Genomic DNA, 488255 nt, shown 5'->3' on the forward strand with positions numbered 1-488255 from the left:
TATTGGCACTGTAAATAAATTACACCTTGCACGAGAGTGCTCTGGGCGTAAGCCATCATTTTTTTACATCCTCACGGACCCCAGTTACCGTTTTCCCCCCCCGAAGCGAGCAGTGGCACTCTCTTCATCACAATCTGTGTCTGATGAGATAGACTATATGTCAGTGTCATTATTCTAACATTATTTTATAAACTTCCTGTCCTGTTAGCCGTTACTGTGCTCGTAGCGAGTACTCTACAATTGCACGCACAATTATAAAATTCATGTTATATATTTTTAAATTACTGTGGTGGCTCATAACAACCTAATACATTTATTGTATCAACAAAAAGGAGTTTATTGAGACAAAAGTCAATAATGTTATTAATGAGAATTGGACTCTATTAAGAGTGACATTTTATATATATATATATATATGAAGAGTTCAGATGCAAAAGCCTCTAAGTGCCATTTGAAATTTTCTTCTAAAATGATCATTTTTATCAAGCTTGTATATTTAAGTTCAGTAATTTCACTTAAATGGCATTGAAGATTACCTATTAATTGTCATTTAAGTGAAATTACTGAACTTAAATATACAAGCTTGATAAAAATGGTCATTCTAGAAGAAAATTTCAAATGGCACTTAGAGGCTTTTGCATCTGAACTCTTCATATATATATATATATATATATATATACACACACACACATTTTTATAATTGTTTAGTCAAATTCCCAAAAATAAATAAGGAATTGGGTCACATTTTCCAGCTTAATGACCATTGGAAATGTGGGTCCCAGGGCCAAACCAGTTGAGAACCATTGTTTTGACACAAATGCCATACCATCAAGACTTTTAGGTTTACCTTTGCAAAGGTGTTTAGAATCAAATATTTCCTCCAATAACTCATTTGTGTATGAGGGTAAAAATTAATGGGATTTCAGGGTGAACGACGCATCAGTTCTCCTCTCTGAGGCTCTGACCTTGCTTTATCTTTATGAGGGAATATTTAAAATAAGTCTCTATCAGAGAGTACTTTTGTCACGTGGGAGACTGTAAAACATGCTCATTCACCTATTTGACCTTGGACAAATGAGAGAGTAGAAAATGGGCCAAAAAAAATCACTCGTATCAAACCTATTTTTTAGATCTAGACCGAAGCATATATCGGAAAGGGTGCAGGGTGGTCTACGCAATGATTAATGAGAGGTGGTGAAGTACTGCTAATTAAGTTACGCATGCTTTAATTAGGAAATTGTCACAGTTTGGTCAGGCGAGCAACCGAGTTACTAGCAGAGACTGCTACTTTGCGATTAAGATATAATCTGATTCAAATTACTGAAACTAAAAGCAAGCAACCACTTAGAGAAAGAAGCTACTAAAAACTGCCACCAAAAATAAATGAAGCTAAGGCGGCAATATTTTTACACAAAGAACAAACATAAAATATATTTTATATTTTGCGATTAAAGCAGTATTAAAATACTACAAAACAATAAGGATGACAGCATTCAAATTAAACAGATAAACAGAAAAAGTTACCAAAAGAAGACTGTGCAAGGACTGAATGAACTGTTTATCACATACACTTGAAGCATTTTGTAATGTTGCATCGCTGACATTCCATAACCAAATGAGACCATCCAATTCTCTGGATGACTTGCTTAATATGAATATTACAAGGATATTGGCTGTTTATTAGTACTTGTGAAGCACATATTAATGCCCTATACATCCCTTAATCCTACCCAAACTTAACAACTACCTGACTAACTATTAATAAGCAGTAATTAGGAGTTTATTGAGTCAAAAGTTGTCGTTAAATAGTTAAAGCTGCAGTCCTTAACTTTTTTGGGTTAAAAATGATCCAAATCTGCTTGCCTTAGCTCGATTCAAAACGGTAATAATGCTTTTAATTCCAGAGGATATTCGCAGGAAATTCCAGCATGTCTTTGCGTCATTACGTCACATCTATACACATAAAGAAGTCTCAGCTAATAGGCTATGTTGCTTGTAAGGATATTGGAGGTGGAGATTATTCTTTTCTCACAGCACTTGATATAATTAAACTTATCAATTTGATGGCGGATCCAGAACGATCAAACGACAATTCTGACAGCCACACATTCTCCTCAAAACATTGGATTCATCCGTGCTGTGCCATGCCGAAGCACAACCCACATAAAGTTGATAATTCCACGAATGACTGCAATTGCAGATTTCGACCAGAGATGGCGACAAAGAGGAAAAACTACGGACTGCAGCTTTAATCGTGTGAATTGGACCTTAATCTAAAGTGTGACTGACCACACATTTATTGCCTGTCGCTATCGGATCGGTCCATGAGATCACTGATCTCTTAACTTAATACATGAGAACTCTTCTTGACAGGTGACTGCATAGTCTGAGGGTTTGTGCTTAACTGGTTTGGGAACAAAAGTACAGTATCATGTTATTGGAAAGTCTATACTACAGTATTTTAAAACCCCTTTGCTACTGTTATGATACATTAACATAGAAGTTAGTTTCTCCCTGATACTGCTTAATGATAACCACAGATCTATATAGATTCTAGCTAACATGTAGTTATCAACACACACAGATTTGCATTTAGATGACAGGGGAAAAGCTTAACCAACTAAGCTTGACATCCTACAATAATGTTAATTGTGCAAATGTTTTTTTTTTTTTTTCCAAAGAATTAAAAGAGGGTCGCATGTACTTCTGCTGACCTTGGTTTCCTCAACAGCCACTGGAGGGAGATGTGACAACCTGTCATGACATCATCCCTATGAGTCTAAAATCAGAGCTGTGTCCAAGCCCTCAGCGTTTGTGTTGGTGGAGCTGGCAGTGGGCCACCGCTCCTGTGGGAGTAGGCAGTTTTGTTGTGTCCGAACAGGACATGTCGAGACGTTCGCCTTACAGCAAAGGTGTTAGCGCCCCAGGATGAGTTCATCACCACAGCTGTTCTGCTAGCACATCGTGCCAAGGTGTGAGGGGGGACAACTGTGCGTATGCCATTCAGTGTGAAACAGACGGGATATATATCTTGAAAAACAATAAACAATTGCTAAAACTTGGCTCTGGACTTTTGCATTTTGTAGCTACAAACATTCTGCTGTGTTGTTAAAGTCTACCTGTAGTCAAAAATCGTTAATAATATCCCTTAAAACTCACCAAAATAACTTTTATCAACACATTCTCATCCCAAGACGTCATCTAACTGACGCTTTTGACCATACGTCAACATCCGACGTTTTAACATCAGTTAGATGACGCGGGTAGGTTTAGGTCTGGAGTAGGGTTAGGATTAGATAGCGTCATCTAACTGACGTTAAAGGATACCCTAAAACTTCGGGTGTTGACGTATTGTCAAAAGCAGGGTTTCTCAAACTCGGTCCTGGAGGGCCGATGTCCTGCAGAGTTTAGCTCCAACCCTGATCAAACTGTTATTAGAGCACTGTAATTTTTACTATAATCTTCCATGTCAACAAAAAAAAAAGTACATGAACAAGAGCATGCTGGGTTTTTTTTTTAATGTAAAACCCAAATAGAGGCAACAAGATATTAGACCAGGCAGATAGAGGGCTAAAAAAACAAAACAAAAAAACAAAAAAAAAACATTAATAAATAATTTATAAAAAAAATAATATTAATATTAAAGGGTTAGTTCACCCAAAAATGAAAATTAAGTCATTAATTACTCACCCCCATGCTGTACCAACCCCGTAAGACCTTCGTTCATCTTCGGAACACAAATAAAGATATTTTTGATTGAATCTGAGAGCTAGATCAGTCCTACATAGAATGCCTAAGGGACTGGCTCTTGACGGCCCATAAAGTCATTAAAGAAAAGGTTTCAATATTCCATGTGCCTACAGCGGTTTATCAAGCGACGAGACTACTTTTTGTGTGAAAAAAAACATAAATAACGACTTTATTGCACTATTCCATTACTTACTTATGGGCGCATGCGCGAGAACTGAGACGAGGACGTTCTCATTCGTCTACTTCTTGTTACCGGCTGCTCACCGCTTAGGAGTTTTACCGCCCCCTACCGTATAAGATGATGTGCTGATATAGCTGGAAGCGCAAAACAAGCAGAGGAAGATGCGCGCTGTACATACGCTTTTCAATTTGCGTATTTTCCGCACTATAAGGTGCACTTAAAAGCCTTTAATCTTCTCAAAAAACGACAGTGTTCCTTATAATCCGGAGCGCCTTATATATGGATCATCATTTTATACGGTAGGTGGCAGTAAAACTCCTGAGCGGTGAGCAGCCGGTAACAAGAAGTAGTCGAAGGAGAACGTCCTCGTCTCAGTTCTCGCGCATGCGCCCATAAGGAAGTAATGGAATAGTGGAATAAAGTCGTTATTTATGTTTTTTTCGCACAAAAAGTAGTCTCGTCGCTTGATAAACTTATAATTGAGCCGCTGTATGCACATGGAATATTTAAACCTTTTCTTTAATGACTTTATGGGCCGTCAAGAGCCAGTCCCTTAGGCAGTCTATGTAGGACTGATCCAGCTCTCAGATTCAATAAAAAATATCTTTATTTGTGTTCCGAAGATGAACGAAGGTCTTACGGGGTTGGTACAGCATGGGGGTGAGTAATTAATGACTTAATTTTCATTTTTGGGTGAACTAACCCTTTAATAATATGAAGATAATATAGTAATTGTAATGAAAATAAATATTTTTGAGAAGGTTATTAAGGTTCTATATAGCACTTTCAAAGCACGGTTATGTATGGAAGCTTATAATAAGGGTTCTATTTATCACCAAAAGGGTTCCGCTATTGTTACAAGCCGAAGAACCCTAATTTGGTTCTGTTTAGAACCTTAAGAGACAACAAGACACACACACTCCATGGAAGTGCAATGCATACTCATAAATACATACAGTACAAGGACTTTGATTGTTAAGCACCTTAAAACCCGTTTCTACCAGCTAGGGGAAGGGAGAGGTTTTAAAATGTATGCAATACACATAAATAGAAAATAAATAGACTATTATTCATTAAAACTATCATCACATTATAGTGTCTAAAAAAATCAAATAAAAATGTATTTCCCAGGTGAAAAAGACGTTGTATTAAATGTATTAAAAATATATTTGAAATACAAATAGTGTGTTTATAATACATTTGTATTTACAACATGCTTATTTAAAGTGTACTAAAAATGTATTTTATTGCATTTTAGTATATTTCTAAAAAGTATACTAGAAGTACATTGGTAATAAATATATATTTAATTACACTTTTAAGAAATATACTATAGAAAAGCATACTTTTAATGTATTTATAAAAAGTATATTAGTAATATATTGGTAATAAATGTATGCTTTATTATATTTTTAATAAATATGCTAATGATAATTATACTTTAAATGTATTTCTAAAAAGTATATTAGAAGTACATTGGTAATAAATATATGTTTAAATACACTTTTAAGAAATACACTATAGAAAAGCATACTTTTAATGTATTTCTAAAAAAGTATATTATTAGTACATTGGTAATAAATGTGTGCTTAATTATATTTTTAATAAATATGCTAATGACAATCATGCTTTAAATATGTTTCTAAAAAGTGTACTAGAAGTACATTGGTATTTAATTACATTTTTAAGAAATATGCTAAATACAAACATATTTTAATTATATTTAAAAATGTTTTACTAGAAACGCAATGATAATAAATATACACTTAATTACACTTTTAGAAATATGCTAAAAACAAACATAGTTTTAGTGAAGTTTTAGTGTATTTACAGAAAGCATACTTGTTGCTAAATTAAAGTATTTTTGTGTTCACTTCAAGTTTAAAAATTCAAGTCCCTTTAATTCCCTTCCTAACATGAAGGCAATTAAACATGTATCGAAATTAATTGTATATTTCTACAAAGACTAGAAGTAGCACTTTAATTATAAATATGTGCTCAGTTAAGCTTTTAAGAAATATACCAAAAACTACCACACTTTTTGTAATACTACCAACACTTAACTCAATGCATATGTATTTCACACTTTATATTATGTGTTTTAGGTTTAACTTTTTTAAATTAATTTGTTATAATTATGAAAAGGACTAAAATTTGACTAACAAGTAATGCACTTCTATACTTCTGCATTAATTAATCAAATAGTCTTTTCCACAAAACAAGTGAATACCAGTACTTGCACACATCAACATAAAAGATCAGGTGTACATACTAGAAAAACAAAATAAATTTCTTAAAGCTTGACTCTTACATTTGTTTAGTCAAAATGAATAAAAAAACTTGTTATAAAGCATGTTAGGTTTATATTAACAGAGTTGTTTCTTTTTTGTGGATGTTAGTTAATATTTCCAGTTGCATTCATTTGGACCAATCAGAGCCAATCTTTTCAAAACAAGCTTGCCGGCAATCGTCCAATCACACACTGCCATTTGAACTTACATGTTGGGCGGGGCGCGGACAACGGATACTGACTGTCTGTGGTATTCCATTATAGCTTCGGATATCTCAACAGAAATCATGTATTTTCCAAATTTTGCTTTGTTATTTCACTGACTCGGACCTAGTGAATGTGGATAGCACCGATCTAATATTAAGAGAACACACGAGCAGATTACCAGGTCGTCAGCTCCCGCGAACAATTTAGCAGTGAAGAGGACAACGCAGAGCTGCGCCGCCACGACATGGACAGAGCAAGATACTGCCAGAAAAGATCTTACTTCTTGGTGGTAAGTTTATTAGTTTAAGTGATTAGTGTAATTGGTTTTATTCTCACTTTGGGTTTAGAAAATATTTTCAGAAGTTGATGACGATGTTCTGTGGATTACTGGCGTTTCTGTTGATTTGACACTAAAGCGAGTTAACGTCTATCCATTGACGTCTATCAACTTAATTGTTATAGATCAATTATATACAGACAGTGACATAATATAAAAACATTGCACACTGTGTTTTCAGAAAAAAGGTTATTAATGGTGATTACACGACAGGCTTGATTGTCCCTAAGTAACTTCTTGTGTTTTAAATATTATAATATATTTTAAGCTCTAATAAAACTTTCACATTTGTGATATTTAATTCATAGTAAAATCTAATTAATTATTAGTAGGCTGTCAGTTTTCATGTCAATTCGATAAATAAATTAAGTTGTAATCACCAACTATAAGCTTTCATAAAACCAATTATTAAATATATTGCACTGAGAAATTAAAACGATGTTAAATAATGAAATGAGAGTTTTTATATTTAATATTTAGCCTAACCAAGGAATTTGCACATTGCAAAGACATTTTTTTATATTAAACCTAACCGTGAGTAGATGAGGTCAAGTCGAGTAAGTAGTAGTTGATCCTCTTGATTTGTATAACAACAAATCAATGAATAACAACAAAAACAGTCAATAGTGTGTCATGTAGCAGCTAAGTAGCTAAGTGACCTATTATTATATATTAACACGTATTTGAAAAATTGCGTCCCCCGGCCCCCGCATGAATATGTATTTTGCCTGATTATGCATTGAATTATGCAATCGCATAATCGTATTTTTCTCTAGGGACTGATTTATATGATTTTATGTGTGGTATTCAGCTTTTTTACATTTAATCAAGTCGTTATCAGCTGTCACCAACTTGTAACTTTCAATAGAATGTTCTGTCTTTATTAATAATGAATAATTACTTCAATAATAGCGTGGAAGTTACAGTAATGGTTCATTAAATATGTTTTACCATTTAAACAAAATACAAATTATATATGAAGAACACAAACTAGTGTTTGTTCTGCCCTAACTTTCTATAACATGCAACTTTATTTTTTTTTGTAGAGCTTCCAGGGATACTATCATCTCTCAAAGAGGCCCTGGAGTCCATGAAACGAGGTTCATTCAGCTCAAGCCCAAGATCATCTGAGCTGTGTCTTCCTGAAACCTCAGACATGGTAAGAAAATTCTTTATGATAAAGAAAAATCCTATTTGTTATAATAATTATATCTGACTTTTGTGCATTAATACTTCAGTAAGTGTTCTGAATTAAGTAACAAAGTGACAGCTTTTTATTAGAATTATAAATGAACAAGTTTATACTAATGCTTGTTTTTTTTATTCTTTCCAGATTTCCCTCGGTGGTTCTGATGTCCCCAAAAGAGTCTATGGCAGACTGAACAAGTCACGAACTTCTCTTTTTACTCACGACTTGGCCACTTTACTTTTTGCTATTGTATTTCACTTTGTTTGACTTAAAGGATTAGTTCACTTAAAAAAAAAAAAAAACTTTTGCTGATAACTTACCCACCCCCATGCCAAGATATCCATGTCATTCTTTCTTCAGTTGAAAAGAAATTAAGGTTTTTGATGAAAACATTTCAGGATTTTCTCCATATGGACTTCATTGGGAACCAAACGGTTCAAGGTCCAAAAGGCAGTTTCTGTGCAAACTGTTCAAAGGGCTTTAAACGATTCCAGACGATGAATAACAGTCTTATCAAGCGAAACGATCGGTCATTTAAAAAAAAAAAAAATCAACGTTTAAGTTTTATAAGCTCAAATGGTCGCCATGCTCTGTTCTGTTATGCATGTTCATAACTCTCCTATTCAAACTCGTTCATCAAAATTAACAAATCTTTTTCTGAGTCATTAGGTTCATTCAACGAACGAAATGAATGAATTGACTTGAAAAAAGATTTGTCAGGGCTGCCAACTCTCAAGCATTCAGCACGAGACTCTCGCGATTGAGCAATTCTCATGCTTTCACGACAAATTGACTGTTAGCCATTGGACCTTGAACCGTTTTGTTCCCAGTGAAGTCCATTATATGGAGAAAAATCCTGGAATGTTTTCATCAAACCTTAATTCCTTTTCGACTGAAAAAAAGAAAGACATGGACATCTTGGAAGACATAGGGGTGAGTAAATTATCAGCAAAAGTTTTTTTTTAAAAGTGAACTACTCCTTTCAGTTAGTTTATTTATTTATTTATTTATTTTTTGTTCTGTTTAATACCTCTGCAAATCAATGCATTTTATGTTAATGTATTTTGTTTAGTTTTCATAATGCTTTACTGATGTAGTGCATTAAAGTTTATCTTTCAAAGAGTGTTTGTGTGTTTTGTAGAAATATTTTTTTACTGGGTTTTGTTGAATTAAAATGTTTAACTGTATTTTTAATACATTAAAATATATTATTTTTATATTAAATGGTTTTTGGAAAAAATATATTTTTAATATGTTAATAGTGGGTCCTATAGTGTTCTACAAATACATTATTAATAAGCTGAAATTATATTTAAAATATACTTAGAACGCATTAATGTGAAGCTAAAATATACTAATGCTGTATTTCTAAAATCGATTTAAAGTGTATTAAAATACACTTTAAATAAGTGCTATTATATTACATTAAATGTACTTAAAATGGTTCCATTTTAGCACAATTTAATATAATAAAATATATTACTATTACCTTAAAATTGAACTTAAATACATATTAAAGTACACTTAATATACTTGAAGTTGTTTCAATTTAGCACATTTAATACATATTTAATACGGTGCACTTAAAATACATTAAGTATATCAAAATAAGTACAATTTAAATACATTTCCTTTTCACCTGGGTTACCTGTCATGAACAACCCAACCCTAAATATTAATACGAGTCAAAGTAATGTTTGCATTAGCGATCAGCACTTATAATTAAAATGCTGACTGAATGAGCACCGTTCGACTGGCTGCGGTTCAGCTCAGCCTTCATCTTGCCTCTTTTGTGAACTCAAACGAAGCTTTTAAGATGAGAAACCTGGAACAAACAACGCTTGACTTTGAGAATAACAGCCAGTGCTGAGAGCTGATTCAGCTGTTTGCGTAGATCAACCCCAAGGTGATTTTGAAAAAGTAGCTTCAAAAGAAGACTTGCAGTAGGCACGGAGATGCATGCACACATACTAATATGTGTAAGTAAACCAGCTCGACAGAGACAGCACTTTCGGAGAGATATGGTGAAATAATCATGCAGACCTACAAAATCCTTTAGTCTATACAACTTCTGATGCACTTTGCGCCATTTAAAGTTTAATATTCTGTAAAATTACCCCTCCGCCTTTGGAGCATCATTAGGCTGAATGGATGTTTTTGTGTCATCATTATTTATTCAAATGATTTTATTTCACTTTGATGAGAGCAAAACTCATAACTGCATGTACCTAACAGCACGTTTCCCTGATAAAATTTTTACATATCCATAAATAATGCATTTAATCCTGAATAATGCAAGGCTCAAAAAGAGTATGTCTACTTCCAAAAAAGCAGAAATTTTATAAAGTACATTTGTTCCACTCCATTAAAATCAGATTTGTGCTTGATGTTTCAAAGACGAGCTAAACCCTGATGGTTTCTAATAAATGGTATGTATTTTCAAGGGATTTTCACCTAAACATGAAAATTATGTCATAATAAATTGTGTTCTTCCAATGGCTTTCTTCCTTCTTTAGAACACAAACAAGACGTTAAGGCTCCTCTTTTCCATACAATGAAAGTGAATGGTGACAAGGGACTGTCAAGCTCTAACAATAATAAAAAAGCACCATAATAGAACTCCAGATGACTTCTGTTCTAAATTTAGTTAATTTTCTGATGCCATATAATAGTTGTTTTTTTCTTAAAAATGGTGACATTTAAGTCATTGTTCACGTTTGATCTTCTCCTCAGTTCTCAAAATCAAAAGCAACCCAACAAATCTCGATGCTCTAGATATGTAAATATGAAAATTAACCATGTTTTTTTTTTTGTAGTAACCATGGTTTAACTATGGGTTTTGTAGTAAAACCATAGTAACTACAAATGAAGCATATTACTGTAGAAGAACAACCCAGAAGAACCATGGTATCAAAACCATGTTTTTTTTTTAAATTACCAGTTACTACAGTCATGGTTACTATGGTTTTAGTGTAGTATTACTACAATATTACTGTAGTAGAACCATGGTATCAAAACCATGTTTTTTTTTAAATTACCAGTTACTACAGTTATGGTTATTATGGTTTTACTGTAGTATTAATACAATATTACTGTAATAGAGCCATGGTATCAAAACCATGGTTTTTAAAATTACCAGTTACTACAGTCATGGTTACTATGGTTTTACTGTAGTATTACTACAATATTACTGTAGTAGAACCATGGTATCAAAACCATGTTTTTTTTTAAAATTACCAGTTACTACAGTTATGGTTATTATGGTTTTACTGTAGTATTAATACAATATTACTGTAATAGAGCCATGGTATCAAAACCATGGTTTTTAAAATTACCAGTCACTACAGTCATGGTTACTATGGTTTTAGTGTAGTATTACTACAATATTACTGTAGTAGAACCATGGTATCAAAACCATGTTTTTTTTTTTAAATTACCAGTTACTACAGTTATGGTTATTATGGTTTTACTGTAGTATTAATACAATATTACTGTAATAGAGCCATGGTATCAAAACCATGGTTTTTAAAATTACCAGTTACTACAGTCATGGTTACTATGGTTTTACTGTAGTATTAATACAATATTACTGTAGTAGAGCCATGGTATCAAAATCATGGTTTTTAAAATGACCAGTTGCAGTCACGGTTACTATGGTTTTACTGTAGTATTACTACAATATGACTCTAGTAGAACCATGGTATCAAAACCATTGTTTTTATAATTACTGGTTACTACAGTAATGGTTACAATGGTTTTACTGTAGTATTACAATATTACTGTATTAGAACTGGTATCAAAACCATGGTTTTTAAAATTACCAGTTACTACAGTCATAGTTACTATGTTTTTTTTTACTGTAGTATTACTACAATATTACTGTAGTAGAACCGGTATCAAAACCATGGTTTTTAAATTACCAGTTACTACAGTTTGGTCACTTAACTGACGCCTTGGGAAGCATTTGGACATGCTTCATCTGACGCTTTAGGCGCCCTTTAGCGTCAGTTATATGACGCCCTAGGATCGCGTGTACCCTACCCCCACCCCACACCTAAACCTAACCGCGTCCTCTAACTGACGCTTTCCTTTAGCGTCAGTTAGATGACGCCGTAGGTTCGCGTCATGTAAGTGACGCTAAAGGGCGCCTAAAACGTCAAATATTGAAGCATGGTCAAAGGTGACGCCTTGGGGTGAGAATGCGTTGGGCTACTAGGGTTTTACTGTAGTATCACTACTGTAGTAGAACCACGGTATCAAAACAATTGTTTTTAAAATGACCAGTTACAACAGTCATGGTACTTTTGATACCGCACCAAAATACCACGGTTACTAACTACAGTCATTGTTAACTACAGTTTTATTGTTGTAAAACCATGGTTAATTTTTGTAAGGAACAAGCTGGTCGGTCCTCGTAGCGCACAGCTGATTGGTTCCTGCTATATCAGTAGCAAATGAGCTCGCTGCTCAGCCTTTAAATACTTGGTTAGCATTTTCTGTAGTAGTGCAGCGCGCTTTCAGAAACCCTCCAGCATCCCCAGCTCCACCTGTATAGATCTGTTACAGGTAATAGCATTGGAGTAGAGCGGCAAGTACGTTGACAGACGAGACATTTCCCAAAAAGTATGTCTTTGGCTGTGAAAGCCATTCTGGAAACTTTAAGAGTGTATTGTCTTTGAGTATGGGCTGAAGGTGGATTGCTCCATTGCTGATTATACTGTACAGCAGTGGTCTCATCAGCAGCCTGGTCGCTTATCTGTTCAGGGTTGCACTCCTTCCTTGCATGTCCACATCGTTCCTCTCCTCCAGACCATCTGTTCCATGCTGCCAATCTTTGGTGGTTGCCAGATCCCGCTTCCTTGATCCTCCGTTCTCTCACAGACTGCAGCTGAGAGGATACAACCCGTTGTAACTTCAGAGGTAATCTCTTTTTTTGGCTTTGACTTGAGAGAGGCATGATTAGAGGACGTCCTGCTGAGTGTCTCAAAAACACTAGTATTGTGTTCACCTGATTCTCACACAGGTCAGTCCCTGACATACAGTAGCTTTAAGGAGTTATTTAATGGGGCAATCGGTGTTATTGTAGTATTATTGATACTTTTATAGTGATACTTAATATTTATTGACGTTATTGGCCCGACATGATTCACGGTCTATATTTGAAGACACATAAAGCCGATTGAGAGCTTTGAGGAACAGAACAAAAGTTATCTATTCCCTCGTAATATTCATGTGATCTTTATGTGGTGGTGGATCACCTCCAGGTGTTCCTTTGTTAGTATATGACAGTCACATCCCGAACTAACTGAGGCGGCTCCAGATTCAGAACAAAGCTGAAGAGAGCTGAGGCGTTGCATTATTCTGTGTATTGAAAATGTTCTGTCGTAAAATGGCATGCTCTTGTGATTATGCCAATAACTCAAACAACATCACAATATGTGGTTTATACCAAAAAAAGATGCTATTCAAGGTCCAGGCTTTGAAAGCGTGTTATTGTTGATTTATTTTCCATTTGAATTTTTAATATAATAGACTGCTCGTTGCATCCATTTCTGTCAAATATGCATTTAAAGGGATAGTTGAGCCAAAATTTTTAATTCTGTCATTATTTATTCACCCTCATGTCCTTCCAAACCAAGATGGCTTCTTCTGTACAACACAAAAGAAGACATTTGGCAGAATTTCCTGCTCTTTTACATGCAATGAAAGTGAATTGTGACCAGGACACAAGCTTCAAAATGACAGTGGTGCTATAATAAGGCAAAGATTTTCTCAAAAAATTACTTTTTCGAACTCTTTCTAGGCCGTCGGTTCAATCTTCACCAAAATAGGCACACGTCGGTAAGGCAAAAAGTTTAAATTAAAGGGATAGTTCACTTTGAAATTAATTTTTCAAATGTTTTAGCTTACCTCAAGAGCATCCAAGATGTAGGTGTCTTTGTTTCCACAGTATTTTCAATTTTGATATTTTTAGGTCAAACCGTTCTTGTCTTGTCTGGGGTCCACCTCAAAGAGCATGCACAGAGAAGTCCAAATTAAACTTGATTTAATGACTCGTAAATGTAAGTACACATTGATGGCCTAAGACACAAAACGAGCGGTTTGTGTGAGAAAACGAACAGTATTTATATCGTTTTTACCTCTTGTAACCACAGCCACATCCAAGTGATCTGAGGGTCTCTTGAAGGGTCTAAGTCAGTGTTTCCCAACCCTGTTCCTCGCGGCACACCAACACTGCGTGTTTTATTTGTCTCCCTAATCAAACACACCCGATTCAACCCATTAGCTCATTAACCCACCTGATTATGAGCTGATGGGTTGAGTCAGGTGTGTTTGATAAGGGAGACAAAGAAAACACGCAGTGTTGGTGTGCCGCGAGGAACAGGGTTGGGAAACACTGGTCTAAGTGATCTGAGGGTCTCTCGCCTCTTGAAGCCAGTGGAGATAGGTTTACCTGCACTAACCAGCTGACCCCTGTTACATCTGCAGGAAAACAAAATGCACTTTAGGTTAGGTTGTAACATATGGAATGCAATAAGCTCTGCATTGAGACAAACAGTACCAGAAAGTTTTCCAGCTTGTCAGGGTTTTTGCAGCATAATCAGCAATGTCAAGGTCAGAATGCTCTACATTTATGACATATTGTTCAGACTTCATAAGTGGCCTGGAATTCTTGTCTATGTGATTTCTTGCAGGTTTCTGCTAGACAGAGAGAGGCTTTTCATGCATTGAGACTGAAGTTTTTGTTTTTGTTTACTTATTTATGATGGGGAAAATGCACAAACAAAGGCATACTCATTCATGAAAAATGTTCAGAATTAGCTGATTATTTTATTCTTAAAGTTTATTTTTGTCCCACTCAATCCTTCACACTTCCTCTACATGATTATGATTTGATTAATGATTGTTTTGGTAATTGTATACTTGAGGGGAAAAAATGCAGTTTCTTAATGAACAAGGAAAAGTGTAGTTCATAGAAATGTCAGAATAGTGGTGACTTCAGGTAGCCTGGTTCAACCAGACTCTAGTTCATTTCATTTCCACATAGAGTCTGGAACCGCTCCATTGAGAAACGTTTCCTTCCTTGTAGGCGGGTTCACTATTAAAGTTCAAATCTATTGGATCTGCCCAAAGTCACTCACGATCTGCCATAGCCAATCGCTAACGGGGTGTCGTGAGTGACGTATGTCACGCGCCGAAATGGCTGGAAACAACAAGTCCGAATGAGGATTTACAATAGGATTTCAGTCAACGAGAGCTGCAGGTTTTGTTAATCTAGGAACAATTATTAATTCGAAATGTATATTTGACACAAAGGACAGTGATATATTCATTCAATAGTGGAAGCTGTGTCTAATCATTACAAATATTTATATATACGCCGCTGTGGTCGTTTTCTGATCTGCCGCTGTAGCAGCTACAGTGAATGATCAGTCTGTCTCTATCTGCAGATGTGTAATAAACAACAATTTTTCATATTACGTCTTATTGTTTCTTAATTACCTTAATTATGGTCTTCAAAGTATGTGTTTGTACATTTTTATGTGGCATTTATTTTTTTTAGTAAAACAAATCAACCATTGCCATCTAAAACTGAAAATCAAATATCTTCAAAGTATGGTTTTTCACATTTTTATTTATCACAACCAATTTGTATGATTTACAACATGTAAAACTGACACACCAACCTCCTGCACGAGTGCACAAAGGGGCTCAAAATGTTCTATTCATCAGAAGAATCAGTAAATTTACAGTTGGGAATATGAGCGACTGACATGACTCCTGAGCGGATCTTCAACAATAGTTTAGCAGCCAGGACTCGGGGCTTCCGAACACCGCGAACACCAGGCTAAACCGTCTGTCCAAAATGTCACGGTCATCGTGCACGAGCTGCCCAGCACAAACTTCCAAACTTTCTGCCTCCTTCACTTGGTCCTCAGTTGTGCAACAAGAGGTGAGACGATAACAATCCGGCTTTAAATTCTGTATATTCGGCAGTTTCTTTTCCAACAACGGACCGAATAGCTTTTCTCACGTCTTTCTCCGCTGCCATTACTGAATTGAAACTGACGCGCTTGCATCAACGTCATCTTTCTCAGCCACTCCCTCTATTCGCTGATTGGTCCTATAAAAAAATGGTTTCTGGAACCTATAAGGATATGGAGCGATCCCAGACATAGTACAGAAGTAAAATGAAATTGAGCGGAAGTGCGTAAGAGGGCGCAGCCAGGCTAGACTTCAGGTTGATTGGGACACTATTTTTAGATGACTGGGAAAAAGTGTCCCAATCTAACCTGAATTCACCCCTATGTTTTGGAGCTACTGTAGAACTATTCGTGCAATTCAGTTTGTAAAGCTGTTATATGACAAACCAATGCATCACAAGGTATCATCTGAGATATTCTTCCAAACAGTCTGGTGTTTTGTTATTTCCGTTATGTTTTTCATGGGTGCCGTTGAAGGTGATAGTTCGCGTGTGGCCTGTGTGACGTATAATGTGGGTAGCTTCTTTTTTTTTTGGTGACACATTTCGCTCAATCATGTGTGAGGGTTCCTCTGCAGAAAACAGTCCAGATGGCAAAACGACTAATCACAAACAAAACAGGTTTCATCGTTTCCCAATTAATGCTGTCAGTTTAGCAACAGCAGTGTGTGGACTGAATAACACCCCAGTAAGCGTCCACAGGGCTACCGGAGTGTGATTTGAAATGAAAAGACAGTGAAACTAAATATTATATAAATAAATGACTGAATACAGGACAAAGAAAATTTAGCTAGCGCTGCACACCTAATAAATATCTATAATGAAGAGTGGGATAAGCTGTGCCAGTTTTTGCTTCGGCTGCCCTTGAAGGAAAGAGAAATGAAATATTAGCTGAGGTAAAACTAATATGTCTAATTATATTTCGGGGAAACATGCCATCAACTGAAATTGTGTGCTACCAAATGTCAATTTCACATTAGGAGTAAGCTGTCATGTCAAGAGGCGGCTTTTGAATTATTAATACGAATAAATGAATGATTGGTAAATAAGATACAATGATTTGCATTTCAAATTACAGTATATTTTATACAAATATATAAATTATATAAATGACATTATATAAATGTATATAAATTACAGTGGCCTATATTATATGTGTATAATATGTATATAAATTACAGTATATTATATACAGTATTGACCAAAGTTGATGTTACAAGTGGAAAACAGAATAAAACTCGAGCGTTTGAGCAACCAAACTCACATCTCCAAACCGTATTGCTCCTGACATGTCAACAGTCGCAGGTGTTATTCATAGGGGGCGGGGCGCTTTGAGAGCATTTGATTGGACAGAAGATGGGATGAGAAGCTTAAATCGGCGGTGATGTCATAAAAATCAGTGATCCATTTTAGCTGATGTGAGAGACTGTAAGTTTTGAATGCTGAATCTCCTAAGTGTGAATTTTGTCATTGTTTTGTAATACATCAGCTAAAGGCTAACATACATACTAAGAGCTACAAAACATATTAAAACTGCAATTTTGATTTCAGGGGGCATTTTAATGTGGATTATTTTTGGGAGGAATATATTCACTGCCTTAAGTAAAAAAAATAAATTTTAAATATCACCCAATGAGGGCAATTAAGGCTAGAAAATAAAAAAAGGCAATGGAAATAACACATTATATCTTGGAAGAATCTGTTGGAAGACAAAAATGTATTTTAGGAAACAAAGCAACTGTCTAAAGCAAACACTGTTCATATATTCACACAGCAATTAATTTGATGAAAGGTCTTGACCCCAAGCATAACGTGTAACTTACTGTATAATAGCATGACAACACAACATTGACAAAGAGAAATTACGAGCTTCGGGAATATTGCGGAGGATGGCGCATGCATTTTCATTTAAATGAAGTGCAAAGAGATCACTGGAAGTTTTTGAAATGCAAAAGGGAATGATATCAAGCAACAACAACAGCTGCAGCGGAGATCGGTGCTGTCATTGGTCCAAATGCACATATTCAGCTATGCTAATGAATCATCCATTGTCACTGGATTAAAAAGAACATGAATGCACAGACTGAGCCAAGGAATGGGGTGGAAGGGCACGGTCTTGTCATTTGTCTTGTCCTGTTTTTCGAAATAAATGTTTTCTGGCTGCTTAGAGGATAGGAACAGAGAGAAAAGGGGTAAAATCCATCGTGGGTAATTAAATCCGAAAATCGGCCCATTTTCCATGCAGTGGTCTGTGAGAATGCCAGCTGCCATGGGCCATCGTTAACATACGCCGGCGAACGCAAAGCAATCAGCGCGACGTATCTGTGGTGGCAGTAGCTCTCTCCACTTCCCAGGCTCAGTGGGGACGACAGCCTGACTGTCGGGCATTCTGGAAGATTCTGTCTCGGATAATGCAGGTGTGGAGATCAGATCGCAGACAGACAGGCAATTAGTGGAGGTTCTGTTTTGAATTCTGTGGAAGTCTACTGGGTTCAGGACGGGTCCCCGGTTCTTTCATGCATTTTGTCCGCGTGTCAGTGTTGGAGAAGCTACAGTACTTCCAAACAGGCCATGAGCTACTCATCATTTAAGTTACAGTCCAAAAGTTTGAAAAAAAAAGTAGTTAGCTGCACTTTAATCTCCTTCTAACAAAAAGTAGTTGACGAGGGAAAACACTACATTTGAACAGATATATTTAAACTACCGTTCAAACGTTTAATAATTAATTCAATGCACATCCAATGCACGAAGTTCTCCTTCCACCACATCCCAAAGATGCTCTATTGGGTTGAGATCTGGTGATTGTGGGGACCATTTCAACTCATTGTCATGTTCAAGAAACCAATTTGAAATGATTTGAGCTTTATGTGACATGGTGCATTATCCTGCTGGAAGTAGCCATCAGAGGATGGGGACATGGTGGCCATAAAGGGATGGACATGTTCAGAAACAATGCTCAGGTAGGCCATGGCATTTAAATGATGCCCAATTGGCACTAAGGGACCTAAAGTGTGCCCCCCCTACACCATTACACACCATTAGCCTGCACAGTGGTAACAAGGCATGATGGATCCATGTTCTCATTCTGTTTACGCCAAATTCTGACTCTACCATCTGAATGTCTCAACAGAAATCGAGACTCATCAGACCAGGCAACATTTTTCCAGTCTTCAACTGTCCAATTTTGGTGAGCTCTTGCAAATTGTAGCCTCTTTTTGCTATTTGTAGTGGAGATGAGTGGTACCCGGTGGGGTCTTCTGCTGTTGTAGCCCATCCGCCTCAAGGTTGTGCGTGTTGTGGCTTCACAAATGCTTTGCTGCATACCTCGGTTGTAACGAGTGGTTATTTCAGTCAAAGTTGCTCTTCTATCAGCTTGAATCAGTCGGCCCATTCTCCTCTGACCTCTAGCATCAACAAGGCATTTTCGCCCACAGGACTGCTGCATACTGGATGTTTTTCCCTTTTCACACCATTCTTTGTAAACCCTAGAAATAGTTGTGGGTGAAAATCCCAGTAACTGAGCAGATTGTGAAATACTCAGACCGGCCCGTCTGGCACCAACAACCATGCCACGCTCAAAATTGCTTAAATCACCTTTCTTTCCCATTCTGACATTCAGTTTGGATTTCAGGAGATTGTCTTGACCAGGACCACACCACTAAATGCATTGAAGCAACTGCCATATGATTGGTTGATTAGATAATTGCATTAATGAGAAATTGAACAGGTGTTCCTAATAATCCTTTAGGTGAGTGTAGACGACTCAACTGTTTCTCAACAGTTTTTCTGTATCCCTCCTCTTCCTATCCCAGCCAGATAGGCCTACACGGGGAGTATTCAGGGTCCGGGCTCAGAGCCCTCTCCCTCAGACAGCACTCTTAACTCGATCTGATTATGTGTAAGTGTGAACTTGTGAAATTAGGTGTAAATGCAGCAAAAAAAGCCATATTTTCTCTGCTCTTAGTATAACAGTATGCAGTTAAAATGTCTGTGTAAATGCATTTATGCCACCTCTGAGCAGCATTAAGCAGTCTGTGTACTTGCCACTTTAGAAACTACTTTGCCACCTTTGCAGTGTGCATTCATTTCAGCGAAAAATCTGCTGTTGTGTCAGTTGTCGGGACCCGTGGGTTCGTCTGAGCAGTGTCCGGCCCCGTCTGACAAACACTCATGAAGCACCCCCTTCAGCTCGCCTGGTTACGTTTGTCAGGATGGTACGGCTTTTCACCACTGAGATTACTTACACACTTGTAAGCATGTCTTTCTCACCCTGACTGAAGAGCAGTGATTGTCTGATTTGATTCACGAAGCCTGATTCTCAAGAAGATACTTTGTAGCATGGATTCCTTTGCAAAATGTAGCCGTGTAGACTGCAGTTCCAGTTCAAAACATAATTACAGATATTGGTAATAGTTGTACTTTCTTTCATTTTGTTTTGCTTTTGAACATTAAAACACAGTCATGACTTGGATTTTTTTGTATTTTATATACATGTTCCTTGAGGTTCAAGTTTTTGCAAAAAAACAAATTTATATGCAGAGAAACAATTATTTTCAACCTTTATTTTGACCCTTTTGTCTGAAATGTTTTTTTTTTTTTTTAAAGAGGCAGTTTCTTTAAAGGATAATTCCGGTATTTAACACCTTGAGTCTATTTTGTTGTTTGTTTTGAATGAAATAGAGTGGTGGACTTAGACATTTTGACAATGGGTCCTGTCTCGACTTTTTGACTATTTTAGAATCGCCTGTGACAGCTTTAGACTGGGTGTCTATTTATGGGCATGCACAAACATGTCCTTAAAACAACCCTTAACGTTCATTTTCAAAACTGTGCAACTCACCGAGTGGTTGGTGGTGTTCGTTGATGTTCCGAAACAAGTAGCGTAGCTAAATACCGTTTCTGTCGTGTTTTATTTGTCATTTTTTTTAATCGCATTGATGTCTGCTGGAGGACTCAGTGCTCGTTGATATTACTGCGCTAGCTACCGGGAACGAAAAGGGGTCTGTTTACATTTGGTTGTAGCCTTTCGCTCGGTTCTCCGTCTTGCCATATTCGACTGTGTCTGTGACTTTTTTTACGGTGCACTAGACACTGTGTTCCGTACAGTGTCCTGGTTGTCGCCATCAAGTGGTCAGGAGTGTGCTAACGCTTCAGACTCAAATATCGAGCGGAAGTTTATACGCGGTTGTGAGGTATCTGAAAAAATAGTTCCACTCCCTGCTGAAAAATCCAGCTAAAACCAGCCTAGGCTGGTTGGCTGGTCTTAGCTGGTTTAAGCTGGAAGTAGCTGGTTTTAGTTGGTCACCCAGCCTGGCTTAGCTGGTCAAGCTGGTCTCCCAGCCTGACTTAGCTGGTTAAGCTGGTATCCCAGCCTGGCTACCAACTTGACCAGCTAAGACCAGCCTGACCAGCTGAAAAAGTGTTCAAAACCCCTCTAAAACCAGCCTGATAAACCAACTAACCAGGCTGGGAGACCAGCCAAAACCAGCCAACCAGCCTTGGCTGGTTTTAGCTGGATTTTTCAGCAGGGCTATAGCAAACAAAACGGATTGCATTGCGTCAATATATTTTTTTTAATCATCAACGAACACCACCAACCACTCGGTGAGTTGCACAGTTTTGAAAATGAAGGGTTGTTTTAAGGACATGTTTGTGCATGCCCATAGACACCCAGTCTAAAGCTGTCACAGGTAACACAGTCTCATCCCAAATCGTCATATAACTGACGTTTTGGGACGTATTTTGACCATACGTCAATATCCGCCTTTTTAGGGCCCCCTTAAACGTCGGTAGATGGCGATCCCGGGCCGTCATACAACTGACGCTTTACCTTTAACGTCAGTTAGGTGACGGGTTAGGTTTAGGGTTAAGTTTAGGTATGGGGTAGAGTTAGGATCCCATAACCTCATCTACCGACGTTTAAGGGGGCCCTAAAAAGGCGAATATTGACGTATGGTCAAAAGACGTCCCAAAACGTCAGTTATATGACGATTTGGGATGAGACCGGGTTGTCACAGGCGACTCTAAAATAGTCAAAAAGTCGAGAAAGGACCCATTGTCAAAATTTCTAAGTCCACCACTCTATTTCATTTAAAACAAACTACAAAATAGACTCAAGGTGTTAAATACCGGAATTATCCTTTAAGGCAAGTCAGTGCCACTGTTATGATTGTATAACGTCATTGCATAGGAAAAAGTTTTGCGAACATTACTATTCATATAACACCATATTTTACAGCCACTAGATATTGGGCACTTCCAATATCTGGCATACTTTAATTTTACTGGTTCATCAGCTGAAAAAAAAGTGATTCTGACGATATTGTTCCTCCGTGTTGTTACCAGCTGGCATTTTAACGTCGAGTCAGTGTTGAATCAATGCAGGTTGAGGTTGTAGCCTGTTGATTTGACGTACAACTCAAACATTGTTATTTCGATGTCGAATCCATAGTGAGTTAACAACACCACTTCAACTATTTGGTGTTCAACATGGTTTTGACATTGAATTTGTGTTTTTTCATAAACTGACATTATTTCAACAACATTTAAACGTTTAATGTCAGTCGAATGCCAAGTGGTGCGAACTTCCCTATTCTCATTGATTTATAGCCTAACGATTATTCAACTTTATACTAGTTTTCGTTATTGTTAAAAATGTACAATTACTTCATTTACAAGTATGTATACAGTTCAGTACTATTTCAATGGATTTAGCACCTGTGTTTAGTGAATAAGATGCAGGTTTTGCGCAGAAGTACTCAGTGAATTCACCCATGAGAACCCCTCAGGCAAGTGTTACAATGTCACAACAGCGAGTCTCATCAACTCCTACGGAAGTTGATTAATCTCAAAGGTATAAAATGAATGAAAGCCTCATTTAAAAGCATCCTCTGTGTACCTCTTTTCAGCAGTGAGATCCCTGTCAAAACATCCCATGTTATATATCTGTCTCTAATCATCATTACTATCACATCTATCTCTGGAGAGAGAGGGGAAGAATACATTGTATTCTTCACGTGGTGTTTTAATTATTTATTTCATGTTTATCTCTTACTGTACTTCCGCTGTTTCTTTGAAAGATGAGACATGCAAGTGTCAGGAAGATGCACTTTGATCGTGGTATTATCACCATCACCATTTGCAACAGCATAAAAACATCTCTAGATGGAAAAAAGGGCTTTTTGGGCTGCTCAATATGACCTCAGGAAGTTTCCTTAGATTGGTTCACTGTTTGCTTCTCTCTTTCAGCAACGAGTGCAAAAACAATAACCAAATGGGTAGAAGCTGTTAGTTCTGAGAGCTGTGTTAACCGCACCACAAAGGGTTAAATTAATTTCACCATAAGATTGCGATCAAGCAAACATGCGTTGTGGTGACAGAAGTTCCAATGCAACAGTCAAAGCTCTTCATACACACTCTCCAAGCTCTCCAGCAGAATACATACACTCCATATAAGAAAAAATATGTTTTTTCAAAAAACCAATTTGCAGTCGCTTGACTCTCGAGGTTACAATGACATGTGCACTGCGGGCATATTTGCTAGAGCGTTTCATAGATTCAATTAGTTCATCGGTGAGGCACAAGAACCGCTTCTCTCTAGGCAACCATTTTGATTGAATATTTATAGATTTGCAATGTAATGAGATCTGTAAAATGCTGACGTACATTTCCTCTGAACGCAACATGAAACTTAGTATGAGATACAGCCATGGTGGCGACTGTTCAATTAAGTAAATCTAAAGCCATTTCTATCCCTGAGTATAGAGATGTTTTAGTGTTTTAACACTTCAGTGGTGTACCTTTGCTGATTTTCAACCCGCTTTGTATTGATACTATGTAAATGCACAATGTTTACTCCCTTTCTGTGTTACCTTGACTGAGAAATTTATTTGTCAGAAAAGCTCTTTTGACAGCTCCAGGGCTCTTGCACCTGGGAACAATACAAGTCGACATCATTATAACTTAAACTTTAAGAAGTATTTCCTTCGAAAGCAAGGTTGTATTCTACTCTGGTCAAGTTTATCTATTGCAGACTGGTGGGAGTGGCCTTGAATAGCAACATGCACAGTGCATCATGGGTGTTGAAGTTTTTCTAACCATTTGGCAAAAGGGAAGACACCTTTCTACTGTATAGACAGCCAAGATTTTTGACAGCCATTTTGTCAGTTGTGAAATACCCCTTTAAAGCTTGTTTTTAGTATATCATTGTCGTGTAAAAGTACCCTGAGTACATCTGACCATGTCTTTCGTTAAGTTGAAAGTGCAGTAATGAGATTCGATTTGGGAACAACTTGGATTCGATGGCTTTCTCTTAGGTATCCACTATCACAAAGATGTAACCTGCAAAAAATATGATGAATATATCAGTGATGTGATGTGAACTGATCTATTTGCTGAGCCAGTTCAGTAGAATTCAAGTGAAACTGTATTTTCAACAAGAAACAAAGACCGGAGTCAGGACAAATGAGAGTTTGCCAAAATAATGGCTAAAAGAGGTTCTTAGTATTACCTAATAATAAACCAAATGTGAAATCTTTTGAAAAATTCATTTTAGAGCATGATCAACTTACATTACATTTTTATTAAAGATTACACGGTCAAAATAAATTGAACAGTTTTTTATCTCTATGAATTCATAATGTTAACATTAATGTCAAAGCATTGAAAGTAAAGAGCAAAATGAGAGTTTCAGATCTGTTTTTCACATACTGATGAATTTGCACCACATTTTTTTTCACAAATGCAAAAAACCTTGCTGGCCTGAGCATATTTTAAAAAGAAAATCAGTGTTGAATAGACTGAAATGGTGGTTCAATAACAGTGACTCTACTACTTCTTTCTATCTCACGTGTAGAGCTTCTACCTGCTTCTGTCTTAAAATGCCCCTCTGCTGCAGAGGTCATGCTCTATTAACTGTAATACTTTGCAAAGCCCTTGAGTGAAATTCCTATGAAATGATGAAGGATATAACCATTTGCCATCCTCCTAAAATCTTTCTTGTGCTATATATCCTGTGTCCAAATTCTTTTATCACTTGATTTATAAGTTGCTCAGAACTTTAACCAATTGGCCCCTGCTGCTGCTGCTCTTTGTAAAACTGGTTTCACTGAGCCACATATGAGTGATTCAGAAGAGCCAAAATTTTTCCAGACTCAGGTCAGGCAAGTCAGGTTTCTGTGTTAAATTGGAAGAAATTTGGTGAGCGACATATGAAATCAAGTGTAAAATCTTGTCAGTGTTATTGGAGAGAGAACCTGGAAGCACAGTTTTAGCCCTGTGTTTTCAGTCATGGATGGACACCAGCTCAATTCCCCCCTTTGACTTTTTATTCTCACTTTCCTTCTATAATTGTGCCAGCAGAACACAATCTTACTAAATTGCAAAGGGGTCTATGTGTCAATTTCTCATTAATGCAATTATCTAATCAACCAATAATATGGCAGTTGCTTCAATGCATTTAGGGGTGTGGTCCTGGTCAAGACAATCTCCTGAAATCCAAACTGAATGTCAGAATGGGAAAGAAAGGTGATTTAAGCAATTTTGAGCGTGGCATGGTTGTTGGTGCCAGCCGCGCCGGTCTGAGTATTTCCCAATCTGCTCAGTTACTGGGATTTTTATGCACAACCATTTCTAGGGTTTACAAAGAATGGTGTGAAAAGGGAAAAACATCCAGTATGCAGCAGTCCTGTGGACGAAAATGCCTTGTTGATGCTAGAGGTCAGAGGAGAATGGGCCGACTGATTCAAGCTGATCGAAGAGCAACTTTGACTGAAATAACCACTCGTTACAACCGAGGTAGGCCCCTTAGTGCCAATTGGGCATCGTTTAAATGTCACGGCCCACCTGAGCATTGTTTCTGACCATGTCCATCCCTTTATGGCCACCATGTACCCATCCTCTGATGGCAACAGGATAATGCACCATGTCACAAAGCTCAAAATCATTTCAAATTGGTTTCTTGAACATGACAATAAGTTCACTGTACTAAAATGGCCCCCACAGTCACCAGATCTCAACCCAATAGAGCATCTTTGGGATGTTGTGGAACGGGAGCTTCGTGCCTTGGATGTGCATCCCACAAATCTCCATCAACTGCAAGATGCTATCCTATCAATATGGGCCAACATTTCTAAAGAATGCTTTCAGCACCTTGTTGAATCAATGCCACGTACAATTAAGGCAGTTCTGAAGGTGAAAGGAGGTCAAACACAGTATTAGTATGGTGTTCCTAATAATCCTTTAGGTGAGTATATATATAATTCTTTTTTCAGTGGTTTATGCTCGACATTTAATGCGACCTCATAAAAGCATGCATGTCTCTCTACAGAAAGTGACATTTGCAATACGAGGAATAAGGTGAGAAGGTGTGAATGACATGGCCTCGTTGCTGATAGATTGCCTGGAGACCCAATTAAAGATGCTAACAACTAGGATAAACAATATTTCTTTTTCCACTTGAGATCTCAAATCCATTCCAATACAACAACAACAGCAACAGAAACCCCTTCAGTCCACACAGAGATGCAAAAACTGCTTCCTCGATTGGATGTTTGTGTCACTCCATTATTTAATCTCATTTAATCTGTCAGTATTTTATATGCACAAAGAAGTCCATCTCACATCTTTTGTCAAGTCAAAAAGACCTACCAGATAACACTATATTACAGATCAAAAATAGCGATGAGGCAATATAAAGCTGTAGATGTGCAAACACTGTTGTGTGGTAGAAGAACAGTGTTGATTGGAATAGAGTTGGTTCTGCGTTTTGCATGGAGCAAACTAGAGATAAGATAAGAACTAGACAAACAATCAATTTCAAAATATATTAACTCAGTATTGTACATAAATGACTAAAGGTGTTGTAAAAGGCTATTAAATTAGAAAGAAACAAACAGAAAAAATTAAAATATGTATTAAGACAAATTAACATCATGCTTTTGTTTGCTTTGATTAATTCATGATTTGTTTTTGTTTTTAAAAAATAAGATTACATCTTATGCTGCTATTCGTTTGAATAATTTAACTAAATTTATTTCATTTAAATGTATAATCTTTAATAAAGGTTTTAGCATTTTCCCCAATTTTACTTATTTTTCTCCTCCAGTTGTCTCGGGATTAATTGTTTTAATATTTATAGGTATTGATTAATATAATATAATATAATATAATATAATATAATATAATATAATATAATATAATATAATATAATATAATATAATATAATATAATATGCAAAATCCTTGTCGAGACATTTGTGGGCCCCATGTGGACAACAGCTCATAAATCATACCACATTTTATTTTATTTTTTTTTTTTTTCGGTGAAAATGTAAAAATCAGAAAGTTGTCTGTCATGGGTAGGTTTAGGGTTAAAATATACAGTTTGTACCCTATAAACAGCACTATGTCAGTGGTACCCATAAAGATACCACTATGTCAATGGTACCCAAAGTACCCATAAAACGTGCGCGCGCGCGCGTGTGTGTTGGGAGACAGTCTGTACATGTCCTAATTTGTGCAGTCTTTGTGGATCCAGCAGAAGTACACTAGTTATAAGTGTTACACACATCCTCGTCAATATAGTTTTTTTTAACACGTAGATGATTGTGTGGAAGTTGGCAATCCCATTAAACAAGAGATATGATTTTGATCATTCCAGTTCTGTCCTCTGAAATTGGGATTAGAAACCATATACATGTGCATGTCCTTGCAAATTGGTAAGGTGTTACAACTCACCTTGTGTTACAACACTCCCTGCTGTCACCTAATAAACAACATGTCCCGTAATGTATCAGGGGGACTGCTTGTAATTAGTACAGGAGCCTAATTATTACCGGACAGTAACATGAACGCGGGTGTCTAAAGTGTAACCAAAACTCGGACAGCAGCGCACCAGAAAGTTATCAGTGTGATCAATCAGCGCGATCAATTGCGCATTCACGCTGGTCTGTGTATATCGTTAAGGCGTCTCCATGTGTCAATCTAGAGTGGGCGGGACCCGCGTCTGCTGCGGCGCTCTGGAGAGGCAGAGACTCAGGCAGGGGCTGAAGTGCCACTTTCTCAGCATTTTCAGTGCGGGCAGCATCTTCTCCCAGCCCCGGGTACAGTAACTGCTGCACGCAACCTATCCTCCGGATCGGGACAGGAGATTCGGGTTTGCGCCATCCATGCGACTGAGAGCGCACCATCCACCTGGATAAGCAGCATCAGCATCAGCATCAGTGCAGGGAGAACACGGACGCAAGCATCGCCACAAGAATATGATGCTCCAAAAGCACTTGCTTTTCGTGCTCTACAGCTTCTGTGGGATTGTCATTAAAGGTAAGAAGCCTCAAACCTGGGATGTGTGTGTGGCCACAGCCTTCAGGGTGTGGTGGGAGTTGGCTGGGAGAACAGAAATGCCAGTGTGATTTAAGCACACATTATCTCAAGACCTCAATTGCACCAGGGTTTATGTTTCAGAAGTAGCCCGTGCGTTTTGGCAAGTCAGATACACTACGTGTGTTTGGTGGCATGATGATGACAGTGCAGATTTGAGTTCAGTGCACATTCTTTTACACGCGGGATCAGGTGCGTGGGAAGTTGTTTGTAGTTAATGAAATGATTTTTAGTGTTACATCATCTGTGAGCAACTTTAGACACGGAATGATTCCCCGCGCTCCAAATTGATTATGGTTCGCATACGCAACAATTTATTGCTCACTGATCAGTGTGTGAGTTGATGCGTCTTGTTGTTTGTGTTTATCCATTTTTGAACTTTGCCAACACTGGTTCAATAACCACCTTCCTGTATATCGATTTATATGCCTCATTTTGATATCTGCAATGAAATCGCAGTTACGCGTATAGGCTTGCTCAGGGTGTCATTTGATGAGAACTTAATGTATGCCTAATGCAAGCCCTACGGTGTTTTTTTTAGCTATTAGTTGGCCAGCACTGGTTTAAGTTGGACATACGCGCGTTTAATACGCGCATCTCACTCGGGTATTTGCAAGATTCTACATCTTGGGGTCGTCGTAGCATAAGATTTTCTTTCCGAGTCGCCAAGTACAGACTGAGGATATGGCTTGTGCACTTATTTACAGTAGCGATAGCTGTTGTTATATAGCAACAATACATAGAGTGTGTGTATATATATTTATATATATAGCTACCAGGAACATTTCAGAACGGACAGATGTTCATGGATCTCTAGCGAGCAGGCGCGCACTGCTGTCCCACTTTGACTCTCTGAATCCCGCTGGCGGATCGCGCACAGCCGCGCCCCACGGGTCACACAATCTCACAGTACTGTCAACACATACACAGTACAGACACTCGAGTTTTCTTTTCCTATAAGTTCCGCAAAAAGGATACATGAATAAATAATGGAAATAACCATTGACTAGGTTACATCTGCCACTGCAAGAACATGACTCACAGCTGCTGGACGTTTATCGACTCAGAGAGAGTCCATAATATATGTCTGCCTAGAGAGTCAATATTAGGCTAGGTTACACTATTAATATCGATTATTGATACAGTAGATATGTCTCAGTATTGTACACCATGCACTGGCGGAGTGTTGTAACAGATTTTGTTTTACAAATGTGTGTGTGTGTGTTGCACAAAACATTTGTTACACTATTTTCATATTTGTCTGCTAGAAATTAGCCATTTGTAATGTACTGCTTATTCCTAAACTGTGTAAAGTAGTGTCAAGTATGTAAAGTGCTGATGTTACGAACTCTACCAGAGCGATTGAAAATTGTAACAGTAGGTGGGGTGAGCTGTAACGGCGATTGAAAACATACATACCCTTTTTTAAAAATTAATTTATTGAGGTAATCAGATTCATTTTCAAAAATAATTATCATGGCCCCCCCAATACACACACATACTCAGTCATTTATGGCTTATGCTTAGATTTTGAAGGATATGATGACATCTGTATTTTTACACATGAGCAAGAAAATCAAGTCGAGATGAAAAACATCTACTTAAAGTAACGTCACATCCTAAAGAGACAGTTAAACAAAAATCTGTCCTTCATCTTCACTTTAATCATAAAAGTTCTGGAAAATGGAGTTTTTGTTGCTGTAAAAGCTGCTGTCACATTCAGACAGGATCATCACAGATCCTTTGTGACCAAATCAGAATGAAACAATGCAACAAGAATTCACTTTTGAAAGAGAGATTTGCCAGTGTGCGTCTGTACTCTTAAAAGCCCCCACACTCTCTGTTTCGGAGATGGATTTGAGATATGTAAATGTTGGCAATGTCTGTGCTGATTTCAGATCGATATAATCATTCCTGGAACTTGGCATTTTTTTGATATTGGTGTTCAGGTGTTTTTGAATACTCTGCCCCTTTGTGTTGGGAACGTGATTTCACATGTTCCTGGATCAACACCTTCCAATCAAGTTTACAGTTTATGTCAATTTTAGGCTTACAACCAGGGTTAGGCACTTATATCAGTGTGAAGACATGACCAGAGCAAAGGCAGGAAACACTGCTTGCAGTCAGTGAAATCCAAATAAAGAATACCAAATAAAAAAATAAAATAACATAAGCAAAGCCCACTCAAGGTGACCCTCCTCACGACACGGAGGTCCTTCACCAGAACTTTCACGCAAACATACATTCCTGGAAGGGTATACTGAAAGGGTCAACCATTTTAAAGTAGTAGGGAATTTAAATAATGTTCACATACATAATACATAACTATACTGAAAATGAAAATAATATTCAAAATACATCTACCTTAAATTATACAAGGAAAATAATACAAATAATAAACAGATACATTTCTACATACAATGAACATAAACACAATAAAACATGAAACAATAACCCCCTGCTCCCATTGAGAAATGGACTATGCCTACACTACCCAGAATTCTTTGGGATGGCATAAAAGGAGGAACAGGAAGGCGCACGCCCTCTTAGACACCCACCCCCGGACCGGACACCATGATGCAGACATGAACCCAGAAGGTTAGTTTTGCAAATGAGGATAAAACTAATGATTTATGTAAATACCAAAATAAAGAGATAAATCTCTTGGTGTTTTTTTAACAGTCTAATGTGCATCTCAGACTAGAAAAAAGTTACCAAATAATGAGAAACAAACACTTATAAAAAGAATATGAACCAAACAGACACAGGGCCTACACTGCCACCAGGGGTAAACTAGGACTTTTTTTGTCACAATCAGTCTTATTTGCCTCTCATTTCCCTCTGATTTTAGGGTAAGGACTATTTTCAGATAGGACTGTTGTTCCATGACTTGGCAAAATCACGGTGACCACCATGGCTTTCCCTTGCTAATGGTCATAAATATGTCGGCTATGAGGAAAATGTTATATATATATATATATATATATATATATATATATACAGTTTAAACATGTGGAAATCCAACGGGATGATTCCAGGTCTGTAGTTTAACACCCAATAACATGATCACAAATCAAAAACCTGATGTGAAATGTTCACTTTCTTGTTTGGTCCTATAAACCCTTAAAGGGATACTCCACTTTTTTTTGGAAAAAGGGCTCATTTTACCACTCCCCCAGAGTTAAACAGTTGGGTTTTACCGTTTTTAAATGTATTCAACCGATTTTCTGATATTTAGAAGAATATCAGTAAACAGACAGTTTCTGGTCTCATTGACTTCCATAGTTTTTTTCCTACTATGGAAGTCAATGAGACCAGAAACTGTCTGGTTACTGATATTCTTCTAAATATCTGAAAATTGGCTGAATGGATTCGAAAACGGTAAAACTCAACTGTTTAACTCTGGGGGAGTGGTAAAATGAGCCTATTTCCAAAAAAAAGTGGAGTATCCCTTTAATATTGTTTCAAATTTGTAAAATAGTGATTTCATCCTTGAGGCTTGTTTATAATTGGCTGAAATTGGGTCTCCTTATATTAATATAGAAAATATGTTTCAATATTGTGTTAATATACACATCATAGTGCGTGAAAACAAAAACACCAATTTGACTTAAGGTGCAAACTCATGCTGCAAATGACATAGCAGGCCACATGTGAAAATTACATTTTATGAGCACTGTATTATAACATACTGTATGGTTTAGTGATGATAATAATAATACATTTCAAGCAATCAAACTTTATTTTTTTATTTCGAGAACAGAGTTGGTTTTATTTCTTAGTCTCTTGGGGTTTGCGTACGACAGTTAAGTAGCTCTTAAATGCTCATGTTGTTGGTTATAGAAAGTCGATTTGCTGCTTGCTTGACTTGTGAAGTTAAAGACTACCAGAGCCTAATGTGTGAAACATCCAAAATGGTAACTCTGAAAAGCATTTTAATAAATTATATCCCAAGAATTCCTGCCATAAGCTGTCAGTTTTTTTTTTCACCAGCTTGATTCTTATCCCTTCTTAAAATGTGAACCAATGTGCTGTAGCTCATCTCTGAGTCTGAGTGCTTTCAGTGAAGAACAGACAGTGCTTAGATGAATATTTTTGCATGGAGTTACTCACTCAGCTGATTTATCAGTTTGATGGAATGATTTCCTTATAAGACTTGATAAGAAGTGATAGATAAACTGTGGCTGAAGGGTCATATTCATGCATGGATGTTCAAGACTGAGTCAGTGCTCTCTGATGAGCTTTTTGTCTGCCGTCTTGCTATAGAGAACAATGAGAAAAGGCCATCAGGGGTTAGTAAGAGAAATCATATGAGATCACCAAGGAATATGTAGATATGTAAAGTCTTGATCTCCAAAGGGAATTGCATAGAAGACTGACTTAAGATGCCAGTTTTTTAATGACCGAACCACAATACGTGTCTACTAGGTCAGTGATTCACTATATATATATATATATATATATATATATATATATATATATATATATATATATATTGTGAATCACTGAGTTATAGCAAAATAAGACACATAATTGCACTGACTATATATATATATATATATATATATACATACTATATATATACACATATATATATATATATATATATATATATATATATATATATATCAGTGCAATATGTGTCTTATATATATGAAGAGTTCAGATGCAAAAGCCTCTAAATGCCATTTGAATTTTTCTTCTTTAATGATGATTTTTTATCAAACTTGTATATTTAAGTTCAGTAATTTTATTTAAGTAAAATTACTGAACTTAAATATACAAGTTTGATAAAAATCATCATTAAAGAAGAAAATTTCAAATGGCATTTAGAGGCTTTTGCATCTGAACTCTTCATATTTATATATCCAAGTCTGGTACTTCATCAATAATAATGACAAAGCTGCTTGTTTTCAAACTTTTTTTATGATAACCTGTGTCAGCAGAAATTATTAATTAATTATTCATTTAGTCATTCCTGGAGGCTTATTTCCACCCCCCAAAAAAAAAAAAAAAACCCTTTGCCATACTGTATCATAATTATGACAAAAATAAATAAAAAGAGATAAAAGCTCATAATTTTGACATTCTAATTCTAAATGATATAAGAGATGAAATTATCACAAATCGAAACACAATTTATTTGACAGTTTTAAAGTAATTTTTTAAAACTTTTTATCTCATAATTTGACTAACATTACGTGTATGTCATAATTTTGACTTTTTATGTGAATTTTGTCTCATAATTCTAAATTTACCAATGCATATTTAATGATTAATTAATTTTATGACTGATTGGTTGGTTGGTTTATTGATTGATTGATCTATCAGAAATGGGTTTCTAAGTATTCCAGAAGTTTCTATGTGTTCAAGGATTACTGAATATTTTTAAATATTACTCTCAAAAAAAACAATGGAAATTGGATTAAGTAGAGAAATGTTTATTCATTATTCATTCATTATAACTTTTTAATTAATATTTTGTGTATTTTATCCACTTATATTTTGGTTATATTTGGTATATTGGTTCTCCAAAAGCCATGTGAACCCTGGTTCTTAAAAAAATTATTTGTTTAGTTGAAAAAAAAAAAAAGAGTTTCCGAGCGGTTATCTAAAATAAGAATAATGCTAGTTTACAACTTTTTAAAAGCTTTCCCCCACCTTATCATTTAAAGCCATGTTGTGGCTCCCTTTGTTGAGCACCACTCGAATTTAGCAGCATTATGGGAATTATTAATCTTTTTTATTGCTAGATGAGAAGAGAGGGGTCAACAAGTCATGAGAGTTAGTTGTCAGAATCTCCCACGAGAGCCCCATGACTTAATGGACATAATGTGTCACTTACCGCTACACCACAGGTCCGTAAAGCTCACCACGTTGTCATTGCTCTTATATTTCATCCGTAGCGTTAAAGCGCACTTGATATTTGCAGTCCCTTTCACGTCTCCACGAATTTCGCACATCGCAGATCAAAACACTCTTGCATGGTGTCTTAATAGCTATATAAAACTTGAGGTCTCCAATTACATCTGTGACCAGACATTTAGGTCAAGGCTTCACAGCACCTCGTTGTTCCTCTACCGTCGTATTCCCATTAGAGCAGGTTCTTTCCCACCAGTTAACAATTCACAAAAAAAGACATTTGTAGCTGGCTTTCTGTGAATGTGCCATACAAATTGGGCCTAAGGGACTAAAAAAGCCCCCGAAACATCTTGTGGCTCAGTTGCCCCAGGGCCCAGCTAAACGTGCGGATAGATCCTGTGTCAGCGGAGCGTTTAAGGTAGTGTGTGTCGGCAGCTGAAGTGCAGCGTTAGCGCATCACAGCGTTTTGACGTGAGGTGTGACGGGGAGAATGCTTTATGCTCTCTCCTCGCCATGGAGGGTTAGCTTATCCTAGCAGAATGGGCTCTAAGCCGCTGAGTGCCGGCCATGGAGCTACGCTGTGTACCGCCGCGTATCAGTAATCCAGTAAAGGAAAGCAGGCTGTGTGCAGAGAGAAGCCAAGCCTCTGTGTTTTGTGCTGGCTGACAGATCTACATCTGTACAGATGAGTCACAGAAGCGCTATGAAGGGGGAGTATGGTATTAGAGAGACATCGAAAAACAGCAGAGAAGGGGCCTGGATGACAGCCTGTGTTTTATTGTCTTAAACAGCGAAGAGTCTTTTGTATTTATTACCGTATTTTTAGAAGCATCATCACCATCTCCGGTTGAAGCCTGTTAAAAGAAAATGCTTTGCGCATTAAAAACTTTCACATGTGGATGAAAAGAATCAGTGGGGGATAAGACTGGGGTAAGATGTGCCACTCACTGGCTTTTATGCCCGAGTATAAAGTCATTAAGGTCTAAAAATAGAAAGCGTGTGTCGGTGCATTGCCAATTTATGAAACCATGTAAATAATTTTTGGCTAAAAATCAGCCATGAATGATTAAATGAAGCATTTTCCAGACAGTGTGACAGATGCAGTGTTATTTCATCATTTATAGTATTTATTCATATTTTGAATGAGCTTTTCAGGTTTGGTTTGAGTAATTTTGTAATGTTTTGCCAATTTTTTAAAAATATTTCTAGCTTTAATTTATTTATAATTGTAGTACTTCAACTTAAATGATTTCAAAAAAATAGTTCAAAATAGTTTTAGTTCTAATTAACACTCAATTAGCACTAGCCAGATGCTTTGGGGGTAAGTTGTGTCAGTTTGTCAAATACCAATATTGAATGGTTTTAGAAGGTTTTTATAATAAATCTCTTTATACTAGCAAAATCTTTGCTTTTAGCCTCATGCCAGAATGTTAGGTCGCTTTCATTAACTGTGGATTAAACCTGTAACTCCCTGCAAGAAATGATGTTTTTAGTCAAATGATTAGACTGAGATTGGCCGTTGCCCCGAGGACCGTCATGTAGGCTGTTGTAAAGCCTTCCGGGCAGGTGAATTACTTCATTACGTTTGTGTAATTGCACATGTCCGGGGTACAAATGCGTTGGCTGCAGATTCCGTGCGAGTTCATGCTTATTGGCTCAATATTACTGATTAATCTAGATAGTAGAGTCATTCGGTTTAGTCCTAACCATTGCAGCGCGACATGACATGTCGTAATGGCATGTTTGTTTCTGTAGGCTGTAATGAGGTTGCTCTGAGCAGATTCAGATGTAAGTGCAATTAAAGTACTGCGCCTATGAAAGACTTCAGTAATGAAAGGACAGATATTCTTCGCTTGAGAAGACCATAATAACTCTACTGATAAATGGTGTGGTGACAAGCACAATTAATAAGATCACCTACCTTTGGGCTAACGGACATGATAATTAGCTTCTGCTGGCGATCCATTGGCCACAGAACGGCAGAGATAAAGATTATATTTGAAACTTGAGCATTTCATTTGACGTCTGCTCTCTATTCTTTATCTCTATGTGGAGATAAAGGGAAAGATTCTGAAAGTGGTTCGGTATCGATCACTAGAAATGCATCTAAACCATTCCGGCTCTTTTATTTACTCTACAATTTGATTTATTAAGTATCACCTCAAAACTGGTTAACTGATAGGAGAGGGTTCTTGAGAGGAAAGTAACAGAAAATCAGCTGTCGCTAAAAGAGTCACAGCTTGATAAAAGGATGTGCAGAAAATGCAGATGACTTAATTAGTTGTTTACCGAAAGCTTCACACACTAAAATTACCTGATTGTCACCCCTGCATTTCTGTTAATACTACAACAAAATGATCAGCAAACTCTGTTGTCTTCTTCTCCCTGACACTGCCATTTCCCATATCCAAATGACTCTTTTCTGCAAAGCCTTATTGCTAATTAATTCACAGATGTTTTTTGTGAAGATGTCTCAGTCGGGAGTGCCTTAAAGAGGGGAAGAGTAGCCTACAATTCTACGGGTCCTGGTCAGACAGGGGGCGCTTTCGGCGCTATCGGGGGGGACATGCTCCCTCATCCTCCCCACAAATACAGCATGTTATGCAGTTACAGCATGAAATAATATTTAAACCTATATTTTACTTTTACCTAACTTTTAAAACATAGCCTATAACATTTATATAAGTTCTTGACTCTTTTTTTTTTTTTTGCATTTTTGTGTATATCTCCCAGTTTGGACTTTATAGCTTGCAATTGTGAGTTTGTATCACAATTGTAAGGGAAAAAGTCAGAATTGCGGGATATAAACTCGCCATTCTGAGTAAAAAAGACAGAATAACGAGTAGAAATCTCACAATTCTGTTTATCCTTCTAAGAATAGTGAGATATAAACTCGGATTTGCGAGAAAAAAAGTTAGAATTGTGAGATATAAAGTCGAAATTAACTTTTTTAAATTATTATTTTTTTCATGGCTTCCATAGATTGCTACCGCAGAACTGTCATTTTCTTCCGCCCACAAAAAAAGGTCTATAGATTGTCAAGTTAATGGCTTTTCTCTCTTTAGCACTCAGAAATAGTGCTAATGAGAAACTCTAAACTCTTTCAGTTGAAAGTTAACAGACTCTTGAATCTCAAAGGTCAGTTAATTCATGTTGCATGTTGAAAGTCACGTTGAAATTGTATGGTAGAAATACTGTTGAGGTTCGTTTCCATTTTAGAGTAAAAAAAGAAAAGGTTTAAAGTAAGAAATAAAGCCACACTGCACGATTAAAATGAAACCTTTGAGTTGAAACCAATGCGGAACTACGTTGCGTCTGCGAGACACTTTGGAGTTGTTTAAAGTCTTTTGAATCTTGGCTGAGAATGAAGCAGAGTCTTCATCTCATTTGTTGTCTGACCTTTAAACAGAGTCCCTCACCATCTCTACTCTTAGAAGAATGTCCTCACACTGCGTGCGGATGAGAACCACACAATGAATCTCATTTACTCTGCAACACCGAGCTGCTCTGCTTTTTCTTTCTGTGGCCTCGCCATGAATTGAAGGAATAGCTATCCGTGCTGTTTTTACCAGCTATATATCAGTTGTTATGGTTAATTTATGTTATCAGTTGTCAGATTCACTTGTTATTGTGCTGCATAGCGAGACTAATAATATGAAACAAGCCTGCAACAAACTATTTTAATTGCTTTTTCCTCTAAAGAAGTAATGCAAGGCACCATGTCTTGATTTTTCATTAATTTTGTTGCAACAAAGAACTCCATCGTCCAAAGAACATAGATGTGATCAAAAAGATTGCCCTTCCTTTTCCTGCTATTCTACATTTGATTGACAGGCATTTGCAAACAATCTATTTCAAGTTTTACTGCAAAAAAAAAAAAATATATATATATATATATATATATATGAAAACCAGACTAAGAAATGAAATATGTTGTTGACTATTATCATAGGTTTTATACACTCAACTGAATTTGGGTTGGCTAGGTAAATATAGGACAGAACCACTGATCTAATGACATTCATAATCATATCATTCTATATATATATATACATCAGTGGACAGAAGACATGTTGGGTTAATTTTACCTAGTGAATTGGGTTATTTAATCCAGCGGTTAGTATCTCGTGCCAACATGTCATCATGTTCGGCAGGGGAACTTCTAACTTCAGACCGCCGCCCTGCGTTTTACTCATAGCCAAAATATGCTGTGACTGACTCGATCACCTGTCCATAAACAATAAGTGTACAGTTATGAGAACATTTTTGAACTTTCTAAGTATTTATATTCTGTATCTTTTTTCTTTTTTTTTATAAAATCATGAAATTTTATGCAAGGCAACAGGTGTTTCCATCACTCAAAGACTGACACAACACTTGTGACTCACATTACGCCCCTGTATGTTGCTTTTCATAAAATTAAATGATATACACAACAATGACGTATTTATAGATCAATGCACCAATTAGACGAAGCTGCACTGGTCTCTCCTGAAGAGGTTGCAAAAAGCCTGTGATAAATAACTCAACCCCTGGGTTTGTTACATCTGACCCAGGAGCAGGGTAACACAAAACTAGCCAAAGACTGAAAAAATAACCCTAAAAAATTTACCCAAAAGACTCAACTCAGGATTTGGGTAAAAAAAACTAAAACAAAGTGTGTGCATGTGTGAAATTCCTCAAAATGAGAGCAAACACATTGTGTCTGTCAGTCACTTTGAGAGCCGATTCAAATACTTGCAGTGAGAGACTATAAAGAGATTGTATCTATTTTGTCAAAACAGCAATCAAAGCAAAGATACACGATGAGAGTAATCAAAAGCGTGTGGCACTACATCTCAATGATGTCGGTGAGGCAACATAATGGTGGCAGATGGAGATAACAGCAACTCAAATTGAAAGCGTAATCAAAGATTAAACAGGCAAAGGCGAGGGCTATTTAATAAGTGGGTATTGCTGTGATACAGGCATGGAGACGCGCAATAATTGATTTCTGTCCTTAATTCATTTGAGGAGACAATTTAATCTAATCAGAGAAGGAGGGGGCCTATGGCAGTACATCTGCTTGGTGGATGTAAATGACTTCATAACAGAGAAACAATGCAGGAGCTATCAGTGACGAAAAGATAGTGTTTAAAGTTGATTTTATGTTCAAATTTCTCCAATAAAAACGTATTAGTGTCAACTTCATGTAAGCCACTTCTTGGTGTTTTAAAAAATGTTGAACGTTGTTGTAGAATCTGCCAAGTCCAGCACGGCAACAGTCGGTGACTGGCTTAACCAATGGTGTGAGTTTGGGGCGTGGCTATGTATTTATTACACCAATAGCAAGAAGGAAACCTGTTTGAGAAAAACCGTTGCAGTTTGGCAGAAATTAATTTAGTTTATTCAGGATTATTAAAGAGAGAAACGTCAATATCAGCATCAAAATGTCATTTGACCGCCCCACCATACATCATTCATATCAGAGGCCCATCGTCCTCTGCTTCACTTGTAAGTGACTCGCTACACTCGCGTGTCTCGAACTTTCTACGAAGTGAGAGAGGGACACGCGCAAACCTGAATTGATGCATGTGTCCTGATATTGATTTGATCTTTAAAAAGGTTCCCACGGGTAAGCAAGGCGGGGGAAGCGAGGCTGAATACGTACAAATTCGCAACTGAAGATGGTGGACTGAAGGTTTGGCGAGGGAAGTGAGGAGAGATGCTGAGGTTGTGTGTGTGTGCGGGACTGGATAAAAGCGCATCAACTCATGACCTCGTAAAGGAGGATCAACGCTTGGAACGAGAACTGCATACTGATAGTAAGGTGGGTGAAGTCCTGAGTGAGTGAGACTGAAGGTTTGTTGATGAAATGACCATAAAATCATTATAATTTACCGCGAGAGCTGGCAATAGATTGTGGGAGCGATGGGGCAAAAACTGAAGGGAAAAATCCAGTGATGAAAGAAAATTATGTTTATTTTTAGAAATACAATGTTGCACACTTATTTGCCACAGTTAATTTATTTTCAGTCAATAAAAGATATTTATATATAATGATTGCTATAAATTTTATTCAAACCAGGCTCACTGGAAAAACGTGCCTCGACATTTTTGCAAACAAAACGTACATGCAATTTAATGCAGTTTCCTGCTGAAATTTATACTAGGTAGGCCTACTAAAAGACCAACAACATTTTTTTCCCCTTTTTTTACACAAAGGATCATTACCTGGCATATTTTCGTTTAATAAGACTTGTTTTTAAGAGATTTCTTGCACAGTAGGCTAGGCTACTATAATAATTACCTCAAAAAATTTTTTCCACAGTGCATGATTTGCAAACTAATACATTTCGACGTTTTACAACACATAATCAGCTCTATAGGTTTTCCTTTTCAGATGTAGCCTATTAAACTTGGTATTGCACTTGCGATGTGAATCATTCGGTTACAAGTTCTGTGAAACATGATTGGAATAAAAGAGCTTAGACTTGCAGAAGCAAGCTGAAATGGCATGGTTGCTTCATCAAATGTGTTTTTAATCAAATGTTTGCTATTTCACACACTATTGGTTGGGTAGTGGTACTTTATTTTCAAACGCAATACACCCTTTCATCGCCTTTCACCGGACATTTCATTTCTGAACTACTGTGCTACTGTATAGCTACAACAACCAATGTAATAAAACATCACCAGATTCACGTTCATATGATCAAATTGAACACGCTTTTAGTGCCACTCACTGGACATTTCACATCAGAAAGAAACATGAAACAATGAAACTGACCATAGTTAAGTGTTTAAGTTGAGGGGATTTGAAAATCAAGGAAAGAGGTGTGAACGGGAAACAAGTTTGGAGGTTGACAACCAAATGAAAAGTACTTGGTAAGAAGACGCCTGCAGCACTTTCAGTGACAGATGGGCAGATAGTCCTAAAAATAGCAGTTTATTTAAAGATGGGCAGATATTAGCCTCCAGTTAAAATCACGAACAGCAAAAGCTTTGAGACTGATATATAAGCAGTTGGTTCTAATGAAGTTTCTATTTGGTGTTGCTTCAAACTTTCATTTCTCCCACTCATCGCCTTTATATCACACATTTGTTTAACGTGGTCTTGACACTTTAGTCATAATCTTTAAGGAATGTTTATACAAAACTCTGACATATTCTCTGTAATATCACTGCATTAACAGTATGTGTTTAATTAGTATTTTCTAACTTATTATCTGTGGCCTTGATGTAAAGCTTTAGACTGCCTTAGTATAATTAATCAGACAGAATGGGGGTAGGACACGTATAAATATATGTTCTGAAGATACTGCAAGGGGCCGTTCACATAACGTGTCTTTTGCGTGCTCACGGTGCGGATCCACTTGTCTGTGCGGCACTACTGTCACGCCACGCTCCGCTTTATTCCTGTGGGTGACGTCACGCGACTTTAACGCGCCCGCAAAGAATCCCGGGAAGGCGGGAAATGCTGCACGCCAAAAAGCTGGCCGATGCCCATCTTTATACAAATGAATCAGCTGAACTCGATCCGACTATCCAATAGAAGTAGAGCACATGAAGACGTGGGGAAGTCTCTCGAGGGTGCTTTGTTATAGACTGGCCGCTGGCTCAAAACCACGCTCATAGCGGTAAACTTGACGGCCATCAACGTACAAATGTGGGGAGGCGTCGGGACACCACAACAGTTTTTTTTAACTTTTTTTTTTATTACTTGAAACTCAATTTTACAGACAAAATAGGAATTGAACAAGTTTTACAATTCTCAGAGGGAATTATTGCAAGATACATTAAGTAACAGCAATGAGATCTCAAATCAAATATTCAATCAAGACGACAATGACAAGTGAATGAAGTATTTAGCAAGTTCAAACAAATTATCAATTAGTTTTGTGATCAGTCTTTCTTAAGTACACCAAACTTGATTTGTTTACATTCAAGGGGGTTTACACATGTAATAATACATGACAGTTTACTGTACAGTTGAGACCAAAATAACTGAGTGATCACAACAATAAAAAAATATGTTCTGTAGTTTCAATATCAGTTTCACAAAAATTTTCTCCGATATCAAATTTAGATTTCAGGAATTATTTAGATGGGTATATGTCATTTATAATTTTAAAATGAATTTCTTTCACTTTAGGGAGACTTGGAAATGACAGACGGGACGGGAGCGCAAGCACGTGAAGCACAGCCACGCCTTCACGCGTTTTTTGACGCAATAAACAGCTCCTAACGCAAACTGAATTAATTTATAAGGATTAGCCTTCTAAGCTAATTCTGTCATGCATCCCCTACAGTTACCGTGATAATCAGTTAACCCAAGCTGACATATCTAGTCAAGTTTGGTGAATTTAAACACCCATAATGTCACAGTCCCCTTTCTTTGTTTTCTCTAGTCATGTATTTATGATTTCAAATGTATATTTCATAGAAGTTACTCTTGCCAGCACATTTTCCCCTTACCTTAAAGGGTTAGTTCACCCAAAATTGAAAATTAAGTCATTATTTACTCACCCCCATGCTGTTCCAACCCCATAAGACCTTCGTTTATCTTCGGAACACAAATAAAGATATTTTTGATTGAATCTGAGAGCTGGATCACTCTTCCATAGACTGCCTAAGGGACTGGCTCTTGACGGCCCATAAAGTCATTAAAGAAAAGGTTTAAATATTCCATGTGCCTACAGCGGCTCAACTATAAGTTTATCAAGCGACGAGACTACTTTTTGTGTGAAAAAAAAAACATAAATAACGACTTTATTCGAGTATTCCATTACTTCCTTATGGGCGCATGCGCGAGAACTGAGACGAGGACGTTCTCCTCGGTTCTCCTTTGACTACTTCTTTTTACCGGCTGCTCACCGCTTAGGAGTATTACTGCCACCTACCGTATAAGATGATGACAAGGCACACTGTCGTTTTTTGAGAAGATTAAAGGCTTTTAAGTGCACCCTGTAGTGCGGAAAATACGCTAATTGAAAAGCGTATGTACAGCGCGCATCTTCCTCTGCTTGTAAACAGAAAGTTTTGTGCTTCCAGCTATATCAGCACATCATCCTATACGGTAGGGGGCGGTAATACTCCTAAGTGGTGAGCAGCCGGTAACAAGAAGTAGACGAATGAGAACGTCCTCGTCTCAGTTCTCGCGCATGCGCCCATAAGGAAGTAATGGAATAGTGGAATAAAGTCGTTATTTATGTTTTTTTCGCACAAAAAGTAGTCTCGTCGCTTGATAAACTTATAATTGAGCCGCTGTAGGCACATGGAATATTTAAACCTTTTCTTTAATGACTTTATGGGCCGTCAAGAGCCAGTCCCTTAGGCTGTCTATGTAGGACTGATACAGCTCTCAGTTTCAATCAAAAATATCTTTATTTGTGTTCCGAAGATGAACGAAGGTCTTACGGGGTTGGTACAGCATGGGGGTGAGTAATTAATGACTTAATTTTCATTTTTGGGTGAACTAACCCTTTAATGTAATTTCAAGATTACTTTGAAACAATTTTTGTCATGAATGCCATGAATTATACAGTTTTTGTAAATACAATTGTAGCGATGAAGTTGTAATTTAATACAGTACCTTTAAATGTAATATTGAATAACACCCTACAGTTAACATTATAATCAAATATTTTAAATGTTCTTTAGTAAGAAATTAAAGTAAGAAATTAAAATGGGCTAAGTGTACTTCTTGCGACAGAGCTTGTAATAAAACGAATCAACATTATTTTATTTAACAGATTAATTTGTCATATGTAGCTCTCTAACAAAGTTTGATTGTAAATAATGATCTATTGTGTAGGGTCATCTCATTATGGTTGTTGTAGAGTTGTGCTGGAATTAGTTTTTTGGAAGTAGCCTACTGTACCGTGAGAAAGCATTACATTTAAAACCAATCAGCCCAAAATTGAAACTAATATGCCATCTTGACCCATTGAGTCTCTGTGTTAGAAATCTGCAAATTTCCACTTTGCTTTACCACAAGCTGTGAGTTTTGTCAGACGAAATATATGTTTTGACTCATTTCTATGTATCAGTAAACATTACGTTTAAGGAAACAAGCACACAAGACGCATTTCAGCAGAGTAAGTGGAAACTCTGCCAAGCCCGAGATAAACTGAAATGAAATATGGTCATGACAGAACAGCCACTCATAGAGAGCAGCAGCTCAGCTGTCGCGCATAATTATTGTGACTTCGCATTAAATGCATGTCTGTGCATGTGTGAGTGTCAGAGAGAGTGAGCGAGTGTAGGAACCGACGGTTTAGCCCCTTTCGGCTGTCAGGTCTCTGGTCCTCTTGCTTGAACCTTTCCTGTGCTTGTTGAATGTTATATTCAGGGCTGAGATGCGGCACAGTAATGTCAGATAATGGTACAAACACTCTGTGCACCTGCTGGCTAATGACTCTCCATCTATGCGCTGGCCAACACGGAAATGATTACAGATTTAATCTCATGCAGCCTCTGTGTAAGTATTAGGCCATCGAGTTTTTCTGCTAAATTACCTGAACTATCTCAACCGCTGGTTCTCCTAGATAATGATGTGGTGTTTTTTTTTTACTGTTCATCTCTCCGTTCCTAATTTATAGCAGCCCGTTTCCACCTCAGACTAAATAGGTGGACATGTCATTTAAGCCACGAAATAAACATTGGAAAATAAGTATAATGGACTACATTAAAACATTTAGAACAGCTCATTTTATAATAACCCAAAAATCTAAGTTTCCGTCAAAAACTTGACATGACCCCAAACTGTTGAACAGTAGTGTATATTTTCTCGCAGTATTGGCCATGTCTTTATTACTTACCGTGTATGTTCATTGTTATCACTTCCCAGTATGTTTATTTAAAGGGTTAGTTCATCCAAAAATGAACCGTCTGTTATCATTTGCTCACCCTCATGTCATTCCAAACCTGAATGACTATGGTTAGTCGAAACACAAATTAAGATATTTTGTAATCACAAGTGAAACAATGATGAAACAATATTTAAAACATCCAATATGTTTATAAAGGCATCGTATCCACATTATTCGAGTGGTTATCAAAGAGATAATACCTTTCATGAACAGATTTAGTTTAGGCTTTTAAATTTGGTTTGGAATGATATGATGTTTAGTAAATTATTAAAAAATTGTCATTTTGGGGGGGAATTATCCCTTTAAAGGAAGCTACAGCGAACAAGGGTGATATTAACATTATCCAAATATACCAAAATTATTCAACATTATAACATATTGAATTGTGACAAATGCTTTGTGATGTGTTTTGCATTAAGGGGTAGTTTGAGATACCCAACCTTATTCTTTTAAGTGTGATTTATAAAAAAAAAAAAAAAAAAAAACTTATCGCATGCGCAAGCTTCCGTGTCCACACACCACAAGTCCCTTACGGAGCGGCACCCGTTTATCAGTGAATGGAGAAAGACATTGCTTTCATTTACATAAACATTAATTTATTTATAAATCTAACTCAGACGGGACATTTACTAAAATTAATTAGCATTCTTTGTATGGTGAAATTGAATTACCATTTAAGCAACAATTGAAATATCACCCATGAGTGAATTCATAGAAATGTTAATGCATATATTTGCACATGTAAGATTAAATCCATAAAGTGTGGGGGATTTTTTTATTTTATTTTTTTTTTACTTTTGAACTACTGCAAATATATTCAGAAAATATTGTAAAAGGCATGGAAATGTATTAAGAAAATGTTTTTAAATATTCAAACTAATGGCAATTATTATTATTATTTTTTTTTACAAAATATAATACTTCATGGGGTAAGATAAACATCTTGGATATATGTTCAATTTATTTTGTAAAATGTATATTTTTTGTTATATATATATATATATATATATATATATAAAGTATACAAGTAACTAAGTCTAACTTTTAGTTAATTTATTTCAATATACGTATATTTTAGTTATATTTTTGGCTATTTTCTTATAATGTCTGATTTTTATTAGTAATATTATTATTTGCTCTATGGTTGTAGCAAGTGAGACCAGTAAAGGGCTAATCTTCTGTTGTCTACAAATTCCAGCCACAAATGTTGAATCTAACAATTAACAATATTATTCATTTTCTTAAAAATGAAGTGAATGCCTCAAAAAAAAAAAAAAACCCAAACAATTATGTTTAGTCAGTTAAATCTTCGAATCAACTGACAGCCCCAGTTTGTTTTTGTTTTTTTACTAAATATGGCTTTCACACACATGCACACAGTACAGAGACAGATGTTGTGCTCCAGTTGTGTCAGTGTGCTTTTTTTTTGTAATGATGGCTGGTTTTAGCCCTGAAAACAGCAAGCAATGAAAACATATTCTTGACCTTAATTAAGAATATGTGGAGTGACTTATCTATAGTGAGAATGAGCTGAAACCATGGAAACGGAAGAGGAGCAGGGCTCAGAGGATAGAAAAGTCTAGAACATTATAGTCACTCAGTATCTCCTATGATGCCTCTGTTAGCTGTGTGGTCAAAGTTCACCGCTGGAATGAAGACTAGCAGAACCAAATACAATGCCGTCTCTGTCTGGCTGTCTTGATGGGATGGACAGTGTTTGGTAATTAGTATCTATCTCAGGAGAAAGGCTTGTGTCTCCGCCTGTGAGAAAGTTGGGTTGAGCACGGGAAGACAGGAGGAGACGGAGGGGAAATTAGAATCTCAGGGCTGGATTGCCACAGACTTTTCTGTGCCGCTTCTGCCGAATTTCTGTGAAGGCATTGGTTTAAAGGCTTAGGAGGATTCCACCTTTCACTGGAACAGTTCAGGGAAGTGTCAACAAAGAGACACACAACACTCACACTGGCTGTAAGAAAAGGATTGAAGATATCGTTGAGACAAAAAACATCAATGGACATGAAGCAGAACTGTATATTTTCCATCAGAATTTGCATTTCCTTGTCCTCTCTAAACCTTGACGTTCACCTGGAAATGAAAATCGTATGGCTTTCTTTTTTGACTGTATGTTCAACAGAAAAGAAGAGATTTTGGAGAACTGTTTTATCCATGTTTTGAAAGTCAACTGGATAAATATTTGCTGATGGTTTATGTCCCAAATTTTTCTCAATGAGCTCGTAATACATTACAGAAGTAAAATTTCAATTATATATGAGAATTTTGACTAAATAAATGAAACATTTAAAGCTAATATCAAACTCGGGTTCATTGGAAAAAGCTTTCTGTGACTTTCAAAGTGACATGTCCAGTGAGTTGTGCTAAAAACACATTCAGTTTTCCGAAACAGATGAACGTGAATCTGGCACCGTATTATCATTGTTGTTGTGCATATTGTGTATTGTGACATATTGTGAACCAATGTGTGATGCCCTGAACCGATCCGATTATATATGTCTGGTGTAAAAATGTAAATTAATGTCTAAATTAAGAATAACAAAGGATTTTGACAAATACTTTTTTTTAATTGATTTTAAACATATCTGAGAACTGTTATTAATAATAATAATTATAATAACTTAAAAAAGTGCAGGGAGCACCCAGCAGCATTCTGTAAACATTTTTGTAAAACTTTAAGACTCTATTTTAATGTTTAAATCAAATTTTAGTAATCAAAAAGCATTTATACCTTTAAAGCAAAATATACCTTTTTTTGTTGTTATTAAAAACCAAACAAGCAAGCTCAGCCCAACCCAGGTGATAGTTTTAAAAGTAACTTTTCCCAACACTGCTATGAGTATCGTTATGGTTTATTGTGCTTGAAAATAATGTACCAACACTAAAACCACTATAATGATAGTGTTAAAGGGCCATTCAGTAACTCTAGCCACGTATTCACTGATTTTCACTTTTTTTGTCACATGTTTTCTCAATGAGCTCCCCTACAGCTGTGGTGCGAATATTTCACAACACTGATGTAAGTTCACGGCGCCCACCTCCCCTTTCTACCGTAGACACGCTCATGTGCTTTGTTATTGTCGGATCCGGTGTGTTGAACAAATGAGTCCCAGACACTCCAACTTCATCGTGTGGAGTTATGTCTACCGAGGTGGGTAATACATCAAACACAGCATCATTTAACATTGACTTGTACATTTTGTATTTTGTTATCAACCATAATCCATAATGGGGGGTGGGTGGATGAATCTAGCAAACATTACTGCTTATTCTTATCTTAGTTATAGATTAATCTACCCCCAAAAGGAACTGTAATAAAGTTTATCTCATAATTGTACAGACAAAGCTCACATTGCAGTCTTTTCTAATGTAGACAGGATACGTTATTGGTTACAATCAATGTTTTACATGTTATTAAAGACCAATTATAGATCATAACGGAGTCAACCAAAGTATAAACAATTTTATTGGCACGGAAACGCAAGATCAGCATCTGTTTTGCAAGAGTCGATGTCCTTTAGCTCTCGCCATTCAGTAAGCGCACGACCAATATTTATTCTTGTGCTGTCCCTCGCTTGGTCAACAGCTTTCTTTCCTCCCTCACCTCCTCTGCCGAGTACCGTCTCCTTTTTCTTTTCACTGGAACTTGTGAAGGATTACCCATCATCGCGTGTTCTTTTAGCTAGTATTTAGCTTGAGGGAGGCGTGTGTGTTTCGAATTGCCGTAAAGCAGTTCGTCTTTCTCGCTCGTTCTCGCTTCTAGCGAGACTTCCTATTTCCAATTTACCGGGACGGTAGTCTTCATGTTGCAAGGCTGGTTTTCCGCCTTGGAACGCTGGGGGGAGCGGGAAAAGTCACCATTCTCACTAGAACCTGTTATTTAAACATCTAAATGATTTCTAATTTGATTTATTAAGTTGACAAAGTTGCCAACTGCTGCTTTAACAAAGGCAAACATAAGATAAAACTGCATTTGCCGAAGCAGCCATGCCATTTTTGTTTTCTTCTGCAAGTCTTTAGGCTCTTTTATCACGATTCATATTTCACAGGACTCAAGTGCTTCAAGTGTGCAATGTTGTGAATTACTGAGCGAATTACTAAGCAAGATCAGAAAAGCCACACATATGTAGCTGGTTATGTGTTGCAAATGTCAAAATGTATTAGTTTACAAATCATGCACTTTGCTAAAAATGGTTTGAGGTAATAATTGTAAAAGGAACTATGCGAAAATAAGTATTTTTTTATCTATAATCTGCTTCTGCAATCACAATTTGTGTGAAAAGAAAAACAAGTTTTTACTGCCACTAGTGTTCATTTCAACTGGAAACTGCAGTGAAATACTCATTTTCTTGACTGGGGTAATTGTTCAAAAGAAGCCATCTATAGACATTAGGTTGAAAATAAGTTCCACTTGCAAGCAATATATCATTACCCAGCATGCCATTTACAACTCCTGTCAAAGCCTGCTCTAATAATTACACCCAGTTTACCATTGCCATATTTCCGCTCGTCAATGTCAAACTACTCAAACAATCCTTCAAGTTCAATTAAATCTTACAAATTAAAAATTATATACATGTTCGTGGAACTCTGCTGCTAAATTTATAGAGTATAATGACATGTCTTTAAATAACTATCAAAGTTCATTAGTTGAGTGTAATAGAAGGTTTAGGAGAATCTGTAATCATTACGATTGGTTTTGCATGTCAGGTACTACTATGTACCAATTAGGTGGTAATATGTGCACTTTAGGTCCTATATATATCCTCTATATATCATTCATGGAACTAATATGCACCTTGCCATCATAGCATAGCGTTAACCGATTAATGTAAGATATTTTAATTAACTATAATAAGATATCGCTATAATGTGCTACCTTTGTGACCAGGCATTGATGAAGGGGAGATGGGATCCTCTAGGAGAAAAGGATTTTGTACAACAAAAACATGAAGAAAATGAGCCCCAAAATGAGCAAAAAATGCGTGCAAACATTTCTGCTGACAGAAAACAAGTCAGTTTCTAGTTTACTTGCTAAGTGCCTCAAACTGAATATGCAAATGTTTTTGAAGCCACAGACATAGCAAACTTTACCGAATCCAGTGATTATTTCATCCCCACAAGCGTTCGTAATATCAACCTGATACCTTATGAACACAATTTTGTTTCCTGGCGGACTGATAAAACCCTGACTCCTGGAAAGCTTCGGTGTGATTTCATCATGCTTTAAAGGGTTTCCATCATATTGAGCTCTCCTTGTTTTAGCCCACAGGTATTTGAACGATCGTTTCTAACCGCGTTGATGGGCATAGTTGTGGTGAACACACCAGTGAGTGTCTTCTTTTCTCTTACCTTTTAGCCTTGAAGCAACAGTCTCTCGTTTGGAATGTACACATCTGAGCAATTCTCAAGATGGTCTCTTGTGATATTTTGATGTAATTTTTATCTGCTCAGAGCAGATGTGCGCAAACAAAACTCAGTTGTATAAGACAGGCCTCAAGGAGCAGGGAATGAGAGGGCTTGGAGAATTTGCCGCAGAGAAAAGCCTCTTCTGCTACCTCCCCTCCTCTCTCTCCCTTCAAGACAGGATGGTAGCAACAAAAAGATGTGCCAGGCTGCAGAGCTCCCATAATCTGCATGGATGGCTTTGCTGCATTTCCGCAGAGTCTAAGCAAACTCTTGGCCAAGCCTCACGTTGACGCTCAGGTCTGAATGCCTCAGGTTCCCTCTGTAGAGCCCCAATCTTCTGTGTACTCACTTTCTTCTTTGTTGCTTTGGTTATTCCTTCTCAAGAAAACAAAACAAAAACCTTTCAGGGAGTTATTTACTCACTCGCGTGTTGTTCCAAACCTTCCAAAGTCTTACTTTCTTCCTTTCTTTCTTCCACAAATACGGCGACGATGATCCCTCATGCCGCTTTTCTGCTCTCCAGAGAAAATACAGAGCGGTGACTCTCTCGATGAATGCTCGATCAACATAAAAAAAGATGGCCGCCAACGGGTTTCGATTCTGACGCGTGTAAATTTCTCGTCAAACTTTTCTTTTTACGCGTGTCAGTTTCACTCTTGACGGGCAAATTAACACAAAGTGGTGAAACGCGCTATTCGCGTCCGGTATGAACGCACAGTAAGAAGGAATGATCCATGTGGTATTACCATCAAGTGAGAAGCAATAAGATTGTTTTCTTGAATACATACTGTACTACTTTTGTGACGTAACTTCTCAGAGATTTGGTTTGGAGATCCAAACGCAGCTTTATTGTGGGTAATTCATAATCGTAATCCATACAATGGGCACAGGGTCAAAACCACTGGTCAATCTAGACCTGAACTACCATTTCCTTGTTCTGAATATGTCGAATTATATGATAATTTAAGATAATTATTGACCTTGACAAATAATGAATATTATTAATTTTCAGAGTTGCATAAATTAAAAAGATGTCAAGTAAATCTTGGCTGCTCTTTTTAATATAATGAAAGGAAATGTGGACTGGGACTTTCAAGCCCCAAAATACAATGTAGACACTATATACCAAGTCTTCTGATCACTTTGAGAGTCATACTGAACATTTTTGCTGTAAACTGAATCATTGAGTCAGTGAACTCAAGAACTGTATCTGATCTGTAAACAAATTCAGATCTCAGTCAGAACTGGATCAATGGAAATGATTCGACACAAAGCCTCTAACGAGACGTCAAGATTTTGTGAATGATGACTTGCATTTCAGCCCATTTCTCACACAAAGCTATCGTTTGCACTTCAAATACAATGCATGAATCATATGGACAAATTTTATGATGCTTTTATTGTGCTTATTTTTCATTTTGGATCTTGACAGCTCCTATTCACTTTCATTACTTTTGTGATCCACAGATGAAAGAAATGGGTTTGGAAAGCCACAAGGGTGAATGAATATTTTTGGGGTGAACTGTCCCTGTTATAAACAAAGGTCGGTTTATTTCACAAATAAGATATCTGCGCTCGATTCAGATGATTTCTGCAGCGCATTGTCCTGTAGTCTCACTCTAAAGAGACATAAAAGCACTTCCATATAGCTCATGGTTATAAACTTGCATAATAAATAATAATCTCTGCAGGCAAAGATGATTAAAAAAGATTTTTGAGTGTCTGGTAGGGTGTTATCCGCATCCCTCTGGGAATCATTATGCACCATATCTTTTTTATAACCTCTTCTTCTTAGGTTGTGGGAAATGAATTAGAAAATGTATTGGTATCGACACTGATTAGTGAGATGCACTAATTCTCCATGCAGAATAAAGTCATCAAGCCATTAATGAAGGGAAAATTAAAAGCCTTTCTTGGCCACTTGTTTTCCATTCCCCATTGCTCTGGGCAAAATGGTTCCTATGGAGTGGTTTAGTGAGGAGCCTGTAAGCAGGATCATGATGGCAATGCCAGCGGAGAACAGATGGAAGAAGACTCCTAAAGAGAAATCCCCCTAAAGCATCTGTTAGCTGCCTTTGATCACTCATACATTTTTTAATGGCTAAGGGGAAAGATCTCCTTTTGATGGATCGATTGGTCAATTGTTTCTAATCAATGGTCAGTGGGTGGTTTTTGCGAGACTTGTATAACCTTGGTATTGTTAGCTATTATGTAAAAGGCTCAATGACTTCTGAGTATAATTTAGTAACTTGTTATATTTAATCAGAATCATTATTTTGATGAATATTTTTAGGGGGAGTTGTACAGAAATTAGTCTCTGGTTTGATTTAGATTTTTTTTAAACTTGAATACCATTTCAGCAATTGTTTTAAATGAACGATTCATGTTGTGTAACAATCAAGTGAAAAGCAGTAACATAATTTTCTTACATCTAGAATACAACATAATTTTCAAAACTGTTTTAAAAATATATTTTTTAAGGTTAAAATTGTTTTTAAAGATATCAAAAATCACCCATCCATGCACCCACCCATCCATCCATCCAATGTCTGCTAATAATTCAGAAATTAAATCCATCCATCCATCCATCCATCCATCCATCCATCCAATGTCTGCTAATAATTCAGAAATTAAATCCATCCATCCATCCATCCATCCATCCATCCATCCAATGTCTGCTAATAATTCAGAAATTAAATACATCCATCCATCCATCCATCCATCCATCCATCCATCCATCCAATGTCTGCTAATAATTCAGAATTTAAATCCATCCATCCATCCAATGTCTGCCAATAATTTAGAAATTAAATCCATCCATCCATCCAATGTCTGCCAATAATTCAGAATTTAAATCCATCCATCCATCCATCCATCAAATGTCTGCCAATAATTCAGAATTTAAATCCATCCATCCATCCATCAAATGTCTGCCAATAATTCAGAATTTAAATCCATCCATCCATCCAACCAATGTCTGCCAATAATTCAGAATTTAAATCCATCCATCCATCCATCCATCCATCAAATGTCTAACTCAGAATTTAAATCCATCCATCCACCCATCCATCCATCCATCCATCAAATGTCTGCCAATAATTCTGAATTTAAATCCATCCATCCATCCAACCAATGTCTGCCAATAATTCAGAAATTAAATCCATCCATCCATCCATCCATCCAATGTCTGCCAATAATTTTGAAATTATATCCATCCATCCATCCATCCATCCAATGTCTGCCAATAATTCAGAAATTAAATTCATCTATCCATCCATCCAATGTCTGCCAATTATTCAGAAATTAAATTCATCCATCCATCCATCCATCCATCCATCCATTTCAATGTCTGCCAATAATTCAGAAATTAAATACATGTCTAACACAGAGGTATATTCAAATTACTGCTTGCATGAATTGCATTTTTAATGTATTCTTCATAAATGATTAGCTTTGAGAAGAAAAATTGTCACAGCATTGATCGAAAACCTTCTGGAGGTTTAGCTACAGAATAACCGGTTTAGGCATTTCCGTAACATCCCAATAGCTGTGAAATCGTCTTTGGAATGTATGCGTTCCTGTGTTCAGGAGATACGCATCATCAGATTTGCATGCTAACTGCTACAGGACTGTTTTGTTACTCCAGATCTGCCGCAAGTTCTCTTTTTTTTAATGCAGAACATCATGCTCAATATTTTTCTTATGATAGGTGGAGACCTCAATGCTCGTTTACACTTAAGAAGCTGAGCGCACTGTCAAACAGATTTATTTGAAATATATAGGCCAGAATGTCCAACACAGCCAGTGTATTAGCTACATTGCATCACCTTCATGCTGAATATAAGCTCAATAGACAGCAGGCACACTGTATCTGCATCACCAGGAAGAATGAAATGTCAACCTCAAAATATATCAATCTAAAGCCAAGACCTCAGTGGTAAATGAGAAGCAGTGCCTCAAACATTCATATAAGTACAAACAGTGTCGGAGTCTTTGAAGAAACTTATTTTTAATCTGTTCCCAATGGAGTTGGATAGGCAGATATCTGTTTCTCACTGGAAAACAACTTACAACTCCTGCATTTATTCATAAATCTCAGGTTGGTCAGAGCTTATAATACCTGCGGGAATAAGGGAAGGAATATTTTATTTTAATTATTATTATTTACCGTGTGCCAAATAAGCACATTTTATGAAGCATGTTCCATTATGCAAACTATGTAAGACTTTCCCTGGAAATAACTTGTCAGACCTCAAAGTTAATTTCAGAGAGACTGTACAGTACTGTTTAAAATTATGAGGGCAGTAAAAAAAAGAAAAAAAGAAAAAAAAAGAAAATACTTTTATTCAGCCAGGATCCAATAAACTGATCAAAAGTGACAGTAAATGCATTTATAACGTTTCACACAAAAAAGACTGAAATAAATGCTGTTGTTTTGGATTTTCCATTTCTCAAATAATCCTGAAAAAAATGGAATACGGCTTCCACAAAAATTGCAGCATGCACAATTGTTTTCTACATAATAATAAATAAATAATAATAATAAATGTTTCTTGAGCAGCAAATTCACATATTAGAATTTCTGAAAGATCATGCGACACTGAAGACTGGAGTAATAATGCTGAAGATTCAATTTTGCCATCATAAGAATAAATGACATTTTTGAATATATTCAATAGAAAACCATTATTTTAACAATACAGTTCTTACAGTAAGAGTAAAAAAATAGAGCATATCTGTTAAAGCAGCACTATGCAGTTATTTTTTTACCTTAACTGAATAGCTTCAGAGTTAATGCAATGGTTATATGACTATTTTCGGGTCTTCTCGCCCCCCCTGTTGCCTGTGAGCGGAAAAAACACTCTTGCAACTTTGAGCCGGCGGGCCGCCGGATGCAACATCAGGAAGTGTTGCGTGATATCAGGTCTCGCGATGTAACGAATTGCTTTACGGCAAGATAGATCTGCTAAAATAAACATCAAACAGAAATAACCCAGTGTCGAATACATGTGGTGTTCGAGGCACAAACAATACAGACTGCTGACAGTTCAACAGGACGCAGCTCTTAAAGGGGCGACACCTTATTTCCACTCGTTACAGCTTCCATCCTATTGAACAGGTGGCTGTATACAGGGGGAGGGGATCAGGCCTTGAGTGCAGAGACATCTCTGCGTAAATGCTATTTACGACAGTACAAGTACGCCACAGTGACTCTAGGGGTCACAGTTTGACAAAAACGGAAATCCTGCATAGTGTGGCTTTAAAGTGTGAGGCTAAAACACTAAAGATGCCCTATAGGCATCAACCTGATATTAAAACTTTTGTTTTCAACTGGTGGGTCACAACCCAAAAAATAAAGTCCCATAAAAAGCTATCCACATCTTTTGTTGTTGATATCAAATAATTGCCATTGTTGCCGTCTGATAAACTCTAATATGACTGTTTTCTGTCACTGTTTATGTCCTAACAAGTCTGCGGCTTGGTTTCTATTTCAGCAGCTTTACGGGCTGAACACTGAAATATAACGGGACTGAAAGTACCTCATGTATATTAAACTCACCATGAAATTAAAATTGGCAATTCTTAATTTTTATGGAATATAGCAGTATTTATCATAAATGATTTATCCGTGCACATTTTCTTTTTTTATTCACGTGCCTCATAACCTTTAATCAAAATCCCCTCCCTTTTGCAGCGTCTTCTCTTCTCTGTTGATGTGTTTTTGCCTTGAGGGCGGGGCAACCTGTCACTCACACGAGATCGACCAATAGCAAACAATCAATTCTCCAAGAACGAAGTAATTGTTTTGTTGTTTGAGAAATAGGGAAGAAAAGACTATTGCAATTTCTGTTTCATGCCAACTTTAAATATCAAACATGGGCGAGGAGACACTGGTTAAAGACAACAGACTAAACACAGACATCAGATAACTAAGAATAAACAAACTTCACATCAAAAGACTAAATACAGACAAAGTTAACATACAATGATATCCTAGATGCACAGCGACCACAGTCCCCACCTTTATTTGCCCCAGCACCTGATGGCCACTTCCCAGTTCGGTGGCTGTAATTCCGTCTGTTAATTCTCTCATGAAGGTCTTCAGATTCACAGCATGTTACGGGCTCCAACTTTCCCTGCCAACTCTGCCTTAATCTCCAGTCTGGCCATGGCTCTTGGGGTTTGTCTTTCATGACTTGAATTTATTTTTTTCCCATAAATAATTCAGTGTTTTGCATCGACTAAGTGCCATATGCTTAATACGCAGGACCTAAGACAACGGTGTTTCCTGCATGTTAATACTGGATCGACTTTCTCTTGTTAGGGGTCCTCTTAAACGGACAGCCCTGGAAATTCATTTTTAGCAATGCATCTACAGTCTTCTCTGTGTTCAGCTCACTGAATAAATGGCCAGAAGTCTGATATCAAATTGTAAAAATGGAATATCTATAATACTGTGACTTGCACATACTCAATATTCTGATCTTTTTCCTGCCAGTGGTCATTTATTGACCAGGCAATAAAGCAAGGCAGTATTACCAGCACATGCCTGAGGCCCCAGACTTACACCCAGTGTTAACCTCATCATCAAAATTACTGACGAAATAGGTCATTAGCAAAGGGTTCTTTTTGTCTCAGTAACAAAGAATTAAAAAAATAATGTAATGGTAATAATTACATAGTTTTAATTAAAACTATTGTACCGTTAACAAAAATATAACAAGAAAAAAACAATGCATTGGCAATGATGGTTGAAGCTGAACAGTGAATGATTACTGGTAAACTGAAGTGCTTTGCTAGTGAGTTAATATTTTTCATATTACATGAATGCATGATGTGTGATAAGATTTATTTACAGATTTATATACAACAAAAGTTTTATCTTACTACTTACATCTGCACAAAAAAACATGAATAAAGTTAGATGCTAGTGAGTTAATATTTTTTATATTACATGAATGCATGATGTGTAATAATATTTATTTACAGATTTATATACAACAAAAGTTTTATCTTACTACTTACATCTGCACAAAAAAACATGAATAAAGTTAGATGCTAGGCAGAAGTAACACACTGTGAATACGCCTTTTTCAGTGACAAACCGAAACCAGACAGCAACATACCTGACCACATGTGGATTCAACGCATACCACTGGTTGTTTTTGGTGAATTTTCATTTAAATGAACATGTTTGAATATTTGTTTTATTATTTTTATTATTATTATTATTACAAGGACAGTGAATATTAACATGACAAGTCAAAATATGCCACAGTTATCCAAAAGCGTAGTCCTAGGCCAGATGTACAATAGGCAATCTTAATATACAATGTTAATACAACAATTTAATCAAAACATGACAAAATACAACAAACCCTATAATTTCAATAATTTTTGAGTAAGTTCACAAGAGCAAATTTGTTCTTGACATGCAAAATGTAATCACTAAAATCAAATGCAATTAAATGACTAAAATAGATAAATATAGCAAAACAAAATACTGAATACATAACCAGTTATTGATTTTAAAGTTTAAGCTAGTGTTAAAGGCGAAGTAACAGTTTGTGACCGTTTGAATCTCTGCCCTGAAAACACAAGCTTTCTGTGTTCACACCTGTTTCCTGCTCTTCATCCCTTTTAACATACAACTCTGTCCCTCCGGTCCCCGCGGTCTTGGCCGTATGAACACGTTAGCGATGGCAGCTTGTTGGACAGTGCTGGAAAGAGCTTCCAGGCTCCCGGCAGGAGGCTCCTTCACTGTCAGCTTTCTGTGGTGAGCAGCGTTGTGGCTTGTCACGTCTCCTGCGTAGGGCTGATCCTCCAGCCATCTGTCCTCAGTCGTCTCATGCAAGGCTCCGTCCCCTTCCCTCTGTGACACACGCAGTAATTACAAACACCAGGCCGACAGAGGCCAGCGTGGGCCGCGGCATGGAGGCCATCTCGGTTACAGTGTCATTCAGGTTACCCACCAAGATTTAGTTGCATGCATGGAGGCAATTTTGTGATGAATACGACCCCCAAAGCTCGAGAAACCGAGGATGATGGCCTTATGTTGGAAGTTATGTCCTAATAAACAGAGCGTTTGGCCTTGTTCACACCGCACACAAATCTGATTTGTTTGTCAAATCCCATCTGTAGAAGTGTCAGATAGTTTTTACTGTAAATGTCCTAATCTATTTGTTTAATGAGTGTTTATATGAAGAGCTCTTTTCCAAAACGCTATAAATCCATTTCAATAGTTTTCAGGAAAACTACATTTTTTACCTAGACCCACACATTTTGTGAATATTCAAATTATCCTGTTTAAATGTTTTATTGGTTCAGTCTGAACATTTTGAACAATAATTATTAAATCAAACAACAATATTGTTAATGATAATTTAAAAGTTAATTTTATTTTTTTCCAAAACGCTATAAATCGAAATAAACCTCAAACAAATAGTACCAATTTCAACATATGCATGAAAAAAACAAATTATTAATACCAATTTCAACATATGCATGAAAAAAACGAATTATTAAAAATGATCAATATATGATAACGATATTCAAAAAAGGGATGGGCACCCCTCCAGCACATGCACACACACACACAGGCTACATAACATGTGAGCAAAGCGGAGCAGCATGACGCTTAAATATAAGTTAACAAAAAAACAAAATAAACATTTCACATTTGTTTTTAATAATATTACATTACTTATTTTTATTATTTCATCTATGTTGAGTAGGCTATGAAAAGGGAACCGCATGAGATGAGTAAGATAGGATCAAAATTCAAAAGCTGCCCAATATCGGAAAATATTTGGAGTGCGTCAGACATGATTTTGACCACTTATTAAGTTTTGTTTTGTAGAAAGCTTGTAAATTTCGTTTCATATAAATTGTATCTTCATTTTAATAAATGTTTCATCGACAAATTGACTGGATTAATACATTAGAAGTAAATATCAGACAATATAATCAGGACACAGAGGCGCGCAGGTGAACCGGAGCGCGTCTCATAATATGAACCGAAACACCGCGATGCTTGCCTCACACAGGCCTGAGAACTAAGCTACAGAAAGCTTTAAATATCTACTTTTAAACAAAACAATTAAAAACTAAAATAAATTGGCAACTCTCTGCGTATGTAGGCTAATTCGAAGTATGCGTTTCTCTATGCGCGTTCACTGCGAAGATGGCGAGTAAGCATCATCAACTTTATCTTTGTTGCTGACACTGACAGAAAACACTAGTTTATTAATAAACAATTCAAATGTTTCATGCATAATCATTACTTTTGCCGGTTCTTTGTGGCAAGCTTTATGCATACGTTGAGATGCGGAATATGCAATTAAAAACGCTCATATGGTTTCTCTCCCATTTAATTAAATCAATATATGTGATTACTGATAATACAAATGGCTTAAATGATCTACTACTAGTCGACTAGAAAACTAGGACTCATTTTGAGGAATGAATGAACATAATAAACCTCTGTTCAGAGTGCCGCCGTGCTGGATTGTGTAGAGCGCTCATTGAATTTGAGGATTTATCGTGTTTAGGCTAAAAACAGGGCTGGCGCTTATCGTGGTTTGGAAAGAAACTGTATCTTGCAGTACATTTTAAACAAGGAAATATAGCGATTCGGCATGAAACGTTGATAGAGCAGTGAAAGGGTTCTGTCCGCAGCAGAATGACACGACAAACTCATTTTTTTTAAAAATGTCGTTTAACGCGTTTTGGAAAAGAGCTCTTCATATATATATATAGTATATATATATATATATATATATATATATATATAATTTTTCTTTGATTTTTTTTTCTTTTTAAAATAATAAAAAAAATAAGATAAAAATTAGCAAAAAATAAATAAAATAATAATATAACAGACATAACATTTATGTGTTTTGGATTTTTTGGAAAGGATTTTCTCTTTTCTTCAAATGTTATATATGTTTACTAAAAATATTTTTTAAAATCATTTTTTTTCTGTTCAAACTACAAACAATTAAACAGAGAAAAAAAGACAAATAAATAAATAAATAAAAAAAAAAACACCTGAAATCTGAACAAAGCCTTTAATCAGTGGACCTAGGATATATTACATGTATTATTTATTATTATTGATTTATTATTTAAACCATGCCAATTTATCATTATCAAACATTTACTTACCATGAAACATTAATATAATAATCCGAAAATTATATTTTTGGTTTCTAAATGTCTTAAATTTCAAAGATTTCATTCAACAATCAATAATTCACAGAACAAAACTAAATATTTATATTGCTTCAAATTTACCCATATTAAATGTAGTTGTATTTTCTCTAATTTGGGTAATTTTGCTCATGGTGTTTAAAGGGACTAGGGCATGTCACACAACCTGTCCATGTTGGCATTTGTCTACTTTGGCAAGCTTTTAGCAGGTGATACATGAATTTGTGCCAAACTACCACAGAGTTTGATTGGACTGGCAAAGACTTTGCACCAACAACAGAAGATTTAGGATTTATTTTTTTTATATTTATTTTTTCAAAGTTGGTATTTATTATGCTATCCAAGACTATCCATGATTAAGTGATTTATTATCTTTATTAAACATTGAGGTTGCATTTTATTCTTTTATTTGTAATAAGCATTGTTTTTCTTTTTGTTGTGGCCTCCAGAACAGTTCTGTGACTCAGTTGAGAATATAGAGAATGTCTTTGGTGCATGTAAAGTCTGCACACTAGTGTGGGGGCTGGTTACGTGTTTTTCATCTCCTGGAAAGCTCAGACACTTGGTTGCTGTCCAGTATTCTTTCTCATGGTCCAGGTGATGTATTCTATGTGAAAGAGAAGTGAGAAATAAACTGAACTTTCATGGTGTTACAGCATGTTAACTGGTGTAGCAGGATGTCTCAAGAGTTTCACCCACCACTGTGTAGTTTGAATCTAAAGTCTTGCTCTAACCTGGCGTTTTGGCTTAACTCAGATACATCAAAGATGAACACTTGGCTAGTTCTGTCACTTAGCCTTAGGCGAATTACTGCAGAAAGTTACACAAACTCACTCACTTTCTGATAAAATCAGCAGTCAGAGAAGTTGAGGAATAATCACCCACATAAGTTCTATACTTCTATCTGTATACACAATATGCCTATAGGTGGCTTGCAGCTATACTGAAATATATATTAGGTTTACTTGTTCAGTGCACAAATTGGCTATGTAAATGACTATGAAGAAGATTTAGTTTCTTACAAGTTATCTGAGTAACAAGGATGTGGCATGATTGTGAGATATTACTTTTAGACAGCAGTTTAATAAACACAATGTTATTGAGTAGCTTACGTTTTAGATGCAATACTTTTGGGTTGTTTTTGGTCTGTTTTTTTCTCCACCAGCGATAATAATTTTTAATGAAGAACTGCAGAATTGCAGCACAGAAAAACACAGTAGTTTTGTTACTGAATGAATCTCTATTTTCAGTAATTAGTTAATTTCTGACTGAATTTCAGTTCAATTCGGTTCAGTGACTAATTCAATGCCTCACTCATGAAGTAGATAGATGTTTTGTTCTTGAATGAATTCGTGTTTTTAACAAATCGGTTAAATTAATGATTCAATAACTCACTCATTAACTCTTTCCCCGCCAAACACGGAATTTTCCGTGTTTAATGAAAAAACGCATCTGCGCCAAACACGGAATTTTCCGGGTATCCGTGTTTTAGGTGGTATACGGTAAGGAAGACCCGCGCGCATGTCCTGAATGATTGCGCAACTCTTTGATCAGAGAAACAGATTGCAATCGTCTCAAACAGTGGAGTAGTGAGAATGTATTAGACAGACAATGCAGAGGTATATGGCTGAAGTACTGGAGGTTAATGGACTCGGAGTCCGATCACTCTTTATTTGATCATTCTGAATCTGATCGGGACGAAGTAGTCAGTGAGAGAGATGCACATGTTGTCACAGAAAGTTCTAGCCATGGACGTGCCGCAGATAGATCGTATAATATTATGACACTATAGTATGTATGTGTGTGTGCAGGCATTTATGTGTGGCTGTCTAAATATGAAGGTGTAATTGTCAAATTATTTCTCTCTTTGTGCACATTTACCACATTGTAATATGTGTGTGTGTGTGTGTGTGTGTGTGTGTGTGTCTAGGCCTGTTTATTGTAATTCCAATTATTCATTATTCACAGGTAGAACACAGAGAGGCAGAGGCAGAAGTTTTATTGCAAAAGTTACATTTCCCTTACATCCTGGGAAATTTGATATATTTTACATTTATTTTATGTTTTTAATTTATTTTGGAAAGTTTTATATATGAAGGAAACAACATCTGAATGTATTCTGCTTTTAAATGCACTTGTTTGATAAAAATACCTTTTTCTCAGTTTTTTGTCCAAAATGTTGTGTTTTTGACAAAACCTACCTCTGTTCAAGAGGCAATAAAAAAAGAACAGATGAAGATAAAATAAAAACGTTTTTTTTGCCTAAAAGCAGAGGCTCAGATCTTTATTTTTATATATATCATCTTCATATATTCATGGAAGAAAATATTCAGCGGGGCATTCAAATTTAGCGAAAATCGTCAAAAACCCTGGCGGTGGCTGGCAACTTTTTTTAAAAACGCTGGCGGGGAAAGAGTTAACATTATTTCTGCATTCAATTTCAAAAATTATGCACTTACTAAATATGTACTTTTTTGAATAAGCACATTCAGTATATTATGAATGTGTGTGTGTGTGTGAATGTAATCCAGAAGTTCTACAATCCTCATATTTTCATTGTCATGTGACTTAAAGCATCAGTTGTGTTGTTCCACTGTTATTCGCAACTCCTCTTCCATGGCCTCATGGGATATTGAAGTATCCATATAGGACGCACTTCAGAATCTAACCCAGAATTTCTCATTTGGATAGTTTTTAACTACTATTTTACGAATAGCCAACCCAATCTCACGGCAATTCGTACAAATTTTACGAGGTGGCTAATTTGTACGAATTAATACAACTTTTTTGCTAAATCGTACGAGTTGCCCTATTTGAGTGAATTCGTATGAATGACCTACACCTGACCCCTTCCCTACCCATCACATGCGAATTCATACGAATTTGCAACCTTTTACTCACTTGTACGAATTCGCACTTTAGCTCTATCACAGTATTTATTTGAGTATTTATATCAAAAACGATATAAATACTGTTCGTTTTCTCACAAAAAACGCTCGTTTCATGTCTTAGGCCATCAATGTGTACTTACATTTACGAGTCATTAAATCATGTTTAATTTTGACTTCTCTGTGCATGCTTTTTGGTGGACCCCCTTAGCCTCCAGTGTATGACTGATAGACTAAAACAGTTTGACTAAGAAATGACACCTACATCTTGGATGCCCTTGAGGTAAGCTAAAACATGTCAAAAATTAATTTCAAAGTGAACTATCCCTTTAAGAGAATAAAGTGAGCCATGCGCTTTATACCATTAGCTCAGATCATTAAAATAGGGCCCAAAGTGTCTCTTTCTCATTCAGATCACCTCACTCTCAGCTTAACACTAGAACTAACACTTCCACATCCCACTAAGCTAATTCATCCCACCTGCAGTTCTCTAACAAAACTCAGGGATTCTTTTAAGCCACATTAATCAGATCTGTGCAGTTTAAGGGGGAAGTTGACGAAGTGTTTTTCCTCTTTATCCCATCTTTGTATTCATAGCCCACAGATGACATGGACACGTGTGAGCGGACACAGCAAAAGTTCACCCACACAAAACCTTTCAAATGAGCACTTGCGAAAGCCTGTTAGCCATCACATCGAGGAGCTAAAACTCTCATTAACATATTAAATGAAGTGTGACATATTTGGTAGGGGATGACTTCCCATCGGTAATTAGGCCCCTGAGTCAGACACAGAGCAGCAGAGGTGAGCCGCCCTTCAGCACTGACAAAACAGGAGGCCAGTCGACTAATGAGAGAGAGCTTGTCTATGACTAAAACAGATGGACCTGTTATGTGCGAACACTAATAGTTACAGATAATTGCAGTCAAAGAAATAGGCTGAAAAGTAAAGGGCACAAAGCGGTTAAAAAGAAATCGGATGTCGACATGACATTGCCGTAAATTTAAGGTAGGTTGGTTTAAATGCTCATTAAAAATACTGTAATACAATTTTGTGGTGCGATGATACAATAAGCCAATTTGTGCGAATACGTTTTGAATGACGACTTTGAAAACCTTTTCTAGGTGAATCCACTTAAGGGAAAGTAAAGGGAAATAGCGGTTGAGAGCTCAGATAAATGAAAACTGCAATGCACAGGCTACTTACCTTGTGAAAAGACACTTTCGTTTTTTCTTTGCTATTCAGGTTTCATTAAATGAGCCCACAAATTGTATATCCTTGAAATAAGCTTTGTGCGTTTAAATCCAATTAAAATAATTGTAAAGTATTAGGACCTTTTAGAAACTCTGAATTCACAATTACATTTCAATGCAGTCATTGATCCATAGTCTCCAATAATTGTATTATAGATAATGTAGAATGAGGATTCTGCACTAGTCTAATATAATATGACTCATTTTGTAAAATGAGTTCAGAATGACTTTTTCCCAAAGGCAGTTTGCAGATGGGACCAATGTTCAGCTGGTTATGGTCAATGCCACAACTACACCATCTGACAGCAAAAAGTATTTTCTTTCATCATTCCATCACCATCTTAGTTGTGAAAAGGGTTGGAAGGGCTCTTTAAATGTTCTGCAAAAATGTTCATTTTAAGCAAATGTTATAATTTATGGTATTTATGTAAAAAAAAACAAAAAAAAAAAACACTGTGTATGTAAAAAGTGCTCTAAATGTGCTCTATGTAAAAAAAAAGAAGCTTTTTTTGCTTGCATATACATATTTTTGCATCAGAAGGTGTGCAGGGCGTGTGTGACATGTTTACATTGCATTGCATAAAATGAAAAAAAATCAAATAAAATAATTAATAAAATAATTAATAGAATAAAATAAAAACCTTTAAAATGAACACTTAAACAATTATAGAATTTGTATTCACAGAATGCTGTCTATTAGGAAATTGTACTGTATATTCAGTTGACTTACAAATATTGATTATTCAATCTGATAGTAGCCGTGTAGTTCACAAACATGCTGTCGTTCTTGGGTTCAAATGCTAATTGGGTTACATAGCAGGTTAATTGATTTATCATACAGGGTCATTTCACTGAGAAAACAATAGGGGAGGATGGGGTGAGCTGTGCCTTTTACTTAACGTCCTCTTGGCAAGAAGAAATAAGATAAAAGTAAATCTGTTATGCCTCACCATGTCACATTGCTTTTAAAATGCCTCCTTTTTTATATTGTCAATAATATATTTTTAGTCCTGACTAAATTTGCTTTGTCAAATCTAATTTTACCTGCGTAGAAAATGTACTTTGACACAAATCACATATCTCATGTGCATCTCAAATCAAATACGACAGACTATTTTTAAATATATTCAAAGAGTCTTTTTTTTTTTTTTCAATGATGCAGATTTATGGAGTGACACATCTGGCACATCTTACCCCACTCTCCCAATTTTTTCATGAGATGGTTTATATATGTACAGACAGGCTCTTTTGGGATGTTTGCACATCATCAGCACTCTTTTGCACACAGTACAGCATTGCATTGATGAAAATGGAGGGTTTGTGCGTTTTGATTAAACCTTCCCTATTTACCCCACTTTCAATTAGGAAGGCAGTCTGTGTTAGACGCTGTGCTTTGAAAGTCAAGAAAAACTAGATTATAATATCTCTCTGCAATCATATTGTCTATTCAACAGCAAGCAGAACAATACCACATGCGTGTTTGCATTAATGAAGCACATTTGCTTTCCAGAGGCTCCCCACCAAACATATTTCACACTTTTTGTGGTTCTAATAAGCACTAGGGATGTAATTCAGCTCTTAGGTGTTTTACTTTTTTTCTCTTAGTAGATTTACTTTGGAAAAAAAAAATCAATTTGGTCTTTACAGTAGTTGTGCACATTGGGAATTTTATTCTGTGACCTTGCTGCAGGAGAGCTGATTTACTTGGCATCGATCTGCTCTTTTTGAATGCTTTGTTGAACTCATCTCATACAGGTAATAGGCTATTCTTAACAATATAATATTCAGCACATGTATAGGTATTACACAGAGTGACTTTACAATACGGACATGTGCTTTCATAATTAATGCATTATACACTCCTGCACATAATGGACTCTTAATAGTGGCACTTCATTGAAGCATTTCCTACATGACGTCCCTGTGCTCTGCTGGAAATGAGTTTGCACAGATGTCTGTTTTTATGCCCTGTTTGACCTCAGCGGTCCCATCGGGGTTCGTCATAACCTTGTCAGTTCGACTGCCGAGAGACAAGCGTTCGTAAAATAAAAAAAGCATATAAAACTACAGGAAGGTCAAAAATGCAGTCAAAAGCAGCACAGTCCATCTAAGAAAAGTACTAGGGCTTTATATGTTTAATCTAAATGTAAAAAGTGGGTGTTATAATGGAGCCACATGGTTAGATGAGTTCAAATGTGAGAACTTGGTGACACCATCTGGAATGGAAAGGTGTTTTGCAATACATTTTTTTTTTTTTTTTTTATGTACACTGATTTCAATGTATTCACAGACGTAGTAGGGTATTGTTTTATTTTAGATTTTATTTTATTGAAGGGTGAGTGATTTATTTGAGTTTGAAAACTAGAAATATTTCTGTTTAAAGCTGCAGTCTGTAACTATTTTGGTTATACTATCAAAATAATTTTTTGAGCAACATAACCAGCCAGTGTTCAAACATATCTGCTTGCCTTAGGCAAGGCAAGTTTATTTATATAGCACATTTTATAAACAATAGTAATTCAAAGTGATTTATTTTACACTGAAGAAATTAAAATAATCAAAAGATAGTTACAACAATAGCTAAAAGCGGACTCGCCATGTTTAGAGTGAACCCTTGGTATTTCTAGCTGATGTGATCCTAATGATCTGATCTTTATATTCAGTAAGCATATGTGCAATATATGGAGGTCCTAGCCCATTGAATGATTTATATACCAGGAATAATACTTTAATATCAAACCTAAATGTAACTGGGAGCCAGTGTAAAGACCTGAGAACTGGTGTGACATGTTCATATTTTCTGGTCCTGCTCAGTGTTCTGGATGAGTTGCAACTGTCTTATGGTCTTTTTGGGAAGGCCAGTGAGGAGTCCATTACAATAATCCACCCTGTTGGTGATGAAAGAATGCACAAGTTTCTCTAAAGGCGGGCGTACACGGTACGAATTCTGACGGTCGGAAGATCGTATGCCCAGGCACACTTTACGAGTGCGTTTATACAAAAATCGTATGGAGGCAGTGATATACGACACGATTTTACGACCTGCTGAATTCCGAAGAAATCGCACAAAGTTCCGCACTAAAAACTCTCATAACTGCATATAAAACATTGATACAAGCCGTGGTTATTTTGCTATAGGCTCGTTTTCAGCACCGCGAAACGGACGTCCGGACGGACATAGTTACGGTAGGCTACACATTCAAAAATAAATTTCAAGCTCTCTGAATGATTAATTAGCCGTTTAAACCACCTCATGTGAGCGTTTGCAATTCATTTTGCTCCGAGAAGCTATCGCCGTGAACGGGGCTTGAGTGAGCTTGAGCGCGTTGTGAGAGTGAGGGCGCGGGTGCCAGATCCCGTGTTGCAAGATCCACATAATGGAAAGGTGCCAGTATCTGGACTTGTTTTTTGGATTAATGTCACGCTTTAGGAAGTTATTAAAGTGGTTCGTAATATATTTATCTTATTTTCAAAACACAAGCTTTGAACTTATTTTGGATTTTTATATAATTTCTTTGTTTTTGTTAGTTTTTGCTTGTTTTTCGTAGAAATATCTGGCAACATTGTTCTGTCGGCATTAATAAAAAAAAGCTTAGGCTGTAGACAAACTGTTATTGCTTTTAGGAGGATACAAACATAGCCTATAATGATCATCGTGATGTGTAAGAATCTGTAAGAAATGTATAACACTATCAAAAACAATAGCATAGCCTACAGTTGTTTCAGAATGAAATATGCCAAATACTGGCCAGTAGGAACACGGCAGATGCTGTTTAGTTAACCTTTCACAAAGTCATCATAAAAACATTAATTGAAGCAGTGTTTCTAGTAGTCCACACCATTTTCGTATTTCATCTGTGGATTTCCTCAGCTCCCGATTGGTCAAATTCAGATAGATCGACAAATCGGCTCATTCAACCGCATACACCTCGCGAATGCAAGCCGACAGCTCCCGAACTTTTTCGACATGCTTAAAAATTATCGGGAGGTCGAGAGGTGCTCGGCTCGGCTCGTATCTTCCTCGCACACGATACGAGCCGCGACATGCGAGCATAACCGATTTACACGCAATTTCCCCCGAGTGAAAAAAAATCATCTGCGAGCTCGTAAAACAGCAAAAAATCGCACCGTGTACGCCCGCCTTAAGTCTTGATTGGAAACAAAGCATCTAACTATTGCAATATTTTTCAGATGATAATATGCTGATTTAGTTATTGCATTGACATGACTACTGAAACTAAGGTCTGACTCTACACTCTAAAAAATGCTGGGTTGTTTTAACCCAACTTTGGGTCAAATATGGACTAACCCAGCCATTGGGTTAAATTTTTACATTACATTTTTAACCCAACATTTCGGGTTTGTCCATATTTGACCCAAAATTGGGTTAAAACAACCCAGCATTTTTTAGAGTGTAGAGATACACCTAGATTCCTGACTTGATTTTTAGTTGTTCGACCCCTAGCGGTTTGGCTCATTGGGAGCATATACAGGTTGAACAGGAGTGCCGCAAGAATTGAGCCTTGAGGGACACCGCATGTCATGGATGTCCATTCAGACGTATTTTCTACAGTTTCCAATCCAAAAAGAATAATATGTGATTCTGAATGCCAGTAGCCACACCGGCGCGTTGACTGACCGCCTCACAGTCTCCTCAAACAATGTGTTCATCCGCGCTGTGCCGTGCCGAAGCACAACCCACGTAAAGTTGATAATTCCGCGAATAACTGCAATTGCAGATTTCGAACAGAGGAAAAACTACGGACTGCAGCTTTAAATTTGAGTTACTGCAAATGTGTAGTCAAATGAAGCTCAAACAAAAACATGTTTTCAATCATTCTGACTTATTTTAAAAAGGCAATTTACAGGCATTTGAGATATTTAACATTCATTTGAACCCCTTTGTCTTTGGTTTCAGACCAGTGCATGCGATATGTTTTTGTGGAACGAAATCGCCTTATTCTCCCTCATTTGCAAAAAAATTAGTCTTATTGTCTCCTGAGAATTTTGTGTCAGTCTGGTTTTCAGGTGATCTCTCTCAGCGTAATTACATGAAAAATGCTTACACCTCAGCCTCGAGATGCAATTAGTTCCCATTTGCATTTTGATTTAATGCATCTAAATGGGGTTATTTACAGGAGTTTTCATGCTATACTGTTTTTAATATATCATGCAAATGAGCAACTCGAAAAGAAAAAGGCAAATTTCGAATTCTACATGCCCATCTCAGAGATGAATTCATTAGAGAAAAATATGGCTGCCTGTTCACATTTTTTATTTGTGCCTATCCTGAGGCAACTAACTTAAATAAGCATCTCATTAAAAGTGCCCTCAAATGCTGTATCGTTGGTGGCAGAATTCCTAGACAATTATTGTGTCTGTCGGAAAAAGTTTTTATTTAAGAGGTATAATTACCATTCAGTTCAGACAATCACGAGTTTCACTGGAAAAATCAAGTGCTTTACAAAGTGATATAGTCAATCCATGTGCAAGAGAGGTGGAAATCTTTCAGTGAGAGTCATGTGACATGTTTAAATTGTTTAACATGCCAAAAAAGAAAGAAAAATTATAGTGAATGAAAATAAATAAATAAATAAATAAGTGTCCACAATAAAGGAAAAATGTAGTGCACGAATATGTTCTTAAAAATATATTATTTATATTTATGTTATCTATATTTTATATAATTTTATTTCCACGAAAACGTTTAGTTCAATGACTCAAATTGCCCGTTTGATGCACTTAACAGAGCCTGCGGTGAATTCCCGAAGGACTTGCCGAGATGAAGCTGTTCTCTGAAAACGTCTAAACAAATTTTAAAATATAGGCATGATGTTTATATATAAATCGCACATTTGAGGTCTAAATATATATTCTCGCCTAAAAAAATACATTCTGTGACACAATAACAGTAGTATTTGCTATAATGGTTTTGCTTCTCCGCCATTGACGCTTGCATAGATCTGGCAGAAACTAGCGGAATGATACAAACTGTAAAACATTTTTCGCGTGAATTTAGAAGAATATCGCATTTCAAGGCTCTCAGCCAATCAGATCTGAGAACTAGAACTAACTGTTGTATGACATAAATTATTAATTAATAATAATATATATATATATATATATATATATTTATTTATTTTTTCAAATTGTGGAGTATAAAACATTATAAAAGCCAAACTACATTATAAGGTTCTCTTTTCAAAAATTGTATTTTGTTTTTCACCACAAAAATATCAAAATTCATTTTAATAAAAAAAAAATACATTAAAATAAAATAATCACAGAATGTATTCAAGTCATTGCATTTACATTTACATTTATTCATTTAGCTGACACTTTTATCCAAAGCAACTTACAATTGCTATATATGTCAGAGGTCGCACGATTCTGGAGCAACTAGGTCTCTCACACCCAAGGCATGTGTCTTATCCACTGTGCCATCACCACCCCGAGAGATGATTAAGAGGAGTTAAGGTTATAAAGTACATTAACATTATACTTTATAACTTTATAGTTTTAAACAAATTCATAGATGACCCAAATACTGGTGATCGGCATTTAATGAATTGAAATCGGCTTACAACCAGAAAACTATTCCATCATCATCTCCAGAAACACATCTTCTCTCCTCTTAACCATCTCTATATCCACAAGGAGAGTCCATCCACACGGACACTAAAGCTGACACACATTTCCATATTGTTTGTATTAGCAGGATGATGCAAAATTAAATACCCGGAATCAGCACTTGACTGCAACCAGTGCGTGGCTATTATGGTCCTCTCATGCAAAGCATAATCTTTGAAATTGATTTAATAGTTGTTTAGTGAGACGCCTACAAATAATGAATGATCCGTCCAGACCGAGAGAGCTTCTCTGAAATTAATTTACTTTGTGCAGAACATGAAGTCCCTGTGCAAATAACACCTTTTTTTAAACACTTTCCTGATATTCTCAAAAATCATTAAATGAAAACTTTTTTAAAAGTGCTACAAGGACAAATGCGGTGTTCAGCCAAACGGTTCATATGGAGTGGGAATTTCATCTACGCCCAACATTTTTTATTCATTGGTAATTGAAATTAATCGTATCATTTACATACAGAATCATGTTATTAATTGCTTGTTTATTAGCACTCTTGCTACTCTATTTTCTGTTCTTACGCAATGAATGATAAATTGGGCTTATTTTTGCTCCAAATTACTGTCCAAAACAATTAGATATGAAGTATGGGTTTTTGATTGTGTATTTCTCCATGAATGTTTATACCTTTATACCTCATCTGTAACTTTTCCAGTCTGCACAAAAGAAAAAAATATATATTTATAAAAAATGTTGCAGCAGATGGTTTCATTTGCATGTGTGTGTGTAATCACAGAGCAATTGCGTATTTATAATAGTATTCAAATGCATCTGACCTTGAGTGTCTGCTCAAACGAACTCCTCTATGTGGCTTCACACCTTTAATTAGCGAATTATTTCAGACGTACTTCTCTGCCTGCACTAGACTTCTGTCTGCGTCAGTGTCCTGTTCTCCTACCTGTTTGGCCAAAGGTCATTATGCTCTATATTTGTAAAAGTCTCACTTTCTCCATTATTGTTCCCTGAGTTGCAACAAAGGCTATGATCACAATAGCATGCTAGCATACCACACTTAGTAGAAACACTGCGCAATTACTATGCAAATTTTTGGAATGTAATACCTGGATGTTTTAACTGCATTTGCCAAAATGAGTGCAGGGAATATTGTATCCCACAATGCTGTGTTCAACTTATTGTTACTGCAGGTTTGACATAAATTAAGTTCAGCGTTTGTGGCATAACAGTAACTGTCACAAGAAATATGTCAGCCAAATGGAAGTAAGTGACCAGTTTTTAGAGGATTTAAAAGCATAAATGTGAAACTTTTCTGTTAAAACTTTTTTATTATTTGAGCTGTAAAGTTGTTATCATAATTTTTACAGTAATTTTATGGATTGTGGCATTATGCTCCCTTTGAAAAAAAGAAGTATATTTTAAGTTTAAATTGATCACTTTAAAGGCACACTATGCACTCTCTGTTTTTTTTGTAAAACAGTGACCTCTAGAGCCGCTGTGGTGTACTTGCACTGTTGTAAATAACCGTTATTCCCCTGTTACTGCATATCTACTGAACTACTGTCAAGTGCTAGACTGCTTTTTAATAATAAAGTTGCCTATCACGTTTGCTGGCTTATAGCGTTTTTACATGATTTCTGCAAAATCAGAAGTAAATAGCCTATAGTGTATAGGCTACTGTATAATTTCATTCATGTTTTTTGATTGTAATGTCATCTGACATTTTGTAATGTTTACATCAATCAAGTTAAATGTACGTCGCATTATTTCATAACATTGGACGTTATGATTTAGACATGATTACAATTTATCATAATAGCAAATTGTGTTCAATTATTTACAACCTCTAGGCTTATATATGTCCTAATAATTATGTGAGATATTGACTATGTCCTCATGGTAATCGCAAGAATCAACATCAACAGCGTCAAGATTTGATTGATTCATAATCAACACAATTTGAAGTTACAGTCGGGAAGTGTACTGTTAGTCAGATAAACTTGATATAACAGTAACTTACACACGTCATAAGAAATCCGAACCAGACACAGGACTAAAGATACGTGATAAATACACATCACAACACCTGAGTTCAGCTGGCAAACTAGCTCTTGTGGCAAGCTCGGCAATAAAACATAACGAAAAAAACAACAAGACTAAGAGAAACGACTGTTTTTAGGAAGTCTGCTTAAAGCTCTGGTAATCGAAAGCTATAGACATGTGAGAATTATTGAACTGGTCTTATTATCAACAACGGATGAATGAACAGCACCGTAAAAAATTACATACCACAAGCCAGTGCAGCAACATACAATATAGAAACAAGTATACAAATACAAACAAGTTTATAAATAAGAGATTTACTTACAAGTCCATCAACAAGATCGCCAGGTCAGCATCGCAGTTACAATCCAGTGCAGCTTTTAAGCTCGCGCCAACGAGTGAAAGCCCGACCGAGTGGACTCTTGTCCGGTTTCTAGCACGGTCCGATTCTCTTTCCCTTTTTCGAAAGTAGCTTCATACAGTATGATGTTGTTGATGCGTGTGACGTCGTTGCCGTAAACCATTTCGTGATTATCACGCGGTGTGTCAGGGGCGCCACTCTCAAACTTGCATGGCTGGTTTTTCCGGCGGCGTCCCCCCCAAGCTTTCCTACCAGGATGATTCGCCCTACTATGACTTTGTTAACCACCAAAACGACTTTGAAGCTGTTATATTAAGGTACAGATCTTGCATAGAGTGCCTTTAAGTAAGCTCAAGTAAACTTCAGATACATTTTCAAGTATGCTCTATGTAGTAAATATACTAAATGTGTATTTAAATTGGTCTCATCATTTATACTGTCATTTTAGGGATAATGGGAAAAATTATACTTTCATTTTATGACTTTAAGTTAAAAAAAAAGTCAAATCAAAGTATATTTTCCAAGTATACTTTATCTTCCTTCCACAAAGGATTACAATCTCAAGTTTAACAGATGAGCCCAAGCCTCAGTTAAAAATCCCAAAATCTCAATAGATTAATGAGACCAAAGATTGCCCGTTTGATATACCTAAAATGAATTATATCTCATGCCTAACCACTATCTACAGAGCCAGTTGCAAATTCCCAAAGGACTGGCAGAGATAAAGCTGTTCTCCTCTGAAAACACACCTTAGAAAATATCTAAACATATTTTCAATATAGGCATAATGATCGCATATTTGAGGTCTAAACATCACAAACTAATCTATAACTAAAACTATATCATTAGGGGTGTAACGGTACACAAAAATCACGGTTCGGTACGTACCTCGGTTTTAAAGTCACGGTTCGGTACGTTTTCGATACAGCAAAAAGAAAGAAATGCCAGAGAAATTTCCTATTTGTTTAAAGAAAAAAATATTTTTAAATAAGTGCGAGTTTTCCTAGATCTTGAAACTTTCAGGTTTATCATCTTTGAAGGATGAACAAATAATGTTTTGGTCATCACATTAAAAATAACTTTTAAATATATATTTATTTATATAATATTTGAATTTTGAAGTGCTGGAAAAAGATGTGTGAAGTACTTGAAAGCATTTCACCATTCCAGCCAAACTGGTTTCAGTTAGTGTTTCTATATTAAATCCATGGTGAATGTTGCTGGTCTGTGGACGTAAAGTATTACACTAGTTCATTCACGGCACAATGTTTTTCCTGGTTTCCATGACAGCGCTGTTTGATCTAATAGAGATCTAAGGTTTATAAAGGAGAAATGTGAATGCATCTCACTAGATCTCGCAGCGATGTTATTACCTCAGTGGCGAATTCAAATGTTTTCTTTACCGGATCTCTTAGCGCTGTGTAACAGTGTTGCTTGATCGAGATCAGCTCGCGCTGCACAGATGTTGCTGGTCCGAACTGATAAAAGATCCGTGAAGCACATAACGAGGAGCGCAGTTTCGTTCTGCTTTCATTACGCTTGCCATTTGATGTTGCGCAATGTTGTGTTGGCCGCGTCAGCACGAATTTTGCCGGCAGGAAAAATGGTCCAAGCAATCGTTCGGTTTGTATGCGTACCGAACCGGAAGCCTCGAACCGAAACGGTTCAATACGAATACATGTACCGTTACACCCCTATATATCATAAATAATAAATTAAAACATTTCTCCATATTTCTGGGAGGGTTGGACCACACCCAATTTTACAACCTTAACTAACTTGCCATGTCATAAAAGAGAACCCAGGCTCAGTCCCAGCGAGCGAACAGTGTATGATTATGATTCAGGCAGAATTACAGGTCAGAAGTCAGATTGGACTGGAACACTCAGAATATTATCCAGTTCCATCTGGTTGAAGATCAGTATCACTAAAGTATACTTGGAAAATATAAAAATTATTTGATTTTTTATGACATGGCAGGTTGTAAAATTGGATGTTGTCCAACCCTCCAAAAATATGGAGAAATGTATTAATTTATAATTTATGATATAGTTTAAGTTATAGATTAGTTTCTGATGTTTAGACCTCAAATCTTGTCTATGTCTTGTCCCAGCACTTTTGAAAATGCCCTTCCGAATGCGACAATGTCCCCAGCACATTTCAAACCAAACTGACGCCCATGTATTTAAGTATACTTCTTTATACTTCAAATGCTTTTGAATTGTAAAATTGGATATAACTTTACACAGAAAATATTAATAGAGATTCCCTCCCCCCACTAAAATCCTGTTAAGACTCGTATACACTTGGATTGACATTAAGCTCAACATGTAGGGAGCCCTAAATATTCATTTAACCTTTCATTTTAAATCTATAGTGATGTCAAGACTGTAACCTTTTAATTCTGTTTTGTTCTCTCTGTCTCTTTCATCTGCTTTCTCATCGAATAAACTGCACGCCCATCATGTTGTTCTGTGATAATGAGCTCAACTGTTAAAATGTGCTAATTTAGAAAAATATACACAAGTAAATGCTCTTCAAACTATTTTCACACATATTTGCCATGTTCTTCTAGCAGTCTGTAGTGTCAGAAACTCTTGCTTGAACACATTAGTTCACGTCTGAAACTGTGCCTGTGAGGAAGACTAAGGCAGTTTGCTTCCTTGTCTACATTCTGAGATAGGATGCATCCTCAAATCACAAACCCACATTATATTTAAGGGTGTAATATGATAGAACTTCATAAATGGAGCCTCTAAGGGGCCGAAAGTGAAATATGCATAAGAAGGGTTGGTTTTAAGTCAGAAGAAGAACGCAATGATGAAAGAGGATGAAACTGAGAACTAACTCGGCGTGTGGTTGCACTAGTGTTTGTGAAGTATAGACTCCACCTGGGAAATGCACTGCAAAACCATTTTTAATCACTATTTCTGTCCTGTTTTTTTTTTCCCCCTGTAAAAGTATCAAAGCATTCTTGAAACAAGATATATTTACTTTGGAGGCTGCAAAATATATTAAGACTTGTCTTAAGCATGAACCTCCCTACATTTTTGTAAGATTTGTTTTTAAAACAATAAAATAAAAAACATGGGACTGAACAAAAACATGGGCCAATGGGACTTAATTCAGGTAATATTCTCTCTATATATCTTGCAGTAGCTTCTCGAGAAAATCTCAATGTGCACTTCATATCCGCCCAATTGCATACACTAAAAAAAACTGTTTTGTTTTTTCAACTTTAAAAATGTGATGTTTCATTCAATGTGTTACTTGCTGCTTCTTTATAATCGTTTATGAAAATTTCTGAGTCAAAATTGTTTCTTCAATATTTTTTTTTCAGTGTTGGTCATTGAAAGCTTTCAAATGTCCTTGCATTGCAACTAGGTTTCTGAAGAAGTCTAGGTTGAAAATAGTAAATTCCAACTGGTCACGACTTTAACCAAGCCTGGCATATGAAATCATTATTTTGTTTCCTAAAACGAAGCAGTTTCTTATGGAATCTTGTTTCCGCCACAGAATAAAAAACGTAAAAAGATAATTCTGAATTTTTTTCTCAGAACTGTAAGATATAAACTCGCAATTGCGAGATATGAATCCAGAATTGCAGGATATAAACTTGCTATGCGAAAAATAATAATAATAATGTGATAATGTGTAATCCCACAATTTTTACTTTTCTCCTTGCAATTGCGAGTTATAAAGTCCAATTCTGAGGAAAAAAAACTGACTTCATTTCTGAGAATTGAAAATCTGTCTTTATAACTTCCAATTGCGAGTTTATATAACGCAAGTCTGAAAAAAAAAGTCAGAATTAAAAATCGGAGAAAAAAAATCTGAATTGTGAGACAAAAGGTCGCAATTACCCGTTTTCTTTTTTATTAAGTGGTGGAAACAAGCTTTCATAGTTTCTGAAATGTTTAGACAAAAAAAGTGTGCATGTGTGTGTGTTTTTTTTGAGTATCATATTTGATAAATAAGGCTGTTATGGCTCTTATAGAATGATTTAGTGAGAAAATGGAGCTCATACTCAAGGTTAAGGAGGAAAAAGCCTCAGATTTATTCAGAGACCCAAACTGAGCAATTTGCAGTTGCTGATATTGATATGGCCAGTAAACCATGATGAAATTCTAAAAGCATGTAATGTAAACCAATGAGATCTTTATAAAATGCGTTATATTTCAGCAATGCATTTTATTATCTTTCCACCTTATTTTTAATGTATGACCAGGGGCGGCCATTTTAAATGATATAACCATTCCTCAAAAGCCTGAGTAAGTATGTAAGTTATTCTTAAGTTTACTTTATAAAAATCAGTAAAGATTTCGCAGCACAAAGACATGTAAACCAAGACCTGAAAGGGGACGTTTTTACAATTATACTGAAAGGCCTTTTACTTGCTAAAAAATTATAAATAATCAATCAGACAGAAGGCATAGTAGATTACCATGTTGATAATTTAGAAGACTTAGAAATGTGCTTATCAAATATGATACAGTATAGGCCTTATTGTAAGATGCAGTTTAGAGCCACAATAATTATAAAGATATTAAATGAGATTTTAAATCTTTAGTTTTGCATACTTGACTTTGTCTCTTGGACCGAAAGTGTTTTAGAGGCTGTAAATGCCTGTACTGTTGTTTCAAAAGCAGACCAGTGGCAAGTCTGACAAGTGCCATCCATCACTGCAGTGATTTACTGTGTGTTCGTATACAGCGGTGGGATCATAATTTCACTCGATGGGAAGTGAAATGACGTTTGAAGTTAGTCACAGCTGAACGCCTCTCTTTGGCCTTGTGCTAATATTAATAATTACTTCCACACTTCTATGTCCTAAGGATATCGCATTTCATTACATCACTGATAGCATGCTGCCAAAAATGTGCTTAACCGCCAGTTCCAAACAGAAGCCGTCTACCGACAGAGATAATGGAGACATTTTCTCAATAGACTGAGCAAGAAAGCTATGTATGATCCGAAAGTCCATCTCCCTCACGTTATCAGTTGCATGCGTAGGCTGCCTACTATCCTATTACTTTTAAGGTGCAGTCGCATTGAAAAAGCTTTTAGAACCACGAATGGCTTTTTGGTGTCTGACTAGGTAAGAGGTTTATACAGAATGACAAGGATATTATAGCTAATGCTTGTAAGCCAAGCGAGAAATTACCCCACACTGAAGGTAATGTAACATACAGGAAGCATAGCTGAACCGTGACTATTAGCAAGTCCGTTGCTATTTATGTAGGTTTGTCGTTGCCCTGCGAGATTCACCCCTGTTAAAATGCACCGTTTGTGCTTTTGAAGGGTTTCGCTCCCTTCTGGTCAATTGCGGGCACAGTGAATAGCGCTAATGGAGCGGTAATTCACCTGCTGGAAAAGTATAGAGGTAAAGAAAAGCTCAACGTAGAAATGTTGTTGCTAACAAACTGAAAAAAAAAAATACTTTATAGAGGCTATGTATAGAATTCAGAAACACTTTATTAGTGACACCGGTGGCCGTTAAGTGAACTGCAGCCAGCAACTTATTACTCATGCACATGAGACTGAACGTGATTCAAGGCCACAATATACTCACGGCGAAGTTCTTTTTCATTATTCGCTTAGGCCGTGTGTCCACCAAAGCATTTTTCCACTCACCTGGGGCCTCATGCATAAAACTTTGCGTAGATTTCATCCTTAAAGTGTGCGTACGCACATAAGGCAGAATTTGCGTACGCACAAAAGTTTTCAGATTTATAAAACCGTTCGTACGCCAGAACCTGCGCAGAATTCACTTTATAAATCCCAGTCAGCGGGAGATTATGCGCATGTGCGTCTCCTCCCCGAAATAACCATATATGGAGATTACAACGCCTAGTTTAAATATGCATATCCTCATCTGCATATCATTTGCATATGATTATTCATCCACGTGATACCAAGTTTAACGGTACAAGACGTTAGGAAAATATGAAATGCGGATGTGCCGTCACATTATTACAAACATTTTTTTTAGTAGCCTATATCCTTGCCTTGTTTTTGAATGAATAAATCAAATAGTGTTAAATACATTTCAGAGAAAGTTTTTCTCAATCTTTTCCACTGGCCAAATAGTATTTTTAATTGATTTATATTTTAATGGATAATGGAAGAGATTTTAAGGGAAGAGATAGACATGGTTGTGCATTATTTGCACGAAACAGTTTTCTCAGACAATCTCTAGTTAAAACATTAAAACACAGCATGCCAGAAGAAAAGTGTTCAAAAGCAATGCATCCACAACAAATAGGTCTATTTCTATTTATTGAATATATATATATATATATATATATATATATATATAGTAACTTCTCAGTAATGATTTCATGTAGTTTAAGAGTTTAACTCCATTAATGAGAATGGCATATTTAATCTAAATGTTTATATCAAAAGTAAAACATAGTTTAAACCATTTTCTTATTTATTTAAACTGTTATTGTGAATATGGACTGTATTTATGATTTGGACTCATAATGAAGATTTACGGTTTTACTCCATCTGCCATTAGATTATAGGCTATATGCGTCAGTTTCACCAAACGCCCCAACGCGCGTGCAGGCGCGGTCATTTAAGAAGGGATGGATGTTTGCTTCAAGTGATGATAGGTTTGTGAAATTATATTTGTATTATCTTTCTGTAGATGTATAATTTTCTTTAGACTCTCTGTCTAATAGTAAGCAAAAAGACATTTGACTCCAGCTCACCATCGGTGTCGCCAAAACCCATACTCTTCTAAAAGAGTGCGTACGCACGGTCAAGAGCATCCTTACGGTGCGCACTTATTTACGCCAAGTTTATTTTTTATAAATCCCGATGTGCGCGTGGAAAAATGCGTACGCATATTTCTATGCCCATTTTGTGCGTACGCAACGTTTATACATGAGGCCCCTGGCGTATGTTTTCAATGGGAGCGCCGCGTTTTTTAAACGCCATGAGCGTAACGAGGTGCTGAGCGGTTTTTTTTTCACGCTGAAGCGCCGAGCGCCCAGCATTTTTTACTGGTCGCCGAGAGTTGAAAAATGTTCAACTTTGGATAAAACTCAGCATTCATCACGGTCACTTTTTACCCACCCGTCCAATCACAGTGAAGGAGGGGCGGGACTAAACAACACTGACCAACTGTCACAACATTCTTTCTGTACAACGACATCAACCAACAGCGCTAACCCAACAAAATGGATGAAAAATACATTTTTAGTATGAAACGAATTATCTGCAAAATCAATTACTAGTAAACTGTGCTGCGGATATTCTGTATCATAGTAACAAAACGTCTCAACGGAAAAAATGCTCTCAAGCACCCAAAGCACAGCGTCTTAAGCAGAGTATCTAGCGTTTTCAACTGGCTAAAACCGCTTTGATGGACACACAGCCTTAGGGTTAAAAAGAATCTGGAAATACCTTTACAGTAATATACTGTTAATGAAGATCCAGACTGCATCCACGCTGCTGCGAGCGACTTTTAGATTTATGTTTAAATATGTGCTGCGCACTTTTCTCTCAGTGACGAGATAAACACACAACACAAATGACAGCGGTGAGGAAGCAAGCAGCAGCAAAGAAAACATCTGATCATAGCGATATGGATATTTTTGAAGCTCTGCAATTCACCGGCATCATGTCGACTCTGTTATGATAGTTTGATTATAAGATCTGGCTATGTGTGAGTATATTTTGAATCAATCCCCTTTCTTTACGTGACACATTGACATTACAGTACAGAAGAGCTCTTTCGGCATTAACCTGAACATTGTATTAGCATTCATGAGTCTCTTGGGAGAGGCTTTTGGTAGTGTGCGTTAACGTCAGATCCTTTTGAATATTCCCTGAAAAAGCGTACGAAGTCCTTGACATAAAAATTAGTCTAGGCATTAATAGACAACCTTGTAAAGGCAACATAAAATTAAATTTCACTAGTTTCTAAAGTGCATTTTATTGATCTTATTGTAAATGATTCATCCATGCATATGTGTAATTTTTAAAAATCACATAATTTTTAAGCAAAATATAATCTTATGACAGATTTCTCTCTGGAGTTCTCAAATAATTTAGCGTTTATATGAGTGTGGAACAGAAAATAATGAAAAACCAGAGGTGGAGATGGAGCAGAGCAATTATATAACATTTTAAATAACGAGGGGAAATTGCAGAATATATATATATATATATATATATATATATATATAGATATATATACCCATGTTTTTCTAGCTAACTAAAACATGAAGAAGAAGAAGGGCTGTGTCCGATATGGCCCCCCTTTAAATAGGGCACAATTTGAGGGGACATCCATTTGTAGTGGTGTCCGAAACCATAGTGGATGTTATTGAGCGCACTCATTTAATCCCACAATGCACCGCAATAACGAGTGTACAACCGATGCACACTCAACGGCTAGAAAATATCTCGTCAGAAATATGTCTCGCCAGAAGATGGCGCCGCAGCTGAATCACCCATCCATCCGTTTTCCAAACCGCTGGTCCAATGTGGCTACAGTGTAAAATCATACAGGTATAAATTCCCTTTCAATTGATTATTAAATTGTTTAATAAGGGTTCATACATACTAGTTTTTCCATGACAGAGTTCAAGATAAATCTTTTCATTACTACTGGAGCTGCCAGTTTCAGTTTGTTGAATTCTCATTTCCATTCACTCCTTCAAGTGGACTTTATTAGTGGAGTAATGTAGAATGAATTAGAGTATAGGGGGTGATTTTGAACAACATTTTCGGCACCTACTGCTTTTACCATTTTTTTACTTAATTTGACTGTATTTTATTGTTAGAAAATCCTTGCAATATGCAGAGGAAAAAGTGGCAGCACTGTTTTTTCATTGTTATTTTGGCACGTCAACAAAACAAAAGACTCATATCATGGTAAGCTCATGCTTACTCCCTTAGGGGAATTCAGTCTGGAGGCCAGAATCTTCTGCCAGAGGGCCAACACTTCACATTCATGGGCGGCTGTCTCACCACAGGGCAAAAACCTTCTTCTTCAATTTTATTTTGCCAGCTCAAGGCCTAACACAGATTCAAAACAACAGTGCTCGGCTTGACCTGTCACAGCAGGTAGTACTTTATTTCTAAATTGAGGAGGTAGTCGGGCTACACTACTAGTAATTACAAAGATCCAATATCCACTGTGTTGGGAAATGAACAGTTTGGCTTTTAAATGGACCTGTTAAGTCAAATTAAACTTCTCCATTCAGCAGCATCAGCTTGGGATGGTGCACTCCGCATGGCTCAAATACGTGCCGACACATTAGAAGTTCCCCTTTGTCCACCTCGCCTTGTTCTGGAGCCTGCCGATGTGGAAAGGCAGGGTACGGGGGGGAGGACAGTGGAGTGTGGCTGCCCTGAACCCTGTCACTTTGATAGAGTGAATACATTGTGAGAGATAATGGAAACTTTCTATTCAGTGAGGAGCAGAATAAAGAAAGCCTTCCCTCTCATTCATCACCATTGATTACCGTAGGCACCATGTCCCGCAATTGGAGAGGGAGAGATGGGCGGCACAACGCACATCATCCTGAGACCAATGCTGTCCCATCACAACCCACACAGCAGATCCCTGACTTACATGCATTACATATGCATATGTAGCCAGAGAGATAGATGCATTAACTGCATATTTTATCATTAGTACTGGCATTGAGGATGAGGGGAAAGGAGGTTTGGCTGCACAAACTAGCGGAGTAATATTTTCTAATTTTTGATTTTGACAGCCGGTTCACAATTCTGAGTTATCCACTGGAAAAGTGCTCCCTATGGTCAGTCTAGATTGAATTAGGGAGACACAGGTGCAAAAGACTCGAGCATAACACACCAACCCATGAGGGGCCACTTCAGACCTTGCTCTTCATGGGCCTTTGTCAGCGGGGGAACTGGTGTCTTTATGGGTTGTTTTTATGGAGGATGTGAATATGATGTGAAGGTCACAGGGTTTTAATAAAGCACTCGGGGCTCTGTAACACGTCCTGTCTCTTAGAGGGGACGTAATGAAATCCAGCGTGTGGCTGTGGTCTCTGGACTATTAATGATGTCACTCAGGGACACGCAGACGGTTATGAACCTTGTGAAGGTGGTGCTGGTTTCAATGCTCTATCTACCCATCCATCCATCTGTCTGTCTGTCTATTCAGTATTCGCACACAACATGAAGTGTTTTGTATATATATTGATAGAATTAGTATATATAAGTATTAAAGTATATATTTTTAGAATTATGAATATCATTTTGTCAGCATGCAGTTAGTTTTTGTCCCCACAATGTTGGGGCTAATTTGTGAAGCTAACCAGCAAACCTCGACCCCCTGGTCTCCACAGACCCACCATGAGATGATGAGAGGCCATTCCCTGCTCCTTAATAATGCAGAAGAAATAGGTTTAATTATTACATTGTGTGTATAATTGAGCCCTTTTTGAGTCTTTTTCCTGAAGCCAGCAGGGAATATAATGAGTTATTGCCCCTTATTCCATTTATTGCAACAAATTATTTAATATTCATAGAACTGCATTATATTCTAAAGGCCAAGAAGACCATGAAAAGTGTCTAATATGGCCTGACCAGTTAGTGAAGTTTCCCTTCGTTTCTTCATCTCTTCTTCATACTTTGAAACACTCGGCCAAATTATTGAATAGTTTCTGGGGTGAAGCCACAGTTCACAGTATATTTCAATGAAGGTCGCTGCTGAGAAAAGGAACAAATTGATCTCCATGGAAACCTGTGGTCCAATTAGATCCGTTCTGTGCTAGTGCAGCTTAGCAACTCTAGATAATGTGTAGTCTATATCCTTTCAGCTCCCCACATTAGCTCCAGCAGTCATATTGGGGTTAGAAGACACAAGCACTGGCCTAATGTCAGCAGACTGTTAGCTCACTATTACAGAATACGTGTGTGTGTGTGTGTGTGTGTGTGTGTGTGTGTGTGTACCTCGTATTCATTAGTACAGGATAGTTTAATGATAATTCTAAAATATAGACTTTTTGTTTTGGTCCCCATGAGGAAAACATGAGGAAAACCCATGAGAAAAAAAGTCCTACAAAATGAATTATTTTTAAAATGTTAAAATGCTGAACGTTTCTGTGAGGTTAGTAGGTTTAGGGGTAGGGTTAGTGTAAAGGGGACATGAAAACCCAGCATGTGTGTGTTAAATGTTTAGTCTGAAAGCGCGAAATTCACTGTTAATGTTTAATTTTTTTTTTTTGGCCTGATAATAAAAAATAAATAAATAAAGATCTTCCAGTGAAAATGAGAGACTTCTCTCTTGCTGATGTATGCAGGAGTTCTCCAATCATTTAGTCCACTTAAATCCCACCAATGAGAGTTGTGGAGAATCATGCTGATTTTCAAGATTTTGCATCAGCATTGCATAAGTACCATTCATACCATTCAATGCATTGTGACACACTTGTCGTTGGAGTCGAGGGAAATGTTCATTATAAGATTGTTAAAATAGTTAAATCTTATTAAATGTTGGCAATATTATGGTATAGATAATTTTTGTACTTAAAGAAATAGTTCACCCAAAAATGAAAATTCTGTCATTAATTACTCACCCTCCTGTTGGACCAAACCCGTAAGACTTTCATTTTCATCTGTTTGATGAAATCTGAAAGCTTTCTACCCCTCCACTGTCATTGATTGACCCGATATTATAAAAAAAGAAAAAGTATAATCGACAAACATTGTGTTTTATAGACATACTAATTGGTTTAACCAAAACTTTTTCACATCTACAATGTAGTTTTGTGGTTGAAAGTGGACAAAAGAGACAGATTAAAACAGGGAATATCTACTTGTGATCCAATCGACCAAAATGCATCTTAAAACCAGGTGTAAAGAGGGCATTTAGAGCCTTGCATTATTAGCTTAGCAACAAGTGCTAACGGCAAACTAAAATCAAATTGTGAAGAGTCTCTTGCGGCTGCCTTAAAAGGTAGCTGCCTATTGAAGAACTGCACCTCAAGACAGCTCATTTGGATTGAGAAGAGAGCTAATGACACAGTTAGACTGTGTCTTTCATGTTTGTATCGCCAGCCTTTGGTTGCACAAGTAAACAGGTGTCAGACACAAACTGCTGCACCATCACCACAAGCAGCGCTGCGTATTTGTTTACTGCTGACTTTCAGTTTTCTCTCTTTTGTATTTTCGCCTAGCAAATTATAGCAAATTGCACGCTCAATTTAGGTAGGACTTGTCTAGCCTGCAGTTTCTAACAAGTTCTGCGTTGAGAAATAGTCTCGCTAACGTGCCATGAGAGTCGTTGGCAGACTCGTGCTTTCCACTAGGGGACTTCACCAGCTAAAATCACTACTGAAACATTATAGATTTCTGCCAGATGTTGTCATGACATGAATTGACTGCTGTCAACCTGACATTATGAATATCTTTCAAAGGGATTTTCAATACTGGTCCAGCAAATACAACCTGTCGTTAGTTAGGGGTTGTTAGCCTTCAAAGCATCGTCTCATGCTGTCATCATGTGTTAGTAAGAATCAATATGGGTTAAATAAAGAGGTGATGCTTGATCTTAATCAATAAATTAATAAAAAAAAAGTGAAGAAGAAGGAAAAGAAGAAATTATTTCACAAGTGCTGGAATATATATATATATATATATATATATATATATATATATATACTAGGGCTGTGCAAAAGTTAATTGCGATTAATCGCATCCAAAATAAAAGTCTGTGTTTACATAATATATTTGTGTGTGCTGTATATAATTATTTTGTATATATTTAAGAAAATGTGTTATTCATATATAAAATATTTATATTTATATAATATAGATTATGTATTTATAAATATATACAGAATTTAAGCACAAATAATTCTTAAATATATACATGCATGCATAGGTATTTATATATACAAAATAATTATATACAGCACACACAAATATATTATGTAAACACAGACTTTTATTTTGGATGCGATTAATCACAATTAACTTTTGCACAGCCCTAATATATACTGTAATACTAACATACTAACACAGTACTGTAATAATAACATGGAGTGTATGAATAATAATATTAAGAAGAAAAATAAATTATTTCTAGAGTGCTGAAATTTCATTCATTCATTCATTCATAAAAAAATAAAAAAACATATCCAGCCAGCCAGGAGTACTGGAATAATAACAAGCTTATATAAGTATAAGAAGAAGCAGCAGAAGAAGAAATACTCCTTTTAGGAGTGCTGGAAAAACAATATGTGAATGAATGAATGAGAAAATGGCAAACAAACACAAACATTTAATAATATAATACAATACAATATACACTGTGATTCTGAGCTGTCATCACATGTTAATATGCATCAGTATGTTCATGAATAAAGAGGCGATGCTTGATTTAGATCAATAAAAGCTGCGTTTTGTGAAAAATCATTTCAGGAGTGCTGGAATAATCGTTTTCCATGCTTATCGGCGTCTCCTCTCCACGCCTTCTCTGTAATCTGTTAACAGGTGCCAAAACAAGATACAGTGTATGTAGGTTAAGTCACAGCAAGATACTCAAGATATTCAATAGGAAAAATTGTGAAATATTTTATGCAACAGGAATAGTTGGTGTTTTACCAGAAGGCCATGTGATTGGAGAGGAGGGGTTTATAATGTAATTCATGATGTCAGTATTATGAAAGATTATTCTGCTCAAATTTAAGTAGGGGCACGAAATAATGAAACGTCCCTTGACATGCACTGACGAATTGTGCACAACACCAGGAGCATGTATTAAAATAGTAAATAGAATCAAGTGTCAAATACGTTTTTATTTATTTTGCTGACGCTTTTATCCAAAGCGACTTGCAATTGCTATATATGTCAGAGGTCGCACGACTCTGGAGCAACTAGGGGTTAAGTGTCTTGCTCAGGGACACATTGGTGTCTCTCAGTGGATTCGAACCCAGGTCTCTCACACTAAAGGCATGTGTCTTATCCACTGCACCATCACCACCCCCATCACCATATTAGAGATGGAATTCTGATCTGGAGACATGCCCATGATTTTACAGCAACTGTTTATCCACTTTGACTTGCCAATGGATGTGCTAAAAGTCTCTGTCTGTGATGTTTTCAGATCGAAGCTCTATTAGCAATGCGTTTGATTGGACTGCTTTTTTTTTGTGGTGGTGTTTGACATGGTTGAGTACAACTTGTCTGCACTTCCATCTGTTGTTTTATCACACTGGATTGCTAAACTGCATACTGTATTTCAAGGTGACAAGAGTTTATTTAAAACTGCTGACGGTAGTTGTAAGAAATCTGTAGTAGCCATTGTGATATTAAAAAGAGAGGTTGAGGAGAATGTAAATTGTTCAGCTTATGAGTACATTAGCTGCTCATATCAACAATGCTACTCATTAAATGCAGCTAATTAGGTTTTATGTTCTTAATGTTAGACTCTTTAGTCTGTGATGGAAAAAACAGGCCTCCTTAAATGACAATGTTATAAAGAAGGAAGGCAAACAAATGTATCTAAAGTATAATATTAGAAACACAAATTTGAATGATCAACATCATCAAAACTTTGCTAAAAAACCTGTTGTACACAATCTTTTTTTTAATTTATTAAACAGTCAAACATACAAACCAACATAGTGCAGTAGTGAGCAATCTTGTAATTCCAGAAGTGACATAGAGTGATTTAAGTGTTTGATCTAAGTGTGTATGTGAGTGGGTGTGAGTGTCGGTATGTGTGTGTATGCGTAAACAAAGTAACCATTTATTATTTATTGCCATTGTCATTACCATCACCACCCCCACTCCCCACTACCACCATATTGCCAATATTGTATTTGTTGATTTTTATCCTTTCTCCTATGTACCAATTGCCATTGTAAACCCTGTATAAAATAAAAGATGATATAATAAGATAATATATGATAACATATGATAACCTTCCCCCACATCTCTTCAGTCCCTATCTCCTATTTTTTTTTTTTGTGTGTGTGTGTGTGCAATGTCTAAAGTGCATTAAAAGAGGGAGTACAGTGCGAGAGTGTCTCAACTTGGGACAACTGTTGTCCCAACTCTCAACTGTTGTACACAATGTATACATTGTCTTCTGAGTGATAGTTTATACTTTTTAGCAAGTAACTGCACCAAATAGCTAGCCTGACGTCGTCATACTCAGACTCTAGTCAGAATGTGAGTCTGATACTGCTCCATTAGGATGTGATTATGGGACATTTCAACTGAACAAGGCAAGAAAATGGATAGACCTACTAATCAGGGGCTGTATATATTCACAAAGAATTTTATCTTACCGCTAGGAGTACTCCTAAATCACACTAAAATATTTTAGATAGGACTTTTCTCTTAAAAGTTATTCAGAACGCCTTTCAGACGTAGTAAGGAAAATGACAACTCCTAAACTAAGAGTGAGTCTTCGTTGCTATGGATGACGTCAATTCTCATGCACGAGCTTCCTCGCAATGATCACGGTGATTGATTGTTACATGACAGGGCCATCATGCGGAACATAACACAGCAACAAATCATGGAATTACGACATCTAATATGTCTGTGTCCTACACAAAATAATAATAGTAATGTCATCGAAATGCATATGTAATGACATGTTTGTGCAACCCGGTCTCATCCCAAGACATCATATAACTGACGTTTTGGGACGTCTTTTGACCATACGTCAATATTCGCCTTTTTAGGGCCCCCTTAAACGTCGGTAGATGAGGTTATGGGATCCTAACTCTACCCCAGACCTAAACCTAACCCTAAACCTAACCTGTCACCTAACTGACGTTAAAGGTAAAGCGTCAGTTGTATGACGGCCCGGGATCGCCATCTACCGACGTTTAAGGTGGCCCTAAAAAGGCAGATATTGACGTACGGTCGAAAAACGTCCCAAGACGTCAGTTATATGACTTTTTGGGATGAGACTGTGTTAGTTTGTGCAGGCCCCAGTGAAGTGTCATTCTAAAAAGGCAGAGAGAGAGAAAAGTCGTGAATTAAATTAAATTAAATCAAGGTAGCCTAATAGCCCAATGAAAACCGTCACTTGCCTAATAATGAAAAACACTTGCTTGGTTAATAGACATCGTATTAGCCTAAATAGACTACTTAAAGCAAGGAAATGTTGCTTTTATTGAAGTAATGTAATAGTTGAATGACGGCGGATTATGAACTCGCCAAAACGGATAAGAAAGCCCAACTGGACGCAGGATCGGCTACTGCTGCTGGCCCAGTTGGTGGTAGAAAAAAAAAACACAATAAAAGGGAAATTCGGAACTGGGATAGGATTTGTTTGCAGATCAATGCAGCATTCCCGCTTGTTTCGCGGACCCCGAACAACTGCGAGAGGCGGTCGTATGCGCTACAATCCTTTGTGAATAGGTCTTAGTGAGTTAGGAGTCCTCTTGACTTCTTTTAAGCTGTCCCAGACTTAGGTGCTACTTTTAGTGCTAAAATGCTTTGTGAATTTAGCCTGGGCTTCCCCATTCTTCCTTGCCGCAGCGCGTTTTTATTCGCGCTGCTAGGCAGTCTGAATACTGTGAACCAAATTTTCCCCTGAAATAGGGAACCAATCACAGAACGGGAAGGGAGCACAGGCGCATTTGATAGATGTACAGGCACATTTGATAGACATTCGTAGCACCCAATAATACGGCTCTGTGCATTCGTAAACCACGCCTCAAATACGAGAAATTTAACATGCGGTTTCTAGACCACGTTTCATTCTCAATGATACGTGGTCTGGCGTTAGCCAGGCTATCGTGAATTACTCTTAGTGAAAAAAATTAGGAGTCCTAAAGTTAGGAATGACACGCCCATTATTTTTATGAGTTGCTCCTAAATTCGCCAGTTAGGAGCTACTTTTAGCCTCAAAATTCTTTGTGAATACGGCCCTAGAGTAATGGAGTAAGTGAATTGAAGTGAAGTAATATTAAAAATATCTATATGGCAATTTTTCCCCATGGTAGCAATGTCAAAATTGTAGCCAGTGAAAATGCCGAGCTAGTAAATTTGGAAAACCAATGTCAAGCCCTGTATCGTTGAATGAGTTAAATAAATCAATTGTCACAGAGACAAAGTTTCATGAAAAAAAAAAAAAAAAAAAAAAAAAACCCCACTGCTTTATAGCTGTGAAATTGTTCATATTTTTTTTTTTTCAATTCACCCACATTGGTAGGTGAGGCAAATGGTTCATTTTGGACCCGGCAGATCCGATGCTTCAAATAAAATGCAGTGCCTTTCTGCTTGTTTATTCTTGGTTCCCAACATCTGCATGAAATACTCTGACATTTTCAGTTAATAGCATTTCTAATGTTTTCAGTCTTGAAATTTAGCTTTGACTAGACTTTCTGACAGCGCATGCATGAGCCGTTTCCCGATATACAACCTTTACGAGGAAAGCCAGTCCCCTTCACCTCAAAAAGCCCATTACTCGCCGTTTTTATAAACCCCAGGACGTGTAGCGGCCGTACACTCAAGGCTCCTTTAATAGATGGATTTAGCCTTACATATTTCCCATGCACAATGCATCTCCTCACTCATACTTTCATTGATTGGCATGCTCTAAATGCCAGCGATGTTTCAGTGGGCGAACATGAGCTCGTGATGGAGGCAAGACAAATGTCTCCTTCACAGAAGACTAGATTCTGATTATCTGGCTCCCCACAAAGCGGGCCAGTGGAGCTACGGGAACCGGCGGGAGACTCGGAGGGAAGCAGGCAAACAATGAGGCAGGGAACGGGGCAGGGAAGCGACTTGGCAAGCGATGGATAGGCAGGGAAGGCAGGCAGACAGACAGATAAGGAGAGACAGAGTGAGATGGCAGTCTCTTAGCTCCGCTCACGCTGCTTGGCTTGATTAATCCCTCCCCGACTACAACCACACACACTCCTGATCTGTAGGGTGCAGGTGTGTGTGGAACGAGAGGGAGTGCGGAGACAGTTATTGCGTGGCTTTGTATGTGTGTGTGTGTGTGTGACTGTGTCAGCAAAAGGGATAAAATGTGTGTCTTATGTGCTTGCATACAAATGATGGTTGTGGTTATCTGCCGTGTGTGGGTGAGAAGACGACGGCCTAAAAAAATGAGTGAGAAGGAGGGAGATGGTGAGTGAACGAGCCGAGAAATAAGAGTGTTAGTACTCAAATGTGGGTATTTATATATAGGTGCGGGGTCAGGACTGAAAATTTCCAAAAAGACCTGAGAAGCTCGCATTGTGGTGGCCAACAGTTCCCATGAGGAAACCCGCTTTTATGCATTTAGAAAGAGTTTCCAAAGTATCCAAAATATCATTAGCTCAGTGTAAAAATAACAGAAGTCAATGGAACATTGACAAGATTTGGGACAAAGTTATCTCCAAAAGTGAGACAAATCTGCCAAAACCTCCATTTTAGGGATCGTCTATAAAAAAAAAAAAAAAAAAAAAACATGCCTGGCATGTAACTAATTCCTAGCCACATATTCCTTATAGCGTGAGGGGAAAATGTCGTTTTATGTATTATTTAAAGGATTAGTTCACTTTTGAAAAAACTTTTGCTGATAATTTACTCACCCCCATGTCATCCAAGATGTCCATGTCTTTCTTTCCTCAGTCGAAAAGAAATTTAGGTTTTTGATGAAAACATTCCAGGATTTTTCTCCATATAATGGACTTCAATGGGAACCGGATGGTTCAAGTATCAAAAGACGGTTAATAACTGTTTCAGATGCAGCTTCAAATGTCTTTAAACGATATCAGACGATGAATAAGGGTCTTATCATGCGAAACGATCGGTTATTTCAAAACTTATTCCAAAAATGTAACTTTTATAAGGACAAATGCTAGCCTTGCTCTATTCTGTGAGGCACGTTTTCCTTTTAATTCCTTTTTTTTGTAAACGGTGTTTGAGTTAGTTTGCACGTTCAACCTATGCGTTCAACTTGCAACGTCACGTATTACGTAATTACGTTCAAAAGGTCACGGGCGACAGTACAGAGTCAGTGTTTACAAGTTGAACGCATAGGTTGAACGTGCAAACTAACTCAAACACCGTTTACAAAAAAAAGGAATTAAAAGGAAAACCAACGATGTCGGACGATTTTGATTCTGTACTTCCGGCTACGTCGCCCGTGACCTTTTGAACGTAATTACGTATTACGTGACGTTGCAAACGCGCCTCACAGAATAGAGCAAGGCTAGCATTTGTCCTTAGAAAAGTTAAATTTTTGGAATAAGTTTTGAAATAACCGATCGTTTCGCATGATGAGATCCTTATTCATCGTCTGATATCATTTAAAGACATTTGAAGCTGCATCTGAAACTGTTATTAACACTATCTTTTGGACCTTGAACCATCTGGTTCCCATTGAAGTCCATTATATGGAGAAAAATCCTGGAATGTTTTCATCAAAAACCTAAATTTCTTTTCGACTGAGGAAAGAAAGACATGGACATCTTGGATGACATGGGGGTGAGTAAATTATCAGCAAAAGTTTTTTCAAAAGTGAACTAATCCTTTAAGCAGTGATTCTTCTTTTTCTGATTTCTCTACTTCGTAATAAAATAAAATAAAATTCTTTCTGCTCTTCTCCAGCACAACTTCTTTATATATTGACTGGTTTTTGGGTTAAAATATGACTGGGACAACCCAATACAAAACAGACCATAAGTTCTTCCAGTTGTTGCTGAATTTTCTCCCTTGTTAAGCGGCAAATCTATTAAGCACTCTTCTCGGAGATTGGCTTTCGCTTCAGCCATCATGATTTCAGCGCTCATGTCTGGACACGCTCCACTGGCTTTGTAGCTTTGAGTGGTGTTGAATCTGATTGGTTGTGATTGCTCTGATGGATGGTAAAACATACGAGTGCCCATACTGAATCTGGTTTCGTGTTTAGCATTACCAATGGCTGTTCCTCACTCAACACTCTTTTGTGCCATGGCTCTTTTAGTGAAAACAAGTTTTTAAACAAAATTGGGTGATGGTCCTCTTAATTAAAGTTAATAAAATGCTGAAAGATCTGCAATGTCCTATGCTGTGGCGCATCAAATTAAAGGTCACAAATAGAGGCAAGACAGAACAGTATGTATTTGGTTTGGAATTTCAAAAGCGTAATGGGCTGTCTTCTTTTGCCGTCATTTAAAATTGTTTCATTACGTCTTGCCCATTAAAATGATGAGAAACTGATCAGCAAGAGGAAATACATTCATACTTGAGTAGTTTATGCTGGACTACTTCATTTGATAAGAATTCGTGCTTTTCAAGGTACATTTCAGAAACTTAAATTACATTTCAGTGTCTTCAGGTCCTGTGTTTGTACTTGAAAGGAGAAAATATGTGGCTACTGTTCTTTTCAAAAAGATGTATTATATTTCCATCTTCTCTCCCTGTCTTGTCTCTCCACATAAGCATTGCTAGCCCCCTACAGTATCTTTCAATCTATCATCTAAGCCTCCCTAAAAATCTGTGATGAGCTGTCATGCAATATCTCTGCACTAAGCTATCTGAAGTTATTTAATTCTGAATCCCTCTGTAGCGGACGTTAAAAATAAAAAATTAAACCGAATTACATCGAGTTTTATACTTCCAGCTAGTCTGTGGTTGACCTGTTCATGAAGAATTGCGTCCATTCTTTGATTCAGTTTGCTAATATGTACATTTCAAGTGCTAATATGTACATTTCAGGAGCTAATATGTACATTTCAGGAGCTAATATGTCCATTTTAGGTCCTAATATGTACATTTTAGGTGCTAATATGTCCATTTCATGAGCTAATATGTACATTTTAGGTGGTAATATGTTCATTTTAGGTACTAATATGCACATTTTAGGTGTTAATATGCACATTCTAGGTGCTAATATGTACATTTCAGGTGCTAATCTGTATATTTTAGGTGCTAATATGTACCAGTAAGGTACCAATATGCAGCCTTTGGGTACAAAAGTGTACCTTTTGAAAAGGTACAGCCCCAGTGACAGCTTTTGTACCTTTTTTTCTGAGAGTTGCATTTTATATGTATTTTTGATTCATTTAATATATGAAGAGTTCAGATGCAAAAGCCTCTAAATGCCATTTGAAATTTTCTTCTTTAATGATGATTTTTATCAAACTTGTATATTTAAGTTCAGTAATTTCACTTAAATAACAATTAATAGGTAATTATCATTGCCATTTAAGTGAAATCACTGAACTTAAATATACAAGCTTGATAAAAATGATCATTGTAGATGAAAATTTCAAATGGCACTTAGAGGCTTTTGCATCTGAACTCTTCATATTCACACACACAAACAAATGGCACACACCATAAACACATGTGGGTTTAATATAGTTTCCCAGCCAACTGTTGTTTACCTGGTTTAGCTGTTTGGCAAGTTGGTCTCCCATCAGCTGCAAAGTGCCCAAAACTAGGCTGGTCTAATGTGTTTTGGTTCAGCTGGGCAGGTACGACTAAAATCCTAGAATAGGCCCTGCCATGGTCACAGGGTCCCACCTGGCTGCCCCGGAGACAGCCCACCTCCCTCCTTCACCTCCATTTGTGCCGTGCCGCTGAGGAGGAACAAACCCAGTGATTAGAGAGGCGGGCTGCTTTATCCTGGTGGCAGCCTGCGCTCCCCAGATAGGCGCATTAGTGTTGCGCACAATGCCTAATGGTGTTTATCATTAGAGACAGAGCCGGGAAGGGCTGTAGCCGAGCTCGGAGGACGCTTCCGTGCCAGGCTGCGTGGCTGATGAGCCTTTCTCATTTACAGTCTCAGGTAATGACAAAGCCCGATTCCTGCTCCCCTCCTCATTTGTGGATCACTCTGCAGGTATACTGTGAAATCTCCTCGCCGAGCTACTTTAGCACGGATTTAGCTGGAGGACGCATTACTTAATGGTGACACTCCTGACAGGGAATGAGACCTGTTTTCGATGCTCGTAATTGGAGGTTGTTTGCTGGTGGCAGCCGATGAGTTTGTTTCCTTTCCACTCTGTGTGAGGTGTGCTTACACTCGAGGAGGAAGCACACTCGGGTTGTCAGGTTTGATTAGGTTAAATGTGTTATTTAAGAGAAAGTGAAAGGCTTTTTGCAGTGACGCTAGCTATGTAACACCATCGTATTATGTAAACAATATTATATTCGTATTTTTTTTTTTAATTAAAGAATGTTTCCACTTTAAATATTATGTGCAGTACCTTTGGCTGTATTTGCACCACAGAAAATAAATTCCACTCTTCCTTTACCTTTACCTTTACTACATGTTTATGGAAATAAACTGTATTTTGGAATGGAAACAGATGGAAATGTGAAAGCTCACATTTTTGCGAATTATTCAGTAAAGAAAATGTAAACAGCGCTTTACCTGGCTGGTAATTATGTCACTTCCCCTTCATATTCTTTCAGGTGATTGACAATAGATTAGGTAGGTGATTTGTAAAACCCTTCATAAAAAATAAAGGCAAGAAGGAGCCTTTAATTTTGAAGAAATTGATACTTTTATTCAGTGAGGAGACTTTTAATTGTTCAAAAGACAGTAAAAACATTTATAATGTTACAAAATATTTCTATTTCAAAGAAAGGCTTTCTATTAATCAAAAGCATTCTGGAAATAATTTTTTTTTTAATCATGGTTTCCACAAAAATATAAAGTAGCACTACTGCTTTCAACATTGATAATAATAAAGAATGATTATTGTCCAATCAGCATCTTAGAATTTCTGGAGGGTCATGTGACACTAAAGACTAGAATAATGATGCTGAAAATTCACTTCAAATTTACATTTTAAAATCTACTTAAATGACATTTCATTTAGATCTTTCAAAATCTTTAAACAATCTAATCTTGAACGTTAGTGTATAAACGTGTATTCAAATTTATATATGATACAGTATACTTCAGAAAAAAGGAAGAACATAGTTCTCTTTGTAGATATGTAATCTACTTGCGACTAAATGTCTAAAGCTAATCTTTGAATTTTTTTCTAAGTTTTAATGACACTAACCTTGCAAACTCTCGTAAATTCAGTAATTCCTTTGAAATGGTGTAAGTAATTATATATTTAAATGTTTATTTGTAGTGCAACATATTTGTCCTCTAGGCTTCCGTTGTAAATGCACTACTGTAAAAGCTGTGGGATGAATTTAGGAAGAGAAAGTATTTTTTTAAACATACTAGATGCAGTGTATATACATTAACATGACAAAATTGCCCAATATGTACTGTGTTGCCATATCTTCATAAATGCCCCACCAATTCCTGGTCAACTGGCATTAATCTAAAACATTCCGGAAATAGCTGCTGTTTAAATTTTGGATGGGGAACACTGTAGCTCCGTGCAAACTGTGATTTTTATCTAGAGTGGGGCTTTAGTTCTGATTAACCCTGGAGTCATGAGTAATATTTAATCTGAGGGACTGAGAGTTAGGTCCCACTGGGCACTTAATGAGGAGTTCACACAGATCCATCTCAATAAATCCAACCACTTCACACCATATTTAATCTCCTCTAGTGAGCTGCTTTTATAATGTTTCTCTCACGCACATATGGACCAAAGGAACAGCTGACCTCAGCAGCTAACAGCGGGGATCTCGTTCACTGGAGAACCTCGTTTTCTTGATCTTGTTCATTTTTTGCACAATAAAGTCTTTTTACATAGTGTCCAATGACATTTTCAAGGTCAAGTAGAGTTTGTTAATGCAAAAATGAATGAATGCAAACATTTAAATGTAATAAATATTATTCATCATTTAAGTATAATACATATACATATCAATAAAAAATATTAATCATTTAAAAAAACAAAACCGGCAATCTTTATCAAATCCACTTATTAGTTCTTCCTCAAAAGCAAACAATTCAGTGACGACTGGTAAACCACTGTGCAAAAGACTAATGGGTGTTGCATAAATCAGACCAATCTGATTGTATTGTACCATTTTAAGAAAGTGCTTTGCAGTTTGCGTGCATTATGCATCAGACAGTGAGTGGACGGATGTGGGCGATGTGCGTATGCTCCTTGAAGCTGAGACTAAAATCTTCCCAGTGAAAGAACTTAACAGTGATAAACTCTAATATGATGTCTTTGTTGTTTCATTTGCCTCCTGTCAGGTGATTCAGCCATCCATCATTTTGTTTGCTTGGGTTTTTCTTAGAACAATTTGCAATGAAAGTGCCAATTAGCCCGTGATTCAGCAAAGATTGACTGCCGGAGGTCAATCCACCTCTGTCGGCTCTGATGGCTTAATTTAATCAGCCATGAGGATTTGTGTGCATTGTTGTAATGCTTCTGTTCCCAAGGACTCTTATGATGAAATGTACCTTGTTCGGTTGTTCCTGGTTTCTTTTTCCCTACGTTTCATTTTCTTGGTTTCTATAGATGTCATTCCTTTGAGGACCACATCAGTGTGTTCATCAGTTAAGGTACATTTTCCAGATGATTCCCTTTTGATGGACCACTAAACCATTAAAGTTTCTCCTGTTGGAGTTTCCTCAAAATACACTGGCACACTTTTTAGATGTGGCTCTCCAGGTGGTAGGATCTCCACTAACCGTGAGTGAGGAGGATAAAAATTCAGATCATGAGGTAGCACTACTGCCTGCCACGGACCGCTTGCCAGTGTACCAAACCGCCACGGATGCAGAGCCGGCACCTGCTGTATTGTCCATCCCGAAACTTGCACAAATTGACCTTGATGAATTCTCTGCATGGGTTCCTACCAAGGTTATTATAGTTTTGCATTTTTCATTAGTTTTTATTTTTATTTCGTTTTGAATTTTTGTTTTCAAATTCAGTTTAGTTTTAATTAGTTTTAAAAGTGGGTTTGCTAGTTTAGTTTAGTTTCTATTTTTTGAAAATGCTTAGTTTTAGTTTAGTTTTTATTAGTTTTAGTGTTAGTTTTAGTCTTTTTTTTTGTAGTTTGGGTTATTTGTCAGGGGCAAGGTTGAAAAAGGTCAGAAAAAGAATTGTGTAACAATAACTCAACAAAAACATCATACAATTTTAGAAATATCTATTCAACATTAAAACCAGTACATAAAATGAAGCCTACAATGTGAAAATCCTTTACCGTAACAATCTAGATATCTTCTATAAAAAAATCCCACAGCTTTACAATTTCCACACCTTATACTAAATTTACCCTATACAACACTAATCTGGACTGAAGCAGCAAACAGTCAGTGTAAGAGTAAAATAATGACATAACATTATTTAATATTTGAATCACAGCTTATAGAGTTTTGACACCGACAACCAAGCAGCAAGGCTGCAACCAGGGTCTGAAAACTAGTGAGGTAATAATGGTTAATAATTACCTCACAATAATTAGTAATATAATAATAGTTAGGCTATTGGACCCACATTTCCCCATGGACATGAAGGGATTTTTTAAAGGAATTTACCATATATATATACAGTATATATATATATTATATATTAACTATTAAATGGCACTTTCTGGAGAGTTTTGTGCAAAGAAACAGAATAAAAGTAGGTCTAAATAAATTGCTAGTTGAATAGATTGCTAGTTGAGAAACACTACTTTAATTATTGCATTTATGATGACTATGTGAAACGTTAACAAAGCATGAGCTGTCTTCCAGCTGGCCAGTAAGGTTATTTTGAACATACAGATCTGTATTATGCTATTGTTTTTACAGATAATCACAATGATCATTGCGTTTGGTGTGGTTGCCTTATGCAATTGCAGTTTGTCTATAAGCTTTTTTTATTAACGCAGACAGTAAAATGTTGCCAGATATTGCTACGAAAAACAAGCAAATAATATAATAACAATTCGAAATTACTTCAAAGCTTGTGTTTTGGAAATAAGATTAATATATCACTAACACTAACATGCAACTTTCCACTATAATAACTTCCTAAAGTGTCACAAAAAATCCGAAAAACAGGTCCAGAAGATTACCGCACCATTCGATTAGGTGGATCTGGCAACACAGAGGCTACACTAGCGCCCTCATTCACAATGCGTTCTCAAGCCCCCTTCACTGCGCTAGCTTCTCGCTGCAACATGAATTGCAAACACACAGGTGGTCTAAACATGGCTAATTAATCATTCACATAATCATTCAATCATGCCATTCCATTTTTGAATGTAAAAAAAAAAAATGGCCGAGGTCCGGACTGGTTAGCCACGGCCATGCCCACTGCCCAGCAGCATTTTACCTCAAAATTGCAACTAAGTCAGTAACTTTCTAACGAAGGCTCAATCGCTTCTCGGGTTGACATTAACATATTTTCACACCACCTTTTAATGTGTGATTGTGTAAAATGTTCATCATGAGATACCAACCTTTCGCGAACTTGCTTTTAACATTGATCGAACCCTCGTTTTCATAGAGACGCGGTGTGCATTGCACGGAGGGGAGGGGCTGTGTGTGTGCGTGCATTTGAGAGAGAGACGGAGGGAGAGAGCGTTACAGGGGAAATGAAATGCAACGAATACACTGCGTGTTTTAAATAGTGTTAAAGACGAAAACTAAGGACATTTGCTCTATAATTTTATTTTATTTTAGTTAGTTTTGCAAACACACATTACAGTTTTAGTTAGTTATAGTTTTTTTGTAATGGCTCGTTTTTATTTTTATTTCAGTTAACGACAATGTTTTTTCCCATCTAGTTTTCGTTTTTTCGTTAGTTTTCGTTAACGATTATAACCTTGGTTCCTACACATGCCCCTTTCCCCTGAGGTCTCTCCTTCTCTTTCGGTCCCACCTAGTTTGTGGTCACTCTGGTTTCAACCAGTTCTCTGACCCATCCTCCTCTGCTGGTTGCATCCAGTCTTCTAGCTCCACCTCATCAGTTACTCCCATCCAGTTTCCAGGCTTCGCCTCCTTGCTGGTTCTGCCCAGTTCCTTGGCTCTGTCTCCTTTGCTGGTTTTGGCCTGTTCCCTGGCTCTGACTCATTTGCTGATTCTGCCCTGTACACTGGCTCTGTCTCCTTTCCTGGTTCTGCTCAGTTCCCTGGCTCTGTCTCCTTTCCTGGTTCTGCTCAGTTCCCTGGCTCTGTCTCCTTTCCTGGTTCTGCCCAGTTCCCTGGCTCTGTCTCCTTTGCTGGTTCTGCTCATTTCCCTGGCTCTATCTCCTTTGGTGGTTCTGCTCAGTTCCCTGGCTCTATCTCCTTTGCTGGTTCTGCTCATTTCCCTGGCTCTATCTCCTTTGGTGGTTCTGCTCAGTTCCCTGGCTCTGTCTCCTTTGCTGGTTCTGCTCAGTTCCCTTGCTCTGTCTCCTTTGGTGGTTCTGCCCAGTTCCCTGGCTCTGTCTCCTTTGGTGGTTCTGCCCAGTTCTCTGGCTCTGTCTCCTTTGGTGGTTCTGCTCAGTTCCCTGGCTCTGTCTCCTTTGGTGGTTCTGCCCAGTTCTCTGGCTCTGTCTCCTTTGGTGGTTCTGCTCAGTTCCCTGGCTCTGTCTCCTTTGGTGGTTCTGCTCAGTTCCCTGGCTCTATCTCCTTTGGTGGTTCTGCTCAGTTCCCTGGCTCTGTCTCCTTTGCTGGTTCTGCTCAGTTCCCTTGCTCTGTCTCCTTTGGTGGTTCTGCCCAGTTCCCTGGCTCTGTCTCCTTTGGTGGTTCTGCCCAGTTCTCTGGCTCTGTCTCCTTTGGTGGTTCTGCTCAGTTCCCTGGCTCTGTCTCCTTTGGTGGTTCTGCTCAGTTCCCTGGCTCTGTCTCCTTTGCTGGTTCTGCTCAGTTCCCTTGCTCTGTCTCCTTTGGTGGTTCTGCCCAGTTCCCTGGCTCTGTCTCCTTTTGTGGTTCTGCCCAGTTCTCTGGCTCTGTCTCCTTTGGTGGTTCTGCTCAGTTCCCTGGCTCTGTCTCCTTTGGTGGTTCTGCCCAGTTCCCTGGCTCTGTCTCCTTTGGTGGTTCTGCTCAGTTCCCTGGCTCTGTCTCCTTTGCTGGTTCTGCTCACTTCCCTGGCTTTGTCATCTTTGGTGGTTCTGCTCACGTCCCTTGCTTACCCTCTGGCTCCAATGGCTCTACCAGCGTCACATTCTTCTGGCCAGTCCCTTCAACTATGGTCTTTGGAATGGAAATCCCCCTTGGACTCTTTTCTCCTTGGCTCCAACTTAGACTTCCGGCCCTATGGCTGTGCCTGGACCCTCTACTCCTTTGGCTCCACCAGGATCCTCTATCCATCCAGCTTCGCCATTGTCTTCACTCCCTCCGGCTCAGCCTCAGCTCCACCCCGTGGTCCAGCAGCATCACCTTGGTTCTTCAGTCCTCCCTGACTTCGCCCTGGTCTTCCATTTCCTTGGCTCCTCCCTAGATTGCACCCCTTAAGGCTGTACCATGGGTCTCCGATTATGTCAGGGCTTCCCACCTCGCCAGACCCACAGTGGCCTCCTTCACTGCTGGCTGAGTGTTGGTCTTTGCCTTCGCTGGCCTCTCCATGGTCACTTAGTCCCCCAGCATCCCATGAACTGGGGGTTTCTCCTTTTTGGGGCTCTAGCCCTCTTTCCCACCCCTCAACATCCATCACCACCTCCTCCCGCCACCAAGCAAGGACACAACAATGGCACAGTACAGATATGGTTTTATAACCCAGCTTTTCAGAATGTAACACAGAAGTGTCAATCGTTGCCTTGCTAACACAAGAGTTGACGATATGAGATGTAAATAGCGGCCAATAATTTCATTGTTATTTGTGTTTATGTCGCTCAAATAGTGCGCTTAGCGTGTTACAGAAAAACTGTTAACAAGGCAACAGACAAATGACCAATCCTGTGATTGGCGACATTGTCATCATGCCGTGCCATACCAGGCTGAAGTGGAAATAAAACTGAAACTATTCCTTACCGTTCTTAGAAATGTTCGGCTCAACGGTGGAAAAGTGTTATCGATAAAAATAAATTCTAGACCAGACAGCAGCAGAAGATTAAAGAAGTGGTAATTTTCCTCTTCATTTAAAGGAGGTGGGTGTGCTCTACCCTTTTGAACCTTGGATACCCTGTAGATTTTCCTAATAAGCAAAGTTGACCTGGAAAAACACCCACATTGAAGAGAGAGACTGGGGCCTGTAGCTGTGTCTTTGTAAGGCTTTCACCCTAGAATTTTCTCAATCCTTGCATGCAGACAGCTGGACCACTAGAGAGACTGAGCTTTAGATTGCTGTCAGGAAAAATAAATGTGAACAAAGCCAGAAGGACAAGTTGTTATAGACACAGTCTGCCGTCTGTCAGGACTCAAATGTGACATTATCTATAAACCATACAATGCACTCTAGAGGTAGGCCTACCTGGCTACATGTATGAGATTACACAGGAGATGCATCTTTTATTCGGCTGTTTGCATTGTTCAAACTAATTTTCTGTAAAAGAGGGTTGAGATGATGATAGTTAATTATTCAGACTGATTTGTTTGCTAATGTACCAATGTACAAAATTATTACAGTGGCATATGGAGACACAGTCACACATCATTTTTTTAAATTAATATAATAATAATAATTACGTATTTTCTAGCTGCCATTTTTTTTTGTATTATTTTGTCTAATCTTATATAAGAAATGATTAGAACATTTGAAGTAATTAGATGAAGTATGACAATAATAGAATTTGATATAGGCTATTCTGCTCTCCTCAGGTAGATATTTTAATAGGAGTTGAGACCTTATCAACTCATTAGCCAGATGGGCTGAGCAGCTCAATCTCCAAACAAGAATCCTAATGGAGCCCATGGCCTAATTACAGTACATCCATTTAGGACAGTATCAGAAATTAAGAATTTTCCATTCTGACACTCTGAATAGACATTACTGTAGAATAAATGGTCATCAAAATTGTTGAATAGGTCTCATTCGAAAGTTAAGTACGAAAGTCAAAAGGTGGACCACATGGGATTACGGGCTATTTTATGTAGAACTCATTTCACATTAAGCTATAATGCCGAATAATAGTCCTAATATATACTTGATTTTCTTTATTAAATACAGTGCATTAGGGTTGCCGCGGTGAGGAAAATTTCCCACCGGTTAATCGACGTGTGACAACACCGGTAATCCCGGTGTCACCGTGGAGGGCAGGGCGGGGGGGTTAAATAGCTTTTAAATGCGTGCGCGTTATACTTTCACTTTCGAAATAAGCGTCAATTGCTTGAATGGACAAAAAAAACAACTCGCTGATAATAAAACTTTTATTTATAGACTTTTATTAGCATAACGAACGAATAAAAATAACCCCATGCATAGGCTGAAAAAAGTGAAAATCGGCAAAATGTGGGCCCAAACAAATAAGAACCATAAAACGTTTATTAACGAATAAGAAAATAAAATAGGCCTAAATAAATTACACAAAGTTTAAATGAGATAAAACCAATTAAAAAGAGACGAATATAAAATAAAAACTTCAAAACGGACCTTAGCCTACATAAATGACATACTTTCACTTTCGAAATAAGCGTCAATTGCAATTCAGCGTCAATTGCTGGAATGGAAAAAAAAAAAAAGAAAAAAAAAAAACTCGCTGACAATAAACTTTTATTTAGACAGCACTTTTATTAGAATAATAAACGAATAAAATATAGACAGAACTTTTATTAGCATAACGAACGAATAAAAATAACCCCATGCATAGGCTGAAAAAAGTGAAAATCGGCAAACTGTGGGCCCAAAAAAAAATAAATAAAACGTTTATTAACGAATAAGAAAACAAAATAGGCCTAAATAAATTAAACAAAGTTTAAATAAGATAAAACCAAATAAAAAGAGACGAATATAAAATAAAAACTTTAAAAAGGACCTTAGCCTACATAAATGACAGCACTCTAAAAAAAAGTAAAACACTATAAATTGGCATTTATTAACATTAATATATATTGGCCAAAATATTGCCAAACAGGCGCTTTTGCATTGCGTTTTGACACCAAATCTTCCGCCATTATCTTGCTTTTCTGTAATTTGACTCGTTCTCGTCTCCACACGTGCTAAATGGAATCCTGATGCTTGCTGATCTGTGACGTGTCGGCACGCGTTGCGCAGTTCATTTTTAATTATAATGCTCTCTTCAGAACTAAATAATTGAAAATTATTATTTTTAATTAATTCAAATAAATATTTTAGCAAAAACTAATACTTTAAAAAAAAAAAGTCAAGACATCGCGGTGTCACGGTGGGAAAGTGATGTCACCGGTGATGGGGCTTAAAACCGGTAACACCGTCAACACCGTCTATCGCGGCAAGCCTACAGTGCATGCAATTGCAAAATAATCAGCATTTCCTGTTAGATGGGGTGTAAATAGGGTTGCCAACCGTTCCGTATAATACGCAATCGTTCCGTATTTGACGCATAAAAGTCTTGTTCCGTATTGAACTGATATGGAACGCACTTTTTTCCGTATTTTTGAGAATCAGTTCAGTGCAAATCCATGACAGACACATCTTCTAATATATCTCAGACAGACTATGAATGAAGACCTCACCAGTTGAGTCACTCGATTCGACTAGTTTTACCGCAAATTAGTTAAAATATCCTCTAATCTAGAGCGATCATGCACGCTAGACAGTCTGATGTTGAGCTCCTAACGGCGCGGACGCAAAACCAGGACTGGAGCCAAAGCACATTCCTCTCTGCACTCTAAGCGTTCTGTTATCATTCCAATTTCCTCCACTACGGGTTTTCCAGTCTCACTCACAGGAAAAAGTGCTCCGTGTTCAATCGATTTTAAAACATAATCTTATGTTTTACTGACTGCTCCCCCGCAAGATTTTTTTTTTTACATTTTAAGGTTAAATGCATCAGTCTCGTTGCTCTTTGATAGATCAAAATTAAGAGCTTCAACCCATGAACTGCTCGTTAAACAAAGATAAAGCATTGATTTGCACTAGGACAACAAAGAGGGCCCAAACATCTTTTTAGTTATGAGAGTCTCTGTCTACATTACATTATCAATGGTGTTTTATGATGCCAAACAATTATTATAATAATGTAATAATGATTTATATAATTATTCCTATGATGTAAAATCCATATAGCCTATAAATGTAGGCTACTATATAAATGAAAATGAATATTTCAAAAGTATATTTTAATCAACATTACACTGTAATATAGGAAAATTAAAATATTTCTACACTTGCAAGAAATAAACCCTTGAGCTTTTATTTAGGAGAAAACAGATATCCATGCTGTCTCACACAGCATAAACAGAATGCCTTTTCTTAAAGTCTTGTGCTGTTTTATAAAGGCAAAAAGCCATATCATGGTGTCGATTTTAGTTAATTGGCAAAATATAACGCTACAGATCTTCATGTTAGTTTATACATTTTACATCTCATATGTTCGGCAAAAGGCGGATTCTATTGAATAAGTACGCACAAGGCTACAGAAAACGGTTGTTTATTTTTCTTCAAATGCAGTATAAGCCGATGAGTTTTGAATGTTATACGTTTTATTTGTTGAAATTAAAAATAAAATTAATTCAACTAAAAAATATATTATAAACTAAACAAATCCATGGTTCATTGTTGGCAAAATGATCATGATAGCCTTCATATATCTAGAATATGTGGTACAGTCATTGATTAGGCTATAAATTAATATAGGCCTAATAAGTTGCATTATAATATGCTATAATGTATGAATTTCAGGGGTCACCCCCCCCCCCCCTCCTTATTTCCAGATCAGACCCTAGGTGTCAACCCTAGGTGTAAAATGTTCTTGTTTTTACTTAATTTTTTTGTAAGTGTGATAGCTCTCCTGTCCCCATGTTAAGAGAAATTGGGAGTAAGTGCAGAAGAAATTGGGAGTAAGTGCAGAAGCGTTGTGCGTACAGTGTGTTCCTCAAAATGAAAACGGTGAAATGCAAACTCAGAATATTACACAAACCTCCAATATTATGTTAAATAACACAAATATACTTTATGCATTTAATCTCACTTTATTAACCACTGTCTTTGCTGCTGACGTTCGATGATCCAATTCAACCATACTAATAAGAAAAAAAGACTTTAGATAAACATTGGATTTGCGTTTCATTTTTTTTTGTTTTTTATTGCTGAAGTAAGAGTGTTGAACTTTCTTCTCGTCCTATTCTTCTGCAATTCTGAAACAAACAGCTGAAAGGTTTATTTGAGCCGCGCTTTGTATTTCAGATTGAAGCTTATCTATTTCACTTTTAATATAAGAGAAGGGCCTTTACATTTGCCAAAAAATAAACAAGCATGCCCAGCCCAGGTGAGAAAAAGTAACCCAAAAGTAACGTAACAATACTCGCCATAAAAAAGTAGCACTATTTGTTACTTTTTTGGGGGGTAACGCGTAAAGCATTACTTTTCAAAAGTAACTTTCCTATTATTCTAAGATAATGTTCCAAAAATAATAGAAGCTTGTTTCCACAGAATGAAAAATAAAAAAAAGAAATTGCAACTTTTTTTCTCACAATTGCTTGATATAAACAATTGCGAATTATAAAGTCAGATTTGCATTATATAAAGTCGCAATTGCGTGTTATAAAGTCCGAATTGTAAGATATAAATTCGCAATTATAAGAAAAAGACTCGAAATTATGACTTTTTATCTCAGAGTTTGCATCTTATAATTCTGATTTAATAACAGGCAATTGCGATTATATAATAAAATTCTGACTTGATATCTCCCAATTGCGTGTTAAAAAGTCAGAACTGTGCAAGTCTGACTTTATAACACGCAATTGAGAGTTTATATCTCGCAATTCTGACTTTATAACACGCAATTGCAAGTTTATATCTCGCATTTCTGAGAAATGAAGTTGCGATTATCTTTTAAAATGTTTTATTCTGTGTGTATAAAGAAAAGAGCCCAGACAACAGCAGAAACAGTTGCAATTTAAGAGGAAGCTGCTCATTGAAGTGCTCTGCCGTTTGACAGGACCGCACTGTTATCTGTGCTCCTTAATTCCAGTTTTCGACTGTAAACTAAATGACGCAGGCAGCAGGCATTAGTTGAGAGATTAATTTGGAAATGAACTCAGTCCTGGCATCACGGGCTGTCTCTTTCTGCTGAAATATCTACACTCTTTGTTATGGATTTGATTTACCATGCATTGCAAAGTTTGTTGATTTATTTATTTCCCAATGAGAGCCATTTGTTTTGACAGATGCTTGTTCTGGGGCCGCTTCCAAGGCTTGTCTGATTTTCTGGATATTCACACACTAGACCACGGGTTTATACTTTTTTTGTTGTTGTTAAGACGCACAATACTGTACAGTTGCCAGTTTCTGGATAATTATGTCGGCATAGACATATTCAGGCTGCATGGGCTGAATTCAAAGTTTGGAGGGTGGATGAAGAGGATTATGGTATGGGGCAGCTTAATCCATTCTTATTACTCTCTCACCAAGTTTATTGCAAGGAATTTGCTTTTCAGCATCAAATATACAGGCCTCTGTAGCTAGACTCACTTAAAGTCAAATTACATTGAACTCTCTGTGGGTGGAACGAACAGTGCAGCACTAATTCTGTAAACAACAACAAAGCCTCCAAACATAAAGATGTCTAGTTTGTGAGAGTAATGCCTAGCAGAATACTAGGCGTATACATTTATAGAGTTTCTTGTTCCTTCTGTGCACTTAACTGCAATGTAAATTACAAGATTCATTATCCTCCCCATATCTGCGGTTCTGAAACTCTCTTCTTACACAAACACTATTGATTCACTCTTATAACCATGCAAGAGTCGATTTTTGAAATGTCAACACACAACATGCAATGTTATAAAATACTGTAAGAACTGTGAAGTATATGCGCATTAAAGAGGTACAGTACTTGTAGGGGTCAGTGTTGACGTATTAAGACGTATTTCTATTGGTCCGTTCTCTTTTCAGAATGGCACCTTGTTCTTTAAACCTGTTTGGGAGTTAAGGGGGCAAACTTTTATTTATTTTTTGGATGCACAGAGACAAATTGCTGCTCTCTTTCTTGACATCACTTAATACTTACAGTATTTCAGTATTTAGTACTAAATTAACATTTAATACAATCTTACTTTAATTCAGTTGTGGACACTGGTTCCACACATTAGAAATGGGGTGCTGTTTGCATAAAAATATCATTATATGCAGATATTCAGGACACAAATACTTCAAATACTTGTTTCTCTGAAAAACAATGCTATACAGCCAGTTATTCTATATATCAGTCCCTCCAGGATTTCACGATTTTTTTGTGTGTGATTTTTGCGATCAAAATGACTGATTTTGTGGTGGTAATTTCCAAAAATTTGTAAAAAAATTTGCTATTTATATATAACATTTACCATTATAGTATTCAGTCCTTCCAGAAAAACGCGGAGTTTTTTTGTGATTGTTGCGGGCAAAAATTGATTGATTATGCGGTCCGTTTTCTTTAAAAATGCGATGGAATATGCGGGATATTTATGCAATGAAATTGCAGGAGTTTGCAAAAATTTAGGGAACTTGCAAAAATTGCAGTTTGATGAAAAAGAGAAAAAAAGTGATTCCCACTAGGCTAATGTAAGAGTCATTTCTTATTACTTCCTTTGATAAGCAAGCATACTACATCATAGAAAGTGCTGGGAATATTTAATTTCTCATCTTGTTTTATTTCAGACTGTAACGAGTGTAAATAAGGTGTGGCCCCTTTAAGAGCTGCGCGCTCCCTGTTGAACTCTATAACACTGCAATATGTGCGCCTCGAACACCCCATGTGTGCGGGTAATTTCTGTTTGATGCTACTTCTTTTATCTTATGTTGTTTATTAAGTAACGATGTAACGGTAGAACGTGTGACAGACAGTTATACGAGTTCGATTTGTGAGATGTCAATCGCCTCCGTGAGTCTGTCTGGCGTCGCGTAATTGCGTCACTTCATAACGTTCCCATGGAAACAGGGAGAAATGGCTGCTCTTGTGTGAAGCAAACGCAACATTTTTCAACTTTTTGCTAAGATACATGACTTTTTTTTGCAACAAAAATGCGAGGATTATGAAATTATGCAAACCCCGCATATTTTGCACGGAAATCGGCAATTTATGCGGCGAAAGTGCGGCGTATTTGAAAAAATGCGCCCCCGCATAAATATGCGGACTTTGGCTGATTTTGCATGGAATTCAGCGATCGCATAATCGCGTTTTTCTGGAGGGACTGATATATATATATGTTTTCTGTGCCGGAATGTCTGTTTTTGTTTTGGTCTGTGTGATTTCACCCAATATTATTTCGACACACCAGGTTGCCAGTTGGTGGGAAACACAGCTTATTATAGCCATGGAAGCCAGCAACAAAACCTAAAAAGCCTCAGTATCCATCTAAAAACCTCTGTGGCCAGAAGTATATTAGGATGCAGATACAACTTACAGTGCTTGTTGTTTTCCATTGGCAGTTGTACTCGTTCCTGTTGCATAATCTGGCAACCCAACGTCGAGTCAGAGGAGGAGGGGGTGGGGGTGGGCGGGAATTCACCTCTCTCCAATATTTTGAATTTGGACTTCAACACACACTATGGGCCCCATTTTAACAATCTGAAACGCAAGTATCAAGTGCAAAGCGCAAGTAACTTTGTGGGTGGGTCTTGGGCGCTGTTGCTATTTTACTGGCGGGATAAATGACTCTTGCGCCAGACGCAAGTTTAAAAGGGGTTGGTCTGAAATAGAAACATTTGTGCCGGGTGCAAGGTAGGGCACTATAGGTCAATATTACATACTCCACCTTCAACATTAAATTAAATTTGCAATAAAATCCCAGTTGTTAATGCACTACCTAACATTAACATTACATTTGTTACAGTATTAGTATTATAACAGTATAACTCAGGTCCATTAAATAATATTAACAGCTACAACTTTTGATTTTAATCATGTATTAGTAACTTTTAATTAAATAAGGTTAATAAATGCTTTAGAAGTAATTTTATTTTTAGGTTATGTTAGTTAATGTAATATTAACAAATGGAAGATTACAGACAAAGATTACAAACAAAGAGTGTCTATTAACCCTGCACATAAAAAGAGCATCTGCGACTGGCACATTTTGCAATTTGGCTTGCAGAAGGAGAACATGGAAAGACGACAAGGCTTTATAAGTGTGGACTTCTTTGTGTTTCAAGTGTGTATTAGTCCAACCTCTCCTAGTTAATCCTGCCATGATTAATGAACTACATGTCAGCTTATCAAAGTTATTTGTTTTTTATATCAATGGGTTTAATGCTCCTTTCTCCCTCAAACAGTAAGCCATTAAAATATGCCACAAGTTCAACAGCAAAATATCTTTGAAATGAAATACACAATTGGTTGACACCAACATTGTGTCAGATTTCTTTAATGGAAAAAGAGTTTCTGAGAATTTAAGATAAGTGTGATTAAAAGGATGTTTGGTATTGCAGCTCTTTTTGTTGCCAAGTCGGACTAAATCATAAACAACCTCCATTTGACTAGTGATCCTTATTTGACACATTGAGCATCACTTACAGCCTTGTTTCTTCATGATACCAGACAAAAGTGGTTGTCATGTTGCTCTCTGCCATATTACAGTTCAAGCAAGTTCATGGACAAAGTTCAGTTGCCAAATGTGCTGAATTTGTTTTCAGGCAGGAACATTTCACAACATGATGATAACCACAACATATCAAAGCAAAGCAAAATTTTAATCTGTCTCTCACTGAATAGAAAACAACATTGACTCCAAATTTCTCCAAGTTGTGATTGTAATTACCCCATGGAGAGAGTGACAAAAGTCATTACTACACTGAAAATGGATCAGAAACAAACAGTGCAAACTAATTCTATTAAAGCCAGGAACTGTTAATTAAATCCAAACATTCTTTGAGATTCAATCTTTGCTGCATCAAATTAATTTCTCATTCTGATATCAAAACACTACAGAGAAGAAGATCTGTGTAAAATAACATTGGTTATTCTTTGGGGAATGCTCCGGGTTCAATACTGAAACAACAACACAGTTGATGAATTTATTTATATATTGAAAATATATATTTATATGATGAATTACAAATAACATGAGTTATTTATTTAACAAAATAATAATCTTGTCCGTCAGTTTGAAAGAAAAACTTATAATAATAAGTTATTATTATACAATGTGATTTCCTGGATTTTTTTTTCTCATTTTGTCTCTCATAGTTAAACCTAGTGTGTACCATCATAGTGTACCTATGATGAAAATGTCAGACCTCTCTTAAAAAAAAGAAATTGATAAGAATTAAGTAATGTTCCATTGATCAAATTGTCACAATATTCAAGAATTATTAATTTGATGAAATATAGGCCTACTACATAATGCTTAATATCTAACCACTGTATGCTATAGCCTAGCTAATTCTCACAATTTCACAAATACTAGATAAAAGAGCTGACAAAGCATGTGAAAAAAATTACCTCTCATTATTATCAGTTGTGAATATTTGATCGCCGTCTCCTTTCCCCTTACAGATAGTGGATTACGTGGATGCGGGTATGGCGAGAGACAAGTAGGCAATTAGCGGCTGAAAATGTCGTGCCTCCAGTGAAAATTTGCATATATTGATAACAGCCCTTCAAAATTTGAGCTGCGCAGGGATTATCGTGCCGAGATGTTTTGAGAGGTGTTTGAAAAGGCCCTGCCCAACTCTGACCTTGAAGTGCACTTGGGTAGGTAGATTACCCTGTAACAAAGACACTTCTGTGCGCTTGGTGTGTGTGATTGTGGGTGATCCGCAGAAGAAAGAAAACGAACGAGAAGAGCGCTGTGCTTTATTTGGCAGATCTGTGGCGTGGGTGTTAATTAATAATGTTCCCTCTGAGGTTCTCTGCGTAGCTCTGAAAAACTAATGTTTCGGCATCGCTCCTACACACCAGTGTTGGGGAAGCTGCTTTGAAAGTGTATCTTGCCAAGATACAGTCAGTCAAGCTACTCTTTTGAAAACGTAGTGAGCGGCACTACCTTATTTATGGCAATATCTTATAAAAGATGAAATCCCATGATTTAGTTGGATGGACTTTTATTGGAATGACCGAAATCTCTCAGGTTTCATTATTTGTTTTGAAGATGATGAGAGGTCTAATAGCAATATCCAGCAGCCATATCACCCTTTCGCACGAGACTGGTAGCCCACTCAAGCTAAACCTGGTTCACACTACATGATTTTAAGCCTGATTTGCAAATCGTTGAGCTCACCGACAGGTCAGGTTGTTATCGCGTGCAAATCGCGGGGATTATCGGGAGATGAACGTTCGCCAATCTGTTAAAATGAAAGAGCCAACAACGCATCAAAGATGCTCGCAGACGCATTGCAGAGCCAAGAAAAATATCTAGCATGCTAGATATCCAGAGCTGTCGCACGACTCAATCTCAGTGATGTCATGAGCTACAGCCAATCAGAGCAATGGATGGGTTGAAGTCCCCGGGTAAATCTTAATTTTTCTTTTTTTGCATTTTTTTTTTCTCAGAGCAAATTATTGCGCTCTGATGTCCATATTCGCGAGTTGTGTTCTTCGTCTTCTTTACTGGGTATTGGTGCGCGTGTTTCGCGTCATTTTCGGTTTGCGTGATTTTTCGTGACAACCTGATTTGTAGACAAGATAGAATCGTTGGGTGACAGAGTTGTTGTCAACTTGTGTAGTGCGTTACCTCCTGTTGCGGATCAGTCACATTGTTTCGTGTGGTGTGAACAGCTCAACTTTACCACTCCTGATTTCACAGAGAGTAAGTCATGTTGTGTAAACCGCACAGTTTAGCCCGACGTTTTAAAATCATGTAGTGTGAACTTGGCTTAAGCATGGCTGAGCCTGGTTAGTACCTGGATGGGAGACGACCTAAGAAAACCAGGTTGCTGCTGGAAGAGGTGTTAGTAAGGCGCTCACCCTGTGGTCTGTGTGGGTCCCAAACGCCGCAGTATAGTGATGGGAACACTATACTGTCGGAGAGAGCCGTGCTTCAGATGAGGCGTTAAACCAAGGTCCTGACTCTCTGTGGTCATTACAAATCCCAGAATGTCCTTCGAAATAAAGTAGGGGTGTAACCCCGGCATCCTAGCCAAATTTTCCCCTTGCCTCTGTCCATCATGGCCTCCTGATCATCTCCATATACTGATTGGCTTCAGCACTGTCTCCTCTTCACCAGTAAGCTGGTGTGTGGTGGGCGTTCTGCTGCAATATGGCTGCCGTTGCATCATCCAGGTGGTGCTTCTCATTGGTGGTGGTTGAGGAGATTCCCCCTTCTATGTTAAGTGCTTTGAGTAGCCTGCCCAGAAAAGCGCTATATAAATGTAACAAATTGGGTCATGATAGAATTTTAATTTTGGGTGAACTACTGTAAATACTTGTCTCTTTTAACTGAGCTGAAATAAATATACCGTACTTTTTTTTTTTTCAACTTTCTAGATTTTTGTCATTTAGAAAGTGTAAACTTGAAGGCTGCAGTATAGGTTAGTACTGGAGATTTTTGAATTTTAAACCAGTCAAGAAATATTTGACAGCGACACAATTGACAGGGAAGCGATTCCGAGAACGGAGCTCTGATCTGAAAACTTCCTCCGCATCACAGGGACGCAGACGGACTGTCAAAGTCTTCTGAAGCTACACTGCTGCTCTGTCATGTCAGTATTGTGGGAAACAATGTAACGTAGTTACATGACGATTTATTTGTGTAAACAGCAAAACAAAGACCAGCACTGACTGTTTTCTGCGTTAAGACCACCCCTGTTCAGCATTTAAAAGCCTGTGTAAACACTGTCTATATTTTTTTGATGCAACTTCATTGTAAAGTAAAATCTCTATAGCAAAATTAACCGTAATGTATTTGTCTCACCATGAGTGGCCCTCGCAGTACCTCGCGGTGTGACAAGTCCACTGAAGGAGCTTTCTGAAAACAAGCATTCATGAACGAGAACGAGAAAAAATGGAAACATGAGAGCTATACAGTATACACACAAGAACTAATGACTAACAAGAAACACCTGGACACAATGAACCAAAGACACAGTAAACAAGGAACCGATCAGCGGTGGTGATGGCGCAATGGATAAGACACATGCCTTTGGTGTGAGAGACCAATGTGTCCCTGAGCAAGATACTTAACCCCTAGTTGCTCCAGAGGCCTGCAACCTCTGACATATATAGCAATTGTACGTCGCTTTGGATAAAAGCGTCTGCTAAATTAATAAATGTAAACATGAAACATTAGACAAGGGAACCAATCATAAAATAACACATGACTCAAGGGAAACAATTGACCAGATCACATGAGAGGCAAGGGCCAAACATGACAAACCAGGAATTAAGACTGAAAAACCCTGAACCAAATCTCAAAACCAAATGTGACAGCCAGGGCTATGAGAGACTATTAACTACTATTATTCCTTTTTATTATACTAATGTCTATTTAAAACATGTGCAAATGTATAAAACTGATCAGAGAATTTTTAAATGGTTCACCACGGGGGGCCGATCTCAGTAAATTCGATTGATCCGATGATTCATGGGTTTGCACTAGGGCTGTCGCAGTAACCGCAATATTGTAGTACCGCGCTTCTGACGAGTCAACCGCAGAGGATAGCACGTAACCGCAGCAACCGCGATATTCACGTTTTTTTTATAAGGCTATACCCTTCTTGTTTTGAACTTAATGCATGTGTATTGAATGTTAAACAAGTTCATAACGATAACAAGACTGTTTATCATGGTGATGTGTAGCCTACAGGCTTCACACAGACAGTGAATGAGAGAGATCGGCAGAGCGCGTGTGTCACATCGGGTCAGGAACGAGACAGAAAGCAAATCCAATCGCAAGCATTTATTAATCCCACTAACAGATAATCCAGGGACCTCAGAACAGGGCAGAGAAACCGGCAGGAACCGAGTGACATTTAGACAACAACCGACAACCAACAACTGAAACACAGGGGTATAAATACACAGACAAACAAGCTAATCAAGCTAACAAGGGGGTGTGGTAAATAAGAAACACCTGTGGACACTGAGCAACATCATAACAAAAGACAAGACACATGGTAGGATCACATGACAAACAAGGAAACACGTGATACACAAAGCAAAACAAAACCCACAACGTGACATAGCCTCCCCCCTATGGGCGGCTCCCGACGCCCCTAGTGTAACACCCAAAACAAAACCCAAAACACAAGTTCAGGAGGGTGGTGATGAGGAGGTGGTCCTGGGGGAGGGAAGGAGGGCCAAGTCTGTGCAGGGGAACAGGACCAGACTTGGAGCAGACGACCAGGCGAAGGCCAGGGCGGAGCAGGACCAGGCGAAGGCCAGGGCGGAGCAGGACCAGGCGAAGGCCAGGGCAGAGCAGGACCAGGCGAAGGCCAGGGCGGAGCAGGACCAGGCGAAGGCCACGGCGGTGAAGACCCCTCGGGCGGCCACGGCGGTGAAGACCCCTCGGGCGGCCACGGCGGTGAAGACCCCTCGGGCGGCCACGGCGGTGAAGACCCCTCGGGCGGCCACGGCGGTGAAGACCCCTCGGGCGGCCACGGCGGTGAGAGCCCTTCGGGCGGCCACGGCGGTGAGAGCCCTTCGGGCGGCCACGGCGGTGAGAGCCCTTCGGGCGGCCGTGGCTGGGACACTGGGCCCCCCCCCAAAAAATATTTGGGTTGAGTCCCCGGGTGAAGGGCAGATGGGGAGTGGATGGTCTCGGGCTGGACGGTCTGGACGGTCTCGGGCTGGAGGGTCTGGACGGTCTCTGGCTGGACGGGCTGGACGGTCTCTGGCTGGACGGGCTGGACGGTCTCTGGCTGGACGGGCTGGACGGTCTCTGGAGGGCTGGACGGAACCAGCAGTAAAGAGCATCCAGTCTCTGGAGAGCTGGACGGAGCCAGCAGTGAAGAGCCTACCGTCTCTGGAGGGCTGGACGGAACCAGCAGTGAAGAGCATACAGTCTCTGGAGAGCTGGACGGAACCAGCAGTGAAGAGCATACAGTCTCTGGAGGGCTGGACGGAACCAGCAGTGAAGAGCATACAGTCTCTGGAGAGCTGGACGGAACCAGCGGTGAAGTGCATTCAGACTCTGGCGAGCTGGACTGAACCAGCGGTGAAGAGCATTCAATCTCTGGAGAGCTGGACGGAACCAGCAGCGAAGAGCATTCAATCTCTAGAGAGCTGGACGGAACCAGCGGCGAAGAGCATTCAATCTCTGGAGAGCTGGACGGAACCAGCGGTGAAGAGCATTCAATCTCTGGAGAGCTGGACGGAACCAGCGGCGAAGAGCATTCAATCTCTGGAGAGCTGGACGGAACCAGCGGCGAAGAGCATTCAATCTCTGGAGAGCTGGACGGAACCAGCGGTGAAGAGCATTCAATCTCTGGAGAGCTGGACGGAACCAGCGGTGAAGAGCATTCAATCTCTGGAGAGCTGGACGGAACCAGCGGTGAAGAGCATTCAATCTCTGGAGAGCTGGACGGAACCAGCGGTGAAGAGCATTCAATCTCTGGAGAGCTGGACGGAACCAGCGGTGAAGAGCATTCAATCTCTGGAGAGCTGGACGGAACCAGCGTTGAAAGCTCGGGCTCGGCAGGGCTGACGGTGAGCGCAGGCTCGGCAGGGCTGACGGTGAGCGCAGGCTCGGCAGGGCTGACGGTGAGCGCAGGCTCGGCAGGGCTGACGGTGAGCGCAGGCTCGGCAGGGCTGACGGTGAGCGCAGGCTCGGCAGGGCTGACGGTGAGCTTTGGAATGAAACTCTCTTCACAAACGAAGATCGCCTCTCTCCAGTTCAGACCCGAGAGATTGGGGAGCTCCCTCGGGTTGACCTCCTTAGCCCCTAGCTGGTAACACAGCTTAATAGCCTCATCACCGAGAGAGCAGGAGGCAGCGAGAGGAACAAACCCCCAGGTATACTGGAACAAATCACAACTATTCAGGGCCAAGGCCGCGATCTGACCAGCAAACTCCCGGATTTGTGCTGCTGGATTCATTTGCGGTCGGTTGTTCTGTCACATCGGGTCAGGAACGAGACAGAAAGCAAATCCAATCGCAAGCATTTATTAATCCCACTAACAGATAATCCAGGGACCTCAGAACAGGGCAGAGAAACCGGCAGGAACCGAGTGACATTTAGACAACAACCGACAACCAACAACTGAAACACAGGGGTATAAATACACAGACAAACAAGCTAATCAAGCTAACAAGGGGGTGTGGTAAATAAGAAACACCTGTGGACACTGAGCAACATCATAACAAAAGACAAGACACATGGTAGGATCACATGACAAACAAGGAAACACGTGATACACAAAGCAAAACAAAACCCACAACGTGACAGCGTGCAATTACCTGTGTCTGTCTTTGAAGTCGTGAAAAGCTTGTCGTGTCAAAGGGAAGCGAAAAATTTGTCGCATCATCATTTTAACGTGTCAGCAGCAGCGCTGGTCAGCATCCCACAACACAAGGAAGCCGAAATAAAATCAGTGAGTCACGCATTGAATCAATGGGTCTCTAATAAGTGAAGCATCAGCTTCAGCGTTGCGACGCATTGCTGCTCAGCTGAGCCTTGAAAAGTTGAATCTCAAAGTTAAAAATAATTAACATCTTGTTGAATCAGCTTTTTTAAACGTGTTCGTTAAATGAACGGTTCAATGACTCGCTCAAAGTCCGTTGTCATAACAATATGCGCGCTGAGTGAAAGTCTTTCAATGCGCATATACTGTAGACGCTGTTTAGTTTCGGTTACATTGGTTACTGAAAATGTCCTCGTTTTTGTCCACATCGTAAACATTATTTATATAGCAACAAAAACATATAATTTAATTAAATAAATAAATAAATGGCGGTAATACCGCATATCGCGCTATTGAGCCACTCAACATTACCGCAAGGGAAATTCCATAACCGCGACAGCCCTAGTTTACACTGAACACCCCCATTGGTGAACCATTGAAATTTCTAAATGTTTTAGAAATTTCTGAATTCACGTGACTTTGGCAGTTTGATGCACACTCTGAACCACTGATTCGAATCAAAAGATTCGTTAAGGTTTCTACTATGTTTATTTAGTTACTATGCAACACTACTCGCCACATTCAAATACTGAATTGCTCCATCACATAGAAACACCTTATCCTGTCAATCAAAGCACTGGGGTGACACTGCTGGAATCGAATGCATTATTTTCACCTAAACTTAGAGTGCTCATTATAGTTGTCTCATCCTAAACAGCCTATCTTTGGGGCAAAAAGTTTCCAAACATTCAGGAGATGGTTGGAAACACTAAAACTCCACCGCTCGACTTCAGAACCAGCATTTCCTTTTTTGCAGGGGAAAGAAATCTACCGTCAGATTTGTATCTGCATGCGGTACATTAAATAGGATGCTTTAAGCTCAGGAATAAATGGCAGGCTGATAGTTCTGCTCTGCATTCATCGTGTGTTTCATCCAAACACCTCATTCCCTCCAGATCTCCTTGAACAGTAGTCACCCGAACTCGAGCATCAATACGTGATGCACAGGTTTCCAGAAACTTCCTCTCTGAGCTCGCAGCTCAAACCCCACCAGAGTGCTAAAAGGTCTCGGTTTCACAGGGGTTGGTTGCACTTTTGGTGTTCTTATGCTAATATCCTATTTGTCATTTAGTCTTTGGGGAAGGAATAAATTAAGATGTTCAGATCGAGCAATCTGGCAGGATTAGAGCTAATCCGCTCTCTCTTCTCCTGACTGAGCAAAGCGCCAGGCCGATAGGGACCACAGATCTCATTAGGACTCTGTGATAATTGTTCATGATAATTCATTTGAGCTCCGATCCCTTCTTCATAAGGTGGTGCTAATTCAGGTGACAAATTCTTGTGTCTCCACAGAATTTTCAGTGTGTGAGACTCTTTAGATTATGAGATATTCAACAAAAATAAAGATCCTACCTTAGGGGAAAGTGTGTATTTATTTGGCTCTTGACATTAAACAGAATAGCAGAAATGATTGTTTTCAAACTTGTTTGGAAAACACTCCTCCCCCGTCTGCTATTGGTAGAAGAAACAGTAAGCCACGCCTTAAAATTAACAGCATTGGTTGAGTCTGTTGCTTGGTTGGTTGGGATGCCCAGAATAAAAATGAATTAAAACCGAACAGAGCCAGTTTGCGAGAATCAGCCGCCATATTAAACTGGGATAGAATCATCCAAGGATTTTGACATTAAATGTCAAGTGAAATATGAATCATGAGGTTCACACTTAATGTCATTTTGGAAATTGTAGCTCACGTTAAGTAGTATTTAACACAGTTCTATATTGAAGATTCTAGCATCTATGCAGATGCACATACAATCTATATATGAAGAGTTTGGTTCCAAAACGCGATAAACGCCATTTTTAAAAAAAAATTAGTTACTGCAAAAATCTGACTTTTCAATACCGACCAGATACAAAACAATGTTTCATTTTACGTAAAATGGTATATCCGCCGTGTTATTATGTAATGTTTTCTCCCTTTCTTTCCAAACCGCGACAAACGCCAGTCTCCCTTTTCTGCAAAATGCCACATATCCGCTAAACCAATCACAACGCACCATTCCACGCAATGTAAACAGTAACGGCAGCGCTTTAACTAACCCGGCTTCCTAGGTTTTCTCTATTTTGTCCTTTCGATCAACAAACAAACAAAAAAATGAATAATTTTGACAGCATTGGTGAACCTGCGGAGGGTAAGGCATCCTGCATGGGTAAACGTGACATCGAAATCGAATCATTCACGTGAGGAAGAAGATGGACTCGGGAGGAGGAAATGCCGGCTGTTGCTTGTTCTCACACGACAGCATCAAACTTCTGTCACGCTGACACACTGACCCCCAGAGGATCTTTTGGAAAACTTTCAGTTGTTTTATTCAAAGTCAACGAAAACCGAGCAGGACCAAGCCAGTTTACAGCTGATCGCCGTCAAAAAAGTTCAGCGGCGACGTCCCAAGGTTGACAACAGCGATATGCATAACGTTAGATCATGCTTAATAAATCATAATTCATGATGATGTGCTCGTCTTAGTTAATGTTTTAATTAAGATTTTGTTCATCCATGAATTCATGAATAAAAAACGTTGTTAGTTCCTGATGATATTAATATGAATTAATGCATAATTCATTGATCCATGAATTCATGATAATTCATGACATGAACCCTTAAAATGTTACCGAATATTGTTATATTAAAGCAATGGATTTATAGTATGCACAAGAAATTCAATGTGTATAAAATTTTATTTTGATTAATTGCAATTTGGAAAAAAATAAATTATTGGATTTATTGCATTTTGGGGGAAAAACAATCTGTTTTTATAATAAATCTTTGGAAATCAAAACCTGGATTTCATTTTTTATTGTTATTATAACCTACAAATGCTATGTGAAAATTTGAAACCGAAAATAGTGGTTTTCATCTTCCCATTTTCTTGCTAAAGAAAACACAGTTTTACTCAAATTCATCAAAATGGATTTATAGCATTTTGGAACCAAACTCTTCATATATTCAACCTGTATTCATACTGCATATTACATTCTTGGTAGTATGCCTGTCTGAGCGTACCATTAAACTCAAAAACCTCTATATTAATGCTCTTAAATGAGCATTAACAAAATACAGTTGAGTTGAAATACATAATTTACTCACCGTTCTGAATCCGTATGACTGACTCACTTCTGTGGAACACAGAAGTATTATAAAAGATGTCTGTTTTTGTTCCCCCACACAATAAAGTCAATAGGCAATGTTGTTTGCACCTCATTGTTCTTCACAATATCTTCTTCAGTACTGTGCAGAAGAAATAAATGCATGCAGGTTTGAAATTATATGAGGGTGAGCAAACGATGACAGAACTTTCATTTTCGAGTGAAATATCCCTTTAATATGCACGTGCAGGTTTTGCAGTTTCACGAGTGATTAAAGGGAATTGCAGGATTGATTTTTGCCGCCTCTGATGGGATTTCATTTCAGATGCCTATATTGGGTTTAGAGATAAGAAAACGGCATGTATCCTTGCTGGCAATCAAACTCACCCTTTCTACTTGTTTTTACCAAACATATTGTCTTTGCAAAAATATTTCACAGATTCAACTTTCATTCTTACTTTACAGTCAAATTAAGTGAAGTCTTTGCTGACATGCAGTCACATTATAGGTTGCCAACATGCGCTATACACTGGGATGGTATTGGAGCAATCTAGGAGCAAAAGAGATAACTTGAAGCTTAATGAAAATTCTCCTCACCCCAAGCAAAATCATGAACTGGTATTCTGAGTCCCACTTATATAGCTCCGTTTTTAAATTACTTTTAGAAATTGTTGTAGGTCTACCACTAGCATTGGCCCTATACACTGTCCTTGAAAGATTCCCTGGTTCATATAACGATATTCATTCAGTGGACTGTAACCTTTGTGGGGGAGATGCTTATTCCTCTGTGTTCTGGTTCTGACATTTTGTTATTGTTTATGCATTCTAATTAAGCCGGCAGACATTGTCTCTCTTGCCAAAGACATTGTGAGAGAAATGCAGTGCAGGTCATGGAGGCAGAGATCTCCTTCGTCTAAAGATAGAGTCTGACAAGGAAAAGGATTGACGCAATTTTGCTTTTTCAGCATAAATTCGCCAGCAATTCCTGAATACACTTTGTGATCTACAGCCCTAAAGGGAGCCATAATAGGACGTCCTTTTGAGAATTGCACAGCAGCCGCAGTTCATTTCGTGCAGCCGATGTGATGAGAAAAATATCTATATGGTATTCCTGGAAACTTTTTTTCCTGTGCTGCTCAGCGAGATCTTATCAGTTGTCATCACATTACTCAGTTTGGAACATCGGATTGGTGATTTTCTGTTTAGCATGACCAGCAAAGGATGTACTGGGCGTTTGTTTGGATTAGCTGCGCTTGGGTGCCATATGGCTCAGATTTGCATCGGCCAATATTTGCAAATGCACACTGCAATGCTAAGAGATTGAGGCAAACCCATTGGGTAGAACAATCATAAATGAAATCTTTTTAATATATCAGTTATTTCTCCTAGAAAGCACTGAGGTTGAAATTGAGAGCAAATGGAGAGGTTTGGAGACAAACAGAGATTTGCAGAGACTCCGTTTATGTAATCCTGGAGAAAATAAACGTACATGTGTTTTCTGAGATCTCTTTAATATCTTAATTGCTTTAAGATGACAAATGAGATTTAATGGAGAGCAAATTTTATATGCTTTTGAGATTGCCCCCCCTGGGAAAAATACTATGTATTCTCTAGAGATTCAGAAGGAATCTCTCAGCATTCAATTTCTGAATTTGTGCCCAGGTTTGCCAAGGTACCGTAGTCTGCAATCAAATTATCTGAACAAATCATTTTCTCTATGCTCTTACTGTATGTATAATATTTGTCTAATTTTTTTTTCCGCAGTTTGACGTAAGAAACATTCGATCTACTCTTTATGGTTTACGCAGATAATCTTCTTTGCTTGTTTTTTGGATCCGGATATGCTGTACTCTTTCATGAAATGCGTAACATCGCCCCTACTGTATAACAGTAAAACTATGTAAAACCCGGAAAACTTGTCAATGGTGGGGAGAGAGTACCACATAAATTACACACACTCAAACCCCAAACATTCTTAGTTACTTATTAGAAACATACTTTTTAAATAAACATAGCAGCTTCAAAATCCATGTTCTCGATAAGGATGTGTGTGTAATAATTTATGTTGTTAAGTAGCTTATCATCCAGTTATGTTCACCACAGACCTATTTTACTCATAAATGTAAAAACCCATAGAGAAATCATTGGCAAAATAGTGTTCCAAGTTCTGATATAACATGTGTTTGGATATAACATTCACTGGTAAATCAGGTACATTAATGCTAAGATGGGAAAGGGTCAGTTTTGTTGTCATGTTGAAACAAAATGGCATTTACTGCATCAGGTATACGATATTTTTACAAGCGGCAACTACAGAAGCTGATTTCTGCTCTATTGAGTGTGTCTATTTTACATGGGGAGTGTAATTAACTCTTCTATATTCACAACCGTCAAATCAGACCCACAGTCTCTGCTGGGGAAAAATGGTTGGGATGCAGTTTGTGCCAACAATCGTTCTTTATAATTATTGCTGTCTGGAAACTCAGAGACGGTTTTCTTCTTTCTTAACTTCTCTCACATCAGAAAGATAAGTACAAAGTGTCACTTTAATCGTTCCTTTGACTGCATACCCTATACAAGTATTGATGCAGGTCTCTGTATTTGAACAGTACGATTGTTTAACTGTACGGTACCCTACACCATGCAGTCATCTTCTTGTACAATTTGAGTTCAGAAAGCTTGTCAGAGTGTTAGCTGTGGTGTGTGTGTGTGCGGTCGGCTGGGCGGGGGTGTTCACTGTGAAATGACAACTCAATTTTCCACGAACAATTAGCTCAGCGAACACATTCTTCTACCTGTACTGAGTAAGGGCTCGCGAGGGTCATCGCTCTATTCTCCACTACCAGGCTGTTTGTCCATCCATTCACCTTAGAATAACACATGCCTGAACTCTTTCATAGCTCAAAGGACAGCAGTGAGCAAACTTGCACTGCAGAAGTGAAAATTTTATATTACAGGCCACATTGTAAAGTTTCAGGAGTGACAATAGCCTTTAAATGCAGAAGTGAATCGCCTAAATTATCGTTCCGCGTGTGTTGCAGCCCATTCTCACCCCCAAGGCATCACCTAACTAACGCCTTGGGAAGCATTTTGACCATGCTTCAATATCTGATGCTTTAGGCGCCCTTTAGATGACGCCCTAGGATCACGTGTAACCCTACCCCCACCCCAGACCTAAACCTACCCGCGTCATCTAACTGACGCTTTTCTTTTAGTGTCAGTTAGATGACGCCGTAAGATCGCGTCATGTAACTGGCGCTAAAGGGCGCCTAAAGCGTCAAATATTGAAACATGGGGTCCACAACCCACTCCTGGAATTGTTATGAATGACACAGTGGTAACCATAGCTAGGGCTGGGCGATATGGCCAAAAAAAATTATCACGATATTTTTTTTTATATCAGTCGATATCGATAATTATCACGATATATGTCAAATTTTTTTTTTTTTTAAAGTTTAAAGGCAGATTTTTGCGACTAAGTGAAAGTTGTATAAACCAGAGTGTTAATTGTGTTTTTAAACTACTCTTTAAATTTATGTTCATTAACAAAAACAGTAACATCTGTTTGTTTTTTTTCCTTTTTTTTTTTCTTATGTAACGACCACATTTTTATTTGGTAAAAAGTAATATTCTGACTGTTTGAGTTGTATTCAAATTAACCATTGGTCATTCAGTCTCATGCATTTAGATCATGATAACCACAGATAAAACCAGGTATAGCCTATAACTTACTGTAGCTCCTCACTATCATGGCATAACTTTATGGTTTCTGTATTTTTTGAATGAAAAACAATAGCCTAACAGCTAAATAAATACATTATTAAATACTGTACTTATATTCCATTAGTCATAATACATTGTCAACATTAATAATATTATACAATTCAATATGTATCCCACATTTCATGGTGCAGTTAATATTACCAGGCTAACCTTACAGTAAATCCATGGTAGGCTAAATGGATTCAGTATCAATTCAGATTCTGACTGTATCGTTGCACGCAGTGTTTCTCCTTTTTGTCAGCGGTGTTTCATCTGCCTTTAAACTGGTTTAAACTTGACATTTGTGTTCTTCGCTGAACTCAAGTGCTTCTCACTGGATCTCGTGAGCAAAACGATCAGAGGCGCGTCTGCGTGAGCTCGCGCTCCGCTCAATGCACTGCCGTTTGGACTTTGAGCCGAGCGGATAAATGCTCCGTGTGGCGCGCGCGGTTTAAATGAGTTTCGTTCCGCTTTTTTGACGCATAAACATTATCGAACATTTATCGACCTCTTGATATCGTTTTTTCGAGGAAAATTATATCGCGATAATTATCGTTATCGTTTTATCGCCCAGCCCTAACCATAGCAGTGTTTTCCGTTGACATGAATTCCTAGAGTCTATTAACTAATCCATTGTGTTGCCATGTCCACTTATTAGAAGTGTCTTTGGTCTTGGCTCATAAGGCGAGTCACTTTATGGACAAAATAAAATGTGAAGTTGCAGGTCACAATATTTTTGTCTTATATCCCAAATACAGCATTAGGTTTGTTTTGGGCTTGTTTTTGTTTGTTGTTGGTTTTCTAGCAGCACCCTGGCAACCACCAAGAAAACCTGAATAACAGCACACTTTATCACTAAGAATTTGTTCAGCAACTCATAAACTTCCACTCAGAAAACACTAAGAACTGCATAGCAATGCACTGACAGCTTTTCAGAACACCTTAACAACCACATAAGCAAGACCATGGCAACATCCCAGAAAACCCTAACAGCAGAATAGCAATCTAACAACCACAGAGCAATGTCCTCCCAAGCACTCAGCATAACTTAATCGCATAGCAATACCCTGGCAACCACCCAGGACACCCCCAAAAAAATGCATACCCTAGCAGTGAACTAAGAACTTACTTAACTACTCAAAATGCTATAGCAACCACACCAACAACTGCATAGCTATACAGTAACAGCTGCTCAGAACACCTTATCAACCACATAGCAACACTGTGGCAACCTTCCAGATTACCATAACAACAGAATACCAATCTAACAACCACATGTACTCAGAACAACTCATCAATCGCATAGCAACACCCTGGCAACCACCCAACACTGTTACAAGCACATAGCGATGTGCTTACAAGCACTCAGAACACCTTAGCAACCACATCGCGACACCCTGGCAACCACCCAGATAAAACGAACAACCACATGTTTTAAAAAGTACTTGTAACATCCTGGCAACCACCTTAGCATTGTGGCGGCAATTTAACAAGCACTACTCCTTTTTTTTTTCCAGAACTGGTTGAAAATAAAATTAGAACCCCCTTCGAGAGATAGGCAGAGATAGAGAGAAGGGCAAGAGGGAAAGGCAGAGAGAGAGAGAGTCACCCTGCCTGAGGACAACGGCAGGTTAACAGCAAGGCTGGCGACACATTTGACTCAGACTGGGCAGAGAATCTATCAGCGCCATGCAACTCCAAATAGACCTAGTCTATCCCATTCACAGCAGCCATCTCCCAGGCTCTCGCATACACTTAACCCCTGTCAGCTCTGGCAGCGACACATACACATCCTGTGACACTGGCACAGCGGCCTTCTGGAACTGATCTGAGTTCAGCTCAGTCTCGATGCCTGCTGTGTTTAACCCATCTAGCACCCATATGTCCTGCACACAGATATAAGCATCTCAGTTGCAGGAGTCATTTTAAATTTATCATGCACAATGGCATTTCAGGACAATGAAAATGTGCAAACACTCAACCCTCAATTCAATTGTGATTTCACACCATTGCATTCAATTTGTTTTATGTCATATATTACTTTATTATTTTATGTAAAGTCTAATATAAAAGTGATTGAGGTTATGTCCTTTTCTATAATGTTCTTTTGAAAGGAGTTCTCAAATGTTCAATCAAGTCTGCTTGGACCCCACTTGGGGTAGCCGTTTGTAATGCCTGATCAAAAGCCATAAGGATTGCTGTGATTAGGGCTGCGTTAAGTCCAATTTTTTATGCCCTTCCCCTAGTTAACTTCCCTCAGTCTCGTTCACTCAGATGTACGTCATTGCTTACGTTACATGAGCGCCCAGCTCAGGCAGAACGCTTGCGCTTGTGATGTGTTTAAATTAAAGGCCCTTCATCATTTGGAATCCTCTATGGGGCTGATTTATTACTTAGTTTTTTTTTCCTTATGAATTTGTTTTATGCGCCATTCTATAGGCCTGTATGATTGGGCCGTTGGAGAAAACATCAAAAAATACACAAACGAAAATAACAACAATACAATAAATTGCAACAGTCAGCTTAAGGTAGCTACAAGTATTATGCAGTTAAAGGATTAGTTCACTTTTGCTGATAATTCACTCACCCCCATGTCATCCAAGATGTCCATGTCTTTCTTTCCTCAGTCGAAAAGAAATTTAGGTTTTTGATGAAAACATTCCAGGATTTTTCTCCATATAATGGACTTCAATGGGAACCGGATGGTTCAAGGTCCAAAAGACAGTTAATAACTGTTTCAGATGCAGCTTCAAATGTCTTTAAACGATATCAGACGATGAATAAGGGTCTTATCATGCGAAACGATCGGTTATTTCAAAACTTATTTAAAAAATGTAACTTTTCTAAGGACAAATGCTAGCCTTGCTCTATTCTGTGAGGCGCGTTTGCAACGTCACGTATTACGTAATTACGTTCAAAAGGTCACGGGCGACGTAGCCGAAAGTACAGAGTCAGTGTTTACAAGTTGAACGCATAGGTTGAACGTGCAAACTAGCTCAAACACCGTTTACAAAAAAAGGAATTAAAAGGAAAAACAACGATGTCGGACGATTTTGATTCTGTACTTCCGGCTACGTCGCCCGTAACCTTTTGAACGTAATTGCGTATTACGTGACGTTACAAACGCGCCTCAGAGAATATAGCAAGGCTAGCATTTGTCCTTAGAAAAGTTAAATTTTTGGAATAAGTTTTGAAATAACCGATCGTTTCGCATGATAAGACCCTTATTTATCATCTGGTGTCGTTTAAAGACATTTGAAGCTGCATCTGAAACTGTTATTAACACTATCTTTTGGACCTTGAACCATCCGGTTCCCATTGAAGTCCATTATATGGAGAAAAATCCTGGAATGTTTTCATCAAAAACCTAAATTTCTTTTCGACTGAGGAAAGAAAGACATGGACATCTTGGATGACATGGGGGTGAGTAAATTATCAGCAAAAGTTTTTTCAAAAGTGAACTAATCCTTTAAATGCCAATATCATACACTGGAGTTGTGTGGGGTGGGGGTAAATTAAGCGTGATTTGCGTGTTGCATTGTGGTCTGTGGATCTGCCTGAAGTCTACATATCGAGCAGACTCGCTCCCTCAGTCAAAATCGAGACAGATCTGTCCAAATACACTTCCCTCGCCCACTTGACGAAGTTGAACGCACTCCAAAAGGGCGGCAAAGAGTCCCTTGCAGGGAAGTGCTTAGGGAAGTTCATGAGTGCATGTCTAAAAGTGGATTTAAACACTGTCTATTTGAAGGGGTAGTCACTTGCATAGGGTATAGCCTAAGCTAGCATGTGAAAAAGAAGTGCATGTAATTGTATTGAACGTGCACTAGTAGGTTAAATCTTAAAAGTACTGTATATATTTTGCTGATAATATAATATTAATGAAACAGAATTCCACTTTCACTCAGAATAGTCCTTTCAAGATGAATTCGAAATAGCCTTTGTCAGTGGAATACGTTTAGGGAATTGTTAATGACTATGACTCCCTTGTGCAAATAAATAAAGCATCGTGCTAATACTCAGTTTGATGTGCTCAGCCATTTATTCTAAGATTCAAATGACATAGAAAGTGATTCAGACAGCAGCAGTCAAATCCACCACACATAGGCCTACACTCACTCCACGTTCCCTCCTCTGCCTCTCTATTTATATGCTAGTCATGCAGTGAGAGAAAAAAGTGGAAAGTTTAGAAGACAGGTCTGCACTCTTATAGCGATATTAAATGCATTTGATTCTGTCCTACCCTCTTTGAACTCAACGCTCTTTCAATTCACCCTTCTGAGTAGAAGTTTAAATGTGCCTACCAGGCAGCTGGATATATGCAAACCTGCAGAGAGACTGAGAGGGGGAGGTGGGCTGCGCTCGGCAAGCGGAGAAATTAAGAGGCAAAGGGCAGTGGGAAATATTGAGCACCTCATTCTCCTTGTAATTGTGCCATGTCACAAGACTGTGTAAGATAATGGTGACCGATATGAAGGAAGATATTATGAGGTGTCTCAGGCTGGAGAGAGAGATGCAGGGAGTGCTGCCCCGCAGGTCTGATTTCTTATGCCAGTTTTCCCCACTATCAGAGGCAGAAAAACAGTCTCAAAACAGCCCACAGGTTGTCTGCACAGGGACGTATCCATACCGGTTATTATTATTGTTAGGCAAAAATAAAATGACAACTAACAAAATTAAATGCGTAAAGTAATAATGACTTAAACGTTTTTAGCTTCATTTGTTTCACATTTTCAACCTGCCTTCATTAAACATGAATATGACTTTAGATATTACTAGAGAAATTTAATGGTGTTTAAAATATAAATTACAAATTTAAGTCGATTTATATTAAGTACACCGATTTAACATTTTGGGGAGCCCTAAAATACTATGAAAAAAAAGAAACTTGCACTTTACAATAAGGTCCCATTAGGTGACATTAGTTAATGCATGAACGAACATTAACTAAAAATAAGTAATGCATTTGCTGCTATTTGTCAATGTTAAGCAATAAATATAACTATTCAGTGTTAGTTCATGTCAGCAATTAAATAGTATTAAATTTTGAAATGAACTAAGATTAATAAATGCTTCAGATGTATCTTTCATTGTTAGTTCATAATGCAGTAACTGATGCAGTTTACTAATGATTTCAAAAGGAACCTTATTGTAAAGTGTTATTGAAAACTAGAAAACAAGAAAAAAAAACTAAATATCTAACTAACTAAATAAATAAATTAAAATAGTCCATAGTTTAGATCCATACTAACCAGCATTACATCTATAAATCGATCCACCTGCACCATAGGGACAAGAAATTGCATTAACTAGACATGGATGACGGCATGTTTAGCAAGTAGAGTATAAACTCAGTTGGTTTTGTTGCAATCACATGTATTTAAACTTAAGGAGACGTGCATATAGACATTGTTAAGATCATACGCTGGTGGCTTTTCCAGCCACATCCATTTGGAGAATGCTGCCAGTGGTATTTAGATGGTCCGTTATGGTTGAGATGAAAAGGTAGCCATTAAGCTTTAATGGAGAATGGCGTTTGATTTCTTTTTTGCTTCACAAAATGTAATGGTCCATTTATAATAACAGATCACAGTCTTCACAAGTAATGATTGGGGCCATCTGTGAATCTTATAGTCGGATAGTATTAGCAGACGGGAGAGGAAAAGCAACACTGATTCCAATTCAGTGGCCTGTGTTATAGTGTGTTTTATGGGAAGGCTATAGTGTATTTAACTGTAAATTAGATCTATATATATTTTATGTACACACTATAGGATTGGGCAGTGTTACAGTATAAACTTTGCAACAGTTGAAATGTATCAGTCTAGAGATTTTGTAGTTTATAATGTTTATACCGTGGTTTACGCAGCTGTAAATATGAGGAAGGGCTCACTAATATTGTTAGGCACAACACAAAGCGCAGTTTAGACGCATGTAAAAAAAAAATGGTTTTGTTGCATTGTTCTTTTTACCCCAATATTTTTTGTTCAAGTAACACAGATATATTCCTTTTACCACCAAAACGCTATTGTATTGCGTTTAATTAACTGAACCTGTATAATTTTCCTCTATACTTAATTATCAATCGTTAAACTAATGTAAATTGTTTAATTTCGCGATTAAAAAAAAATCCGGATCTGATGATTTCCAATGTATTGGTTGAAGATTGTGAAGAAGGTGCATGGCCTTGGAGAAAATATAAAGTTAATCTAAAGGCAAAGTTTTTCATTTCTGTTAGTATTTCGGAAAGTCTTTTCTGGAATGCCTTCAATATATTGCAATGAAAAAAAATATTGTTCAAATTGCTTAAAAAAAAAGCTTAAGCAACACAATTGCTATACATTTTGTCCAAACTTAATTTGATTGTGTTCAATCTACTTAAGTATGTAAAATTAAAGTTTACTTAATCCGTTTGTGTTGGATTACATGAATGATTTGTATTGCATTAACTGAAACTGGGCGGTGCTTGTTAGTTCCCAGCATGCTTTTCATGTAGCTGAATTAAGAGAAAATAAATGTTGAAATTAAGTTATATTTTATGTGTTTTTGAGAAAATTAGGAAAGGGGAAGACATTATAGTGTGTAATTGCAATTATTAGAACTACTGTATTTAAATTAGTGGGTTAACATTGTGGAGAAGAGTGGAGTATTTGGTTAGGTTGTGGACTGATCATCTTGCTGAAAATGCATATACATTTTAGCATTTGGATTGGATTGATTTTTATTTAAAAGGGACCATGTGCAATTAATAACATAAATGTAAACATTTGATGCATTACACCAGATTACACATTTAAATGTTAATAAGTGCTATTATTAGCTAATAGGTAGCTATAGTCTAGAAATCCTACTTTTCTTTATCAGTGCAGTAAAAGGAAGCAATTCCATTAATTTGTTTGGACATTACTATTTCACACAAATTCTCTCTCATTCAGTTGTGCTTACATAGATTCAAAGTAATTGATTGTGTGGAACCACTGTCCATAATTATATTAAGTTAGTTTAAAGTGTAATTTTAATTTTTTTAAAGTGTAAGAGTGATAATTTTCCATATTGATATTAAATTACGCTGATGTTCAGCATGTGTATTGGCTATTTGCTGATATTTGCTCATTAAAATTAATGTTACCTTTCACTTGTAAAATATTTATCCACTGGATTATACTGAAATAGACATTACCACATAGTTATTTATCCCTAGAATACATGTCCCCAAAACACATGAATGCATAAAAGTGGTTAAAATGCTCCGTTATAGGATTCACCTGTTTTATTTTTTATTTTCAGTTACAAAGATTTTCCTGTGATAAAAATCAAGTTTTTAAAGGGCAAGTTCTGTCATTAAATACTCACCCTCATGTCATTCCAAACCTGTAAGATATCCGTAAGAACACAAATGAAGATATTTTAAATGGAATCTGAGAGCTTTCTGTCCCTCCATTGACAGCTACGCAACTACCACTTTAAAGCCCCAGAAAGTTAGTAAAGACATTGTTAAACTAATCCATGTGTCTCCCGTGGTTTAACCTCAGTTTTATTAAGTGGCATGAGTGCTTTGTTTGCAACACAAATCATAGTTTACCACTTTATTTACGAAATGTGAATCTTCGACATCAATGTCAGCTCTAACGTTAACACAACAAACATTCACTGTGCTGCTCTCGTGAACTCTCGTTGGAGGCTAATATTTTGTAAATACATGTACATGACATACAGAGAATACACACCTGTGCATGTAAAGGCTATATGCATGCACAACTAGTCTCTCTAGTAATAATAAAAGTTATTGAGGAAAGACACCACCAGGCAGTGACCTCACCGTGCTGCATTTCAATTAAAAGCCAAATCACTCTGAAAAGGCCGTTCCATTAACCCAATAATAGAAACCGCTGACCTTTTATTTACGAGATGAATAATAGAAGGCGAATCCATCTTGTTCCACTCATCTACGCTTCCTCCTATTCATCCATACACTCAAGGTAAGCACGATGCCATTAGTGAACGAACCGCATCCCTATTCTCGCATTTCGGTATATAGAGCGCTCCATAAAAAGGATTTAATTCCAGACATGGCTGGCAAAAGAGCCATTCCCACGCACCGGTGCTTCTCCGTCAGGCCCGATCCCAACACGATAAAGATGGATGAGAGGCACCGTCAGCCGGGGCACCGCCTTCTTCTTAATATTCGTGCCCAGGGCTGGTGGAGTCCTCTTTTACTAACTCTCAGAGCATGGGAGTCAATGGACAGTATCAGGCAGGGCTGATGAGTGTTTCTAGGGTGTAATGGCCGCTCTCTCCTTCACCGGGGCTCAGGAGGAGGGCCGCAGGCCATCAGCGAGGGATGAACAGACTGGCACTTGTCACAGTCCCTGATTAAAAATCACTCTGGGAGCCACAAGACAGGGTCCCCGCAGACTTAGGGAGATGCAAAGTCATCTATTTCAAACCTCTCTCGCCCGCGCTAAAGCCTACCAGCACTTCTGCTCTTAAGCTGCCGACTGTATCTTTCCACAGCAGGTGGCTTCAGAGGTCAAATGAAGGAGGTCATGTGATCGCTTTCATCCCTTGGCAAGTTTAGTCGGGTTATGTTAGTACTTGGACTCTGAAGTTGTTAAAGTGCTTTCCTAGATTGGACATTTTTATGGAATAAAAAGCACATTCCACTGTAAGAAAAAAGAAAAAGTTATTGTGCAATTTGACTTATGCTTTCAAAAATTACTTAATATATGCTGTTTTTTTTCTAAAGGTTTTTCAAAATATGTAACAACTTTGCATTCATTCATTTAGCAGATGCTTTTATTCAAAGTGAATTACAAAAGAAAAGCAAAATATACAATGCCAGGTTTATTAGACAACTAGACAACTAAAGTTAACATGATAATACAAGACATTTTTATTAATGTTAATGTTTTATTCTTTGTGAAGACTAGTCAGAAATCTGGACATTACTCGAAAAAATAATTTCAGGACCACTTAAACGTCAGCCAACATGGTCTGATGGTGCTTTAAAAGAGTCACTTTCCATGATAATAATTTCCTGACGTAGTATAAGAAATAGATGCGTCTCAATCTGCTCCCTAGTTTAGTAGTCAGTGCACTGATCAGGTAGTCTCAATTGCAAAATCCTTCCAGTGCATTACAACGTTCCCTTCCTAAAAAGTCCCACAATGCACTGTGAAAAACCAGGAAGCATCAATGCTCACTATAATCAGTCCCTCCAGAAAAACGCGATTATGCGATCGCTGAATTCAATGCAAAATCAGCCAAAGTCGGCATATTTATGCGGGGGCCGCGTTTTTCCGAATAAGCCGCACTTTCGCCGCATAAAATGCCGATTTCCATGCAAAATATGCGGGGCTTGCATGATTTCATAATCCTCGCATTTTCGTTGCAAAAAAAAGTCACATATATCTTCGCAGAAAGTTGAAAAATGTTGCGTTTGCTTCATACAAGAGCAGCCATTTCCTCCTGTTTCCATGGGAACGTTATGAAGTGACGCAATTACGCGACGGGATAGCTCACAGCTGAAGTTATTGCAGAGGCCAGAAAGACTCACGGAGGCGATTGACATCTCACAAATCGAACTCGTATAACTGTCTGTCACACGTTCTACCTCTCATCGTTACTTTATAAACAAAATAAGATAAAAGAATTAGCATCAAACAGAAATTACCCGCACACATGGGGTGTTTGAGGCGCACACACTGCAGACAGTTCAACGCGCAGCTCTTAAAGGGGCCACACCTTATTTACACTCGTTACAGTCTGAAATATAAAACATTGCTGATTTTGTAATTGTGAAAGAGAGTCTATTGTGCACTTATTGTTTGAATGTCCTTATTTTTCAATCTTTTGGAATGAGATGTCTCAATTTCTGAGTTTTAAAATGAATTGCAACCTTGTCTTAAATTTGTCATCTTCATACAAATGATTTTGACTTCCCTATAAGAAAAATGTATGTTATCGATTTTTTCTATTATTAGGAAAATTTCATATTCATCAAACTAAGTGGAGTAACTCAAACCCCAACTTTGCTCATTTCAAAACAGCCTTTAAAATTTTGAGTCTTTAAAATTAAAAAAAAAAAAATCGAAAAGCCCAAAAGATCTGTATCTCTGCTAAAGGAATTGAATATGTCTGTGATCCCCTCTATCTTTTTTTTTTCTTGTTTTTTTTTTCTTGTTTTTTTTTTATTATTATTTTTTTTTTTATATTATTATTGTTTCATGTTTTAGGCTACTTGTCAGATGTTATACTTATCAGAAAATGTGTAAAAGAAATGTCAAGAACTTGATATCAAACTGATTTTGAAAGTGTAATAAAAATAAAACAAGATGAGAAATTAAATATTCCCAGCACTTTCTATGATGTAGTATGCTTCATAGAAAGTAATAAGAAATGACTCTTTACATTAAGGTAGTAGCCTAGTGAGAACAGGGTGTTGAGGGAATCACTTTTTTTCTCTTTTTCATCAAACCGCAGTTTTTGCAAGTTCCCGCAATTTTTGCAAGTTCCCGCAATTTTTGCAAGTTCCCGCAATTTTTGCAAGTTCCCGCAATTTTTGCAAGTTCCCGCAATTTCATCGCATAAAATTGCATAAATATCCCGCATATTCCATCGCATTTTTAAAGAAAACGGGCCGCGTAATCAAGGATTTTTGCCCGCAACAATCACAAAAAAACTCCGTGTTTTTCTGGAAGGACTGTATAATGCTCATCCAAGTACAGCTCTTTGAATGGCTGTTCTTCTGAAATCACCAATGTAATCTGACAACAACATTCTCATAAATTGTTTTTCTAAACACTCAAATAATTTTTCAGCTGCAGTTAACAAATTCTTCTCTTCGGTTCATGACGAAAGTTTACTTCAGTTGTTGTTCCTACTGTGGAACATATTGATTTTGTTTCTTTTTGAGGTAAAAAGTTACCAATTGTAACTAATACCCTTTGGAAGTTACTCAAATTACCATGAGCATTTTTGTTTGTTTATATCATGTACAAAAACTGTAAGACCCTTGGCACTTACCTTCTTTGATTATCATCCATCAGACACTCTCCATTCTGCATGTCAGTGAAGTGGGCATCGATAAATGCACGCGGTAGCCAAGGCCAGACAGAGGTGAACATTAAAAAGAGAAACAGGGCAGAGGAACAAGGTCAGTGAGGCTGCAGGACATCATGCCTCTGTAATGAGAAGGAAAGGCCAGGGATAGCGGCCAGAGTTTGAGAACATCCACATAAGTTCCAGGAGGTGTTTTTATGCACATTCTAACTAACATAATGAATATTTAATTCACCTCACAAAGAAAACCTATGCGTCTACATTTAGTTTAGGTACAAACAAGAATTTGCGGACGTATCTTTTAAAATTTCCACACTGCAAGGTTTTTTTCCCCCCTTGTGGGTGTCTATTCCAACAACTTGACTTTCAACTTGGCTAAAGTTCTCCAAGAAGGAAATAATGCTTGAAGGATGTCCTAAGCGTCATAATTAAGAGCCATGTCTTCCCCAAGGCCAAATATTTATATGAGGAAAATGAGTTTGGATGGAGTGATGCCGAACCACATGAAATAACACCTCCGGCTCTTGGCTGGAACTCTAGCTGTTCATCACACAGAGAAACCCCATGGTGCTGTGGAACAGCTCTGGGTAAGAATCATTACACCAGCAGGGGCTGGAGCTCCGGTGTGTGATTTTGAGAGATGCCCTCTTCGTATGCCAAGCTATCCCACTATATGAGCACTCTTTTTGGAGTTCAAAGAGTTTCGCTGTGACCCGTCAAAAACTTCTGGCAAACGTCGGCACAAATAAACTGTTTTTGGGTCATTCTCAAATTATGAACTGAAAAGGACTTTTCACTGATGAAAAAGAATGACATCTTTAAGAAGTGGTCAAACCATAATATAAATGAAGTGGTTTGATTATATTGTGTTGCAGATTTTTTTTAATCATTTGAAATTGCCATGTGCAAAATTGCTTGTAACTTGACTGCGACCTCTGACATCTACAGTTATGAATTAATAATTAATGTTCCCCCATACACATCAAAACAAAATGATTGATTAAAATTAAAGAAGAAAAAAAACATTTATTTAATGTCATTAATGTTATCAATGCTTATAGTGTTATCAATGCTTAAAACTTTTTGTTTGAAAAAAAATACAAAAGGTTGTGTAAAAGTCATTCCAAGGTTAAAGTTCAGAGGAAAAAAGTACTTTATCAAAACAAGCACATGGTGAGTTGCCGTTCACATTGAAACAGTTATTAATCTCAAAATTGAATCATGTCACTTTGATCATTTATAGGTAGCCTATCAGATGTAAATGTGTTGTGCGCTTTCCTCTCAAAAACAAAATAAACACAACAAAAATGACAGCAATTCATTTTTTTTTTTGTCGGATCATAGCAATGTGGATATTTTTGACTAGCTCTGTAATTCGTCGGCATCATGTCGACTCTGTTCTAAATGACTCTTTTAAGATAGTTTGATTATAAAGTATGCTTATAAATCTGGCTATAGTTTGAATTAATCCCTTTTCTTTACATGACAAATTGACATTACAGTACAGAATAGCTCTTTCGGCATTAACCTGAACATTGTATATAAGCATTCATTTCATGAGTCATTGAACAGAAGTGAGGCTTTTGGGAGTGTGCGTAAGAATCTGATCCATTTGATTTTCCCAGAAAAAGCGTCCAAAGTCCTTGACATAAAAATCAGTCTAGGCATTAATAGACAACCTTTTAAAGCAACATACAAAGTGTAAGGACTTCACTTTTGAGCTTGTTTCAAGCTTGTAACGAAAATAACAAAATGTGTGACCTTTCCCGACTTTATGGGTTGGCTTTGCAAACATTTAGACACATTTTTAAAGTGAAGGACTCGGGACGTTTTTGGCAGAAAATCTAACTAATACGTTTATGCACGCTCTCTTATGTTCATGAAACGAATGAAAATTTTAAGTCCTTTATGGTGAATAACAAACTCTTTTAAGTCAGAAAGTCACCATATTTTGAGTGACCCTTTGGGTTACGCTTTTCCATCGTGATCTGTAATGGTTTCATCATTCAACCACTGTTTTCCTATCTAGAGATTGATATGGTGTGTCCTGTGCATTTCCACTGAGGATATAATATTAAAGAAGAGTTGGCATTATATGAAAAGGTGTGGAAAGGTACAAAATTGTTATTGGGAGATTATGTTTGACTGTACCATTTGCCTAGCATCATGTGAGTCTTTAGGGTTTTGGAAGACCAGTGTTTTGCTTTTGTCGGGGAAAGAGGGAAAGTGAAGACAAAGAGTTGCAATTGTGAGGATGAGGGATCACGGAGGGCTCTAGAGATTTGACCCGTGGCTTCATAAAGGCACAGGATATGAGAAATGTTGGAAGGGAGAGAGTTGAGTGTGTAAACGACTGCAGAACCTCTCTATTTTATTTCACTGAGAGTTGAACATTTCCTTACAAAATTGATGTGGCATTATGTGAACGTTCCTTGCAGTCCTATCAGACAAATGACAAATGGAAAAGTAGGGAGTTAATGATTAAACTCACTTTTGTATCTTGTATCAAGTATTAAAAGTTGTATGTACATTTATTCCATAGAATAATGTGACATAATTATTTCCTTTTAAAAAGTAAATCCCTTGCATAATTAATGTATACATACCTCACAATGTATTGGCGAAATGTCCAATGTCAATGTCCAATACAATGAATGTACACTTAATGTATATTTTATGTTATGGCATATGAATACACTTATACCCAACAGACTGGAGAACATGAATACCATGAAGCGAGGGGAAAAGGGGGAACGTTTTCTTCCTTGTAGTCCTCCCTTCTTCCCTTAGCCCAGAACGGTGACAAGCTGTGATGAATTACCTCATTATTCTAGCTCACTTGTTCATTTCTCCGCTTTTGTAATTTCCCGGATTGATCCCCAACACGGCTGTGCCTACAGTACTTCTGTTCTATTCATACCAAAGCCCCTCTCCCGCGTACACAATACCTCTGTCTACTGGCTTTACGCGTGGCGGTGGCGCGCGCGGACCGCATCGCTTTCTCCAAAACCAACACGGTAAAAGTTGCAGAGGCCAAATTGACTTCTACATGCTCTCATCACTGATATCAAAGCCAATAGAATTCCTACCCTTGACACGTTGGCACACTATAATGGGTTTAAGGTTTCAGCAGGGCTAGTCCGTTCACGGGTCTGGTTTGTTTCTGTATTGTGATGGGCCATGAGGCGTCTGATCTTTTCTTTCTGTTTTCAGAAGAAGGGTTAGAGCATTAGAAGCAGATGTAATATGTTACGTCCAACACGGATTTGCCAATGTGCATTGATCTCCATGCACAGGGTTCATTGACTCTTGTGTGAGTTGTTTTTACCTTGTCTTGCTTCGTCGTATTGATTAAAGTGGTTTGTTAGGCCATGGGTCGTGCATTAACCAAATGTATGGTAACAGCCCACATATAATGCAGTATAATACTGATAATGGTAGGCTATTTCTCTGTTTTACTGATGTTTTCTTATTTTACTCTATAGCCTGCTTCCGTATTCTTCATTATAGCCTATACACTGTACACTTGTTTATATATAGTGAATGTAATTGTCTCATAATATTACATTTTTGTGTAAATGCTTACTTGAGTGTTTATGAAATAGAACTATATTAACATTTAAAAATATGTGTTTTTCTATTTTACATATGTGTTAATATTTTTGAAGGGAGTCACTTATGCTCACCAAGGCTGAAAAATATGTAAAAAAAAAAAAAAAAAAAACGGTAATATTGTGAATATATTATTACCATTTAAAATGACTCATTTCTATTTTAATATACTCTATTTTAAAATGTAATTCATTCCTGTGATGGCAAAGCTGAATTTTCAGCAGGAAATGCATCATGTGTGGCATATTCCTAATAATTATTTAAGAAATGAATACCTTTCTTTTTCAGCAAGGACACATTAAATCAAAAGTCAATTAAAGTTTAACTTTATATTCAAAGAATACCACAAGAAAATGTATCACGGTTTCCACAATACATGTATAAATTAAATGAATTATATTCAGATTGCAATAGATTAGCATATTGTTAGCATGTATTCATTCATGCATTATGTATAGGTTTCATATAATAGGCTGGAATTCCCTTTAGCATCTCCACGTTGTCTCATTGCTGCCGACATGTTGCTTGTCTTGAAACAAGCACGGCAGCTTGTGTCGTATTTAAACCGAGACGCAGATTTGATATAATTTTACAGTGTGTCATGGTAATTATACTCAGTAATCTAGTGTTCTCATTCTCCCCTCTGGTTTTCTCCCTCTGTGTTGATGAGTGTGATGAGTGTGCACACTGCTTATTTATGTACTGCTTTCAGACAGCATGTTTGTAATTGATCATATTCAGAGATGCCATATGGCGAGTGTGTGTCCAAATGCGATGTGTGAAGTAACACTGGCACCTAAATGTAGCATCACATTCCACCACAGAAAAAAGGCCCCTTTGTAAATATCCACTAATTGCTTATTCACTATAGTCTCTCTGCCATTATCCATATCTGCCAGACATTGTACAATTCAATTTTGAAGCTTTGTGGTTATCAAAATATGTACACTTTACGCACTCTAAATGGATATGCTGCTTTTTATCGACCAAAAAAATGTGAAACCAGTCACAAAAGTACTCATTTTAATCAGGTCTTTTAATAGATTCATAAATGCAAATGAGTTACTTAGATGATTAATTGATTAATTCATCAAATGATTCACATATAACAACATTAGCTGACAGAAGCCTGAAATAAACGATTATTAAAAGACATATTATTGGGAGACTCAACATAAATAAAGAAATAATGTAATAGAAATCTACGTATGTCTAATGTTAAAATAAAAAATATATAATGTATATAATGTTAATAAAATATAGGGCTGGGTAATAAATATCGATTTCTCGATAATAATCGATTCTCATTTTTACGAACCGATATCGATTCTTAAGTCTCAAGAATCGATTAGTCATCCTGTTTCATTTGAATGAATGGGACATTCTATCGCGGCTGCGCGCATTCAAAAAATCGCAATAATCTTTGTCCTTTGTTACTATTGATATGAAACAAAGTCTCAATTTCCAAATTACGTCCATTTCCTTTAGAAATTCAAAAACATAAATAGAGTTTTGGCGCTGTGGCGTGAGATCGCTCTGGCGCAGCTCTAGAGAAGCAGCCGCGCTGATCTCTCTTCCGGGTTAATAATACCAATCACAGCGCAAAATAAACATGAAGGAGCATCTGAAAGTGTGTTAAAAGATAGAGTACAACTTATCGAAATCCGTATCATGTCGTCAGTTAAACAGCTTGTAATCAATGTCTTGTCATGTATCGTCATATTTACCTCAGAAGACCCACATCAACTCGTTAGTCTTATAGAAAAAAACAACTCCAGAGAGGAGCATTTTGCTAAATATATACACTATATTACATATGCATTATAATCTTAAAGTTCTTCAATATTTAATAAATCTGGCAAGTTTTTATGACATTTAAATGTTTATATTTCATATAATCTTCTTATTATAAAAATAAATAAAAGTGTAATTTAAGTGATTCATTCATTATTTCCTTCATATTTGAATAAATCTAGCAAATTTTTATGACAGCCACCATTTAAATGTTTATATTTCATATAATCTTCTTATTATAAAAATAAATAAAAGTGTAATTTAAACGACGAGAAAAATTGGCATTTATTGTAACTGATATCCAAAATAATCGATATTGAATCGAATTGTTATCGAAATTGAAATCGAATCGAATTGAAAGCTTGTGAATCGAAATCGAATCGAATTGTGAAATTTGTCTCAATACCCAGCCCTAATAAAATAATATATTTAAAGGAACACTCCTTCCATTTGCATTAAGATTTCCAGATTTAGAAATTTTTAAGATTTAGAAATCCAGTCATACTATTGAATAGTCGTGCAACACTCTTGCTCTTGCTCACTCGCTCTAGAGTCCGGGAGATTTGAACTAATTTGCGGGCATCAGGGAGCCATAGCGAGGGTATTAATGAAGCGAGGGTATTAATGAAGATGCCGAAGACAAAACCCTTCAAGGTTTGGCTGAATTTCGTGTGTAAAAGTACGCGTCAGAGTAAGTGTGGCGATTGTCTGAAGCCCATATAGAATCACGCCAATCCATTGACTGATGGCGCGGGCCGCCTTGACGCTCTTACGTCGTCATTTTATATTAGCGCGCATTATCTGATTTCATTGTGCGAAACGATTTCCAGGCGGTAGCGTAGAGAGGAGCTCAACTCTAGTCTACATTGATAGGCGGAGTAGTGGGAGTGGCCTGCGGAGCTGAGCATTGCAATGCACTATGGGGATTGTTGTCTACAATCCACAAGCACTAAAAAGTCATTTTCTGCCTTTTATCAGCCAAGAAGGACCCAAATTAGAAATGTATGATACTATTCTACTACATATATGACCCACTTTCAATGTCTCCACTGGTGGAATTACCCTTTAAAACATATACACAAATATAAAATCTTAACAAATAAAATAAAACCGTAATATTGACAAATATTTTAATATCTATTTTTATTGTAACATACTTTACAATGTAATTTATTCCTGTGATGTCAAAGCTGTATTTTCAGCATCATTACTTTCAGAAATCATTCTAATATGATGATTTGCTGCTCAAGAAACATTTCTTATTATCACCAGTGTTGACAATAGGGGTGGTTAATCTGTCTGATTTCCCGATTCGATTACGATTATTGAAGTCCCGATTCGATTACAGTCGATTTTCGATTATTAACGATTCTCGATTCACAACAGTAAACGAAAATACACTAGATCAACATATGATTATATTAGCAGCAGCAACATTTTGGTATTAATTGCACTTTTTATTTGTTTGATATTCATTGAAAATATAATGATGGTTAGTGAGGACATGCAAACATGCTTGTTGTAAATTTTTTTTTCAAAAGCAATTTTGTTGCATTATAATGCAAATGCACCTGGTTCTATTAATTGACAGCATTAAAATGTATTTTGTGATTTCCTTCAATTGAAAATATTTGAAGCAAGTTTGGGGGACTTGAAGGGCACCCGATTCAGAGAATCACCCAGAAATTCAAAAGAACAGCATTTATCTGAAATAGAAAGCTTTTGTAACATTAAACAATACCGTTCAAATGTTTGGAGTCGGTAAGAATTTTTATTAAATTTTTTGGGCAAAAGAAAAAAGAAATCTATACTTTTATTCATCAAGGATAATTTAAGTTGATCAAAAGTTAAAGTACAAGACATTTATAATGTTACAAATCGATTATCTGAATCTTTTGTGTGTGACTATAAATAATTTGCTTTAAAAGTACAAATTAATGACCCATAAAGAATTAATGCACAATATATTTTATTAACATTACAAAGAACGACCAGGAAAATAAATGTGTGCTTGAACTAGGAGCATACTTGTAGTAAATAAATAATATAACGACTGGTGCAGCCGAGTGTTTTTCCTCCTCTGGCTGGAAAGGTGTCATATGGCTTATCATATTTGTCGGGTTTCCGTCGTTGGTTTTATTCCACAAAGCGTACAACTAGTGCGGCTCTTGTCCAGCTCCTTTCCCCCTTAAACTTCAGAAGCCAAAATATTTCCACACGTCAGCTTTTAACCTAACAAGGAAAGTGTTTGGATCTCGCGTGCCATCTCATCTCTGTTATGTGCACGCCACAGACGGTCCCGCCACTGCACTTCCGCGCTTCAGAGTTCCGTCTTTCGCGTTCCGTCAATATTACGTTATTATAAATACATATAAAAAAAAAAAAATTTGAAATCGATTTTTTGACATTTGTGAATCGATTCAGGATCGTCCACGTCCGCATCGCGATGCATCGAGAATCGATTTTTTTCCCCACCCCTAGTTGACAACAGTGTAAGAGGGGGGATTTCTGTAAAGACTACAGTAAAGACTTCCGTTAAGACTATTTCTGTAAAGACTGTCAAGATGTGGTTTTTTGTATATACAGTATATTGTTAAAAGACAGTCAACTATCTTGGCCAATCCCCAATTTGGCATCATTTTCTTTTTCCAACAGGATTTGTAAGTTCATCTTCTAGTGTGTGTGTGTGTGTGTGTGTGTGTGTGTGTGTGTGTGTGTGTGACCTTAACTTTGTAAAAGCCTGAGATTAAATGTGTGCTCAGATCCACGACAACATGTTCCCTGACTAGTAGGCATATCACAAGCCAAGAATGATTTCCAGTAAAACTGAACAGAGTGTTCTTCTTCTGTCAGAAACGGCTTGTTCTGGCATTTAGATTTTTGACCTATCAAAAAAGTTCCCAAGCGATGTTTAAAACTCTAAGGGGTCTTTCAATTACTAGTGTGTCTGTTTCACACAGCTAGTGTTTGGGATGCACATCTGTAGATTGGAACAGAAGACAAAGCAAGCAAACATGCTTTAAATCTGGATGTTTAGATGCTTACATACTAAAAATACTACAATAATAAATAATAATCCTAAAACAACATTTCATTGCAACAGTCTAGTTTAAAAATCCAGCTTCTTCAAGTGTTTTTTTTCTCCAACAGTGCAAAACATTGTGTACATGATGTTAAATATTCAAGTATGTTAAAATGTAATTTGAGACACTGAAATTGGATTTAGTAGGTGTTCAGCTGGAGGCTGTCATAAACTGAATATATGGTTCAGGAAACCTGTCAACGCGCAAGTTATCTTTAATGTAATATCTCAATTCAAGCAGAAGAAACAAACCTATAAGGCGTTTACACTGGTTTAACAGAATTTTCTGCTTATCCATTGTGTGTATTAATTATTCAAACTGTTCTGTATGCTCACCAAAATATGCATCATGACCTGAATTGTGTCTCATATCCACTTCTTTTGTCTCCACAGGTAAGCTTGTTTCCTGTTTATAGAGGACTTCATGTTGAGATTGAGGTCTGTGTCGCTGTTGGGGAGGATTCATCCTTGTTATGTTGTCTGAGTAATGGAGGCAGAAGGTAAAGTCATTTTAGTGACTAATGCAAAGCAGCGCTCCTGCAAGTTTTCCTGGTTGGGATGTACATATACTTTATATTTAATGCCAGGGATGTAGATATACATATTTCATGGATACTGTATTAACATTTTCGTTTTGGCATTTGTGTCAAGATGCGGTTGCTTTCACATTTTCTTCATGGATAAATGGACAGGGAAAATGTCATCTTGTCCCTTAAAACAGGTTGTACTCATCCCAGAAGAGTTTCTCATTGCCTGTGTGGAAGTAAAAAGTGTACTTGCAGATAATACATGAATTGAATATAGGGCCACGTAAGTGGGCTTTCATTGCTAAGTTTCCAGTAGGCCTAATTTGCACAATAATGGCAAATTAAAAGTTTAACTGTAAAGTACTTTCTAAAAATGATGGAGGCCTGTTTCTGCCACTGAATTTAAAAAAAAATGGTAATTGTGACTTTTTATCTCACTTTACGTATAACTCAAGTGTACTTAAGTGGGTCAAAAAAGCATTTACAAAAAGCATAATACATTTTATTTTTATTCTAAATAACAAGCAATTTAGTGCCTGAAAATATTACATTTATTTTGCAAGTATATTAAGTTATTTTCGTAATAAGTACTCAGTGTTTTTTTTTTTTGTGTGTGTGTGTGTGCTCCTGTACACTTTAGAGGTGTGTAAACCAGCTTCCAGTGGTGTAGTGAGTGTGTGTGTGAAGAAGAAAAAGTATGACGGCAGATCTTTTCTCTGGTTGAAAGCAGAATAATGAAGTAGGTCGTGTATCCCGGAGGACTCATAATTTTGGCGTGTCCACTGGTCAGAATGCGCTATCCTTCACAAAGCGGAACATGAGTTACTTTGCCCCGTTCTCATTGGCAGGATTAATCGGACATCATGCAAGCTGTTAGAGCATTTTATTATTTATTTCCCAGAGTATTCTTTCATGTATTTATTTTGGGGCGAACAAACACTCAAAGCACAGAAGAATCCAATGAGAGGGTTTTACCTTTTTTCCTTTTTTCTTTTTTTGTGTGTGATAATGGCTGAGATGACAAACTTGTATGACCCCGTTGACCCTTTTGGGGTTTATTTAATATTGCGATAATGACCAACTCTGCAACAAACTTAAAGCTTTCCTGTACATTACACTGAAAAATAATTAGAGAAACAAAATTTGTGGTCAGAATTTCCCTTGAAAAAGATGTTACATTAATATTTCAGATACGTAGCTACTTATACTTACGCTTGAGAAGTTTGCAAACTTTAAGACATGAGTCTGGCAATTTGTAGTTCTTGCAGAAGGCATTATTAAGGCATAAATATCACAAACAAACCCAGCAATTATTTTTTTAGTCGCCTGCTAACTTCTAAATAAAACTTTAAAAACCCTGCAAGCCAATAACATCAATAGCCATTGTGCGTTGTTCCAGGGAAAGCCAAAGGGGTCTTAAAACGGGTCAAAGACAAGAGTTATTTATGATAAGAAAACGACAAATCTTTTGAAAACGTGGTTTAAAACATTTGTGCCGACAACTTTCAAGAAAAGTTAAGTGTTCTAGCCAAACAGCGAGTAATAATGTATTCGTATTTTTCTAACACCTTCAATACATTTGAATACACACTTATTTATTTAATAACAAATTCATTTATTACAGAATTATTAATTTAATTATTTGGAGATTGGCACCACATAACATTTTACAATCTGATCTAACCTTGTCATGTCAAATTATCTGATTATTTTAAGAAATTAAAAGTAATTTGTATGTTTAAATTAATATATCTGGACATCTCGTGCCATTGACCCAGCAAAATTGTGTTTCATAATTCTTGAAATTTGACTTGAAGACTTTTACACTTCAACCTGATTGAGTCATATTTCGTTTTCTTTACCCGTCTCACATTTTGACAAAACAACTTGATTGTTTATAGCGCTAGTGTGACAGGATGCGTTAGACCGAAAGGACCCAGAGGAAACCTTACATGTGGCTCATTGTAAATTGATACAGAAAGAAGGAGAAAAATGTAATGAATTTACCAGGTCTGCTGGCACGGTTCCCCTGCACAGGAAATGTTGTTAGGCATGTCAACAAATCAGCTCTTGTAGACGGCACAGCTCATCATTAGAATAATTCATTGTAATTAGTCAGTCTTTTTAATCACCTCAATAGACGCAGCGTCCCAATACTTCCTCTGAAAGATAAATGGCTGTTTACCCAGGCGAAAAGAATCGGTGTGTATTCGCTGCTGCAGCTGCACTGCAAACTTTAAATGGCATGCTTGATTGTGTTTCTGAAAGATTTTCGACAAGAGCACAGGACAGTTTGCAGACCGTGCAAGTGCCATGTTTGCTTTTATAGGGGGACATACTGGGTAAATAGTCTGTCTTTCAGCCTTCACTACGACTGAATGATACTGTAAATCTGCACTAGATGAGTAAGTAATTAGTGTTGAGGGGGTCGTTTTTAAGTGTCTTAAGCTTCGTGAACTTTGTTGCCAAGAAAATATTCACTAGGACAAGTGGTGTCCTGACTGTACATTTCATGTTTATTTATTCTGAATTCGAAAACCAGCCGTTGTTAATCTCTATGGCTGGGTACATCTTATACAAACATTTGAATGGCACGCGATGAATTATGAATGTCTTCCTCATGTATGATTTATGGTGGAGTTCCCACTGATTCTTCTTGATGTGCTTCACGCCTCTGTTTTTTTTTTCCATTTTAGCTTTAAGGGTACAGACAGCAACTTATTGGGTGCATTCATCTCATCTTATGTGGTAATGAAATCTCAAATATGATGTTTTCGAATGGGAATAAAGTGCTCTCTCAGGGCTTTCTGATCAGGAGTCATGTTTATATGGAAGCTAGTTGCTCTGTTCCAAAACCAAGTAAGCTGCCTACAGAGGCAAAATTTTAAGGCGTCAAATTACACCTCGTAAGATCCCATGTTTTAAGGCAGAATATGGCCGTCACAAAAAATTGCGATCCCAGACTGCATTACAACAATCTCAGTGGAAATTCAATCCAATATGGCGAACAATGTGAAAAGTAGTGTAGCGTAAGAGAGTGCAACAGTGGCAGACACTTTTTCACCCTTGGTTTTCCCATTCATTTTTTCCATATAGGGATTTTAAAAGAAAGTCTTGGACTACATTTATATAGCGTTTTCACAGACCCAATGGCCACCAAAGTGTTTTAAATTTCACCTCACATTCACCCATTCATACACTGTCGGCGGTGTCAGCCATACTAGGCGCCATCCAGCTCGTTCATTCTTGCTCATGGACTCCTCGGCGCTTGGTCAGGTGGAACCAGGGCATCCTCCCCTTTTTCTCCTTCTGGAGCTCCTCCATGGGACTCAAGACCGGTGTGCCACACAGGCGACGCTCATTAACACCTCGCTCCGTTCCCACGGCTATCAGCCCCGTCCTGCTACCCCCTAGTTATACGGTGTAATGGCTTCAACAAAAGCATATTGATTAGCAACCTCGTAGCTTAAAGTAAATCTGTCTTGAATGGTTGTAAAGTCATCGTTCAAAATCAATTCCCCTAGAAATGGATTTTCTCCCCTTAAGCTGAAATTATGTTGTGTATTGGCTTAGCAACATGCTACGGTCAGACTCTTAAAAATTAAGAGTCTAGTTGTCAAGTTAAGTCTAGGGCTGTCGCGGTAACCGCAATATTGTAGTACCGCGCTTCTGACAAGTCAACCGCAGAGGATAGCACGTAACCGCAGCAACCGCGATATTCACGTTTTTTTTTTTATAAGGCTATACCCTTCTTGTTTTGAACTTAATGCATGTGTATTGAATGTTAAACAAGTTCATAACGATAACAAGACTGTTTATCATGGTGATGTGTAGCCTACAGGCTTCACACAGACAGTGAATGAGAGAGATCGGCAGAGCGCGTCACGTGCTGCGCGTGCAATTACCTGCGTCTGTCTTTGAAGTCGTGAAAAGCTTGTCGTGTCGTGGAAGCGAAAAATTTGTCGCATCATCATTTTAATGTTGTTCTCTTATTCTGTTGTTCTCAATGTTCTCTTCACGGGTATTTTCCCATAAATGCGCGTCAGCAGCAGCGCTGGTCAGCATCCCACAACACAAGGAAGCCGAAATAAAATCAGTGAGTCACGCATTGAATCAATGGGTCTCTAATAAGTGAAGCATCAACTTCAGCATTGCCTATGCGACGCATTGCTGCTCAGCTGAGCCTTGAAAAGTTGAATCTCAAAGTTAAAAATAAATAACATCTTGTTGAATCAGCTTTTTTAAACGTGTTCGTTGAATGAACGGTTCAATGACTCGCTCAAAGTCCGTTGTCATAACAATATGCGCGCTGAGTGAAAGTCTTTCAATGCGCATATACTGTAGACGCTGTTTAGTTTCGGTTACATTGGTTACTGAAAATGTCCTCGTTTTTGTCCACATCGTAAACATTATTTATATAGCAACAAAAACATATAATTTAATTAAATAAATAAATAAATGGCGGTAATACCGCATATCGCGCTATTGAGCCACTCAACATTACCGCAAGGGAAATTCCATAACCGCGACAGCCCTAGTTAAGTCTCTCATGTGAAATTGCTGTCTGTAGAGCGTTCCAAATGATTCACTTGTGATGGTTAGTATGCTGTCTGCTGTAAGTTTTCCAACGTATCTCATCTCTCAAGATGCTTCCACAAGGTTGAGCTGGCAATGTATGAAAACGGCAGGTTGTTATGTGATAGAGCACTGGTGTGCAACAGTGCTGAGTGAGGTGGGTAGTCGTTGGGAAATGTCCTTTAATTCTGAGACTAACCGTCCAGTAAGGGAAGCTGGAGATCATGCCTGGAGGAATTTCAGCCTTTAAGTAGCCTGACCTGAAGAGTCAGATAAACACAGACCCCCATCCTTCTCTCGTTCTATCATAACTGAAGTTACAGCCTTGCAAAATGTCAGAGTTAAGTGCTTTTGTCTCGCTGTGCCCTGTCACTTCTGCTCTACGTGGCTAGACAGATGCTAACATTTCTTTATAGCACAGGCCTTTACTGAGGACCATTACACTTGAACTATAGATCTATACCTGAAAGTTTGGGGTTGAAAATACAAACTTGGGAGTAAACTAAATTTAAGATGTAAAATGAATTAGAAAGATTAAAGATTTACCACTATTTCTTGGTGATTAATCAAACTTTAAATCGTTAACCTTGGGTCATTCTAAACGAATGCGACACGTTTTGTCACATTTTCTGTTGACATTTGACATTTTCCCCCTCAAACGCTAAGACTACTGTTTACACAAGACGCTGTGTTTCCTTGACTACACAAAGCACAGGAATATGAGGCGTGCGATTGACCGTTACATTTTACAACTCTAACATTTTAACATTGCATTAGCTTAGTCCCAATTCAGAGGCTGCATCGTTCAAAGGATACAGACTTTAAAGGCCATGCCTTCAAATTACACAAATGTCAAACCAAACGTTGTTAAAGGCCATTGACTTTTTTTGGGAAGTTAAATGAACCTTGGGATGGGCTAGGCTATGAGGGATCCAGTCGCGTTGCGGTGACCCATCCGGCCTTCAAATGCAGCCTTCGAAGGATACAGTATCACACTGTACAAGTTTGGCATAACAATGCGGGGTTAACTTCACAAAAGCAGTGCTAACATTCATAACCCCCAGGTAAAAAGTGGTGTACAAACCTGCTTCTTAATTGCATTTAAAACAGTAAAACACGGGGTTAAATGCGGGGTTTAGAACGATTGCAACTCAGGGTTTAGCACAGTGTGAAAAGACTTTACACTACATCTAGCAGACACTTTTATCCAAAGCAACTTACAATAGAGGAACAAAAGCAAATTGTCACAGAGCCAACGATATTCGTAGTATACATTACCCAGTTTATTAGAAAGCTAGAGTAGAGGAAGAATAAAAGTTGCCAACTCATTCCACCACAGGGCAGCAGAGAGAGTGAGCAGGGGAACGTGACATTGACCATGTGAACTCTTACAGACTGTCAGATGTTCTTCCAAAGAAGCTCAAGATGCTATTTGGATCATTTTCAGGTTGGAGTTCATGCAGCTTGAGCCCTGCTGTCATTGGAGCAAAAAAAAAAAAAAAAAAAAAAAGTCAAACCAAATACAAAGACATGCTGAAATTCATGTTAAGTATGCAATTTAAATTTTATAAAAAAAAAAAAAAAAAAATATCATTTAGAAAATGCAAAATAGAAGCACTTTCAGTAGTGGTGTCGGATGTTTGGACCTCACTGTATTTATGTTATCAACCTTAATGTTATTCTTCAAGATTTCACTGTTCACTTGGCATTACTGCAGGCCTTTCTGCAGCAGTAAGAGTTTGTTTTGGGTTGGATGGAAAGGCTTTCAGCTGGCTGATGCTTTACAAAGATCATTTCAGACGTGTTTTGGGGAAGCCACAAAGCTTAATATCCCCCGACAGCAAACTCCAGGCAATCAATCTCCTAGGCGAGAGAGTCGACACACTGTCCATCTCCTCTGCAGTCTGATGGAGGGCTGAAGATGAGACACTTTTGGACTTCTCCGCGTCTCTCTCTCTCTCTCTCTCTCTCTCTCTCTCTCTCTCTCTGCGCCGTTCTCTACAGCACTGTGGGTTTATAACTTATCTTTCTTGTAATATAAGTAATAACTGTACATATTAGTAGTGTTATTGAGAAAATCTGAAAATGTTCATGTTACTTTTTTTGCATTGAGGCATTTTTTTAATGAAAGGGAGTATTAGAATTTCCGTTATTCTCATTGGATTCTCATTTTATACATTTGTTAGATTTTTTGGGGGATATTAGGCTAGATTGATTTTACTTTACACCAGAATGTGCTTAATTATTAGCCTGGCTAATGTCAGACCACATCTCATTGACGTTGATTGGTTAATTGATTGATTAAACATTGGTTTACGAATGCCCAGAGCTGTTTATTGGGTGGTACGAATGTCTATCAAACGCTCCTGCACGTAGCTAATCGTTTAAATTATACCAGATGACGTATGTAGAGCGAAAGAAATTAGACGAGGAAGAAGACGATGGGTCAGAGATTTATTTGCTTATCTCTATATCTCTGACCCATTGTCTTCTTCCTCTATTCTATATTTCATGACAACTCTCGGAGTGATTGTTACAAGATTGATACAATGTTGTATGGTCTTGGCAGAATAGGTCTGCTACAATGCTACAAGTATTTGAAGTTCATTGAAATGGAAAAATTAAGTTAATACAATGAAGGAGATTCATTTAATCATCAGAAACTCAAAATATTATGTTATCTGAACTATATAAATTATTTAAGTTGATTTGACAAAAGAAAATGTTGTGATTACAAATCATGAAAATATTTTTTTACAGTGTGTGTGTATATATGAAGAGTTCAGATGCAAAAGCCTCTAAGTGCCATTTGAAATTTTCTTCTAGTATGATCATTTTTATCAAGCTTGTATATTTAAGTTCAGTGATTTCACTTAAATGGCAATGATAATTACCTATTAATTGTTATTTAAGTGAAATTACTGAACTTAAATATACAAGTTTGACAAAAATCATCATTAAAGAAGAAAATTTCAAATGGCATTTAGAGGATTTTGCATCTGAACTCTTCATATATATATATATATAGTATGTCTGTGTTTTGTATCTGTCAGGGATTATGAATTGCATTGAATTATTAATAATTTGTTTAAACATTTTGATTGACATATTTTTATAAATCACATTTGTATGCCAAATTTACCAACAGTATCAAAATATATTATTTAAACCATTATTTGGTATATTTAGTTATATTATTAACAGGAGTTTGAGCTTGGAGGGCCATATCGAGAGGACAGAGGATCTGACAGGGCCGATCAAACGCAGGCAGCTGTTTTTCCTTCTGCATGGATCATGAGCAAATCTGATGATTGTTAGTCTTGAGGGGTGGGCAGGCTGCCACGGCCATCAGTTCAGACAGCTAGAAATTACATGTTTTGGAGCGTGCTCCGAGACGAGTGAAAAAGACACTGGTCTAGAGAGGAAAAAACGCCGGGGTTGAGATGCCAGGAACAAGCCAAAGTTGCTGATGTGAGTTCACTGGTGGAATCAAGTGCAATAAGAGTCATATTTCCTCTTGACAGGGGAGAGAAAAGCAGTGAATACATGATCGAACTGAGGGAAATAAGTCCATTGTAAACAACATGCCCAAGGAGACCTATTAGTTTGATTGATCATAAACAAATGCTGACAAGTCCCTTGCTCCCTCTCTTTCTCTCTCTCTCTCTTTCTCTCTCCCCCTCTCTCGCACACAGTCTCTCAGTGGAAGTCTCAACCTGCTAATACTGATAGATGTAGGTGGTAAATACACAAATACAGGAGGAAAGGAATAAAATAGCTGCGCTAACTCTCAAGCTGCATGACAGATTACAGCCAGTGAATGTGTTCAGTGGTCAAATGCAGTAGATCAGTATTCAGTTAGAGTTTACTGGGTTATTCACTGCATTTAGTGCATTGCCTACAATCTTTCACTGACCAATAAGGCTTGTAAATTATGAAATTAATTAAATGATTTACAGGGATACTCGTTTCACACATATAATTGTCTAATTTTATTTCTATTTAAGAATGATGCTTACAAAACACATTTTATTGAAATTATTATTCATGTTTCTTGTTTTCATGTATGTATATATATATATATATATTCTAATGCAGTAAAAATAAAAAGTAATGATATTCTTTTTTCATAGACATCTAGCACAGATCACATTTTACTATAATCATGTTAACAGCAAAAAAACAACAACACTTTTTTGGATAAAAAAACAAATGTATGTGTAGCACCAACTGAGAGGCCATGATTTTTTTATTTTTCAGATTTTTTTTCCTTACGTTTTTCACATACAGAAGACAACATTGTCAAAACGATCCCTGTTTACACAGATCTGTGTAAACGATTAGAAAACGATTAGAAACGCTGTATTTTGCTGCCTGACCAGTAGTTGGCGATGTCACTTTTTTTTTTAAAGAAACACTCACACGTAACGCACATGCGCATGACGTCACGGTCTTCACAAATCCGCTTTTATGTAGTTTACATGGAGACAAGAACAGTATCGTTTTCAAAAACGTGCACTTTGAAACCTGTTTTCGAAAGTTTGCGTTTTCAGGCATTGTTGTGTAAATGAACATCAAAACGTATAAAGTTTTCCGTTTCATTTGAAAACGGTGTCGTGTAAACAACCTTTAAGTCGCTTGGCCCATTGGTAGGTTCAGTTTCCTAAAACGTTTTAATGCTGCGGCTCAATCAATTGTGTGCATTTAAGGCGGGGTTATCTGTCTGTCCAACCAATGACAGGCAAGGGGAGTTTTACGGGAACTGTTACTGTTTTTGGAACTCTGTTTGTTGTCAATAGAGGCACAGAAATGGTTACACACTTAGTATTTATTATAACATGTGATTTTTTTTTTTTTATTGTTACCTAACAAGCTAGGAAATTATGGAAGGAGTACACATTAGCATGGTAATAACAAACACAGTCACATACAGTATGTCAAAAGACGGCATCAAACTGTTTTAAAGTATCAGATTTGTGCGTTAGGTCTTTGTTGGTTGGTCTTGGTTTCCATTTTGTCTCTGTCAGTCTAAACCCTCATTCTTGGAAATCCTTCAAAATGAATTAAAAAATGTTGTAAAGGTAGTAAAGATGCATTTTGCTTGTAGTGGCAGTGCATTAGTCTTGTTCTTTATTTGGCTGTTTTGGTTGTGAATGAGTTTACTTTAATACAGGATCATTTGGTTTGAGGTCGGCCTAATGTCAAGGAGGAAATAAATTAAAAGAATTAAAAAAGGAAGAAATAATAATAATAGTTGAAACTTGATGAACACAAGCCAAAATATGAGATTAATTCAATTTAATTTTATTATCATTGCAAGGAAATAGATTTACTTTATAGATACAGAAACCCAGAAACTCAGTCATTAATCCTTGAGGGTACAGCATATGATATTAAAAACCCCCCTTTTTTTCGTTCTTTTTTATTATTTAAATTTTTTTCATTCAAACGGAATGATTTTGGTAAATTAAGTTATTATTTTGTCTTGTGGAATATATGAAATATGTTATGCGGCTTCTTCAGGGCAGTACAAAATTAAAAAATTATAATCTCATTTTTAATATTGTATCACTTTTTTTCTAACAGATTCTGCAAGGAGTAGTGAACTTACAGCATTATGTGCTGTATCTACATAAACTACACATTTCTCCTTCATCTGAGAAATAGGCCAATAACAAATACGGATGTCTGAGATTCTATATATATATATATATATATATATATATATATACGTATATATTAGTCAACTTTAAAAAAAAACTTGTCTAGCACCTGAAATACATGTGAGTTTACAACATGTTATTTTCAAAACATTTTTCATGGTAAAAACAACAACATTTACATTTTTAAAAAATTAAAGTGTCCCTTTCTCATAAAAAAGCCAAAAGATATAATCTTATTATGGTTTTCTTGTCACATGACAACAATATCTTCCTAAATGTTGTTCACAACGCATTGACATTAATTTGGCCAATTTATTATATATATATTTCATATTTTAAATTGAAATAATCAAATGAATGCAGCCATGCTGAGCATAAGACACTTTCAAAAAACAATAAAAACAATAATAACTTTTTAACAGTTACTTTTTTTATTTTGTTTGACAAATATCATTAATATTATTTTTAATCCTGAATTGCATGAATCAATATTTCTAAATATTATAAAAATACTTATTATTATACTATTAACATTCATGGTTAAAAATTGCATGATATTTGTAGAATAAATCAAATAAAAAGTTGTTTTTTTCTTCACATGAATCTGTTATGATTATTATTCATTAGCTATATCACAGTTATATAATTTCACAAACTAATTCAGGATTTAAACTTTTTTTTTTTTTTGTGAGTTAACAGTTTTGAAATATGAGCGAGTACATCACAGCTATAATTTACTGTCCACGAATTGCAATTTTGAATGTGTTTTTGAATAACTTTATAGATCCAAGAAAAAAAGAGTGCATTCCTTCCTAAAAAAGAGTGTTTTTTATTTTAGTGTCTGATGCAGTTCAGGTCATCATGGGCGTTGGCAGATCCTAATATACGTGTCCCCATCTGACAGCACTCGCTTCCTTCATTTCCTGCACTATATCACTGGCGACTGATGTTGATATTGCACTGATATTTTGGAAGTCTTGTGGCCACTCTCCGAGGTCGAGAGAGGTGGTTTGCTGAGGCAGAGTCTTTGTGACAGATGGGCTGTTTGTTCTCGGCGGCGGATATCACCCAAAATCTGGGCAAAAATCGGGAGATTACTTATGATGGATGAAGATGGTTTGCACCACTGTCGCAGTCGTTGCATCACACGGCTCTTCTGTAATAACCTGAATGTTAAGGTTTGCACTTTTAAGATATATATATATATATTCTGCTCAAATATGCTTCTGGCTGTACTTATTTTCTCAAATCTGAATTCAAAGCGTAGTATACATTGTGTAAATACATTGTGCGTCTTCAGTATATTCGCAAGTGGCGTATGTTAAGCATCTAATTAAGTAAAGGAACTTCCATGCCTAAAGGGGCTGAGAAAGAAATTGCATCATTCATCTCAATTTGTTTTGTGTTGTTCTTGTTTATTGGATAAGTGCCCAATGTATTGTTTTCATTGTGTCTCCAACTATAAGAAATGCATCTGTTATATAGTGGCTAATCTATGGAGACACAAAGGGGGAAAAAAACAGTATTCGCCTCAGATCTCCTTTAACTCACAAACACAATCCTGGTTATGATGACATCAGCAACAATGAGCTTAAAGGGACAGACCTTCATTTCTGCTGATGGAGCTCTTGATGGAAATCTGAATGCTGTTCTTATTAAATTCAGCTACATAGATGTCTCAAATAATGAAAAGGAAAAACTTTTGGGGTGAAGTTAAAAAAGAAGTAATGCTTTTCAACAAGAACAGCTGTTTTCAACATTGATAATAATAATTAACGTTTCTTTAGCAGCAAATTGTCATATTAGAATGATTTCTGAAGGATCATGTGACTGAAGACTGGAGTAATGTGCAGCTTTGGCATCACAGGAATAAATCACATTTTAAAATATATTCAAACAGAATAGTTATTTTAAATTGTAATACTATTATTGCACACTATTTTTGATCAAATAAATGAGCATACAAAACTTTTCTCTAAAATATATAAAAAAATCTTACTGAGCCCAAACTTTTGGATGATATTACTTTATTTTATTTATATATATATATATATATATATATATGCTTTTCATGCCTTTTTTTCAAGGATATCCCATGCTGGTTATATAAAAATGTGTTTCTTTATGCCCCATATAAGTAGTTTGTAATGCAAAAACATCAAATATGCAAACATTGCAATCATTGGCTAAATTTGTTTAATTATTTTTTCATTAATTAACAGAAAGGCCTGCTTATTGACCATTTGGCTAACAAAGAAACCCCCAAAGAAATGGATTTCGTGGCATTTTCTTTATTTAAAGGATTCGATGTGAGCCAAAAGCTCTTAAATGTCATTCAGCTCCGAAAACTTTAAAGTAGACAAGAAGTGGAAAGTATATTTAAGTGACAGAGAGCAAGTCTGGCTTTTTTCCAGGACTGTTTCGTGATCTAAATTAGGAGGTAATTACGCTGGATGCTGGATGGGCATTGTCAGCTTTTTAAAAAGTGCCTCATTTCAGAGTCTGGGGAGTTTTTCGAAGAAACCGCTGGAATCAGCTGTTACTAAACCCAGTGAGCTCTGACGAATGATCAAACTCAACCGTCTGATGATATGATGTCCAGTCACAGGGCATAAAATCACTGTTAGACGTGATTCATGTGTTCGGTCTGATGTTTAGAGAAATATCGCAGTTGGAGCTGTCCGGTTTTATCCCCGTCTGTGCGTTAGACACAGTCTTTGAGGATTCGTGCTTGATATCATAAGCAGAAATAGACGGAACATGATGCAAGAAAGAAAAACTTTGGCGAAGGAGTCTTACTGCTAAAAAACATCACTCTTCAGTAAGGTGACTGCATATGCCGCCATTAGTGCTTTCCTCTCTCCAGTGATCAGACAAATGAAGCAAGAAGTAGTGATGCCGCCCATCTTGATCCCTGATCATAACATGTAATGGTTTGGCCAGGTGCTGGGGTGGCATTAGACCTGCCGGACAGGTGGCGGTGGGACGGAGGATGGCTTCAAGCTCCAATAATGAGAGCCGTGCCAACTGGACTCCCATCTGCTGCCATGCTAAGCGCTCCGAGCCATTAAAAACAGCCTCTTCTCATTCCGAGAGGATTGTGTGAACGGATTTCTCCCTCAGGGCACTCGCTCAGTCAAGGAGGGATGCTGAAAGACTCGCCCGGTGACAAGTGCGCTGGGGTCCTGGTTAAGGGATGATGGGAAGGTGAAGGTACACCAGTAGCTCTTTTGAAACGCAGCGCAGATGCACACACTCAAATTTTCAAGATGCACTTGACTGCAAACGCACACTGCTCACTTTTTTATGTTTTCAACGGTTGTTAAAGATGGAAGTGATATTTATTGTCTGTAATGTCAGTACACATACGGGTACACACAATCATTAAAATAATGAATAAAGTTGAAATGCTTGAGCAGGAGCTGCATAACAGGCTAATACAATTTTCGAGATTAAATGGAGTCTTTTTAAGGCGAGACACGGCAGGCAAAAACACTGGTCAATTCTGAGATTTTGGGCTGTTTGTATTCAATAACATGTCGTCTTTCAGACTTTTGCTGAAAAAAGTCCAAAATACACATTTAGGTCTTTATTTTACTACACTTTGTCTGTTTGCGTGTGTAGATTTCGCCTAAATTCCTCATAAGTTGTCATTCTAAATCACCCCGCTGCTCCGTGATCGCGTTCCGCACTGTCATCGCACACACCGTTAGAAAGCCCTCTCTCCTCTTCAATGCTGTCGGATCCAAATATGGTCATTTCCTGTTTATCAGCAACCAATCATGAAAGTAAAATGGGCCATTTAACTCGAAATGCGCAATCCCATAAAAATCTTTAACGGCCGTTTTCTCAAAATGAGTTTTTTTCTCACACTTCTAGCGACGATCTTCCACTTCTGGAGCACTTACACCAAACTTTACAGCCGTATTCCTAACCATATTGGCCCTCATTTATCAAAAGTGCGTACACCACATTTCCAGCGTACACCTTGCGTACACTCAAAACCACGGTGAGTTTGAGATTTATCAATATGGACGTTGGCGTACGGCACGCTCGAATCCTACACCAGCTCAGGAGGTGGTGTACGCACGTTTTGAGTTAGTGAGGAAATGCGCAGAAAAATTCCCAACACCACAAAACGCACTGACAAACTAAAAGATATGATACATTATGACCCACTGTAAAACAAACAAACAAACAAAAAAACAACATAGAAATTATAAACTTCAGTATTTATTTTTGTGTAAAGTGGACTTTAATGTTTAATTTGTGTGACTTTACCAAAGCATTTGATTTGTAAGCATATATTCCTTCAGTTGCGAGCCCACTTTACCCTGACGTTTCAGGATTATCCCCGGCAGGTGCGCACGGACTGGGTTCGGTAGCCTAATGAAAGGCTTTCAATGACCAAAAAATAATTCAGACTGACAAAATAATAAAAAATACATTCTTCTTCTTTTAAATGATGATAATAATAGAAATAATAATGACGACATCCTTCTTCTAAATAACAATAAGCATCATTAATGCAAATCATAATAATAAGAAGAATACTATTACAAATTGTCATGCAATTATTAATGTGAATGAATGATACTTCACATCACATCATCACTATTATACATGTGACGTGATTCGAAATTGAATGCTAATTTCAAAAGACGTGCTGTAAAATAATGCATTGTGATAGGTCATTTCGTCTCCACGTCGGAGAAGTTTCTCTTCTTTGCCGTCTTCCGTGTGTCCATGGCGTAAAATAAGGGCGTGGGGGGAGCGGAGACTTGAATATTTAGGGGCGTGTTATTCTAATGACGATCGTTTTCGGCCGCGGGATTTATCAAGGGCAGGCATTGCGTACACCTAGATTTCAAAGGTACGCACATCTTCATAAATCAGGCGGTGAGAGGAGTGTAAGTACAATCTTACACCAAAATATACACCCGTTTCTACGCAAGATTGATAAATGAGGGCCAATGTGAGGTTTGTTCTCAAGGAATTGTTGATATATCATTCTTGGCCTGATTTATATGACATTTTATGCCTAAAAAATGGGCGGAAATCAATTTTTTTAAGGCTATTGGCAGTATTTTCTGATTTACAGGGTAACAAAAGGAGATAATTATAATCCCCTCTGAAAATGTCTTTTCATTGAACATATCAACAGAACGCAAACATAATTTTGAACCTTGTTTTTTTCAATGGTCAGATTCGTCAGTTTAAAATATATGCAAATTAGGGCATATTTAATTAGATATAGTCTGATTAGCATATTTAAACAGAGAATTGCAGAAAACTTGCAATACATTTTTAACTCCTATTTATGCGAGTAATCAACTTGTAACGTTTCATGGTGACATCTGTAAGTTAAAATTGTTATCCTATTCAACTGCAGTGTCTCGCCTTAAAAGAACACTCAGTTTTGTATTATTATTATAGGAGATCAAGAAGTATGTGAGACCAAATGAAGAGTTCAGATGCAAAAGCCTCTAAGTGCCATTTGAAATTTTCTTCTTTAATGATGATTTTTATCAAACTTGTATATTTAAGTTCAGTAATTTCACTTAAATGGCAATGATAATTACCTATTCATTGTTATTTAAGTGAAATTACTGAACTTAAATATACAAGTTTGATAAAAATCATCATTAAAGAAGAAAATTTCAAATGGCATTTAGAGGCTTTTGCATCTGAACTCTTCAAATCAGACACACATCTTTTTTCGGAGCGACATTTCTCAGTGTGACGGAGCATGTGTGCGAAGCGCCGAGCCACAATTTTGACACCATTTTAAAAAGATAAATTGATAATAGACAGATTACCTAACTGATGCGAATAGTAGTTCATCCATTTGGGAACAGACAATAATGTGACAGCCCACTTCTAAACTTGCCTTTATTTTATTTGTAGCATACGAAAAAAATGTGAAGGCTACCATCCGTCACAAACTGACTGACACGGCTTGACACTTCACTGTATTGGTTGTAATTGTTAGCTGTCGACATGTATCTTACGCGAGCTGCTCGGATTGCAGCAGTCCTGGGGGTTTTTATTGACCTTGAGTCTCTGGCCTCGTTCCTATATCTCGAATTGCGGCGTAAGTGCAGCCTTGCCGTCTCTCAGTAATTTATCTCCAGATTGTAATTGATGACCGCAACTGGTAGGATCTGAGACAAGCGCTCGTGTGGAGGAAAATCCGTTAGAACCCATAAGAATGTGTGAAACCTTAAAAAGACGAATGCTTTTGTTTGGAGGGGACGTGGGCACCGAACGCTTGAATTTAGCTCTCGCTCTGGACCACAAGCCAGTGAGCTACACAAGCACTTGAGATCTCCGCTTTTGCACACTCATAAGAACCCATGGTAATTCAGCGTGACCGCAGGACATTCATAAATATTCACGACAGCAAATAAAGAGGCCTATGTAAACAAAAAGTTGTCAGTCCTTGTTTGGGCGATATATCGGCTGTTTTGAGCGGAGGAGGCACTAGGGACCGGGAGTAAATTACTGGGCCGGAAATTGAGTTATTGGGAATCGCCCTGTCAACAGGGGTGTTAGCGAGGCGTGCAGTTGCCTTGGATTCCCAGGACCCAGTTAAGTGGTTGCTATGCGTCTGAGCCCATGGGCCGCCGATGTCAGCAGGACCGAGTCTCCTCGCACAGGGCCAAATAATAACGGTTGTTTTCAGATGCTGTGTGTGTTGGCTCACTTGCAGACACATCTTGCACTCAGTGGGGTTTGATCATTAAACAGGCGACCTTGAGACTCACCTGAAGCCGCCCGCTAGCCAAATGAGAATAGAGGCTGGTGTCATTTTTAGGGGGGGAGTGAAGCTTGACCTTGTTTGAGTTAAACTCGATGAGTTTCCTGCACTCTTGCTCTTTCAATTTCAGTGTCGTCTTGATGAGTTTTCCTTTTTTGTCTTTGTCTGTGTTTAATGTTTGCGCTTCCAGAGCTAAGACTCACCGTGGAAAGCGTTGAATTTTTAAGAACGACTTTAGTAAGGCCGAGCTCACCTTTTCACCTCGCTGTCATCTTGGCATGCTAATTGGAGGAGTGGAGGTAGTCATTGCTGACCCCTAGACAAACTAAAAATAATTGAATAAATAACCTGGCGCAACATCATAAAGTGTCAAGTGATAAACCACATTTATTCCATGTTTAATGGCTAGGTTGCATAAATATTACAATTTTGTCATTGGTTTGATGTCACTGGTGTCAATGGTTCACTAACGTTTCAAGTCTGAATTAGTAAAAGTGCATTAGGGAAGAGTTTTAGTTAGTAATGGCTTAAATTTTAGTCTTTTATTTATACAAACAATATTGTTGAGTACTGAAGTCTTATTTCACGATATGAGTCATTTTAAATATCAGTGAAGTTTCACAATTAACAATACTTCGGCAAAAACTAATTCTAGGTTAACTAATGTAAGAAAAAGGTCCTCAAAATAAAGTAAACAGTCAGCAAACCAATATGACCAAAGAAACTGATTACAAACAAGATGGACAAATAAATACAACAGAATGAAATAAACAGTGTTTAAGATACAAGATACTTTCAGGAAAGTAATAGCCTACAAAAAAAAAATAATAATGTAAAATAGCATCACATAATATTACTGTACACATTAAATACAGATTAATCCTTATTAAAGCTATTATCCGGTCCAAATGAGAGAGTGATTTTTGTCTTTTATCATTAATGACAGACTGCATCAGGTTTATTAAGCTGCTGTCACTTTAAGAGCTAATGCACAATACACTGTTACACACGCATTCTCTTTCTCAACTGTGTACGTTTACTTAAGACACAACCCACTGTGTTTACGTGAATACTTTTCAAAGAGGGATTTTGACATTTTTGTGTGTACGCATTTAGGCGCATATCTGAAGCCCATTCGCGTTTGGCTCCGACTCGGAGGGCACACACAGAAAGATGCCTGGGGAACGGGACACTTTCATTTGGGCAACAAATTCGCAGTTAACTAGAATGCATTATTAACAGCGTTAACGCAATCCCATTTTAATGGCGTTTTTTTTTTTCACGATTAACGGCCTTTTAAGCCTAGCAAACTTTGTAGTTTTTTTCTTCCCACATGCTTTTGCAACAGGACGTGGTATGCGCGGTGCTGCGCTCTGAAACCCATTCATTTCAATAGCTTTTGTCACGCGCGGGCGTTTTGTTGATTTGCCGACCAAAGCGCAAGCGGATCTAGCTAGACCGGAAACAAAACAGGCACGCCAATGCACACTTGTTTAGGCTTGCGAGCCAGTCAAATAGTAGGTCATCGTTACGTTTTGAGTGGATGATGAGTGCGAGACGCCGAAATGGATGCCAATAAGATTCTGGATGGAAAGTGTACTTTTAAAAAGTTGCCAAATATTTCCATTGACAAGACCAAAGTGATCGGTGTGTTTTGTTGTTGTGAACTGAGCTATCTATCATCATCACAGCACGTCCAGTCTGAAACGCCACTTGATGATGGCCAAGCACACACAAACACAGCTGATGCGAATTCTCCGCCTCTCATCAATATCAGGACAACGTCAGTATTTATTTCACCCTTTTATTGATAGACAGTGTTACATGAGAGATTATTTGCTCCATGTGAGAATGTTAGTGTGAATTATGAACACTGTATATGCTAATATTGTTTTCAATAAATAACAATTGCACTAAGAAAGCCGATCCACTTTTCCATGTTGATAAGAGCAATAAAATGAGAAAAAAATAATGGGACAAAAAGAAATCGAGACATTTAGAATAGATAAAAATGTGCCATTATTTGCGATTAATCGCGAGTTAACTATGAAATTAATGCAGTTTATCGCAATTAAACATTTTAATCTTTTGACAGCACTAATATGTATATATATATATATATATATATATATATTATTTATTAGTATTTTACTTTGGCGCAATTTTCACAAGCAATTGATACATTTTCAAAACTCTTCACAGATCATCAAAAATTCACTTTTTTCAAATATTTCAGGATATTTTCAATTGTGTTAGCACAATACATAAACAAACCAAGTAAACCAAACTCAAGCGTGAACACACCCTTAAATTTCACTTGACAGCCCCCATAAAATGACTTTACTTCTAAGGGCCTGTGTACATGAGAACGCTCGCGGGTGAAAACGTAAAAATATTTTATCGGATGTGCCTTTCGTTTACACGGCGACAGCGTTTTTGGGGCTTAAAAACGCAAAAAAGTGAAACCACCCTCCAGAGTGGAAATCTTAAAAACACTCCACCGCCGCGTTCCCGTGTGAACGGTAAAAACGCAAAAGTCTGCTTGATAGTGAAGGTTGTACACAGGCGCGCAGACTTGGTGTTGTTGTAGTATGCACTCCTAGCCGCCTGGAGTGCACACTACATTGAATTTCACACACTTTTGTGTCATCATATGCACGCAGATTTCCCACCCAAAACGCTCGTCTAAACGCAGAATAAAAAGTGATAACGCAACGCCACTTTTGCCTTTTCTCTTCAGAATCGTTTCCGTGTAAACATAGCCTTAAATAACACGGATCAGCTTTCAATCCACATCAGCACAAGAATCTGCAGTTTAGTGTAGGACTTTTATCCCTACAGGGCATTTATGTAAGAGCAAGCTTCAAACTGTTCCTATACATAGCCTCTGTTCTTTTTGCACTCAAAATAAATCACCTCCGCAAAAGAAAAAAAAAATCAGAAAACTACCTGCAAAAAAGTGCTTACACTTGAATTTGCCCAGCACCCCCACCCCCCCAATACCTCTGTCCCAGTGGAATCAACACTGGTTGCCTTTCAATGTGTTTGCAGCCAGCAGTGTATGCCAAGAGTACATATTAGATGTGTGTTCACGGAAGCATGACATAAGAAATTGTTTGTCTAGAAACCTCACCGGGAAAGAGCCGGTCTGCTCTACACGTCCACATCAGTGCATGAACTTCTGAGGGCCGGTTTCCCAGACACAGATTAATCTTAGTCCTGGATTAAATTGCACTGTCAATAGTGTTTCTACAATGAATTTGCTGTTTGCTCTAGTATTCGGTTTAATCTGTTTCATGAAAACTGACCTACGGATGTGTGTTTTGACCATTTTTCTGATTTTGTCTCTCTGAGGAAAATTAAATGAGAGATTTATGGCTGACGCTGTATCAAAGCATAGTGCACATCCAAACATGAGCGATGGAGCGCTGCGATCACGTTTGGAATCTGATATGCTGTCGGCAGTGGAAGTCATGTTTACACGGCTTCGGCTTGAAACTACATCTCTGTCGGTCAAAATAGAAAAACAAAGAGCAGGAAACCTAATATCACGATGAACAAAAGAGATTGTCATTTTAATATTGATCTTGGTGTATAATATATAACTCATTTTTGGTTGATGGATCTATTCATTTATTCAGAAATGTAGGTCACACTAAAATTAATTGCATAAAGTACACGTCAAGGTGGTGCAACTGTCCTGGGATTGTAAAAAAATTTTAATTCTTGTGGATTAAAAAAAAAGTACTTTAAAAAGTAGTTGATTTGGAAGAAAAAAAGCTTACAAAATCAAAGTCAGTTTGTGGTCATCCCAGCAAACAAATAGGTTCTGGGAACGTTAGTTTTTGGTTCCCAGAACTTTCTCTCAAGATTAGGGAAACGATCCCAGAACATTCTCCTTACTTTATAAAAATGGAACCTAAAAATAACCTACATGGAACGTTCCTATAACATTCTTATTCGGTTCCCAAAAAAATAACCACATGGGACCATTTGGGAACGTTAGGGGAAAGTTCTGTGTTTGCTGGAATGTGACAAGAAATCCATACACATGAGATTATATCACAGAGAGAACCCATATAGACCCTCATGATTGTGTGTTGGAGTTTATAAAAATAACATAATTTGACATTTTATGTCATAGCAGGGTTAGTTCAGGTTGTTAAATGTCATACCTCAAAGAAAAAATGATATTCATGATTCAGGAATATCTGCAAACTCACATGTATTAAATGTGTAAATAAAGTACAATGTGTTGTTATTGTTTAGTAGGTACATTGATTTTTAGACTGATTATTTTGTTCAAATTGGTTTGTTGAAATATAAGAGCAAACTGAATACACCAATTACATTTCTAAGAATTTTGCTTTGTAAACTACAGTTTCAAATTATGTTTCATTCTTGGACATCATTATTTATCATTGACCCTTTTCACAATAATACGCGAGTAATTACATACATACCCTGTTTTGAGGATAGAGCTCCAAAAAAAATGCTATTATAATATTTTTTTATATATAATTCTAGTAAACAACAAAAAAAATCTAGACACAGGCAGCAAACAGGTTTACCTCTGAGACAGTGCAAATATGTTGAGAACACAATAGTACTCAAGATAAAATTGTTTCATTCTCTACAATGTGGCATCTTTTATTTTATTATATACCATGCAGAGATGTGTCAGCCATTGCCAGTAATCCAAACTATTATGCTATAATTGTTCTCTATGCTTTGCTAATTGCAGTATTTCTGGACTTGTGTACAAACACATCCACTTCCGTCCTCAATAACAACACTGGCATACTGATTGGTTTCCTGCTGTGCTGTGTTAATCAAATCAATCTGTTCATTTGCTTCAAATATTTGTGTGTGTGTGTGTGTGTGCGTGTGTGTGTGTGTGTGTGTGTGTGTGTTATGCTATAGCAGAATATTTTCAGTTCTCAAACTACTGTCTTTCCCTGTTCAAATGATCTATCTATCTATCTATCTATCTATCTATCTATCTATCTATCTATCTATCTATCTATCTATCTATCTATCTATCTATCTATCTGTCTGTCTGTCTGTCTGTCTGTCTGTCTGTCTGTCTGTCTATCTATCTATCTATCTATCTATCTATCTATCTATCTATCTATCTATCATCTATCTATCTATCTATCTATCTATCTATCTATCTATCTATCTATCTATCTATCTATCTATCTATCTATCTATCTATCTATCTATCGTTCTATCTATCGTTCTATCTATCTATCTATCTATCTATCTATCTATCTATCTATCTATCTATCTATCTATCTATCTATCTATCTATCTGTCTGTCTGTCTGTCTGTCTGTCTGTCTGTCTGTCTGTATGTCTGTCTGTCTGTCTGTCTGTCTGTCTATCTATCTATCTATCTATCATCTATCTATCTATCTATCTCTCTATCTATCTATCTATCTATCTATCTATCTTTCTATCGTTCTATCGATCTATCTATCTCTCATTTGATCACCTGTCTGTTTGTCTATCTATCATTCATTTGTGTATCTATTGTTCATTCGATCATCTATCTGTCTATCTATCGTTCACTCATTTGATCATCTGTCTATTGTTTGTTCGATCATCTATCTATCAATTGTTCATTCATTCTATCTGTCTGTCTGCTTCTTTCTTATAGTATCTATCTATTGTTCATTTGTTCGATCATCTATCTGTCTGTTTTTCAGTCTCCCTGTCTGTCTGTCTGTCTATCCATCTTTTAAAATTTGATCGTCTGTCTGTCTATCTATCTATCTATCTATCTATCTATCTATCTATCTATCTATCTATCTATCTATCTATCTATCTATCTATCGTTCAATCGTTCATCTACCTATTGTTCATTTGTTCTTTCAATTATCTGATTGTCTATATATCTGTCTATCTTTTGATCGTTCGTTCGTTCATTCGATTGTTCTGTCTCTTTCTTAAAGTATCTATTGTTCGCCCTTTCGATCATCTGTCTGTCTTTCTGTCATCTATCTATCTATCTATCTATCTATCTATCTATCTATCTATCATTCATTCAATCATCTAATTGTCGATTTATCGTTCTATCTATCTATCTGTCTGTCTGTCTGTCTATCGTTCGTTCGTTCGTTCATTTGTTCGTTCGTTCATTCAATCATCTGATTGTCTGTCTATCTATCAATCTATCCATCTATCCATCATTCATCTATCTATCGTTCGTTCGTTCAATCATCTGATTGTCTATCTATCGTTCAATCTATCATTCAATCATCTGATTGTTTGTCCATCCGTCCGTCTGTATGTCCATCCTGTCTGTCCACTACAACTGATTTTTTTTTTTCATTTTCTACCATCCCCTAAACAAAAAGAGCAAAACTAATAGCTTCTAAAATGTGAGCTGCAGACAGGGTGATATCACACAGCTGTATGTGCCATCATATCATATCACGAGGTGTCATAACATCCCTCTTGTTTATTGAAGTTGAATTTCAGAAGGTTGAATACACAAATGCCATGCCAGTCCACGGAGGATGGAGGATGTGAATGAGATTGGTTGATCTCTGAAGCATTAGCTCTCTGTCAGACTGTGCTCTTGGAGCAGGTGGTGGAGCTGTGTGGTGCTGCAGGTAAGGCTAAAAGCCTCCAAGCTGGAAAGGTCACAGCTTACACGGATGAAAACCGATTTAGGGCACTGACTTTGAGAAGGTCACAATGACATGAGACGGCTCGAAACATGAAAAGAGATGGATTGAACTCGCCATTCTTCGGGCCAAAAGACCCCATGTACCTGCTGCATGTGGGTCAATCAACGCTCTGCTGGATTTTGCTGTGCAATAAAAAACAAATTAATGAAGAACTAGGCATTTCAAGAAGAGGACGAGGTTTTTTATGACTGGGTTATAGGGTAAAGAAATAGTTCACCAAATCACATCATTGTTCACACAAGTCATTCCAACCATGAATGCTCTAATTTGACCTGTGTAAAAGAAAAGCAGATTTATTTGGGATGATAATTTTCAGGCAAAAATGTTATAAGTGAAAATAAATAATAAATCTTTCAAATATATATGTTTTTCCACAACAAACTCACATTTTAGTCTATAGGTAACTATCTCCCTGTTCACCAGCCACTCACTTTCATGTCTTTTAGGAGAAATGGATGGATTTATGTTTTGTAAATTACAAGAACGTAGCCCCAAAATGTGTCATGTGACACTTGATACATCGCCATGTGAATAGGAATGTTCTACAATTATGGTCGCATTAACAAAATATTTTAACCAGGGACTCAATATTTTGAACTTAATGTGTAGCAAATCATGATTGATTTTTCCAATGAACAGATCTTTATTTTTTAAATGAAAAATGTCTACTCTCTCATTTGTAAAATGTGGTATAGTAGCAGTTATTTCTTATGCTTGTGTTTCTCACAGATGTTTTTTTTTTTTTTTTTTTTTTTCGGTTTAATTTAGGTTACAAATAATGGCTTAGAATACACTCATAGACACATTCTCTCTCACACACAAACCAAATGTGTAGCAGTTATTTCTATTAAATGATTTTGCGTTTGTTACTGGGTTACCAATGAAATATATATGTATATATATATATATATATATATATATATATATATATATATATATATGAAGAGTTCAGATGCAAAAGCCTCTAAGTGACATTTGAAATTTTCTTCTAGAATGATCATTTTTAACCAACTCGTGTATTTAAGTTCAGTAATTTCACTTAAATGGCATTGAAGATTACCTATGAATTGTCATTTAAGTGAAATTACTGAACTTAAATATACAAGCTTGATAAAAATTATCATTCTAGAAGAAAATTTCAAATGGCACTTAGAGGCTTTTGCATCTGAACTCTTCATATATATATATATATATATATTTATTTATTTTTTTTATTTTTTTACTGCCTTTTCCTGATTTTGTCACACGTACTGTATGAACAATCACTAAATTAAACTTAGATAGATGGGTGCCCTTAGTGAAAATTGTATCGCAATAAATATGAAATTGAACAAGTCATGAACATATCTTAAAAGCCTTGCTGATATAAATTAAATACATTTCATTTACTATAGTAATTAATTTGTAAAAAAAGCATCTTGACTCGGGACTTGACTTGAGACTTGCCTGTCATAACTCGGGACTTGACTTGAGACTTGAATGCAAAGACTCGAGACTTACTTGTGACTTGCAAAACAATGACTTGGTCCCACTTCTGAGAGATTCAATTATTGAATTATTGACCAAAACACATCTTAAAACAATGTGTGTGACCAAGGCCTTACCCCGTCCTTCCCTGCTGTTCAAAACTGACATAACTTGTCAGATGTTATTGGAACATGTTCATAGTTACTGTAATGTGAGGAACTGCAGCTGTGGTTACTCACCTGTGTGAACATTAGGAGACCTGACTTCATACATCCATCCTGCAAAAATAGCTCAGAAAACTGTTTAGCATCGTGTGCTTATGGATACTAGTCGTGTTTGAAGACATTTTGACATTTTTGGGGCCTCAGTAATTCGTTATCTCAGCAGTTTTAAATGCGTGGTTCATCACAACAATATTAAAATGTCTTCCCAACAGCATGTTCTTGACTCACATGTACATGCAACAACTCAAAGGAAGCTGCACAGCTTTTTCACATCGGCCGATCAGCACTTCTAAACATGGTTTATTTGTGTACGGACACACAGCCGCCAATGTCATCCGCGTTGTAGACATAAGTCAGGGGTGAGCGTGAGGTGCAGTGTTGACGGGTCGTCTTTCCTCAGGGGAGGTGTCAGATAAGGACTGCAGAAGGTTGAATACTCCGTTAACTGCAGTTTGGAGGCCGTTTCCTTCTTATCTGCATGCGGTTTTCCACTGGGAAGCATGCAACGGGAGCTTAATTTCAAAGCATTTTCTAAACCTCCAGCCATGTGCCAAATAAAAGCTGGTTATATTCGAGGACAGACCCGAAAGACCCGTGTTTACCCGCTGTATTACAGTCCTGTGTCTAATATGGCAGTCCTGAATAAATAAACATTGAAATTAATTAACATAGTTCTTTTCTGCTTCAGTGACTTTCTATGTGACACTGATGCTGTGTTTGAGGTTGTGGTGATGTGTTTACATTCGTGGTGAGACACCATGGTGTGTCTGTCATAGAGTGTCAGTACAAGGAACGGCTTTAAATGCAATTTTAAGCTGTTGATACAAGAACAAATAAATCAAAATGACACTGAAGAATATGCGTTCATAATATTTAGGACTCGTAAACAAGATTTAGACACATTTTAATGTCATCTGAGATGCAATTTAACCATAAAAATCATTATTAGTGACAGAGCGGTCCAAAACAGATTTGTTGTACACATTTGTTGACGCTGTACTCCGTAAGATAAGAAAAGTTGCTTATTGAAAGAGCCTCATGTCATCTTGATGACTATAGCTAGTCTGAACGGACAGTTTGATGCATATTGCGCTCAAAATTGAAACGCATTTGCTAAAGATTCAATCAGCAGCTATTTAATAAATTCTGGGAAGCCGGAGTTAGCAATTTTGTATCCTGCCTAAGTCAATAGGTTTTTGTAAGTTTTTAAGTTAAAAACAAAAGCTAACATGGAGAGCTTGTCATGGACATTATTTGTTCGGCATGTGACGTTTAAAGAAAGACATTCTAACTAGTCTGCTTTTTGCATCTTCATTTATACTCTCGCTCATGCAAACTATTTTAAAGGGACACTCCACCCATTTGCATTAAGATTTCCATTGTTAGAAATCCAGTCATACTATTGAATGGTTCGTGCAACACTCTCTCATTTTCTCCTGAGACGAGAGAAATCCGCTATTTACCTTTTTTACTTACTCCTACAATGATGCAAAAAACATTGTCATTGTAGGAGGAAGTGTAAGGATCTGTAATTTGTGGAAGTGTAATTTCTGTAAAGACTACAAACACTAGTCCCCACCCTTTCAAACCCGCCCATAGGGGGTTGGGCCTAATGCGCTAACAGACCGATCACAGATCAGTGCCAGTGTGTTTGATTTCACCGGCAGTAACTTTTTGAAAAAATGGATGAAGGTACTGAATACACAGACGGATGCATTATGAACAGGGTTGGGTACCGAAACGCTGGCCCCGACGCTCTTCGTCGTCATTTTATATTAGCGCGCGTTATCTTATTTCATTGTGTGAAATGATTTCGCACGCAACAGGCAGTAGCGAATGATTTCGCTACGCTACAGGCAGTAGCGTAGAGAGGAGCTCAACTCTAGTCTACATTGATGTGCGGAGTAGTGGGAGTGGCCTGCGGATCTGCTGAGCACTGCAATGCACTATGGGGGTTGTTGTCTACCACCCACAAGCACTAAAAAGTCATTTTCTGTCTTTTATCAGCCAAGAAGGACCCAAATTAGAAATTTATGATACTATTCTACTACATATGAAGAGTTCAGATGCAAAAGCCTCTAAGTGCCATTTGAAATTTTCTTCTAGAATGATCATTTTTATCAAGCTTGTATATTTAAGTTCAGTGATTTCACTTAAATTGCAATGATAATTACCTATTAATTGTTATTTAAGTGAAATTACTGAACTTAAATATACAAGTTTGATAAAAATCATCATTAAAGAAGAAAATTTCAAATGGCATTTAGAGGGTTTTGCATCTGAACTCTTCATATATGACCCACTTTTAATGTCTCCACTGGTGGAATTACCCTTTAACTGAAAGAGATAGTAATTAATTGCTCCCTCTCATGTCGTTCCAAACCCACAAGACTTTTGATCATCTTCGGAACACAAAGAAAGATTTTCTTTGATAAAATCCCTCAATTGACAGCCATGCAACTACTTGCTTCACAAGTCAGTCAGAAAGTTTCTTCCTGTCTTGGTCGGTTCATGGCCAGATTAAGCTGTAAAGTGGGCCAAAACTTTATAACAATAGTCAAAAATCTGGCTACTTGAGATTATGTATTACAATCTCCTGCTAGAAAATACCAGAGCTATAGAACATACCATTTTGAGGTAAATGGGCCTTTATATCACAGGTTTATGGGAAAATGCCATTTTTAATGCTACACAAAAAGCCACAAAAGTTATTTGGTTTGACATTTACCAATAATTCCTTGTAGTTCATCAGCTGTGCTTGTATTTTCTGTGGTATTTTCTCAGAAAAAAAGTAAGTATGGAATTCTTATTTGTAACTCAATTTTCATTGCTATTCTTCCTTCCCCCCTTTGTGTCAGCATAATAATCTTTCCCTTCTTTCATAGAGCGAACAACAAGATGTTTGCGAGGTTTTATTCCAGTGTGTGATTGTCTTTTAAATGCGCCTCAGACGTTTTGCCCAGCTAACGTAATTTAGTTTTAACCTTTTACCAATTCATTCTTTCCTGTCTGCCCTTTAAGTCTAACTCTAGCTATGATAATGTGGGGAATGAAACGGTAAACGTACACACCATTAAATGTTCCCGAGGGAAACGGCGAGTTGTTTATATGGGTTTTTCCTGGTTTCTGGAATTGTGTTCAGCATTGTCACTGTAAATGGCCCCAGGCATCGGCCATTACTTACAGCTCATTCTTCATTAATAATACAGAGATGTTGAATTATTCACATGCTGTTGGCCACAGGTGAGGAGGACAGCATGGGGTGACATTGAGCAGACTGTCACTTCATGCAGAGGAGGATGTTGTGAGCAGAAAACTGCTGCTCTGCTTCAGGTGTTGCGAGCATGCCTGGATTGTCTGGTGTTTTTCCCTCGGGAACCAATAAAGACAGGAATATCATGTTGGTATTATTAGCGCCACTTGCTAAGGCAAGAGCTACTACTACTCTTGCTCATATTCAAGCTGAGGGGTATGTTCAGTTCACTAACACCACTGTACTTAAGAAATGTTAGGAATACAAGGTAATTAGTCCACAATTAGAATCAACTGTTTGTATTCATACAAAGAAAGTCAGTGGGGTGTAAAACAACAAAACGGATGGATGGATGGATGGATGGGTAGATGGATGGATGGATGGATGGGTAGATGGATGGATGGGTGGGTGGATTGGTACATGTGTGGGTGGGTGGATGGGTGGGCGGATGGGTGGATGGGTCTGCAGATGGATGGATGGGTGGGTGGATGGATGGATGGATGGATGTCTTAGAAAGCAATCACTTTGTTTTCCAAATTAAAAAAATATATATTTTATTGATAATTATTCTTGCTGCCATTTGCTAAGTTTTTGAAAAGTGATATAAAATCTTTCAAATTCACCATTCTTGTTGAATACACATGGTTTTGCATGGAATATCTGCAGTCACGTCATTTCTTTTCATTTTATTATTGTTGTTGCTGTCCCTTTCTATTTAAAAATGTCTGATGTGATTAAAACATTTAAATCCATGTTTCTTGTTTAATTAAGCAAATCACTTGTTTTAGAAAAGTTATTCACTATTATATATTATTGCTGCTTTCTGCAACCTGTTTAAACTTGTCTGACACAAAAATGAAATCTTTTTAACTATAAATAATATTTATGATTCTAGTTGAATCAACATGGTTTTGCTACTGCAAAATGTACTGATTCAAACTGTACACATGGGAGCTTCAAGATCTCATTCAAGTCTTTGTAATGTCCTAATGGAACATATGGAGTGTTTTCTATCTTCCTTTCCTCAGACTCTCGCTCTTATCAGGGCAATGGAAGTCTCCTTAAGTGGGCACTCGCCAACTGCTGATCTCAGTTGCTTTAGCAGGTCGTTTCTCCGGGGAAAGCTTCAAAATCTTGCAACATTGCAGAAAGTTTTGAGGCATTGAAAACATTCCGGTCTGCTCTGGCTATGCTTAGTTTTACACATGTCGTCACTAGCTAGCTGTATTTTAAAAATGGTGATATACAAATATTTACGAATACAGCTATACGTTCACGATAGCAGAAATCAAAACACTCGCGTCAAGCTTTATTGCGCTTGTCTGATGGATTCTTCTTTTTTTATTCCTCTGGCCTGAGAAGGATAGGTTACTCTTTGACGTGGGGTCATTCGCAGCCGTAGTGCCTGAGGGACTCTCTCTGTTTGGCAATGGGAGGTATGATTCCTCTGGATGCCTGGCGAGCGCACTGGAGGTCCTCGTTCTCTCTGCTTTGGAGGACAAACCCTTTCTCATGGTTGGTTAGACTAATCACCGTGGGGACCGACTCCCCCTTCTCTTCACATCGCCCGCAGGCAGGTATCAGAAATAGGCCCTGCCAGAAAAGGCATTGGAGAGAGAAATGAATGTGTGAGAAGGGATTGCGGTCTCTTAGAACACAGGAGGAGAGAGGCCGAAGGAGATTCAGTGGTTACTAAGGCAAAGCCCAGAGGCAGGAACCTCCACGAACAGAATTGAGCTAATTGCCCAGATTCATTTTTGTAGACAGGTAAATGTCATGAAAACTTGTCCATGTCACATTTCACCCCTGGATCCAAAGGTAAAATTTAGCATACAAAGCTTAAGCCTATTTTTAGGACCATTAAGCCTTTTTTTTTTTTCCAAAGATTTTTTTTTTTTTCCGAGATTTCCAAATTGACTAGTCGTGTGGGATTGCCTGTGGACTGTTTAATTAGGCTGATTTTAAAAGTTAGACAGTATTTGTAACTTGACATACCATTTTTCAAAAATACTCATGCAATCATAAAAATCAAAATTCTTTATTGGGATCTAACCGGTCATTGTGTCGTTGATTATCCAAGCAAGGATAATTAACGACGCACACCTGAACTAAATGGGTCTAACTAATCTGAAACCATGACAACAATGAACATACTCAACTGTAACCAGTCATTTGTGTGTGTGTGTGTGTGTGTGTGTGAGAGAGAGAGAGAGAGAGAGAGAGAGAGAGAGAGAGAGAGAGAGAGAGAGAGATGTTGATTCCAAGTTCAAGTGTAAAAAAGTCCTTGGACCACTCCGATTAAACACTCAATTTAAAAAAAAAAATGAAAAGAAAATTATTTGGATTGTGGACAAAAAATAAATTGACAAAATTATGAATTTAAAGTCAGTTTTCTAAAATGGTTTTCATATTATTGTTTTAAGGTGCGGCGGTCACATCTGCCAAAATTTCACAGACAAAATAGATCGATTTTCCACTAGCATAGCGATGTTTAAAACTTAAATGTGCATTGTGTAATATTTAGGAGGATCTGTTGACAGAAATGCAATATCATATACATAACTATGTTTTCGGTGACGTATAAAGACCTTGTATAATGAACTGTTGATTTTATAACCTTAAAATAAGCCATTTCTATCTACATACACCGCAGGTCCCCTTACATTGAAATAGCCATGTTTCTACAGTAGCCCTTACCGGACAAACGTGCTTCGTCATTATGTTTATTCAAAGTCAGTGAATAAAACACTGACACAATGATGAACAAGTAACAATAATATTCATAATAACATATCGTTTTACTGAAAATTAAGTAAACATGATTTATTAATTTATCTTTGTAAAGAAACCTAATTGCTTAACTGGCTCAGAGGACGACATCTTTTCCTGTCGGCCACCGTAACTTCTGTTGGTTGCAATTCGCAACCTCACCACTAGATACCACTAAAAATTACACACTGCACCTTTAAGTATGTTAAAACTAACTGCTAAGGCAGAGTATGCTGTCAGATATCTAATTAAACAACAGCATTTAAAGTATAATAAGATTTGTTCGGGTTCATTGTCATGACCCCAGTGATGGTGGTAACCAGACCAGACATTCATTCTCTGAAAAGTATTAACAGCATGAAAAGATGGTCCAGCTCAAAAAAGAAACAAGACTTGTTTGCGCTATAACAAAAATACACGCTTTCCATTTCTGCTTTTAAAGCCTCTGAAATGGTTTACTCTTATAAGTGCATTCCTGTAAATGGCTTTTTTTTTCCTTTTAACATATAAAAAGCTCAGGGACAAGTCAAATTTTTTTTAGAGTGACATTATGCCACAAATGCAAGCTAGAATGGTTAAAGTAGTATAAAGTTTAATAATTTAATGGCAAGTAAGAATAGGCTTTATTTTAAGCAAAATAAACTGTAATATGCTATTTGTTTGATAAGTTGTATGTTTTCAGTGTCTGGAAGACATTCCCTGCGGTGTTGAAAAGAATAAATAGGAATCGCCAGTTCACACACACACACACACACACACACGCACACACACACACACACACACACACACACACACACACACACACACAAAAAAAAATCCAATAAACTGTAATTTGCTAATTCTTGTTTCTTTGATTGAGGTGAGGTGTCAAACAAGATTATTAATAATTCATGTTCGCTCTCATAGCCTCTGAATCTGTCTTTGTGAGATCTAGCCATTTTTGGAGTGCTTTTTTATTATACTCATTTATTATACTATAATTTTTATACTAATTCCCATAAACAACCCCATATATATATATATATATATATATATATATATATATATATATATATATATATATATATATATAAAATGAGTGAAAGCCGAGCAAATAGAGTTCGATTAAGAGCATTTGCTCTCTAGTGGATCCTTGTATCCATTGGTATTCCTCTCAGGATCTGGCAAATATGTTCTGCTTACAGCAAGGAGAATCTTATCATGGAGTCTGACTTTGTCAACACTATTAGATTCTGACACTGTGGAGAGAGTCAGAGATTAATAACTTCCATGTAGGCAGGGGGGTCGGGGGTGGTTGCCTACAGTATAAGGCGGAAGAATGAGAGAGATTAACGAGTGTGAAAAACAATGACTCCTTCGTTAAACTCTAGATCGACGTGCCAATTCACAGCGGTTTGATTAATGTGGGGTTTAATATGGGCCTGAGAACTGTTATTTGTGAGGGTCAAGGAGATTTAACTGCCAGTAACTGGTAGCCATTAGGTTTTTGATCCCAAACTTGCATGACAGTATTATTCGAATTGGTCATTTACAACAATCGACCCCCAACACATGATGCTTACCAGGTAATAATTCAGAGACAGTAGTGTTGACTGTAGTTGATGTTCACAGCCAGTGTTTAAAATCTGCTCCAACAGTCGTTGGAAACAGTAATGCCTGGTTCAGATTACACGATTTTAGCCCGATTTTGGCACGATCCGTTTGACGTAGGGTGTCGTGGAGATTCGTAAACGACAACGGGCGTCGGGACGCAAAATTCGATCGTATCATCTCGTATAGTGCGTCATAGTGGGCAACAACCTATGCTTCACGACATCACGACAAAAAGACTAGCATGTTTAATTTTTTAACGGTCATCCACGATGGTTCCGTCACATGTATGAGGTTGACCAATAGGAGCACAGAAGCTTTTCCGTACACAAATTTCAAAAATGGTGAAACGAAAGAGAGACGACTAAAAGAAAAAATATATAAGAAAACAATATTTTACCTCAAGTTCTCTTTGGAGGATTGACAGCCCATACTGTCCTCTTCGAGCAATCCAGGGACACGTTGTCGGGTTTTCTTTCTTTTTTTACTTTTTTCTGAACACAGGACAGCCAATACAACACTCACCGCTTCATCCATTGTTTGTTTACGTTCGTTTCCGGAAGTCACTAGTTTCGCCTTCTCGATGACGGCACGCGATTACTGCTCAGGAAGCAACGTGTAGTCAGACATGTGTCTTGTCCACGACACGACAAGATTTTAGGAGTCAAAATCGCGTAATCTGACACAGTGACTATCGTAACAGACAAACAAAATCAGTCATTAGTGTGTTCAGTTCAGTCTTAGAATGTTTCAGCTAGTCGGTAAGTGTGTCCCCGGCATTGTAATGTATGTCATTGACTGAGGATCCATGTGTCCTAAAATGGCTTTTCATACAAAATAAATGGCAGTATTCAATGTCATAGTCAAGTACACGCCCACTAATATCACATAACAGCTTTTAATAAATGGGAACGATTGCAGTGGCACAAAAGAGGCTTCAAGGTTATTCCAAAAAATAGTGTAGTATTTGCCCTCAAGTTAAATTGCTGTTACTAAGATCATTGTGTGGGGTGGGGGGTGGTAGGGGGAATCACAAATGCAGTCTTTATATCAATTGTTTCTGCTAAACATGAGATTTAATGGAGAGTAATTGGACACTTTTGCTCATTTATCTTAGATATTAATCTCATGTTTCTTGACAGCAAATTCTCAAACTGTGCTTAGATTTGCTCAATAACAAATTGTCTGAACTCTATTATTCCTAATCTGTACACTTTTTTTGTATGACAACATTGTCTCCAGGAGAAACTTACAGTATAAGCAATACAAATGTTCCTAAAAATGTGCATTTTTTTGTCACTAAATGTACACTTAAATAGTCTTCCTATTGTTATATTCACTAAACAACTCTTAAGCTGGTGGTGCAGAATCTATATACAGAGCATTTTTGTGATATCTTCTGCCTCCGACTTGTCTTGTCGCATCCAAATATGATGAACTTTTCACCTTATGGACTGTCAAAGTCAGAAAAGTTGTCAGAAAAAGTGTTCCACGTGAATTATTCATCGCCATGAATGGATCTCATTCGAAGTTGAGGAGCGCAAATGCATTTATGGGGATTTTACTGTCATTTTCCTTCATGCAACAAAAATGGTGGCAGTGTTCTTAGTCTCACTTCATCTTTGATGTTCCATATGCATATTGACAATGAAGGGTTGTATATGATTATTATTCAGCTGGGTCTGTAAAGAAGTCTATACAGATGGCGCATGCTATAAAATATGTCCGTTACGCTCCTCATCAAGGCGATGTTTATGGCAGGCGGCTTGCAAAGCAGAAGGTCAGGCATAATGAAAGTATTAAGCTTATGCATTCAAACATGAGCAAACTTTCAACTCTGAACAAAGAGAAGTAGTATTTCATCTGTAAACTCGCTAGGCATTAAAGGGATACTTCCTTATGTTGTTTGAAGGATTCTCTTTCCTCTGTGGAACACAAAAGGAGACTGAACAATGTTCTAGTGGCTCTTTTCCCTGAAGTTATATTCTTCCCCTCCAGTGATCTGATAACAGCTGCAACCTGATCCTTTGGGTCTCAGTGGAGGCTGAATTAGTTGAATTCAACATTCAGATCACACTGTTTCATGAACAAAACATTCAGACTTGTTTTGTGAAGAAAATAATATGTAGAACCCTACTTCTATCATGAATTCTTCTGAACAAGACTGCACCAAGGAGAATTAGGCTGCTTTCCAAGGCTTTTTGTTCAAAAATGTTCTTTTTTCCATGAAACTTAATAATTAAGGGGTCATGAACTGACTTTTGAAATTTTATTATATTGTTGTCTGAGGTCAACTTATGACGTTCGCTTGGTTTTTGCATTCAAAAACATCAAAATGAATAAGTAATAGGCTATTGTACCTAGTGTTGTCACGGTACCAAAATTTCATTATTCGGTACCAATACCAGTAAAAATTCACGGTTCTCGGTACCAATTTCGGTACCAAAGCTTAGTTTAAATTTACATATATTTAAGTGTTTATCACGGTTACAAGTATGGAAACTGTACATTTGTATTATAAACACTTTAGAAAAAAATTAGATAAAATGACCTAAAATAAACAATAGTATACACTAACACATTTTTAAAGTTGTTTGTAAAGTTCTAATCCGTTAACATTTATTTAATGCACAATGAATGAAGTGAACAAACATGAACAATCAAGTGTTTCTATTAAATAACATTTACAAACATTAATTAATGTTGTAAAAATATATTGTTCACTCAATGTGTTGATGTGAAGTAATGTTGATAAATGGTATCTTATTGTAGCATTACCAAACTTTAGGCTACAGGAGAAAAAAACATGTTTTATTTGATTTGACTGTACTTTTATTTAATCTAAAACTGCATTCATATTTAATTTTGAAAAGGCTTTTTAAAACTGCTGAGTTATAAAGGCAAGAATACGCCTAGAACTGGCACTGACATTAAATGACATAAGGGATGCATCGATACTAATACCAGTACTCTGGTGTCGGTTGGATACTACTGTGCTCATGTACTCGTAAAACTACCCCGAAAGCACTTTAGAGGCCGTTCACATATCGCGCGTGTTTTTTTTTTATTATATTTTTGCGCGTGCTTATTCTTTCCAAAGCGCTTGCTCTCACGCGGCGTCTGTCGTTGCTATGCAACGAGTTTTTATTATGAGCGCGCTTGCCTCGCGCCTATATTTGAAATTGCGAATTTGCATGTAATCGGCCTCTTATGGCAACGTGACATTAGCCTAATCCAAAATATTTCCATATGTGGCTCTTTCCTCCTTTCGTGTCAACAAGTGGATTCAGAGAGAGAGCATCAGCGTTATGAAGAGGACGCAACTGTGCACCTTTCAGACAGCGTGTCTAGAACTGGATTAACCTGGTATTCGGTACCTAGAAAAGCTGGTACTGTAACATTTTTTTTTTTTTTAGTACCGACTTGGTACCGAAGTCCTGAGTTTTTTGACAACACTAATTGTACCCTAGTTTTGAGCCTAGCTGAAAAACACTTGGTTTTTATGGGCGTCTCACACTGAAGCCTTGGAAGTAAACACCCTCTGCTGTGAGTGGATAAAAGTTTTGCATATTATAATGAGTTTCAACTCACCCGTCGATGCACTTGGGGGAAATTGTTTTGAAAACGTCCAATGTTGTAAAATGCACCGTTCTTTACTCTTAATTGGTCTGCAAATCCAGTCTTGTTTACAAAACAATCCTCAGTGAAATGAAGCGAACAGACAGACAATGTTTTACCTCATCAGCTGGAACGTTTAACCATGCAGTCCTATTGGAATCCAGAGGAAGCTTATGCAGTGACTGTCTTCTTTCACAACCAGCCACTGCACAATATTCTGTATTGCTCGGTAGCTCGATCCGGTTTGTCATCACGAGGTAGGCCTATGTTATTTAGCTATGCGTGTAATGTGCGAATCGGTGGGCGGGGCTAAACCGGCCGTGTTGAAGTAGGCGTTGATCTTCTTCTGCGGGGGTTGTGTTTTATCCTCTTTGACGTCATAGTTCCCCACTTTGAAAAACGAGTCGTTTGCTGAGCCTGGTGTCAATAAAAGCTTTTATTGGACTAAGAAGGACGTTTTCAGTTCTGAAACTTTCAGGATATTCTTATAATATGATGACCTCTTAGATGTCAAAAGCTCAAGGAAAATTTGATTTTTTCAGTTCATCACCCCTTTAATACTAAAAGCAAACTGTTACCCAATTTAAATGGAGACTTAAGGAGTATATGCTGCGGATTTTATAATCACTCTCCTCCTTTCTCTCTTTCTCTCTTTCCCCTTCATCCCTGTTCCTCCATCTCTCTTCTGCATTTCATGCTCTCAGAGGCGGCAACGAAAACCAAAGTGAAAGGTGAGTTATCTTCTCTGTCTTTGTGGCTGGATGATTTATGTTGAACACAACTCCCAATAAACAATGTGCCGTTCGGCCCCCTCTTATCTCCCAAAGGAGCCTGGGATGCATTTACATAGTCTCTGCCTGTGAGAAAGCAAACCTGGAACATTTGATGAATTGGCCCTAGGAATATCCATTATGAATCCGTTTTACATGCTTCCTGGGTTTACAACAAACTTGTGCTACACGTTTAAGAGGAAGATGCCAGATTTTGTACAGGTCACCATTGCTGATACATAGAACCGCTACTCTAACAAAAAGTGGAAACACTTTGTCTTGGATATGTGGTACAGTGATGAATTCTCTAAACAGACAGCCACTTTTGAATGTGGTATTTTAGCTCAAAAAACTGATTCTTATTCACAAACCCACAATCCAGTTTAACCAGTTGCTAAATTAAGTTATTGTAATTTTCTTCCGTGCAAACACACCGCCTTTCATAAAATCCCTGTGAATTATGCTTATTATAGAAGACACCTTATTCACAAATCTATTTGCTATTTGCCTGATGCAATTAACGTTGCATTATAACCACCACCCACTGGAAGTAGGTGGCAAATGGAATTTAATATAAAAGATAGTTTGTGTATATTTTCTATTGATCATGACAGCAGTTATTCATCCATTGATGGAGAAGAACATGTATCTAAATGTATGATGTAGTTTAATGTGCTTTTTGAAAAGGTCTGATTCAGGTGTCTAGATCGCAGTGTTGCTATAATCGTAATAAAGTTAGTCAGATTGTTGTGATTTACCATATCGTCTACAACTGCATTTACATCCATGCAAATGGAGTTTAGCTAAAACAAGACGATTAAGTCTTTGTAGTGTTAAAGGATGAAGGCATAGTGCCTAACAGCAAGAAGGTCCCCGGTTCGAGTCCCAGCTGAACCAGTAGTTCTGGGTTTCACTTGTGGGTGCTCTGGTTTTCCCTGCGGGTTCTCCGGTTTCCCCCACAATCCAAAAAAAAAACAAAAAAACAAGCAGTATCAGTGAATTGGAGATGCTAAATTGTCAGTAGGTGTGAATGCGTGTGTGTGAGTCCCAAGCCATTTAATAGGGAGGGTTGGGAAAAAGACCTGGCAGCACATACCGGAAAAATCATTGCCAATAAAATTCATGGATAGTCTCTCGCGTATGGAAAAAGACAGTCATAGAATCGCCAAGAGTCGGATACGACTGAAATGGTAATAGATGGATAGAGATAGCCTTAAAAGAGCTTTGTAGCATTATAGTCTGTTTGGCTTTAACAAATCTAAATCATTAACATGAGTTAATGTCAAGACTAGACCAATACCAGACAATGGCAAGGTCAAGTTATATTTGAGGCAAACCAAAGAGATGTGGTGTGCTTGGAGATGTGAGATATCTATCCCTTGTGTGGGGTCTTAAAACAATGCTAGATCCAGACCAAGGCCATGTTTATGTGGTATCGAGAGTTCTCCGGTGGACCTAGACCACAAAACCAACACTCCATGTTTTCAAGAAAATGCATTTCTTTCTAAAAAAAATGTTCTAACAATTATCAAGACTGGTAGCTGAGACAGCTTATATTTAATGACAACAAACAGCAGCTTCAAATAGTTGGTAGTAATGTAGAAGCAGAATGCTACTATATAGTACAGATTAAATATGATTATATACCTGTAGTACAGTCTCTAAATATGACTCTGAAACTCACAGGCAATTACAACGTGGACATCATTTGGTTTAGCTTTTAGGGTAAATCAAGGTTACCTAAATTACCTGTAGAGAAAGTTGTAATATGTACAATTTGCTACTAAGCCAAGCTTAAGTTCTGATAATATAGCAGTTGAAATGACTGGTCTAAATGAGGAGCTGAATATAGAGGCATTCAAGGATTTTTTTTCTTGAAATGGAATGGCATAAAGCCCAGGCAGTTGTCATAGTCTACAAAGGACAGCTGGTGATCTAAGATGACAGCAAACAGCGGCTTGACCTTCAGGTGAGATTTGAGACTGTGAGAGGTTGGGTGAGGAAACTCATCAGGGAAGTCTTAGTTTGGAGGTATGAGCTCAGAGTTGTGGGTGGACATCTAGTTTGATATGTCAGAGTGGCATACAGAGATCCTTGCCATTTTGAGATTGTTGTCAGGATAGCAGTGGTAAAAGAAGCACCTGGATGACGGTTCTGGTGTAAAGGGAGATTCACACTGACAATGATTTGCAGTGACAAGGCAGCCAGAAGTCATTCATTTTCAATAAGATTTGACAATTTGAGGCGGCATGGGAAAATGAGACCAGTGGTAATGCGAATTCAACTATCTGCAATTACAGTCATACGATGACTATCAATGAATGTGTTGACCAAGGAATGTCTACTAGCAATGGTTCCTCTACAAATGTATTGTGATTTGTTAATATTAAATTACTGCTTTTGCAAGGTTTTTGAAAAACTGTTATACACCAACAAAGAAGGAGAATGTCTGAACATTTTAATAATTTATTAATCAACTAGTGATTTCTGAGTCTGTGTCAGCTGTAGTTGACTCGCCATCTTAATTTCATGGATATGGATGAGTCAAATTTTCAAATATGAAGAGTTCAGATGCAAAAGCCTCTAAATGCCATTTGAAATTTTCTTCTTTAGTGATGATTTTTATCAAGCTTGTATATTTAAGTTCAGTAATTTCACTTAAATAACAATTAATAGACTTATCATTGCCATTTAAGAGAAATTACTGAACTTAGAGGCTTTTGCATCTGAACTCTTCATATGTTGACCTAGGCAATTTGATTTTTTGTTTTATGTGGAAATATTATTCAATGCTCTGCCATCTATATTTGTTCTGTAGCTTTTAGTTAGTATAATGATATAAAATATATACTAGCGACAGGTTTGTTATGGTCTGACAACTACACAATATTAAAGCAATATTGTTAAAGCAATATAGTGGCAAACTTTACTAACATTTCAAATTACAAGCCATAGTTAGGTTAACAATTACCCGTCTGACAATTACCACATGGACCAGCCGTGTTTCGATCGGTCCGTCACGGACTGTGCCACTTCCGATGGATTTTTTTTTTTTTCTGCGACTAACCGACTGATTCAAATTTGGTTGACTAAGCCTTTTCCCGTCGACTAATAGGGGGCAGCCCTAATAATTATACAGGTGGGTTATTGAAAGATTACAAAGATTTTTTTTTCTGTCAAACAACATGCATTGATGAATCATGCACAATAAGACCACGAATGTGTTTTATAAAGGTATAAGATCGAGCTGTAATTTTTCATGCCAGAAATGTGGTTTTCTTGCATATTTCAAAAGATCGAGCTGTTTAACCCCAATAGTGCCTGCCTGTCTCTGTAATATCAAACCTGCTGTGAGATGTTTTAAGCTTCGCCATTACCATTCAGAGCTATTCTCTGGTCTACAGTAGATGTATTTTTAGTGTGTCACTCTGTCTCTTTAAGGGAAGAGAAAAGCACTTGAAGGCTTTTAAACCTAGAGAGGGGAAATCCATTCTTTTTTCTGCTCCCTGTTCCCTCGCCCCCCCATGGCGATGATTTAGTGGGAAGGGTGGCACATGGCCCTGCCATTATAAGGGGCCTATATACCTACCTATATATATGTCTATATATATATATATATATATATAGTGTGTGTGTGTGTTCAGATGGGCTAAGTCACACTTCTTTTGTTGCTTAGCAGTAATTGCAGCAGGTTATATCCACCCAGCCAGTTTCAGGCTATTAGTGCATGAGCAAACTGAATTCTGAGCAGTTCCTGGATATTCCTTAGATGCTAGCTCCTGATACAGTCAACACTAACCTTCTCTCTGTCATGCTTAGCTGTAAATAGAAATAGTAAGCACTTAAAATGTTGAATTTAGTAAACATTTATCTGTTACTTTTCAAGGCACAATTTAGAAGCTTCTACATACAATATATGTTAATGAATGGCAACTGCTAATGTGTTAGCATTTAAAAACGTACTCACTTCAGTTTTAAAGGAACAGTTCAACTAAAATTTTAAATCCTGCCCTCATGTCCAATAATTTGTGAATTGTATATCCATACAATGACTAGACATTGTGATGTGAATGTTTACACTCAATGTGAACATGGACAATGCAACTAAAAGAGTTTCATTTGAGTGAAATTGAGTGATTTACATGCGAAGCTGTTGAATTTTAAAGCAGTTGTTTATGAGACCTCCATTTTACACAGCAATAATCACATAGCGTTTGTGGCTTGCTTTAGGAACTGCCGTTTTTCATTAACAAGGAAAATTGCAAATACATTTCTGAACAGTCCTATTTTCCTAAATAACGACTACACAGTAACACAACTTGTATGTTGGAGCACAGAAAACTTGATTGGGCAATTCCATGGAAATGTCAACCTTGCCATGAAAAAATAAAATTATTGTCAAAATATCAAAACCCTTTCAAAGTTGGCCTTTTAGGTCTGTAATATTCTGTATTAATGTGCTGTATCAGAAACTTTAAGAAAATAGCCTTGTTATTCCACCACATATGAGGTGAGCAACAATGCTAAAATTAAACCAACCATATTTCATGCTTTCAAAAGAGGGCATAAAACAGAAAGCTCATGATTGCGAGCAACAGCAAGAATACTTTTTGAAAAAAAAAAAACAGTTTTTATTTACTTTATGGGCTGGCAAGTTTCAATATAGAAATCTATGAAGGAGTAGTCCAGCTCTCAGATTTAATCAAAAATATCTTAATTTGTGTTCTGAATATGAACGAAAGTCTTACAAGGTTGGAACAACATGAGTGTGAGTAAATACTGACATAATTTTCATTTTTGGCTGAACTAACCCGATATATAAACAGACATTCAATATAATGGTATTAAATGCCTTTTCTGAGAATTTATATTTCAAGTTTTGAGTGCAAATGTCACCTCTATTACGCTGGAATTGCCCGATTGCTTTACAATTTTGAACATGTGGATCCTGTTTTTAAACAAAAAAATCAGGCCTATTTTTGAGAAAATCATTAACTGGGATTGATTCACTCTACAGTAATCATAGGCAACAGTAATCCAGTCTCCGCTCTTAAGATTACCTATGGATTTTCTAATATCTGCTCGAAATGAATTTCAAAAGGCTGTCATAAAGAGGAAGGCTGTCATAACAGCACTTTGAAGTATCTTAATGCAAGATCATACCAAGAATTCATCGTACAGTATGTATGTAGTGCACACATGAATGTCCCATGGCAGATTATGTACTGAGATGTAAATAGACTTGATTTTGTAGTATGTTACAGTGGTCCTAAACTGAAGAATATGGAGTGGTGCCATCATATTTATTACAATTTAATTCAATTTAAATATTCAATGTTTAGGGATATTTTTTCGGGACATTTTGGTAATCAATAAATATGATACTATATATAGCTGGCACCGAAGAGGGAGCATCTGAAGTAACGAAACGAGGCAATAACCTGACGCTAAGTATCCCCAGCTAAAAAACATTTGCGTAGTTGTCAGACCGTAACAAACCTGTCGCTAGTATATATTTTATATCATTATAAAACTAAAAGCTACTGAACAAATATAGATGGCAGAGCATTGAATAATATTTCCACATAAAACAAAAAGTCAAATTGCCTAGGTCAACATATTTGAAAATTTGACTCATCCATATCCATGAAATTAACATGTTTTAAACCACCAGATGTAATTACTTCTTATACACAATTTAAGCAGTTTTATCATGAATACAGACAAGTTACCATGAATGACACCAAAATTACATGGTGTGTTCTTTACTGTAAAACGCACTCATTGCGACACATTTAACAGATATGTAAATGTATGGTAATTTAGAAATGCAATTGGTGAAATAATCAATTTACTACAACAAATGACCTAGCTCTCTAAAAAATCCCCATGCCTTTAGCCTACTCAGTAGAGCTGCATTTTTTGTGGTATATGAAGTCTGTAGGTGCCAATATATATATATATATATATATATATATATAGTGTCATTATTTTGCATATGTTCAGTCAATCAGTGTATACTTACTGATGGTTACTATTGTACTGGGTTCCTTCTCTGCTAATTTAGTCCTAGACCTAAAATGTTTCCCAGTTCCTGCGGTGTGAACACTCCAATGGGTACTTCTGCCTATAGTCTTAGGTGCGAAAGCCCCTATAGATGCTTTTAAACTCCATTGAACTCAGAATAAGTGTCATTCTAAATTGTTCAGACCTCTTCCCGATAATGAACGTGAGGCTGCTTTGTAGGAAGCAAAAGACACCGTGAGGTTTTAATGAGCCCCTAATGCATCTGTCTTCCTCTGGAAAAGCTGGAGACTCAAAACCGGAGCATCCCTAGAGAAATCGTCAGCTCAGCGTTCTCTCTACATGTGCTTTCCAATTTAACTAAGAATTCGCTGTTGAACGTGAAAGGGTGGCCTGAAAAATTACACCAGCTCTTCCTCTTCGGGGATATGACTAGACCCTTCGATCCTATTGTAGACCGCCACAACAAAAGGGCCTCCAGTCCTAATTAAATATATTCATCTTCATCCCACATTATAAGACTTACTCCCCAAACATCTTAGCAAATAGGCCATGGTTACTTTCATGGTCAGCCAATTAATTAAAGTATGTGATGTTGCTGTATGTTCAGTGATTAAAAATTAGGTTGTCAACTTGGTCGTATATGTCCCTGTAGTTTCGATGTTCTCTTTCTGTTCCTCAGCGGACATTTGGACTCAGGGTGTCCATGTATAAGTGTTTCAGTATAAAATAGATTATAAAAAAATATGTTATGATACCCTGGGGTGCAAAAAGAGAGTATTCAACCTGGGTAGAAACAAAAACAACATTTTTAAAAATAATATTTATTATTTTTAGATATAAATATGTTGCATTTTTCCATATCTCATATTTATGTCCTATACAATTAAAAATCGATTTTTTTTTGTTCATTTTCGTTATTTCATTATGTTTCATGCCAACATTGTTCATAGTGTTAATTTCATAGTGACTTTTTTTAGTCATTACCTTTTTTCCTTGACTAAGACAAGGCGATGACAACGTCATTAAACGACTACTGTGACTAAATTAACCTTGATGAAAAAAGATGACATTAAAATGTAGATAAAAAATTCAAAATTATATAAAATATTACAGACTGTTTTTTTACGAGCTTTCATTCTTGCGTTTGCCAGATATCAAGAGTTTAAATCCCCAAATTATGCTTTGCTGTTAAAAGGATATATTAACTATGTTTCCATTCACATATTTTTATGCTCATTTTGGAATTTAAATGACATTTTTCTTAGTGATATTTGGCACCAGTTTATTAGTAAGTAATGTTTTTTTTTTTCGCTGGATGGAAACGGTGCTGTATTCGTAAATGTTTTATGTGATACTCCAATTTTGTGCAAATTTTCAACATTTTTATATGGAAACATAGCTATTTTCTGCCCAGTGTTTTACTTGATCTTTGCAATCTGGCAACCATGTGCATGCACTCTCTCTACTCTGAGGAAGAATCTGAAAACTGTATATTCGGAGTTATTCTACTCAAATGAAACTGTAACAGATCCGGTATGTGTTCTGTCACGAGCCGCTTGTGCTGTTTGCCGCGATCTGTGACTAAATCAAACCTTCTCATTGATAAACTGTAATAAATCTAAACATGAATCTCGAATATATTGTTTGCGATTGAGGTTGCTGAATAAATGCACTTACAAAATCTCTGTGTGACAATACAGTCTTTTTGCTGTTGTTTATTTGAAATTATTGGAATTACTATTGGCATTAATTTTTTGAGAGAAGTTTATTTTTGTAGCCTTTCAGTTTTCATGTAGACAGTCTATAATCATCAGGAATCTGAAAAGTACATTTTACACAGAATGAAGAGTAAATTAATAATAATAAATATATAATAAATAATAAATTAAGATATTTCTCTTATTATATTAATTAATATTAAATGCTTATTACATCTGGATGGAGGAAGCTGACTAAAATCTACAAAATCTAATTTCTTTTTCGATAGCCGGAAAAAAAAATGACCTTAAATAATAGCTAGCGTAAGACGTTATGTAGCCCCGCCCCTTTTCAGCACTGTGCTCATTGTGTTCTTTTGATTTCCACAACATGAAGGTAGATCTTATGGATAAACATGAATTTTGCATTTTAAAACCTTCTCAGTCTACTGGCATTTGTTATGACATCCGCTTCAAACATGCTCATTTACATGCGATTAGTATTTTCTTGTCCAAATTGGTGTTGAAAATCTTAATAAAAATCATGAACATCCCTAATCTGAACTTGAAACGAAGCCCTACTTGGTTCACATATTCTAAAAAACCCATTTCTGATTCAGCTGGCAAATTGTGACCAGGTATTAAAGCGAAAAAGTTTCTGTTGAAAATGTGTGCATGTTTCAGTATTCCAATGTTTATGATGTAGAAAGAGTAGTAATTGCAAGACAAGCTTTTATGTAATTTCATCACGTTGCAAGTTCTCAACCAATAATTTGGGATGTTTTTGGTGCATTTAGAACATTTGATCATGTTGTGCATGTGCAAGTGTGTGGTTGTGTCTGTGTGTGTACAGACGCTCGTGTATTAATACCAAAATGAAGCCTTGCATGAAAGCTAATTCATCCTCACTCTCATTACCTCAGCATGGGGGCTCTTTCACAAGTAATGAATTTTAATTTTCCCGTGCCCAGCAAAGGTTGACAGACATACCAATCACATAGCATTCAAAATGATATTACCTCTCGCATTAGTTCTCATTTAATCTTCTGCCAGCTTAAAGCCACAGACTCACTGTGAAAAGAGAATTGATCAGATAAGCATGCCTTTCATTCCAAAGGCACTAATCATAAGTGCACACAGGGGGAAAAAAATGAAAAATAAAAATAACAGCTGGTTGGCCGACTTGTTTTTCTTGTTTTTCTTTTGATCTGGGAGAAATATGTGCTGGAAATATGATGGATATGTCTTAGACCCCTGCTGTGACCCCACATACTGTACAGTTAAATTAAAGGCCTTACCAGTCTGGAGACAATGCCACTGCTTTCTGTTTCCACAAATATTCGAAGTCAGTTCTTATCATTTCTCAATAGGAGGAAAAATCACAAATTAGATCTTTTTAATTGCTCAATTGTTCATGTTCGACATTGATAGGCCTAATTTTTCTCTAATTTTACAATTTTCCCAACACACATTCAGATTCCAGGGAGAGCAAATGGAGACTTGCTCCTGATTTTCAGGTTGTTCTCCCGGGAAACACACTCTAGAGATCTCACATGAGTCTTTATGAATTTAAAGATTGCTAATCTATTTCCTCCGAAACCAAATGAGATAAAAAATCTACATCCACATGAATGTTATACCTTATCATTTTTTATACCGAATAAAATCCTAAGAGAACGTTGAGACAGAGTTGAAAGTTTTGCGAAAGTTTTTCAAGACATACTTTGAAAGTTGGTTTGGCAAAGCCTAGCATGAAAGTTTTACAAAGCCTTGAAGTTTGAAGGTTATGAAGCATTAAGCATTAATACAGCATCTTTAAAATTCAAGAGTTGTCGTCTGTATTTGTGGTCCATTTTTGGTGCAGAGAAAGACTGTAAATAATAAAGTATATGTCTGCTAATTATATGTATTCAGTTAATTTGGTCAGCATAAGTTATTAATGACTTTGTCTGGTTTAAAAAGATGTATATAATACGTCAGAACAGGCTGGAGGACTTTGCTGAGTTTGGTGGACATGAGGTAGAACGCTCAAGTGGTTTTTCAAGACTGGTTGCCCACTGAAGCTAAGCAGGCCTGAGCCTGGTTAGTACCTGGATGGGAGACATTCTGAGAAAATCAGGCTGCTGTTGGAAGAGGTGTTAGTAAGGCCAGTAGGGGGCGCTCACCCTGTGGTCTGTGTGGGTCCTCCAAACGCTCCAGTATAGCACCATCCTTCGGATGAGACTTTAAACTGAGGCCCTGACTCTCTGTGGTCATTACAAATCCCAGGATGCCTTTCGAAATAGTAAGGGGTGTTACCCTAGCCTGGCTACGCGCTCTTACGCACTTCCACTCAATTTCATTTTCCTTCAGTACTACGTCTGGGACTGCAGTATATTCTTAGGTTTCCAGAAATCAATTTTTTGTAGGACCAATCAGCGAATAGAGGGAGTGGCTGAGAACGATGACGTTGATGTAGCGCGTCAGTTTTAGTTCAGTAATGGCAGCGGAGAAAGACGTGAGAAAAGCTGTTCGGTCCGTTGTTGGAAAACTGCCAACAAGCAAGAACAATGTTTGCTAAGTTTTGTTGGTGGCCATGATGTTGTGGCCCCCTTCCTCCGCCCCACGGGGTTCGGGAAATGTTCGATTTTCCAGCTCACTCCGCTAGTGAATGAGTTAGCTAAGGCGAAAGATAGGGATGCAAAGCCGATAGTTATATTCGTCTCCCCTCTTGTTGCACTAATGGAGGACCAAGTGAAAGAGGCAGAAAGTTTGGAGTTCGTGCTGTGCTCAGAAACGATTTTAAAACAGGGCTTTATTTGTAAAATACCGAACTTGTCCTTTTAACTAAAAATGAGTTGAATCGTATAACTTATAAAAAAGTTGAAAAATTGCTTACCTTCGTTGATGAGTTAAAGCAGGGGTAGGCAAGTTCGGTCCTAGAGAGCCGCTGTCCTGCAGAATTTAGTTCCAACCCCAATCAAACACACCTGAACAAGCTAGTCAATGTCTTCAGGATTACTAAGGCTATACGGAGAGGTTTTTTTCCCATTGTGTTGGAGCCAAACTCTGCAGGATCGAACTTGCCTACCCCTGAGTTAAAGCAATATAAAAACCTATGTTGTCATAACTTATTGATCATATTTTATTTACAGTGAAGAGAGGTGCTGCACCTTTGTCAAAAATGTGAAATGTAATACATTTTTTGAACATTCAAGCAAGAAAACCTATTCTAGTTGACCCCAAAACCAAATCTAGACTAATATGGCCCCTTTATAGGAATAAATGTTGCTTTTGGGTTGAAGATTTGGAAACCTTAACCCAAGTTTTGTGGTTTACTTTGTCAATCTGACATAATAAAACAAAACTGAGAAGTCTCATGAGTTTTGAAAGCGCAACCTCTGAGCGATACGTTTTTTACTCTGGGTTACAGAGAATCACAAAGCAGCTGAAACAGAGAGATTCGCCCTGAGCTGTCGTTGAATCCCGTTGTGCAACATTTCTACAAATGCTTCTGCTGGCTGTAATGCCAAAGACTAAGGCAGACGCATTAGTCCAGATACGGGGGGTGTTATCGCTGTGTAATGAATTGAGATGGTTGTTCCTCTGGCTGCTGCATGGTTATTTGTTAGCTTTTTTTTTTTTTTTGCTGGTGCCCAAAGCATACAATGTACAGTGGCTTGCTTGGCTGCTTTTTGGTCATTCATCAATGAGTGATTTCCATTATGTGGTGCAGTCAGCTGAAAAAGAAAAAAGCTTTTCTGGATGTGCGGTTCGTTCATTCATTCATTCATTCATTCTTTGCTGTTTCCTGCTCAACCCAAGCACAAGCGTTTATGAGATATGTCAGCACTTTAATTCCCTATTGAGAAATGTACGTCTTTAAGTTGATTCAATAAGAACAATGTTGGGGAAGCTACATTTGAACTGTGGCTATTAGCAGTCAAGCTATTCTGTTAAAAACAATCTCGAAAAAATTAAAGCAGAATTTATTTGGCACAAAAATAATGAGGATGTCAGCTATATTGACAGGACTAAACTGAAACAGATAATCTGACAGTAAATACAACCGCTTTGTGAAAAGGTACACTTTAGAATTCTTTTAAAAAGAGTACTTATTACAGAAATTATGTATTTTAGAAGAATATTAAGTTCATATTTTCTGATTCTTAATTTCATGTTATATGCAATGTTGTATTATAGTTTAAATTTATTTTAAATGCAATTAGAGCTGAACTTTAAAAGGCCATTTTGACCCATTTGATTAGGTCTTAAGTACATCTTTATGTGTAATTTCATAATTACTTATGTTGTCTGTGAAATATGGTTGTGTACAGCTACTGAAAATAATGCATGCAAACTAAAATATACTTTAAACAGCTTATACTTTATAGTCTTTTTTTTTTTTTCTCATTTGATTTCAGGCCAGTCTCCATTTACAGGGCACAACACAAAAGGCCCTTTAGGCAGTATTTAACTGATGTTGAAGCTTTGCCCTGTTGTAATAAAAGGCCAAATGGAGAGAATAGCTGATCTGGGATCTGCTTTAAGTGGTTTGGACTAAAAAGTGAAACGTAAGCTGCTGACCCATCATCCACCTGTACTAGCACAGCAGCGTCTGTTCTCACAAGGACGAGCATTTAGCCCATACACAAACGTCTTTTTTTATTTTCTTGGCAATAGAAATAGTTCAAGGTATCTGAGATTGGGTTAATAGTAAGATGTAGATCGCAATGTCACATAACATCATTTATATGCCTCACAGTCAAGTCTTTGGCACAAACATGTATCCAAAGTGACATGTAATTAAGATACACTTTTTTTTTTATCAGTTAACATTCTCTGGGATTGAAACCCATGACCTTGCTTGCCATACTATTAGAGCTACATGAGTGTTTCCAATTTTGATGTTCTAATCATTTTTTATTTTTTTTTTCCGTTGAACTGTGTTGAATGGGACTGGCACGCTTCTAGTTATGACAATATCTTTGCATTTACAAAGCTTTCCCAACTATATACAGTTAGAGAGAACTTTGTTTCTGTGTGAAATGTAAGCTAGTTCCGCGAAAACAAAAACTGCATTTTCTGCTGTTCAACATGGTAAACCTACATGATCAACTTGAACCCGTCACGAAATCTTGCAAAAATATCTGTACACATAAAGGAGTCTCAGCTAGTCGGTTATATTGAGTCATTACGTCACATCTGTACACATAAAGGAGTCTCGGCTAGTGAGGATTTTGGAAGTGAGCCTTTTCTCACTGCACTTGATATAATTCAACTTATCAATTTGATGGCGGATCCAGAAAGGTTCAAACGACAATCACCAGTGACGACATATTCACCCGCTGTAAAATGCAAAAGACTTCGTTCGGAGTGAAAAAAAGAGACTGCATCCGGACCCATGCGAAAACAAAAACGCTGTGTTCATCCGTACAACTCGTGTGAAGTTGATAATTCCACAAATAACTGCAATTGCTGATTTCGAACAGAGATGGCGACAAAGAGGGAAAACTGCGGACTGCAGCTTTAAATATATCATGTGCACAAAATAATAATTAGTTCTCTCGATTTACTAAATCATGGCCATGTTGTGATAATTTGGTCTCTGATTTTAGGTAAAGGGATAGTTCACACAAAAAACGAAAATTCTGTCATTTACTCATGTCGATCCAAACCCATAAGAATTTCGTTCATTTTTGAAACACAAATGAAGATATTTTTTTTAATGAAATCTGAGAACTACTCCTTTTCTAGTAATGAAAGTAAATCTCTATAATGCCAGTCTCTTTTTTGACCTTCCTCTTAATTGGTTCCCACTTTCTCTTAGTCTAATCACTTGATTTTTTTGTTGGTCAGCCAGCATCACTATTTAACATTCACACTCCACGTCAATTTCAAGAACACCTCACACCTCGTGTGCTCATGTTGTTCTGGAATAATGGAGGAGGCAGTGGAAACCGCGGTCGGTACAACACGTCCGTAGCATGTGGGCCTTGAATGAGACAGATCCCAATGTCACCTTCAGGAGAACGCAGCAGTGCCTGGCGCCTTTGGGGAGCCCACACGGTGATCCCCTACTGCCACGAGACGAGTATTAACTCGTGAATAATTTCATGCATGCTAACACACTGATTTACGAGCCACTTCACAGTTCCTGGGATTTAGCTGTAAATAAAACTGGATATTCTATCTAAAAATATTTGTTAAATATGTATTATTTTATTTTTTTATCATGTCGTGTTTATATTATTTTTAAATATATCAAATATTTTTCGACAGAATATTCAGTTTTGGATCATGAATATATTAAACTTACCAATTCTTAAGAAAAGAAATGCATGTACAGTCCAACCATTCATAAGTTTGGGATCGGTAAGACCTATTTTTTGCTTATTTTTCTGAAAGAAATTTTTTTAATTTTTATAAATTTACATTAAAAGCATTTATAATGCTATAAAAAAATCTATTTTAAACTCTTTAATAACCCTGAACCTCCAAACGTATTGCTGTTTCCACAAAGATATGGAGCACAACTGTTTCAACATTGATAATAATAATAATAAATGTTTCTTGAGTAGCAAATCATCATATTAGAATGATTTCTGAAGGATCATGTGACACTGAAGACTGACATTTTAAATTATATTTAAATACAAAACAGTTATTTTATATTGTAATAATATTTCACAACACTACTGTTTTCACTGTATTTTTATTTTAAAAAGTTACACACTTTACCTTCGAGAGCACCTGCCCCATTGGTGAATTTTTCCCTATGCTAAATTGGCTAAAAAACAAAGGAATACTCATTTGAGATGCAACCGGAATGCAATTAGGCGACTTTTCGGCAAGACAAGGAAAACAAATGTGGAATAAGTCCGAGCAGAATCCACTGAAGCTGCGTGATTAAGCCTGGCTTGGATGTCCCCAATGCCCCTTACACACACACACACACTAACACTATAAATTCCATACCCCTTTCCCAGATGAGACAGGATCGAAGGCCCACCATAGTTTGGATTATGTGTCAATTTACCACCCAGCTGCAGTGGCAGTGTCTCCCTTGCCGAACATGACTAGCTCTAATTAGGCCATGCTACCAATTACTGCTGATCCCAAGTCAGAATGAACAGAAAGAGAGCGAGAGGGAAAGAATTACACCATTGTTTCGCTTTCTATACCCAAACGCTGTGCTAAATGTGTGCAATAATCCATCATTTTGAGCGTAATGGGTTTAACATGCTCTTAATATATGTAGTATTCAATAGAACGTACAAGTCAATAGTTGGACCAATTTAGTTGTTCCTGAAAGGTTGTATAGCTATGGAAGAAGAGCATTGCTAGACCACTGTAGACATTAAATGCATTAGCGTAATCATTCATTAATAAGTACTTACTAAGAAAAATGTGAATATGCTGCAAATAATGAAAAATCTGCCATTATTTCCTTGCCTTTATGTCGTTTAAAACTCGTATGTTGTTATTTCTATCGAACACTGAATAAGGACTTTTGACGAAAGCTTGTATGTCATTTAGCATAGTTTAGCATCTTAACTGTATTTTTTATTAGCATTGAGAGTAGCTGTTTGAAGTAGCTTTATCATAAACTAGTGATTAGTGGTGCAGCACGACAAATTGTTTTTAATGAATTGGTGGAATTTTCTGTCAATAATGAAACAACGCTTTCCCGCCATTGATGGAATTTTCCGACATTCCGGGCTTTCACTATTATGTGGTAGGGGGCGCTATACCGCTATTACATAGAATCTCCGGCATATCAAAACACAGGCAAAGAAGCAGAAGCAATAGATAAAAGCATTGCTTGTGCACGTTGTAGTCTTTGAATTTCACAGCTTTTTTTTTTTCAAAATGTTGCTTTTTTTATTAAACTTATCCATTTGAAGTGGTAATAAAAAATGTATTAAGCTAGAATAAAACTGTTTTTTTATTATTATTATTATTGTAATAAGCAAAGGTTATAACTAACTAATGCTTGGTTATCTATTTTTTTTTTTGTTTGATGCTTGTAGTAGTGTAGCTAGTAGTGCAGCTTGAATTGAATAGATGCAAGTGCCACTACTTTAAACTCCGATTAGCATTTAGCTAAACAAGCTAAAGTAACTATCAACACCCAGGACTGCAAATATCCATTTTATGATAGTGTTAATTAAACTACCCTCATGATGGCCATTATTGAGACCAGTTGTCCCAGTAGTCCCCTGAGAGCTTTCTCTCCTTTTTCGTCCTCTCTCCTGTGTAGCAGTTGTTTGTTTATATACCCATCTCTTTTTTCTCTTCTTGTCTATCTCTCTGCAGGTAGCCAGACTCAGTTCCCCATCACCCAGAATGTGACGGTGGTCGAGGGCAGCACGGCTAACATGACCTGTCGAGTGGATTATAATGATAACACCTCCCTCCAGTGGTCAAATCCAGCACAACAGACCCTCTTCTTCGGGGACAAGAAAGGTGAGTGTGGGCCGGATGAGCCGTAAATCAGTCTGGTGTGTCAAGCTGGCAGCAGTACCAGAGTGGGTTACTGGGTCGGGTCGAGAGGAAATGTGCTGTGTAAGGATGAGTTTGGGCTCAAAACTAATGAGACTAAACATTCATGTGTGTCTCTCTCTTGCTCTCTCTCAGACGGGCCAGCCACACAAACAAACCAATCAATTCTACGATTCATAGGATCCATATAAGCACTGCAATAACAAAGGCCATTTAACATCATTAAAGGTTCCCTAGTGGGGAAGGATGGAAGTGTTCGACGTCATTCGGGACTCGTACACAACACGCTAAAGTTTGTTTACAGCTGTTTCTGTTTATGGCTTCCTTACCGCAAACTATTTATTTATTCTTATTTCGTTATTTTTTGATGACACTTTAGAATAATGGTTCATCATTAATAGCAAATGAGTAGTACTACATTAACACTTCAGCTACTACTATTAAAGTGCGATTTTCAGAGAGGCTAGCAATAGCGAGCTAGCTTTGAAAGCATAAGATCCCACCCTCCCTTCAAAGCCAGGCCTCTTTCAAAACACAAACACACACAGCAGGGATCAAACAAAAGCGTCACGAGAGACTACCTCATATCTCAAAGCACATAACATTACAATAATAATAAACATAAACGACTTAAAGAGCACTGACCTGTATCACCTGACTGCTGCTGATTCTTTTCGGTGTTGATAGTGTTGCCATTGAAACGCATACATTTCAGTCACGAACCACTCCGAGTATAACGTCACAGGTTTCCGTCTCTTCCAAATTGCATAGTTATGGCGTGAACGCCGCATAAGCTCATTGTTTTTGGTTGAGGAGGAACTGTAGAAGTTTCGTTGCATGGAGATATGGAAATACATACGTTGACAAGCAGGTAGGACATCTATCTATCTATCTATCTATCTATCTATCTATCTATCTATCTATCTATCTATCTATCTATCTATCTATCTATCTATCTATCTATCTATCTATCTATCTATCTATCTATCTATCTGTCTGTCTGTCTGTCTGTCTGTCTGTCTGTCAGTCTATTTAACGGGCCTGTCTGTCTATTTATTTTATTTGGCTGTCCCTTTTTTATAATATCGATCAATCAATCAATCAATCAATCAATCGATTGGTCGTGTTTTCTATGTGACTGTAATATTGTGAAATAACATTACAATTTAAAATAACTGTTTTCTGTTGTAATGCATTTTAAAATGAACAAAAGCAAAATTGACATTGCCTAGGTCACACTTTAAAGTATTGTTGTCACTGGCTAATTTCTCTTTCTTCCATCTTCACAATAAATAAATCAAGGGTGTTGTTATGATCAACTATTAATCGGAAATGGATTGAATGGTGAAAAGTCTACGTGGCAGGTGTCTTGAGGGGGGGGGTTGAGAAATATTGGGTCTTGCTGATTGAACAGACAAACAAATCATTTCAGAGATGGAGCAAGTTATGTTTTGAATAACAAATACAGACATTTTCTAGCAAATGTGTAAAGATGAATCTTTCCCAATAAGACCTCTAACATGTATTTAGGAAGTAAATGGGCTCATTTTTGATTTTATGTTGACTTGAAATCTGTCCAGAACATAGCCAGGAGATGAAAGTATATTTCATTTGTTATCCGATGTTAGTAACGGCAGGGCTTTTGTTTGTCTGATGAAAATAAGTCGCTTCATTAGTCTGCAGTGGAGAGCAGTACCATCACTGACATTTACGACTGCGTGTGTGTTCATGTGTGGGAGAGTGCAGGCTTGAAATTATGTATTTTCTCTCTATAGGTGAAGGTATTTGCTCTATTTGTCTTGCGAAAACAACTGCTGTTGCATTTTTTTAGATACTGCAGTGCTTTGAAATGTTATTCTTTCTTCATTTGGATATGAGATTATATGTCAATTCACATTTTACTGTAATTGTTGTTCTTGAGATTGGATTTTTGATAAGCTCCAAGCTATCCTTTTTAACTTTAAATAGAATAGTTCACCCACAAATGAAAGTTCTGTCAATATTCATTGTATGGAAAAGACCAGCTTTAACATTTGGCTAAACATCTCCTTCTGTGGGAGTCAAATGAGTTTTGGCAGCATTTATACTCCAGATTTACATTAATGGCCCACCAAAATGCGCCAGTCTGTCAGTCAGCACTATCTAGTGTTGTCAGAACTTTGTTGTAGTTGCCATCACAAGTGTTTAACATTAACACAACTAAACATGACATTATTTCACAACTCCTTTTCTTAGAATTGTTTTAAGGAATGTATATAAAACACCAAAAGAACTCATTTTTCCAAAGAGAAGACGTCTCTCTCTGTGTGTTTCACACATAGGAATTGTAATGAATTCATTAACCTTAACTGAGCTCCAATTGATGAAATTATTTATTAATGCATTATGCAGACTAAAATAACTTATACATTTATTAGTTCATGCATTCCATGGGGATCAAACCCATGACCTTGAGTTGTGCTCTTATATATGAATGCTTCAGACCAAATTTAAATGCTACACAATGGCCAAATGAAATATTGGTTTAATTCAGGCGTACATGTTTAAACCAGAAACTGATTCAGAAGAAGAGGAGGCAGAGTGAATTATACACTCTCGTCTACAAGTCGATGTATCAGAATGGTGATGATAAATAACGGTGATGATCTATTTATGAATGGTGATGATCTATTTATGACAATAAATTGACTAGGGATGAGTCGCGATCTTCGAATAGTCGAACTGCGTTGGAAATTCGATCATAAAATTGCTGTTTCGAACATTGTTATATTTTCGCGCAATTCCAATGTGACGTAAATGACGGCGCCCCTATTGTCACAGATCGCGCGCAGTGTATTTTCCTGTTGGGGACACAGGAGTGTCTCTTACATGAATGAACCCCCCTACTGCGCTATCTAGGACAAACAACACAAGAAGAGCATTGTCGTGACCGTTAACAGAGGTCATATAGGCCACATTTACTTTGTTACGTAGGGCGACGTTCCTCTCGTTACTTTATTTTAATGCAATACATGTTGTTAAATCCGTAGTTTATTCAAAGCGCGCTGTATTTTTTATTGTCATGAGCGATGCACAATTTACAAATGAATCACTCTTTTGAGTTGCTTCTGTTCAAAGACTTTATCAAACAAGTTGGCAGATCTGTCTAAATTGGTTCGCGAATCAGTTTGAATGATCTCTTCAGTTTCCTTTGTTTTAAAAGTAGGCTATTGCAGTAACAACGCAGGTTCACATAAAATCATTATGACATATGACATTATTTTTTTATCTGACGAGCATCTGGTTTGGTGATGCTAAAACGGACTGTCGTGCTTATTGTTTTTTTTCTTCTGTTAACTACCGGAAAGAAAGAAAAACAACGAAAACATGTTACTTGTTCAATTAATAAACAGTTTGTTTGACAAATCACTAAAGATGAAATTGACCTTTTGCCTCCCTTTCTGTCATTGTGTGCATTGAATGATGAAAAAGATCAGAACTCTCAACAGACGGATGACAGAATCAATCAGCGAAATGAGGTTAGTGTTGTAACAAAACAGTCAGTCAGAGACTTTCAGCTGTTTGTATTTTGATTTACCCTCATTTCTTTTCTTTGTGATTTATTTTAAAACTGGATGTCACCTAATAATTTACAGGAAGTGGGTTGAATGAAGAAAGGGATGAAAAAGAACTCTCAACAAACAGATGAAAAAACCCATAAGCTAATTGATCCGAGTATCGTCCTGGTCCACATCCAGGTGGTTTCCAAGGATTTGCGTGCACAAAATGCTCCAGAACTATCCATATTTGTATTTTGTCATGTTTTCTTTTCACATCTCCCAAGTGACTCCCTACATTGGGCTGGTTTTTGGCAAGCTCTCGCAACCGCACGGAATATGGGTAGAACGATTTCTTTTGTTCCGTGTTTGCAAACACCACGGTACAGAGTCTGGTGCTGCTACTGCATTAGCCATGAGAGACATACAAACCAGTCAAGGGGGTTTGATGTAACATTGACACAGATTGGAGGAAGTGAGCAAGCTGGCAAAATCAGCCAGCATTCTGCCAGCGTTCAGCCAACATAATGCCCTCCTGGCAACGGTCCTTCAACCAACCTCCCTTGGAGTGGACAGATGTGCTGTTGTTGAGAGCGAAGTAACAGTGCTAATTCTGTAGAGGGAAGTGTTCGCTTCAGATTGTACATTAACTACGCCAGATGTTAATTAAGATAATTGTTTGGAGCATGATGATAATAGAATGAGCAGTATGTGAATTTAGTGGTTGTAGGAAATCACAATTGCTGGAAGAGGAATGGTGTTTGTTGTGTTGGCTCTTGTTGTGTTGAATTGAAGGCACAGACACACGTAATACGCTGATCCCATGGGTGTTCAGGAGCTCAAGCACCCACAGGAAAGGCAGCGTTATGTAAAAGGGAATTAATATCAGAACTATTCATCAATTTGTGTGCTTTCAACACCAGCCAATATAAATAGGGGATAATAAAGACAGTTGTTGTTACCTCTTTTGTCTTAAGCGTATGCTGCAACCACACAAAAAGTGACAGAAGAAACGACCTCCAAAGAAATGGATTTACCAGCTGCGCGTCTCCTCTTGCTTACTAAGGAGGAGCGATCCCTCAAGGACCACACCACCGATTTTTTTAGATCTTGCTTTCCATACTCATTACCCAGACAGTGCTCTCATCTCATATTATTGGACAGGACTCAATAAGGAGGTAAAGGCTAAAACCCCATTTCCCAGTGATGGTCCTCGAGGGAAATTTATATATTTTGTTGAACCGGTCCTCTTTTCATGTGGTTGCCTATTCACTGTAGTGGAGGCCGATGAAGAGGATGCCACCAATCCCCTACACCCGCAATGAACCCAGAGCCCAGCCAGCCATCAAAAAGTGATCTCGTGTCTCATCCCACCACAGACACAGAGCCTGAGTCTGCTGCAATGCCTACTTAAGAGCCTATACTTGTGCATATAATCGCCTGGGAGTCAGTCTAACCGGGTGCGAGAGCCAACAGCTTGTGGAGTGCAGTTCGAGGGCATGGACTGTGAGCTGCATCTGGCCTCTGGGGGTTATTTTGAGGAATTGTCTCCCCTCTCCATTGGTCTCGCCCAGCTCCAAGGATCCTTCATCTCTGATGGTCCCACCCAGCCTCCTCTACCAAAGCCTGCCAGTCTTCCGGCCCCACTTCCACTGGTTTCTTTCAGTTCCTCTGCACAACCTCTGTTAACTCTGCTGTACAGATCCTCCTCCGGGCCTTCCAGCTCCGCCTAGGCACATGGATCCCCTTGTCGACCACATCGTCGACCAGTCGTCTCCACCTTGGTCCCTCACTCCATGGGCTCCACCTAGGGCCGCCGTCCCTCCGGCTCCGCCTTGGTCAGTCATCACTTCTAGTCCATCGTTTGAACCTCGTTGCTTCACCCCTTTGACTCCGTCGGGCTCCTCCTTTCCATCCTTCCTCATTGGGCCTCAGTTGCTCAGTCTTTCTGTACCCTGGCTTTACCTTGGCCGCTTGTTGCAGCAGCTCCTCCCACCATCGGTCCTGCCATGGGTTTTCGTCCTGGCTGGGTTTCCACCTGGCTCCTCCTGCTCTTGTCTCCACCCTGCCTCCTCCCTCTGCCATCTCCGCCATGGTGTTTCCTTCTGCCAGTCCCGCCTTGGTCACATCCCTCCAGCTGCACATCCTCAATGGTCAATGATGATCATTTAGAGCATATTTAAATAGAAAAACATATAAAAATCTTGCATCATCTCCATAAGAGCCCTTTGTTTCTATTACTCCTTGTCGGTTGTACTTAATGCATGGTGCCATTTTTGTTCTTGAGATTCTTTGAGTTTTTGTTCTAGTGTTGGTAAAGTTGAATAAAAAGTGGTATTGTTATCTTCTCCGTCTTCATTGTGTGCTGCTATAAAACATGATCATTTTGATATAGCAGTATATTTTTTACGACAAGCAAAAGGCTAATTGTTGTTCAGTGCTATATATTTATTTATGACTACTATTTAGTTTGGCTTTGGGGTGATATTACGCCTTTGCTGTGTATTAAATGAATTTAATATGAGAAAAACAAAATGCCTTACCATGTTTGTTTTGCTGATGTAATTTATGCTATTTGTTGTAATAACACCACAGCTCAACATAATGCAGTACACGTTATTTGCTTTAAATATCTTTTATTAACATAACATAGTATTTACATATCTCGTATTGTCCTTCATCATAAAGGTTGTGTGTTATTTCGGGAAAATCATTATGCCGGGGGAAACGTGTAAGGTGAACAATTTAAAGTGCATCGTTTAAACGCATTGCTCCCGGTGGGACTAAAACAGTCATTGTCAGCAGTGTGGCGGCAGTATGAGGGGGCACGTTTGGCATCAGGAGATTCGGAGGAGTACTGTGCAGTGCACTATTGAACGAGGAAGGAGGGCAAAGACAGAGAGTGAGTCGAGAGAAAATTGGCTGTGGACGTAATTAGGTCTGTAAACTGAGTCTGAAGGATTGTCAATCTCTAGTGGCCTTGGGAAATGAATGGTCTGGTCTTGAGTGATTGAAGACTTTTCTGCAATCAGTATTAAAGGATTTAGACGTAGGTGTCGCATTCAGTGTGGTGTAAGAGTAGGTGAGTTGATATTTCTTTTGGTCAGATCGTTCCTATTTGATCTAATCCTGCCATTCCATTGCAGCTTTGTTTCATCGTGCAAACCTGCCCATTATCCAAATATTGAAAGGCTTCTTGAATGAAAAACAACTTGGCTGCTCTGTCTTTATGGTGATTTGTGGGCAGGATACAGTAATGAATATCACTGAACCATCATTTGAAAAATGGCTTCAAACCTCAATCATGCACAATGACAGCAAGATGTGGCTTTAGACCAATCGGGGTGTGTGAGATATATATTTTTACTGATATGCTTAGGTACAGTCTATTATATTTGGATTCTGGACCGTTGGAATGAAGGAAATGGAAAAGAAGATTGCTTATGGGTGCCTGCGCTGCATTTCAAAGAGATTCAAAAGAATAATAATGTTACACTGCCCAACTTGAAGCACATCCTCTTTGAAAAAGATGGTCAGTTGTGAAAGTGGGGATATGTAGAGTCTGTGTTTGTGCAAAAATTCCACATTTGAAAATGATAAGCCAACCATTACTATGGCTCATACTTACTGTTAGGGATTGGAACTCTATTGGAAGGAACTCATCGTGCACAGTTTGTGCTTCAATGATACATGAAATAATATGGATTTCGAGAAAAGGTGTGCTATTTCTTTTCAAAGAATTCATCCTTTTGGTTCTCGGCTGTTGAATGCTAAAATGTGCAAACTTGCATTGACTTACAATGAGCTGTCACTCTGGACCAGAATATCATTGGGTTTATTAACATGCAATGCCTGAGAAAAGTAATGCCACAACTTACATTTGGCAATGTGATCTATTCTCCTGGCACAATCAAATTAATGGCAAAAATTTCCAGCCCCAGAATGTAAGCTTATCTGTCAAGTAAGCTTTCTGCAATTTTGAGGTCACATGCATGCACGAGTCTTGAAGATTTGATTGGATTGTTGGATTTCAAATCAGAAGCACAAACATAACGTTGTAACAAGCTATTTAACTGTAATTTTATTACTAGAAACTTATTAGTGATTCGTTTCACTACCCGTTACTGCGGACAGTAATATAATTACTGTAACGCATTTCTGTCCTACACAGCTCATACTTGAACGGCACTGTAAATTATTTACAGACTTTTCGCTTTGTGCCGGTTATTATGCTTGCAACAACAGTAATTTTATTGTTGTTTTCTCACAAACTATCAGCCTTTTCACCAAGAGAGGATGGCAGGGTCGATCAAGTTAGTGGGCGGCCTAAAAGCTCAAAGATTAGTTTGATATTATGGTTCTCAGATCACTAACCAACCTGCAATTTTTACCTACACCACGGTAAGGGAAAGAGCGGACTAGATTGCCGCTTGACCTTATCGCCAAATCTTTTTGTGAGCTAACTCCTACATGAGGGCTATATCTGAGAACAGCCTGTGAAACAGAGCATCAGGGAGGTGTGTACGTGTGTGATTCACATGCAGAACACACTGAGTGTCTGTGGGGGTGTGTGATTCTGGGCTAAATCCTAAATCCACCCCGCCTAGATTACCAGATACCTCTCTTTTGCATGTATCCGAGTGAAGACACAGGAAGTCTGCATTATACAGGCACCAACCACTCCTCTGAATTATATATCAGTGGCTTATCCATAATAATGCCCACCGCGCCCTGTGTGATAGAGTGGCTGAACCTGATGGATTGCTATTATTTTGCTGGGAGTATAACATAATTTATATATCAATTTGTGTTAAATTGTGTTTTTACTTTTTTTCAGAGGATTTCTTGTCATTTGTCTCTCGTGGTGGTACTACTGGGTTTGGGAAAAGGATGCAAGGCATTTTGAGCAACATTTTTATTGTTATTAATTCTGCACAATTTAATAGACATGTATATGATTTTAATGTACTTTTTTATTAGGCAATTAAGTTTCCTGTAGGTTATGAAAATATGACTAATAGCAAAGAGTGTTCCTTTTGTTTGGCTAATTTTTCTAAGAATGGTCATTTAAAATTATTTAAATGTGATTCATGTGCATCATTACTGAATAATGTTTAAGCAATTATATTTTATGTATTGTATTACTGTGTTTTGTTATGTTAGTGGACATACATGAAAATACAAGATATGGGAATACATGCCTTATATATATATATATATATATATATATATATATATACACATAACATATATTATTTATTTTCCAAATTATATTATTTAGAATTTTAGATGATTCATCAAAAGGCTGAAAAATATTTAGAATTTTTTTAGTTATATCACCCTGCACCAGTGTTGTTATAATTAACTAAATCTATTAAAATAGTTTTCGGTAATTGAAATAAAGCTAATATAAAATAAAATAAGGATAAGATGAACTTGACATGAAATGTCTTTTTTTTTTAATGATAAATATTTGTCTAAATATAAATATATTTTTTTAAACTACCAAAAATGAAAAAGCACAAAACAAAATTACAACTTAAACTAAAATTAATATGAAAACTAAAAATATAAAATAACCCATAAACCCATAACCGGTAAGCCACCACCCTTGTGCCTGTGCTTGTGTGTGGTGCTTAACCTTCCCTCCAGGAGAATTGTTGCTGTAATAAGTGGACTGGTTGGGATAAAAGCATCTGTGCTGCTGGTGTGGTTGACCAAGAGTTTGGGGATCCATTTTAGCCCAAGCCCATTAGGGTAGAAGCACAGCTATGATGAGTCGCAACCACTGAAAAATCGACAAGCACCATATGTCTCCCTTAAGCCTAGTTCACACTACGTGATTTTAAGCCCGATTTAAGCCCGATTTGCAAATCGTTGAGTCGCCGACAAGTCAGGGTGTTATCGCGTGCAAATCGCGGGCGATTAGCGGACGATTAACGCTCGCCAATCAGTTAGTGTGAAAGAGCCAACAACGCATCAAAGACAGCTCGCAGACAGCTCGCAGACAGGTCACCGAGCTCAGAAAAATATCTAGCATGCTAGATATCTCGCGCAGTCGCGCGACTCAATCTCAGTGATGTCATGAGTACAGCCAATCATCGCAACGCATGGGTTGAGGACACCAGGTAAATCTTACTTTTTCTTTTTTGCATTTTTTTTTCTCAGAGCAGATCGTCGAGCAAACAGTGTGCAGCACTAGTTTCTGTCTGACGTCCATATTCGCGTGTTGTGTTCTTCTCTGCAGTTTCGCGTCATTTCTGGTTCGTTTTATTGCGTGGTTTTTCGTGACAAAACATGGTTTCTAGACCAGATAGAATCGTGTTGTTGTCAACTCGTTATTTGGTTGATTATTTTCAGGATTTAGACCGTATTATAGTACTGAAACAGCTCTCATTGAGTCACAAATGATATGCTCTTATCATCCGATCGTGGTTGTATCTCTATGCAGTGCGTTGTTAACTCGTGTAGTGAGTTACCTCCTGTTGTGGATCAATCACGTTGTGTTGTGTGGTGTGAACAGCTAAACAACTTGAACACTCATGATTTCACTGAGAGCAAGTCATGTAATGTGAACTGCACAGTTCAGCCCAACATTTTAAAATCATGTAGTGTGAACTAGGCTTTATCGTCCACTATTAATGTGATCACAGCGTATGATTCATCATGTTAGAGCCGGATTAAATTAGAATGTATATGCCTATTGCTCCACTGTAACGTGATGTAAATACCCTGCGTATGGGAAAACCTTCACTTCCAGAAGGTATTCATTTTGCGCTTCATAATGAGAGATCAAACTACCATTTTATTTTGAAATGTAACCTCACAGGTCCTGAATAATTTATAGCTCTATTGTGTGGTGCGGCATATGTGTTTTTACCAAATGTGTTTGGGAATGTTGATGAATTGGAGCTGAAAGCCGACTCTATGTATCTGAGACTGTCTATAATGAGCGGAATTTTTAGTATACATATTGATGGCGAATTTCTTTCTGAGCTGTGGCAGTATTAACTGCTCTTTCAGTGCGTATCTCAAATGCTTCTGGCGCATGATTCCTGACATTCATTAGAGATGTTCAGCTCAAATTGCAAAAGGTCAAATTGCAGAGTGGGCTCTTAATTGGCCTGCGGCAATCAAAATGTTGTTATGTTCTAAATTACTGCATTAATGGACTCGTTAAATCGCTCATTAGATAAGAAGATTCAAAAGCGAGCAAAATGCAGAGGAACAACATGAGGCGCTGTGACATTGCACCGTCGTCTGGTTCTGTTTAAGTCAAAGGTCTGCAAGGTTATCAGTAAAATGTCTTTTCCTTACACTTAATGCTGCTCTCTGATAGGTATTTTCAGGTTTTACTTGTATCTTCACATTCTGCATTGTCAATTCCAGCTGGTCCCTTGTGTACTATTGAGGCCATCATGATTTATATTAGCATTCACCTCTGTGGGGCAATAAATGTGAGAGGATTCAGACTGTGATAATTTACTGTATCTGTGTGGGGCAAAATCCTATTCAGGAACAGATGAAACACGCATTCAACTCGCAGAATAGTCAAGGACAACAAGGACAAGGATCTTAAATACAAGTGCAAAAAGTGAGAGATAATCTCTTGAGTGACTCAATATTCAGTTATGTTTCAGGCATATTTAAGGCACAGATTATATGATTATTTAGAGCAACGCCAATGTCATGGTTCCATTCACTGGGAATACATGAACCAATTAGATGTATACCTTGAATACCATGTAAGATAAATGTCTGAAAATGCTTAGATGTACATGTAAAATGAAATGACTTATCTGAAACTTTTTCCTAGTGGTCAGCACAGACACCACAAATGAGTTATGGTGCTTGTGTGGGAAATGAGGGTTTAAATTCACTTCTCTTTCTAGACGCTTTCAACAGGATCAACGGGACTGAAACGGCGCTGCTCCATTCACAAGGAAATCAATCTTAAAATGTTTCTTAAGTGCTGTATTCTTCTCTACACTTATAGTAATACTGCAAATATTTTGGCATTTTAAAAAGTTATTCTGTTTTTCACTTGTCTAAACCACACTTTCGACTCCAAAACTTCCGGAGATAAGACAAGTGAAACAAGTCATCCCCATCTAACATTTCCACACTTAGTTAAATGTCATTTTTTAAGCTCATCACCTCACATAGAACCAAATGGGCCTCTAATGGGCTCCTATCATTATAGCATTACCAGTCGATAAATGAAATGTTAAGTGCTGTGTGACATTTCAGTAAGTCTCTATTTGTAGCTTAGCATTAAGGGTGTTGTAAGGCAGAGATAAGGGGTGGTTTCTACTATGACTGTATTAAGTTCATTTGGGTCTTACATCTCGGTTGTTGATGAATGTGAAGGTGGACAAAGGTTGATTGAGTTTAACAGTATGCTTGGTTATTAACTAATGACCATTTAGGTTGATGTTCACCGAGTGAAAGATCAGTGGTAAAACACCTTATGTAATGACCTTCAAACATCATAATCATCAGGTTTAATTCAACTTCAATGACCTACAATGTTTGCGGGAATGCTTTAAACAGAGTTCCTCCTTAGGAGGGTAAACAGCAGTTAATCCTATCTGATGAAACAAACTGCATGTTTGCATTTTCTGTTTGCCGTCGCATTTCTGGATAAGCTGTGGATATTGTACGCTCCGAGTCTCAATTTTACAAGCTCTCCGTGTAATACAGCTCACATGAAAGCATTGTGTTCTTCGACTGACCCAAAAATGTCTTGCCTTGTGTTTTGATATAGCAAAAAGCTTGATGAACAAAGGCTAACTTTGTGTGATGCAGCAAAAGAAACTAAACCTTAGAGATTTGTCAGAGAGAATTAGGTTCTGGTTTCGCTATTTTATGCGCAGTATCTATTCCCCAGTGTTAGTTGAGGAAGTCTAATGTCAAATTTGACCTGATACGACTTGGTTTAAAAACAAAAAGTGTCTGATAATCCCACAAGTGTTCAAACATCATCATGGCCGTTGTTGCCTAGTTTATCCCTTGCACCTGGTTCATAAGATCTGTTTTAACCTCCGATCATTGGCCACCTGGAGTAGAGCACTTTCTTGGCCCCGAGAGCCGCTGGGAAGCAGCTTCCTGTCTACGGTGGAAGTACAGACTCACGTCCTTACGATAATCACAGCCTGTCCAGATAGTGACCAATCACAGCTGGCCATTGGAGCAGTCTAATTGCAGAGAGTGGGACTTCTGGCTTCTCCAAATGTGTCAATGCCAAGATCGGTGCTGCCAGCTGCGGGACAGTCACAGCCTCAGGGCCTGTCGCTCATGTCACCCGTTTTCCGTCTCCTCGTCAGATGGAGTGGTCTGATTATGTCAGAGTAGAAGCTCGGCTCCAAAGTTGGATGTTAAATGTGGTTTCAGAGCCTGTGCGGAAAAGTACTTGGAGTCTCTCAAAGTGCACTGCCAAATGATTGTTCACAAGAAAGGTGCGAAGACATTTTGTTGGCAGTTCTTTTCCTTCCAAGACCAACAACACCATATACATCTAAACACACTATATTATCCAACCGCACCCACATTCGCACGCACTCACGACCTTGAAAATAAACATTCACAATCTGCTCCATTATCCACTGTTGTCTTTTCAATTCGACTGTGATTGTTTTCGCCAAGTTTTTATTTGTACACCAAACTGAGTTTTAGATAAAAGCACAACTCGAAGATGCTAAATAGGGGGTTCGCACCATCAGGCAGTTGTCAGATTGCTCCATCCCAAGGGAATGCTGGGATGTCTGTCAGGTCATCTACAAGTCAGCCTTCCCTTCTTCCCCCGAAAAGGATAAAGGAGGACACAAGGTCAATTCGAAGGATTTATACTTCTCTCTAAGTGGAATAAACTGTTGAATAAGTCAGAAACCCACCATTTCATCATGTCGACTTATTTAAGCTCTGGGAAAAAGAGCTTTGTCAGACGTTGGCATTTCACGGAGGTTGTGACAGATTGGAGCTAACTCTGGGCATCTGGCAGGCTTTCGATTCTTTTTTTGGAAGTGTGGATGCGGAGTTTTGCCAGTCCCTGTTGGCCTGAGTTGAATTGATAACAGTTGTCTGTAGGGTTATTCAAACCTTTGTATACTTGTTTCTGTCAATGGATTCAGGATAATGTTTTAAGCTTGACACCATTGTGTCAGAATAAAATGTAGCAGTGTAAGTGAAATGAACCAGCGCATTACGAGATTGTAGCATCGAGCTCTCTTTGAGAGTAGGATTCACATCTTCATTTGACCCTGGTGCAGAGACAGATTTGACCACTGAAGGAAGTCAATTTCAGACTCTGTGTGGGCGGATCTTTTTTCTTCCTCTCAATATCTTTGTTCTCTTCTCTGTCGTTCCTTTCAACGCCCACATCCCTATATGTTATCATTGTACGACTTGAATTGAAACCGGCAAGCATTTTAGAGTCTAGGCACTGTACCATCAACCCTGGGCTGTGGTAGAAACAGCGACTGTTCCTCGCCTTGGCAGCTTATCATCACCTTTGTGATGTTCGGCGTATGAGTGTGTGTGTGTTTGTCTTTTCTGTAAACAACAAGAGAGAGCACTCTTTTCTTCCATTCCTCCCTCTGTGTCTAAGGAAGATAGAGGGATATGGGCTGGTATAAGCTTTGGTGGTCCTTGTCTCGCCGGGTTTCGTCGGACTATCAGCAGGCCCATGTGTAGCGTGAGCCCATACCTGATCACCTTTCCTCCCTTTATCCAATTCCGCTGTGTCTCTGTGCCAAACCATCCCCCCCCCCCCCCCCCAGGCATTTGCCATCTCCACAAATCCTTTATTCATAACTCAGCACACATTCAGAAGGAATATTTAAACAGTCTTGACGCATCCTCTGAAAAGGTGCTGTCTTGCAGTGTCAGATTATATTGCTTGGAGACACGTTGCTTTTTTAACATTAATGCACATTTAAAATGCTTCGAAAGACGACACAATTGTCTTTGCTGATATGCAAGTAAATCGATTTTTTGGATTTGACATGTCGGTGTATGCATGTAACAATGTTCCCAATAGGACGTCGAACACGTCTCTGTGGAATTCACCAAAGCGCAAAAGTCAGCACGCTTTTGTTGAAACAAAACCATGTCTAGACGCCCTAAACAACTCATAGCATATGTCTGTTGTTAAAGTGCCCATGAAACTGAAGGTGCAACCCACTTCAGTATTGTGACATGTTTCCAAGTGAAGCGGCTTGTTGAAGAGAGAAAAGCAAAAGGTGGGACTTGATTTCATGCATCCGTTGATTGGATTGAATGCTGTATATCGGAATTGATCTGAATGCAGTTGGCTTAACTGTTAAAATCTCTTTAAATGAGATTGAAAATTACAAGGTCAGTATAAATTTATTTTAAAAAAATGTACTGTATGTACATGGAATTGTTCACAATAAGACCAGTAAGTGCATTTACAAACTGAAGAGAGTCAATTTTGCTTTCATGCAGACTTTAAAGCCAAAAGTTCGATTTAGATGAAGGAAAAAGTGTACAAGATGCTAAATGAAAAGTCTCAGTCTCTCTTGCTTTTTTTCAAAAAACAAAATACAAGTGGATTGTGCATTTCAGACAGTGTGAGGTGATGAATAAGGTGACCTTTCTGTCCACCAGTCTCTCAGCTGCCGAAAGCTCTTCTTGGAAATTGCAAATGTAATGAATGAATGGTTGTTTGTGGCAGAGAGGTAGAAAGTGTTGAAACTCTTGTTAGAGATGACAAACGGCTTCAGTGTGAAGGTGACAGTCAATCGCAATGGATATTCAGAACATTGGGACTTTGAAACACATTTGGGTCACGATTATGTGTACAAACTAATCTCGTGAATAATTCATACTGTCATGAATAAGTGAACACAAGTCTTAAGCTTTACCTCCAAGATATTTCAACTTGAAAATGTTTACAAAAAGACAATGTGGTTCACTAATAAAAAGTACCATGGTACTACCATATTTTGGACATGTTCCATGCACTAATATTTTGATATATTTCACTAATTATCACTTATATTTTGATATATTTTACAGGATTAAGATGTTCATTTTAAATGGTAGTGCCCTTTGAGTATCAGGACATAGATATTACTTCTAATCCAAGACACATGCCTTTGGTGTGAGAGACCTGGGTTCGAATCCACTGCGAGACACCAATGTGTCCCTGAGCAAGATACTTAACCCCTAGTTGCTCCAGAGGCGTGCGACCTCTGACATATATAGCAATTGTAAGTCGCTTCGGATAAAAGCGTCAGCTAAATGAATAAATGTAATGTAAATTTGGATTTGTAATGCATGCTGACAGTGTTGATTAAGAACCATGAACTTTAATATAAGCAGAAAAGTGCACACTTTTCATTATAAACTTTGTACTATTATTTCTTGTTTATTTATTTTTTATTTTATATCTGTGAAATATTCATTGGAGTTAATGTCATGAGCAAGAGGATGTCTAGCCATTTTTCCCCATGACATTAAATGTGTATTTTATCTAGAGGAATTCAGCATACAGTGGCCATTTGTAGTTTCTAATTGCCTCAAGATTGTTATTTCTATCATTATTTTTTTCATTTGAGATATTATATTTGAGATATTAATTCCTTTCTTTTTGTCTCCTGAATTCTTTTCGACCAATTCCATTACACGTGCCACCAATCGAAATGGTTGATACCAACACTTTACCACTAACATACTTTTTTTTCAGGCAATGTGACTTTGACTGTTTCTCCAACGTCATTTTTATCTTATTGATTAGCTATTGTTTTTATATCTTAGCATTAAGGGACAACCGGATTGAACTGGTTCGAGCCTCGTGGAAGGAGCTGACCATCAGCATCAGTGACGTTGCTCTGTCAGATGAAGGACAGTATACATGCTCGCTCTTCACCATGCCTGTCAAGACTTCCAAGGCCTTCCTGACTGTGTTAGGTAAGACTTCACATAGATCAGTCTCCCTCTCATCCTCATCAATCTGTGCTTTTAAGGTCAACACACTCATCACTGATCTTGGATCGGGGTGTTCTCTTCCTTCACGTGGTCTTGTTTTGTTTTAGCCCTTTGGTGACACAGAGAGTGATGTAAATGAGAGAATTTCACACTGGCCGATGGAGTCATTAGGTGTCCCTGCTTTGGTTTATAATCAGCTTGTGTGCTTCTTACTCTGTACACCGTCAAATACCACTTTTTAACTATATATATTTATTACGTCCACTAGGGGTAAGACGCAATAAATGAAAGAAAAAGGTATGAAAGGCTTCCAGCAGGCCGTATGATCAAAAGAACCGAATATACATTTATTGTGAGTCACAGAAGTACAGTAAATAACAATAAACAGTTAGGATTTGTTAGAAGGAACCACTGCCCACCCGAAAATGGTTTAACAATAAAGTAGAATTCATTAACAAAAATGAAGAGTGGTATTCTCGTCAGAGAGACCCAAGGCCCAAAATAACAAACGAAACCAATCTAATGAAATTAAACAGCAATGAAAATAACCTAACACAAAGAAAAGAAAATGAACTACAATAAAGCTTACATAACTATGCTCACCAAAAACAGAGAATAAATAAGTTCCACATAAAAGAGCAAGGCCCGGTTGCCCAAAACGTTCTTCGTTAAGTAGTTCTTAACCTATTCCTTAACATCTCTCTTAACCTTATGGCACGATTCCCGACACATTCGTACGCTAAGTATATCTTCTGTAAGTCACACGTTCATAAGGTTGGTCTGGATCATTCGTAAGCTCTCTCTTAGCATTGTTTGAGCTCAAGACGCTAGTCGCCGCCACTGTGCAGCAGTCTTTAGAAATCAGCGCTATGGCATGTTGACAATGTTGTGGCTCAACAATGATTTTATGTTATGGACATTTTAAGACTAATAATAAAAAAAATGTTCTTAATGGATACAGGCCTATTTATGAAGTTGACTTTATTTTGTATCAGAACTAATATGGCGGTAATTATCCTTGGCTATTTCATAATGTCACTAAAGCGTTTAAATTGGCCGTCACGTATGATAATTAAAATCTTGCAAACAATTTTGCTCTAAATGGCTAAGATCTGTAAATGGGTAAGCATGGTGGTGTCCAGTAAGTGACTAACTATGGCAGCGATCCAACGTTTTGTTATTTACATGGTTTTTGAATATGTAACATTACAAAGACAAGGCTAATTAACAATTCTGACACACTAGTCCCATGTTAACATATACAGTGCTTAAGTCATTTGGCTAATTGTTAGTTTTAACATTTGTTATTGTGCAATACTGAAATAAAAATTTTTAAAAATCCTTTTTTTTCTCTTTCTTTTATTTAGGGTCTAAATCTTTTCCATCATAGTCAGAAGCAGTGAACCCAGAAATCCATTTAATCCCCCCAGATATGATTTCGTCATTGAACAGCTGTTATAAGGTTCGGTTTAATGTACATTAAAGAGACCTTCTAATCTTTATCTCTCATCCAAATGTTCTCTGTTCTAATACAATGACAAAATACTATAAAGCAGAAAATAGAATTGATCTACTGACAAACCTATATATAAACAAAAAAAAAATGTATTATCAAAAACAAAGTCAAGCCACGCCCACATTTGAACTTCAAGCAAGAAATATTCCTCTTAATCAGTTCATCTTCAGGTGTGGGTCTGAAATCATAGAATCAACCATGTTTCCTTCAGTGCTGCCTATAATCCTCCTCTTCTGTTTGTTTATCAGGTGTTCCAGCAAAACCAGAAATCACAGGCCTCTCGAGACCTGCCCAGGAGGGGGAGGACGTCACACTGACATGCACCACATCTGGCAGCAAACCGGCTGCTGACATCCGATGGTTTAGAAATGACAAGGAGGTGCAAGGTAAACAAATCCCCCCGGATAGCCTAGAGCTAACTGTGTGCAGTGAACAGTTGCACATGTTGTCAGAGTGCAAGTGGTACATCGTGTGTAATGTGCATCTTTACACTAGCATATTTATGAATTGTGCAGCTCTTTACAAAGGATCTCACAACGTATGGGTTAGTATTGTATAATCCTGGGCCTTGAAGATGAAGTGTGTGATTTTTCAGTGTTGAAATACTTTCTGCATTCCTAGTTTAATGTGCATAGACTGGACTCGTTTTTCAAATTCATTTAAATTACAATTTTTTACCAATGATATTATTTCAGGTAGTTTCTACAGAGCCCCTAAATGGGCATGGTAGTGGAAAACAATCATAGGAGATGGGAGGAAAATGTTTGAGCGTTCTCAACAGTTGTGCGTTCTCCGGAGAAATTATGCCTTTGCCAGCAAACGCAAAGTTTCTCGGCAGAATGCAAATGTTTTTGGGAAGGAACAAACGGTCATTTCTTGTGAGAACGTAAAAACATTTGCGAGAGAACACAAAAGCATTGACAAATAATTTTCCCTCCTATTTTTTTCCTAGTGTCCCTTTAGGGGCTCCGTAGGTTTCACATGCTTTTGAAAAACTATTATTTTATAAGGTTTAAATTTCCCAAAAATCTGTAAAAAAAAAAAAAAAATATATATATATATATATATATATATATATAATTAATATATATATACATATATATATATAATTAATATATATATATATATATATATATATATTAAAAGTATATGTTTTTTATAAATATAATTGAATTTTTGGGGAGTTGCACAACATGAGATGTTAAGAAGCAATAAATTAAAAAAAATGTTTTTGTTGTAAATACAGAAAAAAACTGTGATATTGTTAAATATTATAACAATTCAAAAGAACGATTTTCTATTTTCATACATTTTCAAAATTAATTTATTCCTGTGATCAAAACTGAATTTTCAGCATCATTACTCCAGTCTTCAGTTAATTGAATCCTTGCTGAATAAAATTTAATCTTAAAATATATTATTCAAACAAATTTTATGCATATATTAGTGTAAACATTGGCTCAACCAGTTAGTTGAAACAAGACTACGTATTTGTCTGAACAATCTAGCATTTCCGACAAAAAAGTAGAAATGATTCTTTGAGTCAATCAGATGTACAGTAGTGCAGCATATAGCACAAAACTTCAGTTCAGCTTTAACCAATATGTTACCCCAGACATCCCTCTGAGGGCTGAGGCTCACACATCTCAGGCAGAAGCCCCAGTCGGCTGATCTGGTTGTGGTGACTGATGGCCTGAGACTCCGTTAGACAGGACCGGCTCAGAGATGGCATTCACGCAAGCCATAGTTAAAGGCCAGTGGCACACGGGAACATAACATCACAGCCAGACTGCCTGTCACTCACTCCGATTCAAAGGAATCTCGCTCTGTGATCTGATCTTGTGAGACGGATTGGATGTGCTTCTAGAGACCAGCACGCAGGCCCAAACAGAATATCTAACACGGGTGTGATACCACTCACTTTAGGATGGTCAGGGAGATACGAAGCCTTGTGTATCGGGTCCCTGGCTGCCGTCGACACAACTTTCAGTGTGGCCTGTGCGACTCTTGAGACTTCAGCACAAATCCAGGATCTCCTGAGAGCTTATTTACTACAGAGTTTTGACAGTGTCTTGACAATTTTTTTACATGCAATTTACTTTATCTGGAACTGTGCTAAATATGTTATACTATTTCCCTTGTTTTGTGTGCTTTTCGTGCTGTTTTAACACATCTGGATAGGTTTGCACATTATCCACTTTAAACTTGGACATGGAGGTTGAAGTAGGGGGTTAGTAACTATAACAGATTTGTTCTTAATTTGGTTGCACAATTTGTTACATTGTGCCCATTTACACAACTATGTTATATAGTTCACCCTGCCATCAATTACTCACCCTCATGTCGTTCCAAACCAAAGACTTTCGTTCATTTTCGAAACGCATCAAACAGTTCAGTTCATAAAGAGATCGTAAAACTGATCCATATGAATTGAGAGACTCGATCTTTTTATATGATGAACAGATTGAATTTAGGCTTTCATGTTATCTGAAGAATAATTACTTCTACTTATGGGGTTTAAACAAACATCAACCCTAAGGATTAAACATAATCGTCCTGCACTAGTTTTGTTACCGACACCTTAAATCATGCAGATTGAATAGTGATGCGCTGTTACTTTTCTAAGTTTACGGAGCCATGCACATGATGATATGCGGAAAAATGTATATATATCTGTAACAAATGAACAATTTGATCCCACGAATTAAGAATTCGTTCTCTCCACAATTTACTAAAACATAGTGATCAGACCTAATAAGGGATCAGACTTCCAATTAGAAAAATTAAAGGGGAAATGAAACAGTGAATCAAGTTTACATGATTTACAAGATGGATTTCCAATATAATCAACAATTATATAAGAAACATGACAAATGTAAACAATTAGAAGAAAAAAATAAAAAAATTCATCTTTCGCCGCCAGGGCGCCGCCATTGTGCAGGTGACGTAACGGGGTTGGTTGGCTGAAGTTAAACAGGCTCTGGGCACTGAAAATCGCGACATCAAACTGTGTTTACACCAGTGTTTTGACCGCGAACGACTAATGTTAGGTACAGTTATTAGACAAAAAGACGACGTCTCGTGTTATATGTTGACAAACTGCACATAGAAACATTGTTCGCGATGTCTGCCGTCATATTCCCGTCTCATCAACACCATGTAAGTTATGTTGCTAGTATGTAGAACAGCCGGTGGTGGTTTCCCCTCACTGCTTCATTTCCCCTTTAAATCCCTTTTATTTACATTGCAACTTTAAGGATGGGTGTTTTTGCCAGTAAGCAATCCAGAATACCCTAGCAACCACTTACCATGCCACTCAGAACACCCTAGCAACAGTTTCGGAATGCTCAAAAAAATACTCAAAACATCTTAGTAACCAAATATCAGCTCCTTGGCAATAATCCAACATCAAAGAGTAAAAGTGAAAAAGTCTACCTCTCCTCTGAGAAATGCAATTGATTTTCGCTGGTTGATTTTTACCTACACACCAGAAGCGTTACAGAGGTCTGTTCTGGAGGAGGGTGAGAAATAGCAGGTTGGACTTATCTGCAGCTTCTCAGTTAATGAGACAAACAACATGTCCTCATTAGTGTGAGGAAACTAAATAAAAGTCACTCACATGAGTGTATTATTGGTATTAAATGGTATTAAAGGGGTAATTCACACTAGTCATTTATTAAAAAAAATATCTTCCTTTGTGCTTCACAAGTTTGGAATGACATGAGAGTAAGTACATGATGATAGAACACTGTAGAAGTGTCGACTTAGTTGACTTAACTTAAAAAAAGTCATTACGTCAGTGCATAATTGAAAAAATTAAGTTACTGTATGTGAACACATAAATTAACTAGGCAAAGGGTTTCCTCGCTTAAGTTAAGTCAACTGATCACTTTTTACAGTGAACAGATTTTCATTCAGTTCACATTTGGGGGAACTATCCCTCTTTTTAAATTGCCATTTTGCAATTTTACTTTGCAGCTCATATTTAAAGATGAACTGAACTGAAAAAAATCGACGATGAAAACGTGTTGTTTATGACAATTAAAAGTAAATTACACTAAACATTTTAATAAAAAATATGAACATAGCTTTTTATAAGCAACGCAAAATTGCGCTTGTTAGCGCTGGCAATTTCGATGACGTCACTGGCATGGTAGGACCTGCGGAGCACCATAAACAACAGCTATCCTATATACACAGACGAAAATGAGCACTTTTAACGGCATGGATTACGCATTTGAGCCCGCGAGGGACAGGCCGGTAGTGTCTGACTACCACCACATGGAGGACGATCAGTTTTAGGCTTCACTTACAGTACAGGATCGTTTGGGGAGAAGTGATTGTGGGCGCGAGCGCTGTGGAGTATGCATACTGCACAGGAGTCGATCTTTTGCAGAGAGGTCAACCTGGAACATTTATTGATCGGCAAAAAATGCATCACCATGCACCGTTCATTTCGGATGCTGTTCGGTGAGAGAAACGTGTTGGGGGAGGCTATGCTGTCTCTAATGGATGTCCGAGCTGAGACGCGAGCGCCCCATCAGTAGCAGGGTATTTTACGAATAGGCTAACTGGGATAACTTGTTATACTTTTCTCAGACTGTTTAGATTAACAGCGTACTGGCAGTTCACTCTATGTGCGAGGGTGCATTTAGAAAGGAGAATCCTATCCTTTACCGTGAACTATACATCAGGAATCTTTTCCCCTCAGCCGAATATCAAGGATTCGTGTAACGTTAACGTGATGTGTTGAACTTGTAACTTGTGTAAATAAAACATTTAATGCAGACATTGTCAGACGTTTCATGTACTCATTGAGGAAAGTACATATCTCTAGATAGTGTGTCGCTAAAAATTCTGTTTCTTCAGCCATGTCAGCGCGCCTCAGACTGTTTACAAGCTACGGCTGTTCTGCTGGTGCGGGTAGGCAGCGGAGTGGCTTACCATGCCAGTGACGTAGTCGAATGTTGAAATCCAACATGGCGGCGCCCGTGTAACAAAAACAACACTTTCAATGTACCATTTTATCCCTTTTAACAAATTATGCCATTTTAAAAATTGTACCAATGATAATTAATAAAATACATCTGTTATGTCACCTTTTTTCAAATTTCAGTTCAGTTCATCTTTAAAAGAAAAGGCAATCAGTCTTCCAGAAACGTCAGATGATGGCATGCATCTAGAGGAGTATGGCATCGCTGCAGGCATTGCAATGGGAGCATCTGACTGACGCTGGTGAAGAGAGAGAGAGAGAGAGAGAGAGAGAGAGAGAGAGAGAGAGAGAGAGAGAGAGAGAGAGTGAGAGAGAGAGATGTGCTTCAGCTCTTGGTATATCAGCACAGTAGAAGCTCAGTATCTAGCTTTCACACCACTCCCCAGATATCACACTGCACCATTTTCCACAGCGATTAGCATCAACACATGTCGCTGTATATGAAATTACATACCAGGCATTCCTCATACTGAGCATCAGCAGGGGCCCATATTCATACAAAAACTCTAATTCTTGCATATTTTATATTATAATAATAGAATGTTATTAATTTCCTACATGGTACTGCCATGGGTGTTTTGGAAATAGTGCCATACAGAACCCTGTACTCTACCATTCATAAATTCGTGGTAAGCGAAGATAATTCTTGGAGCTTTCTATTCATCAAATATATATGTCAAATTAAAATAGATAAAAAGTGTTTTTAGAATGATTAATCGTGTCCATTCAATGCTTTCATCTGCCACAGTAATGCTTTTGAATTATTCTGCTTTTTTGCTTTCAGCCAATATTCTGCTAATAATAAGCTTAACATGGAATTAATTTGTAAAAAAAAAAAAAATGTTCAACAAATGACAGCCGTAGTTTGAGTCGTATATTGTGAATGAGTGCAAGAGCAAATTGTTTCAAAGACAAAAAAAAAAAATATTTTGTATTAAAAGGTAATAATTTGCTCAACCTCTAAAATGACTTTCCTTTTCAGCTCACATCATCCTGATTCCCTTGGAAATACAAAACATTACATTATAATCGATTTTTTGCTACATATCGATACTGACGAAACGCTTCCTATGCTAATTTTTTAGCAGAATAAATATATGATACCAGCTGCGCTTTTTCTTTCTCTTATGATCTCTCTGACAGCAAGAAGACACACAAACCCGACTCCCTTCACTCACTCGTTTAATTTGCTCCGGATGAATTTTGTTTCTGTTACAGGGATTGAATTTCGACGTGGGACGTTATTGCTAATAATTTTACTCATTCCTGCAAAGTTTTGGCTCACACCCAAAATATTGGCAAGTATTCAAGTAAACACACTCAGTTATGTTTTAAGCAGTGGTGGAATGTAATGAAGTACAAATACTTAGTTACTTTACTTAAGTACATTTCCTGTACTTTACTTAGATAGAATAAATAGTGCATACTTCGTTACATTTTGCAGCAATTATTATACTTTCTTCTCCACTACATTTGTACAATTTTACATTTTCTGATCAGTTTTTCCCTTGCCAAAACGCCATCCTGACCGTCAGTTCGTCGCACGTTTGTTTTCGGTCGTGATAGATACTGTATATCAACCCGGTCACACTAAATGCGTCTCTGTAGCACGCAGTGTGTTTATCGGTTTGTCATGCAATTTATACGCGAAAATGAGTTTTTATGTGCATATACACTCAGAAAAAAAGGTTCAAAAGCTGTCACGGGGGCTGTACCTTTTCAAAAGGTACACTTTTGTACCCAAAGGATGCATATTGGTACCTTAGTGGTACATTTTAGCACCTAAAATGTACATATTAGCTCCTGAAATGTACATATTAACACTTAAAATGTACACATATTAGGACCTAAACTGGACATATTAGCACCTAAAATGTACATATTAGGAAATAGACATATTAGCACTTAAAATGTAATATTAGGACCTAAAATGGACATATTAGCTCCTGAAATGTACATATTAGCTCCTGAAATGTACATATTAACACCTAAAATGTACTTATTAGCACCTAAAATGTACATATTAACACCTAAAATGTACTTATTAGCACCTAAAATTGACATATTAACACCTAAAATGTACTTATTAGCACCTAAAATGGACAATTAACACCTAAAATGTACTTATTAGCACCTAAAATGTACATATTAACACCTAAAGTGTACATATTAGCACCTAAAATTTACATATTAACACCTAAAATTGTACATATTAGCACCTAAAATTGTACATATTAGCACCTAAAATAGACAAAAGTTTACCTTTTGAAAAGGTACAGCCCCAGTGACAGCTTTTGTACCTTTTTTCTGAGTGTGTAGGATACACATGGGTACGTTTGGTTAGGATTAGTGTGGCAAGCCAAGAGGTTCACAATTATGGCATAAATGAATTGTGTTTATATTAGGAGTATTAGGTTGAATGAGTTAGAATGACATTTTTTATTAATCATTAGAAAATAGACATTAAGAGAATGAATTGTCATTCAAGTACTTTTAATACTTAAAGTACATTTACAATCAGGTACTTTTTGCTTTTTAAAGTAGGGTTGTCATTGTAGAAGTACCAACTTTTACTAAAGTTAATATGTCTGTGGTTATTTGTACTTTTACTTAAGTACTGAGATTCAGTACTTCCTCCACCTCTAGTTGTAAGTGAACATAAAGAGTCGAGAAAGAAAACGCATCCATGCATTCGGTGTTTAAGTGACAGCAGCCTAATATACCTGCTGTCAAATTGTGGGATAATATTAAAAAATATCTATATGGCCGATTTTCCCCATTGTATAAATGTCAAAATTCAGTGGCTAGCAACTTTGGAAAACCACTAGTCACAGTGGCTGGTGAGAAAAAAAGTTAATGTCAAGCCCCGATTACATTTGACATGGTGCTAAATACGAAGTGACTTGCAGCACATTCAGTGGATACAGTTTATCAATACTAGTGTTTCCTTAGAATTGAGCTTACAACCTTTGTGTTGCTAGAGCAATTCTCTACCAGAACATGGAAGTAAAATAGGTTTGGCATTTCATTTAATTTCTTTAGTGTTCCGTCAGTGTTTTGTATAGACAACATGGATGGGATTTGGATGCAGGGAAAAAGCCAAGGACACCATGTTATGAATGTTTTACTGAGCATGTGTATCAAGGGAAAGAGAGATACTCGTCCGTTTTATCTGGGCCGGGTCATGCATGTATATGTTTAGTAAGATGTTTGCTGGAGGCAATCCTCCAGAGTGATGTTTTACTGAGCCATTCATGATGCTGTTGATCCAGGGGGTTCTCAGAACGCAGACATGGCTTTAAGTGTTATTATATCTGGTTGCTGATTCTCTATCACTCTCTGTGCTGTTCCTCACGCAGACGTTATTAGGGCTCTTTACAAGCTCTAAATGATGTTTTCTTCTTCACATTTCCACAGGCTTTCAAATAAATTTCAGGCTAAAATGCGCAATGTTTTGAGCTGTATATTATTCGGGTACTTTCTATTGGTGGATTGCCTTTTTTCTGTGTGATTGCAAACGAACACTTTGCTGCAAACAGAAGAATGTCATATTGCTGTTGATGTATAGACACAAAGTTTAAAGATTAAAGGCACAGTATGTAAGTTTCGCCGCTAGTTGGCTTATTCAAAACAATAACAAAGGTAGCTACACTGATGACGCCGTGAATGAGCGTGGAATCAATGCGAGGTGTCATCTTCACTTCCACAGCCGATGAAAAGCAATCCGACGGGACTCGGGCAGAAATCATGTTCATGGATGAGCTAATGTAGCCTATTCAAGTTTTCTTAAAGGAGTAGTTCACTTTAAAAAAAAAAAAAAAAAAAAATTCTGATAATTTACTCACCCCCATGTCATCCAAGATGTCCATGTCTTTCTGTCTTCAGTCAAAAAGAAATTAAGGTTTTTGATGAAAACATTCCAGGATTTTCTCCATATAATGGACTTCAATGGGAACCAAGCGGTTCAAGGTCCAAATGACCATTTTAGTGCGGCTTTAAACGACCCCAGATGATGAATAAGGGAATAAGATATAATTTCAAAAATAAATAAAAAAGTTTACGTTTTATAAGCACAAATGCTCGTCTTGCTCTGTTCTGTGATGCGCGTTCGTGACTCTCCTGTTCAAACTCGTTCATCAAAATGAACAAATCTTTTTTCGAGTCATGTTGTTCATTTCGTTCGTTGAATGAACGAAATGACTCGAGAAAAGATTCGTTCATATTGGTTATATATATATATATATATATATATATATATATATAAAGCCTCTGACTCTATGTCTATATACAATCTTGATAAACACTTAATAATCATAAAGCATGATATACTAAATGATGTACCTATAGAGTACTGTATATGTAACATTAGCTTGATAGGTCTTCTTGTGACTGTTTTGGCAGGTCAGAAGGAGGTAAACGCCACTGGGAGGTCATTCACGGTCAGGAGTAGCGTACACCTCAAGGTGGACAAGAAGGACGACGGAGCCGCCTACACCTGCGTGGTGGAGCACATATCTCTGGGCTCTATGCCGCACCAGGTCACAGAAGTGCTGGAGGTCCACTGTGAGTCATATTTTTGGATCAGTTTCCCTCCCGACTTTAGTTTAACCGAAACTGCTATTAGATCATCTGAAAACGGGACGCCTGCCAGCACCAGTTTAAAGAGTGGCAGAGCCTGTGTTATTTGTAAAGTAACTGCAAATTAGCAATGTTTTGGAGTAGTGTAACAGTAGATAAGTAACATGTTTTCAAAATAGGCTAACTTTTCCATTAACAAGCTATTTTAAAAAAATAAATAAATGGTGTGTTGTGACAAAGCGCTACTATTTTACAATGTCTGATTGTATAATGTATATACATAATATTTACAATAAAGTTTTTATTTTTATTTTGTGGTTTTGTTTTGATCATGTTTTTTTATTGTGCTTTTGTTGTCTTTTTTGTTTTTCATTTTGTGTTTGTTGTGTCTTGTGTTTTTGTTTTGTCTTTTTGTTTTGTTTTGTTTTGTGTCTTGTTTTGTTTTTGCCTTGGTTTGTTTCGTGTTTTTTGTTTTTGTATTGTTTTGTTTCATTTGTTGTTGTTTTTTGTTTGTTTTTTGTTGTGCCTTGTATTTTGTTTTGTGTTTTTGTTGTGCCTTGTGTTTTTTTGTTTTGCTTTGTTTTGTCAATCCAGATCCTCCTCAGGTTCAGATTGTGCACTCAGTAATAGTACCTCAGGAAGGACAGTACTTCAAACTGGAGTGTGTATCCAAAGGCAACCCACTGTAAGTACAGCTTTCTTTTAATCACCTATGTAAACTTTGTTTGAATATGATTTGTCTTATGAAGTTAAAGGATTAGTTCACTTTTGAAAAAACTTTTGCTGATAATTTACTCACCCCTGTGTCATCCAAGATGTCCATGTCTTTCTTTCCTCAGTCGAAAAGAAATTTAGGTTTTTGATGAAAACATTCCAGGATTTTTCTCCATATAATGGACTTCAATGGGAACCGGATGGTTCAAGGTCCAAAAGATAGTGTTAATAACAGTTTCAGATGCAGCTTCAAATGTCTTTAAATGATATCAGACGATGAATAAGGGTCTTATCATGCGAAACGATCGGTTATTTCAAAACTTATTCCAAAAATGTAACTTTTCTAAGGACAAATGCTAGCCTTGCTATATTCTCTGAGGCGCGTTTGTAACGTCACGTAATACGTAATTACATTCAAAAGGTCACGGGCGACGTAGCCGGAAGTACAGAATCAAAATCGTCCGACATCGTTGTTTTTCCTTTTAATTCCTTTTTTTGTAAACGGTGTTTGAGCTAGTTTGCACGTTCAACCTATGCGTTCAACTTGTAAACACTGACTCTGTACTTTCGGCTATGTCGCCCGTGACCTTTTGAACGTAATTACGTACGTGACGTTGCAAACGCGCCTCAGAGAATATAGCAAGGCTAGCATTTGTCCTTAGAAAAGTTACATTTTTGGAATAAGTTTTGAAATAACCGATCGTTTCGCATGATAAGACCCTTATTCATCGTCTGATGTCGTTTAAAGACATTTGAAGCTGCATCTGAAACTGTTATTAACACTATCTTTTGGACCTTGAACCATCCGGTTCCCATTGAAGTCCATTATATGGAGAAAAATCCTGGAATGTTTTCATCAAAAACCTAAATTTCTTTTCGTCTGAGGAAAGAAAGACATGGACATCTTGGATGACATGGAGGTGAGTAAATTATCAGCAAAAGTGTTTTCAAAAGTGAACTAATCCTTTAAACTAGCAGAATCATCATGTCTCAAGGCGACCCTTATTTGCATGCCAAGAACCAAAAGCAATAATATTAAATCAAGTTGTGATATTTGGGAGAGATTTAGTGAGTCGTATAATCGTCTACAGACACTTGTAACTCTTTTAGTGTGACCTTTTTGAGGTAGAGGACAAAAACGTAAAACGTTCCTTGAGCGGAAATGATAACAAAATGAGAAAAAAATCTTTTCGGTCACTAGCCTACTAAACCCATGGCCTAAAAAGATTACAGAATGTTTCATGTTATATATTTACAATGGAAGTACAACAGGGGGGCATTTATATTTACAAAATAGCTTGACTGAGTGCAACGAAAGGAACTTGAAAGCAGATTTTTTTTATGTACTCAACAATAATTATTTTTTTGAGAAAAAAAATTACATAAACTAGCATAGCACATTTTCTCTCCTGATTTCGAATTAAAACCATATGGAAAGCATGGAGTTACTTGGTGTAAATGCAACAAGATGCTCAACCGACACCAACTTGGGATGCAGTGCCATTTTCAAGATGGACAAGTGACCAGTTACTGTCACAGTTCTCAATCTTTACATTTCTAAAGCCTCAGACTAAATCACTCTGTTGTTTTTAGGCCTGAGCCAGTTTTCTGGACGAAAGATGGAGGTGAGCTTCCTGATGTTGAACGAATGATCGTGGAGGGTAGAGATCTAATCATTACCACACTGAACAAAACAGACAACGGCACATACCGCTGTGAGGCCAGCAACATCCTCGGCACCAACAGGGATGAATTTACACTGTATGTGTATGGTAAGTACTTCTGAGCCAACATAACATCTGGAGGGCAATAAATCCATAAGTTTGTTTTATATTCTCATGTTATGTTCCCATTATTTATTTTATTTGTAAAAGTTTATGTTAATATCCATCGTGATCTGCATCAAAACACACATACGCACCCAGTGAACTCCTCCTGGCCTAGTTTACCAGTGTTTTTGTGTGTTGGGGTATACAGCAGAAACTGCTGGTGGCTGCAGTATTTGCCACCAAAGTGAGATGGAGCCAGAAATGATAAGTTGGTTTTCCAAAATAGGAAGTAAAGCAAGAGGGGAACACACACAATTAAGGGTCCACTGCTAATGCGGATAACATTTGTCAAGCTAAAATTGGAAGGAAGATACAGAGCGCTTGGGACAGAGATGGATTTGTAGCATTGCTTTTTAATAGGCCCAACAGCAATCTTTGAGAGAAATCATTTGAAAGGTACACATTTTTTTTTTTGGTGTTGTTCTAAAAGCAAAGACGTGGGATTTGTCACAACAGGAGGGTCCTTTATGGACGGACGCCTTTTGAATGTTGAGCCCACAACTCTCCATGCCTTTCCGTTGCCCTAGATTTATTTGGCCACATTAACAAGACACACAAATTAAATATCTTCACAAGTGTACAAACCAAGATCGATAATACCTGGAGAAAGTTATCTGCTTGCATAATGATGTATAACCGACATGAAATATATATATATATATTAAACTTATTTGCACAGCTACTGTACTTTTGAATGGTTGTCAATGGAAAATAACACTTTTAGTTACATCATTTACTAGCAAAGACTAACCGAACTATAACCAGAAATAAGAGGAAGCAAGAAACAGACAGGTGTAGAAAGAGAAAGAGGGAGAATCTCATTCACAACTCATTACCTCTGCTTCTAATTCATCTAGATGTCTGTCTTCACCCGAGTGATATTTATTAAGCCCTTCGTCTCAGGATGAGTTGTCCGACTCGGCTCCTGAATGAACCTAATTTGCTAATGGTACGACTGCCAAGTAGCAATAAATGTCACTTGAAATCACACAGTCACTATTCATCTCCGGTTACCGTTTTAATTTACATTTATTTATGTGTCTGCTGGCAGGTACACTTTATTTTCCCAAGGACAGATAGAAATGTGAATGTCTGGTGTTTAGGAAAGGAAATTAATGAAAAACTGGATGGTACATTTTGTTATTTTAGTATTCTGTTAAGTAGGATGGCAAATTAGGCCGTGATATTTAACATTACTTAGGTTTGTTTACTATAGAAATAAAAATGGAAATTAGTATCATATGGACTTTAATGATTCCGATTTGCCTCAACTAGACTAGAAAAAGTTGCTGCCTTTAAATTTAAGTGCAATCAACTTGGATGTTTAAGTCATTTCAACTTAAATTACTTTAAACTGACTTCAAAAAGTTTAATCTTGAATAACTTGTAAAAAAAGTTATATAATAATCTCTTTTAACTTATTTTTAACTTTTTTTACAGTGTATTATTGACTAACCCTTGTGAAAAAAAATCTTTAGTGTATTTTTAAAAATAAACTGTACTTGCAGATATTTTAATATTAATGAAATAAAAGTCTACTTACTGTAGGTGTACTTAAAGTCCATATAGGGTCCGTTTCCGGCTAGATATCCACACATATATACATTTGAGTCCAGATAGGCCCTTCTATGTATAACACTGAGAGTGAAAGACCCTTTATCCCTTCGAATTATGAATAACATATGGTGCCAGACATTATTTCAGGACAAAGGAATCCTATATACATGCATGCAATTTCTTGGACTATGCTGAGATTTAAGATGGTTGAACTAGAACTTCTAACACTTACTTTTTGTGTTAAATGCACCATGTGGTAGTCAAATGAAAAGTTTTAAAGTAAATTTCAAATAATTTTGTTTTAATAATCTTTTGTTGCACTTTAAGTACACTTATTTCGATGTGTTGACTAACAGTATTTGTAAGTACTTAGCATTTTTAACATTGCTATATTGCAACTTCATCATTACAAGTTTGTAATTATAAATACATTGAAATACATGACACAAATTTTCGATAGAAATGACATTAAGGAATATTTTAGTTCAGTACATTCGGCAAAACACTTTAAACATATTTCAAAGATAGAAATATTTTTGAAATTACATATAAAGATGTATTCAAGTTCTACAAGTTCTAGCGAAAACATCATTATAAATTTCACTATTTGCATTTAATATAAATTTAAATATAATGCATATAATGCATAACATTACATTCAGTTTGCACTTAGATATATATTTATTTTTTAAGTATATTGTTTCTATAATAATACTCTTTCTAAAAGTATGCTAGGCCAACTTCGTTTTCTCAATAAGCGAATAATTGATTGAAATTTGAAACTATAATACATTTTATAATAAACCAAAACAATAGTATTATTTTTTTTAATATACAGTAAGTACCATTTAGTAACTCAGTTTTGAATGTCTAGATTTAAAACTGTAAAGTGTATAATTTTTGTACCACCAGAATCATCAATCAGGAGAAATCAGCCATTGGTCGGAGAAACTGTTAGCCCCGCCCCCAAACTCACACCATTGGTGTGAGCCATTGCCACAATGTTGGGCTGCATATTTAAATATACGCATCCGCAACAGATTTTTACAGATTTGTTGTAATAAATTCTATTAAATAAATAAAATAAATTGACAAAGTAGTATTATATTACAGTAGTTTTGCAAGTTATGCCCAATTTAGGGGCAGATGGGGAGAAGGATATGATAAGATGGTTAGATAAGATTAACAAATACATCCGTACACTGATTAAAATCTCATGACAGTTTCATCTCAGAAAGAGAAATTTAGTATTTTCTTGTAAAACTTACTTTTTTATCTGCTTTGAAAAATCGTTTTCACAGTGTAGCTCTATATATACTGTAGTCATCAGAGCTGTGGCATATATACAGTACGCTACCCTCAAAACACTCTCTTGACCATCCTGTTGTATAAACGAATGTCAAAAAGCCCAAAACACAAAACTGAAACCAGCATATATTCATGTCCAGTCAGCAGCAGTAGACATTTTCTAGAAAGACTAGAAAACAGCAGAGTCCACAGACAATCCAATTGCTCCTCTAGATGTGAAAATCCATGTATCGGTCCGCACGCTCCTATATGCGAGTGTTATCGAGCCATTGAGAGACCTGTGACATCTCTCCTGCAGGTGTAATGTACCCAGCAGACGAGACTCCCTCTGGCTATCTGAGCCCTGAGTTCTGCTCTGACTTTTAAATGAGCATCAGGATTTATGTCCCATGGGTTTAATCCAGCGCTTGCTTGGAACTGTAAAATATTTATTGCTTGCTTTCTATAATCAGCATGTGTTCGCTACCAACCCCCTCTCAATTAAAACCATGAGAACACATGAAAAAGAGTTTTGTTTACTTGCTCTGAAAAGCGTGCAAACATCCATAAAATTGACGTCTTTTCAAAAGTGCGTCCTGCAAGAGATGAAATGCTTCCAGAGGCAATTTGACCCTAAATGAAATACTTGCCGAATAGCTTGAAACTGCTGAGTTGTGTTTATACTTCTTTTAACTTTTTCCTCCTCTTCAGTCTTAGGTCTTATTTAAAGAGCTAATTATTTATCTGTAATTTGTTCGGGAGACATGTTAAAGGAAGGGCGTGGGTGGTCAGAGACTGATCAAAGCAGCCCGCGTTTACAGTTCAGGCTGAGGAAACTAGTGGTCACGTTTCTGATGCATTGAACATTAGGGAACCAGAGGAGCCTTGACCAACAAGAAAAGTAGAAAATAAACATGTAAATAGAGCTGGTTTTACATGGTGATCTGTAGAACAAGGCAATTTGGGCAAATCCAGGTCATATTTCACCCAGAAATCAAAAAATGTAAATAAGTTAGTCAGAAACTTGTGAGATAAACCTCCACAGACTGTCCCAAAAAGAGACTACCTCTAGAAACGTACATTTTAAATGTGTCAAATGCTGGAAATGTACGCATATAGGCTTTCAGAGAAGTACAAGCTAAGATAGTAGAAGTAAATAAAGAGGACAAGATGGCAGGCTATGTGCTTCACAACAATACAGGATCTGCATAAATGAATATAAATATAAGATTCTCCTTTTTTTATATATATATATGCCTGAGGTGCACCAAAAAGTAAACATGAACATTTACACTAGCGTTAAAAAAATTTGGGGTCAATTTGAAAAAATAATAATTTTTTTCTGCAAGGATGCATTAATTTGACCTAAAGTGGCAGTCAAGACATTTATAATTTGACAAAAGATTTTTGTTTCAAATACGTTTTTTTTTAACTTTCTATTCGTCAAATAATCCTGAGAGAGAAAAAAAATGAATCACGATTTCCACAACAACAGTAAGCAGCAAACCTTTTTTTAACGTTGATAGTAATAAGAAATGTTTCTTCGTATTACAGCATTTAGCCATGTGTTAATTACAATAGTCTTGAAATGACAACATGTGACGTTATATTTTGAGCTGTTCGCGTCCTCGGACTGGGAATTATGCGTTTCTATGGCAACTTTATCAGTGCCTAAATGAATCTGCAGCAGGCAGCTGGTACAAATAAGAGCTGTAATTACGAGCTCTTCGAGGATGTGAACGCTTTTTACAAGTTAAAATCAAGTAATTGCGGTAAGTCATGATGCTGAAAATTCACCTTTTTTCTTCACATGAATAAATTACATTTTAAAATATATTAAAATAGTAAATGAATATTTTAAATTGTAATATATATGTAATATTTCACAATATTACTGTTTTTACTGAGCATAAGAGACTACTTTTCGAAGAAAATTACTGATCCCAAACTTGTGTATATTTTGGAACTTGTGCTACCCTCAATGGCCACCAGGGGCACGTTTCGGAAATCTCCATCAACAACGCTAAAAATAGGCTTAAAGGACTAGTTGACTTTAAAAAAAAAAAAACGTTTGCTGATAATTTACTCACCCCCATGTCATCCAAGTTGTCCATGTCTTTTTTTTCTTCAGTCGAAAAGAAATTAAGGTTTCTGATGAAAACATTCCAGGATCTACATATTTCTACATATAATGGACTTCAATGGGAACCAAACGGTCTAAGGTCCAAATGACAGTTTCAGTGCAGCTTCAAAGGGCTTTGAACGATTTCAGACGATGAAAAAGGGTCTTATCTAGGGAAACGATGAAGTCATTTAAAAAATAAATAAAAAAGTTTAAGTTTTATAAGATAAAAGATTCGTTCATTTTGATAAACGAGTTCAAATAGGAGAGTCACGAACGTGCATCACAGAACAGAGCAAGGCGAGCGTTTGAAGCTTATTAAACGTTTTTATTTATTTTTTTAAAGTACCGATCGTTTCGCTATAAGACCCTTATACATCATCTGGCATCGTTTAAAGCCCTTTGAAGCTGCAATGAAACTGTCATTTGGACCTTAGACCATTTGGTTCCCATTGAAGTCCATTATATGTAGAAAATCTTGGAATGGTTTCATCAAAAACCTTAATTTCTTTTCGACTGAAGAAAGAAAGACGTGGACATCTTGGATGACATCGGGGTGAGTAAATTATCAGCAAAAGTTTTTTTTTAAAGTGAACTACTCCTTTAATGTTCTTTAAACAAAATATAATTTCGTACTTCTTTTGAGGTGAAATAAGCCCCAGACACGTTCTTGTCACCCACATCAGAAACCCTGGGGGAAACGCACTCAGCCCGCAGCAGAAATGAGCCGTGAACAGTCACACAGTGTTTGAACTATAGCGGGAATGTTGATATTTTCCTCTCCTCCATCTCTCTCGCTGCCACTTCACGTCACCTCCACCTTTTTACATCAGACATTCTTTTTTTTCCTGATTGTACAAATTGGACTAAAAGGTTTTTGGCTCCAGTGTTGAGGGGAAAAAAGCCAGCCGCAGATGAAATTCTGGTTGTCAGACTGTCAAAGAGGTGAGAGATAAAAGGTCTTTCTAATCACACATAAGCTCTGTTTCACTAAATCGAAGGGCAGATTCTCCAGTGTGAACGAACAAGTACATGGGGACAAGCAATGTTGGGTCTCATTCACTAGTTAATGCGTGGATTATTGGTTTTTGTATGCACAGGACAAAAAAAAATCGACCTAATTCACATTATGCATATGCATATGCACATGAATTTGTTCTTAACCTTGGTCTGATACAAATGAATTCGGAGTATTGAGCGACCGTGTGCAAGAGGTTAGTCATTTGCATAAAACACACCCAAATTCCATATAAGGGCTTTCCATATATTTTTTTTTTGCATATGTTCATCGAATACAGCAAACATATGACAATCTCTAAAGATGCACATAAGCATATATCTGCTTTGTTATACAGATTAACCTCACAGCTCAAGCTATAGCGCAACTTCTCTTAAGTGTAACTTCAACCCGCTTTGTATTGTTGTAATGTTGGTAGTATAGGTAAATAAACAATGATTACTAGTTCTCAGTGTTACCTGGACTGAGGAATTCACGTATATTTGTCAGTAAAAGTCCACCGGATGACACGAAACACACCATCCAGTAAATTTTGACAGCTTTTGTGAAAACTACGTATTGTACTTGCGTATTTTGTATCGCCAGTTGGATTGAAAGAAGATTGTTAACAGTTATTATAAGAGTATTTATCACTGAAAATGGAATTGTATTTTGTCTACTCTTCACCAACACTATCTCACGACCAATTCGTACGAATTCGACGCATGATTAAAAAGTGTCTAATTCGTACTAATTCGTACGACCTCACTCGTACTAATTCGTACGATTTGTCTAAACCCACGTGATGGTTAAGTTTAGGGGCGGGGTAAGGGGTAGGTCATTCGTATGAATTCATACGAATTGACCAATTCGTAAAATATGTACGATTTAGCAAAATCGTATTAATTCGTACGAGTGAGGTCGTATGGATTGTTACGAATTAGCCACTTTTTAATCATTCGTCGAATTCGTACGACTTGGTCGTGAGATCGGGTTGTCTTTACGGTAAAAATGGAACTCAATGGCAACTTTCTTACCTGTAGGTGACTGCGTTTTACTTCGGGCGTAAATGACAAAACGGCAGTTTATTTCAGTTTTTCACCTCCATTTCTGTGTTCGTGGTCTTCCAGTTTGAAATGTTCACAACAAACCTGCAGGTTTTTCAGATTTTCCGTCAGTGTTTTCTCCGTTTTTAGGATTCTTTGCAGCCTTTAGCCTCCTGTAAAACCGAAAGTAACGCACTACCGCTAAACGTTTACTCTTTGAGTTCTTGCACCCTGGAACAATACAAGTTGACACCATTATGACTAAAAGCAGTGTTGGGAAAGTTCACTTTCTACATGAACTAGTTCAAAGTTCAGTTCACACATTTTAAAAGTTCATACTTCAAAATATGAACTAGTTCATGGTTCTTTTTTTCCATATGTTGCGAGCTTCTAAATTATTATTATTATTATTATTGCCACAGCCCATATACAACCACAGACAATTATTTTATCGACGGGCCAAGTTTTCACAGAAATGTAAGATTTTTACCATTCTCACCTAACCCCTTTCAATTATCATATGACGCCTCCTCGCTCGCTGCTTTGTCGACGGCGGCCACGGTGCAACGCTGGGTCCTGCTGTTGCCAGATTGGGTGTTTTTTTTTTTCGCTACATATTAAGGCCTGTTTACAGTGAGTTTTTCCTGGGATCTGGCACCCTATTGTACAAAGTTAAACTGACAGAGCGTACGTTCACAGACACCAGAATGAACGAGTTCACAGTAACGTTCATCAGGCAGTTCAGTTCACGTTCGCCCAAAATATGAACGAGTTCATGAACTAGGCCTATCATTCATTGAACGCGTTCAGGCACAACACTGACTGAAAGTTTGCAAAGAATTATTTCCTACTAAAACAAGGCGGTATTTTACTCTGGTCAAGCTTATCCATAGCAGACTGGTGGGAGTGGCCTTGGACGACAACATGCCCAGTGCATCATGGGTGTTGAAGTTTTCCTAGCAATTTGGCAAAAGGGAAGAAAATCTAAATTTAAAACATTCAAAGATTTCAAAAATAAATTTCACCTTTCTACTGTGTAGGCTGCCAAGTTTTATCGAAAGCCCATTTTGCCAATGGTAAAGTACTCCTTTAAGGTGCATGTGGTCATTTTAGAAACATGTTTGTGAAATTTCAATTGAAAAAGGTCCATTGTCAATAGCATGTATGAAGTATCTGTTGGTCAACAGATGACCAACTTAAACATAGTGTCAAACTAAGCATCACACTTTTTTTTGAATAGGCCTATGTGTGGTTTCAGTTGTTTCTATGTGTTTTTTCCCCATAAGATTACAATAAATTTAAGGGGCCGTTTACATGGCAATGTTTTCAACAGAAAATATCTTATACGTTTTGCCCATTCATTTACACAAACACCATCATTTTTGGGGCCTAAAAACACAAACTTTTGAAAACAGGTTTTAAAGTGCAAGTTTTTGAAACCAATACCGTTTTCGTCTCTGTGTAATCTACAAAAACGTAAATTTGTGAAAACGGTGACGTCATGCGCATTAATATTACATGTTCAGTCTATAGGCGCGTAGTGTTTCCTTACAAAGTGACATCGCCACCTACTGGCCTGGCAACAGAATGCAGTGTTTTTTACTCGTTTTCGCAGATCTGTTGCGAGACAACGTTGTCGTCTTTACGCGAAAAACACAAAGGAAATTGGTTTCTGTTTAAAGTACATTGTTGTCGTGTAAACAAACATAAGTGATCGATGAATCATATTTCACACACAAACTCTCTGCAGTTAGTGAATGAGACCAATTGTCCCAATTTGTCATGCCCGTTCTTTTTATCTGTGTAAGATAAAGAGGCTAGTAACTGTAAATGACTTAACTGGTATTAATGCAGTAGAAAATATCTTCAGCTTCAGAGGCTTGAAATATAGAGCGATTTACATGATAAGTAACATCATTACAGAGCAGTGCAGCGGGACGAAGCAGACACCAGAGATTAGCAAGAATGTATAGTTATGAATATGCCAAATGGATGTGTTTTGCAGGATGTGTTAGTTTGTACAAAACTGCATTTGAAACCATTATGTCGTCCCAGTCGTCCATGTTCCATCATTCTGACTGCAGGTTAATGCTGTCGGTTAGTGTCTTCATTAATGGTTTTGAGTTTTGTGGCCAGTTTTTTTTTTTTTAATTCTCTCCCCTTGTGATGTCCTCACCCTTGTCTTCCCTTACTGCCCCTTTCTGTCTGCGTCCATGGCAACAGCTAAAGATTTCCCAGGTACAACTACAGGTAAATATTTTTTGCTGGAGTGCTGACATCATCATTGCGAGACAGGGCGCTGTAATGTGGCTTGTGGAGTGGTGGGTCGGGTTACGCCAATTAACCTCCTCCATAGCATGAGCTGGGAGCCATTGCCTTGCATGGGAGCACTGCTGATCTTTGTGAAATGTCATGGTGCTCCATGGTGCTGTCATTCACACAAGACCCACTTACTGGCATCAGTGAAAGGAAATGAAGGAAAAACGGAAAGGAAACGCTTTTCAGTTAAGAAGCATCTGGAAAAGTTAGAAATATAGAAGGGTCAATGGCACAAGGATAGGCATACAGTTTATAGGATGACGAAAAGGAAATATCTTTTTTCAAATGTAGTTTAAAATGCATGTTCCTAGAAATGTAAACAGTCCTTTTTGCATTTGTGTCAGTTTCAGGTATTTTTTTAATCAAATGTAATGTAAGGAAATCTTAATATAGGCATTTTTTCGACAAATTTGTGTCAGTTTCATACATTTCTGAAGGCCATTTTTAACATCAAATGTCAAGTGGTGTAACCAAGTAAATCGTTATGTATTTTTTACATCTACATATTAGCTTTATTAGAGACCCTTAAAATAGTTTAGCCTTAGTGAAAAAAAAATATTTTAAAGTTTTATTTTTTAGTAAACGATTAATCGCATCCAAAATAAAGGTTTGTGTTTACATAATGTATGTGAGTGCACTGTGTATAATTATTTTATATATATAAATACACACATATGCTTGTCTATATTTAATAAATATTTTCATGTATATACTGTATAAAGATTTATATAATTTATATTATATATAAACATAAATATTTGATATTTAAATTTTAATTATACACAGTGCACCCACATATATTATGTAAACACAAGCTATTATTTTGGATGTGATTAATCGCGATTAATCGTTTGACAGCCCTAATATATATATATATATATATATATATATATATATATATATATATACACACACACAGTGAGGAGAACAGGTATTTGATGCTGATTTTGCAGGTTTTCTCACTTACAAAACATGCAGAAATCTGTAATTGGTATCTTAGGTACTCTTCAACTGTGAGTGATGGAATCTAAAACAAAAATCCAGAAAATCTCATTGTATGATTTTTAAGTAATTCATTTGCACTTTATTGCATAAGTATTTCACTGTATATACTGTAAATAAGACTATTTTTCAAGCATGCTTTAGTTCTTTTTAGTTCTTTTTATAGTTATTATCTCTCCAATAAGCTGACGGACTGAATCTTCAGAAACCAGCACTCAATTCTTGAAGATAGCTCAGTGTCCTTGTAGTAGATCATTTGAAAGGCGTAAACACAAAGCTATGAGTACAAGGGAAAAAAAACTTCTAGTTTTTAACTCGCTAAAACTGAGTTGCAGCAGTGACTGTTAAATCGCTCCCATAAAAACATGTTATTATATGTCATCAGTGTGTGCATGGTATGGCCTTTTGAGAAACATGTTTTATTTTGCTTTGTGCAGTTTGTGTCCTGTTTTTTTTTTTTTTGGTGAACCATTGATTTTTCAGCTTGGTCGTCTGTTTCACTGTGCTGAATGTTTCACCTCGATGTGTTCTAACTATTTGTCAGGTCAGATTTCCTTAGCCTGCTCTCCCATAAGGGAACTGATTTTAATTATTAGCAACTGTAATTTGTTTTTTAAATCTAATCATATTTTATGCCACCCACACCATATCCCGCTGGGAGTAGAGTGAACATGAGTTGCAAAATGAGATGACAGCGCTCGTATGCGGATAGTATTTCCGGTGCCGTCTGTATTTAGAACACAGTTCATACTTTTAAGGAACGTCACAGTTCAAAACAAATGCAGAATTTTTTAATTATTGCTAAAATAAAAACAGCAGAATACCATGCAGAATGCCTTGCATTATTATAAACACAATTTATGCTTCTTTATGCTGACTGATGGATGAACTGTAACTGTATTGTGTGTTAATCACAACGCAGTCTCATGAAGATGTGTATCTATACCACGAATGTCATTTCTCGTGGCATTTATACGCTAAAAATGTTTTTTTTGCGTGCTTATGCTACGCACTAAAAAACCCTGCCAAAAACACCAAAAAGTGCGTATTATATGCACACAAAAAACGCGTACCATATACACGCAAAAACTGTTTTTGGCGAATAACAGCCCATTCTCACCCCCAAGGCGTCACTTAACTGACGCCTTGGGAAGCATTTGGACATGCTTCAATATCTGACGCTTTAGGCGCCCTTTAGCGTCAGTTAGATGACGCCCTAGGATCGCGTGTACCCTACCCCCACCCCACACCTAAACCTAACCGCGTCCTCTAACTGACGCTTTTCTTTAGCCTAAAGGGCGCCTAAAACGTCAAATATTGAAGCATGGTCAAAGGTGACGCCTTGGGGTGAGAATGCGTTGCGTATAAATGCCACGAGAAATGACATTCGTGCTATAGATACGAACTTTCATGAGATTGGGCTCGTTAATCAACTGCAGGCCTCGGAAGCTTTTTTCCGCAGGGAATAAAAATCAGTAATTGCAACTTTTTATCTTACAATTCTCGCGAGTTTATATCGCAATTTGGATTCGAGTTCATATCTAAATAAAGTTTAGATATGATAAAGTTAGAATTGCAAAATATAAACTCACAATTCTGATTTGTTTTTTTGTTTTTTTTTTCAAATTGCAAGTTTCTATATTGCAGTTTTTTTTCTGGATTTTTTTATCGCTCAATTTGGATGTTATAACGCACATTGCTGGTTTATATCTAACATTTCTGAGAAATAAAGACTCAATTGTGAGTTTATTTTCCGCGATTCAGATTTATTTTAAAAAAAATTCAGAATTGAAAAATTTTGAAAAAATTCAGAATGTTTTTATATTGAGATATAAATAATTGCTCACAATTGCTAACAATTCTGACTTTTTTTCTCACATTTGCGAGTTTATATCTTGTATTTTATCGTAATTGAGTTATAAAGTCTGAATTGCGGGTAGTGTAAAATATTAAATAATAGCAAATAATTTAAATAATAGTAATTAATCTCCAAAAGTATAATAGATTACTGTACTAATTACTCCCAAAAAATGTATTGCGTTACTTATTTCTAATTACATTCTAAATTCCATATCAACAACCAAACAAAACAATCATAAACATGCTGCTCTTTGAAGTTTATCAAAAAAATAACATTTTTATAAATTATTCATGAATGACTAAAGGGACAATGTTACACTGAGAACATACATTTTGAACATTATCATTGAACATTTGATGTTTAATCCACTATTGTTTTATACAGAATTGTTCTATAGACTATACCGTAGGCTATATATTGCAATAACGTCAGAAGTGACTGTAATTAAATTACAGTAAAAAGTAATCCCTTGCTTTACTTTTTCCAAGGGGAAAGTAATTAGTAATTAATTATTTAGTAATGCATTACACCAAACACTGATTGCGACATATAAACAAGAAAAAAGTATATATATTTACTTGTTTCGTTTTTTTTTATTCCATAGTAGAAACAAGCTTTCATAGCTCATAAATGCTGACAATAGAGCTTAAATTGTTTTGAAACTGGAACTTTCCAATAATAATGCAAATTAAAAGTGTTCCCTATAGACCTCAGTTCTTATCTCCACAGACTTTATGTACAATTTCACAGGGTCTTTGCAACAAATTGTAAATCAAGAAATCAACATTAATTAATTCCACATTGATTTATTTTGATGCAAATGTTCATTTAAAGCTACGTATGAAGACTCTGATTGTGTGTGTGTTTGCCATAAAACACATTCTGTGCCTCTGGCCTTTCACATGCGAGATCTTAATGGAATTCATTAACGCTCAAGCAAAATGACTTGCGTCTCTGGCCACATGTCACCATTCGTGAATGAGACTAATGATCTCTTTACTTTCACAAACTAGCTCCATTTCCAAAGGAGTTCAGTATATCTTTGCTCCATCAACAGAAAGATACGCATCAAAGTCCCTTTCAAGAAAAGTCTGTTCACTCGGCGGCCATATTTGCTAGTACTGAAAACAAAACAAAAAAAGCTCTCTGAATTCACAATTAAATAACATATTTCAAATCAGCAACAAAATCTGACATGACCTGTCCCATAAATGTTGTTTCTTGTGCTCAATCAGCATTAAAAATAAAAATAAAAATTGGCTAGACCAGCCAATGGTATATGCAGTCATAAGCTTGTGTCTCAGAATAGCTATTAATCTCTGACTATATACATTTGGAGATATCATAAGTGTTTTCTATTCAGTCATGCCTGTTCAAAGGACTCAACCCTTTACTGATGCTACCTTACAGATTGATTTTCAGTAATTAGATATTTCTGTGTTGATGTGAAGCATTACAAGTAACTTGAGTTATGTAATCAGATTACTTTTTTAAAGTAACGATTTAAGTAATGCATTGCTTCGTTTTCCCATTTATTGACCTCTATTGTACAGAATTCATATTTCCTTTAGCCTCACGATTATTCATTTCACTTTTGGTGTGAAAAAACCTTTACATTTGCCAAAAAATATTTTTGTTTTTAAAAACTTTTTTTGTTATAAAAAAACAAACAAGCAAGGCCAGCCCAGGTGAGAAACAAATAACGCAAAAGTATAGCGTAACGCATTAATTTCAGTAAAAGTTGCAATTAGTTGTTTGTTTTTTTACGGAGAATTACTTTTAAAAGTAACTTTTCCTCAACATTTTAAAGGCATTTTTTTTTCTCAAAAAGGTCTTTAAAATAAGTCTGGCATATATTAATGTTACTATGAACCACAAAACCCTTACATACTGTATGTAGCACTGAACAAAATATTTTTTGTTTTGTTTTGAGCAAAATGCAGCAAAGTTTGAAACCTTTGATATCAGCAACAACAATAAATGGAAAACGTTGATCCTCCGCAAGCGGAAAAGCACAATGCTATTCAAAATTTGAAGTAAGATGTTATTAATTTCTTTAGTGAAAGAAATTAGGTTTCCAGATAACTCTTATTCAGCAATGATGCATTAAATTGATAAAAAGTGACAGTTTCAAAAAGATTTCTATTGCAAATAAATGCTGTTCTTTTTACCTTTATATTCGTCAATGCATCCTAAAAAGACATGTTTCTTGAGCACCAAATCAACAAATTAAAATGATTTTTGAAGGACACTTACAACTGGAGTAATGCAAAAAAATGATCACAGGAATAAATTACATTTTTAAATATATTCAAATATAATAAAAGAGTTGTTTTAAATTGTAAAAAATATTTCACAATATTACTGTATATTTATTCAAAACAATGGTTAGCATCAGAGTCTTTAAAAACATAAAAAAGCTTTTGAATGGTATTTGGACTATGCACAGTTGCACTGTATATTGCATTTTATTATTTTGACTTATTTATTTTAGAATAAAATTAAAAAATATTGCAGTATATATATATATCTCTATACCTTCTGTCACTTTCATAAGTGCCACATAAACATTTTCCATAATTTGGAAAACTTTCATAGATCCATTTTAAAATGTATGCTATTATTATAAATAATATGGTGGATAGCAACAGCAGCTATAAGGCAGGATTGGTCAAAACATGTATTTAAGGCGGGGCTTAGCAAAGCATCGGCTTTCTTTCCCAGTCATGAAAAGAGAAAAGCTGCGTGTTAAATATTAAAAGAAATGCAGTATTTTGTTTTTTTGTAGCTTGACACAACCAAGGTCAAATACACCAAGTACTCCCACATGTAAAATCATGAGAATTGAGAATCGATATTAAAGGACCTTGAATAAAAGAATCAAAGTGATCAGTGTGTGTGCATGTAAATAAAAAAATAAACATTAATGTCCCGCACAAGCTCTAGAATGTGAATCCTGCCTTTAATTATGTACTGTTATGTACTTTAAAACTGTCTATTCACGACATGCCATAATAAACAGCCATTCTCCTTATGATCAAGGCATATGCAATACATTTCTAAGCAACAGCCATCTATAAAAAACCACGACAGCAAAGAGAAATTATTGCAATAGAATAAATCAACTTTTTGAATTGTAAATGTATATAATTCCTGTGGCTCATTTAAAATGAGATTAGAAGAGCTGATTGAAATCATGTTACTGCTACACAGCTCATTCAGTTAGGGTCGGGGGCAATAAAACTATTATCAAACAGCATATTCATAAGAAAATAAAAGACATCTGGAGCAATAATGGCTTTGTTGTGTAGACCTGCTATCATTATGCATCATGTTTTCTAACATTTATTATAAGCATTTTGCAGACATTTACAAAAGTGCTTTAAATTTATATAAGCTTTATATTTCTAATGGTCTTTTAAATGCTGCATAGCAAGTTAAATCTGATCTGATATCTGATTTTGTGTTAAAGTGATTAAGCGGCAAATACAAAATTGGGGTGAAGCAAATCTCATGAATCAAGATTGGTGTACTTGATTCTGAACTGCCTCACATAAAGCGTAGCATTCTTTGAACTTAATTGCCACGTGGCTTTTTTTTGCCTCAAAACAAAGCACAATGTTAATTGAACAAAATGGGTTCACGTATGTGTTAGAAATGGGTCTGCAGAAGAGCTGTTCTACACATCTACCAGGGTCACTTTGCCAACACAGCAGAAGACAGAGCCATTCATCACTATGAGCTAATGAGAGCAAGTTCGAGGTGCAATAAAGACACATAGTTAAAGTTTACACCCTTGCAGAAGCACTGAAATTGTGCTCAACGCTGAGCCAAAAGGTGCTGTGTCAGGACACAATCACTCCAGGTCAAAGAAAAACCATTTTGTCCCCTTCAAGCGAGGTTAAAGGGATATTTCACGCAAAAGTCCTGTCACCCTCATGCTATCCCGAAACCTGTACGACTTTCTTCTGTATTAGAATACAAAAGGTGATTTTTTTTTTTTTTTTAGAAATCCTGGCCTGAATGAGGCTTTGAAGGTGCAGTAAACAATCTCTGAGAAACACTGTTAAAGTCCCCGTGAACCGGAAGTTGCAAACGATTTTTCTCCAGTGCTGTGACGTATTTCCAAGTGAAACGGAATATTGAACAGAGGGCAGGGTTTTACTCTAGCGCTCCTCCTCTCCATCTCTCGCTCATAGCAAACTAACGGTTTGAGGGGAGTGGTTAAGCGTTTCCCCACCCAAACTGTGAAACCTACGTCATCAGAGAAAGAAACCGTTCCAGACCGGAAGTAACTTTTCAGATTTTGATTAAAGATTACTAAGGTAAAACATTTTTTTAATATATATTCACTTGCACGGATTAATTGTTCACCACAAGACTAGTAATATGCGCTAACAAAGTAAATAGGTTCAATTTTGATTTCACGGGGACTTTAATATTTGAAATCAACCCCAAAATGCACGAACACGCAATGCAAGAGTGGATGTCTATTCTGAAGTGAAGCAAAATAAAACGAAGATGACAAATGAAGAACAATACAGCACAAGAGTATATACAAGCAAGACTTGGTTGTTAGTCGCCAGCAACTCCAGACAAATTGTCCCGATTCGCGAAACGTTTCTGAATGATTTGTTCGCTAATTTTACTGATCTGGTTCAACTCAACGAATCAATGATTTGGTCGCAATGATTATCAGCACAAATACCCCTTTTCCACCGAAAAAAGAACTGGTTCGTAACTGGTGCTGGTTCAAAGTTGGTTCGGAGTTGGTTCAACTTGCGAACCCGTTCAGAACCTGTTTGTTTTTCCACTGACTAGAGCGCCCAGGAAATGACGTCGTTACATCACTGTGCAGGTCGCTAGAAACGCTTGCAAGTACATTGCTTTGGGATTATCTCTAACTCGTGTACCAAGAAAACTTTTGAAAGTCTTTTAATCTTTTCGTTTGATATGGAATCTTTTCGGATAAGTTATGTACCCCTGTCTTGTGTCTTTTTCTTTCCATTTTATTTGTTCTATATCGTGACTGTTTTCTTCTTTGCTTATGTTTCAAATAAAAAATAAATAAATAATAAAAACACTTGCGTGTTTCTGCAGTTTCTCCTGGCTTTGCGATGGTCAGAAAATATGTTTAGAACGCATCTAAACCCGCCCCAGCCCCCGACGTAAACATGACGTGCTAAAAGAACGGTTCTAGTCCAGCAAAGAGTTGGTGCCGCTATGGAACCAGTTTTCCCGGCCGCGAACCGGTTCTTTGGCTGTCGAAACACAAAGAACTGGTTCGCGCGCAGGCACCGGCTCCGAACCGGCTCTCAAAATGCTTTGGTGGAAAAGGGGCTAAGTTTCCAGTGAATAGCAGTGTATTCGCAGTCCTCATAAACTTTCATTATGGAAAAGAGTGACCAAGCTATTCATCAAAATTTCACCTTTTGTGTTCCACAGAAGAAAGAATGAGAATTTTTCGGTGAACTAATCCTTCGACACATTCAAGGCACCTGCAGCACTAGTTGTCTAGCGTACTAAGCTATCCGCAGTGGGGTCTTAAGATTCACAACTCCAGGTGGCGATTTATTCAGCAAGTTCAGAGGCGACCGGATTCACCCTAGTCTGCGCTCGCTCACTCAAAGTTAAACCCAGGAGACAAATCAGTCTGCCGCAACCCCTGCCGGTTTTAAACTTGTTATATATCGCCAAGAATTGAGTGACTTTGGTCCTTGCAGGGCTGTGAGATATGACAGGTCTTTGGTAGCTGTTCAGCATTCATTTGTAATGATAAACCCCCCACCCCTCCCTCCTGCCGCCTATTGAAAGTCAGGATAGTACATTGGCTTTGAATTGATGTTGCTTGGGCTCCAAAACTCAAAGCAGAATGGCATGCTGGGGATGTTTCTGTGATCCGGCATGGAATAAACAGCAGTTTGCAACTCCTCAATTTGACCGCATGGGGATGTCATATGGCAGTAATATAATATATATATATATTTTGGATGATATATAAATGGGATGCCCAACACAATATTCCCTAAATATTCAGTGGCTACAGAAAATGCATTCTATAAGCTTTTTCAGTAGCATTAATTTATTTAAGCATCATGAAGATGTCAGTGTGTATGTATTATGTATGCATGTATTATGTATGTATCCAAAACTTATGATTCATAACATTAAAAAAACTAATTATTTTAAGTGATGCACCATTAATGGCATGGGTCATTGAAAGAAATGAGACAGCAGCAGTAAAACATCAAGTCCTACATTATTTAACTAAAAATTGTTTTAAAATATGAATGATTATATGTTTATAATCTTATCCCATCTTTTGTTTTAAACTAGATTTGTATATTTGCTCTGTGGTTGCTAGGAGTTTTCTGGTTGGTTACTAGGTGGTAACTTACTGGCACAAGTTTCTATAGCTATGTTTTCATCCAAGTTTCAAAAAATATAAATAATAATATTGCAAAAAACTATTTGTTGAAAAAAAGTTGAAAAAAGCAGCGTTTACATCCCATATCTTCAAAAGCTCAACATTTTCAGGGGAAATTTGTGCAAAATGGAAATGGAAGCTGTAGCTACTGTGCCTCTTTTATTAAATGTGATAAATGACTTGCAGTTTAGAGCATGCAGACTATGTGCCTTAACCAAACAAAAAAAAAAAAAAAGAGAGATCTCTTAGAGAAATCTTAAAGAAAAAATTTTGCCAAAAATGTAAATCCTGTTATGAATTATTCACCCTCTTGTCGTTTCAAACCCATAAGACTTTTGTTCATCTTCGGAATACAAATCAAGATATTTTAAATAAAATCTGAGCACATTTTACTCTCTATTGACAGCTATGCAACTACCACTTTCAAGCCCCAGAAAGTTAGTAAAGACATCATTAAACTAATCCATGTAACTCCATCGTTTAACCTCAATTTTATGAAGCTATATGCAAGTGCTTTGTTTGTGCAAATTTATAATTTAAAAAAAAATAATTTACCACTTCATATACAAAAAAATTTAATCTTTGACATGCACAATGTCTTTACTACCCGTTTTGGTGGTTCAAAGTGGTAGTTATGTAGCTGTCAATGGAGTGACAGAAAAAAAAAAAAGATCTTCATTTGTGTTCCGACGATGAACGAATGTCTTACACTTTTGGATGAGGGCGAGTAAATGATGACAATTAAATTTTTTTGGTGAACTAACCCGTAAAGAAATCAGTCCTACAAGTTGAGTAGTACAAAAATTACCCAGACCTGAACCCACCCATGATTCCAATGGGAAAATCACAAAAAAGTGTTAACGATTTCACCTTTTTTCACATTATATACATATTTCACAACCATATATATTATATAGAGTGCCAAAGTGATGACATCACTTTTTGTAGGACTACTCGGAAGCTAGTGACCGATGGGTTCCCTCGATCGAAAAGCAATCCATTTTTCCCATAGACTTTTGAAAAATTGCAAAAAAGAAGATCTGTGTTTAACAAAGAGTTCTGACCCTTATACGTTTTGTCTATCAAGATAATCTTTACAAGTTAATCCAAAATTTATACAATTTGAAGCCTATGTAAAGTTTTAAAAAAGCACAAGCAGACACAATAAAGTTTAAAAAAACACAAGCAGGTTATAACTGGTGTGTTTTATGTCATAATCAAAACGTGAAAATATTTAGAGGCTTTGTTCACCACAGACCTTATTTCTGGCGATTTAGCAAAAAACAATTCAAAAATCCCATAGACTTTAGAGCGAGGGAACCGGGAGTGCTAAAATGCTAACTCACTTCCGTGTTTTGGCCTACAAAGTCACGTCGTAACTTCGGCACTCTATTATGATATTTTGGTCTGGGTAAGTCAGTGTTGATTTTTTTATTTTTTTTTATTTTTTTTTATAAAACGGGACAAAATTTCTACCGACGTAATTGTAAAAAATCAAGTCTGATAAGTCTCCATAAGAAAACGCAACTCTGATCCCTTAGAAAGCCAACCTTTCCTCAACAACCTGCACCATTTAACACTTCATTTATGTAGCACTACAGCACGAAGGTTACGGTTCATGCATACTTCGGTGTGGTTTGTAAATTGCGTGTTACAATATCTAAATTGAATGGCATCAAGTGAAGAATGAAATGACTGCCTGCTCACAACTGTATTTAGTGAATTGTGGGAAGTAACGAGTCCACGCGTCTTACATTAACACGCCGACCCATAATTGGCTAATTACAGCGGCCGTTCCACCGTCGTCTTTTCACGCCGTCCTCTCCTCCTCCTCCTCCTCCAGATCCCAACGCTCTGACGCAGCACGGTCCCGACCACGCTCTCATCGGCGGAGTGGTGGCCGTGGTGGTCTTCATCACCCTGTGCTTCGTCATCGTCCTGGGCCGATATCTGGCCAGGCACAAAGGTACGGCTTCCCTCCCCTCTCTCGCCCCCCCGTCCCCTCACCTATAGTGTGCAAAATGCTTCAACATGTCCACTGTTGTACCTTATGTGTCTATGTGACCTATGTGGGACTGTGTGGACAGGGACATACTTAACCAATGAGGCCAAAGGAGCGGAGGACGCCCCTGACGCAGACACTGCCATCATCAATGCGGAGGGGAACCACGCACATGCAGAGGAAAAGAAAGAGTACTTCATTTAGCACCTCTGTTTTTTTCTGTTCAGTATTGTCACGGCAACACTGCGAGCCAGCAGAGGAGGCGTTATAGCGCTCCGCTCCCTAACAGCACTAGTCTGGTCTGGCTTTGTCTCTGTTTGCGAAACCTCTTTAAGGCCAAATTCGACACGCCACCTGCTGAAAAAGAACGTTGCCTCTTTTTAAACGATTCGCAATCGTCCAAAAAACAAATCTAAAATCAGTTGAGTTTGTAACTGTAACACCAGGTCCATTTAGGCCAAGAAACCCTATCCCACCCCCCCAAAATGACCCCCGTTTGATTTGCAAAGTGCCAAAATATACAGACATGTGCTTGTCATGTTTGTTGCTGTGTTTACTCATTCAATTTCCCAGTGAATGCTGATTTCTCAACCACCCTCACTGTGCCTGTTATATACCTTTTTACAGATATTACCAGGGAGCGGCAAGAAATGTGGTTCATCTCAAGTCGGAAAACCTTGGCTTTGCCAATAATTACGCTTTAAGACAAGAATATGTGAGATGTATAATGTAAATATCATGTACTGTCTTTTTTGTGCGTGTGTGAGTGTATGTTGTTTTCCATTGTGAAAGTACGCCCTGTAATAAAGAATATGCCCAAGAGACACGGACAATTACGTAACGTACGGAAACCCGAAACAAGCCGGCAAATTGAAAATGGCAGGAAGTCGATGAAGCACAAATGAGAATTGGTGTGTAACCATTAGAAGCGAGATTATTTTCTATTTCCATCATACCTGTCTGTATATTCTTGCACTGTTAATATTTCCCCCCCTCTCCCCCCCGAGCGTTTATTTCAAAACTGAAAATGTACCAAACATAAGCACAACGTCATTGTAAAATGTCATTGGTTTAGACAGTCTCAGGATGAAAAGAAGAGCCTAATTGAATTTGTCTTTTATCACTCGAGTGAATGAATTTTTGTTCTTGCTTTGTGAGTTGATCTAAACAGCCATTTGTTCGACGTTTGAATGGGTATTTGCCATTGTTTCATTTTCCTTTGCTGACCGACCCTTGTTAATATTGCTGTATATTACTTTGCTCAAGTGATTATTGGTGGAATATTGTTAAACTGTAGGATCCCATATATATATATATATATGAGAAAACAAATGTCAAAATATATATTTCAAGTGTCCCATACATTTAGTTCATATAAGTGAAGAAGATATTTGTTTGTTAGTTTGTTTTGTCCCAACCCAGGGAATGTATATAATGTGTATACTTAAGCATTTGGTACGCTATTTAATTGAATTCGAAAACTTTATTGCTCTGTTTTATTCCACATGTGTGCAATTTCATTTAGCCTCTCTACGCTAAGTCCCCACGGATACTTGTCATTAATACCGATTTATTGGGTAAATCTGATGGACAAACACAATACATTATTATTAGTGCTTTTTATAAGCTTGTGAACAGATAGGGCCGTTTGTTCATGAGAAGGTCAGAACAACAATCACCATTATTGCCTTTGTGTTTGCAACAAAACATATACGACCACACATTGAAGCTCTGGAGAAAGTGTAAACTTCAATGTACGTTTTTACGAAACATGTTTCCAGTGTTCATACTTTATTTCACTCTTTATAACATCAACTAGAACTGAGACATTTTTCTAAGAACTTTTGATTTGCCCTATTGTTTTTTTTTGCTGTATGGGAAAATGTGTGAGGTTGCTTTTACATTAAATATTCAACTTTTTCAAACTATGCCTCTGTAAAAAAGAAAAAAAACTCAGAGTACTGAGTAAAATATGCACAAACTCAGATTTGTGTTTTCTTCTTCATGCAACACACAAGTGAACACAGCACAGATAATCTTACACACACACACACACTTTGATATGTATTGACAATGTTAGATTAAATTGTATACATTTTTTACATTTATATAATAAAAGTTCTATACACTGTATATATACATGTATATATTTAAAATTGAAACCTTTCATATATATATATATATATATATATATATATATATATATATATATATATATATATATATATATAATTATGTGTGTGTGTATATATATATATACATATATATAAAAGTGAGAATAAAGAAATAAAAATAACGAATGTAGATTAAATGACATCCTAAATTCTATAATTCTAAAAATTCTAAATATAAAAGTATATAAAATAAATTAAATTCTAAATTTAATCTATATATATATATATATATATATATATATATATATATATGGTCTATATAAATTAATTCTACACGTAATCTGATATTTTTAATATATGAAGTTAAATGCAATTCTAAATATGAATAATACATATATATATATATATATATATATATATATATAATTTGAAAAAAATTATACAAAAAAGTTTTGAAATAAAAGTGAGAATAAAGAAATAAAAATAACGAATGTAGATTAAATGACATTCTAAATTCTATAATTCGAAAAATTCTAAATATAAAAGTATATAAAATAAATTAAATTCTAAATTTAATCTATATAAATATATATGTATATATATATATATGGTCTATATAAATTAATTCTACACGTAATCTGATATTTTTTAAAATATATAGTTGTTAAATGCAATTCTAAATATGAATAATACATATATATATATATATATATATATATATATATATAATTTGAATAAAATTATACAAAAAAGTTTTGAAATAAAAGTGAGAATAAAGAAATAAAAATAACGAATGTAGATTAAATGACATCCTAAATTCTATAATTCGAAAAATTCTAAATATAAAAGTATGTAAAATAAATTACATTCTAAAATTTAATCTAACATCAATATATGAATTGTATGGCATATATATAATATATGAGTAAACCAGGTCCTTGAGCTGATGGAGTACTCTTTAATATTCACTGACGTGGGCTTGTATTGTGATTTTCATGGCTACATGCTGCCACCAAGAGCCTGACGCTCTCAGCGCACGAGTACCCGGCCCTAGGCTGCTTCTTTTCTCAAAGATCTGTTTATTGTCTCCAACTTTAAGTGGCTTTCTGCTGAAACTTTCAAATCCTGTCCTTTTTCCCACTGTACCATCATGGCTACAGCTTTCCATAATCCATAGTGCGAGTTCGAGTTGCCAGAAAAAAATTACAGGAAAGGATTTGGGGGAGATCAAAAAATTTCGGAAGGAGCAATGCAGTACAGTCTTAAATCTAGACTGAGGCTTAACACAATAACCGACACAAAACCATTACATTTCTCTGCGCTCACAAAGATTGTATGCTGTATGTTTAAATGTTAATTAAAAATTGATGGAATTCGCCATTGAAACTGAATAGACATTACAACACAACAACTGAAACTGATCTATTTTCAAATGGGCTTGTATATCTGAACCAGTTTGGAGTTGATGATCATTCAGGCACTCTGAGAGGGCTCTGGGCCAATTAAAAAACGAAGCTAAATCCCACTGATTATAAACAAAACATGAGCTATTGTTGTTGTTGATGATGTTTAGTAGTAGTATTACTACCACCACTACTATTAATCTCATCAAAATCATTATAATCCTAAAAAGAATGGTTATATTTCCTGGTTTTGTCAAAGGAATGAGTCTTCATTTAAATGCTACAGTTGTTGTTGTTAGTAATAAATTGACATATCTCAGAAACCATGAGGGTTTGATTTAGAGGTTCAATAACAAAAAGGAGTGGTTTTGTATGTTAGTTTTAAAACATCAAAGATTCCAATCGTTTTTATTAATTCTATAATCCAAGCTAAAATTGTTTAAACCTGCCATCTGCGTAACATCCCAAGAGACTTAATTATTAGGATTGATATTTCCCAGTGCAGTTAACAAGGAATATTTTTGTTCCGTTTCCAATTTGCTGTTCAGCTGTAATTTGAGATTTCAAAGCAGGGGTGACGCCAAAAATCTCCAAGTGGGTGGATCTTTGTGAAACAGGGAGGACTTCGATTCTGTGCCTCTATCCAATGATGTTATTTACAATTATGTAGGAAGTGAAATTTAAGGGTTATACTTAAAATGTTCTATGACTTTAAATAGGATTTGGGATAATATCGCGGGAGAAAACAGTCTGCAGCAGTTGTGATAGTATAGAGAGAGAGATGAGATGCACTCTTTAATCGGCTGCGGAAAAATTCCAAATGTTCCCTGATAGCACACGTACATCACAGAGACGTCTATTTGATGTGTGTGTTTACATCTGGAAGACGTATTTTTTAGAGTGTTTGCTCATATATGTAGCACACGTACGTCTGCAAGATGTCTGTTAAAGATCGCTTCATCTGGAAAGCATGTTTACTAACATCTGATAGACATCTTTAAGATGTCAGTTTAACATGCATTCTAAATCATTACATCTTTACGACATCTTCTAAACGTCTATTTGACATCTGACAGGAAACGTCCTATAGACGTATTGCAGATGAGCAAACACTCTAAATAATATGTCTTCCAGATGTAAACACACACATCAAATAGATGTCTCTATGATGTACGTGTGCTATCAGGGCGTTTCCTGTCAGTCCTAACTAATTACATAGGGGGGAGTACTCTGGCTTTGGGCCGATCTCCGAGTTCGGAGCCCTCCCCCCGGACAGCACGCCAAATACGCATTAAACTTTACCCCATCTAATGCTGCGTTCATGTGCTATGGCAATTATGGTAAATACCAAAAGCTGACGTGGAAAATGCACATGAACACCTCCTCATGTGGTATTTACCACCGGGCAACTCGTAGAATATTTTGATGGACGAGTTGCCGAGATGAGATAACCTTTGACCATTTCCGCGAGAGTCGTGAATGGTAAAATTTTTTTTTTTTTTTAATTATTCAAAATTATATACTATTCATGATCTAGAAAATATACAGCATATTATTTACCTTTTGAGTTTTTATAAATCATTTTCTTGCTGTAGCAGATGACTTAAACGATCTAAAATAGTTTTAGCTAAATAATAGGTCTGGATCTCCATCTTTTTACCAAATTACAACAACAAAAGCACTTGAACGCAACAAATACCAGTTCACAAGTGGAAAATATCCTATTTTCCATAGCATGTGAACGCAGCATAATTGTATGTAAGTGTGAACTCATGAATGGTGTATTGGCGTGTTTTTTGCTAACACAGTCTCATCTTATCATATAACTGACGTCTTAGGACGTCTTTTGACCATACGTCAACATCCGCCTTTTTAGGGTACCCTTAAACGTCGGTTACATGGCGATCATACAACTGACGCTTTACCTTTAACGTCGGTTAGGTGACAGGGTAGGTTTAGGTCAGGGGTAGGGTTAGGATCCGATAACATCATCTAACCGACTTTTAAGGGTACCCTAAAAAGGCGGATGTTGACGTATGGTCAAAAGACGTCCCAAGACGTCAGTTATATGACGTCTTGGGATGAGACTGGGCTGTTTTTGCAGAGACGTGTGTCTCTGTCCTGTACTCTCGGTCTAACCACCCAAGGGCCTCTTAGAAAATTGAAGCGATGCCTCTTGGAAAATTGTGAGTAATTTAAGAAGTTGCATAGATTCATTCAAGAAGCGCTTCTGCATTCGAGTTTTATTGCTTGTCAGCGTTTCTTTTTTTTCCTGTTGTGGCCCTTGAATTTTCATCCCATGAGAGGAATTTGATGATTTTGTTTAATTGCAAACCTCGATTACACTTTAAGGTTTGTGCCCATTCTGCAGTCATCTTCAAGAACTGCTGAGATGCCACTCTGTGCAAATTTCATTAGTCTTGTTTTTCTGGAGAATTTTAGAAGACACAATTTTGGCTATCAGCTGCTGGTTTTTGGCAGAGGTTTCTTTTCCCTCAAATGAGAAATGATGGTGTTTTCAAAGGTTACAGTCGTCCTTAGTTTTTTTTGGTCCCTCCTCCATTTGTCTTGCCACTTTACTCCGTGGTGAGTCATTATGACTGATTTTTTTCTGTAGTCTGGGGAACCTTTTATTATATTTTTCGATTTTTCTCAGGGTATCAACCAGCAGTAGTATTAACCACAGACAAATCCTCACTTTCTTCCTACCACTGGATGTAGATCTTTCCACTATGGGTGGAGTGTCCGGTGTCTGAGGTGTGTTTTGTGGTGTAGTGGCCAACTCAGCGTTTGCAGTGGATATACGTCGTCGCTCGTAGAAGAGTGTCGCTCTAAGATTGGTTTCACTTTTCCTCTTTCTTTTTTTACTGTGATATCTTTCTCGGTCCTTTTCTATTTTCTGTTGATATTTAACTAGATTGGCTTTTATTCTGCCCCAATGACTTCTTGGCCACAGGAAGATCGACTTTGGCATCAATGACCCTTTATGCCACTGTTTCAAAGCAACATCATCATTGGATGGAGGGAAAATTTTATTTTAAACAACAGATCAAAACAACAACAGCCTATATCAACCAGTACTTCTATATCAGCATTTCATTTCTCATTGTATTGTATAAATATGCCGCTGCGGAGGAACCCTTGCTCTCACTGTATGGCATGTTGGCTACACCATTGGAATATTTCTAAGCACTCACCTCATTAAAGACCTTGGAGAGGAAAACAAAACCAAATAAATTTGGAGATCTTTAGTATGCGTGGAGGAGGTAAACAAATGGGATCACCTTGAAAGGACAATTAAGAACTAAGCTAAGAACCTGTCGGGCCACACAGAGTAATTACAACTTAAAAGATAAATGATTGAGTTTTTAATGGTGTTCTGAATCTAGTTAGTTTCAACAAAACAAGGTAAGATCAATACACTCACAGAAGACCACAAACGTAGCCAATTGGCAAAGTTTAGCTTTAGAATGATGGAGTCTGAAATGTCAATGACAACTGGCGTGGTGACCTTGAGCAGATGGACCAACAGAAAATGGGCTTTTCTACTGATTAAAACCAATGTTCCCTAGACATGGTAGATTATTTAAATTCAGTGCAGGAGAGCAAACCAAACACAACTTTATCTTAATAGGGAGCTTTAAATTAAATTCACTAAGACAAGGCTGCTCAAGATGGAGATTTATCTTCCTGCAAAGGACAAAATTGATTTTTAAGGTTTGGCTCTTTCTAGCAAGCTAGAGACTCCAACCCAATTTTATGCAAAAACGTACTCTTTCACAAGGTGGCAAATTCGTAATTCTACGTGGCATTGATTCAACAAGGTGCTGAAAGCATTCTTTAGAAATGTTGGCCGATATTTATATGATAGTATCTCGCAGTTGATGGAGATTTGTGAGGTGTACATCCAAGGGCACGAAGCTCCCGTTCCACCACATCCCAAAGATGCTCTATTGGGTTGAGATCTGGTGACTGTGGGGGACAGTTTAGTACAGTGAACTCATTGTCATGTTCAAGAAACCAATTTGAAATGATTCGAGCTTTGTGACATGGTGCATTATCCTGCTGGGGGATGGGTACATGGTGGCCATAAAGGGATGGACATTGTCAGAAACAATGCTCAGGTAGGCCGTGGCATTTAAACAATGCCCAATTGGCACTAAGGGGCCTAAAGTGTGCCAAGAAAAAAAAAACCCACACCATTACACCACCACCACCAGCCTGCACAGTGGTAACAAGGCATGATGGATCCATGTTCTCATTCTGTTTACGCCAAATTCTGACTCTAGCATCTGAATGTCTCAACAGAAATCGAGACTCATCAGACCAGGCAACATTTTTCCAGTCTGTGCAATTTTGGTGAGCTCTTGCAAATCGTAGCCTCTTTTTCATATTTATAGTAGAGGTGAGTGGTACCCGGTGGGGTCTTCTGCTGTTGTAGCCCATCCGCCTCAAGGTTGTGCGTGTTGTGGCTTCACAAATGCTTTGCTGCATACCTCGGTTGTAACGAGTGGTTATTTCAGTCAAAGTTGCTCTTCTATCAGCTTGAATCAGTCGGCCCATTCTCCTCTGACCTCTAGCATCAACAAGGCATTTTCGCCCACAGGACTGCCGCATACTGGATGTTTTTCCCTTTTCACACCATTCTTTGTAAACCCTAGAAATGGTTGTGCGTGAAAATCCCAGTAACTGAGCAGATTGTGAAATACTCAGACCGGCCTGTCTGGCACCAACAACCATGCCACGCTCAAAATTGCTTAAATCACCTTTCTTTCCCATTCTGACATTCAGTTTGGAGTTCAGGAGATTGTCTTGACCAGGACCACACCCATAAATGCATTGAAGCAACTGCCATGTGATTGGTTGATTAGATAATATGCATTTATGATAAATATTCAAATGACTTTGATTAGTGGGAAAAGAATAGTTAGGCTATGCTACAAAGTTGTTGGAGATTCATGTCTCAAATACATTTTATAACAATCCCCCATGAACTATGAAATAGTTCATGAAACTGTTTTTGTCATGCCCATAAACTCCTTCTGTAAATACAAACAATAAAATGTACTGAAAAGTGCATAAGCAAACAGTCTATTGTGTCATATAGTAAATGTTGGTTACAGGGGGAGAAGATGGAAGTGAACTAACCTGGACTCTAATACCACTTGTTAATGCCAAAAAGTCTGGCCCTGTCAGTGGCAGAGAGAAACAAAGCGAAATCTCTGGGCATAATCATTTTGCTTATTGGATGACAGTATTTAAACTTGTGTGAATGTGCTATTCATGATTATTCTGACCTCTTGTGGTGAAGTTACTCAACTGCTGACAACCACTCAATATCACATCTTGAGAAATGTTTGTATTGTGAATTTGTTAATTATTATTGTTATTTATTATATCAAAACTGGTTCACTAATGCACAATTTATCGTATTCGGGAACTGATCATTAAAAACAGGGCTCTGGGGAAAACAGTAACAGCTAGAGAGAGGATGGTGAAATCAATCAGTGTGTTTACGAAACCTTACCGTGATCTCAATTAAATGCATCAACATTCACCCCTTCAATAGGGACGCTTTCTAAAAATCCGAGCTATTCTTTGCCTTAGACTAACTGTGCTTACATGTACAGCTATTTCATGCATTATTCATGCATTTTTTATACATTACTTTTAGCAAGCACCACTGCATTTAAACATTTAGTGAAAAATATTAGTATTGACATTTTATTTGCTGCTATTTGTTAAATATGAATCAAATAGTGAATTATACAGTGCATTCTAGGCTTACATGACAGTATGTTGGTTACAGGGTTAAAACAAAACAAAAAAGCACAAAAAACAGAACGCTACAATGACAAAATGAACAAGTTACATTTTTTAGACTAATCCAAGCATTAAAGTCAACATGAAACGGCATTCACATCCATTTTACATCCATAATGTGAAGTACAGTTAAACAGAAAGTAAGGTCAGAAATTAATTTTATCCTCCGTACATGAAAAGTGAGCATTCTGTACCACAACGAGAGTTAAAATAATGCCTGAATCTCTATTTGTGATCCAACAGCCAATAGGCTGACATCAGCTGAAAAGGGTGATGTATTGTAATACTATATTATTATTAATAATGTCAATGAAATATTACATTACAAACTTTTCATTGAAGTAATGTGGAATGAAGAATCATCATGCACAATAAGACCATAAACATGTATTAAAGTAAATAGGATTAATTATGACTTTTTTTTTTTTAGGATTAATTATGTCTGCCTTTTCCAAACTCAGTCCACTTTAGCAGGCAAAAAGTGAACAGTATCTAAACTTTACCTAAGAGAGACTATGGAATCTATGTATTTTTCACAAATCCTACATGATATGCATGAAAACGTACATGGCAGTTATTTAAAATGTTATTATATCTATGACATATGCACATACGGATACTTAAAAAAAAACACAGATGCATATTTAATATAGAATTCTCATGCCGATAATGATAAAGACGTATTAGGCTAAACTGGAATGTACTTTTATGCTCTACATTGCATAACAAAATCATAAACCATTAACATAAAGATAATTACTATGATTGTCTATAGTGGCAGTGTAAGTGAAGTTAATGCTAGCACTGGAAATGAGTCATTCCTGTTATGTAGTACATTTTCAATTCTCCATTATATATACAAATACTGTACATAAGTTATATTTGGATAAAATAGAGAGATTTTCCAGACGTTTTTCTTTCTTTAATCAAAACACAAAATTTGGGAATGTTGTTTTAAGTGTTAATCTTAGATATTTCCTGTGTCCTTAATATCACTTTCCACCCTGTTAGTCTTTTGAAAAATCCCTTTAACAAAACAAAAGAAGCCTGTTCCTTAATGACATTATTGTCCAGGAAGTGACATCATTCTGGGTGGGAAAACAACAGCATAAACACCAGGAAGTATTAGCAGTTCATTCGATAAATTAATTGATGCATTGTGCTTTAGCTGTTTGTCTTATTTTTCCATCCCGTTGGACAAAAAGAAAATGGTATGACTGAATCAAAATATCAAAAATCGATATTTGAGTTACTATCAATCCATAATAAAACAAACCATGTATTTCAAGTCAACTATTCTGTAAGTCATCTTACATCTTCAACAAAAGCCTATTTCTGAAATACTTTGAATCACAACACAAGGGTGTATTTGTTTTTAAAGTTTAAGAGTTCAAAATGTGTGGCGTAACAGGAATGACCCTTATGCAAGGAATGAAAGGCATAGTAGCATTTCCATATGAAACTCCTGGTGCAATAGTGCAAATTTAGTCACATCCATACTTAGAAACATTACGAAAGTGCTCCTATAAGAAAGTCATGCTCAAAAGTGTAACTGACGGCAGCAGAAAGGTAAGCTCCTGAGTAAAACTGAATTATCAGACCATTCCAAGCGGCTTTTATTCTGTTGTACATCACGGAGCTGGATCTGTAACAGCGCTCTGAGCGGTGTCTTGCAGGAAGGCAGCGGGCGACCTGAGTGCTACGGTGTCTCCTTCAGGACTAATGTCTGGAAGAAAGGTGTTCGCAGGGACGTCCCGGTCTGGGCCAGCCAGGCTAGGAGAAGCCATGGGGGTCAGGAGGATAGAGGTGGGACAGTCGGAGGAGACGTACCTGGCCAGCGCTTGCAGCTGCTCGGACTGCGGCGAGGTGTCCGTACAGAGGTTCTGGCACAGGCCCGAGAGGTTCTGACGCATATCCTCCAAGCTGAGCTTCAGTTGGTTGCGATCTTGCAGTAATTTCTCCTTCTCGCTCCTCTGATAAATGTGGAGACAAAAGAAGATCCGGTTTAGTATACTGTACTTTGCATTCCTATAGGTCCTTTCACACTGGACGCGATTTTGACACATGATGGTTTTATTTTTTTTGATCAGTAGTTTGTGTAATGAGTGCTTCCAGACCGAACGCGAATATGCTGCGCCGATAAAACGACTTTTATTTATTCGATAGAAAAGGCTTCAGCCAATCACATAAAGGAAACGAAGGTGACGTCACAGCAACAATGACGGATCTTATGATTGCTTGAGTCTCTCGAGTCGTCTGTGGATGAGAATCTGAAACAAGAACTGATGGGACATTGTCCTAATTCGGATCGAGCCCAACCGGGTGTTTACATGAAAGCTTTTCAGTTCATTTAAGCCTTCAATCGGTTTACTAATGCAGTGTTTATTGGATTACACGTAAACGTAGCCCCTGATGATTTTAAGAGGACAGCTCACCGTTTTTTCGTTACGCGTCCGGTGTGAAAGGGCCTTAATGGTGGAAAAACATTACATGTTTACAAAAACTGTGTTGATTGGTTTACTCAATCTCCATTTCCAACAAAAGGGACACTATACGCAATATAATTGTACACTTTATGTCCACACACAATGTGGTAATGGAAGGGATTTAAAATTATTCTTGCTTCTAATTGTACCAGTAACAATTGTGTTGTCTATATACTAAACTCTGATAATAATCCAACGTGTATTTTATGCATATTTGTACATATTTAGTATACAAATGTATATTTTCTAAACATTTAACATATTTATTACTTTATTTCATGGTCATTTTATTTTTTACTATTTTTACAATGAAAGTGTCGTCTATTATACAAAACTGTAACATTATTTTCATTATCAGGGTGGTACCAGACATCACCGCTTTTATAGTCATATCGTGAATTTTTTTGGTCCCAATGAGTTGAGTGTGTAGTGAAAATCTGTAAATAAAACAAAACAGAGAACAAAGATAACAAAATAATCCTTGATGCCATGTTTGTTTGCCATTAATTTGAATTGTCGAGCAAATTAGTTAGCTGTAGTTATTACTAAGTGCGACTCATCTTGCTTATTCGTTTCCACTAGTGTATGCCGTTTTAATCTTCTATACTAACTTGCGTCATACCCTACGGTTCAATAGGTGTCATCATCGTAGAGTCTGCACATGTCATACCAGCGTTTATCAGAACCATGCAAGTCAATTAACATTCGAAGGACATTCCCCAAAACATTGCTATATAGACAGATATACCAGTTTCTTGATGTCTCCCTCCAGCCAGTAGATACAGTCTAGCTTCCTCTTGCGGCAGCGCTGTGCAGCCACGCGGTTCTTACTGCGCCGTCTCACATCCTGAACAAACTCCAGCTGTTCCGGGGTAAGTTTCTCGCGTTTCAACATCTGCAGGAATGCCCTCCTGGTCATGCTGGAAATTTGCTCCACAGGGAATGGCAAATCCACCTGGGAAGACAACCTTGACGTCAACACTGCATTACGGAGGGGGTTCAGCCTAGAGGTTGGTTACATTTAAAAAAAAAAACTTTTGGTAACGCTTCCTTTTACAGTCCAGTTACCCATGTAAATACTATGTACTTATTTTAGTAACTACAATTACTAGGTAATAACTAGTACTAACCCTAAACCTACCCCTGTTCCACGTACTTACCTTATATTAGCCAGTACTTTCTAGGTAAGTACACTGTAAGTACTGTACTGTAAAAGGGAGCGTTACCAAACTTTTATTTGACGCATGTCAGGGAATCTCAACAGAGTACAAAATACTGGTGAAGTTTGCAATTTGGCACCAAACTCCACCTCTAACTTCATGAAGTTTTAAAACCGTGAGTGCTAGCATGCTCACCTCCTGAACCGGTTCACTGCTACCACCACACTGCGCACAGTCTCCATCCGATTCACACTCAGAGTTTTCCCTGGAGTTAATTGGGGACATGCAGGAACTGTCTCCAGTGTCTTCATTGGACAGAGTGTGTCCCCCAGAGGTCTGTCTGTCAGTGGAGCTCAGGTCCCTCAGGAAGGGACAATCATCGGGCGCAGCTCCCAGATCTAGATGCTTCAACCAGTGGAAATCCGAGCCGTTTCCAGCAGACGACTGGTCGATAGAGTCCAAAGGTAGTGGCTCATTTAACGTGGAGCTCAAATCCGGCCAAAAGCCCTTTGCCAGATGCTCAGCCACTTCCCTTTCCACTATGCTTCGTTCGTTGAAGCCATCTTTGGGGGACAGTTCAGAGAACGTTTGTTTGTTGGAATCAAAGACCTGGTTGTCTTCGGTGCCAATGCTACTGATGTCTGGAGCGCTGGAAATCCCGTCCAAAACCCCGCTTGACTCCACAGAATTCAGAGGACATAGTTGGCTGCAGTTGTTGGGCGGCATTAGAGACCCTTCAAGTTGGTCAAAGTGGCCATCGGTGATGCTGGCTATGTTCAGGTCTTTATCAATAGGTGGTTCACAACGTACCTCCATTGCGAGTTCCTTCTGGAATTGTTCCTCCATTGCTAAAATGTCCCCACCACAGCCAGCTACAGCCGAATGCAGTTTCTCATCACTGGTGCTCGAAGTGGACAGGAAAGGACACACTTCACCGGCCACCACAGAAGAGGAAGGCAACTGTGGGCCACAGTTCTGCAGGCAAAACTGGTCTTGGCCATCACCCATGTGGTATGAAGAGCTTCTTGTGTAGAGCGGGGATAAATCTAACTGCATTTCTTTGCCATTGGAGATCGGTGGACAATCTTTAGGACTTTCTGCAGAGGATGTTGCAGATGCAGCCTGCATGACTGTTCCTGCATCCTGAGCATCTTCTCCAGTTTTAGGGTTTTGGTCACTAGGACTGCAGATCGCTTGGGATTTCTTACTGGATTCTTGGCTTTTGCTTTTCTCCTTCACCTTTTTTGAGGTTCCACCACCATCAGAAAACTTTGGAACGAGGAATTCGAAGCAAGCTTTATCGAGGTTTTGAAATCCAAGAAATTCAGCGCATCTGTGGATCTCCAGGATGTTTTCTTTCGTGAAGTGAAGTTTTGCAGTGTAGGCAAACCTCAGAAGAGGCTCAAATCCCTCCACAGTGACCTTGGGAGATTAATGATCTAGTCATGATTACTGCATGAATAAATTATTTACAAAATCACATTATTGGGCTAGAGCTGTAACATTGTTTGCTTAATTTAATCTCAATGTATAAGGCCTAATTTGACAGCAATGCACTATAAACCATTTTCCAAGGAATAGTGCACGCTATAATGAACACTATGTCATAATTTGCTCACCCTCATGTCGTGCCAAACTCGTATGACTTCCATTAAGGAAAAGTTAGACTTTTCCATTTAACAAAACTAAATGAGGATATTTGGGATTACGAAAAGTAGCAACAACAACAAAAATAAAAATTGTCAGCAAGAAATGTAAAACTTTTAAACCATGTTCAAGAAATTAAAATTGTGGTGTAAGAATCAAGTAAAAAGTAAAAATATTGTTCTTTTTTACAAGAAAAAATATTATCTTTATTAACAAATATCATTCATAATTATTTTTTTAATTTGGAGAGTCACATGACATTTTACAGCCTGCATTACAATAAAAAGGTCAAATTATCTGATATTTTAAGAAACTTATTGATCTTGACACAGTTATGAAGTTATGAGTTAGGAAGTCCTCTCTATGATAAAATTTGCTGTTTTATATACAGTATAATACTTTCATGCAAGTTGGTCGGACTGCATGACATTGATCTGTAGTAATATTAATAAACAGTTTTGTAAAAAAAAAATAGACTAATAATAATAATAAAATATACATTTATATAATTTAACTATTTTAATAAGGCTTTTTTTAAATGATTTTAGGACAGTTGCATCAGTATTCTTTTTTTTTTTTTTTTTACCCCTCAAAAATATCTAAATTAATTTGAATTCAGAAATCAGAACATGGTCATCATAGAAGTATGTAATTTTTCTAATGTATTTCTGGATAAATATAGCCGTGCTCATAAATAGAATTATGCGCCATGTCACTAACCCTAATGGATTCTATATTTATACAAGTAAATGAGTAAAGGATGACATATTTTTCACTTTGGTTTGAATTGTTTGTTTTAGAGTTTGCTCTGATCAATTTTATATATAACTATGCAATGTGTGTGTTTGTGTGAGTGTGTTTCTGTTAAAAATAACAACAAATCATAAAGAGAAGACAGCTTAACCATAGGTTTCTGAAAACCTCCAGGTTCAACCCATCCATCCACCATATCAAGCATTACCTCATCCGGTAAGATGACAGTGAGGTTTGGTCGGCTGTGGTTTGTAAGCCTGGTGTAAAAATAGTGGCTGGAGGAAGCCAGCACAGAAGAGTGTGCTCGAAAGCTCCTGCGCTCCACTTCAACAGTCACATCACACAAGAGCTCCTTCTGTCTCAGTTCCTCCAGCGAGCGAAGAACATGATGGCTGTGAACAGCGGACTGAAAGGTGAAAACAGAGGTCCGGGGGCCATCCACAGACATGACGCAGGGGTTTAGCTACAAAATAACAGATACATAGACGCAACTGTGTAACAAGGACGGTGGAAATACAGAAAGAGATGCATCAAGTTACACTTGGGTGGAGTGATTTCCAGCTCAATACATGGTGATGAGGGGCACATACAGAATACAGATGCATTTACAAATATGCCATGTAGAATACAAAGAGTAAAATATAGCCTATATATGAAGCCACTATAATCTTACCTTTCAATGTTAAAAACATTTGAGTAACCCTTAAGATTAGTAAACAGAGTGACTGAGCATGACTCTGCAAAATAAGTACACATTAAAAGCATGTTTTCAGTTCCCGGCTAGACCAAAGATAGCTAATCTTTCTATATATAATTATTTGTCTATTTGTATCAATCATATAGTTACCAGCATAGTTTCACAATTGTGAGTGTTATGCAGCTGTGTAAACATTTGTTTATGAGCTGGCATAAATGCTAATTGCTTATACGGGAAGTTCCGACTTGTCAAAATGGCATAATCTTTAAGATGATAAAAACAAAAATAGGAACTAGCCAGAGGTTTAAAATGTACGTTAACTGACATTGTTTAACCTAACACACAATAATGTTTAAACGCGGGGCTTGTATGTCTGTAAAGGAATATAAAACTGACCTGACATATCACTGGAAATCAGAAGACATCAAAAATTCCGCTCTGTCCATCGCTTTTCTAGTCTAAAAGAAAAAACGGATTAAAGTTTGACAGCGAACGAGCACCATAATGCAGGTCATGTGACTGTACAGTGCGGCAGTGAGTGCGCGTCACACATCACGTACAGAACGTACTGCGTCATGAATCTGATAACCACGCCAATCAAGAGCCACGCCCACTTTTAGCATAGATAGATCATTTTTTACAGTCTGAGATAGATAGATAGATAGATAGATAGATAGATAGATAGATAGATAGATAGATAGATAGATAGATAGATAGATAGATAGATAGATAGATAGATAGATAGATAGATAGATAGATAGATAGATAGATAGATAGTCTCTCTTCTCTCTGCTAGTCTCTCTTTTTTAAATCTAAATGTTCAAATTTATGTTAAACAAGTATATAAATATATAAAATAATAAAAAAATATTATAATAAATAATAATAACAATTATTATTATTATTGCTGTTATTATTTACAGACATTATAATAAACTGTTGCTAAGTCATATATTAAGGAGCCTAATGTTTGAACTTTTATTTTGAAATCCCAGAGATGATTCGCTTAATTTTCACTTGCTGTTTAAACTCACTGTAACATCTTTGGATATCTCTTGTAAATAATCAGACCACGGTTGTATTCGTTAAATAAAAGCTGATTTTAACGTTCTAAAATAATAAAATATGATTTAGAAATTCACACGAATATGTACGTGTCGAAAGTGCTTATGCGATATCAAAGTTCTGCTCACTGTTATTGGAAGGAGCGTTTCAAAACCAACTGCAGTGTTTTCAGTTTGTTTGGGTTGTTTAATCTAGTTTTTTCAGTTGTCGGTTGTTCTGGCTGTGAAGAGTGAATTTAATGTGGTTGTAGAGTCGCATGTTGACTGTCAACAGTAATGTCCGCGTACAGACCGCTGCTATGTTTGCTGTGGCGCGGGACAGCAGCGCGTGTTTGTAGGACAGTCACCACCTGGTCCCCTGTAGGAGCCGCTTTCAATGCTAAAGTCCACAGGAGACTAGAGCTCTACCAACAAAATGTGGTACGTTCTGTATCTATGTCTAATTGTAATTGCTGTTTGATTGACCTTTAATATCGTAAAACACTAACTGTGAATGTGTGTGTGACAGGGGTTGTTTGGTGTCCCAGAGCTCGGCTCTGTTGAGGGGTTTGAGGTGGTCCAGAACAGAGCCCTGCAGGAGACAGAGCAGCTGGTGGAGAAAGCCTGCCTCTGCCCCCCTGGAGTCCAGACTGTGGAAATATTTGACAAACTGTCAGACAGCCTATGCAGAGTGGCAGACATGGTAAACAAGTATGCTAATAATAATAGAAGATGACAAATGAGAACTTTAGCATACTCTCCTCAGGTGAAGTTTCTGTCACAATTAAAATGTGTTTCACAATTAAAGTTAAAAAGTGGTTTGTGTGTGTGTGTGTGTGCAAACTGTGGTACGTTTACCCCCAGCATTGTTTGATGAATATAAATTTCAAAAGAACATGATTCATGTGAAATAGAAATCTTTTATGACATTATAAATGTATGTAATGTATTGTCACTTTTGATCAGTTTACTGAGCTCTCTCTGCCTCCGTAGAAAACTGTTTTCAAAATTGATTATAATAATAAGAAATGTTTCTTGATCAGCAAATCGTCATATTATAATGATTCCTGAAGGATCATGTGACACTGAAGATTGGAGTAATGATGCTGAAAATTCAGCTTTGACATCAGATAAATAAATTACATTTTAAATATATTGGAATAAAAAATATTTACATATTAAAAATACATCTCATATATATTATTATAATTATTTTTTATTTTTTTGTAGGCAGACTTTATTAAAGTGGCACATCCCGACCCGTCTTACCGTGAGGCTGCAGAGAGGACTTGCATAAACATTGGCACTATGGTGGAGAGGTGGGCCTGGATTTTTTATGTATATATATATATATATATATATATATATTGTTTTGTTTTTTTTGACAGTGATATTTATGTTTTTTTTTATTTTGTCCTGCAGACTCAATACCAATGTTGAATTGTGTAAGAGCTTAAAGGACCTGTTGGATAACAAAGAGATCTTAGCCAAACTCGACCCAGAAACAAGGTATAAATTAGATATTCTGTTTTATTGTATGATAAATGTCCAAGCATATGTTCAAAGTCAACATGAAATTCCAATCAAATTGATCTTGTTTACTTCATTAATGCAAGTTTGTGGTGTTGCTGTTTTTTCTTTGTTTTTTAAAAAAAAGTACTTTGTAATTTTGTTTTATTGATGCAGAAGAGTGGCTGAACTGTTCATGTTTGACTTCGAAATAAGTGGAATCCATCTGGATAAAAAAAAGGTTTGATTTTTTTTTTATTTTATTTTTTATTAATTATACTTTTTTGTCTCATCTCAGTTAGAGCTGCACAATTAATTCATTAAAAAGATTGCGATCTCGATTCAAACACACTGATCTTATTCCTAAATGACACCGTTTCAGCCATGTCTATTAAACCTTTGACTTGATGGACTAGATGTGAACATTCAAATCTGCTTCTGCAGACTCAGATAGAGCAGGTGTCATGTATAGTATGAAACGGCTTCACAGGATCATTATTTCTGTCTTACAGTAATTCAGAGCATCACAGAGGTACTGGGAAAAAAGTTTATAGTTTGGATATAAATCCTTAAAACTGAGTGCATTACCTTTTGAAAGTATTTTGACACAATTAATATTGTATCAATTACATTGTTACACCAGTAAGTGGCGACAAGTGACTGTTAAAAATTAATCTGTCATTGAATCGTCCATTCAAGAGATATACGAAATTGGTACAGAGAATGCAAATTTGACTGGTAATGGTACCGGCTACTGAAGTTTTAATACCGTTACAACTATACTGGACGGTAAAATACATTTGTGTGTAAGACACTGCTATACATCTCTCCTATTTCACAGAGGAAAGATGCTGTGAACTTGAATGTGAAGCTGCTGGACCTGAGCAATCAGTTTCTCATGAGCTGCCACATGCCCGTCAGAATAGAGAAGAGAGCTCTTCCTCAACACATTCACCAGCACTTCAGTAAAGAGGGAGAGTACGTTCAGATCAGCGGCCTGCATGCGGACGCACCTGATGATCTGGTACAGCGCTTTCCTTAGTTAGTACAAACTGTTTTTAAACATATTAATTGAAATAGTTAGAAACTCCTATAATATTGTCATTTTTCCTTTATACCCTCTGGTGGCTTTGTTGTGGTGTAACCAGTGTTTTGTTTTGTGCACATTTTTTACAGGTCAGGGAAGTTGCGTATAAAGTTTTCCTCTACCCGAATGAAAATGCAATGCACATACTTGAGGAACTCCTGGCCTGTAGAGATAAACTGGCTTGCTTGGTTGGTTATGAATCTTATGCGCACAGAGCATTAAAGGGAACCATGGCTAAAAGTCCAGGTAGAAGAAATTAAGAAATTTTGTTTGTGTGTATATATATATAGTGTATAAAGTGTGTCATTTCTGTACCATTAGCAGAACTGCAATAGTAATGATTATTTTTTAAACACACTGCTTATGAGACTTCATGTTAATTCTTTTAAATAAATAATATAAAATTTATATTATATTATGTTTAATGCTATTTATAATATTGGAATACAAGTTTATGACACGTTCTTGTTTCTCTACAGAGGCAGTTATGAGCTTCTTACAGCAGATCACAGACAAGCTCTCGGACAGGTTGAGTTTGCTATCTTCAAAATATTTCAGTTTCATTAAGCCACAGATGCATAATAATGAATAAATTATGTGAAAAAGTTACTGTCGGATTTTTTAAGATAGATTCAATAATTTATCTATTAATCACAGTATTGTCGTTGTCTTTGCAAGCGTGTGCCACTAGGTGTCACTGTCAACAACATCATGTGAACAACATAGAATGAAGACGCTTGTGTGCATGTGCATTGATACATATTTATGTATATACTATATAATTTTTTATAATGCTATATAATATAAACAAATGATATTTCTGTAAACTTTAGGACTGAAAGGGATTTTGAAATGATGAGGGATATGAAGACAAAACTCAACCCCAAAAATTCTGTAAGCACTGCTCAATTATCTCTGCTATTATATTGTAACATCTTGTAGAAATGTACAATTTTAAAAACTTAGCTGCAAGTTTGTTTAAGTGAGAAATGTTTCATTGTTCTATGCAAGAGTTTGACAGAATGAAATCTTTCTTTGTAGGAACTAATGCCGTGGGATCATCCGTACTTCAGTGGTGTGATACGTGCAGAAAGGTAAGAGATCTGAGCTTAAGGTGGAATTTAATTTTCTTGCATCTAAGAATTTCCTCCTAAAATAATACACTACTGTCAAACATTCAAATATGTTAGTCAAAAACATTTTCTTTTTTGTCAAACTTTGCCCTCAGATGACACACAAAACCTAACTAATATACAGACTACTTTTCTGAAAACTAGTGAGGTCAATTCAAGACAGTGTTACAAAAACCATTAAACCATAAAACAACTGTTCAACATTAATAATAATAAGAAAAAGACATTTCTTTCTACATTCTTGTAATTTCTCTTTTGTTGTCTGTGGTTTTTGTGAGGAAAAAAATGTGAAATGGACATTCAGCCTTTAATAACATGGCATGTTTATGTTTTGTCTCCACAGATTCAACATCGAGCCAAGCCTGTACAGTCCATACTTCTCGCTGGGAGCGTGTATGGAAGGTCTGAATGGTCTTTTCACACAGCTGTATGGTGTATCACTGCTGGCTGAGCAGCCCAGTGTGGGGGAGGTCTGGAGCGAAGATGTGCGCAAGCTGGTGAGATCATGCTTCTGTGCTTGATTATCTTACCCAACGGGCTTAACATTTAAAATCAGTTTTTTTTTTTAAATGTCACTTGTCATTTTTATCTGTTCCTTCAGGCTGTGGTGCATGAAACCGAGGGACTGCTAGGATATATCTACTGTGACTTCTTCTACAGACCTGAGAAACCTTACCAGGTAAAGAACTCAGATCAACCAGTTATCCTTTGCTTGTCCATCTCAAATTAGTAGCTGTTATACAATATTATACAACAATAAGTTCCAATCCTCAAATGTGATTGGCTGAGTGGTTGTTCATACTGATAGTCAGTTTCATCATTAAACCAGTAGGTGGCAACAAGTGAGTAAGTGTCTTAATGAGTGAGTCACTGAATTTGAAATTGAAATCTTTCCTGCTATACAGTATCAGAAAAACAGTACACCCACAAGAGAACAGTCGTCACCTCCTGGTGCAAAATTTGGACGTTGCTGCAATCTGGGAATTTTTCATACATCATAAATAACTCTTGAGTGTGCAAACGAAACAAACTCTTGCATTGAATGAACTTCTGGGAGGTTATCATACCAAATCATTCTGATGACAGACTTCAGCTCAGGCATTTCAGACATCCGATTTTCATGCATCCGACACGCATTCATATCCAGAATGTGTTTTTTAATAGTTGCGAAGTAAGTTTCAAACCAAATGTAGTACTTACTCTATCTAGTATGTGATTTCAGATGCAGAGATTGAATCATTCACTCAAGCAATACGTATAAAATCGATTCATTAATGAAAAAATCATGAGGAGTCATTGAATTATTCACTCAAGCGATTCATTCAGAAATAAATGTTTGGCGATTTATTCAACAGCCAAAGTTGTTGTTTTTCTGATGCTCATCCAGTCAGTATTGATTAGTCCAGCTTGTTTGTGTCCCACTCAGGACTGCCACTTTACCATTCGTGGCGGGAGGCGGCTGGATGATGGCCAGTATCAGCTGCCAATGGTGGTCCTGATGCTAAACCTGCCCCACCCCACACAATCCGCTCCCACGTTGCTCAGCCCGGGCATGATGGAAAATCTCTTCCATGAGATGGGCCATGCCATGCACTCCATGCTGGGACGTACCCGCTACCAACACGTGACGGGTACGGGATGATCACTACAGAAATCCAAGTTTGGCGTTCAGGTTTTACAAGTTCCTCAGAGCTGCATGATCATGGTGACCTTGTTTCTCTGTACAGGAACCCGATGTGCCACTGATTTCGCAGAGGTGCCCTCTATTCTCATGGAATACTTTGCCACAGATTATCGCGTGATCAGTCAGTTCGCTCGCCACTACCAGACTGGACAGGTACACTGCAATGTTCATGTTGCTCATTATTTCAAAAAATATTTTAAAGTGGTCCTATTATGAAAATGCATGAAAAAGGTCTACAAAGCACAAAGTCCACTCCAAAGGAAGTTATTCTCTATATCAGCGAGTACTGTTTCTGAAATGCCTCAATTGTAGTCTTCGGTTTTCTTCGGGGAACGTACACATCACAACATTCGCAATTCCTAATTTAAATAACTTTCTGCCCAAGACATACGTAAGAAAGGGGATGAGGTTGAGTTCCTGATGTGTGTCTTGTCCAAGAGATGGTGTTTCTCCACCCTGAACCACCTTTTTCAGCCTTCCTTAGACAGATGAACGTAGGAAACAGTGGTTAAAATGAAATTTTCACACTTTTACTTAGCAGTTTACAACCACAATCTGTTTTCTGAAACATGCCAGGTCAATTGTTATAAATAACACAGATATAACATCACATATGAAATGTTAGAGAGGTATAAAAATAAATTACCATTGTGAAAGATCCTGCACAAGTCATGCCATTGAAGTTGGTTTGGGTTGATCAGCTTGTTCATCTTGACTATCGTTGTCAGACTCAGGCTTGAAGTGATGGCAAAACTGGCGCCATAGTTTGTGTAGTGTTTACAGTGCCTCAGGAACCCTCTCTGGTGGATACTTACTCACCAGTTATGGTAAGGGACGTTAGAAGACTTTCGACATGCTCCAAGCGGTAGAAGAATCACAACAGACTGGAGCCGGCTGACCAGTCAGAGCAAGCTCTGCTTTTTAGACGGTGGGTTTTAAAGAACCCGAAAACTAAAACAGAGATTTCAGACAGAGGGTGAAAACAGGTGCTGCAACAACATACATTTTTAAGAAAATTAGTTTTTTGAACATTAAATGATGTAAACACTGTAAATGAGCATAAAAGGACCCCTTTAAATTCTTAGCTGGTCGCTCTTTTCTATGAAACTACAATAAATAGGAATTTATGGTTCTTGTTATAAACAGGAGACAAAAGCACCATAAAAGTAGTAAATACAACTCCCAAGTCATCTAAAATAATTTCTTATTATTTCTCATAGCCTTTGCCGCAGAGCATGGTGGCCCGTCTTTGTGAGTCCAAGAAGGTCTGTGGTGCGGCTGACACTCAACTTCAGGTACCAGATCTTCTCATTCAGCAATGAGAAAGGTTATTATGGCCCATAAGTAATGTGGTGATCCAAAAAAAGAATAATAATTTGATTCACAGTGAAGCTCCAGTGTAAATGGTGAAAAAAAAAAAAAAAAAATAATGAATTTTATTAATTTGAAATCTTTTAGGTAATAATTTTGTTTGATAAAAAAATATTTTTAATTGGGAAAAAATGCTAGATATAAATCTAATGTTGATATATACTGCAACATTTTCATAAATGGTTTGGTATGTGAACTCAACATTTCTGTAAATGTTTCTCTTTAGGTTTTCTATGCAATCCTGGATCAAGTTTATCATGGAAAACCACAAAATCGATCAACGACAGATATCATGATAGACATGCAGAAGAAGTATTATGGCCTGCCATATGTCACCAAGACTGTAAGTGTTTCTCATTTGAATTACAAAATATAATGGATGTGATGTGTATTTTTTCCCCCAATGTTATAAAATACTTGTCGACATAAATTTTAAATGTTGAAGCCACCATTTTGTACTTTTTTTCTGCCAACCCATTAAGTAGAACTGGCCAAAAAAAATGCCTCCTAGAAATCATTGCTGCACAAAAAGCACATCTCTCAAATGTAGGTGGTCTGTTGCCATGAAATGAAGTGATCCATTGGCATTATTGAAGTTAATGAATGTTTGGGAATCGTTCCTTGACTAATCCTTAATAACATCTTATACTCCCCTTCTGAAGTACAAAAACAGATCAACACACCAAGGTAGTTCGGTTTTGGCCCCTTTCCTGCCCTGTGGTTGCACAGACACTGCACGGTTAAAGGATTAAAATGCTTTTCTCCGGTGTCCGGCCCTTTTCGGGGGCCTTTTTTTGCAATAACAAAGCAGAGATATACTTTGAAGAAGCGCTCCCTGGGGGAAATATTTGAAACTCTTCTTTCAAGAGTCTATTTGGAAGGGAAAACATAGTTTGAATTGCTTTTCTTAGCTCTTCTACAGCTGTAGAGAAGGCCGCCTGAGAGCTGAAGCGATCTAAAACACATATTTTATTTTGGAATGGCCTTCATAAACCGTTCATCCTGGCCTGTAATTATGTGGAGCCACTGGGAATCAGGCCTCCCCCAACTCTAAATATTCCCTTCTCTCTTTAATTGCTTCAGCCGTAATGTCTTTACCATCGTCTAAATCACCCAGCTTCCCCCTTCTTATCCGTTATTACCGCCTCACGGGAGCGCGGCTAATAGTATGCGTGTGTCTTTCATTCCTGTAGGATGCATGTTTTATTGACTATTAAAGAACAAATGAAAGCTTTTCTCAGTCCACATATGGCTGTAAAACCCTCGGCATGCAACTCTGTTGAAGTGTCACAGCGGTTTTGACAAATTATATTGTTGCAGTAAAGATATAAAATTCGATTTTTACCTGACAAAGTTTTGGCCTGGACAATCTTTTCCGTTACACGCATAGGGACATTTTAGTGTTCCCACCTACAACGTACACTACCCTTCAAAAGTTTGCGGAAAGTAAAAAGGCTTTAAAAGAAGTCTCTTATGTTCACCAAGATGGCATTTATTTGAACAAGAATGTTGTAAAACAGTAATGTCAGATATTATATGTGTGATGTGAAAGCACTGTCATATGATCGTTCAGACATTATGTTGCTATTGATAATATTATCAATGTTGAAAACGGATGTTGTGCTGCCTGATATTTTTGTGGAAACTTTTTTCATGGCTTTTTTATAAGTATAACGGTCAAAAGAACAGCTTGTGTTTAATTTCAGGATTTAGTTTGCCCATTTTATTGTCCACCAGGGGGAAATTTAAGTCTAATTGCTTAAAGGGATAGTTCACTTTGAAATTAATTTTTGATATGTTTTAGCTTACCTCACGGGCATCCAAGATGTACAGTAGGTGTCTTTGTTTCCACAGTAGTTTCAGTTTTGATATTTTGAAACCGTTCTTGTCTGTCAGTCATATAATGGAGGTCTATGGTCACCACCTCAAAGAGCATGCACAGAGAAGTCCAAATTAAACATGATTTAATGACTCATAAATGTAAGTACACATTGATGGCATAAGACTAGAAACGAGCGGTTTGTGTGAGAAAGCGAACAGTATTTATATCGTTTTTAACTCTTGTAACCACAGCCACGTCCAAGTGATCTGAAGGCACGGAGTGATCTCCCGCGGTTGTGAAAAAAAATCAACGTTGTCTGTTGATATATCGAAATCGTCTTCCATTGCAATTTCCTGTAGATCTCAATATGTTTAGATCTTCACAGTGAAGGGTAACACTTCTGAAATCTCTGTGTAAACTATGAGTGACGTACATACGCGAGAAATCACTTCCGGGGCTTTCCGGCACTCGCCGGCGCACTTGCGCAGACCGAAGCGCCCTCGCCGTCAGATCACTTGAACGTGACTGTGATTACAAGAGGTAAAAACAATATAAATACTGATCGTTTTCTCACACAAACCGCTCGTTTCTAGTCTTATGCCATCAATGTGTACTTACATTTACGAGTCATTAAATCATGTTTAATTTGGACTTCTCTGTGCATGCTCTGTGAGGTGGTGACCATAGACCTCCATTATATGACTGATAGACAAGAACGGTTTGACCTAAAAATATCAAAATTGAAAAAATCTTGGATGCCCTTGAGGCAAGCTAAAACATACCAAAAAATAATTTCAAAGTAAACTATCCCTTTAACAAAAATAGCACACCTCAACGAGCTGTAAAATTTGAGGTATCATACCACAAATTGCAAGGGACGACTTAGGCACTAAAGATTTATTACTGAGGTTTGTTCAAATCACTAACCCTAAAAGGAGTAATAAAAGTGATGCTTGAAGATTGTGGCAAATGATGGAGATGGTTAATGACTCGCAGAGAGAGCCGTATTTACAGTTGTTTAACTTTTGCCGATGTTGATTTGGGTTTACTAGGGCATTAATAGTGTTCTGGAAGATAATGTCAGCTGTTAGAAACATGGACCAGATGGAGGTTCTTGTCCTGTTGCTAATATTTGGCAACATTCACACACAGTGTTACATTCCTCTGGCCGCTGAGATACATGATGGGATGCTAAGAGCGTACACGTCCGGTATTACCGTGTTAGAGTTGGTTCAATTTTATTATCTCAAGGACTTTATGCAAATGTGGCATTCTTATAAATGTAGATTTCGAAGTATCTGGTGGCCAGCAGCCTGACAGAACCCATTTGCTGTGAAAATATTTCCATAACCCAATACAGATTTTAGGCAAGTGTTGATAGTCAAGTAGCTGTTCTGTTTTGCTAATGTTTAGCTTTCAGATGTTACATCTCTGCAGGAGTGCGTTTGGGCTTACTGAAGTCATTAGAGCCCATATGGGATATGTCTTGCTGATACTCTGGGGCTTAAGTCTGTGTTATACAGCAGTTTCACCTTCCTCAACCATAATGTGTCTCTCATAGTGCTGTTTACACAACCCTGGCTGTCTTCATCAACCTCACAGTGAAACACTTACACACACACACACACATTCTGCGTAAGAATAGACTGTTCAGGATGTCCCTTACTAAGCATTATAACCAGATGTCTTTGTGGAGTCCTTAATATTCTGTAGCATGATAGCAATGCTTTTATTATGTGCCAACTACAAAAGCATATAGTTATATAACACATGTATATGTAAGATTCCTATGTTCAGGAGGTTGTAACACGGACATGAATCATGTATTTAGCGGATTGCAAATAAGCCTAATGTGCCCAACATTGCCCCAAATCACCCTGTGATAGGAGAGGAAGGTCATCTATGGTATAAAGCCTAGTTTGTTTTGTTTGTTGCTTTGTTTATGCTTTGTTTGTTGCTTTTTGTTGTTTTTTTTATTGTTTGTTCCTTATAATAATGCACAGCATTATTCAATGGGTTGACGTAATTTCCACTAAAACAGGATGACAGGGCAGGACATATATAGCAGCTCCTCTTTTTTTTTAAATAGCCAATAGCATTTTGTTTATATCACAGACAGCTCGGCCAGAGCTGACGAGCTCGGTAAAGCCGCAGTTTCCTTCTAATCTCCTCCATATCGCTTTAAATATCAAATTCTGTGCAAAATTCAGATAGGTTCGATACGTTTTCTGGTCTGCGCCAACTCGCACATATGATCCCGACTAGAGCATATGCTCTTGTGTCTCTGGATTGAAGCAGACTGTGTGTATGCTGCGGTGGTTCATGTGACTCTAGTGTGAAACTAAACTTCATTCGCCACAATGGAAAGCATATTTACACTGTCTGAATCGTCACCTATCCCTAATCCCTTATGTAGTGCAAGTGCACAATGTGCTATTTACCATGTAGAAAATCGTAAATGTGTGAACAAGTGACCAATATCAGCCGCAGCTTAAGCATCTATTTATAATGTAGAGGCCGGGACGCTTTAGATTCGAAAGAGTATTTTATTGGACAGAAAATCTGATGTCATCAAAATCATTGATTCATAATTGGCAGAAGTGAGAGACAAAGTTTTGAATGCTTATGTGAATTTTGTCATTGTTTTAGAGCACACTAGCTTATAGATAACATTAAGGCTAACATATTCATAATAGCAGTTACAGTCTGATCATCCTCCTTGTTGACTTTTTGAACCCAGCTATTTTAGATTAGCTGTAGCTATAAACCGATTTTATCGTATACCAACAGGATTGTTGCCCCTATTCACTGCCATATCAAGCGTAGTGAGCTCGGTTCATTTCCTGCAGGGATAATGGTAACAGCGGGTGTCTAAGCACGCCTCTATCCCTGAGCGATGCGTTTGAACTACTGAGCTCTTTCAACACAAATCTAGCTTCCCTACCTTGCTCCCACCCAAAACATTATCACTGTCTTTAATTTGCCTCAGAGTAAAGTAGCCATGGAAGAAGGCTTTGTGCCATTTGTGCTCTAAGAATGTAAATATTTAGTGATGAATATGGTCCTGAAGGCATTGTGTGGAAATACATTAACTTGACTGTTCCTTTTAACTGGGTCAGATATTGAGTGCCGTTAGCATCAGCATGTTTCCAGGTTAGGAAATAACTTGGCAAGCGTTTACAGAGATGTAACAGGAATATTCCTATGGCAGCTTGTGATTAGTTCACCTGCATCTGTCTCTGCAGGCCTGGCAGCTGAGGTTCAGTCATCTCATCGGCTATGGGGCGAAGTATTACTCGTATCTGATGTCACGGGCCGTGGCCTCCATGGTGTGGAAGCAGTGTTTCTATAAAGACCCCCTCAACAGGTTTGTGAAGGATGCATTAGTTAAATCACCCTTGTATTGCCACTGTTTTGTTTGTTTTTTACCCTAAATTTTTACAAAAAAATAAGTTGTTTTTGCAGTGATGTCATAGAAGTACGGAAACCCTGAACCGCAACGTAAAAAAAAAAAAAATCTAAAGAAATGCACTTGTGAAGTTGAACTGCCATGGATCAACACAAAATAGCTTTTTACTTGTATCTGTGCTTTCAACAATATTCTACACAGGTGCTAGTGGCAGTGTTTTTGAGGTGTCATGCCTGTCTAGGCAACACTATCTGGGTCGAGAACACAACAGTAACCTCTCGACCCAGTAAGTCTCTCTCTTCACCGTAAATACGTTCTGGATACATTTTAAGTCAACCATTCTGTATCTAATCGTTTGGCCAGATTTCCTCATATTTAATAACCACGAATGATTCTCCGATATGATTGTAAAGCGCTTTGAGTGTAGGCCTATAGACATATGAAAGCGCTATATAAATGCCTCATTCATTCATTCATTCATAAAGCTGGATATCTCCATCTAGTCTGAAAAGTGTTTTGCGGGTTGGTTTTCCTATAGGCTAAAGTCTATTGCGGCGCAGTATATTTTATAACGTCCTATAATGGTAGCCTAAGACTGTTCTCGTACTCTCGAAATATTTCGACTTTATTCGAAACATTGAGAATAAAGTCGAAATATTTCGAGAATAAAGTCGAAATATTTCGACTTTATTCTCAATGTTTCGACTTTATTCTCGAAAAAAATGTTTCGACTTTTTTTCTCGAAAAAAAATGTTTTAACTTTATTCTCAAAAATTTTTCGACTTTATTCTCGAAAAAATGTTTCCACTTTATTCTCGAAAAAAATGTTTCCACTTTATTCTGGAAAAAAATGTTTTGACTTTATTCTCAAAAAATGTTTCGACTTTATTCTCCAAAAATGTTTCGACTTTATTCTCGAAAAAAAATTCTACTTTATTCTCGCAAAAATGTTTCAACTTTGATCTCGAAAAAAAATGTTTCGACTTTGATCTCGAAAAAAATGTTTCGACTTTGATCTCGAAAAAAATGTTTCGACTTTGATCACGAAAAAAATGTTTCGACTTTGATCACGAAATGTTAGATTTTTTTTTTACGTTGCGTTTCAGGGCTTCCCTTATAGTAGAACCATTTTTGACTCCTCAAAGAACCTTTCAATTAATCTTTAATTTGTTTCTGTTTTTTTTAAAGCATAGGGTTACATGGAACCATATATCCCATAAAAAAGGTTTATGTAAGCATGAAAATCATTCGATTTGATTTCGTGAAATGTGTAAAATGTGTGATGAATGTGTTAACATGTAAGAGTGCCCTAAGTTAACAGGCACAGACTGTAAACCACAAAAACTCCTGTTTTCATTTTACAGGGGTCTTTTAAAATACCAGGATATCTTAACTACTCCACTGTGGTTTTGTTCTTTAGCACTTCCTTTTGTTTGGACAGTTTTGGACATGTCTGGCAGTTAGAGGGAACATAAGGGTTTATGGGCTTGGATTGTGGGAAGGATGCTGGTAGTGTGAAGTAAACCTCTGTCTGCTCACGTTGTTGCAGGGAAACCGGAGAACGTTACCGTAGAGAGATGCTGGCTCATGGAGGAGCAAAGGAACCCATGCTGATGGTGGAAGGTAAGAAAAAAAAAGTCTGCACCTAAGAAATGAACACAGAGTTAGTTCAGTCACTGCTATTTCATTGTCCCTTATAGAGTCAACATCCAAACAGACCTTGTGTTTCTGGTGTTATAGTGAACAATTATTCAGTGCATGTTAATTATGAAGAAATTGTCCTGGTCAAAATGTCATTACATAATAATAGCAGACGAGAACAGATTGCTATCAGTTGCTATCAAGGTTGAATATACCACTGTAATAACAGAATAGCAGGATCTCTACTAGATGGCAAGTTTCCCAGCCCTGGTATTGCCCCATGTGAGCACCAAATTAATTATCAATATCTGCATGATGCCCTCTTATGCCAGAGTCCAATATCTCTGAAGCATATGTTTATGGACTTTGGTGGTTTTTAAGTCATCCATTTCTTAAAAAGCTTGTTTACAAAAGAGTATAGCTCATTAAAGACTGAAAGAATAAGGAATTAATAAGTCCAGTACCTCTGACGCATATTTCTTCTTTACTTTTTGGTTGGTTCTTATGAAAAGATTTTTAATAAAGCGAGGATCCACATTTATTTCAAACTTGTATATAGCTTTATTTACTTTATTTATTAAAACTCGCTATGATTTTTTTTCTAATTAACTCGATGTGCTAGAATAACTCAAATTTAAAGAAAAAACTATAATAAATACTATATAGACATTTTTTTAAATCTGTTAAAATAACAAAAGCCACAACAAAATTATTAATTTTTTTTACTGAAATTAAAATGAAAATTAAAAATATTGAAATAAAAACTGATTAAAAATAGCAATAGTAATAAAAACCTATAATAGTATCGCAATGATACTAAAACAACACTGGTTGTTGAAATTACCATACGTTTACACATAGTAAAAAAAAATATTTAAACATATAAAACAAAAAAAAAATCTAATTTTTAATAAATGAAACAATATATTTATAATATTAGTTGTTAATTAATTTACAACATAACCACACGTATTTCTCATTATTAATGGTCCTGTTCAGAGGGGCCCTCCTCAGTTGGCCGCCGCCCCCCTCCTCTGTGCCGGATCACAGTGGAACAAGAGCCACCCTAGAGAGAACCTGTAGGGCCGTTTTTATCTGCCGGGCTCCTCGCTCCTCGCTGGCCGGATCCCAGGCCTCTGGTGCTGAAAAGTCCAGGCTGGATTAGATGGCATAGCAGAGAGAGCAAAGTGACGGACTGACGGCCATGCTGACTGAAGCCCTGTGTTCTCCAGCCATGGGCGGCACAGAGGCGGCTTTCATGGCCCTCAGCTTTCCCAGGGACCTCTATTTTAGTGCCGAAGGACAGACTGAAAGAACAATAGCACGGTCGAGCACCTGGGCTGGGATATGTTGTAGCGCTGTTGCACACAGATGGTGACATGCATGAGTTTTAGACACAGGATCACAGGAAGGTCAGGTTCACCTTACTTTCAGATGTTCTTTGATGGGGTTTCAATTCAAATAGTTTTGGGCCTTTACAGCCAAGTACACATTGTATTGTTGTTATACATCAGTATGCAATCACAAAGAAGGGCAGATCTCGTAAATAACTTTAGAGACAGGAAGGAAATATAGTGGTTGTGCTCTTGGTCCTTCTTGTGCTGCCAAAACGACCCGCCAAGACAAAGACTACATGCACACTTTGTGCAGACGATCAGATGTTCTTTCTTCTTTTAAAGCGCTTGTTGCACTTTGGATCATCTCATATCATGCTGGAGAACATGATCATCCGGTTTTGTTCATGTAGCTCAAGTGCTGCTGGCTTCGAAGCAAAAGAGAGACCCACCAAATGCTAACTATTCTTTTAAGACATTTGCCGCTTAGCGAAATGCTAAATGGAAGCAAGTAGATTTGGAACCTCTCTGTATGTTATAAATAATAGTTACGTGAACAATATGTTTTCCAACACACAGTAAGCCAATAATAATGTACTGTGGCATAATCCTTGAAACTTGAGCTTTCTTTTCATTTTTTTGACTAAGCTTTGAGACCTCCAGTTTTAATTACAGAGTCAATGATGAAGTAATTTCAGCCTTTAGGTAGATCATGAGCTTATTGCTTTCAACTCGTAACATGTTTCAAATAGTTACGAACGTCAAAGCCGTGGAGAAACCAGAAAATCTCTTCATCTACTGGGAAGGGAGACTGTAATTATCTTCTTAGTCTTGAAACATTGCTCAACCAGAGTCTAAGCAGTACGCATGGAGACCAGGACCACTGGAACTCTCTTAGGAACGCATAACCAAACATTCAACTCTAGAGATTTGGTTGCATAATTCAGACTTCATATCGTATCTTGTGTCAAGTCCTTATTTGACCTCTTGATAACCCTCGGCTCTTTCATATGAAACCCAAACCCGCGCTACCTGAGTCATGTTCCACCATGTCTCGCTGTGCCCACGTAACTGCACAAGCTCAAGGTGTGGCGTACGGCACAGGAGCCAAAAAACAGCGTTTAAACGGGGATTAATTGAGGAGAGATGAGTCTGCCTCTCTTTGATGTGTCTTTAGTTTCATCATCCTCCAAACCCAGTCATGAGCTCTTTCTGACCAATCACACAAAGCCTTCTCATCCTCTTGTTCTCTATGGATGAATGAAGCACTCTGTGAAGGGAAGGTGTTTGAAAAGGCATGTCGGATATTCGTTCTGTGGTTGTCCTCCATTTTAAAGCACACACAGCTGGATTGTTCAGAGCATCTTGAACCAGAAAGTCCCTTTGATTCATAATTAAACACACACAATGCACCTGCGCTGATAAATATGGTGACTTCACTTGATCCATCCCTGCAAATGTTTGATCCTGTTAAGCGTGTAATCATGTTCCCACGAAAAAATATAAATTATTCCTCTGTGGTAGAGTTCAACATTAGGATTCTAGATAGATAGATAGATAGATAGATAGATAGATAGATAGATAGATAGATAGATAGATAGATAGATAGATAGATAGATAGATAGATAGATAGATAGATAGATAGATAGATAGATAGATAGATAGATAGATAGATAGATAGATAGATAGATAGATAGATAGATAGATAGATAGATAGATAGATAGATAGATAGATAGATAGATAGATAGATAGAGATTAATTATTTGTGTGTGTATATGATATATATATATATATATATATATATATATATATATATATATGCTGATTTGGTGCTCAATAAACATTTCTTATACTTAGTAAAAAAAGTTAAAAGAACAGCATTTATTTGAAATAGAATTATTTTGTAACATTATTAATGTCTTACTGTCACTTTTGATCAAGTTAATGAATCCATGCGGAATAAAAGTATTCATTAAAAAATAACTTACTGCCATATGTTTTATATATAGATACAAACACACACACACACACACAATAACTAAGCTGAAGAAATGTTGAAACAATCTTTTTTTATACAGAGTAAAAGGCTTTATAAGGCCTTGGAAGTAATAATATTGCGCACAAACATTCACACATTTATATTGCTCTAATTTATTTTGATTGGATAATTTAAGAGCTCAGAAAAAAAAAATAAAATAAATAATATAGCCCAACTCTTTAACATCAGGAATATGAAACTCATTCCTTCACATTTATCTTTATTCTCACTGGATATGGGTCTTACTTTGTATATTTTTGCTTTTGAAATGGAAAAAGAATGTGAGTCTGGATAGGCTTGTAGTCTGAATCCCCTCTAGAGTGAACTCAGGAAATGAACGTCATTATAGAAAGTGGCATTGAAGTTGGAGACGTCTAGTCCTAGTGTGATCCATTCAGAGATTAAAGAAGTTGTCTGTTCCATCTTTAACTCTGAACAGCATCTGTGGCTGCAGCAGTCAGCTTGAAACAACAGTTAGGAGTAGTACCCGTCTCTCTTTATCTGTCATCATAGACATATACACTAGACCTCACCTTGGCTAAGGCAGTTCATTGGAACGAATGCGTCAATAGAGCCGCCATCTTGAAACAGGGGAGCCCCTCCACTTTAATGCATTGGACACAGGTCTAACGGAAATAAAATCACCATAAATCATCATGAATGCGATTTTTCTTGTTTTTTTGGTTTGTTCCAACGGTCAGACATGTATTTTTTATTTATTTTTTTACAAAAACATTCTTCCTAGTTCAGATTTCATCCGTGAACATCATACGCTGCACAAAAGTCCACCACCATCAATGAATTCGAAGTAAAGGCAGAGATAGCAGCGTTACCTAGCTACTTCTTATGACAAGACCCCTGTTCCAAGATGGCGGCGGTTTTGACGCATGCTTGGAACCCCAAGGTGAGGTCTTGTGCTTAAACATCCACCAAATCCAGATCGAAGGTCTATGGAATCTCCAAAGGGGACATGGTGATGAACAAAATATAAATAAAAGAAGGAAAAGTTCACAAACGGTTTGTCATGGAAATAAAATGAGGTTGGGGAAAAAATATATATATTTCAAAACTGGAATGAATGCAGTTTCTTGGGGGAACGCAACAGTTTTGTGAGAGAACCAAATGTTTTTCTTGTGGAACATTGCGCAACATTTCTCAATGGAATGCAAATGTTTTGAAGAGAACACAAAGTTTCTCGGTGTAAAACATATGTTTTGAAGAGAACACTAAGTTTCTCGGTAGAACACAAATGTGTTCTGCCGAGAACATTTGTGTTCCACCGAGAAACTTAGTGTTCTCTTCAAAACATTTGTTCCTCCGAGAAACTTTGTGTTCTCTTTAAAACATTTGTGTTCCACTGAGAAACTTAGTTCTCTTCAAAACATTTGTTCCACCGAGAAACTTAGTGTTCTCTTCAAAACATTTGTTCCACCGAGAAACTTGGTAAACATTTGTTCCACCGAGAAACTTAGTGTTCTCTTTAAAACATTTTTGTTCCACCAAGAAACTTAGTGTTCTCTTTAAAACATTTGTGTTCCACCAAGAAACTTAGTGTTCTCTTTAAAACATTTGTGTTCCACTGAAAAACTTAGTGTTCTCTTCAAAACATTTTTGTTCCACCAAGAAACTTAGTGTTCTCTTTAAAACATTTGTGTTCCACTGAGAAATGTAGTGTTCTCTTTAAAACATTTGTGTTCCTCTGAGAAACTTTGTGTTCTCTTCAAAACATTGGTGTTCCACCGAGAAACTTAGTGTTCTCTTTAAAACATTTGTGTTCCTCTGAGAAATTTAGTGTTCTCTTCAAAACATTTGTGTTCCACCGAGAAACTTAGCGTTCTCTTTAAAACATTTGTGTTCCACCGAGAAACTTAGTAAACATTTGTTCCACCGAGAAACTTAGTGTTCTCTTTAAAACATTTGTGTTCCACTGAGAAACTTAGTGTTCTCTTCAAAACATTTGTGTTCCACTGAGAAACTTAGTGTTCTCTTCAAAACATTTCTGTTCCACCGAGAAACTTAGTGTTCTCTTCAAAACATTTTTGTTCCACTGAGAAACTTTGTGTTCTCTTCAAAACATTTGTGTTCCACCGAGAAACTTAGCGTTCTCTTTAAAACATTTGTGTTCCACTGAGAAATTTAGTGTTCTCTTTAAAACATTTGTGTTCCACTGAGAAACTTTGTGTTCTCTTCAAAACATTTGTTCCACTGAGAAACTTAGCGTTCTCTTTAAAACATTTGTGTTCCACCGAGAAACTTAGTGTTCTCTTTAAAACATTTGTGTTCCTCCGAGAAACTTAGTGTTCTCTTCAAAACATTTGTTCCACCGAGAAACTTGGTAAACATTTGTTCCACCGAGAAACTTAGTGTTCTCTTTAAAACATTTGTGTTCCACCGATAAACTTAGTGTTCTCTTTAAAACAATTGTGTTCCACTGAGAAACTTAGTGTTCTCTTTAAAACAATTGTGTTCCACTGAGAAACTTGGTGTTCTCTTCAAAACATTTGTGTTCCACTGAGAAACTTGGTGTTCTCTTTAAAACATTTGTGTTCCACTGAGAAACTTTGTGTTCTCTTTAAAACATTTGTGTTCCACCGAGAAACTTAGTGTTCTCTTCAAGACATTTGTGTTCCACCGAGAAACTTAGTGTTCTCTTTAAAACATTTGTGTTCCACCGAGAAATTTAGTGTTCTCTTTAAAACATTTGTGTTCCACTGAGAAACTTTGTGTTCTCTTTAAAACATTTGTGTTCCACCGAGAAACTTAGTGTTCTCTTCAAGACATTTGTGTTCCACCGAGAAACTTAGTGTTCTCTTTAAAACATTTGTGTTCCACTGAGAAATTTAGTGTTCTCTTTAAAACATTTGTGTTCCACTGAGAAATTTAGTGTTCTCTTTAAAACATTTGTGTTCCACCGAGAAACTTAGCGTTCTCTTTAAAACTTTTGTTCCACCGAGAAACTTGGTGTTCTCTTCAAGACATTTGTGTTCCACCAAGAAACTTAGTGTTCTCTTTAAAACATTTGTTCCACCAAGAAACTTAGTGTTCTCTTCAAAACATTTGTGTTCCACCGAGAAACTTAGTGTTCTCTTCAAGACATTTGTGTTCCACCGAGAAACTTAGTGTTCTCTTCAAGACATTTGTGTTCCACCGAGAAACTTAGCGTTCTCTTTAAAACTTTTGTTCCACCGAGAAACTTAGTGTTCTCTTTAAAACATTTGTGTTCCTCCGAGAAACTTTAAGTTTCCTGGTGGAACAAATCTTTTAAAGAGAACACTAAGTTTCTCGGTGGAACAAATGTTTTGAAGAGAAGGGCAAGTTTCTCAGTGGAATGCAGATGTTTTGTTGAGAGTGCAGTTTTTAGGGGAAATGAAACACTTTTGCAAAAGAACGCAAATGTTCTTAGGGAACTCAATACCATTGCGAGAGAATGCAGAATTTCTCAGTGGAACACAATAGAACACAAGTTTTGTGAGCGAATGCAAAAACATTAAAATATAATTTGTCTTCCCATCTCAAATTTTTTGCATCATCATGTTTCCGTAGGAGCTCCGTACCCAGTGTATAAGTCTGAAGAAAATCAAATAAAGCCATAGTGATTGTAACCAGATTTCAGATTATCAACTCTTAATTTAGTACAGAATCACAATATTTACAGTACTAATTATTCATTGTGAAAGATGTACAATACAGGGTTTGAGGGTTAGAGTTGCTTGAGATTTTAGTGCAGCCTTTTGCAGTGTGGACTTGGTGTGTGTGTGTGTTTTAGAGGTGACCTGTGCAGGAAAGAGGGGGAAGGGAGGATGGCCTATTTACATTGGCAGCTCTACAAGGGGAAATGAGCAGACTTCAAAGCGCCAGCAGAGAGGAATTGTAAATCGAGTGTGCACAGTTTAGCAGGACGGCTCACTGTTATTGGCTGCACTGTTCACTGAGCAGGGCAGAAGTGTGTCAACCTGTGGAAGACGATATTGTCATGATGTAGCACAGGGAAGATAATACCTCTGCCCTTTTAATTACCGCTTTTCTGCCATAGTAAATGCTGCTCGAATTTACAGTGCTTCTTTGAAGTTGACATTAACATCAATGCACAGTAAACATTTACCTAAACAAGTCATTAATGCAGGACGACCGTGCTGCTAAAACTGAGTGTACATAACTGGAATTTGCCCCTCTTGTTTCATGTCCAGGCATGTTGCAGAAAAGACCCTCCATCGAGGACTTTGTCAACGCCCTCGTGTCGGATCTGGACCCTGACTTTGAAACCTTCATCATGGACTCGGAGGGCTGAGGGATGTTTCGTGCTTCTTTATCTTCCCTACTGTAATCAGTCTCTACTACTGGCTGAACAATCAGGTTTAATGTATTGAGAAGGGATGACATTCATGAAACAAAACTGAATGATTTCACAACTGTGCATTGTGGGATATATGTTAGTGAATTTCACAAAACCTGTCTTTTTTTTTTTTTTTGCAAGAAATGCAGAATAAAATGTAATTTGTTAAGTATTTACATATCATGCAATCATGGTACTCGTGGTACTACATTTAATTATAATAATTTGAATAAAAAGTGATTATTTAATATGTTAATATCTAAATCCGTTACTGGATTTGGCAGGCAAATGTCTGTGTTTGTGTGTATCACAAATGAATCACCTATTCATTTGTGATATAAAAGAGGATTAATATAGTTCTCAAAAAGAATCATGTGAATTTACTCAGGCCTCGTATATCTAAAAATACAGTGCTTTGTATATTAGACTTTGTATACTTTTCTTCTAATCATTGCATTGTTTTCAGGTATTTTTGCATGCCATTATATTTTCATTAAAACACTCAAGCAAATGTTGTAGAGTTTTATTTACAAATTTGACAAGCCACAAAATTCATTTGTTTTTGTTTTTTTAAAGTTCACCAAACATCAATGCAAAAAGCAAGAGTGAAGGCACAGGATGGGTATCTACATTATAAAAAATATTGTCCTCCTATTTCCTATAATACAATATCTACAATTCACCACACTGGAGATCACACACACACACACACACGCGCAGTTTGATCTATGGAACTGGAATGTACTGCAAAAGAGTCTGCAAACCATTCAGGTCGACCGCAACTAATACCTGCAGACAAACCTTGACTTCAACCCACCTGAACAGGTAGTCAGTGCCGGGGTACAAAACTAAAGGTCTAGTGATTCCTTTACAAAAGAGAGAATCTTTCGTCTTATGTGGTTCTGCTTAGATATTAATAGAGTCTCTTTAGGCCGCTGTTGACGTGGTGGTCACACACTGCTGGAGAAAGACGGTGAAACACACGTTCTTGTTGCGTGAGTGTGTGTGTGGCCTGATGTAATCTGAGATGGGATCTTCCTTTGCTCTTTCTACCTCCAGAGTGGCTCTCAGAGGCCAACAACAGGTGAGATAAGAGGAGGTCATCCTGGAACAAGACAAAAAGAGTGCAAGAACAAACATGTTAATCACTTGGCACTGAATCAAAGTAAATTAAAGCTTGTTTTATGAAATCTCTCGATTTACACAAATTAGCACAGGCACAGAAGAGCGAGATTTGGGCTGGTATCTTAAACGGACAGTTCTCCTATTTTTTTAATTCAATAGAAGTGAATAGGGACTGACTTCAAGCTACAAAACTGACAAAAACGAAAAAAAAAACGAAAGGGGTAACACTGTCGTTTTTTTTTCGGGTCGAAATTTTGAATTTTGATATCTCAGCTCTGGAAGGGTCTAGAGCCTCCATTTTTGCACTTAAGTCAAAGTCTCACGGCCCTCTATCATAATCCAGAGTTTTGAGAAGATTGGAGAAACTTAATTTTTTGCCCGAAAACGGAAAAAAAACGAAAGGGGTAACACTGTCGTTTTTTTTCGGGTCGAAATTTTGAGTTTCGATATCTCAGCTCTGGAAGGGTCTAGAGCCTCCATTTTTGCACTCAGGTCAAAGTCTCGTGGCCCTCTATCAGAATCCAGAGTTTTGAGAAGTTTGGAGAAACGTAATTTTTTGCCCGAAAATGAAAAAAAAACGAAAGGGGTAACACTGTCGTTTTTTTTTTCGGGTCGAAATTTTGAGTTTCGATATCTCAGCTCTGGAAGGGTCTAGAGCCTCCATTTTTGCACTCAGGTCAGAGTCTCGTGGCCCTCTATCAGAATCCAGAGTTTTGAGAAGATTGGAGAAACTTAATTTTTTGCCCGAAAACTAAAAAAAACGAAAGGGGTAACACTGTCGTTTTTTTTTTCGGGTCGAAATTTTGAGTTTCAATATCTCAGCTCTGGAAGGGTTTAGAGCCTCCATTTTTGCACTCAGGTCAAAGTCTCGTGGCCCTCTATCAGAATCCAGAGTTTTGAGAAGTTTGGAGAAACTTAATTTTTTGCCCGAAAATGAAAAAAAAACGAAAGGGGTAACACTGTCGTTTTTTTTTTTCGGGTCGAAATTTTGAGTTTCGATATCTCAGCTCTGGAAGGGTCTAGAGCCTCCATTTTTGCACTCAGGTCAAAGTCTGGTGGCCCTCTATCAGAATCCTGAGTTTTGAGAAGATTGGAGAAATTTAATTTTTTCGCCCGAAAACGAAAAAAAACGAAAGGGGTAACACTGTCTGGTTTTTTTTCGGGTCGAAATTTTTAATTTCCATATCTCAGCTCTGGAAGGGTCTAGAGCCTCCATTTTTGCACTCAGGTCAAAGTCTCACAGCCCTCTATCAGAATCCAGAGTTTTGAGAAGATTGGAGAAACTTAATTTTTCGCCCGAAAACTGAAAAAAACGAAAGGGGTAACACTGTCGTTTTTTTTTCGGGTCGAAATTTTGAATTTCCATATCTCAGCTCTGGAAAGGTCTAGAGCCTCCATTTTTGCACTCAGGTCAAAGTCTCACAGCCCTCTATCAGAATCCAGAGTTTTGAGAAGATTGGAGAAACTTAATTTTTCGCCCAAAAACTGAAAAAAACGAAAGGGGTAACACTGTCGGTTTTTTTTCGGGTCGAAATTTTTAATTTCCATATCTCAGCTCTGGAAAGGTCTAGAGCCTCGATTTTTGCACTCAGGTCAAAGTCTCACAGCCCTCTATCAGAATCCAGAGTTTTGAGAAGATTGGAGAAACTTAATTTTTCGCCCAAAAACTGAAAAAAACGAAAGGGGTAAGTAACACTGTCGTTTTTTTTTCGGGTCGAAATTTTGAATTTCCATATCTCAGCTCTGGAAGGGTCTAGAGCCTCCATTTTTGCACTCAGGTCAAAGTCTGGTGGCCCTCTATCAGAATCCTGAGTTTTGAGAAGATTGGAGAAACTTAATTTTTCGCCCAAAAACTGAAAAAAACGAAAGGGGTAACACTGTCGTTTTTTTTTCGGGTCGAAATTTTGAATTTCCATATCTCAGCTCTGGAAAGGTCTAGAGCCTCCATTTTTGCACTCAGGTCAAAGTCTCACAGCCCTCTATCAGAATCCAGAGTTTTGAGAAGATTGGAGAAACTTAATTTTTCGCCCAAAAACTGAAAAAAACGAAAGGGGTAACACTGTCGTTTTTTTTTCGGGTCGAAATTTTGAATTTCCATATCTCAGCTCTGGAAAGGTCTAGAGCCTCCATTTTTGCAGTCAGGTCAAAGTCTGGTGGCCCTCTATTAGAATCCTGAGTTTTGAGAAGATTGGAGAAACTTAATTTTTCGCCCAAAAACTGAAAAAAACGAAAGGGGTAACACTGTCGTTTTTTTTTTGGGTCGAAATTTTGAATTTCCATATCTCAGCTCTGGAAAGGTCTAGAGCCTCCATTTTTGCACTCAGGTCAAAATCTCACAGCCCTCTATCAGAATCCAGAGTTTTGAGAAGATTGGAGAAACTTAATTTTTCGCCCGAAAACTGAAAAAAACGAAAGGGGTAACACTGTCGTTTTTTTTTTCGGGTCGAAATTTTGAATTTCCATATCTCAGCTCTGGAAAGGTCTAGAGCCTCCATTTTTGCACTCAGGTCAAAGTCTCACAGCCCTCTATCAGAATCCAGAGTTTTGAGAAGATTGGAGAAACTTAATTTTTCGCCCGAAAACTGAAAAAATACGAAAGGGGTAACACCGTCGGTTTTTTTTTTTGGGTCGAAATTTTGAATTTCCATATCTCAGCTCTGGAAGGGTCTAGAGCCTCCATTTTTGCACTCAGGTCAAAGTCTCACAGCCCTCTATCAGAATCCAGAGTTTTGAGAAGATTGGAGAAAGTTAATTTTTCGCCCAAAAACTGAAAAAAACGAAAGGGGTAACACTGTCGTTTTTTTTTTCGGGTCGAAATTTTGAATTTCCATATCTCAGCTCTGGAAGGGTCTAGAGCCTCCATTTTTGCACTCAGGTCAAAGTCTGGTGGCCCTCTATCAGAATCCTGAGTTTTGAGAAGATTGGAGAAATTTAATTTTTCGCCCGAAAAAAAACGAAAGGGGTAACACTGTCGTTTTTTTTTCGGGTCGAAATTTTTAATTTCCATATCTCAGCTCTGGAAGGGTCTAGAGCCTCCATTTTTGCACTCAGGTCAAAGTCTCACAGCCCTCTATCAGAATCCAGAGTTTTGAGAAGATTGGAGAAACTTAATTTTTCACCCGAAAACTGAAAAAAACGAAAGGGGTAAGTAACACTGTCGTTTTTTTTTTTCGGGTCGAAATTTTGAATTTCCATATCTCAGCTCTGGAAGGGTCTAGAGCCTCCATTTTTGCACTCAGGTCAAAGTCTGGTGGCCCTCTATCAGAATCCTGAGTTTTGAGAAGATTGGAGAAACTTAATTTTTCGCCCAAAAACTGAAAAAAACGAAAGGGGTAACACTGTCGTTTTTTTTTCGGGTCGAAATTTTGAATTTCCATATCTCAGCTCTGGAAAGGTCTAGAGCCTCCATTTTTGCAGTCAGGTCAAAGTCTGGTGGCCCTCTATTAGAATCCTGAGTTTTGAGAAGATTGGAGAAACTTAATTTTTCGCCCAAAAACTGAAAAAAACGAAAGGGGTAACACTGTCGTTTTTTTTTCGGGTCGAAATTTTGAATATCCATATCTCAGCTCTGGAAAGGTCTAGAGCCTCCATTTTTGCACTCTGGTCAAAATCTCACAGCCCTCTATCAGAATCCAGAGTTTTGAGAAGATTGGAGAAACTTAATTTTTCGCCCGAAAACTGAAAAAAACGAAAGGGGTAACACTGTCGTTTTTTTTTTCGGGTCGAAATTTTGAATTTCCATATCTCAGCTCTGGAAAGGTCTAGAGCCTCCATTTTTGCACTCAGGTCAAAGTCTCACAGCCCTCTATCAGAATCCAGAGTTTTGAGAAGATTGGAGAAACTTAATTTTTCGCCCGAAAACTGAAAAAATACGAAAGGGGTAACACCGTCGGTTTTTTTTTTGGGTCGAAATTTTGAATTTCCATATCTCAGCTCTGGAAGGGTCTAGAGCCTCCATTTTTGCACTCAGGTCAAAGTCTCACAGCCCTCTATCAGAATCCAGAGTTTTGAGAAGATTGGAGAAAGTTAATTTTTCGCCCAAAAACTGAAAAAAACGAAAGGGGTAACACTGTCGTTTTTTTTTTTCGGGTCGAAATTTTGAATTTCCATATCTCAGCTCTGGAAGGGTCTAGAGCCTCCATTTTTGCACTCAGGTCAAAGTCTGGTGGCCCTCTATCAGAATCCTGAGTTTTGAGAAGATTGGAGAAATTTAATTTTTCGCCCGAAAAAAAACGAAAGGGGTAACACTGTCGTTTTTTTTTCGGGTCGAAATTTTTAATTTCCATATCTCAGCTCTGGAAGGGTCTAGAGCCTCCATTTTTGCACTCAGGTCAAAGTCTCACAGCCCTCTATCAGAATCCAGAGTTTTGAGAAGATTGGAGAAACTTAATTTTTCACCCGAAAACTGAAAAAAACGAAAGGGGTAACACTGTCGTTTTTTTTCGGGTCGAAATTTTGAATTTCCATATCTCAGCTCTGGAAAGGTCTAGAGCCTCCATTTTTGCACTCAGGTCAAAGTCTCACAGCCCTCTATCAGAATCCAGCGTTTTGAGAAGATTGGAGAAACTTAATTTTTCGCCCAAAAACTGAAAAAAACGAAAGGGGTAACACTGTCGTTTTTTTTTCGGGTCGAAATTTTGAATTTCCATATCTCAGCTCTGGAAAGGTCTAGAGCCTCCATTTTTGCACTCAGGTCAAAGTCTCACAGCCCTCTATCAGAATCCAGAGTTTTGAGAAGATTGGAGAAACTTAATTTTTCGCCCAAAAACTGAAAAAAACGAAAGGGGTAACACTGTCGTTTTTTTTTCGGGTCGAAATTTTGAATTTCCATATCTCAGCTCTGGAAAGGTCTAGAGCCTCCATTTTTGCACTCAGGTCAAAGTCTCACAGCCCTCTATCAGAATCCAGAGTTTTGAGAAGATTGGAGAAACTTAATTTTTCGCCCAAAAACTGAAAAAAACGAAAGGGGTAACACTGTCGTTTTTTTTTCGGGTCGAAATTTTGAATTTCCATATCTCAGCTCTGGAAGGGTCTAGAGCCTCAATTTTTGCACTCAGGTCAAAGTCTCACAGCCCTCTATCAGAATCCAGAGTTTTGAGAAGATTGGAGAAACTTAATTTTTCGCCCAAAAACTGAAAAAAACGAAAGGGGTAACACTGTCGTTTTTTTTTCGGGTCGAAATTTTGAATTTCCATATCTCAGCTCTGGAAGGGTCTAGAGCCTCCATTTTTGCACTCAGGTCAAAGTCTGGTGGCCCTCTATCAGAATTCTGAGTTTTGAGAAGATTGGAGAAACTTAATTTTTCGCCCGAAAATGAAAAAAAACGAAAGGGGTAACACTGTCGTTTTTTTTTCGGGTAGAAATTTTGAATTTTGATATCTCAGCTCTGGAAGGGTCTAGAGCCTCCATTTTTGCACTCAAGTCAAAGTCTCACAGCCCTCTATCAGAATCCAGAGTTTTGAGAAGATTGGAGAAACTTAATTTTTCGCCCGAAAACTAAAAAAAACGAAAGGGGTAACACTGTCGTTTTTTTTTTCGGGTCGAAATTTTGAAATTCCATATCTCAGCTCTGGAAGGGTCTAGAGCCTCCATTTTTGCACTCAGGTCAAAGTCTGGTGGCCCTCTATCAGAATCCTGAGTTTTGAGAAGATTGGAGAAACTTAATTTTTCGCCCGAAAACGAAAAAAAACGAAAGGGGTAACACTGTCGTTTTTTTTTCGGGTCGAAATTTTTAATTTCCATATCTCAGCTCTGGAAGGGTCTAGAGCCTCAATTTTTGCACTCAGGTCAAAGTCTCACAGCCCTCTATCAGAATCCAGAGTTTTGAGAAGATTGGAGAAACTTAATTTTTCGCCCAAAAACTGAAAAAAACGAAAGGGGTAACACTGTCGTTTTTTTTTCGGGTCGAAATTTTGAATTTCCATATCTCAGCTCTGGAAAGGTCTAGAGCCTCCATTTTTGCAGTCAGGTCAAAGTCTGGTGGCCCTCTATTAGAATCCTGAGTTTTGAGAAGATTGGAGAAACTTAATTTTTCGCCCAAAAACTGAAAAAAACGAAAGGGGTAACACTGTCGTTTTTTTTTCGGGTCGAAATTTTGAATTTCCATATCTCAGCTCTGGAAAGGTCTAGAGCCTCCATTTTTGCACTCAGGTCAAAATCTCACAGCCCTCTATCAGAATCCAGAGTTTTGAGAAGATTGGAGAAACTTAATTTTTCGCCCGAAAACTGAAAAAAACGAAAGGGGTAACACTGTCGTTTTTTTTTTCGGGTCGAAATTTTGAATTTCCATATCTCAGCTCTGGAAAGGTCTAGAGCCTCCATTTTTGCACTCAGGTCAAAGTCTCACAGCCCTCTATCAGAATCCAGAGTTTTGAGAAGATTGGAGAAACTTAATTTTTCGCCCGAAAACTGAAAAAATACGAAAGGGGTAACACCGTCGGTTTTTTTTTTTGGGTCGAAATTTTGAATTTCCATATCTCAGCTCTGGAAGGGTCTAGAGCCTCCATTTTTGCACTCAGGTCAAAGTCTCACAGCCCTCTATCAGAATCCAGAGTTTTGAGAAGATTGGAGAAAGTTAATTTTTCGCCCAAAAACTGAAAAAAACGAAAGGGGTAACACTGTCGTTTTTTTTTTCGGGTCGAAATTTTGAATTTCCATATCTCAGCTCTGGAAGGGTCTAGAGCCTCCATTTTTGCACTCAGGTCAAAGTCTGGTGGCCCTCTATCAGAATCCTGAGTTTTGAGAAGATTGGAGAAATTTAATTTTTCGCCCGAAAACGAAAAAAAACGAAAGGGGTAACACTGTCGTTTTTTTTCTCGGGTCGAAATTTTTAATTTCCATATCTCAGCTCTGGAAGGGTCTAGAGCCTCCATTTTTGCACTCAGGTCAAAGTCTCACAGCCCTCTATCAGAATCCAGAGTTTTGAGAAGATTGGAGAAACTTAATTTTTCACCCAAAAACTGAAAAAAACGAAAGGGGTAACACTGTCGGTTTTTTTTCGGGTCGAAATTTTTAATTTCCATATCTCAGCTCTGGAAAGGTCTAGAGCCTCCATTTTTGCACTCAGGTCAAAGTCTCACAGCCCTCTATCAGAATCCAGAGTTTTGAGAAGATTGGAGAAACTTAATTTTTCGCCCAAAAACTGAAAAAAACGAAAGGGGTAACACTGTCGGGTTTTTTTCGGGTCGAAATTTTTAATTTCCATATCTCAGCTCTGGAAAGGTCTAGAGCCTCGATTTTTGCACTCAGGTCAAAGTCTCACAGCCCTCTATCAGAATCCAGAGTTTTGAGAAGATTGGAGAAACTTAATTTTTCGCCCAAAAACTGAAAAAAACGAAAGGGGTAAGTAACACTGTCGTTTTTTTTTCGGGTCGAAATTTTGAATTTCCATATCTCAGCTCTGGAAGGGTCTAGAGCCTCCATTTTTGCACTCAGGTCAAAGTCTGGTGGCCCTCTATCAGAATCCTGAGTTTTGAGAAGATTGGAGAAACTTAATTTTTCGCCCAAAAACTGAAAAAAACGAAAGGGGTAACACTGTCGTTTTTTTTTCGGGTCGAAATTTTGAATTTCCATATCTCAGCTCTGGAAAGGTCTAGAGCCTCCATTTTTGCACTCAGGTCAAAGTCTCACAGCCCTCTATCAGAATCCAGAGTTTTGAGAAGATTGGAGAAACTTAATTTTTCGCCCAAAAACTGAAAAAAACGAAAGGGGTAACACTGTCGTTTTTTTTTCGGGTCGAAATTTTGAATTTCCATATCTCAGCTCTGGAAAGGTCTAGAGCCTCCATTTTTGCAGTCAGGTCAAAGTCTGGTGGCCCTCTATTAGAATCCTGAGTTTTGAGAAGATTGGAGAAACTTAATTTTTCGCCCAAAAACTGAAAAAAACGAAAGGGGTAACACTGTCGTTTTTTTTTCGGGTCGAAATTTTGAATTTCCATATCTCAGCTCTGGAAAGGTCTAGAGCCTCCATTTTTGCACTCAGGTCAAAATCTCACAGCCCTCTATCAGAATCCAGAGTTTTGAGAAGATTGGAGAAACTTAATTTTTCGCCCGAAAACTGAAAAAAACGAAAGGGGTAACACTGTCGTTTTTTTTTTTCGGGTCGAAATTTTGAATTTCCATATCTCAGCTCTGGAAAGGTCTAGAGCCTCCATTTTTGCACTCAGGTCAAAGTCTCACAGCCCTCTATCAGAATCCAGAGTTTTGAGAAGATTGGAGAAACTTAATTTTTCGCCCAAAAACTGAAAAAAACGAAAGGGGTAACACTGTCGTTTTTTTTTTCGGGTCGAAATTTTGAATTTCCATATCTCAGCTCTGGAAGGGTCTAGAGCCTCAATTTTTGCACTCAGGTCAAAGTCTCACAGCCCTCTATCAGAATCCAGAGTTTTGAGAAGATTGGAGAAACTTAATTTTTCGCCCAAAAACTGAAAAAAACGAAAGGGGTAACACTGTCGTTTTTTTTTCGGGTCGAAATTTTGAATTTCCATATCTCAGCTCTGGAAAGGTCTAGAGCCTCCATTTTTGCACTCAGGTCAAAGTCTCACAGCCCTCTATCAGAATCCAGAGTTTTGAGAAGATTGGAGAAACTTAATTTTTCGCCCAAAAACTGAAAAAAACGAAAGGGGTAACACTGTCGTTTTTTTTTCGGGTCGAAATTTTGAATTTCCATATCTCAGCTCTGGAAGGGTCTAGAGCCTCCATTTTTGCACTCAGGTCAAAGTCTGGTGGCCCTCTATCAGAATCCTGAGTTTTGAGAAGATTGGAGAAACTTAATTTTTCGCCCGAAAATGAAAAAAAACGAAAGGGGTAACACTGTCGTTTTTTTTTTCGGGTCGAAATTTTGAATTTTGATATCTCAGCTCTGGAAGGGTCTAGAGCCTCCATTTTTGCACTCAAGTCAAAGTCTCACAGCCCTCTATCAGAATCCAGAGTTTTGAGAAGATTGGAGAAACTTAATTTTTCGCCCGAAAACTAAAAAAAACGAAAGGGGTAACACTGTCGGTTTTTTTTTCGGGTCGAAATTTTGAAATTCCATATCTCAGCTCTGGAAGGGTCTAGAGCCTCCATTTTTGCACTCAGGTCAAAGTCTGGTGGCCCTCTATCAGAATCCTGAGTTTTGAGAAGATTGGAGAAACTTAATTTTTCGCCCGAAAACGAAAAAAACCGAAAGGGGTAACACTGTCGTTTTTTTTTCGGGTCGAAATTTAGAATTTCCATATCTCAGCTCTGGAAGGGTCTAGAGCCTCCATTTTTGCACTCAGGTCAAAGTCTGGTGGCCCTCTATCAGAATCCTTAGTTTTGAGAAGATTGGAGAAATTAAATTTTTCGCCCGAAAACGAAAAAAAAACGAAAGGGGTAACACTGTCGGTTTTTTTTTCGGGTCGAAATTTTTAATTTCCATATCTCAGCTCTGGAAGGGTCTAGAGCCTCCATTTTTGCACTCAGGTCAAAGTCTCACAGCCCTCTATCAGAATCCAGAGTTTTGAGAAGATTGGAGAAACTTAATTTTTCGCCCAAAAACTGAAAAAAAACGAAAGGGGTAACACTGTCGTTTTTTTTTTCGGGTCGAAATTTTGAATTTCCATATCTCAGCTCTGGAAAGGTCTAGAGCCTCCATTTTTGCACTCAGGTCAAAGTCTCACAGCCCTCTATCAGAATCCAGAGTTTTGAGAAGATTGGAGAAACTTAATTTTTCGCCCAAAAACTGAAAAAATTGAAAGGGGTAACACTGTCGATTTTTTTTCGGGTCGAAATTTTGAATTTCCATATCTCAGCTCTGGAAAGGTCTAGAGCCTCCATTTTTGCACTCAGGTCAAAGTCTCACAGCCCTCTATCAGAATCCAGAGTTTTGAGAAGATTGGAGAAACTTAATTTTTCGCCCAAAAACTGAAAAAAACGAAAGGGGTAACACTGTCGTTTTTTTTTCGGGTCGAAATTTTGAATTTCCATATCTCAGCTCTGGAAAGGTCTAGAGCCTCCATTTTTGCACTCAGGTCAAAGTCTCACATCCCTCTATCAGAATCCTGAGTTTTGAGAAGATTGGAGAAACTTAATTTTTCGCCCAAAAACTGAAAAAAACGAAAGGGGTAACACTGTCGTTTTTTTTTTCGGGTCGAAATTTTGAATTTCCATATCTCAGCTCTGGAAAGGTCTAGAGCCTCCATTTTTGCACTCAGGTCAAAGTCTCACAGCCCTCTATCAGAATCCTGAGTTTTGAGAAGATTGGAGAAACTTAATTTTTCGCCCAAAAACTGAAAAAAACGAAAGGGGTAACACTGTCGTTTTTTTTTCGGGTCGAAATTTTGAATTTCCATATCTCAGCTCTGGAAAGGTATAGAGCCTCCATTTTTGCAGTCAGGTCAAAGTCTGGTGGCCCTCTATCAGAATCCTGAGTTTTGAGAAGATTGGAGAAATTTAATTTTTCGCCCGAAAACGAAAAAAAACGAAAGGGGTAACACTGTCGTTTTTTTTTCGGGTCGAAATTTTGAATTTCCATATCTCAGCTCTGGAAGGGTCTAGAGCCTCCATTTTTGCACTCAGGTCAAAGTCTCACAGCCCTCTATCAGAATCCAGAGTTTTGAGAAGATTGGAGAAACTTAATTTTTCACCCGAAAACTGAAAAAAACGAAAGGGGTAACACTGGCGTTTTTTTTCGGGTCGAAATTTTGAATTTCCATATCTCAGCTCTGGAAAGGTCTAGAGCCTCCATTTTTGCACTCAGGTCAAAGTCTCACAGCCCTCTATCAGAATCCAGAGTTTTGAGAAGATTGGAGAAACTTAATTTTTCGCCCAAAAACTGAAAAAAACGAAAGGGGTAACACTGTCGTTTTTTTTTCGGGTCGAAATTTTGAATTTCCATATCTCAGCTCTGGAAAGGTCTAGAGCCTCCATTTTTGCACTCAGGTCAAAGTCTCACAGCCCTCTATCAGAATCCTGAGTTTTGAGAAGATTGGAGAAACTTAATTTTTCGCCCAAAAACTGAAAAAATTGAAAGGGGTAACACTGTCGTTTTTTTTTCGGGTCGAAATTTTGAATTTCCATATCTCAGCTCTGGAAAGGTCTAGAGCCTCCATTTTTGCACTCAGGTCAAAGTCTCACAGCCCTCTATCAGAATCCAGAGTTTTGAGAAGATTGGAGAAACTTAATTTTTCGCCCAAAAACTGAAAAAAACGAAAGGGGTAACACTGTCGTTTTTTTTTCGGGTCGAAATTTTGAATTTCCATATCTCAGCTCTGGAAAGGTCTAGAGCCTCCATTTTTGCACTCAGGTCAAAGTCTCACAGCCCTCTATCAGAATCCAGAGTTTTGAGAAGATTGGAGAAACTTAATTTTTCGCCCAAAAACTGAAAAAAACGAAAGGGGTAACACTGTCGTTTTTTTTTCGGGTCGAAATTTTGAATTTCCATATCTCAGCTCTGGAAAGGTCTAGAGCCTCCATTTTTGCACTCAGGTCAAAGTCTCACAGCCCTCTATCAGAATCCAGAGTTTTGAGAAGATTGGAGAAACTTAATTTTTCGCCCAAAAACTGAAAAAAACGAAAGGGGTAACACTGTCGTTTTTTTTTCGGGTCGAAATTTTGAATTTCCATATCTCAGCTCTGGAAGGGTCTAGAGCCTCAATTTTTGCACTCAGGTCAAAGTCTCACAGCCCTCTATCAGAATCCAGAGTTTTGAGAAGATTGGAGAAACTTAATTTTTCGCCCAAAAACTGAAAAAAACGAAAGGGGTAACACTGTCGTTTTTTTTTTCGGGTCGAAATTTTGAATTTCCATATCTCAGCTCTGGAAAGGTCTAGAGCCTCCATTTTTGCACTCAGGTCAAAGTCTCACAGCCCTCTATCAGAATCCAGAGTTTTGAGAAGATTGGAGAAACTTAATTTTTCGCCCAAAAACTGAAAAAAACGAAAGGGGTAACACTGTCGTTTTTTTTTCGGGTCGAAATTTTGAATTTCCATATCTCAGCTCTGGAAGGGTCTAGAGCCTCCATTTTTGCACTCAGGTCAAAGTCTGGTGGCCCTCTATCAGAATCCTGAGTTTTGAGAAGATTGGAGAAACTTAATTTTTCGCCCGAAAATGAAAAAAAACGAAAGGGGTAACACTGTCGTTTTTTTTTCGGGTCGAAATTTTGAATTTTGATATCTCAGCTCTGGAAGGGTCTAGAGCCTCCATTTTTGCACTCAAGTCAAAGTCTCACAGCCCTCTATCAGAATCCAGAGTTTTGAGAAGATTGGAGAAACTTAATTTTTCGCCCGAAAACTAAAAAAAACGAAAGGGGTAACACTGTCGTTTTTTTTTTCGGGTCGAAATTTTGAATTTCCATATCTCAGCTCTGGAAAGGTCTAGAGCCTCCATTTTTGCACTCAGGTCAAAGTCTAACAGCCCTCTATCAGAATCCAGAGTTTTGAGAAGATTGGAGAAACTTAATTTTTCGCCCGAAAACTGAAAAAATACGAAAGGGGTAACACCGTCGGTTTTTTTTTTTGGGTCGAAATTTTGAATTTCCATATCTCAGCTCTGGAAGGGTCTAGAGCCTCCATTTTTGCACTCAGGTCAAAGTCTCACAGCCCTCTATCAGAATCCAGAGTTTTGAGAAGATTGGAGAAAGTTAATTTTTCGCCCAAAAACTGAAAAAAACGAAAGGGGTAACACTGTCGTTTTTTTTTTTCGGGTCGAAATTTTGAATTTCCAAATCTCAGCTCTGGAAGGGTCTAGAGCCTCCATTTTTTGCACTCAGGTCAAAGTCTGGTGGCCCTCTATCAGAATCCTGAGTTTTGAGAAGATTGGAGAAATTTAATTTTTCGCCCGAAAACGAAAAAAAACGAAAGGGGTAACACTGTCGTTTTTTTTCTCGGGTCGAAATTTTTAATTTCCATATCTCAGCTCTGGAAGGGTCTAGAGCCTCCATTTTTGCACTCAGGTCAAAGTCTCACAGCCCTCTATCAGAATCCAGAGTTTTGAGAAGATTGGAGAAACTTAATTTTTCACCCGAAAACTGAAAAAAACGAAAGGGGTAACACTGTCGTTTTTTTTCGGGTCGAAATTTTGAATTTCCATATCTCAGCTCTGGAAAGGTCTAGAGCCTCGATTTTTACACTCAGGTCAAAGTCTCACAGCCCTCTATCAGAATCCAGAGTTTTGAGAAGATTGGAGAAACTTAATTTTTCGCCCAAAAACTGAATAAAACGAAAGGGGTAACACTGTCGTTTTTTTTTCGGGTCGAAATTTTGAATTTCCATATCTCAGCTCTGGAAAGGTCTAGAGCCTCCATTTTTGCACTCAGGTCAAAGTCTCACAGCCCTCTATCAGAATCCAGAGTTTTGAGAAGATTGGAGAAACTTAATTTTTCGCCCAAAAACTGAAAAAAACGAAAGGGGTAACACTGTCGTTTTTTTTTCGGGTCGAAATTTTGAATTTCCATATCTCAGCTCTGGAAAGGTCTAGAGCCTCCATTTTTGCACTCAGGTCAAAGTCTCACAGCCCTCTATCAGAATCCAGAGTTTTGAGAAGATTGGAGAAACTTAATTTTTCGCCCAAAAACTGAAAAAAACGAAAGGGGTAACACTGTCGTTTTTTTTTCGGGTCGAAATTTTGAATTTCCATATCTCAGCTCTGGAAGGGTCTAGAGCCTCCATTTTTGCACTCAGGTCAAAGTCTGGTGGCCCTCTATCAGAATCCTGAGTTTTGAGAAGATTGGAGAAACTTAATTTTTCGCCCAAAAACTGAAAAAAACGAAAGGGGTAACACTGTCGTTTTTTTTTCGGGTCGAAATTTTGAATTTCCATATCTCAGCTCTGGAAAGGTCTAGAGCCTCCATTTTTGCACTCAGGTCAAAGTCTCACAGCCCTCTATCAGAATCCAGAGTTTTGAGAAGATTGGAGAAACTTAATTTTTCGCCCAAAAACTGAAAAAAACGAAAGGGGTAACACTGTCGTTTTTTTTTCGGGTCGAAATTTTGAATTTCCATATCTCAGCTCTGGAAGGGTCTAGAGCCTCAATTTTTGCACTCAGGTCAAAGTCTCACAGCCCTCTATCAGAATCCAGAGTTTTGAGAAGATTGGAGAAACTTAATTTTTCGCCCAAAAACTGAAAAAAACGAAAGGGGTAACACTGTCGTTTTTTTTTCGGGTCGAAATTTTGAATTTCCATATCTCAGCTCTGGAAAGGTCTAGAGCCTCCATTTTTGCACTCAGGTCAAAGTCTCACAGCCCTCTATCAGAATCCAGAGTTTTGAGAAGATTGGAGAAACTTAATTTTTCGCCCAAAAACTGAAAAAAACGAAAGGGGTAACACTGTCGTTTTTTTTTCGGGTCGAAATTTTGAATTTCCATATCTCAGCTCTGGAAGGGTCTAGAGCCTCCATTTTTGCACTCAGGTCAAAGTCTGGTGGCCCTCTATCAGAATCCTGAGTTTTGAGAAGATTGGAGAAACTTAATTTTTCGCCCGAAAATGAAAAAAAACGAAAGGGGTAACACTGTCGTTTTTTTTTCGGGTCGAAATTTTGAATTTTGATATCTCAGCTCTGGAAGGGTCTAGAGCCTCCATTTTTGCACTCAAGTCAAAGTCTCACAGCCCTCTATCAGAATCCAGAGTTTTGAGAAGATTGGAGAAACTTAATTTTTCGCCCGAAAACTAAAAAAAAACGAAAGGGGTAACACTGTCGTTTTTTTTTTCGGGTCGAAATTTTGAAATTCCATATCTCAGCTCTGGAAGGGTCTAGAGCCTCCATTTTTGCACTCAGGTCAAAGTCTGGTGGCCCTCTATCAGAATCCTGAGTTTTGAGAAGATTGGAGAAACTTAATTTTTCGCCCGAAAACGAAAAAAAACGAAAGGGGTAACACTGTCGTTTTTTTTTCGGGTCGAAATTTTGAATTTCCATATCTCAGCTCTGGAAGGGTCTAGAGCCTCCATTTTTGCACTCAGGTCAAAGTCTCACAGCCCTCTATCAGAATCCAGAGTTTTGAGAAGATTGGAGAAACTTAATTTTTCACCCGAAAACTGAAAAAAACGAAAGGGGTAACACTGTCGTTTTTTTTCGGGTCGAAATTTTGAATTTCCATATCTCAGCTCTGGAAAGGTCTAGAGCCTCCATTTTTGCACTCAGGTCAAAGTCTCACAGCCCTCTATCAGAATCCAGAGTTTTGAGAAGATTGGAGAAACTTAATTTTTCGCCCAAAAACTGAAAAAAATGAAAGGGGTAACACTGTCGTTTTTTTTTCGGGTCGAAATTTTGAATTTCCATATCTCAGCTCTGGAAAGGTCTAGAGCCTCCATTTTTGCACTCAGGTCAAAGTCTCACAGCCCTCTATCAGAATCCAGAGTTTTGAGAAGATTGGAGAAACTTAATTTTTCGCCCAAAAACTGAAAAAATTGAAAGGGGTAACACTGTCGTTTTTTTTTCGGGTTGAAATTTTGAATTTCCATATCTCAGCTCTGGAAAGGTCTAGAGCCTCCATTTTTGCACTCAGGTCAAAGTCTCACAGCCCTCTATCAGAATCCAGAGTTTTGAGAAGATTGGAGAAACTTAATTTTTCGCCCAAAAACTGAAAAAAACGAAAGGGGTAACACTGTCGTTTTTTTTTCGGGTCGAAATTTTGAATTTCCATATCTCAGCTCTGGAAAGGTCTAGAGCCTCCATTTTTGCACTCAGGTCAAAGTCTCACAGCCCTCTATCAGAATCCAGAGTTTTGAGAAGATTGGAGAAACTTAATTTTTCACCCGAAAACTGAAAAAAACGAAAGGGGTAACACTGTCGTTTTTTTTCGGGTCGAAATTTTGAATTTCCATATCTCAGCTCTGGAAAGGTCTAGAGCCTCGATTTTTACACTCAGGTCAAAGTCTCACAGCCCTCTATCAGAATCCAGAGTTTTGAGAAGATTGGAGAAACTTAATTTTTCGCCCAAAAACTGAATAAAACGAAAGGGGTAACACTGTCGTTTTTTTTTCGGGTCGAAATTTTGAATTTCCATATCTCAGCTCTGGAAAGGTCTAGAGCCTCCATTTTTGCACTCAGGTCAAAGTCTCACAGCCCTCTATCAGAATCCAGAGTTTTGAGAAGATTGGAGAAACTTAATTTTTCGCCCAAAAACTGAAAAAAACGAAAGGGGTAACACTGTCGTTTTTTTTTCGGGTCGAAATTTTGAATTTCCATATCTCAGCTCTGGAAAGGTCTAGAGCCTCCATTTTTGCACTCAGGTCAAAGTCTCACAGCCCTCTATCAGAATCCAGAGTTTTGAGAAGATTGGAGAAACTTAATTTTTCGCCCAAAAACTGAAAAAAACGAAAGGGGTAACACTGTCGTTTTTTTTTCGGGTCGAAATTTTGAATTTCCATATCTCAGCTCTGGAAGGGTCTAGAGCCTCCATTTTTGCACTCAGGTCAAAGTCTGGTGGCCCTCTATCAGAATCCTGAGTTTTGAGAAGATTGGAGAAACTTAATTTTTCGCCCAAAAACTGAAAAAAACGAAAGGGGTAACACTGTCGTTTTTTTTTCGGGTCGAAATTTTGAATTTCCATATCTCAGCTCTGGAAAGGTCTAGAGCCTCCATTTTTGCACTCAGGTCAAAGTCTCACAGCCCTCTATCAGAATCCAGAGTTTTGAGAAGATTGGAGAAACTTAATTTTTCGCCCAAAAACTGAAAAAAACGAAAGGGGTAACACTGTCGTTTTTTTTTCGGGTCGAAATTTTGAATTTCCATATCTCAGCTCTGGAAGGGTCTAGAGCCTCAATTTTTGCACTCAGGTCAAAGTCTCACAGCCCTCTATCAGAATCCAGAGTTTTGAGAAGATTGGAGAAACTTAATTTTTCGCCCAAAAACTGAAAAAAACGAAAGGGGTAACACTGTCGTTTTTTTTTCGGGTCGAAATTTTGAATTTCCATATCTCAGCTCTGGAAAGGTCTAGAGCCTCCATTTTTGCACTCAGGTCAAAGTCTCACAGCCCTCTATCAGAATCCAGAGTTTTGAGAAGATTGGAGAAACTTAATTTTTCGCCCAAAAACTGAAAAAAACGAAAGGGGTAACACTGTCGTTTTTTTTTCGGGTCGAAATTTTGAATTTCCATATCTCAGCTCTGGAAGGGTCTAGAGCCTCCATTTTTGCACTCAGGTCAAAGTCTGGTGGCCCTCTATCAGAATCCTGAGTTTTGAGAAGATTGGAGAAACTTAATTTTTCGCCCGAAAATGAAAAAAAACGAAAGGGGTAACACTGTCGTTTTTTTTTCGGGTCGAAATTTTGAATTTTGATATCTCAGCTCTGGAAGGGTCTAGAGCCTCCATTTTTGCACTCAAGTCAAAGTCTCACAGCCCTCTATCAGAATCCAGAGTTTTGAGAAGATTGGAGAAACTTAATTTTTCGCCCGAAAACTAAAAAAAAACGAAAGGGGTAACACTGTCGTTTTTTTTTTCGGGTCGAAATTTTGAAATTCCATATCTCAGCTCTGGAAGGGTCTAGAGCCTCCATTTTTGCACTCAGGTCAAAGTCTGGTGGCCCTCTATCAGAATCCTGAGTTTTGAGAAGATTGGAGAAACTTAATTTTTCGCCCGAAAACGAAAAAAAACGAAAGGGGTAACACTGTCGTTTTTTTTTCGGGTCGAAATTTTGAATTTCCATATCTCAGCTCTGGAAGGGTCTAGAGCCTCCATTTTTGCACTCAGGTCAAAGTCTCACAGCCCTCTATCAGAATCCAGAGTTTTGAGAAGATTGGAGAAACTTAATTTTTCACCCGAAAACTGAAAAAAACGAAAGGGGTAACACTGTCGTTTTTTTTCGGGTCGAAATTTTGAATTTCCATATCTCAGCTCTGGAAAGGTCTAGAGCCTCCATTTTTGCACTCAGGTCAAAGTCTCACAGCCCTCTATCAGAATCCAGAGTTTTGAGAAGATTGGAGAAACTTAATTTTTCGCCCAAAAACTGAAAAAAATGAAAGGGGTAACACTGTCGTTTTTTTTTCGGGTCGAAATTTTGAATTTCCATATCTCAGCTCTGGAAAGGTCTAGAGCCTCCATTTTTGCACTCAGGTCAAAGTCTCACAGCCCTCTATCAGAATCCAGAGTTTTGAGAAGATTGGAGAAACTTAATTTTTCGCCCAAAAACTGAAAAAATTGAAAGGGGTAACACTGTCGTTTTTTTTTCGGGTTGAAATTTTGAATTTCCATATCTCAGCTCTGGAAAGGTCTAGAGCCTCCATTTTTGCACTCAGGTCAAAGTCTCACAGCCCTCTATCAGAATCCAGAGTTTTGAGAAGATTGGAGAAACTTAATTTTTCGCCCAAAAACTGAAAAAAACGAAAGGGGTAACACTGTCGTTTTTTTTTCGGGTCGAAATTTTGAATTTCCATATCTCAGCTCTGGAAAGGTCTAGAGCCTCCATTTTTGCACTCAGGTCAAAGTCTCACAGCCCTCTATCAGAATCCAGAGTTTTGAGAAGATTGGAGAAACTTAATTTTTCGCCCAAAAACTGAAAAAAACGAAAGGGGTAACACTGTCGTTTTTTTTTTCGGGTCGAAATTTTGAATTTCCATATCTCAGCTCTGGAAAGGTCTAGAGCCTCCATTTTTGCACTCAGGTCAAAGTCTCACAGCCCTCTATCAGAATCCAGAGTTTTGAGAAGATTGGAGAAACTTAATTTTTCGCCCAAAAACTGAAAAAAACGAAAGGGGTAACACTGTCGTTTTTTTTTCGGGTCGAAATTTTGAATTTCCATATCTCAGCTCTGGAAGGGTCTAGAGCCTCAATTTTTGCACTCAGGTCAAAGTCTCACAGCCCTCTATCAGAATCCAGAGTTTTGAGAAGATTGGAGAAACTTAATTTTTCGCCCAAAAACTGAAAAAAACGAAAGGGGTAACACTGTCGTTTTTTTTTCGGGTCGAAATTTTGAATTTCCATATCTCAGCTCTGGAAAGGTCTAGAGCCTCCATTTTTGCACTCAGGTCAAAGTCTCACAGCCCTCTATCAGAATCCAGAGTTTTGAGAAGATTGGAGAAACTTAATTTTTCGCCCAAAAACTGAAAAAAACGAAAGGGGTAACACTGTCGTTTTTTTTTCGGGTCGAAATTTTGAATTTCCATATCTCAGCTCTGGAAGGGTCTAGAGCCTCCATTTTTGCACTCAGGTCAAAGTCTGGTGGCCCTCTATCAGAATCCTGAGTTTTGAGAAGATTGGAGAAACTTAATTTTTCGCCCGAAAATGAAAAAAAACGAAAGGGGTAACACTGTCGTTTTTTTTTCGGGTCGAAATTTTGAATTTTGATATCTCAGCTCTGGAAGGGTCTAGAGCCTCCATTTTTGCACTCAAGTCAAAGTCTGGTGGCCCTCTATCAGAATCCTGAGTTTTGAGAAGATTGGAGAAACTTAATTTTTCGCCCGAAAACGAAAAAAACCGAAAGGGGTAACACTGTCGTTTTTTTTTTCGGGTCGAAATTTAGAATTTCCATATCTCAGCTCTGGAAGGGTCTAGAGCCTCCATTTTTGCACTCAGGTCAAAGTCTGGTGGCCCTCTATCAGAATCCTTAGTTTTTAGAAGATTGGAGAAATTAAATTTTTCGCCCGAAAACGAAAAAAAACGAAAGGGGTAACACTGTCAGGTTTTTTTTCGGGTCGAAATTTTTAATTTCCATATCTCAGCTCTGGAAGGGTCTAGAGCCTCCATTTTTGCACTCAGGTCAAAGTCTCACAGCCCTCTATCAGAATCCAGAGTTTTGAGAAGATTGGAGAAACTTAATTTTTCGCCCAAAAACTGAAAAAAACGAAAGGGGTAACACTGTCGTTTTTTTTTTCGGGTCGAAATTTTGAATTTCCATATCTCAGCTCTGGAAAGGTCTAGAGCCTCCATTTTTGCACTCAGGTCAAAGTCTCACAGCCCTCTATCAGAATCCAGAGTTTTGAGAAGATTGGAGAAACTTAATTTTTCGCCCAAACACTGAAAAAATTGAAAGGGGTAACACTGTCGATTTTTTTTCGGGTCGAAATTTTGAATTTCCATATCTCAGCTCTGGAAAGGTCTAGAGCCTCCATTTTTGCACTCAGGTCAAAGTCTCACAGCCCTCTATCAGAATCCAGAGTTTTGAGAAGATTGGAGAAACTTAATTTTTCGCCCAAAAACTGAAAAAAACGAAAGGGGTAACACTGTCGTTTTTTTTTCGGGTTGAAATTTTGAATTTCCATATCTCAGCTCTGGAAAGGTCTAGAGCCTCCATTTTTGCACTCAGGTCAAAGTCTGGTGGCCCTCTATCAGAATCCTGAGTTTTGAGAAGATTGGAGAAACTTAATTTTTCGCCCGAAAATGAAAAAAAACGAAAGGGGTAACACTGTCGTTTTTTTTTCGGGTCGAAATTTTTAATTTTGATATCTCAGCTCTGGAAGGGTCTAGAGCCTCCATTTTTGCACTCAAGTCAAAGTCTCACAGCCATCTATCAGAATCCAGAGTTTTGAGAAGATTGGAGAAACTTAATTTTTCGCCCGAAAACTAAAAAAAACGAAAGGGGTAACACTGTCGTTTTTTTTTTCGGGTCGAAATTTTGAAATTCCATATCTCAGCTCTGGAAGGGTCTAGAGCCTCCATTTTTGCACTCAGGTCAAAGTCTGGTGGCCCTCTATCAGAATCCTGAGTTTTGAGAAGATTGGAGAAACTTAATTTTTCGCCCGAAAACGAAAAAAACCGAAAGGGGTAACACTGTCGTTTTTTTTTCGGGTCGAAATTTTGAATTTCCATATCTCAGCTCTGGAAGGGTCTAGAGCCTCAATTTTTGCACTCAGGTCAAAGTCTCACAGCCCTCTATCAGAATCCAGAGTTTTGAGAAGATTGGAGAAACTTAATTTTTCGCCCAAAAACTGAAAAAAACGAAAGGGGTAACACTGTCGTTTTTTTTTTCGGGTCGAAATTTTGAATTTCCATATCTCAGCTCTGGAAAGGTCTAGAGCCTCCATTTTTGCAGTCAGGTCAAAGTCTGGTGGCCCTCTATTAGAATCCTGAGTTTTGAGAAGATTGGAGAAACTTAATTTTTCGCCCAAAAACTGAAAAAAACGAAAGGGGTAACACTGTCGTTTTTTTTTTCGGGTCGAAATTTTAAATTTCCATATCTCAGCTCTGGAAAGGTCTAGAGCCTCCATTTTTGCACTCAGGTCAAAGTCTAACAGCCCTCTATCAGAATCCAGAGTTTTGAGAAGATTGGAGAAACTTAATTTTTCGCCCGAAAACTGAAAAAAACGAAAGGGGTAACACTGTCGTTTTTTTTTTCGGGTCGAAATTTTAAATTTCCATATCTCAGCTCTGGAAAGGTCTAGAGCCTCCATTTTTGCACTCAGGTCAAAGTCTCACAGCCCTCTATCAGAATCCAGAGTTTTGAGAAGATTGGAGAAACTTAATTTTTCGCCCGAAAACTGAAAAAAACGAAAGGGGTAACACTGTCGTTTTTTTTTTCGGGTCGAAATTTTAAATTTCCATATCTCAGCTCTGGAAAGGTCTAGAGCCTCCATTTTTGCACTCAGGTCAAAGTCTCACAGCCCTCTATCAGAATCCAGAGTTTTGAGAAGATTGGAGAAACTTAATTTTTCGCCCGAAAACTGAAAAAATACGAAAGGGGTAACACCGTCGGTTTTTTTTTTTGGGTCGAAATTTTGAATTTCCATATCTCAGCTCTGGAAGGGTCTAGAGCCTCCATTTTTGCACTCAGGTCAAAGTCTCACATCCCTCTATCAGAATCCAGAGTTTTGAGAAGATTGGAGAAACTTAATTTTTCGCCCGAAAACTAAAAAAAACGAAAGGGGTAACACTGTCGTTTTTTTTTTCGGGTCGAAATTTTGAAATTCCATATCTCAGCTCTGGAAGGGTCTAGAGCCTCCATTTTTGCACTCAGGTCAAAGTCTGGTGGCCCTCTATCAGAATCCTGAGTTTTGAGAAGATTGGAGAAACTTAATTTTTCGCCCGAAAACGAAAAAAACCGAAAGGGGTAACACTGTCGTTTTTTTTTCGGGTCGAAATTTTGAATTTCCATATCTCAGCTCTGGAAGGGTCTAGAGCCTCAATTTTTGCACTCAGGTCAAAGTCTCACAGCCCTCTATCAGAATCCAGAGTTTTGAGAAGATTGGAGAAACTTAATTTTTCGCCCAAAAACTGAAAAAAACGAAAGGGGTAACACTGTCGTTTTTTTTTTCGGGTCGAAATTTTGAATTTCCATATCTCAGCTCTGGAAAGGTCTAGAGCCTCCATTTTTGCAGTCAGGTCAAAGTCTGGTGGCCCTCTATTAGAATCCTGAGTTTTGAGAAGATTGGAGAAACTTAATTTTTCGCCCAAAAACTGAAAAAAACGAAAGGGGTAACACTGTCGTTTTTTTTTTCGGGTCGAAATTTTAAATTTCCATATCTCAGCTCTGGAAAGGTCTAGAGCCTCCATTTTTGCACTCAGGTCAAAGTCTAACAGCCCTCTATCAGAATCCAGAGTTTTGAGAAGATTGGAGAAACTTAATTTTTCGCCCGAAAACTGAAAAAAACGAAAGGGGTAACACTGTCGTTTTTTTTTTCGGGTCGAAATTTTAAATTTCCATATCTCAGCTCTGGAAAGGTCTAGAGCCTCCATTTTTGCACTCAGGTCAAAGTCTCACAGCCCTCTATCAGAATCCAGAGTTTTGAGAAGATTGGAGAAACTTAATTTTTCGCCCGAAAACTGAAAAAAACGAAAGGGGTAACACTGTCGTTTTTTTTTTCGGGTCGAAATTTTAAATTTCCATATCTCAGCTCTGGAAAGGTCTAGAGCCTCCATTTTTGCACTCAGGTCAAAGTCTCACAGCCCTCTATCAGAATCCAGAGTTTTGAGAAGATTGGAGAAACTTAATTTTTCGCCCGAAAACTGAAAAAATACGAAAGGGGTAACACCGTCGGTTTTTTTTTTTTGGGTCGAAATTTTGAATTTCCATATCTCAGCTCTGGAAGGGTCTAGAGCCTCCATTTTTGCACTCAGGTCAAAGTCTCACATCCCTCTATCAGAATCCAGAGTTTTGAGAAGATTGGAGAAACTTAATTTTTCGCCCGAAAACTAAAAAAAACGAAAGGGGTAACACTGTCGTTTTTTTTTTCGGGTCGAAATTTTGAAATTCCATATCTCAGCTCTGGAAGGGTCTAGAGCCTCCATTTTTGCACTCAGGTCAAAGTCTGGTGGCCCTCTATCAGAATCCTGAGTTTTGAGAAGATTGGAGAAACTTAATTTTTCGCCCGAAAACGAAAAAAACCGAAAGGGGTAACACTGTCGTTTTTTTTTTCGGGTCGAAATTTAGAATTTCCATATCTCCGCTCTGGAAGGGTCTAGAGCCTCCATTTTTGCACTCAGGTCAAAGTCTGGTGGCCCTCTATCAGAATCCTTAGTTTTGAGAAGATTGGAGAAATTAAATTTTTCGCCCGAAAACGAAAAAAAACGAAAGGGGTATAACTGTCGGTTTTTTTTTCGGGTCGAAATTTTTAATTTCCATATCTCAGCTCTGGAAGGGTCTAGAGCCTCCATTTTTGCACTCAGGTCAAAGTCTCACAGCCCTCTATCAGAATCCAGAGTTTTGAGAAGATTGGAGAAACTTAATTTTTCGCCCAAAAACTGAAAAAAACGAAAGGGGTAACACTGTCGTTTTTTTTTCGGGTCGAAATTTTGAATTTCCATATCTCAGCTCTGGAAAGGTCTAGAGCCTCCATTTTTGCACTCAGGTCAAAGTCTCACAGCCCTCTATCAGAATCCTGAGTTTTGAGAAGATTGGAGAAACTTAATTTTTCGCCCAAAAACTGAAAAAAACGAAAGGGGTAACACTGTCGTTTTTTTTTCGGGTCGAAATTTTGAATTTCCATATCTCAGCTCTGGAAAGGTCTAGAGCCTCAATTTTTGCACTCAGGTCAAAGTCTCACAGCCCTCTATCAGAATCCTGAGTTTTGAGAAGATTGGAGAAACTTAATTTTTCGCCCAAAAACTGAAAAAAACGAAAGGGGTAACACTGTCGTTTTTTTCTCGGGTCGAAATTTTGAATTTCCATATCTCAGCTCTGGAAAGGTATAGAGCCTCCATTTTTGCAGTCAGGTCAAAGTCTGGTGGCCCTCTATCAGAATCCTGAGTTTTGAGAAGATTGGAGAAATTAAATTTTTCGCCTGAAAACGAAAAAAAACGAAAGGGGTAACACTGTCGTTTTTTTTTTCGGGTCGAAATTTTGAATTTCCATATCTCAGCTCTGGAAGGGTCTAGAGCCTCCATTTTTGCACTCAGGTCAAAGTCTCACAGCCCTCTATCAGAATCCAGAGTTTTGAGAAGATTGGAGAAACTTAATTTTTCACCCGAAAACTGAAAAAAACGAAAGGGGTAACACTGTCGTTTTTTTTCGGGTCGAAATTTTGAATTTCCATATCTCAGCTCTGGAAAGGTCTAGAGCCTCCATTTTTGCACTCAGGTCAAAGTCTCACAGCCCTCTATCAGAATCCAGAGTTTTGAGAAGATTGGAGAAACTTAATTTTTCGCCCAAAAACTGAAAAAAATGACACTGTCGTTTTTTTTTTCGGGTCGAAATTTTGAATTTCCATATCTCAGCTCTGGAAGGGTCTAGAGCCTCCATTTTTGCACTCAGGTCAAAGTCTGGTGGCCCTCTATCAGAATCCAGAGTTTTGAGAAGATTGGAGAAACTTAATTTTTCGCCCAAAAACTGAAAAAAACGAAAGGGGTAACACTGTAATTTTTTTCGGGTCGAAATTTTGAATTTCCATATCTCAGCTCTGGAAAGGTCTAGAGCCTCCATTTTTGCACTCAGGTCAAAGTCTCACAGCCCTCTATCAGAATCCAGAGTTTTGAGAAGATTGGAGAAACTTAATTTTTCGCCCAAAAACTGAAAAAAACGAAAGGGGTAACACTGTCGTTTTTTTTTCGGGTCGAAATTTTGAATTTCCATATCTCAGCTCTGGAAGGGTCTAGAGCCTCCATTTTTGCACTCAGGTCAAAGTCTGGTGGCCCTCTATCAGAATCCTGAGTTTTGAGAAGATTGGAGAAACTTAATTTTTCGCCCAAAAACTGAAAAAAACGAAAGGGGTAACACTGTCGTTTTTTTTTCGGGTCGAAATTTTGAATTTCCATATCTCAGCTCTGGAAAGGTCTAGAGCCTCCATTTTTGCACTCAGGTCAAAGTCTCACAGCCCTCTATCAGAATCCAGAGTTTTGAGAAGATTGGAGAAACTTAATTTTTCGCCCAAAAACTGAAAAAAACGAAAGGGGTAACACTGTCGTTTTTTTTTCGGGTCGAAATTTTGAATTTCCATATCTCAGCTCTGGAAGGGTCTAGAGCCTCAATTTTTGCACTCAGGTCAAAGTCTCACAGCCCTCTATCAGAATCCAGAGTTTTGAGAAGATTGGAGAAACTTAATTTTTCGCCCAAAAACTGAAAAAAACGAAAGGGGTAACACTGTCGTTTTTTTTTTCGGGTCGAAATTTTGAATTTCCATATCTCAGCTCTGGAAAGGTCTAGAGCCTCCATTTTTGCACTCAGGTCAAAGTCTCACAGCCCTCTATCAGAATCCAGAGTTTTGAGAAGATTGGAGAAACTTAATTTTTCGCCCAAAAACTGAAAAAAACGAAAGGGGTAACACTGTCGTTTTTTTTTCGGGTCGAAATTTTGAATTTCCATATCTCAGCTCTGGAAGGGTCTAGAGCCTCCATTTTTGCACTCAGGTCAAAGTCTGGTGGCCCTCTATCAGAATCCTGAGTTTTGAGAAGATTGGAGAAACTTAATTTTTCGCCCGAAAATGAAAAAAAACGAAAGGGGTAACACTGTCGTTTTTTTTTCGGGTCGAAATTTTGAATTTTGATATCTCAGCTCTGGAAGGGTCTAGAGCCTCCATTTTTGCACTCAAGTCAAAGTCTCACAGCCCTCTATCAGAATCCAGAGTTTTGAGAAGATTGGAGAAACTTAATTTTTCGCCCGAAAACTACAAAAAACGAAAGGGGTAACACTGTCGTTTTTTTTTTCGGGTCGAAATTTTGAAATTCCATATCTCAGCTCTGGAAGGGTCTAGAGCCTCCATTTTTGCACTCAGGTCAAAGTCTGGTGGCCCTCTATCAGAATCCTGAGTTTTGAGAAGATTGGAGAAACTTAATTTTTCGCCCGAAAACGAAAAAAAACGAAAGGGGTAACACTGTCGTTTTTTTTTCGGGTCGAAATTTTGAATTTCCATATCTCAGCTCTGGAAGGGTCTAGAGCCTCCATTTTTGCACTCAGGTCAAAGTCTCACAGCCCTCTATCAGAATCCAGAGTTTTGAGAAGATTGGAGAAACTTAATTTTTCACCCGAAAACTGAAAAAAACGAAAGGGGTAACACTGTCGTTTTTTTTCGGGTCGAAATTTTGAATTTCCATATCTCAGCTCTGGAAAGGTCTAGAGCCTCCATTTTTGCACTCAGGTCAAAGTCTCACAGCCCTCTATCAGAATCCAGAGTTTTGAGAAGATTGGAGAAACTTAATTTTTCGCCCAAAAACTGAAAAAAATGAAAGGGGTAACACTGTCGTTTTTTTTTCGGGTCGAAATTTTGAATTTCCATATCTCAGCTCTGGAAAGGTCTAGAGCCTCCATTTTTGCACTCAGGTCAAAGTCTCACAGCCCTCTATCAGAATCCAGAGTTTTGAGAAGATTGGAGAAACTTAATTTTTCGCCCAAAAACTGAAAAAATTGAAAGGGGTAACACTGTCGTTTTTTTTTCGGGTTGAAATTTTGAATTTCCATATCTCAGCTCTGGAAAGGTCTAGAGCCTCCATTTTTGCACTCAGGTCAAAGTCTCACAGCCCTCTATCAGAATCCAGAGTTTTGAGAAGATTGGAGAAACTTAATTTTTCGCCCAAAAACTGAAAAAAACGAAAGGGGTAACACTGTCGTTTTTTTTTCGGGTCGAAATTTTGAATTTCCATATCTCAGCTCTGGAAAGGTCTAGAGCCTCCATTTTTGCACTCAGGTCAAAGTCTCACAGCCCTCTATCAGAATCCAGAGTTTTGAGAAGATTGGAGAAACTTAATTTTTCACCCGAAAACTGAAAAAAACGAAAGGGGTAACACTGTCGTTTTTTTTCGGGTCGAAATTTTGAATTTCCATATCTCAGCTCTGGAAAGGTCTAGAGCCTCCATTTTTGCACTCAGGTCAAAGTCTCACAGCCCTCTATCAGAATCCAGAGTTTTGAGAAGATTGGAGAAACTTAATTTTTCGCCCAAAAACTGAAAAAAATGAAAGGGGTAACACTGTCGTTTTTTTTTCGGGTCGAAATTTTGAATTTCCATATCTCAGCTCTGGAAAGGTCTAGAGCCTCCATTTTTGCACTCAGGTCAAAGTCTCACAGCCCTCTATCAGAATCCAGAGTTTTGAGAAGATTGGAGAAACTTAATTTTTCGCCCAAAAACTGAAAAAATTGAAAGGGGTAACACTGTCGTTTTTTTTTCGGGTTGAAATTTTGAATTTCCATATCTCAGCTCTGGAAAGGTCTAGAGCCTCCATTTTTGCACTCAGGTCAAAGTCTCACAGCCCTCTATCAGAATCCAGAGTTTTGAGAAGATTGGAGAAACTTAATTTTTCGCCCAAAAACTGAAAAAAACGAAAGGGGTAACACTGTCGTTTTTTTTTCGGGTCGAAATTTTGAATTTCCATATCTCAGCTCTGGAAAGGTCTAGAGCCTCCATTTTTGCACTCAGGTCAAAGTCTCACAGCCCTCTATCAGAATCCAGAGTTTTGAGAAGATTGGAGAAACTTAATTTTTCGCCCAAAAACTGAAAAAAACGAAAGGGGTAACACTGTCGTTTTTTTTTCGGGTCGAAATTTTGAATTTCCATATCTCAGCTCTGGAAAGGTCTAGAGCCTCCATTTTTGCACTCAGGTCAAAGTCTCACAGCCCTCTATCAGAATCCAGAGTTTTGAGAAGATTGGAGAAACTTAATTTTTCGCCCAAAAACTGAAAAAAAAGAAAGGGGTAACACTGTCGTTTTTTTTTCGGGTCGAAATTTTGAATTTCCATATCTCAGCTCTGGAAGGGTCTAGAGCCTCAATTTTTGCACTCAGGTCAAAGTCTCACAGCCCTCTATCAGAATCCAGAGTTTTGAGAAGATTGGAGAAACTTAATTTTTCGCCCAAAAACTGAAAAAAACGAAAGGGGTAACACTGTCGTTTTTTTTTCGGGTCGAAATTTTGAATTTCCATATCTCAGCTCTGGAAAGGTCTAGAGCCTCCATTTTTGCACTCAGGTCAAAGTCTCACAGCCCTCTATCAGAATCCAGAGTTTTGAGAAGATTGGAGAAACTTAATTTTTCGCCCAAAAACTGAAAAAAACGAAAGGGGTAACACTGTCGTTTTTTTTTCGGGTCGAAATTTTGAATTTCCATATCTCAGCTCTGGAAGGGTCTAGAGCCTCCATTTTTGCACTCAGGTCAAAGTCTGGTGGCCCTCTATCAGAATCCTGAGTTTTCAGAAGATTGGAGAAACTTAATTTTTCGCCCGAAAATGAAAAAAAACGAAAGGGGTAACACTGTCGTTTTTTTTTCGGGTCGAAATTTTGAATTTTGATATCTCAGCTCTGGAAGGGTCTAGAGCCTCCATTTTTGCACTCAAGTCAAAGTCTGGTGGCCCTCTATCAGAATCCTGAGTTTTGAGAAGATTGGAGAAACTTAATTTTTCGCCCGAAAACGAAAAAAACCGAAAGGGGTAACACTGTCGTTTTTTTTTTCGGGTCGAAATTTAGAATTTCCATATCTCAGCTCTGGAAGGGTCTAGAGCCTCCATTTTTGCACTCAGGTCAAAGTCTGGTGGCCCTCTATCAGAATCCTTAGTTTTGAGAAGATTGGAGAAATTAAATTTTTCGCCCGAAAACGAAAAAAAACGAAAGGGGTAACACTGTCAGGTTTTTTTTCGGGTCGAAATTTTTAATTTCCATATCTCAGCTCTGGAAGGGTCTAGAGCCTCCATTTTTGCACTCAGGTCAAAGTCTCACAGCCCTCTATCAGAATCCAGAGTTTTGAGAAGATTGGAGAAACTTAATTTTTCGCCCAAAAACTGAAAAAAACGAAAGGGGTAACACTGTCGTTTTTTTTTTCGGGTCGAAATTTTGAATTTCCATATCTCAGCTCTGGAAAGGTCTAGAGCCTCCATTTTTGCACTCAGGTCAAAGTCTCACAGCCCTCTATCAGAATCCAGAGTTTTGAGAAGATTGGAGAAACTTAATTTTTCGCCCAAAAACTGAAAAAATTGAAAGGGGTAACACTGTCGATTTTTTTTCGGGTCGAAATTTTGAATTTCCATATCTCAGCTCTGGAAAGGTCTAGAGCCTCCATTTTTGCACTCAGGTCAAAGTCTCACAGCCCTCTATCAGAATCCAGAGTTTTGAGAAGATTGGAGAAACTTAATTTTTCGCCCAAAAACTGAAAAAAACGAAAGGGGTAACACTGTCGTTTTTTTTTCGGGTCGAAATTTTGAATTTCCATATCTCAGCTCTGGAAAGGTCTAGAGCCTCCATTTTTGCACTCAGGTCAAAGTCTGGTGGCCCTCTATCAGAATCCTGAGTTTTGAGAAGATTGGAGAAACTTAATTTTTCGCCCGAAAATGAAAAAAAACGAAAGGGGTAACACTGTCGTTTTTTTTTCGGGTCGAAATTTTGAATTTTGATATCTCAGCTCTGGAAGGGTCTAGAGCCTCCATTTTTGCACTCAAGTCAAAGTCTCACAGCCATCTATCAGAATCCAGAGTTTTGAGAAGATTGGAGAAACTTAATTTTTCGCCCGAAAACTAAAAAAAACGAAAGGGGTAACACTGTCGTTTTTTTTTTCGGGTCGAAATTTTGAAATTCCATATCTCAGCTCTGGAAGGGTCTAGAGCCTCCATTTTTGCACTCAGGTCAAAGTCTGGTGGCCCTCTATCAGAATCCTGAGTTTTGAGAAGATTGGAGAAACTTAATTTTTCGCCCGAAAACGAAAAAAACCGAAAGGGGTAACACTGTCGTTTTTTTTTCGGGTCGAAATTTTGAATTTCCATATCTCAGCTCTGGAAGGGTCTAGAGCCTCAATTTTTGCACTCAGGTCAAAGTCTCACAGCCCTCTATCAGAATCCAGAGTTTTGAGAAGATTGGAGAAACTTAATTTTTCGCCCAAAAACTGAAAAAAACGAAAGGGGTAACACTGTCGTTTTTTTTTTCGGGTCGAAATTTTGAATTTCCATATCTCAGCTCTGGAAAGGTCTAGAGCCTCCATTTTTGCAGTCAGGTCAAAGTCTGGTGGCCCTCTATTAGAATCCTGAGTTTTGAGAAGATTGGAGAAACTTAATTTTTCGCCCAAAAACTGAAAAAAACGAAAGGGGTAACACTGTCGTTTTTTTTTTCGGGTCGAAATTTTAAATTTCCATATCTCAGCTCTGGAAAGGTCTAGAGCCTCCATTTTTGCACTCAGGTCAAAGTCTAACAGCCCTCTATCAGAATCCAGAGTTTTGAGAAGATTGGAGAAACTTAATTTTTCGCCCGAAAACTGAAAAAAACGAAAGGGGTAACACTGTCGTTTTTTTTTTCGGGTCGAAATTTTAAATTTCCATATCTCAGCTCTGGAAAGGTCTAGAGCCTCCATTTTTGCACTCAGGTCAAAGTCTCACAGCCCTCTATCAGAATCCAGAGTTTTGAGAAGATTGGAGAAACTTAATTTTTCGCCCGAAAACTGAAAAAAACGAAAGGGGTAACACTGTCGTTTTTTTTTTCTTGTCGAAATTTTAAATTTCCATATCTCAGCTCTGGAAAGGTCTAGAGCCTCCATTTTTGCACTCAGGTCAAAGTCTCACAGCCCTCTATCAGAATCCAGAGTTTTGAGAAGATTGGAGAAACTTAATTTTTCGCCCGAAAACTGAAAAAATACGAAAGGGGTAACACCGTCGGTTTTTTTTTTTTTGGGTCGAAATTTTGAATTTCCATATCTCAGCTCTGGAAGGGTCTAGAGCCTCCATTTTTGCACTCAGGTCAAAGTCTCACATCCCTCTATCAGAATCCAGAGTTTTGAGAAGATTGGAGAAACTTAATTTTTCGCCCGAAAACTAAAAAAAACGAAAGGGGTAACACTGTCGTTTTTTTTTTCGGGTCGAAATTTTGAAATTCCATATCTCAGCTCTGGAAGGGTCTAGAGCCTCCATTTTTGCACTCAGGTCAAAGTCTGGTGGCCCTCTATCAGAATCCTGAGTTTTGAGAAGATTGGAGAAACTTAATTTTTCGCCCGAAAACGAAAAAAACCGAAAGGGGTAACACTGTCGTTTTTTTTTTTCGGGTCGAAATTTAGAATTTCCATATCTCAGCTCTGGAAGGGTCTAGAGCCTCCATTTTTGCACTCAGGTCAAAGTCTGGTGGCCCTCTATCAGAATCCTTAGTTTTGAGAAGATTGGAGAAATTAAATTTTTCGCCCGAAAACGAAAAAAAACGAAAGGGGTAACACTGTCGGTTTTTTTTTCGGGTCGAAATTTTTAATTTCCATATCTCAGCTCTGGAAGGGTCTAGAGCCTCCATTTTTGCACTCAGGTCAAAGTCTCACAGCCCTCTATCAGAATCCAGAGTTTTGAGAAGATTGGAGAAACTTAATTTTTCGCCCAAAAACTGAAAAAAACGAAAGGGGTAACACTGTCGTTTTTTTTTCGGGTCGAAATTTTGAATTTCCATATCTCAGCTCTGGAAAGGTCTAGAGCCTCCATTTTTGCACTCAGGTCAAAGTCTCACAGCCCTCTATCAGAATCCAGAGTTTTGAGAAGATTGGAGAAACTTAATTTTTCGCCCAAAAACTGAAAAAATTGAAAGGGGTAACACTGTCGATTTTTTTTCGGGTCGAAATTTTGAATTTCCATATCTCAGCTCTGGAAAGGTCTAGAGCCTCCATTTTTGCACTCAGGTCAAAGTCTCACAGCCCTCTATCAGAATCCAGAGTTTTGAGAAGATTGGAGAAACTTAATTTTTCGCCCAAAAACTGAAAAAAACGAAAGGGGTAACACTGTCGTTTTTTTTTCGGGTCGAAATTTTGAATTTCCATATCTCAGCTCTGGAAAGGTCTAGAGCCTCCATTTTTGCACTCAGGTCAAAGTCTCACAGCCCTCTATCAGAATCCTGAGTTTTGAGAAGATTGGAGAAACTTAATTTTTCGCCCAAAAACTGAAAAAAACGAAAGGGGTAACACTGTCGTTTTTTTTTCGGGTCGAAATTTTGAATTTCCATATCTCAGCTCTGGAAAGGTCTAGAGCCTCAATTTTTGCACTCAGGTCAAAGTCTCACAGCCCTCTATCAGAATCCTGAGTTTTGAGAAGATTGGAGAAACTTAATTTTTCGCCCAAAAACTGAAAAAAACGAAAGGGGTAACACTGTCGTTTTTTTCTCGGGTCGAAATTTTGAATTTCCATATCTCAGCTCTGGAAAGGTATAGAGCCTCCATTTTTGCAGTCAGGTCAAAGTCTGGTGGCCCTCTATCAGAATCCTGAGTTTTGAGAAGATTGGAGAAATTAAATTTTTCGCCTGAAAACGAAAAAAAACGAAAGGGGTAACACTGTCGTTTTTTTTTTCGGGTCGAAATTTTGAATTTCCATATCTCAGCTCTGGAAGGGTCTAGAGCTTCCATTTTTGCACTCAGGTCAAAGTCTCACAGCCCTCTATCAGAATCCAGAGTTTTGAGAAGATTGGAGAAACTTAATTTTTCACCCGAAAACTGAAAAAAACGAAAGGGGTAACACTGTCGTTTTTTTTCGGGTCGAAATTTTGAATTTCCATATCTCAGCTCTGGAAAGGTCTAGAGCCTCCATTTTTGCACTCAGGTCAAAGTCTCACAGCCCTCTATCAGAATCCAGAGTTTTGAGAAGATTGGAGAAACTTAATTTTTCGCCCAAAAACTGAAAAAAACGAAAGGGGTAACACTGTCGTTTTTTTTTCGGGTCGAAATTTTGAATTTCCATATCTCAGCTCTGGAAAGGTCTAGAGCCTCCATTTTTGCACTCAGGTCAAAGTCTCACAGCCCTCTATCAGAATCCAGAGTTTTGAGAAGATTGGAGAAACTTAATTTTTCGCCCAAAAACTGAAAAAAATGACACTGTCGTTTTTTTTTCGGGTCGAAATTTTGAATTTCCATATCTCAGCTCTGGAAGGGTCTAGAGCCTCCATTTTTGCACTCAGGTCAAAGTCTGGTGGCCCTCTATCAGAATCCTGAGTTTTGAGAAGATTGGAGAAACTTAATTTTTCGCCCAAAAACTGAAAAAAACGAAAGGGGTAACACTGTCTTTTTTTTTCGGGTCGAAATTTTGAATTTCCATATCTCAGCTCTGGAAAGGTCTAGAGCCTCCATTTTTGCACTCAGGTCAAAGTCTCACAGCCCTCTATCAGAATCCAGAGTTTTGAGAAGATTGGAGAAACTTAATTTTTCGCCCGAAAACTGAAAAAAACGAAAGGGGTAACACTGTCGTTTTTTTTTCGGGTCGAAATTTTGAATTTCCATATCTCAGCTCTGGAAGGGTCTAGAGCCTCAATTTTTGCACTCAGGTCAAAGTCTCACAGCCCTCTATCAGAATCCAGAGTTTTGAGAAGATTGGAGAAACTTAATTTTTCGCCCAAAAACTGAAAAAAACGAAAGGGGTAACACTGTCGTTTTTTTTTCGGGTCGAAATTTTGAATTTCCATATCTCAGCTCTGGAAAGGTCTAGAGCCTCCATTTTTGCACTCAGGTCAAAGTCTCACAGCCCTCTATCAGAATCCAGAGTTTTGAGAAGATTGGAGAAACTTAATTTTTCGCCCAAAAACTGAAAAAAACGAAAGGGGTAACACTGTCGTTTTTTTTTTCGGGTCAAAATTTTGAATTTCCATATCTCATCTCTGGAAGGGTCTAGAGCCTCCATTTTTGCACTCAGGTCAAAGTCTGGTGGCCCTCTATCAGAATCCTGAGTTTTGAGAAGATTGGGGAAACTTAATTTTTCGCCCGAAAATGAAAAAAAACGAAAGGGGTAACACTGTCGTTTTTTTTTCGGGTCGAAATTTTGAATTTTGATATCTCAGCTCTGGAAGGGTCTAGAGCCTCCATTTTTGCACTCAAGTCAAAGTCTCACAGCCCTCTATCAGAATCCAGAGTTTTGAGAAGATTGGAGAAACTTAATTTTTCGCCCGAAAACTAAAAAAAACGAAAGGGGTAACACTGTCGTTTTTTTTTTCGGGTCGAAATTTTGAATTTCCATATCTCAGCTCTGGAAGGGTCTAGAGCCTCCATTTTTGCACTCAGGTCAAAGTCTGGTGGCCCTCTATCAGAATCCTGAGTTTTGAGAAGATTGGAGAAACTTAATTTTTCGCCCGAAAACGAAAAAAACCGAAAGGGGTAACACTGTCGTTTTTTTTTCGGGTCGAAATTTAGAATTTCCATATCTCAGCTCTGGAAGGGTCTAGAGCCTCCATTTTTGCACTCAGGTCAAAGTCTGGTGGCCCTCTATCAGAATCCTTAGTTTTGAGAAGATTGGAGAAATTAAATTTTTCGCCCGAAAACGAAAAAAAACGAAAGGGGTAACACTGTCGGTTTTTTTTTCGGGTCGAAATTTTTAATTTCCATATCTCAGCTCTGGAAGGGTCTAGAGCCTCCATTTTTGCACTCAGGTCAAAGTCTCACAGCCCTCTATCAGAATCCAGAGTTTTGAGAAGATTGGAGAAACTTAATTTTTCGCCCAAAAACTGAAAAAAACGAAAGGGGTAACACTGTCTTTTTTTTTCGGGTCGAAATTTTGAATTTCCATATCTCAGCTCTGGAAAGGTCTAGAGCCTCCATTTTTGCACTCAGGTCAAAGTCTCACAGCCCTCTATCAGAATCCAGAGTTTTGAGAAGATTGGAGAAACTTAATTTTTCGCCCGAAAACTGAAAAAAACGAAAGGGGTAACACTGTCGTTTTTTTTTCGGGTCGAAATTTTGAATTTCCATATCTCAGCTCTGGAAGGGTCTAGAGCCTCAATTTTTGCACTCAGGTCAAAGTCTCACAGCCCTCTATCAGAATCCAGAGTTTTGAGAAGATTGGAGAAACTTAATTTTTCGCCCAAAAACTGAAAAAAACGAAAGGGGTAACACTGTCGTTTTTTTTTCGGGTCGAAATTTTGAATTTCCATATCTCAGCTCTGGAAAGGTCTAGAGCCTCCATTTTTGCACTCAGGTCAAAGTCTCACAGCCCTCTATCAGAATCCAGAGTTTTGAGAAGATTGGAGAAACTTAATTTTTCGCCCAAAAACTGAAAAAAACGAAAGGGGTAACACTGTCGTTTTTTTTTCGGGTCGAAATTTTGAATTTCCATATCTCAGCTCTGGAAAGGTCTAGAGCCTCAATTTTTGCACTCAGGTCAAAGTCTCACAGCCCTCTATCAGAATCCTGAGTTTTGAGAAGATTGGAGAAACTTAATTTTTCGCCCAAAAACTGAAAAAAACGAAAGGGGTAACACTGTCGTTTTTTTCTCGGGTCGAAATTTTGAATTTCCATATCTCAGCTCTGGAAAGGTATAGAGCCTCCATTTTTGCAGTCAGGTCAAAGTCTGGTGGCCCTCTATCAGAATCCTGAGTTTTGAGAAGATTGGAGAAATAAAATTTTTCGCCCGAAAACGAAAAAAAACGAAAGGGGTAACACTGTCGTTTTTTTTTCGGGTCGAAATTTTGAATTTCCATATCTCAGCTCTGGAAGGGTCTAGAGCCTCCATTTTTGCACTCAGGTCAAAGTCTCACAGCCCTCTATCAGAATCCAGAGTTTTGAGAAGATTGGAGAAACTTAATTTTTCACCCGAAAACTGAAAAAAACGAAAGGGGTAACACTGTCGTTTTTTTTCGGGTCGAAATTTTGAATTTCCATATCTCAGCTCTGGAAAGGTCTAGAGCCTCCATTTTTGCACTCAGGTCAAAGTCTCACAGCCCTCTATCAGAATCCAGAGTTTTGAGAAGATTGGAGAAACTTAATTTTTCGCCCAAAAACTGAAAAAAACGAAAGGGGTAACACTGTCGTTTTTTTTTTCGGGTCGAAATTTTGAATTTCCATATCTCAGCTCTGGAAAGGTCTAGAGCCTCCATTTTTGCACTCAGGTCAAAGTCTCACAGCCCTCTATCAGAATCCAGAGTTTTGAGAAGATTGGAGAAACTTAATTTTTCGCCCAAAAACTGAAAAAAATGACACTGTCGTTTTTTTTTCGGGTCGAAATTTTGAATTTCCATATCTCAGCTCTGGAAGGGTCTAGAGCCTCCATTTTTGCACTCAGGTCAAAGTCTGGTGGCCCTCTATCAGAATCCTGAGTTTTGAGAAGATTGGAGAAACTTAATTTTTCGCCCAAAAACTGAAAAAAACGAAAGGGGTAACACTGTCTTTTTTTTTCGGGTCGAAATTTTGAATTTCCATATCTCAGCTCTGGAAAGGTCTAGAGCCTCCATTTTTGCACTCAGGTCAAAGTCTCACAGCCCTCTATCAGAATCCAGAGTTTTGAGAAGTTTGGAGAAACTTAATTTTTTGCCCGAAAATGAAAAAAACGAAAGGGGTAACACTGTCGTTTTTTTTTTCGGGTCGAAATTTTGAATTTCCATATCTCAGCTCTGGAAAGGTCTAGAGCCTCAATTTTTGCACTCAGGTCAAAGTCTCACAGCCCTCTATCAGAATCCCGAGTTTTGAGAAGATTGGAGAAACTTAATTTTTCGCCCAAAAACTGAAAAAAACGAAAGGGGTAACACTGTCGTTTTTTTCTCGGGTCGAAATTTTGAATTTCCATATCTCAGCTCTGGAAAGGTATAGAGCCTCCATTTTTGCAGTCAGGTCAAAGTCTGGTGGCCCTCTATCAGAATCCTGAGTTTTGAGAAGATTGGAGAAATTAAATTTTTCGCCCGAAAACGAAAAAAAACGAAAGGGGTAACACTGTCGTTTTTTTTTCGGGTCGAAATTTTGAATTTCCATATCTCAGCTCTGGAAGGGTCTAGAGCCTCCATTTTTGCACTCAGGTCAAAGTCTCACAGCCCTCTATCAGAATCCAGAGTTTTGAGAAGATTGGAGAAACTTAATTTTTCACCCGAAAACTGAAAAAAACGAAAGGGGTAACACTGTCGTTTTTTTTCGGGTCGAAATTTTGAATTTCCATATCTCAGCTCTGGAAAGGTCTAGAGCCTCCATTTTTGCACTCAGGTCAAAGTCTCACAGCCCTCTATCAGAATCCAGAGTTTTGAGAAGATTGGAGAAACTTAATTTTTCGCCCGGAAACTGAAAAAAACGAAAGGGGTAACACTGTCGTTTTTTTTTTCGGGTCGAAATTTTGAATTTCCATATCTCAGCTCTGGAAGGGTCTAGAGCCTCAATTTTTGCACTCAGGTCAAAGTCTCACAGCCCTCTATCAGAATCCAGAGTTTTGAAAAGATTGGAGAAACTTAATTTTTCGCCCAAAAACTGAAAAAAACGAAAGGGGTAACACTGTCGTTTTTTTTTTCGGGTCGAAATTTTGAATTTCCATATCTCAGCTCTGGAAAGGTCTAGAGCCTCCATTTTTGCACTCAGGTCAAAATCTCACAGCCCTCTATCAGAATCCAGAGTTTTGAGAAGATTGGAGAAACTTAATTTTTCGCCCGAAAACTGAAAAAAACGAAAGGGGTAACACTGTCGTTTTTTTTTCGGGTCGAAATTTTGAATTTCCATATCTCAGCTCTGGAAAGGTCTAGAGCCTCCATTTTTGCACTCAGGTCAAAGTCTCACAGCCCTCTATCAGAATCCAGAGTTTTGAGAAGATTGGAGAAACTTAATTTTTCGCCCGAAAACTGAAAAAATACGAAAGGGGTAACACCGTCGGGGTTTTTTTTGGGTCGAAATTTTGAATTTCCATATCTCAGCTCTGGAAGGGTCTAGAGCCTCCATTTTTGCACTCAGGTCAAAGTCTCACAGCCCTCTATCAGAATCCAGAGTTTTGAGAAGATTGGAGAAAGTTAATTTTTCGCCAAAACTGAAAAAAACGAAAGCGGTAACACTGTCGTTTTTTTTTTCGGGTCGAAATTTAGAATTTCCATATCTCAGCTCTGGAAGGGTCTAGAGCCTCCATTTTTGCACTCAGGTCAAAGTCTGGTGGCCCTCTATCAGAATCCTGAGTTTTGAGAAGATTGGAGAAACTTAATTTTTCGCCCGAAAACGAAAAAAAACGAAAGGGGTAACACTGTCGTTTTTTTTTCGGGTCGAAATTTTTAATTTCCATATCTCAGCTCTGGAAGGGTCTAGAGCCTCCATTTTTGCACTCAGGTCAAAGTCTCACAGCCCTCTATCAGAATCCAGAGTTTTGAGAAGATTGGAGAAACTTAATTTTTCACCCGAAAACTGAAAAAAACGAAAGGGGTAACACTGTCGTTTTTTTTCGGGTCGAAATTTTGAATTTCCATATCTCAGCTCTGGAAAGGTCTAGAGCCTCCATTTTTGCACTCAGGTCAAAGTCTCACAGCCCTCTATCAGAATCCAGAGTTTTGAGAAGATTGGAGAAACTTAATTTTTCGCCCAAAAACTGAAAAAAACGAAAGGGGTAACATTGTGGGTTTTTTTTCGGGTCGAAATTTTGAATTTCCATATCTCAGCTCTGGAAAGGTCTAGAGCCTCCATTTTTGCACTCAGGTCAAAGTCTCACAGCCCTCTATCAGAATCCAGAGTTTTGAGAAGATCGGAGAAACTTAATTTTTCGCCCAAAAACTGAAAAAAAACGAAAGGGGTAACACTGTCGTTTTTTTTTCGGGTCGAAATTTTGAATTTCCATATCTCAGCTCTGGAAAGGTCTAGAGCCTCCATTTTTGCACTCAGGTCAAAGTCTCACAGCCCTCTATCAGAATCCAGAGTTTTGAGAAGATTGGAGAAACTTAATTTTTCGCCCGAAAACTGAAAAAAACGAAAGGGGTAACACTGTCGTTTTTTTTTCGGGTCGAAATTTTGAATTTCCATATCTCAGCTCTGGAAAGGTCTAGAGCCTCCATTTTTGCACTCAGGTCAAAGTCTCACAGCCCTCTATCAGAATCCAGAGTTTTGAGAAGATTGGAGAAACTTAATTTTTCGCCCAAAAACTGAAAAAAACGAAAGGGGTAACACTGTCGTTTTTTTTTCGGGTCGAAATTTTGAATTTCCATATCTCAGCTCTGGAAGGGTCTAGAGCCTCCATTTTTGCACTCAGGTCAAAGTCTGGTGGCCCTCTATCAGAATCCTGAGTTTTGAGAAGATTGGAGAAACTTAATTTTTCGCCCGAAAATGAAAAAAAACGAAAGGGGTAACACTGTCGTTTTTTTTTCGGGTCGAAATTTTGAATTTTGATATCTCAGCTCTGGAAGGGTCTAGAGCCTCCATTTTTGCACTCAAGTCAAAGTCTCACAGCCCTCTATCAGAATCCAGAGTTTTGAGAAGATTGGAGAAACTTAATTTTTCGCCCGAAAACTAAAAAAAACGAAAGGGGTAACACTGTCGTTTTTTTTTCGGGTCGAAATTTTGAATTTCCATATCTCAGCTCTGGAAAGGTATAGAGCCTCCATTTTTGCAGTCAGGTCAAAGTCTGGTGGCCCTCTATCAGAATCCTGAGTTTTGAGAAGATTGGAGAAATTTAATTTTTCGCCCGAAAACAAAAAAAAACGAAAGGGGTAACACTGTCGTTTTTTTTTTCGGGTCGAAATTTTGAATTTCCATATCTCAGCTCTGGAAGGGTCTAGAGCCTCCATTTTTGCACTCAGGTCAAAGTCTCACAGCCCTCTATCAGAATCCAGAGTTTTGAGAAGATTGGAGAAACTTAATTTTTCACCCGAAAACTGAAAAAAACGAAAGGGGTAACACTGTCGTTTTTTTTTTCGGGTCGAAATTTTGAAATTCCATATCTCAGCTCTGGAAGGGTCTAGAGCCTCCATTTTTGCACTCAGGTCAAAGTCTCACAGCCCTCTATCAGAATCCAGAGTTTTGAGAAGATTGGAGAAAGTTAATTTTTCGCCCAAAAACTGAAAAAAACGAAAGGGGTAACACTGTCGTTTTTTTTTCGGGTCGAAATTTTGAATTTTGATATCTCAGCTCTGGAAGGGTCTAGAGCCTCCATTTTTGCACTTAAGTCAAAGTCTCACGGCCCTCTATCATAATCCAGAGTTTTGAGAAGATTGGAGAAACTTAATTTTTCGCCCGAAAACGAAAAAAAACGAAAGGGGTTACACTGTCATTTTTTTTTCGGGTCGAAATTTTGAATTTTGATATCTCAGCTCTGGAAGGGTCTAGTGCCTCCATTTTTGCACTTAAGTCAAAGTCTCACGGCCCTCTATCATAATCCAGAGTTTTGAGAAGATTGGAGAAACTTAATTTTTCGCCCGAAAACTGAAAAAAATGAAAGGGGTAACACTGTCGTTTTTTTTTCGGGTCGAAATTTTGAATTTCCATATCTCAGCTCTGGAAAGGTCTAGAGCCTCCATTTTTGCACTCAGGTCAAAGTCTCACAGCCCTCTATCAGAATCCAGAGTTTTGAGAAGATTGGAGAAACTTAATTTTTCGCCCGAAAACTGAAAAAAAACGAAAGGGGTAACACCGTCGTTTTTTTTTTGGGTCGAAATTTTTAATTTCCATATCTCAGCTCTGGAAGGGTCTAGAGCCTCCATTTTTGCACTCAGGTCAAAGTCTCACAGCCCTCTATCAGAATCCAGAGTTTTGAGAAGATTGGAGAAAGTTAATTTTTCGCCCAAAAACTGAAAAAAACGAAACTGTCGTTTTTTTTTCGGGTCGAAATTTTGAATTTCCATATCTCAGCTCTGGAAGGTTCTAGAGCCTCCATTTTTGCACTCAGGTCAAAGTCTGGTGGCCCTCTATCAGAATCCTGAGTTTTGAGAAGATTGGAGAAATTTAATTTTTCGCCCGAAAACGAAAAAAAACGAAAGGGGTAACACTGTCGTTTTTTTTTCGGGTCGAAATTTTTAATTTCCATATCTCAGCTCTGGAAGGGTCTAGAGCCTCCATTTTTGCACTCAGGTCAAAGTCTCACAGCCCTCTATCAGAATCCAGAGTTTTGAGAAGATTGGAGAAACTTAATTTTTCACCCGAAAACTGAAAAAAACGAAAGGGGTAACACCGTCAATTTTTTTCGGGTCGAAATTTTGAATTTCCATATCTCAGCTCTGGAAAGGTCTAGAGCCTCCATTTTTGCACTCAGGTCAAAGTCTCACAGCCCTCTATCAGAATCCAGAGTTTTGAGAAGATTGGAGAAACTTAATTTTTCGCCCAAAAACTGAAAAAACGAAAGGGGTAACACTGTCGTTTTTTTTTCGGGTCGAAATTTTGAATTTCCATATCTCAGCTCTGGAAAGGTCTAGAGCCTCCATTTTTGCACTCAGGTCAAAGTCTCACAGCCCTCTATCAGAATCCATAGTTTTGAGAAGATTGGAGAAACTTAATTTTTCGCCCGAAAATGAAAAAAACGAAAGGGGTAACACTGTCGTTTTTTTTTCGGGTCGAAATTTTGAATTTTGATATCTCAGCTCTGGAAGGGTCTAGAGCCTCCATTTTTGCACTCAGGTCAAAGTCTCACAGCCCTCTATCATAATCCAGAGTTTTGAGAAGATTGGAGAAACTTAATTTTTCGCCAAAAAAAAAACAAAACAAAAAAAAAGGGGTAACACTGTCGGGTTTTTTTCGGGTCGAAATTTTGAAATTCGATATCTCAGCTCTGGAAGGGTCTAGAGCCTCCATTTTTGCACTCAGGTCAAAGTCTCACAGCCCTCTATCATAATCCAGAGTTTTGAGAAGATTGGAGAAACTTAATTTTTTGCCAAAAAAAAAACAAAAAAAAAACAAAAGGGGTAACACTGTCGTTTTTTTTTCGGATCGAAATTTTGAAATTCGATATCTCAGCTCTGGAAGGGTCTAGAGCCTCCATTTTTGCACTTAAGTCAAAGTCTCACGGCCCTCTATCATAATCCAGAGTTTTGAGAAGATTGGAGAAACGTAATTTTTCGCCCGAAAACGAAAAAAAACGAAAGGGGTTACACTGTCGTTTTTTTTTCGGGTCGAAATTTTGAATTTTGATATCTGGAAGGGTCTAGAGCCTCCATTTTTACACTTAAGTCAAAGTTTCACGGCCCTCTATCATAATCCAGAGTTTTGAGAAGATTGGAGAAACTTAATTTTTTGCCCGAAAACGAAAAAAAACGAAAGGGGTTACACTGTCGTTTTTTTTTTCGTGTCGAAATTTTGAATTTTGATATCTCAGCTCTGGAAGGGTCTAGAGCCTCCATTTTTGCACTTAAGTCAAAGTCTCACAGCCCTCTATCATAATCCAGAGTTTTGAGAAGATTGGAGAAACTTAATTTTTCGCCCGAAAATGAAAAAAACGAAAGGGGTAACACTGTCGTTTTTTTTTCAGGTCGAAATTTTGAAATTCGATATCTCAGCTCTGGAAGGGTCTAGAGCCTCCATTTTTGCACTCAGGTCAAAGTCTCACAGCCCTCTATCATAATCCAGAGTTTTCAGAAGATTGGAAAAAAGTAATTTTTCGCCCGAAAATGAAAAAAAAACGAAAGGGGTAACACTGTCGTTTTTTTTTTCGGGTCGAAATTTTGAAATTCGATATCTCAGCTCTGGAAGGGTCTAGAGCCTCCATTTTTGCACTCAGGTCAAAGTCTCGCGGCCCTCTATCTGAATCCAGAGTTTTGAGAAGATTGGAGAAACTTAATTTTTTGCCCGAAAACGAAAAAAAACGAAAGGGGTAACACTGTCGTTTTTTTTTCGGGTCGAAATTTTGAGTTTCGATATCTCAGCTCTGGAAGGGTCTAGAGCCTCCATTTTTGCACTCAGGTCAAAGTCTCGTGGCCCTCTATCAGAATCCAGAGTTTTGAGAAGTTTGGAGAAACTTAATTTTTTGCCCGAAAACGAAAAAAAAACGAAAGGGGTAACACTGTCGTTTTTTTTTTCGGGTCGAAATTTTGAGTTTCGATATCTCAGCTCTGGAAGGGTCTAGAGCCTCCATTTTTGCACTCAGGTCAAAGTTTCACGGCCCTCTATCATAATCCAGAGTTTTGAGAAGATTGAAGAAACTTAATTTTTCGCCCGAAAATGAAAAAAAACGAAAGGGGTAACACTGTCGTTTTTTTTTTTCGTGTCGAAATTTTGAAATTCGATATCTCAGCTCTGGAAGGGTCTAGAGCCTCCATTTTTGCACTCAGGTCAAAGTCTCACAGCCCTCTATCATAATCCAGAGTTTTGAGAAGATTGGAGAAACTTAATTTTTCGCCCGAAAATGAAAAAAACGAAAGGGGTAACACTGTCGTTTTTTTTTCGGGTCGAAATTTTTAATTTCGATATCTCAGCTCTGGAAGGGTCTAGAGCCTCCATTTTTGCACTCAGGTCAAAGTCTCGTGGCCCTCTATCAGAATCCAGAGTTTTGAGAAGATTGGAGAAACTTAATTTTTCGCCAAAAAAAAAACAAAACAAAAAAAAAGGGGTAACACTGTCGGGTTTTTTTCGGGTCGAAATTTTGAAATTCGATATCTCAGCTCTGGAAGGGTCTAGAGCCTCCATTTTTGCACTCAGGTCAAAGTCTCACAGCCCTCTATCATAATCCAGAGTTTTGAGAAGATTGGAGAAACTTAATTTTTTGCCAAAAAAAAAACAAAAAAAAAACAAAAGGGGTAACACTGTCGTTTTTTTTTCGGATCGAAATTTTGAAATTCGATATCTCAGCTCTGGAAGGGTCTAGAGCCTCCATTTTTGCACTTAAGTCAAAGTCTCACGGCCCTCTATCATAATCCAGAGTTTTGAGAAGATTGGAGAAACGTAATTTTTCGCCCGAAAACGAAAAAAAACGAAAGGGGTTACACTGTCGTTTTTTTTCGGGTCGAAATTTTGAATTTTGATATCTGGAAGGGTCTAGAGCCTCCATTTTTACACTTAAGTCAAAGTTTCACGGCCCTCTATCATAATCCAGAGTTTTGAGAAGATTGGAGAAATTTAATTTTTTGCCCGAAAACGAAAAAAAACGAAAGGGGTTACACTGTCGTTTTTTTTTTCGTGTCGAAATTTTGAATTTTGATATCTCAGCTCTGGAAGGGTCTAGAGCCTCCATTTTTGCACTTAAGTCAAAGTCTCACAGCCCTCTATCATAATCCAGAGTTTTGAGAAGATTGGAGAAACTTAATTTTTCGCCCGAAAATGAAAAAAACGAAAGGGGTAACACTGTCGTTTTTTTTTCAGGTCGAAATTTTGAAATTCGATATCTCAGCTCTGGAAGGGTCTAGAGCCTCCATTTTTGCACTCAGGTCAAAGTCTCACAGCCCTCTATCATAATCCAGAGTTTTCAGAAGATTGGAAAAAAGTAATTTTTCGCCCGAAAATGAAAAAAAAACGAAAGGGGTAACACTGTCGTTTTTTTTTTCGGGTCGAAATTTTGAAATTCGATATCTCAGCTCTGGAAGGGTCTAGAGCCTCCATTTTTGCACTCAGGTCAAAGTCTCGCGGCCCTCTATCTGAATCCAGAGTTTTGAGAAGATTGGAGAAACTTAATTTTTTGCCCGAAAACGAAAAAAAACGAAAGGGGTAACACTGTCGTTTTTTTTTCGGGTCGAAATTTTGAGTTTCGATATCTCAGCTCTGGAAGGGTCTAGAGCCTCCATTTTTGCACTCAGGTCAAAGTCTCGTGGCCCTCTATCAGAATCCAGAGTTTTGAGAAGTTTGGAGAAACTTAATTTTTTGCCCGAAAACGAAAAAAAAACGAAAGGGGTAACACTGTCGTTTTTTTTTTCGGGTCGAAATTTTGAGTTTCGATATCTCAGCTCTGGAAGGGTCTAGAGCCTCCATTTTTGCACTCAGGTCAAAGTTTCACGGCCCTCTATCATAATCCAGAGTTTTGAGAAGATTGAAGAAACTTAATTTTTCGCCCGAAAATGAAAAAAAACGAAAGGGGTAACACTGTCGTTTTTTTTTTCGTGTCGAAATTTTGAAATTCGATATCTCAGCTCTGGAAGGGTCTAGAGCCTCCATTTTTGCACTCAGGTCAAAGTCTCACAGCCCTCTATCATAATCCAGAGTTTTGAGAAGATTGGAGAAACTTAATTTTTCGCCCGAAAATGAAAAAAACGAAAGGGGTAACACTGTCGTTTTTTTTTCGGGTCGAAATTTTTAATTTCGATATCTCAGCTCTGGAAGGGTCTAGAGCCTCCATTTTTGCACTCAGGTCAAAGTCTCGTGGCCCTCTATCAGAATCCAGAGTTTTGAGAAGATTGGAGAAATTTAATTTTTCGCCCGAAAACGAAAAAAAACGAAAGGGGTAACACTGTCGTTTTTTTTCGGGTCGAAATTTTGAGTTTCGATATCTCAGCTCTGGAAGGGTCTAGAGCCTCCATTTTTGCACTGAGGTCAAAGTCCCATGACCCTCTGATTCCGATAGAGGGTCATGGGACTTAGACCTGAGTGCAAAAATGGAGTCTCTAGACCCTTCCAGAGCTGAGATATTGAGATATTTATAATTGCATAAATACTAAGTGGGATCTCGTATCTCAGCTCTGGAAGGGTCTAGAGCCTCCATTTTTGCACTCAGGTCTAAGTCCCATGACCCTCTATCAGAATCCAGAGTTTCAAGAAGATCAGAGAAACTCAAAAGTGGTACCCATGTCGGTTTTTTTTTATGCGAAAAAATAAGTTCCTCCAATCTTCTTGGATCTCTGGATTCTGATAGAGGGCCATGGGACTTAGACCTGAGTGCAAAAATGGAGGATCTAGACCCTTCCAGAGCTGAGATATCAAAATTCAAAATTTCGACCCGAAAAAAAAACGACAGTGTTACCCCTTTCGTTTTTGGGCAAAAAATTAAGTTTCTCCAAACTTCTCAAAACTCTGGATTCTGATAGAGGGCCACGAGACTTTGACTTAAGTGCAAAAATGGAGGCTCTAGACCCTTCCAGAGCTGAGATATCAAAATTCAAAATTTCGACCCGAAAAAAAAACGACAGTGTAACCCCTTTCGTTTTTTTTTTTCATTTTCGGGAGAAAAATTAAGTTTCTCCAATCTTCTCAAAACTCTGGATTATGATAGAGGGCCGTGAAACTTTGACTTAAGTGCAAAAATGGAGACTCTAGACCCTTCCAGAGCTGAGATATCGAAACTCAAAATTTCGACCCGAAAAAAAAAAACGACAGTGTTACCCCTTTCGTTTTTTTTTTCGTTTTCGGGCAAAAAATTACGTTTCTCCAAACTTCTCAAAACTCTGGATTCTGATAGAGGGCCACGAGACTTTGACCTGAGTGCAAAAATCGAGGCTCTAGACCCTTCCAGAGCTGAGATATCAAAATTCAAAATTTCGACCCGAAAAAAAAACGACAGTGTTACCCCTTTCGTTTTTTTTTTCGTTTTCGGGCAAAAAATTAAGTTTCTCCAATCTTCTCAAAACTCTGGATTATGATAGAGGGCCGTGAGACTTTGACTTAAGTGCAAAAATGGAGGCACTAGACCCTTCCAGAGCTGAGATATCAAAATTCAAAATTTCGACCCGAAAAAAAAATGACAGTGTAACCCCTTTCGTTTTTTTTCGTTTTCGGGCGAAAAATTAAGTTTCTCCAATCTTCTCAAAACTCTGGATTATGATAGAGGGCCGTGAGACTTTGACTTAAGTGCAAAAATTGAGGCTCTAGACCCTTCCAGAGCTGAGATATCAAAATTCAAAATTTCGACCCGAAAAAAAACGACAGTGTAACCCCTTTCGTTTTTTTCGTTTTCGGGCGAAAAATTAAGTTTCTCCAATCTTCTCAAAACTCTGGATTATGATAGAGGGCCGTGAAACTTTGACTTAAGTGCAAAAATGGAGGCTCTAGACCAGTGTTTCCCAACCCTGTTCCTGGCGGCACACCAACACTGCGTGTTTTCTTAGTCTCTCTAATCAAACACACCCGATTCAACCCATCAGCTCATTAACCCACCTGATTATGAGCTGATGGGTTGAATCAGGTGTGTTTGATAAGGGAGACAAAGAATACACGCAGTGTTGGTGTGCCGCCAGGAACAGGGTTGGGAAACACTGCTCTAGACCATTCCAGAGCTGAGATATCGAAACTCAAAATTTCGACCCGAAAAAAAAACGACAGTGTTACCCCTTTCGTTTTTTTTTCGTTTTCAGGCAAAACATTAAGTTTTTCCAATCTTCTCAAAACTCTGGATTCTGATAGAGGGCCACGAGACTTTGACCTGAGTGCAAAAATGGAGGCTCTAGACCCTTCCAGAGCTGAGATATCGAAATTCAAAATTTAGACCTGAAAAAAAACCGACAGTGTTACCCCTTTCGTTTTTTTTCGTTTTCGGGCAAAAAGTTAAGTTTCTCCAAACTTCTCAAAACTCTGGATTCTGATGCAAAAATGGAGGCTCTAGACCCTTCCAGAGCTGAGATATCGAAATTCAAAATTTAGACCCGAAAAAAAAACGACAGTGTTACCCCTTTCGTTTTTTTTCGTTTTCGGGCGAAAAATTAAGTTTCTCCAATCTTCTCAAAACTCTGGATTATGATAGAGGGCCGTGAGACTTTGACTTAAGTGCAAAAATGGAGGCTCTAGACCCTTCCAGAGCAGAGATATCGAAACTCAAAATTTCAACCCGAAAAAAATACGACAGTGTTACCACTTTTGTTTTTTTTCGTTTTCGGTCAAAAAATTAAGTTTCTCCAAACTTCTCAAAACTCTGGATTCTGATAGAGGGCCACGAGACTTTGACCTGAGTGCAAAAATGGAGGCTCTAGACCCTTCCAGAGCTGAGATATCGAAATTCAAAATTTAGACCCGAAAAAAAAAACGACAGTGTTACCCCTTTCGTTTTTTTTCGTTTTCGGGCAAAAAATTAAGTTTCTCCAATCTTCTCAAAACTCTGGATTCTGATAGAGGGCCACGAGTCTTTGACCTGAGTGCAAAAATGGAGGCTCTAGACCCTTCCAGAGCTGAGATATCGAAATTCAAAATTTCGACCCGAAAAAAAACCGACAGTGTTACCCCTTTCGTTTTTTGTTTTTCAGGCGAAAATTATGTTTCTCCAATCTTCTCAAAACTCTGGATTCTAGGGCCATGAGACTTTGACCTGAGTGCAAAAATGGAGGCTCTAGACCCTTCCAGAGCTGAGATATCAAAATTCAAAATTTCGACCCGAAAAAAAAAACGACAGTGTTACCCCTTTCGTTTTTTTTTCGTTTTCGGGCGAAAAATTAAGTTTCTCCAATCTTCTCAAAACTCTGGATTCTGATAGAGGGCCATGAGACTTTGACCTGAGTGCAAAAATGGAGGCTCTAGACCCTTCCAGAGCTGAGATATCAAAATTCAAAATTTCGACCCGAAAAAAAAAACCGACAGTGTTACCCCTTTCGTTTTTTTTTCGTTTTCGGGCGAAAAATTAGGTTTCTCCAATCTTTCCAAAACTCTGGATTATGCTAGAGGGATGTGAGACTTTGACCTGAGTGCAAAAATGGAGGCTCTAGACCCTTCCAGAGCTGAGATATCAAAATTAAAAATTTTGACCCGAAAAAAAAAATGACAGTGTTACCCCTTTCGTTTTTTTTTCGTTTTCGGGCGAAAAATTAAGTTTCTCCAATCTTCTCAAAACTCTGGATTCTGATAGAGGGCCACGAGACTTTGACCTGAGTGCAAAAATGGAGGCTCTAGACCCTTCCAGAGCTGAGATATCAAAATTCAAAAATTTCGACCCTAAAAAAAAACGACAGTGTAACCCCTTTCGTTTTTTTCATTTTCTGGCGAAAAATTAAGTTTCTCCAATCTTCTCAAAACTCTGTATTATGATAGAGGGCCACGAGACTTTGACCTAAATGCAAAAATGGAGGCTCTAGACCCTTCCAGAGCTGAGATAACGAAACTCAAAATTTCGACCCGAAAAAAAAACGACAGTGTTACCCCCTTCGTTTTTTTTTTCGTTTTCGGGCAAAACATTAAGTTTCTCCAATCTTCTCAAAACTCTGGATTATGATAGAGGGCTGTGAGACTTTGACCTGTGTGCAAAAATGGAGGCTCTAGACCCTTCCAGAGCTGAGATATGGACATCCCATGTAGCATTTATGCCATTATAAATATCTCAATATCTCAGCTCTGGAAGGGTCTAGAGCCTCAATTTTTGCACTCAGGTCTAAGTCCCATGGCCCTCTATCAGAATCCAGAGTTTCAAGAAGATTGGAGAAACTTATTTTTTCTTACCAAAAAAAAAAACGACATGGGTACCACTGTCGTTTTTTGGGGGGGTCGAAATTTTGAGTTTCTCTGATCTTCTTGAAACTCTGGATTCTGACAGAGGGTCATGGGACTTAGACCTGAGTGCAAAAATGGAGGCTCTAGACCCTTCCAGAGCTGAGATATGAACATCCCATGTAGCATTTATGCCATTATAAATATCTCAATATCTTAGCTCTGGAAGGGTCTAGAGCCTCCATTTTTGCAGTGGTACCGTTTTTTGGGGTTTTTTTGGTGCGAAAAAATAAGTTTCTCCAATCTTCTTGAAACTCTGGATTCTGATAGAGGGTCATGGGACTTAGACCTGAGTGCAAAAATGGAGGCTATAGACCCTTCCTGAGCTGAGATATTGAGATCCCATGTAGCATTTATCCCATTATAAAAAAAATAGTGGGTTCGCGGACAGTGGAATTTCGGGACGGCCCTTGGTGCCACAGACTCAGGGGGCTTCCCTGAGTGCAGTAAAATAGTTTTCATCCCCAAATTTTGAAAGCTAAGCTTAAAAACGACGTGTCCACAAACCCACTATTTGTCCAATAACCCACTATTTTTATAATGGCATAAATGCTACGTGGGATCTCAATATCTCAGCTCAGGAAGGGTCTAGAGACTCCATTTTTGCACTCAGGTTTAAGTCTCATGGCCCTCTATCAGAATCCAGAATCTTGAGAAGATTGGAGAAACTTAATTTCTCGCCCTGAAAAAAACGACAGGGGTACCCCTTTTAGTTTGTTCGGGTCGAAATTTTGAGTTTCTCTGATCTCTAAATTTTTAGAGGCTTTGTTTGTTTTGTTCAGGACTTTAGGGCGAGGGAACCGGAAGTGCTAAAATGCTAACTCACTTCCGCGTTTTGGCCTACAAAGTCACGTCATAACTTCGGCACTCAAGTCTTGTTTCGTAAATCCAGTACGCTGGTGGTGACAATTCTCTCTGACCAATCAGTGATCTGCAGTGTGTACATGTCACATTTGACTATTGGTAGTACGGCTTATTTGGAACCTCAACCGATATGGTACTAAAAAAAAAGGTTTTGTGGAAAACCCCGAAAGTGAGCCGTACCGAGCAGTGGAAAAGAGCCAAAGATTAACTTGAAACAAAAACAGAAAATCTATGTAACCATATAATTCCAAACATCTTGGTTCATCTAGTTTAATAATTGATACTATCTGGTGTCACTTTGAAGGGTAACAAAGTAGGAAAGGCATGACTTCACGTGTTTCACACCAGCATGTTGTTTGACAGTCAAAAGGCCCTTTCATGTGTTTCAAAGGAAATTGAATCATTTGTTCCTTTCATGTTGAGCTTTTCTCCATAAGGCTTTTGTTTCCTGCGATCGCAAGTGTTTACACACACCACCCTTGGCTCTTGATGGCATAGACAGTTTTGTCAGTCGCTCATTTACTTTGGCTCTCATAAACGAACACAGAAGCGGAGTGTTTCAACATCTCAGTTTCCATTCGGCTCACGTCTTGAATTCTGTTGCGAAATCTTAAGGATGTTAATATAGTTCAGCTTATGAAGCCAATGATAAATCCCTCCATTGCAGACCTCCCTGAATTTTAATATATTTATTTGTTAATTAATATTTTGATTTCAGCAACGCTACAATATGGGTAAATTTGTTTACATTAATGTGTAGGTGTCACGATCTAACAATGAATAATACTTGACTATGTACTATGATATCAATTTGCCCAGCAATAGTCCCAAAACACTTCAACACCATAATTATGACTTCCAAACTATTAAATAAAGACTTCCCAGGAATCTAAATGCAGCATTGATTCACAAAGAGTTTGTCCCTGTAATCACGTTTCTGTGAGTCACTTCGGACTAATTCCAGACTAATATAACTCACCTTCAGTTGTAGACAGCGTTTGCAGTAGAGGCCGACTGTTTGCCCCATCCTCACTCTCGGCTGGGCTCAGGCCTGAGATCTGCGGCTCTCGCTCCTCGTCCTCTTCACACGAGGAACATGTCTCTGGCTGGAGATCGTCTGTGGTTGAACTGGTCTGAAAAAGCGGCCAGGCATCATCAGGTGCACCTCCCACATCTGTCCGGCTGGCTCCCAGAGATGGGTTCACCAGTCTGTGACAGGACAAAAAACAAGACTGTGTAAAATTTCATGGAGTTCAATGGAGGGATATAGTTCGGCCTAAAATGAAAGTTAAGTCATCATTTAATCTGCCTGATTTGGTGAAAAACATCTCAATTTCCAGATGAGTGGGAGTGAACTGATGCGCTAATTGGGTTTCATGAACACACACTGTGTACAGAAGACCAACGGCATTTAGATCATGTGACACTGAAGACTGGAGTAATGATGCTGAAAATTCAGCTTCGATATCACATGATTTTTTTTTTAAATTAAAATGTACTCAAATAGAAAATACTTATTTTTATTGTTTTAAAATATTTTATAATATCACAGTTAAAATGTGATATTGGATCAAACATATACTGACCCCAAACTTTTGAATGATAGTGTATGTTGAAAACCAACTGAAGTTTGTCAGAATTGGAAAATTAATCTGTTGAATATGATCTAAATCGCTCCATTAAAGGAGTAGTTCACTTTGAAAAAAAACTTGCTGATAATTTACTCACCCCCATGTCATCCAAGATGTCCATGTTTTTCTTTCTTCAGTCGAAAAGAAATTAAGGTTTTTGATGAAAACATTCCAGGATTTTTCTCCATATAATGGCCTTCATTGCGAACCAAACGGTTCAAGGTCCAAATGAGAGTTTCAGTGCAGCTTCAAAGGGCTTTAAACGACACCAGACGATGAATAAGGGTCTTATCTAGCGAAACGATCGCTCATTTAAAAAATAAATAAAAAAGTTTAAGTTTCATAAGCACAACTGCTCGCCTTGCTCTGTTCTGTGATGCGCGTTTGTGACTCTCCTGTTCAAACTCGTTTATCAAAATGAACAAATCTTTTTTCGAGTCATGACTCGAAGGGTCCTAGATAAGACCCTTATTCATCGTCTGGTGTTGTTTAAAGCCCTTTGAAGATGCACTGAAACGGTCATTTGGACCTTGAACCGTTTGGTTCCCAATGAAGTCCATTATATGGAGAAAATCCTGGAATGTTTTCATCAAAAACCTTCATTTCTTTTCAACTGAAGAAAGAAAGACGTGGACATCTTGGATGACATGGGGGTGAGTAAATTATCAGCAAAAGTTTTTTTTTAAAGTGAACTACTCCTTTAACGTCATGTAAATGATAAAGAACCCACCCTTCATTGAGACTGCTCTGCGAGGGAAAGGGCCGACACTCACGGCCACGGCTCTGGCTCCAGGTGTCATCGCAGCAGAGAGACGGGATCAGGTTTACAGGACCTGGAAAACAAACCACACTTCAGTCTAATATCATGATGATGACAATCAACATCTCTCCAGAACTGTGTGGGATTAATAAAATAATAATCTGACTCATTTGCTGGCTAACTCACATGTGTGAAACTCACCGCGGGACTGTCCTGATCCGGGACGGCAGTGACAACAAGGCCGCTGGGAAAACTCCAGAACTCGACGGTCCAGACAAGACAACTCTGAACCCACATAAGGACCTTCATGGGACCTCAACGAAACTGAGGCATCGGAACATGAAACAACAGCAAAAACGGATACAGTAGAAACAGATAAATTTTCATAAGTTTAAAAGATAACAACTAACTACTTTAAAATAAAAAAGCATTCAAATCATGGCAAAATCACTGTACCACACAAACTCAGGTGGCTTTTATAAAATAGCAGCAACAGTGACATGATAAAAGACACCAACAATCAATTATTAATATAGATACCATTCAAATGTCTGAGGTCAGTAAGATTTTTAAAAGAAATTGATACTTTCATTCAGCAAGGATGTATCAAAAAGTGTTGTCTGTTGAACTTTCTATTCATCAATTCAGCTTTGCGTCACAGGAATAAAGAACATTTTAAAACATATTATTAAAAAACTAAAATAAACTAAAGCTGTGTTCCAAATGACGCACTTATACACTGTGTACTTATGCACTAATATGTACGGACAGTGTAGTCTGTGAACTCTATACTGTTATTTTGTCATTCATCATTGGAGTCTGACACCCCTCCTCTTCCGCTAAGTAATAAACCTGCGACAATCGAATGCATTTAAGTGCCCAACACTCCATACTTCATTGTTTCGGTTCATTAAGTGCACTTTTTCTTTTTTTGAATGTTCACACTACTTTATACTACAAAATAGTATAGTATGCGCATTGAGACGTAACTATATTTTTCTTTTTTTACATCAGAATTTAAATCAGATCTGTCAGCATCATTGCAATGTCAACTGATGTATCAACATGGTACAACAGCAGATAAATAAAAAAATAAAAATCCTTTCAAATTTAGAATGGCCACCACCACCACTTACAGTAAAATGTAGTAGAAGCACCACAGCTATCAATTAGTAAATGTGTATGGAGTGATTAGAAATACCTTCTATTATATAGCTATAATGTAATTATAAAATGATAAGCCTGATAGGTTACCTGGTTTCTTCTCCAGCAGTTGTCTCTTACAGTAGATGACACACAGGATGAAGAGGGCGAGCAGGACTGTGGCCAGCGCACTGCAGATCACCGCCGCTAGAGCCATGTCTCTGGGACTGGTCACTGGAGGCTGGAGCGGGACAAGATTCACTCGTCCCATACCTGAAAGATACATACGAGACAAGAAGTGAGGTCACTGAGCATCTCCAGTTCCATTTTTTACTCAATTCCTCACCCTTATATTGGAGGATTTTATTTCTTCTGTGGAACACAAAAGGAGATTTTAATGGAAGCTTGTTTCCATCACGGAATAAAACAATTTAAAAGATAATCACGACTTTATCTTACAATTCTGACTTTCTTCAAAGAATTACATGATATAAACACTATTGGCACTGTCACTTATTTCGTCACTTATTTCGACATTAAAAATTTGCATTTAGTTTAAGTTTATACATTTAGGCAACTAACTGAATAAGTTGAGGCACAAAATAATATAAAAAATTAAACTGTACTAACTCAGATAAAAATAAACATATTATATATATATATATATATATATATATATACATATACTGTATATATATCTCATTATTTTTTTGGCCGAAACTACTAAAAATTACAAAAGCACATGACAAAATTGGCAGAAAATTTAATTAAAATGAAAACGCAAAAAATAAAATGAAACTCAAAATTAAGGATGTACCCAAAGACGTTACCTTATTCGGAAAGGTACTGCTACTGAATAACGCTTTCAATGAAGCCCTAGCCCTAGAGGGACATGGTGATGGAGAAAAAAAAATATATATATTTCAATGATTTTGCAGACCCGCGCATCTTTCTCGGGTAATGCAAACGATCGCGAGCAAACACACAAAGCATTGATCTTTCATCTCATATTTTTTCACCATGTCCCTTAAGAGGCCCCGTAGAATGTGTTATTCATGATCCATGCCTTTCCAAGTTAATACACAATACTAAAATTACATTGCCCAGTAGGCTAAAGGCCCCAATATGCTTATATAAACTGCCATAGGTCTGTGTGAATACGTAATAGGGGGGTGTGGTCTGAGGCTCCACCTTCTTTGACACGGAAATCTTTTCTGCTCAGTCTTATCAAATAATACTGTATTCATCCAAACGCCACTCCTTGACTCAGAAAGTTCGCAAACAGCAAGCTGAGCAGCAAATCTTTAACCCAGAGCGAACAAAGAACTTGGCTGTGAGTGTATCGTGTTTCATGTAGGTTTTTATACTAGTGTTATAAAATCATCATTAAGAGACTTTCATGTTCTACTACACTTTCCTTTTTAATACCATGATGCGAGCCACTCTGTTTCATCTTCCACTGAACTTGCCAAAACCAAAAGCCTGAGCTTGTGTGTGTGTGTGTGTGTCACATGTCTCCTCTCGCTGTGGCTGCGGCTGGGAATGTGCTCCAAAGAAAACAAGGTTTAAATAGCAGAAATGTCCTGGAGGTGAAGGGCACATTCCCAGCCTGCCGATAATTTTTCACCCCTTTACCCCGGGCCAGTCGGGCCTTCACTTGCCAGTCTAGCGATCCCATTATTAAGAGGCAGATCAAGGCCATGGGCAGTCACTGCTATATGTTTGAAGTGGATTGGGGAATGTGTAATCAGCCTGAGAAAACAGCTGCCACAGTCTGAAGGCACCACAGGATCTCTGATGTCACCGTCTACAGAGCCTTCCCTACCCTGAAGACAACAGCCATCTGAGGAAAAGCCTGATCAAGTGACTGATCTAGCCTGAAGAAGGGGTTTTACACTCACTGTTCTACTGACACCGACTATTAAGTCATCCAGATAATTGGGGTTATCATGTTATCTGGTGTGTGCATCAATGTATCCATCACTAAGGACTTGGGAAAATGGTTGTGTGACGAGCTTTAAAGTGAGTACGTTCACATAAATGGTTATTTCGCTCGTAGGAGTCAATCAGGTAACAGCTATAGTTAGCAACTACTCAGAAACCATTTGCAATGCACTAACTACTTCACGTGAAGTGCGCAGGAGGCTCTGTATTCACAATATGACTATTCATTTCCTTCAAAGGGGAAACGATTTTTAACGATAACTTATAAACGTTTAAAAACAGACCTGTGATTTCAGAGGTTGTATATGCTTTTGTTGAAACCATCAGCCCGCATTATTTCCATTCATTTTTTAAAATTACCAATGGAATTCCTTGTGAAAAACTACATTACCCATGATGCAGCTGTGCAGATATATATATATATATATACACATAGATGCACTTTTAGCCCCTTTTTCTGTGGACCTCTATCACTTTATATGTACTGTACGTTGCTGCCTTAAATTTTTAAGTACAATCAACTCGGATGTTTAAGTCATTTCAACTTAAATTACATTAAACGGATTTAAATAAAGCTGATAAGCAAAAGTTGAAAATTGCTCAACTTATTTTGATGAGTTAAAGCAATGTAAAAACATGTTGCCAAAACTTATTGAGCATATATTTTTTTACAGTGTGGCTGACAACTTTATAAAAAAAAAAATTTAAACGCTGACAGGGAAATAGTTGAAGTAATGTTTCGACAAAACAAAAGTTTGTTATGCCGTGATTAACCTAGCTGGATGGTTTGGTTCATGACTTATAACTCTTAAAGACTTTTTAAAAATCCCTACGGGTAAAATGAATGGGAAAAATACTTCCAGAAACCAAGGTCTCTGAAAAAGTGGGCGGGCACCAATACACTCTATTGATTTCAGTAGAGACTGATGTTTGCTTGTTGCTAAGCTAACAGCACAATAGTCAAAAACACATAGCAAACACGTTTTGCACAGACTTCAAAGACTTCCACATGAAAATGCAAAAAAAACGTAGTTTGATGTAAAAGAGTTTTTGTATTGTTTTTTTTGCTTTTGTAGAATACATCAAATCATATCGTTAAGTACAGACATGCCTATTGCAAATCCTAGACAACAACACACAGAAATAAAGCCTGTGAACTCCTTTATGCCGAATTATTATTTTGCTGCAATGAAGTTAAATATGAACCAGATCTTTGTTTAACATCTTTTCATTGGACGAACACAAACGTTCATTATTTGCTCTACGGTAAATTAATCATTAAGTAAACATGGGCTTGGCCTTCACAGATACAAGTGCTCTTTGTGAGACAATGTCAACATCAGTTGAGCCCTCAAAAGAAGTTTCTTTGTTGAAGATGTGAGCCTTTGTGCACTTTGTTTGCAGATATAATCAAAACTCTAGGTGCAGAGCTCATCATTTAGTCCTATAGTGATAATGTCAAGCAATATTTAGCATTGTTGTTATGGTGTCCTGTAGCGTTCTGGGTGGCTACTAGATTTGCTAAGAGGTTATTTTCTGATTTCACCAAGTCTCTATGACCGAGTTTGAATGGTGAATGTGATTTTACCAACATGTACCGGCATGTTTCTGGATCAACACCTTTAATGATCCTGGGACAACATTCAAATCAACCAATCAGATTTGAGGGACAAGTTTACAGTTTATGTCAAGTTTAGGCTTACAACCAGGGTGAGGTGCTTCTACATCTGTGTTATTTCCCTCTGATTTTAGGGAGAAGTTATCGTTTCGAACTCCTGAAACAAACTCCTGATTTCTGGCCTGATTTGGGCCATGTTTTAGGCGTTTGCATGAAAACGGAGGAATACTTTGGGTTTTATCGTCTGCCAGGAAAAAAGTATTTGCTAAAGTAACATCAGACATCTCCTCAACAATCCACACGATTTGAGGAATTATTCAGGATGATTAACATCCTGATAGGGTTATTGGTTCTTGAAAGCCATGATCATGCTCATTTAAGGCGCTTTTCCACTGCATAGTACGGTACGGTTCGGCCCAGTACTCTTCGAATCGGCGCGGAACAGTTCGGATCGCTTTGCGTTTCCACTGCAGTAGTACCCCTTCAAAGTGTGTGGGACTGATCGTTATTTGCGCGCGCCTCTACTGCCATGACATCATCTTAAAAGCGCCACATTTTCAAACCCACAACACAGGAACAATGGAGACTATCGAGGCGATGGTGTTCCTGATTCTCGGTATGTGGTTGTTTTTAACTGCTAGACGGAAAAATGTGTTTAAAAGGAGGTTGATGGCAGCAAAACAAAAATACTGCTAAAAAAGTGTCTCGTGTCTCGTGTCGCAAATCCAATGACGCTAGTAGTGACGCTGGTAGTGACGATTCTGTCTGACCAATCAGTGATCTGCAGTGTTTCACGTCACATTTTAGTACCGGTACGGTACGCTTGGAACCTCAACAGACCAGGTACCATTTAAAGCGACCTGAAGCGAACCGTACTGTACCGTACCATGCAGTGGAAAAGCACCACAAGTGAGACGTACCGAACCGAACCGTACCGTACTATGCAGTGGAAAAGCGCCATAAGGTTATGCAGGTTCAAGTCTGCATCATGTCCTCCTGATCCCGTTTCCCAAATCAACAAACTGCATGTGTGGAAAGAGAAAATAGGAGACAGATATGTGAATGGGCAGAACCAGAACTGCATGAACTTCAGTGTTTGCTCAGAGTTGTACTTCTATCTACACTGTCATGTCTCAGTGCCAGCAAATCTGACCCAGCTGTGTGTTGTTGTCCTCCTTCCCTTCACCTCCCCCCAAAACCAAAGCGTTTCCCCTCTTATCAGCGGCCCACAGCTGCAGCAAACACAGACAAAGGGCGGCCCTTGAAAAGATCTCACCTGCTGATACTATCACAGCACTGCGCTCTATGAGCCAATAGACGGCTCTCTTTGATATGTGCGGCTGTTGACTTTAGAGAAAGCCACACTGAAACACATGGCCTTGAGAGCGACACAGGTAGCAGAGAGGATTGTGTTGATCCTGAAATTCCAAGCAGGTTGCTTATTAAACGCTCCATAAAAGAGGCAAGAGTGAACTTCATTAGTTGCCAAGCTAGGGGCTTTTAAGCTGGAAGGGTCACATTTGTCTCTGTTCTAAAAGTTAAAGAGTGACCCTGCTGTCTACAACATAGCCAGCAATCATAACCACAATGGAAACACATAAGCGAGAAGGAAAAACAAAAACAAAAAATTTTTCATGTGAAATGCACAGGACACTCGATTCACAAGTGATTTGAGTAGAGTTTGAGCAGCACAATAAGCAAAAATAGCACCCTAGCACACACACACATATTGGGTAAAATTGTCAAAAACAATTATTAATAATAATTTACTCTATTGTTATTATAATTAATAACATTTAATATTGTATAATACACTTCTGTATATATTATTTCATTTATTATTATCATTCATTTATTGCTTATTATTTGTGTTATATACAATTTTAAACAATTTAACAATACTTTCAATAATACAGAATTTTATACTACTTTTGTATATTTATTATTATTAATGTTATATTATATCTTATTTATAAATGTTTTATATATACATATATATATATATATATATATAGAGAGAGAGAGAGAGAGAGAATTGTTATTTAATTGTTATTAATTGTTATTAATTGTTATTTAAGTGAAATTACTGAACTTAAATATACAAGCTTGATAAAAATGGTCATTTTAGAAGAAAATTTCAAATGGCATTTAGAGGCTTTTGCATCTGAACTCTTCATATACTGTATAATATACTTGTGTATATCATTTTTATTATATTATATTATAGAATACTTTTTATTAATAAATAATAACAATTTTAAAATAATTACTATTATATAGTATTGTATACTGTATAATATACTTGTGTATTTAATATTTCAATTCAATATTTTATATTATATTGAATACTTGTGTATATTTGTATTGTTGTTGTTATTATCACTATCACTATCACATCATTTTTGACCAACACTTGAATGCAGCTCACTAGTTTTTCATTAGTGAGCTGTTATATAAAATATTTAATTATTAAATGAAATCATTATATTAAATTATAGCTGTTATATGAAATTAGTATCTGCTTTTAATCACAGGATTGTCCTTTAGTGCTTCATCAGACTAATCAAATGAGTGACCCACAACAAGACATGAGACTCCGAGATGAAAGCCATCGCTAATTATGACCTATGGTCTGAGCCAATGTAAAGCAATCCCCTTCAGGTCAAAATACTAAACCACTCGTTGTCTTTCACACTCTCGCGGTTCAAGCTTTCTTCAATATGTTCAATACAAAAATGGTCGCTTTTCAAGCCAGGCTGCTTGAGATGCTCTAAATTCAGTAGCTGTGTGATTGAATAAGAGCAGAGGTGTTTCGCAAAAAGCAAAAATGCCAGCTTATATTACTATCACACACCCGGCTCTCATGTGACCCCTACGTAAATTGGCTACACATCAGTTCAGATGCTTAGATGGGACAGCTGTGAGGGGCTTTGCCAAATATTTAGAGCTATCCCATGACAAGAAAAGACAGCAGCAGATGAAACACATTAAAGCAGCAAGAGGAACCCATAAAATGCTCTGTTTTCTTCCTTTCGCTCTCAGGATGGGCCAAGGAGACCAGCGTGTTTCTGGATTTATGGTCCTCTCTAAAGACAGACTTCCTCGTGCAGCTGCGTGTTTGCCCCGGGCCGACGTGGGGGCTATTAAAACCATCAGGCCTTTGAGTTTTCACCACCCTCTGTCAGATAATGCCAGAGGACAGGAACGCTCTGGAGTGTTTTCAGCCGTTTGCACGCACAATGGGTCAGAGCTTTGAGTTCCAGCATCAGATTCAGGTGGTCCAGAGTAAATATGGTCATCATAAACAAAGACCATCATAAAATATATAAAATTTAAAATATATATATATATATATATATATATATATATATCTGCATATAAGTTGCATGTCAACTATTTGGCATTCAGACACTTTTCACAAACTTTTTTTTTATCTTATTACATTTTTAATAGTTAATAAAACAATTCTCAATAACCAAAACATATATTTATTTTCTCTATGAAGCCAAAGCTCTTTTTTTATTTTTAAATTGTATATTTTATTTTATGTACAAATTTATGAATGTTTTTAAAATAAATTCTTACAAATAATTTTCAATAACCAAGAAATATTTATTTTTTATTTTTTTGTAGAATGCCAATGCTCATTGTTTAATTTTAATTCTTTTTAAAGAACATTTTATTTTATATTTTATTTTATAATTTATGAAAGTTATTAAAACAATTCTCAATAACAAAAAAAAATCGTTTTATTTTCTCTATGAAGCCAAAGCTCTTTGTTTATTTTTTAAATGTGTATTTTATTTTATTTTATAATTTAATGCAGTTTTTAAAAGAAATTTGTAATAAACGAGAAGTCATTATATTCTGTATAAAGCGAAAGCTCCTTATTTTATATTTTTCAATCTGAATTATTTTATTTTATATTTTATTTTATAATTTATGATAGTTATTAAAACAATTCTCAATAACAATTTTAAAAGAAATTTGTAATAAACGAGAAGTCATTATATTCTGTATAAAGCCAAAGCTCCTAATTTTATATTTATAATTTAATTTAATTTTTAATTTAATTTAATTTTTAATTTAATTTATTTTTTAATTTAATTTAATTTAATTTAATTTAATTTTATTTTATTAAATTAAATTAAATTAAATTAAATTAAATTTAATTTAATTTAATTTAATTTAATTTAATTTAATTTAATTTAATTTAATTTAATTTAATTTAATTTAATTTTACTTTATTTTATTTTATTTTATTTTATTTGAGACAAAACCACAAGTAATTTCTTTCATACATTTCTATTATGGAAAACAGTCCTGAAAAAAAAAATGTTAATAGTCAAATTAAATGAGCATAAAAAACAAAAACAGTCCCCTACTCTGAAGACTATTAAATGAAGCAAAAATCACAGTGCGTAATGATTACATAATAAACCGGAGAGATGAAATTCTTCAGGGCGGAGCTGACCTGTATGCCTATAGGACAGTATCTGGCGGAGGAGTGCTAGTCCTGGCTCCTACAAACCTCCACATGCAGCAGCTGCAAACATCTCAAACCACTGGAAGTCACACTTCATTTTACAAGGTATAAGTTCTCTCCCGGTGTAACTGCCAAAGACACACGCTTCCGTACAATGGCCCTCAACAACGGCGGGTAAAATGAGCCCAATTAGAGCCACAGACTGCAGGAGAACAATGCACTGCTTTGTGAAACGCTGCGTGTTTAACATACCCATGCGTGTATTTGCGGAAGAGAGCCATGCAGTTTCCAACAGTTACACAGAGAGTTGTGTTTATTACCTACGCCTATGTTCTGACTTGTAAAAAAGGCATTTATTTGATTGTAAAATACTGCGGTATGAATCACCAAGACTGAGCGGATCGTCATCTCACAGATTATTATGAATGCAACTGTTTGATGGACCCTTTTAAAGGATTAGCCTAAAAACATCTATCATCACCCGTTCACCCGGTTTATGTTTTTGATTGTTTTTGATTTCATTCTAAGTGAATTTGATTCACTGATAATCTTGCCCTTCGCATTAGCTCTCATTTGCATGTTTTCAAACTATGTGATGCTGTGGGATATATAGAGCACAAGTCGTGTGGAACATTTGTGGTGCTTTTTTGTCCTTTTATGAGGCTCAGTGGTCACTTTAATGGTGTGGAAAAGAGTGGCGGACATTCTGTAAAATATTTCTATGTTCTATGGTTTAGAGTGACATGAGAGCAGGGTTAATATAGTTAACTAAAACTATAACCATAAAAATGTTACTTGAAATAAAATAACTTTTTAAAATAACAAAAACAGTAACAGATTAAAAATAACTGAAATCAAAATATAAAATTTATAAACTTATGTCAACTTAATTAGGGCCAGAGCACTGATGGTGTGAGGACCCTCTTGGAATTGCTCCGTTTATTGTAAACTTAAACTTAAAACTTGTAAACTTAAACTTAATCTCATTTTAATTTAGTTTAATTTGATGTGATAAAAAATAATTGAAAATAATTGATGACATAATTTTCACTTTTTTTAAATGAAGAAACCTTTTGAAGACATTATCATTGACATTTAAATCAAACACTGATGCTGATGGGTTTTTTTTCCCTGAGTAAATGAAGGCACTGGGAATTTCCCTCAAGGATACCTTCAAAAACGTTTGTATTTAGAATTAATTAATAAATGTGCTTACAGTGCGGTTCATATGGTGGCGGCGGGTCTCCACATGGGATGCACTCCATATCCTGAAATCCACTTAACTTCGTCTTTCTGTAAAATCTGTAAGAATAAAATGCATATTAATTTAAATGAAATAAAAAAAAATAATGCATTTTATTAATTATTTGTATTTTATTGCATTGTATTAATCATTTTGGAGTTGTAAATCAACCTGTTGGGAGTCATTTTGTTAGTTAACTTTTATTTAGCAAAGATGCATTATGTTGATTTAAAAAAAAAAATGCCAGTCAAGACATTTGTAATGTTACAAAAAGATTTCTATTTCAAATAACTGTGGTTCTTTTGAACTTTAAATTCATCAAAGAATCTAAAAAAAAAATGTATCATGATTTCCACAAAAATATGAAGCACCACATCTGTTTTCAACACTGATGCTATAATAATCAGAAATGTTTCTTGAGCAGCCAATCAGCACATTAGAATGATGTCTGACGGATCATGTGACACTGAAGACTGGAGGAATGATGCTGAAAATTCAGCCTTGCTTACAGGAAAACATTTCATTTTAAAGTATATTACAAACAGTCATTTTAAAATGTAATAATATTTCAAAATATTACTGTAATTTTTATTTAATAAATGCAGCCTTTTTGAGCATAAGAAACTTCTTTCAAAAACTTAAAACAAAAATCTTACTGAACCGCAATCTATATCAATATTTGCTGAGAAAAGCCACCAACTGCATATAATTCAAAGAAATCACATTCATTATTGTTGCAGATTATTAAACAAGAGGATAGACAAAATGTGGCTTTAGAAGTCAAATACGATATAAGGCAAAACAATTTACAATCGATCTAGGCTTACACAGTTCACACACTCTTGTCTGAGATATATTTTAGTTGTTGGATTATGTACACATGCATATGTCTTGCTGTTTTTTAATTGAATGTCTCTGGATAACCCCTTATTAGAAAATTGGATTAGGGGACAATAATTACTCGACAGCCCTAATTAATGAATCAACTTTGGAGGAAATCTAGCCATTACAATGTCAGAAATACTCCACCATTACAGTAACAGCCCTAAGAATGCATTTTTCTAAAATGATGTGGATGAAGGTACATGTAATGTGAAGAGTTGCCTTAAGCATTCTTACTGTGCCAAAGCACTTAATTATGGGTAATCAAAAGTTATTAAAAACTTATCTGGTGAGAGCAGGGTGCATGCTGTGGGGAAACTAGTAACTCTTGCAGCGATAGCGAAACGCAGGTCTTCATAAACCTGACATGTCTCAGCTTCGAGGGCATGTCTGGGCCTAACCAAAGGCCTTGAGTTGATATCCCTGACCTGGCCTTCAAACTGAGCTTCCCTTTGGGGCTGGAGGGCTAAAGTGTGTGTAACTCATTTCAGTCGGGTTTAAAAAGCTGAGCTGCATGTAAATACAGTTTGGGCTTCAGAATGACTGTATGCTCTCAAAAATAAAAGTGTTTTAGTGACTGCCCACTTTTTGGAAGTATTTCTTGCATTTATATTTAAATAAACCATAAAACGTCTTTGCTAAAGCGTTATAAGCAGTGAACCTAACCACCGAACTACAAGGTGAATCACAACATTACAAAATTGTATTTAAATCTGACAAAAAAACAAAGGTACAAGACTGTACTTTAACGGCTTTAAGTAAAAAGAACGACAATCCCATAAAGCACTGCAAATGACATAATGGATTAGAAAATTATGGAGAAATATGAAACTATTCATTCAAAGATGATTATATCTTTAGGCCATGTGTCCACCTAAGCATTTTTAGCCCGCTGAAAACGCCGAGCTTTGGGCACTTGAGAGCGTTTTGTCAGCGCAGCGTTTTTTCCGTTGATAGAGAATATCCGCAGCATAGTTAACTTGTAACTGATTTCGCAGATAATTTGTTTCATACTAAAAATTTATTTTTCACCCATTTTGTTGGGTTAGCTCTGCTGGTTGGTGTCATTGTACAGAAAGAATGTTGTGACAGTTGGTCAGTGTGGTTTAGTCCCGCCCCTCCTCCACTGTGATTGGACGGCTGGGTAAGAAGTGACAGTGATGAGCGCTGCGTTTTATCCAAAGTTGAACATTTTTCAACTCTCGGCGACCAGTAAAAAACGGCGGGCGCTCAGCGCTTCAGCGTGAAAAAAAAAACGCTCAGCGCCTCGTTATGCTCATGGCGCTAAAAAAACGCGGCTCTCCCGTTGAAAACAATTGAAAACATACGCCAGGCGAGTGGAAAAATGCTAACACACGGCCTTTAACAATTATTCAAATTTGAACAATGCACGTTTTCAATGACCACATTAAGTCATTCTTAAATTGATTTACATGTAAATCTGTTTGGTTTGTTGTGTTATTTATGTGATATTTGCTCCCACCGACTCTCTGATTGGTGGGGTTTTCCGTACAGCATCATGGGTAATGTAGTTTTTAACAATGGATTCAGAGCAAGGTGACCATTTGAGCTTATAAAACTTAAACTTTGTTATTTATTTTTTAAACAAGCGATCGTTCTTTTTAAAAAAGTGAACTACTCCTTTAACAGCTACGCAACTACCACTTTTACGCTTCAAAAACTTGAAGAGATCGTAAAACTAATCCAAATGAATGGACGGTTAATTCCAAATTTTCTAAAGAGACTCGATCTTATACGGTGGACATTGAATTTAGGCTTATATTCACATCTAAACATTCATCAACTCACACATCAGATATGGTAAACAGAAGCTCAAGCATGTTCGCTTGATGTGTAAGAACCAATGAGGTTCATTCTTGTGTGTTCGAAAGTCTGACGGTTAACTTTTTGGGTGAACTAGCCGTTTAAGGTCCTTTATAGTAAAAAAAAAAAAAATGTATTTAGATTTTGTTAAATGTTCTTCACACTAAGGACATGTATTTATTGTTAACTTGGGGAACCAAAAATGATTCTTCTATGGTATCACTGCGAAAACCCCTCTGTTGAAACCTTTGTTTTTAAGAGTGTATTATAGGCCGACTTGGTGTTGGAAAACGCCCATCATTATTTATTCTATATAATTGTGCTCCTATGACTGACTCACCCGGGCAGGCAGTCTCCGCAGACGGCGTTGTTCGTGGTGGAGCAGTTCCCCTTCTGGAAGCGGTTGAGTAGAGAACAGTCCAGACAGGGCTTGCATTTCTGCAGGCTGCGGTCCTCTTTGAAGCGACTGGCTCTGCAGGGCACACACTGGGCATCCTCCCCATAGCCAAAGCCACATTCCTGTGAGGATTAACGGAAGATATCTCACTGCCGAGGAAGGGAAGGGCGAAGGAGAGCCGCGCTAAAGAAAAGCGCCAATGTGGACTAACAAGAAGCCGAGATGAAATAATGATCACAGTGTGTGTGTGTGAGATCCCCCAGCTGAACAAAGGCCAAGCTTCTTTTGAGAGAGTCTATCTTACACAGGCAATAATCTCCCTGACTCTCACGGGATCAATGGACAGCCTTCTGCTCCGGGCCCCCGAAGGGCTCCACATTTGAATCAGAAAGGCCCACGGGGACGCCCATTGTTGGTTTATTGGGAGTTTATTGCAGAGGTTTTGTCAGGCCTGTCTTCGGCTAAAGTGTGTCTGAGAAATATTGATATTGAAAGGTTTTGGTATGTGGAATGCAGAAAAAGAAAGCCCTTTAAAATTAAAGATTTACAAAGCACAATGATTTTTAATAATACAAACACGTGTACAATTAAGTGTTTCTATATAAAATCAAATAAAAATATATTATTTGATCATTTTTATATATTATAAATAAATTTGTTTCAAATTTTAAAAAGCTGAATGAAATGTCTGTCTAGCGCTAGATTTATTTAATTTGATCATTTATATCAACTTAAAAACAACAAATATATATATACAATTCAAAAGTTTGGGGCCATGCTTTATGTTCTTTAAGCACATTATAATTGTATATTATTTTCGTTTGATTTTGGACTGAAATATAACCCAGACATGTTCTTGACAGTTTTGATGAGATTCACCCAGAAATGCGATCCATTTTACGCAAATCCAAATCGGCGAATGAAACTTGAGGAGAGGTCTCAATGTCAAGTTGTGTGGTCGTGGGGAGTTCTCAGCGCTCTTGAATTATACGAGACAACACCCTTTGTATTGTTCCCTAAATACAGGCCTATTTTATTTCAATAAAAGATCTAAAACTGTGCAGTTTGTGTAACAATATAAGGCAGAAAACTTAGAAAACTTAACAAAGAGACCACAGAGAAAGTGTCTACATGAACAAAATGAGCAAGCTTGCCATTTGAGCTGAATGAATGACCAATATAACAATGGGACAAAATACAGTTGCCTTTAGCTTAGCAACTAGTAACTAAACACCAGAATTTTGCACACAAAAGAGAGAAAATTTTAGTTGGGGAGATGTTCTAATGGCTTGGGAACGGTGACGAACAACATTTGTTGGCCATGTTTCTGTACAACATGTTGGACTTTGACATTTTCCCACATTGAGTTTGACATTAAGAAGTGAAATGTAAGCAAATTTTTTTTCAATCTCCGGGATCTAAACTGAAATCTTAAGGGCCGCTTAATTAGCATTACTCAGAAGAGAATTTTCCCCCTCCAGGTCCACCCGCTTCAACAAACAATGCCAGAGTCTTTTCAAAACTCTACTGACAGTAATCAATCTGGAAAACGCTTGTTTGTTTTTAATCCTTTCCACATTGATTTAATTCTTGGGAATCTTGCAGGGATTTATTCAGCTTTTACAGAGCCAGATTTCTCAAACCATAATTGAAGCAGAGCTGCATGGAATTCAAATTATGCCTTATTCAGCCATCCAACCCAACAGAAATCATCAATCAAGTCATTTATCAATGGAACCAACCAGATATGACACTAATTTAAAACACACAGTTTTACTTTGCGCTTTAAGTAGTTCTGACTAAAAATGGTGTACTTTTTTGAGGTGGTGGTGATGGCACAGTGGATAAGACATTTGCCTTTGGTGTGAGAAACCCAGGTTCGAATCCACTGTGAGATACCAATGAGTCCCCAAGCAAGACCCAACAAGCACTAAAAAGTCATTTTCTGCCTTTTATCGGCCAAGAAAGACCCAAATTAGAAATTTATGATACTATTTTACTACATATATGACCCACTTTCAATACATATTCATGTCTCCACCGGTGGAATTACCCTTTAAAGGGTTAGTTCACCCAATAATGAAATTGATCCTATGATTTACTGAGCCTCAAGCCATACTAGCTGTATATGACTGACTTCTTTCAGCCAAACACAATCAGATTGGAGTTATATAAATATATAAATAATATGTAGGCTCTTCCAAGCTTTAGAATCGGAGTGAGTGGTACCATAGATTTTAAAGCTCAAAAAAATCTCATCCATCTAACATCCATCTGCAATAAAGGTATAAAGTTATCAATACGGATATTTTTCTTACAAAAAACGCATTGCTTTGGTTTGCTTCAGAATCGTGTTTGGTTGAAAAAAAGTCATATACCCCTAGGATGGCTTGAGGGAGAGTAAATAATGGGATAATTTCCATTTTTTGGGTGAAATAACCAATTAAGACTTTTTAAATCAGCACAACTACTTTACAACAAACACACCTCCTCTGACAATCACATCCTTAGTCACATTCCAGCAGAGGGGCATAATGCAGAGAAAAGTGAGAGGACCTTTGTGGATTGATATCACCCTGCACTATTGTTTTTTTTTTCCCAGATGCCCCTTCCCTAGTCAGGTCGTTGTTATTCCACCACACTGAGCTGGATTAGAGAAGAGGCTCATATATCATTAACGTGGAGATCGGCTTCAAACAGGGGCCTTCTTTCTACACCGCGATCCAGTTTCCCAGCTCCAGCACACATGGATTACTGGTCTGCATGAGAGAGCCAATGACAAGAGCTCTCCACAAAGCCTGGCCCCGGTTTCAGCCAATGTTAGAGAAGACTGATTTGGCTCTCTCAACACAGGCCCTCCAAAGTCTGCATATAGGGTGCCTGAACAGAATGACAGCTGTTGTTGCCTGCCTGCAGCCCATATAAGACCTTTCTCTCCAGCAGGGCATGAACGATTGGGGGGTGGGGGGGTGGGGGTGAATAAAAGAGGTATGGTCACTCTGTTTGCCATTCCTGGAGAAATAATCAACAGCAGAGCAAAGGGGGGACGAGAAATCTAAGGAGCTCTGGAACCCCCTGTGGTTTTTCTGTTGGAGTTTGCTGCTGGAGTCCAGCATTTAGAAGCTCAAACTGAAAGATGAACATCATATAAAAGCCAATGAGGTACAACTGTGGCTAAGTAGATATCACTTTGAGCTGTGCTCCTCATATAGGCAATATTTACATTGATGCTTTTATCCAAAGCGACTTACATTGCATTTCAAGGTACACATTAACATTCTTATCAGTTCCTGCTTTCCCTGGGAAACAAACCCATGACCTTGGTGATGCAAGCGCAAACGCTCTACTGTTTGAGCTACAGGAAAGCCTAGATGAGTTTGAATTTTGGGATTCAGACTCCCAGATATGGTTCAGACTATGTCTGCATGTCAGAGCCCTGGCTTAGTAGTCATCACTATATGCTGTAGTGCGCATATGGCCAACATGAGTTTGAATCTTACTAGCAACATTTCTGAAACTTAGCTGGACACCAGATGAATAGAAATAAGGATTCATGCTCAAATATATGGTTCAGAATATGTCTATGTGTCAGAGCTGAGGCTTATTAGCTATTACTATGGGCTGGGGTGCTCATATGGGCAACAGGAGTTTAAATCATGCTGGCGACATTTCCTAATCCTAGCTGAATGCAATATACAAATGAGGATTCAGGCTTCCGGATATGGCTCAGTTACTGTAAAAAAAATTATCCTGTAAAAAAACGGTAAACTACTGGCAGCTGTGATTGCCAGCATACTGTAAAAATACGGTGTGTTACTGTTTTTTAAACTAACAGCTAAATACTGTATTGTCAGCTACAGTATAAAACTGTAATTTAACAGCTATATGCTCAAACACAAAAACAGTAACAGACCATATAGTTACGGTATGATGCTGGCAACCACAGCTGCAGTAGTTTACCGTTTTTTTACAGGATTGTTTTTTTTTTGTTTTTTTTTTAAGAATCTTGCTCACAACATTTCCTAATCTTAGGGTTATGGGTCAGGCTTCAGAATTTGGATCAGAATTTGATTTTTCTGGTCAAAAGTCTTTAAATAGGTCTCTTATGATCACCAAGGCTGTATTTATCTGATCAAAATCACAGTCAAAACAGTAATGTTGTGAAATAATTGTTTACTGTTTTAATATATATTAAACTGAAATTTATTCAAAGCTGTCATTTCTAAAGTCTTCAGTATCACGTGAATCTTCAGAACTCTTTGGAATATGTGTCAGAGCTGTGGCTTAGCAGTTATCACTTTGGTGCTCAAAAGGGAAACTGGAGTTCAAATCTGGCTCACAACATTTCCTAATCCTGTTTCCCCCTTAATTTCCTGTTCTCCTATGTTGTCAAATGGTCAAAAGCTGTCAATGCACACTTTAAGGCTTTGACAGACATGTTACAATGATACACTGATCATGCTTTTTACATGTTGGGGAACCTCAATGACATATATGTCAGATTATTACTATAAAAGGAGGAGTCAAAAATGCAGCAAACCAGCCAACTCTATTATCTATACAAATGCCTGTTTTCACAGTCCAGAATCATCCAGGAACATTCTTGCCTTAAAGAACTCACCAAACCAGTACCTGCAAGTACCATTTTTTCCACAATCTACAGATCAGATTTAAGTGAGAATGCCAAGCAAAACAGCAGGATGGATGTGATAGAGGAGAAAGCTGAATGCATGTTCAGACACACAAGTGTTTTGAAGTCACCTTATTCAAAAAACCTAAAAACACTCCATTCAACTAAATTACCCTGAACTCTTCAGCTCATTAATAGTTCCTATTAAAGCAAAGCTTGAACTTCTCACCTAACCCAAAAAGGTTTAAGGGTGAATCTTATAAAATCCTGTCAAGAACATGTCTCAGTGATATTTTATCCAAAAAACCAAAAGAAAGAAATAATTAGAGTTCAGTCACGCCAACTCGCTGAGTGGATTATTTCCACCTGCATTTGGGGCATGGAATATACATAGCTTGATTTTGGAGGATAACTATCCAGTCGTGTGGTTTACAGCACACTGGATGTAACTGCATCTAAAATCTATTGTAAATACAAATCTAAATACAATATCTATTGTATGATTTCACAGAAGGCATCACACAGGTTCTTAACGACATTAGGCAGAGCAAATGATGACAGATCTTTCATTTTTGGGTGAACTATCCCTTTAACAATTACAAAATGCCTACCAACCAAGCTGTTATAGGCCTTTTCAAGGGAAAGACAGTGTGTAGGTGGGGATTTTACTTGCTGTTTGACTAGTCATGGATCTTTGAAAAACAGAAAAAGGGCGTCATGTGAACTGTTCTACTCTTACAAAAACAAACCGTTTGGAAGGGCTTCTGAAGTGTCAAACATTAAAACAACAAAAATGTTACGTTGTTGGTTATGTTATTACAGCTTTTCTACGTTTAAGTGCAATTTCTATATATATAAAAAGATTTTTTAAAGAAACACATATTTCCCAAACACAATAAACCTACTCATGCTATAGTATCTGCATGTTAAACTGGGATAAAAGAAAACATTTTATCATTGAAATTAAGTTTAAGTAACTTAAACACTGTGTTTTTAAGCATTATAGTGTCCTTGCTCTAAAGAATAGGGTAAACCACAAGTGTTTGAATGGAGAGAGCAGGCAATCATTCACTACCTCCTCAGGCCCCAAAGCATTAATTGGCCGAAAACATCTGATGCACTGAGGCGTATAACCAATAAGTGTGTGTTCATGTGTACCAACATGAAAGTCATGTGGTTAAAAAAAGCTTCTCCACTACATTTGTATGCATCCAACAGCCCGATGTACCAGCATTTCCCCGAGCATAAACTGTGTAATGATTTCCACACTTCAGAAATATATCCCAGACCACCGTTTAGATTAGGTGGATTGTACAAAATCACTTAATTTCTTCACGCCATGTTTACAAGGCCTTGAAATTCTCAGAGGTGGCAATGACATAAAAAGGCTCGAAGAAAAAAAAAAAACAGAAGATTGTGAGCAGGAGAGGATAAGAAGTGTGGGTGTAACTGATTAAAGCGTGGCCAGCGCTCTACAAAGGAGAACAGCGGTTTACCCATTCTCTTCATAAAAAAGGAGGAAGCAATAAATAATTGGTTAGGACAAGCTATTCAAAACATTGGCATCCTCTCTCTATTGGTGAACTCTTTGCTTTTGGCCTGTTTGGTCTGGAAGTCTTTCATGAACACTGTGAAACCGATGGGAACGCGTCTCTCCATCACAGATTTGATCGCATGCATGGATGTAACGGTCTATTTTTTTAAACAGCTTGAAGTAGAAGCTAAATATATTTGCACATTAATCTGACTGTGGTAGGTCAAATCTGAAAGGAAAGAATTCCAGAATAAAGCTGAATGGGAACCAATTCAAAGGAACAGAGTGCTTTGGATATTACTTCTTGATTTAAAATGTAATCTTTTTAGAATTAAAAATATGTGCGCCAATGTTTCAAATTAGGCTGAAAGAAAATATATAATCTACTGCAGAACTGGCAAACCTTAGATAGCTCTTGTCCAGCATCGCACTGCCGACAGGGAATACAGCTCCCAAACTTATCCTTGTATTCCTGTTCCCTGCAATCTCTTCTCTCCTCTGCCATAACTGCAATCTGTGAGGGACATGAAACCAGCATGGTTAATATTCAATATATTTAATATAATATTGTTCCTAAAAGTGGGGTGCACCAAGATATTATAATAATGATGATTATACTCAAGAACAAACAAATACACTGGCGTTCAAAGGTATGGGGTTAGTGAGGTTTAATAATTCAGTAATGATGCATTAAATTGATCAAAAGTGATAGTAAAGACATAATGTTACAAAAGATTTCTATTTTAAATAAATGTCGTTCTTTTGAACTTTTTATTTATCAAAAAATCCTGAAAAAATGTTTCACGCTTTCCACAAAAATGTTAGGCAGCACAACTGTTTTCAACATTGATAATAATAAGAAATGTTTTTTTGAAGCAGCAAATCAGCATATTATGAACCCTTTTCACATTTCAGAAGTGGTTTAGTTGGGTAAACTTCTAAAAGCGCTGAATGGGAGATGAGACGACAGCAAATATAATTTTTGCATTACTATTTTCTGCAATATCGAAAGATAAAATCCATGAAGGTGTTTCCACGACTTTCCAAAAGCGAGGAAAAAAATAGCGAGATTGATTACATCAGTCAGAATGAGTAAGATCAGATGTCAAATGTGTCGTCCCTCCCTCAGTCGTTGATTTAGAAACACCCTCAAAGCAACGGTCATGTGCTTTTTGTCAAGGTAATATATCATACAGTGTAGTGTTATGAAAATGAAAATATTAAAAACTTGACTAGATTTGCGATGTTGATAACTGTGGAAACGTCATCACAGTCTGTGTAAAGGGTAATGATTTCTGAAAGATCGTGTGACACTGAATAGTGGAGTAATGATACTGAAAATTACAGGAATAAATTACAATTTAAAATGTATTACAACACAAAAAAACAGTTCTTTTAAATTGTGATCATATTACACAACATTTTTGTTTTTACTGTGTTTTTGATCAACTAAATGCAGCCTTGGTGAGCAAAAGAGTCTTTCAAAAAACAAAATCTTACCCACCCCAAACTTTTGAACAGTATACTGTAAAAATGTATATGATCAATAAGTTATGACAACATTTGCTTTTACATTGCTTTAACTCATAAAAATAAGTTAACTTTTTTAAGTCTAGTTGAAATGACTTAAACATCCAAGTTGATTGTACTTAAAAACTTTTTTTTTTTTTTACTGAGAGCACATCTCGGGGTAAAAAGCAATTAAGTCAAGTATTAATTTGTCACTTCTTAAAGTTTACGAGTAAGCAGAAGGCGTTAATATGAACCAAGCGTACCATAACAAACAGTGGAAGGACGAGTATCCTGTGAAGAGTGAATGCGGAGAGGATCGGTGCCGCAGGCATTCTGAAAGGTCTTTCCCACATACACTGTGAAAGCAGAAATCCTTTGATGAATGATTAATGGAGGACACTATTTGTCATTATCTCTCAAAACTGTGTGAACGCCAAGCAAATGATTATTATAAATCCATACCCTTTTTTAATGCTTTTTATATAAATCTCCTGTCTAGAATATGTTAAAGAATACAAGTCTCACTATAATTATATTAGCTTGTGTACAACAACACAGATACTTATAAATCATACAAAGAGATGTGTGTTTTTTTTTATTATTATTATTATTGTAAAAATGAATAAAGTTTTCTGTGATGGGTGGGATTAGAGGTGGGGAATAGAATATACAGTTTGTAGGGCCTACATAAAAATCATTATGTCTATGGAAAGTCCCGATAAGACATGAAAACTCAATGAGTGTGTGTAGTTACTGATTCATAACTATGTATTATTTAATGGTTGAATCAGAAAAAGTACACCCTCCCCCCTTAAAAACACTAATATTGGCCGATAATGATTAATTTAGGCTATGTTATAATACATTGCGTTTGATGTCTTCAAAACATTATAATAAGTAGCCTACTAGCCTATATAAAATATGGATAACTTTTTCTGTTACTTTTCGTCCTGGCATAGAACAAGATTGTAGGCTATACTGAATGAATTAAAAATAATCCACTTATATAGATAAGCACTATGTGTGTGTGTGTGTGTGTGTGTGTTCTGTAGTTAGTTTTCTGAAGATTTTTGGATTCGGTCAAAGCTCGGCAAAATGTATTTCTTACCGTATTTCTTTCTCGTGAGATCCCGCGGTCCCCTACGGAAAGCTGTTCGGGATGCGGTCCCGTGAACCCGTCCCGTCCAGGAGTCCAGCACTGGAGTTAAAGTTCAGATCAAACACTGCTGTCTGATGATGCCTGCAATCTGATCTCCCATCAGCATGTAACGTTACATCAAAGCTTCACACACGTCCTGGACAAGAAGCGCTTTAACCGAGGCTGTTTACTCACTCACACCCCTCCATAATCCGAAAACCTGCAAAAAGCACAGACTATCTGCATGACCCCGAGGCGGACGTAAAGCGGGCAGCAACTGTGAGTGTGTTTGATCTGGTTGCTCTCTTCTCCAGTCTTCACTGCTGCCTGCGAGTGTTTGATGCAGAATTCCCTTTCATCTCCGTGACGTCACTCGCCGCGACGCGATTGGCTGCATTGTCTGCTGAGGAAACTTTCACACGTCGAGTTTGATTTCTCGAAATTGAATCTTTTGCACTCTTGTGGTTACACGGACGTATTTGAAGACACTTAAATAGTAATGGTATTAAGTTTGATGACAGAATATCAAACCAAGTGTCATTTTTAAGAAATTTAAGAAAAAAAGCCGTTTTTAACTTAAGATAAACATTTGGTTGAGTGAAAACGCTGTTAGCTTTTGTTTGGATCCGCTGAGTGTTCAGTTAAACGCTGTTGTAATATTTAATGTTCAAAGATGTGCAAGTACTGGATGCATTCTGCTGGTCATTTCAGAGTATTACACTCTCGAATGGTATGACACTTGTGGCATTTATGCTCTCTGATATTCCACCCAAAAATGACAATTCTGTCATCATTTACTCACCCTTAAGTTGTTGCAAACCTGTAGGAGTTTCTTTCTTCTGCTGAACACAAAGGAAGATATTTTGAAGAACGATGGGAACCAGAGTTGTTTCTCACAGTGGAATTCAGCTAAAAGCATACTGTCTGTCAGTGTGTTTGTCCATTACAGACCTCCTTGACGTTAATTAATACTGCCCTCTTGTGGATATTAGATGCCAAGGACTCCAAATATGATCATCCTTGTTCGAGGGACCCCCATCCTAAAATGTAAATAGTTTTGTATAAAGACCCTGTTTATACTGAATACAATAATATTATTGAAATACCTTAAATATTATTTAGTTTCTATTAAGTTACGTTATTGTCTCTTTTTTTGTAATGTACTAATAGTGTATTGTTAGATGTATTATTTATTTAATTTTGTTTCAACTATTTTTATTTTACTCATTTATTTGTTTGTTTTAACTCGTGCATACTAGACAGCTATTCAAAAAGCCATTTCTTTCATATGCATGTGATTACACAGTTGCACATGTGGACACTAGTGCATCAGACTGCCACCTATTGGCAAGCTGTTGTATGTGAAATGTGTTTTCTCTTGCAGGCAGAAGAAAAGGTTGTAACATCAAGTAACATCTAAGGGTCATATCATTGTTCAATTTTACAAGTGTTGATTTTAGATTGATTACATAATGTATGTTAGCCTATTTGTAATGTGTTACTTTACTCGTTGCATCAAAAAAGTAATCTGATTACGCAATGCATTTTACTTTTAATGTGTTACTTGTTACATCAAAAAGTAATCTGATTTCATAATGCATGTTACTAACTCATTACATCAAAAAGTAATCTGATTACATAATACATGTTACATGTATTGTGTTAATTTACTCATTACATCAAAAAAGTAATCTGATTACATAGCATCAGCGATCAGTTAACAGATCTTTGATGGGATCACATCCTCATGTTCTGATAAGAACAATAAAAACACAGAGGGGAAAAATCCCAACTGATGTTTTCATAATTCGTGCATCAAAGGGTTGATGTCATTTTTAACTTTTAATTTATTTTTATTATTTATGGAATTTTGCTATTTTTAAATGTTTTTTTTTAAACTTTATATTGGCCTATATATATATACACACACATGTATATTGCATTTAGAACAGTAAAAAGTAGCTACACTTTCTCAATGTGCTTAAAGACTGTAAATAACCAAAAATATTAATAAGATGTAATAAAACTACATTCTAGCTTAACTGTTGAGTGAAAATGTAGACGTGCATCCGGCACTCTTCAGCGTCCAGCTGCAAGAGCCATGACCTTGGCATTGGTTTTGTTATCCTGCTATAAAAACACCATAAAGATAAGTGTGTGTGTGTGTGTGTGTGTGTGTGTGTGTGTGTGTGTGTGTGTGTGTGTGTGTGTGTGTGTGTGTGTGTGTGTGTGTGTGTGTGTGTGTGTGTGTGTGTGTGTGTGTGTGTGTGTGTGTGTCAGAAAGCAGGCAAACACACCATACACTATTAATGATATGAATGTCCTTCATATCTGTTTGCTTCACCATGACCATGTCTCTTAGAAAACACATAGTTTGCCCAATAGACCAAATCATAAGGAATAAAAGCATTTACAGTTGTCCACGAAAAATTATTAAAGTTGACTACTTAAAATGTCTGAAATTGCTCGTTGTTTGTTTAGAAATGTATGATATTTTAGCTACTGTTGTATTTAAGTGCACATCTCTTTCGTCTGTTGTGTACATGGATTTTAATCATTTGCTTTTATTGCTTCCAGGCTGTTTATTCTGTTTTACTGTTTACCAATAGTTTTCAAAATTTGATAAAAGGGTTTGTTCTTGAAGTTTTTATGTTTGTTTATGTGTTAGTTGTTTTAGTAATGCCTATAACTGCTTTTCAGACTTGGTGAACTTGGTGAGCTTCTGCAATTGAGTACAAAATAAAAATAAAAAAACATTGTCCACAGTATTATTATTATATAATTAAATATTTCCATTTTTAGTTGATATTCTTAATTTTCATACTTTAAGACTGAAAGTCTGGCGCTAATTGGACCTCGGCCTCAGACGTCATGCCCACAGACCGTTGGCTGAACGTCTAATGTATTTGGCCAAAGACTTTAGATGTATAAAGACATTACAATGAATGAATAGCTGAATGAAAGTGCAATGTGCAATATGGCTGAATAAGTCCTGCCTTCTAAATAAAAGAGCCAATCAACAATCGGTAAAGTCATTGCTCACTACAGCTGCTTGTTCGAAGCTTTGGTTGCTGCATGTCATTGGCTACTGGTCCAGCCTGAAAAATGCTGGGTTTTCTTGTCATGATTTAAGTGTATAGAAAATAAAAGTCTTAAACAGTTGTCAGAATTAATTGGTGATTTCAAATACGAAATGTAATCATAAGCTTGGTCAACACCATTGGAGAATTTGATGTTCCCCCATTCAAAGAGGTAGGAGGCAGCTGTACTTGCATGACTTAAACAGGGCGTTTCAAAGATGGCCACCGACTGAAATGACTTGCCTTAACGAGACTTTAAATTGGCACACACAATTGGAAACACTTTGAGAGTTTTGAAGTTGTCATCTGACATGTGTGTTGTGTTCGTTTATGGCCTTTCTGACACCAAAACCCCTCATGGCAGAAGAAAGCCATCGTGTTTACAACTGTGACAATGAGTGCTTATCATGATCAACTAAATGCTGGATTTTCAGAAGTATGAAGCTCACGAGTCACGACTCTTTAAGATCCATCCAAGAGTTTTACAAGTTAGGGACATTGACTTTTCATTTTCATGCTCTAAAAGAGCAGATTTATTAAATGAATAAATAAATAAATAAATACATAAAAGTGGGACATAACATTGCCTGAAGAAATGGCCATAATGGCCCATGATAATGGTTATAATTTATCCTCTATGTATAGAAATAATAATTTTAATAATAATTTAAATAATAATATTTCGGCTACATGTCCATTTATTGATTGACACTCTTATGAGCCACTGTTGTTATTGTGGAGCTGAGGGTCACGTGATGCGAATGTGCGCACGTGTAAGTGACAGAGCGGCTCATGGAGAGAGAGAATGCGAGGGAGGGGCGCGCTATCACACCCGGAAACGACTTTACATATCCTACTATGGCGAAAACTAAGCTCATGAATATTAATTAGGTTTCCTGATTGGATGCTTCAAGAGCATCGTAAATTAATAATAATGAGTGAGGTTTCGGCCATAGTAGATTGTGTAATTTCGCTACCCGCACAGTGTTAAATCAGATACGAAGCCTACTTACTCTTTGTTCAGCAAGGATTGTATGGGCAGAAATTACAGGGTTGTGTGTGAAAACGTTGTTTTAATTATTTGTATAATCGAAGATGAATATAAAAATGAGCTTGTGTTGGATATGGTCGCGAGAACACCGGAAATTCTTTACAATCGCGGCTGGTAATGACTTTATCATAAAGAGGTAAGTACACTAGTCTAAAATAGCCTACGCCTATTTTTCGTTTTCGTTTCAGTCTTTGTATTTAAGGTTTTGATTTAACTTTATGAACAGACGGCTTTGATGGAATAGACAACAAGCTCAGGAGACATTTAAGTATTAAACTAATGAATTTGATGCCCGATCATTTCCCCAGTTCAATATTCTTTTCACTTAGGCTACAGCTGATATATAGTTTTTATCACTTATTATTTTGGTTAAAACTATATTATAGAGTGTTAAGCTTTTTGGCGTTTAAACTTTGTCCCCATATGTCCCTTAGTCAAAATTAAACATTTACATGAGCCATATTTTAAAGAAAACTAGCCTGCTGTAAAGTAGCCTAGATTTTATCCTGTTTTTCACATAGGCTACATTTATTTCATGCATTTTATTAACCATTTTAATCATATCTTTAGCCTATAATTATTTTAATAATTGTCATTTAGTAGGCTATTATAGCCGAGCTACACGTCATTATTTAATTGATCGCTTTTATTGTAGGTAGGTACGTTTATGAAGAATGTTTGGACTAAATTTGTTCTGAAGATAAATCCGTCAGCTTCAATTGAATTATTATTCATTGTTTCATTAGGCTACACTACGTTTCATATTTCCATAATAGGCTATGTTGACATAGGCCTGATCATTAAAATCATAGAGTGTGACTGGGCAGATTTACGATATGATACGTGTCCGTTTTGACGTGTCTATGAATGTTTAAGTGAGTTATTTAACCATTGTTACCCTCTGTCTTCAGATGCTCATAACCCCTTGCTCTGGGAATAAACCGCCATGGGATATAGTTAATGGTCAATTCTGTATTAAACAACAAAGAAAAGCGTCGTGTTCGTGTTGAACTGTAGGAAGTTTAAAACAGCGCCGCTTGGCAGGCATGAGCAGAGCCGATTCTGCAGAAAATGAGGATTGGACGTGAGCTACGTGAGCATCCAGGAGTAGACGTCATGACATGGAGAGACTGGAAAACACGGCCCTTTTAAATGCACACGGGCGCGAGAGTATCAATTCACTGCAAGAGAGAGTCGCGAATGGCTGTTGTGAGTCTCGCTCTGTAAATATAATGGGTCTGAACGCGACCACTGCGGAGGAACTACTGGCTGGACATGCGTCTAGATCTGGATCCGGGGTCACGCTTTTGAAGGAGTTGAAGAGTGGGTTGCCTTTGTATAATGGTGGAGGAGCGGTGTCCCCTTTACCTAGAGCTGAAGGAAGTTATCATGATGTCCCTACGCCCAAGCAAAGCGGGTGTTTGCATCTGAATGGACTGGTGGAGACCCCCCATGGGGGCCTCGCTTCTCACGGGGACAGGACTTCAAAAAGACCTTGTGGAGATGTGCGATTCAGACAACTCCAGCACCAGAGGAGAAAAGATGAGGAAAACAGAGACTTCGGGGCCCATAGTGGTTGTACCGGAATGGGGTCCTCGGAAACGCCCAATGTACCGGACTCTCCTTCACTTGAATGCAAAAGGAGGAGGTTTGAAATGGGCCTTAGAACAGACTCAAGTAAAAGCACACAGGCTGTTGCGCCCCTTGCAGCCAATCACCAACACAACAACAGCTCCCTGTCATCCCCCAGTTGGGTCCACCACAATGGGCACAAAGCTGTAATGAACCATGCGGCCTCGGGGCAGGCTGAGTTTCGATTGGTGCCACCTGTGGTGGCCCCCAGTGCAGGCTGGTCCCCAGAGCACATGGCTCAGCAGTACATAGTTCCCTGTATGAAGTATTACGGCATTTGCGTCAAAGATGCCTTCCTGAGCGATCGACTGGGCGGTAGGGTTCTAGAGGAAGTGGAGACACTAAATCACAGCGGAAAGTTCAGAGGCGGCCAGTTAGTCAGCCAAAAGAGCATCCCCTCTAAGAACATCCGTGGTGACCAGATCGCCTGGGTCGAGGGCAACGAGCCGGGCTGCGAGAACATAGGAGTCCTCATGGCTCACATCGATGATGCCATCATGCGCAGTGCGGCCAGTGGGCAGCTGGGAGATTATGTCATCAATGGCCGCACAAAGGTGAGTGCTCGCACACTTAAAAATGAAAATTATGTTTGCATCTACTCACCCTCATGTCGTTTCCAAAACTGAATGACTTATGAAATCGAGGTTCCTCCTTATTGGAATGGTTCCATGAATAACTTATAATATACATCGAACCTTTCCATTGCACGAAAGATTCTTTGCAGTGGAAAAGGGTTATTCAGATTATTGAAATATTCTTCCCACTAAGAAAACATAGTTATTTTCAGAACTGTTAACAGAAACATTCTTTGGGGAACTCAAAATGTGTTTTGTTTTTTTGTATTACATTGCTATGGAAATCCCTTTTTTTGTGTTTTGTGGAACATAAAATACGTTTTTTTTTTTTTTAAAGTCAGTAGTAACCAAAATGGTTTGGTTCTTCAAACTATTCCGAAAAATATGTCTTCAGCAGAATAAAGAAAGTCATACAGGTCTGGAATTACACCAGGTTGAGGAAATGATGGCAGAATTTTCATTTTTGGGTCTGTTTGTCTGGACCTGTTAGGTAACCAGTGAAATTCTTGAATGTCAAAATCTGTATAGGCAGCACAAACCTTAAAGTCTTGGCTGTAAAAGCAGTTTAACATTTCAATGATCATTATTGCACATGAAAATAAGATTTGTTTATTTACTAAATATTTGTAAGTAAGTTGCCATAAACCAAGCTTTTCAGCAATAGCATGTGACAACTTGCCCCGATCTTACATACTCCATAATTTAAAAGACCTAAAAACATCCTTGTTAGCAACATTTACTTGAGCATTGTTGTTTTATTTTAACCCATCTCACAGATTTACCCAACAAAATGTTTTTGACTCAACTGCTAACTGCTTGTATCATCTAAAAATGTAAACAATATGTTTGGCCTGCTCTCAACTAAGGCATAAAGATATTAAAACTAGTGCTGTCAAATCGATTAATCATAATTGCATATTATATGTAAAAAAAAAAAAAAAAATGATGATCAATAAGTTGACAACAAGTAAGTAAACAATTTTCAACTCATTTTAAAGTCAGTTTAATGTAATTTAAGTTGAAATGACTTAAACAATCAAGTTGTTTGTACTTAGTAAAAATAAATTTGCCGCCTTCATTTTTTTGTTTATGTATGTGTGTGTGTAATATTCTGTATTTACAAACTTTTATGTTACTTTTATGCGAATTATGCGATTAATCGATTTGACAGCACCAAAAACATTAACATCATGGTTTTCTGTAAAACTGAAATGTGTATTGTGATATAAATAAATTTAATTTGAATTCATTCAAAACCTTAAGGTTCAGTCATGAACAAAAACCAGCCATTTCAACAGGAATCCATACGATCTGAAATTTCGAGCAAGTTCCCCTCACACATTTTGTATCCGTTATTCACACTAATTCGCCACATTGACCAACAGAATATGATCAAACCGTTGAGTTTGCTCACAGTTTGATATGAATGAGACTTCTGTGTGAACGGATCTTAGTGCACCACAACACTATTGACAATGAACCTTTTTTGATGGATGAAATTTAATTGAAATTCCGCTTTGCCTTTATAGTTACTGAAATATAGTCCACATCTCGCCTTTTTCAGTATATACCACCAGTATCATTACAGGCAATAGCTTCAAGGTCCAAACTGCCAAGCACTGTCACCAGCAATGTAAACCTGCATTCAGGAAGTTGTGGCTGGGTGTATCAAACAAGATATTTACTGTCTGTTGTGTTTCTCACTGTCCCACTGTTCTCAACTGGCAGCCTGAGAAATGGCGTTTTATCAGACCCCAGATCAGTGTTTCTCTGGCTTTGAAGACTCCTCTGTCAGTCTCTATCTCCAGCCCATAAACAAACAACATATTCTTACTGTCACCATTTAGGTGCAGTGCTTGTACACACTGTGTTCATTGTGTGCGTGAGACAGTATCAGAGCTTATCAGACACAATTACGTATTTACAAAGACCCTGGATCTGAAAATGATTGTTCAATTTATTGCTGTGTTGGAATGAGAAAAAAATATGATTTTTCCGGTATTACAGACATGTAAGGAATAATGGCATTGCTCAGTTAGTGTGTGATTAAACATTGACCCGTTTGCACGCAGGGTGCCGCATCAGTCCTGTCAACACTTCAGAGGAAAACTACCCATATGACGCAAGTTTGGTTATTTGAGCTTGCCAGGTCAAACCAGAGTCCAATAGTATGAGATGTTCCTGCTGTGGCATTTTCCACACAAAGAAAACATGTACACTCCCGTTTTAAAAATAAGTCTCTTATCAACAAGACTGCTTTTATTGGATCAAACACAGTACAATTATATGGTAATATTGTGAAATATTATTGCAATTTAAAAGAGCTGTTGTCTATTTAATTTCAGATGTAATTTATTCCTGTGATGATAAAGCTAAATTTTCATCATCATTACTTACTCCAGTCATGCTGTACTTTTGACCTTTCTATTCAATTTCAAATCTGAATTAAATTCTATTCCCATCAAATCCTGAAACATTGATACAAAAGAGAAAACTGAAATGCTGTTCTTTTGACCTTTTTATTCAATTTCAAATCTGAATAGAAATTCAATTCTATTTCAATCAAATCCTGAAAAGATGATACAAAAGAAAAAACAGAAATGCTGTTCTTTTGACCTTTCTATTCAATTTCAAATCTGAATAGAAATTCAATTCTATTCCAATCAAATCCTGAAAAAAATATACAAAAGAGAAAACAGAAATGCTGTTCTTTTGACCTTTCTATTCAATTTCAAATCTGAATAGAAATTCAATTCTATTCTAGTCCAATCAAATCCTGAAAAATGATACAAAAGAGAAAACAGAAATGCTGTTCTTTTGGCCTTTCTATTCAATTCCAAATCTGAATAGAAATTAAATTCTATTTCAATCAAATCCTGAAAAGATGATACAAAAGAGAAAACAGAAATGCTGTTCTTTTGACCTTTCTATTCATTTTCAAATCTGAATAGAAAATCAATTCTATTCAATTCCAATCAAATCCTGAAAAATGATACAAAAGAGAAAACTGAAATGCTGTTCTTTTGACCTTTTTATTCAATTTCAAATCTGAATAGAAATTCAATTCTATTTCAATCAAATCCTGAAAAGATGATACAAAAGAAAAAACAGAAATGCTGTTCTTTTGACCTTTCTATTCAATTTTAAATCTGAATAGAAATTCAATTCTATTCCAATCAAATCCTGAAAAAAATATACAAAAGAGAAAACAGAAATGCTGTTCTTTTGACCTTTCTATTCAATTTCAAATCTGAATAGAAATTCAATTCTATTCTAGTCCAATCAAATCCTGAAAAATGATACAAAAGAGAAAACAGAAATGCTGTTCTTTTGACCTTTGTTTAATTTCAAATTTGAATAGAAATTCAATTCCAATCAAATCCTGAAAAGATGATACAAAAGAGAAAACAGAAATGCTGTTCTTTTGACCTTTCTATTCAATTCCAAATCTGAATAGAAATTAAATTCTATTTCAATCAAATCCTGAAAAGATGATACAAAAGAGAAAACAGAAATGCTGTTCTTTTGACCTTTCTATTCAATTTCAAATCTGAATAGAAAATCAATTCTATTCAATTCCAATCAAATCCTGAAAAATGATACAAAAGAGAAAACAGAAATGCTGTTCTTTTGACCTTTGTTCAATTTCAAATCTGAATAGAAATTCAATTCCAAACAAATCCTGAAAAGATGATACAAAAGAGAAAACAGAAATGCTGTTCTTTTGACCTTTCTATTCAATTCCAAATCTGAATAGAATTTAAATTCTATTTCAATCAAATCCTGAAAAGATGATACAAAAGAGAAAACAGAAATGCTGTTCTTTTGACCTTTCTATTCAATTTCAAATCTGAATAGAAATTCAATTCTATTCTAGTCCAATAAAATCCTGAAAAATGATACAAAAGAGAAAACAGAAATGCTGTTCTTTTGACCTTTGTTTAATTTCAAATCTGAATAGAAATTCAATTCCAATCAAATCCTGAAAAGATGATACAAAAGAGAAAACAGAAATGCTGTTCTTTTGACCTTTCTATTCAATTCCAAATCTGAATAGAAATTAAATTCTATTTCAATCAAATCCTGAAAAGATGATACAAAAGAGAAAACAGAAATGCTGTTCTTTTGACCTTTCTATTCAATTTCAAATCTGAATAGAAAATCAATTCTATTCAATTCCAATCAAATCCTGAAAAATGATACAAAAGAGAAAACAGAAATGCTGTTCTTTTGACCTTTGTTCAATTTCAAATCTGAATAGAAATTCAATTCCAATCAAATCCTGAAAAGATGATACAAAAGAGAAAACAGAAATGCTGTTCTTTTGACCTTTCTATTCAATTAAATCTGAATAGAATTTAAATTCTATTTCAATCAAATCCTGAAAAGATGATACAAAAGAGAAAACAGAAATGCTGTTCTTTTGACCTTTCTATTCAATTTCAAATCTGAATAGAAATTCAATTCTATTCCAATCAAATCCTGAAAAAAAAATACAAAAGAGAAAACAGAAATGCTGTTCTTTTGACCTTTCTATTCAATTTCAAATCTGAATAGAAATTCAATTCTATTCTAGTCCAATAAAATCCTGAAAAATGATACAAAAGAGAAAACAGAAATGCTGTTCTTTTGACCTTTGTTTAATTTCAAATCTGAATAGAAATTCAATTCCAATCAAATCCTGAAAAGATGATACAAAAGAGAAAACAGAAATGCTGTTCTTTTGACCTTTCTATTCAATTCCAAATCTGAATAGAATTTAAATTCTATTTCAATCAAATCCTGAAAAGATGATACAAAAGAGAAAACAGAAATGCTGTTCTTTTGACATTTCTATTCAATTTCAAATCTGAATAGAAATTCAATTCTATTCCAATCAAATCCTGAAAAAAAATATACAAAAGAGAAAACAGAAATGCTGTTCTTTTGACCTTTCTATTCAATTTCAAATCTGAATAGAAATTCAATTCCAATCAAATCCTGAAAAGATGATACAAAAGAGAAAACAGAAATGCTGTTCTTTTGACCTTTCTATTCAATTCCAAATCTGAATAGAATTTAAATTCTATTTCAATCAAATCCTGAAAAGATGATACAAAAGAGAAAACAGAAATGCTGTTCTTTTGACCTTTCTATTCAATTTCAAATCTGAATAGAAATTCAATTCTAGTCCAATCAAATCCTGAAAAAATGATACAAAACAGAAAACAGAAATGCTGTTCTTTTGACCTTTGTTCAATTTCAAATCTGAATAGAAATTCAATTCTATTCCAATCAGATCTTAAAAGTCACAGCTTCCACATAATTAAACAGCAATAATTAATTAATTAATTAATTAAACCTTGTTTCCAACACTGATGATAATAATAAGAAACATTATTAATAATTGAGCTCCAATAATAACTGATTGCAATTAAGCAGCAACTCATAATACTAGAATGATATCTGAAGGATCATGTGACACTGAAGACTGGAGGAATGATGCTGAAAATTCAGCTTTTCCACACAAGTTTTAACATTTTAAAATAGAATGAAATAGAAAACAGAAACACTGAGCATAAGCATATGTATTCCACACTTTTGTCCAGTAGTGTATATTCTCCATTCTCGCTGAACTTTCTCAAATAATTGAGCTTATTATTAAGAATGAGGTCTTATTGAGTCTCTGAATGCACAGTGGTTTTCTTGCTGCCTCAGACTACAGCTCAGGACCATGTGTACATTCTTATTGTAAGCACAGCCTGTCCATTGCTGTTGTGGTTAGAAACCTGATCTGGATGACCTTTAAGTGAATCTCAGGACAGGACAGTGTCAGCATGTCTTTACTGCCGTGTGATTGAGTGAGGAGAGGCTTCTGTTCAGTGGGTCAGATGATCGGTCAGACCTCAGTCACTGTCCTCATGCCATCCTTAATCTGCAGGGAATATTTTTTAATCTGTGGCGAGGGGAACACTGGATTAGCCTTGAGCCTTTTCCTCTCATTGCGGCTTTTTTTAAGCCTTTTCCTCTCATTGCGGCTCATATGTACATTATGTCGTAAACGCCAGTGAAAGATTGCCGTTTGAGAAGCCAATGTTGATATGCGACTTCACACATGTGTTCAGTCATATGTTTACGTCTGAAGGATAAATCTCGTAGAATGGGAACGCGAGCACTGCGGCGTTTTGAAAGTGGGTCATGAAAACATCTTGCAAGAACGTTTGAGGCTTGAGATTTAGAGGTGCTGCAACTTCTGATAATCGGTTCATCTTTTATTTGTTTGTTGGTTCAACTTGTTCAATGCTATCCTTCAAATTATGTTTCAGTGTGCAATGATTTGTGAAATAGGCATTTATAGAAATATTTTAGCAACGTTTGAGGTCTGTTTAAGGTTTCAATTGATTAATCTTTCAATTAGATAAAATAAAGTGGTGGGGAAAAAACTTAGTCACTTATGCTCACTAAGGCTGCATTTATTTGATAAAAATAGTGTAGAAACAGTAACAGTTCTGTGAAATATTACAATTTCTTTTATATTTTAAAATGCAATTAATTTCTGACGGCAAAACTGAATTTTCATGATTACTCCTGTCTTCAGAGTCACATGATCCTTCAGAAATCATTCTAATATGCCAATTCGCTGCTCAAGAAACTATTATTATTATTTTCAATGCAGAAAACAGTTGTGATGCTTAATATGTTTGTGGTAATCGTGATGCTTATTCATACATGTTTTTACTGTCACTTCTGAACATATTAATGTGTCCTTGCTAAATAAAAATATATTAATTTCTTGGGGAAAATATCTTCCTGACCCCAAACCTTTGAACGGTAGTGGAAACTAACTTCCATCATTTATCAAAATCATGTTACTCCACAAATCAAAATATGTAAAAATGCAGTGTAAATTTTGTGAAAGTAATGTTTAATATATAAATATTACAACTGTACACCCCTAGTACATACCTGACTAATCAATTAACTGATCTAAAAACTAATTTATTATTATCTACTTTCAATTTAGATCGATGCTTACTTGGGTTATTGTTTCATATGTTTTATGATTACTGTCTGTCTACCTGTTCATCTTGTAGTATCCTGACTGTATATCTGTATCTCTCAACATAATGTATGGTGTCATTGGGTTCTTGAAAGGCGCTATATATAAATAAATTGTATTAAAATGAATGAACGTGTTTACAATCTTACAGTGTTTATACACAATAACACCATGTTTAAGGTCATGAAAATGCCTTAAACAGTGTTTTTTAATTATGTAAATGTCAAACAAACAGTAGCTTTCACACCAAAACCATGAATAAAGTCTTAATTCTTGTGGCCAATTCAGTGGGTACATGTTTGTTTAGGTTTTGACATCAAAACCGGATAAATTCTGAATGTAAACACAGATTACTTGTATTATGGTGTGTTTATTATTAGCTGATGGTTATCAGCGTGTTGCTCTTTATTTGAATGCACTCAATACTGACATTCATTGTTTAGTATGTTCATTATCATTATTAATTAGTTGTCGCAGCCCTAATATTTAGGTAATTTTGTACTGTGAGCACTATTAGGATTTTATTAGAAATACGTAAATCCAGTTACAGCAAGGTTATGTAAATTTAAAGTGATAAAGCCAGTTTAAAAAAAAAGTTGCAGCAATTCCCATTGCTTTAGAATGAGTCTTGTCTCACGTCTCTATTCCTCAGCGGACACACAACTCCCTCGTCTTCTCTCCAGTGCTCTGATTGTCCTTAATCAACCCTCCCATTAGTCATTTTTTCCTCTCCGTCTCCTCTCCCGAGCCTTATCAGACCCTTTACGTTTTAGTTGGCCAAAATATTTCTCTCGCTGTTGCCCTGGAAACAAGACACGTAGCATGTTAAGACTGCGAGAGAGTGAGTGTGGGTGTCCATGCCCAGCTTTCTTTCTCTCTAAACCAGTGCTTTCAGGGAACGGCGTTGGTTTCATTCTTGCACGCATAGAAACCATTCGATCTCGGGACGACGTGGCAGAGTATAAAGCAGAGGGAACAGCGTGTTCCAGCCACATGGCATCTCTCGTGCCCCTCCCGGAGACAGTAGTGCATGCCCGTACCAGACAAACACAATATCACCAGCACAGAGTATTGCCTCTTTTGCATTCATCCATTTTATAGGTACTGACTGACATAAGGTCAGGGTCAGACATTATGGGGAGCTTGAGGCAAAGATGCCACAGCAAATGAAAAACTGATAGATAGATAGATAGATAGATAGATAGATAGATAGATAGATAGATAGATAGATAGATAGATAGATAGATAGATAGATAGATAGATAGATAGATAGATAGATAGATAGATAGATAGATAGATAGATAGATAGATAGATAGATAGATAGATAGATGCAAGCCATAACTTGCATTAATTCATGCTTAACTAATGCACAAAGTTAATATATGACTCATGCAGAACTAAACCATTCATTAATGATTACCACATCAGCAACTAATAAAGTCTTTTTAGATTTTGTATCATCAGATTAATAAATTAAGGAATCACTATTCATTAAATGTGTCATCACGTATTAATTCCTTAATAGTGTTAAATAATAGTGTTCATTAACTCGTTCCCCTCCAGCATTTTGATCATTTTCACAAAAATGTAATGTATTTTGTTGTATGAATATCTGAATATGCAATGTATCACAAAAAAAGAGCTAAGCATCTGCTTTCAAAACAAACACGTTTTGTTTTAGCTTCATGCATTTTTCCACTATCAAAATTAATTGAGTATGGACAAGTCTCATAAAAAAGGCAACGTTTTGAAGAAAAAAGCTGAAAAAAACCAACCATAACCGTTACCGAAATGACATATTACCTATCAATACTTTGGCATTAGTCATGTGCCTCATTAATTAATTTGATGTGCCTCATAAATTTTTCTTCTTCAGAACCTACATTGTGCAATTTTAGAGTTACAAAACAAAAAATGTATGGCATAAAATGGCATGAGAATTGTGTCCGCTCAAAAAATCTGTGAAAAGACATAATGCTAAAAGACAGACCAAATGATGACCCACCTCAGCCATCAATTATACAGTTGAAATTGCTGTGTAAATGCATTTATTTCACCTCTGAGCAACATTAGACAGTCTGTGTAAAGACATCCAAATGCCAGCTCAGAAGCGCTTCTGTCTCGGTCACATTTTCAGTCTAAATTTGGCACTAGTTTATCGAGAATATGCCAATTACATTGACACATTCAATCGCTTTTTTTAATTAGAAAATGAACCTGAATTGGGTGATGATGTGCATGGAAACATGGTCAATAAGTTCCAAGTCAAAATCCATTTTAATTTCTTCTAGTTTGTATTCTGAATTTGTTGTAGTCTTGATGTCTTGGTGTGTGTGTGTTCTTATCTAACCCCCATGTCCTACTTCTCCTCCAGCCTCTCATCATCAGGTTTACACTCTTTTATCTCAGCACCCTCTGTGCTCAACATCTACAGTACCTGACTATCAAGGCATGAAAGAACTTTACATGATCAAAACAATATTGTTTTAAAGGAACCGTTGCCTGTTTATCATAAAACAACCAAAGAATATCAAATAGCTCATACAATACGACATCATGACATCAGTTAATTTGATATTTTTTTGTTTTAGGTTGTCTTGCCTTTAAACTTGACCCTAGTCTCTTGTGGGAATTAGCAAGAACTTGTGTAACACTGTATGTGTTTGTTTTCTTTTGCATTGCATTGGCTTATGCGAATTGTGAAACAATTTATTTACATGAACCATCAGAATCAATCATTTGACTAGAATGAATCCGACATCGTAATGCTAAATAAGTTGGGAGACAGATAATTGTGTTGTGTGTTTGAATGTTGGCTGGCACTGATGAGAGCACGTTGTGTTTTGGGGCATTTAGCTGTTCCTCCTAATTGGATAATTTGATTATTTCTCTGCTCTGCACAGTGTCTTTTTAATTTGGGTGTCATAGTTGGCTTTCTGTGAACCCTTCGGTCTGCCAGTGGTGGTCATGCCTCAGGTATGAGAGAAGCCAAGTTATAATCTTGTCAAAGCAGCTCTAGACTGATATCTGTGGTCATCAAATTTACAAACTATGTGTAAACTGATGATAAGTCTTCTAATCAACATGGCAAAAGTATGATTTTATTTTAAACTTCTGTGCTGTTTTAGGAAAATGTTGCACATTCTTGAAAAGATTCCACACATACACCTTTTTGTCTAATGCATTATAGTCAGTGTAGTCATCTATCTCTGTAACATAAAATATGTTAAAAACTTAAAATGTCATTTATTTTTGTGGGGCCAGTGGGTTTTTTTTTATCAATGCAAGTAAAAATCAAAATTACTGGCCAAAATACACTCTTAGAAGAAAAGGTTCTATATAGAACCTTAAAAGGTTCTATCAGCGCTACGTATTTGGAACCACTAAAAGGTTCTATACAGAACCCTTTTTAAGGGTTCAGTAATAAGAACCCTTAATGGTTATTTGTAACCAGGAAAAAGGTTCTATATGGAACCTTTTTGGTTCATTCATTATCATTTGTTTTGTCCTTTCCGGGTTAAATAATTCATATTATTGGGGTTAGAAAATAAATATATATTTTTATATATATAATTTTATCAATATCACACGAAGAGTGCCAGTTTTTTCTCCTCCAAAAATCAGCATGATTAAAATGTGATATTAAGTTACTAAAACAGTTCAATAAAAAAAATTATTTAATTAAAACTACAAAATGTTGCAGAATAACGAAATATTTGAATGAATAATAGCCTATAAAGAACCTTTATGACAAAATGGTACTTTCTTGTCATTATAGAACCTTTTTTTTAGCATAAAAGGTTCTTTGGAGTTGAGTAAAGAACCCTATGCTATATAGAACCCAATGAACCGTTTTTTCTAAGAGTGTAGAAAAAAAAATACTTCAAAAAATTATTGGAGCCTATGGGGCAGATTTACTAAACAAGGCAAATTAGCATGAGAATACAATTCTAAAACAGCACTGATGGGAATGGAAAGTCATTTCCATAAAGACCAACGCAATCTACCAGGTAGCATCTGGTTTACGACGTGCTTTTTTTGGTTGGTAAATAATGGCGCGAATACCAGTAAATTGACTAGTGCAAATGATGACCCAAAAAGTCATCATTTACTCATATCGTTCCCTAACTGTTTGACTTTCTTTTTTTCTGTGGAACATAATTTTTTTTTTGTCTAAGTCTCAGAAATGCCTCAGTGTTTATTTGTCAACACTCCATAAAATGGTCACCAAAACTAACTTTGGTTACCAACATTCTTCAAACGATCTTATTTTGTATTCTGCAGAAAAAAGAAAGTCATACATGAGGTTAAGTAAACACTGACAGAATGACCATTTTGGGTGAACTATCCCTTTAAGTAAAGTACATAATTATTATCGTGGATCGTCAAACAAACCTATTGATGTAGCGCATGCTGGCTGTGAAAGAAGGTGGGCTGAACAAGCCCCTTCTGCCGCCCACCCTCATGCTCCTGTTTAACCCATGTGACACACGCTGTGTTTACTGCTACACTGTGATGCAGTGATAAGGGTCAGGGGAGGTTTCTCTCTGGGGCTTGATAAAGTGCTGACCATATCATAGGGCCTGCAGCTAACAGTGCACCCTGATGACTCCGACCCGCTAGCATCTCCCCCATCATCATCCAGGCCCAGGAATGCCTCGGATCATCCACAGTGTGCCAAAACTGAGCTTTGCAGAAGGCAAGCCAGATGCTGTCGGTGGTTTGTTTGGCCTTTTTATCAGGCATGACAGTCGAAAGAGGATGGGATGGGAAGTGATTGGCGAGCCAAATTTTGAACTGCCGTTGCCCGTATGAGTGCTGCACCTCAACATGTCAAAGCATGTGGACTAAACTACACTCTTTCAAAATATATATTTGTATAATCTCATTATAATCTTATTTATATACACTACCATTCAAAAGTTTGGGTTGGGGAGATTTTGTTATTATTCTCATGTTATTCTCAATGTGTCGTTTGATCAAAAACATAGAAAACAGTAATATTGGGAAATATTATTACAATTTAAAATAGCCGTTTAATGTGTAATATATTCCTGTGATGCAAAGCTGAATTTTCAGCATCATTACTCCAGTCTTCAGATTCACATGACCTTTCGGAAATCATTCTAATATGCTGATTTGCTGCTCAAGAGACATTTTTTTAATTATCATCCATGTTGAAAACAGTTGTGCTGTTTCATATTTCTGTGCAAAATGTGATGCACTACTATTCAATTAATGTATAATTTTATACTACTATATTATTAATATTGAAAACAGTCGTGTTGCTCAATTAGAGGCCAAGCACCGAAGGTGTGAAGGAACCTATTGTATCTGTTTGTACAATACAAAGCCTATTGTAACCCATGGCAGCCCATAGAACTGCTTGTGGGAAAATTATGAATTTTGGCAAGCAAATAGAGCACAATCTCATCATTAACCACATCATTTTTGGAGTCTATAATTCAATCCCTAGCTTGCGCAACCAACTGTCTGAAGTTGCACTACGTTTATGCTACAAACTTTTAAACCATATAGCTAAAAAAACTAAATTTATGTCCCTCTGATTTATTTGCTCAAGACGATGGAGCCTGAAAATGTTCTTCCACTTTGAATTTTCCAAAAAACTACTTAGCAAACTAGAGTTTTCATCCGATTTCACCAAAATTGGCTCAAATCAGTGATGGCAAAAACTTTTGAAAGCCTTTTCATAAACTCAGCTATTCTCGAATAACGCAGAAACAGATTTGATGAAGAGCACACCCAAATTGATTCGAGGTTATACCTCTGCAACACTTTAGCGTATTGAGATGAATCTTGGTACATGTAATCACAAGCATGACCATGAACCTACAGCTCCAATATTTATTTTTTGTTTTTACATTTGTTTGTTTTAATGATTGTTTAAAATTATTTTTTAAAAGTAATAGCTACAAAAAAGGAGTGTTACATTATTAACCCTAATAGAAATGTTAATTTTAAGCTGTCAAGTGTCTGTTATGAAAGGTTTTGTATCTTATTTCACCTTACTATGAGTGGTTGGCATGTCGTTCATCACCCTGAATTGTGGTCAGAAACCCTTATAAACAGCAGTGATAATGGCGGGCTGTGTGTATATGTATACCATACAGTGCGTGCTATTTATAAGTGTGTGTGTGTGTGACCTTTGGCAGGTGCCTTGGAAGAGCTTCATCATTCCAACACCGAGAACAGTTGTTACTGAGATTACTGGACAAGAGATAAAAACAATTATCACATTTTAGAGACCCCCTATCTATCTATCTATCTATCTATCTATCTATCTATCTATCTATCTATCTATCTATCTATCTATCTATCTATCTATCTATCTATCTATCTATCTATCTATCTATCTATCTATCTATCTATCTATCTATCTATCTATCTATCTATCTATCTATCTATCTATCTATCTATCTATCTATCTATCTATCTATCTATCTATCATCTATCTATCTCTTAGAGCTATGGATGTGTGCTATGGTGAATAACAGCTAGCTTGTCATAGTCCAAATGTCTTTTGTATAAAACCTACAGAAGTCAACACTACAGTTACAATATTAAAAATGATTGTTATTTATGTTCCTTTTTTTATTATTACAGTCCTTTTTTTACTATTACAGTATTATTACAGTGTTATGCGAGTAGGCAGGTCCTTTGCTGTTTCTGCATTAGGACACATTAGCATAGCTTGTCATTGTCAAAACTGTCTCTTTCAAAACCTGAAGTTAATATTCATATAGGTATTCACTAATCATACATTTATATAGGTGTTTATCAGTTACCTTTTACCTACACTCTTAGAAGAAAGGGTTCAGGGTTCTTTACTCAACTCCAAATGACATTTTATGCTAAAAAAGGTTCTATAATGACAAGAAAGAACCCGTTTGGCACAAAGGTTCTTTATAGGCTATCATTCATTCATATATTACATTATTCTGCAATATTTTGTAGTTGTAATTAAATTATTGCTTATTAAACTTAATATCACATTTTAATCATGCTGATTTTTGGAGGAGAAAATCTGAAATGGCACTCTTCGTGGTATATTGATTAACTACATAAAATGATATAAATATATGCATTTTCTAACCCCCATATCTTGAATTTTTATATAGAAAATTTTAGGGGTTCCAAATACGTAGCGCTTTAGAACCTTTAAAGGTTCTATATAGAACCTTTTCTTCTAAGAGTGTAGATAGATGAAAACCCTTGTTTTGATACATTTATTACATGTAATAACGTGAGTAGGCGCTCCTTTTAGCATTTACACTGTGTAGCCATATCCCTTCTGATCAGATCACAAAGCTTTTTCAAAACGCTCTGATTTTAGTGTTGTCTGCTTGTGATTGGAGCACCCACAGTGGATTTTAATACTTGAGCCTAAAATGCCACAAAATGTCCTAATTTAACAGTTTATCACCCCTAAATCTAATGTCTCCTAAATCCCTCCTCTTCTGTACGACCAGGCCATGGTGGCGTGTTACCCTGGCAACGGAACAGGATATGTTCGACATGTGGACAATCCTAACGGCGACGGGCGCTGCATAACCTGCATCTACTATCTGAACAAGGACTGGGATGTGAAGGTATGCTGTGTTTATTCTTACTGTGACTTGATCAGTCAGGAGGAGAGTCTTCTCATACCCATTTGCTTTTTGTCTGTTAGGTTCATGGAGGTTTATTGCAGATCTACCCCGAGGGTCGTAATGTTGTTGCCAACATCGAGCCTCTCTTTGACCGTCTGCTCATTTTCTGGTCGGATCGCCGGAACCCACATGAGGTGAAACCAGCTTTTGCCACCCGGTGAGGAAACACTATTTACCGTTATAACACACACACTCACACTGATAAACACTGGTAAACTGACTTGAATACACCTCTTCTGTGACGTGCATGCTAGTGCACTCATCTGACCCCGTCCCGTAGTCGTCCTCCACCATTGTTCTCCCACCACTACAAACACTACGGTTTGATTTAATCCTGCTCTATAAACACCACACCTGCAGTTGGTCTTCCTCAGGAAGAGGGTTTGTCTTGAAATGAGTTTGATGAAACAAATTAAACGCCATACTTTTGGTGTAGCAAAACAATTGGCGTTTACGTTTTACATTATTCTAGATTTCAGGATGAGGGTAGGTGCGTATCAAGCACCATCGCAGCTGGGGGCCGAGGCGGGGCACAGGAAGTACGTGCTTCCTGAGTGTAAGCGGCCGTCGTTTCAGTTTGTGCGCTCGTGCCGGTAGAACAGAGCCAGGAATAAACAAAACAGCCGCTCTACTAGTGTTGACTTAACCCTTTCTGTGCTTTGACCTCACAGTTATCCACATCAATCTGCACATCTCAAACTCAATATCAGTTTATAAACAGTCTTGAGTTCACAGATCAATACACATTAGTCAGATTGTCTGGCTGTAATGATCTCTCTCTTCCCACAGCTATGCCATCACCGTCTGGTACTTCGATGCAAAAGAGCGGACTCAAGCTAAAGAGAAGTACAGACTGGGTGAGTGTCGTATCTTTTAATAGAAACACTTGTGGCTTAGGCTGTTTTGGTTGGTGGGAACACATTTTCTCACGGTGATACTAATGTTAAAGAGCATACCAACCAATCACAACCAATGGGTACAATGTGAAAGTGACATTAATAGAGAGACATTAATACTTTTATTCAGTTCTTTTCAATTATATAGCATTAGGGGTGTCACGATTCTCCAAATACTCGATTCGATTAAATCGTTCCATTGTAAGGTCACAGTTCGATTCGATTCTCAATTTTTACATTTTTTTTTGTAGCCCCCATTCACTTTATAGCCCTTAATCCTGTAATTGTGGACTTATGTGAGCACAGAGGACTCAGGTGTGATCCTAATTTTTATTTATTATAAATGCTATATCACTGTCTTCAATAAAGTTTTGTCTATTCATTTATGGTGTTTTTTTATTTTTTATTTTGGGGGTATTTTTGAAAAGTACCATATTTTCTATGTAAATTATATGTATTTTAATGTTTTTTTTTTATTTTTTAACTACATTAAAATATCATTCCAATAAGTTCTTAGAGCTAAAACCTAAAGATGAAGTGACTTTGCTGTCAACTGGTGTCTTATTTTGGCTTATTTTAGAAGGCTCTAAATTACAGTTTTTCCCATTCATTTCAATGGGTGCCCATTTTTGCCCCAAATTCAAGATTAAGGAGGGTTTTTTTTTTTCACCCACTTAACATTGTAGAATTGAGTCACTTAGGAAACTTAGGAAAAGTAGCCAAGTCTTGTACCGCTCAGATCAAGGGAAGTATTAAAAAAAATCAAAACTATTTTGCCCACATTTGTCCAGAATATGGTTTTAGGGTTAAGCTGAAACCGGCCAATCAGGATGCTCTCTGTCTAACATGCGCTTCATGAGGCTAACACGCAAGGTCTCTCGCTCTCTGCCGTGCAACCACTATATGGTTTGGAGCACAGTTTTTTCTGTCTCACATACACGCTATTGCTCACTCGTTCTAGATTCTGGGAGATTTTTACTAATTTGCGGGCATCAGGAAGCCGCTATCCATATGCAAGAGACTCAGGATGTCTGCAAACAGTGGCTTTTTTGAGACGCGAACGTTGTCCACATAACTCACTGGAAATCCCAAAAACTTCCACACCTGCTACTTTAATGAAAGAGTAGGGGGTTCAAGTTCTGTCGATGGGTCTCTTGCATGCTATCTTTTTTTAGAGGAGGTTGACCATAGACTCACAGCTTTTCAACACGGCAAAAAAAAAAAAAAAAAAAAAAAAACGGCACGCCGACCGGACATGACATGGGGGCGCGGCAGCATCGACGATTCCATTTTTTATTTCGAAATTCGAGATTGTGAATTAATTTCAGTCGATTTCGATTTAAAATTTAAATCGTGACACCCTTATATCTCATTATAAGAGATTTAAAGGTAAAACCTAATTAGATAACGGATTTTCAGCACAGCACAACTAACTGCTTTAGTTCTCTGTTATTTTAATTCACCTTCTGTCTCTCTCTGTCCTTCACAGCTGCAGGACAGAAAGGAGTTAAAGTGCCCGTCACACAGAGCAGCAAGACCTGAATATCAGCCACTCAAGTGTGTCCTGTTCATGTGTGTGGCGGCCCGTGCTTCTGCCCGATTGGACGTTTTCAAGAGGAGACGCAAGAAGCCCAACAATCACGGCTCTTTCTGTGGCCTCAAACAACAAGTTTGATTTGATTGGATGAACACGGGACTGTTTTTAAATGAACACCCCGACCCCGGTTTCTCAAACTTGATGGTCACGGCACTGAAGGGCTGGCAGGAATGGCCGGTTTTCCCTCATCCCGAGGAAAGTTAACAGAAACATTACCAATGAACTTCAGCTACTAGTATTTTGAGTAATTACTGTATTAAAAAAAACAATTTTCAATCTCTAAACTCAACCCTTGCTTTTCACGACAATACACCCCAGCGTGAAGTGAGATTTTCCAGTGGCCTTTGTCATATCTTGTTCAGTGAATGTGTATCCAGCTTAACACTAGACATCTGACTTATACGCCAGTGCTCAGCTAGATCATGAAAACTGGCATTAAATACCCAACAATTATATTATACATGAATGCTTCAGTGGACAGAATCCCTTTAAGATTGAGCCTGAACCCTAGGAAACATTCAGGGTGAATTCACTCAGCGCTGAACAGCGCCCCCTGAAGGTGGCAATTTTCACAGTTGGCTTTGCTGCAATAATTATGCGAATCTGGTAGCAACCAAACACTGCAACCAGCAAATTTGAATGCTGCAGTTCCCCAGTTTTCAGTATGCATTCTTTCGGCTTGTCTGCGCTGTTTTTTAATCGTCTTTGCCGTTTCATCACATCTCTGAGTTTTTTTAATTTTATTTAAATCCACTAGAGCCGCTTTTCGTAAGATGCTGCATCAAGTTAAATGTAATTCAACTTTGATAAACACATCCAGAACGTGTGTGAACAGCCCCAACCTTAATTTCTAATGGTTTTCTGGGACTGTATTGTACTTTGGGATGTACCGATATAAAAATTCTGGCCGATAATGAGAAGCGAGAACAAACGTCTAAATATTATTTTATGTTAGACGATAACTGATAAATTGATCATATTAAAATTTGATATTTAATCAATATCTGATAATTTTTGAGACAGTTATACAATTTTTTGGTGGTTTTAAAGAAGTTTAAGTGTTGCAACAAATATGATTAAATGTAAACGTACTGAAAATGAGCTGCACAAGTAAACATCTAATGTCGATATATTAAATGCCGATATATTGTACATTCCAAACTGTGACGATTGAAGAAAAAAAAAATGCATTAAAAATTCCCTCTTTTTTGGATTACAGTTTTAACATAAACTAATAAACTTAATGTGATGCATATTTGTCAGTAATACGTAAATGAAACCGGTATTTCTGTAATAGTACAAATAAACTGAATGGTCTTTAAATAAACAATAACCAGGTTTACATATTTATCATCAGTGAATCCAACTGATTTAAATACATTTTAACTAACTGAATGTTGCTTCTTCCACAACTAGCCATATTTTAACCATACTTTTAACTGAATACATTTAATTTTCACAATGAACAGATTATTGCTGATTCTGAGCATTTTGAGAATATGATTCTTTAAATAAAATCCAATAATAATGTATAATATTATAAAATAAATATAATAATAAATCAAATAAAAATCTTACCTGCTTTTTAATATGCATACATTTAAGTTTATTAGTTTCTTTTAAAAAGATTGACATTTGATATAAGCATTTTGCAGCATCGCTTCACTAATGAAATCTGAATCAGCTCTTTAAAAAGCTAAACATGCATCTATACCGGATTTTAATGCTCCTCATCCACATTTGATGAAATACTGCCTTTTAAATCCTTTTAAAATAAAATTCAGTTTCACCTGCTTTCCATAGATGCCAATAGTGCACGTTAAGTGCGGGGCCACATGGTACATGTACACTATGAATCTGGCTAATTCTACAGCCTCATTTGCATAGAAAGATTGAATGTTTGCCTAGAAAATAATGACAAGGACGCCGTTTTAATGGCATACCAGCACACGTAAAACATAAATTGGCCAAATGAGCAGCTAGCAGTTTGCTAAAGTAGCCTAGCGCTAGTTACGTTTTCAGCTTATAACATACAACCAATTAGAACCAACTCAATTTGCCATCTGCAGAATGTATGTTCTGTAACAAAAGGTCAAAACAGGGTGCTGCTTGCGACCTTTTTTAATATATGTAAGCATTAGGCTAATACTGCTGCATGCTATTTTTCTCTAGAGATGCACTTAACCTGAGATCTGATAATCTCCTTCCTGCCTCAGAGAGGCGCTGTACAACACAAGAGCTCAAAATGAGGCTCTCCACAAGTGATGGCAACTGCACTTATCCACCTTATTCTTAGCATAAGAGTGGGCCGTTGTAACTTAAATGCATCTGAGCGGATGCAGTTATTTTACCTGTACATAAACAGTGTGTTATGCTGCTTGATATTGCAAACGGTTACTTGTTATCATATGATTTTAATGTAGTATATGGTATTCATGAACACACTGGTTTGTAACACTAATTGTTTGACCTTTTACAGCATTTTGTAATTCTTACAGTTAATTACATATAGCAGAAAGCTAATCAGAAGTCTTTCACAGAAAATAATAGCTTACATGCACGTTGAAATATAAGGTGGATATGTGACCTGGAAAACACAACAACCTCATTCTATCAGGTGTCCACACATGCACTACTCTTGCCTTGTGCCTACATTTCCCAGAGGGCATTGCAAGTTCATCAGATGCTTATAAGAGGCTATGTTCAGAATGAGACACTAGCATATTGCACGGTGTACACTGTAGACTGCTTACTATTTATATAAAACAGTATGCAAGGGCAACAGAGGGCTATGTGTTTTCAACAGTAGTATGTTAAACTAATTAGCTCATTATCAAGATAAAAATAAGGAAATGTATATAAAAATGCATTTTAAAATCAGTTTGTGAAACAATGTCAAGTAAAATGCATATTAAATATGAATAAATATATATTTTGTAGGGCTGTCAAACGATTAATCGCATCCAAAATAAAAGTTTGTGTTTACATAATATATGTGGGTGCACTGTGTATAATTATTTTGTATGTGTATATATATATATATATATATATATATACACACGCATGTATATTTAAGAAAAAATATTATTAATTTAATATTTTTATTTATATATAATATAAATTATATATACAGTATATACATGAAAATATTTCCTAAATATATACAAGCATGTGTGTGTATTTATATATAGAAAATACTTATACACAGTGCACCCACATACTGTATATTATGCAAGTACAAACTTTTATTTTGGATGCGATTAATCGCGATTAATCGTTTGACAGCCCTAATATTTTGACATTTCTAAATGTATTAAAATGGACCTGATGTTACGTCCTGTTCATTTGTCACTCTGAAAACAAAAGGTCAAGTCAAGCACAAAGCATTGTGGGGGCAGTGGTCCATTCAGTATGCTTTGGCAAATGTTGCATGTCATCCATTTATTCCATGTAAGCATTCGCATAGTATGCATACTGTAGAAACAGTACAGTAGTGTGCTATTCTGAACATAGTCTCAGTCAGCAGTTTTCCCAGCATATACTCTATAGAGGGAGTGTAGTTTTGTTCTGTGTTTGAGTGACACTTAAGTAAAACGGTAAAGCACTTTATCATATGTGTGATGTTTGAATGAGACGCTACAGAAAGAAAATGCTTTGTGAGTGGAGTGTAACAGTATGAAACTTGAGAACTGAGAACAAAAAGATGTTCGCTAACCTTTCTGACTTTGCCAGAATTTAATTAAAATGTCAGATTTTGTACAGCTGACCACTGTGTTCTTGTTCTCTTTAAAATTGCTTGGGTAAAATGATACATACACAAACTTACAACATTGCTAAATGAAATAAAATAAAACTAAAAAATGAAGCTAGATGGAAATATAGAAAAATAACAAGAATCACAAGCAAAAAAACAACTAAAACCGAAACAAAAATAATACTGAATAAAGTCATATTTAAAGTAGGGCTGTCAAATGATTAATCGCATCCAAAATAAAAGTTTGTGTTTACATAATATATGTGGGTGCACTGTGTATAATTATTTTATATATAAATACACACACGCTTGTATATATTTAAGAAATATTTCATACTGTATATAGATTTATATATAATTTATATTATATATAAATATAAATATTTTATATATAAATAATATTTTTTTCTTAAATATACATGCATGTGTGTGTATTTATATATATATACAAAAATAATTATACACAGTGCACCCACATATATTATGTAAGCACAAACTTTTATTTTGTATGCGATTAATCGTTTGACAGCCCTAATTTAAAGATATTAAAATTCCACATTTAATTATGAGTCTAATAATCTATTAGGGTCTAATAAATTATTTTAACAAAAAATAAAAAAGTCTTTTTTACAACATTTATAGATGTACAAATGTGTTCTAATGTTTAATTTATTTTCTATTTCTAAATTATAATGGTGATGTGCGAGGACATTAAACGTGGCTGATATTCTGATATAGTGTAAGTGTTTGCATTACACTGAAAAGTACTTTTTTTTTTTTTTTTACAAACTTACGTCACTGGGACACATAAATGGGACCGTTAACTGAGAAGGGGAATTTATTTTTGTCTCTATGTAAATAAAGGAAGAAAAAAAAACAATACAACCCAGTCTCTGGATACACGTGTAACTTACAAATATTGCTATTACTTGAACTTTTAACTTGCACACTGGCTCGATAACGCTGAGAAGCGATTGATGTCACGTTGATAAGTATGTGTTTTTAAAGAGGAACTGACCCCAGATCAGTGTCATCTCAGCTGCAGGGGAGATATTAGTCCTGGAATGTGTCGACAAACAGGAAGTGTTTTTCCTTATCCGGCCCGGGCTCTGATTGAGTGGAAACCTCCTGCTCATTCAATTCAGTCATCTGCCCCTGTGTGTGAATGTGTTCATCACTGCGGCCTTTGCTCCTGGATCTACCTCAGATTACTAGAGAGGTTTGTCTTTCTAGTGCTCAGACTGACCTCCAGCTAAACCAGAGCGAGCTGGGCTAACACATCCGAAGAGATAACAGCAAAGATTAAACAAACACAGCGACACAATGAGGACATATGCCTCTAGACGAGATTAACTCAACATCTACCATTTTTCGAATCATTTTATTTTGACATAGTACATAATACGTAGTACGTAATATTATTTAACTACATATACTTAGAGATACAATTAGGGTTTGGTTATTTACTTGTTAGTATGCATCATTTATTGTTATTTATTAGGGTTGTCAAACGATTAATCGCATCCAAAATAAAAGTTTGTGTTTACATAATACATGTGGGTGCACTGTGTATAATTATTTTACATATATAAATACACACACACACATGCTTGTAGGTATATATTTAAGAAATATTTTCATGTATATATAGATTAATATTATTATATATATATATATTTATTTATTTTCTTAAATATATACAAAATAATTAGACACAGTGCACCCACATATATTATGCAAACTTTTATTTTGGATGCAATTAATTGCGATTAATCGTTTGACAGCCCTATTATTTATTGTTATTTATTGTTACTTACTACATGTACATGTAGTAACGGAACTACGTCACCTTAAAATAAAGCGTTACCTATAATTATTTTACATACATTTTTTTTTTTTTGTAAAAAAATTAAATAAAAATTATGGCCATAATACACTTTGGGTTTTTGCTGGCTATTTGCTTATATATTTTCATACGTCTTGTCATTATAACCTAATTGAGTTCAATATACAATTAAATATATACATGTTATAAACAATGTCATTTATTATAATAATATAAATACCAAAAAAAAAAAACACACACACATAATGACATAAGTATTACAGCAGTTGTGGCACATAGACTACCATTCAAAAGTTTGGGGTCGGTACAATTTTTGGAACAAGTATTATATTGTGAATTAAATATTATTAAAATTTTAAAATAACTATTTTCTTCATGAATATTTTAAAGTAAAGCTAACTTTTAGGCATCATTACCCCAATCTCCAGTGTCACCTGATCCTTCAGATATCACTCTAATATGATGATTTGCTGCTCAAGAAACATGTTCTTCATATATTTGTGGAATTTTTTTCCCAGGATTCTTTGATGAATAAAACGATCAAAAGAAAAATCACTTTTAAAATAGAACAATAATACATGTCCTTTCTGACACTTTTAATCAATTTAATGTGCCCTTGCTGAATAAAGTGAAAAAATGTGATGATCCAAACATTTCAATCTTTTATGTTATTGATGTTACTTTTATTAACCATTAAAGGTAGTTCACCCAAAAATCATCATTTACTCACCCTCAAGTTGTTCTAAACTTGTAAATAAAATAAAAAAATTCTGCTGAACACAAAGAAAGATGTTTTGAAGAATGTTTGTGTTTGGCAGAACAAAGACATTTTTACAGGTTTGGAACATTTTTGGGTGAACTATCCCTTTAATGACTGTACAACAATAACTGTAAAGTTTGAAAAGCCATTAAATGAAGAAAATGCAATACATTATTGAAGAAGATGAAGCATTGAATGCCTTTAGAAGTCAATCTACTTTGCAGTTGAGTTTTCACTCAGACCATTGATTAAATGTCGGTCCGTGTGCACATGAACATTAAATTGCCAGCCAAAATAAAACATGCTTTGACAAGAAAACATTTGTCTTCATGAGGAACATCATCATAGCGTGACAACGCGAGCTTAGTTACTGTTTATATCAAAGGCGGCCCTTTCCTTAAGGCATTCTTCACACACGTACATACAAATACACACACCGTCCCGTCTTTCCTCTGACCCCCTCCTCCTCTCTGCGCTCCTCACGCTATATGACCATCAGGTTGTTGAGGCGTGGCGACGCACGATCCCAGAGGATCACATCAAGACAAAAGGCCTCTGCGCTGGGAGAGAGGAGGCCGGAAGGGGCCACTCAAACACAAGCATACATATGCTATAAACAACAGAAACACACACTTCAAATGACTTTTCTGAGGTTACACTTACTATTAAATCAGGACAATACGGTTTTCTCTTTTTGTTTTATCCCATTTCCATCTATGTGATAAACAAGTTAAGGCTAAAGTAAGGTAAACATGTATCTAAAAGTAATCCAAAAGTAGTCAGATTATATTACCTAAAATGTGTAATGATTACATTACTAACATTTTCATCATGTAATTTGTATTTAGTAATTTGTAAGTAATCTACCAAGCACTGTGTGTGTGTGTATGTGTATGTGTATATGTATATATATATATATATATATATATGTATGTATAGCCTTAACTTTAGCCTTAACTTATTTATATATATATATATACCTATATATGGCGTTAGAGTTTGTTACTGCTCCAAATACCATGGAAGGCCACAAAGAAAAAAAATCATGCTTTGGTAAATCATAATTATGAGATAAAAAGGCTAAATTATGATTTTAAAAAGTCATAATTATGACATGTCAAGAACAGCACAAGATTTGTTATGTTTTGGCGCCATCTTGTGGCAACGTCGACTGCATCGTTCTACGATTTTACTTTTAAAACCCCTAAATGATCCATTTTAAAATGTAGTACTGCATAACAACGAAATGTAAGTAAACGCATCAGGGACATTAAATACGAACTCATTATAATACATAAATACCATCATACGACGTGGAAATAAAGATAGATGGCGCCACTGAATTCCACGCGCACTCCTGCGAGCACGAGGCTTCAGTCTTTTACACGCACTCACCGGCGGCGTCAGAGTTCAGAGGTTGGGGAAAGGTCGTGTTTTGGGTTTTCTCCCAGTCCATTGTAAACGATGGCTTCCATAAGTTGGTTAACGTGCAGGCGGTTGTCCCGTCTTGTGTGCCCGTTCTCGCAGTTCGCGCGGCGGCCGCTGCTTCAGTACGCGTGGACTCCAGCGCGCGCGCTTCACCGCGGGAGCGCGCGCCGTGCGATGGAGAAATCCCCGGTGAACAGAACGCGAGCAGTGGAGCAACAGCAACAGTACATCATCACTGAACTAGACAAAGCCGACGCGCTGGTAAACACTAAACACTCACTTACTCACTCATCCTGATGCTCTCACTTTAGACGTTTCATTGATATATTACTAATTACGAAAAGTAGCCTACTAGTGGTACTCTGGTACACTAGTAGTATACAATGATGTTACTATTTTAATGCAGCATTTTATTAATATGCTAATCCAAATAATATGGCTCTACAATGGTACTAGTACAAAATCGTGTTATTTAACATAGTGTCGTGTCCAAAAACCATGGTATTACATTGGTTTTATGTTACATTAGCCTATAATAATAATGATAATACCATACTAGCTACTATAATTTTTAAAATATCTTTTTTGACATAAATACCGAATGATCTGTGTATTAACGTTACCTCTTATATTACTTTATTTTCTAGATGCTGCGGAAGTCTCATGAAACAGGTGAGATTATCTGTCTAAATTAGGCCTATTGACATATAGAAAATAATGCCATCATTTACTCACCCTCATGTTTTTACTAAATGACTGTTCTTTTCTGTTGGACTTTTTAGTACAATATTTTGGCTACTATTAATGTAGAACTAAAATATTATTGTAGGCTACTTGGGATTGCTAAGCTCCAAAATAACAAAAAGTGTGAATAAAGTCTGTTCTTGATCTTTTGAAGTTGCCTGATAAATTTTTGTGAAGGACAAGTTCCTTTCAATATCATTTTATCTCCTATTTGTGAACAAATTATTATTTAGAGTCAGGTCTTTTCTAATAAATTGCTTGATTTCATAAAACCATGATGTTCAAGAAAAGGTTCATCAGTTAATAACGTGTTAAAATTTGATCTTTTCCTCACACAAAGCTCTAGTGCAATTTATTCCAAGTCTTCTAGTCATTTAGACTCATTATACTTGTATGGTATTTTTTGCATCCTTTTTTTTGAAACTTGAGGTTTTGAATAGAAGACATAGACAGACATACGGTTTTGGAATGACATGACGGCGAGTGAATGATGCAAGAACGTTAATTGTAATTTGGGTAAACTATTCCTTTACCGACCAAAATTTGTTCTGTTATAAAGTGCAACAGTGCCTGACCACTTTTTCAGAGACCTTGGTTCTGGAAGTGTTTTTTTTTTTTCTTTTTTTTTTTTTTTTTTTCGTAGGGATAAAAAAAAAGAAAGAAAGAAAAAAAAGGAGATTTTCTTTTTCTTTTTTTTACTTTCCCTACAAGGATATAACATTACAAGCAATAAAACAATAATATATATAATATGTATATATATATATATATATATATTATGATATACAGTATATATAATATTATAATATATATATATATATATATATATATATATATATATAAATATATAATATTATATATATATATATAAATATATATAAAGTTTATTGCAAAATATGCATATGCAATTAAGTATTTTAAGAGCATAGGGAGATAAAAATAAATCGAACCTCTCTCTAAAGGCCCTTGCACACTGAGTCCAAAATTTTCGTATGCGTTTTTTCGTATTCGTGATTCGGTGGCTCTGAATTGTCAAAACACCATTCAAACTGCTTGTTACGGATGCGAAAAATGCAGAAAATCGAACCCGATTTGATTTTTTTCATGACGGATGAAAGTTTCGGAGGCAGTGTGCAAGCATGATTGACATAACGTGAGGTCGTATTTATTTTTTAACGTATGAAAATTTCGGGCGCAAATTTTAGGGAGTTATCGGTAAAAATCTGTTCTGTTTGAAAAAAAATTGGCAGATTATAACTTCTAGAACCTGAATGTTTGAGTCTATACAAAAGTGTTAAATGTATGTTTTAGATATTTTGGCATCTAGGCAGATAAACTTAAGCAATTTTATTGATTTATTTTTTGCAGGATTTTTGTCCTGGTTCCGGAATGGTCTCCTGTCAACAGGGATCGGCGTTATTGCGTTTGTACAGAGTGATGTGGGCCGAGAGGCTGGATATGGTACTGCATCTCTTTCTTCTCAGTCCCTCTGTTTTGTTTTGTCTTTTCCCTCTCTGTCTGACTCAGACCTAATTCCTGTTCTGAAAGGTTTGTCCCTTTTGTCCCGCAGCGTTCTTCATCCTGGGCGGTGTGTGTGTGTCGTTCGGTGGAGCGTCATACGTGGTCAGTCTTCTGACTCTGAGGAGGATCATGCTCCTCTCTCTGCCCGCTGTGCTGCTCCACACGTCTGTGGTGTCCAGCGCTGCCCTCTTCTGGCTGTGTGCCGTATCGCTCTACATCGGCCGCCTGGAGGTGGAGATCATTCACGACGAGGATGAGGAAGAGCACGGGGGAGATGAAGGCGGGGAGTGCTCCGAGTGCAGAGCCCGGAGCGAGAGACGAGGGCCTGAAGAAAAAGGCAAAGACAAGTGAGATGAGAGGAGACTTTGAGTTGAAATGCCTTTTACACTGACCCAGAGCCAGAGTTATCTATTCATAAACTGCTTTAAGACAAAAGGCAACACTGAGTTCAGGTCGCTGTGGATTATTGACCCACTGCTTACAAAGGGACATAAATTCACATTTTTTTCCTCTGTAATATTTTTGTTGGTTGTGGGATGTGAGTGCTGGAACATTAAAATAAAAGTTCATTTCTTAACTAGCACTTGCCGGACAACTAGTTCAGCATCTTGGTTGTTCAACTGTAATAAATGGGCATGTTCACTATTTTATATTAAAGTTCTGATATTTGTTTGGTAACACTTTACAATAAGGTTTGATTTTCTAGCATTAGTTAATGCATTAAGCACCTGATAATAACTATACAGCATTCGTTCATAATGTACTATTGTTCTTTATGATAATACATTCGTTCATGTTCATTTATAATGTATATCAATTAGAATGTTTTCATTTATATCTATAATTCAAATATAAATATCTATAATTATGACTTTAACAATGTATTTGTATCTGTAAATGAACATGAGTCAAGGTTAATGAATGCTGTGACAATATTTGCATTAAATAATGCTATCAAACTGAACCTTGTACAGTACTGTAAAGTCTTCCAGCTTTTAGAATATGATCTGTTTTTCAACGGTACAGCAGTTTTCAACTTATTCTTTGAGATTTATTTGATTATAAAAAAGAAATGATTACCTCACAATTCCCCTCAGATTTCCTGCTCTTGTCTACTCAATAAAATCACTCCTTGTAGATTTGACAAGAACTTTTAGACTTCAACTTCCAACAGAGATGAAAGCTCGACTTATCTTTTTTTTATGCATCTGAAGTATAGATATTGTGTTATTAGGAGTTAGCTGTCTTTGTTGCGTCTATAATCTGTGAGATGTGTTGTCAGGTGTGTGTGTGTGTGGACCACACGGGCTCATATACAGAGATTCACTCTACTGGAGTGTGTATATGTTTATCTTGAATTCAATGTTGAAAAAAAAAATTAAAGTTTAATTTTGAAGAGTTATAACAAGCAAATGTCACCCATTCGGTGGAATGGCTCTAAAACATAAATATTAGTTTTCTAAACATGACACTATGAGTGAAAATGACATTGAATTTTTTTAATGCCTTTCAACTCCATATGAGTCATGACCAAAATGTCCACATGGTTTTGACAGGAGATTAAATATTCCATATTGCATATAGATATAATGTTAGTAAATTATTTGATATACTGTATATACTGCAAATTTTGTGGTTATTCTATGCCTAGTTGGTAAAAAATAAATAAATAAAAGAATTAATTTAAATAATGATCAATATAAGTCATGACACTATCACTTTAATAAGTTAAGCAATTTTTTTTTGAGTCAGTTAGATGTAATTTTAGTTGAAATGACTCATACACATGCTCATACAGCCAATTTAATTGTAGGCAGCCTACTTAAAGATTTTAGGCATGTACCTTAAATGCTATGTGTTTAGCCTAATGTTTATTGTAGGCTATTGAGCGTTTTGCCCCATAGATTTCCACCACGCTAGGGGTTAATTAATTACAACTGTGAAATTGTAATGACAAAAAGTTGTTAAATGGTAAAAAGTTCAAACAAAACGTGAGTGGAGGTTGTGTGCGATGATATCAAGGGCAGGTGGCGTCTCTGGAGGAAGGGATTCGCGGTAAACAGACAGACGTGTTGATCTGCACGCGTGTGCGGTTTGTTAATGGCGCCGGGGACTCGGAAACATGTGCGCTGCTTCTTTCATTAGTCGCTCCATAGATATCTATGAGTCGTTTTTCACTTCTGTTTGTACATCTTCAAAGGCATTTATTATATAATTTCATTATTGTCATCCAAAAAAAAATTTTCGTCGTTGTTGAATTATTGTCACTGGCTGTTGTTGCTCTCAAAGACCTTGTATGAGTCCTCAGAGAAATTATGGCATCTGTCGTGTTTTGTAATTTTCGGAAAACATTTAGAATTTTGTCTGGTTTTCGTTTTGTTTAGATTTTATTATCAGGTAGATGATCTTTGCTATGTGGCTTTTTGAAGCCTGATTGGCTGATGTTCATACTTCCACCTCTGTCATATATCATTTCTGGTTTTTTTAATGCATATTTATGTTAATGTGAAATGCAGAACATTCTATAAATGTGCACCTTAAAAACCAATGACATTCATTGTATGTTGATTGGGAGTGTTTATCACTGGTTACAGACTATTTGTTTATGCATGACCTTCAGTGCTATTTACAGTACATAATTAGTCTATGAATATGTACATAAACGGGGACTATGCAAGCACATTTGTCTCCCGCAATTTCTGAGAAGGACAGGTTTGATGCTTAAGGTGGCGTGAATTCAGCGCTGCACAAGGTGGAAATGTCATGTTAGTGGCCTTTGGAGGTTAACAAGCTGACAGTGTTGCAGAAGCTGTAGCTTTCCAATCGACACACTAGTTAAAGTAGTTTACAGTCCAGCAACTATTTTAATTTAAAGAAATTGTTACTGTAGATAAATGACAATTACAAGCTAAATAAACATACCATTTTTAAAGCTGCAGTCCGTAGCTTTTTTGGGTTAAAAATTATCCAAAATAATTTTTGGAGCAAAGACATAACCAGCCAGTGTTCAAAGCACAACCCACGTAAAGTTGAAATTGCAGATTTCGAACAGAGATGGCGACAAAGAGGAAAAACTGCGGACTGCAGCTTTAATAGATAGATAGATAGATAGATTTTTACTGGCGAGAGGGCGGGGCAACCTGTCACTCACATGAGATCGACCAATAGCAAACCACAACCATCTAATCAGTTCCTCAAGGACAAAATCAAGTCTCACCCTACATTCGTCCCTACATTTATCTCGATATTAGTTGTTTAATGCTTCAATCAAGAAGCTGTTTAGAAAGCCGCTGAGCTACTACAAATAAATGCACACTTGTTCTGTCACTGCATTTAGTTATTTACTCCCCAACATTGAGGACTCAAGAACAAATGAAATATGTCTGACGTTGTCCATGTTTTTCTTGCCTATTCTCCAACTCGTCCTAGTTCTCTGGTGTTTTGGTGCAGTTCGTTAGTTACTGATTCCATGCGTGTTTCAGTGCAGTTGGCCCGCGGTCTGTCTGTCTCTCCCTCAGCGCACGCAGCTCTGCTTCACATTCAGGGCATCTACAGGGGCCGCCACACGGCTAAAGGGCACAGCGCCCAAACACATCCCCACAAGCCAGACTTCACACACCTGTGTTACACAAACTGAGTTCATAAACGCACAGAGCTGCATCTCCATGATGTGGAACCGGTGTGTTAAACCGAACTTCATTTGTTATTGTCTTAACATGTCCATTTGCAACACAAAATCAGCGAAAACCACGATGTTCCCCCTATTTATTGCCGAAATGACCCATAAAAGAGAACTAATCCCTGTTTATAGGTCCGTCTGCTCTTAAGAGATGGCCGTGGAGGATATTTTAGAGGAGAAACTTCGGGTCGCAGTCGAGTTATCGTATGCGCACGCACACGGCCCGGCCATTCGCCTTTTCTTCCCAACAACTCAGCTTCTTTAGTATGCAATTCCTTTAGTCGTCAAGAGGGAATGATCCTCACACTAATGAACTGAGGCCTGCCACTTGAATGTAAAACAGGTTTTAACCCGTCTTCAATGTCAGAGCCCCTCCCTGGGGTTTCTTGAAACAACACAACACCATCGCTAACACCAGCACGCTCCACGTTTCAATCACAGCGTCTGCCTTTGTCTCGACCCTCCGGCCTATTACTCTGACAGCGGGCCGCTCACCGACTCCGCTTCAAAGACACAGAGCCAGAGTTATGAATCTGTACACGGATTATGATGAACGCCAATCAAAAGGCTTTATTGTGAGCGGAGCGGAAGAGTTGACAGAGTTGGGTAGCTTACATGTGCTCCCAGAGGGAGCTGTTGTTAAAGCAGCTTATCACATCAATCCGATCCATGTTCTTTCATCTTTCCTTTCTTTTCCTCTTCTTTTGAACTTGTTAACATGGACCGGTGTGGATTACAAAATTTACACAAGATAATAGTCGATTGTTAATCCCTTTTGAATGTTCACTTTTCAAATCCAAAAGCAACCCCCTTCACGTCATTCAAGACAGAGACTTCAAATATTTGAAAGTTTCCAAGCATGCAACTGGTGTACTTTTTTGCCATTGTATTTTTCATGCTATTCTTACGGTGTGTTTCACACTGTGTCTAACGCATACAGACTGTGGTCTTTAGGTGTCATTGATGGTGCGCCTGCCTTCCATGGGGAAGACACCGGTTCGAGTCCTGCTCAGAGTGGGGCGAATAGAACCGATTGGTGCCGTGACCCGGGTGGGGTTGAGGTTTAGGGGGGTGAGTGTAACGTTGGCCAGCTTTAGTAAGAGCTTTGCAGGTAAACCTCACTCCCCCAATCTCAACAGGTGTGTTAGCAACTGATGCTAGAGGCTGTGTTCTTTAGCATCCCTGTAGTGGGCCCGCCTCCCATGCTGGAAACGTCAGTTCAAATCCCGCTCAGAGTGGGGCGAGTAGAACCGGTTGGTACCGTGACCCGGATGGGGGTGAGGTTTAGGGGGTGAGTGTAACGTTGGCCAGCTTTAGTAAGAGCTTTGCAAGTAAACCTCACTCCCCCAATCTCAACAGGTGTGTTAGCAACTGATGCTAGAGGCTGTGTTCTTTAGCATCCCTGTAGTGGGCCCACCTCCCATGCCGGAAACGTCGAATTGAATCCCGCTCAGAGTGGGGCGAGTAGAACCTATTGGTGCCGTGACCCGGGTGGGAGCCAGCTTTAGTAAGAGCTGTGCAGGTAAACCTCACTCCCCTGATCTCAACAGGTGTGTTAGCAACTGATGCTAGAGGCTGTGTTCTTTAGGATCCTTGTTAGTGGGCCCACCTCCCATGCTGGAAACGTCAGTTTGAATCCCGCTCAGAGTGGGGCGAGTAGAACCGATTGGTGCCGTGACCCGGATGGGGGTGAGGTTTAGGGGGTGAGTGTAACGTTGGCCAGCTTTAGTAAGAGCTTTGCAGGTAAATCTCACTACCCCAATCTCAACAGGTGTGTTAGCAACTGATGCTAGAGGCTGTGTTCTTTAACATCCTTGTTAGTGAGCCCGCCTCCCATGCCGGAAACGTCGGATTGAATCCCGCTCGGAGTGGGGCGAGTAGAACCTATTGGTGCCGTGACCTGGGTGGGAGCCAGCTTTAGTAAGAGCTGTGCAGGTAAACCTCACTCCCCTGATCTCAACAGGTGTGTTAGCAACTGATGCTAGAGTCTACGTTAGCATCCTTGTTAGTGGGCCCGCCTCCCATGCAGGAAACGTTGGTTTAAATCCCGCCCGGAGCAGTGCGAGAAGAATCGGAGGGGTTATTTTGGTATGGGCGAAACGATGAAGCTTTTCAAAGCTTTGAGACAATTTAACCAATTGCTTCGCAAAATTATTCACTGTTTCGAAGACTTCCAAACACCACAATGCTGGTGACTAAAATATAAAATATAATTTCTCAAATGCAATTAACTAATCATCTTATATCGTTGAATATAAGAGTCTATATAATATGTGTTCTTTTATCAATTTTCAGGGTTTGTTTAGTTTGTTCCATGGATTGCTCAGCTAAATTGGCCAGTGAGAGACTATTAACTACTATTATTCCTTTTAATTATCCAAATATCTCATTCAAATGAAAAAAAATGTATAAAACTGATCATGGAAAAAACATAGAGTATTTCAATGGTTCGCCACTGGGAGGCAATCTCAGTGAATCCCCATGATTCATGGGTTCCCTGAGATCACTCCACCCCACCCCACAGGTGAACCATTCAAATTTCGAAACATTTTGAACCAGTTATGACAATGAAGCCTCGTTTATTGAAAACACGTGACTTTGGCAGTTTGATATGTTTCGAAGCTTCATGGAGTAGCGTTTCAAGGCACCATTATACATTGGTACATTATACATTGGTGTACATTGGTGCCGTGACCCGTATGGATCCCGTATGGATCCAGATCCAACTCCTACCACCTTAACCATCTCCTCCCCCTGATCCCTAACCCCACCCCTAATCCTACCCATCTCCACCCCATAGATCTGGATCCAACTCCACCCCCTGGATCTCGTGTACTGCAATGAGGTGCTACTGGGCCAGTTAGTAAGAGCTGTGCGGGTAAACCTCACTCCCTTGGCCCTGAGAGGCGCACTAGTGAGTCACCGACACTGCAGTCTTTTGCATCCTTGTTAGTGCACTCACTTCCCATGCCCGAAACTCGGCTCGAATCCCTCTCTGGTGTACGTTTCCCTAAAAGCAGCTATGGTCGCAACTTCCGTCGTAACCAACCGAGATCAATGGAACTTGCGACCACAGTTGGCTAAGGATGCTTTTGGGAAACGCACCGAGTAGAGCTGGAGAGGTTACATTTAGTCTGTTGTATTGATATTTCAGTTCAACTGCACCAGAGTTTGTTTGGAAGTGGACCAAGGCTCATATTTCAGCGTTCAGAGTTATTCAAATGAACCACACAAACTGACTAATCACACCAGAGTTTGTTTTAATTGAACCAAACATGCCAAGTGAGAACACCGCTTTAAAAGGGATATCTCTGTCAGAAAAGAATTATGGCATCATTTTATGTCGTTCTAAACCCGTCCCGTACTTACTTTCTTTTTTTGAAACACAAAAGCCTACATTTTGAACAGTAAGCTAGTGGAACTTTTACAGTGAATAAGGACCTTCAAAGCTTCATAAAGCTAAATGTAAAAGTACCATGAAAGTGGTCCATGATGAAAGTAATATATTCCTAGTCTTCTGAAGCTATGATTGCTTTGTGAGAGAATCAGAGTGAAATTTAAGTTGTGGTTGTTCTCTAAAACTCTTAAAATTATTCTCCTTGGTGCAAAAATATTGACGTGATGAATTGTGAACAAATTATTATTTTGAGTCATATACATTTTTTTAATTAATTGTTTGATCGGGTTCACAAAACTGGTCTAAAGTAAGGGGCACTTTATGACCTTAGTGGTGCTTTTTTGAAGCTTGGATGTCTTAGTCCCCATTCGTCGTAAAAAGAGTGACCAAAAATATGAGCGACGAGCAAAAAATGTGTCACAAATTATAATTTTGAGTCATGAATTTGGAACATTAGTAAATAATAATTTATTCACCCTAATTTTGTCCCAACCCCCCTTTTAATTTCTTTATTCATGAACCACTGGCATTTGGTGACAAACTTGATGCATATTGACGGGTCGAGTTCGAATTTGCAGAGAACAAAATGACATGGCACAAAGAAATGCTCCATTATTGGAATAGAGTTTATTATTGTGGTTTGGATTATCATAATAATCATTTTTTACAGTGTATCATTTTCATTCAATGCTCATGGCGCTGTATTTTCACAAACATCTGATCATAAAGAAGTTAGAGTCACAGTGATGGCAAAGGTTAAAGAAACACCAACTCATGTGCTGATGTTTCACGACGCTCTCATCTATTTACACATTCATACTCACAATCACAAATACAAATAAAACCATCTCATATCATTTAATGCTACTGAAAATCATCATATCTGGTAATACTGCATGGGCAGAGAAACCCGCATACACAAGAAATTGAAAAAACAAGAAAAATGTTCACATGGTGAAGCTTGTATCTGCCCTCTTGTAATTAGTTATCTTCGGTGCGTTTTTGTAGAATTAAACAGGCATATAATGGGTTTATAAAGTACTAAATCGGTTACATTTTTTTTGACAAATTAGGATATTTTAATAATTATGCCTGTGAATTACATAGACCTTGGTGTTTGGCACCCTGACTCTGTTCCATAATCTAGTGAGCATGTTGCTAACAGTACTTTAATGGGTACATACAGTATATATGCACAAATATTGAAAATAAAATGAGATGCTATCTTAGAATCTGTTCAAAATAAGGTTTCTTAGTTTTACTGTCTATGGAAAGATGCTGTAAGATGCATTGCTATGCTACTAGATTTAGGAACAGAGCTCCTGTGCCTCAGCTTTACATAGACGGGAAAATCCTACAATGTCCAGGTCACATTTAATCCCAAACTCAAAAGACAAAAAAATTAAATTATATTTTGCAAGAATAAAATTAGCATATTTCATTAGGTTTTATTACAAAGCCTATTTTTAGGAACACGTTCCTTGTGGTATTATCCTATCCGCGCATTCTGTAACAAATCCTTCCCCGCGGGTCAAAATGACCCGAAGTGCTAAAATGATACTTTTTTTTAATATATTTTATTTTTGGGAGATTTTTTTTATTTTGTGTACCTTTAAATTAGGTTTTTATCCATAAATTAAAAATTTCAGTACATTCTTTGCATTCTTTTCAACTCAGATCAGCTCAAAATATCTCACATTGGGTCAATTTTGGTGTCTTTGCTGACCAAAAAAAAAAAAAAAATACACACATATATATATATATATATGAAGAGTTCAGATGCAAAAGCCTCTAAGTGCCATTTGAAATTTTCTTCTAAAATGATCATTTTTATCAAGCTTGTATATTTAAGTTCAGTAATTTCACTTAAATGGCAATGAAGATTACCTATTAATTGTCATGTAAGTGAAATTACTGAACTTAAATATACAAGCTTGATAAAAATGGTCATTTTAGAAGAAAATTTCAAATGGCATTTAGAGGCTTTTGCATCTGAACTCTTCATATATATATATATATATATATATTACATGATATTTCACCATATCACTATATGGAGCAAATGAGCTATTCCGCTGGGTCCTAAAGTGAGTGCTTGAGGGTATCCCTTCAGAATGCTTTCAAATGTAGACATTATTACATCATTTTTGGAAAAGTTTTAGCATTTGTAGTTTTAATTTTGAGCATTTTTTAGGTTTTTCTATGTATACTTGAGCATTCCTCGCATTCTATTCATTCCTAAGGGGTTCGAATTGACCTGCGAGGGAAGGATTTATTACTCTTTTTTTTTTTTTTTTGTTACAACCACAAACTCTCAACTCACAAACAACATGTGTATCCCTCCAATGAACACTCAATTGTAAAAACATTTTTTAAATGAGTTTGGGGTCGTTAGAGGAAATTAAAATTTTGCCAAATTTTCAACGTGCAATGCTATATATATATATATATATATATATATATATATATATATTTTTTTTTTTTGTAATTTCCATTATTCTCATTGGTGATTTTCATTAGATTATCATCACTGTAATACTAATTTTTACTGTATTACAGTCAAAAGAACATACTTTTTATTGCCCTACAGTAATGAGAATTTGGAGAGAATATGCTTAATTCACATTAAAATAATGTCACAAAATCATGTCAAGCAAAATATAATTTCTTTTTTTTTTTTTGAGTGAAATGTGACTTGGGTTTAATAAGGTTTGTGATATTCTTCCAATTAGCATTTTTTTTTTTAAATAAAACATTACACCTTTATATAACAGGCAATGTTCTACACACTTCGGTTCCCAGAATCTTCACATTTTGCCAAAATTTTCACATTTCTGCCACAAAAGCTGTAAACGTAATTCCTGTGGTTTTAGAACTAGAATGTCTGGCCATGGATGAAGTGCTACATGTATGCAACAATATACTATAAGTGCTTGGACATGATACATGACAAACAGACACACTTAACCACACCACCCCGCCCACAACCCCCCCAAAAGCCCCCAAATTTCTTATAGGAAGATTAGGCCATGATATTTGCTCATGACTTGTGGGAAAAGAAAAAAAAAAACATCTTTTGGGGCCTTTGCACGTATGAAGTCTTTCAACTCGGTGTTGTCTACATATGGCTATGACCTTGAATTTATCATTTTCTTTTTAGATGTTTAAAGACAATTCTTTTCTTATTTTACAAAATTGAAAATTCTACACTGTTCAAAATTTCTAATCTTTATTTTCACTGCGATCCCTCTGTCAGTCAAGGACCTGTGCACTGTGCTTTCTTATGTATTTCCTTAGGAATGTCTTATTTGGGAATTTCCGCCATGCTACTCTAGTCCATACTTGCATATTCCTGTGTGGTTTCTTAAATTCATTGGGACTTGGAAAATATATATATAGGTGGGCCCATGTCCTGGGGGCCAAAAAGGTTAGTAGTACGAGCAACGCGCGTTTCTAATCAAAGAGCCTCCTACCCAATGACGGTCCTGTATATTCCCAATGGTTCGGGCCTCAACGATGATGAAGTTGCATGATGTCCTTCATATGTTCGGTATGGCTTTGACTGCTTGTCCAGAGAGAGGAAGACACACTAACAAAGTAACAGGAAAGTGGGGAGAGGATTCTGGGAAGACTTTTGACCAACATCAAGTTCTTCTGTAGTTCCTCTCTCAATGTTGTGCCGTCCTTTACAATCTCTTCCGCCTCTCCTTTACATATGTCTTTCTCCCTCAATCCTCGTCTGTCCCTGCCGCCCCCCTCAGTCCGTTCATACAGAAGGGCAGAGATGGAGGAAAGGTGGGTTCGGCTGGAGAAAAGCCGCTAAAAGGAGGCAGAGACGCGATCCTCTGCAGGTGTGGAAAGAAAGCGGGAGTTTTGACCACGTGGTCCGAGTGGTGCCCGTCAGCGTGAGCTGTGGGCATCTCAGGTGGGGCGTAGCGGATGGTGCTGGGAGCGTAGAGACTCTGAGGCCCCTGTGGGCCAAGAGCCAGGGGGTGAAAGAGCACACGTCCCGCAGCCCCACTCGCAGTCAGTCTCTGCAGGAGCTCGAAGTCTGGAGCGCGCCCCCCGTGGATGGACCGTTCATCTCTCGGCAGGGACGAGGCTAAGATGGGTGGAGACAGAGTCGGGGACGGGGGGTTGAACAGACCCTTGGGTGGAGCTTCTGTTGGAGGTTGGGATGGTGGACTGCTGCCATTGGTTCCTACACCGCTGTGCTGAGGTTGGCTCCAGCGCCTCCCAGAACCTGCACCAAGAGTTGTTCCTATCACTTCTTGTTCAGTCTTAATATTGGACCCAGAACTGGTCACCACGCTCTTAAGATGCTGGATCACAGCGCGGCCGTTGTGGATCTTTCCTGCTCCGTTGGCCCCATTGCCTTGTTTGTTGTCTTCGCTCTTCACCCGTTTGCTGGAGGGGTTGTGGTCCCACTCGCTCACTCTCTCATCGTCCTCTTCCACCTCGCTGTCGCTGGCTTGGTCCGAGGAGGTACACGGGCTGTCTTCTCTCTGTCGAAACACTTCAATCCGCCTCCTTACCTCGGGTGGACCACTTTCAGGGTCAGACTGGTGCGATCTCTTCCTGGTGTTCTCCGATTGGCTGGCAGCAGTGTGCGAAAAGGGTTCCTTCCCTTTGTGGTCTGTCTCGGCCCTGCCTTTCAATGGCTGTGTCGCCGTGGAGCCTGGAGAAAACACAAGTCTGCTGATTCGGGCTGTTGAGTAGCTTTATTACCAGTGTATGGATAGATAATTGTGTGTGGGACTAAGAGCATACCTTGTGCCTTTGGAGAGGTGTCACGTGGGGAGGAGCTTGCTTGAAGCCGTTCTGCCCTCAGGCTTTCTGGGAGTTGTGATAAGTCCAGAGGCATGTCTGCCAGCTCTGTTCGACTGAAAACACAGATAAAAGAGTGCAAGCAGTTTACCTTAGGGAGCTTTACACATTTGACAGTCTAAATGCTAAACCCTGTGCCACAGGTTAACAGTAATTCTCCAATCATTTAGCATGGCTGAATCACACAACAGGAGGTTGCACTATATGAGGTACTGGTACCTACCTACATCATATAGAGGGAATGCAATGACGTCACTTTCCCACCGGAACAACCCCCCTCAGCCTGACTGAGTGGCAAAAGATCTGCTGCGTGACTGGATTTAATAGGGGAAACTGCGAAAATGCGACTAAAACGAACAATTTTATCGATTTAAACTAAATGTTGGACCCAATAGTGTTCCTTACAACTTACTAAAGATCCAGTGATCCATGGATATTGACCTGCAGCCAGAAATCGTGTTGCCTGACATTTATGTTTACCTGATTTTGACACCGAGGAAATAAAAGCAATATAGACCTAAACATAAAGCAAATTTGCCTGTGAACGCTTTATATAAATACAATATATGTAGGTCTAAAGGCCATTGCACACTGAGTACGAAATATTCGTATGCGTATTTTCGTGTTCATCAGCCTAAAAATTCGTCACGCATAGAAACCTTGCACACCGAGTCCGTTGCGTATTTATTAAACCTTTGCGGGAAAAAACGCAAAAATACCAAATGGATTCGTCAAGCAGTGAGGATGATTTTTGCCCTCTCTCTTATTGAAAAGAGAAGAAAGAGAAAATATTACGTCCATCCAATCCTGAAATTGCGCCGAGAAGAAGGAGCGTTCCACCTTATCAAGGAGTTGCGAATTTATCCTGAGCGATTCAAAATTTACCTCAGAATGTCAGTGGGACAGTTTGATGTTTTGCTAGCGATTCTGGAGCCACATATTAAAAACAAGACCGCCAATTTCCGTGAACCAATCGATTCTGAACGGAGACTGACAGTGTGTCTGGTATGGACCAGGTATGGACACACACAAACACACACACACCCGCGCGCGGCCCGGTGGAAGCGCTGGGCAGACAGAACAGCTAGGCTGTTATTGTGTATATGAAGAGTTCAGATGCAAAAGCCTCTAAATGCCATTTTAAATTTTCTTCTTCAATGATGATTTTTATCAAACTTCTATATTTAAGTTCAGTAATTTCACTTAAATAACAATTAATAGGTAATTATCATTGCCATTTAAGTGAAATTACTGAACTTAAATATACAAGTTTGATAAAAAATCATCATTAAAGAAGAAAATTTCAAATGGCATTTAGAGGCTTTTGCATCTGAACTCTTTATATATTGTGCCCAAATAATACATTAGTTATCGAATAGGCTGCTCAATCACACCTTATTCGATCCTAAATTTCAATCTGAATTGAAAGGGGAGGTTTATTAATTTCATAATCCAATATAGAGAAGAGAACATAAACACTTGATCGAATTGAAAACCGAAACTGAAAGCACGGCGCATATGTGCAATGATTTGAGGACGAACTCCCCCCGGCCCTGAATTGTCAAAAGACCTCTCAAAATGCTGGCTCTGGAATGGATGCGAAAAACGCAGAAAATCGAACCCGATCCGATTAATTTTATGACGGACGAAAGTTTCGGAGGTGGTGTGCAAGCGTGACTCACATAACGTGAGGTCGAATTTTTTTTTTTAACGTGCGAAAATTTCGGATGCGAATTTCGGACTCAGTGTGCAATGGCCTTAAATCCGGGTGATCACTTATATCAGTGTTATATATCATCATCATATCGTCCAGCCCTAAAACTTATAGATTTGTTTTTGGTCAGTGTTTATTAAAAAAACATCCAATAATGCAGAATATGCAATGATAAATATCTAATTGATGAGTTGTTAATATATATAACAGTATGGTTTTACACCTAAATTCAGCATATTGACACAAAATGATAACTGCAAATCCACCTTTCGCTGACTGGAGTCCAGTTGTTTCTGTGAATTGCAGCGATCCATTTGCTCCTCTTTCTACAGCAGTCTGTAAAAATAATCCTCCGATTTTTGTCAAATCTAGTTGTACAGTCAATCGCAAAGCTCTTTCCCACTTTATATGTGATGTGTTTATTTTTCGCGGCATTTACGCTGAAAACAAATACAGCCACTCAGTCTTTTTGCCACTCACTGTGAGTAACTGCAGGCACTCCAGCCGACAGTGACGTCACGCGCATACCTTCTATAGACACTCCTAACATAAAGGCTTTTCCAACAGACAGGCGACAGTATTAAACTAGGCATGACATGATCTTATTGTGAATGATTCACCCATGCATGCATACTTTTAATTTTTTTCTCCAACTTTAATTAAAATAACTTGTTTGTCAAATTCTAAGACAGAATCTCATACATCAACCTGTTACACAGTGTGTTTATATGTTGACATTTTTTCCGCATTTTGTTGAAGTTAATGTATGCTCCAGCATTTGTCTTACTTTTTTGAAATCATCATACAGCACAATTGGTGAAATATTGTTTTTAATTGTGCTCGGTAAATATGACAGTGATATTGAGAAGGGAATCCGGAAATGTTTTGCAACAAAATCAATGAAAAATGTATCAAAGATGGCAGACAGATAAATATAAATTAGTTGTATTTGACCCAACATTTGTGTGTTATGTATTTTATACTTAAATCATTGTTGGCTTAGCAACATATGCTTATACAAAAATCTATTGAGATAAATTGTAAACATAACCGAGTCTTGTGCTGTTGTGCTAATAAATGACCTTTGCTCACTAGAAAGTTCCAAATCAGTCACAGGTTTCATGACGGTTCGGAAGATTATTGAACATACCTATAATAGAGTTTCCTTCTCACAGAGAATAACAGTGTGAAATGAGAGGTACTCACTCATGATAACGCTTCCAACACACACACCAGAAAAGCCCTTCTGAACATGACTCAAGCAGGGTGCTATAGAAGTTAATTAGCTATCGTAATTACAAAGCTAATTAACTAAAACACCATTCAGCCAGAAAATTTTGACATCCATTTGGTGTAATTATATATCACCAGTCCAATTATCACTGAAATTCAGCCAATTTTTTTCTTGTTTTTGTCTGACTTCTTTGAACGTGTGTGCACTTGTGTGATGAAGATTACTGTAGACAGATGGAGAGGAAGAGCGTTTACAAGAGCCACTGTGGAAACTCATCACATTAACATATTTTTTTTTTTGTACTGAACCGCAACACTCAAAAACACAAACACATAAGGTCACAAAGAAGCTGACCTGAGAACATAGTTGACCCAGATGACGTTACGCTCATGGGGCGCTTTGTGGTTAATGGACACGGTGGCACAGGACTGAATCCACAGATACCCTCCTCTCTTCTGCAGCCACCGATAATACCCCGTCACAACCTGCCCTTTCCGCAGCACTAAGAGAGAAGGAAAAGAGTTAGTAAAGGAGTGACATTAAATATAAGGTTTGAATATCTGAAAACCACAATACATTTCTTAACCCTGGAAGTGGAGAACAGTTACACCATTTGTTTATTTGGCTAGGGGGCGATGTTGTCAAAATGTAAACAGCAGCTTCAGGCTCTTAAACTGTCAAAACAGATACAACTGTTCTTTAAATGTTGACCTGTTCAAACAAACATTTTCTTTTTCCATTCATTTTCTACGGAGGCGTATTGCATTCACTTGAAGAAAAAAAAATCTACTCTGTTTTTCCGAATTAACGAGTTCATTTTTCATGAGAAAAAAAATGTGCTCTGTTTTTCTGAATTAATGAGTTAATTTTTCATGATAAAAAAAGTTTTGCTCTGTTTTTCTGAATTAACGAGTTAACTTTTCATGGAATTTTTTTTTTTTTGCTCTGTTTTTCTGAATTAATGAGTTAATTTTTCATGAGAAAAAAATATTTTGCTCTGTTTTTCTGAATTAATGAGTTAATTTTTCATGGATTTTTTTTTTTGCTCTGTTTTTCTGAATTAACGAGTTAATTTTTCATGGAAATTTTTTTTTTGCTCTGTTTTTCTGAATTAACGAGTTAATTTTTCATGGAATTTTTTTTTTTTGCTCTGTTTTTCTGAATTAATGAGTTAATTCAGAAAAAACAGAGCAAAAACTTTTTTTCTCACGAAAAATTAACTCATTAATTCAGAAAAACAGCAAAAAAAAAAACTCCCATGAAAAATTAACTCGTTAATTCAGAAAAACAGTAGATTTTTTTTCTTCAAGTGAATGCAATACGCCTCAATTTTCTCACAAAAGATCTTCGTATTTCCTTATGGTCCTACAGTGCATTACAGGTAAATGATAACAGTTTGTTGGTCATTGTGACGAGATAAAACCCAAAGGCGTGATCAAGTTCATGACATGAAATGCATACTTACAAAAAATAATTATAAAAGAAAATGATGAGCTGTGTAGGCTTACAGTCTTCATGGCTCAGTCTGATGGTGTCCAGGTCTTCCGCATGGATAAAGTTGTAGCAGGTTTGGCCAACCACCTCAGCTGGGCTCAGGTCCATATACTCTGAAATCCTACAAAACCCACACAAGGACTCATTCACACTGCACCGAAAGACAGCGACCATACCTCAATACCGTACGTCACTTCTCAGACGATCCACGACCCGACATTCAACGGCGAGAACAAGCTCGGACAGACGCCAACAGTTGCGGTCGATGTGAATGTGAATTACTTCCATTTATTATGGCGGATTTATTAAATGTTTACTTTGTTTCACCTTATTTTACAGCACGTGTACTTACTCCAAAGTAGAGCCCGACCGATAAAGGATTTTGAAGGCCGATACCGATACAAATATTTGTTGGTTTTAAAATCCGATATATCGGACGATATTTTTTTTATAATTATTATTATTTCAGAAACACGCCACAAAACATTAACAGATTTCCCTAACATTAGTTATTTGTAGTTATTTATGAGTTTTAACTAAAATAATATGATAATGCATTTTAAAAATAAACTTGTTTCTTTTATTGTCACAACAGAACAGACTGATAATAGTGGCATTAGCTAGCTTTGTGGTTAGCTAGTCTATGATGAGCCATAATTTAGCAATGGATAACGTCATACTGCAAATTGTAAAACATACATTTTCAATATAACAGGCCAAGAAGAGATGAGTCGTCTCATTGCTATAACTGTCATGCGCTTTTAAAGAAATACTTCAGTCACATTGTAAGTTAAAAGGACAGTCAGTCAACTACACTGTAACAACGTAACGCAACTATTACTAGCTAATTCCGCTTCACTCTCGGCTTATTTAACAGCAGCAAAACTGGACATGATAGTCACAAATTTTGTCATACTTATTTGAGTTAAGAGAACTGATGCGAATGTTCTTTTAATTGTTATTAAAGCAATGTATGTCTCGTGACCAACTCAACGAGTGTTGCTAACAGGGACGGTGTAGAGTGCCCTCTTGTGGACAAACTATACAACTCCAACACTCATGACATGGTTCAAACGCGTTTAGCCCTTTTTTTTTTTATTTTTTAAATATTCATTTATCGTCCATTATAACTGCCAATACCGATAGTTTGGAAAATGCCTAACATCGGCCGATAATATCGGCCTGCCGATATATCTGTCTGGCTCTACTCCAAAGTCCTGGGTAATATACGTAAGGTAACTACATGGCAATTACTATAATAAGTACATAGTATGTACATGCGGAACAGGACTGTAAAATAAAGTGCTATCGTTTACTGTATTAAATGTCAGCTTGCTTCACAGACACTGAAAAAGTTGAATTTGGAGTGCACATAAATGTTCATTTTCAAACATACTTTCGGCCATGGAGCGCAGTTACATTCCACAGGCTTGGGACACAGTGTTAATGCAATAAAATATGGTACATATTATTATTTACAATAATTATGGGCAAAAAATGTAATTGAGACTGAAAGGCATGCTGGGAGGTTACCTGTTCTCGCAGTAGCTGATCTGCAGGTCCATGTTGACGCGGAAGACAAACATGTTACTTTCCATGCGCACCTCATTCAGCGTGGAGGGCGGAAGCGTGTGCGCCAGGGCAACCAATCCCATTGGCCGATGCAAGGGGCGGGCGGAGCCTGGCACCAGGGCTGGCCGACACCGAATCCGACCTGTCACATGAATCACCTGAATTCACCGGAATCAAATGAGCAGTTCAGTTTATGAAATCATTCAAACAATCATAAAAATGATTAAATACTAATTTTCTAGTCAAACAGTGTTGTTTCTATCCTCACATTCAGTTTCACTTTAAATTTGTTTAGGCTTGGTGTTTATAATATATGTTGTTTATAATGAATGCCACTATAATTTGTATTTTATACTTAATATTTTATATTTACCAGTACACAGAACAAGAATAAAAAAATATATGCGAAAGTTAAGGGACTTTAATTTGATTTTAAAATGTTACAAACACCATCGTGACTTATCCGTACTTTTTTTCTTTTAACAATGCAATTTTGACCCATGCGACTTTATTTATGGAAAATATGGTACAAAAGTCATAGGCTATGTCCAAAATTACCCCCTATAAACTTAAATAGGGCACCATTTGATGCGACAGCCATTTGTAGTGGTGTCCGAAACCATAGTGGATGTTATCGAGCACACTCATTTAATCCAACACAATAACGAGTGTACAACCGATGCACACTCAACGGCTAGAGTCATGCTGCGTTTGAATTCCCGGTTCTGACCAAAAGTGGGCGAATCAGCTGAATCATCCATGCATCCAATTCCGTTTTTGTTGATTATTAAATTGTTTAATTAAGTTTTATACATAGTTAGTTATCATAACAGAGTTCAAGATACATATTTTTATTACTACTGGAGCTTCCAGTTTACGAAGACTCACTTTATAGCCTGAGGATTTAACATGGAGGCCACGCTTGGTGAGGGTGGATTTCATCCGGATGAAGAAGCCACGTTCTGAAAACTCTCTAACTGGAGAACAGGGGCTGGATGGAGCTACACGGGAAAACACACAACACAAAGATGAACCTTTAAACAATATTTCACAGTCCACAGATCTGATATGACAACAAAAATTAGCAGTTGAAAAGCCAGAACACTCTCATGTCAAATCCTAACGAGTCTATGTTTTGGCGATTTTGGCAAAAGTGTTAATTCACCAAAAAATGAAAACTGTAATCATACTCACCCTCATGTCATTCCAAACCTGTAAGACTTTCTTCTTTCATCCTCAGAACCCAAATAAAATCTGATAGCTTTCTATCCCTACATTGACAGCTACCCAACTAATATTTTGACGCTTCAAAAAGCTCAAAGATCGTAAAACTAATCCATATGAATTGAGCGGTTTAGTCCAAATTTTCTGAAGAGACTCGATCACTTTATAAGATGAACAGGTTTAATTTAGTCTTTTTCACATATAAACATTGATCAGCAAACATAAAGAGAAGCTCAAACGAACATTCTTGACGCGCGAGAACAAACCTCATTGGTTCTTGCTGACAACACAAGAATGAGCTTCATTGGTTCTCGCATTTCAAGCAAACATGCTTCTGTTTAGCACAACTAGTGTGTGAGCCGAGATGGTGAATATTTATATGTGAATAATATAAATAGCCTAAACCTGAATTAAATCTGTTCATCATATAAAGCGATTGATTCTCTTCAGAAAGTAAATAAACCGCTGAATTCATATGGATTAGTTTAATCTCTCTTTATGAACTTTTTGAAGCGTCAAAGTGGTAGTTGCATCATGGCTGTTAATGGAGTGACAGAAATCTCTCAGTTTGTGTTCTGAAGATGAACGAAAGCCTTACAGGTTTGGAACGACATGAGGGTGAGAAATTATTGACATCATTTTTGGGTGAACGAACCCTTTTAAGGTTAGGAGTGGACCTTCTTTTATTTAAAAAAATATATATTATAGTGTTAAATAACTCCATTTGTACAAATTTATATGAATTTGTCAAAACATAATCGGTTATGTTTTTTCATGAGTTTGGGTTGGTGAAGCTCAGAACAATCAATGTTGAGAAATAAGCAGGAAAGACTTATAATTTTATTTTTTCCCGTGGTCCACTTATATTTAATATTTGTCAAGGTTGTTAGCACGCAAAGCAGTGATATTTTTCCACCCTCTCTGACCCTTAGAATTAAACAAGTGTTTTTTAGCTGCTACACTTTAAGCCTTCTATGCAAATACCCTCTTGACAATGAGAAACAGCACTCTGCTGTAAAACAGCTGGTGTTTTACCCAGGATCAGCACAAGATCTGATGGGTTTTGGTGTGCCAACACTGAAAAGTGTATGTGGGTGATCATGTGTTAAAATGTACACTAATGATCAAAAGTTTTAGATCTGTAAGATTTTTTATGTTTTTAAAAGAAGCCTCTTCTGCTCACCAAGGCTGCAATTATTTGATAAAAAAAAAAAAAAAAAAAAAAACAGCAATATTGTGAAATATAATTACAATTTAAAACAGTGGTTTTGTGAATTTTGATATATTATTTATATATTAATATTGGTATAGTGAAGTGTAATTTATTCCTGTGATCAAAGCTGAATTTACAGCATCATTACTCCAGTCTTCAGTGTCACATGATCCTACAGAAAGTATCATAATATGATGCTCAAGAAACATTTATGATTATTATCCATGTTGAAAACATTTTTTTTTAACATTTTTATTGCAGGATTCTTTGGTGAATAGAAAGTTCAAAAGAACAGAATTGATCTGAAACGGAAAGCTTTTGTAACATTAATAACTACCATTAAAAAGTGTGGGGTCAGCATGAATTTATTTTTTATTTTTGTGGGAAAGAAATTAGAAAATACTTTTATTCATCAAGGATGAGTTAAATTGATCAAAAGTTACAGTAAAGACATGTATAATGTTAGAAAAGATTATATTTTAAATAAATGCTGTTCTTTTGATCTTTATTCATCATAGAATTTTGGGGAGAAAATGGTACACGACTGTTTTCAACATTGAAAATAATAATTTATGTTTTTGAGCATAAAATCAGCATATTAGAATGATTTCTGAAGGACCATGTGACACTGAAAACTGATGTGTAATCAGCAACAGTAATGATGTTGAAAATTCAGCTTTCAAATTACATTTTAAAATATATTAAATATAGAAAACAGTCATTTTAAATTGTCATAATATTTCACAATAGTTTGTAATTTTTTTCATCAAATAAAGCAGCTTCAGTGAGCAGAAGAGACTTCATTTAAAAACATAAAAAAAAATCTTACTGATCTAAAACTTTTGACCGGTAGTGTATATATCTTATTGATGACAAAAAGTTACTGCCGCGCAGTTTTCAATGTATGATTTGGGTTCTGAAAGTTACGGTATACTTTTAGAGTCTCCATAAATGCCAAAATATTGAGGAAAAATGTAAGATAAATAAAGCTAGACATCTAAAGGAGCGTTACCTGGTTCTGGAGTGCCAGCCAGTGAGGAAGCGGAGGCGGAGCTTGAAGCACTCTCATGGGACGTCTGACAGCCTGCCTCGGCTCGGAGGTGTGGCCTAATGCCAAGACGCTCTGCCATCTCGACATGATCCGCAGGGTGGATGTAATCGAACACGCTACTGCCAGTCAACTCCACCTGAGTAGGCAGATACACACATACATACACATGCATACAGATCAATACATTCATTTAAGAAACATGACATAGATCACAACATATTGGCTAACAACCAATGAGACCTTGAAAAAAAGATCGTCTATAGCTATTCCTACATATGTAATGCGCAAGTACTGTATAAAGCACACACATATTCCTAAACCATTACACTGGGGAAGCAAACATCAGAGAGAGATAAAAGCAACGCTACACATAAAACATTAATTATAGTGTACCATAACCTCGAATGAATATTCTACCTGCTGCATCTAACTCAAAACAGGAGAGCTTCATAAAACTTAAATCACAACCATGTATAGACTTAGTGTTATAAAAATGAACAAAAGAAAAACCTACAAATCATTCTTAAAGGAATAGTGGTCCAAGCTGCTCTTTATCATGTGAACAAAAATGGAAAGGGGACCAAGATGGTCAAGATGTTTATGACTCCAAGGTCCCCCATTGTTAACTACAATATTCAGGGGCCCAACATTCCTAGTTTCAGTCAATTTAATTTACAGAATAATTTTTCATTTTAAGCTCTTTTTTTTTTGTTGAAAATAAAATATTAAGCTTCCCACTCATTTTAAACAACGCATTTGCACAGCTCTTCCAGTTTGTTCATGATTTAATGGATAATATGATCTAAGGATGAGGATATTTAAATATACTTTGTCAATTTCTAAAATGCTTAGAGTTTGACTTTGACGAAAAAAAAATATTAATTAGAAAAATGAATTTATCGCAATTAATCACATCCAAAATAAAAGTTTGTGTTTACATAATATATGTGTGTGAACTGTGTATAATTATTTTGTATATTTAAATACACACATACATGTATATATTTAAGAAAAATGTGTTATTTATATATAAAATATTTATGTATAGTACAAATTATATATATATATATATATATATATATATATATATATAGTATACATAAGCAAATATTTCTTAAATATATACATGTGTGTGTGTGTGTATTTATATATACAAAATAATTATACACAGTTCACACACACATATATTGTACATGACTTCATCCAGGTCTAGAAATCACACTTTTAAAATTAGGCTACGTAAATGTATCCAGGTTTTCCAAGAAAGTAGGATGCTTTTCAAAGAAAAATTAAGAAATATCTTGATTTGTATTTGCTTTACCTTATTTCAATGCCTCTTTTTTCCATTGGACTTTTTGAACCATATTGGCCCTCTTTCAACTTGCGTTAGCATGGTAAAGAGCAGCTCGGACATATGCTTTTTGTGTTCCACAGAAAGAGGAAAATGGGTTTGAATCACTAGATCACTTAATTTCTATAACATTGTTAAATCTATACATGGTTGGTGTCTTAGGTTTTATGAAGCTCACCTGTTTTGAGTTTCTTATACAATTTGTAAAAAGTAGCAGGTGGAATAAATTACATTTAAAAAAGTTAAAAAAACGCTGTGAATGTGAAGTTTGCTGAGGCCATGTGATTTTTTACTACATAATGTGATTTTTTAATTATTATTGCAAGCATGAAGAAGATTTGACAGCAGTGATAGAAAAAAAACAATTTAAATTTCTTTAAAATATTTAAAAAAAAACATTTTATAAAAAACATTTTATATTTAAGGCTTTAGAGTAGACGAATACAGAAAGGATTATATGGACTTCTGTTACTTTCTGTTACTTTTAGCGCAGACTTGTGTCTTTCAAACAAAAATACTGTAGAGCAGCCTGGACATTCTGCAAAACAGATCATTCAGTGTTGCACAAAAGAAAAAGGCATACAAGATTGGATTCAGAAGAGGAGTACAAGATACGAGTTTTTTAGTAAGGGTTAAAAATGGTGTAATTTGCATTTCTGCGACTCCTGAATCTATATAAAAAAAAAAAAGTCATCTGTGTGGGTCAGATTTCATTCTACAGTATCCTGATAAAAGGCCGGTTTCTCCCTCACACCCTTGTCTGTGGGACACAGCCATTTATTATGGGATTAGATCCATTTACGGAGGGATTTTAAAGGATTTTCCGCTGGCCGTCAAGGACACTAATGTGTGTGTGCAAGGCAGGTTGCATGCAAACAGAGGGAAGCGCAGAAAGGAGACGGTGGATGAAAAGCGGGGCTGTGTAATTGGGGATCAGTTGAGGGATGAATTGAGAAGAGTCTGGGGTTTTAAGCCTGTGTCGGCTAATTGAGAGGTAAAGGTGGAGGTAAATCCAGCAGACAGGTGGTCTGGCTTGGAGAAGTTAATCTGGTCCACAATGCCTTGGAGAGGGTTCTTTAGCTTGTTGGAGTGGCGCTGATGGGATCTCATATTTTTGGAAGCAAGTAGACACCAAAGGTGCATGAGGGAGCTTTTGGGAAATCTCAGTTAAAACGATCCACTGGAGGACACTGGGTCTGTAAGAATGAATGTAATTGTGGAAAAAGCATGCACTGTAGATTATAGGGGGACTAGAATAGCATTGGCAAGACTTATGTACTGCAATTCATCTGATCAGGACAATTAGTTTCAAGGAACCAGTTTTTTTAAAAACGCTTTCACTGTCAACACTGTCATAATTGAAAATTAGAACCGAAATTCTCTTGAATTTAACCTGCAATATTCATTTATATATTTCTTTTTATACATAAAAATATATTTTTTTTATTTCAAAATGTATCTTTTAATTTTAATTCATTTGAAATGGCCCATAGTATCCATTTCATTGCATCTTTAAGAGGTTATGTCATGTCAAAACAGTGACGCTTTAAAAGTAAATCTCAAGACACCTGCATTGTTGCTCTCCATCTTGACGTTTTTTAAAACAAAAACACGTCCTGTGTGAACGGCTACTTGATAATTCTGTGCTGTTGCCTGTGTGGCGGCCTATAGTAGCGTGTCGGGCCGCTCACAGGACACGTTCTTGCATTCAAAATCAACAAGATGCAGAGAAATGGACTGCATGTGACTTTTAAGTGTAACTGTGTTTATCTTGGCAGTCGTGCTCATGATACAACACAGATATATATATATATATATATATGACTATAATATATATATATATATATATATATATATATATATATGACTATATATATATATATATATATATGACTATAAACTAATATATAAATAATACATAAAGATTTTTTTTAGCTGAACATAACATAACTTGCAATGTGTGATCTGATCTGACTGAGTAGTAGTAGTAGATTTAAACGTCAATAAAGTCCTTTATTTTAAAACATTTTCATTTGGCCAGAACAATTGCGGTAGATGTATTACTTGCTTGTCCAGATGACATTTTTTAATGATATATGGCAAGTAGGACGCACTTATTGTAATGTCGATGTACTTATTGTGATGGGCGGCAGTGGCTCAGTGGTTCATGTAGATCAGGCGTGCCCAACCCTGCTCCTGCCGATCGACTGTCCAGCACAGTTCATCTCCAACCCTAATCAAACACACCTGCCTTTACTTTTAAAGTGATCCTGAAGACCTTAATTGGTTGCTTCAGGTGTGTTTGATTAGGGATAAACTGTGCTGGACAGGGTTGGGCACCCCTGATGTAGATTGTCTAAGGTTGGTGGTTCAATCCCTGGTTCCAACTTCCACCTGACCAAGTGTCGAGGTGTCCTTGAGCAAGACACCTAACCCCAGCTGCTCCTGACGCGCTGGATGGCGCCTTGCATGGCTGACATCGCCGTCGGTGTATGAATGTGTGTGTGAATGGGTGAATGTGATATGTAAAGCACTTTGGTGGCCATTAGGTCTATGAAAGCGCTATATAAATGCAGTCCATTTACCATTTACTGTACAATCACCAGGTTTGCCAGGTCTGCGCAACAAATCAAATCAAATCAACCAGCGGCAAAAAAGCCCAACTCCAGATCAAAACACGTGAAGAAGCAGAAACAAGCGATAGCATATGTAAAATAATGCAATCATCAACATTTAACAGCCTATAAATCAAAACTGCAAAACAATGTTGCTGAATGAAATGTCGACCCAGGACGAGATATAGGACTGTTCAAGCTTTAAGGGTGTTCGATCTACTCTACATCTGTTTTGATTATCATCCTAAATTCAATCAAGACTTAGGCTCAATCCCAATTCACCCCTTGGCCCTACCCCTCCGTTTTGCGCGTTCACGTCTAGGGGTAGGGTGTCCCGATTCTTCTTGAGATCGAGGGGTAGGGCGAAGGGGTAGGGCCACATAGCCATCGAAACAGAGATTTTTCAGAGGCACACTCCAAACGGAGGGCTAAGAGAAAAGTTCACAGAATGCATTGGAAATCACCGGCGAGATGGATTAAACATTTAAATTTAGCGCCAGATGATTCCACCACGCACTTTATTTACTCTTATAATAACACTATAGTCCTTTAAATTAAGAAATGGTATAATAAATTACCTTCCCGATAAGAAAAGACATACATTTCGAGGAAGGGATGTTATAATCATCATGTTTATTCAAAGTTAACAGCAGCTGCGCTGATTGTCAGTTGTTGTCATGGAGAAATCCTTTACAAACTCTGTAACGGCAGAGCCATCGCCGACGACTGATGACGTATCGGGTTCATGTATATGTATAGAATATTTCAACCCCTTGGCCCTTGTAACACCGTTTTAAGGGCCAAGGGGTACACTCAAAAACAAGGGGTAGGGCCAAGGGGTGAATTGGGATTCAGCCTTAGTCTATGAAAAAACATGATTTTCTCAGCTTTTTGCTCAAAATGTTGCTTTTTTATGAGACTTAATCACATTCAAGTGTTGATAAAAAAAGAATCCAATAAGCTAGAATCAAATGTAATTTTTTTGTTAATAAGAAGAGGCTCTGTTCTTTCTTTTGATATATTGCATGTTTTGACATTCATACAACAAAATATTCTGGGGCCCATGAAACTTGTGAAAATGCTGGCGGGGAAAGAGTTAATATGTGTATGTGTTTATTTTATATAGATCCTTATATTTGATCATGTCATAATTACCTGTATAATATTAACATCCTAACAACCATAACAAGAACCCAAAATAACAATTTTTTGGAAAATCAGAACTCTTCAAAGAACCAGAGGGATGTTGAAAGAGGAATGAGAAACAGAAGAAGTGAGAAAAGGTTGTTGGTAAGTGTTAAGAAGAGGGTTAAGAAGAGAGAGAGGGAGCGGGAGAGAGCAAGAGAAAAGACATGATATAAATAATAGCTGGGATTTAATATGTATGAGGCGTCCGGGCAGTTGTCCACAACACTCTCTCAGTCTGCTCCTGACTGATGGGAGAGGAGCAAGAGAAGAGGACGAGGAGGAGGAAGAGATGGGGAGGAGGCAAGGTGATGGGTCTGCATACTAATCAGCCCAGGATCAATTTCCCACCCCATACGCCCCTCAATATTTCCCAGATGCTGTGGCTCTGGCCGTGGAGAGGAGACGAGAGGCTAAGCTCCTAGACCTCCATCTAGGCCTGAAGCTTTGGCTTCTGTAGGGCAAGCAGTCTGGAGGCAGGCGTATCATCCCGCTTTCAAGGTTCCTGACCCTGGTAATCCGCCTAAGGAACCCTACTGTCTTTTCAAGAGGTCACAAGGATTAACCAGAATGGATCGCTCTATCTATGATGGCGTGTCATGACCTCTGACACAAGGTAACAAGTGGGGTTTTGCGCTTACAGTTAATGTATTTCCTCCTGTGTTGACCTTTAGAGACCCAGACAGATGCCGGAGTGAAGGACCGTGGCCGTGTAAACTCGACCAGACAACAATAGAGTGCTGCAGTGATGGGATATTTTTGTAGACCAACCTGGAAGTTAGCATCACATTGGTTTACCTCGACAGAAACCCCAATAGGATTTTTGGTCCCACTTTATATTAAGTGGCTTTAAGTACTATGTACTTACATTGAACAATAAGTAAAATGTGAAGAGTTCAGATGCAAAAGCCTCTAAATGCCATTTGAAATTTTCATCTTTAATGATGATTTTTATCAAACTTGTATATTTAAGTTCAGTAATTTCACTTAAATAACAATTAATAGGTAATTATTAATCATCATTAAAGAAGAAAATTTCAAATGGCATTTAGAGGCTTTTGCATCTGAACTCTTCATGTTTTATTGTGTTCTTGTTGAATTGTAAAACACTTTTGGTGCTATTGAGGTGTGATACGGGTAAGGTTAGGGACAGGTGTGGTGGTATGGGTCGGTTTAAGGGTAGGTTAAGGTGTGAGGGGAGGGTCAACTGTGTAATTACAAATGTAATTACATAAAGTAATTATAGCTGTAGATACATGCTGGTATTTAAAAACATGTATGAATACAATGAGTCCATTGTATCAAATTATTAATTTCAATGGAAGTACATAGTACTTAAAGCCACTTAATATAAAGTGGGACCGGATTTTTCTATTGCTTTTGGATTGTCGCAAACAAATAAGCTCTGTGATCAACAAAATTTATGATACTGATCAAGACAACTTTCACAAATGAATTCTAAATAATAATATACGCACATCCAAAAACTTTAGGCAGATGCATGATCAGATAAAGAACAAACAAAAATCCCTTTGCCAACATTACCACTGCTGCTCTCAAAAATCAATTTAATTAAATATATCCAAATTAAGCCTCAATACAATTGCAAGAAATAAGGCTTAAAGGAGTACATAGTTCACTTTAAAAAGAACTTTTGCTGATAATTTACTCACCCCCATGTCCTCCAAGATAATGTCTTTCTTTCTTCAGTCGAAAAGAAATTAAGGTTTTTGATGAAAACATTCCAGGATTATGAAGTCCATTGACATTAGACAATGGACCTTTTTTTCCAGATTTTCTAGTGAAATATCACTAGAAATATGCTAATGTGATGCACCTTTAGAAGGTAGTTCCTTGTAAGCAGTGAGCATTGAAAACTTTACCTCCTGGTATTCACGAATCAGAATTTGTCAATAATGAAACAGCAAGACGCCCGTAAAAGGGTTGACCACTCACAATTCCACTTGTTTTCCTCAACCAACCAAACTCATTCACATCTATTTTCCCTCCTAAACTCACTATCTATCTTCCCATCCCCCCTCAGACCCATCCGAGAGTGTGTTTGTGTGTGTGTGTGTATTCTTTTTTGCCACACAATCAATGGGGCTTTTAAGATGTCTATCGATTTGTTCCCGAGACAGACCCCGGCTCGCTGGAGCGACGCTTTGATTGCTGTGCGAGTAATTACTGTTATTATTTATGCATCTGGGTGAAATGGCAGGACTTAACATTCCCTGTACAAGAGGCCACAGGCAATCAACAGAGAGAAAGCACCTGGAGAGGCGAGAGAGAGGAAGAGAGCGGGAGAAATGAGCACGGGGACACAGGGAAATTCACAATACGCAAAAAACACAACCATAGATGAACACAGGTGAAAGTATATCGCTGGGGTTTAATAACATAAACTAGGGCTGTCAACCGATTTCCGATTTCAATCGAATTAGTTACACAATAGTTGTAACGATAACTGCATATTCAATATTAGTTAGATGCATATTGATCTTTCACAAAACAAGCGCTTCATAACAACAACAAATAAAAATGTTTTAAGTATATTCATTTTTAAAGTCAATAATTGCATCCCTTAAAACTAATCTTCGATAATCACAATGACATGGCTTAAAATAGCTTGAATGTAACTCTTGTACCCTTGCTTCATATAGTACATGGATCAATTAATATGCATATTAGTCCCCGCCTCCACTCAAAGCGGCTCAGACTACCTGATCCACTCGGTCTGTTGTACCGACACAAAGTGCCGAGTGGAAATATTGGTTCGATTCAGCCGTATATGTTTGAACTAGAAGCTGATTCAGAAGAAGAAATGGAAGAGTGAATTATACAGACTTGTCTTTAAGTCGATGTATCAGAATGTTAATGACTTTTATGTATTGCTATACGTCGGACACATAACGAAAATTGATATGATTAGCCTTTGGCTTGACTACATTATGAAACAGCTAATAGTGTGTTGCTCATGTTACACAAACCATGTTCCCATTCGCCATTTCAGAATCAATCAGCTGTCTTCTAAAAATCAGCATCCTTAAAATGCTTTAAACAATGTAGTACATTCATAACATACATCATATACATAATTCACCAGCTACATTGCTAAATGTTCCCAATTTTTCCCGTCCCTTCTGTTCATGATGGTAGAAAACAATGTTTTTGAGACTGTATTTGGTTCACTGCAGTTTTAAGGAGAAAATACTTAGCAATGGTGTTGATTTATGAATTTGCACATGATTTATCTTAAAGGAGAACTCCGGCGAACAATGAACCTTTGGTCTAATAAAACATCGGTGCATAGTCAATCGTTCTCTGAGATTTGTTTTCATGATAATCGAATGTAAAGAGTTTTATCTCTAAAAACTGTTTACCGTATAATGCCAGTAATGGGGGCATTGACTAAGTAAAAAGAAATCGCTAGTTTATACCACTAACAAGGCTCAAAATAGCCCCACACTAACGCAGTAACATAATGAGGCTCCATACATACAAAACGAAGCATTGAGAACATTGTAAGTGTACAGACCGTTTAATAAGAAGATACTTTATGAAGACAGTTCACTTCGTGTATACAGACAGGAGCCATCTTAAAAAATAGCCTCGATATGTCAAACCACGAACGTCGTGTTGAGTGATCTGAACTGTATGAAGTTCAGCGAACTTCTGAATTGTATGAACAGCGTTCGGGGATCGACTTATGTTAGTGGTATAAACTAGCGATTTCTTTTTCCTTAGTCAATGCCCCCATTACTAGCATTATACGCTAAACAGTTTTTAGAGATAAAACTCTTTACATTCGATTATCATGAAAACAAATGTCAGAGAACGATTGACTAGGTACCGATGTTTTATTAGACCAAAGGTTCATTGTTTGCCGGAGTTCTCCTTTAAAAGCATTTTTTTTAAAAACCCACATAGACATAAATGACATTGAAGTGTTACCAAAATAATTAGTTACACTAAATTAACACAATAAATTAACAGCCCAAGCATTAAGTACGCTACAATGTGTAAGCATTTCCGTCTCACCTGTGAAAGGCCAAGGTAGATGGACACAGTCTCTGAGATATACAGAAATCTGCCTTCTTGACTGACCACAAACACAAATCCATCCAGAGACTGCAAAGAGATAAACACATCTGTAGCTGAAACTTTACATGTACTTTAGTATGTTACTCAACACATCAAAATAAGTGTGCTTCTTTAAAGCCTGATAAAAATGTATTCTAACATTTAAAATGTACTATAAAACTTAATTTGACATTATTACACAGTGCACTTTTGTGCAATCAAGTCGTGAAAATGTACTCTAAGTACACTTAAGTGAACTTATTTCATTAATATTGTACTATTTGCATTTATAGATTTTTAAAAAAATGCTTTCAAGATTTGAAGTACACTACAATACAATTAAGCAAACTACTTTTTCACAAGGATTGACTGTCCTACCTAAAAGTATGTTTTGCACAACACTACACAATCACAGCCAGTCAGAATATCTGATGTTTAATGTCAATAATATCAAACGACTGAAATGACTTTCTATATAAGCTGGTGTCATCAGACCCACTTATTTTCAATTTATTGTATTATTTTTCACATATAGACACCATTTTTCATGATGCAATGCTTAAAGAATAACATTTTAAAGAATAAAGTTTTCCCAACCTAAAAGTAAGTTTTACACAACTCTACACAAATCACAGCCAGTCAGAATATCTGATGTTTAATGTCAATAATATGAAATCAAATGACTGAAATGACTTTCTTCATCAGATGATGTCATCAGACCCACTTATTTTCAAATTACTGTATTATTTTTCACTGTCGCCTTGCTTTTGGCTTGCTTTGAGCTTGCTCAGTTGGGGTTATTTGGGGTTATTTAGTGTTTAGCAATGTTGTTGATCTGTGTTGTGCTACTTTCATGTTATCAGTGTGAAGCTGCTTTGATACAATCTGTATTGTGAAAAGCGCTATATAAATAAATGTGACTTGACTTGACATGTAGACACCACTTTTCATGATCCAATGCCTAAAGAATAAATTTTTAAAGAATAAAGTTTTCCCCATCATTAATTATCATCTTTCACTTAGAAATGTCACCTTAAGGATGTAAAATTGCTTGTAAAATTGGTTGTTTTATACAGCGTAGCAGAAATATGAGACACTTCAGTGGTTTAACACTTCAAACTGAAACTAAAACTAAACCCTGAACCAACAAAATCAATACTGTTGAACAAATCTCAAGATGTTTATGGAATCAAGTCTACGGCTGTAGACATAAGCATCGACTTCAAAGCGAAAACAACATGAGGCAAGAATCAAATTGATTTAGACAGAAACCACAACAGCTTCCCCTGACTTCAAAATAAACTGGTACACCAGAACAGCGCTTGACAGATAAAAAGCATACAGTCTCCCAATTAAAGGACTAATTTAAAGAATAATATTAATTGTAATAACACACAGGCACGAGTGAAGAAGAGTGGGCACTTTAGTTGAGAACGACGGATGTTGTTGCAGAGGTAATTTATGCGAGTGACGAGTTCACTATGCAAATGAGAGTGGACCTGAATGACGGGAATGGCGGAAATAAAGCGCAATTATCTAGTTATTACTGACAGAGGACGAGAGAAAGAATCATAAGGTTTTTTTTAGAAGTTTTAATTTGATTTCTATCAGCGCTGCCCCTCTTTGAACATTTTACTTTTGTCTGAAGGTAACCCTTCTAATAATAATAAAAAAATGTCTCTGACAAATTACTCTTTTTTTTTAAAGTCAGACAGCCAAATTCCATTACTTGCTCATAATTTTAAACAACAAGACATATTTACAAAAGCGACCTCAAACCAGTTCTGACACTACAAGACATTTATGCATGCACGGATGGAGTTGCATTACGAAATGCAGCATTAGATACTGTAAAACCTGTAATATCATTACTATTTTTAATTAACTGTTTTCTTTTTTTTTAATATGCTTTTAAAAAGTAGTTTATTCCTGTGATGGTAAAGCTGAATTTTCAGCATCATTACTCCAGTCTTAAGTGTCACATGATCTTTCAGAAATCAGTCTAATATGATGATCATGAAATTAAATGAATTGAATAGAGGGTATGCGCGTGACGTCACCGTCGGCTGGAGTGCCTGCAGTTACTCACAGTGAGTGGCAAAAAGACTGAGCGGCTGTATTTGTTTTCAGCGTAAATGCCGCAAAAAACAAACACAACATATATAAAGTGGGAAAGAGCTTTGCGATTGACTGTACAACTTGATTTGACAAAAAATCGGAGGTATATTTTTACAGACCGCTGCAATTCACAGAAACAACTGGACTCCAGTCGGCGAAAGGTGGATTTGCAGTTATTATTTTGTGTCAATATATGCTGAATTTAGGTGGAAAACCATACCCATATATTTTGTATTGTTATATATATTAACAACTCATCAATTACATATTTATCATTGCATATTCTGCATTATTGGATGTTTTTTAATGATCACCCGGATTTAGACCTACCTATTGTATTTATATAAAGCGTTCACAGGCAAATTTGCTTTATGTTTAGATATTCTTTTAATTTCACCGATATCGAAATCAGGCAAACATAAATGTCAGGCAACACGATTCCTGGCTGCATGTCAACATCCATGGATCACTGGATCTTTAGTAAGTTGAAAGGAACACTATATTGAGTCCAACATTTCGTTTAAATTGATAAAATTGTTCGTTTTATTCGCATTTTCGCAGCTTCAGTCTTTTGCCACTCAGTCAGTGACGAAAGTGACGTCAATGCATTCCTTCTATAGTGTTGTAAACAGTTTCCACAAAAATATTAAGCAGCAAATAATAATTTAATTGTAACATACTGTAAAAAGATGCACATCACATGACTAACATTGATACCTGTAAACACATATAAATGAAACTTATATTTACATATTTATTTTATTTAAATGAGTCATATTTACCTGTAGTAGATGAGCTCCCATGTGCTGTTCAAATAAGTCAGTGACCAACGAATGACTTGTTCTTCGTACTGTGTGAAAGAATAAAATAAAATAAAACCACAATGTTTTAGAAGCTGTTTAATGTCAATCGTCTGCCATTTCTAAAACAGGATAAATGTACAATGAACTACTTAATAATATTATCTATATTAATAATAACAAACATCAATAAATCACTTAATTTAGTCTTAACTTTTTAATTAATAGTATTACAGTGACGAACATATTCATTCAAACATATTCATAAGCATAATGAAGAGTTCCAAGCTCTTTAACAAAACAAACTGTAATATTCTCAAACATAGACACATCTGACAGTCACACTCTTTGGTTACTACAGGAGGAAACGGCTGATAACAGCATTAAGCAGCTGTTAATACACCATTCCAGTTCTTTACTGGTATTTCTAGAGACTATCAAAGACAGCGAACGTCAGAGCCGCTGAGGTTTATTGGGCTGATAACACAGACAGAGACATGCTAATTCATCCTCAGCACACAACTGCATCCTGGGCCGCCTGTCATCACAAAACAAACAAATTTACAAATCACACAAATGACACTCGTGGTGCATTTTAAACATGCCTCGCTCTGATCTTCCGCTGTGGAAGCCCAGTTGAAATTCCCTGCACTCACAGTAGGATGTGTGTGTGTGTGCATGTGCGGCTGGGATGCTTGTGGCAATCAATAAGTGTTTTGAGAGGATGACAGCGTTTGTCTGAGTTGCTACTAAACGGAAGACGGACTGTGAGCTCACTTCTATAAACCTTTTTCCCGTGGTACACCTGCCACAATACAAGTGTTCGCCTGACAAAATACACTCCTTCAGAAAATCGACTTGAACAGATAGTGAAATGAAAGGTATTTTACACCAACAAATGCTACTTTCACCCTCTTGTCAAACCTTGTGAAAAACAGGTGCGCTTTAACACACTCAAAGAATTAGCCTCTTAGAAAGAGTAATTGCTGCTGAAATGAAATACTGTGAATTATACCATGGTCTGTCTGAAGGTGTGCAATAAGTTTAATGCAAAGTCAGTTTAACTTTCAGTAATAAAATAGTTTCGCTTATGAATCACGACATTATATTTCTTAGCAACGTCACAATATGGGAGTAATTAAAATCACAGCTTTGTTTTCTAGCCTAATCGAGAGAGAGATGCTGAACAGATGGATGTATGAATCATTCTCTCTCTCTTTCTCAATAATTAATAGGGATGGGCAACGATTAATCGCGATTAATCGCATCCAAAATAAAAGTTTGTGTTTACATAATATATGTGTGTGTAGTATGTATAATTAACTTGTATATATATATATATATATAAATACCCACACATGAATGTATATATTTAAGAACTTTTTTTTATTAATATATCAAATATTTATATTTACATATAATATTAATTATCTATAAATATATATACATGCAAATATTTCTTAAATATATACATGCATGTGTGTGTATTTATATATACAAATTAATTATACACACTACATACACATATATTATGTAAACACAAACTTTTATTTTGGATGCGATTAATCGCGATTAATCATTGCCCATCCCTAATAATTAATTCAAATTAATGTAATCTTACACACTACTTTATTATTAAGCAGTAAAAATAGTTAAAATAACCGTCAATTTTACCCTTCCGGACAATCAACTGCATGTTAATTTCAACTAAATGACAATGTATTATAGTTTAAATTTATATTATATGCAATTAGTTTAACTTTAACAAAGTTCGCTTGTAGGACTTAACTACATCTTCATATATAATTTAATAATTACTTCTTTAATCGTTGAACTTTGTTTACTGTCAAATGTACTGATAAGCATTTATGGTCAACTAAAATAAACTTTAATGTTCTATGTAAACTTAATAATAATTATAGTAATAGTAATATTTGCAATGGCATATTTATAGACCTTATGTCCAGGAGAAACAAAGACGCATCTAAATCTTTAGATTGTTGTGTTTTGACCTTCATCGCAGTCGAAGAGTAATTAGCTGGTGGGTTTACTTATTGTCGAGTTAACAAAGTATTGTTTGATATGTTTGAAGCAGATGTCAAAATGAAAATTTGTAGACCGGTAAGTTTTTAAAACAAGTGGTCCATTTATAATCAGAAATCCGTAAGATCTTACTTTCATGCTGTGGAAATAGAAACTGCGCAGTGCCGAAAAAGGGCGGGGCTAATGTTGCAATTCAGTTCATTTAAAATAAATTAATTTTGAATTAAATAAATAACACACTATAGATCAAAAAAAAGTTATTGTGCTTTAGGCCCTGTTTACACGAGAAAGCTCGCGCGTGAAAACGTAAAAATATTTTATCGGATGTACCTTTCGTTTACACGGCGACGGCGTTTTTGGAGCTTAAAAACGCGAAAAAAGTGAAACCACCCTCCAGAGTGGAAATCTTAAAAACGCTCCATCGCCGCGTTCCCGTCTAAAGGGTAAAAACGCAAAAGTCTGCTAGACAGTGAAGGTTGTACGCAGGTGCGTAGACTTGGTATTATTGTGTGGCAGTGCTTCACATCGCCACCTTGCCGCCTGGAGTGCACACTACATCGAATTTCACACACTTTTGCGTCACCACATGCACGCGGATTTCCCACCCAAAACGCTCGTCTAAACGCAGAATAAAAAGTGATGACGCAATGCCACTTTTGCGTTTTCTCTTCAGAATTGTATCCGTGTAAACATAGCCTTAGTATGTCAGTCAACACATAACAATTAATATTAAAATATTTTTTTTTTAAATTATGTAAAACTTTGCATTTGGGGTAAAGTGCCCTTTTTAAAACGTAAGTGTGAAGAAACATTCATGAAAGTGAACTCTTTTAAAGTGGGCTTTAATTTGAGAGTTTTTTAGTGCACATTCAATATAATTAAGCACACTTCTCTTTCACAAGGGAATCCAAAATCTGTATGACTGTCATTATTACTCATTTGATAATCTTTCTCTCTTAATATGCAAAAAACACAATCACAATTTAATAAGGAATAATTAATCACTTTTACTCAACAAAATTGCAACACTGCTTTTACGATACTTATTACGGTGCTTTTTTGTCATGTATAATTTCTCTCACTTTTATTTTCATGTGGGAAAAGAGCAGCCAGAACATTTCACAAAATATTTCCTTTTGACTTCCACTGAAGAAAAATAAAAGTGTAGGCTATAGAATGACATAAATGTGAATAAATGATGACCGTTTTAGTTAATTATTTTTTTTGGTAACAATTCTTTAAACGTTAGAACACACTGAAAATATCACACATAGATGAGTCCCTGCACCCAAACTACACACCCCAAAACTCAGTGGCACTTTAAGAATGGGGTCCCCTCGCAGGAATATCAATGAGTCTGTCCCATTCAGAGGCCTGAAAAGGGGGTCTGGCGCAGAAAGCGGGATCACCACTCAGTACTTGTGGGTACACAGAGCACTGCTTGTTCGTCTTTGGGGGTCACATGCGTGTTGACGACTGAATAGTTAAGCAACCCCCCTCATCCAAACACCGTGGGTCTTCCCACAGGGCTGTGAGTGATGCAGTCGAGCTATAGGGCAGGGCTGACAGGAGCCATACTGCCTGATGGATGGACAATAGTCGGCCCTCATTTCCCAAAGTCAGTCGCAACAGCAGAGGCTAATGCGAAGTCGAACGGGGCCCAATAGGGCAGAGGATGAGAATGATGGTGATGTTCCTCAGACTGGGGGTCCAGAGGATCTATTTGATAAAGCAAATCTGTTGGTATTGGATACTGGATTTTTCATGTGTATATTTTAATGATTACAATTCTGTCATGACAACTCTCTGAGAGATTGGGATGGTAATAGAGATTGGCATGGTAATGGATATGGCAATGTTAATGTATTTGATCTTGGGGGAATAGATCTGCTACACTGCTGCTGCTTTATATATTTAAAATATTATATATTTAACATGTGTATATATATATATATATACATTGAATCTTGCAATTAATATGACGATATTTAAATTTTTTATTACATTTTTTTTTCAAATATTACATTTTTTTACAATTACAATTTACAACTTTAGGAAATACTTGTTTCAAGGCATTTGTTGATTTAAGTTTTGTTCTGAAAATTGTTTTTAATTGTTTTAAGCATAAACCTCTCAAAATTGTGTTATATTAAATATTAAAGATTCGCAATATTTAATTTAATTTAAACAAATGTTTTATTATCTTACGCATTAATTATGACTAGAATACAAGGCAAATCATTTTCTTCTATTTATTCTACTGTGTCAGCTTTCATCTCATTTAGTACATTTTTATTTCCCCTATGGACTTTTTAGAGAAACATTTCAGAGCAAGTTTTAAACCTGAATCCTAACTGAGAATGAGAAACCTCTGCGTAATAACAGGGTCATGTGAAGCTTGACTCGTGGGTCAGCTTTGAGGGTCTTTGGGACGTTGAAGCACAATAATGAATGAAATAACTAAAGTCATTTGACTTTCTTCTCCTCCACACTCAGCTCATTTTGACTCTTTCATTTATTTCCTCTTTTCCTTCTCCCCCTCCTTCAAGCTGACAACCTTTTAACAAAGTTCGAAGGTTACTATGGAAACTGCAAGGTTGGCCTTTCATTCCATGTTCGCTTGCTCAGTCCAGTTGGCTGATGGGAATCGTAGGCCGATCGCCTAGCAACTTGTTTACAGGGCTGTGGATGTAAAGCGGTCTGTGCTCCCCCACCTCTTACCTCACGTATGAGACAGGAGGAATGACTCTCAGACAGACGAACGCGTCTCCAGTCGCAATGTCCCTCTCCGCTGCAATTATCATTTCACTCTGCCATCCCTCCCTCTCTCGCGCTCCCTCTTTCTAAGCTGTTACCTCTCTCCTAGCACGGTCGAACATAATTTGAGTGCAATTAACGTCCCTTAAAAGCCCTCAGTGCTTTAAATGCTTGAAAATAGGAGAGACAGAGAGACATAGAGAGCTGGCAGGAGGGAGAGTAAGAGAAACAAGTGAAAAGGAGAAAGAGAGACGGTGTGAAAGTCAAAAACAAGACGAGGCCTGGACAAAAGGAAATGTGTGCGAGTCAGAACTTAATGAAAATTCCCACACTGTATAAACATTGTAGCACCGATCTAAGCTGACAACATTTCATCTTTACAGTTACAATAATAGCTGCATTTTTACAACGTCTGAAGACGAAACTCAGCACCACATTATTGAATCGTCATAAAAAAAGCTTTTGCTTTTGTCTTGTTTCACATTAAAAACATCCAAACACGAGAAGCAAAATATAATACAACAAAGAATGTATCAAAAGATTCTTTCTTTTTAATAACAAACCTCACCAAATGTATTTAAAACTATATTTAAATACTGTTTATTTATTTATTTTATTTCATTTAAAACAAGAACATTTTAAGTAAATGAATCTTGTTTTAACGATGTTTAGACATTTTTACTGGAAAGTAAGCCCACGATCCGATCTTTGCTGGTGTGACTGAAAAACAAATGAATTAAGTGTTTTCTTGTTAAAAAAAAAAAACTAATTAAATTGTATTTAACATATTGTGGTTATGTCCTAAAAGATCGGATTCGAGTGTTGGTGACTTAATCTAAATAATTAAAAATGATTCGGTTTTGTGCTAGTCTGCCGAAATCCTGCAGCGTCCGTCCTGTAGTTGCTGTAATCGCATCGATCCACCTCTTTGACTTGGTTTCCACCTGGTATTAAGATGCATTTTGGTCGATCGGATCAGTAGAAGAGGAAGATGCTACATACAGGTGTAATCCCACACCTCGGTTAACTTCAAATTCAAGGACCTTTCAAGGACTTTCCAGGTCCAGTACCCTCAAATTAAACGACTTAATGTGGGGTTAACATAGTGTAGATCAAATACAATATAAAATAGCCCAAATATCTTGAAACTTGCATTTCCAGGCATCAGGTTTCAGTGGTTTCAGCCTATTTTTGCAATGTTTCATGGTGTGTCTGTGAAATGTCTAGGTACCATCGTAGTCGTTTTGTGGCGCGTGAACATCATGGCAACGTATAACAAAGTACCTCAAGCGGGAAACGATTAATTCAAGCACTTTCAAGGACCTTTCCATCGTCTCTGGTCGCGTAGAGGTTAAAAGTCCATACATTTACTCATCCATAGACCCTCCCCTTGGAAAAAATCAGGACAGAAGGGGTTGAAAGTGGACAAAAGAGACACCAGCTGTAAACGAGAATGTTTTCCTCGTCCACTTGTGATCCAATCGACCGAAACCAGGGTGTAAACAGGGCCTTTTGCAGTTTTCCTCGCCACCTTGAACTCTTTCCAATCACGATATCCTTTTCCAGTGGTTATTCCCTTCGAAATGTGTGACCGAAGACATGGTTTCATCGTTTGTACTTTGGGTGGCATTTCATGTTTGATTTCCTCTATGATTGACTTGTTGGTCCATCTAGCCTCCAGCACCATATTTTGAATACGTCGATCTTCGACTAAATCAGTGGTCACAAGGGCACCTAAAAGGTTCATACTCGAAACAATCATGGATTTCTTCTCCGTCAAGCTCAATGTTATCAGTTGGCATGATCTTGGTTTTCATGTTTATTTCTAGTCCCATCTCTGACTTTCCTCAGCAGAAGGTCCATATCTTCCTTTGTTTTAGGCAGTAGCGTCGTGTCTTTGGCATTGTATGTCAGTCTTCCACCTATACATATTCCAATGTTATCCGGTACAGAATAAGATTTTAGGCTGTCCCAAACAAAAGATGACAGTTAGAGAGGTTCAAAGACGGCTGTTGTCACGACCCAAAGACGACTAGCCCTTAGCCATGACCGCATCCATATTCTCCTCTTTCGTTTTCCTCCTCTATTTTTTAGCGCAAAAAGAAAACCACAGTGTGATTCATCTTGCTCTATTTGTTTACCACTACAGTAGCTCTTGCTGATGACGTTTTATTCCTCTATACTAATGAATCAATAGTTTGTACATGTCGTACCCAAGTTCCATGTCAAATAGTGTGATTTGTAATGATCTTATAGGATTGCTGAAATCGCACAGTCTGTAGCAGGCATTAGGAATGGTCTGTCTTCAATAAGCTGCATGATGCGAGATATCATTCTGGGGTGCGTTTCCCAGAAAGCATCGTTAGCCAACTATGGTCGCAAGTTTCGTCGTTATCGGCTTAGTTCAATGAGTCGGTGTTTCCCGAAACAATCGTTCCAACGAACATTTGCAAACAGCATCGCTAAGTTGTGTGGTTTAAACGACAGCTTTCGACCTGTGGTTAGAGGCATAGTATTTATATTGCAGCACTTTTGGATGAAATAAATACTTATCTTGAGGAAAATAAGCAAGATGACATTCAGTAAAACCGGTGCCATTTATTTAGAATACATACAAATGGAATTTATGTTTTTTTAGTTTTTCAAAAGATTTGAAGTAACGTGTTTGAAGAGTGCGCATGTGCGAACGTGCTCTACTATGTAAGAACAGTGTTGGGGAAGCTACTCTGAAACTGTAGTTTGACAAGCTACAAGCTACTCGTAAGTTAAAGTAGTTAAACTACAGTCAAGCTACTCTTTTGGAAAAGTAGTTAGCTACACTACAAGTTACTATCAAAAAGTAGCTAGCTACATTGAAACTACTTTTGCTTTTTTGAACAACGTATATTATTAATAACTGAATAAGTGTCTGAGGACAGAAGGGGACAACAATACTTTTTGTTGAAATTATAATTTTATTGCATTGTTTTAAAACAATGCAATAAAATTATGATTTCAAAAAGTATTGTTTTATTACACACAACAGTCAAATATCTCAGAATGTTTATCGAAAGTGCAAAATTGCAACAAATAGTCTACAACATTGCAAGAAAAAAGTATACATCCAACGTAAATTGCATGTAGAACATTTTCTCAAAAATACCGATTGAACTTGGACAAATAAGGCCATGGGTAATTAACTTAAGTTGTTTCTCCATCCTCCAAATCTGCCGTCACACCTTGCTACATCATCATGTGTGTGTCAACACACTTCTGTACGTCAGTGAACTGTTAGCCGCAGATGTGTGATTAAACAACAGGTGGCGGTAATGGCAAAAAATGAGTTTAATCTAACAAGAAGAAGAACATCCTAGCATCGCACTGATTCGCGCAGGCTCGGCAAACACAATGTAGCTTTTGCTCGAGCTACACCGCTACTTGCTGCAAAAAGTAGTTAGCTACTGGAAAAGCTACACTGTTTAAAAAGCAACAGCCAAGCTACTGAAAAATGTAGTTAAGTTAGTAGCGTCGCTTGTAGTTAACTACTCCCCAACACTGTGTAAGAACGAGCCAAATATTGAGTTTGGTAATAAAGCAAAATAACAGAACAATTAGAAATAGTCCTCAGATGACATGTCTGTAATTTATGTAAAACAAATCTAGCGTTAATTGGATCAACTTTACATTTTCCGTCTGTCTTAGTGCACGATGTAACTATAGAAGAGTCAAGTTTTAAATAGGAAAAATATCGAAACACTTTGATCATTTTTTTTGGGAGAAATGCAAATGGTCTTGTGCACTTCAATGATGTATGCTAAGCTATGCTAAAAGTGGTACCGCCAGAACCGGAGATCGGCTGAATAGATTCAAAAAAGGTTTAACTCTGGGGGAGTTGTAAAATGAGCCTATTTCCAAAAAAGGAGGAGTGTCCCTTTAAGGTTGACCCCGAAATATGAGCAACAGTAATAGTCATGCTTGACTTAGCAATGCCACCAACTAATAACAAACTGTGCAAAAACAGTTTGGAACTGGAGCCGCTTGTTTTGTACTTGATCTGCTGATCCGCATGCACTGCGGGATAATATATGTGCATGTATCCTTTTAAGGGCCATAGGTCTGACGGTCAGACATAAAAGGTTTAATCACCCCATTATCCATAAAGACTGTCATTCCCCTGCAGATCCTGTACAACTACACACTCACACGCGCACAACACATGCATACGCACAAGCTCATAAAGAGAGATAAAATATCACTTTTTTTGTGTCACAGCCATTTTACTTTTCCTCTTGTCCCTCCATTACTCCTCGTCTCGCCCTCCCCGTCTCTTTCCCTCTCTCTTCCTCCCTCTTTCACTCTCGCCCTGTGTGAAGGTCATGCAATTGATTTTCCTCTGTCTATTCATTTTTCAGTCCTGGTTTTGAAACGTGGGAAGCAGACAAAAGCCATACCACCCCCTCCACCAGCGCGCACAGCCTCCCCTCCCCCGTTTCACGCCACTCGCACCCGCCGTCAGCGTCCGCCCTGAGAGGAGGCCGACCCGGACTCACATTCCTGCACTGCAGTTTGAGATATGCATCACGGCCGTAGCGGATCAGCTCATCCCGGCAAACGGCGTCACCAGGACACATTCACTGAACAGCTGCCGCTATTTCAGTGTGAAAACCTGTGTCGTACCTACTAATCACTTCGCAAATCATTTTAAACAGGAGCAGAGTGTGCTAATTTGCTATTTTTAATTTACAAAATAGTCTTTCTTTTTAGTGCAAATGGTTACGTAAATTAAGTTTATTATTATTGTGGCTTATTTAAAAGACTCTAAGCTGCAAGCATGTCTAAAAGAATTAAATGATTAAACAGTTTAAAGAGTTTTAAGGGAGTAAAGAGAAAGAAAATGAACAGTAAAAGAACTAATTAAACTAAGAGGGGTTATAGCACTTACATATTGTCGTCCTACTGTTCGTTTTACTGCTTCTGTTGTTCTCATTTGTAAGTCGCTTTGGATAAAAGCGTCTGCTAAATGAATAAATGTAACTAGAATTTATTAAGTAATTCATTTGAACTATTGGCAAATAATATATATTTTTCAAAGGGCTGGGACATGACATGTATTTTTTTTATTTGAATATGTACCTTGAGGTTCACTTATAGTGCTAATAAAATAATTTAAAAATGAAACAGATATCCTCATATCTGAACTGATCAGTTTAAGCCTCGTCAGTAAAAGGCCACTGACATGATTGGCTAACATCATTGCATAGGAAACTAGCCGCTAGCTTTTGCATGCGAGTAAGTGTTTTGAAAACGTTATCCATATAAAACTGCCATCTACAGACTGAGCATTATGAAATCATTTACTATGTTTTTTTTTTGATGCAGCTGCTGTCAGATTCAATAGAGCTGACTGCTTCATCTGTCAACAAACGTTTCTTTGTGAAACCTCCGTTACACTGGGCCTCGTTTACTGAATAAAATGCTCCGAAACAAACATATAATCCTTCAACACATCTTTCACTATTAAAACCATTGCACTTGAATATGGACTGTTTGTGTGAGCAGTACAGCCTGCCTTTCTTTGGCTTGACAGGCTATATCAATGGGGGTTATTATGTGCAATATGTTCCATATTCTGTAAAATGGGTTGCATCGATTATGGTTCAGGTCTTTTGCTAAATATAGAGCCGTTTTACTAAAGATACTGTCAAAAAAGCGAGCAAAAGATGAGCATAACGTATCCATTGTATAGGCCGATTGATTTCTAAAACTTTTCATTTTTCTACTTCACACTAAAATTAAGATATTTAATTATTTAAGTTAATGTGATTTTGTCATTTTTTTTATTTCTATTTAGCTTTAAATTATTTTTATAGTAGTTTTAGTAATTTAAGAAGTTTAACTTCAGTTAGTTGCCAAAGTTCATTTCTATTTTTTTTCCTAATATATATATATATATATTATTTCTGTTTATTTCAATTAATTTTCAATAGTTTTTGTTAGCTATAAGTTAGCTATATAGCTATTATAAATACTATATATATGTGTGGTGGGTATTCACAAATAATAACCTTTATACTAATAAAACTGTGATAAAAGGATGGTTTGCCTTACTTCAGCAATCTGTTGCAGTAGATATTCCCAAGTGTGACGATCATGATGTGAGACTCTTGTCTGTATCACATTCTTTGGTTTCTCTCAGGTGGCATTTGAGTCTACACACTACCACACACACACCTATATCAGTCTGGCCCTGTTCACTTCCTCATAGGTATGTTTATCTATGACACAAACACAAATACACACACATCCACACACCTAATTGTAGCCTAGTTGTTTCCCTTCAGTAATAATAGCAATTAGACAACCCTTGTAATTACACTCTCCTCGTTATATAGTTAATTTCTGTAATTACAAATCACACCGATAATTTATTCTACCCTTTGTGTGTTTTTTTTTCTTTCTGTCCTGTAATACTATGCATTTGATTGAGTGGGTGTGTGAGGGACATTAGCTCTGTTCCAAAATCTACTGAGCCGCCTATCTAGACAGCACTTTAAGGCTGGACACGGACCTCTTGTAAACTCACCGTGCATTTCTCGTGAGGATTGAGCTCACATGAGTTGCTGTCTATATTGAACATTCCTGGTGTGAAATGCTACGTTTTTAAAAACCAGCCTGGGCCAACATGGAATTGGTCCTGGTTTGGAACACAATAAACAATTCAGTTCCTTCGGCATTTAAAAAAAAAATTTTTTTAACATATATTATGCGTCTCATTACTATATTTATACAACTTTAGGGTCAGTAAGATTTTTAAAATTTCTCTTCTGCATTTATTCAGTGAAAACGGTAATATTGTGAAATATTATTACCATTTAAAATAAAGGTTTTCTATTCAAATATATATTTAAAAAGTAATTTATTCCTGTGATGGCAAAGCTGAAATTGTATCTACATTCATAAATGTAATTTATTTATGAGATGGCAAAGATGAATGTTTTACATACACTTTAAAAAATGTAATTCACTCCTGTGAGCAAACAATTTTCAGCATTATTACTCAGTCTTCAGTGTCATATGATCCTTCAGAAATCATTCTAATATGATATGATGCTCTAGAAAAATTTCTGATCATCATCAATGTTGAAAACACTGATGAAATATTTGAAATATACACATTATGTAACATTACAAATGTCTTTTCTGTCACCTATTTAGTACGCCCTTGCTGAATAAAAGTGCTAGTTTCTTTCGAATAAAATCTTACTGGCCTTTGAACAGCAGTGTACTCGTTAATATTAATATTAAAAATGAACGAATCTTGTTCCGAGTCATTACAACGAACGAAACGAACGAATTGACTCGGAAAAAGATTAATTCATTTTGATGAACGAGTTCGAACAGGAGAGTCACAAACGCGCATCACAGAACAGAGCAAGGCGACCATTTGAGCTTATAAAACTTAAAAAAAAAAAATTTTTTTTTAAATGAGCAATTGTTTCGCTTGATAAGACCCTTGTTCATTGTCTGGAATCGTTTAAAGCCCTTTGAACAGTTGCTGTCTATTGGACCTAGAACCGTTTGGTTCCCATTGAAGTCCATTATATGGAGAAAAATGCTGGAATGTTTTCATCAAAAACCTTAATTTCTTTTCGACTGAAGAAAGAAAGACATGAATATCTTGGATAACATGGCGGTGAGTAAATTATCAGCAAAAGTTTTGTTAAAAGTGAACTACTCCTTTAAATAGTGTAATTAAAGGATTAGTTCACTTTTGAAAAAAATTTTGCTGATAATTTACTCACCCCTGTGTCATCCAAGATGTCCATGTCTTTCTTTCCTCAGTCGAAAAGAAATTTAGGTTTTTGATGAAAACATTCCAGGATTTTTCTCCATATAATGGACTTCAATGGGAACCGGATTGTTCAAGTATCAAACGACGGTTAATAACGGTTTCAGATGCAGCTTCAAATGTCTTTAAACGATATCAGACGATGAATAAGGGTCTTATCATGCAAAACGATCAGTTATTTCAAAGCTTATTCCAAAAATGTAACTTTTCTAAGGACAAATGCCAGCCTTGCTCTATTCTGGGAGGCGCGTTTGCAACGTCACGTATTACGTAATTACGTTCAAAAGGTCACGGGCGACGTAGCCGAAAGTACAGAGTCAGTGTTTACAAGTTGAACACATAGGCTGAACGTGCAAACTAACTCAAACACCGTTTACAAAAAAAGGAATTAAAAGGAAAAACAACGATGTCGGACGATTTTGATTCTGTACTTCCGGCTACGTCGCCCGTGACCTTTTGAACGTAATTACGTATTACGTGACGTTACAAACGCGCCGCAGAGAATATAGCATGGCTAGCATTTGTCCTTAGAAAAGTTACATTTTTGGAATAAGTTTTGAAATAACCGATCGTTTCGCATGATAAGACCCTTATTCATCGTCTGGTGTCGTTTAAAGACATTTGAAGCTGCATCTGAAACTGTTATTAACCGTCTTTTGATACTTGAACCATCCGGTTCCCATTGAAGTCCATTATATGGAGAAAAATCCTGGAATATTTTCATCAAAAACCTAAATTTCTTTTCGACTGAGGAAAGAAAGACATGGACATCTTGGATGACATGGGGGTGAGTAAATTTTCAGCAAAAGTTTTTTCAAAAGTGAACTAATCCTTTAACCACATTTTGCAGGTAGTTTACAACATTTTTAAAGGATTGACTGTTGCACGCTCCTAGTAAGTCACAGTAGACGGCAGACAGCAAAAAAAGCTTCTCACTAGGCTTTGAAACTGAATATAGAGACCGACAGACAAAAACAGCAAGCAGAAAAAGAGAGACATTCGCCCAGGTATTTTAACAGGACCGAATCGCTTTGATGCGGCAGGCATAATGAGGCTCGCAGGCGGGCTACAAAAGGACCATCTCTCAGAAACAGACTTCCTTGGTCTGGCCACTTGTTAACAAGCTTCAGCTCTGGCTCTGGCTCTTTTGTTCATCCCCGCCGGCTTCCACACAGGCAGCGGCTAATTGGCTGTTAGATCTATTGTTCACTTCACAATTGAGATGAACCTATCAGAGGACGTAATGAATGACTGAGCGTATTTGAGAAGCCAAATGACCCTGCTCTCAAATAAAACTCAAATGACAGAGCGAGACTCTCTCAGAAAAGAGACATAAGAAAGGAATATGCATCCCATGATGCCTTCGACAGTGGATTTTGCTCCTACAATCCGTATACAGTTTGTATGCTGCAATGAGTTGCCAGTGAACTAGCAAACGCATTATTTCAGATGAGCCGTGTTTAACTCCGCATGACTGCGAGTGATTACTCTTGTGGCGCAATCTCAATTACTTTTCTGTGTGTGTGTCGTTCTGTGTGTGCATGTGTAAGCGCTCTCTCTGCTTCTCCGGCAATTTTCGACGCGTGTGTCCCAAGTGACGTACATATAAGACAATAATAGCCTATTCCATTTAAATTCATCATTTAAATTAATAACGCATTTGTATTCATCGACAGGCCGCCACTGTCATGTTCGAATTGAGTTTTGTTGTGGTTCACTCGAAGTCATCTCCTCTGTTAATGGCACCTCAAATACAAATCGCCGTCAGGCTCGATGTTGTCGATGAAAGCCTCATATAAATGTATGTAAAAATATGTGAGATGTAGTAAGGATCACTTAATTTCTCATCTTTTTTGTGTACCTGGGTTACCTTGAGACAATCAGGCTTGCGGTTTCAAATGTTATAAAAAAGGAAAACATACGTTTTGACAATAAATAATTGTCACACAAACTTTAACAAACACAAACTAACAACTGGTCCCAAAATAGTTGCCAATACCAATAGATTAAAATATATATAATTATTAAATACATAAATGAATTAGAAATAATAATTATAAAATAACTTGCATGATTAAAATTATGAGATTATGTTTAACATAAATAAATTTAATTTAATTCATAATTTTAATTAAATTAAATTTTCAATGTCGCTTCATAAACAGGCATTTTATAATTTACATTTTTATGTTTATGAAGCAACATTGAAAAATTGCCAATATTGCAATATTTTGTGTAATTTATGTGAAATATACTGTAAGTTAGCATTAAACGTTTTATCATACAAGTTTAACAACTAGAAAAAAACAATACTGCCAATACTGAGATTAATTTGGGTTTTAACTTTGGTACTGTTGTTTATATATATATATATATATATATATATATATATATCATTATATTAATTAATTATTAAAAAAAAAAATTCATATATTTCAACCTACCGGTATATATGTCTCAAATTCTAGCAACAGGATTGAAAAATTCAAACCTGTTCATCCATACTAATTTCTTTGTCATATTAAGCAGCCAATCTAAACTTTTAAATACTCTAGGTGTAATGATCACGCTTACCCTTGTTGCAGTTGTTCTCTCCCTCCATTAGAGGGCTCCAGGGTGGGTCTCCCTGGCTGGCAAAGTGTCTCATGTGCAGGTAACTGATGGTGAGGCGGATGATGGAGGCCTTGTCCAGCTGGCTGGTAATCGCCCCGGGGAGAGGAAGCATCTTCGCCAGCTCAAAGAACTCGAAGTTCTCTTTACCCCGCCGAGAACGAGCTGCATTGCGAGACTTCTCCTTCCTCAAATTCTGCAAGCTGGAGAAAAATAAGACAGTACAGAGAGGAAGAGAAGGAGAAAGACGACAGTAAATGACAGGGTGATGAAGGCAAGTTAGTGTTGTTTAACTACAGTATGCTTTATTGTGCATAACATCAAGGGTGTGATACTACACTCTCAAAATGCTGGGTTGTTTTAACCCAACTTTGGGTCAAATATGAACAAACCCAAACGTTGGGTTAAAAATGTAATTAAAAAATGTAACCCAATGGATGGGTTTGTCCATATTTGACCCAAAGTTGGGTTAAAACAACCAAGCAATTTTTAAAGTGTATGTTGGCATTAACCAGAAATAAGAAACTCAGATTTTATAAAAGCAATATATGGTGATGCATATTTATTACAATGTTAGATTAGTTTAGGTAGACTATTTAAAGCTATCACACTCTAAAAAATGCTGGGTTGTTTTAACCCACATTTGGGTCAAATATCGCCTGGGAAAACCCAGACAACTTCCGGCAAATTTAGATTTGCTCTGAAAGTTAGTCTGGCAAAGAGCTCATTCAAGCCCATTTCCAATCCGTCAAAATCAAAGCACCAATCAGAAACGTTGGGGCGGGCTTTACACGATGATGACAGCGCTGGGATTTTGAAGCAGATTTTGTAGCCTACATTACAAAGATGGATGCCGCCGTCGAACATCACTCGTTCGAATCAGCTATCGCGCCAATTTTAAGTGATTTGAACATTTCCTTTTTGTTAATAACAACACTCGATGTTTCTCCACCGCTCTGCATACATCATCTCCTTGTACTATGCTAATACCATAACATTCTCAAGTTCATTAAGGAAGAGAGGGTCATATTTAAAGACAAGATAAAGCAAAATCCAGTCCAGGTCCAGTCCATCTAATCATAGTACTCAACTCATATATGGCATATTAGAAATACAAGAATAAGTATGAGAGTTTTGATATTCATTGATTTGATTGTCTAGATGTGTCCATGGTGTGCACATAACATAATGGAAAGAAGGTACACAAGAGCAGTCTTACACGTGAATAGTCAAAAGTGGAGACTAAGAAAGAAGAAACAAGAACAATAATATATATTAATGTAAAATATCATTTCAAAAGAGATTTAGCATGTACAATCCTCTCCAAAAGACATCGGTTGATTGGATGAAGGCAGATCTGAATGCGAGCTTGCGTGAGTGTAACAAAAGGGGTGGAGTTTAAGTCCAGCATATGTCCCCATAAAGAAGTCTGTTGTTTTACCCGGAAGATCCAAGTCACATCTTTTTGATTACTAACATGCATTTAGAAAATAGATTTTCATTTCATGCCAACTTTATTAAGGTCGTGTGACGTCATTTCCAGCAAAAACCTCACAGGAGATCGATAATAATCAACAAGGTGTCACTCTGGATCTTTTCTGATTCTGTCTGCTGCACTCCACACTTTTTCCAAGCGCCTCAGAGTGTGATGACTGACCTACGATCAGGTTCACTGTAACCGGTAGGAGGCCTGATCTTACATCAGAAGTCCATCCCAAATCCAGTCGCTGCGTCTCTTTCCCAGGCTCCCTCCAGGGTGGTGAGCCCCAGTCTTGATTGAGGGATCAATGGAGGGAGGGGCTGTCGCGGAGACAGGCCCAGGTAGCTGTCGCTCTGATTGGATATCGACTCGCTCTCAATGGGGCCTGAGTGGAGGAATTATGTTGTCACGGCGACTCTACAATTTGTGACTGCACTGAAAGACTGAGCCGAACGCGCCTCGCTCGCTCTCTTTCTGTGTCTGTGACATTGATTCTCATTCACCCTGCAGATGCAGGGCAGCATCAGCACGGGAGCGAGGGATGGCGTGGACAAATGTGTGTGTGTGTGTGTGAACCAACAAAATAAAAGGCAACTGTCAAAAAGCACACACAAAAGAGTCAGTTCCTCAAATTGAAAAAGCACTACTTTATTTGTTTAGACAGGACTGTGTTGTGTTTTAAGGGAAGGAGAGTGTAAATCAGCACTTATTTGATTCAGCTTTTTAACAATAGTTTAAGACCTATATGTGGAACGGCAGAGGCTTTGAGTCGAGAGTTGATAAAAACTAATAAAATTATATCCAATGTAAAATTTAAATAATGGGGCTGCACGCTAATCTCGATAGAGCTTTATGTGATTATCAAATCAAAGGCTGTGATTTAATTAAATAACTTAATAGTCTGATGCGCTGCGTGTTTCAAAGCGAAGGGCGGCATGCAAATAAACGTGATCTGGTTTATTCATCGTCTGAGAGCATCCCGGCACAGTAAATGCAGCGAAGTCCATCTCTGCATGTGCGTTTGGGAGCGCAAACGTGCTCTAGGTTCACTTTATTTACATGTTTTAAAAGCTCAAGGATTGGAAAAGTTTAAACTCCTGGGGCCTGTACCATGATGGTAGTTTAACAAACTCAGGGTTACAGGATTAGTTTTGAGTTGACAAAACTAAACCAATCCAACCAGGCTTTGTTGGTACCATGATGCTGATCATCAACTTTCTCTTTGATCCTGAGTTTAGGTGTGACATCAGTGGCGAACAACCAATCACAAGCTGAGAAAAAGTGAAACTGAGATTAAGCAGCGCGATTCACTACAGAATATTATGAGATTGAAAAATCTAAAAAATTTAAACAATTTACACAGCGAGAGGGAAAATAGCTGTCTATGAAAGAGGACAACTAAAATAAAAAAGGCTTGCTATATCAGTGCAAGTAAAAGTTGTGAAGTTAGTTTATACATTTGATAAAGATAGAGAAAATTTGACATTTAAGCTCACATGTGGTCATTTTATAGATTTATCTATTGATTCTAAAGCATATATATACTACCTTCAATTAAACTGCGTGATAATAATTATTATCACAAAAATTGTATATGTGATCGATTAAGGGTTTAATGATTACATCATATCTAAATCATACACAATTATTATTCTAAATAAGCTAAAAGCCGGACGATTTTGTCTTTAAAAACTGAATCGCACCAGACATGTGTCACTTTGCTCACAGCTGATTGGTCCAAGTTCGGTTTGCAACCTTATACCTGGAACATAACCTGCCCCGGACCAGGTTAGCCATGGAGCGTAAGTTACTATGGCGATGAACACTGCTAAAAGACAAACCACTTTAAAGGGTTAGTTCACCCAAAAATGAAAATTAAGTCATTAATTACTCACCCCCATGCTGTACCAACCCCGTAAGACCTTCGTTCGTCTTCGGAACACAAATGAAGACATATTTTTTTATTAAATTTGAGAGCCGAATCACTACCACATAGGGTGCCTAAGGCAATGACACTTGACGGCCCAGAAAGTCAATGAAGAAAATGTTTAAATAGTCCATGTGACTACCGTGGCTCAACTATATGTTTATCAAGCGACGAGAACACTTTTTGTGCGAAAAAACAAACAAAAATAACGACTTTATTTGACTATTCCTTTTCTTCCTTGCTGGCCTGAAACGAGACTTCAAGAGATTTCCACGACGCATGCGCGAGAACTGAACTGAAGTAGTTGAAGGAGATCGCAATTCTCGCGCATGCGTCGTTGAAATCTCTTGAAGTCTCGTTTCAGGCCAACAAGGAAGAAAAGGAATAGTCGAATAAAGTCGTTATTTTTGTTTGTTTTTTCGCACAAAAAGTGTTCTCGTCGCTTGATAAACTTATAGTTGAGCCACTGTAGTCACATGGAATATTTAAACATTTTCTTCATTGACTTTCTGGGCCGTCAAGAGTCATTCCCTTAGGAGCCTATGTGGTAGTGATTCGGCTCTCAAATTTAATAAAAAATATCTTCATTTGAGCTCCGAAGATGAACGAAGGTCTTACGGGGTTGGTACAGCATGGGGGTGAGTAATTAATGACTTAATTTTCATTTTTGGGTGAACAAACCCTTTAATGGTGCCTAAAACCCAGGGTTGGTGCAAACTAAACTGAAACATATCAGGCTAGCCACCTAAACCGGCTTCATGGTATAGGCCCCAGGTCTACAGAATATAACCATACTGTATGCGTCAAGTTAAGTCAGTCGATCAGTGTTTTGGCCCTGTGAGATTTACTGGTGTATAAACAGTATTGTTCCAAGTAAAAATTCTCCAAGCTAGAACATCTCATCGTTGTAGTAAAACGACCCTGGAGGGTTCAATCAATACGGAGCCATTGATTCTGTTTAGTTTTATATCCTCCACAGCAGAGCGGACATTAATAATTCTACTAAAATTTAGTTAATCTCATGCTAATAGATCCAAACCAAGGGTTTACATTGAGCCGTGGCGAAAGAGAAATTGATTGTTAGCTGTGTGTTCAGGAAAATTCTTCATCGAGGTGTGTGAGTGTGTGTGTGTGCTTGTTTATCCTCACCAGGGTAAGGTGGGTGGTTTGGCGAGTAGTCCCTGTAAGAAATCCCACTCCACACTCACACACTTCCCCTCGCTGACGAACGGCATGGCCGCCATCACGCCCCCTATGGGCCGCCACCTCTAACTCAGGCTATGATTGGCCGAGGCTATGTCAGTCCGAGACCCCCAACAGAAGAGCTGAAAGACAAAAGAACAGTCAAATAAGTATTGAAATAAACTATAATGATGCTAACTTGATTGAAAAAAACACTGTTTACTATTATTATAATGAATACAGAGCATAATTACGCAAAATCTCATGCAAGAGGGTAATTTCGAAATAAGCTTCAGACGTTTTTATTATTAATTAACTTATATTTTAAACACAATATTGTCAGTTACTCAAGACTGAGACCTCTTCACACAAACATGTATGTTCTTAATGGAAAATTTGGTTTGATTTTTTGCATGTGATTTGTCAGTTCGTAACCAATGCGTATTTTCTACATTTTTTTTAAAACGTGCTGATTCAAAATGCAAAATTACTCTCAGGCAGTAGATGGTGTGTTTCTTCGGTAAACAAAGCTCTGTCGAACTTTCCGTTTCTGACCCCCAACTTGTTATGCAGAATAAAGGAAGGGTTTTTAATCAGCCACTGAGATTTGTGTATTTGCAATGGTTTATCAAATAACACCAAATATATGAATACAGTCACAAGAGAGAGACATTTATATATATATATATATATATATATATATATATATATATATATATATATATGCCTTAGTTGCATTTTAGCAGATTAGAGCTGGGAGATAATATAATTTACATTTTACAACAATAAAAGCATTCAGGCAGTTGAGATATGCTATATATATATATATGAAGAGTTCAGATGCAAAAGCCTCTAAATGCCATTTGAAATTTTCTTCTTTAATGATGATTTTTTATCAAACTTGCATATTTAAGTTCAGTAATTTCACTTAAATAACAATTAATAGGTAATTACCATTGCCATTTAAGTGAAATCACTGAACTTTGAAAAATTTTAAATGGCACTTAGAGGCTTTTGCATCTGAACTCTTCATATATATATATATATAAAATATTATATTATATATATATAATATAATATTATATATATATATATATATATATATATACAGTATATATACACATACCGCTTAACGTCAGTTAGCTGTACTGTATATATCCGGGTTAGGTTGGATATACAATGTTAATAATGTTCCAAAAAGTAGAGTAACAACAACTGTCTCTCTTTAAATCCAACATGGCCGTACAGCAAAACCCAATTAACAAACACATATACACACACACAATTCCGTGAGTTTCCAGGGCTGTTTGGCCGCAGTGCTTGTCCTGGCCCCATCTCTATGACATTTAAAGGGCCAGCTTGCCCTCCAGCAGCATGATGCCATACCCACAGGCGTGAGATGCCCGCTGGCCAGCTCTGAGTAAATCACAACACAGTCATACTGGCTACATGCCACAGCCCTACACTTACCCTCTGACCTGACCTGGCACGGTACACACACTCACACAACATCAGCAGATTCATCATATGGGTCGATGCCACATCTGACATGACACGAACTTGTAAAGCGCCGTTAATTTCAGGTGATCCCATGACAGGAACAAGCAACATCATCATGGCTCACAACAGCTTAGTCATGCGCTGGCGAGACTGTATGAGATGTGCTTTAATATGCTAAAAGCCATCATACATCACTTTGACCATGTTCTGTTGCCCATAGGAAAGAAAAATCACATGACATCTTTTCAATGTCTAAATTGATTAAATGAGATATAATGGAGAGCAAATGAAGACTTTTGCAAGACTTTTCTCTCCCGCTTCCCAATTTATATCTACACAGAAAAAAATAGGTGTACTTTGAAATATTTTCAAAGTTTAAGAACACATTATTTCAGTTTTTCTACTTTAAAATTTCACTGTGTTACTTGCTTTTTGTAATTATTTGGGAAATTTACTAAAAAAAAATCCTAGAGTGAAAAAATGAATTATCACTCAAAAAGTCCAAATAAATGTAATAAACAATTACAAAGAAAGGGAAAGCAACCTCAAATTAAACATAAAAGGTTTAAGCAAAAATACTAAAATAGTATTTTCTTGTAAAACATTTTCCAATCATGTTTTATTCACCACCTTTAAAAAATAATTTATTACAGTGTAATGTTTCAGATAAGATCACAACAAGGTCTGGAAATGTGTTCAGATTTGCAAGATACCAAACTCAAACTCAAGCATTTCTCACCAATCTGACCCGACCATATTCCACATTTATTCATAGTTCTTAAGAAACATTTGATACCTAAATGAAGCATGTGAACTCAAAATGGCGTATAAACTGTATGTGATACATAATTTGCTCAAAATTTGCCACATATAAGAGATCAGAAGCACACATGGACAAACAAAACATGTTTACAAGTGAAAGAGTGCAATTAGCATTAGCAACTGTACCACACACACATAGTGATTGCTGGTCTTTAGCCTATCATGCTTCATCTAATCGCGAGCGGGATCTCGCTCAGCATCCTCACTATCTCTACACACATAATGGAGGTCCTGTCCACCGTAATTGTTCAATTAACTCCGTAACCTTGATGTGAGGTGTGCTGGCATTCATGCCCTTCGCAAACGTACAATGGCATCAGAGAAGGTCACGTTCTGCTCTGAAAGTCAACTATAAAGTAAAGAGCATCACATCTACTAGACTGAGAACGAGAGACATTCGCTGTTCATTGCCAAGATTGCTATTGTGCCTTGAAAGCTGGTCTAAAACAGTTCAGCATGGTTTTAACAATGATAGCAACACCAAGGTCATCGCTTTGCTTTTCTGGGAATGCATGAACTGTATAAGTAATATATACGTATACGAAGAATGCTATGTATGCCGTTACAAACCTATGGAAGCTTGTTTCCGCCTCACAAAATAAAAAATATAAAAGGTGATCGCAATATTTTATCTCGCAATTCTGACTTTTTTTCTCAAAATTGTGACTTTATAGCTCACAATTCTAACTTTATAACTCAAAATTGTGAGTTTATATCTCATAATTGTGAGTTTATATCTCGAAGTTGTGAGTTATATCTCGCAATTGTGAGTTTATATCTCGAAATTGTGAGTTTATATCTTGCAATTGTGAGTTTATATCTCGCAATTGTGAGTTTATATCTCGCAATTGTGAGTTTATATCTCGCAATTGTGAGTTTTAAATCTCGCAATTCTGACTTTATATCTCGCAATTCTGACTTTATAACTCGTAATTTTAAATTATATCTCGCAATTGTGAGTTTATATCTCGCAATTCTGACTTTATATCTCGCAATTCTGACTTTATAACTCGTAATTGTGAGTTTATATGTCGCAATTCTGACTTTATAACTTGCAATTTTGAGTTTATATCTCGCAATTGTGAGTTTATATCTCGCAATTCTGACTTTATATCTCGCAATTCTGACTTTATATCTCGCAATTCTGACTTTATAACTCGTAATTTTGAGTTTATATCTCGCAATTGTGAGTTTATATCTCGCAATTCTGACTTTATATCTCGCAATTCTGACTTTATAACTCGTAATTGTGAGTTTATATGTCGCAATTCTGACTTTATAACTTGCAATTTTGAGTTTATATCTCGCAATTGTGAGTTTATATCTCGCAATTCTGACTTTATATCTCGCAATTCTGACTTTATATCTCGCAATTCTGACTTTATAACTCGTAATTTTGAGTTTATATCTCGCAATTGTGAGTTTATATCTCGCAATTCTGACTTTATATCTCGCAATTCTGACTTTATAACTCGTAATTGTGAGTTTATATGTCGCAATTCTGACTTTATAACTCGCAATTTTGAGTTTATATCTCGCAATTGTGAGTTTTAAATCTCGCAATTTTGACTTTATAACTCGCAATTGTGAGTTTATATCTCGCAATTCTGACTTTATAACTCGCAATTCTGACTTTATAACTCACAATTGTGAGTTTATATCTCGCAATTCTGACTTTATAACTCGCAATTGTGAGTTTATATCTCGCAATTTTGACTTTATAACTCGCAATTGTGAGTTTATATCTCGCAATTTTGACTTTATAACTCGCAATTGTGAGTTTATATCTCGCAATTCGGACTTTATAACTCGCAATTCTGACTTTATACCTCGCAATTGTAAGAGAAAAAGTAAAATGTCGCAATTACCTTTTAATTGTTTTATTCTGTGGTGAAAGCAACCTTTCATTCAAACCTGTATGACTTACAAAAGAAGGTTTTTTTTTTTTTAATGGATTGCGATTGTGATTTGGGGTTGATTTAACTTTGTTTGAAGTTTCTGAAAATTTCTATTTAGCTTTTATTTATTTTTGTTTTTTTGTTTTAGTAATTTTAATACTAAGAAATCGATTATTCAGCCAACAAGTTTTTCATTTATCTAATATTTTATTTTATCTCAACTTTATATAAATCACAGATGTTTAGAAAATAGTTCTTAATTAACCATAACAATGTTTTGGAAAGACATGACGGATGAGTTAAATGACAGAATTTTCATTTTGGAATACTAATGTTGTTCCAATAGCAACAATGATGTGGATCCTAACTGCATGTATGCTTGTATGCGGTGGGATTTGGCTCAGGCCTGGGTGTGTGTTTGGCGGAGCCTGTGGCTGTTTGTTTTCAGAGGGGATCGTTAATTAGGGCCTCCAGCTGTCAGAGGTTCGTTAGTGCACTCCGCCCCTCCCTATGGAGCTGCCAAATGGGGAAAATGAGCACATTTAAGCCAATCTGCACGGAGACAATACACCACGTCTATTACCAACTCTCTTTCATGCACACACAAACTCCCTCTCTTTTCTCTCGCACAACATTTATTGGTCCCACATTTGCAGGCCAGATATAACACTGCCATTCCGCTTTAAATGTCACATGCAGTGGTATGAGGATGCGTGAAGGACCTCTGGAACATTGTGGATTATTCATTTTTTGTAATGCAGGGTGACTCTGGTGGCTTTGACCTTTGAATGCCTTTGACAGAAGAAGAAAACAATTCCTGTATGTGGCCATCGGGCACTTTCTCTCTCACTTTCCTGGCACCGGTTTCCTTTCCCTCTTTTTCTCTTAATAAATCTAAACAGCAAACAGCTGTGGTGGGGCCGGTCACGTCACACAGATTTCCAGACTTTAATCGGACACCAAGGGATTGACAATTGACGTTAAAATTCAAACTACTAGCACTACCCAATACTGACAGTTCGGTCATTCCAAATGAATTACTTTTCTACTGCTGAACACAAAAGGAGAAATTACGAATAATGGACTGGTCGTTCTTTTCCATGCAATTACGATGAATGGTGACTGAAGCTTTCATGCTTCAAAAAAATATAATAATAAATCCAGACAACTTGTGAAAAGTCAAAAAAGTCTTCTCAAGCCATATGACAGCTTTCATGCGAGAATCATTTGTCAAAGACTTTTGCGTCTTTTTTCAAAGTTGGAAAACTTCTATCCATTTCAAACATCTAATTTTATTGTAAATGCATGGAAAACAATTCACAAAATGTTCAACATTTCTGCTTTTATGTTTCTCAGTGGAAAGAAAGTGACACAGGTTGTAACGATTTAAAGGTGATGAGAAAAGTACATTTCAGTCATTTTTACTTTAGTTATGTAGTCGTTTAAAGTTGCAATTATTGAAATTACATTTACAATATGTTCATCTAGCTTTCCTGGTCAAAAACGTCTGATAAACGCAGTAGCCATTTCATAGCAGGAGTTACTACATACTTCTTCGTTCAGAGACTAAAGTAATCATTTTATATTGTTGTTTTTAAACTTATAATATTCACTTTCAATTGTTTTCTAATGTTGTTTTTGCTCATATGCCGTCTTCCTGTCCTTTGAGTGCACCTAGGATGCATTTTATTCTAGAAAAGCTATATGAAATACCTTCTGTATTTCATTTACTTAATGTTGACTGCACCATGTTACCCAAACATCCAATTTCACTTCTTTAAATAGTTCAATGTGTGGGTTTTCAATGCAATTCTAAAGGTCCATTTTGTGCTTTAGTAAAAACTTATTATTTTCCGGCGAACTTGGCATTGATCAGTGGCAAATTTGCAGCAATCTTCACCAGACGTTTGCCAGAACACTTTATTTCTGGAAGGGTTGAGAAAATCGCAAAGACAACGTCAGCCATGTGTCACTAAAATACATCTGAGAACCAACGTCGACTTTAAAAGATCGAGTCAAGCATAAAAGAAAATGTTCATAATTTACCTCCTCCCTGTCTTTGATGGACCTATAAAGAGCATTTCAAATGACCGTTTAATGGGGATAACTGCAAAAATGATGTTGTAGCATGTAACAAGCAATTATATTTGCTTTTAGAATTATTAACACAACATCTTTGAAGTGCTGTCTATACTGCAACATCTATACTGCATGTAGTTTTCCATCAATATATGGAGCTGTTTCAGCAGAATACTAATTTCTCTTCACATCTCTCTGCATTTGAAGTCCAGCATTAGGAAGTCTGATGTTGTCTCATTTTCTTCGAACGCTGATAAATCAGCTCTGGTCAACAGCGTTTCTCTCTCCCTATCTCATTTAACTGGACCTCTCTTGCTCTGCACTCTTGTGGTTTGCCGCTGACCTTGGCGGCTTCCCATCACTCCCAGTCCAAGGTTCTTCTCAAATCCTCAGAGCTGGAGGCTGCATCTTCATCTTCACCTAGCCCATTAATTATCAAATGGAATCAATACCCCATTTGATTAGATCAAACTGACCCTACCCGCCTCTGACCTGCAACGGTAAAACGGAAAGCGTAAGGGATACTGTAATGGCCCCTGAGATCTTGCATCTCGCATGAAGAGAAATGTTGCGTTTCGTTTTTTAAATGGAAAAATAGTGGCTGTAAGGGATTAAGATTGAGAGAAAAACATCAATAATGGTTCTGCTTTTCTCAAGGACCAACTAAGCAATCATTCAACAGTGACAAAAGACTCATCACGTGTCTCTTCCAGAGTTTCTACACAATAACTGTGTCTCAAGTTCAGATATGACAGCATATGTCAAGAGATTTCAATAAGAACCTGACTAAATAATCTAGATTTGGATCTGCACAGTTTGATAACTTTTCAAATGAATGGGGGGGGGGGGGGGGGGAAATGCATGCATACTGCTAAAAAAAAATACACAATGTATATCTGAAACACACAGCATTATTCACCCCTCAGGCAGGGAACAGGTCCTGAAAACACACAGGGTCAAATATCCACAGAGAGAATGTCAGAGAGAAGTCTAGAGTCTATTTGCAGCCACATCAGAGCATTAAAACATCCCATTTCATTGGCAAAGTATAACACCATTTGCACACTAGAAAGAATTAGAGGATTTTGCACTATGCAGGATATATTTAATGATATGTATATAAAATTTATATAGTCTATGCATGTTTCTTGTTTTTATCGACACGGACAACTGCCGGATATGAGTGTGAATCGCATATTTAATTATTGTTAATGTAATTATTGTTAACACTTTTTTTTGTGGGGGAACTAATCTTAATCACATTTCCCTAAAACTCTTGGCACTTTGATGTAGAAGTTTACTGTAATGTAATTTCTAAACCATTTTATATTGATTATTTTTATTTTATTCCTATTTATTTTGAGGTGAAAAATGGCCAAAAAGTGTTTATGAGATTCTAGTTTCAAATATCGCCAATACATGACTCTCGTTAGACAATCTCTGACACTTGTGTGATGCTTGTGTACAGATTATGGATAGTAAGAGAAATTTTTAAGGATGCAGAAGGTCAAAATCAGTGAATAAGATCATATCTCTCTGACTGCAGAAGACTGAAGGGTCTGTATATCGACAGGGGCTCTTGCTTGTTTGTGTGTGTGTGCGTGTCTGTTTATAAGGCCATATTGATGTGTGTGTGTCTGTATGTTGAGTATATAAATATCCGAGCGCGTCCCTGCAGAGCTGGGTGTGAGTGGCAGGAAGTGGTTATGTAAGGAGTCACAACGGGCTGCAGTGGACAGCCTGACCACAGATCAGGTCAACCAAGTGTGACACCAACATCTTCTCACTGACACCTTCCTGACACTGTCTGTCACCAGGCCTGTCTGTCCCGCTCTGAGTGTGTGTGTGTTTGTGTGTGACGGCTTTTATGGTCCTATAGCTCTCTTGTACATACCTGCATAACTTCTATCAAATTTCAATACACACTTATTTCCAAGATGCACCAAATGTCGCATAAAGCATGCTTTACAAAAAGGGCGGTTCACTTTCAATAAAATGGCCATTTTTGTGTCTTTGATTAATATTATTACACAAACTGTTAAATTAGACTAACACTGTAAAGTAACACTTGTCCAGCCAGAGACAAAACTATAACAAATGTATCCTCGTCAGGATAAGCATAATAAAAAACAAAAAAATGGTAACCAAATTGCGATATGTAGTAACATCTAAATAAACTACTTTTATTTAAATGAAAAATATACTATGGCTGAATCACTCTGACTATTACCGTATTTTTTAACAGGCGGAAAGCTGCTTCAACAACTGCTTATTTTTCACTTGTGATGAAGCTTTTGATCGAAAACACTCATCCGAAGCAAAAAGAAGAGAAGGAAACGGCAAACAACCTTCCACCACCTCTTAAAACTAAAGTCCCAGGAAAGTTTTTCACCCACTTTTTGTTTTTCCATAGTAAGTGTGAAAGTGTCCAAATAATTGTCCGTAGTAATAAGTGTCCGTATTCCTTCCGATTGTCGACAAACTAACAGTATGAACTTTCTGTTCATGAAGGAATCTTGCTGAAAAACAATTACGTAAGTACACTGAGTAATAACAATAAACATTTAAAGAGAAATTATTTGTGGACCTACTTAAAAAAAATACACTTTATCATTATTATTGTTGTAATATTCATTATATCCACATGCAATACATAACAGAATCCAAGGAGAATCGCATTGCGACAAATTTGTATCATTGTTTTTAAAACAATCATTATAATAACATTTGTTGTTACACTATTAATTATATTTTTTTCCTTAGCACTATCATTAAAAAAAACAAAACAAGCAGAACTGAATTAAAACACATTACAATAGCAATTTCGTTTCTTTAATAATCCCCACGCTAAGCCCAAACTGACGGATGAAGGAAAAGGTTAATATTTACCCACCCCTTTCATTTCTAATACAAATCCAGTCATTTAGAAGAAGCTGTTAAATCCAAAGACATCAGATAACAGAACACAAGACGCCTCGCCGCTACCATTCACTACCTTCCACAGAACACGCCGTCAATGCAAAGCGCACTAATCTTGTAAAATCCACTAATTAAGTGAGAGATGATGTTTGAGAAGGAGCCAAGGTGGTCCGCACAATTAACCCCAGCGTTCCCCCCCCTTCCGCTCCCAATACCTCCGTCATTAAGGGGAAAAGACATGAGCAAAGTGTCTTTCCCAAAAAGTTTCCCAGGAAGGGAAGCCAAGCCTCCTTGCATGAAGCCATCAACAAGTTTGAGGAGAGAGGAGAAACCCTCCGCTCGGATCTTAAAACTGTCGGACATGTGACAGTCTGACATTTGCGTGACTCACCTGATGTGCATGTCCACCTCTGAGCAGCTGTTTCGAGGGCAGATGTATCCCTCCTCCTCCTCTTCTTCTTCTTCTTGAGTTGTCTCGGACCCGTCCGAACCGTGACCCTCCCCTCCGCTCGCTCAGTCCACGTTCCGGGACCCCTCGCACTCCCACACACACATACAAACACTCACTCGGGGGGTGACAAGGGGGTCACACGGGGCCAAGAACAATCCCAGCTGCTGGCACAAAAGAGCAGGCGAACACAAGCGGTCTGCTGCCGCAAGAGCGTGTTTGTGTGTGTGTGTGTGTTTGCGTCCGTGCTCTCGCTCTCTCTCTCTCCTCCCTCACTTTCCGACCGGGATCGTCTCAGATATGACTGGAGTTAGAGGATGCGGGTCTGTTTCCTTCTCTGGCGTGCTCCCCGCTTTGGCTCTCTCTCTTTCCTCGTTGAGCTTCTTTTCTTTTCATTTCCTCTTGGGAAAGCTGCACGCACCGGTCGTCTCTTCTATCGCTCCCCCTCTCTCTCTCTCTCCTCAATCGCTGGTAAATATAAAAGAAATGCTTGTACGGCCCCTACTTCTCTCTCTCTCTCGTTCCTTTCTCGTTTACACTCCCTCCTCCCCACTGCCCTCACTTTTCTTTCTCACTGTCAAAGCTGCCTTTCAAATGCTGATTAGCACACAGAGTAAAAAAAAAAAGAGAGAGAGGGAGAGTGGAGTTATGGCTAGCGCTCGGCTAAGATTCCGTCACATTCGACTTGAACGCCACTTCTCTCAGACAAACACACACTTGAGTTCCCGTCCTCAAGGTAACTGCTCTACCGATATCATCTCGCCCCAACGGGCTCGCACTAACAAACACTAAGCGAATAAACCTGCTCGAACTGTTTCGCGCACCCGCGCCCCTCTCCCCCACCCCTTCCCGGTTCGTTCTTCTTGCCCTCACACACACTACTCAGAATATTGATACATCACCCCCTCCTCTTTTCTTTCCTCCGTTTCTCTCTCTCCATCACTCACTTTCTCTGCTGAATACTGATAGGCTGTCTAGTCCGTGGTCTGGGTTTCAAATTCTCGTTTCCTCCGTGCGCTTGCACAAAAGCTCTCCGTAACATAAAGGCAAAAACGGCAGAAGTTAATGCACTGAGCACAACATAAATTCACTTAAGCACCATTTCAGATTATGTCAAGCCAGAAATTGGCGTAAGTGCTCCGGAAGGAGGAGAAAAGAATGTGCGCGGCTGTAGAAACTGATGCGGAGGCGACGGGACAATAAGAAAACAAAGAAGTGCGTAATAAATGAGTAAGGGAACTCTTAGTTTTGCTTTTGTTAGTGAGAGGGACAGAGAAAGACTGAGCGAGGGAGAGAAATGAAGAAGTTTAAACAGCTGACTGAAAAGTTGTCAACACACACATCCAGTCACAGAAACGCACAAATTTAGCCAGCTATCTGTATGAGGACAGACCATAGACCAGTAACGCTCAAATGGTGGGTCAGAAGTCTGTTCTGTTGTGAAATCTTAAATAAAATAAAGTTCCAAAAGTTGTTGTTTTTTTACAGGGATGCCATAGAAGAATTCTGTTTTTTGGCCCCCAAAGAAGTTTCAGTGAACGGTTGTTAAAATAACCATTTTTTTCTTACTGTGGTACTAAATGCAAATAATAAAATGGTTCTAACGTGAGCACAATAAAAAAAGAAAATACGACCTAGACATTTGTAATAAATGATTGGCTTGAAACTACACTCTTTGAAGAAATGGTTCTATTTAGAACCAGAAATGGTTCCATCCCCCGCTTCATATATGGAACTCCAAAATGGTTCTATATGGAACCATTTTTTTTTTGGTAAAAGGTTCTATTGGCCAATTATGGAACCTAGGGTTCTATATAGAACCCAGAGGAACCCTTTTTTTAAGAGTGTATAGAACCTTTTAGGGGTTCCAAACACGTAGCACTGATAGAACCTTTTGAGGTTCTATATAGAACCTTTTCTTCTAAGAGTGCATCAAAATTACATTTTATTTGATCATTTTTTTTGGTATTGTATCACTCACCACCAGTTGGAAATCCGTTAGATCTGATCATAATGGTACATTTCGTTAAAACATGTTCATATTTCACTACGAAATCAAAATAAATGAGAAATTATTTTTATACCCCAATCTCATGGCTTTTGGAGTTTTTTTTTTATAATTCTCATTATCATTAGATTGTCATTATTTTTGTACCCCAAAAGTATAGTTCTTAAGAAATCTGTCATGACAATAATATCAAATGTCAATTTTTTTAAGCTAAATATAATTTTATCTATTTATTAAAGTCCCCCTGTCATCAATAATTTGATCCCTTAAAACTCATCTTTGATCAGCAAAATTCAATCACACCAGCTTTACTGGAGTATACGCTGCAAAATAAGTGGAAATATTGGTTTAATACAGCCCTATATTGTATATTCGAACCAGAAACTGATTCAGAAGAAGAGTGAATTATACAAGCTCGTCTACAAGTCGATGTATCGGAATGGTGATGCGTTTTGTACAAAGTTGGATGTATCAAATTGATATGATTAGCCTTTGGCTTGACTACGTAATCAAACAGCAAATAGTGTGTTGCTAATGTTACACAAACCATGTTCCCGTTCACCATCTCAGAGTCAGACAGCTTCCTTCTAGAACTCAGCATCCTTAGAAACGCTTTGAACTAATTAGAACGTCATTGGAGAAAGGCATGTAGTTCATCATAACATCGTAATATACATCATATACATAATTCACCTGCTATATTGCTAAATGTACCTGATTTTTCATATCAACATTTACCAGGATAACCTGGCTTCTCTTGAGACACCCTTTGCAGCATAGTAATGACAATATGCTAAGCCTAATTTTCATGTGCAGTTTTAGAATTCTTTTTTTTTAATACTGACCAACTTTAATTTCACTTAATGTTTCCCTTTGAGGACATCCCTGAAGAGAATTTTGAAGTGTGGCTGGAGACATATACACAAGACAACAAAACTCCAGTCCACAGATGTGATTATTATAAGAAAAACAAAAGGAGAAAATGAAAAAAAAACGATATGAGCAGAATAAAAGAGTAAAATAGAAAGTCTACAGCAGTGTTAAGGAGTTAGTTCCTAAAACCACTGTCCAGTGTCCTTGAAGCAAAGATTCGTAGTGTTATTGTCTGAACGATTTCACACACACCCACACATACTCACACACAGTGCGGTGTCCTCTCCTGATGTCCTCACCTGGACCATTTCAGTCCTGGCACAGGCCCAGTATTCACTCACTGTATTAGCATCGGCTTCTGCCATAGAACAACTGTGCGTCACCATTACTGATCCATGATAAATCCCCTGGACAGAAAAAAAAGTATATATATATATATGGTACACTGTCATATTAATATTGTTTATTTACCATGAGATCTGTAGTTTCTTACCCCAAAACACCACAAATTCTATATTTCTGGATAACTGTGGTGGATTGTGCCAAATTACTTACTATTTTTGGACTGCTATTTAATATCCTTATGGTGTTAGTGAAATACTTATGTGAATGTTAAGTAAAGTGGGACAGCTGTGTGTTAATCATTTTAGCGAAATACATTTACTTGGTTCAAATTAGATTAGATTAAATTAGATCAGCCTTTATATGTCTCACAAGTGAGAAATTTCAACATTACAGCAGAAAGTGGATAGTATAGAATAGAGTAGAATAATAAGTTACATTAAGATAAGTATATGCATGACATGCTTTTCCTTAAGCTTAAAACAGATAAAAACAAAAACAAGATCCCATTTAATGATGCAAAGTGACATTGTGCATTGATTTATAGCGTAGAAGTTTCTGTATAATGCTTAACAGTACTAATTATAAAGTCTCACAGCCGCCGGAAGAAAAGATCTTCTAAATCTTTGGATGTATCAATCTGCCAGAAAAAGAGCTTCTCAGCTCCTTAATGCCTAAAAAAGGGGTTGCGGCTTAATAACCATGGGAAATAGTGGGTCCCATGGCCAAATGAGTTGAGAATCACCATCCTACTAGAGAACCAACAGGTGTAGTTAATGCAAGTTTTACACATTTTACCCCAGTTCACCCCTGAAAGACTGAGATGAAGGGACTAAGTTATGTTTTTTTTCTGATCTGAAACTGCTTTATATATTGAACCTTACATTCAACTCTATCAGATCTTTTTTTTTTTCAAATGTGCAGCATCAGATGAACAAGGCTTTGAAAACTCTGACTCAAAGCCATGCATTTATAGCCAGTGTGGGTACAAGCGATGAACTGATAAGGCATTAAATGCTTCAGGAGGGTAAGACGTCTCGGCATCAGCATGACAGAAATCATCTTTATTCCCCCCACATGAATACTGTATATCTGATGTAGTTCAAGATGGTTTTCAAACTCCTGATCAACATCAATCAACTACCAGAAGCACTATATCCAGCACAAAAATGCCTCATGATGCAAGTGTTTAAATGCCATTAAAATATGAAATACTAAATCCCCTGTTCTCAAAAATGCTGCATCCATTAAAATGTCTGAATGGTGTAAAGGTGTCAAAACACTGGCAAGAATTCCTCCATTTCGCACAAATGAAGATCTGCTGCAAAAAGATATAATGGGCAATGTAGCTTCAATGATGAGAGGAACCAGGTATCCTTGAGCATTCCCTGCTTTTTAAGGTTGCATCTTGCAACATCATGTCTTGTCTTTGGTTTGTTTAGATGTCTTTGGTCCATGTTTGGTCCATTCATATTTCAGGCGAACATCAACAAAGTTCATTTGGAAATGGATCGAGACCCCCTGAAAAGTTTCGGATGGCAGCGTTCACACTTACAGTATTCAAATGAACCCCACTAACAGATCAATGACACCAGAGTTGGTTTTAATACAACCAAACTTGCCAAGTGTGAACACACCCAACGTGCCAATATGTACCAGCATATAAGTACATATTAGAACATAATGTACTCATAATGTTCATCCAAAAATCACATAATTTACTCACCCTCAAGCCAGGTGTATATGACTTTCGTCTTTCAGCCAAACACAATCGGAGTTATAGTGAAACATATCCTGGCTTTTCCAAGCTTTATAATGGAAGTGAATAGTAACTTAGATTTTGAAGCTCAAAAAAAGCTCATCCATCCATTATAAAAGTAATCCATACCACTCCAGGGGGTTACTAAAGGCCTTTTGAAGTGAATAAAAATATCCAGATTTATAACTTTATAAACTATAAAGTTATAAACTACTCGACTTGCCATACACAAGTCGAGTTCTGGCAGAAGAGTGACCCCTGACCCGACGGATGATGTATTGATGAACAAGGAAGCGCAGAGGATAGAGCAAAACAAAAAGAGAATCAATTACTAACTTGACGGAATAAATTTTGTAGCTTTCATAATAATCCGTGTATATTTAATTCATACAGAGAACAGAATGCAATGTTTTAGTTTTACAAATGATTGATTTCTTACATGCAAATACAAATTACAGTATGTTAAATAGACATACTCTACCTGAAAATTTAAAGCACTAGTTGTTACATTTATACCGTTCCTGCATAGTTTTGTTGTTCGTAATTTGCCTCTCATCTTTATTTTTAATAACAAACATTACATAAAATAACAAAAATAAATGTGTAATGTATATTTTTATTATGAAATGAAATTATTATTGTGAAATGATTAGCTAACTGTGTGATTTGTATATGTACACTTCTGAAATAACTTGGAAACAGATCACTCCAAATTGTAATGCAGACATGCATTTTTATTGTAAAGCTGCTTTGAAACAATATGCATTATGAAAAGCGCCATACAAATAAATGTGAATTGATTTGAAATTACTTATCAAAACCTTATCTCACAATTCTGACTTCTTTTCCCAGAACTTCGAGTTATAATGTCCAATTGTCCCAATCCAGTGGGGAAAAAAGACTCAGAACTGCAGTTTATAACATGCAATTATGACTTTCTAACTCACAAAATATTGTTAGTTTAACTTAAAAAAGTAAGTAACCTGGTAGCCTTAAAATTTTAATTTCATTAAAATGGAAAAATTGAGTTAATACAATGAAGGAGATTAATTTAAATCACCAGAAACTCACAATTTTAAGTTATCTGAAGTTGATTTGACAAAAGAAAAAATGTTGTGATTACAAATCATGAAAATATTCAGTATATTTTCATGATTATATAATTCTGATAAATATATAATATATATCAGAATTTTGAGATAAAGTTACAATTACTTTTTTTGTATTCTGTGGCGAAAACAAGCTAAGAAACTAACTAGGAGTCAGAAGAGAGAAAGAAAAATAGACCATCATTCCCTCAGCTGTTGTATTAGAAACATTCTCAGAGGTTTAATACCATAACAAAAAAGTATAGTGTCATATATGTGTACTTTAATTTTTCAAAAGTGAGATTTAAAATGTTAATTACTCTTGAGTCTGTAAAACAACCGCCTATAACATTTAACCAATGTGATTTGGATAGTATTTTATTCCTATCAACTCTGACCTGGCCTGTCCATCAGCTTGTCCATCTGTCTGTCTAAGTCTCATTCTCTATTCAGCAGTGAGCCACAGCTGTCTTATACAGCATCTCTCAACCTTTCTCAGCTCTGACAGCACAAAAAGTAATTACCTCTCTAATTTACCTTGTCCACTTATAGAACATGTCTCGTTCGCTCTGTGTGTGTGTTAGTAACCGTATCAGCAAAAATGTCACTGTGGAAATGTGTGTGTGGAAACACTCTTTTGTGGGTGGAATATGAGAATGCATTAACGTGTGTTTGTATTTGCATTTAAATGTGTGTTCATGTGGAATGCAATGTGTTTGTCTGAATGTAGCCTCCCCTTGGTCCAATTACTTCCATCCTCCCTTCCTCATCCTCCAACCCTCTTCAGTTTTCACTCATCCCCAAATCCCTCTCTCCCATGTGGGACGCCCTGCTGTACCTCTCCCTGACCAGTCAGACCTCCTCTACCCTTCCCCTCCTCCCAATCCTCGTCCCAGGTGAGCTGACGACATCAGGAGTCCTTAATGATATACTGGAATATTAATTAGCTGTTTAGAATACTAATTATATGAGCAATTCAATGAGGTGGAAAATGCATGAATGTCTGATCCTGTCTAAAACATGGACAGCCTCAATGTTATAGATTGAGCAACTGTATTTTGGACTCTTTAAAAAGAATAAAACATTTAGCTTATGTAACATAAATAGAATATTCATTGATTAGAATTAAAATGAAATAAAACTTGATTTTATTAATGAATTGCTGTAGGACTAGGTCAGACAAAACGGAAAATTGTTTAAGAAGTGGAGTAAATTAGTCAATGTTTCCACGACTTTGGGTACTTCTGTGTTAGGGGTTGATTTTATTAAAATCAAGTTTTTTTTTTTTTTTTAAATACAGGTACAAATTTACTTTTCAAATGTCTTTTATTTATAGATTTTATTCCTAGACCCACATTTTGAATCTGGAAATACCGTAAAATACTATATTTGAGTGAAATAAACTTTTTAAACCCTTTACATTAAAGCCTACATTAAAAGTGCATTATGGGTGTTGATGTTTTTATCAGCGGTGAAAACCCCTTCAAGAAAGTTTATTTTCTAAAAGTGTACAGGGTCAAAATACCCATAGTTGAAGAAACACCACAATTACATTTTGATGAAACCATATTTTTGGGAATTAACGCCTAGAAAAAACGATGGACAATAAACCAGAAATGAGTATGAATGAGTAAACAGGGTCCATTTGGATTTTAAAGTTGACATTGCCTTTTTTCTGCATCAAATTTTCTTGATCAAATTCTTGATTTCATGATCGGAGTCCTCTACGTCTCCTGTCCTCCTGCTCCCTCTCCCTTCCCCAGTCTCTATCTCGCTCTTCCTAGCGCTCTCTCTCTCTCTCTCTCTCCCTGCTCACCTACTCGATATTCCAGCCTTGTTTCCCTGCAGTCTCCAGCACAACTTTCTGACCCACTTCCCATTTCCTCCCTGGCCCTGTGATCAAAGCCTGCAGGACGGCATTGCCTTGGGCAGCGGAGAGCGGGAGAGAGGGATGAGGGGATAGAGGAGAAGGGCTAGAGGAAGAGATGGATAGACAGGGAATATGGCACTCGGGTGGAAATGGAAAGATCACAGAACGAGGGAAGGGAGTTCATACAAGTGATCTCTCAGTCCAAGGACAAAAAAATGGCAAGATCAGGGTCAGCTACGCTAGTGCAGCAAGTTATGGTCATCCAAACATGTTCCCTGAAAAATGTCCACCTACAGTGGGTCTTCATTTTCACTCTCCGTACTCCATTAACATAAGAAACGCTTGTTTGTATAATTACTTTAAGTGCCTCTATTATGGATTTTTGAAAATGACCTTTCATGTAGTGTGTAACATAACTCTAAGTGAATGCATTCTGCAAAACATCCTTCAAAGTTTTGAATGATCTGAAAGTGCACTGTATATAAAATTATTGCCTTTCAAACGTAAGAGTCGACTCTTGATTCAATGAAATTAATCTTTTTTCAAACGAGTCATAAGCCGTATCGTTGTGACGTCAAGATGAAACATTAGCATATTGCCCGCCCACTTATTGTGTGTGTAGACACCAGGGAAAAGTTATTTTTTGTTTTCATTTTGTAAGTATTGAATATTTGGATCTCTTTGATTTTATTTAAATATTAATATTTTTAAAATGTCTTTATTTTAATTCCCTAGAATCCGCATAAATCTGTTAATTGTGAAAACAGTTCAATTTAATCAGTTATTAAAGTATAAACATGGTAGCTGTGGAACAAGCAAGAATTAATTAGTAAAAATGTATATGGGTTACATGTAATAAATTGGACTTAATTGGATATGCAGCTGGTTATTGTGCATTAAACACATTTGGTTTGTAATTTGCATTACCTCAAAATTTAGTTTATTAGCAGTTTATTTAGTTTAGTACCAGTCAATAGCTTTCTGGAAGAGACACGAATTTGTCCCACAAAACTTTCGTTTGACCTGAGAGTATGGACCACTATGACGCCTTTATTAAGGTTTTGCATCTTTTTGGAAGCTTGAACGCTCCAGTCTCCAATTCTACAAGCACAAAAAAGTCACCAAACTAAATTTTTTTTCTGTCCTTTTCGGCTGGGCAGATTCACTATCTACTCTCATGTAAAAATCATACAGATTACCTACATACATGAGGGTGGGTGAGTAAAAAATTATCATTTTTAGTTTGACAATGTGTACATTATAATACTTAATTTAGTAGGTATTTCAATGTTTTGTTTGAATGAGTCTCTGACTTTCTTCATATGGCTAATGATGAAGAGTTTAAAAGAAGAACAAAGATGTTGAGAGAGAGAGGGGAGGGAAGACACTGGCCCATTTGTACCCAGACCAGAGCATCTTGTACTTTAACATTCTCCCTGCATTCTGACAAAGAGCACTAATTATAAATAAATTAGGGACACGACACGGTGAGCCACAGAGGGACAGGGAGAGGCGCAAGAGAATGAATGAGAGAGAGGGAGAGAGATTGAGGGAAAAGGTGGGGGTGAAAGGAAAACGGGGAAGAAAAGAAAAAAAGATAAGAGGAGACAGGAATGAGCAAGGAGACACGGGCCGAGAGAAACGAAGAGAGAGACATGGATAAACAAGACTGGAATTACTAATAAATGGCTTTAGTGTGGATTGCGAAGCCGAATATGAAACATTCAACAAAATATTTTGATTAAATAAGCAGTAGAGACAAAAAAAATGGCGCTTTCCACATTTTGCAAAGAAACAGTAACTAAATTTTTTAAACATTTGTTTGGGGAGATGAGAAACACCAAAACAATCATATCACAGTTCAAGATTCATGCAATTGTATAAGTGCTTTCAAAATGAGCTGTCTCATTATACTCCTGAGACAGTTGCCAATTGAGGTGGAATCCTACCTTCTAATGAGTCGCCATGAACTGGAAGTAGCAACAGATCTTTTCTTATGTATTGTAATGTACATCTGAGTTAACAAATTATCAAAAAGGAAAGAAAAAATTGGACGTCAAGGACTTCTATTCATCGATTGTTGATTAGTTAAAAGAAGATCTGAACATGAGTTTGCAGTCGATTGTAAGAAAGGGGTGGGGTTGTTTAAGTGAAGTGAATGATTGGAGAAGCCGTTTCACCGCGTGATGGTATTTTTATAAAAAATTATATGAGATCAATAACATGCATCTAGAAAATTGAAAAACTAATTAGGGGTGGGGTTAGGGATCCGTGGACGGAGATGAGTAGGATTAGGGGTGGGGTTAGGGATCAGGGGGCGGAGATAGGTAGGATTAGGGGTGGGGTTAGGGATCAGAGGGCGGAGATAGGTAGGATTAGGGGTGGGGTTAAGGATCAGGGGGCGGAGATGGGTAGGATTGGGGGTGGGGTTAGGGATCAGGGGGCGGAGATAGGTAGGATTAGGGGTGGGGTTAAGGATCAGGGGGCGGAGATAGGTAGGATTAGGGGTGGGGTTAAGGATCAGGGGGCGGAGATGGGTAGGATTAGGGGTGGGTTTAGGGATCAGGGGGCAGAGATAGGTAGGATTAGGGGTGGGGTTAAGGATCAGGGGGCGGAGATGGGTAGGATTAGGGATGGTGTTAGGGATCAGGGGGCGGAGATAGGTAGGATTAAGGGTGGGGTTAGGGATCAGGGGGTGGAGATGGGTAGGATTAGGGGTGGGTTTAGGGATCAGGAGGCAGAGATGGGTAGGATTAGGGGTGGGGTTAGGGATCAGGGGGCGGAGATGGGTAGGATTAGGGGTCGGGTTAGGGATCAGGGGGCGGAGATGGGTAGGATTAGGGGTGGATTTAGGGATCAGGGGGCGGAGATAGGTAGGATTAGGGGTGGGGTTAGGGATCAAGGGGCGGAGATAGGTAGGATTAAGGGTGGGGTTAGGGATCAGGGGGCGGAGATGGGTAGGATTAGGGGTGGGTTTAGGGATCAGGGGGCGGTGATGGGTAGGATTAGGGTTGGGTTTAGGGATCAGGGGGCGGAGATTGGTAGGTTTAGGTATATGTAAGGTGGGAGGAGTTGGATCTGGATCGGTGTTCTGATTTCGTGTTCTGCAGTGAGGATCATCTCAGAGAATCAGCTTTTTGGAACAAATCAGTTTGACTAAATGATTAAAATATTTTGTCACTTGCCACCAATAAATGTAACTAGCAGAAAGAGTCACTGAAAATACCCACCATTAATGCACAGACTGACAGTCTGTCTGAATCAAACAGACAGGAGAAGAGATGCAAACAGTAAAAAGTGCCACTACTCAACCAGACTGAATCTGATATCAAATAATAATATAATGCTAGACCGCATTTTAAAGCAGGGGCAGGGCCAAAATGTTTTTGAAATTAAGCTATACACTTTCTTTTTGCACATCTAAACGTTTAAATGGTAATAGAATGGTTTTTAACCAAGACCGCTGTAAACATAAAATATTAACTTACTGTCATTCAAACTTATCAGCCCTGACTTTCAGACGAAGGAAAGAAAAGGGCAAGTTATCTAAATAGATCACACTTCAACCCTTTTGGCCCTGCAGTCATTTCTGTCCATACAGCATGACCAAAGAGCTAGAGATGCTGGACCCGAAAGGCCTGGATCAGTTTTTATACAGCATATACTGAAGATGATTGACAATATCGCATTAATTTATTTTGTGCAATCACATTAGAGGTAAGATATAATAGTCGGTAACTCCGGTGGGAAGGGAGGTTGATGCGTGACGTTAGAGGTGAATGGCAGTAACACAGACGGCAAAGGTCACAAAGGTCACCCACGTCTGCCCCTCGCTGACCTTCTCTGGGCAACAAGGCTATAACCATGGCAACTGACTCACAAACATATGTGATGTCATCTATTATAAGAGGGTGTTGCTAGGGGGAGGGGATGGTCACACACCAACACACACACATTTTGCTGTATGTGCCAGTGCCCGAGTCATCAGGGCCTATGCCATATCCAATGATCGCGTCAACTTCCCAGACAGCCATAAAAAAATGGAAGCCGAATCAAAATAATTAGCATTCCCGTAACGCAGGGACTGTCTGTGTGCCCCCTGGCAGCGGTGAGAGGGGCTTTCTGTCTTTCTCTCTCTTTTCCCTTCTTCTTTCTCCCTTTCCAGCTCTCTGTCTCAGCCTGTGTCATTTCAGCAGAGCAGCTCTGGGTGAATGAGGTGGCATAATGGAGGATGATGACAGCAAACAGGCAAATTACAAGTAAACCTTAGATTGCTGTCAGACACAGCAATACAAAGACAAATGTATAGCATGGTCCAAAAAGTCAGAGCACTTGTAAAGATTGTGATATGACAACATTAATAGTTGTTAAAATACCATTTTTATAATCAGTAGTAATACGTAGGGGTGTGACAATACATCACAATACAAAAATGCAACAATATGTATTGTGGATAAGTGACAATATGTCTTGTATATAATTTATGTGTAAGGAAAAAGCGTTTTAGTGTCAGTAAATGTTGAATATAATGTATAATAATGCAATGGGGGAATATTTTAGGGTCCTGATAATGCCAAATGTATTATGTTACCAGTTAAAAGTGGCCAACATTAGTTTAAATTGATCTAGTCAGTGACAGAGTGCAAGCATATTCGTCTAAAATAATTCTGTAATTTCAGCTTCAGAATCATGAATTTTTTTTTCTGGTGTCACCATTGTCCAAGTCCGAGCCTATTAATTTACTTTACCATTCTATTCAATATAATAACAAATTAAAAATTTTAAATCAACAGTACATTTTTTGTAAACCTTTTACTATATGTCTTGGAATATCGCAAGAATATTGTATCGTGAGTTCAGTATCGTAATATGTATCGAATCGTGGCATGAGGGTATCGTTACACTCCAGTAATAAGACTCAAACTACTGTCAACGTCTTGATTATGTGTTTGCAAATTTATGCCCCACAAAAACAAAATGAAAATGAATTAAAATAAAACTGGGAATTAAAAACATGCTCATCATAGAAAGTATGACATTGTTAATGTGTTTTAGATTAGCTTTTTAGTGCTTTCTGTCATTCATGGAGCTTGACCGCTTCAGTCCTTAATTTGTTCCACGGGGACAAAAAAATAAAGGGATAGTTCACTCCAAACCCATTATTTTCTTTAGTGAAAAAAACATCTTATAGGTTTGGACTGAACTAGGTGGAAAATGAGCAACTGGCCGAGTCACCAGTGATCAACTGATCTAGAAACACAAAAGCATGCACGTAAAGAAACACGCACTTGGATCTCTGATCAGGATGTCCCAAAGTCATCTACAATCAGTAATTTGCTGTGAATTAATGGCTCTATCCTAAAACCACTCTCCGTCCTACACACATGGAAAGGCCCTTTCTAATTGGACATTGATTGTCAAGGCCCTCCAATCTCGTTTGAATATCTAGAGCATGTTAATTGAAGAATGGGATTGGGTGTATCTTCACGCTTAAGGGGAGGAGAGTGACATAGACAAATGAATGTACTCTCACAGACACAATTACAAGAGCTCACCCATGAGCAAACTTACACGCCACAGCATAAACATGAGCTCACGGGGGGACTTCAAGACTTCATTTAAAAAAAATTTCCATTTAAAAAAAACCCTCACACAGGAAACTCACAGATAATTTTATGGAGAGCTCAGAGCTGTTTGACTGTAACACATCAAACCTTCAGGTAATCCAAATGCTTTAAAACAACAAAAGACTGCAATATGAGGAATTACAGCAAGATTTTCAACCTTTTCTGAAGTATATGGCACTTTTTTATCATCCACCAGGTGAAAAACATAAGTATGATTAATTAATATATATACGTATATATATATATATTTTATTCATTTTGGGTAAAAAGGTCTGGGTGATTCAATTGTGTATCAATTGAATATGAAATTAAGGAAAAACAGTAGTCTGACAATGTTTTATTTTAGCTTAATAAGTCTTGACAAGACAAAGATATATTTATAATTCATAATGTTCATCAAATTGTGTGTACACTCAATTTTATTATATCCAAATATGCATTTTTAAAGGTAATAATTAAATGATTCTTTTCGTGGATCGTTTGAATCTTCTTTTCAGGCTCATGTTGTTTTAGTTTTATTAGATCTCAGCTGCGCATTCCCTACCATTGATCACAAAATTATTTTAGATTGTCTGCAGTGTATGGTTGGCATTCAGGACACAACCCTCCAGCGGTCTGCCTCCTGTCTTAAAGATAGGACATTTTCTGTTAATCTAGGAATATTTTTCCTCTACATCCGCTCCTTGATTATGCGGGGTCCCTCAAGGGTCGATTTTAGGTCCCTTGCTATTCTCTGTGTATATGCTTCCACTGGGCTCAATCACTCAGAGATATGGCATGTGTTATTATTGTAATGCTGAAAATTTTATTTTCCAGTATGCTTGGAGCAAATTGCTTTGCAGGCATGAGGTATTGGCTAGCAGACAACTTCTTACAGTTATATGAGAGCAAAACTTAAGTTTTGATTTTCGGTTCCCCCAAGTCCATTTTACCTGGACTAGTCGATCATGATCATATAAGTAGCTTTGGATTGATTTTAGACTCATAACTGCTTTTGCTCATAATTCTTGGTCCTCTTTAAATGAGTTCTCTTTATCATAGACTCTTATTTGCCATTGAACCACATTTTTTTTTACAAAACACTCTTAGGCTGAATACTTCGAGGAGTTTTGAAAAATTCCTGACCTTAGGTATGAGCAACAGTAATAGTGATGCTGGCTTTAGCAAACACTACTAATCAATGCCACAAGCATCGGCACATCAAAGTAAACAACTTAAACTGCCAGAAACGCCATTAAACACCTCAGTTCTTTTCATCTCTCTCTCTCTCTCTCCAGATGCACATCAATCACAGCACCACAGCATCATCAGAAAGAGTACATCTGAAATCATGATGGATGACAACTTCCCCTAGATTTCCCCTCCTGTGCCAAAGCCATTAAACTAAAGGCATCAAAATGCTCGCACGAATAAGGATCTCCTCAGTCTCGTGTCCGTCCCACCATACCGAAACCAGAGGCGCTTTCCTAGTTTGACTGCGTGTACGTGCTCACCATAATTAATCAAAAAATGTATTTTTTGTTACAAACCCTTACAACTTACTTTCTTCTGTGGAACACAAATATAATTTTATTAAGTTTTATTTTAAGGTGGCCTATATTAGTCATGCACGATATTTCAAATCTGGAGCCAAACAACAGATTAGTTTGAGAAATAGACATTTAAGTGGTTATTCACTCAAAATATATATCGTGAAAAAGTCATAATGCCTAACACTCTCTCATGGAAATTCGCAATCATATTAAGGTTGGGTGTATTGGTAGCATTTGTACATTCATTTTCACAAAACCTTCATTCTATCTTTATTTTCTAAAAAGCATGTTTACAAAACAAATTTTATGAATACTCCACCAAAAAAGTCGCTTTGTCTTATGAAATTGGGTTTTAAATATCTGATTCACGATCAAATGGCTCTTTTGAGTGAATTTCAGAAGCATTTTTTTTTTTGCAAATTCAGAATGATTCAATTTAAATCACAACATAATTTCCTAAGATTTGAATAATGAATGTAAATGCAATTAAAGATATATTTTTAAATACATTCTCTAATATGTCTTGAGCAAAAATTAATAAAATACCTAAATAAAATAAAATAATTAATTAAAAAATAGTATTCATTTAAACGCAGAGCGCATTTGACACATAGACATACACACACATATTGATACTCCAAAGCATACAAAATGTACTCAGTCTTTCCAGGCTCATATTTTCTGCCATAAACACATGCTATCAGGCCAAATGGCATGGGGCACAGGACGCAGCTCGAGTCATTATTAGCGGTGCCCTCCGTATTGTGTTGGGAATGAGCTGTGATTGCCAGTTATGTGTAATATGCTGTGAATGTGCATTGACATGGCTGACTGCTCAGCAATATACAAGGCAATTAACTTGATTGCCCTATCTCAGACTACCGCTACCAGCCCGAGTGAGAGAATGAAGACACAAAGAAATACGGCATCAGACGCTCAGCTAAAGCTAAAGCTATGAGTGCCGGAAAGAACAGTTAGCAGGAGACAAATGCTGGCCAGACAATTTTGCTGTGATTTATCAATCTGTAAGGAATAATGATAGGAAATGCATAGACAGTTTGAAGCACTGAAATGAATGTGTGGACTATTAAAGTGTCATTTAAATATAAAAGACTCATGCATCACTCATGTCTTAAAATAAGAGTGTTATTTCCTGTGTGTTTCCTTGCTGGCATGATGCTATGGTGTTGTAGTGTTTGCCAGGGTGCATCTACAGGACTTCACTGACCAAAAAAAAGTAGGATTTACTTTGAATTACCAATTTTCTTTCAGAAATTCCTAAGTTTCAAAAAATTACCCAAAGAAATGGTAAGCAACACATTGAAATACACATGAAAGTAGAAAGACTGACTATGCTCTTGTAAAATGTACTAAAAGTATCTTCCACAACACATTTACAAACACACAGCATCGCAAACCTGTGGCAAGTAGTTTCTTGTAAGTATGACGTGGACTTACAGAGAACATGCTTACTGTACATAGATCATGCTCTTATACCGATCAAGCAAGCTACAACACGAAAACACGAGTTGTCCTGAAAGCATGAGATATGATATTGTGCCGACCAGATCATGTACTCGGTAATGGAATTGTTACCACGCAGTCAGGTTGGCGATATTATGTGCCAATACTGAAAACTAACCGCTATGCCAACTAATTCATTCCCTCTGCTATGTTAACAACATACAAGACGGTTAAATGAAAACGCATAACTACAAGAAAACTGATTCTCGCACTCCGCTGGTCTGTTCTGTCACTGGCAGGTGAATGTGAGTGTGTGTGTGTGTAATGATTGTGTCATCTGTAAATGTGTGGATGTTATATGGGAAGCATCTGTACACAGGGGGATGTATGACTGCTGCAGTACTTATTTATTGTTTATTTTACTTTATTATTATAATTATTTTATCATTATATTAAATATATTGTGTGCTAATGTACTTTTTAACTTTAACCCTTAATGGATGGGTTGGCTGCAACTGAATTTCCCCCCTGGGGACTTATAAAGTAATCTGAATCTGAATTTAACTTTGACTCATCATATGTTTATGGTGGTTGTCAGTGTATTATAAAAGGTGCAAAATTAATTTTAGCACTTCAATTTTATACATTTCTACATTTTTTTTAAACTGTCAAATTAAGTTAAATCTGTAAAATCGAAAATGTTGCCACTGTATTTTTTTTTTTTTGCTATTGTTCTGGCAACAACAGCTGCACTGTAAAAAAATATATGATGTAATCACAACATTTTTTCTTTTGTCAAATCAACTTAATTTATGTAGTTCTTCAGATAACATAATATTATGAGTTTCTGATGATCATTGTATTACAGTAACTCCATTTCAATTGAACTTAAAATTTTTCCATTTCAATGAACTTAAAATTAAGGCAACCAGGTTACTTCATTTTTTAAGTTAAACCAAAAATATTTTTTACAGTGTGCCAGTTTTCAACATAAATTTATAAATTTTTTTATTTTATTGAATTTTTTAAAAGTGTACGGAAAACACACTCTTGCCAAGTTATAAATTTAAATGTTCACTTCCAAACCAGTTTTACCAAAAAATCTAATATCATTAACTTAAAACTAAATTAAAACTAATAAAACATTTTGGTTATTTGAAATAAAGCTAAAAATCAAATAATTTGTGTTAGATTTTTTTTTTTACTTATCTCAAAATATAATTATCTCCTCTGATAATATATATATATATATATATATACAGTATATATATATATATATATAGATATTGAGAAACGGCCAAGGAACGCTCTCAGGACTTTGGCAAATGCACAAGGTTCTCAGCAAGTTATGACCAAATGTTCATCCAGTAACATTAATATGATGTATTAATACGATGTATCTCAGAACGATAGCACAAAGTGTTATTTATACATTGGAACATTTTTATTTCTAAAACCATTTAGTTGGACGTTCGCCTAACATTTTAAAATGTTCCAACTTGTTTCAGAGAACATTCAAATGTAACGATTCCTTAGTGTTTACAAAATGATAAAAATGGAATGTTCATGTAACCAAAGACTTTTAAAAAACTGGACATTCTAAACGTTTAGAGAACGCTTTCAGAACATACTGTATCCCACAATGCAATGCACTCTCTATTCCTAGTGTGATGAATGAACTAGAAGGAATAGTGGTGACCAAGGCATGGTGATTAGACTCTTCTGCCCAAACTCCTATGTCTTCCAATGTTCTATAAAAAGGTAGTCCTGCTCCCAACAAACGGCATTGATTCAGACAGAATTTGGCATATTGTTCTCAAAAAAGAGGAATATTTTAAAACACCACAGATGTATTCCCTCTTCAATTGGCTTACGCTATTCTATGCACTTTTCATTTATTATCATCCAAAAAAACGACAGACTTTAAATGACACTATGTTTAGGGAGATGGATGAAAAACAATCTCCGTAGTTAGGCTTTGAGCCCACAATATCACATATCTGGCCAAGAAACAGACACAACCCACAGTTGTTTTGTTGAATGAAAGCTTGAGAAAATATGCCATACTGGGAGCCAACAATTACATGCAAAACACATTGCTAGATAGGGAAGGGGCCGACAAACAAACGTTGAACAAACAGGAGATGGGAGCGAACAGAACATCCCGAGGGATGAAACCTGCCGTGTGCGCTTTCTGACTCACTCACCAAGCTCATGACTTTGGCTAGTTCAATGAAATCCACATTCCAAATGTGATAAAAAATGATTCTGCATAAATGGCAGAGATTTGATGAGTTTTTGTAAAATTTGTTTTGCATATTGCCAGTTGAACTTAATACAACACTCAATGACATTCCTACTACTTTCCTACAAGTACATAGTATGAAAAAGGTGCGTTCCCGCCATGTCGTAATTACCGCAATTACAAGATTCAAACTTTGTGTGATCTCTGAATTTTCGGAGATTCAGTTTAATAATTTCTATAATTGACTTTTGTTAATATCTTAATAGCAACATGACATCATGACTTTTGCGTAAACATACACGCCACTTTCGAGGTAAGTGGCGTGTTATCTCTACGCATTTTGAGCTATCCGCGCGTACCCACGTGTATGCGTGTATGTCTACGCCATTAACGTCCGAGTGATTCCGCGTGTCTGTACACGCCATCAAATGTCCGCGCGAAACGACTACATCTGGGGAGCGATCTTTTTTTTTCCTAGGATGGTTAGGGAACAGTCATAAATGCCATTAACCCCAGTGACGGGTAGGTTTAGGAATGGGGTTGAGGTAAGTCATATATTTATATATACAGTAATAACGTTAAGTCAACGGCGTTCATAAACACGCTGAAAAGCGATTATGCGCATTGATAGCACGCCAAAAATGGAAATACGAATTGGCGTGTCATACACACGCTACTTCATGAGATCAGTCTGCTTAATTATAGTACAATAATACAAAACAGATTATTGTGCCTAGAACAAAGTTCTAAAGTTCTGCTAAATAAATATTGTTCATTAATACGGCATTTACATAGCCATTGTTACTTGTTCTATAGTGGTTTTCCCTATTGATTACTTAAATTATATGGATACATTTTGGGCGTTAATAGTTTTGGCATAGAAGCGCACAATTCCAAGTCCGAGGATGTGAACAGCACCGAGAACATAATGGGTTTATGCTAATTCCCACTAGCGCCCCTTGTGTCAACACTGACATTGCAACACATACATAATCATAATGAATTGCATTCTGACAAATGTAAGAATGCAATAATGTGTGAAATCGAGCTTGTGTGGAATGGATTGTACGTTCACGTTCTTGGGAGAAATGCGACTCGGGCCTTTCAATCTTTTTTGTCAATAACCAGTTCATTCTTTCACTCTGTTCCATCCTATGTGAGTGTATTTGTAGGTCTTTCTCTTCATGTTCGTTTCAGGTTACAGTGTCAACGCTCCCTAGTGGCTCTCATTGGTTGCTGTGATGGTGTCAGTTGCCCCGGGGTTTGCCCTCTCACTGATCAGTCTCTAATCCTCACTGATGGGGGTCTGCCTGGGTCTAGCGCTGGGATTATGGGGGCACGGGACCACATCTCTGGGGCAGCTGGCCGTTCCCTCCAGAGAGAGGAAGCTCAGAAATATATGCTGAGACAGGAATTCTGATAAGTTGACTGAAAGGATATGCAGGCAAGACATTATCACAATTATTATTGTTCACTAGAACAAACTCTGAACCTTAAGTATTAAACTTTGGCACGTAACTCATTCAACACTGTGTGCGATTGATATATTTTGCTTTTTGGTGAGAAGAGGTACAAGGTTTAGCTTAAAAAATGTAAAATATTTTTCATTCAAAAGCAAGAAAATGCTTTTTTTTGCAAAAAAATGTACACGACTGTTCAAAGGTTTGGGGTCAGTAAGATATGTTACATATTTTATTTGTAATAATACTCATTAAAGATGTTTTAACTGCTCAAACGTGACAGTAAATATATTATTTATGTTAGATTTGCATTTTGAACTTTCTATTCATCAAAAATTGTAAAAAAAAATTGTAAGCAGCACAATGGTTTTCAAAATTGATAATAATAATAAGAAATGTTTTTAAGCAGCAAATTAGCAGACGTGAATGATTTCTGAAGGATCGTGTGAGTAATGATGCAGAAAATTAAACTTTCCTATCACAGAAATAAATAACATTTTAAAATATATTCATTCACACACAAAATAGTTATTTTAAATTGTATTATTTCACTGTTTTTACTGCATTTTTTATCCATACATAATTTTTTTTAATTCATGCATGTTTAAATATGCATGTCATTTAAAAAAAAAAAAACTATGGTTAGGTTTTACTTGATTATAAAATAATATAAAATAGTAATACACACACACACATGTGTTTAGTTACCACACCACTACAAACCAGACGACAATACAATCTCTTTGTGCATACTTCAGTCAAAAACAAACAAAAAAAATGTTTCTGTATATATATATATATATATATAATTAATATTTGGGCCGCAATGCTTGCATCACACATCCAGACGGTGTGTTTCTTGTGTTGTGTTGACTGTCAAAATGAAACGAAACAGACTGCACAATCAGACAGAACAGCCCAGCTCAGCTCTTAACATAGAGAAGGCGGGCAACTCGCGGATTTAAGCGCTCTCCTCCCCCCTCTCTCTCCTCACCCCCTTTCATGAATTAAAAGAACAGTCTGCAGGGGGAAGCATAGTTAATTCTGATCAGATCTCTCTCTCCCTCCACTTCCCCTGGCGTCTCACTCGGCCTGACAGACATAGATGGGATCTGACAGTAAACAGCCGAGCGGATGCCTTGCGCGTGATTGACACGCAGGCAGGTCGCCGCGCGCCCGCCCAGCACCTAATCCTGCCCTGTCAGGTCTAATTGGAGAGGTGGAGCCCCGTGTCACCAGGGCAACTGATTGGCAGGACCCCGGCTTTGCATAGATATGAGCTGTAGATGAGGGGTGCAGTACTACTTCACTGCTAATAGAGATGTGGAGACTGATATAAACAGACACGCAAACATTTTATGCATATTTTACACACAAATGCACATTTACTTCCCATACTGGACGAGTTATAAACATATACTGACAGAAATTACAGGCCACATATGCACACTATTAAATGCACAACGTACTATGATGGGCCGCACTACGGTGGCCTGTTAGAGAGGTATACGGTGAGTTACTTTAGAAGTGTTAAAGTGTTTCTGGCCCTGTTTACACCTGGTTTTAAGATGATGACACTAAATACAGGTGTAAACGGGGTCTAGGACGTTTTGAGCTTGTCCACTTTCTACCACTTCCAGAGGTAGTCAAAAAACGTATTTGACCGGATTGCGTTCGCCTGCTCTCCGCCTACTGACCAAATGCATAAACATTATGGGACACGCGCTAGCCAGACAAGATTTAAACTTTGTTGGCTGAAAACCCAAGTTTAGTTTGAAGACGAAAAACAAACCAAGCACAATGTTCTCTCACCATTCCTGATTTCTAACACACACTCACTGCGTTCTGCTGGTCTTGCGGCTGTCAGAGCAGAAAGGAAAGCTACTGCTCTCCATGTGTTTTCTGTCGTCTCTGGGCACATTCTTATGTAAATTGTGCAAGCTTATTTTATCCATTAGATCGAAAGATCTGGAAAAAAAACAACAACAACAAAAAAAAAAACTTGCCCATAGACCCTCCACTCAAATTAGCACAGAAGTGGTTGAAAGTGGACTTATTCTAATTTCTAGCAATATTGCTTATACAGGGAGTATACATTATTACAAGGGTCACAATTAGTTTTGTAAAATGCAATGTGTACTATGGCTCAAATACACCTCTTCTATGATCATGTTCATTTTGATATTTTGGGGGGAATACAATAAAAAAAATGTCAGGGTGATACAACTGCACTAATGTGATATGAGAAAATGAAATATATATATATAATTTTCTCGCCCTTGTAGGGTGTACAGGTGTATGGTGCTATTTGAACAATAATGGCTGTATTTTGAGTTATTTTCAGAGGACAGTACATCTATCCTGCTATACAAGCAGCACACTGACTATAAAATATATCAAAGTTTCATTTCTATAGTATTGTTACTTGAGAAGATATACTAAAATGTTTTCCGAAATGTGATGGGTGTACTCACTTTTGTGAGATACTGATATATATATATATATATATATATATATATATCTCAGTATATATACACACACAGTGCTGGTCAGAATCATTTGCCCCCTTGGTAAATATACTCAAAGATGGCTGTAAAAAATAAATCTGCATTGTTTATCCTTTTTGATATTTTATTACAAAAAAATTTAAGTAAAATAATTGAAAGTGGGTTCTTGCTTTTAGTTCTTGCTTTCCATGTGAATCAAACCCATGGCCTTGGCGTTGTTATTGTTGTGCATAACTCTTTGAGCCACATTATAAATGTACGATACTTGTAAAAAAATAATAATAACCTTGAAAAATTGTATAACTTGCACTATTTACAAAACGTTCATGTACTCATCAGGTCCATAAAGATTTTGTTCCAGATTCTGTGGCCTTGTAGTTGTGTCATATGGTTAATGTGTTTAAGTGCTTATCATTAGCATTTTTTGTATGTGTTTTTTTTTATTAATTATTATTATTCATCAAATCATTAGGTGCGTGTTTGTCATTTTCATCTGCAGCTGTACGTTGCCTCCAGAGTTTAAATCTAAGGGTGTTTGTTGCATGACCCCACCGTTACATGTGTGTCTGCTGTGGAGTGATTGACAGCTGCCACTGACCTGTAGCAGTCAGAAAGCCATGGTAGAGGTCACCAGGTTAGACAGCGCAGCGTTGCTCTAGAGACGACCTCAGCCCCTCATCTGCATACAAGCCTTCATTAGTAGCACCACGCAGCCTGCATAACAGCACCATAAATTAATAAGGCAGCTATAGGAGATGGTGCGGTAGAGAGCACACTTAATTAGGGCAAGGTACAGTCACATGGGTCAAATTTAAGTATATAAAAATATTGTGGATATACCAGAAACAAATGTGTTTGTTTAGTGCAACAGATGCTTTTATGATAAGCTTAACTAAACTCAGATCAAATTAAATCAGAGAAACAATCTACCTAAGTGTGAACTGTACTGGTCTTATTGGTTCTTATGGAGTCTTTCGTCAGATGATGAACTCCCCCAGCCAAAAAAAAAGCAGTGAAGAGGTTTCATTAAAATATTATAAACATTTGGAATTTACATTTTGGAATAAACATTTGGCATACAAAATTGTCAACTAAGTCAAAGTCATGAGTTGCAACCATGCAGAAAAAAAGGAAATGATATCATAAAGAGACCTTGCAGACCCTCATGACTGTGTCTAAAGGTCAATTAAGTCTCTTAAAATATCTTAACTTGTCCTTTTTGTGACATGCCGGGATTAGTTCAGGTTATAAAAGTTATGTGGTGTGACTCCTAAATATGTAATTTTCATTCATTACTAATTTATGATATTTTTTAAAACATACTTTTTTCATGTTTCAAGATTCACACACACGGGTTTCCTGTTTCCAGAGGCAGAAAGCCAGATTGGTGAGTTGGTCCGCTACTGCAACAAACTTAAGTATTGAAGTTATTGTTTGTATAGAACTGCTGACTCAATAAAATGTGATTTAAGTTGGATCTGTTTGTCTGTCTTTAATTTTGCAGTGTTACAGTGATATATGTATTTATTATCATGTTAGGCTAGTAATGTAAAAGCCAATGTTAGCAGTAAAAAATCTAACGGACAGTCCGAATTTGCTTTTATATATAAGTTACATTACTGTTTTTACATTAGACACCACAACTGTGCTACTATCCTACTACACGAAACACGTATTTTTTCTGCCTACCGGTTGTGCGTGCAAGCAGTGATGATGTTACCGAGAAATTAGGGATGGGCAACGATTAATCGCGAATAATCGCATCCAAAATAAAAGTTTGTGTTTACCTAATATATGTGTGTGTGGTGTGTTTAATTATTTTGTATTTAAAAATACACACACATGCATGTATATATTTAAGAAATATTTGCATGTGTATACTTTGTATATATTTATACATAACTAATATTATGTATAAATATAAATATTTGATATATTAAGAACACATTTTTCTGAAATATATACATGCATGTGTTAGTATTTATATACAAAATAATTATACACACCACACACACATATATCATGTAAACACAAACTTTTGTTTTGGATACGATTAATCGTGATTAATCGTTGCCCATCCCTACGAGAAATCCATGTATAAAACACCTATTTATACTCTTTTCTATTTGAATGCATATTTATAAATTTTATAAACAAGCAAAAACTAAATTAGATGTTTATGTACACTAATAATACCCAAAAGGTTGGGTACAGTAAGTTTTTTTATACAACTTGAAACACACGACATCTTTGGACTCATCAAATTTAAACTTTTGAAAAAAATCTATATCTAAATCGTTTTTTTTGGGGGGGGGGGGGGGTTACATTAGAAAACCAACATGAACATGAATAGTACATTTCCACATGCAATTCACTTTTTAAAAACAATCTTTTTCTTTATAATAGACTTACTCGTCATCATCTCAAGGAGACCCATGACATGCTGATTTCTAATGACCACATCATTGTCTTTTAATCCTGGTTCCTCTTTAACCTCTAAAAAGAGAGGAAATTAGCTCAGTCGTCACAGGAAGCAAGACTCCGCCGGTGAAGATGGACGGAGTGTGAGAGGAGGCTGACTGGGCCGCAGCGGGGCTGGAGCGCTGGGATGCCCGCTGTGCTCTGGAGGAAATTCTCAGGGCAATCGATGGTGGGGATTAAGGCTGGGTTTTGGGCTCAAAGGCCTGGATCTTGGCGTTATCCTCCAGGGGAACGTTGGGAGCGCAAGTGGAGAGGCGAGGAGCTAACCTGGAACTGTCAAGTGCGCATGAAGGGCTTCTGAAAGCCAGGCAGGAAGATTCGCAGGGGCCGCTTCAATGCACGGAGCCGCTCGCGCGTGCTCACCATTCCATGGCAACCTTATTCAATATTCTATGGAAGACGGAGCTACTCAAAGTTTGAACTTGGAGAAGAAGAAGAAAAAAAGCAGCCTCTGAGAAGACTGGATGTGCTTAACTCACTTCTCTCTACTTGCTATAGGATCATGCCAGGCATCCATATTGATTCTGAATGGTCAATGCAATCATCTTCACTCCGCGCTCCCCGGGGTGAAACCGAACTCGACGCTTGAATTCACGACTCATTACAAAACGAGACTGAAAAAAACACATGCGCACAAGAAGACCATGGGGAAATTACAGGAGAGCTATGGTGAATCTCAGAATTAAACAGCATAATTAATCATAGCGGAAAAAAAGACAGCAAGAGAGGGGGGAAAAACAACCACATTGCTAATAAACTTAATAATAATTGCATTTCTTTTCCACATCAGAAAATGCAATCAGTCCAACCATGAACTGACTAACTAATCTGCATCAGCCTGTAGTCTGTCTGGCCTTCAGTGCCAAAAACCAGTGACCTGAACACATGACGTGAGCAATAAATCTACCAGAGAAAGTTGATTTCCAAGAGGTAAAAAATATATAAGTTGTCTTATTTTCCCTAATCAGAACAGGAACCAAATCACACAATTTACAGTGGTCACAAAAAGTATTTAAACGGTTAAAAAAAATTAGCTAGACTACCATTTAAATGCTTTGGGTCAGTACGAAATTAGGCCTAAAACTTAAAAATAATGATGGTAAATACATTTAAAATGTTACAAAAGATTTCCGTTTTCCAATAGCCTAAATTCTGTTCTTCTGAACTTTCTATTCACCAAAGAATCCAAAGTAAAAATGTATCACAGTTTCCACAAATATATTAAGAAGAGATGAAACGATTTCATTTCTCGCCATTATGGTGACCATATGATAACGGTTATCAATATCACAGTATTATTCAAATGTGTTGGAAATGTTTAAAAAGTACTGATACACACACTGAAATCATTTTAACATTCTAAGTTTTATATCAAAACCCAATTAAAAATTAAAAACAAATAAAACTAGCAGCACTCTGCACTATTTTGTTTGCCTAACGAAGTTCAAAATCAGTAATTAATGTCACTTTTATGAGCTTTTCTTCAAACAAAATGGTTTGGGTTAGTTTTGATGGATAAATGATATTCACATCAACCACAGGTGTAACTTACTAGCTAGTTCTTCACATTACCTATGAACGTTTTCCTCAAACATTTACAACCACAAAATGTAGCTACCATATGGTTTATTATTTAAGTCTTTTGTGACATTTTTTTTTTTACTTGACAAGTAACTTAGTAGGCCTACATTTACTGTTTACATCATTCTTTCAAATAAATGCTATTAGGCTAACTGGCATCGGTTCTACTTTAAGTAGGCCAAGTTACCGATACAACGTCCACAATAGACGCTGATCAGAATCGTCTGTTTTATTTATTTGATTTATGATAATGAGTTATAGACAGCTTATATTGAGTTATAGAGAGTGTAGCAATTAATTAACTTACCTGTCAATCAAAAAGAAGTACGTGGTCATTCCAACTGGGTTTTCTCCGTCATCGGTTCTTACGACATTCATACCGATGTTTACGCTCCTGTTTTGTGTTCGTACATAAACAGTGCAGTCTGTTGTTTACATCCGAGTGCCTCCGTAATGGCCGGCCGCTCATCCGGGTTACCGCCCAGAATGTGACGGACTAAAAAGGCAGCAGCCAATGAGCTTCAGGATTCTCTCTGACGTTTAGTAAAACAACGTAATAATTAAAGTAAAAAATAAAAACTTAATTACAAGTCATAACATGGCCAAATAACGACCGTGTAATTTAAAAAAAAACACATTTTAAAGACTACTATTTTGTCTTCTAAGCAAAAAAAAAAAAAATAGGCCTAATTATATGTAACTGGAAAGCTAAAATAGAAAAACGAATCCAAGTCTTTAGTCTTGGGTGTTTCTAGCTGAATTTGACTGTTTTCAGCTGATAGTACCAGGACCATTTACAGCGGCATTCATCAATTTGACCATCAGATGATCAATAGCAGCATCCTTACTCCCAGCCCTGCCATCAATCGAGGTATCAGAATCGAAACACCCACA

The 488255-nt window shown here is 37.3% G+C and overlaps 7 protein-coding genes and 1 long non-coding RNA gene across 20 annotated transcripts; 5 read left to right on the forward strand and 3 right to left on the reverse strand.

The window, feature by feature from the left end:
• Nucleotides 1–6094: 6094 nt before the first annotated feature.
• Nucleotides 6095–8841, forward strand: LOC148973371 (uncharacterized). Its single transcript, XR_016146900.1, has 3 exons — nucleotides 6095–6717; nucleotides 7812–7924; nucleotides 8099–8841. It is a non-coding gene; the product is annotated as an uncharacterized LOC148973371 (long non-coding RNA).
• A 19080-nt stretch (nucleotides 8842–27921) lies between these two features.
• cadm2b (cell adhesion molecule 2b) lies at nucleotides 27922–251453 on the forward strand. Of its 7 annotated transcripts, none has more exons than XM_039670476.2 (12): nucleotides 27922–28258; nucleotides 182458–182484; nucleotides 198546–198695; nucleotides 215048–215200; nucleotides 216983–217120; nucleotides 226129–226290; nucleotides 226900–226990; nucleotides 228613–228791; nucleotides 238081–238107; nucleotides 249310–249432; nucleotides 249554–249659; nucleotides 250096–251453. In XM_039670476.2, the coding sequence occupies exons 1-12, from the start codon at nucleotides 28198–28200 to the stop codon at nucleotides 250199–250201; spliced, it is 1323 nt and encodes a 440-aa protein (XP_039526410.2). In that variant the 5' UTR covers nucleotides 27922–28197; the 3' UTR covers nucleotides 250202–251453. The 7 variants fall into 7 exon arrangements, with proteins under 7 accessions (XP_039526410.2, XP_039526415.2, XP_039526411.2 ...); XM_089121403.1 differs by lacking the exon at nucleotides 27922–28258 and adding an exon at nucleotides 30775–30913; XM_039670477.2 differs by lacking the exon at nucleotides 238081–238107 and having other exon boundaries at nucleotides 27926–28258.
• A 7240-nt stretch (nucleotides 251454–258693) lies between these two features.
• bach1a (BACH transcriptional regulator 1a) lies at nucleotides 258694–266105 on the reverse strand. Of its 2 annotated transcripts, none has more exons than XM_039670799.2 (5): nucleotides 265948–266105; nucleotides 265063–265317; nucleotides 262650–263876; nucleotides 262043–262249; nucleotides 258694–260781 (listed from the first exon to the last, which is right to left on the reverse strand). In XM_039670799.2, the coding sequence occupies exons 2-5, from the start codon at nucleotides 265300–265302 to the stop codon at nucleotides 260440–260442; spliced, it is 2016 nt and encodes a 671-aa protein (XP_039526733.2). In that variant the 5' UTR covers nucleotides 265303–265317; nucleotides 265948–266105; the 3' UTR covers nucleotides 258694–260439. The 2 variants fall into 2 exon arrangements, with proteins under 2 accessions (XP_039526733.2, XP_039526734.2); XM_039670800.2 differs by having other exon boundaries at nucleotides 265063–265345; nucleotides 265948–266091.
• A 610-nt stretch (nucleotides 266106–266715) lies between these two features.
• mipepa (mitochondrial intermediate peptidase a) lies at nucleotides 266716–288467 on the forward strand. The gene is made up of 19 exons (XM_039670634.2): nucleotides 266716–267035; nucleotides 267124–267297; nucleotides 267825–267913; nucleotides 268017–268103; nucleotides 268281–268344; nucleotides 268945–269127; nucleotides 269280–269436; nucleotides 269670–269718; nucleotides 270024–270084; nucleotides 270232–270284; nucleotides 270667–270820; nucleotides 270925–271002; nucleotides 271750–271954; nucleotides 272051–272160; nucleotides 273228–273302; nucleotides 273605–273721; nucleotides 278446–278567; nucleotides 280159–280232; nucleotides 287811–288467. Exons 1-19 carry the CDS (start codon nucleotides 266892–266894, stop codon nucleotides 287909–287911), a joined length of 2097 nt encoding a protein of 698 aa, XP_039526568.2. The 5' UTR covers nucleotides 266716–266891; the 3' UTR covers nucleotides 287912–288467.
• Nucleotides 288468–288469: 2 nt separating this feature from the next.
• tnfrsf19 (tumor necrosis factor receptor superfamily, member 19) lies at nucleotides 288470–364329 on the reverse strand. 2 transcript variants are annotated; one of them, XM_089121411.1, is made up of 10 exons: nucleotides 363851–364329; nucleotides 363006–363098; nucleotides 361634–361744; nucleotides 355010–355188; nucleotides 351937–352022; nucleotides 342784–342945; nucleotides 341716–341853; nucleotides 341500–341602; nucleotides 340118–340347; nucleotides 288470–289061 (listed from the first exon to the last, which is right to left on the reverse strand). In XM_089121411.1, the coding sequence occupies exons 2-10, from the start codon at nucleotides 363093–363095 to the stop codon at nucleotides 289057–289059; spliced, it is 1104 nt and encodes a 367-aa protein (XP_088977537.1). In that variant the 5' UTR covers nucleotides 363096–363098; nucleotides 363851–364329; the 3' UTR covers nucleotides 288470–289056. The 2 variants fall into 2 exon arrangements, with proteins under 2 accessions (XP_088977537.1, XP_039526574.2); XM_039670640.2 differs by having other exon boundaries at nucleotides 341731–341853; nucleotides 363851–364227.
• A 4665-nt stretch (nucleotides 364330–368994) lies between these two features.
• On the forward strand, nucleotides 368995–387705 carry egln2 (egl-9 family hypoxia inducible factor 2). Its single transcript, XM_089121412.1, has 5 exons — nucleotides 368995–370197; nucleotides 384749–384868; nucleotides 384949–385085; nucleotides 385718–385785; nucleotides 387314–387705. The coding sequence occupies exons 1-5, from the start codon at nucleotides 369133–369135 to the stop codon at nucleotides 387364–387366; spliced, it is 1443 nt and encodes a 480-aa protein (XP_088977538.1). The 5' UTR covers nucleotides 368995–369132; the 3' UTR covers nucleotides 387367–387705.
• A 7461-nt stretch (nucleotides 387706–395166) lies between these two features.
• On the forward strand, nucleotides 395167–398051 carry tmem160 (transmembrane protein 160). Its single transcript, XM_039670846.2, has 4 exons — nucleotides 395167–395470; nucleotides 395857–395881; nucleotides 397322–397414; nucleotides 397524–398051. The coding sequence occupies exons 1-4, from the start codon at nucleotides 395246–395248 to the stop codon at nucleotides 397823–397825; spliced, it is 645 nt and encodes a 214-aa protein (XP_039526780.2). The 5' UTR covers nucleotides 395167–395245; the 3' UTR covers nucleotides 397826–398051.
• Nucleotides 398052–406792: 8741 nt separating this feature from the next.
• Nucleotides 406793–487785, reverse strand: npas1 (neuronal PAS domain protein 1). Of its 5 annotated transcripts, none has more exons than XM_089121413.1 (14): nucleotides 487669–487785; nucleotides 483898–484013; nucleotides 463672–463812; nucleotides 450826–451001; nucleotides 446234–446472; nucleotides 431014–431081; nucleotides 428072–428161; nucleotides 418841–419015; nucleotides 416280–416392; nucleotides 415353–415549; nucleotides 413834–413940; nucleotides 412680–412827; nucleotides 409321–409433; nucleotides 406793–409228 (listed from the first exon to the last, which is right to left on the reverse strand). In XM_089121413.1, the coding sequence occupies exons 4-14, from the start codon at nucleotides 450918–450920 to the stop codon at nucleotides 408279–408281; spliced, it is 2295 nt and encodes a 764-aa protein (XP_088977539.1). In that variant the 5' UTR covers nucleotides 450921–451001; nucleotides 463672–463812; nucleotides 483898–484013; nucleotides 487669–487785; the 3' UTR covers nucleotides 406793–408278. The 5 variants fall into 5 exon arrangements, with proteins under 5 accessions (XP_088977539.1, XP_088977540.1, XP_088977541.1 ...); XM_089121414.1 differs by lacking the exon at nucleotides 487669–487785 and adding an exon at nucleotides 485712–486116; XM_089121415.1 differs by lacking the exon at nucleotides 483898–484013 and having other exon boundaries at nucleotides 487669–487744.
• Nucleotides 487786–488255: the final 470 nt, after the last annotated feature.

This window comes from Pimephales promelas, chromosome 16 (genome assembly GCF_988280905.1).
Source record: "Pimephales promelas chromosome 16, fPimPro1.hap1.1, whole genome shotgun sequence".
Lineage (NCBI taxonomy): Eukaryota > Metazoa > Chordata > Actinopteri > Cypriniformes > Leuciscidae > Pimephales > Pimephales promelas.

Coding starts and splice junctions, on each gene's coding strand:
- tmem160 (XM_039670846.2), top strand. CDS start 395,246: ATGGCTTCCATAAGTTGGTTAACGTGCAGGCGGTTGTCCCGTCTTGTG. Junction 395,882..397,321: donor GCGGAAGTCTCATGAAACAG/GTGAGATTATCT, acceptor TATTTTTTGCAG/GATTTTTGTCCTGGTTCCGG. Junction 397,415..397,523: donor GGGCCGAGAGGCTGGATATG/GTACTGCATCTC, acceptor TTTGTCCCGCAG/CGTTCTTCATCCTGGGCGGT.
- cadm2b (XM_089121403.1), top strand. CDS start 30,790: ATGGACTATGCCTACACTACCCAGAATTCTTTGGGATGGCATAAAAGG. Junction 182,485..198,545: donor AACGAAAACCAAAGTGAAAG/GTGAGTTATCTT, acceptor ATCTCTCTGCAG/GTAGCCAGACTCAGTTCCCC. Junction 226,291..226,899: donor AGAAGTGCTGGAGGTCCACT/GTGAGTCATATT, acceptor TTGTCAATCCAG/ATCCTCCTCAGGTTCAGATT.
- tnfrsf19 (XM_089121411.1), bottom strand. CDS start 363,095: ATGTGGGAAAGACCTTTCAGAATGCCTGCGGCACCGATCCTCTCCGCA. Junction 341,603..341,715: donor CCGCGGTGAGTTTCACACAT/GTGAGTTAGCCA, acceptor TTTGTTTTCCAG/GTCCTGTAAACCTGATCCCG. Junction 340,348..341,499: donor CAGAGCAGTCTCAATGAAGG/GTGGGTTCTTTA, acceptor GTCCTGTCACAG/ACTGGTGAACCCATCTCTGG.
- egln2 (XM_089121412.1), top strand. CDS start 369,133: ATGGAGAGACTGGAAAACACGGCCCTTTTAAATGCACACGGGCGCGAG. Junction 370,198..384,748: donor TCATCAATGGCCGCACAAAG/GTGAGTGCTCGC, acceptor CTGTACGACCAG/GCCATGGTGGCGTGTTACCC. Junction 384,869..384,948: donor ACAAGGACTGGGATGTGAAG/GTATGCTGTGTT, acceptor TTTGTCTGTTAG/GTTCATGGAGGTTTATTGCA.
- bach1a (XM_039670799.2), bottom strand. CDS start 265,302: ATGTCTGTGGATGGCCCCCGGACCTCTGTTTTCACCTTTCAGTCCGCT. Junction 263,877..265,062: donor CTGTCATCTTACCGGATGAG/GTAATGCTTGAT, acceptor TAATCTCCCAAG/GTCACTGTGGAGGGATTTGA. Junction 262,250..262,649: donor GCAGTGAACCGGTTCAGGAG/GTGAGCATGCTA, acceptor TTGTCTTCCCAG/GTGGATTTGCCATTCCCTGT.
- mipepa (XM_039670634.2), top strand. CDS start 266,892: ATGTCCGCGTACAGACCGCTGCTATGTTTGCTGTGGCGCGGGACAGCA. Junction 270,821..270,924: donor GCGAAGATGTGCGCAAGCTG/GTGAGATCATGC, acceptor CTGTTCCTTCAG/GCTGTGGTGCATGAAACCGA. Junction 272,161..273,227: donor GCCACTACCAGACTGGACAG/GTACACTGCAAT, acceptor TATTTCTCATAG/CCTTTGCCGCAGAGCATGGT.
- npas1 (XM_089121413.1), bottom strand. CDS start 450,920: ATGGCGGCCATGCCGTTCGTCAGCGAGGGGAAGTGTGTGAGTGTGGAG. Junction 419,016..428,071: donor TCTACCTTGGCCTTTCACAG/GTGAGACGGAAA, acceptor CTGCCTACTCAG/GTGGAGTTGACTGGCAGTAG. Junction 415,550..416,279: donor TTAAATCCTCAGGCTATAAA/GTGAGTCTTCGT, acceptor CGGTGAATTCAG/GTGATTCATGTGACAGGTCG.